The following is a 572089-nucleotide window of genomic DNA, read 5'->3' as shown; positions in this document are numbered from 1 at the left end:
AATACTATTTGACATCTACTAGAATGGCTATGATAATTTTTAAATAGAAAAATAAGTGGTGAAAGTGTGGAGAAATTGGAGCCCTCATACACTAATAGGAATGTAAAATGGTGCAGCTGCTGTGGAAAATAGTTTGGTGGTTCTTCAAAAAGTTAAACAGAATCACCATATGACACAGCAATTCTACTCCTACATATATGCCCACAAATTTAAAAAGAGATGTTCAAAGAAAAACTCGTGCACACATGTTCATAGTATCCAAAAAGTAGAAACACGTGTCCATCAACAAATGAATGGATAAATGAAATGTGGTATATCCATACAAAGGAATATTGTTCCACCACAAAAAGGAATAGTGTTGATACAGGCTACAGTATGGATGAGCCTTGAAAATATCGTGCTAAGTGAAAGAAGGTGGAAACAAAGACTACATATTTTATTACTCCGTTTATATGAGATGTCCAAAATAGGCAAATTCTCAAAGACAGTAAGCAGGTTAATAATTGCCAGGGGCTGAGATGATGGTAGAATAGGGCGTGACTACTTAACAGGTACTTTTGGGGCTGATGAAAATGTTCTGGAATTAGATAATGGTGATGGTTATACAATATTGTAAATGTACTAAAAGTCACTGAATTGTACACTTTAAAATGGTGTACAATTTTCCCAAATTGGGGGGTGGGGGGAAACAACCCTGAAAGCCAGATTCAGGAGGAAATTAAAAGTTAAGAATAAAAGACAAGGATGACATTTTTTTTTTATTCCTAAACATATGTCACGATTGACTGTTAAGCTGATCTTATAAATTTAAAAGATTTTGCTGTAAATCAGATAAAGGTAGGAAACTATATATTCCAAAACTTCTTTTTCTTTAATTTTTTTTTTACTGTAGAAGTAGATTTCTTTAAAAATTTTTTTTAATGTTTATTTTTGAGAGAGAGAGAGCGAGTGAGCATGAACAAGGGTGCGGCAGAGACAGGCAGATAGATCCAAACAGGCTCCAGGCTCTGAGCTGACAGCAGAGAGCCCGATGCAGGGCTTGAACTCACGGACTGTGAGATCATGACCTGAGCCGAACTGAGCCACCCACGGGCGCCCAAACTTCTTATAATAATCTTATTTTATTTAATTGCGCTTTTTCCAATAAAATGCCTTATTGCATATAAACCCCCCCCCAAAAAAAGGGGGGGGACTAGGCAAATAAATAAGTATACTTACAGTTTAAATAGTGGGTGATTCCACTTGCCTACAGGCAAGGCCTCCTGAACCTTGGAAAGGAATTTGAACTTTTAACTCAGGAGTGTCCTGGGAAAGCTCAAGTTCTAGAAAAGCCATGGTAGCCACACTAGCAGAATGACATGGATGGAAATGAGGCTATTTGCAGAAATCAATTAGAAACTGTTTAGTGGCCTGGATGAGACTGATGGTGGTATATTAACAGAGAACATGACCCATTTATTATATTAATTAGAACTCTTTCAAAGAGACACAAATGACCTTGAAGGAGCTCTGTTAAAAGTAGGGAACTGTTGGCTCCAGAAACAAAATCATGGAACGGCAAGGCGGCTACTGACTCTGTGATGTCCAGAGGGGGCAAATGGAATGCTGCCATCTCTATTTTTATTCTCATCTCTGCTTATCTCTGAAAGTTAGCTGTTCACTCTTTTAGTCCTGGGAGGGTGCACGACCTGTTGGTGGCTCTGAAATCATGTCTTTACAGCTTCTGATGAAAGGAGACCTGCTCTCTTTGATTCAGAATAGATTCAGACTGTAGTATCCCAGGAAAAGCTGCCTTTGGCCAGGTTTGGATCATGTGCTTATACCTGGACTCATCTCTGTATCCAAGAGGAGAGTTGCTTTGATTGTCTAAGGGATATGATCATGCCAGTGGTCAGGAAGTAAGGAAAGTAGAGGGGGAGATGCAGGCGGTCCTGAGCAGACACAGAGGCACTGCAGAATTAATGGAACTTGGTGATTGACTGATACTGGAGGAAGGACAGAAATGAGCCAAGTATGACACTTAGATTTCCAGCTGTGGTGACTGGGAGGATGTTGAGGCCATGCCCTTAGGCAGGAAATGGAAGAGTAGAAGCAGGTTTGAAAGAGAAGACAGTGAGTTCACATTTGTACCTGGGGAGTATTAAAGAGCGATGGGACACCCTCTTTATCATCTTGAGATGATAAGAGACCTGATCCCTGGAAAAAACAGCTGAGCTGGATGGAAATTTGGGAATCATCAGCATTGAGACGGTCCTTGAAGCCTCAGGACTGGAGGCTGTCTTCCAGAGAGAATGTAGAGTGAGAAAAAAGTGATTGAGGAGGAACTCTGGGGAGCATCACCATCTGAAGGAGGGACTGAAACCACTAAGGAGGAGCAATAAGGAAGATAAACCAGGAGAGAATCCTGTTATGTGAATTCTGGTTCACAGTGGTTGGAAGAGCTGGCAAAGAGGGATCAGAAAGCTGGTGGCAAAGTGGAAGAGAAGCCTCTAGGAAATTCATAACCTCTCTGACAAGATAAGAACACATCACCTAACAAAGCAAGTAGTGTGTGATAGGTGCCAAAATGAGTTCCGGGAGGAAGGGAGAGAGGAAGCTCTATGGATTGGGATGGCCAGAGGAGGCAAATAGCCCAAAATGGGTAAGACATAGGTGCATGTTGGGAATGCAGGCAGGAATTCCAGATTGGAGGATTTCATGAACAAAGGAGGAACCATACCAGGAACATTCAGGAGGCTTGCTTGTGTTGAGGATTGATAAGAGATAACTTGAGGAAAAATGAGCTTGGGCCAGATGGAGAGGGCTTTGATTGCCAAGCAAAAACATCTGATAATAAACTTCAGTTAGTAGGGAGCCTTCAGAGGTTTTGGATACTCCCTTAAAGAAATTGTCCTGTGGTATTTGTTTCGTTTTTGTTCCTGAGGTTTTTTGTTTTTCTTTTTGTTTTCCCCTTTATGGCATTGCTGTTGGACCAATCCCTGTAATAGAAACCTACTTCTCTTCCACAATGTGGTACCTTTCTCTTTTGGTTTAGAGAACATCAGGTGTGACTGTGACACACCTTCAGTGTCAGAGCTGATCTGGGACTGTTCCGAAGCTTTCTCCAACAGGTAGTTAAGTTTTCTTTTCTTCCGTCCTATTAGTTCTAGTTACATCTCTCAGGGACCATGTGAAACAGTTCCATGTTCTCCTCGTGTTTCTGTTCTGAGGATGCTTATAGAGTTTCCACATTCCCTCTGCTTTGAGCTTAGCCAAGGTATACATGTTTAATTCTTTTAATCTCTCCCCCTCAGTCACTCCCTCTGGCCTCTTAATCATCCTAATTGCTCTTCTCTGAATGGCAGCCAACTCAGTATGTGCATCTTCCTTGTGAGGCCATGAGGAACATAGTATTCCACGTGTGGTCTCACTAGACCCATATATTACCTCCCAGTTTCATCATCTGATGGCTGGACACGCGGGGCCCGCACCCCTCCTGCTCTCCCCCTTCCCACAGTGCAGCCTGGCCTTGGTAAATCCCTCATCCAACAGGTTATCCTTCCATTTCCAGGTGTCCTTTTCCAAAGCTTGGACCCTGTGTTCACCACATGCTCTCTCCCCAGCTCCTGTCCCAGGAGGTCTTTTACTGGAGAAGGTGGCCCAAGACCAGGCCCGAGTATCTGTGGAAAATTGCAGCTAAGCTTGCATAAGTAAATCTTGGAAGGGGGCAGGCTGTGGAGTGCCCAGAATTAGGGGCTGCTGCGGCCTGCCATGAGCTCCCTGGCCTGCAGGGCTGTGAGCATTCAAGAAGGTGCAACTTGGAGGCTGCTTCTCTGTTTCCAATTATCCTTTTTATCTCTGCTCTGGCCCTTCTCCTTACCTAAGTGTTTTCATAGCTCTCAGCCATTACTGTTCAGCTTTGGGAGGATAAACGTGAAACCAAACAAATTATAAATATCCTGTTTCAAGATGTGTTATCACTCTGTGAATAGAAACCCCCAGAAGCCCGAGTCTTTTGAAAGCTCTAGTTCTTTTCTTTTCTTCTTTTTTTTTTTTAAGCTTTGAAAAAAAAAAATCCTCTGCCACTAAGGATGTGGTGGCAGAGGTTAAACTGCCTTTGAGAAAGCCAAATGTTTGGATTTCAGTGAAGGTTGACATGGAAACCCACCTGAGGCTTCCTCTGGTGTCTCGGGAGGAAATAAAACCCGAGATGGATGTTCCCGTTGCAAAAGGAGGAGCAGCTCGGTGGGGTGGCAGGTAGGCCTGCCGGGTGTGAGGGGGAAACCGCCCCCGGGGGCACAGACAAGGGAAGTCGAGGGACAGACACCGAAGGCCACAAGGGGCACGACTGTTGCGTGTGTGCCGGCCCCGCGGGGAGATCCCGGCTGTCGTGGAACTTTGCGGGGCCAGGGCTCCTGCGCCGCCCCGCCGCTACTGGAAAGCTGACGTTTTTATTCGAAGCCCTTTAGCCCAGCAGTTTAATAAAGAGCAGGCGCTGGCCGGGGCCGCGTCCCTGTCGAGCGTGGCGGCGGCGTCCCGGCGCCCGGGGCGGGGGCGCGCCCAGCGGGCCCCTCCCTTCGGCCGCCCGGCCCCGCCGCGGTCCCGGCCCAGACCAGGCCGCAGGGCGGCGGCCGCCGAGCGGGGGCGACGGAGGGGCCGCGGGCGCTCCAGCGCCGGGCCGCCCGCCTCCGCCCCGCCTGGGGCATGCAGACCCCAAGGCAGCTCTGCCCACCACTCACGCCTTAGGCTTAAGTGCTTCAGTCACAGGAAAACTACAGTGAAAAGAAATTTTTGTTATTTGTGGTTTTAGGGGTGGGTGGGGTGGGAAGGGTGGAAAGAAGGGAGAAGAGGGGAGAGTCATGGGGGAGAGAGACCGGAGCAAGAAAGCGAGAGAGGGGAACCTGCAGGAAGAGGAAGGAAGGGGGCAATTATCTGCTTGCTTCCACGTCCTCATGTCTGCTCAGCCGTGGGCCAGGCCTCTGCGGGGGACTAGTCCTTGTCCTCCAGGTGGCTTAAACTCTCCGCTTCTACTTCGGGTGCTTAAGGATGCCCTAGGAATGAAATCTTGGGGGCTTCTCTCTGTGGGATTTTGAGGACCTCCATCTTACGTGGTCAGTGTTTCTTCCAAGTCTGGGGTATCCATTCAGTCTAGTTGCCACATAAAATGCAGGACTCCTGGGGCACCTGGGTGGCTCAGTCGTTTAAGTCGGTTAAGTGTGGGACTTCAGCTCAGGTCACCATCTCAGGGTTCTTGAGTTCCAGCCCTGAGTCCGGCTCTGTGCCCACAGCTCAGAACCTGGAGCCTGCTTCAGATTCTGTGTCTCCCTCTCTCTTTGCCCTCCCCCACTCTCTCTCTCTCAAAAATAAAAAATAAACATTAAAAAATATTTAAAAAAAAGAAACCCTTAAAAAAAATACAGGTCTCTTAGTTAAGTCTGAATATCAGATAAACAAGGAATAATTTTTCCTTTCAGTATGTCCCATCCAATATTGTTTGTTTTGCTAAATTTGGTCACTCTGGTTCAGTATGTATTTATGATTCTTCTAGTTCAATTCCTGTCCAGACAGCAGCTCTTGAAAGTGGGAAGAGGGATCCCACACACCATGCCAGCCACCAGGCACGATTTCCAGCCTTCCCTTTGTCCCCTCTAAATTTGGTGCAAGTTCAGCTTTAGACCAAACTGTGAGGTGTTTTCTAGGGCAATTGGTGGAGAGAGTTGAGGGGGCGGCGGCGGAGATCAAGCAGGCTGTAATTTAGGTCACCTAAGATAGCCATTGGAATTTCCAGCGGTGAGATAACATTGCTACTAAGTGCTGTATTCTCCTTTATTGAAGGCATTTACAAGATGTGCTGTGAACATAAGAGTTAAATAGTAATTGCCTTTTGTAAGCAGCAACTCTAACTGGGGTTTACATTTGAGATTAATAGTAAACTCCCCAGGCCTTAGGGACAGAAGAATGTAGTTGCCCAAATAAACAATATTTTGATCAGGGCTGAGCATCAATACTCAGAGCATGTAGCCTTCTCCTAGCAAGGGAGCGTTTCCCAACTCTGAAGTAATTTGTAATGTTCTAGGAAAACATTTTTAAAAAATGGCCATCTTAGATACCATAAAAGGGAAAACAATTGTTTCTTTTGAAGTAACAAATACCATTTGTAGGAGAATTCTTTCAGTTTGCATTTCTGAATTATTTCCTGATAATGTGAGGCTGACAGTGCCTGATGGTGCCTACTGCCTCAGGTAACGAAGAGCCTAATGGAACAGTGTGGGTCTGGGGTTTACTGTGCTCCAAATGTTACATATTCTTCTTGGTATATAAAACTAAGACTGCCTCCCACTTATGGGGCTGGCCATTCAAACACGGAGTGGAAGACCACTCAGACGGCAGAATTCTGTTATAGTTTCCCAGTCGCCACTGTTCCTTGGGCCTCCCCAACCAAAGGGGAGGAATCCACGAGGAATACCGACTTTTCTAGCTGACTGCTTTCCTCTCCTTCCCATCCGGACCCCAACATCACAGGCTGGATTTCAGCAAGATACAGCATCTAGACAAAGAAAGACAGCACTTTGACTAGGAGTATGAATGTGCTGAGAAGCACAGAAAACATGTTGTTGTTCTACTGGGAGGTCTCAACTGGCTCCAGGAGGACTTTGTTGGAAAGGCACTGGCTCTGGGTCAGCTCCAAAAGTGCTGCTCACTCTGCCCCCTGGTGCATGTGTGTGTGACTCATCCAGTATGGATTCCTTCCTCCCCACTTCCAGGTGATGTCTGTGAGCAGCTTTGGGAAGATCCTGCCTCCCTGGGGCCAGTGAATGGTGTGTGGGAGCCCTCTTCTCCGTGTGTGCGTCCCGCACTCAAGGTTGGGGAAACCAAAAACTTGGATTCCTTTCCAGTTCATTCCTGCAACAAATATTTGTTGATTTCCTACTGTGTCCACATTGCTTTTCACCAAGCTGTCAAGAGAGGCGGGCTTGTCGATGAAAGTGGGGTGCTGAGTCACTGTGGGAAGGAAGAAGGGGTTGGGGCTGGCAAGGAGAGAGAATGGGCACACAGGTTTAGCAACGGTGTAAAGCCACTTTATGCCCAATGTCTAGCAGTGTGCCTGGCACAAAGCAGATGCTCAGAAAGTATTTGTTGAATCTGTTTGACAACGAAATATTCTGGGTGGTTAACTTTTTCTTATCCCTAAACTAACTCCTTTTCATGTCATTAAATACCTCTTATCAATCCTTCCCTAGTAATAATGTGTATTAAAGAAAGCACTTTTCTTCTTGGGTGGTTACAAACCTTGGAGCATATCAGACTCATTGTTCCAATCTTGGATTGTGTCTGCCTGATATTGAGTCCTGTGGCAAGGCATTGTCAAAGTTGGATGAGTCTGCACTGATTGAGGGACAGGTCAGGCTTTCCTGCGGAAATGTCTTATGTTGGTTTCTTTGTCAAGATGCTGTATCTCACTGAAATTCAGCATATGATGTGTGAGAACAGGATGGGAAGGAGAGGAAAGCAATTAACTAGAAAACTGGTATTGCTGGGGAGCCCTGCTTGTTAATGCACTATATGTATCTATTCCACGGCAACGTGCAGGTGGTTTAGGTTTGTGTGAATGAGATGAATGGACCTCTTCTCAGCCTTGCTAGGCGTGAGAACGTATCTGGGAGACCCCCATCAAACCCACATGTCTGGCTGTTCATGCTGTGTGACACCTTATAGAAAAGTTTGCGGAGGGCTTGACGTGAGAAACAATGTTACTGACTATTCAGTATTTTTAAACAATTAGATGTTTATTGGATCTAGAATGTGAAAACGTCCCATGGTGCTGGATGTGTTGAAAGATGGAGAAGGAGACGACTCTGTCTCTACCTGTTGGGAGCATGTAGTGTCATTGCAGATTCAAAGCCAACACACAAAACAATCAAGTGCCAGTATAAGACAAGGAAGATAGAGAAGGCAGAGAAAGGCATGGGTCTCAAGAGCCAGAAAGAGTTGGAAGGCGAGAAGGGCTGATAGAGATAATAATAAGGTCCCAGGCACTGTGCTAAACAGACTGAATGGACTATTTCTGTACCTTTGCAACAGCTCTTTGGTGGTTGTACTATTGTTGTTCCCATTTTCTACATGAGAGAGCTGAGCCTTGTAAACTTTAATTTAGCCCCAGGTCATTCAGAAAATGGCAAAGCTGAGATGAAAACATTTGTACAGAAAGCAAGGAGAGTGGATGAAGATTGTAGTTGAGTAAGAAAAACAGCATTTCTTCCCCTACTCCTCTTGAAAGTGCGGACAATAATTCCTACCTTTCAAGATTGTTAGGAGATAAATGAGAGAGTTTGTGAGTGTTCAGAGCAGACTGGTGCTTAGTGGGAAGTCAGACCATGTTAGGCAACAGACATTGCAGTGAGGAAACTGTGATGTGATGTGACTAATGGGAGCAGTGGGAAAGGAGAGCTGGTTAATAGAGGACTTTAAAACCTAAGAGAGGGTGGCAATTGATGTGGCATTACATACGTCAACAAAAGTAATTGTTCTTTTCTGATTTCAAAACTGATACATACTGGGGTGCCTGGGTAACTCAGTCAGTTGAGTGTCCAACTCTTGGTTTCAGCTCAGGTCATGATCTCACAGTGCATGAGATCAAGCCCCACAGTGGGCTCTGAGCTGACGGTACAGAGCCTGCTTGGGATTCTCTCTGTCCCTCTCTCTCTGCCCCTCCCCTGCTCATGCTCTCTCTTTCTCTCTTAAAATAAATAAATAAATAAATAAATAAATAAATAAATAAATAAATAATTTTTTAAATTTTGTTTTAAGTTGTGTATACTCATCAATAGTTTGGGGGAAAAACCCGGGAAAATAGAGAGATGAACATAAAATAATTCCACCATCAGTACATAACCACGTAAAATCTTTTTTGTATTATTTAAATTTAATCCTAACTTTATGAAATATGTTATAAAGTACAAAATTATGATCTTAACTGTATGAAATAAAGTGTTCATGTATAATATGTATATCTACTTATAATATTCTTCATGAGTATACTGTGAAATAAGTTCTGCTTTTTTTATGCTTTTTGAGAACATTTTCCTCACCACTAGATAACATTTTTTCAATGTTTATTTATTTTGAGAGAGAAAGAGAGTGTGTGAGCTGGGGAGGGGCAGAGAGAGAGGGAGACAGAGGATACAAAGCAGGCTCTGAGCTGACACCAGAGAGCCTGATGCAGGGCTTGAACCCATGAACTGTGAGATCACAGCCTGAGCTGAAGTTGGACACTTAACCACCTGAGCTACCCAGGCACCCTAGATAACATTTTTTCAAAAATTTGATTTAAATCCAAGCTAGTTAACGACAGTATAGTAATGGTTTCAGGAATAGAATTTAGTGTTTCATCACTTTCATATAATACCCAGTGCTCATTTCAACAAGTGCCCTCCTTAATGCCTATCATCCATTTAGCCCACCCCCCACCCAATACCCCTCCAGCAACCTTCACTTTGTTCTCTGTATTTAAGAGTCTCTTATGGTTTGCCTCCCTCTCTGTTTTTATCTTATTCTTGCTTCCTTTCCCCTATGTTCATCTGTTTTGTTTCTTAAATTCCACATATGAGGGAAATTGTATGATATTAATTTTTCTCTGGCTTATTTTGCTTAGCATAATACACTCTAGTTCCATCCATGTTGTTGCAAATGGCAAGATATCATTCTTTTTGGTCACTGAGTAATATTCCATTGTGTATATATACCACATCTTCTTTATCCATTCGTCAGTTGATGGACATTTAGGTTCTTCCATAATTTGGCTATTGTTGATAGTGCTGCTATAGACATTGGAGTGCATGTGCCCCTTTGAATCAGCATGTTTGTGTCCTTTGGATATATACCTGGATAAATTGCTGGGTCATAGGGTAGTTCTACTTTTAATTTTTTGTGGAAACTCCATACTGTTTTCCAGAGTGGCTGTACCAGTTTGCATTCCCACCAGCAGTGCTAAAGTGTTCTTCCTCTGCATCCTTGCCAACATCTGTTTCCTTTGTTTTTCATTTTAGCCATTCTGACAGGGGTTAGTTGGTATCTCATTGTGGTTTTTATTTGTATTTCCCTGATGATGAGTGATATTGAGCATCTTTTCATGTGTCTGTTAGCTATCTGGATATCTTCTTTGGAAAAGTGTCTGTTCATGTCTTTTGCCCATTTCTTCACTGGATTATTTTTTGGGGAGATGTTGAGTTTGATAAGTTCTTTATCCAATCTTTATCCACTAACCCTTTATCCAATATGTCATTGCAAATACCTTCTCCCATTCCATCAGTTGTTGCCTTGTAGTTTTGTTGTTTCCTTCACTGTGCAGAAGCTTTTTATCTTGATTCAGTCCCAATAGTTCATTTTTGCTTTTGTTTCCCTTGCCTCCAGAGATATCTCTAGTAAGAAGTTGCTGCAGCGAGGTCAAAGAGGTTACTGCCTCTTTTCTTCTCTAGGATTTTGATGGCTTCCTGTCTTACATTTAGGTCTTTCGTCCATTTTGATATAAGAAAGTGGTCCAGGTTCATTCTTCTGCACACTGCCATCCAGTTTTCCCAGCACCATTTGCTGAAGAGACTGTTCCCCTTATCCCCCCCCCCACTGCCATTGGATATTCTTTCTTGCTTTATTGAAGATTAGCTGGCCATACATTTGTGCGCCCATTTCTGGGTTCTCTATCCTGTTCCATTGATCTAAGTGTCTGTTTTTGTGCCAGTATCATACTGTCTTGATGAGTACAGCTTTTTAATACAGTTTGAAGTCTGGGTTTGTGATGCCTCCAGCTTTGGTTTTCTTTTTCAAGACCACTTTGCTATTCAGGGTCTTTTCTGGTTCCATACACATTTTAGGGTTGTTTTTTCTAGCTCTGTGAAGAATGCTGGTGTTATTTTCCTAAGGATTGCATTGAATATGTAGATTTCTTTGGGTAGTATCAACATTTTAACAAATTTGTTCTTCCAATCCATGAACATGGAATGTTTTTCCATTTGTTTCTGTCTTCTTTAATTTCTTTCATAAGCTGTCTGTAATTTTCAGTGTACAGAGCTTTTACCTCTTTAGTTAGGTTTATTCCTAGATATTTTATGGTTTTCAGTGTAACTGTAAATGGGATCGATTCCTTGATTTCTCTTTCTGCTGTTTCATTTTTGGTGTATAGAAATGCAACCAATTTCTGTATGTTAGTTTTATATCCTGTGACTTTGATGAATTCATGGATCAGTTCTAGCAGTTTTTGGGTGGAGTCTTTTGGGTTTTCCATGTCAAATATCATGTTGTCTGTGAAGAGTGAAAGTTTGGCTCTTCCTTGCTGATTTGGATGCCTTTTTCTTCTTTTTGTTGTCTGATTACTGGGGCTAAGACTTCCAACACTGTGTTGAACAACAGAGGTGAGAGTGGACATCCCTGTCATGTTCCTCACCTTGGGGGAAAGCTCTCAGTTTTTCCCCATTAAGGATGGTATTAGCTATGTGTCTTTCATATATGGCCTTTATGATCTTGAGGTATGTTCTCTCTCACTAGATAATATTTTAAAAACTACTTAAAGCAATAGAATATTAATACAGGAGGAGTACCATAATATATTTAACAATGTCTCTATTACTGGCTATTTAGATTATTCCCAATATTTCAGTATTAAAAATAGCACAGGGATGAATATCCTTATTTGCATCAAAAAATTATTTCTTTAGGCTGAATTCCTAGAAATAGAGACAGTAGGTCAAAGAGTATAAGTGTTTTTAAGGCTCTTGATTCATTTGCCAAGTGGCTTTCCAGAAAGTTTGAATCAATTTCTATTCCCACCAGCAGTGTATGAGAGTGCCCATTTTAGGAAGCCCTTGCCAACAATGGAGTTTTTCTTTTTAACTGTCAATTTCATAGAAAAAAATAGTATCTTGGCTTAATTTGCATTTCTTAGATTATAAGTAAGGTGGAAAAATTTTTCCAGTTTATTGGCCATTTGTATTTCTTCTTTGTGAATTTTCTCTTTGTTTTCTTGACCATTATTCTAGAACAGCACTGTCAGAGACCTAATGTGAGCCCTATATGTGGGTTTTTCTAAAGTCCAAACCTGAATGTGACAGGGTGCAGGAAGCCAGAATGAAGTAACACTGTTTTTGCCTTCTCTCAGGCATCAGTTTGTTCAATTTTAATGACAAAAATATGTCATCATCTGTCACAGAATTTCTCAATTCAGTTTCAAAGATTTTGCATTTAGCAGAATTCCCTCCCAGATTTTAGAAATATATTGTCAATCTTGGTTTTGAGTTTTTCTCCACCCATGGATATGTTAGCTTATGGAAAAAGTTATATTAGGAATTATTAATCAAACACCACATGTTTTACTCTGTGTGAATAATTTTGACCAGGAGTTGAGATCATGAGAGCCATGTTTTAGGAGGACGTTACAGAACCATGTTTTGGAAGAGTTTGAGCTTGGAGGCATGTAGACAGGCTGGGAGGTAGCTGCCACACTCAAGCCTGAGGCAGTGAGACTCTTGATAGGATAGGGACACCAGGAATGGCGCAGAACGTGTCTATCCACAAAGCAGTTCCTGTCAAAGGAAACTTTATGTCTTTGTAAAAAACTGGATGGCCAATGAAGAGAGAGAGAAGAGCTGAAGAGAGAGAGAAGAGCTTTTGGTGTTCTGGTGGATAAAAATATGGTATTGCCTCTATAAAGAAAGGGGAGCGTTGGAAATCTCATAGGAAAATGTCATTTTCATTTGAGATGTGCTGAGTTGCAGGGAAACCATCAATTTGTGGAAGAAACTCAAGATTGGCTACTTCAACATCCATCCAATCTCCATTCCAGCTAGTCCTATATTATAGGCACTATAAAGCTAACCTAACTAACCTGTTTCTCTTAATCTCCTCAGCAGATAGGTTGTAAGCATGTGACCTAGATCCCACCTTAGTTGCAACTTGAGATTTAATGGTAGAATTGAGCACACAGGCTTGTGGAAGAGGTCATATTTGAGCTAGGATCAGTAATTATGTGCCGAGAATAATGGACTGGTAGGAAATCGGCTACTCAAAGAGAAAAATGTGTTGGTCAAATGTGTGGGGATTGTATTAAGGAGATGCTCTGAAAAACATGAAAGGGTTGATTTTGCAAGCGGTTCAGTTTGAAGGGCATAAAACTGTAAGGGCTGTATCAATTCAGTTTTGTATGTTTCTTCACTGGGAGCCAGAGCATATGTGGCAAGAGCAACATAAGTATTTGCTTTGACTTTGTTATTACTTTTAATCGTATGGCTTTGAGCAAGTTGCTTATAGCCTCTAAATTTCGTCTTCCTCGTCTAAAAATGAAGATCATCTTTCATATCGAAGACAGTTTTTGCCAGAATTGAAGCACCCTCCTTAGTGAATATTTAAATACCTTTTAGAGTGATCATTATATATTTAGAACGATATATATTTTTAATATTTTATTTATTTGTTTGTTGTTTAGAAAGCACATGCACACATAGAGTGGGGGAGGGGCAGAGAGAGCGACAAAATCTTAAGCATGCTTCATGCTCAGCACAGAGCCGGACATGGGACTCGATCCCATGACCTGGGATCATGATCTGAGCCAAAATCAAGAGTTGGCTGCTCAACTGACTGAGCCACCCAGGCGCCCCTAGAGTGGCCATTCTAAACTACATTCATTCCAACATAAGTGATGCAAATTATTCCACATTACTGATTGAAAATTTGTTATTGTTTCCTATACTTAAAACAGTAGTTCTAAGTCCTTCTCACATGGAGTCTTTTTCACGTTGAAACACGTAGATGCCCACATGAGAGCTATACCCTTAGTGCCTGTTAAGTGAGAAATAACACAAACCAAAAGCTACTTCAAATTTAGCAACAATTTTAAGTTTATTTTGTTATTAATAAATATAGCACTGACATATATTGGCCAATGATATGTATTCAGAAATATAAGACATATCCCATCAAAGTCAATGAAGAGTGAATTCTTGGACTCCTTGTAGTAACTATTTTCTACCAGTCAAGAACCACTGCCTTAAAGATGACATTTAAATTAATTAGTAAGCTATACAAGATAGTTTAAACTCTTTTTAAAACAATTTTTTAATGTTCATTTATTTATTTTTGAAAGAGAGAGAGAGAGCAAGCAGGGGAAGGGCAGAGAGAGAGGGAGACAGAATCCCAAGCAGGATCCCTACCAGTCAGCACAGAGCCCGATGAGGGGCTCAAACTCATGAGGCTGTGAGATCATGACCTGAGCCGAAACCAAGAGTTGGACGCTTAACTGACTGAGCCACCTGGGTGCCCCTCTTTTTTTTTTTTTAATGTTTATTTATATTTGAGAGAGAGACAGAGCGAGAGTGGGGAAAGGGTGGAGAGAGAGGGAGACACAGAATCTGAAGGAGGCTCCAGACTCTGAGCTATCAGCACAGAACTCATGAACCACGAGATCATGACCTGAACTGAAGTCGGACGCTCAACTGACTGAGCCACTCAGGCACCCCAAGATACTTTAAACTCTTAAAACCAAGGTTTCCAGTCTCATCTCCAGTCACTTTGCTCTCCTTGTCCTCTTCTCATACCATGTTGGCCACAAAAAACTACTCCTTTTCCTCCTCGTTCCTCAGTCATCACTTCTTCAGGAATGCCCTTCCATCCTTTCCTTTGCCTGAAACACCCTCACCTTGTCCCTTAAGACCCGACAAAAATGTCAGGAGAAATTTTTTAGATTCCTCTTAGTGGTATTTGTTCTTTGATGCAACTCATAATACTTCATACATCATCTTTAGCGAAGCAGTTATTATGTTATACTGGGATGATTTTTACATTTATCTTTTTCACCAGATTCTGGCCTCCCAGGTGGCAGAACCTGGGTCTTATTCATCTTTGTATCCTGGGTTCCCAGAATAGTGCCTGGAACATAGTAAGTGCTATGATATGTTGTAGAGGTTGGTGGATTCACAATGGCTATTAGAGTATCTTTGGCAACCTTAGAGCAGAATCCTGAAAGAAGAAGAAAAGCAAAATATCCAGCCCTAAGTGTCCTGCTCTTTCCCTGTAATTACCACTGTATATAGGAACAAATAATGACCAATCTCATATGTAGCCATGAATTTGAAGAAAGTTACAGCTGGAAAAAACTGCACCTGCCATCCGCTATGAGTTCTTCACATTACAGACTAGGAAACAGTCAGCATTGAGTCTTTCCTTTTTCAGATTCAGCAATACACTTTTCAGCTTTCTCCATATTCTGGTTCCTGATTCATTTTCTTTCAATCCTGACTTGTGTATATTCCTCCTAAATTGTTGGAATAAGTTGCTCATTTACAGAAAGTGTAAAATTTGTTTTTGTCCCTAGTATATGAATGCCTGCAATCCATAGGTAATTTATATTTTTCAATGATTTAGAAGTTTTAATCTTCTTCCTGGCCAAGTTCTTCACCGGGCAATATCTAAGGAGGGACAGAATTGGCAGATGCAAATTCAAACTTCATTTACTTCTCTTGCCCAGATTCTGGGGGAAGTGAATGGGCAGCAAAGTGCCAAAGGCAAGCGGCCAAAAGAAGAGTTGCAACCTGGACATTCAACCTCTGGACAAATGCAAATCCACAGGGACCACTCTCATTTCAGAGATTATAACCTACCTGGTTTTTGTAACTTCTAGGTGTTGAGCCTCAAATGCCAGGTGTCAAATAGGAGATGGGTAACTTTGTGTCATCATGGATGTGTTTGTGTGAGGGAATGATCTGTATGGAACCGTGAAGTAAGTAGCTTGAAGGACAACATGGAGAAAATGTGTCTTGGGCAAGATGCTGAGTGCTTCAATAACAAGGAAAAAATTAAACTTTCTTTTTTTTGTAAGTTCATTTATTTATTTTGAAAGAGATAGAGACAGTGTAAGTAGGAGAGGGGCAGAGAGAGAGGGAGAGAGAGAGAATCCCTCTGCCATCTCAGAACCCGATGCAGGGCTCGAACTCATGAGGCCATGAGATCATGACCTGAGCTAAAAGCAAGAGTCAGACGCTTAACCGACTTGAGCCACCCAAGCGCCCCGTAAACTTTCTTCTGTTGCATCCAACTGACTGCATGGTCACTTTGAGAACAATCAAAGTAGTTATTCTTGAAGAAGTGTGTAGAAGAAAATTTAACAAAAGGAAGTTACAATCTAGGACTTCTGAAGAGCCACTCAAGATGTAAAATAGATTAATAGATTAATAGATTTCCCTCTCTATGGAGGGAAAGCCCGGGCGTCACTCTGAACTTAAATGAGGTATTACTGTTAGCCATCAAAAATGAAAATCCTCCTATATCTAGTAGCCTGTGGGTGTGCAAGCATCCTTATGAATCTGTATTCCATCTTTTGCCAAGTAAACTCATCTATTTATACTTTATACAGATTCCTAACTCTAGGGATAGAAATTGTCAGGCTCCCAAATTCAAGTCTAGAGAAGTTAGAATCCTCGTTGTTTACAAAGCTTGTCCATCAAGTGAAGCTGGTGTTAATTAACTTTGGCATCCCTCAATTCATTTTGCATATTCAAAGGTGGCTATGAAGGCTGAGTCTGAAATAACAAATGCACAGACAGCACCATTAAGGAGAATGCAGGCATCACATATTTTTCCTTGTCTTGCTTCTGTTACCAATCAAACTTGCAGACGTGAGACTAGAGCTTTTCTGACAATAAGTCCCACAAAAAGATGCTGTTCAGTTGTTTTGGCAGTGGGTAGTACTATTCTAAGAAGTCAGCTGTGTGTGGCAGAGCCCAGCATTATAGCTCAAAATCTGTACTTTCTTAGCACTTGCAGGGCATTGGGTTGATGCATTCAGAAGGAAATGGAACAGGTAGGAGTGCACATTGGGAAACAGCAGTTAATATGCTATGACTTGTGGGGCACCTGGGTGGCTCAGTTGTTTGGACGTCCAACTTTGGCTCAGGTCATGATCTCATGGTCTGTGAGTTCGAGTCCCGCATCAGGCTCTGTGCTGACAGCTCAGAGCCTGGAGCCTGCTTCAGATTCTGTGTTCCCCCTCTCTCTCTGCCCCTCCCTGATTCGTGCTCTATCTCACTCTGTCTCTCAAAAATAAATGGTAAAAAAAATTTTTTAATGTTATGACTTGTAAAATCCCCTGTGTACAGTACAGTGTTTTCAGTTATTAAATGAATATAATTTAAAGAGCAATTTGCTTGTCATCACTGGTACTGTTATATATTCCTACCATATTGGTCAGTTTTAATTTTTTGTAGACAGTTTTCAACCTGTGCAAATCAATAGTGGTTCATGGGGATATGAATCTAAAACATGGGTATATAAATCTAAAATAAGAGGTACATTTTTTTTTTAGAAATTTTAGTGATCATATTCCAAGTTATATTAAGTTCTGCAAATACCCTATGTAAATAGAATATTCTGGACATACAGCAAGCCAGCAATGCACTATCTGAGAATTAGGTCCTCTTTTTTCACCAGATACATTTCTGGACGACACAACTGTGAGCTCACTTAGAGGGGATTCTGGGGCACACAGGCAAAATGCCCATGTATACACCTCAGGAGCAGACTGACCTACTAAGACAAGAATGGCTTTGTCTGGGCTCACATGACAAAAAAATTCACACAGAGTCTAATGATAGACATACCTTTTCCCTTTTGATTACTGCCAGGATGCCCACTGTAAACTGACTGTGGGCTGACTGCTAAGCAGAGTTGGGGGTAAGAAGGAAAGGAGAAGATAACAAAGCAATTTTTCCTTTTTTTGCCCACAGTACACAATGTGTGTTTTTTTACTTCATAAATCACCAGGCAAATATCCAGCTATCTTTATGTACACTCTAATCAACTTCTTTGTCAATGCTGCTGGAAAAAAATACTACTAGCTTCCAGAACCATAGCTATATATCACATGTTATGGTCTTGCATATATGCTGGAGTCTAGTGAGTTTAATTCGTTCCATGGTGTCTATGTAAGTACATGGTTGTATCTGCATCTTATCTTAAAATAGAGATTTGGGTTTGAAATTGAGATTCTTTTTTTTTTTTTTTTTTTTTTACTTCTTCCTTCTCAGATTATTCCCTTTTTTCCTACTCTGCTTTAGACCAGACACTCCTAAAAGAGTCTGTACCTTGAACAGACTGGGCATTGTTGGGAATCCATGCTGCAGTTCCATAGAAATCAAGTCCATGAGTCAGAAAGCAAACACCAGGCCTGTTGTATTGATTCTATGAGGTGGGTTACTAATGTAACACCTGACATGTATGAGCTGGCCAAGAGCTGCTCCCCGAAGAGTTGCTGGGCAGAATGCTGTGAGGGTTGGAACTAATTGGAAGTATAACCCATGACTGTTTGGGGAAAGTGAAGTCGTGCCATTTCAGAGCCAGGCCTTTCCCTTCTGTTTCTCAGTAGGGATGCTGTTTCCTTAATAGTGCCCCTGGCTTTATTGCAGTCAGTGGAAGACAAGAGGCCATTTGCTTCCTGCACATCAATCACTGTGGGCCTGAGACCTCAGGATATGTTCATCAGAAGGCAGGCTGCACGAGCCTTACTCCTAAAATCTTGGAGAGCACTCAAACAAGTCAGCTAACTGCAAGAGTCCAATTAATCAGATTCTATAGTGGAAAGAGGTGTGAAGAAAAACCAAAATGTCTTCAAACGATTAAGCAAAACAGATTGCTTATCTATTGTTGTCTATGACATCATGGGCTTGCTCTAAGCCAAAGGTCAGCAAACTATAGCCTCCAGCCTGATTTTGGATAGCCCACAGACAAAAAATGATTTTTACCTTTTTTAAGGGTTGGTAAAAAAAAAAAAAAAGTAAAAGCAGAGACTATGGGATAGAGACTGTATGTAGCCAATGAAACCTGAAATATTTACTATCTGGCCTTCTACAGAAAAAATTTCTAAGCCACGAGGGTGTGACAATGAGAAGTTTTGCATTTCTAGCTTCCACACCCCCTCTGTTGCCTTTAGAGTCCATTTATATTGTCAGTCGCCCCAAGGGAGGGCTTTGGCTGACTTAAGGGACCCTACAAGAACCATGCAGTGTTGAGATTCCTGCACCACTTTCCAGTGAGCATTACTATATATAGTCCAAGGCTGCCCATGCTGGTGCTAAGTAAGTAATTCAGTGGGGAACCACAGGCTTACAAAAATTTAGATTGAACATGGATCACAACAGTCCAGTCTAACTTCCCGGCCCATGACAGGGCTTCCGGAGCAGCCCAGCTTCTCGGGGAGCACACGTGTTTATCAGATCTTTTGAGCCATTTGATACTTGGGTGTTTGTCTTCTAATACCCTTCTTTAAGAGCTGGCCTGCCTCCAGCGGTTTGGGAAGATAAGGTTCTAAATTAATTCCTAAAGTTTCTGGTTAGATAGAGACTCCCTTTCAGTCCAGGTTCTTCCTCTTTGTTCTTTGATCTGAATCCCAGGAGAGTAGTGAGTGTCTCTCCTGTGGCAGCTTTGTCTGAATATTGCGGAGAGGTCTGGTGACATGCCCGTAGGGTGATTATCAGAAGTGGGGGTGGGAAAGGGAAACATCCTTCACCTTGCTTTCTCTTAGGGCCAAACATTCTCTTCTTGAAGGAACATGAATCCCAGGACCACTGTGTTCCCGAGGCTAGGTATCCCTCACATAAACAGACTGAGTTAAAAACCCAGGATTCCAACAAGCTTCAGGATCAGCATCCTTGTGACTCTCATTTCCCCCCAGTTCTCTTTCATGCTGCTCTAGTTCAGACCTTCATCATCTCTCACTAAAGACCAGAGTAGTGGCCTCATCACTGGTGACTCAAATCCAAAGGCCAACTCAGGCTACTCTGCACCCTGCTTCCAGGGAGCTGAAAAGCTGGCTGTGTCACCAAAGGTTGGAACCGTTATGTTGGTTCCCATTGCCTACAGAATAAAAGTTCAACTCTATGAAGGCATTTCAAGATCTATGTACTTTCTTACCTCATCTCCCATTTGCACCTGTCCTTTACCAATGGTCACGGACATATAGTTCCTTAGCAGATGGCTTCACACACCTATGCCTTTACTCATGCTGGCTCCACCACCTGAAATGCCCTCCCTGCTCTTCCCCCCATTTGCTTCACAATCTAATCATCTTTCAACTTGGATGTCAGGAGTCACGTTCAGGATTGAATTGCGTCCCCACCAAAAGATGTTGAAGCCTTAACCCCTGGCACCTGTGAATGTGACTCTATTTGGAAATAGGGTTTTTGTAACCAATCAAGTTAAGATGGAGTCAATAGGGTAGGCCCAATCCAAAAGCACTGGTATCCTTCTAAAAAGAGTAAATCTGGACACAGATACACTTGCATAGAGGGAAGATGATGTGAAGATACTAGGAGAATGCCATCCCCAAGCCAAGGAATGATTGAGGCTATCAGAAGCAAAGAGAGAGGCCTGAAACCAGTTCTCTTTCACAGACCTCAGAAGGAACCCACACTGCCAAGATCTTGATCTTGGACTTCCAGCCTCTAGAACTCTAAGACGATACATTTCTGTTGATTAAGCCACACAGTGTGTAGTACTTTAAGGTAGCCCTAGCAAGCAAATACACATCATTTTTACTGTAGAAGCTTTCTTGATTCACGTAGTCAAAATGGACTTTTGTGTGCGCCAGCCTTATTCTAGATATATCCCAGCAGCCATACACAATAAAGCAGTGCTTTCAAATTATAATGTGCATGTGAATCACCTGGTAATCTTGTTAAAAGGCAGATTCTGATTCAGTAAGCCTGGGCTGGGCCCTGGGATGCTGAATTTCTAACAAGCTCCCAGGTGATACTGATGCTGCTGATGTTGCTGGTCCACAGGCTGGTCCACAGGCCAGTCCACAGGCCGGTCCACAGGCCACACTCTGGGTGCCCGGGCTTTAGGACACTTACTTACGTGTCTGTCCATGATGCTGTACCATGTGTGAGGGCAAGATCTGTGTCTTTGAATACCTAGTACTTGATGCAGTGCTGGGAATATGACAGGCACATAATAAATGTTAGTTAAATTGTTGATGAATGAATGAATCATTAGAATCATGACTTGGTATTGAGGGATTCATGGTCATTCCCAAGATATGTTGGACAATAACTGCACTGCCAAATGTCTCAGCTTTCCCATCCTTCACCATTTTTACTCCTTTGAAGCTCAGAGAGAAAAGAAGCTCCTATCACACGTGAGGAAACACATTCTGGAAGGCTGCAGTGATAGCAGGGAGATGTACTGCTAATTTTTCAACTGTAAGTCAACTCTTTAACACCATTGAGCAAAAGCCATCCCTTTCCTGCATCTATTCTTCACTTCTACTCTTTGTGCAACTGGCCAGAAGCTGGTCCCTGAGAGCCAGAGGACAGGCAAGTAATGTACATGACAAAGCTCTTCGTAGGAATCTGGCACTGTGCACTTAAAAGGGCTCACTGAAGTAGGTATTATTAGCCCTATTTACAGATAAAAAATTGAAGCTGAAGAAGTAGTTTGTCCAAAATTATCCAACTAGTAGGTGACAGAACCAGGGGCCAGATTTAACTTCAAAATCTGTCTTTTCCATGGCACTGTGAAAGAGACAGCTGATGTTCTAACTAGATACACGCTTGTGATATCTGCTGCCTCTCTCCTGCCAGTAGGGGATTGAAAGTAGTAGCTATTGCTCTGTATCTTAGAGGTGATTACTCAACTGTTTTCTAGGGTATTCCAATTCTGGTAGTCACAGAGATGCCTCGTTTTTCTGGCATCTTCGAGAACATGATGTTTCTTCCTTTAAGTGGGTCTTTCCTCTCAATTTAAAGAATTGTTTTTAACAATTTTGGATAGAGTAATTCTGACATACAGTACACTAATTTTGCCTTCGTAAATAAGGTATATCTTTTCTTAATGCCTCAGGGCCATTATTAAGGATTGTCATTCCAAATGCTCTGCTGAAATTGATGCATATTGTCAGATATTACTGAAAATATTGAACTATTTGCCTTACAATAAGTGGTCAGACTCAATATATGTTTTAAAGATTTTATTTTTAAGTAATCTCTACACCCAACATGGGATTCGAAGTCACAACAAGACCAAGAGCTGCATGTTCTATCAACTGAGCCAGCCAGGTGCCCCGGACTATTTTTTGAGGCAATATTTCTTGTACTTTTTTTTCTATTCCTCCCTTAGTCTAAAGACTATCGGGTATTCCTTTTTGCTGATGGCAGTGAATCTGCTTCTAACATCTCATTTCTCATTTGTTAATTCAATTCTCAAGGGTGAGAAGAATTGATATGCAACCTTCTTAGAAATATATGCAAAGTAAAAGTGAGTAGGATATGAATTGAACATCTAACAGGTTTCCTTCTGAGTTAGCATAAGAGTTTCATTGCCTTTAAACAGAGGCAGAACTTTTTGTTCTCCCAGAGGTTTCTGTTAATTCTCTGGTTCTGAACATTATACTTTCAAGTTAACGTCATTTAAAAAATAATATCTATCAAGGTGCAATGGTGCTGTACAATATATTAGCTTTAGATTCCCTGTTGCCTATAAAACAGCTAATAACAGTAAAACATCTCTAATCTGGAACAACCCAAAAGGAGAAGACATCCTGAGTTATTTTTTTACGATCTCATTTAATGTATTTTTTAAAAAAATTATGTGGATCTCTTGCTTTCAAAATCAGAAAGTGACTCACATTAGCTGCTAAGAAAATGCTGGATGAATTCTATTGGTTAGACAACAATACTCATTTGGTTTTAAACAGTTATGTCCAAACACTTTTTGTCTTAAGTAATTTAGACTTAATGCTATAATTTTTCACTGTATTAGTTCCCTGTAAAACATTTCTAGTAGTAGAAAAATAAACTCTAGTCTCAACCAGGTTGGATTATTGCAAATTCCCGATTAATAAGGTCTAACTTTATTACATATTTTTTGTTTTTCTTTCTTCTTTCTTTCTTCCTTCTTTCTTTTCTTTTTCTTCCTTTCTTTCTTTCTCTCTTTACTTCTCTCTTTCTTTCTCTCTCTCTCTCTTTCTTTCTTAATTGCTGAAGCATCATCTCAGCGACCTTTTGACATTTCACAATTAAGGCTTTCATGTACTTTTGGGAAGCAATTTTAAAACTGAAAGGCAATTTTATTTATACCTACTTATCAAAGTATATGCTACAGCTTCTCATTTTGAAAAATGGGAAGAGCCAAAAGGAGAACAAGCAAAGGTGAAGAGGAGAAGAGAGGTAATTGGTCCAAATTAAATGTGATATATATGAAGCAGGTTGGGGGCTAGAGGCCAGGCCCTGCTCTGATTCATTGGAATGTTTGGATGGGTAATGAATGGAAAGCACGGTCCCTGGAGGCAGCCTGTTCCTTCTAGTTACTTACAGACCAATGACCCGTAGGTTCATCTGAAAAATCAGCATTTGAAAAGTCAATGTGATTTATCTAAGAAGAAATGAATACCAGCAAATTAGGTCTTTTAAACATACAAACAAACCTTAAGGGTTGTTTTTTAGCCTGGGTTTTTTTCATTGCAAATAGCTTTGAAAAAAGAGAGGCACTACAAACCGTGCACCAAGTCTCAGTGGTAACAGGATTTCCTGTTTTAACAGAAGCTTTCCCTAACAAAATAATTGTTGTCTAGAGGAAAAAAGGAAATTATGCTTTAAGTGTCTCTTTTCTTCTTTTTTTTTCTTTTGCCATAAAAGCACAGGGATTTTTTTTATTGTTTTAACAAGTTTTCATGATGAATGAATTGGGCTAACATATTGGAGGTTAAAGCTAAACACATGAGGCGAAACATGCAGTTTTAAGAAATTTAGTTTACCAGCCAGAACCACATTGGTTGGGCAAAAAGCCTTCATAAAATAGTTATGAATATAAATAGTTAACTTTGGTTTCTGTTGATCATATATAAAAGGGCCATTTGGGGAGCAGTAATAGCACTATCAAAAAAAAAAGAATAAAAGGAATAAAGAAAGGACTTTATTTTAATGTTTATTTTTGAGAGGGAGCGCCAGTGGGAGAGGGGCAGAGAAAGAGGGGGATAGAGGATCCAAAGAGGCTCCCCACTGATAGCAGTGAGCCTGATGCCAAACTTGAACTCGTGACTATGAGATCGTGACCTGAGCCTAAGTCCGACACTCAACTGACTGAGCCACCCAGGTGCCCCAAGAAAGGACATTTTTGTAAGATGTATATTCACACAATCTAAACACATTCTGAAACAAATATAACCACTTAGGTGCCAATTAAATACTAAACTTCAGGGTTTTTTTTTTTAATTTTTTAGGTTTATCTATTTATTTTAAGAGGGTGAGAAAGAGACCGTGAGGAGGGGAGGGGCAGAGAGAGAAGGAGAGAATCCCAAGCAGGCTCTGCACTGTCATTGCAGAGCCTGATGTGGGGTTTGCACTCACAAACCAGAAGATAATGACCTGTGCTGAAACCAAGAGTCGGTCGGTCACTCAACCAAATGAGCTACCTATGTGCCCCAACTTAAGTTGTTTTTAACCACTGTTTTACCAACTGTATTTTTTCTTGTTTTGATTTAGAAAAAAAGGCTATTACCATATAGTGCTTCAAAGAGTAGGAAAGTCTCTGTCTATAATCTTTAAGCTTTCTGCTCAAACATGTCAAAAGGCTTTAACTATCAATTTGTCCCTTGGTCAGTGAGATGGTCTTCTTTTCATGCTCCAAAAGCATCTTGACTGCTCCCTGACTGGGAGAGAAAATGTAAATTGTATCTGTCCATACTTACAATTCCTGCATCTTTCTTTTCCAAGTTGGATGTGTGTAAATCAGAAACTAAGAAAAAAAAAGAGGAAGATCAAGATAACAGTGAGATTCCTCATAGTTTGTGAAAACTCCGTGATGGTTTCTTTCTAACTAGAAGATTTCTTGGGAAGACACTCTTGTTTTGTTTTGTTTTGTTTTGTTTTGTTTTGAGCTCTCTCTTCTGTCTATATTATCAAAGCTCAAGTTTGTATACAAATTAACTAGCTTTGAATTACCAAGCTCTTCGTTATTTTCAAAACTACTTCTCAGAGAAGCCTAGACCTTTTTTTGGAGCATTTACAAATAGATTTGAACAGACATTTTAATTAAAAAGTCAGGATAAGGAAAAGCCAGTATTATCAGAGTCCATTTTGCAGGTGGACAATGAGGCCAGTATGTTGGAGACGAGAACTACTGATGGTTCTAAAATCCGACAATGATAATGCTCCAGTTAGTTATTAATGTCACTCATATATTTGCTTTTGATGTGCTCCATATCTGTGGTGCTGGAAAGTTAGTGTACAAGGTTCATTGATGCTGCATGCTTGGGTTACCTGTTTGTCCAACCATTAAAATAAATAAACCTTCTGAACATGTGCTGAACTCCTCCTCAGTCTGGTAGGATTGTGTGTGTGTGTGTGTGTGTGTGTGTGTGTGTGTGTGTGTTTTATGATAAATGAACTTTAAATACTTTTTGGCCAAGATAAAATATGTTTGGCTTCAGTATCACGTCAAATAATTTTTTCTTAAGTTTGTAAGACCTTGGTGGATGTCTGCTTCTTGGATTCCATGGTCATGTGTGTGTGTGCGTGTGTTGTTTTTAAGTAAATGCTGAGATATTTAAGTAAATGTTTTTAAATGACTTTGACTCACTTTATTCTATTTTTAAATTGTATGTATTTATTGATTTTAAGTAATCTCTACACCCAACATGGGGCTCGAACTTACAACCCCAGGATCAAGAGTCACATGCTCCTGCAACTGAGCCAGCCAGGCACCCTTGATTATTTTAAACAATCATAACTTTAGTCTCAAAATTGTGTTTATGGGTGAGAAACTGCTGGCCTCAATGTTTCTAATGATCCTACTTTCTAATTACTTGGACTGCACCCCAAGAAAATCCCAAAGTCTTTCCTTAAGTGAGACTGCTTCAGTGAATTCTACTGTCCTTACTGGTCTTCCTTTATCAATAAGGCAACAAACATTTCATGTGATGCCAAAGGGGGACAGACAGACTCTCACCCACGTTCACTGTAGAAATGGATTTTGTCTTTCTGCAAGAATCCTTTTCATTTGAATTGGGTGTTCTTTTAGCTTTTTGTGGTGAGGGAAAAGCATTTCAACAATTCCCTACTCTTCTGCTGGAAAATACGTCTCACCCTGGGCTGTTACCTTCTTTTTGTGTAGAGTGAGGTAAAGAAATGATTTATCCTCTCAACTGCCTGCTCTCAATTGTCTCGCTGACTTCCCTTCCAGGCTCTCCATGGGATTTGAGAATTTATATTTCCTTGCTTTTGTTTGCTGATTGTATAAAGGATTTTTATCTTCTTGTTTCAAGTGAAGTCTCACCAGCTAGGATTTCCTTTCTGTAGGTTACACTTTGTCCCCTAAGCATTTTGTCTAGCTTTTTTCTTGACTTTGTTCACATTCCATTTCACTCATTTTGTTTCTTTTTCGCATGTATACTTTAGGAAGGCATTGCTTTTCAACTCTGTCTATTCTTTCTCCCTCTCTCTCTTTCTTTATTTCTTTGGAATGGCAAACTATGGCATGTCTCTCCCTCTCGCTCTCTTTCACTATTATTTAAAATGACCTAAAAGGTGAAGTGCAATATCCACCCCAAAAAGCTCTTATTTTTGTTGTTGTTGTTGTTTTTAAAGGCACCACCAATCAGAATTTATACTCATTCTGAATAGCTGTTCTCAAATTAGAATCATCTATTGTCATTCACCTGGTGTCATTTGTCCTTGGGGTATAATACAGTTTAGCTCTGTCCAGGTGAAATAGAATATACGTGGCAGGAAAAAAGAACAAAGGCCATCATTCTCTGGGCTCCCACATACCTAATCACTAGCAGACAAGGACTCTGCACAACAAATACTTCAGGCCTAGGACTTAAGTGTTTCACACCAAGGTGTGTGTGAGAAATATATATTAATTTCTGTAAGAACAAAGAAAATTGATGAATTTCATAGAAGACAAAAGAAATAGCACTGCAAATTTAATTCAATTTGAGTAAAATAATTATGGCAGAAGCTGTATTTTATAAAATATTTTCCAAATTGCAGTTCATGGCTGACATTTTTTTAAAAGCAATATTTAATAATAAAATTCCAAGTCAATGAAATAGGAATAGTACCTTAGAAATCGCTGTAAACAAATTTGGTTTGTTTTAGTTAATTCAATTGTTTTAAAGTTTTTCTCCTAAATAATACTATTTTTATATTTAAAAATAATTTTTAATATTTATTTATTTTTGAGGGAGACAGAGCGTGAGCAGGGGAAGGGCAGAGAAAGGGAGACACAGAATCTGAAGCAGGCTTCAGGCTCTGAGCTGTCAGCACAGAGCCTGATATGGGGCTCGAATTAACGAACTGTGAGATAGTGACCCACGCCGAAGTTGGACACTTAACCGACTGAGGCACCCAGGTGACCCAATACTATTTTTAAAATTTAAGTGGTAGCATTAGTTTGACTCAGGTTTATGATAAGGCATGAAGTAAAAGAAGTAATAGATTATAGGGTTTAAGTCGGCACTGAAAAAGTCTGGCCCTAAAAATTTCACATGTTAGCAAAAGCAGCAAAAAGGAATCAAAGTGAATAATCAGCATTTTAAAATATTAACTCTACCTCCTTAGAGAATCAGCAGCAGCAAGAAAAAAATGCATTGCCCCAAGACATGTAAGACATCATTTTATGAAGTGACTCCTGGTGGGCAGTAAGGAGAAAAGGTCAAACAGGGATAACTAAGGAGAATTTTAAGCTCAGCAAACGTTTATCTGACTTCCTCTGGCCCCTTGTTGCAGAATTTCTAGCTTTCATGGTTGTAGCAAGGCATTTCCTATATGTATATTGTTGAGGTCTTATATCATCATCAAAATATACCTTTAAAAAATGTGCAAGAGGAGTTTTAGGGTAGTGAAACTATTCTTCATGATACCATAATGGTGGATACATGTCATTATGTATTTGTCCACATGCACAGAATGTACAACACCAAGAGTGAACTGTCATGTTAACTATGGTCTTTGGTGATTAGGATGGGTCAGTGGAGATTCATCAGTTGTAACAATGTGCCACCCTGGAGGGGGATGGTGATAATGGGTGGAGGTGGGTGGGGGACAGGCAGGTTGTATATGAGAAATCTCTGTACCTTATGCTCAATTTTGCTGTGAAGCTAAAACTGATCTAAAAAATAAATCCATTAAAAAAAAATGAATGTGCACAGCAGAGACCTTCCTGACCTCCACTGCCCTCTCCTTCTAGGCATTTCAGTTCAGCTTTTCAAATTCTTTGGAGTAACAGAGAAAGCACACAAACTGCCTCCAGGTGTGTCCTACATCTAATGTGATCACATCAACTATAGGAGGCACTTCTGAGACTGAACGGACCCCCATTGATAATTCTGTAGGGCTAACACACCTAGGACTATTCCAGCAAAACAGGATGTATGATCACTCTCCTTAATATACCACTCTTTACCAGCATTTTTCGCCTATGAAACTAATGTAGCAACACAACAAAAAGTTTGAAAACCTGGGGGAAAAAACATAATTGCACAGTCCTAAAACAACCACTCAGTAAATAATTTTGGATTTCTTCCAGTGTTTCCCATATTTCTTTTTTTACAATTGCAATCCTTATGTGTACATGGTTTTGTATCCTGTGTTTTTCTCTTAATGTTAGGTTGTAAATACTTTTTCACATTGCTAGTTTTGAATATTATTTTAACATTTAGCTTGGTTTTCCAAAGAGATGTACTTACCATTTATTTAGTTATGTCTTGCCCTGTAGTTTTTCAGCTGCATATAAAGTAAGCCCTTGCAGGGTGCCTGGGTGGCTCAGTCAGTTAAGCGTGGTCATGATCTCACAGTTTGTGGGTTCGAGCCCTGCATCGGGCTCTGTGCTGACAGCTCAGAGCCTGAAGCCTGCTTCAGATTCTGTGTCTCCCTCTCTTTCTATCTGTCTCCCACTCACACTCTATCTCTCTCTCTCTCTCAAAAATAAATAAATGTTAAAAAAAATTAAAGTAAGCCCTTGCTATTCAGTAGGGCCTGTGGGCTGATGGCATAGGTATCAACTGAGAGTTGGTTAGAAATGCAGAGTTGCAAGTCTCACCCCAGACCTACTGAATCTGCCTTGTCAGAAGGTCTCCAAGTGATGTACATCAGGGTCTGAGAAGCACTGAGTTATTCTACTTATAAACAACACTGCTGTGAACATCTTCATGCACATATATTTTGCTTGTGGATGGTTAGGTTACATTCAATTCCCAGAAGTGAGATTATGAGTTCAAAAGACTTACAGATTTTTATGCTTGCCAGAACTGCAGGACAGTTCTTTAAAGAACCAGAGGGGTGGGTGTAACTGAGTGCTATAACCTGAAGACTGGTCCAGTTAGTGCCCTCTGTCAGCTGGTAGATTGCAATTGACCTGTTGGAGCCCTCTGCTGTTAGAAGTCCCACTATTTAAAGAACAAGCCCCTGTTGCCCTCTGGAGGCAGAGCCAGAGAGGAAAATAACTTTCTGTTCCATCTCGTTGCCCCTCAGACTCCCAGAGCTTCTTGCAGTGCCCATCAGATTGTAAGGCTGACAACTCCTAAATATTCCAGATACAGGCCAGAAACCTCTTAAATTTCATGTCTAGGGAATTCATTCCTGACTCTCTCTGAGTCATGAAGAAAAATCAATGCTTCTTTTGGGGGCTTTTAGGTTCACCTTCCAAGCCACAGTAATTCTAGCTTTGTTCTGGCATCCATAACCTAAAGGATCACTGTGCTGCTTCCCTGATGGCTCCCGAAGTCTCTTTTCTTCCCCAGGAGCTGCAGATATTTTCTTTTACAGATAATATCGGCCCTTTAGGGGTCTGCAGTTCCAGTTCTTATGCCATCCTCTTCGGGTTCCTACATTCTCTCCAGACTTTTCTCTGCTCACCACCACTGTCATATCTGACCTGCTTGTCTGCTCCAGCATCTTCATTTTTTTAGTTGGCCTTTGGGTTGCTGTTTTTCTTGGGACAATGTCACATTCTGGGGCTTATGATATGCTTTCCTGATAGTGATATTGTCCAGATCCTCAGTTTGTTTCTTAGTGTTCTTAAGCCTGCCCGTCAAAACTGCCACACATCAGGCTGCTTATCCGTGTAGATGTCTGGGACTGTGTCTGGCGACTTCATCCCTCTGGTTTCACCTCCACTTAAGGATGATCACAAATGGACATCTGGATTTGTCTTAAGATTACTGGGATATCAATATCCGTCCTGGCAGACTTAACTAGATCACTAACATGCCTTTACTGTTTCTTCTGAAGACATTTCCTCAATTAAATTGCTCTCCCTTTTCCAGAATGACAAAGCTTAATGTTGTCTCACAGAAACAGAAGCGTGCTTTCCACCAATTACTCTTCTTTGTGGTGTTCAACCTGTTTGTGTGTGTGTGAGAGAGAAAGAGTATGAGAGAGAGGGAGGCTGACTTTTACCCATAGTTCATTTTGCTCTGAGATAGGCCAAGTAGAGTAACTTGTCTTTAGGATGGCTGCCATCAATTCCTTCCTGTATGTACAAACCATTCTCCCCATGAGCAGTAGAATCTATGCTTCCATTTCTTTGAATTCGAGCTGACTGGTGAATGCTGTGACGAATAGAATACAGAAGTGAGGCTGAGTCATGAGAAAGCTTATAGCTTCTGCCTAGCTCTCTTGGAATGCTCACTCTGGGGGAATCCAGCCTCAATGATAGAAGAAATCTGACTACCTCAAGACTACCATGCTGTGAAGAAGCCCAAGGAAGCCCAAAGTAGCCACATGGAGAAGCCACATGGATAGAGGTATGACCAATAAGCCCACAGCCATCCCAGTCCACATGTCAGATGTATGAGTGAAAAAACCTTTAGAAGACTCCAACCTTTGCCTTGATTCAACGGAATGAATTTGAGGGACTCCAAAAGAGAACCACCCAGCTGAGCCCTAAAACACCCAGAACCATGAAAGAAAATATTAAATAGTTGTAAATCACTAAGTTTTGGGGGAGGTTTATTATATAGCAGTAGATAATCAGAATACCGAACACCTATTCTTTTGTAAGGAAACTTCTCAGATCCAAGGTAGAAAAACAACTGCTTCTGTGATTATGCCACAGAGCTTGAAGTTCTGCTTCAGTTTGTCTTTAAAATCTATGGCATGCTAGGGGTGTCTGGGTGGCTCACTCAGTTAAGCATATGACTTTGGCTCAGGTCATGATCTCTCACGAGTTCGAGCCCCGAGCCGGGCTTTCTGCTGGCAGAGGAGCCCATTTTGGATCCTCTGTCCCCCACCACCACCCTGCCCCTTACCCACTTGTGCACTCTCTCTCTCAAAAATAAATAAAAACTTTTAAGAAAAAGCATTTAAAAATCTATGGCTTGCTAAATCATAATCTAGATGTGGCTTGGATGGGATGTTTTCCAGAGCTGGATGATGAAAGACATCAATTCAGTGCTGATGGACTAGTTTTATTCTAGGACTTTATTCATGGAGAGTCTGACATTATTAACATTAACTACAGTATGAAAATAGCTCATAGTCATAGAAAGTTAGAGGAAGAGGATGAAACTAGAGCATATTATGCTAAGCAAGTCAGTCAGAGAAAGACAAATAGCATATGATTTCACTCATATGTGGAATTTAAGAAACAAAACAGATGAACATAGGGAAAGGGAAGGAAAAATAAAATAAGATAAAAATAGAGAGGGACGCAAACCATAAGAGACTCTTAAATACACAGAAAAAACTGAGGGTTACTGGAGGGCAGGTGGGTGGGGACATGAGCTAAATGGGTGATGGGCATTAAGGAGGGCATATGCTGGGATGAGTGCTGGGTGTTATATGGAGATGATGAATCACTGAATTGTACTCCTGAAACCAACACTACCCTGTATGTTAACTAACTTGAATTTACTTATTTATTTATTTATTTGGTGTTTTTTTTTTAATGTTTATTTTTGAAGGAGAGAGAGGCAGAACACGAGTGGGGGTGGGGCAGAGAGACAGAGAGAGAGGGAGACAGAATTCGAAGCAGGCTCCAGGCTCTGAGCTGTCAGCACAGAGCCTGACACGGAGCTCGAAATCATGAGCTGTGAGATCATGACCTGAGCAGAAGTTAGATGCCTAACTGACTGAGCCACCCAGGCGCCCCAAACTAACTTGAATTTAAATAAATAAATTAAAAAAATTTTTTTCTTAATGTTTATTTATTTTTTGAGAGAGAGAGACAGACCGTGAGCTGGGGAGGGGAGGAGAGAGAGAGACACAGAATCTGAAGCAGGCTCCAGGCTCCAAGCTGTCAGTACAGAGACCTATGCAGGGCCCAAAACCACCAACTGCGAGATCATGATCCGAGCCAAAGTAGGACGCTTGAGCCACCAAGGTGCCCCTAAATAAATAAATTTTTAAAAAGGAAAAGAAAGAAAGTTAGAGAAAGAGTCCACATATATAGAAATTGCCTAGTCCAACCAACTACTTTTTTTTTTTTTTTCGATTAGATAAACAGAGGTGCACAGAGCTCCGGTGTCTTGCCCACATCCAGATCTGGCTAGTGTTGATGCCAGGACAAGAATTCAGGTCTCCTGGCCCAGGCGCAGCTCCTTTCACTTTATCACCCTACCTCTCCAATACTAAAGAAGCTCTGCGGAAATCGGTACACCATATGGTTTTATCTTCCCTTCCATTTATTGTATGTGTCCTATCTGCTATTGATCTGTACAATGGGGCTAATACCTACCTTATGTGATTTTTATGAGGGTTAAATGTGATAGCTTATGGAAATTACCTGGCACTTACTGTGTACTCAATAAATGGTAAGTATCGTCTTCAAGAGCCTAGTAAAATAAATTCTTTGGATAACCATCTCAAGGGCCTTTAAATTCAAAGAATTTTCCCCACCAACAATACCCTAGGTATGAGAAATTCATCCCTAGGGAGGACTACAGAAGGCAATTCAGCATCCACCCAAGTTCTAACCCAGACAAGTAGACATTTCAACGACCTGTGAGAAGAGAGAGAGCGGGCTGTGAAGAATTAGCACGAGTGCATGGAATAACTCACCATGCTGCAAAGGGAAACAGAGAGGCTGAGTCAGCTCTGGACACAAGAATAGGAAGAGAGCAGGCCTGGATGTCTGGAGTTCTTTCTGTCAACTTTTTATAAAAATAAGTACCTCTAGCTGTCTGTCTGCTGAGGAGACGATCCATCACCCGGTCTGTGAAAGTAGCTTTCCTTAGGCCCGTCTCTCCAGACTTGTGTTGTGGTTACTTGTCTCACTGTGGTTATCCCCACGTCTGCTTCTCTGTCTCCCTTGTATCATATGTGCTGTGTGTGTAAAACTCTTTATGTGGAGTCTGGGAATGGTTTTTAATACATTCAGAGCAATAAGCCAGAACCTCCACCTTTAATACCTGCTTCTGCCATTTCTCATCAGCGGGGACGTGAGCACATGTGGGGAGCAGCCACCCGTGACAGATCGGGGCCTCGCGCACAGAGACGCAGATGGGGAGAAAAGGAGCTATTGTATTGAACACCTGTCCAGCAATCTGGACCCGAAAAATAAAAAAGGTGTTCTAGCAACCAAAAGGAACTGTGGACACGGTCCAGGTTGTGGACACGGCAAACCGGGGATGCCACAGATTAATTGTCATGGTGACTTGAGGCGATGAGCGGAAAAGTCATTTTCACTAGCCCTTTGCTCACTCCATGGTAAGTTGAAGTTGTTGTTTCAAAGCTGTTGGCAGATGCCTTTGGAGTTAGACCGACGGGTTCAAATTCCAGGTCTGCTGCTGGTTGGCTTTATGATTTGTGGTAAACTATTTAAGTTCCTTGAGCTACAATTTCCTCACCTGAAAAATGGGGATGATAACAATGCCTGCTTTACAGGCCAGTTGTAATAAACATCACATGGAAATGGTGTAGGAAAGGTGCCTATCACGGCCCTGGTGTATTACAGATGCTCCATAAATTATAGCCATTGATAACGACTTTCAAAGTAAAGGAGGGGGAAAGATTCTATAGAGTGAATAAAATTAGCTTACTCATTTGGAGTAAATCTTCAACCCAACACATATAATGTCACTTAACCTCCCTGCACCTGTTATATGAGGATCATTTTGTCCAACCCCTTCACAGATTTGGTGAATCTTAACTCTCGGTGTAGACGGACTCCCTTTTCTCTGTAACATCCAGATGTCTAACTCCAGAAGACATGAAGGACCCCAAAATTTTAATCTGGGTTCCGGATTGGTCTGAATTTGCTTTTTGAGACAAATTCAGAGATTTACAAGTTTTGATGTGAAATTGAGCTCCTCCTCAAAAGGGCACATTATAAACATCTGCTGCTATTACTTGTGCTTGAAAAATGTTAATGTTCTGTATAAACAGTGAAAAAGGAACTTCTAATCCTAAGTGTTTTATTCAGTTATGTAATAAGCATAACAGTGAATTGTGTTTATAGACTTAACTAGTAAGAAGGAAAACAGAAACTACCATTTATTGAGTGCCTGCTATGTGCCAGGCATGTCACAATCTTCCCCTGAGGATTGTTGCATTCCCATTTTACAGAGGAGAAATCTGAGGCTCTGAGAGGTTAAAGTCTTTGCTGAAGACCTTGCTCGTTATTGGTGGAGTTGGTGTTTGGATGCGGATCTGTCTGACTCCAAACCCTAGCTCTGCCAGTCCATTTTACTGCCTCCGGACTCGGCTCCATTTGCTTGACTTCAATGAGGACCCAACAGATACACCATCTCACAGTTTTCTTGGGCTTGCTCTGAACATCCTCTCATCTTCTGGAGTGGCCCTACTGCTTTACTCTGGGTGCAGATGATAGGAACTCTCTGTGCATATGTCAGTTATTTCCAGATGCTGAGTGTGAAACTTTTAATCAAGTATTTCAGGGGAAGGCCACATCTGGAAACAGTTATCCAGATGTTATAAACCACTTTGGCCAGTGGTTGCCAGACTGCTGTCCAGGTGATGAGTATAGGACACCCCCCTCCAAATGCGGAGGATGTTCTGGAGGGATGGAGGGCTGGGAAATTTGTAAGTACTGTGCCGCGTTGTTCCCTGGAAGGGACATCAGGGGCCTGCAGTCACACACCTCCCTCCCAAAGCAAGTGTTTCCTGATGGTTCAGAAGAATCTCTAAGCTGAAGAGTAAGTGGCCCCATTTTCCTCATGCTCCCTAGCTCTGTACCCTGAAAGGGACGCTGAGGGATGGTCTCTGCAGCTGCAACCGTATAGATAGGCACATGCCCTCCACAGCTCGAATTTAGGACTTCGTTTATAGGTTGCTTTCTTTTCCTCAAGCCTCTATAGAGAAAGTCCTGAATCCCAGAGCTGCCCCAGAGGGAGAAAACAAAACAAAACTGTGGAATCAAGAGAGTTAGTTGCTACTGGGAGATAGAGGATTGGAGCATATACTGTGCCGTCCTGTCCAGATTAAGAACTAGAATCACCCTCCGCAAGTGGCATGGCTCCCTATGATTCACACAGCTCTGTTTTGAGACAAAAATGACACAAGTACCTGAGTTCTATTCAAACTTGATGATTTGTTCCATATCACACAACCTTTTGGTTTTGATCCCAGCGTTCATTGCTGCTATTCATAGCCAGCTGAAATCAGCCTACTAGAAGGAAGCAACACAGCATCAGGCAAAAGTGGTAAAAGACATAAATGTGGAAGTGAAACTATCTGCCTTCAGATCTACTGCTTTCTACCTGTGTGACCTGGGATGAGTTATCCTTAATCTCTCTGAGCTTCAGTTTTCTCCTCTGAGAAATGGTAATACAATGGTAATACCAAACTTAATAGGGGTGCTGTGAGGATCTGAGTATATGATGCATGTAAAGCACTTAGCACAATGTAAGTACTCAGTGAACATCATTATTGTGGTGGTGGCTGGTGATGACCATTTTATTTTATTTTATTTTTTTAATTTTTTAAATGTTTTTATTTATTTTTGAGAGAGAGAGAGAGAAAAACAGAGCACGAGTGGGGGAGGAGCAGAAAGATAGAGGGAGACACGGAATCGGAAGCAGGCTCCAGGGTCTGAGCTGTCAGCACAGAGCCCGACGTGGGGCTCGAACTCACAGACTGTGAGATCATGACCTGAGCTGAAGTCAGACGCTCAACCAACTGAGCCACCCAGGCACCCAATGACCTTTTTTTTTTCTAAGAAAATTTGATGTCCTCTGCTAGCTAGGAGGTGAATGGCAGGTGTTGGGGTCACTTGTGTTGAAATTCAAACAACTGGCTAGTGATTTGCTCCCCAGAAGAGAAAGGCTGACTGGAAGGGGCTGAGATCTAGCTGATGCTATTCATATTCACACTAGCAGACTCAATTTGTAATCTGGCCCAACTAGCCTGATTCAAAACCAGCCTCTCCACAGGAATTTCACACATGCAAATGAGGATTTTGATGGTCCTTGTAAAATAACCTCTAGTTTAGTCTGCACAGCCCTGCCATTTGAGAGCCAAAGTCTTCAAGATGGGCCAAATTGACTGCACAATTGCTCTAGTCTGATCCCAGCTTCAGGAACCACAGAGGCAACAGTTTTCAACCTTCCAGTCTGGGAGGATGCTGTCAGCATTACTGCTGAGTGAGAGAGCCCTGTGGTTATTTCTGAACAGAGGGAGCCAGACAACACTTAGGTCTAGGAAACAAAAGTGAACCCCCATTAGCTCCTACTGTTTAATAATGCGTTCAAGCAAAAATGTCAATTTAACCTTTATGAATGAGAATCCTGGGCCTATAAAGTCAGTAGGACCTTGTCAAGTTGTACCCATTTACAAATTTTTCTTGATACAGTCAACCTTTTGGATCTCCTTTTATATGCCTGTAATTATTCACTTACCTCTTAAAAAGTTATTTATTTATTTATTTATTTATTTATTTATTTATTTATTTGACAAGTGAAGTAGTTGAACTCTTGGAAGTATTTAAGCACAGTTTTGCTTTATCTGATGCATCTGGATTATTTTAGTTTCAGGCAGAGATCCATTAGCATCAAACAAAATAAAACTATGTTGTCTTCAGACTATATTTTTGACTAAAATTTCCACCTTAAAGCAAATGATGTTTATATACCTTGATACAGAGCAAACTCATTCCTACTCTGACTTCTTGGATGGTCCCTTTGAATTTACTTTTTTCTCCCTCTACCTCAGATGTGGGCCTGTCCCAAAGGTCTATCCTTGGTTCTCTTCCCCAATCTCACTATGCTTCTGACCAGAGTACTCAGTCATCTCTTTTGCTTTGCCTGTCGCCTCTATTCCGGTACCATCCAAATAGTGACACTAACAAAAAAACAAAAAAAAAAAAGAAGAAGAGAGGGGCATCTGGGTGGCTCAGTCAACTAAGCATCCAACTCTTGGTTTCAACTCAGGTCATGATCCCACGGTTCATGCTGACAGTGTGGAGCCTGCTTGGGATTCTCTCGCGCGCGCGCTCTCTGCCCCTCCAACATTCTTTCTCTCTCTTTCTCTCTCCTTCTCTCAAACTTAAAAAAAATTTTTTTTAAAGAAAAGAAAGAAAAAAAAAGAAGAGAATGATCTCTGCTTCAGATGCATTGAACATGGGGAGCCCACAGAACATTCAGATAGAAAAGCCCAGCACATACAGGCAGAAGCACTTTAAAGCCAAAGCTTTATTCAACTTTCTCTTGTCTATAATCATGCCTCACAAAAGCTCCTGTTTTAATAAATCATGGCCCATATCTGTTGGCCAGAGAAGCTGACGAAGCAGGTTTGTTTTCTTAACTTTTTTTTTTTTTTTTTTAGCCTGTGGGGTCTCCCATTTCATGCTTCTGTTTATCCAAGTTTTATTTACAATATCCTAATAAATCTCTATGCCGTAGTATCATGTGGACATGAAGATAGTTTCAGGGGTTACCCATGAGTGCTGTAATGTTAGGAACCATATGGCAATGCTTTACTATTGAGGACAGAGGGATCTCACTGTGTGAGACTAAGTCAGGTTTCTTGCTCTTGACTTAAGGAGAATGCTTCAGACAGAAGGCCAGATGGAGGCTCATGCAGGCCCTGTCCAAACCACCACTGGGCTAGGAACAGTGAAAAATGGCCACGCTATTCCTTCCTCACTTGGATGATGACAGGTGGGATGCGAATTACTTCTATAATAAAAGCGTAAGTAAAAACTCTTGTCCAAATGTCCCTAAGTCTTACTGGCTTGTGGATATAAATCAAGTCACATCAGTGTAGTTCCTTAGCCCCCTTCTTAAAGCCTGCCCACACCACTTGGGGGAGCCCTGCATGGGTTAGTATTTTGATATCATTCCATCTGAACATATATGTGGTGTATATTGTTTTGTCATCTCTTTTTGCACTTAGTGTACTGTAAACTTTCTCCTATGGGTTAGATATTTTTCTATAACATGATTTTTTTATGGTTATGTAGTATTTCATCATATAGCTAATTTGTTTTAACCAGCCTCTTTATTGTTGTACATTTACTACCAATAATAAGTAATTCTGTGGTGAATATCTTTGCACATATTTCTAATTATGGTCCTGAAATAATTCCTGGCCATGGAATTGTTTGGCTAAGTGCTTATCAAAAAGGGTTAATGCTAGAATTACTAATAAATAATGATATCTCAAGTACTACTAAACATTGGTCCAATGGGAGGTAATTCCTCCGGAGAGAGCTCTTGAAAACAAAAATGCAACACTTACAGCCTTTCAATAATGCATTTTAAGGGTGCCTGGGTGGCTCAGTGGGTTAAGTGACCAATTCTTGATTCCGTCTCAAGTCATGATCTCACGATTCATGAGACTGAGTTCTGCCTTGGGCTCTGCACTAACAGCGCAGACCCTGCTTGGGATTCTCTCTCTCTCCCTTTTTTCCTTGCCCCTCCCCTTTTCATGCACGCATGTTCTCTCTGGGTCTCAAAATAAATAAAGTTGAAAAAAAATAATGCATTTTAAGCAACAAAAACCATTCCAGATTTATCAGTACAGAGGAACAATTTTGAATTTTGAAACCCCTTTATAAGCTGACATTTGTTTCCTAAAACTTAAATACAATATTTTTATGTAGGAATGGTAGTATCTATTTAAAAGACAATAATGGGGGTGCCTGGGTGGCTCAGTTGGTGGAGCGTCCGACTTTGGGTCAGGTCGTGACCTCGAGGTTCGTGAGTTCGAGCCCAGCATCGGGCTCTGTGCTGACAGCTCGGAGCCTGGAGCCTGCTTCAGATTCTGTGTGTGTCTCTCTCTGCCTCTCCCATGCTTGTGCTCTGTCTCTCTCACTCTAAAAATAAATAAACATTAAACATTTTTTTAAATAAATAAAAGACAATAATGTATAAGTTGTTTATTAGTGCATGTATCATCACCAAGTCATGCAGGGATATTTTATACTGTAGGCGAAAGCTTGGCCTCCCAGAGTTTGTTAATTTTCTACCATGGAGATTTTAAAGGTCCAGTGGTCCGTAAGGGATTAAGTGGGCGGTATGACTTGTATCCTTAACTAGATGTTAAGAGAAAGGAGTTGTCACCAATACATTTTGACCAAATGTCTTATTAAAGGCGCCACCAAGAGCAGAGCTTGGAAGCAAGTGTAGCCCCGACGCCCCTGGCAGCCCGAGCATTCTGTACTGTAATAACTCATCAGCAACAGGATGAAGTAGTTTGTGTTCCAGACTTTGCCTCCTGGTATCTAGATTTTTATAGGTGTTTTGACTGAGGTGTAGAGGAGGCATTTTTTGGCCACTGATTTCTATTCCAGATTGCGGGATGTGAATAATTTGGTAAATTAACATCAATGGGTTAGACTGTTCTTTGTTACCAAAGGCCCCTGGGCTGCCTGTTCCACTGGATGGTCACATTAATTTGTAACCACATGAGGATGGCTGCTGGGCACACACGCCCAAGTTAAATTTCCTTTTGCAGGTTTTCCCCCTATTTTGGATATTCAGGTAGCCACTGAAGTCTGAGGCAGCTCTCTCTTGTGCATTCATAATTCTGACTAAACCTAGGGTTTCCAAAACTAATATCAGAGAGGAAAGATCCAAACCTTAGTGCCTTTGTGGCTTTTTTTTTTTCCTGGGGCCAGCTTTCGGCCATGTTTCCAATGATCAATCTGTACCCCTAGTTATACACTAAATGCATAAACTGTGTGTGCTGCAAATGATGTTTTTCTAGCCTGTCCGTATAGCCTATTAAACCAGAGTTGGCAGTTTTCCATCCCTTAGGAGAAGCATTTGGCATAAATAATATTGTCATTTGGGAAGGCTAGACATGGTTTGAAGAAGTGACCTTGTATAAATATTGTCTGAGGTATGACTGAGGCTAAATTATAATACAGGGAGCTAGTATAGTCTGGGCTCTGGGCCCTCCTGGTAATGAAGTTGCTTCTTGTAGCAATGGAACTCTTTGAATTGAAAATGTAATCAAATATATCAGATGCTGTTAAAAACACAGGAACCAGCCTATTTATGAACCCCCAGGGTCCAAAGAATGGCAATATGTTACTGGAATTTCTTTGTCATTCAAATGGATTTGTCTTTTTAAGAGACAAAATGTCCTAGAAAGTGCCTTTTGTCTTCACCGCAGAACTTCCCCCCAGTGTTGAGACTGCTGAACATGCCAGGCCTTTGTTTATCCTCTGCCCACATGTGGGATGAGCAGTGGGCACAGACCACAGTGTCCCTGGCTGTTTGTGGGTGACTTTGTCAGTAGAACAAATACAACCCCTAATAGCCACTTTCCATTCCCTTTCCATTATCCTTGTTTAGAATTTTATTTCCTGGGTGCCTCAGTTGGTTTAGCATCCAATTTCGGCTCAGGTCATGATCTCACTGTTCATGGGATCAAGCCCTGCATTGGACTCTGCACTGACAGCTTAGAGTCTGCTGGAGATTTTCTCTCCCTCTCTCTCTGCCCCTCCCCTGCTCTGTGTCTTTCTTAAAAATAAATAAATAAACATTAAAAAAAAATTTATTTCCCCTTTCCTGGCCAATGTTACTCAAATGGCCTACTAATTATACAGAACTCCTGCCCTTCACTTTCTCCTCCTTTTATCAACTGATTTGTCAGATCTGTCTTTCAAAAGCATGATTTTATTTTTATCAATCCATTGATTTATTCATTTATTCATTCCACAAATACTGATTGAATGTGGACCATTTGTTGACCACTTAGCTCTCTGCTATAAGATTTACAGTCTAATGGGGCAGACAGATATTTGACAAATAATCCCAGTATTGAACAGACAATTATAAGATAATGTGAGCATTCTGCAGGGATGAAGCAAGATTCTTTGGTAGTATAAAACGAAGACACTTTCTCTGGATGGAGGAGCAGGGGAGGCTCCTCTGAGGAAATGATAATTAAATTGCAGTGTGAGCATGTATAGGTATAGATTTTAGTGAGGCAAAAGAGTAAGGTGGAGAGTAGGACAGGAGGGGCTGGGTGGAGTGTTTCCCTAAAAGAGGAGCAGGCCATGGCAAGGGTAAGCATAGTGCCATCTGAGGAATGGAGAGAAGGCGGCTATGGCTGGAATGTGAAGGATGAGGGCCACGCCAGGATGGCTATGTAAGTCATTCTAAGGATTATGGTCTATGTCTACTAGTTGTGGGAAGTCATTGAAGAGCATGTAAACAGTCTGTGACTGGATCAGATTTGCATTGAGAAAAGGCCAGTTGGGCCGCAGTGGGGGGAATTGATTGGCAGTGGCAAAGAGATGAGGAAGGAGAGATAATAGTGAACCCAGGTATTAGCAGTGGAGATGAGAATTAGACAGGTCTGAATGTTGTTTATGTGGGAAAAAAAAGACACGGTGTTTTATAATAGATTGGACATGAGGGAGAAGACATCATTGAGGATGATTGTGAGGCTCCAGTATGTGCAGCTGGATTGGTTGAGCTGCCATTTACTGAGTGGGGGGTTCCTGAAAAAGAGGACTGGAATCATGAGCAAAGACCTGGAATTTATGTAGAGAAATGATTCACAAACTCATGAGAAAGGATGAGTTCACTAGAGGAGAAAGGATAATTAGAGAAGAAATGAAAATATTTTGAAACTAAGCATAAAGAAGAAAATTCTAGTCAGAATTAGGAGCAAACTTGTTGAGTTTCAAGGAATTGCAAGGAGGAGGGCAGTAGGAAATGAAAACACACAGATGTGATTGGAGAAGTTGGCAGACTGGACCATGTAGAGCCATGTAGTCCACTGGGAAAGGATTTTGGCTTTTAACTGAGTGAGATGAGAAGTTATTGGAGGGTTGCTTTTTGTGTTTTGTTTTGCTTTGCTTTGCTTTGTTTTAGAGAGAATGTGTGCAAGCTGGGGAGGGGCAGAGAGAGAGAGAGAGAGAGAGAATCTCAGGCAGGCTCCACACCAAGCACAGAGCCTGACCCGGGGCTCCATCTCATGACCATGAGATCATGACCTGAGCCTAAATCAAGAGTCAGACGCTTAACTGAATGAGCTACCCAGGTGCCCCTATTGGAGGGTTTTCATCAGAGGAATTACATGGTCTGACTTAGACTTTTGAAAGATTACTGTGGCTGCTCTCTGGAGAAAAGACTTTAGGGAAATAAGGCCAACATCAAGGACATCAGTTGGGTAACAACTGCAATAATCCAAGTGGAAGATGGCAGTGGTGGTGACTTACTCACATGAGGGTGGTAGCTGAGAAGGTGGTAAGAAGTGGTTACAGCCTGGATAGATTTTTAATGTAGAACCAGCGGCATTTTCTGATGCACTGATGTAGTGAGAAAGAAAGAGAAGAGTGAATGATGACACCAAGATTTTTGGCTTGAGCTACTGGAAAGATGGATTGTCTTTCACAAAGATGTAGAAGATGGTTGGAAACTTGGGAGTTTGGCTTTGAATATTATGTTTGAGATCCTTATTAGGTATCCAAGTGGAAAGATTAAGTAGGCTGATGGACATATGGCCTGAAGTTCAAAGGAGAGATACAGCATAAAAATATAAATTTGGTTATATTTGAGGTGTAGATAAATGACACTGAAACTCATGAGAAAGGATGAGTTCACTACAGGAGAAAGGATAATTAGAGAAGAAATGAAAATGTTTAGAAACAAAGCATAGAGAAGAAAATTCTAGTCAGTGATCAAGATTTATATCACCAGGAATAAGACATACCAACATCATGTACCCCTTGATATGATGCACTGAGAAGAGTATAACATCACTTTTGTGGTATTTTTGCCCAAAAATGGATAATCTCACTATAACCATGAGAAAATAGCAGATATCCAAACTAAGAGACATTCTACAAAATTAATGACCAGCACTCTTCAAAAGGTCAAGGTCATGAAAGACAATGAATAAGAAACTCACAGATTGAAGAAACTAAAAAGGCATAACAAGTAAATACAGTGTGAGACTCCAGATTGGATCCTGGAATGGGAAAAGTATATTAGTGGGAGAACTGTTGAAATTCAAATAAAGACTGTAGTTCAGTTAACAGTATTGTACCAATGGTATTTTCCTGGTTTGGATCATTGCACTATGGTCATATAAAATGTAAATATTAAGGGAAGCTCGTTTAGAGAAATGGGTGAACTTCCTGTTTTATTTTTTGCAAGTTGTCTATAGTCTAAAATTATTCCAAAAGAGAAAGTTTTAAAAAGTTAGATTATGGCTTTTAGGCATGTACCCCCCAAGGATATGGCTGCCTTCATTTCCAGTCTTTCTAGCTTGGCATAGAGATGCTGAAGATGTTGGCAGGACCTCCCAAAGGGGTCTTTAGACTGTGTGAAAGACTTTGTACTTTTCTCTAAGAGCCAGTGAAGGATTAGGCAGGGAATGTGGAGGAAGATGGGAAACTAGACATGTTTGTTTTAGGCAAAAAGAGACAAACAGAATAAATACTGGGTTAGGCCCAGATTCAGGCAAACACCCAGTTACTCTCAATTATTCATCCTGTTCTCCAAACAGAATTGACCATGAGTTAGTTCATGACTCACAAGGGTGTTAGCACATTGTAACGTCTGGCTGGGAAGATTGCTCAAATCCCAGAGGATTATCCTTGTGGAGCCTTGCAAGTGTCCTGTTTTCTCCCGACACTCCTACAGTGCAGGCAGAACTGTAGAGGGGATTTTAAGCTTGTAAGCCTTAAAGGTAAGTTGTGGGTGCATTGTATCTGAACTTCCTTGTCTGGAATGTTTCCAGAACAAAGCTGGATTGAGATACCAACCTACAGTGAACGATCTAAATGATCGTTAGAAATGGGGCGAGAGACTCTTCCTGCACCCCCTTCTCTGCCAACTCTGCTGGGGCAGAGGGTCACGGTGAGATGGCGCGGGGCAGGGAGTATTAGAGAGTCCATCACATCAAAGTTCCCAAGGGTGTTTGTGGACCAGTTGGAGATGGTGACTGAGAAGTGCTAATTAGAAAATGACATATTAAGTATTAGCCTTGGGGAAATTATAGAAGTGGTTCATACAGAGGACAGAAAGGTTCCCTGAAGCTGAGGAGTCTATGCCTCTGCCCAAATAAAGGGTGAACCTTTGAGAAACATGCTCTTTCATCTGCCTGCTGTCCTATGGGGGATAGGCTAGAAATCAGGAGAGTCCCTGGAGTCTAGGGTAGGATCACCTCCACAAACTCACTATTACCAAAGTACCTCATTGCCTGGCCTGGCAGGAAACTGCATGTCAGTACCAAAGGCTAGATCTCCTCTTAGAAACTCTGAAATCATGAAATCCAATACCCTAAAGTTTAGATCCTACAAAATCCTATTATTAATGGTAGCTGTCAATTTCTGAATACTTACTACCTGCTAGGCTCTTTATATAATTGCTTCTAATCCTTCTAGCAACCCTTCAAAGTAGTCATTATCATCCCCGTATGACAGGATTTTACCTGTGAGGAAATAGAGACTTAGCTTGTCTGAGGTTATACAACTAGTGAGAAACTAAGTTGGGATTTGAACCCAGGCCTGGCTTCCTGCAGAATCCCAGAGCTCTCCACCAAAATTAATGCCTTCCTAATATTGAGTGGACCCATGGAGCCAGGAGTAAGTAATCCCCTGGGAGAATATTAGCGACTCTGGGAAGTGCAGTGACTGGCACTGACCCAATTTTATAGACATATACCAATGTGCAGGATTTCAGGAAGTTTCACTAGGGATGTGGAATCAGCAGCCCATGACTCATCAGGCCAAATTCGGGGGAGGCTGCCTGATGGTGAGGCTGCAAGCAGTTTACAGTAACTGAGGTCTGTGAAGAGTGAGGGGGAAGGGCCTGAGGAGTCATGACCAGCACACCTGGGCTCCTGATGTTGGAAACTCATGAGGATGTTCTGTCAGTGTTGGCCTTAAGCTCCATTTCTGGCTTAAATTTGGGTGGCTTACCAAGCCTCAAAGGCGGAAAGAACAAATCATGTTGAGAGTTTGACAGTAAGCGAGGTCCAGGGTTTGAGCTGGCTCTTTGCCACAGGGTTGACATGTGAAGAGGGGCAGAGTAGCTTCTTCCTCACCATCAAAGTCTGTCATCTGCCCTAGGCATCCCACACACAGAAAGGTAGCCAGGCCTCAACCCCACTTTCTGGAAAGAACCCCTTTGATGCAGAATTATGGAGGAGTCTAGGCCCACAAAAGGCATTATATATAACAAACTACCATATTGACAAAACAGATATGCTATTAACTATTTTCATTAAGTTCAAGCAATAGGGCAAGAGCATTTTGGGTGTTGGGGACATTTTAAGAAGTCAGTGTTTTCCAGGAAAGGTAAAGGAGGGAAAAAAAAGTCACCTTCTCATTGTGGGTATTGAGGAGACAGTAAAACATGAACTCTGCAGCACCATTTAAAAGATCCAACCCCTGCCTTTTCCCTGTTCTATCTTCCACTGTTGCTTTCCTTCGCCTTTGCTCCAATTATATCATTCTCTTGCCGGTCTGCTTTTACATGTTTCTCTCTCGCGCTGGCATAGCCCTGCCTGATTCCTCTCCCTGCTCCCTATCACCTCAGTCACTCCTACTTATCCTTCATAACTCAGCTCAGTGTTTCCTGTCCCCACCCCCACCCCCCGCTGCTGCCAGGGATATCTTCCCTGCTTACCTAAGCTATTTCCAGCTGTAAACTAGACTTCTCTACACGGATATCCCACTGGCTCCTCCAAGTGAGTTGATCTGCACTTCCACGTGGGTTCCTTATCATCTCAGTGCCTCCATTGACCATCTCTGATCCTTCTCTCCCCATCTCCTTTATTCAATCACCCAGTAAGTCCTGTCCATTCAGATAACAATAAGATTGAGCCCTTAATATATGTTAGATATTGTCAAAAGTACTATACGTGTGCAAACTCACTTAAGCCTCAGACAACAACACTATAAAGTGGATCCTGTCATCCTATTGCTTTATGGATGAGAAAATTAAGGCAAAAGACCATATAAGTAGTTTGCCTAAAATCACACAGCTAAAAAGTGATAGAACCAGGATTAGGACTCCAAAGCCTTATCTCCTAAATATGTCTCAGTCTCCACAGGCCACCATAATCTCATTTCCCCCTGCAATCTATCCTTATAATGCAGTTAGAGTCATTTTTCTGAGTGAACTCTCCTTGACTCTCCTTCCAGCTTCTTATTTCTCTCTAGACAGACCCCACATGTCTTAAGGCAACTGAAAAGGCACTTCTACCATATACCCCTGCCCACCTTCCAGCCTTATCTCATGCCACACCTCAGCTCAACTCCTGGGTCCAGGACTTCCTGTCTATGGAGCACTATGGTCTCCTCCTCTCTCTGCCTAGTCATACTCTCTTCGCCCTCAGATCTCAACTCGGATGTCACTTCTTTCAGCAAGCTCTCCCTGGCCTCTGACTCCTTGGTCCTGCCACGGCATCCAGTGCTTACCTCTTTGCAACAGCCATCCTTCCCTTGAAGAGTCTGCTCCCTTCCTCTGTCTTCTGCACTAGCTGTAGGCTCTCTGAATGCAGATGTTGGATCTTGTTTTCAGAGAATCCCCCAGGAATAGTAAAGTATTCAACAGATGCTTGTTAAATAAAGGAATAAAGTGTATCAAATTTCTGACCTGACTGATTGTACAAAGGTCCCTATCCCTACATCTTCCCAATGATATTACATGCAAAATTGCCAGATTTGTGAGTGAAGATGGTATTAAAGAGCCGATGACATGGAAGAGGGGACCACAAAGGGAAACAGCCACTCTTCCCTTGACACAACATCAACTTCCATTTCCCAAGGGGATACAGAAGCCTTCTTGGGACTTTTTGCTTCAGAGTCTGGCTTTAAATCATTTGCCCTGCATGTATCCACTAATCAGAGGGCTGTGGAAAGTTCAGGCTACCTGCAGTTCCTTCCAGGTGTCATCACTATTCATTTGCTGGCTTTTGGACTTGGATGTAGCTGTACAAAGCCTCATTTTACTCATTTGGAAAAGACCACCTGGGCTTCAATTTGGGGAAGTATAACAAATTAGATGCCCTGACTAACCCTTTCAACTGAAGCAACTAAAATGAAATAACATAAAAAGAAAGCTTTTTGTTTTTGTTTTTTAAACCACATTGTTCAAGTGTCCTAAAAGTAAAGAATCTGAGAATCTCAGGGTGCCTGGATGGCTCAGTAGGTTGTTTCCAACTCTTGATCTCAGCTCAGGTCATGATGCCATGATTCAGGAGATCGAGCCCCGTGTCAGGCTCTTTGCTGACAACGCAGGAGCCCTGCTTGGGATTCTCACTCTCTCCCTCTTTCTCTGCCCCTCTCCTGTTCATGTGCACTCTTCTGTCTCAAAATAGCAAAATAAACTTAAAAAAAAAAAAAGAATGTGTGAATCCCAAAAATGAGGTTAAGAGCGGGAAGTCAGAGGTAACTGAAGAACAAGGTGATTTCCATTCTAAGGTTTTTGCCTCAGCCAGGAAACTTGAACTTCTATTTTGATGAATATGCAGGACTTGAGAAATTGGAGATAAAGCCTTGAGCTTGCCCAAAGTGGAAACTGAATAAGACATAAACCGGGATCCCAAAGGCATGAGCCAGAAAAAAACTCTGCTATACGGAAGGTGAGATCAAGGAGACTTACTTATATTGACCTAGCCACTGGGTGGAGGGACAGAACAGCTCCTCCCCTAAGGTTATATAACCATAACTGACCCTTCATAAGGAGTTTTCAGTCTGAATTCATGCCACCTGAGTAGTCAAAAAAACGTTGTGTGAAGAAGCAACTTAAAGTAGTACCAGAATAGTGCCCCAGGAGACTGACAGAAGTAACTTGAATCTTCTTGAAAGATACTCACCTTCAACTCAAGCCTTTAACATTTTTTTCCAGATAAAGTTACAAGGAAAATGAGCAACTTGTAATAAAAATAAAACTCAAAAATATCCTAGGAAAACAGTACACTATGAATGAAAACAAGAACAAAAAAAAAGATAGCAGAAGCAAAATTGCAATTATGAAAATATTTAATAGGTAAAAACAAGACATTATGAACAACTTTATACCAGTGAATTTGAAAACTTAGATGGAATGGTTTGAATTCTAGAAAAATATAACTCAGAAAAACTTACCCCAAAAGTAGAAAATCTGAATAGTCCTACATTAGTGGGGTTTTTTAAATAGCCCTACCTTATTAAAAAAAATAATAATAATAATTAGTAATTTGCAAGCTTTCCACACACATACACAAAACAATAAACCAAAACAAAGAGCCACTAGGCTCAAATGACTCAAAAAAGTATTTGATAAAATTTAACAGCTATTCATGATTTAAAACAAACAAACAAACAAACAAACAAACAAAAACAAACAACTAGAGGTAAAAAGGAGGTGTATTTAACCTGGAAAACAGTATCCACAAAAATTTCTACAGAAAATATTTAATTTAAAAGGAAAATTGAAAATGTTCATTATTTTATTTTATTTTATTTTGTTTTGTTTTGTTTTGTTTTGTTTTGTTTTGTTTTGTTTTAAATACAATATACTCCCTAACATGGAGCTCAAACTCACAACCCCAAGATCAAGGGGTCCTACTTAGCCAGCCAGGCGCCCTAAGCATTGAAAATGTTCTACTTAAGATCCAAAAAAAGAAAAAGAGGTCCATTAGACATCCAGTATTTTACCGGAAACCCTAGTCAATGCATTGCCTGGAAAATTATAAAAGATAAGAAGAGGGAAAAAAATAGCATCGTTTGCATAGCTAGTGCTTGAAAATTTAAATGGAAAGATTGGGGCGCCTGGGTGGCGCAGTCGGTTAAGCGTCCGACTTCAGCCAGGTCACAATCTCGCGGTCCGTGAGTTCGAGCCCCGCGTCAGGCTCTGGGCTGATGGCTCGGAGCCTGGAGCCTGTTTCCGATTCTGTGTCTCCCTCTCTCTCTGCCCCTCCCCCGTTCATGCTCTGTCTCTCTCTGTCCCAAAAATAAATAAACGTTGAAAAAAAAATAAAAATAAAAAAAAATAAAAATAAATGGAAAGAAAAGCTTTGAACACTCAAAAAGATCTACAGATTGAGGATGCATGAGTGAGTTTGCAGCAAGACTGGATTCAAGAGCAATAAATGAACAATCACATTCATTATCAGTGCTCAATAAAAAAAAGTGTTTTAAAGAAAATAATCATTTATGGAAACACCAAAATATAAGTAGGAACAAATCTAAGAAGACAATGTGAAACTGCTTTGTGAAGAAAATTATAGAACTGTATTGAAATTCGAAGAAGATCTAATAAATGGATCCAGATAACAGATTTTTCAACAGGAAGCTTCAATAGCTTAAGTATTGTTAAATATAGAGATTCAATAGAATTCAAGTCAGTATTCTCCAGAGGTTTTCCTGGGGCTTGACAAATCGATACTAGAATTTTTATGAAGAAGTAAAAGGCCTAGAATAGCCAGTACTCTTGGGAAGATGAAGAGAGGCTAGGGAATTTGTCCTACCAGATATCAAGACCTAACTGAGCTACAAGAACTAAGTCAATGTGATATCTGCGCAGGGACAGACAAACAGATCAGTAGAACAGAATAGAAGGCTCTAAAAAATATGGACATATAAAAACTTGAATTAGGACAAAGTAGCCATTGTAGATAGCATGGAAAGAGACAAATGGTGTGGGGACAATTGGTTATTCATATGGAAAAACCTGAAATTAAATCCCAATTTACACCATATACAAATAGCAAGTTCAAGTACAATAAAGACTTACATATGAAAGGCAAAGGTGTAAACTTTTAGAAGACAAATTAGAAGAATATCTTTATGATAGTCTAGAGTAAAGAAGGATTTCTTTAAGCAAAATACAAAAACATAGACCATAAAATAAATATTAAAAAATCCAAATCTGTCAAAGGTCTGTTGTAAAAAGACATTGTATAGAGAGTAAAAAAAAAGTCATACAAATGAAGATATTTCAACACATAAAATCAATAACCAAAATGACTAGTACCCAGAGTATTTTCAAAATTCATATAAATCAATAAGAAAAAGGCAATACAATCCAGTAGGAAAATGGACAAAAATAGGTACTTTATGAGAGAGGGGTTCAACCTTACTAGTGCTCATCCTTTTTATTAATCTAGGAAATACATGTTAAAATTATAATTTCCAGGGCACCTGAGTGGCTCAGCTGGTTAGGTATCTGACCCTTGATCTCACCTCAGGTATTGATCTCAGGGTTGTAGGTTCAAGTTCTGCTTTGGGCTAGGCTCCTCACTGGGTGTGAAGCCCACTTTAAACACACACACACACACACACACACACACACACACACAAAACATCTGATAAATCCAGATGTGGCCAATCTGTAATGAGACCTCTCATCCACTTTTAGCAGTAATGTAGCTTGGTATAAGCATCTCAGAAACACTTTGACATTACCTAATAAGGTTAAAATGTGTTTATCCTAAACTCATCCATTATATTTCTGAGTATGTAGCCTAGGGAAATTCTTACTATGTGAGCTGAAAGACATGTAGAAGAACGTACGAGCAGCATTGTTCATAATAGCTCCAATTCATAACACTCCAAATATCCATAAAGAGTAGAATGGATTGTGTGTGTGTGGGGGGGGGCAGGTTATACAAAGGAAAATTACACAGCAGAGAAAATGATCAAGCTACTTTTACATGTAGCAACATGGATGAATCTTTAAAAACATAATGATGATTGAAAGAAAGAAGCTACTAAGACTACTACAAGGAGTATTATTCCATTTACATAAAGAACAAAATTGGTAAAACAAAGTATTATACTCTAAGAGATGCATACATAGTTGGTAAACTATAGAAAAGAGGGCTATGATTAACACAGAATTCAGATGCTGTTTCTCTTGCAGGGAAGAGAGGGTGGTATCATTGGAGAGAGGGCCACAGAAACCTCTAGAATACTGGAAATATCCTGTTTCTTATCCAGGACAGAGGTTACACTTTCTATCATTTAAAAAAATTTACAGATAAAATTATTCATTTTAAAATATGTATTCTGCAAATAAATGAAAAGTTTGGTTTGTGCTAGTATGGCAAAGTTGAATGACACAAAGTGCATAAAGTGCCAGGCATCTAAGAAGTGCTCAATATGATATGTGTCCAAATTTTAAAAATAGAATAAAATGACTCGAAGGCCTGGGGGTGAGAAAAGAAGGCACAGAGGAGTGGGCTGTGGATACTAGGATAGATTCTTATGGACCCCAAGTAAGGATGCACAGACTCGGACATTGGCTGGAGCTGACCCAATCCTTGAGAAATCTGCCAAGCAAAGCAGGCAGACACATTCCAGAAGATGGCATGTTTACAGCTTCTTGGCCCAACACCACGGCCACAAAAGCAGCCAGCCCAAATCCCTTTCTTCTTATCCACAGATGAGCCCCAGGACATTATACCTTTCCTGGGAGGAAATAATGTTTTCTAAGAGAAGCTGAGCCTCATTCACCATGTCTCCTCTCCACCCACCAGCCATGCAGAGATTTAGCAGAGAATGATGTGGGCATCAGATAGTGCTTATCCACCTCACCCTTGCCCATGGGCGGAGGGTCTCAAACATACTGGCTGGGGGCCAGGTCTTCCTGGGGGGTATTCAAGATCTTTTAAGAAACCTTAACTGAACATCTGCTAACTGCAAGACACTTTACCAGACAACATAGTGTTACATGTTGAATTATGTCCCCTCCAAAATATGTTAAAGTCTTAATTCCCAGAACCTATAAATATGACCTTGTTTTGAAATAGGTCTTTGCAGATGATCCAGTGGGCCCTGGTCCAAAGCCACAGTTTCCTTATGAAAGGGAAATATGGACATAGGCACATAGGAAAAAGGCCATGTGAAGATGAGCATTTTCCTGCCACAAGCTAAGGAACTTACCAGAAGCCAGGAGAGAGGCCTGGAACAGATCCTCCCTTAGTGCTTCAGCACCGCCCACACCTCGACCTCACACTTCAGCTCCTTAGAAATGTGACACCACACATTTCTGTGTTGTAAGCCACCCAGTTTGTGGTGCTTTAGTTTGGCGACCCTACAAATCTAATACAAATGGTGGACATGGAAGGGAGAAAGGTATAACTCCCTGCCCTCAAGGAGCTCACTGTCTCCAAGGGCATGGGAAAACAATTGCATTGTAAGCAGAATGAAATAAGTAAAAAGGCAAAAAGACAAGGGAAGGCTTTTGGCTGTATAGGCTGAAGTGTGAGGAGTTCTAACTCAGAGGACAAGACACAGTTTCACACGGTCATCTATTTATCCTTTCTTCCACCTATTCATTCATTCACAGGGGCTGTAGAATGTTCTGAGTAAGAGTCCAGGCTTTGAAATCAAGTAAGAGTTCATATGTCAAGTCAGGTGGTTCTTAGGTATATGATACCAGAAAAGTTTCCCTCATGTATAAAATGAGGATAATCATACCTACGTGACAGGGTCTGACGCATAGTAACTGTTCCATAAAAGCAGACAACTCTTGGCAGCACTACTATTCACCCAACTAAAGTTTACTGTGTCTGCTATGAGCCAGACAATGTATTAGGGATACAACAATAAGACAATAGTTCCTGCCTTCCTTGAGATCACAGTCTAGCTCCTTCCTGGCTTGGAGACAGATATAAAAGCAAACAGTTACAACATAATACCATAAGTACTACTAGAGGTAGGCATCAAGGGAGAGCCAAGTTGGGAGTGTCTTGTCCTGAATGAGGCAGGGATGAGGGTAGAGGCAGAGAAGAAGGTGATGCTTGAGGTAACTTTTGAAGGATGAGTAAGGGTTTGTTGAGGAGAGGGCCATTCCAAGGAGGGGGAAGGAATGTGTATAAAGCAATAGAAACAGGAGAGAACAGGTGACATTTGGAGAAGGGCAAACAGTTTGGTGCAGCTGAAGCACAGGATCATGAGTGAGGAGAGAATCTTGGGAAGATGGGCCAGGGCCATGTTGTGAGAAGTTCCATATGCCAGCCTGAGGAGTTTGGACTTTGTCTAAAGGCAGTGAAAGCTTTTGACTTTTTAAATAATGGATGGTAAGCAAGGGGGTGACATGGTAAGATTTGCTTTTAGATGTGTTGCTCTAGCGTTAGTGTGGAGGTGAGAAAAGGGGCAGGCTAGCCTGTTAGGAGGTTATCACATTAGTCAAGACCACAGACTCTGAAGACTAGAACTGAGTCAGTGGTGATGGTGTAGACTTGGGAAACAGAACATAGTGTTAACTGACATCTGTGATGCCTGGTGGCTGCCCAGCATTTCCCAAACACCCTTCCCATGGTTGGGGAATTTCCCAGCTGATGTGTCCATTCTCCTCAAAGAAGAAGCTGGAAACTCACTTTCCCAGCGTCCCTGTCAGATGGGGCGCATGCGTAAAATCTGACCTCTGCCCATCAAGACTTAGTTTTGGGGAAGAGGGTTATGAAGAAGATAGCACATGGAGTCCATTCTGACAAGGGTAGTGGGGGGACCCTGTAGTCACTCTCCCCCCAGGGGCTTGCCTGTGATGTGACGCACAGTGCACCAGCCAGCGGTAGCAGCAGCAGGGTGTCTACTGGACAGCCGGACTTGCAGGCCTTCCTGAAGATTCTCTCTGCTATCGAACAACTTAATAAATTCTTTTTGTTTGTTTGTTTGTTTGTTTGTTTGTTTAAGCTAGCTAGAGTGGCTTCCGTTATTTGTAACTAAGAACACAGCCTGGTACAAATAGAAATGACAAGATTTGGTGATAGATTGGGGGTGAGAGAGAACATGAAATCTGCAATGATGCCCAGATTTCCATCTTGGGTGCCTGGGTGAATGATAATGCTGTTAATTAAGCTTGGGAATGAGGAGGGAAGAACAGCTGTGGGAGGAGAGCTGGAAGTAATAATGAGCTCAGTTGAGTTCAGTTTTCAACATGCTGAGTTTGAGTTTCCTTTGGGACATATGGGTCCTAGACAGATACACGAAATATATGGATCTGGATATCAGTAAGGAAGTCTGAATATGAGTTTTAGGCTTGTTAGAATATATTTATCATTAGATTAATATTAATTGAACACTTGAAATGTTACAGTCACTGGGGAAACAACTATGAATAAGATAAAATCCCTGCTCTCATAAAATTTAATGGGATAAATCATAAATAAATAAACAGGTAAATAGAAAATGTGATTTGGGGGTGATATGTACTACAAAGAAGAGTGGAGTAAGGAGATAGAGAGTGATGGTTGGAGGTGGGGTTGGGAAGTGTGTCCAGGGAAGTTGTCTCTGTGGAGGTGACACTTGAATAGAATTAGGGAGTGGGCTCTAAAAAGGTTTGGGGGCAAAGAAAAGCAATCTAGGCAAAGGGAATAGCAAATGCAAAGGGATAATAAGCTTAGAGTTTTTAAGGAACAGCAAGAAGGCCAATGTGGCTAGAGTGAAATGAGCAAGAGAATGGTAGATGTGCAAGATGACTTCGCAGGGAGGTAGACAGGGACCAGACCACGTGGTATCTATACTGTTGACCATGATGAGGAATTTTTATTTCATTCTGAATTTGATGAGAAGCATTAGAGGTTCTGAGCAGGGTTCTGTGACTTATGGTTTTAAAGATCCCAGCTGCCACATGGAGTAACATCTTTGAGGGACAAAAGTAGATGAAAATAGACCAGCTGGGAGGCTGTTGCATTAATGCAGGCAGATGATGGTGGTGGCTTAGACAGAAGAGATGATGAGGATGGCAGGTGGTGAGAAATGGTTAAATTATGGATATCTTTAGAAGGAACAATCAATAGGACTTGCCAGTGGGATTGCTGTGGATGTTAGGGGGAGAGAAATCTTGGAGATTGACTCCCATGCTTTTGGCCTATGGAACTAGGTGACCAGTGACATGCTTTATTTATTTTTAAAATTTATTGATTTATTCTGAGAGAGAGAGAGCACATGTGGGCATGAGTGGGGGACGGGCAGAGAGAGAGGGGGAGAGAGCATCCCAAGCAGGCTCCACACTGTCAGTGCAGAGCCCAATGTGGGGGTCGAACTCATGAACTGTGAGGTCATGACCTGAGCCAATATCAAGAGTTGGACACTTAACCAACTGAGCCACCCAGGCACCCCAGTGGTATGCTTTAATGAGGGGTGTGGTGAGAGCTGGTTGGGGAGTGGTGGTAGAAATAAAATATTTTGGTTTGAAAGTAAGTTGGAGATGTCTATTAGACCCCAAAACAGAAAGGTTGGGGCAAAACTGATCAATTTGGACATCATCCTCTCAGAGACAGTATTTAGCCACATCCCTTCCCTTCCCTCCCCCCATAAATCCATTCTCAAATCCCCCCTGCAGCCTCGAGGAAGCTTCCTGTCATGGGTGACTTATGGAAGGAATCTTTTATCTTTCCTCTCTGGCACAAGTCTTTCCCCAGGAGGTCTGTTCTGAGCCTACCACAAGTAAAATCTAGAAAATAGAAAAAGCAGAAAACCAAGACAAGACATTTTAAAGAAAAGTACATTGTATTGCAGTGCATTATGAATTTAAAAATTGTAAGTTGATTGATTATATATGTGTGCTACAAGTTTTAGGATTTAAACTTCTGTAAAGCAGCAGTTGTTCTGTTCTGTGTTTTCTTGGGAGGCAGTTTAGAAAAGTGGTTAAGATCACTGGCCTTGGACTCCTACTCCTTGGGTCCAATTTAGAGATATGTAATTCTGGTCTAGTTATTAAATCTCTCAGCACCTCAGTATCCCCATATGTGAAATGAAGGTTGTAATAGAACTACCATTTTAGGGCTATTGTAGAGACTAAATGACTGAGCGTGAGTAAAGCCCTTAGGATGGTTCCCATATAGAATGAACTCAATAATCACTGACTGTTAGTACATATTATGTGTTCTACAGGAACATAGCATATTGTGGATCCCACATAAGAAATACTCAAGCAGAGGCTAAAATACTCCTGTAAGAATGGTGTAGGAGGAACACCTTATTGGGAGGGGGTAGTATCCGGATCTAAAACCTTCTAATTTTGGATTCTTTTCCATTCTATGAAGTAACTCCTGTGCCCTGGGAGCATGGTGTGTTGACTGACCATGTGACAAAGTGTGAGGCTGGTGAAAACAGGGAACTTCTGGGTTTCCTTTAGATGCCATCATTTTTGTTGAGTTGCCTGCCCTTATCCCAGATGCCAGAGGATCTGCTGTGCTTTCTGCTTACCTGGGTTCCCTGCCTCTGTCATCCTATCCAGACTCCTGATTCTTTAGGTGAGAGTCTGCTAGCCAGCTGACCATAAGGTGTAGTCTTTCATCATGGCTGGTAGGCAGTATTCACATTCATGACAAGTTTGCAGAGGTGAGTAGTGATGGGCACACCGAGTGAGGGAGAGGATTGCAGAACCTGCACTGGACACTGTAGTGGGATTTAGATAATTGCAGGTCCCTGTGGCCCATCCTGCTGGAGCCCTGGGGAAAGTTATTCTAGAAGGAACTAAATGTATCTAAAATCTAAGTTCTGGAGAAGAGGAAATGAAATTTGTACACCGACCAGTTGTCACCATGCTTACATACAGGGCCGGACTCTATGTTCTCTGGAGAGAACGGATAAGATCTTTAAGTCTGAGAACAAACACGGTAAAACTCGTTTGCAGCTGTGTTTAAGTTTGTGCTATTTGCAAGTAGGCGCCATATCCCTGCACTTGCTTCAGAAAATCCAGCTATGTGGTTTGCATTAAAACACACACACACACACACACACAAGAACCTAACCATTACAGTGTCAGCTCCAGGTGGTTCCTTTCTTTTTTGGTATTAAATCTGTTTAATATCTTTAATAATTCTCTTACTTCTAAATCTTTCCACAAAGGGCAGTACAGTTCTTCAGCTTATTGCAAACATGTCTTTAAAAAAAAAAAAAGCAACGTTAATGTTGAAGCTCTAGTTACAAAATTTTAGTTATTGGCACTATACCATAAAGCCAAATATTGTCCTTGTTTTAAAACAAGGTCAATATTTCACTGAAGAATATAGCCAACACATTTTTTTCCTCTATATATCTACATCCAATGGTGGTATTTTATAGGCTAATTTAAAAACAAATGCAAATTTTAAAAAATTAATGAAAGCCATGTTTTGCTCAGGAATACTATTGTACACATACCACAGAGGTTGTTTTTTTTTAATTTTTTATTAAAAAACATTTTTTTTTACGTTTATTTATTTTTGAGATAGAGAGAGAGCATGAACAGGGGAGGGTCAGAGAGAGAGGGAGACACAGTCTGAAACAGTCTCCAGGCTGTGAGCTGTCAGCACAGAGCCCGATGCGGGGCTCGAACTCACAGACTGCGAGATCATGACCTGAGCCGAAGTCGGTCGCCCAACCGACTGAGCCACCCAGGCACCCCCAGAGGTTGTTTTTACAGCAGATACCAGTTTGCCAAACTTCAATGGCGAAACACTAAGTTGTGAGTTTGGTATTGTCCCCCTAGCTGCTTCTTGCTGCCCTGGAGAATCTGGCCATTAGTGATGTTGACAAACCACCTCGTTGCCACCATTTCCCTTCTTACAGGTGACCGCACTGTGCAGAATACGCATATCCTTAAGATGCAAGGCCTAGCAAAAAGCCTCCCACAAATCCACTGGATATCAACATGTTCTGTTTGATAAATTCTGTTGCTTCTTCAATTATACTATTGATTTTAGGTGCTGCTGTATTTGCTCATTTCTCAATCTTTCACTCGGTTTACATCTTTTTCGCTCTCTTCCAGTCAGTCTGCACACAGCCACTGTGACAGGCAATCTGCAGAAGAGCAAAGCCACCTCCTACTGCAGTTGCTGTAAGCTCTCCAGCTCTCCGGGACAAACCCCCCTGCATGCCAGCCAGTCACACCACCCATTACAATCTGGGTGGCTACTGAGTATTTTTCTACCACAGGTCCAGAACTATGGCCAAATACTCGATTCCACCAATGGTGTCTTATTGCATACTCAGTTAAATCTAACCCTTCCTAAGACTCATCATCGCCTTCCTACTCTTGGCGGGGGTGGGGGGGTGGCGGGGGGTGCGGTTGGAGGGTGCGGTTCCGGGGTCGCCATGACACCGCCGGTCCAGGTGGTTCCTTTCAGATGTAACTGAACCAACCATCTGTCTCTGTTCTGCCCCTCCCTCAAGGAGACTGTGAGGAGTGTGGTCCTTGGCCAGGTATTTAACAGAAGGTCTCACAAGGGGAAACTCTAACACTTTCACTGGGTCTTTGCATAACCAAGTGAGCAGCCAAATAAAAGCTCTTCCTAAAAGGATGTAACAGCCAAATGTCATGGGTAATTCCAGATTGGATCCTGAATTAAAAAAAAAAAAACTGTCAAAGATATTTTGGGACAATTGAAGACAGTTGACTAAGGATTGTATGCTAATTAGATCCTCATCATTCAGAATGTAGGCCACTGACCACACCAGCTGCATCACCTAGCAGCTTGTAAGAAATGCAGTGAAGGGTCTAGGTGGCTCCGTCAGTTAAGCATCCGACTTTGGCTCTGATCATGATCTCAGGGGTTTGTGAGTTTGAGCCCTGCATCGGTCTCTGTGCTGTCAGCGCAAAGCCCCCTTCAAATACTCTCTTTCCCTGTCTCTCTGCCCCTCACTCGCTCCCGTGCACACATACTCTTTCTCTCTCAAAAATAAACATTAAAAAATAAATAAATAAATTATGGGCACCTGGGTGGCTTAGTCAGTTAAGCATCAGACTTCACCTCAGGTCATGATCTTGCAGTTGGTCAGTTAGAGCCTGGAGTCAGGCTCTGTGCTGACAGTTCAGAGCCTGGAATATTCTGTGTCTCCCTCTTTTCTCTGCCCCTCCCCCACTAGCACCCTGTCTCTCTCTCTCTCTCAAAATAAATAAACATTAAAAATTTTTTTAAATAAATAAGTTTAAAACAATAGAAAGGCAGCATCAGTCCCCACCCCACGTCGTTTATATGCACATTAAAGGTTGAGAAGCATGTGTGTGAGTGCTCGTGCATATTCCAAGTAGAATTCAGAGGTATGTTTGCAAACCAGACTGAAAGTGATGCTTTTAAAGGAACTGGATCGTAGATTCCTACAAGGCACCATGGACTGTCCTGCTGGAGCCATTAGTCTTCTAAGTGGATAGACCAGGCACGGAGCTATCTACTGCACCAAGAAGAGGAGGAATGATGGAGTTAGACCACCCCACGGGAAGAAGCTCCAGAGACCCAAAGGTGCCTGGGGATTCATTGTCACTATGCGACAAGAAGTCAACAAGGTTAGGAGTTTGGGTGTATCCCCTTAACTTGGTGGGGATTTTTTTCCCTCAGTTGGATGACACAGCTTAAAATTCCTTCCTTCATGTGTTGTAATTCCCTCTGGTTTTCCCCAACCCTTTACTGTGGTTGGACAACACCCCTTCAACTTTGTGTGTTGGTGACAGGGGAGAAGTGAGACCTTCCCTGTGGTCACAGCCCTCAGTGGAGGCCTTTGCAGGGGTAGAAGCATCCATGGCAGGGGGCAGGGGGCCCTGGGTTCCAGGCTGCATTTTCTAGAAGGAGAGTTGGCACGTTGCCACTCCTGGGTCTCATTTAAGTGTCTCTGTCTCCTTGCGGGTCTGAGCCTTGTATTCAGGATTACTAACTCTGAGAACTTGTAAGTGCCAAATCATAGAAGGGGAAGTGGTCAGGATGAGCCTCCCCCAAGCCCCATATTTCTCTAGCTATAGAGAATTTGAGTCATGTTGGGGCATTTATTTCACATAAAGACTAGCAAAACCAAAAAGAACTGAGAAATTACCTCTCCCCATTCTTGTTTCCAAATTCCATTCAGGTTTGGAACTTATTTGAACAATTTTCATTTTGAAACATGAAAAGGTGGAAGATTCCAGCCTCTTTCTGTTAACAGTAGACAAAGATAAGCATCTCTCCACAAAGGTACAAGATTATGTTACCCTTCTGGAATCCTGGTAGCCAATTCAAGTTGTTTTTGAAGCACAATGCTACCCATGAGGCCTAAACCAAAAGAACCAGACATTCCAGATTGACTCAAATAATTCCATTTTTTAAATGTAATGTTCTGGCACCTCTGTGATTTCCATATTTGTTCCAGTTTTCATCACACCCTGTGATACTGAATGGCAACATCAGGAACAGAATGCTTCTTTGAATAACTCAGCTGCCTTCCTACCTTGTGGCTATCAGGTGTAGGACACAGTTTGTCAGGAATTAAAAGAAAACACAATTTCCATTCAAGAATTTAATTCTCTTTCAACACACATAAAAACGGGAAAATTTATTTTGTGGTTTATTATGCGGAGGACAAGTCTTCTAAAAAAACCGAAAGAAGGCAATTCTCAATGGAAACTATGGATCTTTGATGAACTTTTTATTTCTGCATGATTTGAGATTTATGAAGAGCCAAACTAAAACCTATTTTTTTTTTTCACTGTGTCTTATAAGTAGGGGAAAAAATGACATTAGTAACTATTGAGCCATGTGACTCTCAAATACATAGTAACTTGGCTTTGTATTCGCTCACAATGCTTCTAGAAACCCCACGATAGAAAGGTTAAATCCTTTTCATTTTCTTTGGAACTATTTGGAAACATTCACAGCTCAGAGCTGGGATGTCCATCCTATAGTTTATGTAGCATAACTGTGTTGTCTCTGATTCTCCAGAACAAGAGTTTACAACCGAATTGGAAAACAACTGTCCTGCGCTACGTCTAGTCTAGCTATGTAGGCCAGACTTTATCAGTTTTTGGTACTGCTTGTGATAATTACCTCTTGCCAGACATGCTTGTCTGAATTATTCCATAAAACATGCTTGATAAATGGACTTATCAAGACCATTAGGTCTTGAAGAACTTAAATTAGTCCCAGATGACTCTCTTTTCAGTTAAAAGATAAATTTAAATAAAATGTGAATGTAAACATATTTTCAACTCAGAGTTCTATTTTAACCACTGAAGCACATTCTGGCACTAAGTACTATATCTATTTTTGACATTTATGACTTTTGCATTTGTTGGAAACACACAAGACCTCAGGTGGCTGTATCTATTTTTTATATTTACGACTCTTTTGTATTTGCTGGAAACAAACAAGTTCTCAATTTTCTATCTGTAAAATGAAATAATAACAGATGCTTCATAAGGATCTGAGGATGAGTAAATAAGATAGTAGAAAGAAAGGGGTTTATCACAGTACCTGGTACATAGTGAGTGTTCAGTAAATGTTACAATAGAATTCCTTTAACTTGTGGCAGAGGTACACACATTAGGGAGGTGATTTAAATATATTCATTTCCCTTGGTTTTCAGACTAATGTATTTATCTTTTATTGTACTATAATGGCTGTCAATAGCAAATCGGAGCTATTTGTGCATTAGTTAAGTTTTAAAAACGTAAGGCTCCTTCTGATCTGCTTTTAAGGCCCTCTGCTTTTCTGGTGCAGCTTCACTTCTTTCCTGCTCCCAGCTCACCATCGGTACAGAACCATGACTGGTCCTGAGAGATACTCCACAGTTTCTTTTCCAGTCCTACCGACATATAATTGACACATAACACTGTGTAAATTTACAGCGTATTATCGTGTATGGATTTGATACATTTACACATTGCAAAATGATTACCACCATAGGATTGGGTACAACCTCCCTCAGGTCACGTAACTACTTTGTGTGTGTGTGTGTATGGTGAAACATTTAAGATTTATTCTCCTAGGAACTTCTCGGTATATAATACAGTATTATTAACTATAATCACCATGCCATCCAGTAGATCCCTAGAACATATTCATTTTCTAATGAATATAAAACTGGCATTTTGTGCTTTTTGACCAACATCCCCCTATTTCCTACCTCCCACCCCCAACCCCTGGTAACCAACATTCTGCTCTCTGTTTCTATGAGTTCAGCTTTTTAATTTTTTTAGCTTTTTATTTTTTTGTTTTTTCTAAGTAAGCTCTATGCCCATTGTGATGTTTGAACTCATGACCCTCAGATCAAAAGTCAGATGCTCTACCCACTGAGCCAGCCAGGCACCCCGAGTTCAACTTTTTTAGAATCCATATAGAAGTGAGATCAGACAGTGTTTGTCTTCCTCTGACTTATTTCACTTAGCATAATGCCTTCAAAGTCTATCCACATTGTCAAAAACAGCAGAATGTTCTTTCTTGTGGCTGAATATTTTAATATATATATATATATATATATCACATATGTATCACATATATCATATATATATCACATCTGCTTTATCAATTCATCCATTGTAGAGCACTTAGGTTGTTTCCATACCATAGCTATTGACTCCACAGTTTCTTGTATCATTTTTTTTTTTTCTGTCTGGAAAATTTCCCCAGCTCTCTTGGTTATGATTCTGTTCTTCCTTTAAGACATGGCTCACACATTTTTTCTTTTACAAAGTTATCTCTGATTCCCTTAGTCCAAAAATAATCTCTACCTTAGAGTCATTCTAATGACATTGAAAAAACTTTTTTAAGGTTTGTTGTTGTTGTTGTTGTTTTTTTGAGAGGGAGGGAGAGAGAGAGTGCACAAGCACAAGTGGGGGAGGGGCAGAAAGCGAGAGGGGGACACAGAATCCAAAGCAGGCTCCAGGCTCTGAGCTGTCAGCACAGAGCCTGACACAGGGCTGGAACCCACGAACCATAGGATCATGACCTGAGCCAAAGTCAGACGCACAACCGACTGAGCCACCCAGGTCCTGACATTGAAAATTTTTTAAATAAAACTTTAAATTTAGAATAGGATCAGAATTACAGAATAGTTGTGAAGATTATATAGAGGATTCCTATATACCCCTTAGCTCATGTCTCCTAATGCTCATATTACTATACTACATTTGCCACAATGAATAATCCAGCATTGGTACATGCATTGAGCCCTTTTAATTTATTTTGTAGCCGACTCAACTGTAAACTCCTTGAGGCCAGACTCTGTGGCCACTAACCTTTTCATTCCTGTAATCTGTACAAAGTCTGTGCTTACCATCGTGCACTGACTAGGTACTAAAACAATATTTGTTGAATGAAGAATTGCCTTCATTGCCTTAACTGCCTGCTTCAACAAAACCCTCAGTTTGTTTATTGTAAATCAACTTTGTATTCAAGTAGAACATACATGCAAAAAATGTGATCATAAATATGGAGCTCGATGAATTTTCACAAAGTGGACACATTCATGTAACTATCACTGAGATCTTCAAATGGAACACTTCCTGCATATTTCCTTTCCTTGGAAGCCCCCCAGTGCACCCCTTCCAGTCTTCCATTTTGACTTCTTATAATGCCCTCATTTTTATTTTAACAATGGGATTCAGTGTCATGGTTTATGATTATAATGTAACTTTCTTTTATATTGTTATCATATCCATGCAACGTAGCTTGAATCTATCTATTAAAAAATTCACTGCTGATTAAAGGAAGTACGATGAAGTAGATTTTCCAACCGCCAAACAATGTCCATTGTCCTTGTAGTTTATATAATTTCTTCATCAAGGCCCAGCTTATAGTTGGGTGTACCCACTTTGAGCTGAAGGACATTTCCAGTCTGAAAACATCAGTCGGGCCACTGTAGGAAGTAGGATATAAACCATTTTGGTTTCTGTTCCCTTAGAAACACATGGAACAAAATAAAGTTTGCCAAATGGAAATATACAAAACCACTGGGGAAATAAATGTTATTTTTAAGCTTCTAAGAGGCTATCACAAATAACCGGGAGGAGAGTGGAAAGAATTCAAAAAGCAGGTGACCTTTTAACAGGCAGAACACAGCAGGGTTAGCAAGTGCCTGGAGAATGTTGTGACTTGGAGAAAGAGATGCTGAGAGCCCAGGCTGGGCGGGACTGACCTCAGTGGACATGATGAGAATGGAGCTGGCTTTTCCCCATCTTATGACAACTGGATAGCAAAAAGGAAACCATCCTCCAGAAATGGGAGCTGTGAGAATCCCTGGGTACCAAAAAAGGAGCAGATTTGGAGATCTGGGAGCTGGTGGGTTTTTGTTGGCAGCCATATCTGGAGCGTCACGCTCAGAAGGCTGGCTTTCCTCCACTCTTAGAGCAAATATCACCCTGCAGAGACACAGGATGACCTGTCCTCTAGGTGGAGACCACAGAGGCAAGGCAGGTTGGTTAGAAGGAGGAGGATGGCTGCACTGTCAGTAGAGAAAGCTGCTCTGGAAACGAGACAGGGAGAAGGGCAGGCGTCTCTTCTGGGTTCAGAGGGGAAAAGAATCCACCGTGGCCTGTCTCTGTCCTTCTGAGGTTATTTCACTGCTAGCGTTCTCAGATGGATCAGGAATTGACAGCTAGTTTGCACAATATATACCAGTTACACAAGTTGCCTGCTTTGTGGTGTGTATTTATTTATTTAAAAAATTTTTTCTTTTTCTTTCTTTTTTTTTTTTAACTTATTTTTGAAAGACAGAGCATGAGTGGGGGAGAAACAGAGAGAGAGGGAAACACAGAATTTGAAGGCTCCAGGCTCTATGCTGTCAGCACAGAGCCCGACGCGGGGCTCGAACTCACGAACCGCGAGATCATGACCTGAGCCGAAGTCAGACGCTCAACCGACTGAGCCACCCAGGCAACTCCCCCCAATTTTTTTTAATGTTTATTTATTTTTTGACAGAGACTGAGTATGAACAGGGTAGGGGTAGAAAGAGAGAGACAGAATCTGAAGCAGGCTCCAGGCTGTCACCACAGAGCGCAACACAGGGCTCGAACTCACTAACTGTGAGATCATGACCTGGGCCAAACTCAGCCGATTAACCAAGCAAGCCACCCAGGCACCCCTATGGTGTGTGTTTAAAACAAGACAGAGAATGTTGCCAGTTGGTCAGTCTAGCTTTCCACACAGAGATAGCTTTGAGAAAACTGGCTCGACTAGAGATAGTGCAAGCCACATTTTCTCTCATAAAGGGAAAGCCTCTCCAGACCAAGCAAAGAGGGAGATGCCAAGAGCTGGCTGTTCCTGCTTATAACTTGGGTTACAGACAGTCACAACTCCAAGCACAGCAGGGACCCATAGTGCTGTGGCATTCACGTAACTACTAGCATCGCATGTCCTTTAATGAGCAGACTAACAAACAACAGTATGTGTTAGATCTTCTGGAAAAAAGCTCTCAGAAGCCTGAATGTGTTCTCAAACCATCAGCCTTTCTTCACCATTTCCTTCTACTACCACAACAGTCAGTCAAAGTGACTTGCCGGACGGAGGTTAGTAGAAGTAGGTGCATGTAGGAGCTCACAGAGAAGTACTGGATGGCTCCTGGGCTTTGTTTATCCTAGATACCTGCAATCTTACAAAAATAGACCAATCTCTCTTTCTAGAGAGGCAATTCACAGCAAGGCCGAAAACGCACTAAGTGGCGTTACTCTTCCTTCGCTTAGCCCAGTTCTTTTTCCGCGTTTCTGATTTTTTGTTTTTAATAAGAGAAAGAGACAAGAAGAGTTTTCCCAAATAACGCATTGAAGCTTGTGACTAACAGAAGTAAAACTGAATGTTCAATATCAGTGTTATAAAAATCATCCACTTATCTTCCTGGAGAGTTTTTTTTTTAGGTGCCAGCTTACTGTTTTTCTGTGGACTCTCTTCCTTACCTGAATGAGAGGTGCATTCTCTTTTGCTACTAACCTCCACCTCCATTGCAAAGACTGTGACCTCCCACTTTAGAGGCACAAAATGTCAGCCCACTGCTCTGTACAATCAGTCCTCTATCCTTGCTCTCTACCATCAACAATATGGAAAAGAGCAGAAGTTTCCAAGGTTCCGTCACCCCTGAACATACACTGGGTGAAATTTAGGCGGGGATTGTATGCTTGTATGCTCCACCAACCAACAACCCCTAAACATGGGCAAAGGTGTAGGGATGGTCTACTCACTACCTATATACCAGTGAAAATTAAGAGACATACTAGATGCCCATAAATTGAAATTGTGTTTAAATAACTGATGGCACATCCACTAAGGGGACTCTAGGAGCTTTAACGTTTGCTAAAAGTGCATAACATGTTTCTGCTACAATATTAAGTAAAAAAGGTAGGATACAAAATATATTTATAATATGACTGCAACTGAGCAATGTTTAAAACCTAAAAATCTTTTGCAAAGAAAAAAAGAAGGAGGAGAAGGAGGAGGAGGAGGAGGAAGAGAAGGAAAAGGAGAAAAAAAGAATGGACACAAATGCTTCAGAATCAACAGACTGAGTGAGCCCTGAGGGTGACACTTTGGGTGATTCCTTCTCTGTTTGTAATTTTCCACCTTTTACTCGAGCATGTCCTCCTTGTATAATTATGAAAATCTTGAGTTCTTGCATTTAACCACTGAGCAAAAGCAGTAGACAGAGGCGCTGTGGCCGGGCACCCAGTGCTCCATGGGCCAACCGGGCGGATTTGGCGGGGGCTGCCTGGGCCGGGCGAGGTCCCTGAGCCAGCCTCCGGGACACAGGACTCTGCTGGGGCAGAAGCCTTCAGAGAGGAGCCTAATTTATCTGAGCACAGCTGACGTCGCTCAGGGAAATCCAGAAAGTGCTGATTAATCACGCAGTCAGGGCTAATCCCTGGAAAGAACTCGAGTCGAGGTGACACAAAACAGTGCCCCAGGCGGGAACACGACCTCAGGCGCCGCCGCGGGGCCAAAATCTGGGCCTCCACATCTCGCCGCCGCCTGGAACGCTCTGCGGCGCTGGCTGCGCAGGTGGCGCATGCGCACCCCGCAGGCCGGCCCCCTCCAGCCGCCGGCCCGCCACCTGCTCGGCGTCCCCAGGCTCGCGCCCGCCCCTGGCCGGTTCTTGTGAGCGTCAACTCTGTTTACTGCTTCGTGGTCGCCAACCCACGGGCACTGCTCTTAAGGTTGACTGTCACCGTGGTGGGAAGACATTGGCCAAGAACTGTTTTCCTTGGAGAGAGCTCTCACACAGTCTGAGAGAAAATTAGTATTAAAGGTTGTCTGCTCTAGAGGAGAAAAGAGTGATTCAAAGGACCGTGGAGACCTGAGATGTCAGTGGAGGCACCTGGCAGTGAACTATATTGCTCTTACGAATGGCTTTATAAGGGGCGCCTGGGTGGATCAGTTGATTAAGCCACCCGCTCTTGGTTTTGGCTCAGGTCATGATTTCACAGTTCCTGGGGTTCGAGCCCCCGCCAGGCCCCGAAATCTTCCGAAAAGAATCCTGGGCGAGGCCAGGCAAGCAGGAGAAAGACTCGAAGCAGCGTTCCAAGTGGGAACCTACTGGGCTCTGCTCAGAAGGAAACGCTGCAAAGAGTGCGGAGGACCGGGGGGAGTGCGGGACGCCTCCTCTTGCCTTCAGAGCGTTGCCTCCTAACAGCAGAAGCTCACGCTAACTTGGCTCTGCTGTCAGTCTTGAGGGAGCGCCCCATTGGTCTCCTGCAGCGCAGTGCCCCAGCTCCCCCAGCCCGGGCTTGTCTAGTTTATTAGGCACGTGTTAAACAGCCAGCCACGCCAGTGGGCAGTGTGTAAGAAAGTACCTGGCACCTGGAGGCGAATGGAAATAAAGCTGGAGTTCTGGTCCAGGTATGTGCAACTGGAACCCGCCCCCTCCCCGCCCCCCCCCCCCCCCCCCCCCCCCGCCGCACGCCAAATACCCACAAACACAAATTGCCCTCCTGATTTGTTTTAATCACTTCAAGTCACAATCTTTATAAAATTTTCTTTCCTGTTTTACTTACTGTTAGAAAACAAAGGTCTCACTAGGCTTGTTTTATGACCTTCACCAGTACACTTGTGCTATATCATGTTAGATTGGCTTGGCAAGGGGAAGGGCGCTTTATCTTCTTTTGATCACTGTCGGAGTCACAGGACTTTAAATCTTTTGAACTCACATCCCTTGTTCCACACTAGCTGCTACTGATTCTACAACCCTGGTGCTCTCTCTTTGACTCAAATATGAGATCTTTTCTGTTTCTTGGGCCCAAGGGACTGGGATGCGGAGGAAGGTTCCTAAGCCATAATCAGCAGCTTAAGTTCCTATGACCTTGTTGGAGTTCATAGTCACCAGAACCAACAACAAACTGGGTTTAGGGGAAACAGCAGCAGGTTTATGTAGTTCAGAAAAGATAACCCAGTTCCAAGACATGGGGAGAACAGATAAGCATGTTTGGTAGTTGTTAAAATGAGAGCTTCTCAAACGGGTTATCATCAGAATCACCCAGACACCTTAAAAATACAGACTTCCAGGGTAGGGAGTGGGGCAGACATCTGTGTTTTTCAAAACCCTTGGGTGATTCTGACATCAGCAAAGGCAGGGCCTACTGGTTTATGGCTAGGGCTACTGTGAATCAGGGGCATCACTCAGCTTAGGCAATACGGTGTGTCTGGGGTTGGAGTTGCTGATCAGAACTTATGAGGGCCTAGAGACATGTTTGGCCCAGTTTGCCAAAATTATACCCTTACTGTTGGATATGACCTTAAGACTTGGGGCTCAGAGGTGAAGGGGTCTGGGAAGAGGACAGACAGAAGTACCCACCTTCTGAGTGACTAGGTAGGAATCAAAGACTTGCAGATTCCTAAGCCCTGGGGAAGGGTATTAGGCTCAGGTCAAGGAACCACCAGTGGAGAGGAATAGTAACAGGAGATTCCAGGATAGCTGTACAGTTCTGCTGAGCCTCCACCGACCTCATTGCGAGCTCCACCAGCAGGGAGGAGCTGTAACTTAGAGCCTACCGGAGTCTAAAACTTACTATTAGACAAAGATTCTAAACTAGGTAAGTTTTGATTGAAGGAGGTAACAATAATATTAATAATAATTATTACTAACACAAATGCTATCGGGATTAGCACTTATTGAGCACTGTGCGAAACACTTTACAAGAATGGGCTCTTATAATCCCTTTGAGGTAAACCGTATGTCCAATTTATAGATGAGGAAACCAAAGCTCATAGAGTTTAGGTGCATCATCTAAGGATTCCCAACTAGGTGCTGGCAGAGACAGAACTTGAACATATGGTCATTTGACTCCAGAATGTGAGTTCTTTTGATGTAAGACTTCCCATTTCAGCGGCCTGGTTAGTCCCACCAGAGTGGAGCTGAACACAAGTCAAAGAGTGGGATGGTGGTTAAGAGAAACTTAAGAATGAATGGCTGTAAATGCTAAAACACGCAGAGAGCAATTAATTTGAAAACTCACATCTTACAGAGGTAGGATTGTTGTTTCAATGTGGTTATTCATAATCTGAGATTATAGTAGGTCCATGACACCTTTATATCAACCTGAAGATTAGGTAGGCACATAATAAACCAAATCAGTGAGCCTGGAGGATAGTTAGGTTCTAAATTTTATTTTATTATATTTTTAATGTTTTATTTATTTTTGAGGGAGAGAGAGAGCATGAGCTGGGGAAGGGTGGAGAGAGAGGGGGACAGAGGATCCAAAGCAGACTCTGTGCTAACAGCAGTGAGCCCAGTGCTGGGCTTGAATTCGCAAACCGTGAGATCATGACCTGAGCCAAAATCGGACACTCAACCAACTGAGCCACACAGGTGCCCCCTAAATCTTGTTTTAATAAACAATTATTCATACCTTTCCAGAATCATGAAAAAAAACAAAAACCAAAAAACAAAACAAAAAAAACCCAACCCTAGTAGTACTTTGTTAATGTAGCTTTCACATTTTAGCACTGTCTCTAAAGTGCTCACCAACATGGTTTGAGTAGAAGATTGGCAATGACTTGGAAAATATGTCGTCCTTGTAACATGGGCTTGAGAGTCCAGTGAGGGAAGACTAAAGGAAATGACAAAGCACCCTTTGGAGGATGATGACAGAAATCTACGTATGAAAATAATCACACCTTGGGGATCTTGGAGGGTCTGCAAGCACTACTGATTACTCACCAGTTGTAAGCTCTCCCAGCATTAATCCATCTTGGCAGTGGGAAGGACATTACTACATGACTGCATTGCCTGCTGGCTTCTTACAAACTCCTGGCTGGAAAAGAAAATGAGTGAATATTCACTCTGGAAGATGGAATTGTTTCCTGTGTAGAGTCTACCTCATGGAGGTCCTTCAGGCAAGTAAACCAGGTTTTAAATTTTTATTTTTCTGTTGACCACATTCCAACAAATTTTGAAGCATCTAATTCCTATCTTGGAAGAGTTTCCTTAAGGTTTAACCAGACTCATGTCAGGCCAGTGACCACCAAGGTTATTTTTTTAGCCCTATTATAATTTTAGACTGCAATGGAAATATCAAATCTCCCCCACCCCCCATCATATTGGCTGAGAAGGGGGAAAAAAAAAACCCTGCTTAGTTCTTGAAGGTGCTTTAACATTTTTATTTCAATGTTTACTTCGTTTTCAGCGTGTAAGATGGTTAGAGAAAAGGTGCACTTGTAGAAAAACAAAACATCCTCCCCTCCCGCCATCAGTGGGATATATTTTACTCACAAAGAGTAAGGATAATGTGGGATACAAGGCAAAGGAAACTGGCATTCAGGTGCTGGAAGACTTTGGCCACCATGGATTTTGAAATGGCTGTCTCTTCAAGTGGTTCTTTATGGGATTGTCAGGAAAAAAAAGCCAGTAAGTTCAGGAAGCATTGTCCTGGATATTTAAAGGAGGGAGAAAGAGAGAAGAGAGGGGAGAGAGAAAGGGGTATGTTTACCATTCTAGCATATTACTAACCCTTGTTAGAGGAGGTTGTCTTTGAAGAGAGGCAATAAATACTTTTCCTACATTTTGCATTCGGGAAGGGTTCACCCAGGAGCTGAAGGCAGGTCGTGGACCATATCAGAATGTCATCCAGGAACATGATCTTCCCTAAGCCCAGTAAGTCATGAAGATCTCATTCTTAAACTTGGGAATATCACTAGCCAGTGGAGAGACACTTTAGTTACTCATAGAGCTTACAGGGCTGTGAAGAATATCTTTGTTCCTCACCATACTGGGTGGCTATTGAATTATAGGCTTGATGAGGAACCGTCTTCCTCAGAATGTTGTGGAAGGTTGGAGGCCAGAAGCAGAGGGCTGTGGCCCTGGACAGTGATACGCAGAAGTCTTTTTAGTTACTACAGAGTCTGAAATTCCAGATCCTTCTCCTGAACAAGCCATGGGGCTCTGCAGATGCGATGGAATATCACATGGTTCAAGTCACGGATGATTGTCTTGTCACTGAATCTAGAGGCCTGTGCCCCACATTTTACAGGAAGACAAGCATTTACTGGAATATTTGCCCTGGGAAACAGGGAAGCGGTACAGGCTAAGTTGTATTGGATAGGCAGCCCTTTTAGCTTCCACCTGCAAGATACCTTAGCTCCAAAGGCCATTTTAGCTCAGGGAGAATTGACAAGATTCCTCAGAATTAGAGTCTAAGAACAGAGCCCACAGAAAACAGGAGCAGAACAAGAATTGCTACTAGGAAAGGGAGAAAGAGAAATCAGGATTAAGAGTGGGAGGACAGTGACCTTATCCACAGCAACTTCTTACTCAACACGTCTCTGGAGACAAGGGAAACAAAAGCAAAAATGAACTATTGGGACCTCATCAAGATAAAAAGCTTCTGCACAGAGAAGGAAATAAAACTAAAAGGTACCCGACTGGAATGGGAGAAGATATTTGCAGATGACATATCACATAAAGGGCTAGTATCCAAAATCTATGAAGAATTTATCAAATTCAACACCCAAAAACCAAATAATCCAGTGAAGAAATGGGCAAAAGACATGAATAGACACTTTTCTAAAGAAGACATCCAGATGACTAAAGGACATATGAAAAGATGCTCAACATCACTCATCATCAGAGAAATACAAATCAAAACCACAATGAGATACCACCTCACAGCTGTCAGAATGGCTAAAATTAAAAACTCAGGCAATGATAGATGCTGGCGAGGATGCAGAGAAAGAGGAACGCTTTTGTGCTGCTGGTAGGAATACAAACTGGTTCAGCCACTCTGGAAAACGGTATGGAGGTTCCTGAAAAAATTAAAAATAGAACTACCCTACCACCCAGCAATTGCCCTATTAGGTATTTATCCAAAGGATACAGGTGTGCTGTTTCAGAGGGGCACATGCACCCCAATATTTATAGCAGTGCTATTGACAATAGCCAAAATATGGAAAGAACCCAAATGTCCATTGACAGATGAATGGATAAAGAAGAAGTGGTATATCTATACAATGGAGTATTACTCGGCAATCAAAAAGAATGAAATCTTGCCATTTGCAACAATGTGGATGGAACTAGAGTGTATTATGCCAAGTGAGAGTAGTCAGTCAGAGAAAGATAAATAGGACTTCACTTATATGTGGAATTTAAGATACAAAACATGAACATTTTGTTCAAAACATGAACAAAAATAATATAAAAACAGGGAGGGGGACAAAGCATAAGAGACTCTTAAATACAGAGAATAAACTGAGGGCTACTGGAGGGGTTGTGGGTGGGGGGATGGGCTAAATGGGCAAGGGGCATTAAGGAAGACACTTGTTGGGATGAGCACTAGGTGTAATACATAGGGGATGGATCACTGGAATCTACTCCTGAAATCATTATTGCACTGTGTGCTAACTTGGGTGTAAATTAAAAAAATATATGTATATATATACATATATATACATATATATATATATATATACACACATATATATATACACACATATATATGTATATAATATATATATATATATATATATATATATATATATATATATATAAAATTTAAAAAAAAAGTGGGAGGAGAGAATTCCAAGAAGGTAGATTTGAATTTGAATTTGACAGGAAGAGTATCATGAGTGATCTTTGAGAGAGCAATTTACTAGAGTTTCAGTAGGACTCAGCAGCATCTGGGCTGGCTAGCAAATGGAGAAGTCTGAAAGCAAAGGGAGAGAAGGACTAGCTGTTTCTCACAGTTGTGCCATTTTGATCATTGCGCAAGGGTACCATGACTAAGGGGACATGATTTCCATGGCCAGCAACATAGATTTGATATTTGTTATCTTAGTTTTTCTTGCAGATGTGGTGAAGTGTCTTTTTCAAACAAAAACAGTATATTATTTCAATTTTATGACATATGGAAGTAAAATGTCTTGGGGAATGGGTGCCCCTTTCTAATTCACACAAAGGCACCCTATGGACTAGTAATGACCCTGAGGAAAAAAAAGCATAGTGCTCAAAAGACATTTCAATGCTATAAATCATGGCAAAGCTATAGAATCAATGAAATACTCTAGAGAGAATATGTTTATTTTTTTACCCTTCTCAATACTGTGGTTAAGATGTAGGCATTGAAGGTTAATATGTTTATGCGGGTGACAAGTAGGAGATCCTGGAAATGAATCTTTCTGTTTTAACCTGTATCAAAATGCAAGTACATTCTATGTTTTGAAAATTTGTAAGGGTTTTCTTCTGCAATCCTGTCATTTCCTAACTCCCTCCCAACTGGGCATGAGATCGTTTTCTGCGGTTGCTAGATGAGATTTGAAAGTGGCAGGAGAATGGGTAAGTGGGAAAGAATCACTACTCAAGTCAAAACCACTTGGCTTACATGTGAAATCCTCATTGTGTTTCAAAAGCATCATTTGAAACACATAAATAGTGAATTTGACTTTCAATTGTGACACCTTAGGTAATGAGGGCCTCTAACAAAATTGTCCCAATTTATTTTCTTTCCTATATCCTTGGAAGAATATTAAGAGAATGAGTTGATGGAGCTCAAAATAAAGAAACAAACAAACAAAAATAAATCCACTTATCTTTCTTGTATTGTAGTATAGTCAGTGCTGCCAAAAAAGAGGCACCTAACAGAGGATATGTAAAGAAGAAACACTCTAATCTTGATGTTATGATGGGGCACATTTCACTGATGAACTTTTTGAATAACTAGTTAGCTATCTACTAATTTCAAGGTTTTATGAAATGATGGCTGTGGGAAGGTTATACTCAAATACCTGGATAAATCACCCATCGTTTCAGTGAACTCAACTGCTTTTTTTCTGTGTGATAAATAAATGACTCACTTAGCCTTGGAGCACTAGAGAGATTTACCAAGATCATTTGTTATGATTACCTATCAGGTAAACATTGTGTTCAGGAAGGGCTGTAGTGGGAAGTGTTGTCCTGCTACGACTCCCGCTGATTGCATAGGTGTATTTGACTTGATGCTGTTTCTGTGGAAAATTCCGCACATCAGAGAACACAGTGGACTTACCTAGGAGCTTATTACATGAAGGAATAATGAGGGGTTGTGATTTTTTGGATTAAGAAAAGAAAATTAAATCTGTTTTATCATTTTATAGTCACATGTCCAATAGATGGTTTTCATTTTCTAGCTTTCCCCTTTAAGGCAGCATGTCTAAGTCCAATTTTCAGAAAATAGGCATCAGAATTGGTTGGGAGAAATTGTTAAAAATCAAACAAAAAACAACAGCTTCTTAGGCTCCTATCCCAGATCAATGGACTTGTCATTTCTGAGGCCTGGGAAACTGATTTTAACAAGTTTCCTGAACCTTCTGCCTCCTCTAGGGTGATTTTGAAACACATTAATATATTTATGATCTTACATTCTGTGTTATTCCTCTGGTTGGAGGAGGGGGAGGAAAAAGAGGGAGAGATAGACAGAGATTGAATCTCAGTTTTGTACCAAACCATGAACAAGGAGAGATTAACTTCTGTTCAAGGCTCTTTCTCTTTTGAAATGAACAAGGAAGTAGTTGAAGAAAACCTGGGTGTGTTTGTAAAGGGCATACAACTAGCTGTGTAGGCTGATAAGCCTGGGGCTGTAAATATTTGAAACTGCAAATTTGTAAAACCATGAATTGCATAGATATTTAGAATATTTTTTTAATATGCGTGAGCACACTATTATACAACTAGCATAGTTTGAATCTAATAGATTGGAATTTGTAAGATAAACTTGATTCTGATCAAATAAGATACTTGGAATTTTTAAAAATCTACAAAATATCTAAACCAAGAGCTAAACATTCCAAGGTTTCATAAATTAAGGATTTAAAAAATATATATTGTGGGGCGCCTGGGTGGTTCAGTCAGTTAGGCGTCTGACTTCAGCTCAGGTCATGATCTCACCATTCATGGGTTCGAGCCGTGCGTTGGGCTCTGTGCTGACAGCCCAGAGCCTGGATACTGCTTCAGATTCTGTGACTCCCTATCTCTGCCCCTCCCTTTCTTGTGCTCAGTCTCTGTCTCTCAAAAATAAATAAATGTTAAAAAATTTTTTTAAAAATATATTTAACTTTTTGGATTCAGCCATAATTCATGCCTGTTAACAGGCTTTTATAATGCCAATCTGTCAAGTAATGTATGTATTGTGTAATTTCTCACAATCTCATTCCATCTAATTTACTCATACCTTTGTATACCTAAAGTTTACATTATATGCTGTATAAAAGCAAATGCCATTAAAATACCATCTTTTTGGACTTTTCACTGAAGCTTTGTCTACCTGACAACCTGAATCCAGCCTTCTCAATCCTTTCATGAAATTGGGCTTGACGAGAAGGCAATGTAGGTGGCTCATAAAGGAGAGATGTGTCTGTGGTTCATGTACCCTCTGCCCATGGTCCTGGCTGTGGCCTCTGAGTAGGCGGTTGAGGGGAGGGGTCTCTTGGGGATCCCCTCTCACTTTACTACTGTGGTGAGGCTGAAGGCAGCTGCTTTCCCAGGCCTCCGCGCTTCCAACCTTAGGGTGATGTGCAGTTTCACTCCCTTGTCTAGCCCATCATGACTTCCTGTTCTTTTTCTGTAATGTTTTTCAGATCCACTCCTTCCTGTTGCTTTCCCAAGCCTGATTCTGATCCAGGCTCTAATTACCTCACACACACCTGCACTCTCCTAACATCCTCTTTCCTGTCTACAACTTTTCCTCTCACCATTTTTTTTTTCAGGGTTGTTAGAATCCTCTTCCTGAAGCATCATTTCCATCACACTCCTCCTCCAGCAGCTCCCAGTTGCATCAAATCTAAGCTCCAGGTTCTCTGCTCCAAAGCCCCCTCTCGTTGCCTGGGCCATTATCTCCTTTACAGCTGGATTCCACTCCAGCCAAGCAAACGTCCTGACACCATGTCTATACAATGCTATAACATCTGGTAAATCCAGTCAACTCTGTCAGATCTTCAGTTAATCATCTGGATGTTTTGTCTACAAGATGCCAAACATCTGGATTGACTGAAGAAATTCACTACATTGATAGAAATTTTTTTTTAACTGAATTGACCAGATGTTTTGGCATTATGTAGACACATTGCTGTCTCCTACATTTATCTTAATAGCTTGTCTGCACAATGTCCTCTCCACCAGAAACATGACCTGTCTTCTCGGTGCCATGTTCCCCTTTCCTTCCATATTATGGTCAAAATTGTCTGTCATGAAGCAGTTCTAAATTAATGCCACCAAACTTAAATCCTGGTTCATTCTAGCATCCACTTAGTTTTTACATATATAATTTGTTTCAGGTCAAATCATTGTGTTCTCTGTTTTAATTTTTGGGTCTTGTCTTCCCCCTTTGCCTCCCTAGATTATAAACTCTATAGGCAAATATAAGGTATACTGTAAAACAGTCTGGCTTGTGTAGTGAGAGGCATGGTGGCTTGACCAAGAGCAGAAATTCTGGGAGTCAATCTTATTTTTAATTCTAGCTCCTCTACTTACCGTGTAACCTGGACAAATCATTTAACTTCTCTAAGCCTCAGATATCCTCCGCATTTGTAAATTGGAGATAATAATAGAGCGTGCTTCATAGAGTTGTTTATAAGGATTGAAAGAGTTACTCAAGATAAAGTGCTTACAAGGGTGTCTCTGGCATAAACTATCCGTTAAATTTTTGCTCTTATTGTTATAAGCTTTGTAAGAGCTTGGTTTTCGTGTCTATTCTTTCTTACTGTGACAGCTAGGTAGGAAAGGCAGCTGTTATTGTTCCCATGTGAGAGAAAAGAAAACCTATTAGGAAGTTATACCATTTACCCATTAAATCACTTGCTGCTCTGAAACCTTATAGCCTTACTTTCTACATATTATGTGTTAGCCCTCAGTTCTTTCTAGTCTCAGGAGTTAGAATATTGCTTTCTATGAAGAGCAGGTACTCAGGGCTCCTGGGTGGCTCAGTCGATTGAGTGTCTGACTCTTGATTTTGACTCAGGTCATGATCCCACGGTTGTGAGATTGAGCCTGCATCTGGCTCTGTGCCTGCTTAAGATTCTCTCTCTTCCTCTGCTGCTCTCCCCTGCTCATGTGTGCTCTCTCTCTTTCTCTAAAATAAACAAGTAAAAAATAAAAGTTAAAGAGCAGGTGCTCAAGGGATATGGGTAGAAATGTGTTTCCCTACACACCAGTGGTTCCCCAAAATTGGTCTGTGGATCAATGCCCATCTGTGATAGTGTCTTGTGTTAAAAGGAGAAAAAGATAATATAATAGGTTTCCTAAAGCTAAATTTATTCAAATGTTAGAGCTGTCCCTGAGATGAGGTTGAATCATTCATTTATTTTTAATGTAAAAATGTTCTAGCTCTGTGAAATGATGGTGATCTTAAATTATAAAATGTGGAATAATGTTATATTGTATACTTTTTAAAAGGTACTTGGTTGATTCATTCATTCAACAAGTATTGTTTATTTTTATTAAAACTTTTTTAAATGTTTGCTTATTTTTGAGAGAGAAACAGAGCACGAATTAGGGAGGGGCAGAGAGAGAGTGAGAGACACAGAATCTGAAGCAGGCTCCAGGCTCTGAGCTGTCAGCACAGAGCCTGATGCGGGGCTTGAACTCAGTGACTGCAGGATCATGAACTGAGTTGAAGTTGGACAGCTAACCAACTGAGCCACTGAGGCACCCCATCAACAAGTATTTATTAAGTATCTACTATTTGTTAGGCATAGTTCTAGGCACTAGAACAATAGTAAAGTAAACTGAAAAAAATTCTTGTCCTCATGGAGGACCCTCTAGGATAGGAGATGGCTGCTAATAAGTCAGTGAGTAACCTCTCTAAGGCACAGTTTCCTCTTCTGTAAAATGATAATAAGGGCCTCTGCTACATAGGTTGTTTGTAAGAGTTGAATACATTGGGGGTGCCTGGGTGGCTCAGTTGGTTAAGCATCATACTTTGGCTCAGGTCATGGTCTCACGGTTTAGGATTTGAACCCTCTGTGGGCTCTGTGCTATCAGCATAGAGCCTGCTTCGGATCCTCTGTCTCCCTCTCTCTTTGCCCCTAGCCGCTCGTGTGCATTTGCACTCTCTCTTCCAAAAATAAACATTAAAAAAAAAGGGTTAAGTATATTAGTGAGGCAGAGTGCTTAGGTGTTCATAGTATTATTGAATATAATGGGAGACAGAGATTTGGAAAGATTGAGCATATGGGGAGGAGATGGGTTGCAATTAGAAAGTAGAGCAGTTACTATAGGCCTTCTTGAGAAAGTGCCATTTGAGCAGACTTGATGGAGCTGAGGGAGATAGCCATTTGGACATCTTGGGGAGAGTGTTTCAGGTGGAGGGATCATTCAGTACCAAGCACCTGAGGTGGACCATACCCAGCTCATTTGATGAAGTGCTGGAAGGCTGGTGTGGCTGGGACAGAGTAAGCAATGGCGAGGGTAGTGAGAGAGGATGTCAGAGGTTAAGGGGAAGGGGTGGCAATTATCTGGAGTCTTGTAGGCTTTTATGGGTATATGAGTTTTTACTCTGAATTAAGTGAGGGAACTACTGAAGGGTTTTGAGGGGAGAAGTATAACTATATGACTTCTGTTTTAGAGAGTTTCACTTGGCTGCTCTGTTAATAATAAATTACAGGGAAACAAGGGTAAAGCAGGGAGACTAGTTAGTATTTGTAGTCCATGTGCAAGTTGATGGTCCCTTTGACCTTGGTGGTAGCAGTGGGAAGAGTAAATAATGGTGAAATTCTGGATATAGTTTGAAGGTACCATCAACAGAATGTCATAACAGAATGGATGTGGGGAGTGAGGTAAAGACAGGAATCCAAATATTTAGCCCGAGCAGCTGCAAAGATGGCATTGCCCTTAGCAGAGATAGTAACACTATGGGTGAAGTGGGACTGGTGGAGGCATGGCTAGGAACTGCAGAGGAGAGTGTAGTTTTGGACATGTCATTGATGGGGCATGAAGTCCATATAATGAAATTATGAAATTTCACTCTGAAGCAGATCTGGGCCTCACATAGTATCATGTATAACTTGTCTAAATTAATTCAAAAATCACTTGTTGAATTCTTTCGTTGCTTGGGAGATAGTATCCATTCTTAGTCTATTCATTTACACTGATAATACAGTACAACTTTAGAACAGAGATAAAATGGTCATATTCCTCTTACCCCCGATAAAATATTTCCTCAGAAATTGCAAATAAAAGAAATAATTTGTACACATCAGAAAGAGGAAACTCACAAATTTTAAGTTCACTCATGACTGTTGAGAACTAGCCATAAAATATATTCTGCTTTAAAATAGTCATTTATTCTCTATACATGATACCCTTCATATTTCAAATATATTGTCTTTGAAACATTTGAATATTGAAGCTCCAACTAGATTAAATTCAGAAAGTATAGGAGGAAGTGAAGAGTTTCCTCCTCTCAAAAATTTTTTTTTAAATTTTTTAATGTTTACTTATTTTGAGACAGAGAGAGAGAGACAGAGCATGAGCGGGAGAGGGCAGAGAGAGAGAGAAGGAGACACAGAATCTGAAGCAGGCTCCCGGCTTTGAGCTGTCAGTACAGAGCCTAATGCAGGGCTCAAACCCACGGACCATGAGGTCATGACCTGAGCTGAAGTCGGGCACTTAACCGACTGAACCACCCAGGCGCCCCAAAATTATTTTGATTATTAAAAAGTATCTGTACATTAGCAACAGTCACTCTTTTTGGCATCATGAAGATGAGAGAGTAAAAATTTTCAAAAAGACCAAGAATACCTTCTTTTTGAGTGGTGCTAAAAAGAAAGCCTCTAGAAGTTGTTTTTGCTGAACAAGTAACATGAATTAATACCATGATCTAACCTTAAAGGAATAATTCCCAGCAGATGTGGAGAGACCAGACTTCTGTTTGCATTTTAATTAGAAGCCGGTCTTCTTTTCTCTTCAGGTAGGATTCTCCATCCCTAATCCAAAATACCTTAAAAAAAAATTAAAAGATGAATTTATATGTTATCACTTATTAGAGAATAATTGAAAGACCTATAATTCCATTTCTTTCCTTCCTGCCCCGCTACTTCTTTGGTGTGCAATTTGGTTGCGTCTTGAGTTGGACATGTGACTGAGGCAAAAATGACAGGCAGAGGGAATAAGAAATGTGAGCCAAGGGGCTTTGGAAAACTCCATTGAAAGAGAATCTAAAGATACAAACTAGTCATAAAAACATAGAGTGCAGATGTTACTAGAACTTAGAACTTGACCAAATTATGTGAAGTAATCTTAAAATAGAAATACATATGAAGATTGTGATCTTGGAAAAAGTTTAAAAGCTTTTGTGAGTTCTTTAGTGCCAATGCAAGAGTTAATATATAAGCTTTTAGCTCCTGGTGAAACAGAATGGGAAAAATTACCAGTTGTATATTGGGGCTTCCTTTGGTGGCTTAAAGTCAGCCGTGGTATTTACATCATGGGAATCTGCAAATGCTACAAATCAGCGCTTTTTTTTTCTTTCCATTTATTTTGGGAGCTGATTGTAGCTCTGCATTGGGATTAATGAAACTTTTAGCACCTGTGACAAAGGTATTCCTGCATGGCTTTGGTGAGGGGCATTTTGGGGAATAAATGAGTATTTTTTTCTATAAGCAAGGGACTTCTAATACCCATCTTAGTAAGATTTGGTGTTTTATTATTTCTCTTGGAATTAAAATTTCATCAAATTCTTATGAAAAAGGATTTCTCTAAAATATGGCCTTTGTTTCACTTCGCTTCATTAAAAGGTAAAAGAAGATAAAATATATGTGTGGCAGGAAAACTTCCTGCTTTCTAGTAAGCAGAAGTAGTACCACCTGATAAACTGTGTAGAGTCACTGGAATGGAGTCAAAGCCATAGAGAAACCAGACCTGCTTGCTTTTTTTTTTTTTTTTTTTTTTTTTTTTTTGTGAATGACAGTGTTAAAGAATGTAACCCCTCTTAACTTCTCTACACCCCTAAATACAAATTGCTTATACTGATACAACCCTCAATGGTAACTCACTTCACACCTCTATTTTTTTTTTTTTTTCTTGTTATCACTAAGATTAAACAGCATGTTTGGGCAATATTCTGCATTCATCTAACCTTTCCCATACAGGCCACACTGATACAACAGAACAGGTTTATGTACCTCACACGTCAGATCCTATCAAGAAACTTGGTAGTGACAGTTTGATAAGGACACCATAGCTTATTGAACTTGTTCTAAAAACAACAGCAGCAAACCACTCATCTCACACGTTTTAGTGACCTTGTTCTATGGTGTCCCCATTTTTAAATGCGGCAGATGTATTACTGACTGTGTGGCTTTAGAGCATAAAGAAAGCTGAGGCATGTGACAATGTATGTTTTGATACCACTCTGTTAAAAATTGTAGAGAGATCTGTATTTAATTCAATTACCTATTGACAAAGGAGAGGTCTAGGGTTAGTTTTAACTTTCACCTTGCCAACAGCTTTAACCAAAGTGAAAAAAAATGGCTGGTCCGAAAGTGAGAAAAAAATTGCCAGGACCTTTTGCTCTTCAGAAAATCCAGGATTATTATAGACAATGAACAAGAATTGTTAATAGACTTCACTGTTTCAGGGCAATATCTCTAGGGCAAGACACATAAAAGTAAACCCAAATAAATAAAACATTAGAATGAACCATAAAGGCTAATTTTCTTACATGTTTTTATTTTTTTGTCTTTTGAACTGATCTTTTTTTTTTTTGGCCCAAACACATTCCTGTTACATTTCCAAAGACTTTACTATAAGCACATTAAATACCATATTTAATAGGTTATTTAAGTTTTTAAGCTTTAAAACATTGTTATTATTAAGTTAAAAGTGAATTTTATTCTCATGGTGAAATTTTCTGATGGGATTCTATCTAATCTTTGAAATTTCATATCTTTCTGATCCTTGGGTTAAAGCAGGATAAGGAGCATTCAACCAACTGAGGGTTTAATTTTGTCACTTTGTTATCTCTTTATACCTACAAATGTCATTCTTCCAGCTTGTGCTCTGGAGCTCTGTGGTCCCCTCTGTTGCTGGGATATAGTACACTGGTAAAGATGGAGATATTCAGGGAGAAACAGGAGAGAAACCTATAGGATTCTTTGATAGAAACAAATACAGTGCTAGTGCATTTCATAATAACCAACAGAAACTTTATGAATATCCGTGAAACAACTGATGTTATAACTTTGTGGTGAGGGGAAGACGGCACGCTTCCAAACACTGGCTTATATTTTGGTGGGTTTGTGTCTGATCACTCTGCTTTTGAGTGGGTTGACATTTCTCCAGAACTCCCATATCATACCCTCTCCTCCTCTTTGAAACATTGTCCTACTTCTGAAGCAAAAAATAAAGTGTTCTTGTTAGTATCGGGAGCCCCTTATGTTTTCTCATCTCAGATTCTATAAAGGATCATAAAGGAAAAAACATGAAATATTTCAGGGATACTAGAATGTAGAGAGGGAATAATATAATAGGCCTGATTACCCACAATCTCCCTTAAGAAGTGAAACATTACAAATGAAGCCCCTTATATATTCCTTGTGCCTCCTCAGAGGTTACCACTATTTTCATACATGTTTTCATACTTCTGCCACACATTGCCACATGTGTACATCCATAAACAAAGTAGAATGCTGTTTTGCTTGTTTACATTTTTATATAGATGGTTCCCTTTTTTCCCCCATTATTATTATTTTTAAATGTATATTTATTTATTTTGAGAGAGAGAGAGAGAAATAGCACAAGCAGGGGAGGGGGAGAGAGAGAATCCCAAGCTAACGGCCCATGTGGTGCCCGATCCCATGAACTGTGAGATCATGACCTGAGCTGAAACCAAGAGCCAGATTTAACCAACTGCGCCACCCAGGTGCCCCTCACATTATTATTATTTTTTCAATAAAGATGTCATATCCACATCCTATTTAAAAAATTGTTTTAATGTTTATTTATTTTTGAGAGAGACAGAATGCTAGCGGGGGAAGTACAGAAAGAGAGGGAGACACAGAATCCGAAGCAGGCTCCAGGCTCTGAGCTGTCAGCACAGAGCCCGACACGGGGCTTGAACCCATGGACCGTGAGATCATGACCTGAGCTGAAGTCCGTTGCCTAACTGACTGAGCCACCCAGGCGCCCCTCCCTCACATTATTTTTAAGACAAGCTAACACATATAACTCTTGTTTATTGATCTTTACCACTACAAAGTATTCCATAGTATGGCTATACAACAACTTAGTTATCCATTCTTTGGTTGATGCTTTTGTGTATATTTAGTACAGGTTTTCTTGAGCAATGTTGTGAGAATTTCTTAAGGGGACAGACTTAAGATTAGAATTTTTGGATAACTGGATATGCCTATCTTTAACTTCACTAGATACTGCCATGCCCCCAAAATTGAATCATCAGCAGTGAAACCAGCAATCTGTATAATAAACCCTCCGGGTTCGAAGTTTCAGATTCAGTAATCTGGAAGTGTAGTCATGGTGGTGGGGAGTCTGGCAAGAATTTGCATTTCTTTTTTTTTTTTTTTAATTTTTAAAAAATGTTCATTTATTTTTGTGAGAGACAGAGAGACAGAGCATGAGTGGGGAAGGGGCAGAGAGAGAGGGAGACACAGAATCCGAAGTAGGCTCCAGGCTCTGAACTGTCAGCACAGAGCCTGACGCAGGGCTTAAACTCATGAACTGGGAGATCATGACCTGTGCTGAAGTCAAATGCGCAACTGACTGAGCCACCCAGGCGCCCCAAGAATTTGCATTTCTAACGTCCCCAAGTAATGCTATTGCCACTGCATTGTAGTGCCTGGGACTACATTTTGAGAACAGGTGTTCTAGGGAAAGTCTATTGGATTACTTTTGGGAAAAGAGAGCTGATGAGACACTACCTGGAAAGATGTGGCTGGTGAGGTTTTATTAGGTAACCGAAAGTTAGCCTGAGGTATTATTTGAGGATTCAGATTCTAGAAAAACTGAGTTAGTATAGATAATATACAGTAAATAACCAGTGTGAGTGGTTGTCATCAAGAGCTAAATTCTTGATAGTTCTGTTGCTAGTGTCACCTCTGCATGTGCTCTTGTTGCTATGCTGAAAGGGCAGAGGAGTGGGCAGGAGGCCTGCTGTTGGGCCAGGGTGTGCAGTAAGCTTGGCTGACCTTACTTAGTGTATTAGCGTCTTGATTACGTCTACAAAACCCAGGCATTGGCTTAGATGCAGGTGACAATATTCCCTTGGAGATTCCTCAGGCTTTAAGGCATGAAGCTACTGGGTCTTACTGATTTGGCTATTTTTAGATATTTATATGCAAAACAAAAACAACAAAAATCAATCTTTATGTATATAATTTTTATTCTATTCCAAATTCAGTACTGTGGTAACAGAATGCCAGGGAGGTTTCCCTTAAATACTCTTTCTTGAAAGAAACTTCTTATAAAAAGTCTTGAAAACAAAGCCTTCACATATTTTAGGATAAAAAGACATAAACAGGCTGGCACAGTCTACAAATGGTTAACATGTAAACTGGCAGGAAAGTTATTTTATTTCAGATTTAGCAATAGAAAAAGTCAATTAGGGAAAAAAAAAGCATGAACCAAAAGCATTTGCTTACATCATCCCACAATTTACATAACAAGATAATTTTTTTTCAAAACCAGACAACAGGTTCAAAAATACTTCTTTTCACACCCTTAAGTGATGTTGTTGGGAACAACGGCTGTTATAAGGCCATTTATTGCAGGCACATTTCTACCTAATTATCATGACTGTAATTTTATCTTCTTTCTTTTTTCTCTCTCATCAGCTTTTTGCTTTCTTCTCGTCTTCTCTTATTCACTGGATTCCGAGGATCATAGATTTCGAATGTGTCTGAATCTTGCATGCTTGCATCTTTCACTTTTCTGCTTTTATCCTCAAACTGAAGTACATGGGACATCCTGAAAAGGGAGAGAGACAGTTCAGTGATTTTGGCAGGAGAATGGAAAGTGGAAATTTTATACTATACTGTCCTTGGCAGAATGAACCATAAGGGTACAGAACACCAACATGGGTTTATTGTTTGTTGGTGCTTATACCACATGGAAACCAACTTCTCAGAACACACTTAAATTTGAAAAACATGACTGGAGTTTGGTCCTGCTGCTTTGTATTTTTAGTAATGAGTCTCTTTGCCTCCGTCTTCACTTGAAGGTCCTTCCTGGATGAGAGGTTAAAAGAGCTCTACCCAGGGTATTCCTTCAACTAAGAGAACATTCTGCCAGCTTCCTTTAAAGAGCACACTCACTTAGCCAGAGTGGGCAGGGTTGCAGAGCAAAACCCCTAACAAACCAGCCCTATCTGATCCTGTTTTTAGTAGTTGAAGGGGTCAAGAGTCAGGAATGTGTTAAGAAAATTCTTGTTCAAATGGTGTTATGATCCTTTTTCTGGGGAGTTGCAGGGTTAAAAAAATTATTTTTTTTTCGTGCAAAATGAAACTAAGCTTTGGCATGGCTCCATGGACTAATTTCCTCCTCTTACTGTTGATTACAACAAATTTAACCATCCTGCTTTCCCACTTTATCAAATGCTTACTGGTCTTAAGGTATCAACATGTGCTTGAATCGTAAGTGGTCATAAGCTGGCTATCCTTAGCAGCCGGGAAATATGTAAGTGATTAGCTCTGCCCCCATTAGGAGGTGTCAGAAATAAATAGGGAAGTCAAAGACCAGATTTCAAGGCAGTTGAATGAATTTGGAAAGAGAAAAGTTCAGTTTTGACATATAAACAAAACTTCTAAGGCTTTTCCTACTCATTATAAAAGCAATTTAAAAATGGGCATACTCAGCACTTTTATCACAGCTGATAGGGCTAAATTGCCTATAGGATTAACACTCCCCATACACCCATTGTAACTTTCCGATGAAACCCAAATATTACATTAATTTATTTTTCCCTAAATAAGCAGAGATTTGGGCAGTAGGTAATAGCACAGATCCCCCACCCCTTTTCCCTGCAAGCAGCACATATGCTGAGTGAAGTTTACTTATGCGACAAACTCTCATGGATATATTCAGATTTTGAAGAAAAGATTTTGTGGCAAATAAAACGTTACGAGATTAGTGATACTGCAGTTACTGAGGGTTCAGTAGCTACTGTTCTCCAGGGGTGACAAGTTGAGTCTTAACTACCATTCTCAACACTTCTATATGAGAAAAACTACTGGAATGCAATTAGTACAAGTGATATTATTATGTAGATGACGCAGAATATACTTTAACTTACTAAATGAGGTAAATCACATTCACATTTCTATACTTCATTATTAATAATGCTACTTACATCAAATTTCATAACTCATTTCAATACATGAACATGCCATATCATTCATCAGAACTGCTGACTTATACTTCTCTTGCTTTAGTAAACACCCTTATTTAGAAAAGGTGTCATAAGTTGTGTGTCATGAGTGGACCTAGAGGGTATTATGCTAACTGAAATGAGCCAGACAAAAATAAATACCACATAATCTCACTTAGGTGTAGAATCTAAAAAACAAAACAAATCAATAAACAAGCAAAATCAGACCTATACATGCAGAGAACAAACTTATGGCTGCCAGAGGGGAGGAGGGTGGGAGGATGGGCAAAATGGGTGTATGGACATGGGATGTATAAGCTTCCAGTTATGGAATGAAAAGTCACCAGGATGAAAGGTATAGCAAAGGGAATATAGTCAATGGTATTGTAATAGTGCTGCATGGTGACAGATGGTAGCTACACTTCTGGTGAGCATAGCACAATGTATAGAGAAGTTGAATCACTATATCATACACCTAAAACCAACCAATGTGATACTGTATGGCAGCTATATCCACACACACAAAAAAGCCCAACCAACAACCAAACAGAACAAAAAGAAAATCAGAAAGTATAGTTATCTCCTTACCATAGCAATTGCAGTGGAAAAACCATGCTGTTAAATTTTAAGAGTGGTGACAATGAAGCCCATGCTTCCTGTTTCCAATTTAAGTTGTTTCTATCTTCATTAAAAAAGAGCAGATATATTTAATGGAAGAAATGGAAAAAAAGAGCTCTGAATTAAGGTAACAAAGAAAAAGCACCAATTTTATCATAGATAATCATATAATTTAGTAAGATAAATTTGTAGATTCTTTGTGGGAGGAGGAAAATAGGGTATTCATAGATATTGATTACAACTCTTCAATTGGAGATAACTAATAAAATCCCAGATGTTACAAATACGAAAAAAAAATGCATCATAGGATCATTGCTTATTTAAATGGATTCCTCAGAGTTTGATTTTCCTGTCCTTTCAATTTCCTACAGTATTTAAGTATTAGCTTCTGAGAATAAACAATCTCAACTCGTAGAAAAAGGCTCATCATTCTACATTCATGGTAACAAGGGACTACTAGACCCAGTTTGAAACACAAACTGGATTTAATAAATTAATGATTTGCATAGGCCTAAATGACCAGTGACAACTCAGTTCAGTAAACACACCTCTGAAAGCCAACTAATCAGTGACAGCCTTATGATTTTGAAGGTTGGCCAATCGGTGGTCAACTCAGTCTAGTAAACACATTTCTGAAAGCCAGCCAATCACTGACAGTCTCTCCTGAGTAATGGGGCTTCTGAGGCTGATGTCAACCACTAAATAATCCCTGACCCCAAAACTCTATATAAGATTTGCAACCCATTTAGCTCAGAGACTGTGCCTAAAAGCATAGCTCTTCCTTAGTTAAGTAATAAATTAAACCTTTTGTTTCAGGTAGTGAGAGGTGGCCTTTTTCTTAGATACTTCTTACATTTTGTGCTGCATTCCCCAAAGTATACTTTTTTAGGAATTTTAAGTGTACTTCCACTGATGAGGAACAAATTTAGAAAGGTGGGAGGATGTTCTTTTTAAGGTCCTTTACCACACATCATGGGGAGTCCAGATCCTGCACTGCATTTCAGTAAGTGCTTAGCAAGTGATTCTTGTGTAGATACCTAAGCCAAAACCAGGAAGTAGCTCAAAACATGCCCTTTAAAACAATTTCATTCAATACTCCCATATTGATAGTGAAAAACAAAAACCACTGTCTTTAGTTAACTTATTAATATATATATATATGTGTGTGTGTGTGTGTGTGTGTGTGTGTGTGTGTATATATATATATATATATATATATATTTCTATTTCTAAAATTATTGGTCTCTCTGCCCAAAAATACAGATGGATTTTTTGTAATATCCATTTCTATTAGAGACTGTCCACATTTCAAAAATGGCTTTGCCAGAACTTGTCAATTAAAACCATATAGGCACCTTCCTCCTTTCTATCCCATGAGAGTATCTTGCAACTATTGGATTTAGTTGGCTCTGGTATAAGAAATGAACTCTAGACATGTGAACAACAGCACAAAGTCCACAAAGAGGAACAGATTTTCCTACAAATTTGAAAAAAAACAGAAAGCCGTAAATTAAAGTAGCTGTCTTTTTCAACTGTTTGTTTCATACACCACTGCACTAAACAAGTCCAACATTTTGATTAATAACAAACCTAAACCCAGAGGAAAGAAAGGGCTCTCAGCTTACAAACTACTTCAGCTTTAATATCATAATACTTAGCATGGCTGGTTACTCAGCAATAATATTTAATCTTTAATAGAAATAAAAGCATAATCAAAATGGTTCACCCATTTATCTTTCAACATGCTTTGGTCACTTCATTTTAAAAAGCAAAACAAAACAGTTATTATGATTTTCAGCATAATAAACTCCTGACCTATGTGCCTCCATAAATCACAGACTGCAGGAATTGAAAGCATGCCCACATTTTACAGTCTCCTGTGAGAATACACATGCAGACTTATAATACAGACTTAACTCAAGTACATAAGGGTCTGGTCATTTACAATTTTGTATGTCCCAATAACTCAGTACTATTTACTCTGCGGCTGGTTATGGAACTGACCAAACAAGAGCAGTGAATTTTTTGGAATTAATTGCATGCTGATCATTTACATATGAACATTTTAAAACTTGTTCACTTGAAGGCAAAGACACAAAATTTAGTTCTGATTAATAAAAAGATTTACATAAGCTCAGATTCTCAAATAAGAACACTGGCTTGGGGTGCCTGGGTGGCTCAGGTGATTAAGCGTCTGACTCTTGATTTTGGCTCAGGTCATAATCTAATGGTTTATGAGATTAAGCCCCATGTCGGGCTCTTTGCTGAGATCACGGAGCCTGCTTGAGATTCTCTTTTCCGCTCTCTCTCTGCCCCTCCCCTGCTTATGCTGTCTGTCTCTCAAAATAAATAAACAAACTTAAAAAAAAAAACATTGACTTTAGTGTGTTACAGAAATATAGAGGCTTACCATTTTCATAGAGGTTGTTTGACAGAATAATTTTTTTTTCATATGGGATTGTATGAAATTATAAACAAAAGCAAACAACCGATTGTTTGAAAAAGACCTGGACCTTTAGTAATCTCACTAATTTGACATCCAGTTTTAGAAGTTCTCCCACAGTTGTGAAACACATGAAGATTTATGACAGCAATTAGTATTAATGGAGAACACAAGAGAGGTACTTAGTCTCAAACATACAGTAAGTACAATATAGAATTCCAGTACTAATTTGTTTCTGACAAAAATGCAATTACGTTATTTATGCTTATGTAATGTAAGCTGTTATCTTTTTCACTGGAAATTTTATAAACCACTCATTTCCCATTTCCACTCGACTCTTAGACTTTTGTAGGTGTTCTAACTGTTCTACATCTGTACTATGTCTCTTTCAACCTCCAAAAGTTCTAAAATAGTCTTTCTTAAAAAAAAAAAATGTTGTTTTAAAATTAAGTAGGCTCCATACCCAACGTGGGACTTGAACTCGTGACCCCAACATCAAGAGTCACATGTTCTACAAACTGAGCCAGCCTGTTGCCCCTAAAATAATCTTTCTTTTTCTCTCTCTCTTTTTTTAAATGTTTATTTATCTTTGAGACGGACAGAGAGAGAGAGAGAGAGAGAGAGAGAATGAGCAGGGGAGGGGTAGAGAGAGAGGGAGACACAGAATTCAAAGCAGGATCCAAGCTCTTAGCTGTCGGCATAGAGCCCAACGCGGGGCTTGAACTCACGAATGTGAGATCATGACCTGAGCTGAAGTTGGATGCCCAACCCCCTGAGCCACCCCAGTGCCCCATAAAATAATCTTTCTTATACATTTCTTTCATACCATTTCTTTGACCAGGAATTATTAGCTATTGTGTTAGACTGAACAACTCGGCTGGACCCTTAAAACTCTGTAACAACTGCATCTTCCTATCTCACCAACCTCATTTCATTTCTTTCATCAATTACTCTTTTGTAATTGGCTGTTGACTTAATTGTGAACAGACTGTCAGTTATTTGAGACAGTATGAGTCTTGTTCACAGCTGTATTCCCTGTGCTGAGAATGGTGATTTGTGTTGTAAAGCAAAGCCTTCAGATCCTTTGTACTGGCCAGGCCTGCTGGCTGGTACTAGCTGGTTTGCTAAACTAACACTTGACCTCCTTTTGTGGGCAGGGAATGTCTTTTATTTCTGTGACAAACTTCTAAAATGTCTAACAGCCTCTGCAGAAAGTCTCAGGCTCAGCACAAGCCCACCTTTTCATGACCTCTCATAGTTTAGCACATACTGATTGCTGCTTTTCCACTGTGCTCCTACCAGTGACAGCTAGTTTTATTTGTTCCTGCTCATAGACTGCAGTGGGAGCATGCCTTATGTTCTTTTCCATTGCCTTTGGTCCCTAATGTAAAACTAGATAGTTTATTTTTTATTTTTTATTAAGTAAACTCTACATCCAGTGTGGGGCTTAAAATCATGACCCGGAGATCAAGAGTCACATACCCCACCAACTGAGCCAGGCAGGCGCCCCTAGATTCTTTGTATTTTTTTTAGCTTTTTAAAATTTTTATTTAAATCCAAGTTAGTTAACATATAGTATAATAATGGTTTTAGGAGTAGAATTTAGTGATCCATCACTTACATCTAACAGCGAGTGCTTATCCCAATAAGTCCCCTCCTTACTATCCATCACCCATTTAGCCCATTAGATTTTTTTTTTAAAGATTGTTTGTGTGGGGGGGGGCAGAGGGGAGGGAGAGAGAGAGAATGTGTGAGTGCACACACACACGCATGGGGGAGGGGCAGAGAGAGAGGACAGAGGATCCAAAGCAGGGCTCTCGCTGATAGTGGAGAGCCTGAATCAGGGCTCAAACTCACCAACTGCAAGATCATGACCTGAGCCACAGTCAGATGTTCAACCAACTGAGCCACCCAGGCACCCCTAGATAGATTTTTTTTTTTTTAAAGCAATGTCTCTCTAGAGCACTACATCAAACACAGATGCACATTAGAATCACTTCAGTAGCTTTAAAAACTATGCCAGGCTTCCACCTACAGAAGTATTGATTTAACTGTCCTCGGATGGGGCCCCAGCATTGGTAATTTGAAAGTTTTTCCTGGTGATTTTAAAACACAGCCAAATTTAAACTATAACACTAAAGTTTAAGAACCTTTACCTTTTCACACTGATTTATTTCATCAGCCATTTGTTCTGGCCCCTTCAGAGATGAATTGCTAGTTCCTATTGACAAGCTACTCACATACTTGAAGAAGCATAAGTGGCCTCTGAGCCTATTAATTGAATAATCTCAAGTGTATTACCCATTTCTTATATATGGTTTGAAGATAAGGCAAGAAGCTAGATTCAATTATTCACTCAACAAACATTTGAGGACTTTTTATGTGTGAGACCCACTGTCAGACACTGGTGACACAAAGCCAAATATGACCCAGGCCCTGCCATCCTGAAGTGAACAGTCTGTTCAGGAGATGAACACACAGATACCAGAACAAATGCATATGTTGGAATTGCCTGCAAAGTGTGAGGCAACAATTATAAGACGATCCATTGATACAGCTCTCTACGAAAAGCTTTCACATGTTGTCTGCTATTATCTTCATAGTAGTAACTATATGGGGTAGGCAAGAAAGATGTGGTTATCACCCCCATTGCACAGACTGGGTAGTGCTTATTTTGGAATAAAGAAAATGCTAAAAATGCAATTGTAAAGAGACCAGAATTATTTGTGTAGCTCCCAGGCTGGCCTTTAAAGCAGTTCCAAAAGAGAAGCTCCAAAAATGTGGGAGCCTCTTTGGGCACCTCTCTTTTAGATGAACACTTGTTTAAAAAAAAGGGGGGGTAATTAAAATTCACTGTAAATTTTATCTCAGCCTCAGTTTCTCCTTATACTTCCTACAATGGGGATGCCACCCCATTCTGGTGGAAGTCCCACAGGGGTACAGCCAAGGGCCCACAGCCTGACCCTATAAGGGTAGAGGTCTGGCAGTCTCCTCTCAGGCATCTAATTACTAAGGCATGCCTTGTGCTTGATGATGGTATCCAGGTCTTTTCTGTTACATATATATGTGTATATATATATATATTTTTTTTTTCAAAAATGTAAATCTAGCCATGAAAACTCTCCTGTTTTAAATCCTTCACTGCTCCCCATTGTCTGCACAACGAAACCTATATTTCTTATGTGGCCTCTATGATTTGGCTTTTGCTTCCCTCTTCAAGTTCCTTTGTCACTCGCCCCATCACATTTATATCCCAGGCATCCTGAATTGCTTGCAGTTTCCTGAACAGGGCCTGTCTCCAGCCTGTTTACTGCCTCTCTATGGTGATAACCCTTCTCTCCCTCATACTGGCTGAGGTGTCACCCCGGATTTCTCTCCTGGCCTCTCCTCTTTTTCCGTGGGGTTAGGCCCTCTTCTGTACAGCTCTCTAGTTTAGGCTCCCTCACTAGAGTGCACTTGGCTCTGTTTTATGGGCCTTTGTACTAGCACCAGTCACCAATACTTGGCAAGAAAAACACCTTCAATAAATTTCTGATGAATAAATAAATGTTTCTGAGAAACCAGTCACTTCTAAAACCTTTGGCTAGAATTCTGGTTTTGTTCACCATTCTCCTGGATAGTATTAACACATAATTCCAAATTACTTAGCTATTAGGTTTTAAGCGCTTGAGTTTTCTAGGTTAGTAACTCTCCTTTCAAACTTCATTAATACCAGAGAAAAGGCTAATATTCAAAAATCTAAAACAAAATATTTCCACCACTACTAACTCTGTGCTATGAATATCCAACACTTTCTCAAATGACCACTTAAATTATCTAATGGTTACATTTGTCTTTTGTACCCTTTGTCTTTGAGGTATGAGGTGGGGGGAAATGCATATATTGTCCTCAGCCTCCCTCCACTTGGGTTGAAAGTCCTTGCCATTCTTTGCGAAACGTTGTCATCCACGTAATTTGTCTTTTCTGTACTGTGTTGACAGGTTCTTATTTCTCTGTTAAATTAGAATTCTTAAGAAATCCAACTAAATAACTCCTGGTTATTATTTAAGTTTATCATTCTACGGGACTATAGATAGGGAACTTAATTGATATGGTTGAAGTTTGTTTTTTTTTTTGAGGGGAGAGCTGGAAAGGAGATTTGCATTTGAAAAGCAAAAACAGTCTTTTTGTTTTTAAAGAAAAATTTCAGCAAGACAAAACAATTTTCAAGTTTTGCCCACATTTGATTCTCTGAAAGGACCACACCCTGTTCTGTATCATAGATGGCCTGCAGCATGCTTTCTTTGTCCATGTCACTTCTCTGGAATGCCCCACCACCCCCTTCCCATTGGTCTGTGTCCCTTGTCCTTTCAAAGCCCAGTGTAATTCCCATTTTCTCCTAAAATTCTTCTCTGACTGCCCTGGGTTTCATTCAGGGCTGGCTCTTACTTTTGAATTTATCTGACACTTTCTGTGGAAACTTTTGTGGACTGCAGTTGGAAGACCTGGGTTTGAGTTATAATTTAGTCGCTAAATGTTACTGGAGGACAGTCACATTGCTTTTCAGGCCTATTTCTTCATCTGTGAAGAGGAGATGGTAATATGCACCCTAATTACCTCACATAATTAGAATGAGATTCAAACATCATTCCTCCAGTAAGTCCAACACTTACTTTCATGTCAATTTATTTTGTATTTTGTATGTATGTATTACATACAAAGTGTGCTTGTATAAAGTTATCATTTTTATAACACTCTGTTATGCTTCATAGACTTTTTCAAAGTGTTTTCATTTATATCATCATACACAAGAACTTATTTGATTTTGCCTAACTTTGGAGGCCTATATATATTTACATTTTTTTTTAATGTTTATTTTTGAGAGAGAAAAGGACAGAGCATGAGTAGGGGAGGGGCAGAGAGAGAGGGAGACACAGAATCCGAAGCAGGCTCCAGGCTCCGAGCTGTCAGCACAGGGCTTGAGCTCACGAACAGCAAGATCATGACGTGAGCCGAAGTCAGAACACTTAATCGACTGAGCCACCCAGGTGCCCTGGCTTATATATATTTAAAAATATATCCTGTCTGTCCTAGACTACATGCCATTTGACGGGTAGAAACTGTTTAAAGAATCAAAGAATTATAGAAATTTTACTTTTAGAACTTTCATGGCATGATTAGCATGTATTGACTATTTTTATGTGTTTTTCCTTTGTGCAAAGTAACATAATCCTGAGAAGCAAAAAGAAAAGACAAACAAAAATCATTCCATAGCTCAGCAGTAACTAGTGTAAACATATAGGTACATCACTTCCTGTACTTTTTTAATGCATCTCTATACATATATATGGATGTATGTATTATATATATGTGTGTATATGTATATATATTTGAAGGGATCATAATGCATATATTTTATACTTTTTATACCCAACTATACCATGATCATCTTTTTTACATGGATAATTATACTTGTATGTAATTTTATTCATTTTCTAGTATTTGATCCTATAGATAATTTACAATCAACCCTGTATTGTAGGATTCTTAGGCTTGTTCATATTTTCACCTTTATGAACAGAATGCTGCGAATAATATCTATGTGAATAAGAAATATTTGGATTTTCTTATTTGTAGTAATTTTGGGAAGGAGAGGCAGGTTCAACCTTCTTTCTTTTGGTAGTATAATTCTTCTTTTTCTTTCAGAAATGACCCTTCCCCACTATGAGTCCATGTATTTGGAGTGGGATGACACCCCCTTGTGCTTGTCCCAGGGAGGGGACGCATGGAATAGGCCTGTCCAGAATAACCAGTAATTACATTTAGGGCATGGGCATTTGAATTTGAAAAGGCTAAACACAACTGGCTCAAGAACTTTTTCTAGAACTACTGGGTTGACTACATAACGTAAACCTAGAACTTCTGAAGGCCATCTTTGCCAACCCCTAGGGGAAGTCTTGGATGAGGCCAAGTGAGAGGAAAATGGAACCAGGAGACAGAAAACAGAGGGAGGGGGAGAGAGAGAGAGAAAGAGAGAGAGAGAGAGAGAGAGAGAGAGAGAGAGAGAGATTGATTGATTCCTGACACTGGTTGAATTCTCTGATCTAGTCATGCCCTAGCTCTACTCCTTAAGATGTCTATGATGGATAAATTTCCCATTTTTGTTTAAGATATTACTATCATTTGTAATAATCTTTACTAATGCTTAGGATATATTCCTAGAAGTAGAATTCTTGGGACAAAGATTTGTACATATTTAAGGTATTTCATATGAATGGTCTAACTTCCCTCCACAGAGGATTTATCAGTGTACAATCTCATTGGCAGAGTGCCTCATTTTGCTCTAATACCTTTTGTTTTTATCCCCTCCCCCCATTTTTTGGCTTTTTGAATTTCTTCTTTTGTCATATGTGTGTGCATCCTTTGCTCATGGGAAAAAAGTGGCATATTCATCTTTTCCTTATGGATTTGTGAGAATTTTTACTATGTTAAGAATATAAATCCGTATTCATCACATAAATTGCAAACAACTTTTCTAGTTTGTCATTTATCCTTTAATTTTTTTTTTTTTTTTTGGTCTAGGTTTACCTACCTATCTCCTTTCCTCTTCCATCCATCCCTCTGTCCTCCCTTCCATATAGAAATTTACAATTTTTTTATACAGTCATTATGAGCAGTCTCCTTCTGTCTTTAAAGTTATGCTTAAGTCTTTCTTCACATTAATACCATGTAAAAATCCACTATATTTTCTAATAGCACCTTTACATTTCTCTTTTCATTTGTTATTCTTGTATCAATTTAGAATTTTTTTTTAGTATACTGGGTCAAATAAAGTTCTAATTACTTAAATTATTTTTTCCATGTGGCTACCTAGTTGTTCCAACTTCATTTCTAGAATAATTCACCTTGTACAGTATCCCAACCCACTGGTTTAATTATTATAATTTTGGCATCTGACTGGGAAAGATCATTACTTTCTTATTCTTTAAAAAAGAGTATATTTTTTAAATAGATTATTTTTTCAAGAGGTTTAGACTTACAGAAAAATTGAGCAGTTAGTACAGAAAGTTCTCTCATACCCCCAAATCAATTTTTCCTATTATTACCATCTCATGTTAGTATTGTACATTTGTAACACTTAATGAACCAATATTGATAACTTATTATTATAAGTCCATAGCTTATTTATATTTCCTTAGTGTTATGGACTAAAGTGTTTCCCCAGAATTCGTAAGTTGAAGACCCAATTCCCAATATGACTATATTTGTAGATATCGTCTTTACAGATATGATTAACATAAAATGTCATTTTGCAACACATACAAATATTGAATAATTATGCAGTATATCTGAAACTCATATGCTCATTATACCTCAATTAAAAAATATCAAATGAGGTCATAAAGGTGGGCCATCTGCAAGCCAAGGAAAGAAGTCTCACTAGAAATCAACCCTGCTGACACTTTCATCTTAGACTTCTAGCCTCTAAAACTGTGAGAAAATAAATTTCTGTTGTTTAAGTAACCTAGTCTGTGGTATTGTGTTATGGTAGCTCTAGGAGACTAATACACTTAGCTTTTACCTAATGTCCTTTTTTTTTGTTGCAGGATCCCATTCAGGATATCACATTACATTTGGGTTGTCATGTTTCCATAGGCTATTCTTGGCTATGGCAATTTCTCAGAATTTCCTTGTTTTGATCACTTTGACAGTTTAGAGGAGTACTGGTTGGGTATTTTGTACGATGCCTACACTAAAGGGATTTATCTGATGTTTTTCTCAGGGTAAGAGTGGGCTTACAGGCTATTGGGAGAAAGACCACAATGTAAAGTGGAATTTTCATTACATCATATCAAGGGCAAATGCTATCAAAGTGATCTATGATGTTGATGTTAACCTTGATCACCTCACTGAGTGCTTGCCAGTGTTTTCCACTCTAAAGTTACTTTCCCCCCTTGCTTTCCATGTGGTACTCTTTGGAGGGAATTCAGTATGCATAGCCCACACCTAAGGAGTGAGAAGTTGTGCTTTCCTACTCTTTTTATTAAAACATTTCTGGGTTATTTTTGCTTGCATCTCTTCTCCCCTCCTTCAACTGGTATTTTATTTGTATTATATTAGGTTTATAAAATAATCTTGAGATAATTTGTTTTTTGTTAAAAATTAAGCATTCTAGAAACATGGTATACCTATCTCTTTATCTGTATAACAGGTTGAGTTTTCTCAATTAAAAAAATGTTTTCTAAGTGATAATTTCACAGCAGCTGATGAACTGATATTGATCTTTGTGTATTTATTTTGTTTCTGGCCACAATACTTGAAGTCTTAGAACTTTAGACAGATAACTTTGGATTTTCTATATCTGCAGATAACTTGGTTTCCTCCATTCCATTTTACAATTAAGTAACTAAAGAGAAGCTATTGAATTTATTTATCAAACTGAAGCCTGCTTCCCAGTTCATAGCCTAAAAACTTTGGAAACCTAAATATGACAGATACTTTTAAGGGTCTTTTGCTGCTAATGAAAAATAAAAATCAAAATAATTTCTGTAGAATCTGGGTAACTATGTTAAACATTTGATACTTATTAAAGTTTAAAGAAAGTATATCTAATATGAAAATCATAACTTTTAGATTTATTCCAAATGAATTAATCAAAAGTAGCTATATAGAGATGACATTATCAACCCCAATATTACAACTATTTTTTTCTATGATTCTCTGCTAACTTTTGATACTGCCTAAAATGTAAGTGACAATTTTGTTTGAACATTTTGACATTTTCATATGAGATCTAGAATATATTTTCAAACATTAAATGCAGGATTCTTTCATTTTGATAATATTTTACCTATCAAAATGTAATATTTAGGTAAATGTCTTATAAACTTTTAATTTTAGAACTTTTCTCTATCAATAATTACAGGTAACTTAGGGTTCTCTTTTTACAAATGTTCAAAGCTTCTTAAGGAATTAAGATATTAAAGCATTAAAGTATCACTATATATGAAAATAGTGTGGATCTTTTTCAACACGAATTAGATAGTAGAAGTGACAGTAATTCATATGATGAGACAGACAGACAGACAAAACATGAATGAGGCCAGAGATCAAAGTATATTTTAAAAAGTCCAGGAAAATGAGGTCACTGGGATTCTTCATGTCCGGCAGAGCAGGTCAGCACAGGACAGAGATGACTGAGAAACAGAAGAGGCTAAATAAGGGAATGAAATCAAAGAGAAAAAGGATAAGAGAAGAGTCAAAATGGGAAACAGAAACAGTGACTTAAAGGAAGCAGAGAAAAATGCAGACAGAAATGGCCAAAACTTAGAAGAAATTTAAAAATTGACAGCAGGACAATAGTAACAAAACAATAAAAGAAAAACATTGAAATATTTGAAACAAATGAAAATCACTATAGGAAAATAGAACATTAGGTAAACCAAGCAAGCCACTGGCCTATGGAAAAGAAAACAAAGATAAAAACTAGTGGAATTTCTTTTACTGTTCATCATTAACATGGGAAAACTTCTTTTCTTCTAAATTTTGAATAAATGTTAATATTTCTCCTTTGCTTTGGGGTTTTGAAAAGCCACCTCTTAAAAAAACTTTTTGTTTTCCCCAGTTAAAAAGAAAAAAATAATCCTCATATTATAGAGTGTCTTGAATAAATATTGAGTATTGTTGCAGCAAAAGTGAAAAGATGTAATTTTCAAAATATCTTCAGCAACATGGGAATAGTTTCTCAGCCTTCTTGCCTATCTAATATGCTTCACATTCTCAGTAGGGCACAGGTGGAAAGATTTAAGAGGCTTTCCAGAATAAATCTGTAATACGCATTCTTACACCTGCCCTGGGGTTTAACCAACTGCTCAGCCAATAACATTTAATCTGTGCCTGGTGAACTAACAAAACAACTTGGGAAGATGGGGTTCCCAGTCCAAAAGGCCTGGTAAGCAGCTGGGGTACATGGCTATCTGCCCGTCTCTCTCAACAAATCCACGAACAAAGCAAGCTTACCTAATGTGATAGAAACTTATTTCAGGTCAAACTGTATGAAAGCAGAGTAAATACAGCAGAGCTTTCTTTATTCAGAAGTAAAAGGGAGAAAAAGAGGTGACTTCAGGGACTGGACAGAGGGCTTAGAATGAAAATAACTGCCTTTCCAGGGTCAGCAATTCTGACAAGGTCCTATTTATAAAGAACCTCATTGGTCTTCTGCAGCATTATTTATAGTCCTTTATAAAATGAACACCAATTAGGCAATCGGGTCTATAATCATATTTCTTCTTGCTTCATTTTATCACTATCTTAGAACTTGGCTAAGAGAGAGAAACAGAAGAAAAACATTTACCTTACACTGAGTTTATAATTTTGTGCTCTCTAAAGTTTATATTAAAATTTTATTTATAGTTGATATCCCTTCTGCCATTTTAGCAGCAGTCTCAAGGAAAAAAAACAACAACAATATTTCATTAATGAGGCATTACTGTCTACCATAAAAATATCAAATCTCAAATTTATTTTATCCTAGAAAGAATCATGATAGAAACTGAAGTTAACCATTGCAACTTATTATGGGTTAATTAAGAAAACGTAAAAACAAACAAACAAACAAAAAAACCTGTCAAACATAGAAATGGTATAAATTCTAATCATCATCTTGGTAGATCTACTGACAAATACAGAGAAATTAGTTTTCAAAAATATCAATGAGAACATCAAAAATGAGAACAAAACCTTTACTGAGCACTGACACCCTGTTAAATCCTTTAAAAAAAGTATTTCATGTAATCTACAAACTAACCTATCAGAAAGGTACTATTTACTATCCTCAGACTACAGTTTAAGCAACAGGATGAGACAGGTTATACAATTTGTCTGAAATCACACAGCTAATAAATTCAAATCAGGTCTGATTCCAAATCCCATATTCATAACCACTCTCCTGTATATTCCCATGGAAAATTCTGGGTAAATGTGGCAAGAACTTCTTATTCAAGTTAAACTTTTAAACAACTGTCTGCATTTTAATTTTTCAAATTAAAGGGATTATAATATTAGGGACATGGACTTAATATCTGCTGTGATTTAAAGGGAGCTGGACAATTTTTGACCAAAAATTTATAATAAAATGCTGAAGTCACTTGTTTGGCCTTATTACTACAGCAATAAACAATGACACTGCTTTATAAGCAAATGTGAAAAATATGTAGGCTAGCTCGAGAAACTATTGCAGTATAAAATCACACAAAAAAAGACAACTACTGAGCCAAGCATGATTAGCTATTTCTGAGATCTACCACTTTCTAGCTCTGAGATCTTGACCCAAGTTACTTAACCTTTCTCTGCTTCAGATTCTTCCCATATAATTTAATACCATTTAGCTTCTAGGTTAAAAAAGATTAATATTTTGTAAATGTTAGTAAAAGTTAGCTTCTTCTTACAACTTTTATTTCTACTAAAAAAACAGCTCAAGCCCAACATTTTATATATCGTGGCTGATTGAATTATCTGCACACAAAGAACAGAACATTATTGTTACATTTAACTTGATTATCTGCATTAATACCAGAGAGGATAAGGGATGTTAATAATTCAAAATGGTAGGTAGTAGAAAGATTATTAATGAATGTCTCTGGAAGAATATTTTGTGGCTTGCATTTATATACAGCAGTCCTAGATGTCCTGGGGATTACCATCATGTAAAATAAAAGTGAGATGTTATCTACTGTATGATTTTGTTAATCCTTTGTGCTTTTTTTTTTTTAGTACCAGGGAAATGGAAAAAATTCTGATCAAACCTCTCATAAAAACATTTAATAACCTATACCATAAATTGGCAACCAAATATCCTAAATTTTGTTCTTTTTTATTCCTCATGCTACTTATTTTCCACATGCAATCTTTTCCATTACTTTGAAGGTAGGGAGTTTGTCTAAAGACTGATTATTTCCTTCTTGGCACTAGGGTCTCAATTCAGGTAGTGGCCACCTGTTAAATAATGGGGCCTTTTTATTGATTCCATGTTCAATTGTCTAAGATTTTTCCAGGTGTGGTTTACTCAAAGAAATACAAATGGAGCACATTATCCAGTTGCTTAAACTTTTAAAGTAAAAATATGTGTTGAACAATAGAGATCCAACTTGCTTACCAGATATTAAATAGTATTATATGGCTGTAATAATTTAGCAGTGAGGTACTGACACAGGAATAGACAGAAAAATCCTTGTAAAATGATGAAACTGACCCAAAAATATTTCTAAGCCCTTAGTATATGATAAAGGACATGTGTAATATCAGTGGGGAAAAACAAAGGATTATTCACTTGTGGAAGTTAGTAATATACAAAAAAAAAAAAAAAAAGTTATAAGAGTAACCTAATATAATACACCAAATAATAATTTCCAGGTAGATTAAAGATGTAAATTAAAAATGAAAATAAAACCACAAAAATACTAGAGAAAGATATAACTAGGTATTTATATAATCCTGGGATTATAAAAATTTAAAGAATGATGCTGGGCCAAAAACATGAAGAGCAAGATTGGCAGATTTATAAATACACATTTAAAACTCCATGTTAAAAACAAAGCCAAAACAAAACAAAGCAAACCCCTCACAAACAAATTGTTAGGTAATGACAAACTAGTAAAAATATTTAAAACAAAAAATAATATCCTTAATATTTTTAATTTTTTTAATGTTTATTTTTGAGAGAGAGCGAGTGAGCATGAGTGGGGGGAGGGGCAAAGAGAGAGGGAGACACAGAATCTGAAGCAGACTCCAGGCTCTGAGCTGTTAGCACAGAGCCCGACACGGGGCTCGAACCCACGAACTACAAGATCATTACCTGAGCCATTGTTGGACGGTCTACTGACTGAGCCACCTAGGTGCCCCAAATTCCTTAATATTAAAGAGCTTTTGCAAAGCAGTAAGAAATATATAATCATATTAGACTATACACTTAATAAAAAAAAAAGCCTTATACACTTAATAACTACCACCACAAGAATGATGAAATATAAATGGCCAGTTAACACATTTTTAAAAGTTGAACTTCATCAGTAAACAAAGAAATACAAAATAATACAAAGTAGAAACTGGCAAAGATTAATGTATCTATATCTGTTACCTATGATATATTACAACATACACATATGTGATACTTAGCATAAGGAGAAACCAGCCACTTCATACATTACTGGTACAGGTATAAATGATTTAACCTTCTGGAATGCAATCTAGCAAAGATGTTATCAAGACACATTTGAGCTGACAAAAATCACAATGATCTGGGGGAGGGAACTGTTTGAAAGGGGCATGAGGGAACTTTTGGGGGTGATGTAAATGTTCTAGGTCTTGTTTTGGTGGTGTTTACATGGGTATGTACGATTTTGAAAATTCATCAAAATTAACAAATAAGAACTATGCAATTTCTTGTTTGTAAATTATAAAAAAATACTTAACAGTTTCACTTCCTTTAACCTAAGGAGATAACAGTGGACTTAGAAAATATATAACTATTGGATTATTCACTCATGAAAGACTCCTAATGAAAAATCAAATAAATTTTTCCATTCTTGAGAAAAGTATAATATAGGTATAGACAAAAGGATTAATGATGATTCTCTGTAGGGTATGAAATTACTAATGATTTTTTATTTCCTGTCCTTTTTCAATGTTTTTTATATAGATTGCATTATAACCACAAAGTGGGTTATTTGAAAAATCAATATGACAATTCGTATTGATTTCATCTAATAATTTTCTAAAAGAAAATGATACGAATTAAACATTTTTGAAAACAATTTAAAAAATTTGTAAAAATTTTATTTTTAGAAATACAAACAACTCTGTACAAATTCTGCATCTTCTTTCACAAAATTTCACCTGGAGCCTTAGTACTTGGGTTTTTCTACATCATTTAACTTTGAGATATGGTTAAAGTAATAGAACTTTTGTTCCTATTTTCTTGATTGCCTATGTATAATGGCCGCTTTCATTTTGTACTGGCTTGGTTGCTATCTGTAACTCCCACTATGAAATGACTTTTTTTACTACAATGTGCTTAATCCCAAGGACCTTTGCTCCTTAAATCTTCTTCCCAATAGAAATGAACTACTTATGCCTACAAAGGCCTTTCTCTGTTTCAAAATGCTGTCAGCTATAAAAACCCCCAAAAAACAAAAAACAAAAAAAAGTTTCTGGAGACGGCCCAAGTCCACGATGTATGACTGTATATTCCCAGCATAAAAAAGGTAATCTTGTCTACTCCCCTCCTCTTTCTCTATGGATGCTGAATTTACATTAGCTAACCTCTGGATTCAGTTATATAAAATTATATTCAGAGTTATTATAGTTATTATAAAAGCCTTTGGATTTTATAATCAGATTCAGCTAAAGAATCTGCTTTATAATACTTGTCTCCTTTTCTCAAAAGATTTTAAAATAGAACCATCATGCACAGCTAGCAAATTTAATTAATATATCCACATTCCTTCTAGGTTACAGACAACATAACTGAGGTAAATTAACATTTGCCTTTTATTTATATATTATTTTTCTTTGATATTATTACATCAAGACAACTGTATAACTAACAATTTGTCAATTTAATTTAGAGTGTTGACTGAGTAATTTGTCAGGGCTTACCAATATTACCCCAGTACCATGCACCTTTCTCCCTCTCTCACACCTAATATTTCCTGAGCATTTCCTTAGAGTCAGGAACTTTGTAACTTTAGAACCACTTTACACGAATTATCTCATTTAATTCTAATAATAACCCTGAGGTAGATATTGTTATTTCCACTTTACAGGTGAAGAAATTAAGGCTTGCAATAGAGGTTACTTGTTCAGGCAGTCTGATTTAACAGCTCATTGTATAATTAAAATATAATTCAATATGTAGGATTATACAGAGCCTCCATAGTGGTGCATTTCTTGAAAAGAATGTGAAAAGTATTCCAAAGATTAGAATGGATGATAAATGTGCTGTAACCAGCTCCAAAAGACAGATAGTATTATTTAGAATCAAAGGTCTTTGAAAGTCAAGTTGATTTCCCCCACCCCTCATTTTTATTACTTCATGTTAAAATCACTGTGCTAGAAATTGGTATTCTGGGGCTCTTAAGTGTGACCAAGAGCCTCACTATTTATTACTGTGTGATCTTGGGCAAATAACCTTTCTGAGTCTAAGTTTCTTCATTTATAGAATGGGAATAATACTGATTCTCTAGTGGAGTTGTAAGAAACAAACCCACCATAGCTGGTCCCTAACCTATGAGCCCTATGAGGGTTAAATGAGGGAAGATAGCATTAAGGTCCTAGCAGCATACCTGAAATATATCACATGCAAATATCTGCTTCAAGAATAAATTGGTTGAGGGGGGTGCCTGGGTGGCTAAGTCGGTTAAGTGTCCGACTTTGGCTCAGGTCATGATCTCACAGTTTGTGAGTTCGAGCCCCGCATTGGGCTCTGTGCTGACAGCTCAGAGCCTGGAGCCTGCTGTGGATTCTGTGTCTTCCTCTCTCTCTGCCCCTCACCTGCTTGCACACATTCTCTTTCTCTCTCTCTGTCTCTCAAAAATAAATAAATCATTTAAAAATTTTTATAAAAAAAAGAATGAATTGGTTGGATTCAGAACCACCTTTATCTCCTACTACCAGTAGAAGAATATGAACAAAAAGCATAAAAAGGATGTATATTTACTTTAAAGTCAAGTATAAGTGATTTCTACTGTCAGTTATTTTGCAAATCTTATTAAGATGAATAACTGATAATTGGCTAAAAATATACTTAACAGCTGGTTATAAAAGAAATGATGAGATTGCACATTAAAAGTAACTGCAGACTTGCCAAAACTAAAATGTTTGTGAAAATGTAAACACTCCACAAGCAAAAAAAAAAAAAAAAAAAAAAAAAAAAATCTAGACACAGATCCCACAGCCTTCACAAAATAATTCACAATGGATCATAGGCCAAAATAAATAAGGCACAGAGATGAAAAGTACGGCATAGGGAATATAGTCAATAATACTGTAATAACGTTGTATGGTGACAGATGGGAATTAAACTTGTCCTGGTGAGTGCTGAGTAATGTAGAGAATTGTTGGATAAATGTCATACACCTGAAACTAATATAACACTGTATGTTAATTTTATTTCAATTAAAAAATGGATCATAGACCTAAATGCAATATGCAAAAGTGTAAAACTCCTAGAACATAACATAGGAGAAAACCTAGATGACCTTGGCTATTAGATGCAACACCAAAGGCATGATCCATGAAACAAACAGTGGATTACCTGGATTTCATGGAAATTAAAAACTTCTGCTCTGTAGAAAACAGTACCAAGAGAATGAGAAGACAAGCCACAGACTGGGAGAAAATATTTACAAAAGACACACCTGAAGATACAAAGAACTCTGAAAACTCAATAAGAAGAAAATGAACAACTCGATTAAGAAGCGAGCAAAAAACCTTAGCAGACACCTCACAAAAGCAGGTACAGAGATGGCAAATAGCATGTGGAAAGATGATCAACATCATAGGTCATTGAGGAACTGCAAATTAAAAGAACAATGAAATACCACTCCACACCTGTCAGAAGGGTCAAAATCTAAAACACCGAGAACACCAAATTCCAGTAAGGAAGTGGAGCTATGGGGACTCTCATTCATTGCAGTGGGAAAGCAAAATGGTCAAGCCACTGTGGGTGATTGTTTGGCAGTTTCTTACAAAACTAAACATGCTCTTACCATATGATATAGCAATTATACTCCTTGGTATTTGCCCTAAAACTTATGTCCATACAAAAACTTACACATGGATGTTTATAGCAGCTTTATTCATGCTTGCCAAAACTTGAAAGTAGATGAGATGTCCTTTAGTAGGTGAATGCATAAGTAAACTGTGCTACGTACAGACAAGGAATATCATTCAGCACTAAAAAAAGATCCATGAAGGCATGAAGTTCATGGATGAATCTTAAATGCATATTACTAAGTGAAAGGAGCCAACCCAAAAAAGCTGTATACTCTCTGATCCCAACTCTATGACATTCTGGAAAAGGCGAAACTATGCACACAGTAAAATCATCTATGGTTGCCAGCCTTAGTGGGAAGATGAGAGATGAATAAGCAGAACATAGAGAATTTTTAGGGCAATGAAACTATTCTGTATGGTACTATAATGGTGGCTACATGTCATTATACATTTGTCCAAACCCATAGAATATACATCACTGACAGTGAACCCTAATGTAAACTGTGGCCTTTAAGAGATAATGATGTGTGAATATAGGCTTTTCATTTGTAACAAAGGTACCATTCTGGTGTGGGATATTGATAGTTGAGAGGGCTGTGTGTTGCAGGGGAGGGAGGGGGAGGATTACGGGAACTTTTTATAGTTTCTGCTCAACTTTGCTGTGAATCTAAAGCTATTCTAAAAAGCCTATTACGAAACATTTCTGAAAAAGAAAAAAGAGCAGTTAAATGCCAGTTTGGAGTTGCTATGGGCATGGTAAGAATTATGTTGTAAGCAGGTCTCGGCCAATAGGCTGGCCAAATTTAATTCGAAAGCACTACTTTGGAGAGAGCGGCAAGATGGCGGCTTAGGAGGACACTGGGCTCATCGCACGTCCTGCTGATCACTTAGATTCCATCTACACCTGCCTAAATAACCAGAAAACCGCCAGAGGATTAGCAGAATGGAGTCGCCGGAGCCAAACGCAGACGAGAGGCCCACGGAAGAGGGTAGGAAGGGCGGCGAGGTGGTGCGCGCTCCACGGACTGGCGGGAGGGAGCCGGGGCGGAGGGGCGGCTCGCCGGCCAAGCAGAGCCCCCGAGTCTGGCTTGCAAAAGCGGAGGGGCCTGACGGACTGTGTTCCCACAACAAGCGCGACTTAGCGTCTGGGAGGTCATAAGTTAACAGCTCTGCTCGGAAAGCGGGAAGGCTGGAGGACAAAGGGAGGGAGAGCTGCTGAGCACCCTGACGACAGACCTCAGTTTGGTGGGGAACAAAGGCGCTCGCCAGCGCCATCTCCCCCGCCCATCCCCCAGCCGAAATCCCAAAGGGAACTGGTTCCTGCCAGGGAACTTGCTCCCTCCGCGCAAACACCCAACTCTGCGCTTCCGCGGAGCCAAACCTCCGGCAGCGGATCTGACTCCCTCCCGCTGCCACAGGGCCCCTCCTGAAGTGGATCACCTAAGGAGAAGCGATCTAAGCCTGCCCCTCCTGCCCCCGAGCACCTTGCCTACACACCCCAGCTAATACGCCAGATCCCCAGCATCACAAGCCTGGCAGGGTGCAAGTAGCCCAGACGAGCCACACCACCCCACAGTGAATCCCGCCCCGAGGAGAGGGGAAGAGAAGGCACACACCAGTCTGACTGTGGCCCCAGCGGTGGGCTGGGGGCAGACATCAGGTCGGACTGCGGCCCCGCCCACCAACTCCAGTTATACACCACAGCACAGGGGAAGTGCCCTGCAGGTCCTCACCACGCCAGGGACTATCCAAAATGACCAAGCGGAAGAATTCCCCTCAGAAGAATCTCCAGGAAATAACAACAGCTAATGAGCTGATCAAAAAGGACTTAAATAACATAACAGAAAGTGAATTTAGAATAATAGTCATAAAATTAATCGCTGGGCTTGAAAACAGTATACAGGACAGCAGAGAATCTCTTGCTACAGAGATCAAGGGACTAAGGAACAGTCACGAGGAGCTGAAAAATGCTTTAAACGAAATGCATAACAAAATGGAAACCACCACAGCTCGGCTTGAAGAGGCAGAGGAGAGAATAGGTGAACTAGAAGATAAAGTTATGGAAAAAGAGGAAGCTGAGAAAAAGAGAGATAAAAAAATCCAGGAGTATGAGGGGAAAATTAGAGAATTAAGTGATACACTAAAAAGAAATAATATACGCATAATTGGTATCCCAGAGGAGGAAGAGAGAGGGAAAGGTGCTGAAGGGGTACTTGAAGAAATCATAGCTGAGAACTTCCCTGAACTGGGGAAGGAAAAAGGCACTGAAATCCAAGAGGCACAGAGAACTCCCTTCAGACGTAACTTGAATCGATCTTCTGCACGACATATCATAGTGAAACTGGCAAAATACAAGGATAAAGAGAAAATTCTGAAAGCAGCAAGGGATAAGCGTGCCCTCACATATAAAGGGAGACCTATAAGACTCGTGACTGATCTCTCTTTTGAAACTTGGCAGGCCAGAAGGAATTGGCACGAGATTTTCAGGGTGCTAGACAGAAAAAATATGCAGCCAAGAATCCTTTATCCAGCAAGTCTGTCATTTAGAATAGAAGGAGAGATAAAGGTCTTCCCAAACAAACAAAAACTGAAGGAATTTGTCACCACTAAACCAGCCCTACAAGAGATCCTAAGGGGGACCCTGTGAGACAAAGTCCCAGAGACATCACTATAAGCATAAAACATACAGACATCACAATGACTCTAAACCCGTATCTTTCTATAATAACACTGAATGTAAATGGATTAAATGTGCCAACCAAAAGGCATAGGGTATCAGAATGGATAAAAAAACAAGACCCATCTATTTGCTGTCTACAAGAGACTCATTTTAGACCTGAGGACACCTTTAGATTGAGAGTGAGGGGATGGAGAACTATTTATCATGCGACTGGAAGCCAAAAGAAAGCTGGAGTAGCCATACTTATATCAGACAAACTAGACTTTAAATTAAAGGCTGTAACAAGAGATGAAGAAGGACATTATATAATAGTTACAGGGTCTATCCATCAGGAAGAGCTAACAATTATCAATGTCTATGCACCGAATACCGGAGCCCCCAAATATATAAAACAATTACTCATAAACATAAGCAACCTTATTGATAAGAATGTGGTAATTGCAGGGGACTTTAATACACCACTTACAGAAATGGATAGATCATCTAGACACACGGTCAATAAAGAAACAAGGGCCCTGAATGAGACATTGGATCAGATGGACTTGACAGATATATTTAGAACTCTGCATCCCAAAGCAACAGAATATACTTTCTTCTCGAGTGCACATGGAACATTCTCCAAGATAGATCATATACTGGGTCACAAAACAGCCCTTCATAAGTTTACAAGAATTGAAATTATACCATGCTTACTTTCAGACCACAATGCTATGAAGCTTGAAATCAACCACAGAAAAAAGTCTGGAAAACCTCCAAAAGCATGGAGGTTAAAGAACACCCTACTAACGAATGAGTGGGTCAACCAGACAATTAGAGAAGAAATTAAAAAATATATGGAAACAAACGAAAATGAAAATACAACAATCCAAACGCTTTGGGACGCAGCAAAGGCAGTCCTGAGAGGAAAATACATTGCAATCCAGGCCTATCTCAAGAAACAAGAAAAATCCCAAATACAAAATCTAACAGCACACCTAAAGGAACTAGAAGCAGAACAGCAAAGGCAGCCTAAGCCCAGCAGAAGAAGAGAAATAATAAAGATCAGAGCAGAAATAAACAATATAGAAACTAAAAAAACTGTAGAGCAGATCAACGAAACCAAGAGTTGGTTTTTTGAAAAAATAAACAAAATTGACAAACCTCTAGCCAGGCTTCTCAAAAAGAAAAGGGAGATGACCCAAATAGATAAAATCATGAATGAAAATGGAATTATTACAACCAATCCCTCAGAGATACAAACAATTATCAGGGAATACTATGAAAAATTATATGCCAACAAATTGGACAACCTGGAAGAAATGGACAAATTCCTGAACACCCACACGCTTCCAAAACTCAATCAGGAGGAAATAGAAAGCTTGAACAGACCCATAACCAGTGAAGAAATTGAATCGGTTATCAAAAATCTCCCAACAAATAAGAGTCCAGGAACAGATGGCTTCCCAGGGGAGTTCTACCAGACGTTTCAAGCAGAGATAATACCTATCCTTCTCAAGCTATTCCAAGAAATAGAAAGGGAAGGAAAACTTCCAGACTCATTCTATGAAGCCAGTATGACTTTGATTCCTAAACCAGACAGAGACCCAGTAAAAAAAGAGAACTACAGGCCAATATCCCTGATGAATATGGATGCAAAAATTCTCAATAAGGTACTAGCAAATCGAATTCAACGGCATATAAAAAGAATTATTCACCATGATCAAGTGGGATTCATTCCTGGGATGCAGGGCTGGTTCAACACTCGCAAATCAATCAACGTGATACATCACATTAACAAAAAAAAAGAGAAGAACCATATGATCCTGTCAATCGATGCAGAAAAGGCCTTCGACAAAATCCAGCACCCTTTCTTAATAAAAACGCTTGAGAAAGTCGGGATAGAAGGAACATACTTAAAGATCATAAAAGCCATTTATGAAAAGCCCACAGCTAACATCATCCTCAACGGGGAAAAACTGAGAGCTTTTTCCCTGAGATCAGGAACACGACAAGGATGCCCACTCTCACCGCTGCTGTTTAACATAGTGCTGGAAGTTCTAGCATCAGCAATCAGACAACAAAAGGAAATCAAAGGCATTAAAATTGGCAAAGATGAAGTCAAGCTTTCGCTTTTTGCAGATGACATGATATTATACATGGAAAATCCGATAGACTCCACCAAAAGTCTGCTAGAACTGATACAGGAATTCAGCAAAGTTGCAGGATACAAAATCAATGTACAGAAATCAGTTGCATTCTTATACACTAACAATGAAGCAACAGAAAGACAAATAAAGAAACGGATCCCATTCACAATTGCACCAAGAAGCATAAAATACCTAGGAATAAATCTAACCAAAGATGTAAAGGATCTGTATGCTGAAAACTATAGAAAGCTTATGAAGGAAATTGAAGATTTAAAGAAATGGAAAGACATTCCCTGCTCATGGATTGGAAAAATAAATATTGTCAAAATGTCAATACTACCCAAAGCTATCTACACATTCAATGCAATCCCAATCAAAATTGCACCAGCATTCTTCTCGAAACTAGAACAAGCAATCCTAAAATTCATATGGAACCACAAAAGGCCCCGAATAGCCAAAGGAATTTTGAAGAAGAAGACCAAAGCAGGAGGCATCACAATCCCAGACTTTAGCCTCTACTACAAAGCTGTCATCATCAAGACAGCATGGTATTGGCACCAAAACAGACACATAGACCAATGGAATAGAATAGAAACCCCAGAACTAGACCCACAAACGTATGGCCAACTCATCTTTGACAAAGCAGGAAAGAACATCCAATGGAAAAAAGACAGCCTCTTTCACAAATGGTGCTGGGAGAACTGGACAGCAACATGCAGAAGGTTGAAACTAGACCACTTTCTCACACCATTCACAAAAATAAACTCAAAATGGATAAAGGACCTAAATGTGAGACAGGAAACCATCAAAACCTTAGAGGAGAAAGCAGGAAAAGACCTCTCTGACCTCAGCCGTAGCAATCTCTTACTCGACACATCCCCAAAGGCAAGGGAATTAAAAGCAAAAGTGAATTACTGGGACCTTATGAAGATAAAAAGCTTCTGCACAGCAAAGGAAACAACCAACAAAACTAAAAGGCAACCAACGGAATGGGAAAAGATATTCGCAAATGACATATCGGACAAAGGGCTAGTATCCAAAATCTATAAAGAGCTCACCAAACTCCACACCCAAAAAACAAATAACCCAGTGAAGAAATGGGCAGAAAACATGAATAGACACTTCTCTAAAGAAGACATCCGGATGGCCAACAGGCACATGAAAAGATGTTCAGCGTCGCTCCTTATCAGGGAAATACAAATCAAAACCACACTCAGGTATCACCTCACGCCAGTCAGAGTGGCCAAAATGAACAAATCAGGAGACTATAGATGCTGGAGAGGATGTGGAGAAACGGGAACCGTCTTGCACTGTTGGTGGGAATGCAAATTGTTGCAGCCGCTCTGGAAAGCAGTGTGGAGGTTCCTCAGAAAATTAAAAATAGACCTACCCTATGACCCAGCAATAGCACTACTAGGAATTTATCCAAGGGATACAGGAGCACTGATGCATAGGGCCACTTGTACCCCAATGTTCATAGCAGCACTCTCAATAATAGCCAAATTACGGGAAGAGCCTAAATGTCCATCAACTGATGAATGGATAAAGAAATTGTGGTTAATATACACAATGGAATATTACGTGGCAATGAGAAAAAATGAAATATGGCCTTTTGTAGCAACGTGGATGGAACTGGAGAGTGTGATGCTAAGTGAAATAAGCCATACAGAGAAAGACAGATACCATATGGTTTCACTCTTATGTGGATCCTGAGAAACTTAACAGGAACCCATGGGGGAGGGGAAGGAAAAAAAAAAAAGAGGTTAGAATGGGAGAGAGCCAAAGCATAAGAGACTTAAAAACTGAGAACAAACTGAGGGTTGATGGGGGGTGGGAGGGAGGAGAGGGTGTGGGTGATGGGTATTGAGGAGGGCACCTTTTGGGATGAGCACTGGGTGTTGTATGGAAACCAATTTGTCAATAAATTTCATTAAAAATAAATAAATAAATAAATAAATAAATAAAAACTATGGAGAACTTCAAACACACACAAGTAATCTCTTAAAAAAAAAAAAAAAGAAAAAAAAGAAAGCACTTTTGGGACTCCTTGAGAACAAGGATCACAAACTGCGAAGTTGAATAAAGCTTCCCAGGACTTATAAAGTGGGTTATTATATCTAACAAAAAGAATCATCATGACACACACAATGACTAAAGATGCTTTAGTCCATCAGTTCTCAAACTGTGACTTGAGGATCGCTGTGTCTCTATTGTCAAAATTATTTTAGTATGAATATTAAAACATTGTCTTTTTTCATTTTCATTCTTATCCTTATGAATTCACGGTGGAATTTTTGAGAGAATACATGATGTGTGGGATCAAAACAGAGTGAAGAAGAGGAGCCTGGGTGGCTCAGTTGGTTGAGCAACCGACTTCAGCTCAGGTCATGATCTCATGGTTTGTGAGTTCGAGCCCCGCATCGGGCTCTGTGCTGACAGCTCAGAGCTTGGAGCCTGCTTCTGATTCTCTGTCTCCCTCTCTCTCTGCCCCTCCCCCACTCATGCTCTGTCTCTGTCTCAGAAATAAACAAACATAAAAAAAATTTTTAAAAAAGACAGTGAAGAAGATATGAGAATCCAGCTGCTTCTGTTATGTCAGACATTGGGAGATATGCAAAAAAGAGGTAAATTAAAAAAAAAAAAGGTAAATCAATGGCACTTTTCTCACTAGATTTTCTCCTATGAAAATATAATGGTTCTTCATACAATTTTTATTTATGTTAACATGAAATGGGTTTATTATTATTTTTAAGTGATTTCATTCTTTAGTTTTAATTTCTAGTAAGGTAAATATCAATAGATATATTCCATACAAATCAAAGCTCTTTGGAGTTCTCACTAATTTTTATAATTAAAAAAATTTTTTTTAAATTTTTATTTACTTTTTGAGAGAGAGAGAGCATGAGCGGAGGAGGGGCAGAGAGAGAGGGAGACACAGAATCTGAAGCAGGCTCCAGGCTCTGAGCTGTCAGCATAGAGCCCGACGTGGGGCTTGAACTCATGGACTCTGATCATGACCTGAGCTGAAGTCGGACGCTCAACCAAATGAGCCACCCAGGTGCCTCAATTTTTAAGAGTATAAAGGGGTCCAGAGAAAAAAATGTGAGACCTGCTGTCTTGGCTAATGCTAAATGGGTAAAGAAGATCTCTTGCTTGGCTAATGTGAGTTTTCATTATTCTCACAGCATCTGTCCTTATACCTGTATTTGGGTTTGTCTACACTGACTTGTTATCCATGCTTGGCAAAGTCCTGATTGAATGAAGTGGAGACTATAATTACAATGTTCCTTTGTAGTCATTGTACCCTTCACTCAATACATGATAAACCTCATACAAATTACAGTATTTATTATATATAAAAAGTATTTAAAGCTTTGCCAATGAAGTGAAGTTATGTCCTTTAATGGTATCTTATAATGAGGTCTGAATAGACCTAACAGTCAATACTTTCTTTTACATCTGCATTATTAAATTTTCACAGTTTTGAATACTCAGACAACTGGTTTTTATTGCTTCTATGCTATGCTAACTCCTGAAGAACACTTGAAAACTACCTCATGCTAAATCTGGTTCTCAAACTCTAATCTCTAGCACAAACAATGACTGATGGACAAAGTGAGTTTTAATGCAAGCCAAGGTGCAGTAATAAAGCTGAAAAACAAAAACAAAAAAAGAATCCAGATCCAAAAGTCCTAACCAATAAGATTATCTTAGAAGGATAATTTTTTCAGAACCAAGAACAAAACCATTTAAACCTGAGGATCTTGAAGAGTTATGATGAAATGTGTACTAGTTTTATTAAAAACAGAAGCAAACCAGACTGCGTATTTTTAAAAACTTTACAAAGGCAAAACATGTTTTTGGAAACGTTATTCTCTTTCAGTAAGTACTGCAAAGTACCTTAATTAATTCTTGAGATTCTAACAGCCCTAAAAGCAAGTCATAAAAATGATATTTATTTGGGAGTATAGACTGGAATGACATTTTGGGAGGGCCATGAAAATATTTAGCAGAAGCCTAATATGCATACCCACTGACTAAGGAATTCCAGTTTTGGAAATTGATCTGGAGAAAACTGGCAATGATGAAGATACATGGATGTTCATTACAGTGTTGTGTATAATACATGTAAACTGGAGGGGCGCCTGGGTGGCTTAGTTGGTTAAGTGTCTGATTTTGGCTCAGGTCATGATCTCACAGTCCGTGAGTTCGAGCCCTGCATCGGGCTCTGTGCTGACAGTTCAGAGCCTGGAGCCTGCTCCGGATTCTGTGTCTCCCTCTCTCTCTCTGCCCCTCCCTCACTCATGCTCTGTCTCTCTCTGTCTCAAAAATAAATAAACATTAAAACAAATAAACAAAGCATTAAATAAACAAAAAAAAATAAACACTAAAAAAACAAACTGGAAAGAGCCTAAATATCCAAAAACATGGGGCTGATCAAGGAAACTGTGGTTTATTTTATAATGGCATACTATGTGGCCTAATACAAAAATATAAAAATTAATCATAAAATTATGTATGGCAAGGAAAAGTATTTACTTTTCTATATTTGCTATATATTGCTAAAAGCTGAAAGCAAGTTATAAGATTATAGCATTATATGATTTCATTTCTGCCTAAAATGTGCATGGGCACAAAAATATCTGGAAGTGTATAAATTAATGATATTTATTGTTGAGTTGGGGATCACAGGTGATTATTATTTACTTTTTTTGAGGTGTCCATAATCTGGTTTTGGTATAGTGAACATCTTTTCTTTATATAGTAAAAATAATTATTCTCTAATTCTTAGAATACTGAATACTGTACGTACTATGAGAAAGTGGTGGAGGGGAGAGAGATGAGAAGAGGAGGGAGGAAGGCAGATAGACCTTTATATGGTTTATTATTTTATCATATATATTTGTTGCAAAGTATTAGGTTAATCTTAGATTAACCTGGAAAAACATTTGAATGGAACATAGTAGTAAATAGTTAAATATTCACAAGATCACATTCTACTCTCATAGATTTAATTTTTCTCCTCTCCTTGGAATGCTGATTTTATTCTGTAGGAGCAGGTGGCTTTCTTTTTTATGTCTCTCTTCTATCTTGTCAGAAACAGCTCTCACAAAACTTTTTTGGGAGCTAACCAAGCTTTATCTAACCAAACCCAAAATGGCATATGGACCTCATCCACATGGTCATATGAATCTGGTCTCTGATGATTCCTGCCATGTATCTAATGGTTTTATAAAACCCATGCTTGAAGAAAGATTCTATAGCTATAAGAGTATGATGCTGTGGGAAGAAGGAATGTAGTGGCAAAGAGGCTACTTTAGCTGCTACACTGGAGTCTGGGAGCCATCACTGCCACCAAATACTGGCAGTATATATCCCAACAAAGGAAGAATCTTAATAATTTTGAGTGAAAAATTTCTATCATGCATTTCAGCTTAGATCTACTAATAACACTTCTTTAAATGCCTTGTTAGACAGTGAAATCTGGGAGTAATTATCAAACACCATATACAGTGTTTACAATAGAATCATATTTCTTTTCTTTTCCCCCTCCCACTGTTTTTTTTTGTTTTTTGGTTTTTTTTTTGCATAAAAAAGTAGAATGCTGCTGAATGGTACCCAAATGTCTGTTGTATACCATGCCAATACAGCAGCTTAGCCAAAAATGCGAACCGAAAGTTTGCCAAGTAAAAGAAAACATAACAAATTGGTAATGGTTTCTATCTTGACAGAAAATGAAAATGATCCCTCAATGTGTGGTCACTCATGCGGACACATAAAAATGTCTGAGAAGCAATCATTTTACCTCAGATAACAGACCTTGACAGTGTAGTACAGTACTGGCTGACTTTCACTTCTTAGAAAAGCGGTAACCGTGACCTACAAAATAGTCTGGTAACCATGTAATTTATGCATAACACACATGCACATGCCATGCACTCATAATATTTGCCATAAATCACTTTTAATATAAGACTTCTTTTCTGAGTGGAATATACTTTATGAGTGATGGTCTAAATCACTAGAGACCTGATAAACTTGAATGGGTGTATTTATGAACAGACAGGATGTTGTTGCTTATCAGGTTACAAAATTTCAATAGTCTATATTGCAATAAAATAGTCCCATGTATTCTGTATGATTCTGTGTAGTGCCTTGAAACACTAAAGGTATTTTTTTACTAGATGTTAGATAAAACAAATACAAAAAATGTGTAGGTACATAGTGTATAGTTCTGACTTTCGGTTTAGGAGACTGTAATTGAAAGTAGAAATGAACCCCCGGAAGACCTGGTAAGTCTTTAACATACTTACCCTTCCTTTTCCACTTAGTTTTGTTCCCCAAATGGAGAACTGGTCAACATCACTGACCAGTGATTTTACCATCTGGTAAAGTTCTCCCATTTGTTTACTTTCTAATGAGGATGTTAGAACATAGATTGTACTGTGAAATCACATCAAAAGCAAGAATGACAATTTTAAAAACACTGATTGACATCTGCAGCTAATGAGGAATTCACAGTGAGAGAATTCGGAACCAAGTGGCTCAGAAGAACCTTGGGAAGTTAAATGGTCTTGCCAAGTTAAAAGTAAATTTGAATCCTGTGTGTTATGAGTTTCAAATGAAATTTCTGGGTCTAAATTTGTTGGTGACTTTCCTGTTCAATAAAAAAGGACTTAAATGGCTTATAAAAAGGTTAAAAAAACTTATTGGGCATCAAACTGCTCTTACAAAACATCATCTTGATGAGTTAAGTGTAAATGAATCAGAAACACATGGATCATGTTTCCTTAAAAAATGCATATGGATTCAAAAATAAGGGGAAGAGGACTTGGCAAAACATTTTTTTTTGTGTGGTGGCTGAACCCAAAACATTTGAAAGATATTTTGAGACATTCAGGGAATCCAAAATAAAACTAAACCTGTCCAGTCATATAAAAAAAACAGAAAATTCTTCTATGTAATGTGCATTTATCTCTAAGGGTCAGTCAACACTCACTGAGCCTTCACCTTTGGCACACAACTGTGGGAGGAGCCAGCTTCTGCCTTTAAGCAACTTTGAATTTAAGTATAAATAAGTACATATAAGTAATAGAAACCAATTAAAAGAGTCTCAGGGTTAAAAAAAAAAAGTACATAACCTAGATCATACAGAAATTATATTTTGAGAAATATATAAGCATTTCAGGGTCCTAGGGGAGGTAGGATTCATTCCATTCAAATCATCATCCCCCCAGTCCTTTTGATTAAAGTTGTATATAGTTGCAGAATCCTACTTGCTTAAATGTTTTCTTAATAATTGTTTTTATGTCTTTTTAAATGTGTGTCCCAGCCCTCTTTCCTCCACCCTCTAGATTTGTGAGTGCTCAACAAATCTTGCTGACTGGTTTCCTGGAGGATGGGAGTGTTGAGCAGTTTTGAAATAGGAGAGAGATGCCGTCTGGCAGAGAGGAGTGAGGCTATGATTCTGGGTTGGGGTAATGGCACATGTGACAGTTCAGAGGCTCCAGAGGGTGAGTCATATGTGGGGGGTGACCCTTTGGCTTGCTTGCAGTAATGTGCTTGAGCCAGGGTGTAGTGGGAGGTGAGGGCAGTTAGGTGTAGGGAGTCCTAATATACTACATGTGAAGTCAACTGGAGGACAGAGGAGTGTGATAAGGGAAAGCACAATTCTTATTCCTTTTTTTTTTTTTTTCCCTTTTTGCCAGTATAGGATAAAGTGTTAAGCACAGGACATGTACAAGTCATTAATTCCTTTATTTCTTATCAGTGTCTTAAAAAGCTGAAAAACAGCCAAAGAAAAAATAAGTTGACTGTGTATGATTGCTAGGATCCTGTAGGTCATAAATTTTAAGAGGAACTTAGTAGGATTATGAAATGTATTACTGAGTCCTAAAATGTTTGTGGGAAAGTGTAAAAAATAAATGATTTAGAATCTTTTGAGGCTGCTTTCTAGCTTTTTAATGTGAATCTTATCTTTTCTACAATATTAGAAAGTTATTTAGGACAGGGAGAGTGTCATATATGTCCTGTATATTTTCCACTGGCTAGCACAATACTGGGAACACACCAAGCACTCAATAAATGCTTATGGAAGTGAAATGAAGTCAAAAGATGCTGAGGCTCTATAATGATGAAGGTGTGATTAAAGGTGAAGCCTGGGGGTGAGGGGAGAAGACGACATAGTGGAAATGTCCTAATATCTTAATAGTACCTCTGCTCTGAGCCTATTTGTTCATGGTTAATACACAGAAATCAAAGCCCTTACCATCCTTCATCATCTTCTACTTCTGCTTCAGAAATGTCATTTTCAGGAGTTTCAGCAATTGCTTGAGTGAGTTTAGATTTAAACTGGTTCAGCAGCGCCAGGGTCTGAAATAATGATTACATGGCTAAGTTTTCTGATAAGGATAAATATAATTTTAGAAGAGACACTGAAATTTGGTAGAAAAAATTTGAAACACTAAGACTTAGATGAATTTTTAACTTTGAAGGAAAATAACAAAACTCAAGCAGTGATTGTTCTATAAACCTCGACAATGCCCTGTTTACATTTGCACTAACATTTTCCCTCAGGCATATGTGACAGTTTCTGATTTGGGGAACATAAGTTTGCTTATATAGAAGACACTTAAACTTTAAAATGCATGCTTGTTAATGACTAATTTTTAAGGTCCACAAGACAAGGAGCTACTTCACTAAAATATGAGAAATCACAAAATAAAACACCAATAACAAATAGTATTTGTCATTGAACAAATTTCCAAAAATGTAAAAATATCAATGGCAAGGAAGGTAAAATGAATAAACACATTAACTGGTGGAAGATGGGTAAATTGGAGTGATATTTTAAAAAGCTATTTAAATTTGTCAAAACTTTAAGGTGATCATTCCCTTTGACTCAATCACTTCAATCCTGGGAATACATGAAGAAAAATAGTATGAAACAGAAAATGGCTTATGGAAAAGATGTACACTGCAGCCATATTCCTACAAATGGAAAAATGAAAACATGTTAATATCTATCAGTAATGAACTAGATATATTTTGTAAAAAGTAATGAATATAGTATTACATTATTAAAAATTATATACAAGAGCATTACATTCTGTTGTTAAAGATAGTGGGACGTAAATACCATGTTCAGTAGATTTTTAAGAAAAGGGCACGATTTCTGTGGTTCTTGTTTGTCTCCCATGTCCTTTGCGGGTAACAAACAACAAGTGTCTATAGTTTTGTAATTAATACTCAGCTTACCTCCAGAATATGAGTAGAGAACAAAAGCTGGAAAAAATATTTTTATTCTACAGTTTAAAAAAGTAAATACTTGTGAAATGGGGTGAAGTACTACCTGTTTCACAAGGAAACAGAGGTATGATAGTTCAGTATGTGAATAACAAGTACAATATGGCATCACAATAAATTGCTAGGCTCTGTAATTTATCTAAGAAATACCACTGAGACCACAGTTCATGGAAAAATTAAGAAGGTTTTGGTGGTCTAGAACTGAAGCTCAATAAAGACAGATGGTACAAGAAACAAAGGCAGTTACTGCTAGAAATGATAGTGAAAGTGCCTTATATACTTTATAAGTTCTGGAAATTTTAATACCCACATGCACAACAGATGAAAATATACACATTACCATAGCGTCCACTTGGAAATGAGACAAGTTTTGGGGGAAACACTAAATTCCTACAAAATATCCTCACGGGCGTTCAGAGGGCTCCTAGTGCATTGGGGTTAGGTATTTTGTCTGTTTTCAGAGTAGTAATTAAAAGATTAAGCTCTTCAAACAGTGTTAACAAAAAAAGAAGGCATTCCTTGTTTTTAAAACTTATTTGTTAAAAAAAAAAACCCTTTTGCTTACAAACTTTTCTTATATTTGCTTTATAATAAGGAAAAGTTTAATTTAGAAATATTAGAAAATAAGGAGAAGCAGAACAAAATTATCTATTATTCCATCACATAAGAATAACAATTTTTGACATTTTGGCATATATCCTTCAAGGCTTTTTAGGTGTTTTTTATTTTTGTGTATGTGTATGAGCTTATATATCTATATATATGTTATATAAAATATATCTCTAAAAGTGTATTTCAGTGTACAGTCTATCTATAGCTTAAAAGTAAACCCCATTAATTTTTTTAATGGTGGACCTTTGTACACTTGGAAATGTCTTTTCCAAAAACATAAAGAAAAATGAAAACAAAGGAGACTTCTTAGTGGAATGAAATTTAAAAGCTTCCTAGAAAATTATGCTAGACCTAGATCTTTTTCCTTGAGTTTTGAAAGTGGCAAGGCAGTCTGTTTTTAGGGCTAATTAATGTGCTACTGGCATTTGCTCAAAGAAAGAGGATTGTAACAAAACATCCTCTTGGCCTTTCTTAGCTTCTCCTATATTTGTGATTGAACTTTTTCTAGCTGCGTTCTAAAGGCAGAAGACACTAGGCAGTAAAGCAAACGTCACAAAAATAATGGGGCACAACATATGGTGAAGAAGATAGGATTTGCATAGGGGCATTTCTGTTCAGCATCTCTAGGGGAGTGGGTCTTCTGAAGGAGTGAATGGCTAACTACTTACAGCATGGCTCTTCAACACAGTGAGAGTCTTCCTAGTAGGAGGAAACTGTTTTGAAGAGGTCCTGCCTTGGCAAACTTCATGCATGCATACCTACACAGAAGAGTCTCTTCAACTGGCCTCTACACCTCTAGTCCTGCTCTGGGTCCAGTATAGTCTCTATACCACAGCCAGATTGGAGGAATCTTCCCAAAGTGCAAATGAGATTATGTCATCTCCTTCTTTCAATGGCTCCCCTCTGCCCTTAGGGTAAATATAAATTTCTAAGTATAGCTCAAAAGTGCCTTGCATGAGTTGGTTTCTGCTTCCCTCTCCAGCATCATCTTTCTTTTAGTTTGGTATAGTCCATACTTAACATCTTTTATAGTTCTTTGCAAAGAGATCCAACATTTCTTATATACTCTTTCTTTGTCTGGCCACCTGTCTCCTATTCAACTTTCAAAGTTCAACTGACCAATCATTTTCTCAGGGAGGCCTTCCTAGATTCTTAGTCCATGTTTAGTCCTACTGTTACACATTTACATAGTTCTCTATACTTAACCTGTCAGAATGCTCACCTTCTTTAAATGGCATTACTTGTTAAACTGGCTCTTTTCCCTAACAGCTCCAAGAGGACAGGGATGTGTCCACCTTGTTTAACACCAAATACAGTGATTAGTACATGGTAGGTTCTAAATAATTATTTGCTAGGAGGCAAAAAAGAAGAACGAATAAGAATGAAAAAATGATCCCTAGGGTATCTCTGGTAGTAAATTGACTGTAGTTGCTATTCAAAGGGCTTTGGACTCCATGAAATCAAGTTAATAATGTACTTTTTCTTAATTTCATTTGATGTGTCATTTCTTTTGAAAATTGCTCAAATTAGTTCTCTATAATTACAATTTCCTATACCTGATTTCTTACTGAACTTTCCCTATGGTTATTTTCATGGTAAGTACTGACGTATGATCCTTCTTTACCAGTAATTAGGTGCAATTTATAATATAGTCCCTGATTATATTAAGTTATTCAAATTATTCAAATACACTTGGGCTTTTTAATTTACTTTTATTTTGCCTATTTTATTTATACACCTAAAATAGCTTGTTCTCAAATATATATATATATATATATACACCAAAAACCATTTATTTTTGGTGCTGCCATATATAGCCATATATATATACATGTATATGTATATGTGTATGTGTATATGTATATATATGTACATACACACACACACACACACACACACACACACATATGTATATATGGCAGCACCAAAAATAAATGGTTTTTGCCTTCACCCTAGCTTTTCAATATGAAGGGTTGCTGGAGATTTATTTCGACTGCTAAGTGTTATATGGTGTGTACAATTGATTTTCAAATTGTTGAAATAGTTTTTTCTTATTTCTAACAATCTTATTCTTAAAGATTCAGAAATTACTTACAATAAGCAGAGTTCTGCAATATTATTTACAATATTGCCTTATTTACAGGCAGTGTACAACTTCAAGCAGAGTTGGCTAGTCAGCGTGTAAGATACTGTGCTAGAAGAGATCTCTTCATCATTTAATATGTGGTTTTGCAAGATTCCTATGCTTGATATGGGAGCACAAGGTTGAAACCTGAAAGTTTTAGGCTTTTTCCTGTAATGTCTGGAAAGAACATGAATGGCCAAGGTCCTTGTCATCCCACCCTATACGAATATATCCTTTTTCATTTTTTTTTTTTTTAATTTTTTTTTTTTCAACGTTTATTTATTTTTGAGACAGAGAGAGACAGAGCATGAACAGGGGAGGGGCAGAGAGAGAGGGAGACAAGAATCAGAAACCGGCTCCAGGCTCTGAGCCATCAGCCAGAGCCCGACGCGGGGCTCGAACTCACGGACCGCGAGATCGTGACCTGGCTGAAGTCGGATGCTTAACCGACCGCGCCACCCAGGCGCCCCATATCCTTTTTCATTTTTAAGAGGTAGTGCTTTCCCAATGTACAATCAAATTAGGCTCCATTAGCAGCACTTAAAGACAATTAAAAGGCAATGAATTACATATGGATTTTGGTTTGTGACATTACCTGGTCTTCCCGGGAAGTTCCCTTCTTTGCCTGTTGCTTCCTCAGAGCTTCATACTTTTGCTTTTCTCTTCTGTATTCTGCAACAGCACCGTCAGGAGCAGTTTCTTCTTCTGAAGAATAATAGAATGTTCTTAGAATAAATAGTAAAAACGCTGGGTGGTTTCATATTAACATTTATGCTTATTACAGAAGATGAGGTCAAAACCTGGGATTGGTTCTCACCCATTTAAAAATCAAACCAATAAATGCCACCAGCTCCACAACTATTACCTACACTAGAAAGTGACTGGTGTTAATTTATCAACCAATTTTATAAACATCTTCATTATATATTGTACTATTGTAGTTTTCACTTGTTTGACTATAAAATTAGCTATCTCACTTTAAAAATAATTAAGATTTTCCTAAAATTCAGCAATGCCATTTTACATTATTCTCCTGCCTTATATAATCTTCCAGTATTGGTTGATTTTCCAATTACCTACCACTTTTGTTCCCCAGTTAAAACAACAATAACAACAACAAATACACAAGTTCAATTTGATGTCATCATAAAAAATTAATATATCTAGCAAATAGGACAGTAATCAGAAGCAGATAAAAATAATTGTTACTAAGTTAGAAATTAGAAAACCAATTTATAGATTTGATCCTGCAATAATTCCCTATGAAGATTAGTTAACATCTGGGTTTACAGAACAGAGTTTTGCCTAAAAAAAAAAATTTTTTTTTACATTAACTTACATGCACACAAATTAATGAAAATTTGTGACTTAAAACAAACACTCAACAACCTATCTCTTATTATTTTTGGCTAGTAAACCAAGAGGAGCTGATGTAATCAAGAATGCAAGTAATCTTTCTACTCAAATCTTGGTTTGCTGCTTGCTTTTTTGTTATAGAGTTTTAAGAATGTTATTAACATGCAGTGTATTAACAATTAGCTATTTTGTTCAAGAGATTTTTTCTTTTTTTTTTGACTATATCAACATACTTTTATTTCACATCTTTTTAAAAAATAATTTATTTTATTTTACTTATTTATTTTTATTTTTTATTTTTTAACATTTATTTATTATTGAGAGACAGAGAGACAGAGCATGAGCATGGGAGGGGCAGAGAGAGGAGACACAGAATCTGAAGGAGGCTCCAGGCTCCGAGCTGTCAGCACAGAGCCTGATGCGAGACTTGAATTCACAAATCAAGCAAGATCATGACCTGAGCCGAAGTCAGACGCCCAACTGACCGAGCCACCCAGGCTCCCCATTTTTTTAAAATAATTTATTGTCAAGTTAGCGAACTTAGAGTGTATATACAGTATAGTCTTGGCTTCAGGAATAGATACCCATGGTTCATCACTTATATACAACACCCAGTGCTCATCCCAACAAGTGCCTTGCTCAGTGCTCATCACCCATTTTCCCTGTCCCTCCCCAACCCTCCACCCCCATCAGCTCTCAGTTTGTTTTACAGAGAACAAATTTAAGAGTCTCTTATGGTTTGCTTCCCTCTCTGTAACTTATTTTTCCTTCCCTTCTCCTATGGTATTCTGTTAAGTTTCTCAAATTCCACATATGAGTGATAACAGGATAACTGTTTTTTTCTGACTGACTTATTTCACTCAGGATAATACACTCCAGTTCCATCCATGTTGTTGCAAACAGCAAGATTTCATTCTTTCTTTACCACCGAGTGGTATTCCATTGTGTGTGTGTGTGTGTGTGTGTGTGTGTGTGTGTGTGTATACACATCTTCTTTATCCATTCATCCGTTGATGGACATTTGGATTTTTTCCATAATTTGGCTATTATTCATACCACTGCTATAAACATTGGGGTACATGTGCCCCTATGAATCAGTACTCTTGTGTCCTTTGGATAAATTACTAGTAGTGCTATTGCTGGGTTGTAGAGTAATTCTATTTTTAATTTTTTGAGGAACTTCCACACTGTTTTCCAGAGTGGCTCCACCAGTTTGCATTTCCACCAACAGTGCAAGAGGGTTCCCCTTTCTCCACAACCTCACCAACATCGGTTGTTTCCTGAGTTGTTAATTTTACCCACTCTGACTGGTATGAGGTGGTATCTCAAAGTGGTTTTGATTTGTATTTCCCTTATGATTACACTATTGAGCATCTTTTCATGTGTCTGTTGGTTATCTGGATGTCTTTGGAAAAGTGTCTACTCATATCTTCTGCCCATTTCTTCACTGGATAATTTGTTTTCCAGGTGTTGAGTTCGTTAAGTTCTTTGTAGATTTTTGATACTAACCCTTTATCTGATATGTCATTTGCAAACATCTTCTCCCATTCTGTTGGTTGCCTTTTAGTTTTGTTGATTGTTTCCTTGGCTGTGCAGAAGCTTTTTACCTTGATGAAGTCCCAATAGTTCATTTTTGCTTTTATTTCCCTTGTCTTCGAAGACATGTAAGAAGATGCTATGGGCAAGATCAAAGAAGTTGTTGCCTGTTTTCTAGGATTTTGATGGTTTCTGTGTTACATTTAGGTCTTTATCTATTTTGAATTTATTTTTGTGTATGGTATAAGAAAGTGGTCCAGTTTCATTTTTCTGCATGTCACTGTCCAGTTTTCCTATCCATTTGATAAAGAGACTGTCTTTTTTCCATTGGATACTTTTTCCTGCTTTGTCAAAGATCAGTTGGCCATACATTTGTAGGTCCATTTCTGGTTTCTCTATTCTATTTCCATTGGTCTATGTGTCTCTTTTTGTGCCAATACCATACTGTCTTGATGATTACAGCTTTGTAATAGAGTGTGAAGTCCAGGATTGTGATGCCTCCAGGTTTGGTTTTCATTTTCAATATTACTTTGGCTATTCAGGGTCTTTTGTGGTTCCATACAAATTTTAGGATCATTTGTTCTAGCTCTGTGAAGAATGCTGGTACTATTTTTATTGGGATTGCATTGGATGTATAGATTGCTTTGGGTAGTATCAACATTTTAACAATATTTGTTCTTCTCTTCCCTGAGCATGAAATGTTCTTGCATTCATTTGTGTCTTCTTTAATTTCTTTCATAAGCTTTCTCTAGTTTTCAGTGTACAGATTTTCTACCTATTTGGTTAGGTATATTCCTAGGTATTTTACGATTCTTGGTACAATTTTAAATGGGATCTATTCCTTGATATCTCTTTCTGTTGCTTCATTATTGGTATATAGAAATGCAACTGATAAGAGATTTTCTAACACAGTAACATTTGCTGCACAAACCCAACTGTGTGAAAAATGTGGTCAACTCTTATATTTCCTGACTATATCACATTACTATAAAGTACTTCTCTTTATAATATGATCAACTATGAATAATCACAGAACGTTAATTTTTCATTTTGATTTGCCAGTGGTATACTCTGAATAATTTCCTTAGTTTTATATTTCAGTTCACTAATTCTTTGTTTAGTTGTATCTAAGACATAAACTGTTTTAAGTTTTTAGTTTTAAGACATAAACTGAGCCATTGATTTTAATAATTATATATGTATTTTTTAGATATTCTATTTTGTTCTTCAAATTCACCTGCTCTTTTGATAGCCTTAGTATTTTCTTTTTTTAAGTTTATTTATGTATTTTGAGAGAGAGAGAGAGAGAGTGAGCACGTGAGCAGGGGAGGGGCAGAGAGAGAGAAGGAGAGAGAGAATCCCAAGCAGGTTTTGTGCTGTCAGCATGGAGCCCAACGTGGGGCTCGATTTCATGAACCATGAGATCATGACCTGAGCCGAAATCCAGAGTCAGACACATAACCGACTAAGTAACCCAAGAGCCCCAGTGATAGCCTTAGTCTTTTATTATGATATTTCATGATTTAAAAATCTCTTTTAATTATTTAAAATACATTTGTTATATTGTATCTTTCAGATTCTTCTTGGGTATCTTTCTGTTATGTCTTCTTTCTCTCTTCTTAGGCTTATCATTTCTCTGTGTTTTCTAATTTTTGATTGTGAGTTTATCTTGAGCTAGAGCTTCATCTCCATCATGCTCCATAGGAAAGCTAGGCACCGCAGGATTGTGTAAGAATTTCTACAGAGAACTTTCACATTTGTTTCTACCAGGCAATTTAGGGGTTCCATTGGTCTGAAGTCATTCTTTTTTAAATTAATTTCTTGGCTTAGGATTCCTGTACCATATAGCTAGTGTGTACTCAAACTTTGTAGCCATGCCTGGTAGAGGTTTAGAGTTTTGATTTTTTGTGAGACTCCTCCCACAGGTAGCTCTGAAAAATGATAAGCTTCATTGTGGCCTTCCTGACCAGGTGGACAGTTTTTCTAGTTCCCATTTCTCTTGACCCAAGGCCACATTGCTGTCCATGTCTTAGATAAAAACCCCACTTTCTAGCTAGTAGAGCCTACATCTGGTTCCAATATGCCCCTGAGCAACTACAGTATCAGCTTGCCCACTTAATGCTCTGGTTACACCTCCCCTTTGTTTCTAGTACCCAGGGCTTTTCTTTTTTTCTTATCTTCTCTCTCTCTCTTTCAAGCTTAGCTAAGTATTTAAATTGGGCTTGATCATATTTTATCCAGTGTGTCTATATATTTGAAGAAGAAGGAAGTTCTGGGCTCAGTCCATGTTGCCAGAACAGGAAGTAGCACATTCATTTCACATGTGCTTGAATCCCCCTGAATAAACAAAAATTGAATAAGTGACTGGATGATTTTAGTGACATAAAACTGGCTAATAAAATACATGAGGAGTTTGAAAAATTTAGTTTCTCTAAGTACAGACTGTTCTTTTACTTTTCTTATAAATCTCAATATACAGTGGATGATAAATCATAAATAATAATGACATAGTGTGATGACTATTTGTCATTAACTGAAATTTCTACAAAACATGCTGAAAAATAGGAATAAAGAATAGTGGGGAAAAAGAACATTTACTAAAGGCTATAGTTAGGCACCATGCTAAGATGCTTTGATTATGAAGTGTCTATAAACCATATGAGGAAACAGGAATTAGAATATGGTAAAGCTGGGATTTGAGCCCAGGTATGATACGAAAGGCCAACGCTGTGCCCTACTGAGTTCAATTAAAACTTCAATCCGGAAAACAAAATTTTACTAAGTGTCTCTAACATGGTGGGCATTCTGAGAAATGCTATAAAAGATATTTAAAACATAAATGATAACAAGCTTTTCATTCTATAATGTAATGGAAAAGGTAAAATGAACGTAAGATAAAACATAAAAAATTCACATAAGATATGTGAAATAGTTAAGAAATCAAGTTACTGATTTTTAGTATCAAATTGCTGATTCCTTAGAGGGCTTAAAGCTTACCTATGTTGTAGTGTTAGAATAAAATATCTTTGCTGTCTCTGAGATAAAACTAGGTAATATACATGAAACGTTTTGGTGAGGAGAGTGTCCAACATCACGGTAACCATCAGTTTAGTACTGGAGCATCAGTTTACTAGAGCACCAGAGCTGGAAGTTGCTTTGAGGATCTTCTCATCTAACTTCTCCCTTTATAAGTGAGGTAACCAATGTTAATGTAAGTGAAGTTACGCAGCCAGTCTCCCAGGGAGATCAGCAGCAGAGCCTGGGCTAAAACTTGTGTTCTGACTCTTAGTGAAGGTGACGATCTAAGTTAAGTACTGTACTTCAGTTCCTGCATGTTATAAAGAATGCCTCTAAGCCTTCCCCTAAGGGCTAGTCAGAAACTTAATCCTTGCTCCACTTGAATCTCTTTTGTGAAACCTTTTTGTTCTGAACATAAAGGAATGGTGACTAGTCAGTCAACTGCGGTTACTTAGCTGAAGAACCAGTGGTATGCATCTATAAATCTCATTTTATAGATAGATAAAGAGCTCATTCCGTCCCTTGTCTCAGGACTAGAGCTCAAGGAGCTAACAGCTCCAAGTAACTGTACATTCATTCATTTTAAAAAAAGCTTATCAAATGATCAGAAACAGTGTCAGAAACTGTTAGTAAGGCTGCTTATAAATTATTTGAAATATATCTGGATCTAGTACTTCAAGGAAATTTTTGAAAAATTCCCATAATAAATGAAAACTTTTATACAAATAAAGGTAATATATTACTGCTAATAGTAAACAGCATTTGGAAACAAAAAGGGGTGGACTTTAATGGATATAGAATATATCAATGCTGGTGATACCTAGTTGTATCTCATCATAGTTCCTGGAAGCTAAAAAATATGGTTTTTAATCAAATTTTATATACACCCATTCTTAAATTAATTCTAGGAAATGTAACCGACTTGAATATAGCTAACATTTTAAGTACTCGCTATGTGCCAGATACCAGTACCTGAATTACTTGGTTAATCCTAATAACTGACCCAATGAAGGAGGCATACTGTTAGCCTTATTTTGCTGATAAGGAAACTAAGGTAGTAAGAGGTTAAATAACTTATGTAAGGGACTATAAACATGAGAATATAAACCCATGTAGTCTGGCTCTAAATGACAAGTTCTTAACCAGCTTGGTTATTTCTTCTTCATGTTTGACGTACAAGAAAACACAGAAAATACTCCAATTTGACACAAAAAGGCATCAGGTCACCAGTTGGATGTGTCCGATGAAATAAAATCCTGCCAAAAAAAGGTTCTAAATTCCTCTCAGACCATAATAAATGGGAAGTACAGTCTGCCAAACAGTGGGTTTATGTAAATAATTTCCACCTAAGAAGAATCCTTTATGGCTTTTTCTTGATAATCCTTAATTAATCATATTTTCCCCTCATTTCAGCCTTCGAACAATTTAAACACTATATCATAACCGCTTCTTTTTCTGTATTGCCCCTTGGCTACAAACACACATGGCAGGAATTGTCCCCTTTTTGGAGTCTAGCATATGTCTTGCATAAAGCGTGGACTCAATAAATAGTAGCTGAATGGACAAATGAACAATTTGATCCTCTTTAGGTCTTAAGTTCCCAGTGTCCCTAGTTGCCTTATTGCTCTTGCATGACGGAATGGCTCCCTGAGGGGTTTGTAGTGTGTTAGGACCCCTAGCATACAAATACTTTTTCAATAGATAGTTGTTGAACTAAGTTGAGTTACAGATAAATAATTTCTCACATGTATTAAATAGACATAAGAGGAGTACAAGTCAACTTTAAGGTAGTTACCTCTGACTAAGGTCCCTGAACACTGAGCTTTCTGTGTTAAGAGTTGTACCCATTCACTGAAGCTTTACCATCTGCTTGAGGAGCTCCTGGGGATGAACTGTATATCCTGCCCCCAGCCAGAATGCCTATTTTTTGGTTTGTTTTATTAGGAAAATCCATTATGAAAAGGACAATAATGGGGGTATTCTGTGACATTAAGGTGAGGGCCTACATATAGTATATTTTTTATTATCACTTTTCATAATTATAATCCATAGTACTTATTGAATGACAAGAGGTTAGATTTGTACTAATTATGTTTTAAAGATAATTAAAGGTTACTTAGATGATGTCTTTGAAAAGTGAATAAGAAGAAAAGTGGTCTCTCTTCCAATGAAACTACCCAAATGAAAATTATTCAGAATTAAGAAATTATTTAATAGAGGGAGGGTGCACATTTACAAAGATTAGACAGAATTTAGGGGAAGACTAGCTAAAAGTCTAGTGTCTTTCTGTACTGTGAGCTAAAATAAAAAATCTATGATTTATTCATTTTATTTAACTACTTTTTATTTTCAGCATATTTTTTGTGTTACAAATTGAACAATACTGGCTCCATCTGGTGGTCAAAATAAGCCTATAGTTTCAAAAAGATAAGTCAAAGTGGTTGAATAATTCAGGGACATCACCTGAAGTATCCTTGAACACCGAACACTGACATATGCTTCAACACTGAACAGTGATTAAATGGAATTCAGTCTCCATTTAGACGAAGTTTTTATTTTTCTTTCCCTGTTGTTCATCCTAATTTCAATGCTTCATGTTATTTTAGGCTTAAAATAATCCTCAAAATAAAGTAATACACAATTTTTTCTAGTAGTTGTGTTTTTCTACTAGCTGATTCGAGAAATGTGAAGGTAACAAGTTATAATCCAATTAAATTAATCCAGATTTTCAAACTGTATTCCATTCTGGAATATAAATACAAAAATGCTGATTTTCAGCCTGCATTTTCCATTAAACATTTCTTTTTTTAATGTTTATTTATTTGTTTTGAGAGAGAGGACAAGCATGTATGGGGGAGGAGCAGAGAGAAAGGGAGAGAGAGAATCCCACATAGGCTCCCTGCTGTCAGTGCAGTTTGATGTGGGGCTCAATCTCACAAATGGTGAGATCATGACCTGAGCTGAAAGCAAGAGTCAGGCTCAACTGAGCCACCCAGGCACCCCCACTCCACTAAACATTTCTAACACGGGTAGCCTATGAATAAATGGAAGTTCATATCTAGTGGTTCTGTATACTTACAGTCTACTGGCTACTTAATCTTGATTTTTTTTGAAAGAGAGTGAGAGTGCAAGCAGGGAAGGAGCGGAGAGAGAGAGAAATCTTGAGCAGACTCCACTCCCAGCACAGAGCATGACTTGGGGCTCAGTCTCACAACTGTGAGATCATGACCTGACCGAAATCGAGTCTCAGATGCTTAACCAAATGAGTGACCCAAGCACCCCTACTAAATCTTAATTTTTAAATTCAGTACAAAAGGAATATGTCCAGTATCACAACACAAAATATTAGTACTATGAAGTTTTTTTTTTTTTTTTAATTTTTTTTTTTTTAACGTTTATTTATTTTTGAGACAGAGAGAGACAGAGCATGAACAGGGGAGGGGCAAAGAGAGAGGGAGACACAGAATCTGAAACAGGCTCCAGGCTCTGAGCTGTCAGCACAGAGCCCGACGCGGGGCTTGAACTCACGGACCGCGAGATCATGACCTGGGCCGAAGTCAGACGCTTAACTGACCGAGCCACCCAGGCGCCCCTAGTACTATGAAGTTTTTAGGCAGCAATAACCAGCTCCTTTACAGATGAAAAAACTGAGGTTCAGAGAGGTCAAATGATTGTGTTAAGCTTGGAATATCAGAAACCAGATTTTCTGATCACTCAATGTTGTTTCCTCTCTCTCTATACTACTATGTGTACTTTCTTTTTGGAATGTGTAATCACCACAGATGTATTTCATTATAAGCTAATAGTCACTTTGAAATTATATACCTTTATACTACAGTGTGACCATTTATAAAATGGCATGAATCTCCAATATAGATTTAATTCTCTAATTAGGAGTCTTTTGGTTTTGGTTTAGTTTTTTAGAGACAGAGAGTGTGAGCAGGGGAGAGGAGGAGAGGGAGAATCCCAACCAGGCTCCATGCTCAGCACAGACCCCAACATGGGGCTTGATCCCACAACCTTGGGACTCATGACCAGAGCTGAAATCAAGAGTCAGATGCTCAACTGACTAAGCCACTCAGGCACCCCTCTAATTAGGAGTCTTCTTAATTTTAATTTTTGTTATTTTACCTTAAGATATTAGAATCTTTAGGGGCACCTGGGTGGCTCAGTTGGTTGAGCCTCCAACTTTGGCTCAGGTCATGATCTCACAGTTCCTGAGTCCGAGCCCCGCATCAGGCTCTGCTGACAGCTCAGAGCCTGGAGCCTGCTTTGAGTTCTGTGTCTCCCTTTCTCTCTGCCCCTCTCTTGCTCACACTCTATCTCTCTCCATCTCTCAAAAAGAAATAAACTTTAAAAAAATTAAAAAAAAAAGATATTAGAATTTTTTTTTTACGTTTGTTTTTGAGAGAGAGAGACAGAGCACGAGCTGGGGAAGGGCAGAGAGAGAGAGGGAGACACAGAATCCAAAGCAGGCTCCAGGCTCTGAGCTGTCAGCACAGACCCCAGTGTGGGGCTTGAACCCATGATCTGTGAGATCATGACCCTGAGCCGAAGTCGGAAGCTTAACTGACTGAGCCACCCAGTGCCCCAAGAAATTCGAATCTTTAAAATTAAATTAAGTTTTTAAAAGTTTATTTATTTATTTTGAGAGAGAAAGAGAGAGTGTGAGTGGGAAAGGGGCAGAGAGGAAGAGAGGGAGACTATCAAGCTGGCTTGACGCTCTGCACTGAGCCCCACATGGGCTGAGAGATCATGAGACCATGAAATCATGACCTGAACTGAAATCAAGAGTTGGTCACGTAACCAACTGGGCCACCCAGGTACTGAAGATATTAGAAAATTTTGAAAACTTGTTTTAATGCCCCAGTGCTATCCAAATACAAAATTTTACCTTTTATTTCCCTAAGTGTATTGCTTTGTTGAGTTTTTTAAAAATTTTTTTTAATGTTTATTTATTTTTGAGACACAGAGAGACACAGCATGAATGGGGGAGGGGCAGAGAGAGGGAGACAATCCAAAGCAGTCAGGGTCCAGGCTCTGAACTGTCAGCACAGAGCACAATGTGGGGCTCAAACTTATGAACGGAGACATCATGACCTGAGCAGAAGTTGGACGCTTAACCGACTCATCCATCCAGGTGGCCTAGCTTTGTTGAGTTTATAATTCAAATAGCAGTCATGTTGGTAATAACTTACATAATAACACATAAATTAGTTACCACAAAATATTAAACTAAAAATCAATTCAAATGAATTAAATGAACTTATCTAACAAATTAAGAGGTGAAGAGAGCTCTTACCAGTAAAGACAGGTTCTGAACACTAAAACATGAAATTGTGAGCTTAATTGTCTTATCTTCTACTAATACTTCTTTTTTTATTACACAGACTCTATCTGATAAGCTTTTTATCTGATGTTTCTCCATTTTTCTTAATAATGATCACAAAAAACAATTATAAAATGATTCCTGAGAATTATTGAGGGACACGAAAGGCTTTTCTTCTGGGGGTTCCAGCTTTCCACCCGTCAGCTCCAGTCTGTTGTTTCTGTTAAAATTTACCTCATTCTTCCTCAGCTGGACCCCAGTACTAGCACAAAGATTGATTGATTTTTGTCCCCAGGTCTCTCAACAGAGCACACTTTGTACATCTCCAGATGGTGTGACCCACAATTCTTGCATTTTGATGGCCATTTTGATAATATCCCTACGTTGCACTGTCATTCTGGATATGGAAACTACAAATTTTATACTCTTTGTTGTAGCAAGAAGAAAAAAAAATACAAAATTCTTCAAGATAAAAAGATTTCATGAAACCAGTCAGGGAGGATACTAAAGAAAGCACTGCTATCTACAATTGCCCAAGGCTGTGATTACCCCTAGCAAATTAAACACTGCAGAATATCTACATTTCTAATAGCACTTAAAGGGGGGTTCTATTGTTTTGTAGTAAATTCATGAGGTACTTTTCCCCCCCGAGTAGTTACAAGAGTTTACAGACCAGTTCAAAATAATCCTTAAATACTTGCATGTGTGGTTCGGCATGGGATTTTTTTTATCCCCTATGTGACTAAGGAAACTGAAGCAATAAAATGACCTCTAAAATACAAGTTAGGACCACTGCTACTAGCACTCCTACCACTTTTGAGGCCCTAGCATGTCTGAGATATAAGGCTAAAAAATCTGAGCCTGCTTTCTCACTTAATTCTGGAACAACAGAAGAGGTATTATCATCTCTATTTTATGCTTGAGGAAACAGAGGTTCAGAGAGGTTAAGTATCTTGCCCAAGGTTATATGGCTAATAAATGATAGACCAAGGATTTGAAATCAGAGCTGTCAGACTTCAAAGCACATTGCTGTTTTTATTCTATTACACGGCGAGCAGTTATGGGAAAGGAGGGGAGCACTAGTGCCTATGGGAGTGAGTGAATCATAGACGGTTCCTGACATTAAGGAGCTCATAGGCTGGAAAAGGGATAAGATATATCTTTAACCGTGTGGTGGTACAAATGACATAAGAGAGGTCCTGATAAAGTACTTATGCAATTCATGCAGGGATGACAGAGGGAAAGTTGAGAGGAGGAAGTGGCAGCATAACTGGGCCTTGTAGGAGAAATAAGATTTAGCCACAGCAGGTAAAAGAGACATCACTACCAAAGCAGGAAGGCAACGTAGTGCAGGATGCACAAGAGGATGAGGAAAAATGTTCTCTGAAAGTGAAGAACGGGGGAATAAGATGAGAATAAGGAAAATAAGATAAAAATCTGATCATGCACTTACTTTTTTTTGGTAAGCAACAGAGCAGCCATAATACATATCTTGCAGGTCTATACTGAAAGGAAATCATTTACAAGTATTTATGAGCCTTTTGTAAAACTAAATGAAGTGGGTTGAGCACCCTGGATTGGCATGTTGTTTGAACTCATTTCTTAAAAAAAAAAAAAAAAAATTAAAGAATATTTTCTTATTATGATACTAGTTTGAGTTAGTTGATAAAACAGAGGATAGAGTTCCAAGTTTCCTCATGCCTACACTTCTGTTAATGAAAACAATGCCCGCCTCAGTAGTTCAGTGAACAAGAGGACAAAGGCAAGTAAGTAAGAGAGAGACAGAGAGAAACTGACTCCCAAAATCTCGTTGGGATTTTCCCCTAATTAGTTTAGGAAGGAACTCTGAAAAATACCCTGATAAAATTACTTTTCTATATCTATCAAAATATTCTAATTTAAATGTGAAAAGTGTGCAATTACTTAAAAGCACCATGCCCAGTTGTTTCTGGCTGTACTTTTTACCTGTAATTCTGAATTTGCTAAAGAATAAGCACTATCTAGGATACCTGTCTGGCTCAGTTGGTGGATCACATGACTCTTGATCTCAGGGTTGTGAGTTTGAGCTCCATGTTGGGTGTAGAGACTACTTAAAAAAAAAAATAAAATCTTAAAAAAAAAAAGAAAAAGAAGAAGCACTACCTGCTGGCATACTGGTAGGATGGTAAATGTTCTGCCTATCTGTAGAGTGTTCACCTATCTGTAGAACACTTGTACAAATAAGGTTTTCCGAAAATGTGCCAGTCAGTATTCTAAGTGCCCCTGTCTCAGCCTTTTTGAACCTGCCTACACCATATTCTCTACTATTGGTACACTAATTCTGGCTCAGATTTCACCCCTCTACCTCAATCCTCATCTTAAATGTTATCTCTAACAAGCTAAATTTTGAGATGAGGTGAAGGAAGGACAAAGGTCATCACGTTATACTTCATCTGAAGTAGACCTGTGTTCAGATATGCTTTCTGGAACTTGAAGCTGGAGTGTGAGTTGGATGGGGGGGTCACCTTTCTCAGTCTTACTGGTAATGCTGTGAACTGTAGGCCAGCCCTCAGCTGAGCCAGTTGATTCTGGCTTCCAGCTAACAGGTCATTTTGCTTGTGACTTATTTTATTTTATTTTTTAAGGAAACAATGAATTGCAGTTGTAGAGTGGAAAGAATATTGGACAGAAGTTCTGACTCCTCAAATTGTTTCATTTAGGATGAGTATTAAATGTTTTTAATGCTTAGGCTTCTTCATTTGCAAAATGAGAACTATAATACTTGTTCAATCTACTTCTAAGGACTGTTACAGAACTAAATGTAATGAGGCATGTGACAAGACTTGGTAAACTGGTCATGTTCTACAAATATGAGGTATTATTATTTGGCACTGAAAATAGGGCACCATATTTTATGTCTGTAAGCTACTTTATAGCTATGGCTCCCTTCAAAAGATTAAATCTCATTTGAAGAAGCAAGGAGTAGATATAATAGTTTTCACTTTATTAGCCTATTTGTTTTTGTTTTTGTTTTTTCAACGTTTATTTCACTTTTGGGACAGAGAGAGACAGAGCATGAACGGGGGAGGGGCAGAGCGAGAGGGAGACACAGAATTGGAAACAGGCTCCAGGCTCCGAGCCATCAGCCCAGAGCCCTACGCGGGGCTCAAACTCACGGACCGCGAGATCATGACCTGGCTGAAGTCGGACGCTTAACCGACTGCGCCACCCAGGCGCCCCTTGTTTTTGTTTTTTAACGTTTATTTATTTTAAGAGAGAGAGAGAGACAGACAGAAAGACAGAGTGTGAGCAGGGGAGGGGCAGAAAGAGAGAGGGAGACACAGAATCCGAAGCAGGCTCCAGGCTCTGAGCTTTCAGCACACAGCCCGACACGGGGCTCAAACCCACGAACTGTGAGATCATGACCGAGCTGAAGTCGGATGCTTAACCAACTGAGCCACCCAGGCTCCTCATTAACATATTTGTTTGAATAACAAATATTTCTGTATATTAAATCATATTTTCAAAGCACCAGTAATATTTACAGTTGGAAGAAATGTGGAAAATCCTTTTGTGAAGCAAATTATCAAAACAATTGAGTTATATTTCCATAAATTTAGATGTTCAAATGTAACATTCTTATCATGAGGCTTACCTATAATTTTGAATTTGCTGAAGAATAAGCACTATCTGGGGTGTCTGTCTGGCTCAGTTGGTGGAGCATGCGACTCTTGACCTTGGGGTTGTGAGTCTGAGCCCCACGTTGGGTGTAGCGATTACTTAAAAAAAATAAAATCTTAAAAAAGAAGAAGCACCATCTGCTGGCATACTGGTAGGATGAAACATGGAACACTTGTACAAATAGGGCTTTCCATGTGCCAGTGAGTATTCTAAGTGCTTTATGCAGAATAACTCATTTAAATACAACAGGGAAGGAACTGCCCCTGGAAAGTCCTAACCTTCTGAAAAAAAGCTGAAGTTTGGAAAAGTATATGATGAATGAATACCTGTGAGCTCCGGCTGACATGAGTACCAAAAGCAGACTCAAGAATGTGAGTTCCTAGAGGGCAGGAACTTTTTTGTTTTCACCATTTTATGTCTAGAGAATTTGAACAGTGTCCGTAAATTTTCAGAGTCTTGAAAGAGATTATTTAAATGAGTTAATTGAGATATTTTTTAAAAAGGAAGACGATTTTTGAGAGTGAAGTGGATTTCTAGAGAAAGTAATTGAAAGAGAGAGTGGGGAGAAAGTAGGGACAAAGCAGGGTAGTCTGAATAACTGGCCTTCCTTGTCCCGAACCTTGAAAAGCTGCAGTCATCAAGTGCCACCTTAGCCTTAATGTCTCCCAACATTGCTTTTTCTAAGTAATATTTATTTATTTATTTATTTATTTATTTATTTATTTATTCATTGAGAGAGAGAGAAAGAGCGCACGAGTGGGGTGGGGAGGAGAGGGGCAGAAAGAGAGGGAGAGAATTTTAAGCAGGCTCCACGCCCAGCACAGAGCCCTACACAGATCTCACGACTGTGAGATCATGACCTAAGCTGAAGTCAAGAGTCAGACACTTAACTAACTGAGCCACCCAGGCATGCCTAAAAATTTCTTATGTGGTACTGGCAGCCAAAACATGATCAGGAAACAATAGAAATACATTAAGATGATATATTAACTAAAGTTAGTCTCTGAACTCTATATTACAAAAACACATGTGCTAGGGAAAAGAAAAAAAAATTATTTTTTAAAGTGCCTGAGCTTTGAAATGGCATTAATTAATCTTTTAATAAAGAAGGATTATTTGGCTTATTTGTCTTATTAATTTCATAAGCTAAAATCGTTACACTAAAGCAATCTTATATTTTTTTTCTTGGTGAAGTGAAAAATTTCTCACCCTCTTATTTTGGATTAGAACATAATTAGAGACACATTCTCACTGATTAATTTTTTAAAAAAACCTTTGGCTTAGTCACAAAACAAAGCCAACACATTGAATGGACTGGGTTCAATATTTTGAGTTAGCAACTTCACATTCTATTCTCAGCTTCGTCACTCACTGGAGTGAAGGCTTGAGTTGGCTTCACAAATGCTTTGTCTTTATTTTCTTAGATGGTAAATTCAGTGTTAATTACTATTTCCTTAAAGGCATTTAAGGTAGTGAATTAATTAGTATGATACACTGTTAAACTATCCAAAACAGTAAAAGTATGAATAATAGAAAAATAAGCAAGCCAACCTTGAGAAATATTTCTGAGAAACTGAGTTGACTGGATTCTATCCCAGTAGTCTGCCTAGCATCTTCACAAGATACCACAGACCAGCAAAGTCCTTGGCTGTGGTAGAGTAAATAGTGCAACCATTTTCTCTTCAACTACAATCAAATCAGTAAGAAAAAACATAATTATTCTTCTATATATGCCTCATATGGCAACTTATCATGGTGTGGAATAAAGTGTAAGGGACTTCTCTGTGGGTTTTAAGGAAGGGAGAGTACAGAGGATTTATTTTTGATGTTGTTTTTTTATCACTGACTCAAGCCAGTCTCCTCACGTCACAGTAATACTGCAACTAAGATATTAAAACAAACAAACAAACAAACAAAAACACAGAAAAAAGTGGTGAAAAGGAAACTGATGCTAATTCTTGGTTGGCTTTATCTGAAAGGAGACCAAAGTGTAAGGTTGATTCTAGAGGGAAAATATAGTAATACAGTGTCTAATATACACTGCCAAATAATAACAATAAAAATATAGACTTGCATAATATAATAAAACTTTTATTCTTTCTTAGGTGTTCCAAGAGTAAATAGATGTTTTGTCGGTAAGCCTAAATGGTTATAGTAAAGGGAGAGGGTAAAAATGGCTGCATGAAAAATTCCATATCCTTCCCACTCTCTGTTCCACACTTAAAACTTTCAAGATAAGAAAAGGTGCCATGCTTTCTTTTATCTCCATGCATTTGCATGCACTGTATCCTCTGTCTGGAATGCATTCATTCAACGAACTTACTCACCTGAACCAGTAGCTTCAAAATTTGTAAAAGTGAGAGATTTCTAGTGTACAAAATGACCCACTCGAGAGGTGACAAGAAAATGTTAGAATGCTATTTTATCTATCTATCTATCTATCTATCTGTCTATCTAATGGTAATACATTTATTTCTTTATCTATTTATTTTTAAAGTAAGCTTTACGCCCAGCATGGGGCTTGAACTCATGACCCTGAGATCAAGAGGCTCTACCAACAGGCACCCCAAGAATGCTATTTGTATTAAACTATTATTTTTTGTGTATGTTATATATAGTAAGTATAATGTTCAGTAATCTCTACAAATTAGTCATAAATACACTTAAAATTTATTTTATAACCCAAATGTCCATCAGTTGACAAAGAGATAAACAACATGTGGTATAGCTATAAAAGGGAATATCATTTATCCATAATGGGGAATGAAGTATTTGATACATCCTACAACACAGAAGAACACTGAAAATATGCTAAGTGAAAGAAGCCAATCACATTCATATGAAATGTCTATAACATAGAAATCTATAGAGGCATAAAGGAGATTAGTGGTTACCCAGGACTGGGGGAGGGAAGGCAGAGTCTATAGCAGGAAACAGTAAAGGGTACAGTGTCTCCTTCTGAGATAATGAAAATGTTCTAAAATTGACTGTGCTTAGAGTTGAAGATACCTAATGAATGTAGCAAAAGTCATTGAATCACATACTTTAAATGGGTGAATTGTACAGTATGTGAACTCTATCTAAATAAAACTCTTAAAAATAAAATAAAATAAAGAAAAAACTTTATGGGGTCAGTGCAATAAAACATTTTTGGAGACCAATGGTCTAAATAACTGATGAGTCTACTTGGGTTTGTGTATCTAGAGAGGTAATGCTGCCATCTAGATTTAATTGCCTTGCTTTTGCTCCCTCAAATCTTCAGGAGAATATATACCATGTTGTATTTTTTTTTTTTTTATGTTTTTATTTATTTTTGAGACAGAAAGAGAGCATGAGCAGGGGAGGGGCAGAGAGAGAGGGAGACGCAGAATCTGAAGCAGGCTCCAGGCTCTGAGCTGTCAGCACAGAGCCCAACGCAGGGCTCGAATTCACAGTCTGCGAGATTATGACCTGAGCTGAAGTCGGACGCTTAACCGACTGAGCCACCCAGGCGCCCAACCATGTTGTATTAATGACTGGTAGGTTGTCTCTTTCACCTGCTAAATTAGAAACCTTGTATCCTCACTCCACATCATGGACTAAATAATTTTCAGGTGGCTTAAGCAATTAAAAATAAAAGTAAAAAAATAAAATAAATCCAGGAAGATACAGGTGAATTTTGAAACATCTTGACCTGATATCCGGGGAGCTTCAGAAAGTACTGACACCTGGGTTTCACTTCCTGAGCTTTGGAATTTCCAGATGATTCTAATGTACAGAAAAGCTTGGGAACCACTGGTCTAGTGATGAAGGAGAGATCAGAAAAGCCATTTTAGAGAAAGGACCTTAAACAGCAACTTGAATACTGAGGCAATATTCATCACATACAGAAGGCATTCCAGGAAGTTGTGACAGCGAGAGCTGAGGTGGGAAATAGCTGAGGTGAGCTTGGTGTGTGGAAAGGTTTAACCTATATGGAGCATACAATCCATGAGAGATGAGACTGGTGTGGCAGGCAAAGTTTAGCCACGTTGGGCCTTGTATGGCATGCAAAGGATTTCATCCTGTAGGAAATGAGATGCCATTAAATAATTTTATGAAGGGGATTGACACATGATCAAGTTTGTGTTTAAGAAAAGCCACACACAGAATGTATTGGCAGGATCTGAGATTAGCGACAGAGATCTGTTGGCAGCCTGTTAGCAGGTTGTTAAAATAGCCCAACAGAAAAATTGTGGCTAAAATGGTCACGGTAGGTCATGAGACACAGGCTAGAAACCTGTAGGAAAGGGGGTGGAGTTTGTAAGAAAAATGTACAGAGAACAGATTTGTTTTGAGGATACTGTAGTCTTTTCACATCTAAATCTAATTCCATTCACTCAGAAAAATATGCAAACATTAATCCCTCATTGACATATGATGAATGATGTTTTTTCTAAAAATACATCTAGGTATCTACACAATAAAACAGTATCCAAAATAATTTTCCAAGGTCTTGGATTTCACATTCATTTTAGGAAGTCTTAGGAAATTTTTTATTTTCTAAGTAAGATAATAAATTTTCCTGAGGTTGTAATTTCTACATTTCCCAAGGTTCTTAAAAGAAAAATTACATTTGAGAGAAAAACTAAAAAACACCAACTAAATAAAATTAAAGCTCTTTTGTAAGGTACTATGAGCTCTGAAGATTTGATAAGTCTTCCCAATCAGAAAGGTCCTTGACCACATTAAAGCTAGTGGTTTTCCAGGTGGAACTCTTTCCTGATCCTGTTTCTTCAGAAGTGTGTACTATTCATGCTTTCTGACATATAGATTATTTCCTCTGTGGAATCAAGGTTCTATAATCTATTGAACTCTTGGTAGAGAAATTAAGATGTTACAGGAATGTGCCCCTTCCCTGTAATCAGACTCTGACTATAGCAGTTCTCATTGCTCTGAACATCTCTAAATCTTACAGTTCATCTGCACACCAAAATTCAAGTAAGCACTTGAAATACTGTCTATTAATCATGAATACTGTTTAAATGACTATTAGTTATTAATACAGTTTCACAATTAAATATAAAATAACTCTTTCACATGAATTAGCTTTGTTCTATGTAGCAGAGGCTGGCTACTTGAGAACTAGGGAAAAACAGTCTGTAGGCTTTTGGGGGGCTTATTGAGCACAATGCTATTAGACATTTATTCAAACCCAGTGGTTTTTTGTTTTTTTTTAACTCTTTGGACAGTGACGTATTATAGGAAATATATTTTCTTATTAACTGGACACATATATGTTTGGTATACAGCTATATACAAAACTATATATAAGGTTAAAACAGATGAAACTACTGACATTCTATTTTGTTTAATTACAAAGATGGGCAATTTTATATTGTTCAACAAAATATAATGAAAAAATTCAAAATCTCATAAAACAATACTTATCCTAACTACATGATTCACTCTTCTGTTTTCTGGTCTCTGCCATTTCATTAAATAAAAAATGTTGATTAAGATACACTACTGATTTTTATCCACCAGTGAATTAATGGCTACAATTGGAAAAACTCTGCTCTAACCTTGACCCTATAGCCTAGACTAACAGGTAAAGGGATTCTGAGAGGCTCACAGGAGACCACCAAGGTAAAGATGAAACAAGTAATGAAGATGGTGCGACTGCCTGGAAACTGCACTTAGCAGAATTGGCAAGGATCGTACTAACTGGGGAGAATTCAGAGATTGAAGATTTTGACTAAATCTTTTCTGATTTGGCACAACTAAAGTGATCACATAACAAAGAATTTGATTCAACATGGTTGGCTGGTAGTGTTCAGAATGAGGGTTACCCCTTGGGACACAGTGATATTTTTGTTGTTGTTTATAGGTGATTCTGATGTTGGAGAACCACTCTCCTAATGTTGGGTAGAGGAGTGGTTCTTAAGGTGTGAGCCTGGACCTAAAGCATCAGCATCACCTGGGAGCTTATGAGAAATGCAAATTATTGGACCCTACCCCACACCTACCAATTCTGAAACTCTGGGGTTGAGGCCTATCAGTCACAATGATATAATGCTCTATCCAAAAAACTCTGCATGTAATGCCAGTTTTCTTTCCACAGAGAGGGTAAGTCCATAGGGAATATTTCTGTCTGACACTTCTTTTCTTGCTTTCTAGAAGATTGTTACCATGCTACATGAACTGGAACTTCCCATGCTGTGTAACATTGCCTAAAAAGTGAAGCTTATCCAGTTCTGTTAATAACTAGTGAAATAATACAGATGATAACAGATTGCAGGCAGACTGCTTATATTCTGATGAGGCTTTTAGCATATTAAAAATGATGTTGATATAAAGATCTTGTACTTATGGTTAATTATTAACCATTTTGTCAATGAAAACCAGAAAACATGAGTTCTTAGCCACATGATTCAATTATTATCAGACAGATGCTGATACACACATGGGCAGTTGTTACCATCAGCACTGAGGCACAGCTAAATTAGACTAGACTTCAAGCAAGTGGGCACACAGGCTAACATGGAAGCAGTAAGAATACTATTAGTTTGCTCTTTGGTACTTGAATCGTGTGCATGCACACTGCCCCCTCTCATCCTCTGTGTTACCAGCAGCTTTATCTGATGGAACAGTGTTGACAGAACTTGAACTGGTGCCAGCCCTAGTGATGAGGAACAAGGTGGAACAGTTGCTGGCTGGAGGGAATGTTTCCTTTTTAGGAAGTAGCAGTTAGATGATATATAGAAACATGGCTGGAATGGAACTATCACAAGATGTTGATAAAAGAAATGTTTTTAGTTTTTAGAAAACAAAGGATCAAAAGAAAGTAAAATAAGTGACTGATGTATAAAACAAGGTACTCAAACAAGATGTAAAATATAAATCTAAAGGAAATACCAAGTGGCTGCATAGACATGCATACTAACAACTAAACTGAGTTCTAGTTGATGCAAGCTTATGCTTGGTCCTTTACATCAGCAGATTAAGCATGAGGAGAACAGTAAAGACAAGAATGGTTAAGTCCTAGTCATCTGAGAGGCCTGACTTCTCACCATGTCAACCAAAAACCACAGACAATTTATGATGTCCATATAAAAATCAGATGGAAAAGAAATTGCTTGTCTGAGTGCAGGAAAGAAGTAAAACTTGAGATAGGTAACTTTTATAACTGAAAAAGCTAATAAGGATAAATGGAAATACTAGTTTCATTAATAAATATCTTTCCTAAACTCAGCATAGATGCATTCATAGGAAAGTCCCAGACCAATATAATCCAAGGTCTTGTATCTGCTCCATCTTCTAACCTCGTGTTAGAGCATAAGGGCAGCCACTGCATCTTCCTCACTGAATAGGGAACCTGAATGTCCATCATTCCATTCTCCACAAGTTTTGTGAACCTGAACGTTTGTTTACCCACAATGCAATAACAAATAATAACCTTGATATTCACCAAAAGAAGCCACAGAATCCAGAAGTCTATTTTGAAATGTCAGAGAGGGGGGCACCTCGGTGGCTCAGTTGGTTAAACGTACGACTCTTGAGTTTGGTTCAGGTCATGATTTCATGGTTCATAAGTTCAAGCCCACATCAGGCTCTGCACTGACAATGTGGAGACTACTTGGGATTCTCTCTTCCCTCACCTCTCTCTGTTCCTTCCCTGCTTGTGCTCTATCAAAATAAATAAATAAACTTTAAAGAAAAATGCCTTATTTAAAAAAAAATGTCAGAGAGGGAATAAATCACATTCAGGATAGTCTTAGTGTTAGATATTATATGCATTATGTAATGTGTACACGTTTATGGTATATGTCTATGCATATAAACATAGCTAGTATATTAGTATCTCAGCATATTTAAGAACTTTAATTCCTTCTAGGCAACAGAGTTTACAAGTATCTTTTTCTCTACCACCTAACAAAACCAATGACACTCATGCCTGCTCACCTTACTTGACTGATTAAAACTAAAAATTTTATTTAGCATTTGGAATATGTGGACTGTGGTTCTGGCTTGAATGGATGCTAGAAGAGATAATTTCTGGTAGAGAGGAAAGAGAAATGATGTGGGCAAAATATGGAGGAATCTGATAGAAAAGCAACATGTTCTGGTAATTCATTATGTTATAAACTACATAATGGCAGTAAATAATATATCAGTAGCTAATTTATCAATTATTACAAACTACTTTAATCCAAGATACAGGAAAGAATAAAATCTTATATTAAATATGGAGTGTTTTGGGGCTTTTAAAAAATTTTTCATTTTGACATGACAGGCCAAAAAAAAAAAAAAAAGGCAGATTCATAATCACTTTTCTGGAGGTAAAGGCTCTCTTGGCTTACCTAAAAGATTGTACAGTATTCCACAAAATGTTGTGCCTAGATATAGATTGTCACCACTATTGAAAGAGCATTGCAGTTGCTATCAGGCAATTTGGGTCCAACTAGCTATGTTGGTGCTCTTGGGGAAAAATTAATTATCTGAGGCAAAATTTTTTTTTGTGCAATACAGTACCTGTCCTACTTTCCTCATGGGTTCTTCTAAGACAGAAATGAAGACAGGGGGAGAAGAAGAAAAAGGTATAAAGTTACTCACAAGTATGAGCTGTTATTAAAGACACAGTTGACTGCCCAAGTAATAATTCTTCTACCTTCTTTTTTTGCTAACAAAATCCAGATTTGGTTTAAGCAACAGAATGCTCAGTATCAGGGGACAAATCATGACTGTTTGAAGCCATTTAGTTCATCTTTCATCTTTGATTTCACTCATTCCTTCTCCAAATATTTTTTTGAATACTTACTACATGTCAAATATTGTTCTAGGTATTTTTTTTTATTAATAAAGAAAACCAACAAAAGTCTAGTGGGGAAGACAGAAAACAACAAATAAGTAAAACATGTAGTATATCAGAAGGTGATAATATACAGAAAAAAAAAAAGTAAATAAGGGCAATTTAGGGAGTGCCAGGTAGAAGTGGTCAGAGAAGGCTTCACTGAGAAAAAGACCTGAGAGGTAAGGGAATGAGTTATGTGGATATTCTGGAGGAACTGCAGTCCAGACAGGGTAACAGCATGTGCAATGGCCCTGAGGCACGGAGCATGCCAAACATGTACTCAGAGCAAAGACGCTGCTCTGCCTAGAACAGAGTGAATGAGAGAGAAGTAAAAGGAGATGAAACCAGGGGTAAAAAGGAGATGGGGCACAGATTATGCAGACCCTTGCAGACAAACATAGGGGCTTTAGCTTTTAAGAAACCCACTGGTGTCTTAAAGAAAAAGTGTGACAAGACATGACTTAGATTTCTGAAGGACCATCCTGGCTACTATGTTGAGAATAGACTTTCAGAGGACACTGGAAGAAACAAAAACCAATTATTAGACAACTAGACTAATATGGATGGGAAATGGTTGTGGCTCCCACCAGAGTGCTAACAGAAGTGGCTGGATTATATATCCTAGATTTGTTGATTAGTTGGATGAGGGGTATAAAAGAAAGAGATTAGTCAAGGGTGACTCAAACATTAATTGAGATAGGGAAGATTTCAGGAGGAGCAAGTCTGGAAGACATGATCAGTAGTTCAGTTTGGGATATGTTAAGTTTAAGATGCCTATTAACCACTTTAGAATTTGTAAGCATATAGATGATATTTAAATCCATAAGGTTAAAAGACACCAGTAAAGAAGGAAGTGTAGTATAAGAAGGAATCAGAGGCCAAGTAAAAAGGTGATTCAAAGGGAAGGGAGTGATCAACAGCACACGGTCCTGGTAATAAATCACTTAGGAAGAGGGTTAAGCAGTTGACTTGTGAGAATGGAAGTATAGAGAGGGAACGAGAGGAGAGGAATTGGAGATGGCAAGCATGTACATTCTTTCAAGGACTTTTTTTCCGCAAAGGGACAGAGTTACAGGGCAGTGGCTGGAGGGGACAGAAACTTTTTTCTTTTAATATAGAAAATGTTGCATGTTTTCATGCTGATGGTAAATGATCCAGTAAAGAGGGAAACTTAATGATGCAGGAAAGAAAGAACTGCTGGAGTGTTGTCTGCAGTAGGTGAAAGGTAGCAAAATCTACACAAGTGGAGGAGTTGGCCTCAGAGTATGAACAGCTCATCCGCAGTTACAGGAGGGCAGGCAAGCAAATAAATGGCCCAGATGCAGGTGAGTTGGTAGCTGTGGGTGAAAGAAGTTTTCTTCTGGTTGCTTATAGTTAAGATATCCCGCTCTGCTTTGCCAGTGATTGGTCCAGGTCATATGTTCACTCTCAGGAGACCCACTTTTGGCCAGTGATATGCAAAGGGAAGTCTGGTGGGGGTTCTGGGAAAGATTTTCTTTCCCATAAAGAGAAAGGTCCAAAAAGAGAAAAGTCTTTTTGGAGAAAGACTCTCCTTTTTGGAGAAAGGTCCAAAAAGAGAAGTCTCTACCTTTCCTTCTGCTTGGATGCTATTCAATGAAGACATAATGCTTAGAGCTGCTATAGACATCTTATGACAGTGAGGGGAAATCTCTAATGTATATGCCAATAACTTCGCAAATATGGGTAGAATGTAAGGTCCATTAAGGCAGAAGTCTTTTTTTTCCCCAACTTGAGTACACACTCAACTAAGTATTTGTTGAATAAATGAACTATGGTCAAGATGGACCATGTTTTTCAGAAACTCACAGTGTGCTGACGTACACCTGCAGATAAAGAGATAATTAAACTCCCATGCTCTAAGTGGTAAGATGGGGGTAAGTACAGGGTGCTTAGAAGTTGAAGCAGGTTTAACTGACCCTGACTCTGAGATGCAATGGACTTCCCAGATTGTAAATATCAGCTTGCTACTGTTTGAATGCTCATTATAAAATGTTTTGTCTTGTATCAGTATTTTCTGATAATTTCTTGAATTCCTTTATAAAAATAAATATATTTCATATAATCCTTATACTTCTCCTTGGTGAGACACAAATAGGGCCATGATTGAGGGCAACATTTGTTTTATTCATTAACTCCTTTCCCCCTGCTCTTGTCTCCATCTTTTTTCGACCTAGGAGTACAATCATACTGATGAAATATTTTACCACAGCTATCACCAGTTTTTATTGAAAAGCATACAGGATGCCCTGTTTTAAACATTTAAAAGTTTCAATGTCTGCTTTTTTCTTTAGAAGAGTTATATTTCTATGCTCCATGCCAGCATTCTCTTTCCCTCTTTCATTTTAGCAGATACCATTATCTTTTTCTTCTGGAATCATTTTGTATACCTGAGTACAATGAGCTCCTTCACCATATGGCAGAAGATAAAGTATTTACAATTTTATTATAGGAGCACACATGTGGCATTATATGTAAAAGAATAAAATTAAAGCTAAAGTGTCCATAGCCTGGACTAAAACCATATTTCTGCTGCTGAAGGCAAGAAAAATTATTTAGTCTACACTAACAAGTAAGTAGCAGCAAAACAAATATTTGGTTGACTGGAAAGCCAATGTTTTCATTACTTGTTATAAGCATAAAAGCTAAAAACAGTCTGACCAAGCACATTCTGACAGCAAATAACACATGTATTCATCAATCTTTTGGTGTATATAAAACTGTGACTCCTAATATGAATTTACATGTAATAAAGGTATAACCACCTATGCCTTCCATGTATATTACGTACATATGTATTTATATATAAAATATGTAATATGCTTTTATGCAAGCATGTACACGATATATATTCATATTGTTTCTTTATTTTAAAAAGGTCTGCTTCAGGGGTGCCTGGGTGGCTCAGTCAGTTAAGCATATGACTCTTGATTTCGGCTCAGGTCATGATCTCATGGTTGCAATATCCAGTCCCGCATTGGGTTCGGTGCTGAGTGTGGAGTCTGCTTAAGATTCTCTTTCTCTCTTTCTCTGCTCCTTCCCTGCTCATGCACACCATCTCTCTCTCAAAAAAAAAAATAAAATAAATAAAAATAAAAAATTTTTTAAAAAATGGAAAAAAAAATCTGGTGCAAAATTTTTTCTTTACTAGTATAATACCTCCTGCCCTTAAAAATGCTTTAATCTAACTGAACTAGGGCAAATAATTCTTTATTTTTTTTAAGTTTATTTATTTACTTGTTAAGAAAGAGAGACTGTAAGCAGGGAAGGGGCAGAGAGAGGAGAGAGAATCCCAAGCAGGATTTGTGCTGTCAGTGCTGAACCCTACATGGAGCTTGATCTCATGAAATGTGAGATCATGACCTGATCCAGGATGATGACCTGAGCTGAATCAAGACTCAGATGCCTAACTGACTGAGCTACCCAGGCACCCCTAGGACAAATTCTGCAATTTGTATGGACCCCCAAAAGACCCTGAATAGCTAAAGCAATCTTGAAAAAGAAGAACAAAAACTGGAGATATCACAATCCCAGATTTCAAGATAGATTACAAAACTGTAGTAATCAAAACAGTATGGTATTAGCACAAAAATAGACACATTGATCAATAGAACAGAATAGACAGCCCAGGAATCAATCCATGATTATATGGCCAATTAACTTGACAAAGGAAGCAAGAATATGCAATTGGAAAAAGACAGTCTTTTCACCAAATGGTGTTGTGAAAACTTGACAGCTCCATGCAAAAGAATAAAACTGGACCACTTCCTTACACCACACACAAAATCAGCTACAAATGGATTGAAGACTTAAATGTGAAACCTGAAACCATAAACATCCTAGAAGAGAACACAGGCAGTAATGTCTGTGACGTTGGCCATAGCAACATTTTTCTAGATATATCTCCTGAAGCAAAGGAAACAAAAACAAAAATAAACTATCAAAATAAAAAGCCTCTTCTACACAGCAAAGGAAACAGTCAACAAAACTAAAAGGCAATCTACTGAGTGGGAGGAGATATTTGCAAATGATGTATCCAATAAAGGGTTTGAATCCAAAATATATAAAGAACACATACAACTCAACACACACACACACACACACACACACACACACACACACACAACCCAATTAAAAAACGGGCAGGAGATGTGAACAGACATTTCTTCAGAGAAGACATACATGTAAAAAAAAGAACAGAACCTGGACGTATCACAATCCCAGATTTCAAGATAGATTACAAAGTCTTCTTTTGCTTACATGAAAAGATGTTCAACATCACTCATCATCAGGGAAATGCACATCAAAACCACAATGAGATATCACCTCACACCTGTCAGGATGGCTACAATCAGAAACACAAGAAACAACAAGTGTTGGTGAAGATGTGGAGAAAAAGGAGCCCTTGTACACTGTTGGTGGGAATGCAAACTGGTGCAGCCACTGTGGAAAATAGTATGAGGTTCCTCAAAAAATTAAAATAGAACTACCCTATAATCCAGTAATTCCACTACTGGGTATTTTTCCAAAGAATATGAAAACACTATTTTGAAAAGATACAAGCACCCCTATGTTTATGGAAGTACTATTTTCAATAGTCAGATATGGAAGCAACCCAAGTATCTATTGATAGATGGATGGCTAAAAAACATGTTGTATATTTGCACAAAGGAATATTACTCAACCATAAAAAGGATGAAACCTTGCCATTTGTGACAACATGGATGGATTTATAAAGTATAATGCTAAGTGAAATAAGTCAGTCAGAGAAAGACTGATTTCATATGATTTCACTCATTTGTGGTTTAAGAAACAAAACAAATGAATGAAAAAGAGACAAACCAAAAAAGACTTTTAACTATAGAGAACAAACTAATGATTACCAGACATGAGGTGGGTGGGGTGTTGGGTGAAATAGGTGAAGGGGATTTAGAGTGTACTTATCATGATGAGCACTGAGTGATGTATAGAGTTATTGAAGCACTATGTTGTACACCTGAAACGAATATAACACTGTATGTTAACTATACTGGAACTAAAACAACAACAAATGCTTTAATTTAGTAAGATATACTCACCATACTATCAATGAACTATTTGTCTACACATGTAAATAATGGCTTCGGTAATTGGCAAACGGTTACAATTTACTGAATGCTCACTATGCTAAGAAGTTTGTGATTGGTGACATACATATTATGTAATATCTTGTAACACATGTACTTATTTATTTATTGTTATTCCCATCTTACAGATAAGGAAACTGAGGCTCAGAGGTGACTTGCCCAAGATCGCTTATCCCCCAAATCAGAGTGAAATAATGAGGAAGGCCTCATCTATTTGAGGTAGGATTCTGTAAAATCATACTCCTGATAGTATAGCAGAGGGGCTAAAATGTCTCACAAATGTAGGATTTTTGCACTTAGCAATTTAATTGATAAAAATTTTCTGCAATAAATATCTGTTAATTTTTAAATAATGTATTTGCCTGAAGAAAAAGAAGCAGCAAAGGAACAAGGATTCTTGTTATTAGAGAACACAGCTACAAATATGGAAGGAGGGAAAGAGTAGAATGTACCCTGTGGTGTGGGACTGAAATTAGTCTATCAGTATTTCTTCCTGCTCTGTTGACTGCGAAAGCCTAGAAGCAATAGTAATGAGCACACGTGAGCACCCACATCTTGATTTTTAAATACTATTCTCCACTAAAAAAAACAGAGCTCATTAGAAAAAAAGGGTGATTCCAGGGCAGGGGCAAGGGAAGTATAAGTATAGAACGTCTCGTTAAATCAGAAAGTAAGGGAGTACTCAAATAATAATGGAAAAATATCAAAAGAACACAGGGACCAGTCTGAATAGGCTCCCACTCACCAAATAAAAGTAAAATAAAAATATTTATGTTGAGCACCAGGATAAATAATGATAAAAACAGATTACAACCCATGAAACAAGATTCCATGAATTTATACTGCTATATTTAAATAAATGGAGAAGAAAGGGAAGCTGTTTTTATAATGGAATGCAAACTATAAATAGAAAAAGAATGATGGAGTTAGAAAATCATCAGTGAGGGTACCTGGGTGGCTCAGTCGGTTATGTGTTGGACTTCAGCTCAGGTCATGAGCTCGTGGTTCCTGAGTTTGAGCCCCACATCAGGCTCTGTGCTGACAGCTTGGAGCCTGGAGCCTGCTCTGGATTCTGTGTCTCCGTCTCTGTCTGCCCCTCCCCTGTTCATCTTCTGTCTCTCTCTCTCTCACTCAAAAATAAATAAACATGAAAAAAATAAGAAAAAAAAACCCTTTACAATACTGTACTGTAAAAAAATCCATGTATAAATGTACCTGGTCAGTTCAGACCCCTGTTGTTCAAAGGTCAACATATATCCAATGAACAGCTCATATATAAGACCCCAAGTCAAGTCCTACAGATTAGCTAGAGCAGTAGTTTGCTATCAGCTTTATTTGACAACTTGACAGAAATGCAAATTCTTTAGTTCTACTCCAGGCCTGTTTATGTTCTGATAGATATAGGGCTGTGATAGGGGATAAAAATGATTAACCATTTGAAAGCAAGACTATGGAGAACAAAGGTAGATGATTTTTTAAACTTAATTTGGTATGCAATAAGTAAGACACTATAGAAAGTTTGTGAGCAAACGAATAATACAGTAATTAAGATCACTTTAGTACCAGTGTATACAATGGATCACTTCTAGGAGATTCTAGAGGAAAAGACCAGTTTAAGTTTCTTATAATAGTGCCAAGAAAGATATATTAAAAACCTGAACTAGCCTATGTGACTGGAAGAAGGCAGAGAGAGATTCCCTAGTGGCTGAGTGCCTAAGAGTTGTCACTTGGTTGCAGGCACCTGGGTGGCTCAGTCGTTTGAGCATCTGACTCTTAATTTTGGTTCAGGCCATGATCTCAGGGTCATGGGATTGACCCCATGTTGGTCTACGCACTGGGCTTGGAGTCTGCTTAGGATTCTCTCTCTCTCCTTCTGCCCCTCCCCTATGTGCTCTCTCTCTCGCTCGCTCGCTCGCTCCCGCTCTCTAAAAAACCAAAACAGAACAAAAAAAGAATCGCCACTTGGCTGAATGTGACACAGGCACAGGGTAAAGAACCAAGGATGAGTACAAGGGAAGGAGTGAGGAAAAGACAAGAGCAATTAAAGGTTAATGAGATTTCAAGCCTGAATAGCTGATAGAACAGTCTGGATCCAGATGAATTCAAGGAAACTTCCTATAGCTGGGCCTTTTAAAGGCCAAGGATCCCAGCCTTATAATCCTATAAAAGCATGTTCTTCTAAACAGTGTCAAGTAAGGAAGCCGTGATTCGAGCCTTACGATTCTATAAAGCATGTTCCTGTAAACAGTGTCATGTAAGGAAGTGGTTTTCAGACTTGCAGATTTTAAAGATCTGTAAACATTCCAAACAAACTTTAATAGATGAGTTGCTTTTTGGTTTTACAAATTGGGAACTTTAAAAAACACTTCTATTAGCTTTTGAGAGTACAACTTGGTAAAACCACTCTGGAATAAATGGCAAGATCTATGAGCCAAAGGTGTGCATACTCCACAGAATATGGTTTGTGTATAGTGTATTTGCTAAGAACATACATCAGTTGAAACAGGGCTCTGACACCAGGACTTTGGATCATTTACTTAACCACTAAGTTACTATAACTTAGTTTCTTTATCTGTAAAATGTGGGTAATAATAGTGTCTGTCTATTGTTTTGAGAATTAAATAAATACATATGAGACACGTAGTACACTTCTTGGTGCACAGCATTGACAAACGTTACCTGCTATTACAGTTAGGAAGATGATGACAACTCAGACCAGCAATTCCATTTCAGGACATATCCAAGAAGAAACTCTTGTTTATGTGCACAGGAGAAATGTACAGGGGTGCTTTCTCCAAAATATTTAAAGTAGAAAATATATGGAGAAAACCTCAAAGTCCATGAGCAGGAGAAAAATAACCTGGCATAAGCATTTAGTGAATATATCATTTAAAATGAATAAACATATACTACATTTAAAAACATAGATACGTGTGGAAAGCATAATGTTAAGTAAAAAAACAAGGTGTGGCTGGACACATACCATTTGATACCACTTACATATCTGAGGTGGCATACTTAACAATATTATTACCTATAACAGGTCCATACAAACACAGTAAAAGGTTAAAAACATGCATAGGAAGGAAACACATTTACTTCTGGGTAGTGGTACTTCTGTGGGGGACAGAAATGAAACTGGAGAGTATATAAAGTGGACTTAACAAGATCTATGGTTTATAGTTTTAAAAAATCTAAAGCAAATACAAAAAAAAATATGATTAGTTGGGTAAAAACCTGGCTAAATCCCTCGACTTTTATGTGTGTTTAAAATACTGCATAAGGTAAAGGAAAAAGAAAAAGAAAAAATGTCAATTTGAATGTTTTTAAAAATCACATTTTAATATTTTTATTTTTTACTCCAAAATTATTTGAAATTTATAGAAGTTAAGGAGAAATATGAAAACTCACGTTTTTTTCTGCAAGATCACCAATTTGTAACATTTTGCCACAGGTTTTTCTCCCTTTGCACATATAAATATATATTTTTTCAACTTGAAAATAGTTTGCCATATATCATGGCCCTTTACTCCTTAATATTTCAGTTTGTAATTCATAAGAACAAGGATAGTCTCTTAACTATAGCATGATTACCAAATCCAAAAATATAATATTGATGCAATACTTTAATGTACCACCCATATTCAGTTTGGTCAAGTGCCCAATAATGTCCATTTTAGCATTATTTTTCACTTTGTTCCAGGATTCAGTACAAGATTATGTACTGCATTTAGTTTTGATGTCTTTTTAGTCTCCTTAGCCTTTCTTTGAATTTTATAACATGGACATTTTTCAAGAACACCAGCCTGTTGTTTTTCGAAAAAAACACTTTGGGTCTGTCTGATGATCCCTTACGATTAGATTCAGGTTATGCATTCCTAGCTAGAACACCAGAGAACATTGCCTGATTTTGTGTTCTTCTCAGGGTATCGTTAGGAGATATGTGGTGCCTTCACTGCAGATGTTAATTCTGATCAGGCAGTCAAGGTGTTACCTGGTTTGTCGTATATATATTTTACATTGCACCTAACAAGCAAGCAGGCAGATTTAAGATCATGCAAATGATACTGCTCTTCATCAAACAATCCCCCCAGATTTAGTATCCATTGATGATTTTTGGCCAAATCAATCTTTATTATGAGAATCGTAACTTTCCAACTCTACCACACCTTTCACATTTACTAGTTAGCGTCTTCTATAAAGAGGAGACTTCCCTTTTCTTCTAAGTATTCATTCATTCATTTATAGCTTATGAATTCACAGATTCCTATTCTTTTTTTTTTTAAATTTTTTTTTTTCAACGTTTATTTATTTTGGGGACAGAGAGAGACAGAGCATGAATGGGGGAGGCGCAGAGAGAGAGGGAGACACAGAATCGGAAACAGGCTCCAGGCTCTGAGCCATCAGCCCAGAGCCCGACGCGGGGCTCGAACTCGCGGACCACGAGATCGTGACCTGGCTGAAGTCGGACGCTTAACCGACTGCGCCACCCAGGCGCCCCAGATTCCTATTCTTTTTCTCATTGGTTTAAATTCCATTATTTTCCTCAGTTATTTTAGACCTTTTTATTGAGATAAAATTCATATAAGATAATTCACACGTTAAGTTGTATTTTTGGTGGTTTTTAGTATTATCACAGTGTTGTATAACCATCACCATGATATAATTCATAACATTTTCAGTGCTCCTAAAGGAAAACCTGTATCTTGTTGGCAAAAACACTGTTAGCAGTCAGAACTCTCACCTCCCAGCAGCCCCTGCCAACCACCAATCTGTTTCTATGGATTTGCCTATTCTGGACATCCCATGTAAATGGAATTATACAACGTGTGGCTTTCTGTGTCTGGCTTTTTTCACTTAAGCATAATATTTTCAATGTTCATCCATGTTGTAGCATGAATCAAAACTTCATTCCTTTTTATGGCTGGATTATATTTCATTATATGGATATACCACATTTTGTAAGGTTGTTGCTTTGTGTTGTTTCTACCTTTTGGCCATTATTAATAATGCTGCTGTGAATCTTTGTGTACAAGTTTTTGTTTGAATACCTTTTTAAAAATTCTGTTAGGTATATACCTAGAATTTTCTGGGTCATATGGTAATTCAATGTTTAACTTTTTGAGAATTTTTTCCAAAGTGGTACCCTTTTATAATCCCATCAGCAATGTATGAGGATTCCAATTTCTCCACATCTTTGCCAACATTTGTTAATTTGTTTTGTTTCTTTTATATTATAGCTGTTATAATGGGTGTGAAGTGGTATGTCATTGTGGTTTTATTGTTTTTACTATTTTTTAAATTTTTATTTTGGAGAGACAGAGAGCATGAGTGGTAGAGTGGGGCAGAGGGAGAGAGAGACAATTTCAAGCAGAATCAATGCTCAGCATGAAGCCCGATGCGGGGATCAATCCCACAACCCTGGGATCATGACCTGAGCCAAAATCAAGAGTCGAACACCCAAGTGACTAAGCCACCCAGGTACCACTCTCACTGTGGCTTTGATTTGCATTTTCCTATAGCTAAGGATGTTGAGCATTTTTTATATGCTTGTTGGCCATTTGTAATTTTTCTTTGGGTAACTGTCTATTCAAATGCTTTGCCTATTTTTAAATTGGGTTATCTTTGTATTTTTAAGTTATATGTCCTCAACTATTTTGAAGTACAAATTATCCCAGATTTGACCTGGAAGTCAGGGGAAAGACCTTTCAAGATGCCTACTATGACCTGTTGACATGTTACCATCATTTTTTAGAGCACTTTCTACTTTCTTGCATAACAGGTGTTCCAGTCTTGGGAATAGCCATTTCTCCAAAGAGCCCTGGTTCCTTTCACTGGGAAATGGTATCAGAAATCAATATGCTAGGTGTGCTCTTTGTTACTGATTCTTTTTTTTTTTTTAGGCCTTTTTAACAGCCAGACGTAGGAAGTATGTACACGTACACACACACACACACACACACACACACACACACACGTATAAGATATCAGCCCATACAAATCACATCTATCCCCTGAAAATAGTTGTCTTCCCTCATTCCCTATTTTCATGTCCTTTCTTCTATAAGAATAATAACATATGTATTGCTCCTACAACATCAGCATATGTATTCATTTACTAAATTTTGTCATATACATCAAAGAGTATTTTTATTAGTATGTTTATAGCCCTACAAAAAGAAAACTTACTAAGAGTTTAAGGTTTTTTTTTTTTTCTTTCTTTCTTTTTTTTTTTTAGAGAGACAGAGAGTGCATGTGTGTGAGCGGGGAATGGGCAGAAGGGGGGAGAGAGACAGAGAGAGAGAGAACCTTAAGCAGACTCCATGCCCAATGCAGAGCCTGATGCAGGGCTTGATCTCACAACCATGAGATTATGACCTGAGCTGAAATCAAGCGTGGGACACTTAACCAACTGAGCCACCCAGTGCCTCCCTGCTTTTTAGTTTTTAAATAGAGCGAGAGAGAGCATCAATTTTGTTTACTGTTCTTCCCCCCTACTCAAGACAAATATAATACAGTCAAAATATCATGTTCAAAGTTTGAATTAATTTTCTCTGCTCCTCATCAGTGTAATGTTACTCATTAGAAATATAATTGTTTATTTGTTTCTGTTTATACTCAGTTTTAGTTTCTTTTTCTGCCCCATGTTGACTGATTTAATTTTTAACATGTATAGAACACAAATACATTTCCTAAAGTCAAAAGTGCATCAAAAGATGAACTCAGAGGTGTCTCTGCCTTCCCCTCTCTTTATAAATAAAGAATTCTCATTGTTTTGTTTTTTTTTTTTTTGGCTTACTGTTCATATATTTATTTTTGTAAGAGTGTATCTGTGCATGTGTGTGTATATTGTATCTTAATTTTTCTCACACAAAAGTCTATATATATCATAAATAGCATTTACATAGCATTGCACTTAGTTTTTTTACATACTTTTCAAAGAATAAAAAAAAAAAATTAAGATCCTAAAAAGGCATTTTTCAGGGTATCACTAGGAAGGAAGTGGTAAATTATGACTTTTCTCTGCCTTTATTTGAAAAAATCTGCTAATAATTTCCTTTCCAGTGCTAGCCTCCCTGGAGATTGCTAATAGGGAAAAAACTCCAACTTTCTGACAGTGGATAAAAAAGCAATATTATCATTACCTAATATTATTTTGTATATCTGGACTTTTAAATGTTTATTTTTGCTATTGAAGAGTAAAAGGTGTATTTTAGAAACACAACTGGGATCCCTATGTTGTAAGCCTGAAGAGGCAATGGTGGTTAAGGAGAATGAAGTTCCTTAGGGCAGTGTGAGGACTGAGAAAGGGCAGTGAGTATGGGTGACTGCTGATTTTTGAAAGAACAGGATTCGTACACTTGTGAAGTTGGGTATCTAGATCCCAAGAAATAATAGTTGTCAACAAGGACAGGTGGGGGTTTCAGACTACTCTCTTCAGAAACAGGTTAACAGTGAAAGGCAGCGTTTGGAAAGGGAGCACACAGAAGAAACAAGGTTAAAACATTATCTTTAATGTCAGGGAAGAAATGAAAAATTGAAAGAGAAGGGGAAAAAAATCAGTGGATATGGAGACTTCTGCGAAAGGCTAAGGAGAAGAAAAGGCTTCTGAAGATTGTCGGGAGGGGCAGGGAGATGGACAGCCTTGAAAAGAACTGGGGTCGCTTTGTGCTGCGAGAAAAGGCAGGTCAGAGAAATGTGTGGGGAACCAGAAATTCTGAGGTGGAGAGAAGCTCATATTAGATGGTCTTTTCAAAAGAGTAAAGATGAGGTAATCTGTGCAAGGTTGGGGAGAGAAGCAGGGTTGGCACTGGAGATGTGAAGAGTGTGGAAAATGCTTGGCACAGAGAGGCCATGTGGAGAACGCAGTACAGAATGAACAATATAAACACGACAATCTCTGTATTGGAATTTCTTCAGCTTTGAGAAATGATGTAACTGTTCGGAAACTCTTGCCATCCTTCTATTATTGAACTAAAAATTTTAAGCTATCCCATAAAATCACAAACAATATATCAGTTCAACTCAGAGTTGAATTTTTAAAAATACAGCACTTGCTAAATCTGAATTAGAAATAGGCATATTTGTGATTATATGCACATATTTTATGTGCATGTTATTTTAAACTAGTAATAATATTAAATATCTAAAGAATTCTATTCGCCTTTATAAATACATAACCAAATGAGCTAACTTAAAGTTAAATGTTCAACAAAGATTGCTATTACATAGTAAAACTCACCATGTTTTGAGAACAGTTCTTAGGAATGTCTCTTGATATTTAGAGGAAGTCAAAGGAAGCTGACTGTTCATAACAAAATGGCTAATGCAAGCTCAGAGAGAGATTAAAAAGTAACAATTTTAAAGAAGCTGAAAAGGCATTCTCTGGGATAGCAATGGGAAGGAAGCAGTATAATATATTCTTTCCCTTCCTTTACTTAAAGTCTGCCCTCAGGTAATTTCCTTTGCAACACTAATCTTAAAACACCGCGCTGTTAAAAGCAAACAACCTTTCTGTCAACTTAAAACTGGTAGAATTGGCATTACCTCACATAATATTGTATATTTACTTCTTTACTGCCAGTCTCTACCCACCCCATTCCCAACTCTCAACAGGAGTGTAAGGCCCATGAGAACAGACACTTCATCAGTTCGTTCTGTTTTATCCTCACTGTCTTGAATAATGCTTAGAATGTATTGGCACTCAATAAATAAATATGGATTAGTGAACAGGAAAACAAATATAGAATCCTAATGCTTATAAGGAAAAAGCAAGCCTGGGAAAAATAGGTTTTTATGTCATAGTGGAATCAGCATTGTGGATTACTGATTATACATTGGTTTTACATTGTTAAATGTCTAAAATATACTAGAATCAAGAGCATAAAATTCCTTATTAAGGTAAGGTTAAAATTTTGTCTTAAGTAAAATTGTATTTAATTCAAGGAGATACATATTTATTGTGAGCCTTAAGAATTTATGATATAGACTGACATAGAGGATTAATATAAGGAAGAATATGGTGAGTAGCATGAGAAATTCACCAAGATATCCAGGGAAATGCATTTTCAAATGTATCTGAGGCTTGTATCTAGAAATGTAGATTGGGGAATCATCTGTCAAAGGAACCAATAACCCAATAACCTATTTTAAACATAGCCTAAGGAAGTTTGGAAAAGGTTTATAGGAGGTAGTGGGTTTTTTTAGTTTTTTTTTTTTTTTTTAATGTTTATTTATTTTTGAGAGAGAGGGAGAGACAGAGCGTGAACAGGGGAGGAGCAGAGAGATAGGGAGACAGAATCAGAAGCAGGCTCCAGGCTCTGAGCTGTTTGCACAGAGCCTGACGCTGGGCTCGAACTCACAAGCTCGAATTCATGACCTGAGCCGAAGTAGGATGCTTAACTGACTGAGCCACCCAGGTGCCCCTATAGGAGGTACAATGTTTGATATAGGACATAAAAGATAAAAATACCATAGACTAAAATGGTAGAAGGTGTTCAGGTCAATGGCATTGCATAAATAACATGACACAGACCAGAAAGAGTGGGGGTGTAGTCAATGATTCATGAAGGCAGTTTGGGGAGAATAAAGACTCTATCTGAGGAAATAATGGAAGAAAGGACTTAACATCTGTATTACTGCAGATCTTGAGGATTCTGCATATAGTTTGCTGGAGAACAGGATGGCCACAGGTCAAGGGTTTCTGCTTACTTTAAGATGATCCTCTGGACAATCACATGAGGTTGGTATTACCATTGTGGTGGACACATTTCTCCCTGCACTCCTGCGTCCATGTGACCCTAGTGGTGCCAACTCTATCTCTGGCTTGAGAAATGGCATGTGACTACTCAGGACTGGCCAGTTAGAGCCTTTAATTCCATAGCTACAGTAATTGTTGCAGGGATGGGTACATGACAGCATCAGTGACAATGAGATAGATTTTTGTCAAATGGAAGTATCCTTGTCCACTGGATTAGAATGTGGAAAGATGTGAGGAGTAGCTATTATGACTATTCAACCCCATGGGGAAAGCCTGAATGGCACAAACAGGGATGTGTGTGTGGGCATGGGGGTAGAGGCAGAATCAAGAAATGGAGATATAAAGAGAAAATCTAGGTCCACTTGACATTATTTTAGCCTCTGATAATGCTGTGCCTGGAATCGGTTCTACCTATAGCCCCAAAGGAAATTTTTCAGTATAAACCTGATTAACTATTTGAAACCATAAGATTCCTAACTGGAAATGTCATTCTCATTTTACAAATGAAGAAACTATAGAATAGAGAAAGTAAGTAATTTGTCTAAGATCACATAGGTTTTAAATAACAGATTTATAGGGGCACCTGGGTGGCTCAGTTGGTTAAGCACCCAACTTCAGCTCAAGTCCTAATCTCAAGGTTTGCGCATTCGAGCCCCACGTCGGGCTCTATGCTGACAGCTCGAAGCCTGGAGCCTGCTTTGGATTCTGTGTCTCCCTGTCTCCCTGCCCCTCCCTGGCTTGCTCATGCTCTCTCTCTTTCATTCTCAGAAATGAATAAACAAACAAAAAATAACAGATTTATAGCTCTAACTCATATCTGATGGCTCCAGGCCCATGCTCCTAACTACAGGTTCTTTATTTTTTATGTTTTCATACATATATGTGTATACGTATCTAAGAATGACAGAGAGGGAGAGCTTGACTTTGGTTGGTTTATTTTGGTCTATGAAAATAATAATTACTACTCACTGAGCACTAGGCTAAGTACTTTACATAAAATTTCTATAGATGTCAATCATTACTAGCTTGTCTATACCCGCTTCTACTGGAATCTTTCTTTTTCACAACTGCGGTTCCCTCTCTTAGCCTGAGAAGCTGGGGTTAAGGGAGGCATATAAGGAGATACACTATGACTTGTGTAGCGAATCAAAATATGAGATGGGCCAGTCAGATTCCGTTTTTGCAAATACGGTGAGACTGAACCAGTTGGTGATAGGCAAAGGGATATGCATGTTCAGAGTTGGGGTGGTCATTTGAGACCATGTGCAACACAGACTTCTAACGGAGAATAAAAATAGAAGACTGTGCACAGAAAGAAGAGTACAGGACAGACTTAGAAAAAGAAGAAGAGAAACAAAGGGAAAAGCAGATTACATAGCTTTGGAAGGAGAACAGCCTTAGTTTCTGATCACATGCTGTATTGCTACTCATTGGTTGTTGCCTTTGAGTATTCATGAGACTCCACTGTGTTTATAAGAATCCCCCTTAAAGCAGCTTGAATAATTCTTGCATAATGAAACCAGTAAAGTACAAACTGGAACAATACATCATCGTAGTGAATTATCACAGTGAATTAACCCAGTAGGTAATTATTTTCAAGATAAAGAAGCTGAGATTTAGAGAGTTCAAGTACATTTCCTGAGGGAAACAACCAGTATAAAACAAAGGTAGGATTAAAACCCAGGTCTTTGTGTTTTAACTTCACAAGTGTAGGGCTAACTGGCATTAGGAAACACCGGAGACAAGGAAAAACAAAAGGAATTAACTTCAGTATTTTAGGAAGAGATAGTAAGAGACACACCTAGAGCAATGGATGAAGTAATGGAAATGATTTGTACCTATAAACAGAGGGATGTTTTATGGAGGTAGGGCTGAGGGGTAAGTAAAGAAGTAGAAACCAAAGGTGATACGAAATCTTTTTATCTTGGCTTATTGGAAAAATAGAGGTGCCATTAACAGTACTAGTAGGGAAATCAGGTCAGGGGCTTATTTTTGTGGGGAAGAAAATACACTTAATTTTGGTCACTATTAGTTTTAAGTAAACATGTTTAAAAAGGGAATTGAAAATGTGGGCCTGGAGCTCAAAAAGAGGGATTCAGAAATTATTTTAAATAAGTGACTTCATTGAAGTCTTTATAAAACTCAGTAAATCATAATGTATTCAAGAAAAAAATTCAGTATTGTACAAGTACAAAACTTAAAAGATAAAGACTGTATTTAATCCTCAAAAAGATCACTTTAGATTTCTAATTTACCCTGGCAGTATTTATGGTGACAAATTTATTGGACCCAAATAACAAAATGAAGCAACAGAATCTGGTTATTTAATGCTATAGAGTCAGCAGTGTGCATGTACACATACACACGCACACACAAACACATATATATGCACATGCACACAGACACAGACATACTCAAGCATTTATATCTTTAAAGGATATAATGTTTTAAATTGTACAGCAAAAGTATATAGATATAACATAAAAAATGACTTGTTTTTATGCCTTGCATTTCTCCATGGAACTTAAAATCCTTTAACAGACATTATCTCATTGTTTTAAGAACTGTTATGAAACAATCTGACATTTATATAACACCATTCATACTCAATAATCCCAAAGGACTTTACAAACCCTGGAAGAATGACTCTGCTCATGTTCACCATGCAACCACTGAGGGATGGAGGTGGGATGGGTGGGTAGAGAAGTGCATAGGACTGTGGTAGACATTCTGTGGAACATCGCAGTAACATTATACAACCGAAACCATAAAGAGACAAGCAGCAAAGATCCAAGGTAAGACATTGTATTACACGTGTTAAATTTGAGAGCAGTATTAATACCAAGTGGTCTCTCTTTCATTTTTGTATCTTATGAGAGTGATATATAGATATCTTCAAGGTAAAAAAAAAAACAACAATGGAGTATCATCTGCTAAGTCAAGAACTCCATTTCTTTTTTCTTAACAGATTTTATTTACTTATTTATTTCTAAGTAATCTCTACACCCAACGTGGCGCTTGACCTTACAACCCTGATATCAAGAGTCATATGCTTCACCGACTGAGCCAGCCAGGCAGCCCCAAGAACTCCATTTTCTATAGGGCTTTTTTGTGTGGGTAGTGGTCTGTTTTCCAACTGTCAAGCACATCCAGGCCAGGATACTAAATTGTTAGTGATTTAAAATGTTTTGAGGGAGCTGTATTTTTTAAAAGAAGATTTCTCCTCCCCTCTTTCCTTTCCTTTTTGAACTGAGACTAGGATGCTAGAAAACAAACACTCAACTGGAAAAGCATAAAAATGTTTTTTTTTGTTTTGTTTTGTTTTGAATTTATCAGGCGTATTAGGATTCTCCAGAAGAAGAGGACCAACAGGATGCATATATATATATATATGTAGAAAGAGATTTATTGTAGGGAATTGGCTCACAAGATTATGAATTCTAAGAAGTCCTGGATCTGCAGTTGGTAAGCTAGAGATCCAACTTGAGTCTGAAGGTCTAAGAACCAGAAGTGAGGGTTTAAATTTTAGTCTGAAAGCCAGAGGTTTGAAACCCAAGATGAGCTGATGTTTCAGTTTGATTCTGGAGGCAGGAAAAGACTGGCTCAAGGCAATCAGGCAGGAGGAGTTCTCTATTACCTTCTCAAGAAGATCAGCCTTTTTATTCTATTTAAACCTTGAACTATTTGGATGAGAACCATCTATACTAGGGAGGGCAATCTACTTTACTCAGTCTACTGATTCAACTGTGAGTCTCATCCAGAAACACCTTCACAGACACTCCCAAAATAATGTTTGACCAAATATCTGGGCACCCTGTGGCCCAGTAAAACTGACACAAAAAATTAACCATCAGTTCAAATTAAGGGCTTCTGTTCTTCCATGACAAAACTAACAGAATTCAGTTTTCTGAAGCATTTGAGGTCAATGTGTTAAATCATTTAAAGAACTTATTGCCAGATACCTTACTTGGACAAGGAAATATGCCAACTAATGACTAAAGGTTATTGTAGTACCCCAGTGTTGTTTCCTTTAGTCACGTTAGACATCAAGGGGACTATAGAAGATGAGTAGCACTTTGATTGGGCAAATGGGTGGAAGAAGAGGGAATTCAGGGAAAGAGCTGGACATCACAAAATACTGCAAAACCAACCTCTCAGCACCAAGCCATATGGTTGAGGGAATAGAGCCAGCTTTCCAGAGGAATGAGAACAATAAGCCTCAGAACTACACTGAGGCTTTGACTATAACTTTAGCCAGCTCATGGTAATATGGGGAGAACATCCTTATTAACTCTCCAAAAATACCCCTTGAGATCCTAGACCTGAAGATCATCTTTCAACACAGAGCTTTGGGTCAGTACAAAGTGATGCTGTTGTCACCAAAGTTACCATATATTTTAGATAATATACATTTTACATATTTAAACCTTACAATAAACAAATGAATATACCCAAGGAAACTGAGGCTAGGAGAGGCCAAGTGCTGTAGATATGTTTTTGTTTGCCTCTAGTGTGTTTTTGGTCCCTTCTTCTAATAGATCCTGCCCCTGTTGACACAGTAACACATTATCAATCAGTCAGTGTCTGTCTCCTAGGAGCTGGGTGCTCTAGAAAGAACGTAGGGTGAGTTGTTTGATGATTGATCCTGGAAAGAGTCCAGGAGCTCCTGCATCCAAGGTCCCTGGTCTTCTCACTCATCTTGAAGCTTGGCCATTCAGCTATGTTCCATTTTGTGTGCTATCTTAATATCCCATCCTTTGGCTTAAATTTTAGTTGGTTGTGATCAAGACCCTTCAGAAATACACAGCTATGTTATATAGTTTATCCAAGAGCAGATAGGTATCAGTGGAAGAGATAAGACTCAAACCTAGATTTGTCTGACTTCAAAGGCTATATATGCTTTTAACCATGACACCTCACTGGTTTTCAAAAATTGGGATCCTCTAATGTTATCTGCCACCAAAAGGAATTATAGCAGTCTTCTGATTTTATATCTTGGCTTCTTTAGTAAATTTTTTGAAAAGAGTTAAGCTAACATGCAAAATCTTGTAAAATTACTCTATAAAATACAATTTCATTGCTGAAAGGGAAAATCTTTAGCAGGCATATCTGAGTTGGGTTGTTAGAATATTGTATAGAAGGGGCAACCAAAGGTATAAGAAAATGGTCCTTGAGCTGTGCGTTTTCTCAATCAGTGAGAAGAAGTGAGAATAAAACCTACAAGAACATTCCAGAAAAGCAGGCAAAAAGTAAAAAGTGCATAGACTTTCTGCTGGAGGTTGATAAAATGGAAAGACCCAAATGTTCAAAGTCTTCTAACTCCACAATTGTGTGAAATGGGCAAAACTAATCTCTCAGAGCCTCAGTTTTCTCATCTATAAAATGGGGACAGTAATGCCTATCCATGTAGAATCACTGTGTGAAGTTATATTATCTGTCTACCTATCTATCATCTTCAAAGTCTATGCCCAACAAGGGGCTTGAACTTATTACTCTGAAATTGAGAGTTGCATGGTCTACCAACTGAGCCAGCCAGATGCCCCCTGAAGTTAAATAATATAAATAAATCTTGTAGTGTAGAGGCTGGCACATGTATTTTTGAAATGGTAGTTGCTATTATTGTTGTTGCAGTCATTAAACTGAGTCAGGTGATGATGGTTAGTAGGCTGACAGGAGAAGGCTGTTAAGAGTTTGGAAATAACACATAGTTGGAAACCAAAAGGATAAAAGTATCTAGTGGACAGGAGTTTTTAATTCTTTATTAGGACCTCTTGCCTTTGTGTGTGTGTGCTTTATAATGTTTATTTATTTTTGAGAGATAGAGACAGAATGCAAGTGGGTTAGGGGCAGAGAGAGACACACACAGAATCCAAAGCAGGCTCCAGGCTCCGAGCTGTCAGCACAGAGCCTGACGCGGGGCTCGAACTCACCAGCTGTGAGATCATGACCTGAGCTGAAATTGGACGCTCAACCTACTGAGCCACCCAGGCGCCCCGTGTGTGTGTTTTTAATATTGCATTTATTGTAAAATGTAATGTAAATACTAAAAAGTGCACAGATTTCAAATGTAGAGCTCAATGATGTATCACAAAATAAACAGCCGAGTCAGGAAATCAAACCCTGCTGGCCCTGTAGAAGTACCCCTGCTGCCCATCCCAGCTACTATCTAACCCTTCCTTCTGGGACAAAAGCAACCACCAAAATGTCCTTTGTGATAATCACATCCTTTCTTTTCTTTACCAAATACTACTTAAGTCTGCATGTTTTTTTTTCATTTTATGTAAATGAATTAATATAGATTTCTTTTGTGTGTAGTTATCGGTAATTTTCATTGGTATATAGTGTTATATGAATATATTTACATTTTTTAATCATTCCACTGTTAATGGGTATTTGTGCTGTGTTTGTTTGTTTTGGCTGTTAGAGATAATGCTACCATGAACATTCTTGTACATTGCATACATTTCTGATGACTAGGTACCAATGAATGAGTAGAATCAGTGGGTCTCAGAGTATATGTATTTTTAACTTTAGCAAAAAACGCCTATGGTTTTCTAAAGTGGTTATATCAACTTACACTCTCAACACCAAAGGATCAGAGTCCCAATGTTCCACATTCTTAGTAACAATAGATATTGTCATTCTTCTGGAGAGTGCGTGTAATATTGGCTTCAATTTACATTTTCCTGAACATACATGAGGTTGAGCACATTTTTCTTAGGATTATTGGGCATTGGATATTTTCCTTTGTTAAGTGGCTATTGAAGTCTTTTGCTCATTTTTCTTTGAGTTATTTATCTTTCTCCTTGATTAATAACAGTTCCTTAGATCTTCTGGCTATCTTGTAAATATCTTTTCCCATTCCATGGCTTGCCTTTTCACTTACTTCAGGGTGTCTTTAATGAACAGAACATTTTTAATTTTAACATAGTAACATTTAGCAAACATTCGCTTTACAATTAGTTCTTTTTGTGTCCCAATCCTTAAATATCTACAGAAAGGTCATAAGGACATTCTCCTAAATTATATTCTAGAAGTTTTATTTTTATGCTTTTCCCATTTAGATTTATAGTCTATCTGGAATTGATTTTATGTATGGTGTAAGGGTTCAAGTATTTTTCTATCCTTAAATTAATAATCTAGTAGTTCAAGCACCATCACTAAAAAGACTCTCCTTTCCTCATTGCTTTGCAGGACCAACTTTCCAGGCTTCACATATCTGTCACTCATTGTACCAACCCTACACCATCTTAATTATGTAAATGTATAAGATGTCAGATGACATATGCTTGTCACCATCTTGATCTCCCTTATGACTCTCTTAGCCACTTGGATTTCCCTATACATTTTAGAATCAGCTTATCAGGTTCTACAGAACCTGTTGGATTTTGATTAAAACTGCACTGAAACTATAGAACCATCTGGAGAAAGTCAGTATCTTTACACTTCCTTTTTTTCTAAATGTTCTTACCTCTGATTCTTTATTATTATACCAGCTAAGTTTTCCAGTAAATATTCATGACTATAATGATGTTGAATAAAAGAAATTATAATGTGCATTTTATCATCATACCATTCTGCACATTTGCTATAGGTTGTTTTAGGTACGCTTTTAACAGCAGTCCTATTTCTAGTGTGCTAGAACTTTTTGCTAAAATCATGAACACTTGTTGAATTTTATTAAATGCTCTTTCTCCTTCTATCAAAATGATAAAATGTTTTTCCCTTGATTCTATTAATGTGGTAAGTTACATCGGTTGATTTTTAATCTTAAACCAAATTTACATGCCTGGAATATATCCAATTTTATAAGAATGTATTATGCACTGAAAATATTGCTTCATTTGATAAACTAGTATTTTGCTTAGAATTTATGGAGTTTGGCCTATAATTATCTTTTCTTGAAATGTCTTTACCAGGTTTTCTTATACAGTCTTCATAAATAGAATAGTAAAGCATTCTGTTTTTATTGTCTGGTAGAGTTTCTGTGAGATTGGTGTTATTTGTGAATCTTAAACTATGGACTTGATTTCTCTAAGTTAGAAGTAACATTCTACTTCTAACTAAGAATCCTACCTCTTCTTAGGTTAGTCTCAGGAAGGTGCAATATTTATTGGTAGCATAAGTTTGTTTGTATTGTCTTTTAGTGTTCATGGGATCTGTAATTATGTTTTTTTTTAAATTGTTATTGATTATTTACATCTTTTTTTCCCTATCCAAGTTAATGAAGAGTTTAGCAATGTGATTCATCTTTTAAAAGAATGTGTTTGTCTTTGTCATCGCTATACTTACATGCATGTTTTATACTGCACTAATTTCTGCTTTTATTTTTTATTATTTATTTCTTCTTTCTTTGGGTTTAATTTGCTTTTCTCTTTTCTAATTTCTTAAGAGGGGTAGTCACTCAGTTTTATCCTTGACTTTTTGAACAAAGTAAGTATATTTATTTTACAGAGTATTTCCGATCATTTCAATTTCTAGAGTCCCTTCATAATTATTTCGATTGGTTGTTTCTGCCATTTCCCCCATTCTTCACTGGCTGTTAGCCCTGACATTCCTCCTTCACTTTCTTATTAGTTCTCCAATGTGTTAAAAAAAAATTTTTTTTAAGATTTTAAATATTTGTCTAGCTTTTCTAGTTGTTTTAGTTCAAATTACCTGCCCTACCTTTACCCAAATCAGAAGAGTCCTAACACTGCTTCACTGCCTCAGGCACTCATGACTAAACCATATTTTGATTCATACTTCATACTATATACAAAAAGTAACTCAAAGTGGATCATATACATCAATGTAAAATCTTACACCATAAAATTTCTAGAAGAACACATAGGGTAAGATCTTTGTGACCTAGGGCTAGGCAAAGATTTTTTAGATACAACATCAAAAATTCAATCCAAAAATGAAAAAAGTGAACAAATTAGACCTCATCAAAATGGAAAAATTTGTTTTTCAAAAGACACTGGTATGAGGACGAGAAAGAAGCGACTATTTGGAAGAAAATATTTGCAAAAGCATCTATCTGAAAAGACTTGTATCCAGTGTATGTAAAGAACTCAAAGTCCAATAGCAGGAAACACATAATAAAAATGGGCAAAAGATTTGGATACTTCACCAAAAATACATATACAGATGGCAAATAAGCACATGAAAAGATGCTCAACATCATTATTAATTATTGCAAATTAAACCACAAGATAACACTACAAGCTATTAGAATGGCTAAAATTAAAGGGTGACCACACCAGTGTTAATGGGGATGGAGGGATAGGATATCTCATATACTATTTGTGGGAATGTAAAATGGGATGAGCTGTTTGGAAAACAGTAAGTTAAACATACACCTATCATATGACCTAGCCATTTCAGTTCTACATCTCTGTCGAAAAGTATATGGCTATACAAAAACCTGTGGAGTATCTATATCATGGAATACTATTTAGTAATAAAAGGAATGTTCCTGATAAACACAGCCGCATGGATAAATCTCAGAATACTTACACTGAGTGAAAGAAGCCAGACAAAAAAAGGGAACATACTGTACATGATTCTATTTAAATACAATTGTAGAAAATACAAACTGCTTTATAGTGATAGAAAGAACTTCAGTAATTGCCTGGGGATTGAAAATGGGATTACTCAGGGGCATGAGAACATGTTGGACCTTGAAGAATATGTTCACTGTCTTGATTGTAGTGAAGGTTTCACAGATGTATACAAATGCCAAAACACATCAAATTGTTCACTCTAAGTTAGTGTTCGATAAAGCTGTTAAAAAATATTTTTTGTGTGTGTTCTAATTACTGTTTGTGAAGTCTGTCTTTTGACTGCATCCTTTCTGACATCTACCCAATTTAAAGTAGTCCTCTAGTCACTGTATCAGATTGTCCTGCTACATATTATTTTCATAGCCCTTATTATCTGAAATTACTTTGTTCATTATATGTTCCTTTGTGCTCTTCATTTGACCATAAATTCATGCTCAGAAAAATAGATAATCTTGAGTTGTCTGCATTCTTATTTTCTTTTTCCCCTTATACATTATATATCATCCATTTAAACAAAAGTTAATTTCATTAATTCCTTCAGCAATTATTTGTTGAATGCCTCTATTTTGCCAGTCACCGTGGCAAGTACCAGGCATATGGAGATGAATCAGTTATGATTCCTGCCTTGCAGGGCAGTCTTCCAACTATTGCTCTACTTATTGCCCTTCATTTATTTTGCAGTGAAATCTTACTCATCTCTTAAAACCTGGCTCAGATACTTGGTCAAGCTTTTCCTGACCCAATGGACTACTGCCTTTTTGGTTCTTCCTAAGCCTTTGCTTATATTATGTAACAACATCTGCTAATTTCCTCCCTAAATTCATTTGCCCCTTTTACGTTTTAGTGGTAGAACCAAGCCCCACCTTTCCCACCCTTGACACTAAGTTTTAGCTGGGCAGTCGGCCACCCAAACGTGGTTTAGCCTTTCTTACAGCTAGGTATGGGCATATGATTTCAGGATGCTACGATATGACTAGAACTGCTCTGTGCAACTTTTTTCTTTTTTCTCTGTGCAACTTTTGAGTCATCTTCATCTTCAAGATGAAGCCACTTGTCTGGTACTTATTCCTTCCCCTTCCCTCCTGAAAGGCCAGATTCAATCATGTGAACAATGAAAACAGCCTAGGAGATGGCAGAAAAATAAGATGAAAGAAACCTGGGTCTTTCAATGTGCTGCCAACCATTAAGGGTTCACCCCTGGGCTGTTTTGCAGAAGAGAAATAATACCAAATATTATTTAGACACTGTATTTTTGCGTGTCTGTCTGCTTCTCTCTACTGCTCTCTTTTTAATAGCAACTTTTTGTGACTAATAAAACTAGCACGATTAATATTAACTTCCCTATGGCACTCCTTCTACATAACAAGTAGTTACTTTCTCTGGATTGGAAGGACATCTGGGAAAGAACAAGTGACAAATGTCCAATACAACAAAATCAAATCAATTTTCTGGGTATCTACTATGTGTAAGGGACTAAAAAGTTATATTACTGGTTATTTTAATTTTTGTTCTCAAAAATTAAATCTAATCTCAGTCTAACAAGTGTTTTCTATTTTACTGATTTCTGTCTTTATTATTACCTTCTTTAAACTTCACTGGGTTAATTTTGCTTGTTTTTTTTTTTTTGTTTTTTGTTTTTTTTTTTAGCTTCTTTACATCGGAAATGTTTCCAGTAATTTTCTTGTATTGTAATAGCCACATCAGTATATTCAAATATCAGTAATTTTAAAATCAATTGTTATTGTTAACAACTGCATTTTGTTGAAGCAGGTAGTCAATTTGAAAACAATCCTTTGAAATTTTTCTAACTTTCTTTATGGCCCACCATGTGGCCACTTTCCATAAAAATTTCAAGAGTGCTAAAAAAAAGTGTATTCTGAAGCTACTGAGGGTAACGCTCTGTTTATGTGCATGATATCAAGCATGTTAATTATATAGCACAAAACTGTCTATATTTTTATTAATTTATTATTTAAAAATTTATTTTTTAAAAAGATTTTAGTTAAAAAAATTTTTTTTTTGTTATGTGTATTTATTTGGTGGGGGAAGAGGGGCAAGAGAGAGCCGGAGACACAGAATCCAAAGCAGGCTCAAGGCTCTGAGCTGTCAGCACAGAGCCCGACAGGGGGCTCGAACTCACAAGCATGAGATCATAACCTGAGCAGAAATCAGACACTCAACCAACTGAGCCACCCAGGCACCCCTAAAATATTTTAGTTTTTTAAGTAATCTCTACCCCCCATGTGGGCTTGAACTCATGACCACAAGATCAAGAGTCACATACTCCACTGACTGAGCTAGCCAGGCAACCCTCTATTTTTTTATAAGCTTATTTAACTGAGAAAAATGTGTTAAAATCTCCCACTATGAAGGACTTGTTTACTTCTTCTTATAAGTCTTTCAATTTGGTTCATACATTTTGAGTCTGTGTTACGAGGTCCATTCATATTTAGGACTGTTACATCTACCTGGAAAAGTGAAGATGTTGTTATTAAGTAGAGATCCTCTTTAACCATAATAATACATTTTGCCCTAAAGATGCGATTGTCCAATATATTTAAGATATTTCTCATGTAAGCAGCATATGACTGAATTTGTGTTTTTCAATCCAGTTTGATAGTGTTGGTCTTTTAGGTGAAGAGTTGGACTTTTCAGTTATTTCAGTATAATTACTGATATATCTATATTTTATTTCATCTATCTTATTTTGCACTGATGCTTTTAATATTCTGTTCAGTTTACATGTCTTTTTCTTTTCTTTCTTGTTGCCTTTCAGGTTATATGCTTCCCTCTAATTCCATATTTTTCTCTACTATTTTGGAAGTTATGACCTTTTCCTGTCCTCTTAGTAGTTTTCCTAAATTATCAATGTGGATATTTAATGTGTTACAGTCTAAATTTAATTTGTATCTCTACTTTCTTCCAGAACAAGAATCCAGACAAGAATACTTTTCCAAACTCCTTCTACCTGTTTCCCAAACTTATGTGCTATTTTTTAATGTATTTTTTAAAATTATTTTTGAGAGAGAGAGACAGAGAGAGAGAGATACAGAGAGACAGAGCATGAGCGGGGGAGGGACAGAGAGAGAGGGAGACACAGAATCCGAAGCAGGCTCCAGGCTCTGAGCTGTCAGCAGAGGCCGATACAGGGCTTGAACCCATGAGCCCTGAGATCATAACCTGAGCTGAAGTCACACGCTTAGCTGACTGAGCCAACGAGGTGCCCCACGGTTATGTATTTTAATTATTATCTTTATTTTTAACTCAATAAGACATTATTATTTTACTCATTCAGTATTTCTTTAGATATATATTTACTACTTTCTATGTTCCTTTCTCTTTGCAGTACAGATCTTCCATCTAAGCTCACCTATCTTTGGCCTGAAGTATGCCCTTTAGAGTTTCCTTCAGTGAAGGTATGCATGTAGCTAAGTCTCTCAGTTTCTTTGAAGAAAATTCTCCTTCAATACACTACAGATAATATTCTGTCTTATGTCCGTGCTTGTTGCTGTTGAGAAATCAGCTCTTGCTTTTTTAAAGGTAATGTTTTTCTCTCTGGCTGCTTTTGAGGTCTCTTTGTGTTGAATACTCTGAATGTTATCATGGTGTGTGTAGATCTGGATTTATTCTTATTTATCCTCTTGTAGATTTCTTCATTTTACTTCCTTACCCTGTAAACTGATTTCTTTCATTAGTTACAGAAGATTTCAGCTATCAGCTCTTCCAAATATTGCCTCTACTTGTCCTTTGAATTCCTCCTAGAATTTGATTAGATTTATTAGATCTTTTTTTCTATTCTTCCAGGTTTCCTGTCTCTTTTTGGGCTGAAATCTATATAATTTTCCAATTTTACCTTTCTGTTTACTAATACTCTTTTTAGCTATGTCTAATTTGCTATTAAACCTATTGGATTTAAAATGTTTATTTTGAGAGACAGAAGAGAGAGAGAGAGAGTGCACACATGTGTGAATGAGTGGGTGAGGGGCAGAGAGAGAGAATCCCAAGCAGACTCCATGCTGTCAGTGCAGAGCCCAATGTGGGGCTCAATCTCATGAACCGTGAGATCAGGACCTAAGCTGAAATCAAGTCGAATGCTTAAGCAACTGAGCCACCTAGATGCCCCAAAACCTAAATATCAACTATTATATACTTTTGATTTCTAGGAGATTTCCTAAGTTAGATTTATTTATTTATTAAAAAAATTTTTTTTAATGTTTATTTTTGAGAGAGAGAGAGAGAGAGAGAGAGAGAGAGAGAGAGCATGAGTGGGGGAGAGGCAGAGACAAAGAGGGAGACACAGAATCTGAAGCAGGCTCCAGGCTCTGAACTGTCAGAACAGAGCCCAACACGGGGCTTGAACTTGGGAACTGGGAGATCATGACCTGAGCTGAGGTCGGATGCTTAACTGACTGAGCCACCCAGGTACCCCCTAAGTTAGTTTTAAAATCTGCTTGTTCCAGGGTGCCTGGCTGGCTCAGCTGGAAAGTGTGCAACTGTTGATCTTGGGGTCATGAGTTCAAGCTCCACATGGGGTGGAAAGATTACTTAAATAAAGCTTAAAAAAATAAAATAAAATCTGCTTGTTCTATATAGTACTTTTAAACTTTTCTTGAAATGTATTATATATACTTACTATTTTTTAAAGATTTTGAGTAATCTCTACACCCAACAAGAGGCTCAAACTCACAACCCTGAAATCAAGAGCTGCATGCGTCACTGACTGAGCCAGCCAGGTGCCCCCTGTATGACATATACTTATTTAACATTTAGGGTCTAAATAAAAACTGAAGAATTTGTGAGTCTGATTCTGTTGTCTCTTCTTTCTATTAGCTTTTTGTCAGGTACTTGTATTCTGAATCTGTGTGTTTTCGTTCAGAGCCACTCATTTTATTTTGAATTTTCTTTGAGCACAGTGAATGAAAGCAGGTTTCTCCTGAAAGGACTTATGTTTGTTTGTAACAAGCTTCTGGGAGCACTAAGGATCCAGGACTGTGTCCAGCTAAATTCTTGGCTGGGGGATTTTAACGCCACCCAGGCAGGGTGAATTGGGGCTCTAAACTGATGAGAAAGCTGCCATGTGTTTATGGTTCGTAGGAAATGCTCTTGTCCCCAAATGCTCAGCACCATGATTCAAGATAGGCAGTTTTCCTTGTAGTTCTTTCTTTGATGAGAATAAGATGCTTCTGCTTATTTTTATTTCTCCCTGCCACTAAGGATGAGAACCTCTGGGCTCCCAACTATATGGGATAGTTGAGAGACCCTGAGAAGATCTTAGGTTCCATACTGTCTCTTTGTAAGACCTCAAAAAACAATTCTCTAGTTCAGTCAGTTTAGCAAATATCATTAGGGCTAAAGCTAGATCTAGTGCTCCACTTATTCTCTTAATTCACATCTTTACTTATTCCCTGGTGTGGCTCTTTCTTTCTTTCTTTCTTCTCTCTCTCTCTTTCCTTCCTTCCTTTCTTTTCTTTCTTTCAGTTTATTTATTTGTTTGTTTGTTTGTTTGTTTATTTATTTATTTATTGAGAGCAGAGGGAAAGAGAGAGAGGGAGAGAGAATCCTAACTAGGCTCCAAGCTGTCAGCACAGAGGCTGATGCAGGGCTGGATCTCACGAACCATGAGATCGTGGCCTGAGCCAAAATCAAGAGTCAGATGCTTAACAGACTGAACCACCACAGGTGCCCCACTGGTTTGGATATTTCTCATTTTATTTGGCTAGTTTCTTGTTTGTTTGTTTTGCAAGTTCACAGGATAATATGAGAAAATGTTTTTATGCTATATACAACATTTTTAGTTGTTTTCAGTGGGAGGATCAGTTTGGACTCAGTCTGCCATGTTGCCAGAAATTAACGTTTTCTATAATATTTAAATTTTTTGCCAGTCATTGCAAAATTTCATGTTTAGTCTTTGAAAAGACACAAGTATGACAATAATATGTTCTTTAAAAGACTCTAGGTTTGAAGAAAGACTTTTAGAAACAATTATTCTCACCAAAACCAAAGTAGATTTTAATAGATACCAATTAAAATTTTACAGACTGTATCTACTCAAGGTTGGATCAAATTGAAGAACAGAGTTGTGGAAACAGCACTGGACTGGCAGCCAGAGGACTTAGGAGTTTGCTGTGTGATTTGGGTAAGCCCTTTTATTGGCTGGCCTTTGGCTCTCTATGTATATGAGGGAAACGTAGGGCTGGATGTGCCTTTCAGGACCAAAACTCTGATGACTGCACAGAAGTATTCACTGTAAATAGACCACACTCAAGATCAGAGTTTCTGATGCTCATGACATTTCTTAAGGCTATCCCACTTTCACATTTTAAAAATACTGCAGCCTGCTTTAAATAAGCATACTGTGAGACCATTAAAAAAATCAATATAAACTACTTTTGTAAGTCAAAATAGAGTCTTAAGGATTCTTAACATTTTGACATCTTTTCACATTCTGAGAACTTCTTTATTCTCTGTCCTTTCTGGCATTTCAAATTCTTTCATGTAGTTTTTAATATAATTTAGAGATTATCGTTTTTTGCATGAAAAATTATAAATACTTAAAACCTGCATCTGTACCATCTGCCAGGAGTTTATATGAAGAATTTTGAAAATATAGCCGCTCAAAACTGTCAGCATATTGCATTAATCGTTAAAAAAAAAAATCAACCCAATACCACACAGATTAAACTGTCTAAAGTAAGTTTTAATGCAACACATTCACAGGTTTACACTCTAAAGTTGTGAAGAGATTATCTTTTTCAAATTTGATTAAGTGCTGCAAGATGTGGAAGAAACTCAGCACTCAAATGAATTATATGTTTGATGTCATTTTTGGCAAAACCTCATAAAGTGTCACATAAAAGAAAAACATCTTACTTAAAATAAGGTCTTGACAGCAGTCTGGAATAGTTAACAACTCCACTCCCAAATGAGAATGCTGGTTATAATCAAAATTTTAATGACGATATTAGTTCTCCCCTTGAGACAATCTAAATATCAAAACAAAACAAAACAAAAAATAACGTGCATGCATCCACACACCCCTCACGTCTTCCTTTTTAAAGGGGGAAAATTTGTAATTATTTTAGTTCATGATCTCAATATTGAGTATAATGTTTCCTTGCACATTATAAGGTTTCTGCTACGAGGCAATGTCAATCAGTATGTTTTTGTTGTTTAGTATTAATTCATGAGAGGTATAAATAATGCCCGTCAGCAATGGAAGTGGAGTCCCTGGGTGTCAGTGCCCTCACATCTTCTAAACCCTAGAGCTGAAAATGGTGGGAACTTTTTGCCTTTCAACTACATTTATAGTCTTTACATCTATCGTCCTCTATATCCTACTCTCTGATATGAGAAAATTAAAAGGAAGAACACCCCTAAAATCAAGTTTTCCATTTAAGAGTTATCAGTCAATTTCACTTGGAAAGTTTTTTAAAAAGCATATTACAAACAAGATTATATTAAAAACAACTATGGAAAACATGATGCCACATGTACACGTGTTTCTGGCATGAAGATAAAAAAAGTCCAGAAAAACAAATATTACACAGTTAACCATGGTTGTCTTTGGCAGAAGTATCATGGGTGATATTTTTTATCCTTTATGCTTTTCTACATTTCTGATATTTTTGCAAAGAATACGTTACTTTTATAAATGGAAGAAATAATATAGCTTTTTAAAAAATTGACAGTTATGGCCAAAGATTAATACTTACTATCAATTAGCCTATTTTTACTGGATTAGGAATGGCATCAATATTAGTAACAGGAAGATAAAGTGCAGTTACTAAAAATATAGTTAAAGGCTCTTGTCAAACTTCCTATATTGGAATTACATCTACCAGCAGGCAGAAGTAATGTTCATTTAAAAACTATTTTTTTAAGTTGATTTATTTATTTTGAGAGAGAGAGTGTGTGTGAGCAGAGGAGGGGCAGAGAGAGAGGGGGAGAGAGAGAGAGAGAATTGTAAGCAGGCTCTGTGCGGTCAGCACAGAACCCGATACGGGGCTCAAACTCATGAACCGTGATGTTATGACCTGAGCCAAAACCAACAGTTGGATGCTTCACTGACTGAGCCACCCAGGTGCCCCAATAGGACAACCCAATTTTTTTTCCCAGTGAGCTCTATGCCCACTGTGGGGCTTGAACTCATGACCCCGAGGATCAAGAGTCATATGCTCTACGGATGAGACAGCCAGGTGCTCCTCTCATTTAAAAACTATTTTAAGGGGCACCTGGCTGGTTCAGTCAGTAGGCATGTGAGTCTCCACCTCAGGGTTGTAAGTTTGAGCCCTATGTTGGGTGTAGAGATTACTTAAAAACAAAATCATTAAAACCCCCGCTCATGGGCTGTCTCTCTCTCTCTCTCTCAAATAAAAAACAAAATAAAATAATTTTTAAAATTTTTAACAAAAAAACAAGAACAAAAACTATTTTAAGACAGTGAAGGACTGCAAAGAGATAGGCCTGACACAGTGGTTTATAAAAACAGCAGCCAATGAGTCCTAAACAACCGTTAGGAAGACTGGTTAAAGTCTATTTTTCATTGCACATAAACATTAAACGTGCCCATAATGTATGATTCTCAAAGTAAGGCTCAACAAGATTTGCTAATGACAGCTAGTGAGAAAGTCTGAGATGGACTGTCCAAAAAAGAACAAAGTACTTTATGGACTCTCAAATTAGAGACGGTCATCTCTTATTCACTCTACCAAAAGATTAAATTCTTGGTCTAAATGTGAGGGTATGTACATCTTTACATTTACTATATACCTTTAAAAATCTTTACTATTTTTTTTAGAAATTATATTAATTAAAGAAATATTATTAAAAATATAGCATGCTTTCTGGCCCATGAAGGTAGTGGCATGTATTTAATACAATTTTATTTGAGAGACTGACTATCCTTGCTAGAGAGGGAGTTTTATTTTTTTAGGACTTCTAAGAAATGAAGTATTTGACATAACTAAATATTTCAGAAAAGAGAATCTTATCTCTAATTGATTAAAATGATAATTTTATTTTTTTACCAATTAGGTTGGAATCATTACCCAGTCTCTGTCTTACTAAACAATAAGTACCATCTAAACTTTTCTTAATTGAATGACCATCAATAATTTTAATACTGACATGCTCTCAAAGTATAATGAAATACTATTAATAGCAAATCCATAATATTCCATTACTATTAGTTCTTGTGCTTTCTTACTTGCTGTCAAGTGGTCAGCTATCACCTCTTGCAACTGCCAGAAAGAATGTTCCTAGCTGTGCCTTTCTCTCTCACTTTTTTTTTTTTTTTTTAAATTTTGTTTAAGTCCAATAAAATAGTGGGCTAGCAAGACACAGGCCAGCCCCTACCCTGGCTTTTCTTTTGCTTGTTTGCTTGCTTGCTTACTCATTCATTGATTCATTTATTCATTGATTGATTGATTGATTCATTCATTCATTCATTTAATTCTTGAGGTTATACTTCATATACCATAAAATTTCCACCTTTAAAGGGTACTCTCCCTCATTGTTATTATTCTTTAATCTGTTTTGAACTTAGAACCCAATAATCAATTTGTTAGTGCCATGTACAAAGTAAGAATAAGTAGAATATTACTGATGGCTGGACTGAGAGGCTTTCTATGGGTCAACTGCAAATATACTTTTACTCTTCTGTGTAAGTAACATTAAAAGTTGCACGCAGGGGATGCCTGGGTGGCTCGGTAGGTTTCAGCATTAGACTCCTAATTTCGGCTCAGGTCATGATCTCATGTTTGTGAGTTTGAGCCCCACATCAGGCTCCACGCTGACAGTGCAGAGCCTGCTTGGGATTCTCTCTCTCTCTCTCTCTCTCTCTCTGCCCCTCCCCTGCTTGTTCTCTCTAAGTAAATAAATAAACTTAAAAAAAAAATAGAAGCACACAGATTAAGAGTAGACTATGGGAAAAATAGGTCTGATACTTCTAGCCTTCAAGAAAAGAATGATGACTCAAGTACCTGAAGTAAGTTAACTGCTTTGGAAAAAAGTACCAGTTTGCTTAGGGAGAGGAATGGATTCTGCATGGCATTAGGCACAACACAGAGCTAACATTCCAAAAGCACTTCTGATTCTTATAAAAACCAAGGTTAAGCTAGTTTAACATTCTGTGTTAGATAGATGAAAAGTAGTCAAAAACCATATACTTTTACAACCTATCAAGCCTGAGGGGCCCTAGTCGGACTTAATGCAGTGTTAAAAAGAGAGTCTGACAAAACTTAAAATGGCTCAGTGCAATTTGAGAGGTACAAAACACCCCAGGGATGTGTTCATGAAGAGGCTTTAAAATTCTTTCTTGATTTACAAGCTCAGATTGCCCTTCTTCCTCTAATTTCTGGCACCAGTCAGAAAACAGGTATTGTGTGCTTAGAACTTTGAAAAGAGGATCTGATACCTTATCTCTCAAAAAGTGATTTGAGAATATGTCCTAACCTGTATCTCTATGTGATTATTTTCAGTTTGGTACTAGTTTTGATATGATAAAACTCAAAGAAACCTGGAAAAAATTAGAGACATAATTTCATGAAAAGGATTATACAGTTTATTAACCTGATGGAGCCAACAGAGGAAAGTGACCCTATCTCCAATTAACTATCAATCTTATTCAAAATTGATAAAAAACCCCTATGCATAGGCTTGGATGACTCACAGTGGGACTTTAGAGAAACTCCCAGGCTGTAAACAGGATTGTCCTGCAGTACATCTCTTCTGACATTGCTGATGTCTAAAGTCAAATACTACATTCCTTGTTTACCTAACTTGGGGTGTTAGAACCTACTGCAAATTCTGTATTCAACTGAGAATATGATTTAACTATTTTGAATTTTAGAGTCAAATTTCACACTATCAAAACAATTCGAATTATACACTAAAATAATGGTTTTATTCCTCGATGTTCTGTTTCTTTCATTTAGTGAAACCTTTTATACATTATCTGAAGCCTTTAAATATATGTAGATGGCAAGTTAATGGTAAAAATTATGAGTTATATTTATGTAATGCTGTTCTTATAATATCGAGGTATAATTATACGTTCTCTGACAACATCCTTGTGATATAAGGAATAGCAGGCTTTGAGCTTTTCTGGGAAGACTGAAGAGACAATGGATGGTCCTATATACATTTTTAATACATAGAGAAGCTTTGTTTTACATTGGTTTAAAACAGATTAATAGGCTGGCTCAATTGTAAGTGTATGTTTTCTTACTAGAGCAGAGATGTTAAGAGATTTGGGGGCTATAGATCAATATTCTTGGGGGGGCAGCTTTTTGGGGGCATAATTGGTGTATAAAAGAGCTGCACTTGTTGGACATATACACTTTGATGGTTTTGGACATGTGCCTATACCCATGGCACTATCACCACAATTAGGTAACATCAAACAGCAATACATTCAGGATTGTTCATTTGTATGGGGCCAAAGTATTTACTGATGTAAAGGCAACAAAAGTATTTTATCTTCTGCCATAATGTAATTGAAGGAGTTAATAAGAAGTAAATACTTAATAGTAAAACATTATAAAAATACGAATAGCAGATTTTATCTTTAACTTATACAGAGATAAATAGATGGGTCTTGATTTTACAGTAACTTGCCGAAGGTGACAGAAGAGACTCAGAAGTACAACCATAGTTAGAATATAAATTCCTGTTTGTCTTATACCAATCTGGCTAAGGATCCAGTCCAAGAAATTGGGTAAAGATTATCAAACCAAAGGAATATTACTCTCTGATTAAAGATTTCCTAAGATGACAAAAGCCCAATAAAGTATCACATCTATTAGAACACCTGGCTAAATGCTAAATAGGATGCCTCCATTCACACAAGAAGGCCAGAACGGGGTAGATTAATGCACAAGCATTAGAACACAAAGCTTTTTTGTTCTGATGTTTTTCTGATGTTTGTTCAAGTGCTTTTAATCTGAGGATAATACACTAAATTCTAAAATGAAGTGGCAATAGTAAACAAGTGTTAGAATCGCCAGATAAATTCAGAAAATCAGGAAATAATACTACTGGATGTTTTACTTAAGAATGTAGTCACGCTGGGGCGCCTGGGTGGCTTAGTGGGTTAAGCGTCCAACTTCGGCTCAGGTCATGATCTCGTGATCTGTGAGTTTGAGCCCCATGTCGGGCTCTGTGCTGACAGCTCAGAGCCTGGAGCCTGTTTCAGATTCTGTGTCTCCCTCTCTCTCTGACCCTCCCCCGTTCATGCTCTCTCTCTGTCTCAAAAATAAATAAACGTTAAAAAAAAAAAAAAAGAATATAGTCAAGCTCACACTTAAAACCTTTTTAACAAAGAATAGGATTATAGAAATGTAACTTAGAAAGCATATGAAAGAAATACTTATTTTGCAATTTTGATTTATGTTGTATTTATATATAGCTATATTGATTACAGGCTTTAACTGCAACTAACACAGTATTAAAATTCAAAATTTCCATTTGTAGGATTTCGATAGGACAAAATGAAACCAGAAATAGCTATATTTTTCTTCTTAAAATTTAAAATTATTTTTTATACACCACTGTACATTTATTAAAGGTCTTCTCATTATTTAATTTACTTCTTACAAGAATCTTGAGGGGTACACAAAACATTTTCTACATGGATTTACGACAAGAGAATGGAGTCACACAGGCTTAAATAACTTCACTGTTAGTAACTAGACTTAAAAGTTTTAATACTTTCCTGTTTATTTTTTGATAAGATATAATATTCTAAAGTATTCTTCTAACCTTTAGTGTTACATATAACAAGCACTTAGTATTACTATCAAAAATTACTATTAAAAATAACAAAATTGGGGCTCCTGGCTGGCTCAGTCAGTTCAGCATCTGACTGTTGCTTTTGGCTCAGGTCATGATCTGATGGTTCATGAGTTTGAGCCCAGTGCACCAGCCTCTGTGCTGCTGGTGTGAAGGCTGCCTGGGATTCTCTCTCTTTCTCTCTCTCTCTCTGCCCCTCCCTCACTTGTGCGTGCATGAGCTCTCTCTCTCTCTCTCTCTCTCTCTGTCTCTCTCAGAAAATAAATAAAAAACTTTAAAAAAACACCAAAATTAATGTATTTTTAGACTCTCTAAATTAGCAGATGTGGTACATGCATCCAGATGTAAATTCGTTTGGAAGATAGGTCTATATTACACAATAGTTTATACATCAAAATATTCAAAATGCTCTTTTTAATAATGGATTATCTACTTCTAAGTTTGTTGGCAAATTAAATTTCTAGATATAGCATATAATATTCAAAAGACCAAACCATCCAGAGTTGCCATAATACTCAGATAATTTAGTCTTGGATTAAAATAAAGTGTCTTATAAAAGCCAGATACGCAGGGGCTTTTATAATTCGGGGGCATTATATGCACGGATGTGTGGGTGGCTCAGTCAGTTAAGCGTCTGACTCTTAATCTTGGTTCAGGTCATGATCTCACGGTTCATGAGGTCAAGCCCCATGTCAGGCTCTGTGCTGATAGTGAGGAGTCTGCTTAGGATTCTGTCTCTTCCTCTCTCGGCCTCTCCCCTGCTCATTCTCTCTCTTTCTCTCAAAATAAAATAAACTTAAAAAAAAAAAAAAAAGCCAGATATGCAGCCATATAGCCCAATCAAGAAATCTTTCTTGAATTGGTTCAGATGACGTATGAAGTCAAATATCACTTTCAACTTCTCTTCACGTGATGATCTTACTATGAAAATGCTTATGAGAACTTTTGGATCTGTTCCCAGAGTTTATATAGTTCTAACCATGGAATATCTTTCACCTGGGAAGATAGGCTGAGTTCTGACATATATTCAGGGAGGCTTAAAATTCACAAATCTTCCATAATAAATTAAAAGAATTTTTTTAATGTTTAATTTACTTTTGAGAAAGAGAGACAGAGCACGAGCGAGGAAGGGCAGGGAAGAGACACAGAATTTGAAGCAGGCTCCAAGCTCTGAGCTGTCAGCACAGAGCCTGATGTGGGGCCCGAACCCACGAACCGTGAGGTCATGACCTGAGACAAAATTGGACGCTTAACTGACTGAGCCACCAGGCCCCTCTGTAATCAACATTTTTCTAACATTATACATACTAGTCAATTTAAAAAGATCAAGTAAGTTTAGAGGAAATACAATTCCAAGAAAAAGGTAATTTATAACGCATCACAGATAGGGGCTAAAAGCAAATTTTGTTCAGCATTTTAACAAGATGGTGATAATACAAAATTGCTCCTAATAGCATTCTAAAATTATTAGAATCAAAATAAAAAGACTGACTTAGTGCCTAGATCTTGGTTTCTAAATACAATGGAAAACAAGAATTCCCTGAAGTGGTTGATTTCAGGCCTGGAGAAGGGAAACCACAAGATCAATTTGGGCTTCCAGTGCTAGAAAGTAAAAATGTTCTCAAAGTGGGAGCCAGTTGAAAAGACACAGGAGCCAACATGAAAGAACTACTAATGACCAATTCTGGTACTATCTGAACAACAAAATAAATCATGATAGTTTGGGATTATAACACATAGAATAAAATAAATACTCACAAGTTCATATTGATATAAATAAGTGAATAGTGATATAAATAAGTAAGCAATAGAGAAAGAGAGCGAGAGAGATCTCTTTCTTAAAGAATTCCAAGTAATAAAAGTAGTAAGAAAAAGGAAAATAAAAAGTTACCATTAGAACACCACAGTAAATAACTGTTGCCTATAGGCAAGATCCACCAATGGATACTAAAATTAGCGGATGTAAGCTTGAAAAGAAACAGAATAGTCTCACAGTATCTCACCCCAAATACTTAAAATCTCAAAGGGAAAGAGTAACTTTAGAGTGTAGCAACTCAAGAGACACCACTTTAAATTAGTCATCAAGGCAGTATTACCAGTAAAAAGACAACAGACAACTTTATAATGCACTGGGAAGGACATATCATTTCTGTGGCAATCTTGCCAAAAAAAAAAAAAAAAGCATAACCTTAATCTAATCACAAGACAACATCAGACAAATTCAAATGAGACATTCCCCAAAATATCTAACTAGGACTCCTCAAAGTGTCAAAGACATGAAAGATAAGAAAAGATTGAGGAACTGTCATAGATCAGAGGATACTAAGGAGGAACATGATGACTCAATACAGTATGGAATTCTGGATGGAAAAACAGAACAGAAAAACAACGGTAGTGGGAAAATGGGTGAAATTCTTATTAGGTCTGTAGTTAGTTAACAGTCATGTATTAACATCAATTGCTTGTTTTTCACCATTGTACTATGGTTACATAAGATCTTCATGTTAAAGGTATATGGGAATTCTGTATTTGCAACTTATCTGGAAGTCTAAAATTATTTCAAAACAAAGCAATCAAAAATAAATAAAATGACCCACTTTTTGTAGAAGCTAATTTTAAATGATATTCAGATTTAAGGAAACTCCAGGATATTTCTAGAAGATACAAGGAAAATTAAATTGAGAAAAGTAATTCCTAATGTAATCCCCAAATATGGCATAACAAAATGGTTTTATATGGCTTTCTCATCAACAGACTGAAATAAGCTCTAGAAGAAATCTTCTCTTTTGTGTTAAGAAATCATTCTAAGACTCAAACGTTTCTTTAATTGCATTTAATATTTTAAAGGCAGATAAATAATTTAAAACAGCACTACTTATATTTAATACAAGCCTTAACTATAAAGCACTATTGCAGTAATTATCTATTTCCAATTCTCTCACTCTGACTAGATCATGAACTATAAAGGTAAGAACCTCCAACCATTGCCAACTTCATACCCCTAGTCCTGCATGGTTCTTGAGGAATGGGAGTACTAATAATTATTTGTTCAAAAATGAATTAAAATTTAAGTAGAAGATCTTTCTAGTTGAAAGGAATTACTCTCATATATTTAAAATGCTTTTAATTATAAGGAACAATACTCTGAGAAAATTATGTCTAAACTTAGAAAATAGGGGTGCCTGGGTGGCTCAGTCGGTTAAACGTCCGACTTCAGCTCAGGTCATGATCTCAAAGTTCGTGAGTTCGAGTCGTGCGTCGGGCTCTGTGCTGACAGCTCAGAGCCTGGAGCCTGCTTTGGATTCTGCGTCTCCTTCTCTCTCTGCCCCTTCCCCGCTCATGCTCTGTCTCTCTCTCTCAAAAAAAATGAATAAACATTAAAAAAAAAAATTAAGCTTAAAAATAAAATAACCTTCACTGTATTTCTTTCAAGTCGCAGTATTGCCAATATAGCTTGTTTCTGTTCAGGGTTATACTTTACCTACATGACCTGGTCACATATAAGTTTATCTTTTCTTTTCTTTTCTTTTTAATTTTTTTTAATGTTTATTTTTTTGAGAGAGAGACAGAGTGTGAGCAGGGGAGGGGCAGAGAGAGAGGTAGACGAAGATTTCCAAGCAGGCTGTAGGCTCTGAGCTGTCAGCACAGAGCCTGATGTGGGGTTCAAACTCATAAACTGTGAGCTCATGACCTGAGCTGAAGTCAGATGCTTAACCTACTGAGCCACCCAGGTGCCCCTTTCCTTTCTTTTAAATAGAGCTTATAATTTGTGTCATCATGGGGAGTTAATTTTTTAATAGTTTCATTCAAATATATTTTGGTGACTTTGAATTCTTCATTAAGTACCTGCCTTTACTATAACAGTCATTGGGGGATATGGTGCAAATAATCTAAGGACTATGTCCTTTAGATAGTTATGTGGTTATTACCTGTGCTACTTAAAATAAATACTAATGCTGAGGTGCCTGGGTGGCTCAGTTGGTTAAGCATCCAATTCTTGATTTTGGCGCAAATCATGATCTCACAGTTCATGAGACTGAGCCCTGTGTTGGGCTCTATGCTGACATCGTGGAGCCTGCTTGGGATTCTCCCTCTCTCCCTCCCTCCCTCCCTCTCTCTCTCTCTCTCTTTCTCTCTGCCTCTCCTTCTCCCTCTCCCTCTCCCCCTCTGCACCTACCCCACTTGTGCTCTCTCTCTCAAAGTAAATAAACTTAAAATAAAGCCCTAATAGCTTCATAAAAATCATAGTAAAATTAAGAATATATTTAACCTGTATAAATAGAAGGGTATTATTTTGATTAATTTTTGATCAGCTTTATTGATAGTTTAGATTTTCAATATCTTAACAAAAACAAACAAAAAACAAGAGTTTATATTTCATACTATTCAAACCAATGCACAAATATGTACACAAGCCCCAAATATAGGGCCTAAATGCTTTTTAAAAATGTTTTAAAGGGTATGCAATATAAGAAATGAACATTCCATTCTTGTGCACTCCTAGACATGTGTTATGGCAACATTTAAGTTTTGCCTGAGGACAAGTCTCTGTTAGTTTTCATTAATCTTCTTAGAATACCAGTTATGATCATGTTTGACTGAATTTACTTCGTAGACAAAATCCTAAATGGAAATTTATTTTATTGGCTAGCTGTCTAAGTATTAAAAAAAAAAAAAGCAAAACTTAGAAAGGAGGGAGGAGGGAAAGAGGAGAAAAGGAAGGAAGGGGAGATGGAGGGAAGAGAGTAATGTTGTACAAGTGAAAATAAAAACCTGATAAATATCCTTACCTTCACTTTTTTTTTCTGCTTGTTTTGTTGCATTTTCTACTTTTTTTTGTTTTGCTGCTAACAGTTCCCGCTTTAACTGTCTTGCTTCTTTTCGGAGTTCGTCACTGTAAAGCAAAAACAGTTATATAAAGTACGTAATACACGGAAAGAAAAAATTGTTTGGCAAAAACAGGCATATTGTTTTTTACATACACTAAATCCCTAAAAAAACACAAAAAAATAATGTAATTCATTTTGTTTCTTACCTGTGTATTGTGCTATGGAAACAGAGCTATAGAGTATTTTAGAAGCTGTCATTTTTTAGAATAGCAATATAATATGAATTACCTATAAAATATACTCCCTATCAAGTATGTTAAACAGAAATAGATAAATGATAAATATCCCACTATTCTAATTCACTTGCCAATTTAGCGTTCTAGTTCCAGTTTAATAATTCATGAAGATCCTGAATCAAAACAAAATTTTAATATAAATTCTACTTACTAAACTTGCACATACACAAAAAGATGTGGCTTTAAAACTTGGTGAATTCCTCAACTGGCACCAATAGCTACCATTTATTAAGCAATTACATGCTAGGTGCGGTGCTAAAATGTTTTTAAACTCAGTTTTTTAAACTGAACTAATTTTTAACCCACTTAATACCATAGTTTGGCAAAAAATTTCCTCTTCTGTGAAACCTACAAGGCTGAGGTATTCTGATGATTAGTACAATCATGTATTAAAGGTAAACTGGGATATAAATATTGACTTCACTACAAGTCACTAGGTGGCTAGCTTCTACAAAGCCAGTTTTAGGATATATTCAAATTCATGTGCTTATAAAAAATTAATTACCCATGACATGAACACTTAGGATCACTAGTGGCCAGTCAAACTTTGAATGTCAGGCATCTACTCTATTTCAGTAAAAGCTAGAGTGGATAACAAACACTCAAAGAATCACTGTAAACCCAAGTAGGCAACAAGTCTAGAAAAGGTCTCCAAAGACACCCAAGCCACCGTTTACCGGGATCTTAAATCTAAATACTTCCATACTGATTCAAACTTTGTGCTTCTTCCTGGTCCCCAAATCTCATACTTTATTTTTCTTTCAAAGCATGTCATATATTAGTTACCAAAGTAATAGGTCTTACAATGTGCACAACTGAATTCTTACTACCTCTTTTCTACATCAAACACAAATGGCTATAATTTGTATCTGCTTGGCCTCCAAGATCCTGAATTCTGAAAATTCCTTCTAATTAAAATCTACTACCTACTTGGGGTGCTTGGGTGGCTTGGTCAGTTAAACGTCCAAATTCAGCTCAGGTCATCATCTCAAATTTCCTGAGTTCGAGCCCCGTGTCAGGCTCTGTGCTGACAGCTCAGAGCCTGGAGCCTGCTTTGGATTCTATGTCTCCCTCTCTCTGTCTGCCCCTTCCCTGCTCTCTCTCTCAAAACAAACAAACAAACAAACAAACAAACAAACAAACATTAAAAATTTTTTTTTTAATCTACCTACTTCCTCAGTTTTTCATTGCTATTGAACCTGTTCTCACTCAATATAATAATGAAAGCCAGCTTCTTCATAGTTCATGATCTGTCAGCCCTATTCTAACCCAACTGGCTCTCTATCCATTCTAGATGATACGGTCAGCTATTTCACTAATGTCCTCACCAGCACCTTTAATTTTCTTGACTTGTTTGTCCTTATGAATATGTGATAAGTACCTAGAAGACCTTGTTCACAACATGTTCCTAGAGACAAACCTCCAAAGAATGTTATTTTGTTAGATGTGAGATGTTGCCTGGGAATTTGTCCTTGTTCTGGTTGATTCCAATACGCATTCAGGTTTGGGACCCAGTGCATTAAGACTGCCATATAGCAATTATCTTCTCTTCTTTACAACTCCAAGCACTCCTACTTCACTAATCCTTTCATTCAGCCAACAAACATACTCAAATTTCCCTGGACTCTGCTCCAATCAAGTGATGATTATCTTTACCACTGGACTCTTGGCCTGAAAGAACAGTTTATATATAGAGTCTACTTTCTCAGCCTCAAACATCTTAATCTCTTGCAATCTATCCTTCTTATACTCTATTGAAACTGCTTCTGTATCAACCAAATTCAATGGTCTTTTCTCAGTCTTCCTTTTCCTCTTTGGCTTCTCTACCATTCAATATTAACCACTCCTTCCTTCTTGAAATTCTATCCTAATCAGACTATGTACCATTTTAGAGTATTGATTCTCCAATCCTCATTCTAACTACTCTTTCTTTTCTCAATCTATAATTCTTGGTATTTTTCCCATTTCTGTACCTTGTACAATGGCATTTTGTCTAATCTCATAACATTTGTCTAATCTCATAACATCAGATATCACTTTTATATAGGTTATTTCCAAATCTAGATGTTTTGCTCTGATTGTTTGGTCCTGCATTTTTAACTGTTACAAACCTTCCTGTACATTAGTACTGTCCAACAGAAATATAAGGTAAGACACATATGCAATTAAATTTCCTAGCTGCCACATTAAAGAAATAGCAAAAGGAAACAGGTTAAATTAACAACTTGTTTTAACTCATTAACTTAGTATGTCCACAATATTATTATGTCAACATGCAACCAATATAAAAATATTAACACTGTATTTACTTTTTTTTTTTTTTGGTACTAAATGTTCTAAATCTGGTGTGTATTTTATACTTACAGCACACCTCAGTTTAAACTAGCCACATTTCAAGGGCCCAGATCTAGATGGATAGTGGAGGCGAGACGCTGTAATGTTCAGACTTGAAGTCATCTCCTCCCTGCCCAAATCTGTTCCTTTTCCTGAAATCCCTGTTTGAATGTGGAACTATTTTCCTCCTAATGACCAGACTTTAAACTTCCTCTGGGACTGTTCCCCCGCCCTTTCACTGAATCACTGTCGGAGTATGTCATTTTCCAATCTCTCTCACATATAATACTCCTCTTGACTCTCAACATCAATGCCCAGTTTAGGCTCTCATTATGTATTTCTCAGATAAATTACTTCCTATTTCTTGAAGTTATATGAGCACAGGGAATAGCAACCACATCTTTACTCCATCCATTAAATACCATCTTTTATTATACCAATTAAAAAAAATTTTAATTTGGTAAGTAATACAGAAATTTAGATGATGTTTTCTGAATACTAAGGTCTTTGAGGGGAAGATTATTTTGAAAGTTGAAGAGGAAATGCTGCATGATGGCTAAACAAACTAGTTATGAGAGTCATTTGAAGTATGTGAAGAATGAGGCAATGACAGTATATACTGTTGCAGAGGTAGTAATGCACAGTTATCAAAAGGATTAACTTTGGATTCAGAAAGTCTTGATTTAAAAGCTAACTCTAACACTTATTATCTGAGTGGCCTAAGAACAATTATTTAACTTCTGTGAGACTCAGTTTCCTCAACTATAAAATGGGGGTAAGATATTTAAAATATTGGACAGACAATACATGTTCAACAAATGGTAGCTATTATTATTTAGATCATGTTAAAACAGCATTACAGTTAAGGGTTGTTTGCGATGTAGGAATATTTCTTTATTATGTTATTTACTACAAATAAATGCTACCTCTACTACATATGGAGATCAACTCTTCACAATTTTTATAAAGGGCAGTGAATGCATAATGCCAGCTTCTAAAAATCTATCCTTAAATAGTCAAAGACTTAGATGCACTGTTTAAGTAGCCATAATAACAGCTAGTGGCACCACGGTGGCTCAGTTAGTTAAGTGTCCAACTTCGGCTCAGGTCATGATCTCACAGTTTGTGAGTTTAAGCCCTACGTCAGGCTCTGTGCTGACAGCTCAGAGCCTGGAACCTGCTTTGGATTCTGTGTCTCCCTCTCTCTCTGCCCCTTCCTTGATCGTGCTCTGTCTCTCTCTCTGTCTCTCAAAAATAAACATTTAAAATTTTTTTAAAAAACTTTAATAACATATAAAGTGAATAATGAATAAAAACTAAAAAAAGACAAAGTAAGATAGAGAAGGGAAGGTCTATAAGATTATTAAAAATTGCTTCATTATACTAAATTTTTCAAGTGATTCAGAATTTACAACATTGTTAAAATCTTCCAGACTATTCAAATAACACTATCTGTTGGTACTTGAGGAATCCATAACTCTTAGAATGAAGTGCACGTTTTTAAACTAGTCTTTAGGTCACAGTCTGTATATTCTCTAGAATATAATCTTATCCATTGGTGCTAGAATATCTTTAAACTGTTAAAATGAGAACAAAAGTTGTAAGCCTGGAGTTTATGTCACCTGAATACTGCTCAACTATGGGCTTGCTTTAGAGTCCAGGCAGTGTCTTTATGCCTTCAGAGCCTAGTTTCTGCTTGTATGGTAAAACAAATGGCTTCTGTAAGCTACTATTAACTCTGAGCTAATTGACTTTTTTCTCTAATAGGTATGTTTCTAATCTGAATTCATTTGAATTTTAATATGGTTTATATTTTATGGTTTATATTATATTTTATTTTTGATAGGGAAAGAGTGTGACTGGGGGGAGGACAGAGAGAGGGGGACAGAGGATCCAAAACAGGCTCTGTGCCAACAGCAGGGAGCCCAATGTGGAGCTTGAACTCATGAACTGTGAGACCATGACCTGAAGTGAAGTCAGATGCTCAACTGACTGAGCCACCCAGGTGCCCTGGAAAAGAGAATGTCTTTAAAACAAATCATCCCAATAAAATATAGCAGCCTAGAAATTATAGTAGCCTTTGTATATTTAGTTATAGCAAAGAAAGTACTAATTTCTTCAACAATTTCTGGAGCATCTAATATTTGTACGGTACCATTCTGAGTGATGGCACAGAAATCAAAGTGAATAAGGAGGGAAAGGAACCTAGTTAGCCAGATTCTTCAAACCAGTCACCTCCCTGGTTACCACTTAATCTCCCCAAGAACCTGTGATATAGGCATTTTACAGAAAGAAGTCTGAGGCCTGTGGAGATTCAATACTTAGCCTGAAGTCACACAGTCTATCAGTCACTGATAGAGGTAAAAACTAAAAATGGGATTGTCCATATTCTTTACATTATGGTACACTAATACCTTGAGAAAATCTCCAAGGAGCCTAAATTCCAACGAGGGACATAAATCTCGTACGTGAATAAATAATAACAGTACATAGTTGTTTGTTTTTTCTTTTAATATTTATTTATTTCTGAGACAGAGAGAGACAGAGCATGAGCGGGGGAGGGGCAGAGAGAGAGAGGGAGACACAGATTCCGAAGCAGGCTCCAGGCTCCGAACTGTCAGCACAGAGCCCGATGTGGGGCTCAAACTCACAAACCGTGAGATCATGACCTGGGCTGAAGTCGGATGCTTAACCAACTGAGCCACCCAGACTCACCCAGTTAACATGGTTAACTGCCATGACAAAGAAATGACTGAAGCATTTTTCAACTCAGAGAGGGAAACATTACAGTAGGCTAAATAAGGGATGGCTTCACAGAGGAGGCATCTGATCTGGGCCCAGAGAGATGAATAGGAGTTACCCATGTGGAGGTACAGTGAAGAGGCAGGTACTTAAGTAGTGTGTTTAAATGAAAACAGGGAGGTGGTGAAACACAGGGTGTATGCTAAAACATTAGGCTATAGAATAAATGATTTAAGGGGCTTGGGGCTAGTAACAAAAGATAGGGCTGGGAAAAGAATCTGCGACAGTCTAAATGCCAAGCATTCATGAGTGACCAGATGGGAATATTTTCCTTGAGTTTCTCTACAGCTTTGAGCTTCCTTTTTTTTTTTTTTTTTTTTTTTATAACCAATTTCTCAACTGTTCTTTCTTGTTGCTTCACTTTACCTGCTTTCCACCTATTTTAATACTTTACTAGTAACCATGCACTACTAAACTGCTGTCTTAGAAAAAGTAACTTATGACCTCCTAATAAAAAATTTCCACAGCTTCCCATTGGATGCTAACTTAGACCTTCAGTAGAATCTCACTTTGTTGACCACCTTACCTCTGACCTTTTGGAATCTCAGACATACTGTCATGCCAGGTCTCCTCCCACCTTACTAATATTCCGTCTCTATTTCCACTGGCTTTTACTCTTCCACATCCTGCTTCTCAAATGTAGGGGCTTCTCAGTAGCTTAGTCTCAACCCTCTTTCTTTTTCTCTTTTCTTTAGAAATCTCATCCACATTCAGGACTTCAATACCATCTATCTTAATGCATTCAGTGCATAAAATCAAGATTGTTAGCCTGATGCTTTTTACATATTTCCACTTTCAAGCTTAAATCGTATTTCTAACTGCCAGATGGATACTTGCATTTGATATTCCACAAATACATCAGATTTACCATTTTAAAAATCAGACTGATCATTTTGGTTTCTCAAAAAACACCACCTTATTTCTGTCTTTCCTGTTTTTGAGCCACCAAAATGCTGGTTGTCAGGCCTACCTGCTAGTATTTCTCCTGTATCTTCTAAAGCTGATTAGTAGTCACATCCTTCTTTTACAAAGTCTCTTTTCTGTGGTCAGGGACAGGTGTTTGGATTTTCACAACTGCACTATCACAACAGTCCTCCTACCTGGTCTCTGTGCCTCTGGTTTGGCCATTCTTCCATTCATTTAGCACACTTATGCCAAACCTACAATTCTACTCCCCTGATCTTCATAATTCCCTAAATCCTACTGAATTGTGCACTAAGTTTCTTTCCCAAGCATGTGAATCCTCCCAAAAGCTACCTTCAAACTACTATTTCAACCTTATCTCTCACATATCCTCTACAGTTACTCTAAATTTTAGCCAGAAACATACTAGTCAAAATTACGTTGGCAAACTTTAAGATTCAGCACATGTCCCCCTTTGTTCCTGCTATTTCCGTGACCTAAAATGGTCTTTCTTCCCTATCTCTGTCTACTCAAATCTTCCTCAGCTTTCAACACTTCATAGAAAAAGTGGACTTGATCACAGTGTCGGGGCAAGGTTGTCAACCTCACTGAGGCTTGGTTTTCTCTCATCTATAAATTGTGGCTATATTCAGCATATGTATTATAACAAGACTAGTGCAAAGATTAAGGATGAGCACGAGTAAAAGCACTATCAGCTGCTTAGAAGGCAGGGTTTTTTAATGACAAAATATAATCCAAAAAGCTCATAACTATCAAATTACATAAGCAATTTAAATAATTAAAACTAAATAATCAATAATTTTAAGTAAAATTTGGTGGTAAAATGATACTAAGTGCTATGCTATTAAAGGTATCTACTCTAATGTGATTGATAGGTTTTTTTATTTTTATTTTTTTAAAGTTTATTTATATTTTGAGAGAGGGAGACAGAGAGAGAGAGAGAGAGAGAGAGAGAGAGAGAATGCACACACAAGCAAGCAGGGGAGGGACAGAGAGAGAAGCCCAAGCAGGCTCCACACTGGCAATGCAGAGCCAGACGTAGGGCTTGAACCCATGAACTGTGAGATCATGACCTGAGCCAAAACCAAGAGTCAGACACTTACCCCAGGTGCCCAGGTTTGTTCTTTTTAAAACTAATGTCCATTCCAAAGATTAAACAAAAAAACACTTCAGTAAAAACAGAGACATGTTTATCGGAAGACCTAGACCCAACATCATTATATGGCCACAAGAAAGCATCCTTCTTTGCCTCAGTTTTATCATCACCCAGTACATTCTGAGAAAGGTGTAAATTCATATTTCTGAAGTGCATAGTCGTAATTATAGTATAAATGTAAAAAATGATAATATTATACAGATCGTCTTGTTTCAACTTCTTTGTATTAAGGATCTTGACACCCATTATTTAAGGAAATAGTGAGATGCCAAACATTTTTGTCATAGATACAAAAAGTTGAAGTATAGAGACACTAAGAGATTTTTTTCAATATTGCCCAAGTCAGTAATGGAAATGTAAACATGACACAGGCTTCTGATTCCTTATGTGGGATCTCACTTAGTTTGCTAACTATTCACTGGGTGAAAAGTACATTTAGATTGAATACCTTATTTTTTAGCCAAACATTTTTTTTATACAACAGAAGACACTATGAATAAGTAACTACACAGGAAAGTTTTTATAACTATAGTATGCTTAAATTTTTATCAGACTGCTTATATTACTTTATATAAGTAGTTAAAAATCTTTCATTTTTATTTTATTTATTTTTTTAATGTTTATTTATTTTTGAGAGAGAGAGAGACAGACAGACAGAGAGACAGAGAGAGACAGAGAGAAGCAGAGAGAGGGAGACACAGAATCTGTAGCAGGCTCCAGGCTCTGAGCTGTCAGCATAGAGCCCGATGTGGGGCTCAAACTCACAAACTGCAAGATCATGACCTGAGTCAAAGTCAGACGCTTAACTGACTGAGCCCCCCAGGGGCCCCGAATATCTTGCTTTTTTAAAATTGTGCAGCTTTTAAACTTGACATTGAAGATTTAAAATGGCAAAGAACAATTATCTTGCATAATTTTCAGTCAGTTTTTATTTTTTCCCAGATGCTTTTCTCATTTTCTCCAGTTTCCAGGAAGGTGCCTTAGGAAAATTTTGAATTATATCTGTTCTTTTTTCTTATGGCATGAGAAATATTATCTTAATATTAGGGTGATGAACTCAAACACTGACCTTTTCTAACATTCACCTTCAAAAAAAAAAAAAGGTAAGGTTATTAAGACCTGTTTGACATGCTTTTGAAAAGAACTTTAGTCTACAAAAATGAAGTGGACAGTAAATGAATTTGTTTAGAGACCTTATTAAGCAAGCTGACAGCTAAACATATGTCCACTACAGATGACTGTTTCTTGGACCATACATGTAGTACTTGCAGTTAGCTTAAGCCTGCTATTTCCCAACATCTGATAAGAATTCATAACACATGGAAATGATTGCAAAGCAAACAGTACACCCTTCATGGTTTTTAGCCTGCTGCTTTAATCACAAAGATACTGAATCTGTTTGTAATGAAACAACAGCTTGGCTGTTGATGAAATCATAAAATAGCCATAATAGAAGCCTGTCACAGGTATTAAAACTATAAGTGTATGGCATGAGTTTTACATTTATGGTATCATCAGGAGGAACAGGGATGGAGGTTTACCATGTATCTGAATGTATACTATGTTGTAGTTTATACATGAATTTTGAAAATATGTAGATATATCCAGGAAACATCTAACCAAATTAAATAAGGGAAACTTGTATGTTTAAAGCTCTGCTTTACCTATTACTAGCAGGATGGCCTTAGACAACTAAGCTAAGCAATCTAAGTCTCAGTTTCTGCATCTCAAAAGGTGAAAAGCAGTAAGGTTGTAAGAAATGAATACAATTCCATGGAAATTGTTTACCATACTTAACATGACGCTGGGCCTAGAGTGTGTACTCAACATTGGTTTGCTTCTGTTATTATTTATCTCACCCCCGCCACCGACACTATTTCTACTTTTACTATTTACAGAATCAATTACTGACAAAATGAGACCTCAGGCTAACTAAAGAGATTAAAACGTCATATCCTTTTCTCAAGAATGCACAGATTTCAAAAACTTACTGATAAGTTTTTATGTCTGATGCACTGTTTGGATTAAATACCATATGCTACAAAAATGAAAAATGTAGCAGTTTCAAAACACTAAAAATTACAAAACTCACATATCTTAATTCTGGTCACTGAACACTTGGAACTGAATTGCTTATTTTCTTTCATTGTAATCTAGTTGAGAAGGTAAAGAATAAACAAGTCAACTTAGAAACGGCTATATACTTACAAGTTCTATGAGGGAGGCTAATGGAGAACCTGTAGTATTTTAGCCTAAATGATCTTAGAAGAAGATATCTATCAAAAGACAGGTTTGGGGTGCCTAACTGGCTCAGTCAGTTATGCATCTGACTTTTGATTTTGGCTCAGGTCATGATCTTGTACTCTGTGGGTCCAAGCCCTGCATCAGGCTCTTTGCTGGCAGTGTGGAGCTTGCTTGGGATTCTCTCTCTCTCTCCCTCTCTCTCTCTGCCCCTCCCCTACTCACACACTCTCTCTCTTTCTCATAATAAATAAATAAATAAATAAATAAATCTTTTAAAAAAGGTAAGGTTTAATCTGAGAGATAATGTTCTACATGTCTTTCATAATCTGTTGGACCAATACGTAGGAATAGAAAGACTCCAATTTGGAAACAAGGAGGAGTCTAAATGCACCTGCACATAGCCTTAAGACTTAAAATTTTACTCATTTCATATGAAGGATGGCATTTATTTCCACATAAAAAGTTTAGATATCTGATGTAGGTTGCCATTAATCTTTGTAAGATCTCTCTCAAATTTTAGAAAATTTTGTTCTTTTCCAAATCAGACTAAACAATGAATCCTGCACAAAATGATAAAATGTCCGTACTGGTAGGTGATATTGTTATTCTGTCTAAACACCAAGTAAGAAGTTCAGAATCAAACATGTTATTTTATAGCAAGACCTTGGCTTAGCCAATATTTCACAGAAGTGGAGTAAATTTGTTGTGGCAGAAATTCGGTCTTTAGCCATATGTCTATTCCCCAATCCAACTTTACGAATGATATTAACTGAATATGAAAAACGTGAGATTTCCATTTCCAGTAAGGCTTCATACAAGGTAATCTGAAAATTCTCTTGCAATCAAATACCAAGAAGAGCTGAATAAAGTACATTTAAAAAATGTAATAAATGCATAACTTAGCTCTTTAAATATATAGCTTAGCTCACTAAAAACCAAGGGGTTGAAAAACAAGGAGAGGACTGAGAACTAGAGCAAGAGGCATTGCACTTGTTACTGGGCCACTCTGAGTTAAGTGGTCTCAGTAATCTAGGATTGGGTTTTAACTTGGGGTTTTAATCATGAGGACTGAAGTAGTACTCCTACACATAAATCTAAGGATTCTCTACTCATTGGAAAGGTGGAAATAAACACATCTACTAAAAAAGCACAAGAAGACTATAAAACAGGTTGTCTGTCTCAGGTCCATTCAGGTAAGCAGGCTCTCAAACTAATGAATATTCTCAAAACATCTCAGGAGTATTTTTAATTAAAATTACCAGTGATCTATAGTACTTTAATGGGCCTGTTGGAACAAAAGGCAAATTTTCTCTGAAGGAAGAAATCCTCAATCATATTTCAAAGAACACTCAAGAGTTCTTAAAAAAAACAAACAACCGGGGCGCCTGGGTGGCTCAGTCGGTTAAGCGGCCGACTTCGGCTCAGGTCACGATCTCGCGGTCCGTGAGTTCGAGCCCCGCGTCAGGCTCTGGGCTGATGGCTCAGAGCCTGGAGCCTGCTTCCGATTCTGTGTCTCCCTCTCTCTCTGCCTCTCCCCCGTTCATGCTCTGTCTCTCTCTGTCTCAAAAATAAATAAAAAACATTAAAAAAAAAAAATTAAAAAAAAAAAAACAAACAACCTCCCAATAAAAAGACTTCACAATATCATTAATATATATAAAAAAAAAAAAACGGCATTGTGAGTGAGAATCAGAGGAACAACAAATAACAGAACCTGACCCTCAAAATTTCAGACGGCAAAAATAAAACAAGTATGTTTATTATATGGAGAGAATAAAAAATTGAATACAAAATCCACATCCATGACTGGAAAAAGAATCAAAACAACTTTCAGAAGGGATGAATAGCTAAAATTAAACTCAATGAACTATTGAATAGCTGAATAAAAGAGATTGAGTGAATTAGATATATCTGAAAATGCACATAACACAAGATGCAAAACAGAGGAAAAAAAAATCAACAACTATGGGCAGTTAGAAGAAATGGGAGACAAAGTGAGAAGGTTCATTACAGGTGGAATTGCAGAAAGAGAAAATAGAAACTGAAATTGAGATAATGTCTGAGAATTTTCCAAAACTGATGAAAAATGTTAGTCTTTATGTTCAGGAAGCTCAATGAATTCAAGCAAGATAAATAAAAAGCAAATCCAAATGCAGACATATCATAGTCAAAATGCGGAACACCACAAATTAATCTAAAACAACTAGCATAATTAAGGATAAATCATTTAAAATTAAATATACCTTTTTCTTTGACAGAGAAAGGAGCCTGACATATTGTGAGAATAAAGCAGTCATACACTCATGCAGCATAAGGCAAGAATGATATCTTTCATTGTTGTCATTAAAGCAAAGAACAAATAATGGCTGGATGCTTAAGCAAAAATGATTATGGATTAGTCCTAACTAGCTTAACTCTTTCAAGAATGTGAAAAAACAGGCCAAAGTTAAGGTTGGGATATATTTCTACCAACACACAAACAGGTTCTTACCCATTTTCTGGCCTATAATACTGTCTTGGGTATAAAGCAGAGGACAAAACAATTGTAGGTGTAGGATATAGGGGTGGATCCAGGGGGTAGCAGGAGTACTAGCAGCAGCAAGAATATAAAGACAGAGGGACATTTAGCTGACAGCACAACATGAGTCAACACCATGATGTGACTGCCAAAAAAGTGTGCATGATCATAGGTCTGATTAAAAGAAGTACACTATTCCCAATATGCATGTTACACCTTTTGCAGTTGTTCCACAGCCCTTGGTATTGTTTTGTTTCATTCAGTCTTTATTCTCCCGGCTTTTTGGTTTACAGAGATTCTACTAATAAATATCCTCTAGCTCAGAGATTCTTTCCTCTGTGTCCAGTCTACTAATAAGCCCATTCAAAGGCATTCTTCACTTCTCTTACAGTGTTTTTAATCTATAGTGTTTCCTTTTCGTTCCTTCTCATCTTTTTTGGTCTTCATCTCTCTGCTTATGTTGCCTATGTGTTCTTTCATGTGGTCTCCTTTATCCAGTAGAGCTCTTAGCATATTAATGATGGCTGTTTGAAATTCCCAGTCTGATAATTCTAACATCCTTGCTATATCTACTCTGATGCTTGCTCCGTCTCTTCAAACTGTGTCTTTTGCTTTTTGTTATGCCTTGTAATTTTTTCCTGGTCGCCATTCATGATGTACTAGGTAAAAGGAACTGCTGTAAATAGGCCTTTAGTAAAGTGGTGGGGAGGTGTGGGAGAAGGGGATGCCCTATAGTCCTATGGTTAGGTATTAGTCTTTAGTGATCCTATGCCTCTGGACTATGACTTCACAATTGTTTCTCAGGTTTGTTTTTCTGATTTGCTTTTGTTTTTGTTTCTTTCCCCCCATTAGGTGGGGCAGGATGGCTTGAGTGGGCTAGAGTTGCTATTTCCCTTCTCCCACAAGGAGGACTAGAGCTAGAGGAAGTTAGCTATTTCCTTTCCCCCAGGTAGTTAGGCTCTGATAATTCCCCAGAAGGTTAGGCTCTAGTTAACTACTTTCCCTTAAAGGCAAGGAAGAGGAACACGGTCTTCTGGTATATTTAAAAAAAAAAAAAAAAAAAACTTCCTTTTACTCCCTCCCTGGAGGAAGCACTAAGGGATTTTTCTGTTATATTTACTGTAAAAACCTAGTTGAAATCTCAGGGGGTAAATCTCACAATATTGTGGGGAGGCCTCCCTATGACTGTGTCCCCCTGGAGTTTTTAACTCTTAGGTTTGTCCACACTGAGCCTCCAGCAATTCATCAATGATGGTTCAGGTTTCTCATCCCAGCCCTGTTCCCATGGCAGTTTGTTCTGGTGCTCAGGTGAGCTGCAAATCCCTCTGTTCACCTGTCTTTCCAGTCTTGAAGGCAGCAGTTTGCCCTGTTTCCTCCCCTCTGGTGGTGATCCAAGGAGAGGAAAAAAGCAAGGTTAAAGAAGTAATTTTCTTAGAAGGAATATATTTTTACTTTCCTTGAATTTAACATAAAAATACTAAATGGAAGACTAAAAGAGTTTCTAAATTTTATACAAATGCTTCTTTGTGTCAAAAGATTTCCTAAGAAATCCTTCCACTTTATGAAAAAATGTCATAAAAACAGTAAGAGAGTAGAGTTCCTTTTTTTTTTTTTTTTTTTTAAATGACATGATTCAATTTTAGGCATACAGATTAACTTCCTTTCCTAAAGGTTGAGGAAATTAGTGTACTTAACATTTTTTCCACTTTTTCCTTCCTCCATTTTCCAATTTGGGTTAGTTATATTATTGTTTTCACATTGTCAGTGTTCATAGCATTTATATGCACAATTTTCATGGTTGAATAGCCTTAGTTTTATATTTAAATGGATTTATTGTTCACCACCATCTCTTTTGCCGCAGTCCTGAGTTTAAGAGATATCTGGAATAATGTTCACTTACTGTCAATGATAGTTTTCTCTGGATGTAGGTGTGTTATTGTTTTGGGTTTCCTATTCTTGCTTGGGGATATACTGCCTTAATTTTTTATGAGTAGGCATCATTTTTACAAAAAACTAAAGTCATTTAGAAAAAAAATTTAATGAGCTACACTTAGCTCATTAGTTAGATACACAGTATCTAACACTGTGATTCATTATGTAGTGCAGGCTAAATAAATATAGGCATAAACTAAGGGAGAAATGGTATCAGAATACTAATCATGAGAACCATCAGAGAGATGTGTACAAGCTAGATACGAGGAGGAATTTTATGAGACATGTCATATGTAACACAGAATAAAAAGCACTAAGTAAACTGCAACAGATGAAATAATATATACCTAAAAATGATGAGGTCATTTTTGTGAAGGTCATACTTACTAAATGACCAATAAGCATTATGTAAATTATTTATTAAAGACTTCCCATAGTATTCTTGCTTTGCTAAACTTGTTTCACTTACCTCAAAATGACTTCAGTATTATGTATAAGTATGAAGATGTGAACAAATGACTTTAAATATAGTACCTGGTACGGATTAAGTGAGGAAGAAAAGTGAGGCAGAAGTTTTTCTGGCATTCAGCTAGACTTTCATCAGCATGGATTAGAATTGTACAAATTGGCTTCCAGAGAACCATAAGGTTTTATAACAGTGTTTCACAAATGGAGTTGCACATGGATGGTCCTCTTAAATCACTGAGACTTCGTACATTTTAAGTTTAGGGACTGTTGACTCTGCCTTTCTTATCTAATACATGTAAAGACATTGAGGTCCCTCCTTCACCTGCAAACCCCTTTCAAATGGCTCCTGAACCATCTGTGATGAAGACAAAAAGTAAATCATGAGCTTCTATTCCACTTGAGCACGAGTCACTCTGTTTTAGGTCTATAATCAAGTCTAATCCAAGTGTAGTCTTTCTGAGAGTAACTACAAGATGGTGATGATGATGATGATGATGATGATGATGATGATGATGGTTTTATTATTATACCTTATTTTTCTGATTTCAGACTCTCTTCTCACTCGCTGGGTGGGAGTCCCAAGTTCCCCCAAAAGTACTTTGCTTGATTTTTCAAGATAGATGAGCCATTAGATAAATGGTGCTCTTGTTTACCTGACTTTGAAGACTACCCTTCGTAACTGCCTTGTCTAATTGGCAAGCTTAGACTCTTTTGGTACAGATGGTTTCCAAAATCAAGTTCACTGCAGCCTTTTGACCTGAGGACTGATTTGCTTACCCTCAAGTCAGTTTCCAAACTAGAGGCAGCGTAATTTTTTAAAGCTCAAATTTGATCTCATTGATTTCTTGCTACAGCACCCCTTAATTCTTCAAGTCCATACCCATTAACTTTATTACAAGGTTCTTCATGGTCTCAACTATGCTTTATTCTTTAGCTCTAGCTCTGATGCCTCACCCCGTGCATACATTCCACACATTCTAAAATCCTGTTAGTTCTTAGAATGTATCATAATCCTTGAAACCTACTCCTCGTGGCTTATAACACTCCTCTCTTCCACTTCCCGTCTACTCATAATTCACATTTATCCCTAAGATCTCAGCTTCCATGCCCTTTCTCTGCAGAGACTTCTGACTTAAAACTGGTACACAAGCTCCCTATATTTATCTTCACTGTCACACTTACCATATCATATTTTTAACTGCCTATTACTTCTTTGTAATCTCCATTACTCCAATAAAATCAAGTCATTTTACTTTTATAACCCAAATAACTAGCACAGAATCTGACACATAAGCAGTAATTTCAACACTCAGTAAATATGTCAAATAGTACACCTAACACTAAAAAAAAAAATTCATTTCTTTTAAGCATTGGCAAAATGTATCAATGCTAAGTGTGTGAACACTTTAACTCAGTAATTTTAGGCTGCATTGTTAGGTGCCAAAAGTGTTCAAACACCTGGATAGGTGCAAGATAATGTGCTGACTCTTCACTACATCACTGTTATAATGGGAAATGTTGATTTAAAATCATTAGAATACATAATACAGATTATATACTAAAGACAAAGTATTTTTTGATTTATAAAGAATCATGTGTTTGTGAATGTGTGCATACCTACACACAAAAACAAAAATAGGGGCACCTGGCTGGCTCAGTTGAAAGAGTCATGCAACTCTTGATCTCAGGGTAATGAGTTGGAGCCCCACGTTGGGTGTAGACATAAACAAACAGACTTTTTTTGTTGTTGTTAAAGAAAAGATTTGAAATGAGGTTTGCCAAAATGAATATGACGATTAGCTCTGTAGAGTGCAATACCATGTGATAATGATTTTAAGAACTCTTCATTCTGATTATGAAGATAAACCTTTTCTGTTTAGAAAAAGAAAAGTTTCTGTTGTTAGGGGGAATATGTCAAATGATTTCCTCTGAATATCCTTGGTAGATATTATAATCCATTGTTCCTTCCATGATCTTCTTTAAAATTAAAAAAAATATATAACCAAGAAGTTAAATAAAAAATATTGTGACATCCAAGACACTTACTGCATGATTTTTACTGATTTTTTATTTCCACAATGGTCTCACTACGTAGTCTTAAAAATCTGAGAGTATTTTTAGTAACATATATTAAGTCAAGAACAGGAGAAAGGTTATGGCATATTTCCTTACACAACATTTAGATTTTTCTATTTGCAAGACAAATGAAATTTAACGTAAGGTATACTCCAATTTGTACTAATAGGGCTATTACTACAATGATGGTATTGAGTCTTTAAGCAAAGGTTTCTTAAAATTTCCATTGCAATTTAATTATCCACCCCTATGGATAAATAAACTCGCTTTATGAATTTGATGAAACTACAAGCCCAGGACACTCAAAAACCTTTTGCTCAGTCTTGATCTCACCTCTCACAACTAAACATTTGGAGCCTACCTGATATATGCTTCTGTTTCATGACTAAGCCACTCAGGATGTTTTGGAGAAAGAATATAAACTTTTACTTTTTTTTTTTTTTTTTAAAGCTTCTTTTCTATTCTAAGGGTCATGGGGGCTGGGGATGGGGGAAGAAGTAAGGAAATAAGACAGTTAAGGTAGAAGAGAAAAGGTTTTACCATTTTTTCAGCAGTAAACAATAAACCTTTCAATTGAGGGAGAGGGAAAAAAAATAGTTTCTTTCCTTTCTAGCTACGTAAATCACACAGTTCAGTATAAGAGTATTATGGATATGAAAGGCTCTAAGCCACAGCCAGAGCCATCAATTTGTGCTTCCTGACTTTTGTAAAAACTTTCACCTACATTGTGGCTAACGACTTGTTCTAAATTAAGCTACGGATTTTCTGCTTCTAGAACTGTCTGGCATTTAGCTGAAAACAAGTTGCATCCTTAGAGGCATTAGCAACTAGTTCTAAGAGCTGATTTATTCCCAGGGTATTGCTGCAGAAAAAGCCAGTTTTTCTTCCTGTGAGTCTATGTACGACTTAACCTCTCTGTGGGTTTCCTACTCTCTTACCACCTGGCAGACAAATAGGACCAAAAAATTTGCCTGAACTGTGCTAGATCAGCCTTCAAGAAAATAAGGACAAGATGTGAGCCAGGAAAAGCACTTTGGAAACTACTTGCACCTAATAAAAACATATTTTTAATTTAGCTGATGTGAAATCCAAACCAGTTCAGTCCAAATGGAAAAGATGCTTTATTTGTATTTATGTGAGTTCTTAATTTAGTCTTGATTCATGCTTCATGAATAAAATTTTATAGAATAAGGGGCACATTTGGCTATGCATCCCTTTGCTTTTCGTTAAACCAATATGAGGTATGTGGCAAGATTCAATATTTGTCCTTAATTTTGTCAATAAGCTAGAATTTTCTTTTATGGAGTAAATTTATTAAAAAGTTATAATCACTAAAGTAATATGACTAGAATCTCACATGGTTACTTTTATTTTTTTTCTCTAGTCCAAAAATATCCCAAGTACTGTGCTAATAAAATAAGCACATCCATACGTACTATCTCATTTAGTCCCTAGCCAACTGAGCAACTCCAGCTAAGGCCCAAGATATAGTAGAACAAAATGAACCACCCTCTTTGTACCCTGTGCAAATTCCTGATCCACACAATTATGTTTCTTGTTTTAGTCACTAAGATTTGGGGTGGTTTTACACAGCAAGAGATAACTGGAACAGGATAACACTATGATATGTAGTCATTTATATATTAATAATCTACCAAGGGCACTCATAAGTAAGAAACTAATGATATCTTTTGAAGAAATTCACGATTATTAGTCATTTCAAATGGTGCCCACAAAGAGTTGGGTCAAAGTATTTCGAGTTAAGAGGCAATAGAAGTGTTTACGTTACTAGAGTTTACAGTATTCTGTTATATATGTAAAGTACACACTCAGAAAATCTATGGGAAATTTTAAGCCAGGAAATTTGACGCTGTTATATTAACAACATTAATAACATTTGAATTTTAAATATCAACAAATGAATAAAACTGTTAAATTGTGATCATCTATTGAGGTCAACGATATAACGGTAGCTTAAGAACAATGCTTAAGTATGGCACAGCAGTTAAGTACATTGTTATCTTAAGAGAGACTACCTGAGGTGAAGTTTGCTGTTATTTTTTAGCTTTCAACCATGGCTCCTCAACTCAAAATGGATCTAATAATACTAACTACTGATAGGGTTGTTCAGAGTGTTTAATAAATTATCACAGATGAGTGTGTACATAAGATGTGCAAATAAGTACTTGTTATTATTGTTATATTTTAACTTTATCAACAATAAAATGTTGATACCACAGTCAAAATTAAGTAAATAATCACATTTTAAACTTCTGTACAAGGTCTTGATAAGAATAAGAAAATCCACATAAAGAGCTCTGTATAGTCCATGAGGCATAATAAGTACTCACAATAATAATAATAGAATCCTAATGGGAAAAATCTTAAATCTCTGGTTCTGCTTCTAGAATGTTGCCCTCTTATTGGTTGTATACACAGCACCTTCCTTACACAGACTTTTATATGAATAGTCTGCTTTCTTTTTAAAAATAAACTGAAGGGGCGCCTGGGTGGCTCAGTCAGTTAAGCATCTGACTCTTGATTTCAGCTCGCGTTATGATCTCACAGTTTGTGGGTCCGAGCCTCCTCATCAGGCTCTGCGCTGACAGTGCAGAGCCTGCTTGGGATTCTGTCTCCTGTCTCTGCCCCTCCCTCGCTTGCATACTCTCTCTCTCAAAAATAAATGAATAAACTTTAAATAGATAGATAGATAGATAGATAGATAATAAATAAATAAATAAATAAATAAATAAATAAATAAGCTCAAAACACTCATAGTTAACCTTACCATTCCTGATAGGTCTACTTCCTATTATGTTAGTGATATGTGCAATTATACTCTGAATTCTAATCAGGTCTTGCTCTCAATTTTAAAATGTTCTTTTCTTTGAGATACAAACTGTATCTTAAGTATATTTAGTTCAGAAGTTTTAGCAGATATATACACTGTGTAACCCAAATTCCTGGAATGTTTTCATCATCTCAGAAAGTTGCCTTGTATCTTTAGCACATAATCTCTGCTACTCCTGCTACCTCCTCACCCCTTGCTCACACCCACTGTTCTTTTCTCTATCACCATCTACTAGTTGCATATTCTAACAATTCATGTAAATGGAATCATACAGTATGTTCTTTGTGCCAGACTTCTTTCACTGAGCACAAAGTGTTTTCTAAGGTTCACAGAAATGACTACAGTATATATCAGCAGTTTCTTTTTATTGCTAACTAATATTCTATTATATGACTATACATGGTTTATCGTTTTCTTGTTTATGTAAATCTAGGTTGCTTCCTCTAGTTTTGGGCCATTATGAATACAACTATTATGAACCCGCATAGACAAGTCTTTTTGTGAATAAATCCTTTCATTTCTCTTTGATAAATACCTGGGCATGACAAATACTTAACTGTGATGGGACACGGGTACTTGTATGCTTAACTCTATAAAAAAACTGTCCTTGCTTGTCATATTTCATACTTTCACCAGAGATTGGTATTTAACAGTTCCAGTATACTACATCCTTGCTAAAGGATTTTTTTTTTTCCAGCTAGTCTAATGGGTGTTTTGGCAGTTTAATTTGTGTTTTCCTGTATATGATATTGAACATTTTTTTCATGAGCTTATTGGCCACCCATTTGTCTTCCTATAAAATGTCTATTTGAGTCTTTACCACATCTTAAAAACCGTCTTCTTATTTTTGAATGGTAAGATTCTAAATATAAGTTTTTACCAAATTTACATGATGTACATGTTTTTTCCCAGTCTTTGGCCACCTACTCATTTTGTGTATGTGTTGATGTCTTTTGATACACAGAAATTTTTAATTTTGTAGAATTCCTTGCTTTCTCTTTAAAGTGCAAGTAACACAGAAATGATGTAAAGTCCAATCACGATTCTAATAACAGTTTATTAAATCCAAAAAAGAAACCCAGAATGAGGCCCAAGATGAGTTTTTAGTAGGAAACCGAGATCTGTCACTGACTTCTGATCCAGGGTTTCTTCCATGACTCTGATATATCTGACCTCACTAAATGGTTTTTCCATTTTTGAGTTTTTTTAAATGACTTGTTAAGGCCACTTTGAATGAGTCCCTGACTTCCAGTATTTTAGCAATGTCACCTTATTTACGCAAATGTATTATTATCTTGAATCTTTTTTTTTTTTTTCAAAGTCAACAAACTGGGTATTAACGTGGAAAAGGCACTAATATAGCCAGGTTGCCAAAAACTGCTAACAGGTCCTCTGTGGATATGATTCTTAGATTACCCAACAGTGGGACCCTGTCAGCAGTTCCACTTTTATAGGCTTTGTATTGCTAGATTTCTTAAACCTGAGAGCTGTCGGGTGAATTCCTGACTGAGCTTATCTTGCCCACACATAGGCATTTGTCTTTGCCTTTTTGTGAACACTGGTAGAACACTAGTCAGTGAGTAACTCTGGTGAAAAAGGAAGTACAGTCTTTATTAGGCAGTGATGAATGAATTGAATACTGAAATTTAAACTGGTAATAAATGGTGCTGCCTAGACTTTATTCTTTAAAACAATATATTGCCCAGATGTTAACTTACTCAAACCTTAAATCAACCAAGAACTCACAACATCTCTAATCTGGTACCTTCTCAGAGAGAATGGAATGGAAAATGCATTGTCAACTGACACTTTTCTCTTTGCTATGAAAATATTACTATTCTTTATAGGCTTTTACACATTCATAGATTTTTTTTCAACATACTTATATTTTCAGCCTAAGCTAGTTGCATTAGCTCACAACATCTGGTCCATCACAAAGTGTTACTGTATGGAGACCATTTACAGAAATAAAACTTAATGCAGATATGATTTTCAGAATTATAAAAATTAGTATTTATTATACAGAAAGGCTGTGAAAAGACAACTAAGAATAAGTCAGTTGCTACTGCTTCCAAAGATTCCTTCAAATCCTTAATCTTTAACTCAAACAATTTCTACTCCATAAGACTACTAATGACTTAAGATGATTTCTTTTCTTCTGATGAACGTGATATCCCTGAGTGATTCAAGTCCCTAAATTCCTCCAGGAATTACTTTTGCAAATAGAGCAATAAGAGAACTTCCAAATTTCTTACCCCAAATGTCACCACTAAAAACAAAGATGAAAACTTGCTGAAAAATTAAATTTTATTAGAAGTACAGACTGAAATCTAGGTACCTCTTTTACATATACTAAATTTCTTTAAGACAAATATGAAAGTAGCATAACAACTCTCAAAATATAAATACTGTAAATAGTTTTGAGAAAAATGAAAAACCAATTCTCAGTTTTAGAGTAAATGCTTTATAATATTTCCTCTAATAAGGACAACTATTTGCATTTACTTTTCAAAGTATACTCTACAAAAGCTTTAATTAAAGCATAAATATATTAACATTTTAAAAAACTAAAACCATTGAACAAACCAATTGTGTCCCTATAAATATAAATATTAGGTGATGAGTGCTAATGATATAACTGGCCCATCAAAGGACCCTTTTTTGCTTTTTTAAGAGATTGTGCGATACCTGCTAAGAAAAAATCATTAATGTTGGAGACTGCAATCATCTAAAAAGAAAAAAACACAAAATCTGCATCCAAAAAGAAGGATGTTGATGTTAATAATACTCCCTAATCCAAGCTTCCTCCTGCTAGTTGAATTTACATTTGACCTGTTCATATTATGGATTTCTTACAAATAGCCATTTTTTTTTTCTTTGCTTATCTGTTGGACGCCTAAAACGATACTGCATTAAATTGGGAAAGAATTTTCTCCTATAAAAGCAAGGGAAAGGGAAAACATCTGAATAATAAAGGTTACTCCTAGTTATTCATGCTTCCATACGCTTATCTTTCTTGCCCTATTAAGTGAACAGGAAAACCCAAAAAAGCTTTCTGAAGAATCCTTTTGTATTCAACCAAATATTATTTATGAAATGGTCATGATGGATACATTACTTAAATAGGTACACTGTTACCATATTATCCTTAATGCTCACTGTGTAGGCTTGCTTTGGTCATTATTCAATAAACATTTATCTCTGTAAGGTCAAAAGAAGATGTTCTACTTGTTTGAGCCTAATAGCGCTTGGTTTTGATTCATAAATAGAGTACAACTATATCTTACACATTTCTTATATTACTTTCAAAGAAGGGAGTAAATTAATTGAAACCTCCTCATTTTAAACACAGAACTAATGGAACCCTGCTCTATATCAGCATTATCTGTATAAGGTGAAACACTTATAGACCACCTGACTATTATGCCAACATGGTCAGAGAAAGATATATATCTTCTAGATGCAAACACAGAAGTCTCTGAGAATGTTGCTTTCACTCATTGCTAACAGAATACTACTTAAAACATTCTCTTGCAATAATTACTAAGGAGTTAAAATGTTCTGCTCTCTTGTGCTCAAATCAGTTTTTTCAAATATGACAACAACAATAAATCTCTTTTTCAAAAGGCCAAGAATTGCTAATTATTATACCATTAATATTGAAGTTACCAAGCATTTATTCAAGATAGCAAAAGTTTAAACATGACCACACTAACTATAAACTTGGCTCAGAGCACCAGTGATCTCATATCAGCCTGTGGGCACTGCAGGGGAGGAAAGAATAGAAAAACTAAACACCACAATTCTAAATGTAGTAAACTAGATTCTTTTTTCTTGACAAGCCTCTTAAAAGCAAACAAACAAACAAATCTCCAAAGTTCAATTCCTAGGTACAATGAATGGTTTTCTTATAGAAGAATCAGCATGTTTGTCTTTCACAGGTATTATAAAAAAATCACTGGGCTCAAAGAAAGGAGACTACCAAAGCCATGGATAGTTTATGACCCTATGCTAGAACAGTGATGGGTGTTTATGAGAATAACACATAAAACTCAACATCAGTGCTGAAAATTGGAATATTAATAGTGTTACAGCCATAAGAAGAGCTATTTCTAAGATGTGTCTTATTTTATCCTAAAGCACAGAACACTGAGTCTATTAATCTCTATCCAAGATCAACATTATAAAGCAAACATTTTATGAAAACCTAGTTTTAGTACATCTCAACCATGAGCTTTTATAAAACAGCTGCTATGTGTAAGGTGTTTCTTGCACAAGGCACTGAAATCAAAATTGTGTCAGTACTTCTCACGCCCATTCAGGTAGCTGTTGTCAAAACATACAAACAAACAAACCGAAAATAACAAGTGTTGGCAAGGATGTAGAGAAATCATCACCCTTATGTACTATTGGTGGCAATGTAAAATGGTGCAGCACTATGGAAAACTATCAGTAGGTGATTCTTCAAAAAATTAAAAGTAGAATTACCTTATCAATCAGCAATTCCACTTGTCGGTATATGTCCAAAAGAACTGAAAGTAGGATCTCAAAGAGATATTTGCACACTTGTGTTAACAACATTATTCACAATAGCTAAAATGTGGAAGCAACCCAAGTGTCCCTCAGTGATGAACTGATGAACAAAATGTGGTACATAAATATGGCGGAATATTATTCAGTCTTTAAAAAGAACAAAACTGGGGCGCCTGGGTGGCGCAGTCGGTTAAGCGTCCGACTTCAGCCAGGTCACGATCTCGCGGTCTGTGAGTTCAAGCCCCGCGTCGGGCTCTGGGCTGATGGCTCAGAGCCTGGAGCCTGTTTCCAATTCTGTGTCTCCCTCTCTCTCTGCCCCTCCCCTGTTCATGCTCTGTCTCTCTCTGTCCCAAAAATAAATAAACGTTGAAAAAAAAAATTAAAAAAAAAAAATAAAAAGAACAAAACTGACACATTCTATAACATGGATGAACCCTGAGGACTTGATGCAAAGTGAAATAAGCCCATCACAAAAAGACACATACTGTATGACTACTTATCTGAGGTATCTACAATAGTCAAATTCATAGAAACAAAGTATAATCATGGCTGTCTGGAACTAATATGGAAAGGAAAATGGGGGCTATTAGTGGATAAAGAATTTTAGTTTTGCAAGATGAAAAGTTGCAGAGATTGGCTGTACAACATGAATATACTTAACGCTACTGAACCATACATTTAAAATGTATAGGATGGTAAATTTTATGTTATCTGTATTTTACCACAAATTAAAAAAAATTTTTTTAAATAGATTTCGGGGGGGGGAGGAAACAGAAATTGTGTCAGTACTTTGCATATGATAGTGCTCAATACATGCTAAGTAAATTAAATTTTTTAAAATTGAATTATAGTGGACATACAATGTTATATTAGTTTTAGGTATACAACATAATGATTCAACAAATCTATATGTTATGCTATGCTCGCCACAAGTGTAGTTACCATCTCTCACCATATAATGCTAACATAATACCACTGACTGTATTCCCCACACTGCACTTTTCATCCCCATGACTTATGCATTCCATAACTGGATCTCTCCCACTCTCCTTCACCTATTTGCCCATCTCTCCCCACCTCGCCCTCCCTCCCCCAAGCCATCAGTTTGTTCTCTGTATTTATGGGTCTATTTCTGCTTTTTGTTTTTTTTCTTTTTCTTTCTTTCTTTCTTTCTTTCTTTCTTTCTTTCTTTCTTTCTTCCTTGTTTATTTATTTATTTTGAGAGAGAGAGCCCACTAGGAGGGGAGGGGCAGAGAGAGGGAGACAGAGAATCTCAAGCAGGCTCTGCGCTTTCACTGCAGAGCCTAATGCAGGGCTCAAACTTATGAACGTGAGTTCATGACCTGAGCCAAAATCAAGAGTCAGACACTTAACTGACTGAGCCACCCAGGCACCTCTTACTTGTTTTTTAGATTCCACACATAAGCCAAATCATATGGTATTTGTCTTTCTCTGTCTGACATATTTCACTTAGCAAAATACCCTCTAGGTCCATCCATGTTGTTGCAAATGGCAAGATCTCATTGTTTCTTTGTTTTCAAGTTTATTTTGAGTGAGAGAGAATGCAGGAGTGTGGGAGGGGCAGAGGGGGGGAGAGAGTGAGAGAGAGAATCCCAAGCAGGTTCCACGCTGTCAGTGCAAAGCTGGATGCAGGGCTTGAACTCACGAACCATGAGATCATGACCCAAGCCGAAGTAAAGTAATATTCCACTACACACACACACACACACACACACACACACACACACACACTACTCTTCTTTATCCTTTCATCTAATTGATGGACACTCAGGCTATTATAAATAGCAGCTATTGTAAATAATGCTGCAGTAAACATAGGAGTATATAGGTCTTTCTGAATTACTGTTTTTGTTTTCTTGAGGTAAATACCCAATAGTGGAACTACTGGATCATATGTTAATTCTATTTTTAATTTTTTGAGGAACCACCATACTATTTCTATAGTGGCTGCTCCAATATATTCCTGTCAACAGTGCAGGAGGATTTCTTTTTTCCACGTCTTCACCAATACTTGTTATTTCTTGACTTTTTGATTCTAGTCATTCTGACAGGTGTGAGGTGGTATCTCCTTGTGTTTTTGATTTCTATTTCTATCAGGATTAGTGATACTGAGCATCATTTCATGTGTCTGGTGGCCATTAGTGTGGCTTCTTTGCAAAAATATCTATTCAGGTCCTCTGCCCATTTTTTAATGGCATTTTTGTTGTTGTTGTTGTTGTTTGTTTGTTTGTTTGTTTGGTGTTGAGTTGTATGAGTTCTTTATATATTTTGGGATATTAACCCCTTGGCAGATATATCATTTGCAAGTATATTCTCCCATTTCAGGCCTGGTCTGTTGTTTAGAAAGTTTTTCATTATTGTTGAACCCAAATCTGCCTCCTAGTAACTTTCATTCATTTATCCTGGTTCTGTATTTAGGAGCCTAGAGAGGACAGAAACAATCTAGTTCTTTCATATTGCCCCCTTCAATATAAAGCGCTTAGACACAATTCCATAATAGCATAGTCGCTACTTTCTTGTTGCGGGTCCATTAGCCCATTTCCCTGAAGCACGGGCAATAGAACCCATATAATTCTATGTTATCTTCTCTTAAAGTAGACTTCAAAAAGAGCTGATTAAAAGCTTTCAAAGGAATGTGAATTCATTTGAAATCATTTATAATTTTAAGTCTTCTTTCTATTGAAAATTGCAAGCCTTTCATTTCATAACTAAAAGCGATTTACTTCTTAAATCATGTGCAGCCAGACCATGAAACTCCATTTGGCTCTTCTGTCCTTCTCCCAGGTAGCTCTCAGACATCTAACAAATGCTGTTAGCAAAGTCCTTTGGGCTGAAGGTTATGACAGAAGTATAATATCTTATTAATAGCCATTTAATTTTCACTTATGTTGGAGATTTTAGCTCTTCAGTACTTACACAATCTAAAGTGATTGCTACATTTTTAGTCACAGTGATCATTCAGTTCATTTACATACACATAAACATGAACTAATACTAGGCATCAATTAGCAGCAGCTACAAAATTACTGAAGCAATAACCAATTAGTTATGTTTTCACGTCTAAGGAAATCTCTTGTGTTTTAGTACTAGTGAAAATTTATTTCAGGAAATAATAAAAGTAATTTAGGTAAAGTATTATGGTTTTAAAACTACACCAATAGGTTATGCTCTCTAAATTACAATGATAGGCTATGGCATGCACTGAAATAATTGTTGGTAAACTTTTTTGAAGAGTTTGGTTTTAAGGAATTGATTGAAATTTATTATTAGCTATAAAAGGGCTGGAATTCACCTGAAAAGGGAAAAGAAAATAAGATAAATGTGATTGAATTTTCAACAAAGTATAGAATAAATGACCATGCAGTGCCTTGGACTTAGTAAGTGTTCAAAAAATCTTGAATTGAAATGAGCCTACCTTTTTGCTCTGTATATTTTGTTTACTGTTTAGATGAAATCACATAAATAAGTTTGATATTTCTCAAAAATTTTCCAATACATTTTATTTAAAAAAGAAAAATCTATACAGGTACCTGACTGGGTACAACTACACTTCCATTTTGACTTTCCAGTACTGTAGAAAATTCTGTTAATGTTCAGAAAGAGAGAAGCAAATAATTTCCTTCTTGAAACATCTATGACTTCCCCCAAATCAAAATATATCAGTTCCTTTCATTTTCAACCTAGAAAACAAGCTTTTTTTCCCTTAGAATTCTTTCTACTGTATGCACATTTGCCAAAATATTTACATAGTATTAAGTTTTACTGGGCTGGAGGGTGAAAAGAAGACTTATTTTTGGATACTGCCAATCTCCTGGGAATTCTGTCATTAGCAGAGTCTGTTTGAGACTAAAATTCCAAATGAAATGCCTTAAAAAAAAAACAAACCCACCTGAAGTAATTAGAATTGAGATGCTAAAATGAATATTTTCTCTTATATGTAGCAAAACTTTGATTCTATTCCTTCTTGCAGAGAAACCATCTCTAATTTTTCCATCGTGAATTTGGAATCCCTTATCTCTGAGTTTCCTGATATATAGTAGTGGTCTACTCAGAATCACAAAATAAATGAAAACAGCAGAGGTGTTAAAACCTTGGCAAGCCTCAGAATTCTTGCTGAACAAGTAAAGCTAATGTCTGGCAATAATAGTTACTTGCTTCCTTTTTAATGACATATACAACTGACAATCAGCTGACCAGGATTTTCCAAGAAACATCATCTCATAAAAATACAGATTCATCAAAGAATCCCAATTCAAGACCTTAAAAGACTAAACTTCCTCACATTAACATTAATGGTAATGTTCTCATGTTAATGATCCCTTTAAAGTAAACCTTTACAAAGGACTTAAATATTGACACCTAGGCTTTAATGGCAAAGGCATTGTGAGGAAAAATCCAGAATTTGAAAACTACTAGAACTTATCACCTGATGTGCTAAAGAGTTGTAGATTTGATTTTGTTGGCTGTTGGGAGCCATCAAAAAAATGCGAACAAGTTGGGGGGCAGGTTGACATGAATAGAACGATGTTCCAGGAAAATCACTCCATCAGCAAAATAAAGGCCAGATTGAGGACTAAAAGAAGGGAAACCCGTTATATTAGAACATTACAAGGCAGGGATCAGCAATATTTCTGTAGAGGACCAGAGAGTAAATATTTTAGGTTTTGTTGACCACATGGTCATGATGTGGTCACTTAACTGTGCCACTGTGGTATAAAAGCAGCAATAGACAAAATGTAAACAAAACAAGCGTGTCTATGTTCTACTCAAACTTTCAAAAGCAGGTGATTAAGAAACAGGTGGCAGGATGTATCTGGTTTATAGGCTTTTGTCTGTCAATCCCAATTCTAAGTCAAAAACAAAAAGTAGAACTTGGCAAATACAGTAGCAATGAAGATGTGAAGAAACAGATTTTAAAGATTTAAGTGCAAGATCTGGTAGGTTTTGGTGAGTGACTACATATAGACATTACAGAAATAAGAGGCTAGGATGACTTCCAAATTTCTAGCTTAAGCAACTAGGTGGCTAAGAACATAGTCACTGACAGAAGGAATCTAAAATGGGGAGTAATTTTGGTAAGGACGGTGATAATTTCTGTTTTGGACATATTGAATTAGAAGTTCCTGTGGGACATCTAATTTAGACAATTTTAAAGTGAGGGACTGTAATAGAGACAGTAAAGTATAGTTTGCTTTTCCACCTCCACACTGTATCAATCATCACATCCTGTCAATTCTTCCTTATAAAATTCTCAAATTCCTTTTTTATTCCCCATTTCCAATGCCTTGGTTAGTCCTTTATGACCTGGGCTATTGAAATAGTTTCAGAATGGGTTTCCAGACATCAAGCCTTGGGCCCTCTAATATACTGTCTATACTATGGCCAAAGGAACCGTTCTAAAATGTGAATCTAATCATTGTCGAGCCCATGTGTAAAACTTTCAAAAGCTTCCTGACAGTGCATAAGCCCTTTAATGATCTAACTTCTCTATCCGTTTGCTCTTTACAGGCAATGACAAGTAATCATAGTAGGTCTCTTTTGCTGTTATTTGGTGCATACTGTTACCTTCAGCTAAACAAACCTGCTTTATAGAAAGACTTGTGGAAATTATGTCCGAATATTAACAGCTCTATATATAGCTGGTGAAAACTATTTTTTTCTTTTTTACCTTTTGTTTTCTAAAATGTACTGAATATATATATATATACACACACATATATATATATGTATATATATATATATACACACATATATATGTATATATATACACATATGTATATATATATATATATACATATATATATGTGTGTATATATATATTTTTTTTAATGAAAAGGGAAAGAAAGTTCAAAACACACACAGGAACAACAGACTCCCTTTCCTGCCAATGCTTTCTGATCAGTCCTTAAGAAGCCTTCGTCTTCACATTTATTGTCCCTTGAGGACACTGCTCACCCAAGTGCAGCAGTTATCCTTCCCCTATCTGGTTTCTGCTGCTGGTCCTCCTGAGCATTCTGCAGAGCTCAGCACACTTGTTCTACCTCAGTGACTCTCAAACAGATTAGGAGATTTGGCTCTGGAGAGGGCAAGCTGGAAGAGCTATGCCCCAGGCAAGGAGCTCATCTGTAGCAGTTTCCTCCCAAGACAGCCCTTAGAGATTAGGTTTAAGAGAGTTTATAATTTGTACTTCTGGCCACAGATGAGCTTGCACAGGCAGGTACCATGGCCCTTATAAGAAGTGTTAGGAAGGGGCGCCTGGGTGGCTCAGTCAGTTAAGCATATGACTTCAGCTCAGGTCATGATCTCACGGTTTGTGAGTTTGAGCCCCGTGTCGGGCTCTGTGCTGACAGCTCAGAGCCTGGAGCCTGCTTTGGATTCTGTGCCTCCCTCTCTCTCTGCCCCTCCCCTGTGCATGCTCTGTCCTCTCAGTCTCGCAAAAATAAATAAAATGTTTAAAAAATTAAAAAAAAAAAAGAAGTGTCAGGAAGTCTCTTTGATTCCATCCTCTTTGGGCACTTAATCAGCTGCCATGTCTAGTTGTCATTTCTTTTACAGCCAACTTTCCCATCTTCTCTTCTATGTTCTTGTCAAGTGCTTTAATCTCTCCCTTGTATTAACTGCCCAGATTCCTAACTGATCTTTTTGCCTCCAGTCTTCCACCACTGTAATCCATCTTATTAATGACCTCTTGAATAGACCTCTGGAGAAACTTGAGTAGACCTGTTAAGAAAGCTGAAACAGTCTGCCTCAGATCTCCATACTTGAGTGCAACACTTCTTTTCCCATTACTTGCCTATAGAGATAGAGATAGTTGGGCCTCTCCCAGATCCCTCACCAGGTCCCATGCTTTCCTGTTGCCTGGTACTTTCTCAAATCACCTCCAAAAAGCAATAGCATCCTTCTCCCTGTTTTTATCCTACTAAGTTTTAAGGCTTAAATGCTACCTACTCTGTTATACTTTCCTTGTTCATAAAAGTCACCTTGAATTCCTTTAATACTGCCTTTATTATACATACTTACTCCCCAATTTCTGTCCCCACCCCATCCCACCCCTTTCTTATACTGTAGCTTTTTAACCCTCACCTTCTTCACTCTTGGAATCTTCACAGAGGCCACCATAATTCAGTGTACAGGGGTGAATACTGAATGAATGTTTCATCTCAACATATATTTTAAGGACTGATTGTCCTCACATCTCTAACTCATCCACAGAGCTTGGTGTAGAAAACCCTCACATTTGTTATCAGAAGTTTTATGAATAGAGAAATAGTTTTTTCTTTCATGGTCTAACCTTGCATTGTTTTGAAAGATTATTTTGCTATCAAAGAAGAGAAAGACCAGGCAGTTTTCCAGTTTGTCTTGAGTCAAGTTTTCATAGTATGATTCATTATTTTTCAGAAATACCCTAAGTACACAAAGCCATAGTCAACCCTGAACATAAAAATCATTCTAAATCCGAACACAGATGATTTTACACATCTGGTCAATATAGATTACGATACTTGTGTTCCTCTTCTTTGATGCAAAAAAGTGAAGAGCTTACTAGGTTACTCTAAGATTCAAAGTTATAAATTTCAGCTTTGATACTTATGGGGAGCTAGGCTTTCCAGAACATGTGTAAGTAAAGAGGCAGAGGACACCTGGGTATTAACTCTGCTTTCTCCCACTGGATGAGAAAGTGTCCTTGCTGACACTGAGTTTGGTACAAGAACCAGGGAAGTCTGTTAATTATAAACATTCCCTTAAAAGGAAGCCCAGAGATTGTTGGTTCAAGTTCTGGAATAGTGATGAAAACAGAATAGTCCACAGATTACTAGTTCTCTTAGAATAGTAAATATAAAAGGGTAGTGACACAAGAAATGAACTTTCCTGATTCACGGTCCCTATCTTGCATGTATACTGTTGTGAGCAGGTACTGATTGTTCATAGAGGTCATGGCAGTAAAGAGCAGCTATGCTAAGATGTGCTGTATCTGCTTCTGCCCTGACTTTACTTCTGATACAATATTGGATCTGTGGTTAATTAAATTGGGAACTACAGTTAAAAAGTACACATGTGTATGTATGATCATGTGCATGTTTTCCTCCTGTCAATCCATAACCAGCCTAAAACACTGTACTTGACTGAGAGAACTAGCATGGCAAAAGCAATCTAATCATGTTAAGTAATGCTAATTACTCGGGAGTAAATTGGTTATATAATCAATACTGATTGTGAGAATGCTCATTTGAACTCTTGATAAGGACACAAAATGTAGATAATTCAAGAATCTCTAGGGAAAATGTAGTGTTAGTAAGGTGCTTGTTAAGAGATACTTCAGTGTCTTAGAAATGATACCTCAAGAGAGAGAAAAGGTTGAAAATGCCTTCCAAAGGAAATACCATTAAACGTTTTCAGCTTCAAAAACACTTCAAAAGGAAATGGGTTTCTAGGACCAGGAATAACTACTTCAGATTTCATATTTTGGAACAGGTTCAGTAAAATTATACACTAAATTAATAAGTTGTAAATTTGTAAAACTCTAAATAAGAAAGAGGCCTATAAGCAGTTTTTGATTTGTTTGTTTTTAATGTCCAAAATGGAAAAAGAGTAGTAAAATGGATTTCACTAAGCCTGGACTTCTTTCTTGTTGGGTTAAGGACAAGCCAGTTTGCTATATAATAAGACATAAAACTAATGCTAGATATTAAACACAAGTTCACTGAAACCTTTTCTCATTTCCTTATGAAAAAGAAACTAATTAAAATATTTTTATGAATTCTGAAACCAAATTTGGCACTTCAGTAGCCAATGTAAGCACTGGAGTCACATTAAAAACTTATCAGGGTACAAAAGTTCTTTTTAAAAGTTAGCTAACATAAAGTAAGCTATTGAAAATTTTAACATCTTTAAATCCCAGTCCCCAACACCAAAAAAGTAGTTACATGTGATAAAGATTATAATTGTACCAAAGGTGTTAGAATTCCTTCTGGAAAGAAAGTGAGCCTCTGATATACCTACTTGTATGCAAAAAATAAATTTATAAACCTTAAAAGCTAAACCTCATTCCATAAATGGAGAAGGAAGGCTAATTTTCTGAGGGTTTCTCATTTGTACCTGGAAGAGTCTTGAGCTTGAATGACTTGTGAACCGCAATTACGCACACCCACAAATGACCTACTGCAGACATTGAGTATTTGTTTGTAACATTTGGTGGGTATGAAATGGCAAGCACAAAAGCCATCCTTTTGAAACTTTTCCTGGTGTATGGAAAATCTTAGTTTCTCATTTATGTAAACCAGTCCTGTAACTCAGATAAATACAACTTTTTTAGAATAGAAACATTACAGCAGCCTTGCTTTTCCTTAGCTAAACTTAGAGCATTCAATGATGGGCACATTTTCTGGGCTCCACCTTCTGCAAACAAATTTAAAAGTATTGAAAAGCAACCAAGGCTTTACATCACAGAATAACAGATTTAGGAATGAAGACTGGAGAAATGTTACAAACAGTACTGTTACCCTGTTGGGTGATTTAAACAGTAAGATTTATTGTCTCCTTCTAGCCTAAATTTTAAATGTGGATTTTGTCAAAGGTTACTTCTAACTTAGATCAAATTAAGCTTGATGTGAATGGGCCAACTCACTCCCAACCACATAATAAAAGTAGGAGAATGATTTGCCCTTTTTTTTTTTTAAAGGTCACAAGCCTGGGACCTCAGCAAACAGTAGTATTATTAAAGGGAAAACTCCACGTGGTTCCAAGAATGGCATAAACATCTTCACAGAGGAAACTCTTGATTAGCAATTGAATTTAAGTAAAAAAGTTAACAGTTAAAGTGAAATCTAAAAACAGAATATTTCACATAATCCTCTGCAGAAACACAGCAAACAATCAGTGCTATTTGTGTCTGACTGCTGGAGATTCACTCCTTTTCTCTTTCCTGTCCATTGTCCTCTAAAGCCACCAGTGAACATTAGGTCACCTCAAAAGTGTAGGACTTGTAAACACAGGGAAAAAAGTCAAACCGCAGCAATATTAAATGTAAGTCATTTGGTGAAGGTTCATTAGATACCATTATTATTTATAAAGGTGATATGAATATCTCAGCTGAATGCCTTGTATGTGATAATTAAACAGTATCCAAATATTTGTTAAACTGGATATAGGATATAATTTATAAACTAGTTTACTTCTTCATTAAATACCTTGTTCTTGAGTTAAGAAATTTAATATCTGTTTTATCATCAAAATTAAATCAGCAAATTTTAGCGGTACCTGGGTGGTTCAGTCAGTTAAGTGTCTGACTTCAGCTCAGGTCAAGATCTCAGGGTCTGTGAGTTCCAGCCCCACATCGGGCTCTGTGCTGACAGCTCAGAGCCTGGAGCCTGCTTTGGATTCTGTGTCTTCCTCCTTCTCTACCCCTTCCCCCCCTCCCAATCTCAAAAATAAAGATTTAAAAAAAAAATTAAAAATTAGCAAAATTTAAATCTTTGGGTTTGACTGCCCACATTTCAATAGTCCCAAGAATTAAGGTAGGCTTACAAAGAAACGAGATACAGAAGCGATATATATCATGACAAGAACCAAGTCTTTTTTCGTTAGGCAAGAAACCGCAGGCAAGAATACAGAGGTTTCTCTCATAAAAAATAAACAATCAAAAAACTAAAAAGACAAACAACAAAAAACCCCCCACATAAAATATAAAGATGTCCTATAAAATAAGTCACCTGAGAAGTATGATTAATTTTGTTGGAGGCTATAATTCCATAGAAGTTTAGAGGGAAAAATAAATTATTGAGACTGGATCTTCCATATAATGAAAGAATATTAAATTAAAATTTAAGTTATACCAAAAACTTGACCATCACTTTGTGGCAAATGGTTCCTTCTAATAGAAATGAATCCACATTACTTATATTTAGCAAAATAACATCATAGAGAAATATATAGCTATTTCCACTGCTAATTTACATAATGGAAAGTGGAAAAGTTTGCTGTTTCCACATCCCAAGCCAACTATATAATTATCTTTGCCAAACATTCAGCAATCTACAGAGTTTGAATGTATAAGATATCCACAGCCAGCATTACATCTGTTTTATGGACATGTCTGTAATGGGAAGGAGGAATAGAGATTTAGCCTATAATCCTCTAAAAATGTTATTTAGACTTTTACTTTACATTGAAAATAATCATTCATTTATTTAGTAACTTTTTGAAAAGTAAAATTTCCAATTATAAATTTGGAAGATGTTTACTATTTAAAGACACTCAATACATACTGAAGAGGTTGAGTGGAAATATCCTATTGTTAGAAAAGTGTCTTCAGTCTATTACTATACACCTGAAAGGATACCTTTATATTTTTCAAAACAAATAAATTATACTTATAAATCTAAAAATATTAAGAATATACATTATAATGCTCTCCATTTCTGTTTTGTTAATTCAAATTTCACAAGATATGTCTCCGTACTATTGAGAAGGAAACCCATGCAGCCTCCAGAAACCGTCAGTTGTTTGGGTGGTGGGAGCCAGGGCACTCCCAGAATTACGAACTCTTTTCCTGTTCTACAAGCGAATCCAAGGACAATCTTTAGAAACAATTCTTGCTTCACCAAATATGAAACTTGCTTTTGGAGATGGCTCAGGGGAAAGGATTAAGAGCTTAGGTGTACGCAAGTCTGAAAAACAGCGTAGTACAAGCATATGAATGGGAAATTTTGGATCCTAGGTATAGAATACATATGTGTCCTTGGAGTTTACAAAGACACACTTTAGTTTCAATCAAAACAAGTAAGAGAAAATACAAGAAAGGACATACGTCAGTAAAAATAAAGTTAAGATAAATGCTTGGAAATCTCTCCACTTTCCTTTTGAATGTGTAACTGCAATGAGCATTACCTTTTGGCCAAACTGAGAAGAGTGATTATCATCTAGTCTAACTTACAGTGAAAGGCGTTTCATAGAACTCCAAAAACCAAATTATAAACATGAGGTTAAAACAAAATATGAAATTATTCCAGATCTTTTGTAGGGTCCTAGCAAATTACATCAAAGTTCTCCTGGTTAAAAAAAAGAAAATTTCCTTTTGTGTTTATGACATGTAGAAGAACACTGAGATAGTACAAGGAGACGAAATGTCAGAGCTTTATAGAAGGGTTCATTTAAAGTTCATATCAGAAAAGAACACAGTTATGTTGCTGGTTACAAAGATGACCAAAGAAACTGAACTTATTACCCTTTTATGCAAACAGATGTAAATCATCAAATTTTGAAATTTTCCGAAGAGTTAATTTGGTGTTACTTTTTTTGTTTAGAATGTACAATTTGAATATTAATGATAGAACATGATTTCTTTAAAAAAAAAAAGGGAGGAGCAAATTTTGAGATTACTTCCAAAAAAAAAAATTCACAGTTGATTTCCCCCCCATCTCCTTTTTAGTGATAGTATACAAATCCAGGTAATGTTATTCCTATTCTAACAGAATAATGACATTGAGTGTGATTGATTAAAAGTATAAATGCTCCTGTTGATACCCAAAGTATGGTTAAAGCTACTTTTATATTCAACAGAAGTTCTGGCAAATAAGCTCAGAAAAGATAGAAGCATTCAATAGCTTGTGTGTTCTGGATAAATTATGGATTTAACTTTAGCAAAGACTAATTTCTACTATATTCAGAGACTCAGTATTTCCTTCCTACACAGTGAGGCAAAGATGGTGACTAGCTTCTTCTTTTTTTTTTTTTTTTAACGTTTATTTATTTTTGAGACAGGGAGAGACAGAGCATGAACAGGGGAGGGTCAGAGAGAGAGAGGGAGACACAGAGTCTGAAACAGGCTCCAGGCTCTGAGCTGTCAGCACAGAGCCCGACGCGGGGCTCGAACTCAAGGACCGCAAGATCATGACCTGAGCCCAAGTCAGACGCTTAACCGACAGAGCCACCCAGGCGCCCCCTAGCTTCTTATTCTTAGCACAAAGCCCTGGGTGAAGAACGTAAGAAAAAGAGAATAAAAACTATGATTCTGTCACAGAGTTAGTATCCTTCAAACAGATCCAAATTCCAAAAAATATATGAACTGAAAGCAAAAGGTAACAGAAAGTGGTGCAAACGGTTGCTTAACGTTAAGACAAGCCAAGTTGTGCTATCATTTAACGCTGAAGACCAAAACAATCTGGCAACCCTTTTATGTCACACTGAAGATACTCCTCAAGGCCATTTAAACTGCAGAAGGAATCATCACAATAGCACAGAGTGATCAGTAAGAGAATCCAGTTACAGAATATATAGATGGAAGCTCTCTTCTATTATTGCTATGAAAGCAATTCAAAGTATACTTTGCAAACTGAAGTGGTATAAACAAGATATCCAAAGAACTGTCTCTGAGGGTCTTCAAACTAAAATATGGGTCATCTGTTTGGTCTGGCTTAAGTATGAACTGATTTAAAAGCAGTGAGATGATCTTGAATGGAGTTTTCAAATATCCAGAATTAATGGAATACATACATAAATCTGTATAATACAAAATAATAATTTGCAAACATACAGGCTTACTCTATGCCAGGTACTCTTCTAAAAGCTTTATATATATTAACTCACATCCTCACACAAATACTATTATTAGTTTACTTTACAAGTAAAGCTGAGGAAATTACTTACTTTAGATCTCTAGAGCTCACAGCTAGGCAGAGCCAGATTTGATTAGTTCTAGAGTCTGTACTCTGTGCTCTTAAATCACTACACAAGCATTCTCAAAGTGTGGTTTGTGGACCCTGGAAAACCCTGAAACCACTTCAAGAGAGTCCATAAAGTGAAACTGTTTTAATAATAATACTAGGATGTGATTTGCCCTTTTCACGGTTTTGACATTTGTACTCATGGTGCAAAAGCAACAGTGGGTAAGACTGTTGAAACTGTAGCATGAATCAAGACAGTGGCAGCACACTGTGTAGACAGAAGTCATTGTATTCATCACTGCCAGGTATAGTAAAGAACAAACACATTTAAGCCAGCTTCACTTAAGAATATCCTTGATGAAGTAATAAAAATTATTAATTTTATGAAATTTCAACCTTAGGCACAGTATTTTGCGTGTTGAAAATGAAGTATGCATAAAACACTTTCACTGCATACACAAGTATGGTAGTTATTTTGAGGAAAAACATGCAATTATTTGAACTGTGAACTAAAACAGGTTTTTTTGTTTTTATTGTTGTTGTTTTGTTTTAATAGTCCATCACTTTTATTTGAAAGAACAACTGACAAACTTTCGTTATTGTGATCTGGGGACACAGTGATCCTCTCATCAAGGAAAAAGACAAAATTCTTATTGACAAACGATAAAAACTTGAGCACTCACAGAAAAGAACAGAATTTTGGAAAATTCAAAACACCACCATGAGACTGACCAAAGATTGGAAGACTCCGGAGATGAGTGATGATATTAATAAATATGATTTTTTTTTATATTGTATGGCAAAGTGTATCAACATTTGGAAGATCTGCATAACTCCATGGACCAATACTTTCCACATGACCAATGCATAATGTTACAAAATCATGCATGGTAAAACACCCATTCAAAGTGCACAATAAACCAATGGATAATGTATAATCTTTTAATATATAAAAGATCATGAAGAGTTACTTGATTTCACGTTGCATTTACCAGTAAGACATTAATATTTGTTGAGTTTTGGTACAGTATCAAAGAAGAATCACCATAATTGTCTGAAAAGGCTATTAAATACTCTGTCTCCTTAAAGTACATATCTGTGTGAGGTCATATTTTCCTCATGTAATCTAGCAACAAAGTTCATAAGAAAAGAATGAATGAGAAAGAAGATATGGGAATCCAGCTGCCTTCTTTTAGGCCAGTGATTAAAGAGATTGGCAAAAATGTAAAACAATACCATTCTTCTCATTAAAAATTTGTTATTTGGATAAGAATATTTTTTTCTAAAATATGTGTTATGTTAAAATATAATGGAGTTTAATTGTTAAAGTATATTAATAAGTATTTTACAATTTTTCTCAATATTAATTTCTAGTAAAGTAAATATTGATATATATAACCTCCCCCAAAACAAGCTCTTTGGGGTCCTCAGTGATTTTTAAGAGTGTAAAGGTCCTGAGACACCTGGGTGGCTCAGTTGGTTGAGCATCCAACTTCAGCTTAGGTCATGATGTCATGGTTCGTGAGTTCAAGCCCATGTTAGGCTTTGTGCTAACAGTTCAGAGCCCAGAGCCTGCTTCAGATTCTGTGTTTCCCTCTCTCTCTGCCTCTCCCCTGCGCACACTGTCTCTCTCTCTCTCTCTCTCTCTCTCTCTCTCTCAAAACATTTAAACATTAAAAAAAATTTAAAAAAAAAGAGTGTCCTGAGTTCAAAAAGTTTGAGAACTACTGCACAGAGCTACACCATCTCTCTTCTGCACGTGTGTGTGTGTGTGTGTGTGTGTACATGTACATGTACATGTGGTAGAGGCAGTGGGGATGGGAGGAACAGTAGCCCTTGGATGCTTCCATATTCACTAATCTTCTGGAGCTTTGTTTTCCTTCTGAAGCAGGATTCCCTGCTTCCATACTGGGAAGAGAATGTACTGACCACAAACAAAAATAATCTTGGAAGTTATAATTCTATAATTCAGCAAAGTGTTATTTAGCATTAAAAAAAAAGTAGTATTTTGATTAAGCAGAAAATAGTTGTAATAAATTAGAAAGCTCTGAGGGTCAAATGGCCAGCAAATCTATTCGAGTACTCCTGAAAGTTACAAGAACATAAAATTAAATGTGTGATTCACAGACCATATTTATAATGTAAGGCAAATGCTGATATAAACACAACATAATGTAGTATCACTTATTCAAACCCACCCATTCTTAAAGATCTAGCTGAAATATAAGCTTCTTAAAATATGCTTTAATCAGGGGTGCCTGGGGGCTCAGTCGTTGAGCATCCAACTTTGGCTCAGGTCATGACCTTGCAGTCTGAGTTTAAGCCCCGTATTGAGCTTGCTGTTTTCAGAGCAGAGCGTGCTTTGGATCTTCTGTTCCCCTCTCTCTCTGTCCCTCCCCCACTCCCATTCATGCTTTCTCTCTCTCTCAAAAATAAAACATTAAAAAATAAGTGAATAAACTTATTAAAATCATTCTCCTTCCTCAGACCTGTCTTTGAAATTAGTGTCAGGATACCATTAGCAATCACATATATGTGGCTTTATGTGCAATTCTAATGGCATTTTGTAGATTTTACACAATACACATTTTGTATGTGTAAACAAACATAGGCTACATATTTATTTCTTGATAACTTTTTTGCCCCCTAGTGGCATTCCAGTATTTCCCAATGTAATTTCCCAAATTGGGGAAAACCAATTATTAGTTACAGCCTGTTTCTATAGGAAAATTTTCTTAAATTCTAAATAACACACAAATAAAATTGCAAACATGATCCCTTTATGAGTCAGTAAGTACCCTGACATTCAGCCAATAATTCTAAAATTGGAAAATGATTGAATTTCCTGGATCTAACAAATAATCTAACCAAAAAAAAGACTAAAACATGAGTCATAAAGGTATAGATGAGGCCTGTTTTTAAAAAACTCAAATCAAGAAAATCAATTTTATAAGAAATGACATTAAAAGCCTAATTACACTTTTGTAATCAAATCTGTCTTAAATCAATATAAAAATAATAAAAACCACACTTAAATTTTGCATAATCACTGTCATTATCATTTGCATGATCATAGATTTGACATTCACTTATTCCTTTAACAATGGTTGAATGGTTACCATATAACAGATGACCATTGGCAGAAGCTCTGACCAAGTCTCTAGGTGGTTTCCTGGCCTTTTTCTTGCCTTGTATCCTTTTTATTAACTGTTCAGTGAGTGGAAGAAAAATAATGTGAATTTAATAGCTGCTTCCATGATTTAAAATGTTGTTGTAGACTGGTGAGTGGTTTGGAAGCTTTCAGAGGGAAGTAAAGGGAAAAGCATGCCAGATTCACATTTAGACTCATTGACACTACCTAAGTTGACAGAAGCAAACGATTTGTCACTTATCCTCTAAAAGCGTTATCTGCAAAATGAGGAAATTAAGAGGCAGTTGATAGGGATCTTCCAACTTTAAACTTTCATTCATTCTATTTAGATACTGTGAACATTTGGTGTAGGAAGACCAAGTGGGACAGGAGATTAAAGGTTACCTAATGGGAAAATCAAAGTGTAAATGACTCATCCTAGCTATTTTAACAATGTATTATACATTAATCATTTTTTCTTAAATAAACTCAAATAGTTAAATGAACAGTATTCAAGAATCACTTGAAAGATTCTGAAAATATATTAGAGAATATCATTCTAAGTATGAAGTATCTTGAAAACAGAAACAAATATTATAGCTGATGTAATTTTAATCACTGTTATTTACTGAATGCCTTCCAACTCATCATCATACAATCATCTGGTGAAATAGGTATTTTTTATTCCTGTTTTATAGGAAAAAACTGAGGCCAGATAAACAATTCACCAAAGGACACTTAAAGAATGGCCCAGCTGGGTTTACAACCTGGGTTTCTGACTCCAAAGCAGTACTCTTCCCACTACAATAATGTAATGCATTTTGATTCCTACAAATGAGTCTCTTTTTTATATAGTCAAGCTCCAATTACTAATGGTAATGAGAGTAGGAACAACATGGAAGAAGAAATCCCATATAAACATGGGATAACAGATTATGCCATGGATAAATTCCAGTAAAATAAATTCTGGGCTGGGTGAGATTCTCCATCAGATGGCTTCTCAGGCATCCTAACAGTGTCTCAAATTTAAGTCATATTCTCAACTCACTGAAGCTTTAACAGGTTATCTAATCCATTTTCCCACTCATTATAGAAACTTACAATTTATGCTACATGAATGATAGAGTAATCACAAAGAGTAGGCATATAATTTAAAGTAATAATATAGGGAATCTTCTAAGGAAAGGATTTAAAGACTTGTTTTTTTTTTTTTTTTTTTTTAACTTTCTATTTTGTCTCACTGAGTTTGTTTAAAAGAAAAATGCACTCAAAATTCAAAAAGCCATTTTCACCCTGGCTAAAAATGCTTTCTTAAAGATGAGAAAAATTGGCTCCAGAGAAGAATATACTGATTTTTCATTTCCATGTACTTTTTCTGTTCTTAGGTTGAGACAACAAAATTGCCACACACACACACACACACACACACACACACACACACACATTAAAAATGATCTGAAGAATATTAAGTAGGACAAGTCCAAGAAACTTTACCAACTAAAAATTTATTCTTGGATATTCAAGAGGAAACTGAGAAAGAATTCTAAGTATTATACAAGATAAAACTGAAAGGAAAAGACATGAAACAGTTATATTATAGCCTATTGCAAATAAGTAGCAAGAAACAACATTAGAAATAACTATTAACTTATTAATTAAAATAATTCATGAAGTATAAAGTCAGAACTTAGTAATGGTCTTTTAGGTTTTCAAAAATGGGATAATTTAAAAAAAATCTCATCAATTAAGGAAATTTGTAAGTTACCAGGTATAATTTAAACATTAAAATGCAAGACTAAAGTGCCATAAAAAATATTGGGGTCAATAACAGAACATTCCAAACAACCCTAGTAGAATACACATTCTTTTTAAGTGCACATGTAACATGCACCAAGATACACCATATTATGGTCCAAAAAACAAGTCTCAATAAATGTAAAATAACTGAAATTGTACAGAATATGTCCTCTGACCACAATAAAATTAATTAGGACATCAGTAACAGAAAAATATCTGGAAAATTCCTGAATACTTGGAAAATAAACAGCACACTTCTAAATGACCTATAGGTCAAAGAAGCCACAAGGAAATAGGAAAAATGTTGAACTGAATGAAATTCAAAGCAAAATCCTATCGGTATAGGTTTAACCAGAGAAACAGAAGCAGTAGAATATACTGTGTATATACATCCAGTAAAGAGTTGGCTTGTGCAGTTGTAGGGGCTAGTTGGTCTAAAATCCAAAAATGTGGATCAAACATCTGAGCAAATAGGCCATCAATAAGGACAAGCTGGAACTCTACACAGCACAAGCTAAAACTGCTATCCACAGATGGAATTTCTTCTTCAGAGAATTCTCAGCTCTGTTCTTTGGTCTTTCAACTGATTCAATCATTCCCCCAGATTAAGTTGGATAATCTGTTTACTTAAAAGCCACTAATTATGGATTTGAATCACATCTATAGACAACCTTCACAGCAACACCTATATTTAGGTTTGATTAAACAACTAGGGTCTACAGCTTAGCCAAGTTGATGCATAAAATTGACTATCATAACAACAACAAAATTGGTGAGATGCAGAGAGAGTCATGCTTAGAGCTTTAAATGCTTCCATTAGAGAAGAAGAAAGTCCAAAATTAACTATGTAAACTTCCAGCATAAGAAGCTAAAAAAACCAAAACAATGACAGCCTCCACTACCACAACAAAAAAACAGATAAAAAGAAGAAAAAGGAGAAAAGGAGAAGAAGCAAATTAAACAAAATAACTAGAAAGAAGGAAGTTGGAGGACTACTTGATTTTAAGACTTACTATTATAGAACTGGTAAATACATATCTCCAAGACTTTTAATGACATTTCAGATGTGCCAATTTAGAAAATCCCCAGCTCCAACTTCTCCCTGCTTATCATACTCTAGATATAACTTTCTGGAAGTCAAGAACTGGATGCCCCCTTGAAGGTAGAAGGTAGTTCCATCCTTTCATTTTCCAGAAAAGAACACCCAAGGCCAAATACTTGTGCTCAAGGACTAGAACCCTGGTTTCCAAAACCCCTTCCCAGAGCTCTTCCCATTACAATATACGGTCTCCAAGTTGTCTTACAGGTCACTAAAACTCTGCCACACCTAGGCCACTGTGCTGTAGTAACCATTGGGAAAAGCTACCACCTACCTGTCTGCTCATTTTCTTTTACTTCTTAAGTTTATCCACAGGCTTGCACAAGAAGCAATTTTATGTTAATTAGAAAAGGGCACACCCTCTTGGGGAACCTCCTAGGAAATAAACATCTTTTCTTGGCTGAAAGATTAGAAAAGGGCACCCATTCCCTGAGGCTGATGTGGCCCGCTCCAGTGCAGATGGCCTGGAAGTGGCACTCCACCTAGATTCCAACCCAAGTTCACATTCCATGGTGAAGTCCTCTGCACAACTATCTGCAGTAGCCTAGCTTATCATTCACCAACTTAGCAAATGCAGAAAATCAAGTAATGTCATTCCATAAAAATACTCCATTCATTGAGTCAAATATTAAAAAACTTAAAAAGAATCATATCTTAAAACTCTTAAGCTATATCTTAACTCTTGGCATACCAAGGTTCTAGTACTGGAAATAATTCAAGCAGAACTATAGTGTTAAAAGTAGACAGGAAAACTTTATTGCCAGTACTATTTTATTTTATTTTATTTTATTTTATTTTATTTTATTTTATTTTATTTTATTTTTTGCCAGTACTTCATATTAAAAAGTGATATTTTATGTTTGTTTTGTTTAGTAAGATTTGAAGTGTTTCTCTAAGTGCTATATTAAAAATCACATAGAAGGAAAATTATAGCAACATGTTTTCCTAAGCAATAAATGTCATCACTGAATTTTCAGCAAGGACATTTATCTTTCTAAAATAAAACTGTTGGATACACTAACTAAAGTTAGAATTTTATCTTTTAAATTTGTTTTCTTAAGTGAACATGTCCGTAATCACATTTGTAGACACATGCTATTTTTGTTTTATGCAGTTGTCATTAAGTTTTTAGTATAAACAGGATGTTCTCAAAAATAATACTTCCATTTTTTAATGAACATTCAAAGTGAAACAAATGAAATAAGATAGTAATTAACAATTTAAGTGAAATGTAATAAATTAGCAAACTCATTATCTTAGAAGAGACTATTTCTTTTACTTACAAAATTACTCCCATAATCTACTTACTCCATTTTACGGTCTTGCAGTTGGCAGTATAAACGTGCCTGAAAACAAACCTTCAGGAAAACTAATTAACCTCATCTGACTCAACACCATTTTACTTGGATTTCCTATGCATTTAGAGCACCTAGTCTGTCTGCACCATTTTGTACTTTTTAATGTATTATTTTAAGTAATTTTATGTGTCCAATGTTTTACACAGCATGATTTAGGCAATAATCACATCTGATGTAAAGTACATTCTCTGAAGTCAAGAGAGAGGATGTGGGAGGTGGGAGAGCCAGCATGTTTATGAAGGGCAGTAGTGTCTAATTTTCTTTCTAGGTATACTTGGCTTGTGTCCCCAAACTGTCACCATGGACTGGGTTCATCTCTTCTATTTCAGTGGTGTCATACCTCTTAAAAACATACATCCCCTTAGATACTGTGGTTGTTGTATTTGCTCAATAACCACTGTCAATTACCTGGCATTAATTTTTCATTTTATTTTGGAATATGGCCTGATTGGAAGGAGCTACCAGAAAGTGAGCTGTTCTAAGGCTGTTAAATCAGAAGGCTGGATTGTGTGGCACCAAAGGCACCTAAAAATTTTGTTTTAATGTTTATTCATTTTTGAGAGAGAGAGAGAGAGAGAGAGAGAGAGAGAGAGAGAACAGGGGAGGGGCAGAGAGAGAGACACACAGAATCCAAAGCAGGCTCCAGGCTCTGAGCTGTCAGCACAGAGCCCATCGCAGGGCTTGAACCCACAAACCGCGAGATCATAACCTGAACCGAAGTCAGACGCTTAACCGACTGAGCCACCCAAGGGCCCCTCAAAGGCACTTTAAACTCTATAATCATAGGCCATCAATGGCATCATGTTTTAGAAGCAATCTCATATGCATTATTTCATCTGACATGACTGACCACAACCCTATTAAGACAGGAAGGGCGGGTATTAATCACATTTTATAGGTGAGGAAACATTTAGAAATGCTGACTTGTTCATATCTCATTTAGAATAAATGATTGTGTAATCCTCAACTGTTATTAAATTTAAATAATGTTAATTACATAAAAATTTTATTATAGTGCTAGAAGTAAAAATTTTTCTTTAAAAAAATTTTTTTAATGTTTCTCTATTTTTAAGGGGGGTGGGTGAGAAGGGGCAGAGAAAAGGAGACAGAGGATCCTGAGTCGGCTCCACCCTGGCAGCAGAGAGCCCGATGTAGGGACTGAACTCACGAACCTAGAGATATGACCAGAGCTGAAGTTGAAGGCTTAACTGACTGAGCCACCCAGGCACCCCTAAAATTTCTCATTTTGTCACTAGGTAGATTCATTCCTCTCCCTAAACTACCACCTCATTTACTATAGGGATTTAGTGTTCACTTGCAAATCATAGAAAGTAATACATAATTGTCTAATACAGTAACCCCACCAAACCCTCCTACTCATATATCTCCTGTCCAAAAATGTAGAAATCCATTATTCACCCAACCTTGAATCTTTCAAATTGGTTTACTCTAGGTGAAAAAAGATGATCTATGTGTTTCTGTACACTTGAATAAACACAGAAATCAAGCAAAATGAGTTATATTTGCACTTTACTATCCTGGAAGGTATCTTATGATCTGGTCCCAACCTATCTTTCCAGCTTTATTTCCAACGATATCCTCTCCTCTATTCACATAAATTGTTCCTCACTTTTCTCAGTTTCCTCTACTGGAAATTCCCTTCCCCACCCATTTCCTCTTATTCAAACTTTACCCCTTCTTCAAGGCCTAGTATTAATGCTATCTACTTTGCATACATGCAGACTTCCTGATCCGTAATATCAAAATTAATCTCTCCCTTCTCCATGAAGCTACTGTACTTTCTCTGAACTTCTGCTTTATATAGAGTTCATTGTGTACAGATGACTATCTGTTTGGCTCAGCTGAGAGCTTTTTTGTAGGCAGGGGAGTATCTTTTATCTTTCTATCCACCACGTGCATATTGTAGATGTTTGGAAGAATGTTTGCTGAATGCAAACTACCTTGCACACAGAACGACTGTTTTGGTCTGAGTTTTCACTGTAACTTATCTGCACTTGGACTATTAAGGCAGTCTTTGGTTGATCTCCTCAACCTGTAGTCTTGTCTCCTTCCAGTTTATTTTCCATGCTACTACTACAATGATCTCTCTAAGACAAAAAGCTAATCATGTCACTTTACAATTTTAAAACTTTTATATTGTTTCCCACCATCTAAAGGACAAAGTCCAGTTTCTAAATATGCCATACAAGGCCCATCTTGATCTGGCCCCAGTTTACTTCTCTAAAACTTTCTACCATAATTCCTGCAGATGTCTGTCCCTGTATACCTAACTTCCCACAACTATCAGGATATCAAACTCTCACCAATCCCTTTGCATGTACTGTCTGTATCCTGGCCCACCATTCTTTATGCCTCATCTCAGGGGAAGTATAAAATGGCAGTTAAGTGAACTATATCTGTGTTTAAATCCTGGATTGTCCATTGCTTGGAGAGTAATCTTGGATGAGTTAAACTTTGCAAGTACAGCTGAAGGAAGATTAGAAAGGTGTCTGGCCTCACCATTCTCCCCTTAGTCTCTTTGCAAAACCACTCTATTCATATGCTTTGGTGGGTAACTCTGGCATTTTGTGTAAAATACAAAACTAAGAGCCAGTATTAGACTGTAAGCCCTAGGGTTCCTTGTAGGTAGATGTAATTAGTCAAGTTCCAGATTGAAAAACAGATAAGCTTTAACCTTGTTTTCCTAGCTCCTTATTCACTATATATTAAAATGTGATGTAATAATACATAGAAATTTTAAACCCTTGTCTGCAATGGTGGTCCATGTCAGCAAGGATGCACATTTAACATATTTTCATATATTGCTTGCCTCATATACCTGCGGTGAAATATCTGCTCAGATCTTTTGTCCATTTCTTAAATTGGTTTGTTTTCTTATTGTTGAGTTTTCAGAATTCTTTATATATTCTGGATATAAGTCTTTTATTAGATATATAATTTGCAACTATTGCTTCCCAGTCTGTGGCTTGTCTTTTCATCCCTTAAAAGCATCTTTTTCAAAGCCAAAATTTTTAATTTTGATATAGTCCAATTTATTAGTGCACTTCACGTCTTTTTGTATCTAAAACTCATTAACATAACCAAGTCCATAAAGATATTCTCCTACGTTTTCTTTTAGGAGCTTAATAGTTTTACTTTTAAGCCCATGATCCTTTTTTTTTTTCTTTTTAAAGTAAGCTTCACACCCATTGTGGAGCTCAACGTGGGGCTTGAACTCATGACCCTAAGATCAAGAGTTAGATGCTTAACTGAGCCACCCAGGAGCCCCAGTGTCAATGATCCATTTTGAGTTAATTTTTGTATACAGTGTGAGGTAGGTATCAATGTTCATTTTTTTTGCACATAGACTTTCAGTTGCTCTAACACCATTTGTTAAAAAGATTATCATTTCTCAATCAAACTGTCTTTGTACTTTTGTCAAATTATCAGTTGACTATATATGAGTCTCTTTCTGGGCTCTGTATTCCGTTCCATTGATACCTCTCTGTATCCATTAGCCATCTATTTTTTTCCTCTGTAAGATTTAATAGATATGTAATGTTCTAGAGGGTTATAACCAGCATATATTTAAGTATCCCTAGTTCAAGGTATCATAGCTCCAAATAACAATTGCTTTCTGTTCTAAGAATCTGAAACAGAAAGGTAACAGCAACATCAAAAAGCGAACTGAACAGAACCTGGCGGATCTGAAGATGTGAAGCGGAACAAGAATGTTGTAACAGGCAATAATACCCTAAGGCTAGGCAACTGCTCTGCCTGGAAACAGAGTTTTCAACCTTAAACAACCCAGATGAGGTGAATCCTTTGGCATAACCTATTTCCATGTCAGATTCATAGCTTTGTAAGGGGTTCAATTGTTTGTATTTTGTTTTAACCTGGCTTAGGTGCCAGATATTAATCAAAAATTCAGCAGCCACAGTGTTCTAAAAAAGAACCATTCACAGGTACATACAGTATGAACTTACAGACATTCTTCAAATGTTACTCTAGAAACTTTTAGCCAAAACAAAGCAAAATTAATTTTCTCATACAGAAACATTCCTTTTATGCTTTTTTGTTGGAATAAAGAGTATTTTATCAGTATTTTGTGAAAATTATGTTAATAGGAGCCTTTCCACATTATAAAAGGCTCTCTATTATCTTAAGACTTTAAGACTCCAGGAATCAAAGTGATGCAGACATCCTTCCATCCTAGAGCCACAGCACAAAAGACCCAAAGCAGTGGTGCTGCAATCCTACCATCCTTAGGTTGCAACCCCCTCTGGAGGCCAGGTTGTTAGGCGCTTCATTTTTGTTGCAGGCTGGGCTTACGTACTGTAACAGGTGTTATGTCCCCTTGTTCCTACTTAAATTGTTGCTATTCACTGGCACAGCTTAGAAGCAAAGCTAGCTAGGTTAGAAGAAAGGACTCTCATTTTGTCTCTCTAGAAGAGCATAACCTTGTCTTCTGCAGACATCCGAGCCTAACATTGTAAGAGACAGATAATCTAGATCCAGACTTGCTTTTTAACCTTATTTACTTGTATTCACCTATGCTCCCAACATACAGGAAAAGGTTAAGTGATATGTGTATTTTCATCACTGATTCATTTGCTACAAAAACTACGAGCAAAACCTTTAAATATTGGCTAAAATGTAAACACATTTTGTTCCAAAATTCTTTCCATACTACCCAGCAGAGGTTAAAACAATAAAATGCAGAAAGCATAATTTTTAAAACTCCACTGGAATACTGGTAAATCGTACCTGAGAATATAATAATGAACATAACGCCAAACAATTAAGGCTGGCTAATAACTTTGCAATGTTATCCTGGTCTTCAATTTCTGGGCTACTCTCTAGAAGCATCAGGATCAGACATTCTTCCCTTCTATCACACTAAATGTACTTTCACAGGTCAGCTACATATCCTTTTTTCTAGGTGACTGGGCAAGTACATACCTAGTACATCTAAAACCAAGTCTCACCACACAGCAGCAGGATATAAAATAAAAGGACTACAACACTCTAGCCTTTGTATGAGCCCTACATGATATCTTTCTAAACTCTTGGAAGCCAAGCCAAGGGGTTTTCTTTTTAACTCCCTTTAACAAAGACTGTCTTTAAGATATTTCATGTTACTGTCAGTCTTGTGAACAAATAAGCATATCTGGAAAATTTCTATTAATTTGTAATGATTAATAAGACTAAAAAAGTAAGTGCTTATCTAAAAGGAAGAAAAATTATCAGGAAGTCATTATATAATTTTTGAAGTTAAGAAAACATCCTTTTTCACAGAACCAAGAAAATCAAATATGCAGCAAAGAACAAGTCTAATTTCCTATCTGTTAAGAGAGAGTGTATGTGTGTGTGTGTGTATAAGTGAAAATACAAATTAAAGAGAAAGGATTTGGTACTTAAGCTCATATGCCAATTAATCTACCTTTAACCACAAGAAAAGTGCTTTTCAGTAGGAAGAGAGACCTACCCATGATCATGTAATAAATTTGAGACTGTTTAAATAAGATAATTCTTTAAAGAAGCAGCTAAGTCAATACCATAAATTTGAAAACAGAAAGCAGACTAGTTGACATGACAAAATTAGCAGTTAGCAATAGCAGGAAAATGCATTAAGGATCTTTAAAATAAAGGAAAAATTTAAGTGAGTGAAAGTAACAAATCAAATATAAAATAATATTAAAAATCTAGTAAGCTACTTGTGTACTTCAAAATAATAATGGAAATCCTATTTATAACATTCACATAGGTGCATTTAGTTTTTACTTATTTTTTTAATGTTTATTTATTTTTTTATTTGATAGAGAACACAAGCATGGGAAGGGGCAGAGAGAGAGGGATAAAGGATATAAAGTGGGCTCTGCACTGACAGCAGCAAGCCCGATGTGGGGCTCGAACTCACAAACCACAAGAATATGACCTGAGCCGAAGTCGGATGCTCAACTAACTGACCCATCCTGGTGCCCCCATGTAGGTGTATTTAAATAGTAAACACATTGAAATCAACATGAATACACATATATATTGAATGAACTAATAATACACAGAGTGTAGCAATATCTAAACAATAAGACTAAGGAGAGAAGAGGGATCAAATATTACTAACATATCAAAGTTGGCAAAAAGGTAGGAAAGAACTGTAATGAATTCTGTGAGATTCCTCTCCAAAGTAGGTCATTACCAAATAATTTATATTGTGTCTACTTTTCAAAAGACAAGCTTAAATAAAGGCAAAGATTCAATAAGGTGAACAAGAGAGAACAAAATCCACTCATTTAGATTAATGTTGATGAAACACTAAGGCAATCGTTCTTAAAAAAAGTTATAGAACTTGTAGAAAACTGATTTTGGCTGGCAGAACGGACCCTCTTACTTTATCTTCCTAGAATAGAGTGACCTTGTCTTCTACAAACATCTGAGCCTAGCACTGAAAAAAGACAAATAATCTGGATCCAAACTTAATTTTTAACCTTATTTACCTTTATTCACCAATGCTCCCAACATTTAGGAAAAGGTTACATAACATGTATATTTTCAACACTAATTATTTGGCTACAAAAACTATGAGAAAATCACATGCTAGACTTGCTGAATGATTTTTTCTTTGTTTTGTGTTTTTGTTTTTTGAGGGGGGTGGGTCCTACCACATGCATTTTGTAAAAGCCAAACAAAGTTTAAAAATTTGTCTTTAGGTTATTCGAATACGCACTCTTGGTAGGCATGGAGGGAGTTATTTAATTTAATTAATTATTAATTAATTAAAGTTTATTTACTTAGAGAAAGAGAGAGAGAGCATCAGTCGGGGAGGAGAGAGAGAGGGAGAGTAAGAATCCCAAGCAGGTTTGCACTGGCAGCGCAGAGCCCAATGTGGGGTTCGACCTCATGAACCATGGTATCATGACCTAAGCCAAAACCAAAAGTCAAAGGCTCGACCTACTGAGCCACCAAGGCACCCCTGGAGGGAGTTATTTTAAATAGTGTGGTCTGTAAAGATGTTTGTTTGAGCAAAGAACTGCACGAAGAGAAGGAATGGTTACTAAGACTATCTTAGAGAGGAAACTTTCAAGCTGAGGTAACCCAGAGTGCACAGGCCTGAAAAAGGAATGAGCTTGGCATGTCTGTGAAACAGCAAGAAGGACAGTATGCTGCCTTTGAAGTGAGCCACTAGAGTAAGGTAAATAGCCTGGCCAAAGTGTGTAAGAAAGCCGAGGGTGTGAGGACCAGAGCACAGAGTACAGGGGTTGCCTTTGTCAGAAAGAAGCATAGAAATTCCGATGCAGATGGGTAGATTGGTGGCGGGCAAATGAGGACTTTCTCTCACTGGTTCATTTTCCATAATGAAATAAGAAGCAAGGGGATCAGCCAAAAGTGAGAAGAGTAGTGAAGCTGTTGGGTGTCAATAATGAATATGATTCTCCTCTAGGAACAACAAGAAAACCAACTAAGAAACCTATTAAAAACAATGAAGCAGCTATTCATTTCCTCTCTGCCTACATCCCCATATTAGGGAATCTACCCTACTCCTAGCCCTGGAAGAAATAGCCTTATTCTATCAGTTAGGTTCAGGTTCTGCTACACTTAATAGAAACTCCAATAACGTGACTTAGATAACTTGAAGGTTCTTTTATCCCACACAGAAAAACTCCAGAGATAGGCAATCCAAGTTGGAATTGTGGTTCCATGAGGATTTTAAGGCCCCAGGCTCTTTCAATTTCTCTGTTTTGCTAAGGCTAGCCCCCTCCCTCTTTCCTTTAGAAAAGACTGCCTGAGAGTCAGATACACTTCTGTTTCATTTCATCAGCAAGAATTCGGTCACAAGGCCTTGCCTGGCTACAAAGAAGTATGGTGAATGTCATCTGATGAGGCGGTCAAGAGTCCATCTAAATATTTGGGTTCTCATTACTAAATAAGTAGGGTAGTGGAAGATGGAGGGACATAACATCTCTGTCACACCTGCATATCTCATGGCTTTCTAAGAGCCCCTCCACCATCACTGTCCCCACCAATGACATAACTCAATGGATGGCTAACCCAAGCCAAGGCAGTAAGATTCTCTCTCTGGAAAGTCAGGCTTTGGGACACAGAAATCTAAGCAATTACTTCGGAAGGGCTGAACTGCAGGAGACAACAGGCAAGAGCCCTACTGAGAAAACACAAGATTGTAGAAGAGAACAAATGAACAGACAAAAGGGAGTTGAGAACGCAGAAGGAGAGAAACATAAGTTTGTGACAACAGCCATTCCTGTCAGGCCTGTATGCAATTCTTTTATTTGGATTCTGTGCAACTCTTCTATTCTTTTATGCAGAAATCCCTTTAGTTTATTTATATGTAAAATCACTTTATAGAAAAATATGAGTTTTTGAGTAGGTTTCTATTCCCCACAACCAAAGGATCCTTAAGATAGCTAATAAAAAAATTATGATTTAATATTATGTGCACATGAAGTATTTCTGTATCTTTGGTGAAACTTGTGGAAGATACTCATCATGTTCTTCTGCACCCCTTTTGGACAGATGGGTAAGACAGAATTTCCTTTCGAATTTTGTATTTTTTAAAAAGCATATAATAATTAGAAATTGATATCCTTCTTTTTTAAATTCAGATAATGGCAGTTAAGTAATGTTTGTCTTTTTCTGTCCTACCAGGAAGACAATGACTAGATTTATTACACAATTACAAGTATTTGTAGCAATTCCTGGTTAGAGGACAAAGCCTGGAGGAGATTTCATTATTGTTTCTAAGCATTTACTGCTCTACCTTGTAAAACGTTTCTATTTCACCAGAGCCACCAGGCTTGGCCACATCACTTGTTCTCACCAACAAAATGGTGAGGTGATAGATGCCACATCTAAGTAGAAGCTTTAAGAGTTAGCATATGATTCCATCGTCCCTCTTTTTCCTCTGCCGTGCCTCTCGGCCAGAGGCTTTTCCTTCATCCTGGACCCTTCAATGTAAGTGATATGCAGCAGATCCACAGATCATGCCAGGATGTAGCCAGAACAAAAGAACAAACATTAGTTTTAACCCACTGAGATTTTGGGATTGTTTGTTATCATAGCATAACCTAACTTAAGCTGACTAATAAAAGAAGCAATTCAGTGTGTTTATGGGCAGGACACTGAGGTAGATCAGAAAGGACAAAAGGACAAAAATGTCTGAGAGGACCACTAGGGACATCCAGGATTCCTGTCTCAATACCTATCACCACCACTCAGCCAGTTATCTAAGCCACAAGCCTAGGAGTCATCTGGAATATATCTTTCTCCTTTGGGTCTCCTGTATCCAAATCTTTTGCTTCCTTATCATCTAAATCCATCCCCATAGATACTACTTTAGTGGATTAACGCTTATTACCTCTTCCTTGGACTAATAATCTACTAATGTGTCTTTGTGTTTTGATCTCCTTCTTCCAGCCCATCCCCTACACTTATATAGAATAATATTTCTAACATGATGTCATACCTTTGCTAGAAACATTCGATGTGAGAGTTTCACTTCAGCTGGACACAAGTAAGCTGGCCCCGGCCAACTGTTCTCTGGGCTCTGGAGGGGCTGTCCGACCATTAACAGGTTCAAGCACCAGCTTTGCCACTTTCTACACACAAATCACTTAACCTCTTTAAGTGCAGTGGTTTTTGTTTGTTTGTTTTTGTAAAATGGGAATCATAATACAGACTATATCTTGCAGCTTTGTTGTAGAGGTTAAATTCGAGAAATAAATTGATTTGGCAAATCAGTGGTCTGGTCACACTGTAGAACAAGAAATATTTGTGGAATAACAGAACGATTCTCTGGCTCCAGCACCTATGAACACTTCACAGCCCTTATCTGTTCATACAGCTGTCTCTACTAGACACTAAGCAACTTGTGAAGAAACTTGGACTTACTAATCTGAGCATCCTGGGACCTAGCACAGTGCTTGGTACAAAGGAGAAACTCAAAATAATGTGCAAAAGTGAAGCCATACCTGAAAGGTGGTAAAATTTCTGAACACTTTGGGGGGAAAGGATACAAAGAGTAAAACTAGAGAAAAAAAAGACGAGAGGAAAAAATAAAATCACTAACTCTAAGTTTCCCTCAGGCCCTTGTGCAACTTCATGTGTTTTTAACTTTGTGCTAAACAAAGATCTTTGCATCTTGAGTGGCCTCTTTCTTCTGTATTTTGCCAATTTAACTGATAGGTGAATTCACAATGTATAGACAAAGAAAGTAGTAAAGCAATGAATTTCACAACTCTTCAATGTGACTAGATTTGTTCCAGGGTAGAGAATACTTCCTCAAATGCTTGAATAACTTAAGAAATGTTTTTCTGCACATAATCTCAACGCTACATTTCAAATGTACAACTCCGTTCTCCAAAAACAAGTGATACTACCAGATCAATAGAATGTAACTCTCAAGCATAATACAAATCAATACATTCTAAAGAGATGCAAATGCTTTTTCTCCATTTTGACAGGAGAATCTTCCCCATGTGGGCATTTCACTGCTTCCTGTTTGAAATCTAATTGTAAAAACAGTAGGGTTGTCAAATTTCTGAAGTATATAATTGAAGTTCAAGGATTTCGTTTGTTTGTTTGTTTGTTTGTTTTATTTTGAAGGTGATTCCTTGGATATGGATTAAGGTTCTCAATGAACTAACTGGGCATTTTAAAAGTGTTTTTTTTAGTTCAAACAGCCCAAGAAACAGTTTTGTTCAAAATATCCAAAAATCCTTGCTATAAAGACCCAAACAGAAGAAAAGTAGAAGCTTGCCAGAAATGCCAAATGATGGTATGGTTTACATTATAATTTTTACTATTCCAAAATTTTAAATGTAACAGATAAAGGCAGTAAAATAAACCATCTAGTCTACATTGGGGTATTATACAACACTAATTTCAAGGATTAGACTTAATGCTAAAATGTTATTTCTTTCCAATAGTGGCTCCAAAAAATGGTTTATCTTTCTAGCATTAGGGTATAATTTATGAAATTGATGATGTTTGTCCATTCTTGATCTACAAAAATGGCAATTGGACATTCAACTCTTTTTTTCAATGTTAATTTATTTTTGAGAGAGAGAGAGAGACAGAGTGTGAGTGGGGAGAGGGGCAGAGAGAGAGAGAGAGAGAGAGAGAGAGAGAGAGAGTGAGAGAGAGACAGAATCCCATCAGCACAGAGCTTGATGCAGGGCTCAAACCCACGAGCCATGAGATCATGACCTGAGCAGAAGTCGGACGCTTAACCGACTGAGCCACCCTAGTGCCCCACATTCAACTATTTTTTGACCTGGTATTTTGAACTTTCCCAGAAATATATATTGCCTACCTAACATCCATAATAATTTGTAGACACGTCTATTAGGGCACTCATACTAAATTGTAATTAATTGTTTATAATTGCACTCATATACTATATTTTGAACATGTGCCTTTATTTTCATGTTCCTGGAGTCTAGCACTGTCTGGCACATAGCAGTTCTTGCAGCATCTGGCTACAACAGTAACATATGTTTGAGAGTAGAATGACTGCTTAGGAAAGAACATATACAAAATAAAAAGCAAGTTCTAGTACAAGTTAGCATGCAAACTTCATTAAAATTGGGACTGCTCCATAGCTTAGTCATCTGCTATTCTATACCAAAGAGATAATACCTGCAAATTTTCTTTATTCAGAGACCAAGTTACCCACGGTATATATCTCGCATTTCTTTCTCTTCCTCTTTTTATTTTATTTTATTTTATTTTTCAACGTTTTTTATTTATTTGGGGGACAGAGAAAGACAGAGCATGAACAGGGGAGGGCCAGAGAGAGAGGGAGACACAGAATCGGAAACAGGCTCCAGGCTCCGAGCCATCAGCCCAGAGCCTGACGCGGGGCTCGAACTCACGGACCGTGAGATCGTGACCTGGCTGAAGTCGGACGCTTAACCGACTGCGCCACCCAGGCGCCCCACTCTTCCTCTTTTTAAATGTCTGCTTCAGTAGACATCTCAGAGCAAACGAAGGTAAATAGAAGCAGAAATGGTCTAAATGGTTAATGCAGTCCTTGCTTGTAAATGTTCTGTTGAACAGAAGAGGGGGACTTCTCAGAGATGATGATTCTAATGGTTAAAAAAGGGTTGTTAAAAGGTCTGCGGATTTCAATCTGTTATTGTATTATCTTTTAAAATTTGTACTATAATTTAAAAATGCATACTATCTTCTAAATGTTTGAAATTTAAATTTGGTATTATCTTTTTGAATCTGGACTTCCTGTGACTGATCATATTGAGACTCAGATCCCCAAGGCTGAGAGAAAGCTCACAAATGTTTTTGAGAAGCTAGAAACAATGGGAAGTTAAGAAATCCTAGTAACATATGTCAAACCCAACAAAGAGAGACTGGAGAGGCTACAATTGGCACCATCTAATTTGGGTGTTCACCCAGGCCTCGGGGAGTATACTCAGGAGGTATTTACGACTATATTACCCCTTGCCTCGTAACTTAAAGTTCAATCCAACTCATTAGGTCTTCCATCCCAACTTCAATATCCGTATCTAAATTCCTGGTACTATCATAAGAATGATATTTCATATTCAGTCAACCTAACATCAGTCATAACTAAAACACAAATACGACTTAACTTTACCAATAAGAGAGTTGTTTTAAGACAAAGGTCAACTAAATATCATGGGTCAACAGAACACAGCTGATCAAACCAGAACCTGTTCAAACATCAAAACTAACACCACTCTGGTTAACCTTGAAATATTTCTATCAAATGTTTAATGATTATAATTTGAGGGTATGTGTCAGTATTTTTTTGATTCATATTTCAATGTAATGAAAATAATTTAGAAGAGTAATCACAGTATAATTACATTTGATAGAAATTACACAAAGACAGAATTTCTATAATGATTATAATCATCACAACAAACCAACGATTTCTAACTATTTGGTCTGCTTGTTACGTCTGATTTTATCCTTTGGTCTTTTATTATGAATCCCTACACGGATGCTAAAAAATAGGGCAGACAGCTGAATTTGGTTTATAGGATTAACTTGCAGCAGTTGAGCTCCACCTACAGGCAAAAAAATAATTCTTTACAATCAACTTTAAAATAGGACGTTCCAAAAGACCAGCGCCAATTAAGCCCAAACTTAAAATTAACCTTAGGTGCTCAGTAGAATAACCTGGAGTGCTTTTTTTTTTATTATTATTTATTTTATTTTATTTATTATTTTTTTTTCCTAGAGTGCTTTTTTAACCTTAGGATGCCGTACCAAAATTTCTGACAGACTTAGTCAGGGGTGGGGCCTATTCTTAGGTGACCTCAATGTACTGAAAAGGTTGAAAAACAGTGATTTAAATCTTTACCAGCACATATCTTTTTAAAACATCAGAAATACTTAAATATCATATTTTATTCCTTATAAAATTATTTCAGTCCCAGTATATTGACCCTTTTATTTTTTTAACATAACACTAACTTGAGAGTTAAACTATAGTGAAGCTGCTATAACTAACTAATAATTTTGGACTTTTTTTGTACGCAAAATAAGTGTTCATGAGACAAATGTGGAAATTTCTAAGTAAGAGTGAAAAACTGTATTTTCCCTTTGAAATCCTGTACTGTCTTCTCTATCCTGACCTCCTTATTTTTCTTTTATTTCTCTTTGAGGGCAGGAGAGGTAAGATGAAGGAGGGAGAGAAGAGGATGTCAATATTGAAAATCTGGGGGAAGAGGGGAACAGTTAAAAATAGATGTTTTGGTGTTTTCACTATTTATTAAGGCAAATTTTGCCAAATAAGCTTTATTTAGTACTTAAAGAAAAGTCAGCTCTGCTAAATTATAAGTTATATTAATTACAGGGTGTATAAATATTGCAACTTGTATTAAAGCCAGTAAGACAGAATTGAGGACTTAAGCACTTAAGCATAACAACTATTTGTTTCATCTGTTAAAAATTCAAAATGCATTTTTTGTCACATTATAAGCCTAACCTGTACCATATTCATAGTTCTTAAAAATTAGAAAATGCATGTTTTGAATGAAAATGAGAGAGAAAAAGCATCCTTGATTGTATGTATAATCTGACTTAAGGTTACAGACTTGATATGATATATAAGCTCATATATGATCACTAAAACATTGTCAATAGTTGCCCAATGTTAATCTACTATATTTAAGTACGATTTCTGAATATAAGGGTTTATTACCATCAGTGGAGATTGCTGACAATTACTTTTCAGGTTACATGAAGGAAAAAATTGAGGAACCGAAGCAGTGCCAATAGGGAAATGCCTTTTATTTTTAAGTTTTTCTATATGAAGTGGAGAAACATAGCAGAAAAATAAGAATGTTGCTGGGGTTCCTGGGAGGCTCAGTCAGCTAAGCATCCAACTCTTGGTTTTGGCTCAGGTCATGATCTCACAGTGCTATGAGTTCCAGCCCCACGTCGGGCTCTGTGCTGACAGTGTGGAGCCTGCTTGGGATTCTCTCTTTCTCTCTCTCTCTCTGCCCCTCCCCTGCTCACTCTCTCTGTCTCTCTCTCAAAATAAATACACTTAAAAAAAAATAAGAATGTTGTTTATATGTAGTTACACCCATCTTATCCCCAAATGTAGGTGATCCAAAGAAAACATTTTTAAGGCAGTATTATTTAAAATGTATACCATAAAGTTGAATAATAAAATCACAAAGGAGAGTTTTTCAGTTAAGTTGAATTTCAGAATATAGTGTTGAGTCACAAAATTTAACAACTCTTCGCTATCAGACATTTGCTGAAATTTCTTTTCTGACAGAGATTAGGAGGGGTATATGGTATAAATCAGAGTTGAAAAGATACTTAAGAATTTTTTCAGGCCCGCACACTTTCATAACCAGTTGTGACATATTTTACTCACCTAAATCTAAGGACTTGGCTTTTCATTCTATGTTACTCTACTGCTTGCATTGGTATTAGACAAACACGGCCTTCCGCATCTAACTAATATATTGCTTGCCCCACATATAGAAATTTGTAGGGGCTTTTAAAGAAGAGATTAGAGAGAAAATGAAGAGGAATTTGACTCGAGGGACCATTGCTGTAAGTACTTTAAAACTGTATGTTAGGTCCCCAAACAGGCTAACACACAACTGGCATATCTATCAAACATTATGAAAATAGTGTTCTGAAAAAGAAGTGGAAGAGAGGACTCAATACTAATTTAGAGTGAAGGAGAGAAAGACAACTGACACCAGGAAGCACCATAACTGACTCACCTGCGGGTAACCAACTTCTTCACTTCTCCCTCTCCAGTGGACTTCACATTTGCACCGGTGTCCTTTTTTAATTTTTTTGCAATCCTTTCTCTCATCAGGTTCTTCCCATCACCATCAATATATTCATCATGCTCTGCACCTTCATATTCTCCATCCTGTAGAAATTGAAATGCAGCATTTGCTAGACATCCCACATCCCCTCACACCACCAGAGATCCATCTCCGACTCTCCACATTGCATTCTAAGCCAGTTTTGTTTTTTTATTTTAAATTAGTAAGGACTTGAAGCATTTGCTACAGGCGGGAATACCTGTATGGTCTGCTGTAGGCCAACTACATCAGTATGGGATACCTGAGTAAGGAGTGTTTGCTCCTTTCAAACACAGCCCCTCTGTGCAGCACAGGCCGTGCTCCCTCTGTATCACCCAGGATATTGTGTTGTCGACATTCCTGTTCTTTCCCAGGGGAAATGTAACTTCTGCAGGCAGTTGGCCAGCATACCGACCTCAACCAGAGATTAATTCAAGTAGATGAGGAGAAGGTGGAGAAGCTTAGATTTCTTACTATAATTGAAGTCACAGCAATTACTCCCCTTCTCAGAATCCTCCAGGGGACCCTCAACTCACTCAGGACCCTGTACAGTCTGTACTCCCTGACACAATCTCTTACAACTCCAGGCCGGCAACACCAGTCAGCTTTAGCGCTGGCGTTCTCTCCATTCAGAAACACCCAAATTCTATGCACCTGCACTGCTTGCTCTTACACCTCCTTTAGGTCTTTTTTATAATCAGCTTTAATAGCCAATACAATTAATAAAGATCGTTATAGTCTTGAACGAGAATCTTCTGAATTGTGTACATTAAGGAATACTGCTATAAATGACTGATCTAAGCATTTTCCCATACGCTGTGTAGGATGCCCTCGCATCAACATTTAAACTTTTGTTTAAAACACTTTTTTTTATGTTTACATATTTTTGAAAGAGTGAGAGACAGACTGTGAGCAGAGAAGGGGCAGAGAGGGAGACACAGAATCTGAAGCAGGATCCAAGTTCTGAGCTGTCAGAACAGAGCCCGACGCGGGGCTCAAACTCACGAACCGTGAGATCATGACCTAAGCCGAAGTCGGACACTTAACCGACTGAGCCACCCAGGCACCCCAACATTTAAACTTTTAACACAATGAAATAAAATCAATGACATCTGAATTTTGAGTATTCTAGTAGTGAGAGGGAGAAAAATGGGCTAGAAATTCATATACGTATGATTTCAGTTTGTAGGGAAATACACATCTGCATGCACACTTGGAAGGAAATACTTCAATCAAAATAAATGATTTACTTTTCAGATCTTTAAAATTTTGTTAATTGTTCAAACTATATTTATAGTAAGATTAATACTCACATTAGCTGAATCTCCTGCTGCATCACCTTTTTCGCTACAAAAAAATGAAAGCAAGTAAAGTTTACCTTCAAAATGAAACTAATAAAATTATGCACTAATCAAAATTTAGAATATTTTGCTGGGATTAACAGTTCAAAACATAGGAATTTCAGAATGGCATTGTAGAGCAAACAGAAACATTCTAAAAGAGATTCATTTTTACAAATAGAATAATAAGTATGCCCGATTAGCACATATACAAATTCACTAGAATTAACAGAAAAAAAGCAAATAACAACCAATAGTGATATTTTTATGAACAGAGGAGTTGAGAAAACAATTTCTTCCATTGGCTTGACATATTCTGGCTGAAAAGGCCAAATCCTTAAACTACCAGGATATTAAGAAACGATTTTTTTGAAATAGAATTTTGTAACACAAGCTAAATTCAGTACAATAGTGTTTTAATCCCCATTTGAGACATTGTCCCAATATCATGTGCAGTTGTATTTAACAGTAATACATCCTCCCTTCTCAGAGAGAAGCAACAAAGATAGAGAGTTTTCTGTTAACTCCTAAAATATGTCAGAAAAAAATACTCAATGAATTGGTCTAAAATACAGTGACTTCACAAAACTTTTCAACTCTGATTTGTCTACTCATCATACCAACTGGTACAAAATGCTTCAAAGCAACTTCAAATTAAACATTAAACTTAAAAAAAAAAAAAGCAAACAGTTTCCTATTCAAACTATCCCAAGATTTAAAAGTTTAGCACTTAATTTTAAATTTAATTAGTTCAACAGAGATAGATAGTAATATGAGTGTAAGAGGCCAGTGTGCTTCCCTCCATTATGCTAGAACCTCTACTATCTCCATCACCAAAATGCTTTTGTTTTTTATCTGAGTGGAAAAAACTGGATTTAAGAGAACAGAGCATTTTGTCACAAAAGCAGCGAGAAAATATCTGAGCCAGAAAATAAGGATTTGAGATCACATTGGTAGCATACTAACCTTCCAACAGCTGGCACAGAACTGAGATGGGGATCATCCTTAAGCAAGTCATGACTACTTTTGCTTTTTCCCTTCATGCTCTAGGAAGAAATATATGATATAATCATAAGTGAGGAAGAAATAAAATAGTCTTCCAAAAGGGCAAGTTAACAAATTTACATAAAATCTAGTACCGCTGTAATGTGGCTAGCAAAAGATATATGTTCCTGAAATTTTCAGCATAAATTAAAGCTTTATAAGTAAGAAGCTAACTCTTGCATTGGCAGAAAATATTATTTTAAAAACACCTTTTCTTCCAAAAAATGATACATCCTTCAAAATAAGTTACCACAGAACTGCATATATACATGTATTGTTTCTCTGAAGAACCCGATCACATTCTCTGACCTTTAGCACAGAACCAGAGTTAATAGTTGAAAAATAAAGATCTCATAGGCCACTTAATCTAGTCTCTCACCCAAAGCAGGAATCTCCTTGACATCACTGCTGACTAGTTAACCAGTATCTCAACACCTGAAAGGAGCTTACAACCACACCACACACACACACACACACACACACACACACACACACACACACACACATATACACACACACACACATACCCCACCCTTTTTAAATTCTTCTAGTCTTCTCTTCTTGGACAGTTCTCTTTCTAATTGGAGGGGAAAAAATCCACGTGTAATTTCTAACCATCCAACCAGTGCTAGTTTTACCTTCTAGAACTAAAACAAACTACAAGCAATGTCTGCTATTAGGTATAGTGAATAGACTACAGTTTAAATACAAAGAGATTGGTAGGTATAATAATGACCCCCTACAGATGTCCACACCCTAGTCCTCAAAGCCTGTGAATATGTTACCTGACATGGCAAAAGGGACTTTGTGGATAAATTAAGGATTCTGAGATGGGGAGATTATCCTGGTTTATCAGAGTACATCCAATGTTATCACAAGAGTCCTTACAAGTGAAAGAGGGAGGCAGCAGAGTCCATCCCATAATGATAAAGCATGAGAAAGACTCTACGGGCTATTGTTGGCTTTGAAGCTAGAGGAAGCGCCACAAGCCAAGGAATGCAAATGAGCTCTAAAGGTGGAAAAGTGAAGGGAAGAGATTCTTCCCAGAACCTCCAGAAGGAAGGAAGCCCTGCCAATACCCCAGTATGTAGCCCAGGGAAACCTGTTTTGGACCTGTGACCCCAGAAATGTACCATATAAAATCTGTTTTGCTTCAGACCACTAAATTGATAGTCATTAGTTACAGCAGAAATATGAGATGAATACAAATATATTAACATCTTTTTAAAACTAGTTAAGTATAAACAACTAGGACAAGTAAAGTTTAATACAATTTAATCAGGCCAGAACAGTTTGTAAATTAGACTGTTCAACATTTCTGACAACTTCTGTGCAAAAGGCCTGGCAGCAGTCTTCATGCTGTGTGTACCCCCAGATCCAAGCTTTTGGGAGACTTTAATTTCTTGGAATAAATGAGAATAGGACAAAGCATTCGTATTTTATTCTCAAAAGTGGTATATTTGTCCATCCATGTAACTTTTTGTGGGTGAGAAAAAGAGTCTTTTTATAACTTGGGATTTGAGGTAAAAATGTTAGCATATCTTGCAGTGAGAGAAATGCTATGTGTATCACTGTGAATGTGGCACAGTTTACTATTTTTTAAATCTAGCTATTGAGATACCTTTATAATGAAACTACCACTTAACTTGCCTCACTGAAAACTGCTTGTTTGATTGTAGACTTTCACATGAAAAATATTTTCTGACATCTGTTTTTAAATTAGACACAAAGATTTGGGAGTAAACTTTAAACCAGTACGGACAGTTGAATAAAACTATTATTTAAGAAAGCAAAACAAAGGCAGGGATCCTCCAGATAAAAACTCTCCAAATGTTTGAAGCCTAGGACCACATTTTCACTTAGTTTTTACATCTTCAAAGTATATCCAGCTCGTCAAGCATTCTCCATGTGCAATGGTTTTTGGCTTCATCCCCATCCTCCGCAAGATCCTCCCTTCCTCTGAATGCATCTGGTTTGTCAGTATCCTTCTTAAATGTGTTCTGAACTGAACAAAATGCTGCAAATGTGATCCCCCGAAATGCAAAGAATGTTAAATTCCTTATTCAGAGACCTTACTCTTCATAATTCAACTAGGACTTATGGCCTATAAAGTCTTATACCTATTCAGCTGATTGCATTAAGTTCAAGTACAGAATTTACATGTACTCCTATTCCACTTTAACTTCCTAGTTCAAATAATCATGCACAGGTTGACAACAAAGCAATCTTTGGGCAGAAGTATTCAATCTGACTATAATATCTCCCAGATCACATTTCCTCGTGTTGTCCACAAGACTCTGACAGTATGCTTTCCAGAACTCAAGATATGTTATTATGGCATCCTCCTATCATGCAATCCTATCAAAAAGGAAATGAAGTCAGTCTGGCAAGTCACTTAACTAGAGTCTCAGTTTCCTCATCTATAAAGGAAGGAAGTTGGACTAGATCCCTTTGAGCTGTAAAATTCTATTATTCTAAAAGAGATTTTATCAGGTAGTAGAAAGATACTGAAATAAATAATGAAGGAAAGCTAACCCATGTGGGAGAGGTACTTTGTCAGGAATAAATGAGTGGGGTGAAGTTGTCTCTGTAATCCCACACTGATAATCCATAAACCAGAGGGGTTCTATCTTATTTCTACTTTCACATAAAGTAAAACCCCAAAGCCCCAGTTCAGACTTCAGCATTATTAACTTGTGATGTTAGACAGGTTCTGGAATAAAGCTTAACACACTGTGGAGTCAATGAACTTGATAAGCAAATGAATAATGAAACAATTATTTTCAAGACTTCTAGAAATATTTAATTTCATCCATCCAGTGAAACTGAAAATTGTTCTTGGTCACTGTAAAAGACACTTACTTGACTTTGGTTCTAATTATTACATACATTTAAAAACAGTAAGTCTTACTTTTATCTATTGGTCATACTTTTCCAATATTCAGGCTAGCATTCATTTTTCTTAGCAAGGTCTCATTTAACCCCAAAGGTAAACTGTATTGGAACAGTTCTCAAAGTCTGAAGAATAGTACAAAAGGAAAATATATAAAATATACTTCCATTTTTTTTTTTTTTGGCTCTGGAGTTTGTCTCATGCCCTCTAGAGAATTTCCTTTCCTCTAAGTCAACAACCTGCAATGATTTTTTATTGTTGTTGTATTTTCTCAAACTAAACTTATTCATGTCTCCATTATGTAAACAGACCAAATAGCTAAATTCGGTAAGCCAAAGATTCTGCACAGTGTGCCGAGACCCATTCACATGTGGAGAATGGGTTGTTGGTGGGTCATGATGTACAGGATGCCCTTCAAGGCTGCTCAAGCTACGATCCAGGAGCCCCAGGGAGTGCTCAGTAAGAGCACTAGGGCAGTTGTGTGGAGTTAAGGCTTCCAACCCCAAATTGTTGGTGAAGTTTTTTGCCAACCCAACCCTCTAGACTGCTTTAACATGAGGGCAGCAGCGTCTGAATAATAATCACAATCATATTAGAGACTGTTTGATATTCTTTAGCTCTCTGAGAATATAATACAGATTATAACATAGAGTATACTGTTTAAGACATTTGACTTTCAAAAACATTTTCCAAGACTGCATATTGTATCGAAGTAATGACTACCCACGTCCTTATTTCACAATCTAAATGGTTCAGAGTATTTTCATGTTACAAGGAGGAGACGTAAGGCTCAGAGAGACTAAGTAAAGGTCACAAAGTATCAGTGGAAAGCAAAGTGCCAATATGAGTGTGTATGATCCCAAATCCATGCTATCTCTACTCCAACCTACTGTCACTCAAAGATGACACAGTTTACCATCAAAGAGCCCACAGCCCAGGACTCTACACACTTAATATGGAAGAAAGAAAAGGGTATAATGTTTGAGTAGTATACAGTGAGAACATAGTCACATATTTCTTGTGTAATAAAACAAAATGGATGTTATTAAAAGGAAAATGTTAACTGTCACAAGAGAAGCAAAGGTTAGATCAGAAAAAGAAACAATTAAGAAAAGACATTTAGAAAGATGGTATTTTAGGTGTTGAAAATAAGTATGACTTTGACATCCAGAATGGGATAGGACTTCAGGCAGGTGAAAAATTTGAACAAAGACACACAGAAAAGTAAATACAAAACATTTATGTAGAACAGCAAATAGTTCAGGTCTGCTAACAGTGTTTCCTACATTTCCCTGATAAGAATTCCAGGGAATTCATTAAAAGTACAGCTTGTCAGGCCCCTTCCTTGGAGATTCTGATTCAGTAGGTCTGAAATGGGGTGTAGGAATGTAATTTTTAATTTTTAAGGAAGTATTGGACCTATTTTCCAGTGGTTTTAAATGGTTTAGGAAGTATTAGACAAGGGCGCCTGGGTGGTTCAGTCAGTTAAGCGTCTGACTCTTGATTTCAGCTCAGGTCATGATCTCAGTGTTGGTGAGATTGAGTCCCGCATGGAGCTCTGGGCAGTGCAGAGCCTGCTTAAGATTTTCTCTCTCTCTGTCTCTCTGCTCCTCCGCTGCTTGCGATCTCTCTCTCTCCCTCAAAGTAAATAAATAAACATTAAAAAAAAAAAAAAAAAAGAAGAAGAAGTATTAGACCAAAGGGCAGAATTGGTAAAGGGGGATCATGGCCTTACTTCTAGAGTTAACAGAGTGTAACTGTGACATCTTAAAGAGGTTTCAGGGTTTCAGGAAGACTGTTCTGAGTGAAAGAGAATAAAGAGTAAGAACTTGGGAGACCAGTCTATAGACTAAGGCAGCAGCCCAGGCTAGAAATGAAGGCCTGAATGAGGATAGTAGCAAAAAAAATTAAAAGGAAAAATAGATTTAAGATATGTTATGGATGAAAAATTGGTAGAATACTGCAACAAACTGGTTTTGCAGAGAAAAAAGTAAGAAAAACACCGGAATCTAAAATTTTTCTTTAGAGGATACTGATACCAGGGAGTGGAAAAAGAAGTCACAGAACAGGGAGAAGTCTGGAAAACAAAGATAATGAACTAAGCCTTGGCTAGGGCTTGGATTACTAGTAAGATATTCAAATAGAGAGAGATGGCCAGTAGGCAGCTGGTGAAAAGAAGAATAAGCCAACTAAAAGATACAGATTTGAGGGTCAGAAACAAACATTTGATAATTTTATCACACAGCACAGAGTCAGATGAGAGAAATATGATGACACAATACTAGGCCTATACTATTCATTTGATAATGGACTGTGGCTTGCAATTTTCTTGGCAAAAAGGAACGAATTTAGTCTTTCCACTGTGTGAAGTGTTTTTCAGGTTTGAGAGCAAACATAAAGGGCAAGACAACACTATCTGCGGTGCTCTCCTTTTGCATTTCAACCTTGTAGCAAAAACAAATTGCTTTTATCAAGTTCACGATATTCAGTGTAAATTAAACATTTTGTTTGTTTTACTTTGTACAATAATAGTAAGCAGCAGCAGCAGAAGATATGCTTTAAACATGTAACACATACTGTTGTTACAAATAGAAAAAATTCAAACTAATTTCCTAGTAAAGTCAATCCTAAACTTACTGAACAAAACTTACTTCAAACTAGAAATTTAATTTGACAAAAAGAATGATAGAAGAGCTCCTTTCTCCTACCCTGGCTCTGTCCCTGGCTCAGCCTGATGTCCAGGACCCTGTGGGAGTTAGGCAACAGCAGGGGGCCAGCTGCACTGAGCTGCCTTCCACCCCAGAATGCTGTGCCACCAATGCAATTTCCCACCAGCCTTCTAGATGGCTTCGGCTGGGAGGAGGCAGCTTCTGAGCACTTGAATCGTAATTGAGACTTAAATGGCTATAGAAACCTAAGACCAAAACTCTGATTTTACTACCTCTTAATTACATTGGTCTTGCACAGTGACCTAGCCTTTCTGAGTACTGATTTCTTCGCTTAAATAGGAATAATATCTATATCACATGGCCATTTTAGAGATTACATAAAATATTTATTTATAGTGGAGCTAAATCTAGTGGAGTCAAATGACGGAGAAGACACTCCAGACAAAAGGAGAAACAGGAGTGGGGGTATTGTGGGGAAGGCATGGGTATGTAAGGAAACTTGACATCTTCAGAAAACATCAGTGAAAGGGACTCCTGGCAACTTCCAGATCTGACATTTGTGGTTTTGTCCATTTACAAATATACCCACAGGATCATGACATGAAGTATATATATCTTTCATTTTAATAAGGCACAAATTTGAATCATGAATAATGCAAAACTAGTGCTCTGACATCTAAAGAAGATAACTTCAGACATACTGGGGTGCCAGAGTGATCAATGATACTGAACAGGCCTAAAGAAAGGAGGTTTTCATATAAAGATGTATTTAACTTTGACACCTGAAGTAGAGATGTTTCCTAGAGAAAAAATCAAGAATGTGGGATAATAGCCCAGAAATAATATTGGGCTGTGTTCCTAGAGTTCAGAATTATTAGCATACAGGTGGTAGCTGAATCCATGGTATCAAACATATCACTCAAGGACACTGAAGACAGCAAGACAAAAATTATGACCAGAACATTTCTCTTTTTTTAATTTTTTTTTTGATGTTTATTTATCTTTGAGAGAGAGAGGTGTGTGTGAGCATGAGCAGTGGAGGGGCAGAGAGAAACGGGAGAGGATCTAAAGTGATGAGGGAAGTATATGGATAAAGAATTAAAAACAAGGGTAAAAATAATGTGCTTTTTAAGTCAATGCTGTCATTACTGTTGGTTAGAAATAGGTAACTATTTCTAAGCAAATAAGGCAGTGCTAAGTTATGGAATTTTAATTACTATGATAAAACTTTGAACCTAATCCTTTAGGTCTCCGTGTTCACTAATCTTCTTTCTTTCTTTTTAAACACTACAAAAAGGTAATCTATTTACAGAAGAGTGGTTTAAAGGCATTATGGCTTTCTTTACAAACAGATGTAAGAACAGGAATTGTCCACTTTTTAAAAACTCTGCATTTCAACCCTCCACTATTATTATAATGTACCAAACTGCTGTATCAAAGGCAGTCCTTCCTCCCTCCCCTTCCTTCCATCCTTCCCATCCCTCCCCAATTTGATTCTCTAAATAAATTTCCATAATTTCTTCATCATCCGTGGGAAGACATACCAGAATCTTTGGGAGTACAAACCCTTGAGGATGATTTTCTTGGAGTATATTTAACAGATTCACTGCTCTAAATAATGGCAAGGCACCATAGGTGTTCACAATGTATACTGTGATAAAAGTGATATTCAGGAAAATGATACTTACAGGCCTAATGGAAGCACTGGTAGGGTCAAAGGCCAGGAGGCAATATATAATCCAAATACATGTATCTTATACTGAGGCAGACATAGGTTCAAATCCCAGCTCTAGCTACTTACTAGTTGTGTGACTGAGCAAATTATAATCTATCTATACCTTAATTTATTTATGGGTGAAATGGGGATAATGATAATATGTATCTTAAAGGGCTGTGATGAGAATTAATGACATTAATAATATATAGATAGATAATATTAAAATGAATGTAAGACCTTGGTCTGTCACTATTTATTATAACAATGATCATAATCATTATCATCTAGCAAATCATTTAAATAGCAATTAAAATCTGAATCATAAAGTTGAGTCATTCTTTAACTCTAGTTCTGACTGATTAAAAAAAAAAAAAGCCAAGTTAAAAAACCCCACGAAATTATAATTTTAAGAGGGCATATCATCTCAGGAGTTGTAAATATTACTAACAACAGGTCATTTTACAAATCAGTTCGACAAACGCTTCCTGACTGTGTACTATGAAAAACATGCTGTGCCACATGTAGCAGGAGATACAAAAATACCTTTTATAATTCAGAACAAAGGGCAACTTAGCGTTGTACCTGACTAACTCGATTTACTTCCTCCTCTTCTTCTTCAGCTTCCTCTCCAAATGAAAGTAAACTAAAATTTCTTATCAAAAAAAAAGGAAAAAAGAAAATTAAGAAAAAATTAAACAAAACTTATTGCATTTTCAAAGTAATAGAATAGAATATACAAGAAGAAACACATTTTGACCATTCAGCAGTATGTAATATGACTTAGGATTCAGCAGAAATCTACTAAGGATCTGTATTTTCAGCATAATGTTAAGGCATTGGCTTCAGACCATAGATACTTCACATATTAGATGAAACTAATGACTAAAATCCATCCTGAGCACGACCATTAAGTATACTAAGTCAAGCATGACAGAAATAATTAAGCTTTTTTATATATATAAATATTGGTTAACAAAATGGAGATTTCTGAAAAACTAATAAATATATAGCCCCAAGAGCACTACAAATGGGAAGCAATTAATCTAGCATCTTCCAAAATAGGTCTCAAAATTTAAAAACTGATAAAAGTTATGCAAAATTGTCAAATAAAAAAAATATAAGCAATAATCTTAACAAAAAAGAGCCCATGGGGAAGAAGAAACTGTCTTCTCTGAGGCTTCAAATTAAAGACATCTCAAGGAAGATAAATAATAAGTTATTAAAACTCTCTCTCAAGTATTGGAAAAATAAAAGATTTGGCAACAAAGAGGAATTTTCTTTCAAAACCTAGATGCAATCAATGACTACCAAATCATCCCTAAGATATTTGCTATGAACTAAAAACAAACAAAAAACAAAAACACAATAGCTTTCAGGCTTGTTGCCAAGATAAATAATAGTGATGAAATACTGTATCTGGATATGGTGACAGTGACCTTTCACTCAGAGATAAACTAGTCAAAATAAATGAATCAAAAAATAAGAGAGCAAATATATAGCTATATAAGAATTTATTTTGCCACAAGACATCAACTGCTTATTAAAGTGGCTCATATTTGACAGTTTATAAAAGTGACTTAACTTATATTGTAGGATGTCACAAAAAGAAACAAATATGTATTGAATACCCATACCACTGGGTGTTTTCAAATTCCTCTTTTTGTTTTATCTTCATAACAACCAGATGTTGTAATTATAATCTCCATTTTACAAGATGGGGAAACTGGGGCTCAGAAATATTAACACACTTTGCTTCTTATAAACTGAGGCAGGATTACACTTAGAACTGTCTGAATCTATCACTTAGGAATAAAATAAAATAACTAATATGGACGCTGGAAATCACTAAAAGATCAAGCTGAGATCTGACTCTCTGATATCTATTTTTATAGACAAAACTAATAATGTGAAAAATACTGTTGACAAAATACTGAAACTTATTTACTCCAACACAGGAGCGAAAAATTATGTAACCATGCAGTCATTATATCATTCATACTTTACTTTCCAAGTTCTTTATACTGAGCATATATTAATTGAAAAATTAGTAAAAAAAACAAAAATTCTCAACTCATTTATATAAATAATTGCTATAGTGATCATAAATATTTATCTGTTTATTAATACAGATTTCATACAGACAGCTGACACAATACTTCTTCAGATTAAGTTCAAGTTATATACAGTTTTTAAGTATAAGAAGTGAATTTTTAGGAAAAACCGCATAATTCAGATATCTTCCTGGCCCACACTGGCCTCCCCCTTCACTGTAGACAGTTGTTACAAAAGGAAATAAAATGAATTAAATGAATTCTTCAGCTTTTCAATCTGAAGAAAAATGTTTCTATTATGATTACTTTGTGCCTTTGGGCTTCAATTTCTTTACTTCCTCCTCTGGTTTCTCTTTTTTTGGCTTTTTTATTTCTCTGGGAATGATGTCATCAAAAGGATTAAACAAAACCTATGAAAAAATATTTTGAAAACATTATTCCATTTTTTAAAACTTCACAAAAAATTAAGACCAATATTTAATTATGTTGACATTAGCATTTATATTTTTTGCTCACATAACTATTATAAGTCTAATATATATACTACATAAAGTGCTTCCACTTACATGGTCTCATTGTATTCTCTCAATAATCTTATGTGCAATTAAGTAGAGTGTATTTTATCCTTATTTTATAAAGAGGAAAAATATTCAAGAAACCTTAATATCTAGTAAGGAAGACAAACTCAAGGGTTTTGACCCCAAAGCAAATGCTCTTAAGGACCTTGCTTCCTCAATGAAGGATCACTCTTAAATTACTTAGGAAGTGACTTCATTCAGCTAAATAAGTCTAATTCCTCTAACTTTCCACTGTAAATCAAGCTTTTCATGCATTGGATTATCAGCTAAAGTCTCATCCTTGAAGTCAAACCTTTAATTAAAAAAAAAAAAATTCTTAATCAGAAATTGCACCTAAATTACACAGACAAAATCTGAGTTGTACTATTGATTTAGTATAAAGCCTCCATCCATTAGTTTAAAATACTAATAATCAGTTTCTTTTAAATGATCAATTAAGCACTGTATCTTAGAAATCATGCTCCTACCTCACAACTCCTTATTTTATGTGGATTGCGTGGTCTTTCTTCCTCATCAACGTCTACTTCTGTTAGCCGTAGCATGTTATATACTGTATCCCCTGTAACCTATAAGAAAACTGCAAACTATTATAATTATTCTTTGAATTTTTCTTAACGTTTATTTATTTTTGAGAGACAGAGAGGACAGAGCGTGAGTGGGGGAGGGGCAGAGAGAAAGGGAGACACAGAACCGGAAGCAAGCTCCAGGCTTTGAGCTGTCAGCACAGACCCCAACGTGGGGCTCGAGCCCACGTACCGCGAGATCATGACCTGAGCCAAAGTTGGAGTTTAACCAACTGAGCCACCCAGGCGCCCCTATATTCATCTTTGAAATAAAGGAAGACTTCTGAAAATATTTTTTTCAATAACTAAAAGGAAATTTCATATTTTTATATAGGAGCATATGTAGTAATAATGCAAATAAAGCAATTTCATCTTAATCTTAAGGGGGAAAAGGAAAAATGGAGTTCAATCCCTTGATAACATTTTTATGAAATTTCCAATATATATATATAATATCAGTTTTCATTAAAAATAAAAATATAATGCCAGGTAACCTCCTACTGAATGACAACTTTTCATTAAAAAAAATAATAAATTTAGATTTTAGAATTGGGCAGAACAAGCAAATAAGAACACGTGGAAGTGCTTTACAGATATTATCTTGTTTAATCCTCATAAACATCCTAAATACAGGTCCTTATACTCCTTATCTAGAGAAGAACATTGAGATTCAAAGAAGTTACACAGTGACAGTGTTGGCCTTTCTGAATTCTCATCACTAAGCTATACTTTGTCTCCAGTGCGAAAGGTATATAATAGCAATTGTAAAAAGTGGTTCACAATGACAACCTAAAACTCATTTTATTATATGCTGTTACTTTTTTTTTTTTAATAACAGGAAGGGAAATCGTTGAACATCAGATAACCTGTGCTGGAGTGGTTCAAATGTGCCAATGCTTATTTCTTAACCTACGTTGTTAAGTTTTAAGCAACAATATTGTACTACATGTTTTCAGCATGAGTCCTTAGATTCAACATTTCTCAGGAGTTTTAAAGCAATACCAGTTTTCCAGTTGTGCTCAGTTTGTTTGTTCCTCTTCATCATCAGAAAATCCAGTTTCATCTAGGCTGTGGGGAAACCATTCCTACTGAACCAGCAGAGGGAGCTGATACACTAGGGATGTGTAACATGCCTAAGACTTAACACATGTGGGAATGTGGGAATTAGAAGAGAAAGTGAGAAAACAAAACGGTCAGAATCCTCCTTTAAACAAAACGGTTCAAAATTCTACGGAAATGATATTCCCTCATATGATGCTAAACGTGAGCAGGATTAAATAGCTCCTATTCAAAGTAGTATTTCAGGTAAGAAGTTTTAATGTTAACATAATTTCCACTTTAAACTTTAAGGAAAACTTAAAACTACTAAATCTTGTTACCTAGATAATGCCTAGGTTTCTAAGAATGTAGAAATAATATTAGCTGAGTGATGCAGTAGCTAATACCATCAGTATGTTTTAGAAAAAGGAAAATTTTAAAGTTATAATCAATGACTTATTTGAAACATACACACATAAAGTTCAGATGGTCCTTCATAGTTCACTATAAAAGGGATATATTCCACCATTTTTAGAAATAATAAAAAAATAACCCAGGGAATATTTTTATGAGGGCAACTCCTAGATAAGTTGGCCATATGTATCATAGAAGCTGAAGATAACTGGACACAAACCTTTCCAAAAATGGTGTGCTTATTGTTAAGTTCATCTGCTCGACCCAGTGTAAAGAAGAATTGGCTGCCATTATCATGAGGACCAGCATTTGCCATGGCAACCAGCCCTCTCCGATTAAAACGTAACCGTGAGTGGAATTCATCCTGAAGCATTAAAAAAAAAAAAAAAAAAAAGTTTAGTGAATGATCTCAGTTATAAGGACCTTCAAAGTCAGTAAACAAGGTTCTATACAACTTCTAATCAAAAATGTTAAAGTTTTATTTAACTGATTTTCAAGTATAAGCAAATCCAGTATTTATTCCCTCGATGCTATTAAACTTGACTTCACTAGCCTAGAAGTATCTTCTAAATATACACAACCACAAATTTAGCCTATTTTATGGGAAAGCTGCCCATATTTACACAGAAGAAGACACTCAAAGGGTAAGTGATTTCAAACTCATTCCCCTATTCTTCACATCCCTCAAAGTAATCTAACTTTTTAGAACCTTCTATTTTTTTCTCCAAAAAAACCTACCTTTGAATCACGGCAGAGTCTTCAACTACTGCCCTTCCCCACTCTGTCCTAAAGGTCATGAAAAAATTGCTTTCTTCTTGGTTTTTAATTCAAGGAAACTACTATAAATTGTTTTACTCTGTTTTTTACAGGTCTTTGTTAAATCTTTTCTGAACAAGCACTGGTCCCATTTGCCAGTTTTCCAAAGAGCAAGAGCAAGCCTTTCTAAGGTGAATTTCTTGCTATGGGAGGGCTCCATAACCTACATTAGTCTCTCCGTTAACAGAATTTCATTCCAGGCCTGATGCCAGACTCATTTATAATATAGCCATGTTATGTAATCAATGCTTTTCAGAAAGAAAGTTATTTTTCCTTAATAAATAATTGTCAAAGATTTGAACTCAAAGAGTCCTAACTCTGTATACCCCGTGAAAAATGACCTAACTGAAAAACTTAACAAGGTAACCATATTACCTGGACATAATAGGCAAAAATCTCAATTTAGAAGGAAATTGTCAAAAAGAGCTATTCTGTTACACTGAATAACAGAATAAAGGAATGCTTCCTACTAGATGGAAGCTCCAAAATCCGGAGACATCTCAATTTGGTAAAATACAAAATAGTTTTATAGTGACATCTGAGACTTTTTTATTATAACCATTCCTCATTTTCTAAGGCCATTATCATCTGGAAATTAAAGCAAACAGGTCAAGTGTTGTTCTCAAGAATCACACAGTGACCCAGTAAAAAATTAAAAGAAACTCCAGACCCTCTATCTCATTAGTAAAAACATGATGTCTTCAAAAATTCTCTCACTTTAAGAACTAATGATGTTTACTCATTCAAAGAACATGATATTAGCACCATCAGATAAAAAACAACATTTAGTGTTTACTTGAACCCTCTGTGATTTTAATACCTTAACTAGGACATTAACTCTTTTTTTTCTTTTTAGTTCTGTGTTGGCAGTTAACAAATCACTCACCTATTCTTTTTTTAATTTTTTAAAATGTTTATTCATTTCTGAGAGAGAGAGAGCGCGCACGCACATGCACAAGCAGGGGAGGGGCACAGAGAGAGAGAGATGGAGACACGGAATCTGAAGCAGGCTCCAGGGTCTGAGCTGTCAGCACAGAGCCTGCCTGCTGCGGGGCTCAGAACTCACAAGCTGAGCCATAAGATCATGACCTGAGCCAAAGTCAGATGCTTAACAGACTGAGCCACCCAAGTGCCCCATCACTGACCTATTTTTGATTAATATACTGTTTTCTAACACTTTTTATGTTAATTCTTTCTTCTGTCCCTTTGTGATTTCCTGTTGTGTAATGCATTTTCCACTACAGGGGTCTACTGTGCACAATTAAGAATGAATTCTGCATTGGACCAAATTGTGTCTCCCCAGAATTCATAGGTTGAAGCTGTAACCCGCAGTGTGACTGTATTAGAGACAGGGCCTATGAAGGGATAATAAAGGATAAATGATGTCATAAGTGTGAAGCCCTAATCCAATAGCGGTGATGTCCTTATAAAAAGAGGAAGAGACACCAGAGCTCACTCTCTCTACCATGTAAAGACACAGCAAGCAGGCAGCCGTTGACAAGCCAGGAAGAGAACCTTCCCCAGAAATTGAATGCCAGCAAGCTGATCCGTACTTCCTAGCCTCCAGAACTGTGACAAACAAATTCCTGTTGTTTAAGTCACCCTGTCAGTGGTATTTTGTTGTAACAGTCCAAGCAGATTAATATAAATTCCATACAGTATTAAAAAAAAATTTTTTAAATAAAATGGCATATGAAATGTTCTAAAACCTTTTTACATTTACAGAGTTGTAGATATCAGATACAGTCAGCTATCAAGAATTATGTCATGTAGTCTTTTTTTCTGACTCGCATTTTCCTCACTACCACCATTAGCTCTACCTGAATTCAATCTAGCAAAAAATTAGCAATAAGACAACTCTGAAAGAATGCTTGATAGGGTAAGTGCTGCTCTTATCCCTTATAATCCCAAACATGTGATAAATACCAGATTTTGTGCAGTAATGTGAAATGTAGTTTTTTCACCAGGGGCACAGTGATTTTCAATTAAGGAATCCAAATTGATTTGCAAATAAATAACAATAAAAATTCAGTCTCACCTTGAATGGGGCTCCATAGATAGATTCTCCACCAGTCCCTGTGCCAGTAGGATCTCCCCCTTGGACTATGAAACCAGGTACAACTCTATGAAAAATGGTGTTGTCATAATATGCTGAAAGAAATTTAAAATAATTTAGCAAAGTCTAAAGTGAAGTATATAGCTATCAGAGTTAATATAATTAAAGTCACAAGATCTCCCCCCCCCCCCCAGAATGCTAAATAGGCTCCTAAACCCAAACCTTTTCTTCCCTACTTATTATAAAATGCCTACTCAAAACAGCACAATTTCTACAAAAAAGCATGACTGTTGTTGTGTTGTATTTATTTCCAGGAGTCTCTCAAATTGCATTACAGTTTATACATAAATATATTATTTGGAAGCTTTTACTATACAAGAGAGATCACATATGATCTCCTAATAGTACTTATTATCGGGAACCTAAAATCACGAGGGAGACTTCACCAAGGAAAAGAAGTTGCATGTGGGAGAAGCATGGCATCTCAGTGAGGTAAATCATGAGCAAAGAAGTTGTTGAGAGCAAAATGGCAAAAATTAGGGTTTGACTGAATCAGGGAGTTTATATTAAGAAGTAGCAACAATGGACAATATGAATAAGAAAAGATTCTCAATATCATCAGTCATTAGGGAAATGCTAATCAAAACCACAATGAATACCACATCACACCCACTAGGATGGCTATCATCCAAAGGAAAGGAAAATAGCAAGTGTTAGTGAGGAGGTGGTGAAACTGGAGCTTTGTACATTGTGTGTTGGGTTGTAAAATGATACAGGCACTGTGGAAAAGTTTGATGGCTCTACAAAATTTAAACACAGAATTATCCATCAATCTTACTTCTATGAATACATCCACCCCCCAAACTGAAAACAGGCACTAAACAAATACTTGTATATGAATGTTCACAGCAGTGCCGTTCGCAACTGCAAAAGGAAGAAACAATCCAGATGTCCATCAATGAGTGAATGAATAAACAAGATGAGGTATTTACATACAGTGGAAGATCACTCAGCCAAAGAAGGGAATGAAATACCGATATGCACTACAACATAGATGAAACTCAAAACTATGCTATGTGAAAGAAGCCACACACAAAAAGTCATATATTATATGATTCCATTTATATGAAACATCCAGAATAGGTAAATCCATAGAGATGGAAAACAGATTGGTGGTTGTCAGGGGAGGAGAGAGGGGAGAAGTGGAAGTGATTGCTTAATGAGTAGTTTTCTTTTGGGATAATAAAACTGTTTTGGAACTAGACAGAGGTGCTGGTTGTGTAACATAGCAAATATACTAAATATCATTGAATTGTCTTTGAAATGATTACTTTCATATTATGTACATTTCACCTCTTTTATAAAAGATCCCTGAATGAAAGGAAAAAAAAATTATTTTTATCTCACCCAAAGTAGTTTTGAACTTATATGAACTAATCAGGTGAGTACAAGAGGAAAATTTATGTAGAATATAGGTGTAGCCCTGAAGTAAGTGCTGAATAAACAGACTCTATTATTGTTGTTAAATCAAACAAACAAAACCCAACTAGCAACAGACTAGACTGAGGTGGAGTCAATTACTGAGTGTAGGCCTAGCTCAGTCACACACTGAGGCTCGCAAAGAGAAAGATGGGAAAAGCAGAATTTCCTGAAAGCTTCGCTGAGCCTGCAGAACTGCCTGACATCAGTTTTCGTGTCGTGGTACAGGATTATGAATGTCTTTATTATGTAAATAACATTGAAAGGAGTCTTTTCCTACTTGCACCTGAACACAGCCTAAGTCATATAATGACAAATGCAAATCAAGTGCCTACCGTGGGCCAGGCACTGTACTGAAAAATTACTGATAGAATTCATGAGGTACCTATTACATAGATACTCAGTGACACTTCATAAGTCAAAACAAGAATGTGGTTTATCATAATTCATAAAGTACTGTAATATAGTGGCTTGCAGGCACCCTCATAATTATTTACATTCGCAAGATATAACTGGATATAAAATCCATATTTTAGGGGCGCCTGGGTGGCGCAGTCGGTTAAGCGTCCGACTTCAGCCAGGTCACGATCTCGCAGTCCGTAAGTTCGAGCCCCGCGTCAGGCTCTGGGCTGATGGCTCAGAGCCTGGAGCCTGTTTCCGATTCTGTGTGTCCCTCTCTCTCTGCCCCTCCCCCGTTCATGCACTGTCTCTCTCTGTCCCAGAAATAAATAAACGTTGAAAAAAAAAATTTTAAATCCATATTTTAAAAAATCTAATATGTAATCTAACAACTGTATCCAGTATAGAGGATAGATAGGAAGAAGTAGACAGGAGAAACAACTGATTTTTTCAAACCCTTCTCCCAGTGAAGTTGTTGGGCTGTGTGCACAAGAGGTCTCCAGTGCAAACAAGTGCTCCTTGGTTACAAATAGAAACTAAAAACTAAGAGGTCTAAAAGTATCTCTCCTATACCCTTAAGTAAACCATTTATTCAGGTTAATCCTGTATGCAGCATGCAGGAGGAGTTCTGAGTCTTGGCTTTTGCTAGCTGCTAGCTTAAACTCCATTTATTTTTTCCCCTCTTTTTATTTTTTTATATTTATTTCGAGAGAAACAGAAATAATGCAAGTGGGGAAGGGGCAGGGAGAAGGAGAGAGAAAGAATCCCAAAGAGCCTCTGCACAGCTAGCGCAAAGCCCAACTCTAGGATCAAACTCACAGAATTGTGAGATCACGACCTGAGCCTAAACCAAAACCAACAGTAGCATGCTTAACTGACTGAGAGCCACACAGATGCCCCTCTTTTTTTTCCCTCTGTTTAAATCACTGGGATACAATTGACATTTAACATCACATTGGTTTCAGGTGGACAACATAATGATTCACTATTTGCATATATTGTGAAATAATCACCATAATAAGTCTTATAGTTAACATCCATCACCTCACATAGTAACAAATTCCTTTTTCTTGCAATGAGAACTTTTAAGATCTACTTTCTCGGCAACTTCCAAATATGCAATACAGCATTATTAACTATCCCCCACATGCTGTACACATAATTTTCTCATTATAAAATTAATATTATAAATTAATCCATTGTATTCTGAAGATTAAATAAGATAATGTGGAGGCAATCTATAAACTTTCAAGTTCAACACAAATGTGAGGTCAAACTTTAATATTTTCGTTTAAATTCTATTTCGTTTAAATATGCAACATGCCCCAGTCTACATCAGAAAATGATAATAATCCTTTAGGTCCATAATATGCAACCAATCAACTTTTTTTTTTTTTTATCAGATCTGCTTTTTCAAAATATCAAACTCCCAGTATAGAGAATGGACTGGAAGGAAGTGACAAGGCTGGAGGGACAGGGAGCAACTATTGTCCCAAGAGTAAACCATGACTGTGACTTCTACTGAGAGGCACATACTTAAGAATTCTCTAGAGTAAGACTCAGAAATCTATTAGATGTGAGGGAAGGGGGATATGAAAGAGATCTTTATTATTTGTGCTTTCCAATTTTTTTTTTTTTTAAATTTTTTTTTTCAACGTTTATTTATTTTTGGGACAGAAAGAGACAGAGCATGAACGGGGGAGGGGCAGAGAGAGAGGGAGACACAGAATCGGAAACAGGCTCCAGGCTCTGAGCCATCAGCCCAGAGCCCGACGCGGGGCTCGAACTCACGGACCGCGAGATCGTGACCTGGCTGAAGTCGGACGCTTAACCGACTGCGCCACCCAGGCGCCCCGTGTGCTTTCCAATTTTAAAATAACCCATCTTACTCCTTTTTCCTATTAAATCTTTTAGTGATAATTGGCTTTTTACTTTAAGCTTTTCCTTTTTATATTCCTAATTATATTCCTGTTGGATGAATGAAATTATAATACCATATATACTGAGTAGGAATTTTCTATAATTACTCTACACCATAATTTTATAATCTACCATGGCTAAAATTTCAAAATTCTACAAAATCTCCATATCCATCATTTCTATTTCCATGTAACTTATTCATATCACTGCTGACAATGCATTTATGGTTGTCTTTATAGTTTACTATGTACTATAATAGATTTTGTGGCATGCAATAATGTTTATTTGACTTTCTTCTTAAATGTTTTTATGTATCATTTCCATAAGTGTTGTGAAGAAAGTGATTTTCTCATTTCATTACGTCTGGTAATATCTTCCTAAATTTTCTCCACTATTGAAGAAAGACATTTTCATGTATCTTAAATATGAAATAAAGTTCCTATTTGGCCTCTGTGGTTCCCGTATTTGCCATTATAGTTTTTATTTCTGGCTGTACAATGTATGGGTATCACGGTACACATTATCTAATTATATTTCTGCCGAGTACCATATAGAAATTTACATTTGCACTTTTAAGTGATTTATGTGTATTTTTCTAGAATCTGGTGTTTGTGTTTAATTTTATGAACATTATCATTAATAACTTTTTATTTATAACTCCTTTTGTTTCCTGTCTGCCCTGTTTATTTTGGCCTCTTAGGATTTTTTTAAACAAATATTTTAGTTTTATAAAGATATTTCTTTTAACCTCTTAATTTATACTTATGTTGGTCACTTCTAAAGAATAGGAGGTAGGGGGTAAAGATAACTGATAAAGAATAGACCTTTTTTTAACTTTTTTTAAATTATTATTTTAGAGAGAGAGAGAGAGAGAGAGAGAGAGAAAGCACAAGTGGAGAAGAAAGGCCGAAGGAAAGAGAAGAATCTCAAGCAAGCTCTGCTTGGAGCCTGGAACCCAATGTGGGGCTCAATCCATGACCCTGGGATCATGACCCAAACTGAAATCAAGAGTCAGATGCTCAACCAACGGAGCCACTCAAACACCCCAAGAATAGATCTTAAAGAGTAAATCTGAGGTAAAATAGAAATAAAGAAATTAATAGTTACATAAAGCATAAAAAATTTGATTTTCTTAACTACTTCTCTTTCTGCTTCCCACTTTGTTTTGCCAACCTAAAATTTTACTCCTTCCTCATACTTCAGAGGAACCAACAAAACTATCAAAAGCAACAAGCTTCCCTTTCCTTCTTTTTTAACCTATTTTTTAAAAATTTCACTCACCTTTAAATATTCACCTAACTATTCCACAAAGCCTGAAATCCAAGAGTAAGGCTGTGTAATTCTAGATCTTTCATTTCTATAAACACTAAAGACATCTCCCAGACACCAGAATGACAAATTCTGTATGTGGAGTCTAAAAAAGTTAAACTCTTAGAACTGGAGAGTAAAATGGTGGTTGCCAGGTGCTGGCAGGTGGGAGAAATCGGGATATGTTGGTCAAAAGGTATAAATTTTCAAATATAAAACGAATAACTTCTGGGGATTCAATGTACAACATGGTGAGTATAGTTAATAATACTGTATTGTATACTTGCAGTTTGCTAAGAAAAAAGATCTCAAGTGTTCTCACTACACACACACACACACACACACACACACACACACACACACACACTCGTAACTGTGAGGTGACGGATACATTACTTAACTTGATTGTGATAATCATTTCAGTGTATATGTATAGTACACACTTGTACACCTTTTAAAAAATCATGTACAACCTAAATATATACAATTTTTATTTGTCTATAATACCTCAATAAAGCGGGGGGGAAAAAAAAAGACTAAGAACTTCCGCTATGAACAGCATTTTAGTTGGGAGCCATATCTGGCTCCACCTTCCTAAGTTTGTACTTATTTCTTTTTTAATTCTGGAAATCATCCCTTTTTGAAAAAAATACTGATATGAATGCTAAAAGATCTTGACATACCATGACTTAAGTAACAGAATTAGTGAATTAAATGAGGTTCTCCAAATTATATTTTAAAAACTTGACTTTATTTGGGGGTATCTTCATTTCAGTTAGCCTTGTCAGGCTTCTTGTTAGCCTTTGCAGTAATAATTCTCTCTCTCACCTGTTCAATTAAGAGAATTGCTGTAGTTATTTTTCTTATGATTTTTCTATTCTCTTTCTCCACGTATTCTTCTATAGAGGGGAATAATTTTTGTTGTTCCAATTAAGTTTCATCATGATCTAACTTAAGAACTTTATTTCTTCTTCATTGTCATATTATATCCAGATGTTTTCTGTTTCTTCCATTCACCTGGTCATGGATTGTTAATTACCATTCATTCTTTCTAATGTTTTTGTACTTCCAGTCTTCCCCTGTAAAATTTGAGCTTTTGAGTCTTCAAAACTTCTTTCCAGAAACAAGTCTGACTTTTCTGTGTCTACTGTGTTTCTCGACTCTGTTGATAGTAATTTGAGGATTCTCTGACTGTACTACCTGTCTGACTCAATTTCCTTCCTGCCTGCCATAGCAATTATTAATAATGGTCTTCACAGATGTCCTTCTCTTTTTCTTTCTTTGGGGGGAGGAGGCTCTGGGTATTTTTATACCTTAAATCTTCCCCTGATAATTATCTATTTGTGTAATTATTATCTATTTGGAGAGCTCTAGCTGTACCCTTTCACTGGTTATATTGAATTATCTTTCACACCCTGCCTTTGACTCAAAATGCTGTTTTCTGATACCTAATTAACCTTGTCTGTCTCTACAAATCAGGTATAACTTAGAAAGACAATGATTTGAAACCATATGCAAAGTATCGTCAAAGCCAAGTTGCAAAAATGTTTAGAATGTTTAGTTCTATAAGGGAATATTCTGAAGGAGAAAACACTCAAGTGGATATAATTCTGCAAAGTTTACTGAAAGAAAAATAGTCAAATTGTGACTCAGTCTAAAAACAGACTAGAGACATCTATAATGACATCACTGATTCCTGGATGGAAGGCTTCGTGGAGAAAGCAGAATTTTGGACAGAGATTAAAAAGTGGGTAGACTTGTAAACAGTAAGGAAGGAAAGAAAAAGTATTCCAAAAAGAAGACTGAGGACATGAAGGAGGTATGTGGATATGTGTGAAAGTGGAAACAAGAAGGAACTGCTCAGGAAATAAAATAATAGTCAACTGAAACCATATAGTTATTTAGTGCAATGAAACCAAGTTGAAAAGCTAGGAAGCCAAGCTGTCTGAGGATTCAAATACCAGATGAATAAATAAAAGGGTAAAGAGATTAGATAGAAACACCAGGTAAAAGACAATCATAATCATGCAGGTGAAAGTCAAGGCAGTGCGGTTTAGCTATAGCTGACAGAGGAATATTGGAGTAGAAAAGTCCACTAGTCATTTTGACATGTAAATTACAGCTAAGACAAGAGGAAGTGGCTGGAATTCTAAATCTGACAGTCATTTGGAGAGAAGTAACAACTGAAGAGTAAAGACAGCGGAGAACTAGGGGCAATCATAGGGAGTACTCTTATTTAGAGGATGAAAGAAAGAAGTACAGAACAGGCAAGAAGATCAAAAAGGATCAAAGTTTTATCTGGTGAGATAAATTTCTCTGCTAAAGATATAAAGATTTATTTGAAAGACAATCTTTATCTCCTCTATCCATTTCCTGACACAACAGCTCAACACCATATCATTCATACCCACTACTATCACTCATTACCACTATTTAACAGCAGACTTCAATGTTGTGGAAAGATACACTTTTACCTTCCAAACAAAGCTGAATGAAATTTCTGCAAGCTTTGGGAGCTTCTTTTGACCACAACTCTATGTCAATATCTCCAGCTGTAGTTTTCAATAAAACCTATGGAAAGAATATAACATCATTATATTAAATTATCATTTTGGTTTGATAATCAGTTGAATTGCTGCTCAAAATGAAGCATCCATTAATGAATTTTCAATTTTAAAGTTAAAATTTTAAAAACCTGCTGGGCTTTTCTTGTTATACTAAAAAAATTATAACAGGGATATCACAGTCTTTTCAACAAGTGGTACTGAAAAAACTGGACAGCTACATGCAAAAGAATGACACTGGACCACTTTTCTTCTTATACCATACATAAAAATAAATTCAAAATGGATTAAAGACCTAAATGTGAGACTTGAAGCCATAAAACTCCTAGAAGAAAAAGCAGACAGTAATTTCTTTGACATGGGCATTAGCAACATTTTCCTAGATATGTCTCCTCAGGCAAGAGCAACAAAAGCAAAAATAAACTACTGGGATTATACCAAAATAAAAGCTTCTGCACAGTAAAGGTAACAATCAGCAAAATGAAAAGACAACCTAATGAATGTGAGAAGATACTTGCAAATGATATACATGATAAAGGGTTAATATAAAAAATATAAAGAACTTATACAACTCAATACCAAAAAAAAAAAACCCCAAATAACACGATTAAAAATGGGTAGAGGACCTGAATAAACATTTTTCCAAAGAAGACATACAGATGGCTAACAGACACATGAAATGATGCTCAACATCATTACCAATGCAAATAATCAATGAAATGCAAATCAAAACCACAATGAGATATCACCTTAGACATGTCAGAATAGCTAGAATCAGAAAAACAAGAAATAACAAATGTTGTCAAGGATGTGGAGGAAAAGGAATCATCATGCACTGTTGATGGGAATGCAAACTGGTGCAGCCACTGTGGAAAGCAGTACAGAGGTTACTTAAAAAATTAAAAATAGAATTACCATATAATTAACTCCACTACTGGGTATTTACCCTAAGAAAATAAAAACACTCATTTGAAAAGATATATGCACCCCTGTGTTTATAGCAGCATTATTTACAATAGCCGAGATATGGATGCAACGCAAGTGTCCGTCCATAGATGAATGGATAAAGAAGTGGAATATATATAAATATACAGATATATAGATATAGATATAGATATATATACACACATATATATAGTATGTGTATATATACACACACATATGTACACACACATATATATGTGTGTATATATATATACACACTGTATATGCATATACATATATATACATATATACACACACACACATATATATACACACACACATACACAATAGAATATTACTCAGCCATAAAAAGAATGAAATCTTGCCATATGCAGCAACATGGATGGACATAGATGCTAAAATAATACTAAGTAAAACAAGTCAGACACAATAAGACAAATACCATGTTTTCACATGTATGTGGAATTTAAGAAACAAAGAAAAAAGACAAACTGCAGACTCTTAAAAACTAAGAACAAACTGGTGGTTGTCATAGGGGAGGTGGGGTTGAGACAGATAAAGGAGATTAAAAGTACATTTACTTTGATGACAGTAAAAATTGTACAGAATTATTGAATCCTTATACTGTTCACCTGTAACTAAAATAACACTGTATGTTAACTATATTTCAGTAAAAATATTCATTCAGTACAAGTCATTATACATTTATATCTTTCCTTTTTTTTTTAATGTTTGTTTACTTTTGAGAGAGAGAGAGAGAGAGGCAGAATGCGAGTTGGGGAGGGGCAGGGAGAGGGAAACACAGAATCCGAAGCAGGCTCCAGGCTCAGAGCTGTCAGCCCAGAACCCACGGAGCTCGAAGTCATGAACTACAAGATCATGACCTGAGCTGAAGTCAGACATTTAACTGACTGAGCGATCCAGGCGCCCCTACATTTATATCTTCCAAACAGCAATTTCAGAAATAATTTAAGATTTAAGAAAAAGCAGCATATACCTTTATTAATCAGAAAAACTTATTCATTTAAAAATCAGTCATTTAAACTTGCTTTAATTAAGAAAGTTTCTTGCAGTTTTCCTTCCAATAAAATTGGTATAGCAAATTAAGAAACTAAAGAACAATGAATCTATGAAATTGTGACACTATGAGACAATTTTACAATGATCTTTTTATATACCAACACTCTACTTGCTCGTTCAAAATCATGCAATTCCGAATTTAAAACAAAACAATCCTAATCTAATTCTGGGTTGTATATGTTACTAAAATGGTACATCTTAAAATCATCATCTACAGTACATGGAATCCGTTCAAAGTCTCCTTTCTACCAGCTCATGAAGGTAAGGCCTTCTAACTTGGCACGGCATGAAACTATGTGCAAAATAAATACTCTACCATGACAAACCAACCCAGCTGGTTTCTCAGTTTCTTGGAAGGTATATATTTGGGATACAAACTGAGTTGGCTGAATAACTCCCTAGACTGTATCTATAACAGTGGGTAATACCTTCTGGTTTTCCATGAAAACGGGTGTCCGTCCCCATCTTAAAAGTACAGTATATCTCAAAAGACAATATCCTGTCCTACCTATTATCCCCTTGTATACCTGAAATAAAATGCTACTGTTAAAGGGACCCTTGACATGTCTTCCCTTCCTTGCAACTCTAATACAGTGAATTCCAACTTTTTCAGAGTGTGCATCCCTATTAGTGAAGAGGAAAAGGGAAGTGGGAAGGGAGGTAAGGAATTGGAACACAGAGTTCCCAAATAAGTACGTTTAAATACATGTAGTACTATATTACTCTAGTACTGAAAGAGTCACAGAAGATAAACATTTCGAAGCATTACATAAAAACAGTATTTTAAAATATTTCTTAATTTTCTTTACCAGTGGTATAATGAAACTTAAAGAAAAAAAAATAACAGCTTTACTGACATATAATTCACATACCAAACAATTCACCCTTTTAAAGCATTTGTTAGTATAATCCAGACATTTGCCACCACCACAATCTAATTCCAGAACATTTCCTCACCTGAAAAAGAAACCCTGTAACCCATTAGCAGTCACTCCCTATTTCTTCCTACTCATAGGCCCTGACACTAATCTTTCTGTATCTATGAATTTGTCTATTGAATATTTCATATAAATGGAATCACACAATGTGTGGCTTTTGGTATTTGGCTTCTTTCACTTAACATAATGTTGCTTTCAAATTGCAGAGGTCCATCTTCCTGTTCTACTCACTTTGTTTTAAATGTCTTGAAAATGACAATGGCTTTATATTCTTACTGATATATATGCTAAGGCACAATATACACTTAAGACAAAGTTCATCATTAACAATAAATAGAAATCCATATTTCAAATAATTTTCATAATAATTTCTAATTTTTTACATACTTCCCATGTTGAGGCATCAGGTCTACCATTTTCTTGTGGTTTGCTTATGTTTACATTATTAATATTACTTTCAATATGAAATCTGTGAGGGCTGGTCTAGTTAATCCAGATTAACAATGAAATGTAATCCATTTAGCATGATATTAGGAAAAATTACATCATGACATATAAAAAGTGACTAAGTTGGGGCGCCTGGGTGGCGCAGTCGGTTAAGCGTCCGACTTCAGCCAGGTCACGATCTCGCGGTCCGTGAGTTCGAGCCCCGCGTCAGGCTCTGGGCTGATAGCTCGGAGCCTGGAGCTTGTTTCCGATTCTGTGTCTCCCTCTCTCTCTGCCCCTCCCCCGTTCATGCTCTGTCTCTCTCTGTCCCAAAAATAAATAAATGTTGAAAAAAAAAAAAGTGACTAAGTAAATGAATATATATGTTCCTTTTTATATATAAAAGATTACATTTAGGGGCGCCTGGGTGGCTCAGTCGGTTGGGCGTCCAACTTTGGCTCAGGTCATGATCTCACGGTTTGTGGGTTTGAGCCCCATGTCGGGCTCTGTGCCGACAGCTCGGAGCCTGGAGCCTGCTTCAGATTCTCTGTCTCCCTCTCTCTCTGCTCCTCCCCCACTTATGCTGTCTCTCTGTCTCTCAAAAATAAAATTAAACATTTAAAAAATATTTGAAAAAAGATTACATTTACACAAAGGAAACGATAAATGCAAGCAGAAGAATGTAGCTTTTCTCTTTGCATCTCATGATGGTTTTGCACAGTCCCTGAAGTGTGCACTCACTGGTTTAAGAAACCACTACTCTAAAGAATAAACTAATGCACACCATCCCTCCCTTTACAGGTTCTGGAGTCAGCTGTTCAAATTCCAGTACTGACTGACCCTTGCACTTACAAAGGGTAAGGAAGTTTTTTACTTTGGACATGCTATCTAACATATCTGTGACTCAACGTTATTATCTAAAACAGGGACAATAATATCCTCATAGGTTTCTTGTGAGAACAAAATGATTTATTACACATAGACTGCTTAGAACATTACCTGAAAAATAGTAAATGTTCAAAAAGTGGTAGCTACTATTGTTGTAATTATTCTTCTTCTATAATATTTTTGGCCACAGCCAACTTACACCCAGTAAAAAGAATGCATACACAGTTGGGCTACCTTGTTTACCAGAGTTTCTTACTCTTTCCACTGGTAAACTACTGAATTTATAAAGAAGGCACATGGCTCCTTCCTCCATACATTTCTTTTGGCCATCACTATTTTGTCAAGTATTGGTGCTCCCTTTCTTAAAGATTCAAAATAAGGCAATACTTTGATAATAAAATGTTTCTTTTTTTAAATTTTAATGTTTATTTGTTTATTTTTGAAAGAGAGAGAGTACAAGCGGGAAAGGGGCAGAAAGAGAGGGAGACACGGAATCAGAAGCAGCCTCCAGGCTCTGAGCTGTCATAGCACAGAGCCCAAGGCAGGGCTCAAACTCATGAACCATGAGATCATGGAGCCACAATAAATGTTTATTCTTAAGAAACGTTTTATTGGGGTGCCTGGGTGGCTCAGTCGGCTAAGTGTCCAACTTCATTGTGGCTCAGGTCATGAGCCACAGGATCATGAGCTCCCAGTGCCATAGGATCAAGCCCTTAGTGGGGCTCTGTGCTGGGTGTGGGGATTAGGATTCTCTCTCTCCCTCTCCCTGCCCCTCCCCCACTCACTCATGTGCTCTCTCTCTTTCCCTCTCTCTCTCAAAAAAAAAAGAATATTAATATGCAATTTAAATTAAGTGATCATAATACATAGAAATTTCATCTTGAGTGTATAAAGACATTTCTATCAAGTGGTACATTTCTGTGTGTCATCTTCAGAGGCCAGAGTTACAACAAAACACAGCACAACTTATAAACAACCACTGATATGATAAGTCAATTACTTCCCAGGTTGATACTATGCTCTTTGAAGGGAGGAACTTTGTCCCATTTATTCTGAATATCTCTTAATCCTTTTAGTACCTAATGTAGCATTAGACAGCATAGGCACTAAACAAACATTCACTGAGAAAACATATTGTTATATCTGTTTAAATTCCTTCCAGGCCCAAATTCTTGCCATGTGTTCTCTATGGTACAGAACTTTGAAGCTTCAATGTCCTCAACTGGCCTTATGTTAAAAAAAAAAAATCCCCAACTGTGTTTGAAGGAAACTTTGGCTATGCCTGATGTTCTCTGTAAGCCCAATTCTGTTTCAGAAGGACAGTATTTTTTTTTTTTTTTTTTTTAGTTTAGTTTGAGAGAAAGAAAGTAAGAGAGAATTCCAAGCAAGCTTCACACTCAGTATGGAGACTGACAAGGGGCTCAGTCTCACAACTGTGATATCATGACCTGAGCCAAAACCAAGAGTCAGACAATCAACTGAGCCACCCAAGTGCTCTCAGAAGGACAGTATTTATCAGTTTGCATGTACTTATTTACATGATTATTTGGTGAATGTACATTTCACTCAACTGACTCCGTATTAGAGACAATGCTGGTTTTCCTTTCCCTTGTATTCCTAAAACCTAGCATAGAGGTTGGCATGTGCTAGTCGCTAAATAAATATTTGTTGAATAAAAGATCTCCTGTTCAGGCATGTATCTTTGTTAAAGGTTTTCCTCTTTATGACCATGTCAAATCTTCCTTCCAGAGTAAAACAACTAAATCTTCCCTTGATCAGCAGCAATATAACCTCAAAGTCACTGATGCTTAATACTTTAACTTAAGAGAAATAAAATATTAATCCATCCATTCATTCAGTCAGTACATATTTGAACTCCTCCTGCCATGTGTCAAGCACCATTCTAGATGTCAGTCCCTGCCATCATAGTGCTTGCATTCTATGGGGAGGAGAATGGGAGGCAGAGGACACAATAAACAATAACTAGTAAGTACACAGAAAAAACTGAAGAGGGAAAGGGCAGGGAATGTTGGAATGCAGGACATGAATGGAGTTTGTGATTTTATAAACAGAAAAGTCCTCTCTGCCAAGGTGACATTTGAGCAGGCCAGAGTGTACTAAAGAAAGGAATAATAAGTGTGAAAGCCCTGACTAGCAGGATGGGCAATATTTTTATTCTCTACTAGTGTTTATTAACTGAGGGTGATATCACCCTCAAAAAACATCTGGAAATATGATGAGGTAGGTATTCTGAGTTTTCACAATGATGTGAGATACAGATGAGGAGTAAGGAGAAGTTCACACAGCAAAGAATTAAAAGAATGTCCCATCTCAAAACACCCACTAAAATTCTTGGTGGGGATATCAATTAGAGCATTATTGTTTTTGTTTTCATATTGCCTTATTATATTACAAAATGTTGATCAACAAAAGACTGCATAAATTATGATATAGTCATGCAACAGAATCGTATCTGATGTAAATTTAGTTTATCCTAATTCAACTATGTGCTTTAAAGTTAAAAAAAAAAATTGTTTATTTATTTTTGCGACAGATAGCGAGCACAAGCAGGATAGGAGCAGAGAGAGACAGACAGAATCTGAAGCAGGCTCCAGGCTCTGAATTGTCAGCACGGAGCCTGACATTGGGCTCAACTCAAGTACTGAGATCATGACCTGAGCCCAGTCAAAGGTTTAACCGACTGAGCAATACAGACGCTCCTCAACTAAGTACTTTCAGTCCCACTATTTTCTCCACTTTGTTGGTCCATCGCATTTCATATGTGGTGAGACTAGCTCACAGTTTAAGAATCCCAGTGATACTTATTCCATTATTGACTCCTCTGCTTCATACTGCATATAAAAATCTTTGATGGGAACTGACATACCTTGACCATTGAATCAATCAGGAAATCATTCTCCCATTCTAATGTGGGAACATTTCTCATTCTCTACTTTCATGTTTTAAGACCAGCTCAAAAGATACCTCCTCCACGAAGCTTTTCTCTTCTTCCTCAGTGGCTCATTTTTTAGTACTTACCGTAGCACTAGACTTCCTCTCTCCATAAGCATGCCTATTGGGCTTATCAGGTTTTTCTTTACCTGCTTACCTCCCAAACAAAACCATAAGCTCTTCTAGGGCAACAACTAGACCTTACCCATCCATCTTTGTGTCCCCAGCACCTAGTACAGTGCCTGGTGACTACTAGGCATTCAATACATGATTGTAGAATGAATGGAGAAAGAGCGATTTACAAGTTAAGAAAAACAAAAATCACAATTTTAAATATACCTCGGTTTCTACCTAAGGCCCTAGAAAACGCCCTAGAATGTGTTAGGCTGAAGCAAGAAATGTGGCCAGTCACTGGAGAAATCTCCATTTGAGGACTTTTCTCAAAGTATTTGCCGAGAGGTGTCAGTAGGTAGTTTTCGGTGCAATCCTGTCCAGAGACAGGAGTAACGGACTAGACATTTTGTGATTTTTCCAACCCTAACGCCCCAAAACTCCCTTAATGGGTGAGGTATCACTTTGGGGAGCCCAGGTACCGTAGATGAGGCTCTCACCTTCCCATTCGTGGGAGGCTCCTGGATGTAGATGTTGCTCATGCTGCTCAGTGCTCAGGGCTCCGCTCCTAATTGGGAGTGAGAACGGAGAGCCGATCACTAAAGCAGTCCACCTATCAGTGGCACGCTTCCTTCAATCGGGTGGTCGCAGAAAGCTCCAGTTTGTCAATGTCCCAAAATGAGCGGCACCAAGCACTACCTTTTCCCAAAACTAGTCCCTCACGGACGCCGCCATGTTGCTCCTGGGCCTGAGCACCGCTAATCCTGAGAAGGGGGGTTCCAATGGCCTCCAGGAAACGAAAAAATATTATTAAGCACCTGCAGGTTAACTAAATTTGTGTTACACTTTTACAAAAGGATATATAAATGTTGGTGTTGTTTACTTCAGTACATGTATGTGCAGGTTTCATTCATCTCCACCCCCGGGGCTGGCAGCAATGGTTCGGACCATGTGTGTTCTGTAATATGACTCCCCCGGAAACTGCATCATCGTTACTTGGTTCCGCTATCGCCAGAGGCCTCCCCCGACTGGCAGGGAAGTCCGGCAGCGCCGGTCGGAGGAAGAGGCCGCCCTCGTTGTTTGTGGTCCTCGCGACAGGCGGGAGGCGAGCGTACTCTCGAAAGCCTACGGTTCCTGCGACCCCTCTTACCAGCGCAATGGCAGTCCCAGGTGAAGACGGACGGCAGGGCCCCTGGGTCTAGGCGAGGAAAGGAGCGGGTAGGGTAGATTGGGGTGCGCTGGGGGTAGGGAGTAGCGCCCATGGGGATTTAGGCGGAGGCGTTAAAATTAACAGGTTCGTTTGTTCTACACGAGAAAGTTTACACTCCAGAGATAATCTCTGAAGGGAAGAAGGAAGACAGAAACTATCTACCCCGCCCCAGCCAGGCTCCGGCTGTGCTGGAAGGCTTACAGGGAAAGTGTGTGGTGGGGGGAGGTGGGGCAGCAACTGTAGGCCTAGGAGGTAGCCGAGAAAAACTGACCTAACTTTGGGATGGCTCGAAAATAGAATTGAGGTGCAAGCACTTGACGGACCCCAGGAGCCAAGAGGCAGTGTTTGTAGTGGAAGTCCCAGGGACCAAATTGGCGTCCTGGGTTCTCCTCTCCCTTCCTATTGTATGGAGTTCCTGTGTGGCCGTGGACCAGTCGCTCTCCCACTCTGGGCCTCATTTCGTGCATTTGGAAAAGAAAATTTATTCCTTGATGTCTGTGGGTTCTTCCAGCGCGCAGATTCTGTGTCCACTGACTACCGACGTAAAAACAGTGCACCCTGCGAAAGAAGTGCTTTAGAGGTTTCCCCGTCCACAACTACTCGCTTGCTTGGAAGTCCTGGTCGGGGAGGGCACCTCCTTACATCAGCTCTGCGACGGTGTGTTCGGAAGAACACTGGTTGTAGGAGATATTTTGAGAATTACACCCCCACCCCACCCGCTCAAGCACACACAACTTGGAGGTTCACAGTGCACTTCAGGGTATGAAAGGCTCTGAGAAGGGCTGTGGTTCAGAACCCCCTAACTTTGTTTTCACCTGCCCTTCCCAGTATTATCTGACGGCGTTTGTTCGGTGGCAGCCTTCCCTGAAGTGTATTTTACAGATAACTTATAGGAATATTGCACTTTTGTTAGCACTGCAGTTTGGGGAGGAGAGGGGTTGTGTGAAAGAGGAAAGATACACTCATTCATCCACAGCACCGTGACTATTAAGGGCGTGCTAGGCAGTGTGCTAGGCATTGGGAATACAGTGGGGAACAGGACAGTGGCTCCTCACACAGAACTTAGAATTTAGCAGTGAAGAGAAAGTACCAGAAAGTCGGACAAATGCATGGCAGGGAAAATACAGAGCCTTCAGGAGCACGTTGTAAGGGCACCTATGGAGACAGAAGGGCTTTACAGAGGATGTGGCATTTAGGATGAGCCTTAAAGGATTCCAGGAGGGTTGGATTGATGGGAGGGGAAGTTGCAGCCAGAGGGATATGTAAGTGAAAAGGAGATAATAGATGCTCCCAATAGATGGAACTCCTAATACAAATGGGAGAGAAGTGAGAAATTAACTGGAGAGTTAATGACAGTAGCTAATATTTACTGATGTATCAGATGTGTCAATAGCATTTACTATGTATCAAATGTGTCACACACTGTGTCAAGCCATTGTATTTTATCTCATTTAACATTCATGTCCACAGTGTGAGATAAGTATTAATATTTCCATTTTATAGATGAGGATACTGAGGGACAAAGAAATTAAGTGTTTGCTTGTTCAGGGATATCTTGTAGGTAAGCAGTCTGACTCTTCTAGTCCCCATGCACTTACTCATCTTGCCATGTAGGATAATTTACAAGGTGGTTTCCAGCTCTTAAAGGACCTTGGAAGCCATGACAGATAGTTTGGATATTTTCCCAAGGATTATGGGAAGCCATTTCAGCATTTTTAAACCGATTCATATTTCGGAAAGAACATTTTGGCTGCACAGTGGATTGGAAGGATGATAGTTTGGAGTTAAAGTCACCAATTAAATTCTGGTAAGTTATGATGATACTTCACGTATGGTGTCAGGAAGGGAGAGAAGCCCATAGATTGGAGACACATTTTTGCTGGTAGAATCACGGGGAATCAGTGACTGATTCAGGGTAGGTAGGTAAGACAGGAAGTGAGGACTACTTGGGTTTTACTGTTAGGCAGTTGGGTGAGACTCTTTACTAATATAGGCAACACCTGAGAAGGAGCAGGTTTTAGAGGGATGATGATAATTTCAATTTGGGCTCTGTGTTGAGGTGTAGCCAGACATACAAATTGAAACATCTAATAGGCAGTGAGATATAGAATTTGTAGCTTAGGAAAGAAGCCAGAATGTCATCCACACATGAAGCAGGCGTTAAGACCATTGTCAGTAACTATGTTAGCAGTGTAGAATGTGAAGGGAAGCTCTGTGGCTGAAGCCTGGAGAATATCATCATGGAAGGAACTAGCAGAGAAAGGCCATTCTGCTGAGTAGCTTGTCTGGGCATCCTGATAATTTAGGTCAGTGCTGGTGATCTTTGAACCACACGGCTGCATCTAGAGTTGACCTCTCGCTGCTGGTTTTATTACTTGAGCAAGCGTTTTGAGCACCCAGATGGTATAGACACTTAAGGGGACACAGTATCACAGCTTGTGATACTCATAAAACTAGTTATGAAAATGGGCAACTTACGAAAAAAGTGATTTTTTAAAAGTCCCTATTGAAATTGCTCTAAACCTAACCCAGTGTTATAGACAGGTTAACTTGCTTCCAATTCATAGTGATGCTCCAAAGTGTAATAATCTTAAATTGTGTCATTAAGCTGGATAGCAAGACATGGATAAACTGTTTAACCCTAGCAAAAATTGAGATAATAGGCATGACAGCACTGTAAGAGCACAATGCAAGTACCATTAGAAAATACAGATACAGAAAATGTTAAGATAATTTCTTGGATGATCGATCCAGATAGTGTATTAAAGAAAAATAGGGCTCAAGGACAGGTATTATGTTATGCTCTTTTATTTTTAGGTATAATGCTCATATGGATTCAGCATGGCATTTCTTGGGTGGTCTTGCTAGTGATTACTACAAAATATGACTATAAAGTGATGAGGCTACTTTCCACAAATGAGTATCAGCCTCTTCTATTTTATGGTTGCCTACTTCAGCTGTTTTTCCACAGCATTAAGCGTAAGCATACACCATTATGTAGGCAACACAATGAAATGTGCACTTTCTTAGGGAAATCATAGACTCTTAGTTGTCATTTTAAAAGTGACATTTAAATACAGGTTCCAGTGAAGTTTACTTTCTTTTAACAATTGCTTTTCCCATTCACAGTTGTTGAAATTAGTTCTGACATCCATTTTAATGATGCTTCATTCCCCAATGAGAGTTGACCTGGCTCAAGGGGCAATGTATGTTATTGATGTGGTTGGCACAAAAACTCTTTTTCTCTCATTCAGTAAAATCTATATAGCCAAGGTAGGGAATTTTCTGTAGCCAAATTAACAATACATCTGGCATATCAAAGTGAGTCCAATTTTTAAAACATGTTACTGTAACATCTTAGTAAGAGAAGAGTTCTGAATTACAATGCATCCAGTTTCTTTTCACTTCTAAAACTACACTACACATAGTTTCTTTTCTCTCTAGTCTGTGCTGCCCATTGCTGCTGAGATAATTTTCCGAAACCATATAACTGATCCTGTCTTTCCTAGGGGCCAAGAATTTAGTTCTTGTCCCCAACTGTGAATGTTGTGTTTCTCTTCAAGCAACCTAACCTTTGCAAGGCTCATTGTCCTTGGGTATGTAGTGAAGGGGTTGATGACCGAGCTTTCTCTCGCTTCTAAACTGTTGTGATGCCAGAGGTGCCCATCTCTGCTGGAGTGAAGTGCACACTCCTCAACATGGCCAAATCACTCTTGCTCCTCTTTCCTCCTACCCTTCCTCTGAAGCATTCTACAGTCTTCTGACTTGGTCAGCTATTCCCAGAACCTCTCGTGTACCGTGCTGCCTACATGCTTTTGTTATCACTGTCCCTCCTTTGCTGTCCATAGGTACCTGTGGGAAGCCTTCTCAGTCTCTCAGCTGAAAAGTCTTGCCTGCCAGTTCTTCCTGCTTACCAGTAGAGTTTTGTGTTTTTTACAGTGGCATATTCTAGCATGTATTATAGCTGTGGATGTATTGTCCTAGATAAGCTAGTATATTGTATTTCCTTTAGTGTAGGGACTTTATTCATCTTTATGGCTTCTCTAACATTCGTTTCAGAGATAAGCCCATAATAAATAATAATAATTGGATAATAATTTAGAGGGTTGTTCACTAGAATTGTTGCTGAGCAGAATCTGGTACTAAAGTTAACAGACTAAACAGTAATTGTGATTCTGTTTCATTAGTTAATTCAAATGTTCATGTCTCTTAAACTGATAATACCTATACCTTTTTTTCCTTCATGGGTTATTTATATTTTGAGGCAAGTGGATGAAAGCATTTTATACACTGACTTAAATGGTAGCTCTTTCATGTCAGTAGTTTATTTATTTTTATTTTAGAGAGAGAGAGAGAGTTTGGCAGAGGGAGAGAGAAAAAGAATCTTAAGTAGGCTCCTTGCTGGGCATGGATTCTGACACAGGGCTTGATCCCATAACCCTGGAATCATGACCTGAGCTGAAACCGAGAGTCAGAGGCTCGACCAGCTGAACCACCCAGGCAGTCCCCTGTCAGTAGTTTAAAATAAGCAATTATTTGATTTACTTTCATCTCTCCTTTTGAGTATCAAATGATTCTGAAGGCATTTTTAACTAAAGATGAGGACATCTGCTCTTTCAAAATGTTTACATCAAGGATCCTCTTTTTTTTTTTTTTTTTAATTAATTTATTTTGAGAGAGAGAGAGAGAGTGCACATGAGTGGGTCAGAGAGAAGAGAGAGAGAATCCCAGGCAGGCTTCATGTTGTTAGTGCAGAGCCCAACGGGAGCCATGAATCATGATTTGAGCTGAAGTCAAGGGTCAGACACTTAACTCACTGAGCCACTAAGGCTTAGGAGATCCATCAAGGATCTCCTTTAACCCATTTTTTAAATTCACAGAGAAAATAAAATATTTCTGGATCCCAAAGAAAGGATTATATCTATGAATTCTTAATATAAAGCATCAGAAAAATTTAAATATTTGGAGTTTTATTTTGCATTCAATTCTAGCAGACATATATGGGTATTTGTATCTATGTGGTATATACAACCTAGCTACAATTTGAATTTTAAAAGCAGAATAAATTGAAGTTATCTTTAAGAGTTCCCAAATTATGATAGAACTATAATGGAGTAACCAAATATAAAACTTAAAGCTTAAAAGGAACTAATCTAATCTAATTGAATCTAGATAATTAAAAATGAAAGGAATGGACAGAAGTGATTGCAATTGCTAATTGCATCACTTAAAGGGATAGTTAGTCCCTTTAGCTATTTACTTTTAAATTTAAATGATTATAGAAAACATTTTAATGTAAATAAAACTTTGGCAGGCTTCCCCAAATCTAAAATACACAGTAAGAGAAAAATATAATACTAAGTTCCAAACATTACTGTTAAAGTTCCCAGTGAGTAAGTTAACTTAGCAACATAGGTGATGTGAAATTTCAACCAAAAAATTTAGATCAGTATGATGTCTTGCCCTACCTCTGGGGGCCACTGAATAACCAGCGGCATCTGTTAGGGACACTACCACAACCATCCCTTTTGCTTACATACTCCTATTTTCTCCCTCTGGTCTTTGTCCCTGGTTTTTAGTCTTCTCTAACCTCTCCCTTTTCGCAGACTGTTTCTTTTTTTCCCTCTATGCTAACTGCTTTACTAAGGTATAATTTACATGTTAAAATGCACATTACAAATGTATAGCTTGAAGAATTTTATATCCATATCAAGATTTTAAATATTTTCATCACCCTGGAAAGGTCCCTCTGCCTCTGTCATTTTTCCCTTCCCTTGCCTAAATAATCATTATTTTTATTTCAGTTGTCCTTCTTACTTTTATTCCTGTTCTTCCATTGCCTGTGATTCCTCAGATGAGCCAGTAACACTGCAGACACTATCTAGTTTCGTAGCGGGCAACTGGGAGCAACAGAAGTTACTGATTCCCAAGTGCTGAAGTATTTTCTTAAGTTTCTAACCTCAAAGCAGCAAGCATTTGTTGAGGACATCTAGGGAATCCGCACCATGCCTGGCAGTGAGTTGTATATAGAATTGTCTGGCATGTTCTGGAATCTAGAGAAATTGGCATTCTCTACTCTTTAAGTTACTGGGAGGTAAAAGGCCAACTGGTTACCCATGCCCTTCCTTGCCATTTAAGTTGTTTGACAATTTTCTAGATCCATAGTAATCCCTTGCTAGTATTTAACAAATAAGGAAATCAATACCTCTTAAATTTGTTCCTAAAACCATCAGTTAATAAAATTTTTTTGTAAATCTGTAATGTAGCTTTCCTGAAGAATTTATAGGTACAGTCTGCCTTTGTCAACGAATACTTGCACAACAGCACCTCTTCTTAGTGTTGGGTTTGTTTGAGGGAGGTTTTTGGTTTGGTTTTTGAGAGGGTAATCAATCCACATGTTTCAGATTAAAAAAAAACATTTTTTAACATTTATTCATTTTTGAGACAGAGAGAGATGGTATGTGAGTGGGGGAGGGGCAGAGAGGGAGACACAGAATTTGAAGCAGGCTCCAGGCTCTGAGCTGTCAGCACAGAGCCTGATGTGGGGCTCAGACTCATGAACCTTGAGATCATGACCTGAGCAGAAGTGAAATGCTTAACTGACTGAGCCACCCAGGGACCCTCACATGCTTCAGATTTTAAAAGTACCAAAAGGTGGATAGTGACATATTTCTCACCTTTTTTTACCCCTGGAGGCAGTTCCCCATTTCTCAGGTACCTAATATATATCCTTACAGAGAGATTTTTTTGTATATCTCCATCCATCCATCTGTTAATAAAATCTATACATAATTTGATATTTTATCTAATCTCCTTTCATACAAATGACAACATACCATGAGCACTGTTCTGTACCTTGCTTTTTTCTTTATATCTTAGAGACCATCAAATATCATTAAGTAAAGACCAACCATAATTTATTTATGTCTAAATTATTTCTACTCTTTTACTGTTACAAATGATGCTGTGGTGAATAGCTTTGTGCATAAGTCAGTATGTATTTGTGCAAGTAAATTGAGAAGATTAATCTCCCAGTGTGGAAGTGCTAGGTCAAAGTAGCACTTTGTATGTATAAATGTACATTTGTACATTTGTATGTATGTATAAATGTATAAATGTACATTTATAGTTCGGATAGATTTTGTCAGCTTGCTTTCCATAGAGGTGGTATTGAGTTACATTACTATCCATTACTGTATTAGAGTGGGTCTCCCCCAAACTCTCTTCAACCCTTTCAATCTTTGCTATTCTGATAAGTGAAAATAGAATCTCAGTATAGATTTTAATGTACATTTCACGAATTATGAATAAGGCTAAGGATCTCCATGTTTCCAACTTGTTTCTGTTTCTTTGAGCATTCTGTTCAGCTCCTTGGCTGAGGTTTTTTTCCTGTTGGCTATTGGTCTTGTTCATAATGATTTTCTGGGTTTTTTAAGGTAAGGATAATTTCCCTTTTTTGGTGCTATGAGTTGCAGATATTTCCTCCTCTATTTTTATGTGTCTTTTGAGTTTGTTTTTGTTGGTCTTTGCCAATTTTTTTTTTTTTAATGTGGGCAATTTTACAAGACTTTATTGGTGGTCTTGGGACTGTAGGTTATGATTACATAGGAACATTTTGAGGGAGCCAGGCTCTATTGCTCTGAATAGCATTAGCAAACCTTAAACAGGAATGGAACAAAAAACAGCATGAGAACCTAAGATGGGGAAATGGATAACTTCTGATTGAAGTAATAAGGGCCTTTCAGTATGGCCTTCCTATTCACTTTGACTCCAATCTGGAGCACCATTGTATCAGCAGAGTTCTTGTTCCAAACAGTAGGAACTGACTAGTTAATTGAAGCAGAAAGGAAAGATACCAGGGAGCTCACAGAATCTAAGCAAATGCTAGATAACAATTCTTGGAAAATAGACAAGACCAAGGACGTCCATAGCCAAGATCCTGCACAGTCCCAGACCTGATTAGGACTGCTGCTCTCTGTGACATCACTGCCTCTAGAAACTGGATCTTGACAGGAGAATGAATGAACTGTCCCCACTTCATGTGTTACTTGTCCCAGACATCTTTGTCAGAGGCATCAGATTCAGTGTCCTAGGTAAAAGCATTCAGTTGGCCCAGCAGTCATGAAAATTATGGACAAATAAAGCTTGAAACTTTCATTTAACCAAAAACTGGTGAGAACATAGTTGATATGGAGTTATTTTATTTAGAATTCTGGCATTTTCCTTTCATGTAAAAGTTAAAACTTTGTTAAAGAAGATGACCTTCTCTGAAAAGTTTCATATTTTGTTCATTCTAAAAATATGAGATAGAGTTAGTCATAAATAAGCTAATCTCTCATAAGTACTGAGATGAGATCATTTCAGATCTGTCCATTACAACATTTTTAGTTTGTTGTGGGAATGGTAATGGTGCATTTAGAACAGTTTTGTCCTGTCTATTCAGCGTCTTTGGTTTCTATGGAAACAGACTTAACATTGACCCGGATACTCTGGGCTTTTTTTCCAACAGGCAATTATTTCATAATGAAAGAGCCTCAGATTTTATTATTAATCCAGTCTTATTCCACAGTTCTGCTGCAGTGCAGCAGATGTGTTCCCACTCTATGCAGTAAAATCCACAAGGTTTATGAGAAAAAATGAGATTGGGGCACAACACTCAAGAACTTCATCAGTGATACATAAAAAATGATAGAAACCTAATAAAAACAGCACAGTTTTGCACATGTTAATTGGTTAAAAGGCACATAAATACTACAATTAATAGGGTACTATACCTTCTAAAAGACCTGAGGTTTGCTGTGAAAATGCAGTTCATAAGAATCAGAGCTTGTAAATTGTTCTGAAGGAATGGTAGGAAGAGGATGACATGATTGGATCAAAGTTATTTTACCAGATGTGGATGGGCACTGCTCACAGCACCCATACTGAATGAACTAAGGTCACTAGAAATGGTTTGGGTTATGTCCTTGTGTGTGTTTTGTATATTACTATGAGTCTCAGAGCAATGGGGTACCAGTTTGTGCATTCACATAGTGTTTTTCTTGGACAAAAGTCACATTATGCTCAAATTGTGCTGTCTTACATCACTTGCATTGGAACAAGTTTATGTTTTTAAAAGAAGCATTGTAGCAGACCTGAGTGTATTTTACTAGAATAACTCGATAATGTATATTTTAACGATTGGGATTAGGAAAAAATGACTGATGTTTTGACTTCATAACAGTAAAGAAATGGTTCAAAAATGATCTTTCTTTTATAATTAGCACTGTTTTATATTTGCACTCCATGTACTTTTTTAGTAAACTTGGATTTTATCTCCATATGAAAGATTAAGGAGTTAGATGCCTTTCATTAAGATAATAGAGCAATTCTTTCCTTGCCCTCTGGCTGATGGAAGCCCTTATTGGACATTAAAAGTAGTTTCAACTCTCTCTCCCCCTCTCTCTCTCTCCATATATATATTTCACCCATAAAAAGGAATGGCATTCTGATAATGTGTTACAACATGGATGGTCTTGAAAACATTATACTAAGTAAAATAAGTCAGACACAAAAGGACAAATACTGTATGATTCCACTTACATGAGATTCCTAGAGTAGGTAAATTTATAGAGGAAAAAAGTTAGTGTTTAGGATGTTGTACAACATTATGAATGTACTTAATGCCACTGAATTATGTACTCGAAAATGTTTAAGGTGATAAATTTTATGTATGTTTTATTATAAAAAAATCAATTTTAATTTATGTCTTCTCTCTTATTTAGATCTTCAACATTTCTTGTGTGTACCACTAATTATACAGAAATACTCTAAATATTTCTAAAAACTGATCAGCCTGAATATGTGACTGATAGTTTTCTCTTGTCAGAATTTGAGTGGTGCATTTGGATGTTTCTTATAATACCTATCAATTAAAGTATTTTTTTGGATTTTTACCAATTCCTTTAATAAAGCCAGTTTGTTTTTCTTCTAAGGGAGAGCAGAAAAACATTTTTTATCCCAAATATTCATATATGTATGTGTGTGTGTATAAAAATATATATATGTATATACATGTATATAAATATACTATATATAATAACTAATATATGTAATAGAATATATAATAAAAATATTAGCACATATGATAGTATATAGGGAATATGTATATGTATACACATATGTAGTTAATTATTTTACATTTGAGGGACAGGCTGAAATATTCAGGAATTTCTTGCTCAGTGTTAGAGAATTCTTGGAATGTTTAAGCTCTTGACTATAACACTGTATTTCTGTTAAATTAGAGAAAAATATATTCTGGAGTTATTTTTAAAATACTGTCAAAGAAAGTAATTTGAGTAAATTGGATTTTCCAGTGATTCCTAATAATGATGACAATTGAATAGTGTTAACTAAGCTGGGTCAAGAATATTTTTTTCTTTTTTTTAAAGAAATTCTACAACAAGTGGTTTCTTAGCTTTTTCATGGGATGGAATTCTTATGTTTCTACCTTTTATATGTCTGCTAAAATGTTATCCAATTATATTTCAGGTTGCAACAAGGACAGTGTCCGGGCAGGCTGTAAAAAATGTGGCTATCGTAAGTACATTAAAAAATAACATTGTGAAGAGTGAATCATTGCCTCCTTGGGCAATGTGATTTGGCATCCTGATTTCAGGGCCCTGATTTCATCTTAGTCCTTTAGCCCTGTTATTCAGGCCAGATTTGCAGATGATTCAGAAATTCTCCTAAATAGTTACTTTCTTCCCTGCTGTAGACTGAGTGACAGGTGGCTATGTATCTGTTGACTAGCAAAGATATCAAGTACAAGTGGAGTAGTAGATTTAGGAGCATGCAGAAAGTATATTCCCCCCCAGAAAGTACATGTATACTTATTCTTTTACTCTTTGTTCTTCTAGATACTGGGCGAAGAGGGGAAGCAATGAAAATTATTTTCTTTATGAGGATAATATTAGTCCCAGAATTTCTGCTCACCGGCAAAAACTTGATTTAAACAATCATAAATGTCTATTATGACTAATGAAATGGGATAGAAAATTAAACTTTAACGTGCAGTTATATAGTCTAAATTTATAATTATGTACCTTAAATACCATTTCTTTAGTTGAATGTAACAATTCTTAAAGGTTTGATAACAGCTATAACAGTAGCATTTGCTATTTTTGTTTTCTTTAAAAAAAATTTTTTTAATGTTTATTTCTGAGAGAGACACAGTGTGAGCAGGGGAGGGGCAGAGAGAGAGGGAGACACAGAATCTGAAGGAGGCTCCAGGCTCCGAGCTGTGAGCACAGAAACCGATGTGGGGCTTGAACTCACAAGCAGGGAGATCATGACCTGAGCCAAAGTCTGACAATCGACTGAGCCACCTAGGCACCCCAGCATTTGCTGTTTTCTCACTTGTTTGGAGACCATGCAAGTGAGCCTGGATTAGGGTTAATGATCCATACAAAATGTATCCATCTATTTATTTATTAATTTAGAAGTATAGTTATATTTGATGCACAATGTTTCATGAGCTTCAGATGTACAGTCTTATTAAAAAAATAAATAAAGGTGATTAAAAACATTTTTCCATGTAAGAACATGTGATAAAAGAACCCTCCGCATAAATCTCCATTAAGAGGGCTCATAATGAAAGCATGCTGGGAGAACCAAGTCACATGCCTCCAAGGGAAGGCTGAGATGTGGCTCAAGGGAATCTTGCTCAGTTAGCAAATGTGGATACATAAGTACAGATATCCTTGACATAAATAAAAACTCCTGAAGAATATACTTGCATGCAATAAATAAGTGCAGTGAAATCTTTTCTGTGTTTTAGGCTTGTTTATATTTATTTCTGCTTTGTATCCTTTCTTTAAATCTTTGCTAATTTCTGTATTTCATTTTTATTTTTAAATTAAAAAAAAGTTTTTATTTGAGAGAGAAAGCTCATGAGGCAGAGAAGGGCAGAGGGAGAGAGAGAGAGAATCCCAAGCAGGTTCCATACTCAGAGTGGAGCCTATTGCAGGGCTCAGTCCCAGGACCACGAGATCATCACCTGAGCCGAAATCAAGAGTCAGACGCTTAACCAACTGAGCCACCCAGGCGCCCCCTCCATATTTTATGTCTTGATTCAAGACTTAGGAATGTGCTCATCCATGCTCTCTCTCTCCTTCCCTCTCCTCTCTCTCTCTGTCTCTCTCTCTCACTTTCCCCCCTCCTCTCCCCCCCACCTCTCTCTCTCTCTCTCTCTCTCTCTACATATATACATATATGTATATGTATATAGCATATACCTATGTGCTGTATTATGTACTTAAAAATCTAGAATGAATTTCCCAACCTCTCTACTAATACCACTTTATCTCCTTGAACTACTTTTAGCTTAAGACTTATATGAAAATAATCAAAATAATGTTTTGGAAATATAACGTTGATCTAGTCTCCTTATTGCTTTTTTATTTTACACAATGATGGAAGTATCTGTAGTAACTAGAATTTTTTTTAGAGAAGCCAAGTAAGCAAATAGCTTTGACAGTCTTTCTAAGTTTAGTTCCTATAGTTATTATTTTGATCTATGATTTTAGTGATAAAGTTATTAAATAGCTTTTCATTTATCTCTTTTGCAAAACTTTAGTAACCCTTCCCTTCTGTGTTAAATTTACATCTTATACCTGTTAAAGATGAAGGTCTTCTCAATTTGCATGCCTTTCTGATAGAAATTACATTTTAAAAATTATCTGTTATTTGTAGGCCAGAATCTTTGTATTGATTGTAGATGTAAGAGAACAGTCCACAGAACTCTGAAATGTTTTTAATACCTTAAAATATGCATATTCATCATTTAGTTACAAAGGAGTATTGTCTCTCTATTGTTGTGAGACTAATGGTTTAGGTTGTACAGTTTTTAAATTTTATTTATTTTGAGACAGAAAAAGCGTGAGTGGGGGGAAGGGCAGAGAGATGGGGATTGGGGAGAGAATCCCAAGCAGGCTCCATGCTGCCAGCACAAAGCCCAACATGGGGCTCTAACTCACAAAACCATGAGATCATGACTTGAGCTGAAACCAACAGCTGGATGCTTAACCAACTGAGCCACTAAGGTGCCCAGGATGTACAAAACAATTTAATACTCGACTGAAGAAGATTTTATTGTGTCTGTATGTTTCAGTAATGGCTATATAGTTTTAAAAAGTTTCAAGTTAAGGATGAATCTGTTACTAAATAACATGGATGTTGGTTTTTCATAGCAAAGTTTCCTCAACAAAATTAGAAGAATTGTTTATTTCTATGATGAGTTTTTATATGAATACTTTTGAAGTTGGCAACTTCTAAATACTTAAAAGCTACCAGAACACTAAGCTTTTGTCATGGAATAAATGTCTCAATTATGATAGTTCTCAGAAAATACACCTTTAAAAAGTTCAGGATAGGATACTTGAGTAGTTGAGCATTTGCTCATAGTAGCAAGAAATAAAAACACACCTAAATACCTTTAATGTTTATTTAACCTAAAATGCTAATCTATTGATATACATTCATGACCTTCTCTTTGCCTATGCGTCTGCTAATTATTGTTTCACATAGTCTTTTAAGTGCAAATTATATCTGAAATGCATTTCCTACTTTGTATAGTTTGTTTCTTCCAAGATAAGCAAGCAGCAATAATGAGAAAGAAATTTGAGTCCAGAATCACTTTATGATTAGTTCTCAACTAGGGTTGATACTGCCCTCCTGGAAATCTGTGGCCTTTTTTTTTTTTTTTTTTTTTTTTTTTTTTTTTTTTTTAAATTTGCCCCTATGTGCTTGTGGTTGGGTAACAGTATGATCTTTAGTATGTATGATTTATGGTTTATAAACATCCTGGGATGTGTAAGGTAGTCCTGGACAGTGAAGAATTGTCTGGCTCAAAATGGCCATGGCACCCCCTTTGAGAAGCAGGTACCTTTTCTCATTGTTATAGATTCTTTCTCAATCTTGTACAGTCTTGATGCCAGTACCTAATTTGAAAACTACTCTTTAAAAATAATCCATTTAGGGGCGCAGTCGGTTAAGCGTCCGACTTCAGCCAGGTCACGATCTCGCGGTCCGTGAGTTCGAGCCCCGCGTCAGGCTCTGGGCTGATGGCTCAGAGCCTGGAGCCTGTTTCCGATTCTGTGTCTCCCTCTCTCTCTGCCCCTCCCCCGTTCATGCTCTGTCTCTCTCTGTCCCAAAAATAAATAAAACGTTGAAAAAAAAATTTAAAAAAAAATAATAATCCATTTAAATCAAGTGTTTCCAAAAGTACAACTTTGTTTTATGGAAACAACCTCTCTTTTTTGCTCCACATTTGTATTTTTCGCCTACATGATTTTATATAAGCAAACTTTGGAACAATGACAAACTCTTAGTGGAATAAAATATCAACAGGTAAAGTAAAATATCTAGGCATGAGCTAAGGAAAAAGTGACCAAGAAGGTACAATACTAGAAGAGGGAGTGGGCAGCAACAGATACACCAAAAGAGTAAAGATTTTCAAAGTTGAGGGAAAATTGTCAGATGTAACCATTAGGATTTGTAAGAATTTGTTTGAAAATTGTTCATTGAATTTACCAGGTAGAATGCTTCTTTGACTGTGGGAAGATCAGTTTAAGTAGAGTGGTAGGTCATGAAGCAAACTATGTAGATTCAGGCCTGAATTGCGATGGATAAAAAAATGGAGAGCTTGTATGTATAGTCTCCTGTTTCAGGAAATTTGCATAAGTAAAGTAAGGAACTGTCTCAGTCTTCATGAACTACTATAACAAAATACCAGAGGCCCAGTAGCTTATAAACAGAAATAGATTGCTCATAGGAGGCTGTAAGTCAAAGTTCAGGGTGCCAGCAAGTTTTCCAGGTCATAGACTTTTCATTTTTTACTTGCACGGTGGAAAGGACTAGAGAGTTCCTTGGAGATCTTTTATAAGGCACTAATCCCATTCATGAGAGTACCACTCTCAGAAACCTAATCACCTCCCAAAGGTCCCATCAACTAATACCATCCCCTTTGGGAGTTAGATTTCAACATATGAATTTTGAGGGGATACAAACATTCAGGTCATAACAGGAACATATTGAATACAGTTGACCCTTGAACATCATGGGTTTGAACTGCACAGGTGTAGTTTTATATAGGTTTGTTGTTGTTGTTGTTGTTTTAGATAGAATACAGTAGTAGAACATGAACCACCACATGTCTCCTTCTCCCCACCTGCACTTAGCCAATCTAGATCATAGAATGATACTCATTTCTTGCTTCTCTACCTAGGAAGCAAGGTGGTCCACACCACCTCCTTCCATGCAGGAAGGTAGAGAACTAGGGAAGGCAAAACACCAGTACCCTTCTCTCTAGGTCACTTGCTTCACCCAGTCCCCTACATGTGATTATAGTGCAGTTTCTGCTTGTGGAAAATGGCTGTGAAGGGGTGAGCTGCCAGTTCCCCAGCAATATTAGATCCCCTCCTCAGAAAACGTTCAGCACCCTGGACAGTGCCACCACCCCACTGAGACCCAGGCTTCTCTGTCTGATACTGTCCCCTCCCTGGGGCCCTCCCTGGTGTTCTCCCACACCCCTTGGTGGGAGGTGAGGTATTGGGTGGGTTATTATGTGGTTTTTGGTTACTTAAGTGAAAATCCCTCCCCAGAGCCTGTTTCTTTCACCTCTCCATTCAAGACCTCAGTCAACTGAGCTCCCCACAGGTAGTAGGATGGAGAATGCCAAGAGCAGAAAAGAGCCCTGCTGTTCCACCTTTTCCTACAAATTTCCTCCATCTTCACTTTGTTTTTCTCCATTTGGCGACTTTCTTACTTTTCAATCACATAAAATCCAGTAGTTAAGTTTGGGGGGAACCATAAGTTATATGTGGATTTTTAGCTGCCTGGGGATCAGCATTCCAGGGTCAGCTGTAATTCCTAGAAGGGAATTTGGGATAAATGGAGGGTTTTATATTTAAGATAAAAGATGTGTATAGAGACTAAAGGGATATTATAGGAGATGTTGCAGATATTGGAGACAGGAGAAGATGGAGCAATTTCCTCTAAGAGTTAAAATAAGGATAACTTTTTTTTTTTTTTTAGTGCTTTATTTATTTTTGAGAGAGAGAGACAGAATGTGAGCAGGGAAAGGGAGAGAGGGAGGGAGACACAGAATCTGAAGCAGGTTCCAGGCTCTCAGCTGTCAGCACAGAGCCCAATGCTGGGGCTCAAACTCCCAAACCGCGAGATCATGACCTGAGCCAAAGTCGGACACTTAACCAACTGAGCCACCCAGGCGCCCCATCAAGGATAACTCATAAGTTTGAAGGAAACTAGGTGAGAATAAGTATGGATATTTTCAGGTATGGAGACAGAAAGTAGAAGGAGACTTTGGTAATCTCAGTTTTCTTGGTAAGTTAGGAGGTGCAGTTGTCTGTTTGGGAAAGGGCATTGAGTGAGACAGGAAAGTGGTTGAACAATGATTTAAGTCAGGCATAAGTTTAGAAAAGTCACTGAGGGGAATAAGAGAGGAACTTGACCAGGGACAAACACAAAAATGAAATGCTTTGTGTTTGTGCTAATGTCCATGTATGTGTGATTGTACTTAAGCGTTGCTTGGACTGCTCAGGGACAGGCACAACCTCAGGAAAGGTTAGCTTTGAGCCAGAGTATTTGTTTTACAGTGAGGTATGGCAGAAGAAGAACATGAATGAGTCAAAGAAAAAACATGTAATGGTGTTTGGAAAGTCAGGAATGAGAAGTTTGACAGATTAGAAGAAAATTAGAAGTGAGTTAAGGTCTTAATTTTCTAAAACAGATATCATATGATTTCACTCATATGTGGAAATTGAGAAAGTTGACAGAATAACATAGGGGAAAGGAAGGAAAAATAAGATAAAAACAGAGAGGGAGGCAAACCATAAGAGACTCTTAAATACAGAGAATAAACTGAGGGTTGATGGGGGTTGGGGGAGTAGGTTAAAAGGTGGGTTAAATGGGCATTAAGAAAGGCACTTTTTGGCACTGAGTATCATATGTAAGAGATCAATCATGGGGTTCTACTCCTGAAGCCGAGACACACTGTATGCTTACTTGAGAATAAGAAAATAAAAATTAAAAATAAGTAAAAATTTAAAAAGATACAAGAACACTGAGGAAAGGGGAGGATATTAAATGCTCATTTTCCACAGTAGGAAGTCAATTAATTATGCCTGAGCTGAAAAATCAAGAGGCAGCAGTTATTAAGAGAAATGTGTTATTTAGGGAAATAGAATAGTTAAATTAAAAAAAAAATTAACTAGAAGAGGAGAAAGTGATTTTGTTTGGTAAGGGGCAAATGGCAGGTCAGAAATGTGGTTTTTTATACAAGTTTGTAAAAATGTGTATTTATGCACATTATAACATTGCACATAGATATATATGTGATAAATGTAATACTTAAAAAATTCTTGTGCTCTACCTAGTTGATTCTCTACTCTTGGAAATGCTAAGCTCTAACTCTCTTTGGAATTGACAGCTTTCATGTCAACAATTACCTAAAAGAAGGTGACAGCAAATAGGTTTGTTTGTTTTTTTCCTTTGAGAAGTAAATGTAGTAAGAGTGACATAAATAAAAAGTAGATGGAATAAAGTGTTGACAAAAAAAAAATTCTAAACACATCTATGCATGGGTGTAAGGGAATAAGAAAGCTAGAAGGATAAAAGCTTATAGTCAGTATAATAGTGGAGTTGAAAACTTACGAGATGGAACACTTCAGGTGATGACAAGGAGCGTAGTGTGGCCTTGGCATCTAAAATGGCAAGGAACTTTGAGGCCATGCACCACTCTAGCCTGTTCGCGTAGGTTTGTGGGAGGGCTTAGGGTGAAGAACCCAAGTCTGAGCCAGATTCCAAAGACTTCAGTAAATGGGCTATTAAACAGCAACAGAGAGCTGCATGGGAGATTAGAGGACTGCTATATTGAGAAACAGTATTAAGGAGCCTGGAGGATACTAATAATACCGAGATAAGCTGTGGAAAAATGTTCTCAGGGAAGAGCCAAATGTCCTTTAAAACAAGTGGGAGAGGGGCGCCTGGGTGGCGCAGTCGGTTAAGCGTCCGACTTCAGCCAGGTCACGATCTAGCGGTCCGTGAGTTCGAGCCCCGCGTCAGGCTCTGGGCTGATGGCTCGGAGCCTGGATCCTGTTTCCGATTCTGTGTCTCCCTCTCTCTCTGCCCCTCCCCCGTTCATGCTCTGTCTCTCTCTGTCCCAGAAATAAATAAAAACGTTGAAAAAAAAATTAAAACAAGTGGGAGAGGGAACAAACTGTGAAGAGGTGACACAATTTGTCCACTAAAGATTGCATGTTTCAGAAGCTGTCATAAAAGGATTGGGGGAGGGGCACCTGCGTGGCTCAGTCAGTTGGGCATCCGACTTCGGCTCAGGTCATGATCTCCTGGTGAGTTTGAGCCCCGCGTTGGGCTCTGTGCTGACAGCTCAGAGCCTGGAGCCTGCTTCAGATTCTCTGTCCCCCTCCCTCTCTCGCTGCCCCACCCCCGCTTGTGTTCTGTCTCTCTCTGTCTTTCAAAGATGAATAAACATAATAAAATAAAATAAAAAAGATAGGGGGAGAAGGGGGTGATGATTGTAGGTCAGGGGAGCAGTAACAGCAATATGAGGGTAAGGCTTCAAAGAAGATAAATAGATTCAGAAGCCTTCATTTTTGGGTATCATAATGATAGGGATATGAAGCTTAGTGGAATTAGTTATGTTTAATAATTGAGAAGTTTATGATACAACCTTTATGTTCTCTATAATCATAGAGGTACTTAAAAATTATACCCTCAGAAGTTATTAGGCAAAAAAAAAAAAAATAATAAGATGGAGAAGATTTGAGCAACAGAATAGACATAGCACTCTATTCAACAGAGTGATATATATTCTTTTAAAATGCATACCAAATCATTTCATGAATTTACTGCATGATAGTCCACAAAAGTAATCTCAGCAAATACCAAATAACTGATATCATACAGACCCTAGTTTCTGATAACAGTGTAATATCTTTATAAATCAACAAAAACTTAATTTGAAAACTCCAAATGTTTGGAAACTGAAAAGAATACTTACGAATGATTCATTTGAAAGGAAATCATAATGAAGGAAACTTATTTCCAGCAGTATGGCAGACAGGATCCTCTTGCAAGCAGTTAACAAACTTGTATAAAATGTGCAGTACATATTTTAGATACAATAGTGTTCTAGGAAGAAAATAATTAGAGAATGCTCAGAGGACAATAATCAAAGGAAAGCAGAAACTCTAAGAGGTAAGACTTGAGAGTATTTCCTGAGCCCAGTGTTCTTGAACTTGGGTTTTCATGGGTTTGCAGAGTGCAGGGGATAAAAGCAAGGCCCAGGGTCCTAAGATTGGGACTCTAATACGAGATGTTCTTGAATAAATCTAGACCTTCCAAGAGAGAACTAGAAATAAACTCTAGCACAGAGTTATGGTGAATCATTAGTGTGTTGTGGAATCAATTGCATGGTTACTGTTAGCACTTTTTTGTTGTTTTTATTTTTGTTTGCTTTTTGTTTTGGGATATCACATGTAGTACTCAGGTCACTTTTTGTTTCATATTTGTGTATTAGTGTGTATTTGTATTTGGGTGTATATATCAATACACTTAGTTTTACTGTTATTTTTTACCATCAGTGAATCATAGTAAAAAAAAAAAAAAAAAGGAAAGTGGCTGTGGAAAAATGTCATGTGCAGAAAATACATGTACAGCTACTCATTTCAGCATTATTTATAATAGCAAAGTACTGAAAGCAAACTAAGATTCTAGCAGTAGTAGAGAAGATAAATAAATCGTATTCTTATATAATGGAACACTATTCATCAGATAAAATGAGATAGTTACATATACTTATGTTAATATAGGTAAATCACAAAATATAATATTGAGTGGCAAACACTAGTTGCAGATTGGTAGGTAAGTATAATTGAGTTTATGTGAAATAAATAATCAGATATGCTGTTTTGGAAAGATAAATACAACTTCAGTATGCCAATTCTGAAGAAAGAATAGAATGGGATTAGGACAGGGTTCTAAGGAATGGTGCAAGGCCCCCAATTTTGTGTGTGTGCACGCACATGTGTGCAAACACTTGCCATTAAGAAAAAAACACTCTAATTGAATAACAGAATGTTAACATGTGAGTGGATAGGCACTTGGATATTGGTTATATAATTTCCTGTACTTTTCTGGTATTTGTACTGTTTGATTTTTTTTTTTTAAGTTGTATCATGTCATAAATATGTAACCGTTGTAGTTTTCTTGTAGGGATCAGCTTTAGGAGGTGAATGATGTCAGAATGAAAATTGTTTTTCAAAATTAAATTTTTAAGTGTTCTTTAGAAAAACACAGTCAATTATATTGTCATGACACCTTTAATTGGATAAAAGCTATGTAGTTGCTATGCAATTAAGTACATAGGTGAAACAGGAAAAATTTCTCTGAGTGGTGTATTCAGAAAAAGCGAACCACTACTCACTGAATAAAAGTTGAAACTAAACATTATACTATTAAAACTGTAACTTGTTTAACCCTGAGGCAACAAAATAAAAATATATAATAAAAATATAATGAGTATCTTTAGGTATCCTTTGTTTTGTCATTTACATTTTTGTTTGTTTTACTTAGCTGGTCATCTGACATTTGAATGCCGCAATTTTCTCCGAGTAGACCCCAAAAGGGACATAGTTTTGGATGTGAGCAGCACAAGTAGTGAAGAGAGTGATGAAGAGAATGAAGAACTGAATAAATTGCAGGCATTACAAGAAAAAAGTAAGTAATACTTTTCTTTCCCTACATCCTTTAAAAATGTTTCTAAATGTTCTGCTTTATTATTTAATGTTTATTTATTGTTCTGTTATACTTATCATTAAGATACCTTGTGTATATATGTAAGAGGCACTGCATAGGTAAGGATAGGCTTTGGATGTTGTAAGTACTTTGCCCCAAATCAAACAGCAGATCAGTGTTAGAACCAGGAGGCACATCAATTTCTCACTCCACAAAGCAGGTTTTGTTATTGTTGTTTTTCCATCACACTAAGATGTGTCACATGGTATAAAGAATCTGATTTAAGACTTGGTTTGTAGACCCATTTGGCCATTTTTTAGCAAGTGACTTTCAACAAGTTGTTTAACCCCTGTGAACCTTAATTTCCTTGTAGGATAATACAAAAGATCAGTTTGTCAAATCACACTAATTAAAATCAGAGATATTAGCCAGTACCAAGCTTTACTAAGAATTTCAAGTACATAAATGATCATGAAGCATAGGGAAAACTGCAGAAATTCTAGGGCCACCAGCACAGCTCCCTGGGTATTTTCTTTCTTTCTCCTTCACAACCCATTCTGGCCAAGATTAACATGAGGTTTCTTCATTACACAAAAGAAAGTCATTTAATCATGAAACATGTCAATGTTATGTCCATATAGTTACATTTTCCAGTGAGCCATGCCGCATAAATCCATAGATTCCAGGATTATATATCATAAACTATCTTAGATCCAGTACATCATGCTATAAGTAGTCTATAAATAAGGATTCTCTTGCCAACAACTTGATTGTGGACTTCTAGCTTTTAGAACTATGAGAAAAAGCACAACCCTCCACCTTCCACCCCCAAAGGTATTCTCTAGCTAGCAAACACCATTAATTTGTTTCCAGGAGGTCTGTCATTAGCATGTTTACAAAGAGATTTGACCAAGTTACCTTCTTTTTTTGTTGGGGGCATGCTCCTCTCTCCTCACAGAAGGAGTAGATTGTATACCTGCTGTTTAATCATTTCTTTCCCATCTTGTATATAAAATGGCCTATCCTTGAAGTGGGGCTTTTAGGGATACGGTGTAATGCTGTATGTGGAAATACACCGTGGACTTCAAAATGATATATGGTAGATGTCACACAATCAAAATGCAGCTTGTTTGAATATGGCTTTAGGTATAGAATGAGAGATACAAAAAGTTAAAATCTTACTTTAGATTATCAGAGAACAATAAACAAAAAACACCTTAAAACTTCTTAAGCTTTCCATATTACATCTAGTGAAGATAAATGAAAAGTCAAATGCCAGGGTACTAGGACAAGCTGAGAAGGCAGAAGAGGGAGAGAGTCTCAAAGAGGATCACTAAGGCTGAATATATACAGCTTCAAGTAAAAGTAGCTGCTTGAGTATATATACTTGATTTTATTCCCTACTGAAACACCACTGAAATGATAATGGAAGAATTTAAAAAAAACATAAATGCACAAAGACAAAATGAGGTAGGAAGCAATAGTAACACAGTTATGAAAAGCAGTTGGGTTTAGTGACAACGGACTGCGTACTTGAGAAAGTTCAGTCCTTTAATAATAGGAAATCTGAGGAGTAACCTGATAGTGCACATTTTAAAACTCCCAGACAACTTGATAATGAGTATCCTTAGGTACCTCTGTGAGGATGTCAGTAAAGCTAAAAACAGAGGAATTGGTTAAAAATCTGAAGTAATTCCCTTCAGTTACCTTTCCCTACTCTGTGAAGCCAGATGGCTTCCCTCCATTACCTCAGTAGGCTATTGCAGCTCTGTTTTCTAGACAGGTAAAACAAAGGGTCTTTAAACTGAGATATACCAAACACATATGAAAACAGTAAGTTAAAGGTGAGAAACTTCCAGCCATCTTCACCTGTTTGGTTCCCAGACATGTATCACCCAGGCAGAAGATTGGAAGATCTATCTCTGGGAGATCTGACCAGTCTAAGAAAAAAGAAATAAAGATAATGACCAAAGACATGACACAGTCACATTATCAGTTAAGTTGAGATTTCCATGCTTTGCTTGCTCAAAGGTTCAGCTTTTTAGACAATCATCAAGCACTAAATTTCTGAGGAAAGACTCTCAAGTGAAATATAGATACTAAAACCAACCAATGAACAAAAAAAGTCAGCTTGAAGGATACACAGGCTGTGAAAGGAGAAAAAAACAGAAATCATTAATATCCAGTTTTATAGAAAGATAAGATATAGCACCCATGAAACAGAATAAGATACTATAAAAAGAACAAATCAGCAAAAGAACTTTTGGAAATTAAAAAAGAAGCAGACATAAAGAACTTAACAGAGATGGAAGATAAATCTAACAAGCAAAACAAGGGAAGGAAAAAAATAGTTAAGACAATTGAAGAATCAGTCTAGGAAATACTTCATTCACATGAGTCCCAGATAGAGAATACAGAAGGAATTTCCAGGAACTGAAGGACATTAGTTTCCAGATGAAAGGGTTCAACCAGTACTAAGCACAGTGTTAAAATTAGACTCACATAAAGGCACACTGTTACAAAATTTCATACCATAGGAAATGAGAATATAATTGAAATTTCCAGAGTCAAGGATAAAACAAGTCATAGGTAAAAAATCAGGAGTCAGAATAACTTTGTTCTTCTCTAAAGTGATACTGGAAGCTAGTAGATGTGGATAATGCTTTCAGATTTTTGAAGGAAAGTTGTATCCAAATTAGAATGATATACCCAACCAAATTATCAACCAAGTGTGGAATAGAATAAAGGCATTGGCAGACATTCAAAATGAAAAAAAAAAAAAAAATTATCTCTCACATACCCTTTCTGAGAGCACTGATTCCAGAGGTTTCTACCAAAGTAAGGGAATATACCCTAAGAAAGAAGACTTTATAGGAAGTAGAGGAGATAGGAAGGGAGTCCCTAGGTCACTTGTAAAGGAGATCTCAGGAAGACAGGCACCAGGCATAGAGAGCAGGCTGAAGGAGCAAAGCTGAAGATTCTAGGAGAGAAAGCCCAAGATTGCCAATTCCACAAGGACAGTTTCTACCCCATCCATCTACACTGCTGTGTCTAAAAACAAAAAACAAACAGAAACCACCCCCCCCCAAATCCCAAAACCAAACAAAAACAAAAACTTGAGAATTCGTAATCCTCTTAGAAAACACATAATTTAAACCTAGTTTTACAGAAAAGGAACTGAAGACAGATGACTCCCAAGTGACTAACATCACAGTGAAGCCAGCACCGTGATCTCTGTTTCTTGCCTACTGGTCCTATACTGTTTACACTGTAATGTGCTGCTGTCCTACCGTGGAGATTATCCAGTCTTTTGGTTCTTCACTTTTTTTCCTTCACCATATGAATCTTGAAGGATAAAGTACACTGTCATCGTGAATAGAGGTTTATTCTAGAGGTGATTTTTCAGTATGAACACCTGGTACAAATCTACCCTGGCAGGAAAGGGAGGGAGTTAACATACCATAATCACCAGGAAGGGATAAAACTTCCTTGTTCGAATCAGCTTTCCCTTACTTTCATGCTGAAAATGACTGACTCAATGTAGATTTTCTTTCTTAAAAAGGTACACTTGCCTATGGTCACTTAGAGGCTCAGAACTTGTTTCCCAGTATCATGACTCCCACTCAGGAGAGTGCTCATTCCTGTATATCATGCAGATTTCAGTAATAAAGTATTATAAAAGGGATCCAGGTGGCTCAGTCAGTTAAGTCCGACTTCAGCTCAGGTCATGATTTCACCATTCGTGAGTTCAAGCCCCACATTGGGCTCTGTGCTGACAGCTCAGAGCCTGGAGCCTGCTTCAGATTCTGTCTTCCTCCCTCTGACCTTCCTCCATTCATGTTCTGTCTCTCTCTCTCTCTCCCTCTCTCTCTCTCTCTCTCTCTCTCTCAAAAATAAATAAACATTAAACATTTTTTAAGGGGATGCAAATTTATTTCATGGTTATCTAGTGGAAGCCCAGTGCCCCCCTGCCCCCAACTCCTGCCACTCAAATAAACAATAAATTGGTTCCTAAATACAGGGAAGAAGGGAGTGTAGAGGTTGTGGTTCTTAGTTCCATTGATAACTTTCTGTTACTGCTCAGGATGTCTGATGGGGTCAGGGTAAAACACTGACCTATTGATTGTGAGTTCTCATGCCATATCCTTTAGTACTTCTGAGGGTTCCTTGAATCCTGCCTTGGTTCTTCAAGGTGGGGAGCTCTTGTACCAACTATCTTGACTAAGTTGTGTGTGTGTGTGTGTGTGTGTGTGTGTGTGTGTGCTTTTTCTTTTTGTTTTTGTTTTTAATGACAATAAAAATAGTGAGCCAGGAGGAAGCTAAGAATTTTTAATGTGCTTACATTAATTAGTTGTTCTGCTTTCATGAAACAGAGACATAAAGGGGAGGAGAGATAAATGTCACCAAAAAATAAAACCCAAAATTTATTTTTGTATGTTATGTTCTTTTTTGCTTCTGTTTGTATTTATTTCTATTATATTGTATATTTTTCAATGCATTTTATATACTTAGAGAATTAAAATAATCTTTCATTTAAAACAAAGAAAATAGTCTAAATGACAAATATATCAATTTTTTGACACAAATTAGAAAATGTGAGAGCAGGACTTGACATGGATGGGTACAATCATTGCAGCTTTATTATAATCAACAACCTGGAACCTGTACAGCGTTCTAAAATTGTGTTACCAGGGCTGTGAACAGGGAAAGATTGAACAATCAGTGTCTGATGAGGATTATACAATCTTATTGACTCACAATGTGTGTATGTGTATGTTTATGTGTGAAAATGCTTACTGTCTAGTGACACTACAATACTCTAGGAAACTTGTTAAGGTTTTATACTGTTTTAAACTTGCTGAGAAACTTTCCTTTGGAATTGTATATGATAGTAGCAAATATTTGAAGACCTGTTTATATTAGAATATACAGAAAGTCAAGGTAAATTTTTACTATTTACAAAGGACCCAAGAAGTTCAAGAGTATGGATTTTTTTTCTCATTCTATTTTACCTAGTGTTATTTAATATTAATTAGCTATTTACCTGTAATTAGGAGGTGTTCCGCTACTCATACATCCCTTAATATTTTATGATATTCTTTTATTTCAGTCCAGAAAATAAATATATTTTGACAAATTTGGAGGTTTGGGGTTATTTTGATGGTTTGGTTTGGTTAAGAAAGTTTTATGAAAATAAATAAATAAATAAATAAATAAATAAATAAATAAATAAAAGAAAGTTTTATGTCATGGGTGCCTAGGTGTGGCTCAGTCGGTTGAGCATCCAACTTTGGCTCAGGTCATGATGTCACTGTTCCTGAGTTCAAGCCCCACGTTGAGCTCTCTGCTGTTAGTGCAAAGCCTGCTTCAGACCCTCACACCCTCTCTCTCAAAAATAAATACACATGAAAAAAGTTTTATGTTAAATTCATACTTGATATCATTTAAAGATGGTTGATACTGAACACTGCCCAGGAAAAAATGCCAAAATGAGATATTTGCATATTACCATAATTGTATTTGTTATTTCCTTTAGTAACTGCTGGAATCAGATTCAAGTAAATGACTTACACTGTTGGTTTCAGGGTTCATAAAGATAGGGCTTACATGAATCCATGGGGTAATTGAAATAAACCTCTGTTTGGCTCAAAATGTACTTTTTATAAGAAAACTGCAAAAGATATTTGCAAAGTAGTTGATTAGAAGTCACAGCAGTGATTGGGAAATTTAGATGAATGGATCTAGGTTGGGAACTATCTAGTCAAGTATTTAAAAGCAGCTGGAGTAGCTACAAACCTGGTGACATATGCAGACAAAAATCTGGTATCTGACCCTGCAGGTACTACTGGACGGTTTTTTCTTATTACAGAGTTGTCTCTAAACACAGGATCATATCCTCCGACTTCTGTATGTCACATAAGAGACTGCCACTCTTGATGATCGTTAAAAAATTTAAGTGCTAAGGAGGCTTTTGCCTTCAATTTTTTACTCCAGTGTTTGTATCTTTTACCAAGAAATTCCTGTTTTGCAGAAACTCAAATTCTTTTCCCTATGCCTGTGTACATTTCAATATCCTGTCTCAGAAAGACCTTCAATAAATAGGGGTGGAATAGTTTTAAGAATGGTAGTATAGAAACACTGAACTGTCTAAATCAAACTTTCATCTTCAGTGCTTGAATTCTCATACACTATTATCATAAGCACTGCTAGTTCCTAAGGGTAGTAGCCAGGAAAAAAGATGTCTTAAATTCTGGGATTGTTTTGTTTTTATTAGAAGTAATTTCTCTATATAATCTAGTCAGTGGACTCCTTATCCATCATTCCTAAATGGAAGAGGTTATTTTTCCCATAGCTACGTATTTGCTTTGTTTCTTATAACTTTGGGAAGGGGCATGTTTACAGTAGTCATTCTGAGCTTATTATAGCTACAAAAAAAAAAAAAATCTCGAGCTAAAGCTAAAGTGACTAATATCAGATCAAGTCAATTTCAAAACAAAGAATGTTTCTAGAGATAAAGAGGGTTGCTTTAAAATGATAAAAGTGTTAATGAAGAGGACATATGAATACTAAGTGTTTATGAATACTAAGTGGTTATGCACCTAATAACAAATTTAAACTATATGAGACAAACCCTAATAGAACTACCACGGAAAATCCTTGTGGATAAACAAATTCACAATTACAGTTGTAGATGTCAGTCAGTATGCCTCTCTCAATAATTGATGGAACAGGTAGACAGTAAATCAGAAAGGATATAAGACTTGAATAACACTGTCAGCCAACTTGACCTTTTTAATATTTATAGAACACCTCACCCAACAACTGCAGAGTACACATTTTTTTCAGGTTCACACAGAATGTCTAGCTAGATAGACCTTATTCTGTGTTATAAAACAAGACTTGATAGATCTTAAAGGGTTCACATTATGCAAAATATATTCTCTAGCCACAAGGAAATTAAGTTAGAAATATAGTGACAGCTTCCTGGAAAATTCACTCAATATATGTAACCTAACACTTCTAAATAACCCACTGGGTCAAAGAAAAAATGCAAAAGGAAATTACAAAGTATTTTGAACTGAATGAATAAAAACACAATATTTATGGGATGCTCATAAAACAGTACCTAAAGGAAATTATAACACTAACTTCCTGTATTAGAAGGAAGAAATATCTCAAATTTATGACTTCACCTCTGCTTTAACACACTAGAAAAAGAAAAGTGAATGAAACCCAAAGTAAGCAGAAGAAAGATAATAAAAAAAGATTGGAGATGAAATCACTGAAATGGAAAATAGGAAAACAATAGAGAAAATCAGTAAAACCAAAAGCTGGTTCTTTGAGATCTATAAAATTGAAAAATTGCTATCCAAACTGATCAGGTAAAAATCAAAACAAAAAAAAAAAATCAAAACAAAAACAAACAAAAGAAAAGAAACAAAAACAAAACAAAGAAACAATACCAGAAATGAAAAATAAGTGATAATACTACAGATTATACAGATAGTAAAATAAGGGAATATTGTGGAAAACCTTATGCCAATAAGTTGAACAACTTAGATAAAATAGACAATTAGTTGAAACATACAAACCATAAAAACTCTCTCAAAAAATGAACTGAATAGCCTGCATCTATTAAAGAAGTTAAATGGTTAGCTTAACAACTTTCAACAAAGCAAACTCCATAGCTGAATGACTTCTCTCCTAATTCTTCCAGATGTTGAAGGAGAAATAATGCCATTTCTACATAAGATCTTAAAAATTGAAGGGGCGCCTGGGTGGCGCAGTCGGTTAAGCGTCCGACTTCAGCCAGGTCACGATCTCGCGGTCCGTGAGTTCGAGCCCCGCGTCGGGCTCTGGGCTGATGGCTCAGAGCCTGGAGCCTGTTTCCGATTCTGTGTCTCCCTCTCTCTCTGCCCCTCCCCCGTTCATGCTCTGTCTCTCTCTGTCCCAAAAATAAATAAACGTTGAAAAAAAAATTTAAAAAAAAAAAAAAAAAAAAAAGATCTTAAAAATTGAATATGGTGGAGAACTTTCCAACTCAATTTTTAAGACCAGCATTCCTCTGAGAAACTACAAGAAAAGTAGAGATTCCTATAAACACAGGCACAAACAGAATTTTAGGCAATTTTAGGCAATTAAAAGAACTTTAGCAAATCAAATCCAACAATATGTGAAAATAATATAACCAAGTGAAGTTTATCCCAATAGTATAAGATTTGTTTCACGTTCAAAAACAAGACAATGTAATTCATCATTTTTAACAGCTCTTTACAAAAGAACACGTAGATGATAATTACAGTATTTTAAATAATTCAAAGAAGTCCACTGTCTATTTCTGATAGTTTGATAGTAAACTAGGAAAAGAAGGGAACTTTATCAACTTCATAAAGGACATCAAAAAAAAAAAAACAAAACTGGAAGATTACATAATACCTAATGGTAAAAGACTGAATGTTTCCATAACATAAGGAACAAAGCAAAGATGTCTTCTCTTCCCATTTCTACTCAACTTCACCACTTTGTGGTGAAGATTCTAGCCACTACTCAACTTTGTGGTGAAGATTAAGACAAGAAAAAGAAATCAAAGGCATCCAGATTGGAAAACAAAGAGTGAAAACTATTTGCAGATGACATAGTTGTCTAGGTAGAAATCCTGTGAAATCTACCAAAGAAAACTTCTGGAACCTGATAACCTAAGAATGAAGTTTAGCAAAGTTGTAGAATATAAGATCAATCAATGGGCAAAAAATCAATTGTATTTCTGTATTGTAACAATAAACAATCAGAAACTGAAATGTTAAAAATACCTTTTATAATAGCATTAAAAATATGAAATATTTAGGGATAAACTGACTAAAAGATGCACAAGACTGAAGCATATAAAACATTGCTGAGGGAAATTAATGAATGAATCAAAAGATATACCATATTCATGGAACAGAAGATTAAATATTTTTAAGATGTCATTTCTCCCCCCTTGATTTATAGATTCCAACTAAACACGATCAAAATTCTAGCAGGCTGTTTTAGAAACTGACAAGCCAATTTTATAATTTTACAAGCCAATGATAATATCTTCCAGAATTGTAGTATAGTATCACAACCAGGATTCTGACATTGGTAGAGTCAAGATACAGAATATTTGCATCACTCATATCGCCTTTTTAATCTTTATTTTTTATTTATTTATTCATATTGCCTTTTTAAAAGCCACACCCACTTCTCTCTTGTCCTTACTACCTTCTTAATTTCTGGCAACCAAAAATTTGCCATTTCTGTAATATTGTAATTTCAAAAATGTTTTATGAATGGATTCATATAGTATATAATCTTTTTAGATTTTTTTCAGCTAGCTGTAATTCTCTAGAGATTCACTGAGGTTGCTGCATATTTCAATAGTTTGTTGCTTTTAATTATCGAGTAGTGTTTTATCACATAGATATCCCATAGTTTGTTTAACTCTTCACCCACTGAAAGATATCTGGCTTGTATACCATTAGGGGCTATTACAAATAAAGCTGCTATTAACAGGATTTGGGTGAACAGAAATCTTCATTTCTATGAAATGAATACCCAGAAGTACAATTGTTGGGTTTTATGGTATTTGTATCTTTAGTTTCTTAATAAACTGCCAGACTGTTTTTCAGAGTGGCTATACTATTTTACTTCTCTACCAAAAATGTATGAATGACCCAGTTTCTCTGCAGCCTCACCAGAATTTGATATTGTCTGTTTTTTTGTTTTTTTTTTTTTTTTTTTTTTTTAAGCATTCTGATAGGGGCACCTGGGTGACTCAGTCAGTTAAGCATCCAACCTAGATTTCGGCTCAGGTCATGATCTCAGGGTTCTTGAGCTGGAGATCACGTCCAGCTCCATGCTGACAGCCCAGAGCCTGCTTGGGAGTCTTTCTCCCTCTCTGTCTGTCCCTCCCCTGTTCATGCTCTCCCTCCAATAATAAATAAACTTAAAAAAAAAATTTTAGCATTCTGATAGGTGTGAAGTTATATCTCAGTGTGATTTTAACTTACATTTCCCTGATTGCTAATGATGTTAAACATCATCTCATTACTGTTGAATCCTTTGTGTACTCTAGATTCTAGTCCTTTGTTGGATATCTGGTTTGCAAATACTTTCTCTTAATATGTTGCTTACCTTTCCATCCTCTTAATAGGTCTTGAACAGTGTAATAGTTTTTAATTTTCATAAAGTCCAATTTCTCAATTTTTCCTTTTTTAGATTACTTTTGGTGTCAAAGATAAGAACTCTTCCTATCTTTAGATCCCAAAGATGGTCCCCTTTACTTTTTTTTACAAGCTATCATACCACCCCCTAGGTAGTACATGTATGGTATTCCTTGGATACTCCCAAAACAAGCTATCCCAAAACAAGAAAGGACAAAAAACAAATGGTTAAGCTGGTTAGACTCTCCACCAGTTTATAAGAAAAAGGCAATTCCATCAATAGCCTTAAATCCAGGAACTCCCTACTGTCTTAATGCTTTTCTAGAGAGAAAAACAACCTTAGTTTGACAATAGCTAGGCTTCCAGTAGTCTGTGAGTCTTTAGCATGTGAAAATCTTTTTGAAAACTTATCTTTTGACTCTACCTCCTCCAAGTCCATGGTATATAATAACCATTCATTCTTGACAACCCCAGTGCAGCTCTCTCTGCCCACGGTCCTGTCCCCATGCTTTAAAATCACCTTTTTCACTCTCCCCAAAAAGTTTTGTAGTCTTACATTTTCACTTTAAGTCCGTGATTCATTTTGAGTTGATTTTTGTAGAAGATGAGATATTTAGGACAAGTTTTATTATTTTGCTTAAGATAAGCAATTATTAGGGCACCTGGGTGGCTCGGTCAGTTAAGCGTCTAACTTCGGCTCAGGTCATGATCTCACGGTTTGTGAGCTCGAGCCCCACATCAGGCTCTGTGCTGTCAGTTCAGAGCCTGCAGCTTGCTTTGGATTCTGTGTCTCCCTCTCTGTCTCTGCCCCTCCCCCACTCTTGCTCTGTCTCTCTCTGTCTCTCAAAAAATGAATAAGCGTTAAAAAAAAAAAAGATAAGCAATTATTCTAGCACTCTTTGTTGGAAAGCTATCTTTCCTCCATTTAATTGCTGTTGTACTTTTTCCAAAAACCAGGTGGTCATATTTGTGTGGGTTTGTTTCTGAGTTCTCTCTTCTGTTCCCTTGATCTATGTGTCTATTCTTCCACCACCACCAACAGTCTTGATTAATGATAGCTATATAATATGTCCTGAAATTGAGTAGACTTATTCTTCCCACTTTATTCTTTTCCAGAAATATTTTAACTACTGTCTATTCTTCCCATATAGATTTTTAGAATAATTCTATGTCTAGAAAGAAATCTTGCTGAGATTTTGACACGAATGGCATTAAACATGTATATCAGTTTAGGGAGAATAGGTATCTTTACTATGTTGAGTCTCCAATCCAAGAACTTAGTCTGTCTCTCCATTTATGTAGGTCTTTGACTTGTTTACCTAGATTACTGTGTAGTTTTTGTGAGAAATAAGCCCCCTGCCCCAATCAAAGGAGGGATGCAGAGACTGAGCACAGTGAAGAGAGGCTTCTTCTTGCAAGAGTGGGTGTCTGGTGGACAGGCACAACTGGGCGGTTACAGCAGGCAATTTATCTCCTAAATGGTGTATTTTGAATTTTGTTTCTGTGTATTTATTACCAGTGTGTAGAAAGGCAATACCTTTGTGTCTATTTCTCTTATATCCTTGCTGAACTCAATTATTTCATTTTTTATAGATTCCTTGATATTTTTTTATGTAAACCATCATATCATCTACAAATGGGAATGGTTTTATTTTTCTCCTTTAATCAATAAGTCTTTATTTCTTGTTTTTTTTTTCTTTTGTTGTTGTTTTATTGCCATACCTAAAACTTATAGTACTGTATTGAGAAAGAGTGGTGAGAGATGACTTTCTTACCTGGATTCTAATCCTAGAGGGCAAAAGCACTTAAACTTTCACCATTAAGTGTAATGTTAGTGTAAGTTTTATGTAGTTGCCTTTTATCAAGTTGAGAAAGATTCTCTCTATTCCCATTTTTTTTACAGTTTTTATTATAGAATGGTTGTCAGATTTTGCCAATTCTTCATTGATCAGTATGATATTATGATTTTTCCTTAGCTTGTTAATATGGTAGATTATATTAATTGATCTTTGAAAATTGAACCAGCCTTGTATCCATGAATTCTATTTGCTAATATTTTGTTAAGGATTTTTCCATCTGTATTCATGAAAGATGTTGGTCTGTAGTTTTCTTGCTTTGTGCTATTTTAGTCTAATTTTGAAATCAGAGTAAGAGTTACATAGAGTATTGATAAAATTTCCTTCTCTTCTATTTTTGGATACAATTGCATAAGATTTGTATGAAAGTAGTGTTTATTTTTCTTTAAATGTTTGGTAGAGTTCTTCAGTGAAGTTATCTGGGCCTGCAGATTTTTTTTAGAAGTTTTAAAGTTAGATATTCTATTTCCTCAATAGTTAAAGGGTTATTGAAATTATCTACTTCTGTTAGGTGAGTTGTGGCATTTTGTTTTTTGAGAAAGGGGTCCATACTATCCAAGTTGTCACATTTATTTTTGTAGGGTGTTCACAGCTTTCATTTATCTTTTTGATGTATATAGGGTCTGTAGTGGTAACCCTTTTTTCATTTCTGATATTGATGATTTGTGTCTTTTTTTCTTTCACATTTTTCCTAGAGATTTGTCAATTTTATTGAACCAGCTACTTGTTTCATTCTTTTTCTCTAATTTTTTTGTTCTGTTTTCAATTTTATTAATTCTTGTGCTTTATTATTTTTCTTCCTTGTACTTGCTTTGGATTTATTTAGCTTTTTCCCCCTAGGCTCTTGAGATCAAAGTTAAGATATAATCAATTTGAAACTTTTCTTCATTTCTATCCTAAGCATTTAGTGCTATAAATTTTCCTCACAGCACTGCTTTAGCTGTGTTACACAAATTTTAATATATATCAGTTTCATTCAGTTAAGTGTGTTTTGTTTTCCTTGAGACTTCCTCTTTGCCCAGTGGGTTATTTAAAAGTGTTGTTTTGTTTCCAACTGTTTAGAAATTGCCCTGTTATCTGTTACTGATTTCTCATTTGATTCCATTAAGGACAGAGACATAACTCTGTATGAGTTCAGTTCTTTTAAGTTTGTTAAGATTTGTTTTATGACACAGGATATATTCTGTCTTGGTCTATGTTCTGTAGGTACTTGAAAAAAATGTGTATTCTACTCTTGTTGGGTAGAGTGATTTTAAATCTTGTTTAGATTCTATTGTTTGATGGTTGTGGAGTTCTTCTGCATTCTTGCTGACTTTATGTGTAGTATCTATTAATTGTTGAGAGAATTGTAGATTTGTCTGTTTCTCCTTTAAGGTATCTCAGTTTTGCTTCATGTATTTTTTAGCTCTATTGTTTGGTGCATACACATTTAGGATATGTCTTATTGGTGAGTTGAAACTTTTATCATTATTTTGGCCCTTTCTCTCACTGGTAATTTTCTTTTTTCTGAAGTCTATTTTATCTGATCTTAATACAGTCACTCTAGCTTTCCTTTGATAATGTTTGTTTGGCATATCCATTTCTATCCTTTTATTTTCAGTGTGTCTATATCTTTTTCTTTGAAGTGGGAGTCTTGTAGGCAGTGTATAGGTGAATCATATTTTTCAATCAACTTTACCAACCACTTTCTTTTAATTGGTATTTTTTTACATTAATGTAATTTTTTATATGTTTGAGCTAATCCTACCACTTTTTATTTGTTTTCTGTTTACTCTGTTTTTCATTCTTCTTTTTTCATTCTTGTTTTTTTTTCTCTGCCTTCCTGTGGATTACTACTTGAACATTTTTTAGTTTTATCTGTAGTGTCAGTGGAACACCTATAGAATTGCATATAATTTTTCTGTAGTGTCAAAGACACATTGTGTCCATAGTGGTTTTTTTTTTTTAATTTTCTACGATATTTTATATGGCATTTTTAGTGGTTGCTCTAGGTATTAGATTATATATACATAATTTACCACAATCTACTGGTATTGCCTTTTTACCAGGACAAGCAGAGTAGAAACCGTGCCTCCCTTTATGTCCCTTTACCCTCTTTCCTTTACAATACACTTGTCGTAAATATATTCTCTACATACATTTAAAACCTCATGAAACAATGGTGTAGTTTTTGCTTCCACAATCAAACATAATTTAGGAACTCAAGAGAAGGAAAGCCTGTTGTAGTCAGGTTTTTGCTTATTCTATTCTTTCTTCTTGATGTTCCAGTGTTCCTTCTTTTATCATTTCCTTTCCATTTAAGGAATTTTCTTTAGCCATTCTTCTAGGGTCTGTCTGCTGGTGACGAATCCTTTTACTTTTTCCTTATCTGAGAATGTCTTAATTTCTCCTTCATTCCTGAGTAATATTTTTACTGGGTAGAGGATTCCAAGTTGACATTTCTTTCAGCATTTAAAAAATGGCCACTTCTTTCTGTCTTCCATGCTTTCTAATAAGAAATCTGCTTTCATTCTAATTGTTTCATTCATATAAGTAATACATTATTTTTCTCTGGCTGTTTTCAAGATTTTTTTTTCATTAGTTTTCAAAAGTTTAATTTTCGTATCTCGATATGGATTTCAAGTACTTTTTTTAAAAAAAAAATTTTTTTTTTCAACGTTTATTTATTTTTGGGACAGAGAGAGACAGAGCATGAACGGGGGAGGGGCAGAGAGAGAGGGAGACACAGTATCAGAAACAGGCTCCAGGCTCTGAGCCATCAGCCCAGAGCCCGACGCGGGGCTCGAACTCACGGACCGCGAGATCGTGACCTGGCTGAAGTCGGACGCTTAACCGACTGCGCCACCCAGGCGCCCCTCAAGTACTTTTTAAGCCCCTCCTTCTTTATACTCTTTATGTCTCCAGTGACACAAATATTGTATCTTGTGTTACTATCCCACAGATCCCCAAGTCTCATTCCTTTTCTTTAAATCTGTTTCTTCTCCATTGCTCAGATTGGGTGATTTCTATTGTTCTGTTTTCCCATTCAGTGATATTTCTATTCAGTGCTTTGCATTCTGCTATTGAGCCCATCCACTGAGTGTTTTAATTCCATTTATTGTCATTTTAGTTCTAAAATTTTTATTTGGTTCTTTGGATTTTGTCCCATTTTGGGGGGGCTTTCATATTTTTTTCACTTCTTTCAAGGATTTTGTTTCTTAGAAACATTTTTATGATGACTATTTAAAATCTTTTTTAGATTATTTTAAAAATAATCTCATTGTGGTGTTGTTATATTGTTTGTTTCATTTTTCATTCAATTTAAGATCTCTGGACTTTGATGAGTTCTTTTCAACCAAAATTTGGACATGTTTATATTGTATTATGAAACGTTGGCTTTCCTTAAACCTTGTCTTTTATATGATTTTCTTTGGTACCACCCCAGAAGAGAAAGTGACTTTTTATTGCCAGGGGGAGACAGAGGTTCTGTTTCCCCACTTAGGTTCTGCCAACACTCAAAGTGGTCATGGCTTCTTGTTACTGCTGGGTGAGGGGATGAGTTCCAGCTCCCCATTGGTATCCCGTGGTGGGAGTGGTCTTGTTACTTACTACTGGGTCATGGTGAGTGTCCCGACTTTCTTAGGTATATTCTGACATCATTTCAGCATAGATGGGAGGGGTACCTCATTACTACTGGCTGGCAGCAGAAGTCAAGGCTTCCCAAGTGGTCTTTATTGACACTATTAGTGGAGATCTCTTTACTGGGTAGTGATAAAGGTCCTGGTTACCTACTTAGACTACTCATGCTGAGGAATTGGGAGATCTTATCACAGCTTGATAAGGGGGAATGTCTAGGTTCCTCACTCAGAGTCTGCTGACATGGGTGGGGGTTGTGCCAGTTTTTTCTGTGGTGTTCGGCTTGAGTAAGGGCAGTTGTTACCTACAACCTATCTGTCACTAGGCTGTCTGTTTTGGTCTTTAGGCTAGAGAAATCTTTTTATCTGTACCTGTATTGACATTGCCAAAGCTGCCAGCTTCTTCAGCTCCAAGTCTGGGCTAAAGGAAGCAAGAATTCCACAGAACTCACTCCCGTGTCTTTCTCTGGATTTCAAGATCCATAGCTAGTCTGTCTTGTTTCTACTTTAAAGTTGTTGTTGTTTTTAAGTTTACTTATTTATTTTGAGAGAGAGAGCACAAGCAGGGGAGGAGCAGAAAGAGAGAGAATCCCAAGCAGGCTTCGCACTGCTAGCTCATAGCCTGACAGGTGGCTCAAATCCATGAACTGTGAGATCATGACCTGAGCCGAATTCAAGAGTCGGGCACTTAACCGACTGATCCACCCAGGGACCCCTACTTTTCAGTTTTTATGTTTGTTTTTATAATGTCTGGTATTTTTAGTTGAACTTACTGGGAGAAATAGGAAAAGTACACTTGCTCCTCTTCCCAGAAGCAGAAGTCCAACTTACTTTTTTTCTGTGCAACTGATTTTTGACAAATATGAAATAAGTTGCAAAATATTATACATGCCACTGTATTTATATGCCATATAAAATATCCTTATCCATCTTTCAAAAAAGAGAAAAACTTGGGACTTATTTGTAACTATTTTGTATAAGTGATTGTATGTGCATATTTGGTTGTATGGAGAGCAAGCTTAACAGAAAACACACCAAATTGTGTATTTCAGAAACAAGTTAGAGAGTAGTATATATTCTTTCCTTCTAGGGTACCAATGACATAAATATTATTAGATTTCTTTACAGTCCTGTGATCTTAACATCCTAGCTAGAATACCATAATCCTCATTTTGTTTGAAAAAGAAAAATTTAAACACCTGTATTTGAGGGGTACCAGGTTAGCTCAGTCAGTATATCATGCAACTCTTGATCTCAGGGTTATGGGTTCAAGCCCCATCAGGCTAGGCATGGAGCCTACTTTAAAAAAAAAAAAGGCTGTATTTGATTGTATTGTTTTGTTTTTTAAGACCTGAAATAGTACCCACCAAACTGTTGACATTGATTCGGTGTAGGAATTAGCAGTGGAGTACTTGAATTTTTTATTTAATGTACCTAGTAGTAGTTGAAATTTTTATAAAAAGCATGTAATATTTTTATAAGCTTCTCAATAAATAAAAATAATTAGTGGACCTTGAGGGTATTAAGCTAAGTGAAATAAGTCAGAGAAGGACAAGTACTATATGATTTCACTTATATGTGAAATCTAAAAAAGAAACAAACACATAAAAAAGCCAAGCTCAGAGATAAAGGAAAAAGATTTGTGGTTGTTAGAGGCAGGTGATAAGGCTGGTCAAGGAGTACCGGGGTGCCTGGCTGGCTCAGTGGATAGAATATGGACACTTGATCTCATGGTTGTAGGTTTGAGTCTCATGTTGGGTGGAGAGATTATTTAAAAACAAAATATTTAAAAAATAAATAAAAGAGGTACAAACTTCCAGTTATAAATAAGTCATGGGGTTGTAATGTATAGCATGTTGACTGTAGTTAATAGTACTGTATTGTATGTTTGAAAGTTGCTAAGAGGGTAGATCCTAAAAGTCCTCATCACAAGAAAAAAATGTTGTTGGTATGTATGTAACATGGTGACAGATGTTAACTCGACTTACAGCAAATATTTTGGAATGTGTACAAATATCAAACCATTATGTTGTATGCCTGAAAATAAACAATGTTATATGTCAATTTATACCTCAATTTGAAAAACAAGAAAGGAGAAACTGTTACAAGAGAAGTGCAGTATCCTAACCAATAAAATTCATCAACCAGTAACCAAAGTGGAAAAACTGTATACATACCATATTAGTGTGCAGATTCATGGTGTCCTGATTCTTTCCCCTCAATACACAGGAGTAAATGAAGAAGAGGAGAAGAAAAAAGCAAAAAGCAAAGAGAAAATCAAGTTGAAAAAAAAAGAAAAAGGTATTTTTTTAACATCATTGTTTTTTAAAAGCAGGACTGTGAATCCCAGATGGATTATAAAATTTAATATTTTGTGTGTAGTCCAGTTAATTTAACACTAATTCTTTCCTTAATGGGGATCAGATATTCAGTTGTTTCAGTAAAATAACAGTCCTTGAGGAATCAAAACTAAAGTCAATACTCAGCCAACTTGAATTTTTTTTCTTGGAGCAAATTAAGGTATAAATAAATAATAGCCCCCCCCCTTCTTTTATGTATTCTATTTGTGTTCTAGAATTTAGAGTTTAAAACATCAGCCACACTTTTAATTGGATGATGTCTAAATTCTTTACATATATATTTTGTCCTCATATGTATAAAGTTGGGGCTTAAGTATTTGTATTCTCAAAATATCATTGCAGTGGCTACAAAGTTATTAATAGGATTTACATACCCACTTATTCTAAAAATTCATTCAGGTCTTTCAGAACCCACATCAGCCACCAATGAATTTTTAGTATCAGCTCTTTTAACAACTAACTGGTTAAAGCAATTGATCACAAGAATTAAGAAGCAGCTTCTTTTATGGTTAACAAGTACAGTTTCCTATATACTAGAATAAACATATATATACAGATATCTTTTAAGGTATTTGACAATAATAATGTCTGACTTGGACCCTAGTTCTCTAATAGAGTAAGTTCTGAAAATCAGGTGTTACTTCATAGAGCATTTAATACATACCTTTCAATACCTCAGCTACTTCATAATTTAGAAAAGCTCATTTTCTCTCAAGTGTTGGGAGTCAAATAATATTTAACATAAAAGCTAATAGGAAGATAGAGGTCAGTGTATTTTATAGTCGGACTAATGTATTGTTGAATCATTTGCATTAGCACAGCAAGGATTGTGTATAGACAAAATGAAATTATCTGTTTTCTTCCAAATTCTAAGATACTTGTTTTATTGTAACAGATTATTTATTTGAGCCTCTCTACTTTGGGTCTCACAGACCTCAGACAGGGCCTGAAATTAAATGAACTTTTCTAGTCATACTCAGCAGAGATTTTGCCACCTCTTGGAGTTGTTATGTGCAAGTCTAACACCGGGCCTTAAAAATTAAAATCCAGGACCAAAAAGCCAAAGAAAAATGTACAAACAAGCTCTACTCAGAATCCAGAGGTCAAGTAGGGTCTTTAAAACAGGAAAACAGGCAAGAGTTGACAATAACAGAGATGAAGAGGGAATAAGAGAATACATGAGAAAATAAGACCAGGAAACAGCCAGAAGTCTAAGTAAGACAAAATGGAGAAAGAAATACAGCATTACAGAAATGAGGGAAAACTCGGAGTTTCTAAACAAGAAATTCAGTCAAGTAATTCATGAGAATCACTGACAGACACAGACTTGAAGTCTCATGCATTTATTTCTTGCTTACTGTAGGTCTGTGTCAGGTTTTCTTAGTTTGGCCTTTAACTTCTAACGGTTAGCTCACTACTACCTTTTTAGAAAGCTGTCTTTTTTGGGGCGCCTGAGTGACTCAGTCGGTTAAGCAACTGACTTCAGCTCAGGTCATGATCTTGCAGTTTGTGCGTTTGAGCCCCTCATTGGTCTCTGGGCTGACAGCTCAGAGCCTGGAACCTGCTTCCAATTCTGTGTCTCCCTCTTTCTCTGCCACTCCCCTGCTCATGCTCTGTCTTTCAAAACTGAATAAACATTAAAAACAAAAAAAAAAGTGTCTTTTTTTATTTTATTTTTAATTGACTCAGTTTCTGTCTTCTGACACATTTAGAGTTTGGGTGTGGGGAGATTGTTGTATACCTACTTATATAAGATCTTAAGAGATGGCTTTTCTGTTTTTTGTTACTTTTCTCTTTTTTAATACTAGAGGAAGGAATTGCGTAGTTTTTTTCCAAATCTAGTATTAGAGGAATATTAGAAAAATAAAGAATAATGATAAATCATCTTCATTTACTTGTATGCATTTAAAACATCTCTTTTTGTAACTAGTGAAAATTACTTTGGAATGCAAGTGCTCATCTGTATCACTTGAACAGGAATTTAACAGAAGTCCTTTTATTTAGCTAATTTTCAGCTTTCACCCATTTTTACCAAGGTACAAATATAGCCCTTTTTATATAATTGCATCCTTTTTAGCTCTTTTAAGAGAATATGCTAACAAGTTATTGTGTATGTAAATGAATTGTATATATGATAAAGGCTTGGTAAATACCACTTTGTTTACCTTATAAGATTTTGAAGGGTACAACAGGATGAAAAGCTGAAAATCACAGAAAAATTATTGCATCCTTACTGAGTTTAAAACTTAATACTAGAGTTGAGCAAAATAGAGTTATTTGTTTTGTCAGCTTCTATGACCAAGGAGCAAAAATTCTGAAGTCCGTATTTTAAGAGAATACAAATATATAAAGCACATTTCGAGTTTCTTTGTTTATACCCCACTTTGCTCCAAGAATGATTTCAGGCAGTTAAATCCCGTTTAAATTTAGCTATTAGCCATAAATGCAGTTATCAGTCAGTCTCTATTATTGCCCATAGGTCTTATTCATCCAGTTCCACTGAAGAGGACACTTCAAAACAAAAGAAACAAAAATATCAGAAGAAAGAAAAGAAAAAAGAAAAAAAGAATAAGTCAAAAAGGGGGAAACACCACAAAAAGGAAAAAAAGAAGAGAAAAAAGGAAAAGCATTCTTCCACCCCTAATCCTTCTGAGATCTGCAAAAAGTAACTGAATCTTCAGCCTAAGCCATTAAATTTTAAAATTTGGTTTTAGAAATTATTTGACCTTCCTTGGAATTTGCTATATAATCATGCTTTGCAATAAATCACAGCCTTTTCCATATAGACATTTTTTTCATATATGGGACCATTGTCTTCTGGCAATAGATTTTTAATGTGCTGACTATAAAGTATTGAATCAGTCTTATTACTTGATAGCCACACCCCAAATATAGATATTTATACATACAAAACACATCATTTTTGGTATTCATGACTGTGTCTGAGTAGTGTTGTTACTTTATAAGTTGATTGTAAATGGCTTTACTCCAGTCAACACAGGTAATCTACCTAACAGTTAATGAGTATTGCTCAATCAAGTGTCCACCTTCCAGTGATAAAATGAGGTAGGGGATAATGCTTTGCTCTTGACTCTGAAAAATTTAATAGCTTTATTTCCTATGGTAATGTATAAAGATAGTGAAGTTTTTCACTGTCATTTTTAAATCTTGAAACTTTTTTGGATGTCATAGGAAATGAAGCTGCTTCACTGGTCTTAACTAGGACATTTTAAGCGAATGGTGTTGGCAAGAAGATAATGAAAATACTTATAAGGAAGTTTTACTGTTACATGAAATGCAGAGTGTCTAGTACCTGCCTCCTCTGTTATTGTAACAATTAAAATTCTCTTCCTCTTTTAAAAAGACAAGCGTAGTCCAGCCTCTCAGAGTCTTGCAGAGATGATGCTGTGTTGGGTAGAATATTTAGGATAGACTCCTGGGTTGTTTTACAAATGTGCCATATTGGCATCTCTTAAAGTGATACCTCAAACACAGAACTTTTTAATTAGGAGGATGACAGCTAAATCATTATTAGAACTGATTTTTATTGTATTCTGTATGTAAATTTTATGAAGCTTGTTTCTATGAGTAATGTGGAAATTTTTTATAAATGTGAACATATATATTTATTTGTCTAAAATAATTTGTAGTTTTGAAGCAGGTTTCACACTGAATTTATGGTTTCAAAAATGACCAGTTTGGGGTGTTTCACTCTTTTACTTCATTCTTAGACCTTAAGAGCAGTGACAAAAATTTAGGGTTAAGAATTTTATTCTGTACTTTTTAAAATATAAGAGCCAGGGAGTTGCATCATGAAAGCCTTTATATAACAATGAAAATTTTATATGAGTAAGCATTTTCAAGCATATATCAGTAGATATAAATGTTTCTTACACTTAATTTCACAATGATCAGTGTTACTTACTTTGCTTGATATTTGGATATCCCTTACGCCCAGTGAGTTAAGCACTTAGCATCAAACATCAATCACTTATCATGGCACAGCACCAAAGATTGCATGTACTCACTGTGGTGCAGTTATAAATTTTCAGATTACTAACCTACAGACATGGCTTCAGGCAAATTCATTATGGTGAAACCAGGTAAGTACATGTAACCTCACAAGCTGGAAAAATGTACTGATTCTTTCTTCATCCAGCTCCCCTTGCTCACATGACCTCACTCACACTGGGGGAGCTCACAGCTCCTCGTAATATCTGCTTACCATGCTGAGATCTAGGGAAGCTACACCCACATCCCTCTTCTAGCTTTATAGCTGAGGAAGCTTTCACTCTTCTAGCTTTTCCATCACCTGATTTCGTCATATGGCCTCTTCAGAAAGAAACTCTTTTGTTTAAATAGTTTAGTCAGGTGTTGAGAGAGAAACATAGAGTTATTAAGTTATTACATTTTTAACTGTTTGTTTGGCCTTTGCTGTATTTTCAGTATTTTTTTAGCTGTATTTTCTGAAAATACGGTTCTTTCATTATCATAATGAAAAAAATAAAAAACTTAAAAATAATAGGAAAATGCTGCATGCACAAGGATGGCCTCATCCCATTTTAACATGGTTAAAAATGCTAATAATTATAGTGAAACAAAAGTAATCTAAAGTTATTTGTGAGTTTTATTTCTGTTAATCGTAGAGATTATAAATTGGCTCATTAGATTTGTTTTCTGAATGGGAACACAATTGATAATGGTCCAAAAGAGTTACATAAAATTCAGCACCATTAACTAATACAGTGTGCAAATTAAAAAATTTTATTGCTCAGTAATTTTGTCCCCTAGATACATTCTTGGAATTATTCTTGAGTAAATTCCCCATAGTATGAGAATAGTTTATAAAACCTGTCATCTGAATAAAATTTATTTCTTTTTACTGGTTTTCTTGTAAAGTGATCTTGTTGGGATTGGATTCAAATCTCACTAATAAAATTTAGGAGAAAATTAGTGAGATTTTCTATGAGGCAGTATGTACGTAGCAGAAGGAAAACTGAACTTAATAGTAAAAATCCAAAAAGTCCTGACCTTTCTAACTACCTTCGTGACTTTCAACTAAATTATTTAGCTTCTCTGGGCCTTGGTGTATTTGATCTGTAATATATTATACCCAATTATCTCTGAGAACCCTTCCAGTCCTTAATGTATATGATTATCAATATGTTAGTATAATTCAAATAATATTATTCACTTTAGAAATTGCTGTAGGTAGGCAGGTAGCATTCTGTATTGGTAAAGGTTGAATTTATTAATATACCTGTTAAACACATTCAACTTCTTTAAGCAGGTAATTGATATTTGGTTTACATTCTTAGCAACCAGTGTATGTCTTTTTCATCAGATGCATATAGATTTTATGTTTAGATTTGTATCTGTAACCTGATTGTCTAAATACTCAGGCTATTGCTTTTGGGCTGATGGATCCACTCCCCACAAAATTCCCTGTTTCTTTTCTCCGTATCCTCTTTTGACGAAAATCTCTCAGAGGTATCCCTAGTTCTTGCCCCTAATGTACATCTTGTTCACATCTTTGGTTCTCTGAGGCCAAAACATCAATAAATAAGGAATAAAACAATTTTATGTGTCTATATTTATGGTTCACTCCATCTAAAATTATATAACCCTAGGTCACTTTCATTTTAACTAGATTGAAGAGTTATTAATAATGTTGATAAAAATGTCATTGCTTCCTTTCTTCAGCAAACATTGACTGAGTGCCTGGCATAGCAAACGCTCTACTAAGTACTGGGGATACAGAGATTAATAAGACTCACTTGCTTCCCTGAAGGGGTTCATAGTTTAGTTGGTGGGAGAAACAACAGAACACATCAGTGTATAATAAATCCAGGGATTGACCTGAACATGCGTTCATAAAAACACAGAAGGATACTTAACTTAGTCTGGAGAAGTGAGAAAAGGCTACCTAAAGAAATGATGGCTGACTTGGATTTTGATGGAGACTGAAGATAGAACTCATGGCAGTTACGGACGAGTGGGTACTGTGAACAGAGATCACAGTAAAAAAAACTTGTGTGTGTGTCAAGAATTACAAGAATTATGTAGGGCAGGATGTAAGAATTGAGACTACCATTCTAGGTTCTCAGGAACAAGAGAACGAAGTCTTATGTTCCGTGTTTGGAAGCTTGAACTTTAATCTGTAAGCAATGAGACACCATGAGAGAGTTTTAAGGAAAGATATGGCCTTTATTGGGGTTTGGTTTCATCCACTTCGAAATCCTATTAAACAATTTTTTTCAAAGATGAAATTGCTCTCATAAGAAGACCGCATAGAAAATAATTTGAGCCTCTTATGTCCTGTTATTTCTACTCTTCTTCTAGACCCACTTTTCTTTCTAAGATTTGATTATTACCAAAAATTCCAGTGACTTAAGTCTTCTAAAAACACATAAAGCTGTGTTCTTTATCAGACACGTCCCCAGAATTACATGCATAAGTACATACTTTGAAATGTGTTTTACATTTTTAGATTATTTGTGACTGATTTAAATTCTGTCACTAGGTTAGTGACACCCAAATAAATCATCTAAAGTATATTTTTCATTGTACAGACTCGCCTGTGATTTGATAAGACGTCTTGCTTAATAATTTGTCTCAATGTGTGAAGCACCAACTGCTTCAAAGCAACAGAGACACATACCAATTGGTCCACTGGTTGAGCCCTGTGGCTCTCCTTCAGGTGACCTGGCTTGGCAGGGACTATAACTAGTACCAGTGCTGAGATTCAGTCTTCCTGGGCAGTTGGCAACCAAGGAGAGTACGCTTCTTAAGCCAGCACAATTGTAATCACACAAAACCCAGGGTCTTCTGACCATCATTTGTTGCCTCCCAACTTTTTTAAAAATGTGCAGAATGCCAGAGAATTAGGATGCCTTTCCAGGGGCACAACTCGGGACACATCCAGCCACAGCCAGCTCCTGTATGTCTCACAGGTTAAGAGGAGTTTGGGAGACCGTGAGCATTGTGCTGGCCTTGACCAATTTGTCTGCTTCTTGTTTCATTCATGGCTTCTGCGTTTGCCCTTGAACAACAAAAGTAGAACTGTACCCCTGCCTTAACTAAACTTTCTCAACCTAGGTTTTTACTTGAGGCAACATCTATAGTACTATAATTATTATCTGTGTATCAAGATAGCCAAAATGAAATCAACATAGGCAGCAGATGTGTCAATAATGATCTGGAACTATGTTCTCAGTATAGCCCCATGTAGCTATTTAAATTTGGATTCATTAGGGGTGCCTGGGTGGCTCAGTCGGTTGAGCGTCTGACTTCAGCTCAGGTCACGATCTCACGGTCCGTGAGTTCGAGCCCCGCGTCGGGCTCTGTGCTGACACCTCAGAGCCTGGAGCCTGCTTCAGATTCTGTGTCTCCCTCTCTCTCTGACCCTCCCCCCATTCATGCTCTGTCTCTCTCTGTCTCAAAAATAAATAAACATTAAAAAAAATTTTTTTTAAATAAAAAAAATTAAAAAAAATAAATTTGGATTAATAAAATAAAAGGTATCCTTCATTTGCTCTAGAGACATCTTAAGTGCCCAGTTGCCTCAGGTGACTGGTGGCTACTATGAGCAGGGCAGACACAGAAAGAACATTTCCATCATCACAGAAACTTCTGCTGCACAGTGCTGGTCCAGAAGATATCCCCAGTTCTTGGTAAAACTTTTGACAGCCTAATTGTCCCAAGTTTCTAACCCTTAGCCTTGCATGCCCAAGTGCAATAGGGCTTTCCTTTTTTTTTTTTTTTTTTCCCTTCTCAGACCAGAGAAGCTGGGTCTGACACACTGTGAAAGGCTAGTCTTCCAACTCCATAACTTTACACCGCACAGTACATGTGTTCAGCAGAGCCAGCTGAAAATTAATCCTTTTTTCTTAGTGCATTCCTTCAGACACCCAGGCCTTTGTTCTTACGATAGAAATCATACTTATGCGTAAAAAATCTTTTAAGACAATTGTAATTTGCAGAAACTGTAGTTTTATTTCTAGATGTCTATGTGGTATTATTGCAGTAGCTTAGGTGGAACCAGAGGACTTGTGTGTTTGATAACTTTCATTATAGAAGTTCCTTAGGAACTCTATCAGTGAAGGATTCGTGTTACGGTTATCCCTTGGTAAGCTGAAACTATTTATTATTAAGATCATATATTGTGACATACTCTGTTCTCGAATGTTAGCTTTTATAAAAGCAATACATTCATTGTGCGCCCACAAACCCTCTGAAAAAGGCAAGGGGTTCATGTCTAAGAGACTTAAAAAATGCCACCTCTATTTTACAAGACCATTCCCTCCGAGATTTACGTATCCAGTACGGTCTCATGAAACGAACTGCCGCTAAGTATCCAAAGACTTGTGTAATGTTGCTAATGTGACATAAATTTCCCATTGTTCCACACTGACATAGGTTTGCTTGTCTTTGTTATCTTAAGTTCCTTAATTTCTCCAGAAGTGTTAGCATAATTTCATGTACTGCAGGAACATCTTAATTAGCAAATAAAAGTAAACTTCTCTGCACATGATCAGAAACCTTAGTGGGTTTTTAATAAATTAACTGAAAAATCAAAAGCACAGCTGCGTCTTGCTTTGTGCATGATGAATTTTTGAGAAGTACTATTACGAACTGTATTTGAAATGCATTCTTTATTTTTATTTGCTCTGTCCCTCCAGTGAGCTTTTACAGCACAGGCTTTTTAATAATACACAGTGCTGATTTGTGTCGTCTCCAACGGTGGCTCTTGATTCATGTCATCAGCTTCATAGGATGTTTCCATTGTCGAATTTGATGCTGCATTTGAACTGGGGGCATTGGCTTTCCTGTTTGGGTTGCCTGCACAACACAAAATGAAATAATTACTTGGAATTATGACATAAAATTTGGCTTTTTAAAATGTGTGCTTGGAAAATACATTTTGTAGCAATATTGAAGCTCTGTCTTGAAAACACTAGGTGGATGGGTGAGAACCAAATCATTTCAAAGCTGCTTCTGAGCATTTCCTTCTGAAAGTCAAATTAGGGAAATATTCAGTGAAAGAAGAATTTCATTTCCATGCTTATCTTTCTTCCTCTGTGTTTCCATGGAGGAAATTACACATTTGAGAAGAAGGCAACAATTTCTGGGTTGCTTAATAAAAGTGTGACTATCCCTCTGCATAAAGTGAACAAAACTGTACTAAAACTAATCATAATAATTTGCACCACTCTTAAGGCTTTGCTATCATAATCAATTTAGATGTAATCTTTAAAAAGAACACATTTGTGCCACAATCTCATTCACTCATTCTGTGTCATTATCAATCCAAAATGTACAAGGGTAGAGGAATATAGACCTCTGATCATCACAAAAACTGAAGCTGATAGCAAAGAAATGGATTATTTTCCAAAAATGATTGTTAGAAAAGTAGCTGTATCATATAGTTAACCAAAATGTGCAAATTTAAATAATGTATGAATATGTAGAAGTAGTAGATAAATCCCAGATGTCACTAATGCCCTCCTGTTGCTGAATCCCCAGCCCAGGTCATAGTCCACATCGTATCTGACCGGCCAGCAGCATTTTCTTTCCTTGGCCTCCAGGATACCACCCTGGACTCACCTCCTCTGTCTGTATGGCTCCTTCTCGGCCTTTTGTTGGTCCCTTTTCTTCTCCCAGGTCTCTTAGGTGTGCCTCAGGGCTCAGCTTATGGGTTCCTATCACTGTCTCCCTCCCTAATTAGTCTCATTTGGAAAAATCTGCTCTAAACTTCCCTAAGAGGAAGCAGGACCCACTGGCCAAAAGGTTCCACTCTTAGAAACAGCTACTTCCTCTACTTTTCACCGCTTAACGTGAAGTCTAAGCCTCAGTTTTCAGCCTGGCTCTTCCTATTTATAAGTAATTGTATAGACTGCCTTCCAGGCCCCATCCAAATATCCCCCATATAGGTTGATTGCAGAGTTCACCACTTATAGGGCAGTATTATTTACAAGTTGTGAAGAATGATGTCTCACTCCAGCTCCCAGATCATGCCCCTAGAACTGAAACGTGGATGGTATTTTCCTCTGAGCTAATATTAAAAGTACCGAAAGTTTAAAGTACAGGGCCTAAAATTGTTCAATAGATGGCTTTATGTCATTACTTCTGAAGCTTTTGGGTGGTAAAATAAATTAATGTTCTACTTCTAAACATTCAGTCATAATGTTTCGGCCATATGATTTGATTTTTAAGTTGATTTGTTGTAGGCACAACATTTTCTAACCTGGTAAGGAGCTCTGTGCCCAATCAGGAATCGAAGCTGTTAAATGAGCAGGGAAGGTTGCTTGAAAATCTAAGAAACCGATAAATTTGACTTGACTATTACTTGCAAAGTGGGGCTTCAAAAAATACTAGATGAAAATTTAACTACTAAGTACTTAAGTAATGGAATTTATTCTCTAAGGGGGGTGTTGAAACTTTTCCTCATATAACATTTGAAAAACAGAATATTTGTAGTTTCATTTTTCATTTGTGTGGTCCTATTTGAATCTTCCGGATTCTCGCAAGTAAAGATAAAAGATAAGGACGTAAGATGTAAATTAGCTTCGTATTACCTGGGTGGCTTCTGTACCTTATGTAGGCATTTCTTTAAATGTAATCTAAAATTGTAATATTTTATTGGAGTTGCTGGAAGTGTGAACTGAATGTTGCTTAACTCCAGTCCTTCACGTTTCCTAAGCTTTTTACATACTTAAATTAATCATATTTCAGAAAGATTTTCAAGGTGTTTTTATCTACCTTATCACATAGTTTTTGTTTTTGTCTTTTTTTAATGGGAAATAGTTCACAGTTATTTCCTAACTTCAGGGTTCTATCTAAGAACCCCTTTGTCCGGGGTTCTCTGTAAGTCATCTCCGTTCCGACAGCTCTAGTTTCCATTATGTATCTTCTGGCCACCATTGAAAAAGTTTATCTAACCTGTCTACTCCCCTCGGAGATTTAATGGCTTGCAAAATAAGTTCCGGTGTTACAGATTTTTCTTCATCTAGGACTTGTAAAGTAACCATTCTCCAGCCCTGACTCCTTATTTCCTCAGCTTCTGGATCCTCTTAAGCAGTGTAGGTACAAAGACTGTTTCTTAGATTAGCGTCTTAAGGCAAGGCACTTACCCTCACAGAAGCAATTTGCTTCACAAACAAAAGGTTTATTACAAACACCATACCAATATTCTTTGAAGCAGGAACTTTGATACGCAAGTTAACCCTGATGTTCACTCTCTTCCCCCAAAGATGCTTTCAATGTGTGTCGTTCCAGTAAGTTAGAATAACTAGACACAGAGAAAAACAACTGCAGTGAGTAGCTGCAGTGATAACAGAGTCCAGCTAGTTACATCTCTTTGGAATCGTTTTAGAAGAGAATGTGGGAAATCCTCGGCAACCTCCTTTTCCTAGTTTTGCTTTGATAAATAGAAGCGAATTTCTGAACCAACAAGTAGGGATAAAATCAGCTACCTTTTTTTCTGTGCCAGGGTTACAACATGGATTCGATTTTCAATAAGTAATCTGTAAATCCATTGAGTTTACAAATTGAGGGATTTGTTACAGATAAAAGGTTTTTCTTATTTAATTCCTCCTTTTCTTTACTGAGTGCAGACTGTGAAGCTCCAACATGTCTGTTCTTTCGTGGGTTGACATTACTTGTTCTTCCTGCTGTTCGTGTCCCATTTTAATTAGTGTGTGTGTGTGTGTGTGTGTGTGTGTGTGTGGTCATCCCATGTAAATCTCAACCTTCCTTTAAGGCTCTACTCCTCAGACTAGCATTTAAATTAAAGCTTTGACCTTTACCAAAATTCATATCCAATTCATCAATCTTTCCACGTACCCTCATCAGAAACTACGCCAATCTATTTCTTCTGGTAACAGTTAAATTGTGCATTCATTTTCAGATTCATTCCTCAGGAATCCATTTATCTTGCAACTCTTCTATGAACTCTGCCCTTGCCTGCCATTTCAAAATATCAAAAGAATGCTGGGGACCCCCTCAGGTCTTCATCCCTTGGCTCTCTGGTAGAATCCTAATTAAGTTTTTCTGCAGCTATCTGCCTACGGCCCCCTAGCTCCTGTGTCGCTGTTCTCAGTCCTTCTAGTTCCTAATTAGCGGCTCACTTTATTACTAAGTGGAAAATCTACACATCCCACTCATCCCACGGCTCCTCCTAGTGAAAACATGCAGCCTTAAATCTGCACCCTGAGTGTTTTTGATTTGCAAGAGGATGTTTTCCCTTCTGACTGAATCTGAAGCATAGGGCTGAATCTGAAGTTAATGGTGAGGTGGGCAAAACTTGCCTAGTGACCTCCTGATCTATTGTCCTTTCCTGCCACCAATGCCCTGCTTCTCCTCAAGGATGAATTGGTATCTCCAGTAAATACAGTTAAATATGCACTGTAAAAGAATCTTTTACACCTGGGCATCTGGGTGGTTCAGTCGGTTAAGCATCTGACTCTTGGTTTCGACCCAGGTCATGACCTCACGGTTCGTGAGTTCGAGCCCCACATTGGACTCTGCGCTGACAGGGTGGACTCTACTTGAGATTCTCTTTCTCCTGCTCTCTCTGCCCTTCCCCTGTTTGCTCTCGCTCTCTCTCTGTCTCTCTCTGTAAATAAACATTAAAAAAGAAAGCTAGAATCTCAGACTTGCCCTTTTGCTTTGCCCCTCCATCAATGAGTGAAGGCAGTTCTATCCAGAAATGTTTTTTCCTGTCCTATTTTTTTTTTCCACAATGGACCTTTTCCCCCCTCTTTTTCTTTTCTGCATTATTAAATTTTGCCAACCATTGATGACTAACATAACTCACAAATAAATTTAGCTGATATTTAAAATCCGTTAAATGAAATTTTCATGAATGACTGGCTTCTATTTTGTTTATTGGTTCCAACATTAGTCAAGATTGCCTAACCTTGAGCCCTGGGGAGGACCCACAAATGCTAAATGTGGCAGTAGCTGTGCTGAGCAATGTGGTTTTCTACATTCTAGGAACAAAAGCAGCCATAGGACATTACAGGCTTATTATTTTAAGTAGAAATGTCCCTTTAGGAGACACGGCATCTTTTTCTGCCATTGAGTTCAAATTAGCCCATCTTCTACTAAAATCTCAATGAGTTCTGAAAGCCTTTCTGAAACAAAGAATGGTGTTACAAAATAATTTGGTATCCTAATTAATAAGAGTTTTGAGCAAAATTTTGTTGAAGGGGAGGTAAGACTATGAAGAAAAATAGCTCCCAAAGTTATCTATAAATTTAGTACAAGGGCATCTGGGTGGCTCAGTCAGTTGAGCGTCTAACTCTTGATTTTAGCTCAGGTCATAATCTCACGGTTCATGGAACCGAGCCCCATGTTGGGCTCTGTGCTGACAGCACAGAGCCTCCTTGGGATTCTCTCTCTCCCTCTCTCTCTGCCCCTCCCCCTGCTCCTAACATGCTCTCTTTCTCTCTCTCTCAAAAATAAATAAACTTAAAAAAAATTACAACATCTCTCAAAATACCACTTGATTTTTAAAAGTTTGACAATGTTGGGGTGCACCTGGGTGGCTCAGTTGGTTAAGCATCTGACTCTTGGTTTCTGCTCAGGTTATGATGTCATAGTTTGTGAGTTCAAGCCCCAGAGTTGGGCTCTGCACTGACAGCTTGGAGCCTGCTTGGAATTCTCTTTCTCTCTCTCTGTCTCTCTCCCTCTCGGTCCCTCTCCCATTCTCTTTCTCTCTCTCTCTCTCAAAATAAATAAACTTAAAAAAAATTTAGCAGTGTGATTCAACATTACAAGAGTAGCCAAGAAACTTTGATGAAGAAGCATGTTGGGAGGGAGGAGAAAGGCTTGCTTGGTCAGATATTAAAATAAAACTGTATCATTACAATAACTTTTAAGGTGTATCATTAGCTTAAGAATAACCAGATTGATAAATTTAACAGAGCAGAAAGTCTAAAAACAGATCACAGTATATATAAGAATTCAGCTTATGACATTTTATTTTTTAAGTTTAATTATTTATTTAGAAAGAGTTGGGGAGGGACAGAGAGAAAGAGGGAGAGAGAGAATCACAAACAGGCTCCATGCTGTCATCGCAGAGCCTCACATGGGACTTGATCCCACGAACTGCAAGATGGTGACCTGAGCCAAAATCAAGTCAGCTGCTCAACCAAGTGAGTCACCCAGTACCCTCAGTTTATGACATTTCAAATTGGCAAGAGAAAGATGGATTATCCAATAAACATTTGGACAATTGGCTCATTATTTGCAAAATAAAAAGGCAGATACTTACCTCATACTTTACACCAAAACTAAAATTCCAGGATTATTAAAAATTTAAATGTAGAAACAAGTGAATAAATGTATTAGAAGAAAATACAGTTGCATATCTTTATATCTTACAGTGGCGGTGAGAAGTTTATTTTTTTTAGATTTTTAAAAATGTTATTATTTTTCAAGTAATCTCTATACCCAACATGGGGCTCAAACTCACAACCCTAAGAACAAGAGTAGCATGCTGTACTGACTGAGCCTGCCAGGTGTCCCCAGAGGTGAGAACTTTGTAAGTATGAAACTAAAGGGAGAAATTACAAAAGGAAAAACTTCTATAAATGAAAACTTGTCACACACAAAATTACAAGGGAAACAACTGTGAAAACATTTGTAATATATTTGTAAAAGAGTTTAGTTACTGTGTGTAAAGTTCTTATAAAGCAGTGAAAAATGGGGCGCCTGGGTGGCGCAGTCGGTTAAGCGTCCGACTTCAGCCAGGTCACGATCTCGCGGTCCGTGAGTTTGAGCCCCGCGTCAGGCTCTGGGCGGATGGCTCGGAGCCTGGAGCCTGTTTCCGATTCTGTGTCTCCTTCTCTCTCTGCCCCTACCCCGTTCATGCTCTGTCTCTCTCTGTCCCAAAAATAAATAAAAAACATTGAAAAAAAATTTAATAAAGCAGTGAAAAATGTACATTCCCATGGAAAACATGCATATGAGCAACAATATGCCACAAAAGAAATGACAGGGGCACCTGGCTGGCTCCATCAGAAAAGCCATGTGACTCTTGGTCTCAAGGTCATGAGTTCAAGCCCCACACTGCAGGTGTAGAGATTACTTTAAAAACCCTTTTAAAAAAAGAAAGAATGTCAAACACTAAAATGTCCATTCTCACTCCTAATTAGATAAAAACATTGTATTATTTTTTCAATGAAATTAGTAAAATGTGTATCTTTTGAAATAATAATATACATGAAATCGTACTTTTCTGTACAGCAGTTAGGAACTTGTATCCACAGCTTTCAATATGTGTCCAGCCTTTGGTCAGCAACCCCACTCTCAAGGATTTATGCTAAGAAAATACTTAGGGGCACCTGGGTGTCTTAGTCCATTGGGCGACCGACTTCGGCTCAGGTCATGATCTCATGGTCTGTGTGTTCGAGCCCTGCATTGGGCTCTGTGCTGACAGCTCAGAGCCTAGATGGAGCCTGCTTCAGATTCTGTGTCTCCCTCTCTCTCCTCCTCCCCCCATGTGCTATCAAAAATAAGTAAACATTAAAAAAAAAAGAAAAAGAAAAAGAAAACACTTGGATGTTCAATTTATGTGTGTAATGAAAAAAAATGGAAGCTAGTTCAAAGTCAATAATGAAGTATGATACACTCAGATTTTGGTTTCTAAATACTGTTCCTAACAAAATGAATCAGGCTTTTTTGGAGAAATAAAAGATTCCAGGGCTGGAACAGGAGTACAGGCTGCCCTGGAACATTTTGTGACAGAAGGCAAAAAAGTGCTCAAAAAATTATGGATACATTTCAAAAGGACAAAGGACCCAATTTAAAGGGGCTCCTGGAGGCCAAATCTGAGACAATGTAAGGATCAGAGTAACTAATGACAGTAATAGAATATTTTAAAATAAAGGATTTGAGTCCATACTGATCTTAACAATTACATGAATGGGTAAATAAATAGGGGAGAAGGGAGAGTTCTTCCTTGCAGGAGAATAACAACTAACCAGTGTCAAAGGAATAAGAATGATGGGGTCAGAAAATCACCATTTTGCAATTATTGTAATAATCTGAAATTATTTTGAAATTTTCAATGAAAAAATTCAGTCAAGAACCATCTATGAGTAGATAAAAGTTTGAGGAAGAACAGAACATTTTCAGTCTCTAGGTACCTCCCCACAAAGTACTTAGTAATTAAAAGGGAAAAATAGTGACTTTATAATGTATTAATCCAGCAAATACAACCTTAACCAATGAATCAAAGTTAGCATCACTCATAATGGGACAAACAAATGTTATGTGATGCCCTGATATGACGCCCTGGGAATATGACTTCTGTGGTATTCCTGTTGAAATGTATTATCTCTCTCCAATCATGAGAAAATATCAGACAAATTGAAAGGTAGTATACAGGATAACTGGCTTTTTCTTTTCTTTTCTTTTTTTAATGTTTATTTTTGAGAGGGAGAGAGAGAGAGTGCGTGCAGGGAGGGGCAGAGAGAGAGACACACAGAGAATCCGAAGCAGACTCCAGGCTCAGCTGACAGCACAGACCCTCATGCAGGGCTCAAACCCATGAATTGTGAGATCATGACCTGAGCTGAAGTCAGACGCTCAACCGACAGAGCCACCCAGACGCCCTGGCTTTTGCTTTCAAAAAATGTCAAAATCATGAAAGACAATGGTTGAAGACTGAAGGAGGCTAAATTACAAGACAGATCCTAGATAAGAAAAGCATAGCTATTAAGGATATTGGCAAAACTTGAATATGAGTTGCAGATTAGATAATATTACTGTGTTGATGTTACATTTCCTGAGTTTGATAAACATACTCTCACTACATAAGAAAAAATCCTGTTCTTAGGAAATACTTAACGAAATGCTTACGGGTAAAAGGAATGATATCTGCAAGTTATTCTCAAATGGCTCGGATAATATGCATTGAGAGAAAATCAGTGATAAAGAAAATAAGGCAAAATAGTAACATTAAGTAAATCCAAGGAAAGGTATACAACCTTCTCTATACTTTTCCTGTGATTTTTCTGGAAGTGTGAAATTATATCAAAATAAAAGAATAAAAAATCATAGCACTCCACCAGAATTTTAAAAAAATTTAAAAAAATCCTGAAAGATACTCAACACAGTGTTAGTGATGCTTATCTCTGTGTGATGGAATCATGGAAGACACTGTGTATTTCTCTATATTTTCTAGTTTTCCTTCAATGAAAGTGATCTGAAAGAACGGTTTTGTTTCCAGGTGAGTCATCTAAGAAGAAGAAATATAGCAGACCATTCTGAGCCAGTCCGAGCCATATTTCTCTCACAGGCAGAAAAAACGATTATATGATCTTCAAATGTGCCCTCTCAGTATTCCATATGTAATTTATGTTTTTCTTCTAGACCACTGTGCCTAAGTAATGATTTGCTCACTCTTTTTCAATTAAATCGCCTGCCTTTACAAAAGAGACCACCGGATACAGCCTTGGAGCTGTCTGTTGTCTCTAAACATTATTTTTTATGTGCCAAGCCACTCTGCGAACATCTGCCCTTTTAATTTCCATCCAAAACTCTGCTTCCAATGACCCCTCTTCTCAGGCCTCCACCCACCTCCGCAACCTAAGAGTATCAGTGGAAACTCAAACTGCAGGATGGATGTGCTTACTCTTTCTGAAGCAACGATTTTCTTCAGCTATGAGAATAAGAAGGGGTTATTATTAGAGTAGAACAACCTGTGGCATTCAGCCAAGTTGGAAAATCCCATAAATTTTAAAAATAAATATGAGAACTTAAAATAATTGCAAGCTCATAGGCCTAAGGCAAGCCTTTCCACGCCAGCCCCTGGAATTCTGGAGGTACACGTTCCCCTCTACTCTACCTTTAAGGATTCTCCAACGGAAAAGTTTGAGAAGCAGGGATCTAGAAGATTCACCCCTTTAATTGCTTCTCTATTAGCCATTAATTCTTTCCCATCTTAAGAAATGAGCCCTCGCCCTCAACGTGTCTACTCAGAAAGATGCCCTTCACACAGCCATCTTCTCAGAAGTGTACATCTCCTACAGTGCACCTGAAAAGCAACGGGATTCTCTTCAACACTGGCATCTGAAACACACATAACTCAAAACACACACACACAAAGAGAAGGAAATGATTATGGGACACAATTTAAAGGGCAATCAATTTCTTAGCAATAGTACCTCTGCACAAAGTGAGCCCTGGAGGTAGCCCAATTATTCTCTACAGTCACTACCACAGACCTGTTTTCTTCAGGATCAATTCAAGAGGTATAAAGCCTTACATTGTATACATTAAAAAGAATAAAACCCAATAAAATAAAGACACACCAAGGAAAAATCTTGACGAAATAGCCTAAGATTAGACTCTTTTAGACTCAGATTATTGTCACTTACAGAAACAAAAAAGTCCAGTGCCCTGAGCCGGTTTTAGAATGTGCACAAAAACATTATTCCCTGTAGGTCATTCAAATTGCCTGTAATGAAAACAGTCTCAATTATAAAAACTAACCTAAAATAATAGGAGATTGACTCGTAACAACAGATAGTTTTGAAAGAGAAGAGTGGTAACTAATGAAACAGATTTCCTCCCATGCAATGTTTACGGATTTGATTATTATGCAAACATCTTATGTTCCTAAACTTTAAGGCATTCCTTAAATGGAATAAAGATTTGTTTTTTTCATAGCTAGAACATGGTAATGTATTCCTAGGTGGGAGAATCACTGGAATAGCTTGCATATTTAACAACAGCACCACAGTGTTTTTAAATGATCACTTTAAAGGGTCCCTTTCAAATAGAAACCATTTTCTCTCCCTATTTCAGTGACATTTGGATTACCTAGTTTGTTTTGGGCTCTCCTCTATGTCTGACTTGGTTAAAATCAACCCAAAGGACCAAAAATCCCCTCTTTTGAAAGCAGCAGGATGGCAGGGATCATATAAAACCCTGCCTTGTCAATAGCAAGCACTCAGGAAAGGAGTACTGAATTAATTTGCTGGCGTGATAAACATGATGTTTTTGAGAGGGGCAGAGTGGGGACATTTCGATGTGAGAAAGCAACTTCATCTAACTACCTGAGGAGTGCATTAATGGATCTCCTTAGCTACGCAGCAATAAGACTACAAGACTTCAGTCCACAAGCCAACTAATTCTGTTGCTGGGTTCTCAGAGCCAACATGAAGTAATATTTTGGAGCAGTCCCTGAAAGAAACCACGAAGAAGAACCAATTCCTATTTAGCACAATACATTGCATACAGCAGACATTCAATAAATGTTGATGACTCTAAAGGTGACAATAAAGATGCTCCTTTCATCATCTACTATAAAGGTGCCATTCGGGGCGCTTGGGTGGCTCAGTCTGTTAAGTGTCCAACTTCAGCTCAGGTCATGATCTCATCACTCATGAGTTTAAGCCTCCTGTTGGGCTCTGTGCTGACAGCTCAGAGCCTGGAGCCTGTTTCGATTCTGTGTCTCCCTCTCTCTTTGCCCTTCTCCTGCTCACACCCTTGTCACTTTCTCTCAAAAATAAATAAACCTTAAAAAAACTTTTTAAAAATATAAATAAATAAATAAATAAATAAATAAATAAAGGTGCCATTCCACTCCAGTCAATTCATTCAACAAACACGTGTTAAGTGTTGTAGGCACTAGGGTTATAGTAGTGAGGAAATAAGGTGAAAATTATTACTTTCCTGGAACTTACTTTCCAGTTGAAGTGGAGAAAAGTTAGACTAAAATGTATGGTATATTAGTGCTAAATGCTTAGGAGAAAGACAAAGCAGGAAGGAAGTTGGAAAGGTTGAAGAGGAGTTAAGAAGGCAGATATGGCGATCAGGGAAGAACTCCCTAGAAAGGTGACTTGTAGTAAAGATTTAAAGAGAGTGCAAGAGCAAGTCCCATGGATATCTGAGGGAAAAGCCTTCTGGACAATGGTGACATTGTGTGCGAAGTCCCTGGGGCAGAGGAATTTCAAGCAATAGCAAAGAGGCCAATGTGGCTGTGCACAGGAGAAGTGAAATGTGGGTGGAGAGGGACACCACCAAAGCCCTGGCCGGTCACAGTTAAGACAACTGTTTGTATCAAGAGAGATGGGAAGTGATTAGGGTTTTGAGCAGAGGAGTGATATGACCTGACTTAGATTTTAACAAGCTCACTCTGGCTGCTCTGTGGAGAGTAGACAGCAGGGGAGTCCAGGGCTTAGCTGGGAAGAGGACCTATTTGTTTTAAAATGCAGAGTCTGGAGTTTGTGGGTTTTCAGGAGCTCCCTAGGTGATTCTTAGGCACTGGCAAACTTAAAGACTTCTACTTTAAATTACCTAAGCACTTGAGACAAAAAATGATTTTATGACCTAATTATTGGGTGATCACTAATCCAATGCTTCATTTTGCCTGTGGAGGAACAGGATCTAAGCCATTGGACTAAATTCAACGAACGACCTGTCTATTCTGCCACACAGTTCCAAACAGTGCTTCAGAAAAAGAACTGCAAAGGGACGTTGGCCTCTTGCTCTGTGATGCAGGACACCCTCTGAGAGAGATCTCTAGGAGAATGAAAGTAGAGCTAATGCAATCATTTAGTGACAGTGTATTTGATCAAGTCGCAGAGCATGTACTCCATACATTTCAGGATTCAGCTAAAATAGAGCATCTGAGCAGAGGATTTTCCAAGATTTTTTAAAGTAAATGTTTTCATTCCCTTTTTAAATAGAAGTTAGTGAGCACTTCTGTCTCATTCTAAATATATATGTACATATATATGCATATATATCCTATTTATATGTTCTAGATTTTTATTAGAATACATTCTAAACATATATATCAAAATTTATGATTGCTATATTTTTTTAATGTTTATTTATTTTTGAGAGAGAGAGAGAGAGAGAGAGAGAGAGAGGGACCACAAATGGACAGAATCTGAAGCAGGCTCGAGGCCATGAACTATGAGATCATGGTGTGAGCCAAAGTCAGACAATCAACCGACTGAGCCACTCAGGCACCCCTATGATTACTACTTTTTAAATACACTAATAGAAATGTATATTCACAAAAATTATATCAGTTCTTTCTGATTGAATTTTATAATGCAAACAATTAGCATCTGTGTAGCACTTTATAATTGAGATAGTTAGACCCGTTTCCACAAACTATACATAAAAATTTCTTTCTACTTTATAGTCATTCTATCCACACACACACATACACACATGTGTATCTTAGTTTGTAGCCTATTCAAGAACAAAGACTGTCTTCTATTTATTTTTCTATTCCTTTGTGTGCCTCTGACGTATTTTATATGCCTCTTCCTAATTCTGCACACCACAGGCACCCTGGTAAACGCTTAACTGACCACTGACTAACCAGTCTGGAGCAAGCCAACCCTAAGAATTAATTATCGCATATTTTGTTCCTCTTTTTGACTTCTGTGGCTCTATCAAAAACAAAATGTAAAATCTCCAAGGGGATAAAACCTTCATAACTGAATGAGACTTAACTACAGTAGAGTGGATTTGTTGGGCCAGTGTATTCTTGTTCATGAGAACATTTACATCCTGCCACAATTTTTCCTTTGGCACAGTTGCTTGAAGATAGGTCATCATTAAGGTCTAATTTCATGTGAATTTTTATAAAGGCATGTAATAAATTGAGTTTTTAAGAAGCATTCATTGTTAATGGCATGATCTGTTACCGAGGTCCAGGTTATTCTTTTGAATAGAGCGCAGGTAATTGGCTACAAATAATGGACAGTGATTACCTTCTTGAGTGGTAGAAGCCTCTAGGTGTTGAAGTTTAAGGCCAGTGTCTAATCTTCGGGGCTTTGTATACAGAAATAAGTAGCAAAGGACACAGACGCTGATGACAAAGGCAAGTAGAACAAGGGCAGCAGTTCCCAGGCCAACCAGGGCACCGATGCTGAAGAAAACAGGAAAAACATGGGGACCGTCACACAAAATGGTTAACACATGCACTAAAGAGAAGGTTTGAATATGGTTAATTCTTGCCTCAGTCATTCCGAACCAAATTATATTTTAGTCTAAAGAGTAAAAAAGGTCCCCTTTTTCTTTCATCAAATTCTTAGATTTTCTCTTCCCGTTGATATGTTAACGTAAGTATAGAATACCACGTGAATCCATATGACACATGAAAGGTCACATGATTCTTTAGGGCTAGTTCAAAAGTATCTCAAGCAATAAACCTTTCAATATATTTTAGGAGGAAAAATGGTGTTCAACAATAAAGACGAATAGAAAAATACTGACGTCCGCAAAGTAGTGAAGCAAATGTTTACCGGAGATGTAGAACTTTCAGAGACACGTATGGAAGACAGCACTAATATATAAAACCACAACTCTTACGAAAGAGAAGAATGTTTAATGAAAGGAAAGCAGTATTTATGAAATTTATATCAAGTTCATGTTTAGCCTGAGTTTTTCCTTTCTGAACGAGCACAACACAGTGGCTTCTAGCATTAAGGAAGGAACCCTTGTGCTTTCCTCTAAAAATAAAGGGTATGTCTTAAAATTTTCTCTGTACTAATTTTGTAATAATTCCTTCTAATGCAATTATCTATAAGAGTAAGCATTTGAGAAATAGCAGTTTTCATAAACCTATGAACTTAATCTTTTTAAACGGGGAAAGGAGCTTGGAAAAAACATCATCCTGAAAGACTCATAAGCAAAACATATGTACTTAACTTTTCTGAACCAGATGTTTGTCTGGGTACATAAGTATATACACAGAAAATGTTAAGTTGCTCAAGAGCACATACTTCTGTTGACCTTCCCATAGTGTTGGGCATACATATTGAAAGGGCTGATTAGAGTACTTAGCTTGTAGTAAATAGAAGTAAGTGATAGTAAATAGAAGCAAATAATAATTGACTGGTGATTGATCCACTTTTAGTAACTGAAAAGCAATTATCATTGAAATGGTCATTGAAAAGTAGCAAAGAACACAGATGCCGATGACAAGGCAAGTAGAACAAGAACAGCTGTTCCCAGGCCAATGAAGATCTTTTTCTTCATTATATGCCTTGCTCGACTGCAGGCTTTCACTATTTGCTAGAGATAAGGCCCTGACAAGTTTGACACGTACCAAAGGGAGGGAAGGGAGAATGTGACCAGGGATGCTAGGTGTGTTAGGGCTCTGGAAAGGAGAATAGAATTAAAAAGTGAGGGGCTAAGCTCATCCCCTGTATCCTTGATTTTAGAAGATAAAACACCCCTGCAATTTAGAGATTGCCTCCTTGGCCATAGATACGGAGTTAGGCTCCCAAAGATGCTTGTGCTTAGGTTAGTAATGTCAGCCCAGTTCCCCTAACCTTGCACACAGTGAAAACTGGAAATTCTGTGGCTAGAGTCAGCACACAGCTGTATATCTTTATTTTAAGTTTTTATGTATTTATTTATTTGGAGAGAGAGGGTGAGAAAGCGAGAGAGGGTGAGGGCCAGAGAGAGGGAGAGAAAATCCCAATCAGGCTCTGTGCTTTCAGCACAGACACCAATGTGGGGCTCAATCTCCTGAGATCATGACCTGAGCTGAAACCAAGAGTCAGATGCTTAATGGCCTGAGCCACCCAGGCGCCCCTACAGTTGGATATTTAAATCAAAGTTTGCCCTCAGTTGGTGCACTCTCTTCCAAGGGTCAGGCTCCCTGGCTCTGGCAACTCCTCTTTCGGGTTTGTTTGCACCAAAGTTGACTTTTGTAGATTATACATGTCAGGGAGGGTTAGGACTATGCACAGACACGTGGGACCATAATCCACTTAATTAACATTATCTGCTGCACAAGGCAGCTGGGCTGCCAGACATCCGGAGAGATTCCTGAAATGAGAAGGCGGGTTATTAAAAAACAAGATTTTCAAAGTGAAAAAGTACTTCAGTCAATTTAAAAGTAACACTGTCAATTTAATTAAATTCAACACGCATGTCGTGAGCTTTTAATGCACACAGTTTAAAACACCAGCTGCATTACTGGAAGGAAAAAAAATGCTATTTTCTGCTTTCCATTACAATAAAGGAAGGTTCTTCGTTATCTTGACAGTTTGTATCACAGTTCCACGTTATAGAAATGTTGCTTTATCTAGATAAAGATGGGACTCTAGGAATCTCGTACAGTATTCATTTTGACAAATACTTACTGAACTCGTGCGTTGCCCTGTGCAATACGTATTGTCTTCCTAGGTCCTGAAGAAGGTTACCAAAGGAAACTCTAAGAGGGCAGGGACTTGTAAGGGGAGAAAAGATGGGAGTGGGCCGGACACAGAAAAGGGAGAATTCTACTTTCCCTGCAGAACGTTATGGCAGTTGGCTTTCCAGTCCCTGAGAGAGGGTCTGAAGCTGTCGTCACATTAATGCTGGAGTCCTCCTGCTTAGCAACTTTGCTTACCTGGGAGTAGCTGTACTGTGCCTTTCTCCAGCGGCTGCAGAATCTCAGAACAAATGCTAGTGACTTCGGGAATAGTTTTTGCGGTTGGACTATTTTAAATTAGGGTGGAGAACGAAGAATATGAGGGGAGTGCAGCTCTGAATTTTTACCTCCCTGTTGTGTTCTCAGAGCTCAAACGCTGACAAGAACCCCGGGTTTAACATTGCCAACTGATGCCATCAGCTGAAATGATTTTTATATTTTCTAGGAACTGAGCTACACTGTCCATTTTGTCCGTGCTGAATGAAGACCCCAGCAAGGTATTCATTCCTGGTGCCCTCATAAACCTTAGGAAGGTTTTCTATCCTCTGCTGCCTGTCACTTTGGGACTATTCAGGGATCTGAGAACCCCAGGCACTTTTCCACCTGAGTTTGACTTAAGAGTTGCCAGTCTCTCTTGGGGGTCTGCCACCATTATTAACACTTCCAAAAACTCAGAGCCAGGTTACTATGTTATTTTCCAAAAGGCCAGATAATATGCCAATGCAGTACTGATTACTTCTCCAAATATTAAGGCTAAGCTGTCATTTTCTGAGATTATGCCCCCCTATGACACAACAATACAATGTTGTTAGATGAGCTTATCGGTAGGCAACCCCCTTTTTGAGATTTTTTTTTTGAAACTTGCAATACGTTTAAAAAATTATTTTACTGCCTCGAGAAATAGCATTTATGGTCATTTGCTGTAGACTTGGCCTGTATGACAAATTCTGGATCATGCTAGAGAATTAGAGAAATAACACTCTTCCGGCTTACTAGCAGAGTCTCTCTCTTGTCAGGCATAAGCTAATTGGTTTGTGAGACACAACTGAAGGTGGGTTTGGAGACATGCATTCTCCAGGCAGAATGAAAGAATGGAGGTCAAAGGATGCAGTCTTTTGGAGTAGAAAGGGGGGGGTGGCATTTCACAATGAAGATATCTGCATAAACACTAGGTGGAATAAGTAAAATTCCCATCGCAGGAAACAGGCAAGAAAAACCCAACCTTAGAGAGTCTCTGGTCTTTCGAAGCAACGGCCAAGTCGCTCAGGCGTTAAGAAAGGGGTGCCCTGACAAGGTTCTACACAGGATGTATTATAGCAAGTAAAACTTTCCCTGTCTGTGGGTCTCCAGTTCGGTTCGGGGTCAGTGTCAGATTATCTGAAAAGAGCAAATTATAAAGTTCCAATCGCTTTACACACACACACACACACACACACACACCCCTTTTTGATTCCTTCTCACATTCAAAGAGACTTGAAGTATTCCAATCTTTGGTTAATACCTTAAAATGAGTCCCAGAGTAGCCCCCTTTCTAGTCAATTGCACCAAATGCCCAAACAAATCAAAAAGAAATGAAAACCGTAAGTTATCTGCGTATCTTCTCTCTGCCAGCAGAGCCTCCTGCCTGGGACCGGTCCCTGGCGGGGGTGAAGAGCGGGGTGAGCGGGACCAGCGGAGGCGGCACTGCGTGCGCCCTGGGCGCACGGTCCGCGCTCCTCCCGCGCGGGCCTCGCCGGGGCTCCAGGGCCCACTCACACTTCTGGAGCCCACAGCCGGACCCTCGCCGGACGGGGGCAGCACCGAGCGGGTCCCGGGTCCTGGGGGAGCTCCCAGCCGGGTGAGCTTTCTCTACAGGTCCCTCGCCTGCCCTCGGAGGCTCCGTGTCCTTCCGGAGGACCCCGACCTGAACGGGCGACCCTCCCACTGCCCGGGTGGTCCTGCTCGTCGCCTCCCCAGAGCCCGCCGCCCGCCCCCCGCCCCCCGCCCTGCCCACCTGAGGCTCCACATATAGCTGTGCTTGTAGGGGAAGTAGCTGCCCGGCTCGCTGCAGCAGTACTTGAGGTCGGCGAAGCCGCAGCAGTAGAGGAGGGCGGCCCCCTCGCCGCTCCGGGGACACTCGAAGGGCTCCACGAAGCTGTGGTTGAGGCTGTAGTAGCCCGAGCACACCCGGCTCGCCTCGCTCATCGCGGGCGGCTGCGGACAGGGGCACGTGAGACCCCCGATCTGCCCTCGGACCGCACGCGTCCCGCACCGCCTGGCCCGCGGACGCCCCTCGGCGCCGGCTCGTCTCCTGCGATCTGGGGTCTGTCGGGATGCGGGGCGTTCAGCCTTCGCGCGCCTCCTCTGCGCTCTCTCCTCCCCCTGTCCACATGGTGTCTGGTCGCTTTACTCGCGCTTCTCCCTCTTGCTAGTGAGTGGCCCTTTCATCTGCCGGTCTTCGACCCTGTACCTCTTCTCCCCTGTCCCTTCGTGGGCTTTCTTCACGCCCCCCCTGACTCCCCCCTGCTTCCCCTCACTTCTTCGACAGCCCGCGGAGCTCAGTTGGCCCCACTCTATGCCAGAGATTTCATCCGAAGGAAGAGTGGAGGTGTCATATGTCTGCCATCTGGGCAGATGCAGCCCAAGTTGCCATTCTGTCTGCCCAAGGACAGGGCAGCTGGGTTCCAGGCAAACAGAGTAGGGCCGGGGGAGCCTTTACCCCTCCTCGGCCACCGACCCAGGGAGCTGCATAGTGGGCAGAAACAAAAGTCACTCAGCTACCAGGGAGGAGGTGGTGGTCAGGCTTAATCTGTCTTCTCTGAGAAGCACACGTGAAATATTAAAATTTGGCAGTTAAAAAAATAAAAGCCAGAGACAAAATTTTTCACCAACAATCTAGCCGTGCATTGTGTATTCTGTTAAACAGCCTACAAAGAGAAGAAGGGCAGGCAAGAGATTCAGGTAAAGACAGTGAGGAGTTTCTGCAGAGACAGGCAGAAAGAGGAGAAGGCAAAGGAAATCAGGAGAAAGAGACCATCAGTTTTAAAGTGCTGCAGAGATTTCTCTTGTTCCCTTTTTGTTTGGCATTCTCATTTAGTGATTCATTTGTTCACAAAGCCTTTTAAAATAACAGTAGTAATGGATGCCTGTTGTAATAAGCCAAACAATATCTTGGTGTACAAAGAAGAAAACAGTAATAGCCTTAAGAAGGGAGAGGAGGTGACTGAACATTCATAGAATTTGTGAGATAGAACAGTGTTCCTTCCTCTTCATTTTCTGCTTCTTTCCTTTGGCCAGAGGGTTGATTGGATGTCAGAATTATGAACTTGACCTTGTTGGGTGCTGAGTAATTTTGTATTCCCAGAAATATTCTTGAGCCTTGTTCTGGAACGCAGTTAAGTAACATGGACACAATTGGAGTCTTTAGAATTTGCTTTTAACCTTTGTTGAGAGAACCAGAGCAGATCTGAGGACTGAATTTTTCCCCCATCACTGGGGTGATGCTCTTCCAAGCACTCTACTCAATACCTTGTGAATTATGAGACTTACCATTCCAACCAGTGGAAACAAACCATTCCAGGCCTCGTGACAGCTCAAAGGAGTGTTCCCTCTGCCCCTTTTACGTGGCTCTTTTCCTGGTTTCCAGTTATCTCCTGACAGCCGTGTGCTGATCAGTACCCAGCTGAGGACTCAAGGAGAACCTCCAGTGATCCAGTTTTATCTCTCTGCCTTTCTCTCTCTCTCTCTAGCTCTCTATTCTCTTCTGCTACCTCAAGCCACCATGACCTCCTGTACTCCCAGCTAGGTCTTCTGACCTTAGGGAAACCTCTGGGGCTCTACCTGGGGCTGCTCCTGCTGCTGCAGTCTGGAAACTCTCCAGACAGCATGCTGGGTGCAATCATAAGGCTTACCCTATCTGTTTCTCTGCTGTAGGGTTGCATCATTGTCCTGCACTACATGATAACCATGTTCAAAACCTATCGTTTCTCTACTCTCTGTGCTTAGTTTTTTTTTTTTTCAGGCAGGAGGGTTAATCTTGTCTCTGTTAAGCCATGTTAGCTGAAAGTTGGCCAGGCGATTGGACCTGATCTATGCTAAGCCAGTTAAGTTCTCTGTCCTGGAATTGGGATTCTTCCCTGGGGACAGGAATCCACAGGAGGCTAGGGCACAAGACAAAATGAAGCAGGGAGAAGGAGCAAAGAAGGGTGGAAAGAACGTTAATGGTTTTGCAATTCTGTGCAAGTCGTTTCCTGAGATCCACCTATATTCCTATCACTGTGATTTTGGGGACATTCCTGACTCCTTAGAATAAAATCCCCTTTCTGGCTGAAGTGCATTCAAGTAGATTTCTACTACTTGCACCCAAAGGATTCTAACTCATACAGCACATCTTCAGGCAAAGGCAAGGCAATTGAAAGAGAAGGCAATCGAAGGGCAAAAACTGAGCTCGTTGACCAATGGAGCATGTTCCGTTAGGAGGGGCTGTAGGCCCCACGAGCGGACTTTTCTTCCCCTTATGCAAGAGGAAAAGAAATTTTGAGATGAAAATATTGACAGTTCTTTTGGACAGCGATGTGGATTGTCTCAATAAGATATACTGAAGTTTTCCTGGAGCACGAGACACCGAAGTGGAATGTGTGTGACGAGGAGAATGGAAGAGATGGAGAGAGAACACTGGGAACCATGTCCAGGTAACAGAGTGGATCCCAAGGACTGGGCACCTCCCTGAGGGCCCAGTTTTGGTTAGAAGTTCTAGCTTTCTCATGGAACCAACTGGTCGGGCCATGTGATTTTCCCCAGGGCTGAACGGTCAGTAGTTGAGAAACAGGAGCAGGGAAATGAACCGTAGAGCTTGTCAGAATGATTCTCTGGGGCTGTGCTCTGGCCCCTTGATGCCTCTGTAACCACAGCAGCACCTTGGTCGTTCTCCACCCTGAAATACACACCATAGACACATGAAAACGCACAGGCAGAAAGGCATGCCCCCAGCTGCCACACTCTACCGAGCTTGGAGTACCTCAAGGCCTCTGAAGTTCAAGTAAAGAAAAGAGCATTTTAACACACGAGGCTTAAGAGCAGTGACAAGACGAAGGCTTTTTAACAACACCAGTCAGAAGATGCATATTTGCTTGCTTGATTTGCCTGCTACGCGGTCCCCTGTGATGGAGTCCCCAGCTCTCAGTCTCCAGGCAGGAGGGGCTCTGGCAACTAGTAGGAGTGGGGCTGGCCCAGCAGCGAAAGATTGCCATAAATTATACTTTTTATTTTTTCTTATATCTCATCGGTTCTCAACGAAGGTGATACTCCCCTTTAGGGAATATTTAGGGAATATTCTGGAAATAAGGGGACAGTTTTGGTTGTCGTGATGACTGAGTGCCCTGCTGGCTCTGAGGGATATAGGCCAGGGATGCTAGACGTCCTGACCTCCTGCCACATCTACAGAAAGATGGAGAGCTGTCTGATTTTCCAGTGTTCCCCAGGACATTCACAGAGATGAAAACTGTATTTATACTCATCCGCATCTAGAACCTGTTCCTATGTTGCAAGTAAAATACAATGTATCTGTTGAGCTTTCCAGGAACATAACAACCATGTAATTTGAGGGAATGGTCGCTTGCTCTTTTGTTTGGAACTTAACCAGGCGTTTTTCACTCTTTCAGAAAATCAGGCACCAATGGTAATGTTGCTCAAGATTTTGTGTTTGAATTGCCAATACTGCACACGGTCTGTGCCTGCCTTCATTTGTGCTGTCGCTCTGCAAAGGAATTATAGCTGTTGTGGGCACATTATTGGTGTAAATGTTATGTTTCTTGGTACAGTTGTGCTTGAGCACGTCTACATGGAAATTTGTATTCCATTATATGTGCATTCCATTTATTTCTTCTTTATATATATTATATATATAAATATAAATATATATAATATAAATTATATTATATATATAAATATAAATATATATAAATATATATAATATATAATATATATTATATATTATAATATTAATATTATATAATATATATATAATATTAGTTTGCTAGGACCATTATATATTTTGTATTAGTTTTCTAGGGCCACTATAACAAAGTACCACAGACTGAGTGGCTTAAACAGTAGAGATAGTATTTTCACAGAAGCCAGAAATCTGAGATCAAGGTGTTGGCAGTGTTGTTTCTTCCCAAGCCTGTGAGGGAAGGATCTGTTCTAGGCCTCTGTCCTTGGCTTCTCGCTGGCCATCTTCTCCCTGGGTCTTCACATTGTCTTCTCAGTGTATGTATCTGTGTCCAAATTTCCTCATCTTGGAAGGACACCAGTCGTAATTAGGGCCTGCACTTATGACCTCATTTTAACCTAATTACCTTTTTAAAGACCTTATCTCCAAATAGGGTCATATTCTGAGGTACTGGGTGTTAAGACTTGGTCATATGATTTGGGGGGATACAATTCATCCCATTCAATTGGGTATGTAGATCCATCATACTATATAGAAGTTTCATTTCAAAATAGCAAAGGGAGAATTAGAGAGAAACATCTTACAAAATGGTGGACACTGCGTCTGATAGGGTTGAGAGCTACTGGTATACTCCATCAGTGGGACAATGTCGTTTGGTATGTCTCAGAGGTGAGTGTTGTTTCTTACCGCTGATCTCCAGCCCAGCCCAGTTCACCCATAACTTGCATGATGGAAAAAACGGAGGGAGATTGGGAATAGCAACCATCTGGCTATTGGGTAAAAGCAAGACAAGGGTTCAAATGAAGCTGACTTGGCTGTGGGAAAAATGAAGAGTCCAGATGAGAGCTTTGCTCAAAAGCCTTCAATAGATCCTTATTTCCAAACCCACTGTAATCAATGCCACTCTACTGTCCCAACTTCATTGCTCTCTAGACCATCTCTAACATGACTCTCCTGCTGTGGCAAGTCAGTCTTCTTCCTCCCTTGGGAACATCTTCATGTATATTTCCATCCAGGAGATACCTTGAATTTCTTCTTTGTCTTGAAATCTTCATCTAAAGTCCAGCTACAGGATTCTCTCACTATCCAGCCCCCTGAAACTGCTAGAATAGGACAATTCCTAGATAGAACAGAATTTGAAAAGCAGGTGGCAGAGCTAAGGGGCAGAAAGAAACTGGGTCAATTCTCCACATTGACTCACTGGCGTGAGGTTTCTGTTAGAAGCCAGTTAATTACCCTTATTGCCTGATTGTCTAAACCTCTTTGAGTTGGGTTTCCTGTTTCTTAGAATCAGAGGTATCTTAACAAATACTATGCCCCTTGGATATTCCTCTAGAAGAATTTTTACAAGAAAAGGAACATTATGCCATTTGAGGGAACTGATGATGCAAACCCTGCTGTGTGGCCATAGGGTGGTTTGGAGGGTTGGAGCAGGAAACACTGTGACGTGGCTACCGATTCTTGTGCCGTAAGTCCTGGTTAGGGAGCTTTAATTGGGAGCTCAGTGACATAAGTTTTAACAAAGCTTCCAGTGCAATTGACAACAGTAAATATCTGTGCCTTTAATAAACCTCACATCAGACTGAAAGCCTTGTGACTGATTTTATAGCTGACACACAGAAGTCAGAAACAGCAGCATCAATGGGAAAATGACATGCAGAAGAATGAACCTGGACCTCTTTCTTAACCGTACACAAAAGTAAACTCAAAATCGATGGAAGACCTAAACCTAAGACAGGAAGCCACCAAAATCCTAGAGGAGGAAACAGGCAGCAAACTCTCTGACCTCGGCTGCAGCAACTTTTTACTTGACATGTCTCCGGAGGCAAGGGAAACAAAAGCAAAAATGAACTATTGGGACCTCATCAAGATAAAAAGCTTCTGCACAGCGAAGGAAACAATCAGCAAAAGTAAAAGGCAACTGATGGAATGGGAGAAGATATTTGCAAAAATGACATATCAGATAAAGGGTTAGTATCCAAAATTTATAAAGAACTTATCAAACTCAACACCCAAAAACAAATACTCCAGTGAAGAAATGGGCAAAAGACATGAATAGACACTTTTCCAAAGAAGACATCTAGATGGCTAACAGTCACATGAAAAGATGCTCAACATCACTCATCATCAGGGAAACACAAATCAAACCACAATGAGCTATCACCTCATACCTGTCAGAATGACTAAAATAAATGATTCAGGCAACAACAGATGTTGTCTAGGATGTGGAGAAAGACGAACTTTTTGCACAACTGGTGGGAATGCAAACTGGTGCAGCCACTCTGGGCAGTATGGAGGTTCCTCAAAAAATTAAAAATAGAACTACCCTACTACCCAGCAATTGCACTACTGGGCATTTATCCAAAGGATACAAAGATGCTGATTCAAAGGGGCACATGCACCCCAATGTGTATAGCAGCACTATCAAAAATAGCCTCATTATGGAAATGTTCATCGAGGGATGAATAGATAAAGAAGATGTGGTATATATGTGGCATATATATGATATATATAGTGGAATATTACTCAGTGTTCAAAAAGAATGAAATCTTGCCATTGCACCAACATGAATGGAACTAGAGGGTATTAAGCTAAGTGAAATAAGTCACTCAGAGAAAGACAAGTATCATATGATTTCACTTATATGTGTAATTTAGAAACAAAACAGAGGAACATAAAGGAAGGGAAACAAAAATAAGATAAAAACAGAGAGGGAGACAAACCATAAGAGACCCCTAAACACAGGGAACAAAGTGAGGTTTGCTGGCAGGGTGTTGGGTTGGGGGGTGGGCTAAATGGGCGAGGGGCATTAAGGATGATCACTGGGTGCTTTATATAAGTGACAAATCACTAAATTCTGTTCCTAAAATCGTGATTACACTATATGTAAACTAACTTGGATTTAAATTTTTAAAAATTAAAAACAAAGAACTGGGATCTAATTCTAGTTAATATTTGAAAATGGAAGAAATCAATTTTCTTAGAAAAGAGAAAAATGACTTTAAATGCTAATACACAGTTATGTTTACACTACATTATTTCACTATGTGTTCATTACGTAAGCATACTCTACAATATATGAGTATGTGTATATATATATATATATATACATTTAAAAAAATTTTTTAATTCTGTAAGGATAGACACCTGCTAATAACTGTGACTTCCTCTAGGGAATGGAGTAACCAATAGGCACTCAAAAAAGATGTAATTTACATAACCACATACAGTAGGGAGTGTGAGAAGGGAAAGGAGGTGACTGGGGACTTGTGATTTACCTCTATTAGTGGATTATTTTTAGTTTTGTAAATACAAGTTCATGTGTGTATCTGCCAGAGTCTCAGAAGAAATAAACCACCCCAAGTGTTGAAAGAAAGAAAGAAAAGAAAGAAAGGAAGAAAGAAAGGAAGGAAGAAAAGAAGAAAGGAAGAAAGGAAGGAAGAAAGAAAGAAAGAAAGAAAGAAAGAAAGAAAGAGAAAGTCAGCAGCAGCATCAGACATCAGACAGCAGCTGTGAAGCACCATTAATGTGGAATGCTACAGTGCCATGGGGAATGGTGGTGAACCCCATCAGCAACGTAGGTTAGGAATTTATCTAACACTGTCCTTACTCCCCTGTGTGGCCTTACAATACCTCCTCATTACCTCCCATGACAAGATCCCCACCACATCCACACAAAACGAATGCTAATGGTTACCACCTAGTGACCATTCTTCATGTCCCAGTTGCTGTCATGACCGCTTCACATGTCTTATGTCACTTAAGCCTCAGGATTTGCTCCTCTTCAGAGATGAGGAAACTGAGGAACAGAGAAGTTAAGGTCCAGTGGTTAGCAAGAGGCAGAGTAGGAATATAACCCCTGCTGTGTTTCTTAAAAGCCTTAACTGGTGAACCATACCTCCTTTTCTGCTCCTGGCCCCCTGCAATGATTTGTGAAAGGATATGCATCTGTATACTCTTTTTTTTTTAAGTTTATTTATTTATTTTGAGAGAGAGAGAGAGAGAGAGAGAGAGAGAGAGAGAGAATCCCAAGCAGCCTCCACGCTCTCAGTGTGGAGCCTGATGTGGGGCTTGAACTCATGACACTGCGAGATCATGACCTGAGCGGAAACCAAGAGTTGGACGTTTAATCAACTGAGCCACCCAGGCGTCCCTGTGTATACTATGAAGTATGTTTTTTGTATGTGTGTATACACTATCCATGTCTATTGTATATGCATAAAGTTAAATATTATTTACTTTTTATATTTATATTTTTGTTTATAAAGTTCAGAAGTGTCCCCAGAGTACCCCCTCACCTAAGAGAATGGACTTGCTGGGATCCATGCTGGGACTCTCAATGTCAGCTACTGCTAAAGGAAGGGTCCCTGGCCAAGAGCAGGCGCTCTTCCTGAAGAAGCCGTAGGGTAGAACCAGAAGACAGAATCTGATGTGGAAAGAACCATCAGATTTGATGTAAGACCTGAACATACTGGGTGAACATTCTGGCCCGTGAATAAACTACAAAAGCTCCTGGCTCATGGCCCAGTGGATATGGCTGATTTACATCCTTCTTCTTTGCGGTGAGCATCACCATGCAAAGATAATCGAAGAGTTCGTGCCCCCGGGGTGAAGAATACAACTAAACCAGTGCAGAGTTAAGGAACCCAGCCAGCCTTAAGGGACTCCACTAACAGAGGTAAATCACAAGTCCCCAGTCACCTCCTCTCCCTTCTCACAGCCCCTACTGGGTGGGAAGACAAATAAATAGCCCTTCATCGGGAAGTGGCCGCTGTCACCAACCAATGATAGAAATGTGCCTCTGAAAGCGTGTCTTTCCGTGTAACACTCATGACTTGAGCTGAGAGAAGACTCTTTCCCAGCTCCTAAGGGCTCTGGGTCTTGCTTTGGTCATGGGGAGGGAGACAGAAGTGAGACACGGTTACTGTATCCTCACAGCCCAGACACTGATTTCTGAGCGTCCCCTGCCCCACCCCACCCCCTTCCCTGAAATTCTCCATATATAAGGAGAGGAAAAAGAGACTGGTCCTCATGTGAGGAGGCAGTTTGATTTGAGTTTCATTTGTCAGTGTGTTATTTTGTAATTTTAAGAGGTTTTCTCTTATAGAACCCTACATTTAACAATTATTAACCTACTTTTAATAGTCACTGTTTAAGCTGCCCTCCCCCCACCAAGAAAAAAGGAAAGACCCTCACGCAGCATTCACTGTGAATCAGATGTTATCACAAAGAGTAACTCTTCCTTCCCCCTTCTCCCAGATTAAAGCAGAACTTGCTGTTTGTGCTCTCAGGGTCTGGTGTAAGGACAGCAGTGGCACCGGTTCAGCTAGAGGCTGTGAGGATGGAGGGAATGAGTGGTCTGGAGCAGGTGGATCCTAGAAAGTGGCAGAAGTGGGGTAGCTAATACGTCAAAATCTTCAGATTTAGTTCATGGAACCAGCATTTCCCAAGGACAAAATTGATGGTCAGTCTACCAAGGCTCTGTCTGATGCGTATGACAGGAGAAACTAGTCTAAATCAGTATTTACTCTGATTCTGCCTCTTTGTCTGCAGATTTCATACATCTGGGAGTCAAGGACGGGGAGGGGGAGGGGGAGCTTTGCTGGCCGGAAAGTTTGGGTGCCTCGGGGAGGGGTGCTCCTCCCAGGAGAAATAATCGTGTTTTCTATGTAGCGAGCCCTGAGAATGCCTCTTGGCCCTCCCAGATTCTTCCTGCTTCCTGGGGAACATTCTTTCCTTATTCTCCTGCTAAAATAAAGTGTCTGTGTTCTTAACTTTGGTTGGATTTCAAGTGTTGCTACCAATATTCAAATGTCTATAGGCGTCTCATAAGTCAAGCCTAACCTAAGCCACTGTACCAATGCTGGCTATGGCAAACAGCTGGGACAGGAGCCGCTCTGTGGAAGTGACATGGGTGTGTCAGTGGAAGCAGAGGGCCATTGTGGCAGCAGAGGTGGCGTTAGATGGCCTCAAGGCTTTTAGGGGCGGTAGAGATCTCAGAGTGGATGAAGGCTAAGAGGGTTTATTTGCTTGCAGAAATTAGCTGCCCCCTCTGAACTCATCTACTAATAAATGCAGGTAATTGGGAAGATGGGAAAGGACTGGAAGAGCTGAAATAGTGAGTGGAGCTAAAGCCAAGAAATGCTTTTCATTACCATTTATATGACATCGGATAATCGTACAACCTGGGCAAAAACAGGCTGAGGAATTTTCGAGCCTGGAACACTTGTGGCGACTGCCAAGTTGGAGAGGGAAAAGAAAATGTTTTCCCATACCTGGACAAAGCTTTCTGGTAGGAGAATTATCTAGATTAAAAAATTGTTACTGGGGCGCCTGGGTGGCGCAGTCGGTTAAGCGTCCGACTTCAGCCAGGTCACGATCTCGCGGTCCGGGAGTTCGAGCCCCGCGTCGGGCTCTGGGCTGATGGCTCAGAGCCTGGAGCCTGTTTCCGATTCTGTGTCTCCCTCTCTCTCTGCCCCTCCCCCGTTCATGCTCTGTCTCTCTCTGTCCCAAAAATAAATAAACGTTAATAAAAAATTGTTACTAAGTTCTAGGATAGTATAAATTTTTTAAAATTTTACTACCCTGTGTTTTACCGGAAGAAAAAAATAGAAATGCTTGGATTCGTTATTTAGAAAAAAACAAGGGGCACCTGGGTGGCTCAGTCAGTTAAGCATCTGACTTTGGCTCAAGTCATGATCTCGCAGTTCGTGGGTTTGAGCCCCACATCAGGCTCTGTGCTGACAGCTCAGAGCCTGGAGCTTGCTTTGGATTCTGTGTCTTCCTCTCTCTGCCCTTCCCCTGCTCCTGCTCTGTCTCCCTCTCTCTCTTTCTGTCTCTCAAAACTAAATAAACATTAAAAAAAAAATTAAAAAAAAGAAAAAACCAAGTGCTTAAGCACATATCACTTATATTAGTTATACTATGGCAATATTATTATATTATATTATATTATATTATATTATATTATCTGATACAAATTACTTGACAACACTCAGGTCAGAATCATTTCTTAAAATCAAATGAAATCTGTTGCAAACACCAGTGTAGGTGGGATATTTAATCTCAGTTATGTTTTGCGAGGCCTTTTCCTCTCCCCCTGGAATGGGAAATGTTCTGGCGAGATTATGTAATTCTAGCCAATTTCATGAGTACCAAGAGTGGGCTAGTGGGAACAATCTGCCCCCGGTCATGGCAATTAGGGGGTGCATTTTTGTAGGTGATTAAGAATAATAATGCTGATTAAAAAGTTGTTCTTTTTATTATCATCGGGCACTGGCAATTTTAAACAGTTGGTGATAGAAAGTCCTTCATGAAACAAATCTCTGTGGGTAAAAATTCGAAACAATTGCTTTGAATATCATTGAGTGTTTATTAATTGACACTTTTTATCCCTTATCCGTTAATAAATATTTCATTCTAGACGGACTTCAGTTAGAAGAATCTTCAGTTACTCAGTTCATCCCTGTTCCCCACCCCCACTGCCATAGAGACATCAGTCATACACATTTGTTTAGCTATAAATTGCTAAAGATTAGGAATCATTTGAGTGAATCCCTGTGATGTTCCACATTCCTGCACTTTTCTGTTCAAGTAGATTCAATTCAGAAGAAGCAGAGATAACACACTTTTTAGACAGATGAAGAAACAGAACATCAGCTACTTCAATTCTTCCATTCTATATGACATCTTGGAATTTTTATTTGTGTTTAAAACTTAAACAGTGAATCAGAGTGCAAGCTGCAATGCACCATATTTTCCTTTGGTTAGAGCCTCTTTATCTACTGAATTTTCATAATAACTTCCAAATTGAAATTTTGTATTTTAAATTAACTGTTTGTTTTGAAACTAGGGAATGAATCATCAAGAAAATTGTTATTATTTTGTGATTAGTTCTTGAAAATTTTTGGCATCTGGAGGTAAGGATGTCAAAAAAAAAAAAAAAAAAAAAAAAAAAAAAAGAAGTCTCAGTTCCTGATATCAAATGTGCTACCTATACCCCTGGTCTGTGTCCATTCCACTATAGGTGCCACTGTGCTTGGCAAGAAGGTCTGTTTATTTTCTTTAATTTTTTTTTTAACATTTATTCATGTTTTGAGAGACAGAGAGAGACAGAGTATGAGTAGGGAAGGGGCAGGGAGAGAGGCAGACGCAGAATCCAAAGCAGGCTCCAGGCTCCGAGCTGTCAGCACAGAGCCTGACACAGGGCTCAAACTGACCAACTGTGAGATCATGACCTGAGCCAAAGTTGGATGCTCCAACAACTGAGCCACCCACGCGCCCAAAGAAGGTCTGTTTAAAGGTGGCGAGTCTGCCCAATGTAGTCACTGGGGCAGCTTCCATGGCTTCTGGGCATGGGATACAATAGCCCCTTCTGCCTTGCTATAGGCACAGTGGGGGTCATCAGCAGTTGCCATCCACCTCCTTATTCCAGTGCTGGGTCAGCCCACTGCCCTTCCTCTCACCCTTCCTGGACAAGTTTAATGTGTGTATCATTAGAAGGTGGTGGGTCCGAATGGGAACAGGGAATTTGGAATAGTGTATTTCATTGTTTTGCCTTGAGACTGTAGAAACATGAAATGCAGTTAATTTTTCTCTTGGGTTATCTTACCACATTAGTCAAGAGTACCATGGAATTGTATTTAAGCAGGAATTCTGATGAGTACTATCAATGTAGAGAAGTAAAAACGATTTCATTTATAGTACTCAACTCACACAAGCTTAGAAATATGATATTCCACTTGAGTCACTGAGTTTGTTAATTACAATTTGGCTTCATTTTTGTGGAATATGACAGTACTCATCACTGATTATATTATTGTTCTGTAGCCTTGTCAGTATAACATGTTATTTTGTGTTATGTGGGTGATGGTGTTGCTTTCAAGATGACAAAAAGATTATATTTTTGTAAGACAATATTCATCAATTAAACCATGAAGTACCCAATTGTGCATAATGTTATGCAAGGTGCTTAACTCACTCTACATATTGTTGGAGATTCTGTCTCAGGATGCTCTCTTCTCAACACTGCCCAGTTTGCCTCCAGAACACTGTAGCTATTCAAGCCAGATGGTTAATTTTTCTTAGGTGCATATAGAAAGCAAGTTACTAATTCTCACAAGTTATCCATGGAGGTTCTCTTTTGCTGCGCTCAACAAGAGAAGAAAAAGTCCTTTAATGGTAGGACTGGGACCCCGGGATGGATACCCCAAACAGCCAAGCTATGGCCTTGGCCTCTGACCCCAGGTTGTACCAAATTAGTCATCACAACTAAATTTTCTCCCCCAACCCCCATTGACTCTACCATCCATTCCTAAATGGTTGTCTGTTTTCTCTGCAGCCTCTGTGTAATCTGTCTGGTACATACCAAGCTCTCATGAAACATTGGTTCCCTTCCTCTGCCTTTCCTTACCTCTCTTCCTGAATGAATGAATGAACAGAGGAATTAATTCCTCTCTGCTGCAACCAGTTTTCTTTGTTCCATGGCCACATGGCAGAACATGCCAACCCACAGTTCCCAAATTTGTGTATGTTACATTCAGGTATATTGAGAGTACCTCAGTTCTGCCTTTTTTTTTTTTTGAGAGAGAGAGAGAGAGAGAGCAGGAGAAGGGCTGAGAGAGAGGGAGACACAGAATCCAACGAAGGCTCCAGGCTCTGAGCTGTCAGCGCTCAGAACCGTGAGAACATGACCTGAGCCAAAGTTGGTCGCTTAACCGACTGAGCCACCCAGGTGCCCCCAGTTCTACCAATCTTAAAATCAAACTCCTGGGAAGGTGAAAAGTCTTCCAACTGTCTAATCTATTTGGTTCATGTACCGTCACTGAATTACCCTGGTGGCTCCAGGCTGCAATGGCAGGGTTGTGGTTACTGGTAGGGAGTAGGGAACAGTTTTTGCAAAGAAGGTTCTGGGCAGAGAGTCACATAGGTTTTTACCACTCCTTAAATCTCCCTTCTTCATAATCTTGCTCGTGTCCCAGGTTTGTTCTGTCCCAGGTTTGATACAGCAAATCCCCCTCTGATCATCCTGGGTCACATTAGTTTGCTGTCTCTCTACCTCCTGTTCTCTGCTGGATAGGCTCCCCACTCCCCAGCTTTGGTAGCAATAACTAAGTTCAAACTGCTTTTAAGCTTTCCATTCCTACTGCAGGTGTCGTGAACTCTTTGTTTTCCAGCAATGCCTTTCCGATACCACCTGCCCGTGATAGAAACTAGTGAGGTGTCCTTTTTGGCTGCTGGGGCTCAAGGCCTTGGTTCTGGAACTGGTAGTTAGAGCCCCAATTCTGTTGCTTCACAGAAACAGTTTTTGTCAGAGTTGCAATAATCCTTGAGTGTGACGTTATCAAAGAGACTTTTTGCAGGCTAATACAAAAGCCCAACTATGATTTATAGCATTGACTCTGAGTGTTTGTTCCTGTGGACTCAATTGTTGTCTTACAAATAGACTTTTCTGGGGGAACAAAACCCACTTGTAAATTAGAAACCCTCTGATACTTCGTACACGGTCTGGGCCTTGTGCTCTAGCCTATGCTCAAAGCATCTGTGTGGGCCTCCATGTTCAGAACAAATGTTCAAAATAAGAGCATCAAAACAAGGCAGAAATAGATAGTAACATCATGCCTCCGGATTTATCAGAAAGGCATGGACATTAGAACTTGAGGTATATGTGGGGAAAGGATTGCAGGTGGCAGGAGGAATGGGGGATGGGGCCTTGTAGTAGACCTTTGCAGTTGGGCAGGGCCAAAAGTGGGTGGGGTCCAGGAAGGAGCTGGGACATGATCGTTGTTAGTCACCGCCAGCGAGAATATAGGAAGTCCCCAACAGGTGGGGGACTCAGAGGTGGTGAAGCTGAGGCAGGCAACATAGCTGGAAGGCAGTACTATCATTACTGAGGTGTCTGTTCACAGGATGGGGTTAAGACTGGGGCCTGTGAGCAAGCTCTCCCCAGAACTAAAATGTATCAGGAGGGGAAAGGAGAACGTACTGGGGGAAAAGAGATGTTTACTGAGGCCCAGGAACCCCATTCTCAGAATAAGGCATCAGGGAAGGACCTGATGAGCTGCAAACAGGCCTCCAGAGCTAGTGCTGAATCTCCACGTTCCGGGGCCACCCTACACCTGCACCCTAAACTGGTCTCCTGAGGACAAGCAATGATTGGCAGGTCTCCCTAAATACACCGCCAAGACCCAAGCACGAGGCATCCTGCTTGCCTTCCGTTGCCTAGCAACAGCCACCTCCTTGATTACTAGAGTTGTCACTAGTTTTTCTGTGGCTATCTGCTCTGAAACTGGGTACATGGGGCCTACAAGGAAGAAGGCAAAGTCGTGGTCGTTCAACGAAATACAAGTTCACTTGCAAGTGTAAGCAAGCAGTACAAGCTCGGAAAAGGGAGAGTCGCAGGACTGATTTCATGTTGACCCCAAATATGGAGCAGGAGAGAGAGGAGCAATGGAAGAAGGAAATTCTGATGATTCTGTAGATCCCAGAATTATCAGAAATGGAAAGACGGATTGAGAGAGAGAGAAATAAAAAAAATGTCAGATGAAGATATCTTAAATATAAGAAGATACATTGTAAATGTATATTAACATAGAATTTCTCCAGAACATCAGTCATTCTCTTTCTAATATGGAAATTATTTAATTCTGTCAAACACAAAGAAAAGCATGTAGCTTGCCACTCAAAAAGCCTAAAGCATCCCAGATGAAATGGTCATGTAGATGTTTCTCACGAATTGCCATAACGAAATGATAACATTTGAAACTGCTGGGAAATCCTGTTCTCGGCCAGGTGGAACAAAGACCAGGTCATCAATCAGATGACATAATGCCACAAACAGTTGTGTAAAGTCCAAAATAGAGATCTGAAGGTTCTTTTCCTGCCAGAAGGATCATCAGACGGAAGATATCCTATCTACAGTCATCAAGTTTGGATCTGGAGGCACAGTGCTGAGGAGGAGAACAGGAAGTTCAGAGACCATGTTGTCTGAAGCCCTTAAACGGTGTTTTCATCAGCCATAGCCTGTTGGAAAATACACCTGTGCCTTTTTCTTCTTTTGAATCAAGGATGTCGACTCTTCTTTTATTATTAGGTGTCGCTGATATTCCTCCTCAACTCAAAATTCTCAACCAAGTGAAAAAACATACATACAGTTCTTTTGGTCTTTGTGGGTTTTTTTAAAAAAATCATTTTTGTCTGAACAGAGAAATGTTTACCATTTCACTTGTCACTTATTTATTCATTGAGGTATACCTGAAAAGAAAAATCTGTCAGGTAATCTTATGGCCAGTGCTGGTAAAAGTTGCAGTAGGGGAGAGGGGACAGGAGAGGAGAGAGGGAGGGGAGGGAAGGAAAGAAGGCAAAAAATGTGGAAGGGGGTGCAGGACTAGGAGGCAGAGGTTCAGCTCCCACCTCCTCTGGGAGGTCAAGGCCATGGACATGAGTCTGAGAAAATTAAATACTATTATCACCTCTTGAAGTTATTTCTTTTTTGGCAGTAGAAATGGTTACCTGGTTTCTTTTTTAAACTTCAAAGTTTATTTTCTCAAGAAATTACTAAATTTTATCCCCTCTGAGGGATCATCTAAGGATGTAACCAGTTTACATAAAAATATTAGAAAGATTGGTCAGTTTACACAGCAGGCAGTACAAAAGTCCCTGCTTCTCTTCCTCAATAGACTGTAATTCAGAAAACAAACCAAGCAATGCTCACAAAGGTACAATAGCTGTATGTTTTCTTTCAATACTCTTTATTCTTTTTTAACTTTGTTTAATTATTTTGTGAGACAGTGTGAGTGAGAGAGAGGCAGAGAGAAAGGGAGAGAGAGAGAGAATCCTGAGCAGGCTCTGCTCTGTCAACATAGAGCCTAAGGGCTCTATCCCATGAACCGTGGGATCATGACCTGAGCCCGAATCAAGAGTCAGATGCTTAACTGACTGAGCCAACCAGGTGCCCCTTTTCCCTCTCTTTTTAAAAATAATATATTTGTGATTTATTGATTTATCCATTTTAGACCTATAATTTACAGTGTAAATGATTTTTAAAAAATATATTCTTCTATCCCTCCTTCCCCTCCCCGTATAGTTATATCACCTTATTTAGTCTGCCTTTACACTGTGATAGTAATATTATATATAATTACATTGCAATTAAAAATAATCATTATAGAGGCGCCTGGGTGGCTCAGTCGGTTGAGCGTCCGACTTCGGCTCAGGTCATGATCTCGCGGTCCGTCGGTTCGAGCCCCGCGTCGGGGTCTGTGCTGACAGCTCAGAGCCTGGAGCCTGTTTCGGATTCTGTGTCTCCTTCTCTCTCTGACCCTCCCCCGTTCATGCTCTGTCTCTCTCTGTCTCAAAAATAAATAAATGTTAAAAAAAAATTAAAAAATCATTATAATTCTTCGCTACTAAGGAAAGCCACTTAGTATGATTGTGCTTTCTTTCTCGTACAATGTTTTGTTCTCCTTTGAATTCCTTTCTCCCTCCTTGTACGTGTGTCTTCTATTTTCTCCAAGTGCCAGGAGTGTGTGTGTGTCTGTGTGTGTGCATGTGTGTGAGATGGTCTCTCTCTTTCATAAAGAACATTCCTTAAACGTGATCTTTGACTCTGTTCATATTGAAAAGTTAAGTCCTAAAAATCTGAATCAAAGTGTGAGCTTGCCAGATTGTATTGGGAAACCACTAAATGTCATTTGTGGAAGTCTTTCCCCCTGACCCATCCCTGGGGCATTCATTTTTTTTCCAGAAAAGAATCTGCTAATTTCCTCTGTGTGTGTATGTGTGAGTACGCATATGTGTTATCGTGGCTACCAGCATTTGGGGGAGTGGATTAGATGAAGAGGTTACATATCCCACCATTCTGTGTACAAATTGTCTCTTGGTAATCCTGTTGGAGGCCATACCTCTGCCAGGCGGAGCTGCCGAAGTCCTTCCCAGGTGACCATGCTGCGGTGAATGCTATGGGATCTGAGGAGAAAGTTTCTCCCTCACTTCTGACTGGTTGCCCCCATGCAGACCCGAAGTGATAGCTTCTTCAGCTTCTCCAATCCTCCGTGCACTTTTTGGTCAGAATTACTGTTTCCTTCCTATACAAGGAGTTAATCATGAATGAAAAACACAATCAAAAGCCATTGACATATACACTTTAAGTGGGTGAAAGGTATGGTATATGGATTATCTCTCAATAAAGCTGCAAAAAAAATGATCCTTACATCAAAAACAAAACAAAACAAAACAAAACAAAACAAAAAACTGTGGGAAAAAAGAGAGGACTGCTTTTGTAATGAAATAAATTGGGAAGGTCTATATATGTATAAAATAATTTTAATATCCTTTTTATATCGGAGATGAAAAGTAAAACATTAAAAAAGCTACAGAGAATAATCAACTTGGATGCAATAAATAAAATAATGTAGATAATAATAGCTATCAAATTTGAACTTCACAATTAATATGCAAAATGTATAAAAACCTGAAAATGAAATGGATATACACAGCAACGAAAATATTTCTCTGTAAATGTTCTATTTTCTAAAGAAGTTGCTCTCATAGAAATGGTTCCTGAAAAAAATTAAGGTTCAAAACAAACAAATAAATAAAACACCTGACAAACAGAAACATATAAAAGGCAACTTCTATAATGAATGGTGCTGGTTGCATGCATACACTGAAAATAAGAGACTGCCACATTTAAATTCCAGATTTAACAAACTGACTTTAAAATTTTTTTTTCAACGTTTATTTATTTTTGGGACAGAGAGAGACAGAGCATGAATGGGGAAGGGGCAGAGAGAGAGGGAGACACAGAATCGGAAACAGGCTCCAGGCTCCGAGCCATCAGCCCAGAGCCTGACGCGGGGCTCGAACTCACGGACCGTGAGATCGTGACCTGGCTGAAGTCGGACGCTTAACGGACTGCGCCACCCAGGAGCCCCGACAAACTGACTTTAAATAACTATAGAAAATGCATTTTAATAAGAAACCATGCATATTAAAATGTGATAAGAAACAAAATCTTGAATGCAGTACAATAAAAATTGGAAGCTGCAAAACATGGTTTGAAAAAATCCATCTCTTATGAATAAAGTTTAGAAAAGCCTTCTAGCTCCTCCTACAAAGAAAACCAGAAAATCAATAACAAGGACTTCTTTTCATCCTTGAAAATGTTAATTAGGAGAATAGAAGGATCAAAAAAGATAAATAACAGAGGGATACTAAAATAAGAGGGACTCTTGAATATTTCAAAAGACAAAACCAGAGGATTTCATATGTGAAATGACAACCTTAACGCATATATTGTACATAAAGGACTTGTTTACTGTTAAAGACTAATCATAGGTCATGAGGATGGAAATGGTTAATCTTACAATTTTAAGAATAGGCAGATGAAACCTCTGGTTTTCTTTGCTCTTTAAGAGGTGATGACTCTTTCTCCTTCTATAATACCTTAAGCATATCATCTTGATTCAGGGCGGATCAGGCTCCCCAACCAAAGTATTCGCTGCACTCTTCCTTTTGGGGGAAATAATGGAAAGCTGTATCAGTTTCTTATAGCTGCTGTAACAAATTACCACTAAGTGAGCATCTTAATACTGAGAAATGTATTCTTTTTAGAGTAGGCTAGGAGTCTGAATTCAAGGTGTCCACAGAGTAAATATTAGAACAAAATTATACCAAAAAAGGAAATTACAAGGATTTTAGGAGCTCTGTGCCAAGAATTGTAAGAAGAAACCAATATAAAGATTTTCTATTATTTCACATTGTATACCAAAATAAATTTCAAGTCTAAAGGCATTTTGTTGAAGAATTCCGTCTTCTGGGGAGATCAGGTTTTTCTTATTAAGGACTTCAACTGATTGGATGAGGCCCACCGACATTATAGAGGATAATCTGTTTTACTCAAAGTCTGCTGATTTGAATGTTAACCTCATTTGAAAGTAACTTCACAGAACATTTAGAATAATGTTTGGCCAAATATATGGGTACTGTGCTCTACTAAATTGACACTTAAAATTAACCATCAGTGATCTTTGCTTCAAAGCTCCTGCTGGGTTGCTTGAGGCTGTTGGTTCTATCCACATTGAAATCTGAGAGTATTCCTAGCAATCCTGACTCCTTCCCCCTCTCTTGTCACAGGTGTCAGATCAGAATCGTGGTCCAAAATCTTTTCCTACCCTTTCCTGCTTCCTTCTCTCCTATCTTTCCAGGGTGTTGCTCCATCCCTGCACCACCCACTTGCCTGCTGCATGCTTCACTCTGTCCCGGTTGCTTCCGGAAGCACTACACTGACACACCATCAGTGCGAGTTTGGAATAAACACTGGAAGACCTCGTTTTTAACCTCTACTCCCCTTATTGATTCTTGCCTGTGGGAGAAAGTTGATAACCTGATTCAATTCTGACATTTACTGGGGCCATTTTTTATTGGTGGATAAGGTCACCTTATCTAAAAAATTGGTGCTTAGGAGGGACACGTAATCTTTGTGTTCTATTTTCTAGATCCATGCCAGTGACAATTAGGTGCATCAAGGCCTTTGTCCCCTGTGAGAAGTTGGATGAAGCCTGGCTGTTTTTCTGTGTTCTCTCCTCCCACTTGTATCCTGGCTCCAGACTCAGGCCCCACTCACTGGCCAGGTAGCTGGGGATAGGGTGCACGTTGGGGAGAGCCTTGAAGTGACTTCCCTTGTCACTGTTGTGGCAATATCCCAACTCTGGCTTTGTGAGGAGAGAGGATAAAACAGCAAATGTGACAGACCTGGGGGAGGAAGGCCTTATGTAGGCCTCCTTTACCAAGGCACATACCTTGCTTTAACTTCTACCAGAATGATGTGGTAAGTTAAAAGGGGCTTACCCAGCCATTAAATATTTTAAAAAATATTATTTAAGTATAGTTGACATACAATACTACATTAGTTTCAGATGTGCAACATAGTGATTCGACAATTCCATATCTTACATTGTACACGTGATAAGTATAGTTACTATCTATCCACACAGAGCCATTACGCATTTTAAACAGGCTTTTATGATGACGTTTCCCCCCTATTTGGCTATCGATATAATAAGGAGTCTCCCTCAATGAGGATATTTGGTGGAAGATTTTGAGCTCCTAACAATATTGAGAATGCTACTAGATGTTTCATTTAACATGCTTATGTTGAGCACCACCCCTAACCCAAAGTTGAATAAGAGGGAGACTTTATCCTTAAGAAGTTCCTGATCTGGTGAGAAGAAAGCCATTTTGGCAAACAACTGCAATGCTTTAACAGAGTCATGTACACCCTGGGGGTTGGGCATAGAGTTTTCTAGCCCTCCCTGGGGGCTGGAAGGTGGCTGAGAGAGTCTGAGAGATGGGCTGTAGGTTCGACTTAGAAAAAGAAGGAGGAGGAGGGTGAAGCATCTGACTCTTGATTTCGGCTTTTGTCAAGATCTCATGATCTTGTGAGTTCCAGACCCATGTGGGGCTCTGTGCTGTCAATGTGGAGACTGCTTGAGATTCTCTCTCTGACCTTCCTCTCTCTCTTTGTCTCCCTCTCTCTTTCAAAATAAGTAAAATCAACTTTAAAAAAGAAAAGAAAAAGGAGCAGGAGTCTATAAGATGAATGGGCGTAAGAGAAAAGGAACTCTTTCCCTGGCATGCAGAACTCTTGTGTACTCAATTTTTGGAGAATTTAATAAGCTTTACATAAATAGGAATGAAATGTAAATGAAAGTTCGTATGTGATACATTCTAGCTAACTGGGAATAATATGTACAATTTTCATAATGCTGATGCAGCATCATAATGGCCTTGTCTTTAATAATCACCATTCCCTTACCCTTATGAAATGGCTACTGTTACCTCATTACATTACTAGAAAATAAAATTTATTCCAGGTATATCTAACTGTGGAGTAGAATTTTGTCATTCTTAGTAATTTAATTTAGGTGCATTGACTTAGATACTTGGTTTTCTTCTCTCTTTTTTTTAATTTTTTTTAAGGTTTTATTTACTTAAGTAATCTCTATGCCCAACATGGAGCTGGAGCCCATGACCAGAGGATTTAGATCAAGAGTTGCATGCTCCACTGACTGAGGCAGCAAGGCGCCCCTGGTTATCTTTTTTTCTTAGATTCAAGTATCATTGTTTTAATTTTTTTTTAATGTTTACTTATTTTTGAGAGAGACAGAGCGTCAGCAGGGGAGGAGCAGAGAGAGGGAGACATAGAATCTGAAGCAGGCTCCAGACTCTGAGCTATCAGCACAGAGCCTGAAGCAGGGCTCAAACCCACAGGCCTTGAGATCATGACCTGAGCCAAAGTCAGAGGTTCAAGTGACTGAGCCACCCAGGTGCCCCTCAAGTATCATTTTTTAATAATAGCATTTATCTCAGTAAGGCCAAGAAGTCCAACCCATTTAATTATTCCTATTTTCATTTGGTGTATTAAGTATTTATTACTGCATAACAAATTACCTGAAAATTTGGCAGCTTAAGACAACAAACAATTATTATCTTGCAGTTTCTGTGGTCAGAATCTGGGTGCGGCATCCCTGGATGCCTCAGCCTCAGAACTCACGAACCTTTGCTGTCAAGGTCTTGGTCAGAGCTACGGTCATCTCAAGGCTCTCCTGGGCTTCCAAGCTCACACTCATGGCCGCTGGCAGGCTTCACTGGCTGTTAGGTGAACATATTAGTTTTTTGTCACATTAGCTCTTACAACATGGCAACTTGCTTTCCCATAATGAGAGCTCTGAGAGGGACAGACGGACGGACAGACAGACAGGAAAGTAACAGTCTTTTTATAACCTAATCTTAGAAGTGACAACCCATCACTTTTGTCTTTTTTAATTTATTTGAAGGGAGTCTGTTAAATAATAGAAAATGTATATATGAGGTGTCTGCCTCCAGTTCCCGGCATAGAGCTCCTAAATTCCATGGAATTTCCTAAGTGATAGGAGTATCTTTTGTTCTAATGAGGTGGATCTTGGTGGACTAATGGACGGTCAGGATGGGAGCTGGTCATCAGAAAGTCCAAGCCATGCTTAGAAGCTTGGAACTTTCCACCCTACCCTTCATTGTCTGGGAAGGGGAGAGGAAGTGGACACTGAGTTAATGATCGATTATGTCTAGATGATGAAGCCTCCATAAAAATCCCTCAAGTACAGGGTCAAAGAGCTCCCAGGTTGGTGAATGCATGCAGGTGCTGGGAGAGTGGCTTGAGGGGTGCGTGGAGGCTCTGTGCTTCTTTCCACGCACCTCACCCTGTGTGTGTCTTCCTCTGACCCTTCATCTATATCTTTTTTTATATCCTTTATAACAGACCAGTAGAAGTAATTGTTACCCTGAGATCTATAAGCCATTGCGGTAAACTATTGAACCCGAGGAGGGGTTGTGGGAACCCCAATGTATAGCCGATTGGTCAGAAGCACAGGTAGCAACGTGGGAATTGAGGCTGGCCTCTGAAGTGGGGCGGTTAAGGGACTGAGTTCTAAACTTGTGAAATCTGAGGCTAACTCCAAGTAGATAGTGTCAGGATTTAATTGAACTACAGGACACCCAGCTGGCGTTGCAGACAATTGCACACCTGCGCTCAGGTCGTCAGAAGTAATTTTCCTGGACGGAGCCATTAGGTCCAGTCCACACTCAAGGAGAGGGAATTACACAGGGGAAAAGACTGCCTACCATATATGGCAAAGTAAGTTGGCTTTACCATTTGTGTTTTCAAATGGTGGGTAAGACTACACCGTATCATGGTAGCGATAATGAGTTTTTAAGTTAGGTTTTATGTTCCAAGCACATTGATAAACATTTCTGCCAGGGCCCCTGCCCTGGAGAGATGGGAGGCTGACTTTTAGAGAAACGGCATAGTGGATCATATTATTTTCCACAATCCACTCTCCCTTCCCTATCTTGTCATGCTTCACTGTGGAAGGAAGCTATGTCACCACCTCCCTGCCTTTGGGCTCTGACCAGTGGGATTTGGCGGGGGCGAAGCACTGTACCAGTTCTGAGCAAAAGCTTCTAGAGGCTGTGTGTTCCCGCTTATCTTCTGTACTCCTCTCTGGCGGAATGAAAAACAGAATGGGAGACTCATGGCACAGACCTCAACCAGAGGCAGGCCGAAGCCAGCTGAGCCACAGTCAACCCAAGGGAGACCTGAGAGTGAGAAATCCATATTTGTTGTTAGAAGCCTCAAGCATGCTGGGGTGGATTATTGCTGCAGTGAAAGTTGACTGATGCAAATGGGACAGCAGGGACAGAGCACAAACATCCTAAAGAGCATCTATTTCTGTCAGTATTCTGTTTCCAAATCCCATTGAGACTGCCTGAAGCCCAGTCCCCATAGGTATTTGTATCGGAGGAGGCTATGTTTCAAGAGCATTCAGTCCCCAAGGCCTGCTGTATAACTGTGGAGAAGCTCTCAGGGCCCTCAGTCAAGTTTTGAGCATAAAAGGATGCATATATATATATATATATATACACACACACACAATTTATTATTTTTTTTTAACTAGTGACTTCAAGCTATTGTGTTTCAAACTTGGCAAATGTTCAGGATTCACAATGTCAGATATCATATTTCTCTGTCAAAACTTTTCAATTTGGCTTACTTTGTAATTGAGATAGGTGCCATTGAATCCAAACAGTGAAAGAGGAAACTTCCAAATCGAAAAAAAAAGTGTACTGACTATTATTAACTCAGTGGGATGGCGAATTAGATAGTTATGTGATTGTGCTACATCCCTGAACACAGAGGAAAACACATGAAAGGAATTTGGTATGCTACAAGTTGCCTCTAAACATCTCTGGGAACCCTGATGAAATCTGAAGCAATCATAGCCCTTATCTGAAACAGAAATGTTGAACAGTGTAGGAGACACTCATTATAGAGGTGCTTGGGGTTTTTAAATTTGATCTTGTTTATTTGTTTTTTAACCCCTTGTCTGCATAGTCAAAGAAAAGCCAAGGGTTGCAAAACTATTTAATACTACTGGGATCGGAAATCATTTTGGATACAGCATTTGGGTTACTCAGATATATTGTGTGTGTGTGTGTGTGTGTGTGTGTGTGTGGTCTGAACCTGTATGTCTGGAGTGATTACTAGCATTTCTAAAATTCGCTTCCTGATAGCTCAGCCTTCTGTTCTGTGACCTAATAGTCTAATGCTATGTAATATGTAATTTAGGGACAGAAAAAAAGTAAAATATTCAAAGTTAATTAGAAAAAAATTACCCAAATCATAAACTTGTGGTTAGTTTGTCAATGAATCAATGTAACAGAGATCAATTTCCACATAATTTTCTATGTTGTGATGCTTTGTGAATCACCCCTCTCCCACTGACTTCAATTACTCCTCTGTAACTTAAAAAAAAATTAGTACTAAGAGGATGATTTGAATCAATATAATTGATATAATCTCCTATTCCTTTGTTTGACCACCCCCTGCTCCCCCACCCTACTCCCCTCCTTCCTGCTCCAGTCCTTCCCATTCCATATGTGTCCCACTGTGAGCATCCTAGTACAATCTAGAGCCTGGCCCACTGTGTGGATCCCTAGCCAGCCTTCCTATTCCAGGCTTGTTCTTGTTTCCCTTCAGTTCATCTAATCCCCCGTGAGGTACCCCCCTTCACCCCAAAATGTGAGGATGACAAAAACTTTGTCCGTTAGGAAAATTCATGTGAACAATGCAGAGACAGACAATGAGTTAAAAGCAGGATGCTCCAAGACCTGCAGGAAACCTCTTCTCTGGAACTCTTAGAGTGGATTATTAACATATCCAAAGAAAAGGTGTATGGAACCAGACTGAGTCAAACTGACTGTGGCTGGTTATCTCTGGAGGCATCCAAATGGACATGCCAAAGGCCACTCAGGAAGGTCTGATGAAGAAGGTCTTCCAAGGCCTATGGTTGCACCAATCCAAAGTGAGAATTCTGGGGAGTTCTTAGAAATTACCTGTGGGGGTGCCTGGCTGGCTCAGTTGGTTAAGCGCCCGACATTGGCTCAGGTCGTGATGTCAAGTTCGGAAGTTTGAGCTCTGCATCAGGCTCTGTGCTGACAGCTCAGAGTCTGGACCCTGCTTTGGATTCTGTCTCCCTCTCTCTCTCCCCTTCCCCCACTCATGCTGTCTCTCTCTCTTTCTCTCAAAAATAAATAAACATTAAACCAACAAAAAAAGAAACTACCTCTTTCATACCAATGCCTGGCTTCACCCACAAGAATTTTGATTCAGTTCACCTGGGGTGGTGCCCAGCCTTGTTATTTTTTTAAAGCTTTATTGAGATGTCTTTGACACATGCAAATTGTATATATTTAAGATGTATAACCTGATGTTTTGACATATGTATATATTGTGAAAAGATCACTACAATTGATCTAATTAACAAGGGCACCACCTCTGCATGGTTACCTTTGTGTGTGTGTGTGTGTGTGTGTGAGAGAGAGAGAGAGAGAGAGAGAGAGAGGTAACCTTGATATCTTTTAAATGCTCTTAAGAGATTCTGACCAATAATTGCGTTTATGACTGGTAAACTCTAACTTCCAATTTGTAAGCTGGGCTCAACAGCCGCCTCTGGGTTCCTGTCTGCCATTCACCCCAGGTCAGCTAACAATTCATCCTGACGACTCGTCAGGCAAACTAAACTTTGAGACCTTGCGATGTTTCTCTTGCGCATTCTTAAAGAGCTTCTTATCATGATTTTCCATTCCATTCATGGAAAGAATGCATCACATTTATTAACACGGGGGGGCGCCTAAATGGCTCAGTCGGTTAAGCGTCCAACTTCAGCTCAGGTCACGATCTTGCTGTCTGTGAGTTCGGGCCCTGCTTCGGGCTCTGTGCTGACAGCTCAGAGCCTGGGGCCTGTTTCAGATTCTGTCTCCCTCTCTCTCTGCCCCCTCCCACTTACTGAAAAATGAATAAACCCTTAAAAAAAATGAAAAAAAATTTTTAACGCGGGAATTTCCAATCTGTGTGACAATTAGATTTCTCACAGTAAATAAATAAAGTGGAATCCCCATGTTCATTCCAGTCCCCTTAAGGTTGTCATTATCATAATTTTGTCTTTCATTGCTTAGTGCAAAGTCCTTTCAGTGGAGCTAAGGTTTAGCAGCCCCCTGCTCCTAATGTCTGCATCCTGTAGCTAAACTCTCTCTAGAGTACAATTGGTTGTATTATAACTCCGCTGTAACATCTTCTAGGACTTGTCCACTGCCTTCTGGTCCCACTCTATCTTCTTCTCTCAGTGCTTTCCTTAACAACCCAACCCTATGCTCCAGGCAAACCGAATCATATAAGTGCTTCATTTTCCTGCCTCTTCATTTTAAGCTTCCACTCGACCCCTCCATCTGGCACACGCTTACTTCCATTCTCTTTTCAATCCTTACCATCTTCCTTGGCTGATTCAATTTACTTTTTTCTTTTCAACGTTTTTATTTTATTTTTTTTTGGGGGGGGGGACAGAGAGAGACAGAGCATGAACGGGGGAGGGGCAGAGAGAGAGGGAGACACAGAATCGGAGACAGGCTCCAGGCTCCGAGCCATCAGCCCAGAGCCTGACGCGGGGCTCGAACTCACGGACTGTGAGATCGTGACCTGGTTGAAGTCGGATGCTTAACCGACTGCGCCACCCAGGCGCCCCTCAATTTACTTTTAAATGTGACCTCGATCATGCTGCCTTCCCGTAACACCCTGGCCACAAGCAAACTATCCTTCTGGATATGCCTTTACCGGTATGCCTTTACCGGTAGCATCGTGACCGATTTTCTTAGTCTGGAATTCGCTCCTCAGACTTCCCATCAGTAGTTAGTTTCCACTCAGATTTTATTCAGGTCTGAACTTGAGTCTTTTCCTTAGGGAGGCCTTTTCTGTTTCCTAAGCCTCAGTGAGATTTCCAGTCACACTGCAATTACTTGCTCAGAGTCTGTGATCCCCACTGCTCTGGGAGGTCCATGAACACAAGGGCAAGTCTACCTCATTCACAGCTGATTATCAAAACTCTAGCACAGTGCCTGGCACATAGTAAATACTTACTGTGTATTTGCTGAATGGATGTTGAATGAATTCAATTTCAATTCAGCAAATTTTATTAGCACATACAACATGCCAGACAATGTTTCAGGTGCTTGAGATATATCAGTGAATAAAGAAGGTGAAGATCCCTTCCCTCATGGGCTCAGATTCTAGCAAGGGGAGGCAGACAATAAGCATAATGAATATGTAAATTTTATAGTATGTTAGAAAGTGACAAGTGCTTTGGAAAAATGAAAATGAAAAATTTTAAAAATTAAGTAACAATGAAAAGCTATGAAGAAAAATGGTAGCTCACAATTTGTGGTATTGAATAAGGTGGTCAGGGTAGGTCCCACTGCAATGGTGGCATGAGAGTATTAGTCATACAGACATCTAGGGGAAGGAATGTTCCCGGCTGAGGCATGGCCAGTGCAAAGACTGTGGTGTGTTGGGGAAAGAGCAGGAGGCAGTGTGTCTAGAGCAAAGTGAGCAAGAAGTAGGGAAGGGGCTAACATCCCTGGGGGTCCTTTGGGCCATATATAAGGACTTGGGCTTTCATGCAGAGTGGAAAGAAAAGTCGTTGCAGGGTTTTGAACATGAGTTGACATAGTTTGACTATGTTTTAAAAGAAACTTCTTTTTTAAAAAAAAGTTTATTTATTTATTTTGAGAGAGACAGAGCATGAGCAGGCTAAGGGGAGAAAGAGAGGGAGGGAGAGAATCCCAAGCAGGCCCTGTGCTGACAGCACAGAGCCTGATGCGGGGCTCCATCTCACAAACTGCAAGGTCATGATCTGAGCTGAAATCAAGAGTCAGACCCTTAACCAACTTGAGCCATCTAGGCGCCCCAAGAATTAGGCTTTTTTTTTTTTAAATCTACAGCCAACAGGATTTCCTGAAATTTGTGTATAGGATGTGAGAAAATGAGGGGAACACCAAGGTTTTAGCCTGAGCAAATGATAGAGTTGCTATTACCTGGGAAAGGGAAAGTTGTGGTTTAAGTAGGTTTTGGGGGTCCTGGAGAGCTCAGGAGTTCGGTGTTAGACAAGTTGATATAAGGTGTTTATTAGACATTTAAGTGGGAGTGTCAAGGACCAATCTGATATGTGAATCTCAAGTTTAGAAAAGGGGTATAGATTGGAAAAATAGACTTGGGAATTGTCAGCAAGAAAGCTATATGAAGAATCATAATATGCCCAGATGAGATCCCCACGGGGGTGAGTATAGACAGTGAGAAGATCAACAACCAAATCTGGGGCACTCCAACATAAAAATCTAAAGGAAGAAGATGAACCAACAAAGGATATCAACGGAGACCAGAGAGAGAAGATGAAAGCCAAGAGAGAGTCTTGTCCTGGGAGCTAAGGGAAAACTATTTCAGGGAGAATGAATTCTGACAAACTCTGTTAGAGAGTCGCTTAAAGCTGAGAAATGGCTGTTAGATTTAGCATTTGGTCATTGGTGACCTTTATGAAAATAGGTGTTTTTTTTGGTTTTCTTTTTTTTACTTTTTATTTAGAGTTTAGTTAATATACTTCAGGAGTATATTATAGTTCAGGAGTAGAATTCAGCGATTCATCACGTACATACAACACCCAGTGCTCATCACAAGTGCCCTCCTTAGTACCCATCACCCATCTAATCCACCTCCCACCCATCTCCCTCCATCAACCCTCAGTTTGTTCTCTATCATTAAGAGTCTCTTGTGGTTTGTTTCCCTCTCTCATTTTTTCCCCTTTCCCATATGGCCATCTGTTTTTTTTTCTTAATTCCACATATGAGTGAAATCATATGGTATTTGTCTTTTTCTGACTGATTTATGTCGCTTAGCATAATACATTCTAGCTCCATCCATGTCATTGCAAAGGCAAGATTTCATTCTTTTGGATGCCTGGGTAATATTCCCTTGTAAATATACCACCCTCTTCTTTATCCATTTATCAGTTGATGGACATTTGGGCTCTCTCCATAATTTGGCTATTGTTGGTAATGCTGCTATAAACATTGGGGTGCATGTACCCTTTGAATCAGCATTTTTGTATCATTTAGGTAAATGCCTACTAGTGCAATTGCTGGATCATAGGGTAGTTCTACTTTTAGTTTTTTGAGAAACCTCCATACTGTGAAAGCAGTTTTGGAGGAGTGGTGGAAGTAAGAGCCCTTTTGGAGTAGATTTAAGAGAAAACGGGAGCAGAGGAACTCAAGGATGAATGAATACATGACCTTTATCTCCTTCTAGCTTCTTTTGTCACCATTAGATCTTCCTGTTGTCTCTTCTTCTGGATTATAAACTCGTTAAAAATGGGAAGAAGCTGTATCTTTGATACTGACATAGGTGTCTGGAACCTGGCACACTGCCAGATTATACAGCAGGCATTCAATAGATGTTGGTTGACTGACCGACTGATTGAACATTAAGGGTGCAGTTAAGTTTGTAACTTTTTGGGTTTCCCTTGTTTCCTTTTAAATTCTTCCTTCTTTCCCCCCAACACCCAGACAGCTGCCCAGGGTCCTGCTACCTATCCCCCTCAAGGGTTTACCTGCTACCTGGCTGCCTCCACTTTTTCATCCTCCCTTCATCCCTCACCAGTCTGATATTTGGTCCACACTGAACGTATTCCCTCAGGGATGCAGGAGGGGTGGGGGGGGTGGGGTAGGAACAGGACAGCTAATCTAATAAAAGAACTTCAATTTTGGAACCTAGACCCCTAGTGTGGGGGTTTCTAAGAGGTAAAACCCACCCAAGAAAAGTATTCTAATGCTGAGTAGTAAAGGCCAGTAGGAACCAGATCTCACAATATAGTAGAAAGAACTTGAAATAGGAAAGTGTGGGTTTTTTCTCATTTAATCTGAATTACACACATCTAACAGGAATATTAATCAGCTGTTTCTAATAGAATAAGAAAAGAGGCCAAAACAAAGCACCACAGAGCTGTTCTTAATTACTTTCTTATGGGATTAGCTTTTAAAGTTGTAAAATAGTATTAAATTTTTTCCAGTGAGGCATGGCTTTATCTGTCTAATGATTTTAATGTACTTTCTTCAAATTAGTCACTGTGGACGGTTGATTTTAGGCTGCCATATAGCCTTTAGTTAATTTTGGAGCATGGAAAATGAATTGCTGGGTTTCATTTATTCATTTATTTAAGGGATACTCATACATGTTAGACACCATCTAACAACAACAACAAAAACCAACAACAATAAAAACTCCGTGTAAAGCAAGCCAGATAGTATCACTTTAGGAATTAGCAGCAGCTGTTGCCATTAGAGTGGATAGGTTAAAAATAACTCCCAAGTTCTCTCTTGTTCCTTTTTTAACCTCTCCTTTGCAATTATGAAATCCCATTCATCTATGATCCTCAACCATTCATATAAATATATTTCAAATAAATGAATCCTCAAACACGTAGGAGCTACATGCTACTGCAAATGAAAACATTAAGGCACAAAGGAGGAAACTGACTTCGTTCAAGTAATTTGACGACTGTGGCGCTCAAGCTGCAGAATTATCCGGGCATGAAGTCTGCAAGCAGCTTGATAAACACCTTCCGCCACGTTGAAGGTAAGAACTGTAGAAATTCAATAAAGCAAATTATTTCCTAAGGGAGAAAACACACAGGAAGGGCACTGAGAACATTTCTGTCATCTGGGTATCTTATTTTTTCCAGACAATTAGCAAAAAGTGGCCACAGGACTTTCCCCTGGTTTTCAAAGACTGCCTGGAAACTGATGATCAGCATTTGGGGTTGAAAGAGCCGGGTGTAATCTGTAAATGATATGGATATCAAAGAATATAAGTGTATTATTATAAATTCATTAATATTTGAGTCAAAGGTAAATAGGAAAAAAAAAAGCGAATCATGTAGGTACTGAGTTTTTTCATATCCACTTCCAAAGTGTAGTTGTCACCGTTCAGCTTTTCCCTGAAACCATGTATTTCAGGCTGGGTTGTGCCAGCTTTAGCAGTTCAAACTTGTGCTTGTATTTTGCAGGCAATTTTACATTAGATAAAGAGTTAAAATCAGCCAGCTCCTTCCATTTCCTTTTTCAGCCCTTCCCCCAACAATCAAGCTATCAGAACAGCAGAAGAGGGGGAAAAAAAAAAAACAATCGACAACAAAAACCAAAACAGTCTCTCAATAAGAACATTTTATGAGTTTCCTCTCTGTCATTATTCTCTTCTGGCTGAGCAATCTTTCTTTGACAAGAGTATTTATCTTCTTTGCAATGCCTGGATACGTGGCCTTATGCCATCTACTGTAGTAATAATTTAGCTGGATAAAAGGTAGGGGAGAGTCCATTTTGAAAGTCAATTTGTAATTTTCACATTTCAAACCATTTTCCTCACCCCGCAAATCCATTTCAGATGAAGTAAAAGATTGACTAATAAAATACTAAAGTTTAGAAATCAGAATAAAATATAATTTAACAGCTTTGAAGGTTGCAAAGAGATATTTTTATAATTAGAGGCTTAGAAACAATAGATAAAGTAATAAAGGAAAATATTGACAGTTGTGAGTGCATACAAATAGTAACATTTGGACATAGAAAACAAAATATGTCCCCATCTTTATTTCATAGACAGCTCTCTGAGAATGCCATTTCTGTGGTATTATCAGATCTGTTTTTACTCTTATCATGCTATAAAGTCTTTTTTATAATATACTTAAAAAAATCCTGAGTGTCAAATCAATAAATCATAAGTCAAAGTAAATCATAGAAGACTGAATAATGAGAAAAAACAACCCACTAAGCTTTGAAAAGGTAGAATAGTAAAAGCCATAAATCATCAAATTCTCATGAGAAGAAATCCAGGGACTCAATAAACCTGTTGGAAAAAATTTCAGCTTTATTAGTGAACAGAGAAATGCACAGCAACCAGTGAGATGTACTTTTTTCTACTGAATTAGAAAAAATACACAACAATTAAACACATTGCCGGTGAGGTTACAAAATAGTAAGCCCTGTGCTACATTCTAGTGGCTGTGCAAATTGCTTCAGTATTTTTGGAGGCTATGTTGAGTCCAAAACGCTGGATCCCTGATAGATCAAGAAGCTATTGAAATGTCTCAGTTTCTGCTTTCTGCCAAGATGGCAGACAAGCCTACATTGCAGGCTGCTACCCTCGAAAGCAATGCCACAGTAATTGTAGAAGTAAGAGGAAGGTCTGGATTTCAGGAGCGGCACCACCAGCAATAATAGTGAAAAAGTCCTGGGAAGACCGCAGCCTGTCCTAAAAGAGCAGGAGTTGTTGGGTGGCTCAGGCTGGCGTGCAGGGCTGCTGCCTGTGACGATAAAGGGAGGATGGGTTAGAATATTAAGTTCTACTCTTTCCTCTCTTTTGGTTTAACTTGGAATAATCATTATCTGCTCTTCAACTCTGACATTTGTGTGCTGGGAACAAAATCAGGGCAGCATCTTAAGTCCTGCTGGGTAAGGTGTTCATAAAAGCAAGGTCAGTGTCGGTCTTTAGCATTGCTCTTCTTTTTTTTTTATTTTTATTTTTTTCAATGTTTATTTATTTTTGGGACAGAGAGAGACAGAGCATGAACGGGGGAGGGGCAGAGAGAGAGGGAGATGCAGAATCGGAAGCAGGCTCCAGGCTCTGAGCCATCAGCCCAGAGCCTGACGCGGGGCTCGAAGTCACGGACCGCGAGATCGTGACCTGGCTGAAGTCGGACGCTTAACCGACTGCGCCACCCAGGCTCCCCTTTAGCATTGCTCTTCTAAACCCTTAGGGCTATGACTTCAACCTAGCCTATTCCCAGTGCTGCCCTTCCATAAGTATCATGGTAAAGGCTTGGGGTAGGGGCACGGATCATCAGTGGTTCTATTGTGCGTACAACTCTCATCCTTGACTCATGTTTTCTTCTGTCCCCTCAATACACCTGGACTGACACAGATGAGGGCCTGACTATGGGTGTTCACTGGTGCACATTATTACAAAGATTAGTTGAAACCCTATGTGAACATGAGCTCAAAGGCCAAAATGACTAACAGATGAAGAATTCAACTATCTAAAAGAATGACCACAAACTGGATAATATATATATTTTTTACCATCTGAGAAATATTGGAATAGAAACTCTGAGAATTTAAAATAAGTATTCGATAGATACAGACATAGATGGCTAAGGAACAAGATAATGATGTAGAAAATCAAAAGAACTCTTTCAGAAAACAGCAAGAAACGATAAAGAAAACAGAAAAGGAAACGCTAAGAAATTTGGAAGGCAGTGCCAACATTTAGGAAATGGGAGACCCAAAGGGAAAGAAAAATAAAAGAGGAGGAACTATTTAAGGAAATAATTTTGGATAATTTTCCAAAAATAAATAAATGATAAAACACTTCAGATGAAAAAAGAAAAATAAATATCTAGATATGATAGAGAGGTTTAAACACTATCAAAGACAAAGAGAAAATCTATAAAACCTTTCCAAGAGAAAGAAGAGATCATAAAAAAAAAAATCATACATCAGATTTCTCATCAGCAGCATGAGATGAAGAAAGGCAATAAAGTAATATATTTGAAGTACTAAAAAAATTTCAAAACTAGAAATTTATACCCAACCAAATTTTCAATCAAATTTGAAAGTTTAATAAAAATATCCTCATGCATGCATGCCTCAGAAGGCCTACCACACAGACTCTGAAAACACTTGTGGAGAGGAAAAGTTCTAGACTTTACAGCAAGAGATAAGAGAAATATGGGTGGTAGAATAACTTGTTTAAGTCTATGGTTTTTCATTTTTAAAAAGCCAGGACTAAAGAAAATGAAAACTATTATACCTATAATAAACAAAAATTAAAATTGTAGACATTATCAACATGATAAGTGTGGGGGGGCAATGGGAAGGGCTACAAGGACATGAGGATGTGTTAAATTACTTTTTTTATTAGGATTAAGTTACAGATATTAATTTTAAAAATCAGCAGTATAAATAAACTCAAGTGTGGGTATTAAAGGAGAGCCACCAAAAGAATGTATATAATAATATATAACTATTAGGTGAAGAAAAATCACTCAAACTCCCTAATGGAAGCAACAAAGGAGAAAAAAGAAACAAAAAGAAAGGTAAATGGTAGGATTAAATAAGACAGAAACAAGCCTTAATATAAAATAAATGCAAACAGTTAAATCAATTAAAGGACAGATTTAGATTGGACTTTAAAAAAAAAATTCAACAATATCTTCTCTGTAAGAACAATATTTAAGACAAAAACTCAATACAATGTTTAAGAGAAAAAGAGACATATACCAGGAAAATATTCTACAATAAGAAGCTTAAGTAGCAACGGTAATAATTTAGCAGGCAAAAAGTATAAATGACGGAAAAGGTATTATATCCTGTAAAATAAAATATAGGATCATAAAATATGGCCAGTAAAAATACATGCATCTAACAACAGCCTTAAAATATAGCAACGACTGCCAGACTTTAGGGGAAAAAAAGGTAAATCAACAACCGAATGCAGATTTTATTTTATTTATTTTTTATTTAAAAAAAAATTTTTTTTTAACATTTATTTATTTTTGAGACAGAGAGAGACAGAGCATGAACAGGGGAGGGGCAGAGAGAGAGGGGGACACAGAATCCGAAGCAGGCTCCAGGCTCCGAGCTGTCAGCACAGAGCCCGACGCGGGGCTCGAACTCACGGACCGCGAGATCGTGACCTGAGCCGAAGTCGGCCGCTTAACCGACCGAGCCACCCAGGCGCCCCCCGAATGCAGATTTTAACACACACTTAGAAACTGAAAGATTAAGCAGACAAATTAAGAATTGATACCAACAAGTGCCACAAGACAATGAGACGTGTAGAAAACTTTGCACCTGACAGAGAATCCACATTCTTTTTAAGAACTCACAGAATATTTACAAAGAGACATGAATAGCATGTTATGTCGTGTATTCTAAAAGGTAAATTGTAATTCATTAAGGAGTGCGCTTGTGATGCGCACTGGATGTTGTATGGACGCATCATCCATATGGACGTTGTATGACGCATACATCGACATGTATGTTGAATCACGAAATAGTACCCCTGAAACTAGTATTACAGGGTATGTCAACTAACTGGAATTTAAATACAAACTTAAAAAAATGTAACTCATGCAGATATTTTAAAGTTTTACTTGTTGAACAACCACCAGCAGCTCTTTAAATAAACTTCAATGACATTTCTACTTTTTCCCCTGGACAAATACTTTGTCTCTTTACAAATGTTTTTTCAATCCAGTTTACTGTGCTTCCTATTATTTGGAAATTACATTTTCAAATCTTTCTTTACTTGTGGATACGTCTTCTCTTCCCAGGAGGTCTCAAAGCACTTCCTGGAAGGTACATGTGGGAGACCTTTGCATTTTACCCCTGTGTACAGAGGAAACTCCTCAAAATTCATATGGTGGATTCTGAAGGGCACTGGTCTCTGGTTCCTGACTGATGGTCACTCTCATTCTGTGCTATATGCAGATCTTCAGTAAATGACAAGAGCAGTGTTTCAAAAGTTTGAGTCTCTGCTCTTTTTTCTTATGACATAGGCCACATTGGAAAATTCAATACATTCCTAAGGGTTAATGTTATGCGTGCTAATTAAAACAAAAGGATAGTTTCAAAAATAAGTTAGGAACTGTAGTGTTTGAAAAACAGTCTTTGTATTGAAAAAGTGAATAAACAATTTAGAACTAAGTAATAATGAAAACTACACGTCAATCAATATTTGTAGGATGCAGCTAAAGGAATCACTTAAGATATTTATAGCTTTTTAATACTTTTATTTGAAAACAAAGAAGGTCAAAAACTATAGGAAATACATATGACCCAAGAAGAAAGCAAAGCAGCTGGAGAACACGGTGAGAATAACCAGTTACCGGTGTGAACGTGTGTGATACCTGCAAACTGTACCACAAACATCAATGTATCTATGAATCTCAGTTAAATTTTATTTTTTTAAGTTTATTTATTTATTTTTGAGAGAGAGAGCGAGCAGGGGAGGGGAAGAGAGAGGGAGAGAGAGAATCCCAAGCAGGCTTCGCGCCATCAGTGCAGAACTTGATATGAGGCTTAAACTCACGAAGTGTGAGATCATGACCTCAGGTGAAATCAAGAGTCAGACACTTAACCAGCTGAGCCACCCAGACACCCCTACCCAATTAAATTGTCTAATTTAAGCTTTCTTGCTCCCAAGAGTAGGTGACAGGGCTCCTCTGATCCTGTACAGAGTTCAGCTGGTGTAGAAAGAGTGACCTTGCCCAATCAGATTCTCGTTCTCAAGGATTTGAATGGAGGATTTGAATGGAGAGACCTAGAGGGAAGTTTCAAGTCATTAGCATTCTATGTGAGTTGAGCCAAGAGCCTTGTGTGTGATGAGGAGGGAAAGAACAATGACTGAGAGATCCTACACGTGGACCTGACGGCAGAGAAAAACAAGGGTGGAGGAGACTGCACTGTCACCAAGAAATAGAGAGCTTCTGATATTGCAGCTCTCTGTGTCATTGCCTGTCCTTAGGGTCTGTGAGGTTTTTGAATCCTTGAAATTAACTCGTTTATTTAATTAGTTTGATTGTTCTTGGTAACTGACTAATCTTGGCTCTAATACTACACTATATAATTGTGCACATCTTTTATTTCCATTCTCTTTTGTTATAGGGAAACATTGTGTTCTGAGTTATTCTTTCTGCAGTTATGACATGAACGAGACATTGTCAAATATTTGCTTAGAAACACTGCTATATAAAATATTAAGTGAATACCGCATCTACTGCTTTTGCAAGAGCAATACCATTTTCATGAATCTTGGCCTCTGTAGCTAAGGTTTAGATCCATCTATAAGCAATCCAACCAATCAGAACCCAGCAACACCTTGATCCTCTGTAAGCTTCATGCGTGCATCTAGTTATGTTACCAGAATTTGGTGGCTCGACTGTAATAGTATCTATTGTGGAACCGGGCAATATTCAAAAGGTGAGAATAGTAAATGTTAATGGTTGGTGAGTCATTATAAAATTAAAATATGAAATATGCTGAAGATACGGAGGGAGTAGAAATTCTGAATTGAGTTAGGGAAGGGAAAAAATGCCAAAGAAAGTGACGGGCAAAATGCAGTTCGGTGTGTGTGCCCTGGGTTTGGTTCTCTCTAGTGGCTACTTGAGTCACGGCCAGACCTGGCTCTAGCACAGTAAGTTCTTCTGTGAGGTACTGGGCATTGTGGTCGCTGCTCTTACTATGTAATCTATGTAGTAGATGCCCCTCCCCCCTTATCAGGATGGTGCACCCCTCCCCCAGCCGCTTTACACGTTAGCTGGTACCTGCTCACAGGTGCACCCTTCTGAGAACTGCCCTCTGCCAACAAGAGCCACTGTGTCTGGAATTGCTTAGGAGGTTACCCTGTCCCCGTAAGGGTGGTGCACGCTCAGTGTCTGCCTGAAACGTGAGTACAACAGCCTGAACTCCCATTTCAAATTAGGGTAACTCTGTGGTGTTATTCTTGCTCCAGAGTTCCCTGAGGGAACAGGTTAGGGCTAGATTTTGCCCGAACCCCATAGTGCCTGGCTTTTTTTCCCTGGCCCCATCCAAGTTTCCTCATTCCCCTACATGTTTCCCTGGGGGCATTCTCTCAATAAAACACCCCCATGGTAATCTCCCTCTCTGTTCTATTTCTAGACAATCCACCTTTATGCACTCATCTAACCTTTCATCTGACTAAGCAAAGGTGGTCTTCCATTTTGCTACTGTCTGTAGATTTGCTGGCACCTCAGTGGAGGGATAACTATCTTGACTGATCCATTCATAGTCCATTACAGTTTTCCTCTGTGAGGATTCCTCTCCATCACCTCTACCTTTTTACAATTTAGTACCTGGTGCCTGAGTCCTCTTAATGTCTTTGTTTAAGAAAATGCCTTGGTGAGCTGTTTGAGCGTGAAAGGAGAGACCTGGAGGGCATGCATTCAAAGAGGGTGATGAAACAAAAAGATGAATTGATCTGCATAAGAATAAACAAAGATTTTTATGCTGGGGTGAATCTGAAAGGGTAGAGGATCCAGAGGGGATAAGGAGGGAGAGACTTGGCAGTAAAACAGGGGAAGGAAGAAAATTCCCAGTAGTGGAAAAGCCAAGACATTCAAGACCAAGGACATCTAATATGCAGTTATAAGTTGTTTTGCTGTGAACTTCCTAGAACTCTAAATCTTTGGGAAAAATGTAATTTGCCAGAACAACCTTGTAGGCTGGCGATGGGGGGAAATAAAAAATCAGGGCAGTGAAAATCCAGTCCTGTAGTTTCGTCTTTGCTGACACCTACAGTGTGGGGGCGCCATCTTTTCAAAGGGGCGATAGGCCACATGTGTTGGCAAAAACTAGCAGGAGAGTGAATGATGGCCTGTGGGGACACTAACAGGCAGACAGAACCAGCTTTGGCATGGTCCTGACTCAGGACAGGTACAAGACAAGACTTCCTTTCCCCCAAATAAACCAGAAGAAAGTGACTTAGAAGCAGGGATAGAAAGGCTAGCATCTGGATTATACACACACACACACACACACACACACACACACACCAATACCTAAGTATTGTAAACTCAGTCTTTAATGAAATTCTGGCAAAGTGAAACACAAAGCGTTTGTAACGTGGTTACATAACCTTTGTTTGGCTATCTTTCTCTGTCTCTCTCTCTCTCTCTCTCTCCCTCTTTTTTTTTTTCTACCAGAATAGACAATATCAGAGCCTATTAGTGCTGTCCTTGGGAAGATTGAGTGCTTTTAAAAAGAGTACCCTGGAATAAACAAAAGACAAGCACAATCTGGTGACTAAAAATGGTTTCCTAAGAGGATAGCTGTGTACCCTTTCTTTCGTCCTTCCTGCAAGTCCTACTGATTTTTTCATTTTCCATCTCAAATTCCCACCTTCATAAAGTGTCTCCTGACCTGCTCCCAATCAGTTCCCTCCCTCCTTTGAGCCCTCTGTACCTTAGAGTTTGAAGACTTCTTAAGTTTTATTAAATTTTACTATGTTTCAGAGTGTTATATCAAATCTGGGCTCATCTTAGGAGATAAAAATTAAGACAGAGACATTGAACTGGCAACATTTCAAGAGTTTTACTGGCCACGTGGAACTCTTCACATGAAGAAAAACAGTCCATGTGCCAGGCCAAGTCTAACTCAGACAAAGGATTTCATAATGACTTCATAAGCTCCCCAGAATACAAGAACAACAGTGAATGCTTTTCATGTTGACTCATTTCATTTCCATTATGATCCTATGAGATAAGTACTATCCTATCCTCAACTTATCCTACAGATAAGTTAACGGAAGCGCAGAGATGTTCAATAGCTTATCTAAGGGAGTAGCAAGATCAAGATTGAATCCAAGTAGTCTCCCCTTAACTAGTAAGACTCCCTGTCATATAATTTTAAAAATCTTGGTCTATATTCAATTCTTCTCCCAACAAACCAACGTTATGGCTCAGGAGACAAAGCTGAGGAGGGTAGGCAAAAGGTAATAGGATCAGGAAAATGTATTTCTTTCCCTCTACCCTGGGAAGCCTCTGACTTTATAAACTCTCTGCTTTTTAACAAAAAATTATGCATTCACAAATAATAAAGGAGTTTGGGCTTTACATCTCGTTGCTCCACATCAACCTCCTAAGGTCTTCAGTGCATTTCAGATAGGTGCTGGAATGAGTCCCAGATCCAGGAACTGTTTACTAAGGTACTTGTCCTAACTTAATTATGGCAAAGGATAAGGCAGATGTATAGACCCACCCAGTATATAGATATATACCCACTCTCCCGTGATATATACCCAGCTTCTTTAGCAACCAAGTGGGAAAAGAGAAAATTTGAAAGTTGTGTGCCTTCTCCGAGTTTGCCCATCATTCTCTTTTAATATTTTACATCTGTGAGGAATCAAATTGATCCGTATGTTGAATGTATTATTTTTATGTCTCCTTGTAGACCCCTCCCTAAAGGGCAAGAACGAATCTTTGTATCTCCTGCATTACCTTTGTACAATGCCTTGTACTCTAAAGATTCACTAAATTGGATTGACCAGTACTTTGGGTACATGTTGCATCCATCAAGGTTGAGCTGGAAATAGGAGAGAAATCAAGCAGAAGAATCAAAAGAGAAATGGAAGAAATGTAAAGACAGGAGTATTTGCCAAGGTGCGAGGAAGGTGGTGAACATACAGGGGCTAAAAACAGCAGGAATCTGGCACCTCCCCTGGGTCTGAAGGGACAAGGAGAGGGAGGGGTTGCTGGAATCTGGCCAGAGCTGAAGTTGTAGAAAAAAGGCTGCCTAGCAAGAACTGTGGACTTGGGTGGGGGGAACATGGCCACTGCCATCCTGGGACCTGGCAGAGAGAAAAAGAGAGGGAAAGAGCTGATGGAGCAAATACCTGTCCCTCTTTCTCTCCCATCACCAGATCTCCTGGAAGGGCCTCCCACTGTCTGAGTTAACTGGAAGTCAACAGAGTGGATAAAGTTGGAGAGTGATCTGGGAGGGCACAGGGAGAATATGCAGCAGACACATGGATCAAGGTTCATGCATTCACTCAATACCCACTGACTACTTTGGTGTGCGAAAAGCACTGCACTCAGTAATGTGAGAGAGACATGTATGAAAACGGCACAATCCCTGTGGGAAGTGGTTATTTACATTTTGGAGATGGTCCATCATAGATTGCAGCAAAAAGGCTTTCACTCTTTTAAATGTTCCCACTAGTATATGTGCATGGTTAAAATGGATTTGTCATTCTAAGAAAGTGACAGTTGGCTTCTATCTTCCTCACCATCACTCCTTCCTCTTGGAAGAAACTTCTTTAATTCTGGTGATAATCTCCATATCTTTAAAAATACACTGACACTGGACTTTTGGTTGATCCCTTTTACACACCGTGAACTTACTCCAGGAAAACAGCCTCAGAGAAAAGCCCTCTGCTTAACATGAGGCACAGACCCCAAGCCACCCTGGCTACTTCTCCACCTAGTCGCCCAGAGTGAAGGTCCCCAGCCAAGAATTTCCACCCAGGTCTGTAGCACCTCCAGTCAGCTCCACAGCATCTTGCACTTGAGTTACAACTTCATTTTAATTTTTCCCCCAATGTAATACGTGAGTGGGTTTAAAAATCAATGGGGAGTACCAAGCTTGTAGTAAAACAAATAGTCCTTGTCCTATCCTCTTCCATCTCTGTTGTCCTCTCCACAGAGGCACTATTTCCACCTCCTTTAGCTGTTTCTTCTGCCATTTACTGCTATATTTCTAAATATAAATGGTGTCATTTTGACTTCCATATACAACAAAATTTTTCAGAGTAGTTCTCTAGTTCTATTTTGCTTACAAAATCTTTAACCTTTCTTTTTTTTTGTCTTTATTTCGTTTGCTTTTTAACTGCAATTTCTCCATACTTCTGAATGATGTTCTCAAATGAAAATTCAATACCCCAAAGATTAACCAAGTGCAATAGAATGTAAAGAATGCGTCTTAATGCCCAGAAGCAAACAGATATACATATTTTTTTATTTGAGTATAGTTGACACAAAACATTACATTAGTTTCAGGTGTATGGTGTAGTGGTTTGACGAGTCTGTGCATTATGGTACCTTCACCGCAAGAATAGACACTACTTGTCCCCTTAGCTTCTTATTACAATATAATTGACTGTACTCCTTATGCTCTATCTTTTACTCACATAACTTACCCATCCCATTACTGGAGGCCTGTACCTACTGCCTCTCCCCTTCTCCCAGTTCACCCATCCCCCCTCCCCCTCCCCTCTGGCAGCCATCACTTTGTTCTCTGTATTTATAGTAACAGATCTATTCTTGAGATATGCATCTACATTGACAAATTGATTTTAAGTTTATTTAGGGAGACTTTAATAGACTTAATACTTAAAGAAAGATCTGTGTATGAGCCCTTTGTCAAAAATTATTTTGTTTTCTGACCATGATTTCCCATTCTGCACCGAGATCATATTCACCCTAAAAATATCCTCATACTCCCATTATGACCTATTAAGACACGAAGATAATTATTTTCTCTGTTTTCTTGTCTTTCATTTTGTAAGGTTTTTCCCTCTTAAGTGAATTACTCAATCTCTGTCTCTATTATCTCATTTGGATCCTGCATTTGTTTCTCCCTGACCCCGAAATATCTATATATACTAGATCTGTATGCTTTGTTCAACAAATTTGTAAGAAGAATATCATGTTCCAAAGTTGTTTTTCAAAGAACTAATTCAGTTCCATTTTTGAATGCTATCTTTCCCCATCATTATAAAAATCTTTCTGAAAGCATTCTTTCTACTAAATGACTTGGTATGGTGTCTATTTTGAGCATATGAGCAAGCAAAATTATTTCTAAATCAGAGCAGAGTGTTTAAGTTGCAGTTGAAAGTTCCATTCAATTCCATAAGCCCTTATTAGAGTGTGTGCGGATGTCCTCATCACGCAATGAGGTTCTGACTATCCGAGACACAACATCTCCATTCAAGAGGTTTATGATGTTTAGAATGAACATGCATGAAATAAGGAAGATATGAGTTGTATGGAGTTTGAGAGCCCAAATGAGTGATACAGACAAGCAGTGCTTATAGGTGTCCAAAAAATGAGGATATCAGTGGAGGCTGAGTTAGCTGATGGAAGATGTCATGCAGTTGTTGCAATCAGAGAGCCATGAAAAAGGCAGGAGGTGGAGGGAGACCACGAAGACCACCAGCTTCACCAATGCTTGTGTTGAGCTGAGCAAAGAGAGCTAGAATCGAGACCAAGAGCTTTCCTTCCACACTGTGTAATATGACATTGGGATGCTTTTGATTGTAAGGATGTCTTACTACAGATGCTCCCAGGGACACATAAGTCTCAACTTATGCAAAATAGATCCTAGGAAAATTGTTGGATACCATCCACCAACGAAGTTTAGCCACGGGAAAGAATTCTGTGTGGTGTGGAGCTACACAGTGGTTTGAGCTGGGGAAGATTATCTCAAAGTGAGCCCAAGGCACGCAAGCTCCAGCAGAGAAAGCGTGGTGCTGTTTCTGTGGATTTTCACCAAGGCAGTGCAGTTAGCTTCAGGGTTTTTTTTGTATCATGCCACCTTCCCTTCCTTGTCCCCCACCCCGTTTCCTTCCTTTCCTCTTTTGCATTCTGATTATGCCTGGAAGGATTCTGGAAAGGCTAGAACTGTATTTGGAGAGCCACTCGCACCAGATTTGTGACTAGTCACGCATGCTTCATTAGATTTCATGTTTATGCCAAAATGGTGAAGCTGCAGGTGCTGATATGGAAGCAATATAAATGTCTCAAAGCGTTTACAACTAGCACAAACTTTGAGCTGCTAAGACAATATGAGTAAAAATAAAATCGTGAGAGTGGGGATACTCTTTATTTCCTTACCAGTAGGCTGAAACAGATCAATTCACTGAACAGCAACTTATCAAACGATAATTTTGCTAAAAATTACTTGCTCTGTACCAGTTTGCCACTTTGTGATTTCTGGACTAGGAATTAGTTGATTGAGTAATTCATCAAAAGAGCTATTTGCTGAATTATCAATACACTAAAAGCTTCACTGTATTAATGCCTGCAAGAGAATGGCATATTTACTCATTCTATTCACAAAAGTGCAAAGAAAATGTTATTCATCAACAGTTAATCCAATCTTTCTTATGAGTACTTTTCCCCCTTCCTCATACTCTATTGGGTGGTATGGGCCAGGGGAACTTAAATTAAGCATTTATCATTATATTCTGATTTCAACTGATTCCTTTTCAGTAAATGTTTATTCTTTCACAGTTCTCCCCCTTTCACCCTGTCCCTGACACAGATGGCTTCTGGGGTCATGGTCTTACTGCGTTCTCATGTCATTGGCAGGGGGAGCAGAGGGGGCTCTGATCTGTGAGTGGACCCTTGTGCTTCTGTGGAAGGAATGTTCCCTGATGTTCTTGTCCCTGATTTCCCTTGCTGGCTCCTGTGGCTGAGGTCTGCTAATGTTGCTGGAGAACCTGTGGTCTAATTTCTTGGAATAGTCTACTGTGTTGACTCAGACCCACCTCAGCTGCTGGTGATCCAGTGTGTTCTTCCTAAGATCTGGCTGTGAATCCTATTTGGTCTTCTCGCAGGGTTGTGGTCCTGGAGACGTGGCTGTCAGTGCAGAATGACCCCAGCAAGCTTACCAGGGAGCAGAGCCAACTCCTATGTGTTCCAATACATGCCACAGGGGAGCTCCTGCAAGTTTCCATACACCAGGAGCTGCGAGAGACTCGGCAGTCCCGCAAGATCAGGTAGCCCCCTAACCCCTCCAGCTTTACTGAAAAGCAGCTGCCTAGAGTTGCTAAAGAGCCACTCATGTGGGTGCCTGGGTGGGTTAAGTGTTGACTCTTGATTTGGGCTCAGGTCATGATCTCATGGTTCGTGAGTTCCATCCCCATGTTGGTTCTGCGCTGCCAGCACAGAGCCTATTGGGACTCTTTCTCTCCCTCTCTTTCTGCCCCTGTCCTGCTCTCTCTCTCTCAAAATAAAGAAATAAACTTAAAAACAAAAAAAAGCCACTGACATAATTGTGGCCTCTGGCATTGTATGACACATGGGTCTTGAGGTCTGTGAGGTCTGCAGGTTTCTTCTCAGCCTGTCTTCTCTTGTAATAGCCACTCGGAAATCCAAAGTCACACAGCAAACATCTCGAATCTTGCTTTCTCTACTTCTGTCCTCTTCCTAATCTGGAGGCTGACAGGCACCAGATGGCCACTTCCTCCTGACTTATTACAACTTCCTTGCCATCACATCCTTCTTCCTTAGGGAGCTCTCTCACTCTCTTCCTCCTTTCTTTGGGGTTATAGTGACAGAATGGCTTCCTGCCTGATAACTTCATTTACTAGGGAGAAGAAAGAAAACGTCCAGTCCTGAGAGACTGACTTTGTTTTTCTGTTCTCAGTGACATGTTAATCTTCACATATCTGTAGTTTCAAGGGTGTGGAAAGACTGGCCATTTGGGTATCACTCACTCAACACTGACAAAGTGCTTTAGTATCTGGTTTTGCTTTATGTTGTCTAAGTAGAGAGTCTAGTGGAGGAAAGTCTCTCCCACTCATGATATCTTTCCAGTCCTCTACTTGGCTGTGCCCTCAAGAAGCTGCCTCAGTACAGAATATTTGGACTAAGCTGAGATTAGATGGGACCAGAGTTGGAAATGATGCCAAAAGGGCTGAGCTGATGAACTGGAGCCAACGAGTAACTCCAACGATCATGTCCTACCTAGGAAACAGCAGAAAATATTTCTCCCTCCAACCAAACACAATGCTGAATTAAACCATCCTAAAGATTCATTGACCACTTTTAAGTACAAGGCAGTGTACTGGGCACCACTTGGCAGAGCTTTCAGAGAACTGTTGGACACGCATCAGTTAACGGGCACACAAGATGATTCAGGGTGCTCATCACCAACTGTCCTGGTTTGCTTGGGAGTGAGGGCACTCCCAAGAGGTGAGACTTAGTGCTTACACTGGTGAAGTCCCAGGCAAGTCAGGAGGAGCTGGTCACCCTCCTTATCAAATGACCTCATCTCCAAATTCTACAGCTTTAACCCCAAGTTTCTGCTGGATCATAATAACCCCTGCTATTTAAAGTAAATTATGGGAACACTTGGGTGGCTCAATAGGTTATGCAACTGACTTGATTTCGGCTTGGGTTATGATCTTGGTCATGAGATGGAGCCCTGTGTTGGGCTCATGTGCTGAGCGTGAAACCTGCTTGGGATTCTTTCTCTCCCTCCCTCTCTGCCTCTCTCTCTCAAAATAAATAAATAAGTAAACATTAAAAAATAAATTATGGACCGGTCAAATATACAGGTTTGTACATTGTACAAAATATTTGCTTTTTGCTAAGCAGCGGTGTGCAGGTGAGAGTCCTGGTCTTTAGAAAACTGGTTCTGCTGCTCTGGTAGCTGAGTGACCTTGAATTAGGCATAATTAATCTTTGAACCTCATGATGTGAAATTAAAACAATAATCATACAGGTTTGTTGTGAGGGTTAAGTGAAATCATGTATGTGATTGTGCTTTGCGTATTTCAAAGTACTTTGCAGAGTGTGATGTTATTTATTTTCACACATGTTCCCGTAGCAGTAATGGAATAACAGAAAACAAAAATTTCATGTTTTTCCAGTCTCTCATGATGTTTTCCCCTCAACATGTTTTATAATTTAGCAGAATTAAAAATAGTTGAAGGCACAGCGGAACACAAAGTATAATTGTACTGCCATCTTTGGGACATATTTTGAACTACATTTGTGTAGTTGATGTAAACTGTTTTACAAAAGACATATACTTGTGTTTTAAATGTATGAGCAACAGGGAGTATTGTCACCGGTGTAGAGCTTGAAGGCTTTTTAGATCAATCATAAGGAATTGAGTCCACAATGATGAACACCTGTCACACAGCTCTGACTATGGACGAGGCTGGTGCTCTGGAATGATCAGCTGTTCAAGCTGGAAGGGACATTAGAAGTCAGTCCTTGCAGATGGTTTCCTGTCTGCTGCCCTGAGATTAATTTGGGATTCAGCAACAGGAAGAGTAGTAGATTTCAGCTCTGGACGGTGCCCAGGAAGAGGAGATAGGCAATCTCTGGCATAAAGGAGTGACAACAGACGTCCGGGTGCTACATGTGTATGTATCATCTGTTTATCTGTATGTGAACAAAAGAAGGAATGGACAAATGAATGAATGAATGAAATTCTTGTGTCAGGCCCTATCCCTTTCTGACCTTGGCTTCTCTGGGTTGAGGGTGGAAATCAGAGAGTTAGCCTTGGAGCCTCTCATCCTGGGAATATAAGTGTTGGCAAGAGGGGAATTTTGTGGGGTGATGGGAATATTATTATGTCTTGATCTAGTAGTGATCACATATGGGTATATAAAATATGCAAAATTGTCAGGCAGTATACATAAGGCTTATACATTTTTACTTCATGTAAATTGTGCCTCAATAAGGTACTGTTCAAATCTCCTTTCCTCACCCTTAACTTTCCACCAATCAGAATTCCATTTGGTTTTCCTAGCTCTTCTTTTATAATGTTCCAGTGGGCTGATGGTAGGGGTTAGGTCAGCCTGGTGTGTATTAATTTTAGGAAGCAGGATGGAGATAGCAAATTTCCAAAGACAACTCGCTTCCACTTTGTAACTTGAATCAGGAGTCAAGTGATGGCAGCCAACTGCTTCTGATGTCATAAAAGAATATCTCCACCTACTCCCTGCCTGTACCCAGATGGATGTTGCTAGAGGAGAAATACAGCTGTGCTAACTTAGTGTCACCTTATATTTATCACCACAAATCTCAAGTGGACTCTCTGCAAATCCTTGCAATCCTATTATATTTTTTTTAGTAGATTTGCTTTCCTAGTTCCTAAAATTATTTCACATCTTAACCCTCTCTCCAATCCAACGACACTCTCTCAGCTCAGACGTTGTTGTACATATCACTAAGAAAATAGAAGCAATCAAAGAATTGCCTCATCTTTCAACCACCAAGGTTGATTAAATTAGCTGCGTTTGTACTCAATCTGTCTTTGCTGTTTCGGTGCTTCAGTGGTTACCAACAGGGGTTATATGTAGAATTTTTAAACCCCAATGCCGAGATTCTGGATTATTTGATCTGCTGTGGGACATCTTTTTTTTCCTTAATTCTCGAGGGATTCTAACATGCACTGGAATTTAGAACCAAGAATTTAGAATGTCTGAGGTCCTGTGAGTGGTCCTGTGCTTAGAGTGGATCTTTCATCTCCTAAAGGCCTTTTTCCTTCCTCCATCTCCCCTCTTTCCTACGTGATCAATTTTTCTTTCTGTGTTAGATGAGTCCCATCAGCATACAAACATGCTCTATTATCTTCTGTCTTATTAACAGCCCCTCTTTGACTCCACCTTTTCCTCTGGCTTCTGCCTTTCAGCAAAATTCCTTCAAATAGTTTGTTGACACTGGCTGTCTCCATTCTATAACCTTCAATTTTCTCATTAACGTACTTTTGTTTCTATAACTTAGGGTTGAAGTCAACATCCTCCATGTCAGCAAGCTCAATGATTTACTCTTCAGGTTTGTCTTATTCCACTTTTCAGCAACATTTAGCATAACTGATTTTTCTTTTTCTTTTTAAAGCTTATTTATTTAGCGAATATGAGTGGGGGAAGGTCAAAGAGAGAGAGAGAGAGAGAGAGAGAGAGAGAGAGAATCCCAAGCTCGCAGAGCCTGACTCCACTACGAGATCATGACCTGAGCCAAAATCAAGAGTTGGATGCCTAACTGACTGAGCCACTCGGGTGCTCCCTCAATTGATTTTTCTTGAACACCCTTTTTCCTAGGTGATTTAGCTCTCAGTCTTACATGAGTCCTTGAATACCCATCACTGTAGTCTTCTTCTTCTTCTTCTTCTTCTTTTTTTTTTTTTTTTTACTGGTGGCTTTTCTTCTTTGCTAGCTCTGCCTCATTTTCCCACGACTTAAACCTCAGCCAATGCTCTTGGCTCTGTCCCTAACCTTCTCCAGCCACACTGTTCTTCAGGGTAATCTTATCCAGTCAATGCGAGGGTGGCTCACACATATGGCTCTTGAACTCTTATGACTTTCCTAACAGCCAGGTTCATACTCAATTGCTTCCTCAACGTTTCAATTTGGGCATTGAGTAGACTCACAGATTCTTATTTCTCCACAGCCATCCCCACCTGCAAAAACATACAAAAAGCCCATCTTCTACACCTCAGTAAATGACAACTGAGTTACCGAGAACATTTTCCACAGCATCCTCTATTCCTTTTTCCCATACTCCATATCCAATTCATAAGCGAATTTAGATGTTTTCTGAGTAGTACCACTTCTCCCCAGCTCTCAGTGTCACCAACCTGATGCATGCCACCACTATCCCTTAGCTCAGCGATTTTAATACTCTTGTAACTTGTGTCTCTGCCACTCTTGCTGTATGTGCAGCCTGCTCTTGCACAGCAGCCAAAGAAAGAGTCTTTATGGATTTATATCCATGGGCTTATCTCCACATGGATTTGTATCTATCCCTCAAAAGGTCATTCTTGTTTCTGCCTGAGAATCATTTCTCCTATTTGTCTCTCTGCCTGGAAATTTCTTCCTAAAGACTCTTTGCACATCTGTTTTTTTATGTTGTCCTGCCTCAGTGTCATCTCTTCAAGGAAGCCTTCCCTAATCAACCATCTGAGGATAAAGGGAGAGGATTGATTCATGTTGTTCACCCTAAGCCTGGCAAAGTTGTCTCTCAGTGAATATTTGTTGGGAGGAGTGAATGTTTTACGCTGCCTTTAGTATGAGAGGCTCAGTGTGCCTGTATCAACTGTGGGATATAAGGCACAAGGAGACTGTATAGTTGTGGGAAACAGATGGCTGGTTGGAGGAGAGTTTAATAAAAGGATTTGTCAAGTGTGAACAGGGTATAGGAAAACCACAAGAGATAGTGTGGGACCACAGGGCTAGTAACAGTTGGGATACTATTACAACCCCTGTGGAGCAGAACCTGGAGAGAGAGCTGTATGGGAAAGGCCCTCTGTCAGGAGATGAGACATTCAGTCAAGGCACTCAGCCAGGCCATTGGGATTATGAAGGGACAGAGTCAGGGTGATCCATATTCTGATTTTATTCTTTTTCTCTTCTTCCCCACTCCTGCCAGGGCTCCCCTTTGACAACACACATTTGGAAGCCAAAGGCCAAGGGAGCCCATTGATGGAATTCCATGGGTCATCCTCCTGGGGCACAGAGTGGGGAGTGAAAAATGGAGATCGATTTGGAGGGATAAAAAGAGAATATCCAACGGTCATGCTTAGAGTTACAAAATAGCCCCCCCCCCCAGTAGGCAGGTTGCGTCCAACTATTTAAATGCTTGCTTATGGTTGACAGCACATTATTCTTCTCAGGGCTTGTCTGCCTCTTGCATGGTGGAAGCAAGCAGTGCTCAGGGAAGCTGTGGACAGAGTATGCGGTGAAGTTATCAAAATGTCCTGTAGAATGGTTGCACTTTCCCAAGCTGCTTGATCAAGTTCTCCTATAAGTGGTCTGCTAAAGTTGCATAGAAATTTACAAGTTACAGACGTTTTATAATAGTACTGGAGATCAGCAGGACAGATATTATTGTCTCTACAGGGCTGATGGGTAATGGACAGAGGTCAGTGACTTGTCAGAGCTGTGCAGCAGGTGGAACTGAGCTTGAAACCCCAACTCTTTGTTTTATTCTTTTTAATGTTTATTTACTATATATATATATATATATATATATATATAGAGAGAGAGAGAGAGAGAGAGAGAGAGAGAGAGAGAGAAAGGGCAGAGAGAGAGAGGGAGACAGAATCAGAAGCAGGCTCCAGCCTCTGAGCTGTCAGCACAGAGCCCGTCTCGGGGCTTGAACCCATGAACTGTGAGATCATGACCTGAGCCGAAGTTGGACGCTTAACCAACTGAGCCTCCCAGGTGCCCCTGAAACCCAGAACTTTTGACTTACAGTCCCGCGCTCTCTGCTATCACATGCTGCCTCCGTTAGGGGTCATTTTGGTGGCTTACAACAATTTATTTTCAATATTCTATTTTAAAAACTAATTTAGTGAACGGCTGCATGTTAGCCTATTGCCACTTTGTCAATGATACAGGAAGTGAAAAGGAAAAGTCTCTTAAGGACTTAGAAGTAAAATTGCCCCCTGAGAATTAAACTATGGTATTAGCTCATCAATAAATTATAGCACAGACATCCATTGTCACCTTAAAGAGGCAAAATTGTTCCCAGGTCTGCCAAATTCAATTATGACTCAATTGAAGGTATTACCATTTATGAGGGAGGAGGCATCAGTCACAAGTGAGGTTAATCATCCTATCACGCTTAGGAAAACAAGAATCATAGAAGCCATGTGTTAGCAGAGCCCAGCCATGCCTGGGGAAAAGATGTCTACACCTCTCAAAAGAAACCTCATACCCATTAACAGTCACTCCCCATTTCCCTTCCAACCCCCTCACCCGAGGCAACCAGAAAGCTATTCTTTGTCTCTCTAGATTAGCCTGTTCGGGACTTTTCACATAAATGGAGCCATACAGTATATAGTCTGTTGTGACTGGGTTCTTTCACTTAGCATGTTTTCCAGGTTTATCTATGTTGTAACATGTGTCAGTACTTCATTCCTTCTGATTGCCACATAGTATTTCATTGTGGATATGCTAAATTGTATTTATCCCTTGAGCAGATGATTGACACTGTTTTGTCCTACTTTTTGGCTATTAGGAATAATGCTGCAATGAATGTTTATATACAGATTTGTGTGTGTGGGGGGGTGTGTTTTCATTTCTTTTGGGCATATAACTGGGAGTGAAATTGTTGGGTCATATGATAACTCTATGTTTAATCTTTCAAACAACTGCCATACTATTTTCTAAAGCAGCTTGCACCATTTTACATTCCCACCATGTATTAGGGTTCCAGTTTCGTCACATTCTAGCTGACATTTGTTATTTTCTGTTTTGTATTGTTACTTCAGTACACTTTGAATAGGAATGGTGAGAGTATACGTCCTTACCTGTTTCTCTTCTTAGGAGGAGAGCGTGTAGTCTTTCACCACTTAGTATAATGTTAGCTGTGGGTTTTTGTAGATGTCCCTTCTGTGGAAGTCTTGTTTAATTCCCAGTTTGCTGAGAGTTAAAAACATATCATGAGTAAATGTTGAATTTTACCACATGCTTCTGCCCCCTGCCCTTCAATTATTGAGATCTTCACATGGTTTTCCTTCTTTGGTTTCTTGATATGGGAAATAACATTGATTGACTGAACCAGTCATATATTCCTAGGACAATCTCCACTTGGTCTAGCTGTATTATCTCTTTTATAGATTGTATTTGATTTGCTAGTGTTGTGTTCAATAACACTTTTGAATTTTTATTTCAGCAGTTGATTGGGATTATTAGCTCTTTTGTCATTGTTCCTTTTTCCAAATATTCTATGTTTGTTTGATAGAGCTGGAATATCTTTTAGAATTTATTGGAGTATACTAGCCAAATTATGGAAAGAGCCCAAATGTCCATCGACTGATGAATGGATAAAGAAGATGTAGTTTATATATAAAATGGAATGCTAGTTGGCAATGAGAAAGAATGCAATCTTGCCATTTGCAACAATGCGGAGGGAACTGGAGGGTATTATGCTAAGTGAAATAAGTCAGTCAGAGAAATACAGATATCATATGTTTCCACTCATATGTGGAACTTGAGAAACTTAACAGAAGACCATGGGGAAAGGGAAGGGGAAAAAATAGTGTCAAACAGAGAGGGAGGCAAACCATAAGAGACTGTTAAATACAGAGAACAAACTGAGGGTTGATAGGGGGTCCGGGGGAGAGGGGAAAATGGGTGATGGGCATTGAGGAGGGCTCTTGTTGGGATGAGTACTGGGTGTTGTATGTAAGCAATGAATCATGGGAATCTACTCCCAAAGCCAAGAGTGCACTGTATATACTGTATGTTAGCTAACTTAACAATTATATTTAAAAAAAGAACTATCTGTGTTTTCTCCATTGTCAGTGTTTTTGATTTGTTTGTTTGGCGACAGTCCTTCACTTTCAAGTTATAGACTATTCTCCATGTCCAGTGAACCTTGTTTCTCTGTTTGTGGTTAGAATGAGTAGTTAAAGTTGACTGTGGGTGGTAATTGTTGACCAGTGGCTTCATTTTAGGGTAAATGTATACGGAGCACACCACAGCCTGTAGCATTAGAATCTTTTGGCAGGGTAGGTTTTGAACAATTCACCTGGTTGCCCTTTATTATCATTATGCCACTTTTTCGTAGAACTGTTCACTTCCATAACTACACTGTCATATATCTATGAAGCAAAGCTACTGTATATTCAGTAAGCATGCATTCTTTCTTTGGCTCACCTTTGATATTTTCTAAGCCTTTTAACTTGGATTTGAAGGTGGTTCCCTGCTCTATAATAAGTCATATAACCTTCTCAGCTCAGTGCCAGACTCACCATAGCAATATGTAGCAAAAGTAAAATTTCTATTTGATCAGAATTTGAAGTATGTAATTGTACCAGTGTTCTAGAAACTCATGGGTATATAGAAATCCATTTCAAGTCTGTGAGGTAATAAAACACAGAAGTGACCACTTATTTGAGGGAGGGAAAGCAGAAAAGCTTTAAGCACAGTGGGCTGCTGAAGGACATGGAAGGAGCAGGCCTGGATCAGGTGCCACAGCTGGGGTTCTGAACATTCGGGGCCACATGAATACTGGCCCCACTCTACCCTCACTTGGGGTTTCTACGTATGGATGATGAGTTCTGATATGAATAAGGGACCAAACTAAACCTTCAGAGATAGAAAATGTACTGTTTTAGAAGGTAAAGTTTAGGAGACTCAAGGGGATTTTCAAAAATGGAATTGGATTGGAACAAATTCAACATGGCAAAGTTTTCCTGCACGATGCGGTGAAGTTTGTTTTTTGTCTCTTTCCTCTTAGATACCTAGAGCAATAGATGGTTGTCATGGCTTTTCCTTAGGCATAGTATTCCCCCGTACAGACAGGATAACTGAGTAACCCAGGATCACATAGAATGAGGAGTAAGTATGCTTCTGTAGTCATGCAAGAACTGGAATGAAAACCCATATAAAACGCAGGGCCCTCTCTTCCATGCTATAGTTTCCTCAATTGAGTAATATAATGGAGACTTTAACCTTGTGAAGTTTTGTGGAAGAGTTTCTTCATACAGAAGTTTCTTTGGCAGAGTCAAAAGTAACAGCTGAGACCCAAGCCCTGTAAAATTCTAACTCCATAATGGTATTTTTTGACATCGATATTAATTGATCACTTTCGAATTATTTTCTCCCATTGTGTACTGGTGAGGAGACAGCTTAAAGAACTTCGAAGAAAACGTAGTGAATTCTTTTAGGCAGTGTAAACCTCACTGTTGGTGGAAGGATGGTAGTTGCCAGTTAGTGAGTGAAATATTCTGAGGAAAGCCCAGGGTAGAGATATGATTGTTTTGTTGAGTGAAAAGATACCGTGTGTTTGACATATTAGGCAATACAGTTCATGCTGCAGACCCTTTCTCCCCTGCCCCTGACGGCTTAGATTTTACCTGAGACAACTTTGCTCAGCTCTTTCCTCTTTCCTATCCTGCTTCCTTCTTTCCTCACAGATTTTTGTCAAAGTGCATTCCTTCAAAACAAACAAACAAACGAAAACAAAAACAAACGCACACAAATCCTTATCTTAGAATCTGCTTCTGTGAAACATATCCTAAGACACTGGGTACTAAAGCGGTCTTAGGTAGTTGACTCTAAGGGTAGTAGTACTCAACAGACAGAGGGCCGTGAGGTCTCCAGCCCTGACCAGAAGTGGATCCCTGAGCCCTGGCACTGAGCAGTGCCATTGCTACAACATTCACCTCTAGTGATTTTGAAGGGGATGTAGGTAGGAGGGGATGTACTGGCTCACATCTGACATCTCTGCATGGGAGAACTAGCAGTTAGGGGGCTGTGAAATTGAGTGGTTATTGATGAGAGAAAATGACAGGCTATTTTTGCAAAATACTTTGCAATTTTAAGCAAAGTATGAGAGTGAGTCGGCCTTTGGGGAAGAATTTAAAGAGGCTGTCATCTCCTGTAGCTGGAGGACAGACATCCCTGAAAACCAGACCCTAGACTTAATTGTAAGAGTGGCAGAATTTCAGAGCATGCTGAATTCTCAATATCAGAGTTAAGGTCCTGATAGAGATGGAGATCTGGAAAGGGAACTCCCGAATATTTTCAGGTGAGCATCTTAAATCCCCAGATTGTCCCGAGGCCTCTGGGCCTGAAGACATGGCCCACTCTACCTTGTGGAAGATAGAGTCCTTGTTCTTCTTCTTCCCCTTCCTCCCCCTCCTCCTCTTCCTCCTCTTCCTCTTTCTTCTTCTTCTTCTTCTTCTTCTTCTTCTTCTTCTTCTTCTTCTTTAAGACAATGCAGACCCTTCAAATGAGACACGGGCTTTAGGAGACAATGCTAGTTTTCCTCAAGATCTGCCTTCATTTCCTTTTCTGGCTGAAAAATCAATAATGAGGATGAGATGTACAGTAGGCAAGTGCTGGGTTTAGGAAGGGAGGTGATGGATTACACATCAAAGGTGCTGACTCACAGGTACCAGGAGAAACCAGTAAAGCATGCCCAGGAGTGGGTCTAGAGGGTGCTGGATCAGGCGTGACAGAATACAAAGGATGAATACAAAGACCCTCTTTCATGAGATAGGATTTAACACTTTGGTAAGGGCTCTGGAAGGTGGCTTAAATGTGCTGCTGTTAAGGCACTTGGAAGCTTGAAAAAATGATGAGCCTCATTAAATAAAGTTGACATAGCAAAACTCTCACGACACAGTATAGAGGAAGGAGTTTGCTGAGATAGATCCCCTATGAGCCTGGAAAATGCAGCAGCTGACTCTGTTCTTTGGGCGGACCCAGGGACACTTTATTTTCCAAGGCAGTAAGGAATGTGCTAATTAGGGGAATAGCAGCATCAATAAGGAGCTCAGTGGTGTCCATCCTTTGTAGGTCTGGCTGATAGTTAGATACTGTAATTGAACAGGGCTTCTAGTAGCAATGGGGATGATAGAATCCTGGATTGGAAAAGGCTAGGTGAGACCACATAACCATGAGAAGCAAGGTGGGAATAACTGCTGTCATGGGCAGCAAGATCTGAATGGCACAGGAGAGGCTGACCTGCAGGGATCTTTGGAGATGGCTGATAATGGTGATCATGGTATTCCTAGGGGTAAGACAAGGGAGCAGGGTATTATTTAACATAAGTATAATTTGAGGAGATCAAGGATAGATGAGCAGAAGACTGACATCCCTTCCCCAAAGGAAAATGACCATCTCTTGCTCAGTTTCCACAGCTGAGACAGCTAAACTCAAACCTGTCTACCAAAGGAGAAGCTGCATCGATATTAAGACAGATCCTGTGAAACTTGCCAGGTTTATACAGTAGTGATTCCTCCAGGCCTTCCCCAAAGGGTCCTGTAGCCATCACCCAGGTAACCAAACAATGGGAAGAGGAAACATTTAGATCTTTCAAGGCCTTCAGACATAGGTCCTGAGCTGACGTTGCTTCCCAGGGATCTGACATCTGTCAGGGGGAAAAACCAATGGAGGTAAGGTCATAAACAGAGTCATGATCCCTCTCTGCCTCACCGTGGGTCGGCTGTGCCCATGGAGCCATCCGGCAACCTTTTCTCTAATTTCCCAACATATAATATTATGGACATACTTAATAGTTGGCCAATACCATTACACCCAATTTCTTGATACAGAGGAAAAGCTACTGTAAATAGGAAACACTAAGTGCAAGTTCCTGAAAACTTTTTCCATCCTCACCAAGACAATTAGTCAAAACAAAACAAAACAAAACAAAACAAAACAAAACAAAACAAAACAAAACAGCATTATCACAAATCCAAGGTGATGGAAAAGATTCAGCAGTGGTGGTTCTTATCACACCCCCCATTTTAATCATCACTTCGGCTTCTTCAAACACTGGATGGGTCATGGCAGATGAACACTGTTATGCCCAGAATTCGTGATCCCCAAAGACCACCAGGAGCTGAGTCTGATGCAAAAGCAGAAGAGCCTTTATTCGAGCTAGCTCGAGCTCAATCCCCTACCTGCACCCACGCAGCGGTGAGATACCAGGGAGAGAGCGAGTTTCAAAAGCACAAAGGTTTTATAGGGGTCTAGGGCCAATTGGTGAGGTAATGGCTGTGGCCTCAGCCGATTGGCTGGGGAAGGATCATGGCCTCGGTCGATTGGCTGAGGAACGGTCAGAGTCCTGTTACACAGGTAGCCGGGCGTGTTTTGATTGGGGAAGTTTGAACGGGGGAGCAGGAGGTTACTCAAGGAGAGGATCTGTGGTCTGAGGTTTCTGCGATTTTCCCGGAAAGGGGGCATGTCGGAGACATAGTCACTCAAGGTGGAGGACACAGAACAAGATGGAGTCGGCCGGCGTAGGTCTGCCCTTTCAAACACCACTGCTGCAAGCTTATCCAAGAAGCCCCAGTAATAGCTGTTGTGCCGAATGTGGTATCTTTACTAGAACAGATTATATGGCTTCAAGAATAATCATGGGACTTTAACCGAGTTCCAAAGATCTCTATTGACTGCACTTTATAGACATAAAAAGTTATATGAAATCTGAAGAGGATCCAGATAAGAATTGTGAAGAGAATCAAGAATCTCAAGATGCTCTGGGTCCCCCAAAAGAGTTGCTACTTTTATCTTCCTTGCAACAAATGAACTATCCTTAAGTATTCCCAGCAGAGGTTTTACCGGGAGCAGGTGGAGATGAAGTCCCTAAAAGCCCTGGCTGAGTTTTATCAACCAGCAAATGCATACACACTATTAGAAATTATGCCAAATTGTTATGGGCTTTTATCTAACAATGAGAACACAGAAAATGGAGCTCTGTGTGCTCATTGTATAATATTATTACTTAGCAGCTGTGTATGTGAGTATAACCCAACTCCATGTTCTCAGATGACCTTTTGGAACCAGTCCTCTCCACCTCTAGTGGATCTCACATGCCTGTAGCATCCTATGTCCTCACTGCATAATATTTGTTTTCATCATTCCGTGGTTTGGTACCAAGGGTTGAGCATCAGTCTGTGTTCTCAGATGATCTTTGGGAACCAGACTTGTGTATCCCTAGATGACCTCACCAAGGCTCACAACAGTCCGATCCTGTTGATTGGAATATTCTCTTTAGAGAACCTCACATTTGCACACCAAGTCGATGGCATGTTGTTCTCTGGACACAGCAAGTGTGAAATGGCGAGTCCTCTGAATGCCTTGGTAAGCAAGACACACAAACTCCAGAGAATGGGAGATAAACCTTACAGAGATTAAGGGGTCTGCTACATCAGTGAAGCTTTTAGGAGTCAAGGGATCTGAGAGGTGCTGGGGCATCTCCAAAACAAAAACAAATTTCTGTCCCTCGCATTTCCAACCATGAAGCTAGAAACTTGAGGCTTGAGCAGCTTCCATAGGTTTGGAAGGCAGCGTATCTCACATGTGAGGTAGAGCTCTAGTTTTAATTTGGTCCCAGAGCAAGAAGGGGGTCTTCAGCATGTTTAGGCTTTACCATCAGTAGCCCTGTCATTTGTGCCATATCGTCTGGCAGAGGCCATGGTACTAGAGGAATCTGGGTATAAAAGGATGCTGTGGACAGTCTGGCAAGCTCCAATAAAAGAGTCATAGCACAGACCCTTGGAGTTCAAGAGCAAGGCCATGCTATCTGCAGCAGAGAAAGATAGACCATTCAAAAAGCAGCTCTCGGTAGAGATGGAAACTGTAAATGGGTCCAACAGCACTGGCCTTGCAGCAGACAGAATAATAGTCCCCCAGAGATGTTCACTTCCTAATCCCTGGAACCGATAAATGTGTTACTTGGCAAAAAGGAATTTGCAGCTCTGATTGCATTAAGGATCTTCAAATGGGACAATTATCCTGGATTATGTGGGCAAGCCCAACAAACCAGCACATTTCCCTCTAAGATGAGGCAGAAGAGTCAGAATAGGAAGGATACCTGAAGATGAAAAAAGGAGTCACATACACACAGAATTGAGGCTATGCTACGTTTTTGCTGATTGGAAGATAGAAAAAGGAGCCACAAGCCAAGGAATGCAGGAAGCCTCCAGAAGCTGGGAAAGAAAAGGAGATAGATCCTCCCCTACAGGCTCCAGAAGGAACACAGATTTGTTGACCTCATGACGTTAAGCCGGTAAAACTGATTTTTGACCTCCAGAAATGTGAATGATAAATGTGGGTTATTTTAAGCCACGAAGTTTGTGGCAGTTTGTTATAGGGGCAGCAATAAGAAACCGATACAAGCTTTTTTCAGCAAAATTTATTTACAGCTTCCGTTCAATGTCCATCCTCTTGGTAACAGAGATTGACACTGTGCCCTCGATCTAATACCATTCCTTCTGGAGAACAGACTGCCAGCTGGAGACAAATTGAGACTACATCCACCCTGACTGGGATTTACCTGCTTTCTGGATAGTAGTTTGCCAATGTTGTCTGCAGGGCTTCAGCCAGCAACAATATCCACTGACTGACAAAGTGTCTGACCTACCAATGCAGGATCTTACATAACATTGCCTAAGACCAAGGGCCCCACTTCTTAGCAAAGCAGGTGCATCAGTGAAAACACGACTGTGGGATCCACCAAGCGGAAGCTGCCGTTGCACTGGAATGGTGGCCTGGCCTCTTTAAGGAGAGGATGCCTTGTATTATTGGGGTGATGCAACCTATGGGATGCATTGTACTCCTTACACCAACCGATGGTCATTAGATGGTTCTAAATTCATGAGTCCAAAAACAAAGGGGTGAGAGTAGGAGTGGCTTCAGGAATCCACTGAGGACTTAGTGCTCTCTCTTTGGGGGTCTAGAATCTGTGTCTCTAGAGGTCCTAGGTCATAGAGTGAAGAAAATAAGAATCCCACTAAGCTTTAAGCTACCACTGCTAAGTGGTCAACTTAGGGTCCTACAGGAAGAAAACTAGCAGGCGAGTAAGAGTTACCATACTGACAGAGGTTATCAGCTCTGATCGTCATGAGCAGGGAGAGTCACTCCAGTATGAGGGGTATGTTCATACAGAGGAGTATGTTCGGCACTCACATGACCACTGGGTCACCTCTGGTACGCCCAGGTTTAACTGTAAATGGGCATGTATCACAACTAAAGTGTACTAAGGGCAGGGTAACCAGGGTCTCAGATCACTTGGGGGTAAGGGTGTGGGTCATTTTACCAGGAAGCTCAGAAATGCCTAAGATGGGGGAATTTAGCATGGATTAAGTGAAAGCTGTGGTTTGTCCCACTGTCCCTCTTTTTGTATAGTAAACAGTAATAACAGAATCCAGAAGAAGCTACAGCTGGGTGGAGTAGGTCCATGTGAGAAGCAAGGGGATCTGGGCAGTTCCAGGCATGAACTGTAGGAGGCGCTGTGGTACCTGCCGAGGTGTGCGTTACTGAGCCACAGCATCCATCTCTCAGCTGCTGTGAATGTTGGTTGCTACGGGCAGTATGCACTTGATTTTTTTTTTTTTTTTAAACACCCAGTTACATAGCCACATCCCAAACCATAGTAAACGGGGTCTTAAATTTAGGTGGCCAGTGTCTTGCTGAAATTTGGGGTCTCTGTTTCTAAAGGGAAAAAGGAGAGAATGGATATCGGAACTGCAAGCCACTGTTGCGCATTGCTTGCGCCCATCGGAGAATCAGACGATAGCCTGCGTAGTTCCAGGCTGTACTTGCACAGCCCTTGATAACGAGCTGGACCTCAAAAGCTTGCCTCTTGAAAAACTTCTTGGGATACACTCCTGGGAGAACTGAATTCCTAGATGTCTCTCCAGACACGTATATGATTCCTTTTATTGGAAAATAAACCTATATGGGGTGCCTGGGTGGCTCAGCCAGTTAAATGTCTGATTTTGGCTCAGGTCATGATCTCACAGCTCATGGGTTCGAGCCCCGCGTCGGGCTCTGTGCTGACAGCTTGAAGCCTGGAGCCTGCTTTGGGTTCTGTGTCTCCTGCTCTCTCTGCTCCAACCCCACTCACACTCTGTCTCTGTCTCTGTCTCTCTTTCTCAAAAATAAATAAACATTAAAAAAATTTAAGAAAATAAACCTACTTAACTGATTTTTTTTTTTTTTTGTCACAGTTATCAGGAAAACAGAGTTAAAGAGACTTACTGCTATTGTCAGGGAAACTATTTCCAAAGCCTGCTTTAATCCTTCCTCTATTGACTTCACTTTCACTTAATTCTTTCTTTCCTTCCTTCCTCCATCCCTCCCTCCCTCCCACCCTCTCTCTTTCCTTCCCATCCACCTTTGTCTGGCTCTCTATTTTATCTTCCAAAGTTATGGTGTCCTGGTGTTTCCTTTCCATAACCCCACTCCCCACACTTTGATGACAGGGAATAAGTCCAGGGGGTGGCAGGGAGGGTGAGAGGAAGTGATGAGTCACAAATTCTCACTTTTCATTTTTTTTTAAACTTTTATTATTAGTTTTTATTACACAAGGAATACATATTCATTGTAGAAAAATTAGAAAACACAGAAAAGCAAAAAGAAAAAATAATCACCCATAATCCCACTACCCATAAATAACTACTATTAACATTTTAGTGTATGTCTTTCTAGCTTCTTATGCATATATATATACATACATAGATATTTTTATATATAATTTTCTTTTTTACAAATATTGTGTCATACTATACATACTGTTTTATAACATGTGTTTTTCATTTAATATATATTGTGAACATTGTTGTTTATTCCCTGAAAAAATTATACAGATACTACATGCTCATTGTGGAAAAATCAGAAATTACCGATATGCAAAAAGAAAATATAATTGCTCCAAATCTCACCTCCCAGAGATAGATGCTGTTAACCTTTTAGCAAATATCCTTTCAGACACTGTAATGCACACATGTGTATGTATACTCTTAAAATGGGAAACACTGTATTCTTCTATAACTTTCTCTTTTCATTTAACAATAGAGCTGTTTATTTCAGTAAATATACATCTAGTGCTTATTCTTAATTGGTGCACAGTAGTATTCCCTTGGAAGGATATACCATATTTAACCAACCCTATATTGTGGGCTTATTTATATTTTTTTCATTCCTCCAATTTTTTCCATGCTCTTATAAGCATCCTTTGTTGCATGTATTTTTTTGAATAATGAATGAATGTATCTTGAGTTCATTTTTTCTTAACCTTTTTTAAAGGAGAACTCCCTAAAGTGGAAGTATTTGACGTACACAAAAAATACGTTGCCAAAATATTTTCCAGAAAGATCGGATCAGTTTACACTCTTGTTTACTCTGTAAGAGAATGTCCGCTTCCATACTTCCTTACTGACCCTAGAAACTATAATTCTTTATATCTTTTGTCTTTCTGATACATAAAAAAAGGAGTGTATTGTAATATTTGCATTTTTGATTACTAGTGTATTTAAATATGTTCATATTTATTATTAGTTCATTACTTTAGTTTATGGTACATTGCCAGTTTGTGTCCTTGGCTCAATTTTCTACTGGAAAGTTTGATTCTTTTTGATCATAAAATGTTATCTATTCATGCATTCATTATTCACTCACACAATAAATATGTTTTCAGTAGTTGCTTTGTGTCTAGCACTGTGTTAAGTATTGAGGATATAACAGGAAGCAAAACAGACACAGTGGCTGCTTTCTTGAACTTCCAGTTTAGTGGAAATAAACAGACAAAGAAGCAATAATTTAAAAAGTGCAGTGAGGAAAGAATGAAATAGGAACATTCTGTTGGGAAGGTTGTAGATCATAGAAACCTCCCACCAGTAATGGGGTTTAAGCTCTTGATATACATTAGAGATCTATACTCTCTGTTGCATATATTTCAAATTTCGTTTTCTCTTAATTTGGTTTATTTTTTACTGTTATAGGAGTTATGCATTTTTAATTGGTCAAATCCATCTATCTTTTTCTTTTTGGTTTCTTCCTTTGGTGTCATGCTTAGAAAGGCTTTTCTCCATAGTAAAATTACAGAAATATTTATCAATATTGCCATACTCCTTGTATATGTTTATGTGCTTTAACATGTAAATCTTTACTTCACCTAGAATTTATTTTGATGGAAGTTATGAGGTATAGATCTAGGATTTTCCCCCCAAAATGGCCAACCAGTCATCCCAAATTATTTAGTAATCCCACCTTTTCTCACAGATTTGAAAGGTCATCTCTTTATAATGCACTCAACTATTCTTTGTTCTTGGGTTTATTTCTGATCTTTATATTTCATTATAATGATTTATTATGGGTCAATAGCATCACTGCTTTTTCTCATCCTATCTACCGTTACCTGAAACCTGAGCGTTTTGCATTTGGTGACGTTCGAGAACACAAAGAAATGATAGGCAATTTTTAGGTACATGTAGGTGGCGTGGGAAGTTAGTCTGGATGATATCCTTAATCCTTTCAGCTCTGAGACTTCCAGAACCTGAATTCCATATGGAATATTGTTAACCTGGTCCATTGTTTGCTGTCTAAAATGAATGAGATGCTTTTATATTCTGCACATTTGTTTTTCCCTCTTACCCTAAAGCTCAGAATTCAGTAGGTGGCAGTATTGCCATACAGTAAGCATCCAACTGTTAGAAGAGCACCCAGGAACAAAATGATCCGGCAGGATTTTAGAATTTCCCTAAAAGCTTTCATTAGAGGAGGCATCCGGGCTGTGCTACTTCTAAAGTCTTCTTTGTACCCTTCAACAGTGGCACAACCAGAAGTTTGCAGTCAATCTGTTTCTAGAAGCATGCAAAACATCAGCGGACAGATATTTTAAAGTGATACCTTGGCCTTGTGGGCGTTTGTTCACCTATCTTATCCACAAGTGCCTTTGAACCTAGCCACTGATGATTTAAAGCCTGGAAATGTGGTTTTAAACAATATGATTATGGTGGGATTTAGGTGATTTTTATTTTCTTTATACTCGGTGGTGTGTTTCAGATTGCCCATAAAGAATATATATTGCCTCTGTAATCTGAACACACACACACACACACACACACACGCGTGTGCACACACACACAACAAAAACAACAACAGCGATGAATCAACACAGGATATTGAAATTATGGTGGTAAAATGGGTGAGGGTGTGCCAGAAAAAGTTGACATCCTTTTCTGTTTTCAGCATGTGAGTACCCATGCAACAGAATGGGTTCAGTGTTCTCTCCTTACCCCTAGAGATCAGCTCAGGGTTATTGCTAATCTGAAAGCGAATTACTAGCAGAAGCCGAGACAGTAGACCTCTATCTCATGGACTACACCTGAGAAAGTCCTTTGGTAGGTGAGAGGAGAGTGGGGTCAGCTCCTAAAGAGACGCATTGGCATATCTAATGGGAGATGGTGAGCTGTCTATTGCCGCTATGAGCCAGGGTAGGTTATCACGACTTGGAGCACTACATTTAATTTTAGGACCTGCTAGTGAAAGAAGATCTATAAATCTTGGAGTGTGTCCACAGGAACTATAAAACCAATCAAAGTCTGGGAAACAGGCACTATGAATAAAAGATAAGGTGGCTGAATTTATTTACCTTAGATATGGGAAGCCTACCTAGGGAATTAGACAAATTCCCATCTCCATGAATAGCTACTATAGCCCTCCCAGACCTGGAGGTGAGACCTGAATTTATTAACAGTCTTCAGTTGTACAAAGGACAATGGCATGGAAGGTTAGTGTTCCTTTCATACCGAGACTAAGGCGAGAGTGAGCACAAATTAACCAAGCAGAAGTGATTTAGGTCAAGCATTTAGAGGAACGTGCTGAACACCAAGGTAGGTTTATCAGTTGATAACTTTGCATGAATTAGTAGGAACTAGATTGAAGCAAAGGGTTCAATATAGTGGAAAGGTGGGCGAGGGCTGAGACGGGAGCTGAGAGCATGCCCAGTTGGGCTGTTTCATAATTTCTAAAACAATGGACCTTAAGTGAATTAACCACGGGGGATGGAAATGAACCATATTCAAAAACAATATTAAGCTTTAGTCAAACCTGATTTATGAAATCAGGCTTTACAGACCAGATAAATCTGGGAGTAGTTCCCTGCTTTCCAAGGGGGTATTCATTCTAAGGGTCTTTAAGTAGCATATTCCAATAACTGTTTTACAAATATTTGATTTAGAAAGTTGGGGTTTTCTCATATAGGTTTCAGAGATACCTCTTTATATGGAGTCAGGCATACTTACAACTGTGCATTCATTACCAGGTCATTGGAACACAACTCTGGATTCCAAGATTAAGGCCCCAAGTGAGCTGGTATGATCTAAAGAGACACCTGTGTAGCCTTTTGAGATCTCTTCCAACCCTTTAATCTGTTCGCTTTCAATCACAAATGCTAGAAGACAATTCCAAGTATAATTTTCACAACATGAGATATTTGGTTGAACCATATGAAATTGCTATTTTTATAGGTCAAAACAGTCCATTGCCAGCAATTTCATATGGTTCAACCTAATACAATAATTAGTCCACTATTTCATATATACCTATCTTCATCTTCAGTAAAGCTAACAGCTTTAATAAATTTAGTTGTTAGGTCAAAATATTGGTGGACCTATAAATGCCTGTGCACTTAAGTACTGAGAAAGTATAGGGTTGGGATTAAAAATGCATCTTGAATAAACCACTTATAGGCATCTAGCCCATCCTTTTATTGTACTAGACACTGGTTGCTTCTTGTCCTTCTTTAGGGTCATTTAGATTTTGGAAAGCAAGAAAAAAAGTCCAAAGGCCTGATCTCTCAACCCATGGAAAATTCTGTTTGGGAAACGGGCCAAGGAAGAACAGGGGACAATATAACAAAATTTGTACCATGTTACAGGTTTAGTGAGGAAGATCATAACAAAACTGTGAGCAGAAAATCAAAGCGTGTGGCTTCCTCCTTTCTAAAATATAGTATTGCTTAATGTGTCCTGCTTTCAAGATTCTAAGCATAAGACAAGACACCAAGTACACATCGGAAAAGTCATATCTGCATAGTCATCTAATATGAGACAAGCTTAGCTTAACTAAAAAGATTTTATTAACAGAAAATGTTAAATATTTTTACGATCTGAGCTAATTCCGGCATGCCCTATAAGATTTAACACTATGCTGCTGTGCAGACATCATGCTTCAGATTTCAATTAGAACAAAATGTGATAATACTCAATTTTACATTTGAGGGTAATTGTATATGTTACTACACCATTTTCTAACTGGATTACTTCATTCTCCAAGAAGCTGAAAAAGACACCATTGGATCAAAAGGAAATTAGTTGCCCATATGCATTGTACGAAGGTATTAGGATAATTGTGTATTTACAAAATTTAAATACTTTCCATATATGGTTTTTGTTGCATTATAAATTAAGATGTTTTTATGTAGAAGCTCTTGGATTCCGACAGAATGGAAGACTAGATGTGAATGAGCACAGACAAAGCAATAGGTGAGGTGGTATATGTTTGATTATAATATTATCTCTAATAATATTGATAGATTGGATTTTTGAACACAGTTTTGCAGTTTTAGAGAGATTTCTATGTTTAAAGACTTTCATATATGATAAATTGTTAACATGAGATCAGCAAGAGCTAAAGATATACTATTATACATGAAATAATTTTTCTCTGTATGATACATTTAAAAAAAACCTTTAAATAATTTAAAAACCGTAATTCTTGCATCTGTCATGGTATGGTTTGGAGCAGACATGCACAATGTCAGCTTTAAAAATCCTTTTAAAAACAGCCTGCTTTCTGAATCTTTTTTACCCCCCTTGACAGCAGCTGCTTTCACATGTAAAATCATTTAAAAGGGTAGAGGGAGGCGAATAAACGTAATAAGGAAGCATAGAAAACATAGTCAAAAACCAATAATTGTGGTTCAGCTGTCTGGAGGTCCTCAGGTTCTGTGATATTTTCAGGTCTTCGCATTGGTGGGTTTCCAGGAGGAGTTGCCTAGCTTGAGACAAGACAACACAGCCCAAAGAACCTTCTCTTCCGTCTTCTAACCAGGGGGTAGGGAGTTAGATTTAGAAGGCTGCTGTCATCTGTGATGGGACAGAATGTACATATGAGTGAATTACAAACAATAACTGGGATTTTTATGAATTGGCTTTAAAAATCCACCATCTTTTGAATCAAGGTTTCTTGTTCAGCACTGTTGACATTTTAGACAAGATAATTCTTTGTTGTTGGGGCTGTCGTGAGCACTGTAGGATGCTTAGCTGCATCCCTGGCCTCTCCCTACTCACTGGATGCCAATAACACTGCTCCACCAGCCGTGAAAACCAAAAATGTCCCGTGATAGGGCCAAATGTTCTTTTTTTGGTGGTGGTGGGGAGCTCAGAACCTACAGTTGCGAACCACTGCTTAGAATTAAATGTAAACTGCTCAAGACATTCTTTCAGTTGGGAGATGCATAGCTTTTTAGAAAGAGCCCGTGCTTTGGAGTAAGGTTGACCTCTTTTCTAAACCTGCCTCTACTATTTACTAGCTCTATGTGAACATGTAACTTGAAGCTTGCTAAGCTTCAGTTTTCCCCTAGTCAAAATAGGGTTTAATAACACTTACCTTAGGTGAAGATTAAATGAAACAATCTATGAAAGACATTAAGCTTGGGTGAGGTCCTCAGTGTCTAGCACAGAGGAAGCACTCAGTAAATACAGCTCTTATTTACTATTTTCCTTTACATAGGACCACTGTGTTGCCTCTACTCACCTACTTTATTGCCTCAGGAAGAAGTCTCAACTATTCTGTGTTGAGTCTTTGGCTAGCGATTTCTATAGGTTTCTGTATACAATGGCATTCTGAGAAGATTGCCAACTGCTGAATTTATAAGTTTTGGGTTGAAATTTTTAGCATGATGACAAGCAGATGAAGAAATAAACCAGTAAACCAAATTCAGTTTAGTGAGCTGGGTTTTAAAGAAAAAGTCCAGTCCAAAAGAGAGGGTGGGTAGAAATAGCCTGTTGGAGCGGAACTGGCAGTCTGGTCCAAGAGGCTGGAGAAGGACCATGAGGAGATGACCTGGAAATTGCCAATGTGGGCAGCACTAGGGCATAATCAGAATGGAGCTAGGGGCCACAAGATGGTTGGTTGGCTCTGGTAACTCTTATGTACCTAAGCTTTTCCAGGACTAGTTGCACCACCCTCCCAGAGCAGAGCTAAGGGGCTCTCTCCTTTCTCCATCCTACCTTGGGATATAGGACCTTGGAAAGGAGCCCAGAGTCAGGAGTTAGATGAAGAGATGGGTAAGGGAAAAATGTGCCCCACATCAATAAAACTGGTTTGTAGACGAGGGTTGCTTTTCCTGATTGCTGAGCCTAGATGCTCAGTAAACTGTCCAGAACAAAAACAAGTGTCGGCTTTCCAGTCCTCTCACATAAATTGTGTCATCCAAGTGCCTGGGCTTATCCTCCCCCTCCTCAAAGGCTGTCATGTGTCACACTTATTTGTAAATTAGCATCGCTCACCAAGTTGACAGTGTTCCTTGGAATGGTGCACCATGCTATGCATTTAGATAGAACCAGAATGGCAAGTCACAGCCAGGGAAGAAAACAGGTACCCTAGCTGAGCACATCAAATTCATCAAACAGTGCACTCTCCCAGTCTCCACAGGTTAATACTCTCTCTTAAGATTCATATTTTGTGGATGTGGAGAAAAACAGTACTCTCTTTGTCCTTTCCATCGTGAAAAGCAATTTTCTATATTCTGGATGTCAACATTTTGAGACTAAAAATAGGACATCTCTCTTTTATAGTTAAACTTGCCCCAAATAGTTAAGATGGTGAAAGCAATGTCAAATACTATATGTGAGCCTGATTTCTCAGGAGAATCTCTCAGAGATGAATCACGGTATATTTAGAAAAAAAGAAATAACTCACTTTCCCATCAGTTTTAGGACTCTTACTTCTTTAACCACCAAATGATCGATAAACAACCTATTTGGGTAAGGCAAAGGTACAGCAGACTGTGAAGAATAAAGAATTTTATCTGTTGGTATCTCTCTGAATACTGACTATGCTTTCTGAAATGCAAGTTCACCAGGAATTTAATATTTCCTTGAACAGAATCACCAAAACTATGAAGACATTTATAGGGAAGAAAAAAATCTTATTTCTATTTAAGACCTGGAAGATCTATTTCCTGAATGCCCATATATCCTTCCGTTTCTCCAAACATTTAAGACATTGGCATAGTTACCTAATGGGTATTTATCTATATATTATAAAATGCAGTGCAGATAGATGTGTATTGTTCCCACTGCATGAGGAAATGCCTGCTACATGTTGTATTTACAAAAAAACTGTACATGTGTATCCTGTGGTGTCATGTTTGCTCCCACGTTCTCTCTCTTTTTTTTAAAAAAATATTTTTTAACGTCTATTCATTTTTGAGGACAGAGAGAGACAGAGCATGAGTGGGGGAGGGGCAGGGAGAAAGGGAGACAGAATCCAAAGCAGGCTCCAGGCTCCGAGCTGTCAGCACACAGCATGACCCGGGGCCTGAACACACGAACCATGAGATCATGACCTGAGCCGAAGTCGGACGCTCAACCGACTGAGCCACGCAGGCACCTCCCACATTCTCTTTTCTATGTATTAAAAGCATACAGGTATTGTGCACAGGTATTATGAGATTTATATCAAGACTGACTATTGTGCATTCGTTACAGCAAATCAAAAAAACCTTTTATGCTATTGAAATTCTCCTCACTCAGCCTTCTTTTTGTCTCTGCCTATCTATGGATAGATAGATATGCACACATACATTCACTTGTGAGTGCTATATATACATGTGCACATACAGAGCACTCATAGGTGAATAGAAGTGTTAGAATTGATGAGAAAGTGCTCAGATGTTAAGCAAAGGACGGGCTGCCTATTAAGGATGACCGCTCGTTTGGGGCATCTTTTTGAGCATTTGTGACACCTTTGCCTAGCCCAGAGCTTATCTGATCATCACCTAGGGCTGAGGTGACACAAAAGCTCAAACAATCTTGGCAGAAATTCAGAGCAGCTTCCTACACCCTGGGAAGCTGACACCGGCAGTAAATGCTGAAATTCAGCAGCAGCAAGTCTGCTTGGAATGGTTTGGAGTGGATTCAGCTCCAAGGAAAGATGTCTTTCCACATTGATTGAAATCCTGTCTCTGAAATTATGGGCTGCCAAAAGAATGTGAAGGAAATGGAATGTTTCCCCACTTGTGCTTCACTTTCTGGGCGAATTCACCTGACCTCACTGGGAAACCTTTGATTTTTATTGTGAACATTTCAGACTTTTGTAGCATCTTTCCTCCAAAGTGCATATGCTCTGAGAGAACTGTAACCAAGGACAGTTTTAGATGTGAAAATGAAAAGTGGAGAAAGGAAAAGGGAGGGAGGAAAGCAGAGGAGAAAGTGAAAGAGAAGGAGAATAGGTAATTCAGCCATCAGCAAGTTAAAATCTTGGTCATTCAAAGCTTAATTCCTGGATACTACTAAAGCCAGGGACACTGCCGCCACGTAAGGCACTATGACACCACTTCTCTATTGCTCAGATTTCTTTTGCTAATAAAATATTGCTTATATAGATGATATGTTAATAAACAGAATGACATAAAAATAAGATTGCAAATAATCAACTGAGCATTTGAGTTTAACCCTTTTTTTAATGTTCATTTATTTTTGAGAGAGAGAGAGAGAGAGAGAGAGAGAGAGAGAGAGAAGGGGAGGGGCAGAGAGGCAGAGAGAGAGGAAGCCACAGAATCCGAAGCAGGATCCAGGCTCTGAGCTGTCAGCACAGAGCCCAAGGCGGGGCTCGAACCCATGAACCCTGAGATCATGACCTGAGCCAAATTCTGTTGCTTAATCGACTGAGCCACCCAGGCTCAGTTTAAAGTTTAAAGCTATGTTCTCAGAATCCAGAGAAGTGCTCATAATGTAACTGTAGTTGCAAATTTCTACTCTAGAAGAAAAGGAGACCTTCAGCAAACTCAGGGGTTCTCAAACCTTAGCTGCATTAGCAACATCTGAGAGCATGTTCAAGTACAGCCTCACCTCTAGCATTTCTGAGTGAGTAGGTGTGGGGTGAGGCCAGAGAAATTGGATTGCTTAGAAGTTCCCAGACATGTCGATGCTGTTGGTCCTGAGGCCACACTATGAGAAGACCTGCATTAATCAAAGGCCTGCTAAGTACAGGCTCCATGTTGGGTGTTGAGGGTCCTAATAGAAAGGTGGTTCTTGGTCTCAAGGATATTCGCTTGAGTAACTATGAAGCTTTATTAAGAATGCCATAAGAGAGATACAAATACAATGCTTTGAGAGCTCTTAATGGTGGACTTACTCCCAGGTGGAGGAGAAGGAAGAAGATAATTGTGGGAAATCATGGAGGTCTTGGTGTTCTTTCTGGGCCACAAGAGATTTGGTGAAGGGGGAGATGGGCTTTCTGGATGGAGAAAACAGTGTGAACAAAGTCATAGAGGTCAAAGGCAACTTGAATTTTGTTCCAAGAAACAATCTAGTCTGGAATGAAGGGTGTATTAAGGAGGGAATAGTACAAAACAGAAATACATAGAATTCCTTAAATATGGCCATACCTTCTCTTGGCTCTCTGCCCTTACACACACCATTTCTTAGTCCTCCTTTCTTAGGCAAATGCCAATCCTCCTTTAAGATTAGCTTACTACTTTCTTTGACTGATTTCATAATGTTCTTCTGGTTTTCTTTTCAGTCCCCTCTGTAAACTGCAGTTCTTTCCCCCTTGAAACTTAAATTTTGGTATTCTAGGCTCTTCTCTATACCTACACTCTGTGGGGGGGGGGGGTCTCGCTTCATTTACCATTATGCTGATGATGCTTCAATATGTATTTCCAGCCTCCCAGCTCACATGTCTCACCTCAGCATGATACTTGTATGCCTAGTGTTCACCACTGAGCATTGCTCTGGGAGTTCCTCCATCTCCAAAACTTCAATCATTCTCTATCTCTACCATTCCTCCTCTGTTCTCTCTGACTTAGTGAATAGACACATCATTCACCTCGCTTTTCAAGTCTGAACCTGGGTTTCATCCTTGATTCTGCCTTCTCTCTTGTGCAGCCCATCAGTTGTTCACATTCTCTTCTCCAACCCCCTGGCCCTAGGTCAGATCTTAAGCATCTCTCACCTGGATTACTGCAACTGTCTCCTAACTGAACCCCTCCAATGGCTTCAGGATAAAATCCAACCCTGCCCCCTTTTATTTTTGAGAGAGAGACAGAGAAAGAGAAAGAAAGAGAGCAGGGGTGGGGAGGGGCAGAGGGGGAATCCCAAGCAGGCTCCAAACCCATTGCAGAGCTCGATCTCATGAACCTTGAGATCACGACCCAAGCAGACATCAAGAGTTGGATGCTTAACCTACTGAGCCACCAAGGTACCCCAAATCCAAACCTCTTAACATAGCTTATAGGGGCCTTAATGATATAGATCCTCCTACCTCTCTAGTCTTTCATGTCTCTTTTCTTTTTTTTTTTTTAATTTTTTTTCAACGTTTTTATTTATTTTTGGGACAGAGAGAGACAGAGCATGAATGGGGGAGGGGCAGAGAGAGAGGGAGACACAGAATTGGAAGCAGGCTCCAGGCTCTGAGCCATCAGCCCAGAGCCCGACGCGGGGCTCAAACTCACGGACCGCGAGATCGTGACCTGGCTGAAGTCGGACACTTAACCGACTGCGCCACCCAGGCGCCCCTTTTTTTTTTTTTAATTTTTTTTCAACGTTTTTATTTATTTTTGGGACAGAGAGAGACAGAGCATGAATGGGGGAGGGGCAGAGAGAGAGGGAGACACAGAATTGGAAACAGGCTCCAGGCTCTGAGCCATCAGCCCAGAGCCCGACGCGGGGCTCGAACTCACGGACCGCGAGATCGTGATTTCATGTCTCTTTTCTAACCACTTTACCAACTAATGAAGTGCTTGTAGCTCAACAAAATGCCCTGCTTTTACGTCTCCTCATATATCTTCACATATCTAGAATCTTCTGCCTAGACTTTTTTTCATCTCTCTTTTTGTTTTTCTTTTTTTCACCTCTTTCTTTAAAAAATTTTTTTTAATGTTTATTTATTTTTGAAGGAGAGAGAGACAGAATGTGAGTGGGGGAAGGGCAGAGAGAGAGGCAGGCACAGAATCTAAAGCAGGCTCCAGGCTCTGAGCTGTCAGCACAGAGCCCACCTCGGGGCTCGAGCTCACAAACCGAGAGATCACGACCTGAGCCAAAGTCAGGCGCTTAACTGACTGAGCCACCCAGGCGCCCCCACCTATTTCTTTGACTAACTGATTCATCCTAAGAAATCTCAACTCACTTTCCAAAAAGCAATCCTTGATATCAACAACCCTCTCCCCCATCTCACACCCCAGCCCCTTACAACTCCAATATGGCTAGATGAGAATCCAATATGTCTTTGTAGTGACCTGTAGCTATTATGGCACTGTTGTATTCTAAGCACTAGTTTCTTTGTCTTTCCAATAGTGTGTGTGTGTGTTTGCATGTTAGTTGATTTTAGAATTCACATGCCCTACCCCCAAAACATTATCCCAATCTCTATGAAGGGAAGCATGTCATTTGGGAAGGCTTCCCAGGTAATTCTCACCCAATTTGTTCTGTTGAGAAAGAGAGCCTCTAGGGGGAGAGATAACCCCAGCACCTGACACAGAACTTGGCACATTATAGGATACCATCACATGTTAGATGATGGTGGGGACACCAGATGTTAGGGAAAGAAGTCTGTTCTTCTTTTAGTAGACAATGAGTAGGCATGTAACGTTTGTGAGTAGGGGCTGAACATAGAGTAATGCATTAAGAAACTGATGTGTGAATTAACTGGAGCAGAGAGGGAAGTACATACGTCATACTGAATCCTGGATGAAAGATTGAAGAGATTACAAAGGATATCGGGCTGCTGGAGTAAAACTACCCAGAATAACATTCAGACACTAGACTGAAGCACACAAAGTCTTTATATGAAGCCCTGATGAAAGGACCTAAAAGGTCATCTCTAGGCTACCAGGTGGCATAACTGCCCAATGTTCTTTAGCTAGATATCAAACACTTCTGCCGACATGGCTAGGATGGATACAGGGGGTCCAGGTTGGAGTGGATTGAGAGTATGAGTCTGGGGGAACTGTTCCTAGACCCAATTTAGTCTGGAATAGCACTGTCTCCAGGAGGGGACCCATTCTAGAGCAGATTCAATTCCTGACTGATCCCCTTCAGACGGATTCTCACGCATGGTCTCAACAACCACATTCTAGGCAAGAGTGAATGTACAAACACACCCTACAGCATTCATTAAGTCAGAATTCTGGAAAAGGTGAAACTGTCTTTCAGGCCTAATTTATTTCTGCCACCTTGTTTTGTTTGATTACAACACGCATTTAGAAGATGCTTGTCCTTCACTTTCCAATCTCCTTTTAGCCTTTGTCAGTAACCTTGCAGGCTCCCCACAGGTGGTTCCATTTGTAATCCATTTGACACAGCAAGACTATCATAATTAATGAAGCTCCCTACAGCACTGCCAGTGACCCAGAATGTAGGACAGGAGAGGCGCTGAAGCAGTGGCAAGAACAGTGGGCTGAGAGCCAGGAGACCTGACCGTGGTCAGAAGCCTGCTGTGGAGCCGCGGCAGAAAGAGGACAGCTCACTTTTCTTTTGTGCATCTCTTTGTCTCCAGTCTTAAACGGGAAGGATGGGAAAGAAAAGGCACTGTCTGAAATGAGGGCATAATCGCTACCCATTAAAATTCTTGCTCTTGGCCACCTTCCTTTATTGGCCACTGAAAATCAATTTAAAACAAACTGTTGTTGAGTCAAGTTTTGATTGTGGTACGAAAGGGGGGAGAAACGTTTGAACCTTTAAATGCTGAAATAAACATAGAAGTTTCTGAGTTGAGAACTAGGGTGGAGCCTGGAGAACAGGGGCATCTGAGCATCTCCCTTGTAGAATCCCCCAGCACCTGCCTGGCAGGATTTTCACATGGTCAGGGTTTGAAGTTGGAAAAAAGGGAACCAGTAGTGGGTATCTTTTCCCTTTTCTCTCTCTGCTTCAGACCCACATGTAAATGGAATAAAAAGAGAAAGGAAAGAAAGAGCCAGAAAGAAAACAGATGGCTTTCTATAATGGTTTTCATCCAGTTACAAAGATGTTTTGACAATAAGGTCCTCGAGAAAAGAACTGGGATACATTTTTCCACATTTTACCCCACACCGTTTCTTGCATGTATTAACCTAGACCTGTATAATAAACAGATCCATGCAAAAGAATTCCAGGAAGGTCATGGGAAGCCCCTATGGTCTTTCTTGGTTTATGGAATCAGAGGAATCTGACCGATTTGTTCATTAAAATGGTGCCATATGCATCTGCTAAAAAAATGTTCCCAGAGGGACCCAAGAGACCTGCTCTCCTTCCTTCAGGGTTTCTCAGACCCTCTGATTCAGACTCACAACCCCCTTTTCTACTGTTCAGCTCATAGTGACATCATGCTGTGAGTACCCATGAAACATGTAAAGAAGAGAGATGTGGCATCACATGCTGAGGGTCCCATTTCTCCCCCAAGTGAAGAGATCTGAAATTACCTGAATTGAAGCCTTCACCTCAATTTTTTTTTAAATTTCAAAATCCTATTGCTTCAGTCCCTCCTGAACAGGTCCTTGAATCTCCTAGCTTTCTCCTTTTTCTGCTCCACACAGATTTAAAGTTTAAATCCTGAATATCCTTTATTTGGACTATGCCCTTTTCACTCATGGTTTTATTCACAGTACCAATCGTTTATTATTATTATATTTGAAAAATATATTTAAAATTCTACTTTTTTCTTTTTATAAAAGTAATACAAAGTTATACAAAATATTTATACTTTTTTGATTATAAAAATGTCCTAGGTAAATAAAATGAAATTTCCGTTTTTCCATTAGTTCACATTTTGGAAACTATTGGATGCATTTCATGAAATGTAGAGCAAATATTTTGGATGGTTTGACTTAAAATAGAGGCTACATGGCGCACATGAAATTCTTTCTGAGGGCTCTGGTACTCATCCTCCTGGGCTCCTGATTGTGAGGTACAGGGAGAGACCTCCATGCTGCTGACAGGGGGAACTTGCCAGACATATAAAGAAACTGAGAATAGCTTCAGACATGGCTCCAACTCCAAAGTCACAGAGACCGATGTTCTGTACTGCAGGCTCAAGATCAATGCGTGGTAGCAGGGGCTGTTCTATTTGATGAGAATGTGGCATTCTCCTGAGCTAGGCTGGGTGGGCCAGCTGGTGAAGAATACCAATACCAACAACAGCAATAACAATAAGCACCTGCTCTCTGAAAGGTCCGTAGCAGATGTTCCACAAGCGGTGCTTCATTTAAAACTCAGGACAACCCTCTGAAGTAAGTAATGCTATCATCTCCTTTTCAGGGCTGAGGAAAATGAAATGGCTGGATGTTAAACAACTTGTTCCAGGGCACAAAGTTGGTAAGTGGGCAGGGCCAGCATTCAAACCCAAGCATCGCCTTAATCCAAAGTCCCTGGTCCCAACCACCATGCGGACTGCTAGCAACAATCTTCCATGCTGTGGTCGGCGGGGGGTGGGGGGGGGGTGCTCTCTCATCACTACACTGTGTCTGTAGAGGCCACTTTTAGGCAAACAGGCTTGTGAGGTGGAATGCAGAAAGGGCCCACAGCGACCACCTGGATGAACACAGGCCCATCTATCAGGTGGCCACCTCAAAATAGCCATAGACCCTACCCCACCAATGGGCTACTTCCCACCAGGCACAGTTACCAAAAAAGGGAACATTCCATATGTCTCCATTCCTCCTCGTCTTCCCCCTTTAAAACCAGCCCCCACCCACCGCCTGGTTGCAGACAGCCTCTCCTCTGCTGTTCAGCCCGCGGCTTCCTTGAGGTGTAGGCCATAAACTTCTATCTCCTTTGTTCTGCCTCTGGTGAATCCCTTCATCTCCCAAGCCACTGGCTTCCACCTGATCATCACCCCGCATTTGGGGGCCCCCATCTGATCTGACAGACACCCCATTTAGACACACCATGTCTGCTTCCGGAAACCACCGCAAGGCCTCTACAACACTACCCCTGTGGCACAAGCCCGTTCGTCTGATTCTAGGCCCTTCAGGGGGGCTCCGAGTTAACTGATGCTCCGCACCCCTGCCTCTCATTTCCTTACACCCCGCCTCCCTGCCGTGGAGCTCAGGCCGCGCTACCTGTCGACCTCTTCATCTGGTGTTCCCACTTGAACCTCTCCACCTTCTGCCACCTTCTGCTGCTCCCTGAGCCAGCAGACTCCCAGCTCTGCTGCCAAATCCTCTCAAAGGCAAGCAGCACTCTGTCCTCCCTCCTCCCAGGCTTTGATCAGGGGGAACCAGAGGAGTTTCTTTCTTACTCTAAAAACCCTTTCCCCACCCTCTGGTTATGTCTCTCCGAAGCTGGTGCTTGCTTCACTTAAGGCCGCTCTGGCCACGTAGGGGAACGTGCTCCTTCAGGTCCTTGGTACGGATCTTCAGACCCTGGGACTGCAAAGTTGGGCGCAGATTGAACACACATTTATCGTGTATGCCGGGGGTTTTACTACCAGGTGCCAGGCATCGCTCTGGGTACAGAAGCTACGGTAATAGTTGACAAAAGCATATAGAGGCGGTTCCCTTATGGAAGTTTCACTCTAGTGAAAATACCTTTCCATTTCTGTGTGAAGGTGTATGTTTCCATAGGCTAGCTCTGGAGACAGACTGCCTGGGACCACATCTCAACCATCTATTTACAGTCTGTGTGACCGTCGCAGAGTTAGCTAACCTCTCTTTGCCCCAGTTTCCTGTAAATTGGGAAGCATTAGTCGTTATTTCCTTCAAAGGCGTTATTAGAATTAAATAAGTTAATACAGTTAATCCATGTAAAGTATTTAGTGGTTGTGATATTGCGATTTATAATAAGAAATATACAGTTGTCTCCCACCTCAGTCCTGGCACAGAGCTCCTAAAAATCCCTGGAATTTCCTAAGTGATGACAGCGGAAAGGGGCCTTTTGTTATGTTAATGAGGTTACTTTCAAAAACTGCCTAAGGATGGGGGCTGGTTGCTAGGAGAATAACTCTGTGATCAGAGGGGTGGAACTTTCAGTCCCACCCCCAACCTCCGGGGAAGGGAAGGAACTGAAGACATTTCAATCACCAATGGTCAATGATTTATTTAATCAATTATGCCTACATAATGAAGCCTCCATAAAAACCAGCAAGGTTCAGAGGACAGGTTCAGAGGACTTCCAGGTTGGTGAACAGGTGAAGATCTGAGGACCATGGTGCACCTGGGAAGGGATGGAGTCTCCTTGTCCTTTCCCCACACTCTGTACTTGGCATCTGACATCTGGCTGTTCCTGAGGTATATCCTTTTACAATAAACTGGTGATCTACTGAGTAAAATGTTTCTCTGAATTCTGTGAGCCACTCTAGCAGATTAACTAAACTCATGGAGGGGCCCTTGGAGCTTCACACCTGTACATCCCAAGTGGTGGGGGAGGGCAGTCATGTGTAGCCCTTAACTTGGGGGATCTGGTGCTGTCTCCCTGTCTTGTTAGAATTCAGATGAATTGCAGAACACCCCGCTGGTGTCTCCTAATTCTTGGTGGTGTGGAAAACCACCCCCACATATTGGATTGGGTGTGGAACCACAGTGGCACAATGTGAGGTCTCAATATATGTTGTTATTACTTCTTTTAGATAAGTGAACATCTATATGGCAGAGAGCTTCCTTTGGAAGTTTCTTAAGTGTCCTCCTATAGGCGGTAAACTTCTTAAAGGCAAGGGCCAAGTTTCCAGTTCTTTTGTATTTGCCACTCCTGGTACAGTGCTTTCCACAGCATGGCAATGAATCCATGCTCTTGACTGACAGGGCCAGTAGAGGAGGCCTCTGCTTGAGGGTCGGAGCACAGCTGTGCTCGCCTGAGGGACTCTGTTTTCATTATCATATCTTCTTGAAGAGAGAGGAATGTACATTCAGTGCCTTCTATTGTTTGTGTAAAACAAACTTGTAATTTCTCAAGAAACAAGTCCCAAGGTTATCGTGTTAACAACATCCTCTGCCTCAAAGAAAAATGACAAGAACTTACCTTGATTTTTCAATGGTAAAGGCATAGTTTCCCTGAGTTTGCTTAAAAGGTTTTTCATTTCTCGCATGTCTCTGTACAAGTGATAAAAAGAAAAAATAATCAGCTGTAAATTTTTGAAATGCAACCCCAGTCTGTTCTATGAGACAATTGACAGACGAGAGTCTGTGTTTAATTGTACAAGCTTTAGTTTCCAGGGGGCAAATATTGAATTTATTTTGTTCTTATAAGAAAAAATATCTGAGATGGATGGCTCTGGAAGGAATGAGACTACTCTGGCTAACATTGCCACAGGGCATTCTGCTGTGGGCGCCCTCCTCTTGCCTTCAGTTGGACCAGACTCTTCTCTGATAATGAGGACAGTATTGCCGTTGTATAAGAGGGAGGTCAAGGTCATGCAACTTGAGTAACAGAGGTACTCTGGGCAAAGCTGAGGCTGGGTGATGGTGCTCTCAGGCTTTATGGTCAGGAGGCTATTGTGGCTGTACGGGTTCACTTGCTAGTGTCTCATTATGGTGATTGAAATTCAGTGTAACACAGGTGTTAGGGATTTACAGGGCTCAACATTTATTAAATTGGCTTGGAATGTTGGGAGACTGACAAATTGTAAAACCTTCAGAGAAGCGCTCTTCACAATGGTTTGGGATGGGGGGGTGGGCGGTGGGGGTGGAGACAGAGAGAGAGAGAGAGAGAGAGAGAGAGACAGAGAGAGAGAGGGAGAGGCAGGCAGGGAGAGAGAAGCACCTGGGAAAGCTGGACCTTCCTCTTGCCCGTAGGTAAGTCACTCCCTACCTCCAACACCTCCCCTCCCTCGTCTTAAAGTGCATATGATCCTAAAACCGCCAAACGTGGAGCAGTAAGACTGCTCAGGGGGCTTCTAGTCTGGGGTAAGGGTAAGGTGGACGTTTCAAGTCCTTGGGACCATAGTTCCCCACATGTTCAGGTGGTCATCCACTGGACGTAGTGTTCTTGAAAGCACAGGACGTAGTGGTAGATTTCATTTACCAGTGCAAAAATCAGATTCATCTTTTAGTTCATTCCACAATAGGCAAGCAATAGCTGGTACTAAGGATTTAAGGAAGTTTATTTGAGAGCATAATCCTCAAGTTGAGGAAATTCTATCTACTAACTTATTTTTCTTTTGCTCTATGAAGAAAAAGAACCACTATTTAATCTTCGGTATGAAATCCCTCAGTTCTTTTCTTTTTCTTTTTTTTAATTTTTTTTAACGTTTTATTTTTTATTTTTATTTAAAAAATTTTTTTTTCAACGTTTATTTATTTTTGGGACAGAGAGAGACAGAGCATGAACGGGGGAGGGGCAGAGAGAGAGGGAGACACAGAATCGGAGACAGGCTCCAGGCTCCGAGCCATCAGCCCAGAGCCCGACGCCGGGCTCGAACTCACGGACCGCGAGATCGTGACCTGGCTGAAGTCGGACGCTTATCCGACTGCGCCACCCAGGCGCCCCTTAACGTTTTATTTATTTTTGAGACAAAGAGAGACTGAGCATGAACAGGGGAGGGTCAGCGAGAGGGAGACACAGAATCCGAAACAGGCTCCAGGCTCCGAGCTGTCAGCACAGAGCCCGACGCGGGGCTCCAACTCACGGACCGCGAGATCGTGACCTGAGCCGAAGTCGGCTGCCCAACCGACTGAGCCACCCAGGCGCCCCTTCTTTTTTCTTTTAAGTAGGCCACACCCAAAGTGGAGCTTGAACTCACAATTGTGAGATTAAGAGTTACATGCTCTACTGACTGAGCCAACCAGGCACCCCTGCCTCTCAGTTCTTTTCTTGAAGCACAACTATTCTCTTGAGTATGGTTGGAGGACCACTAGTCCCAGGGGAGGCTGGAGACCCCATAGTGTCTCTCCGTAAATATTGACTAATATGTAAAAAAGAACTCTTTCTCAGGAATAGCTGATTGGAAAAGGAGAGGAAAGCAGACTTGTGGATCAGGTATAGAAATAACACCTTTAAAAGCATTTAGCATTCTTTCCCATAGGTATGAGGAGATGTTTCTGGGGCAGTGATGCTAATAAGCTGCAAAGGATATTTCTAGAGAGAAAAGGTGAAAGTGGGGGAGGGGAAGAAAGGAAGGCAGGCCCTACATCCAGAAGTGCAAGGAGCACATTCTGATTTTCTGTAAAATTCTCAAGGGCAGGTAGGGTGGGAATGGGCTAGGAATGCAGTATGTGAGACTCAGGCAGAGTCTCCTGCAAAGCACCAATTCTCAGTCCTGGTGCTGCACTGGAGAATCACTTTATGCCGAGACTGCACCCCCCATGGGAACGGTTTATGGGGACGGGGCTCAGGAATCAATGTTTTTTGTTTTTGTTTGTTTGTTTGTTGTTAATGTTTTATTTATTTTTGAGAGAGGGAGAGAGTGGGAGTGAGGGAGGGACAGAGAGAGGGGGGACAGAGGATCTAAAGCAGGCTCTGTGCAGACAGCAGCAAGCCTGATGGCACAGCTTGAATTCACAAACTGTGAGATCATGACCTGAGCAGAAGGCTGCCACTCAACCACCGACTGAGCCATCCAGGGGCCCTAGGAATCAGTGGTTTTAAAAAGCACCCCCTGGGGCATCGGGATGGCTCAGTCAGTTAAACAGCCAACTTTGGCTCAGATCATGATCCCAGTCCGTGGGTTTGAGACCCACATTGGGCTCTGTGCGACAGCTGAGCCTGAAACCTGCTTCAGGTTCTGTGTCTCCTTCTCTCTCTGCCCCTCCCTCATTCACACTCTGTCCCTCTGTCTTTCTCTCTCTCAAAAATAAATAAACATTAGGGGGCGCCTGGGTGGCGCAGTCGGTTAAGCGTCCGACTTCAGCCAGGTCACGGTCTCGCAGTCCAGGAGTTCGAGCCCCGCGTCAGGCTCTGGGCTGATGGCTCAGAGCCTGGAGCCTGTTTCCGATTCTGTGTCTCCCTCTCTCTCTGCCCCTCCCCCGTTCATGCTCTGTCTCTCTCTGTCCCAAAAATAAATAAAAACGTTGGAAAAAAAAAAATTAAAAATAAATAAATAAATAAATAAACATTAGAAAAAATTAAAAAAAAAAAGCCCTCCTGGTGATTTTAATATCCCACCCAGGGTGAGATCCACTGATCTCCTAGGGCAGACAGAGGGGAAACCTAGGAAAAGCTGCTCTACCAGGCCAGGTCTCTTGTGCCCACTTGTGTCTGTCATTCCCACCTCTTTTGACCTGAATCTGACTTAAAGACTGAACTTCAAAACCGTGGGCTATACTCTCCTTTTTTTTTTTTTTATTTGAGGTAAAATTGACATATAGCATTATTTAAGTTTCAGGTGTACAACATTACAATTTGCCATCTGTATGTACTGTAAGTAAAGTGATCACTAGGAGTCTAGTTATGATCCGTCACACTATAATTGACCCCCTTCAACCATTTTGCCTACTTCCATCTCCCAACCTTCCCCTTGGTAACCACCACCAATCTGTTCTCTTGCATGGATGAGTTTATTTTTCTTTTCTTTTGTTTTTTTTTAGATTCCACAAATGAGTGGAATTATATGGTACTTGTCTTTCTTTATGTGACTTACTTTACTTAGCATAATACCTTCAAGGTGAATTCTTGTTGTTGCAAATAGCAAGCTGAATAGTTTTCCATTTTAAAACACACACACACACACACACACACACACACACACACCCCAGATCTTCTTTATCCATTCATCCACTGATGAAAATTTAGGTTGTTTCAATTTCTTGGCTATTATAAATACTGCAGCAATGAACATAGGAGTGCATATATCTTTTTGAATCAGTGTTTTCACATTCTTTGGATAAATACCTAGAAGTGGAATGGCTGGATCATATGTTAGTCCTATTCTTATTTTTTTGAGAAACCTCTACTGTTTTCTATAGTGGCTGCACCAATTTACATTCCCATCAACTGTGTATGAGAGATCCCTTTTTTTCCACATCCTTGCTAACACTTGTTATTTCTTGTCTTTTGGGTGCTAGCTCTTCTAAGTGGTAGGAGGTGATATCTCATTTTAGCTTTGATTTGTATTTCTGATGATTAGTGATGTCGAACATATTTCTATGTGTCTGTTGGCCAACTCTATGTATTCTGTGAAAAAATGTCTATTCAGATCTGACCATTTTTAATTGGACTGTTTCTTTTTTGTTGTTGTATAAGTTTTTTATGTATTTTGGATCTTAATCTTTGTTGGATATATGCTTTGCAAAATCTTTCTCCCATTCAGTAGATCACCTTTTTGTTTTAATGATGGTTTCTTTCACTATGCAGAATATTTTCAGTTTGATGTAATCCCATTTGTTTATTTTTGCTTTTGTTTCTCTTGCCTTTGGAATCCTATACACAAAAAAATATTACTAAGACTCATGTTCAGGTGTTTTCTTTAGGAATTTTCTTTATGTTTTTCTTTAGGAATTTTATGGTTTCAGATCTTACATTCAGGTTTTTACTCCATTTTTGAGTTAATTTTTGTGCATTGTATAAGAGAGTGGTCATGTGGCTGTCTATTTTTTCCAGGAACATTTGTTGAAGAGAATGTCCTTTGTCCATTGTATGATCTTGGCTTCCTTGTCGTAAATTAATTGTTCATCTATGTGGGGGTTTAATTCTGGGCTCTCCATTCTGTTCTATTGATGTGTGTGTGTTTTTATGCTAATATAAGATGGTTTTGATTACTGTAGTTTTGTTGTATAGCTTGAAATCAGGGAGCGTAATACCTTCACCTTTGTTCTTTATCAATAATAATTTGGCTATTCAACATCTTTTGTGGTGTTACACAATTTTTAGAATTATTTGTTCTAGTTCTGTGAAAAATTTCACTGGAATTTTGATAAGGATTGCACTGAATCTGTAGATTGCTTTGGATAGTTGTGGACATTCTAACACTATTAATTCTTCCAATCCATAGGCATGGGATACTTTTTTCCATTTATTTGTTGTCTCCATTTTCTCTTATCAGTGTCTTATATTTTTCAGTGTGTAGGTCTTTCACAGGTTTTTGATGCAATTTACGTGGAATTATTTTTTTAATTTCTCTTTCTGATAGTTTGTGATTAGTGTATACAGCTATCACAGATTTCTGTGTGTTGATTTTGTATCCTGCTACTTTACTGAATTAATTTATTATTATTTTTTGAATTAATTTGTTAATTCTAACAGTGTTTTGTTGGAGTTTTTTTTGGTTTTCTATATATAGTATCATGTCATCTGCACATAGTGACAGTTTTGCTTCTTCATTTAGGATTTGGACACTTTTTATTTCTTTTTCTTGCCTAATTATTGTTTTTAGGATGTTCATTACTATGTTGAATAAAAGTGATTGGCCATTCTTGTCTTATTCCTGATTTTAGAGGAAAAGTGGTCGACTGTTCACCACTGACTGTGATGTCAGCCATGGGTTTATCATATATGGCCTTTATTATATTGCAATATGTTCCCTCTATACCCACTTTGTTGAGTTTTCATAAAATGGTGTTGAATTGTGTCAAATGCTTTTTCTGCAGCTATTGAGATGATCATACAATTTTTATACTTCATTTGTTGATCTGGTGTATCACACTGACTGATTTGCAGATGTTGAACCATCCTTGTATCCCTGGAATAAATTCCACTTGATCATAGTGTATGGATACAATAATGTACTAATGTCTTTGTTTTGCTAATAATTTGTTGAGAATTTCTGCATCAATGTTCATCAATGACATTGGCGTCTAATTTTCTTTTTTTGTGATGCTTTGTCTGATTTTGGTATCAGGGTTATGCTAGCCTTACAAAATGACTTTGGAAGTGTTTCCACTTCTTAAATTTTTTGGAAGAGTTTGAGAAAGATATGTATTAAATCTTTGAATGTTTCATAGCATTCAGCTTGAAGCTGCTTGGTCCTGGACTTTTGTCATGTGGGAGATTTTTGATTACTGATTCAATCTCCTTACTAGTAATTGGTCTCTTTAGATTTTCTATTTCCTCATGATTCAGTCATGGAAGAGTGTATGTTTCTAGGAATTTATCCATTTCTTCTAGATTGTCCAGTTTGCTAGCATATACTTGTTTGGAGTAGTTTTTATGGTCCTTTGCATTTCTGTGATGTCAGCTGTAACTTCTCTTTGATTTCAGATCTTATTTATGGGAGACTTCTCTCTTTTTTCATGATTAGTCTAGCTGAAGGTTTTTCAGTTTTGTTTATCTTTTCAAAGAACCAGCTTTTAGTTTCATTGATCTTCTATTGTCCCCCACCCCACCCTCCACCTTAGGTCTCTATTTCATTTCTTTTCACTCTGCATTTATTATTTCCTTCTTTCTACTGAATTTGGGCTTTGCTTTTTTTCTGCCTTTGTAGGTTGTAAAGTTAGGTTGATTATTTGCCAGTTTTCTTGCCTATGGAGTTAAGTCTGCTATAGTCTTCCCTCTTAGACTACTTTTGCTACATCCTACAGATTTTGGTATGTCATAATTCTGTTTTCATTGGTCTCTCTCTTTTTTTTTTAATTTCTTTATTGACATCTTTGATGGCCCATTGGTTGTTTAGTAGCATGTTGTTTCATCTCCACATTTTTGTGGTTTTTCTAGTTTTCTTTTTGTAATTGATTTCTAGTTTCATACCATTGTAGTCAGAGAAGATACTTGATATGATTTCAGTCTTCCTGAATTTACTGAGACTTGTTTTGTGGCCTAACATGTGATCTCTATTGGAGAATGTTCCATGTACACTTGAAAAGAATATGTATTCTGTTGCTTTTGGATGGAATGTCTGTATATATCTACTAAGTGCATCTGGTCTAATGGATCATTTAAGGCCATTGTTTTCTTATTAATTTTGGCTTTGCATGATCTCTACATTGGTGTAATTTGGATGTTAAAGTCCTCTACTATTAGTGTATTGCTGTCAATTTCTTCCTTTAGGTCTGTTAATAATTGGTTTTATATATCTTGGTGTTTCTATGTTGGATACATATATATTTAAAAGTGTTATGTCTTTTTGTTGGATTGATCCCTTTAGACTATGTAATGCCCTTATTTGTCTATTATTACAGTCTTTGTTTTAAGTAAACTATACCCTCAGTGTGGGGCTTGAACTCATGACTGCAACATCGAGAATCACATGCTCTATCAACTGAGCCAGCCAGGCATCCCCCTATTATCATAGTCTTTGTTTTAAAGTCTACTTTGTCTGCTATGAATATACCTACACCAGCCTTATTTTCATTTCCATTTGCATGAAATATCTTTCTCCATCCCTTCACTTTCAGTCTGTGTGTGTCCTTACTTCTGAAGTGAGTCTTTGGTAGATGGCATATAGATGGGTCTTATTTTATCCCTTCAGTCACTCTATATTTTGATTGGAGAGTTTAGTCCATTTACATTTAAAGTAACCACTGATAAGTACTTATTACCATTTTGTTAATTGTTTTCTGGCTGTTTTTGTAATTCCTCTCTGTTCCTTTCTTCTTTCTCTCTTCCCTTGTGGTTTTATGGCTCTTTTTATGTTTTGTTTAGATTCTTTTCTCATTTTCTGTTGTGTACTTATGGTAAGTTTTTGCTCTATGGCTTACCATAAAGTTCACATACAAGTTCCTATGTGTATAATGGTCTGTTTTGAGTTAATAGCAGCATGACAAAACTTTACATTTTTTTCTCTCCCCTTCATTTTATATTTTTGATGTCACATTTTTACATCTTTTTATTTTATGCATCATTTTAATTTTTGTAGTTTTAGTTAACTGTACTATTTTTGTCTTTTCACCTTCATAGTTGGTTTGTCAGTGGTTGATTTACTACTTTTACTACATATTTAACTTTTCCAGTAGGATTTTATATTTATTCCCTTGTTATTATTTGTATCATTTCTTTTCAGTTTAGAGAAGTCACTTTAACATTTATTGTGATACTGGGCTAGTGGGGATGAGCTCCTTTATAGCTTTTGCTTATCTGGAAAACTATTCATCGCTCTTTTAATTTTGAATAACTTGCCGAGAATTCTTGGTGATTTTTTTTTCCTTTCAGCACTTGAATATGTTATGCCACTCTTCTGACTTGCAAGGTTTCTGTTGAAAAATCTGCTAGCATACTCTCTTGCTGCTTTTAAGATTTTCTCTTATCTTTAACTTTTACCATTTTTAGTTATAATGTGTCTTGTGGATCTCTTTGAGTTCATTTTATTTGGGACTCTCTGTGCTTCTTAAACCTGGATTGTTTCCTCAGATTAAAAAAGTTTCAACTCTTACTTCTTCAAATAAGTTTTATGGCCTTTTTTCTCTCTCTTCTCTTTCTCACGCCTCTATAATGTGAACATTATTCCACTTAATGTCTCAGAGTTATCTTAAGTTATCTTCATTTTTTAAAAATTCTTTTTTCTTTTTGTTGTTTTGCCCAGGTGACTTCTATTCCTTTGTCTTCTGGCTTGTTGATCTGGTTTTTGGCTTCATCTAGCCTGCTGTTGAACTCCTCTTGTGTACTTTTCAGTTCAGTTATTGTATTCTTCAGCTCTGTAACTACTGTATGAAACTTTCTTATATTTTCTGTCTCTTTGTTGAGGATCTCCATGCTCATCCATTCTTCTCCAGCTCAGTGGGCATCTTTACTGACCATTGCTGTAAACACTTTATCAAGTAGCTTGCTTATCTGTTTCATTAATATTTTTTTCTGATGTTTTGTTTTGTTTTTTGTTTATTTGTTTGAAACATAATGTTTTGTTGAAACATTTTGTCTTACTCTCTGTGTTGGTTTGTATGTATTAGTCAAATCAACTACACCTTCCAGTCTTGAAGAATGTCCTTGGACAGGAGATGTCATGTGGAGCCCCTCTGACCACCAGAGCTAGGCGCCCAAGCATTGTCCCCTCTATGGGCTGCACACAGCCATCTGCTGTGGCAGGTTTGTATTTGTGGTATCAGGTGGGTGGAATTGGCACTTGGCCTGGCTATGATGTGTGATTTTGCTCTGATTGTGGGTATGCTCACCAGGTCTAACAGGTTAGAGGGATAGTTCCACAATGCTGCCTACCAATACTGAACTTAGCAAGGTAGGAAGAGTTCACATATATGGTGGCCACCAATGTCTTTGTCTCTGAATAAAGTCTGAACATTTTCCTGCCTCTCTGGCAGGTACTTTAAGTTGAGTAAGTTGTTTTCCTTTACATATGATCTAGGCACTTTTCAAATTGGTGTTTTTGTGCTGGGTCCCAGAGCGAGTAAATCTGAGTCCTTAAGAGTGGGTTCTCCATTTCTTTCAGTTTTACAGTTATCTTAGATGTAATCCTCATTGGTTTTCAAAGTCTGACATTTAGGGGGCTCATACCTCTCATGTAGGATCTAAGGGCTGGGGTGCCTGGTGTGGAGGACAAACCCCTCACTTCTTAGGGAAAAGTACTGTACTTTTGAGATCCCTCCTGATGGTGGATCATGGCACTTAGGGTGGAGTCTTTTTGGCAAGGCATTGTCTTTGCCTCTCCTACCCTTCTCAATGCTGTCCTGTCCGTCCTTTGTTGTGGATGCTCTGTTCATCCAATTTGCTGTTCTTTTTCAAAGGAATTTATTCTATAAATCATTGTGTATTTGTCAGATCCACGAGAGGGAGTGAGTTTACATCTTCTTATGCCACCATCTTCAACCCAACTCCACCCTGTCTTATTTTTATTGCCAGCCATAGCCTGCTTTCTTAAAAGCTCAGAAGGCTTAGATATAGCTGCTGTGCTTGGTTTCTGAAAAGGCAAATGTCTTTGCTGATGGATTATGCCCTGATCATGGCCCTCTGGCAGATATTTCTTCCTGAAAATAGAGCAAAGCATTTTCTATTTCATAAATTAAGATAAATCATTCCCTCACCATTTGTCTATAGCTCTATCAGACCGTGCCAAACAGCTTTATTGTTTGAATTGTTAGATTTCCAAGCTTATACAAAATCCAAGTTTTATTAATAGCATATAATTACCACATGCTTCAATTTTCTATAAACACAGAAATTCAGTAATTAGCTTTAGAATTATATTACAATCTGAAAGTAGAACCACAATGGCTATAAATGCCATTGTGTGTTACATTTCTAAAAATAAAAAAAATAAAATGTTCATTATCTTGTCAATGATTCAACTCTACACAAAGCACTCAGTGGAACTGCCCAGTATTCATTCAACTGCTTTGTGCCAGCTCTAGGGACATTAGTAGCAAAGGACATGATATCACTGTGAAGGCCAATAAATAAGGGTCTTGTCCTCCTGCCTCACAGAATGGTATTTTAGCATGTATATGAGCCGTGGCACTTATTATTATATTATTATTGCTTCCTTTCCCTAAGTGAAACTGAATTACTCTAGAATCTCTTCTTCCCAAGAAGGAAACTCCCTATCTAGCAGTGATCTGGTGCTTGTTAAGGTAAGTGCATTAACTTGCTTTGGCCACTAAGGGGCCCTCAGCTGCATTCTGGGAAAGCAAGAGAAGGGAGCACTACAAAAAGCTGTCTGTCAATTGGGCAGAACGCTTAGCCGTGGACTGGAACCTAAGAAGGCCATTCCATACACCTGAAATCTAAGAAACTACTGGAGGCATATTTGCATGATTTTGGATTCGTCTCCCTTTAAGCAAATGGAAATTTTAGTACCCAGCCCTGTGGGTGAACTGTGATGGTATATGGATCCAACTTTCTCCCTTCCCATGGGAGCACACTGTTTTCATTTCCATGGAGACACAATGTGTTGGAGTGGGATACAAAGAGCCCTGGGAGCCTATGACTACTGGAAATTCTACCATTCTACTGCAGGGTTTGGACTCCTTACCTTCTGCTAGCTCAGTTTTCTGAAATAAGAATATGAAAGAGAAAATCTCAACTTCTGTAGCCCCTAAGAATATGAACTGGAGGAATACTGGCAGTAACTTCCCACTCACCTTTCAGTGTTCTCAATGTCTGTGGAAACCTGCCAGGAATGTTGCTGAATATCTACAGGGGATGATGAGGAGTCCTCTAGAGCAGGTGTTTCAGTACTCTCCTCAATTTTGCAGTCCAAACTCTTGGTTCCCCCACCAGGCTCCTTTCCTAAAGAGGGGAGAGGGGATGTTGGTAAAGAAAAGGATAAGAAATCAGAAATGCAAGTTCTATAGCCATGATATCATTGCAAAGATTGTCTATGTTTTGAGTCATGGGCTCCATTAACCTTAATAACTTCTGAATATGCAATACTATACTAATTCATTTATTTCTGAATAATACTGAATATAGGTATCTATCTCTGTTTCTAGCTATATAAATATATATACTTTGTGTGTGTGTGTGTGTGTGTGTGTGCACATAGCATGTTTCACAACATTCTGGGAAACCCTGAAAATCAAGGTAAAAGTAAGGGCTCCATTTTTGATGGAGTACTGGTGCTTTATAATCCATTCTTAATGAGATAGATCAGGTCATCTTGAGAGGGGGGTTTCAGCCTGTGAAATCATGCTGCTTTTTGGTTCTTTGATTCAGGAGCTACTATAAGGGCCAGGAGTAGGTGACACCCAGCAGGCTGAATGAGAGCTTCTGCCCTTCTCTCTGACTCTGACACTGGCTCTCTTGGATTCATCTCCCTTAAATAAATGTAAATTTGGGGACCCAGCATGTAGAAAATAGTTGTATCTTAGTATATGGGAAATAACTGAGATTGTGGACTTGTCTTCCATTTCCTTGGCTTTCTAGCCTCCTTCACTTTATCCTTCTCTGAGGAAATAGTTCAGCCTCAAGATCCAGCCTTGCTCTGCTGAGACCCCAAAGGGCCATAAACTAAAGTTCCATGTACATACTGGGTAGCCATCCACAGCAATGCACTGCCACTCTGCTAAGACTTGTATTTTACCATGACTGATCTCAAGTGAATAAATCAATACTTTCTAGAAACAAATCTTCAAATTGGTTCAGCAATAAATTCATATGAAAATAAATGGGAATTATAGTCTATTGCCCAGATATCATCTGTTAATGTCTTTTATTCTGCTCTGAACATTTGCCATCTGCAAGGGTGTATGTATCCTGGTGTCATGGAAATGGCTTATGAAGCCCGAGAACTGAGTTTTATGAGTTCATTCATTCACTCATTTATTCATTTATAAATATTTCTTGAGTATCAGCTAAGTATCAGGTACTGGGCTTGATGCTAGATTCTTTTTTACTCTTTTATCCAGTTTTATTTGTATTACGTAGATACAGCTCTAGACTAGTTGGTAAGAATTTATTATATCCCATATTGTTGAATATTCATGAGAGAGCAGCCACACCAGGCTACCTCTTAGCTCAGTTTCCCTAGTCCTGATGTGTGTTTTGCATGGTTAAAAAAAAAAATAAATAAATAAAGCAAACACACTTGTGAATAGGATGGTAAAATCTAATGGGAAGATTTTCCCTTGGATTCCTGACTGAAGGAGACTAGCCAAAATCTCATCCTTGTAATTTCTAACCTATATGGCAGCAACACAAGGAAAAAGAAACAAACAATTAAGTGGTAATTAACTATACATCATTCATCAACCTAGAGTGGAAATGGACCTCTGAATATTCAGCCAAAGCAAACACACAGTTTACTGATGAGAACTTCTGATGCTTTTGTGTATACTTTATGCACATTGATCCTGGGTGATGGAATTGCTTTTCCAATTTTATGGTATGTTGGGGGGGAGGTGAAATTTAATCAAGCACGTAATTTAGCATCTTACGATTTCACAGTTGGAGGGCACTGACCTCTTAAAAGTATTTGCATTGTGCTTCCTGGGAAAGTGCAACAACTATAGCCCATCTGCTACCCGCCGCTCAGCAGGGTCAGCCTTAGGATACAGTTCTGCAGTGATAGCTAAGCTCTGAGAGAGAAGCAAAAAGAACCAAACCCTAGCTTTTTGCTTTTCAAAACTCTGAAGGATTGGGCCACATATGGCTCCTGGGGTACTCCTGTGGAGTTGAAATGATTTGGGGAAAGCAGTATGCTTTTTGGGCAGTGAAGAGTAGAGAAAGAAGATGCATAAGCAGACTTAATTCTCTGCCTATGGGTTTTGCTTGGCTTGGGGCCACGGTAGCCCCTCTCCTGTGGTCAGGATTGTACAGCTCAAAGCTTTCATTCAAATGAGAACAGGGAGGACACGAGGTAGTGTGATGCTCTTTCTTGGAGTCCTCTCTCTCTCTTTAAAAACATTTTTAATGTGGAAAAAAAAACATTTTTAATGTGTATTTACTTTTGAGAGAGAGAGAAAGGGAGAGAGGCACAGAATCTGAAGCAGGCTCCAGGCTCTGAGTTATCAGTACAGAGCCTGACATGGGGCTTGATCTCACGAACCGTGAGATCATGACCTGAAGTTGGATGCTTAACTGACTGAGCCACCCAGGTGCCCCTGGAGTCCTCTCTTTACCTCCCTCATGTATATACTTTTTACAGGCAAAGGCGTAAAGAGAACCCAATCTACAATCAGTTTTATACTTAACTGCCTGTAATAATTCTACTACTTATATAAGACACACATCATTCTTTGACCTTTTCAAAGTAAAATAACTGTTCATATAACTGAAACACACCTGTGAGCTTGTCATCTCACCAGGTCATCTCCTCCTTTTCCTCATTTTCAGTGACTAGTTCTAACTCTGCTAATGCAGATGAACAAAAATAAAAGCCTTGAACATTGGGCTTGCAGTTGAGTGCTTTCTATCAGCTCATAAAATCTCTGCAGAATTTTGATCATCTTGTATCTTCTCTGGCTGAAACATCTTCAAAGACGGAAGGTATCAGTATGCATTTAAGGGGTTCTCAACTGCAGAATATTTATGGGGTCAAGTTTACTCTGCAAGTAGATATTAATTGCTTTCACTTACTGATAGCACTGACTTCATGTTGGGCATCCCTTTCCAGTACAGTATCTGCTTATTGCCTTTATAGTACTTATCTCTTTTAGAAATTATCTTGCATATGTATTTTTTTATGTTTATTTTTGAGAGGAGGGAGGAGCAGAGAGAGAGGGAGACACAGAATCTGAAGCAGGCTCCAGGCTCCGAGCTGTCAGCACAGAGCCTGACGTGGGGCTCAAACTCATGAGATGGGAGATCATGACCTGAGCCGAAGTCAGACGCTTAACCGACTGAGCCACCCAGGCGCCCCTTATGTATTTGTTAACTAAATACATTTTTAATAGTACATAAATTTGAATATGTTTTTTCTTGTAACTGTTTCATATCTCTACTGCTGCGTATGTATGACTCCTGCTTTCTTTGTATACCACATTTCTTGGGTCCCACATCTTCAGCTTTCTTGGATGCAGTTTCCATTTTGTTGCAGCATATCCTTGACTAATTACTTCAGAGAATGTCTGTGGAAAATACATTTTCTTCTCTTTTCTCTTTCTTTGCACTCACACTTAAATTTTAATTGACTAGATATGGAAATCTGTCTTCACAGTAACTTTCTCTCAAAACTTGGATGCTACTGTTTCCTTATCTTACATCCATATCCAGAATGACTTGTGTGTAGCCTGTTTACAGCTCTCTGAAAACTTCTTAGGGTATTATCTTCACATTTTTTGATTTATGAAATGGGTCCTAAATATGTGTAGGAATAGCTTCTTTTTATGTTAATCTTTTTTTGGCATTTGATTGGCATTTGTAATTTATTACCTCCTATTTTTTTATTTTGAAAATTTGCAAACCTATGGCAAACCTGTAAAAATATAACGGACACCCAAATATTCCAGTTTCACAAACTGTTAACATTTAGTTATATTTTATTTCTCTCCATCTCTCTATGTGTATGTATATGTGTATAGATTTCATATATACATAATGTATTGATTGCATATAATTTTTATATTTTAAGTCACATATACATATAAATATAACTTTTTACGACCCATTTAAGAGTAAGTTGCAGATATTAATGGCACTTTAACTACTTCAGCATATATCTCCTAAAGAACAGGATCTTTTCCCTACATAACCTCAAAACAATGATTGGGCCAAAAAATTATTTAGCTTGGATTAAATATGATTCAATACAATTTGATACAATACTAATATTTAATATGCAGTCTGTATTCACGTTTCCCCAATTGTTCCAATAATGTTTTTCTAACCTTTTTTTTAAGTTCCATAAACTTAAAAGGAAGTTTCCATAAAAGGATTGTGCACTGCATTTAGTTGTCATTTTTCTTTTAGAAGTGCACCCTTGTCTTTTTTTGGCTTTCATGTCATTAGCATTTTTCTTAAGTTTTTTAATTTTATTATTTTTATTTTGAGAGAGAGAGCAAACGGGATGGGCACAGAGGGAGAGAGAGAGAATCCCAAAGCAGACTCCATGCTGTCAGCATGGAGCCCAATGTGAGGCTTGAACTCATGAACTGAGAATTCATGATCTGAGCTGAAATCAAGAGTCAGACACTCCACCTACAGAGCCACCCAGGTGCCCCCATGTTATTAATGTTTTTGAATGAAGAGGTCAGGCTAGTTGTTTTATAGAAAGTCTTTCCGTTTGGATTTTCTTATTGTTTCTGCATGTGTGGATTCAGAGTAAACATTTTTTGGCATGGGTATTATAGAAGTGCTATTGTGACTGGCTTAGTGCAGTGCATTAGAAAGCATATGAGTCAGTTTGTCCCATTATTGTTAGTTAAGTATTATTAGTGGCTTGGTTTCTGTCCAAAGCTTTCATTCCAATGGAAAAAGGGGATCTACCATTATAGATGTACCCTTTTCCCTTAATAGTTGCTAAGTACTCTATGGAGTGATTCATTGAGATGTTACAGCATTTTCAATTTAACTATTTCTTTTAGGTTTGGGAAAAGTTTTTCTCTTTTTCTTGATTAGCTCCTTCTCTCTATTCTCTCTATTCTTTCAGAATTCCTATTTCTTATTGGAGTCTCTGGATCCATCCTATATGTTTCTTAACTATCCTCCATATTCCATGTTTATTTTGGGGGCTGAATTCTGGGAGAATACCTTGACTTGATCTTATAGTTCACTATTTCAGGGTCTCAGTATATTCATTATAACAATTGTTAAGAACTGTGAAGGGTCTGAGATTTTATTATACCTGTTGGTGAGCCTGCCACAGTTTGATGGATACTGGAAGAAGCCTGGAGACTTCTGGGTCAGAGACAAAAACAGTTTATTACTCACAGAATAGTAGTGGCCATACTAATAAGCATTTGTGTTGTTTTCTTGAATCCTAATTCCCACAGGGAGACACAAAAAGCGTCAGATCACTACCTGTCCAACAAGGGGCTGTGTGACAAAAGAGGAACCCTGAGCTTAGGAAATGTGCCTTTTATAAGCATGTCTGCCCTTTGCCCAAGAGGGAGACATTTTCATTATACTGAATAGTCAGGATGCCTTGCTCTGGAAAGCGATGCTATCTCTATTTTCCAAGGCATCTGCTAAGTAAATACCCTTGAAAAGATAGTATAAAACAAAAGGGTAGTCAGTGCCTCCGTTGGCAAGATGTACAGAAATGCAAGAAGCTGGAGAGTTGCCTCCCAACACTAAGTAACCCAGCTATTTAGTTTTTATTTGGTTGATAACATTTTTATCTCCAACAAATTTGGCTGCTTCCTTTTTGTTACTGACAGTTATTGTTTTATGGGTATGATAGACTCAAATGTCTCTGAGAATATCAACTACATATATCTTAAATTCTTTGTCTGTTTCCACTTTACAATTTGTTCTTCAAGTATTAGCTGTTTGTTTATTGCAGTTGGCATCCCCTTTTTTGGGTGTTGGGTTTTTTTTTCATTAGAGAGAGGGAGCAAGCGAGTGAGGGTGGAGAGAGAGAGGGAGGAAGAGAGAATCCCATGAGGGGCAGAGAGAGAGAGAGAGAGAGAGAGAGAGAGAAGTGGGGCTCATCCAAAGTCGATTTTTTTTTTTAATTTGTCATTCCTGGATATCTATCCAGATTTATCTTTGAGGATCTCTGTTTGCCTATCGTTCTGATTACAGTGCCCTCCTTCTGATTATTTTGGTGTAGGGACAGGATGTGTGGCTGCAAAATGGGCACTTAAAGCTTATCTTCTGGGTGCTTCTCGTCTCCAGTAACAAGTTACCTGGGCACTTGCCTGTTTTTTGGGCCTCCTGTCTACTCAGAGTTTCCTGTTTAAAACTCCTACTCCAACTATAGATGCTGGAGAGGATGTGGAGAAATGGGATCCACCCTCTTGTGCTGTTGTTGGGAATGCAAACTGGTATAGCCACTCTGGAAAACAGTGTGGAGGTTCCTCAAAAAATTAAAAACAGACCTACCCTATGACCCAGCAGTAGCACTGCTAGGAATTTACCCAAGGGATACAGGAGTACTGATGCAGAGGGGCACTTGTACCCCAATGTTTATAGTAGCACTCTCAACAACAGCCCAATTATGGAAAGAGCCTAAATGTCCATCAACTGATGAATGGATAAAGAAATTGTGGTTTATATACACAATGGAGTGCTACGTGGCAATGAGAAAGAATGAACTATGGCCCTTTGTAGCAACATGGATGGAACTGGAGAGTGTGATGCTAAGTGAAATAAGCCATACAGAGAAAGACAGATACCATATGTTTTCACTCTTATGTGGATCCTGAGAAACTTAACAGAAACCCATGGGGGAGGGGAAGGAAAAAAAAAAGAGGTTAGAGTGGGAGAGAGCCAAAGCATTAGAGACTCTAAAAAACTGAGAACAAACTGAGGGTTGATGGGGGTGGGAGGGAGGGGGGGGGAGGTGATGGGCATTGAAGAGGGCATCTTTTGGGATGAGCATTGGGTGTTGTATGGAAACCAATTTGACAATAAATTTCATATATTAAAAAATAAAAATAAAAATAAAACTCCTACTCCAGTGAGATATACTGAACAATTTAGCCTGTGAAAAAACACTGGAGTAATGTGTTCACTTTCTTTTTCTTCTACAGCTGTCTTTATGGAGGCTCAGAGTTATTTCACACTCTGCTCTGCTTTGCTGCCCAGTCCGGACAATCACACCAGATGTCCTCCTGGGGCGAGCAGTGATGGTCTCATTGCTCAGTGTGGGGCAGCCCAGTTTTTTCTGAATGCCATTTCAAACATTAATTTCCCTGACAATAGTCCCAGAAACCCTTCCTGTGATTTGCATTTGTTGATTCCAAGTTCAAAGTATTTCTGGAATTGATTTTATTTTTGCAGTAATTTTCTCCTGCTTGAATTTCTTTTGTTTCTTTTTGAGTATCTTATCAGCTGTGGTTTCCTCTGTTCATTTATATCTACCAATCCAATCTCAATAACTTTGGAGCTTTGAGAAATTCTTCCAAATTTCTGGTTTGTTGAAGACGTCCTTCCTTGTTTTTCAGGGGCATAGAAGACTGTTCTTTGTTTGCCAACCTCTGTTTCCTTTTCCTCTTACAAGTGGGGATGGGGGGCGGGGGTGGCATGTGGGAGAGCTACGGCCAGTGGATTGTAAGTAGGAGTGATGTATTCCTCTTCCAAATTCACTCCGAAAAATCCTCCCATGTGATTCTCCTTGCTGTCTTTTCTCCTCCTGACCATTGGATGGACGTGGAGAGTGGAAGGAGCAAAACTGCTCACCCTCTCAGCTCTCGCATTGGACTCCGTCATGGATAATGAATTCTAACTGTTTTAATCCATCAAGATTTGGTGTTGTTTCATGAAGCAGTACTCTACCCTGACAAATATAAGAACTAATATGAATTTATTTATTTTTTTCATGATATCTTTTTTCTGTTATTTCAATGGAGTTTCCGAAGGAGGGAAAATATATGTATGAGTTCAGTCTAACATGTCTGGACAAGATTTTCCACCAATTATACTCCCTCTCTTTTGACAATAAATGCAAAAGGAAAGCAGTACATTCATCCATTCACTAGTTATTCATGGAAATTTTGCTCTAGGCACTATGCTAAATTCTGGGGATACAACGGTGAACACACTCAAGGTGATCAAGTCTAGAGAGGACAACAGACAGGAAAACAGGCAACTACCTACCCCTCAATGTAAAAGGTGCTAAAATCCGTGCCATGGAAACGCTTGGGGATGTAGGCCCAGGGAAAGCTTCCTATAGGAAGTCCCATCTAAATTATGACCCAGAAAGTAGGCCAGATGAAAGGGATGGGTGTGGGATGGGGGAGGATGGGTAATAAGTTCCAAGCAAAAGGAGGAACTGCAAAGAACGTGCAAGTTCAAGTACCTACAGATACTATACCTACAGATAGTTCAAGATGCCTGGAGAGTGGCAGGGCAAGGTATGGGGGCAGGTGAGGTGAGGACTGTTAGTGAAAGATGAAGCTGGAAAATTATGTTCAGTTCATAGATGTTCTTAGGACCACATTAATGAGTCAGCAGAGTTCCGGTTTACACACCTGGAGTGGCTAGTTTGAATTCCTTATCCCTAGCTTCCCTGTTTGACCAGGTGTCCTTAGATTGGAGTACCAGTTCTCTAACATCAGGTGGGCTCTCAGGAAAGGGGTCAACCAGCTTACAAATGGTAACTTCAAGTCAACGTTTTACTGTACCCAGGAGAGTGAATATGCATTCAAAATCATTTCTGATTATGAAATGAAAAACTCTGTCCCCTGAAAAATCAATTTCAGGCCTCAGTGAACAAATATTTGCTCAGGGAGGGGATAGGCGTAGGGGAGAGAGTCCATAGAGTACCTTGAAATCACACTAAGCTGGCTTCATCACTGTTAAGAACTAGACATCAGAAAGTTGGCTGCATTCCTCAGGGCCTTGCAAAGCTTTTTGCCTTCAGCTCCCTTGGGGTTTTCATGTATTTTTAGTTTGTTTATGGATAATATAATAGGCGTGTTTGAGGAAAAGTTAAGAGAAACCACCCATGAAGCACATACCAGTTTGGAAAGTTGGTTATTCTTATATTCGTGAGAAATGGTCAGTTGTTTAGGAGAAATAAAAACACATCTGATTCTGGGGCAGCCTCAAGAGTTCCAGAGAGTACCCTCCACCTCAGAAATCCTAGGCACGGGCCCTGGCAGATGGTGCTGGGGTCCTTCATTTCCAGTGCGAGCTTCTTTATCACACTCGACTTGACTTTCCTTCTCCTGATTTCTTATTTTTCCTACCCTCTTTCTTCTCTATCCATACTTTCCTCTACTGCTTTTCCCTTTCTCCCTCCCATTCCTTCTTGCTTTCCTGCCAGTGACATTGGGAAGCACTGCTATAGACAGTGTCTCTTTGGAGGCCCCTGGTGTCTAGCAATGTCCATTTCATCCATTTGCGTACATTTCCCTAGGAATCAAAACCAATCTTCTCTGAGCTAATATGACACCACTGCACTCTCATCTCCTTGATGATTGGGGCAAATTGCCTGTGTTCTTGGTACTCCCGACACGTTGTCTGCTCTGCACAGACAAGGCTTTCACAAAAGTTTTCATCCCGACTGGGAGCAAAACGAACACGGTTTGCATGAGATGCATGTATGGAACCTTATCTAGGTAGTTGTTCTCGCTCTCAAGTGTTTCCATAACCGGTAGGTGCTTTTTACCTCTCTGTACTATGAAAAAAAAAAACAAACAAACTGAGGAAATGTAGGCTGCTTGTGAAGTAATCCAACTTTACTCTCGAGTTTCTAAAAAGCATGTAGTTTGAGAAGAGGTAAGTTATTTTAATTCAGTTAGCTGTTTACCTATATTAGAAAGTAGTTTCAAAGGCTTTTCTATGCTGTGGTAAGAAGATATTCACAGTGCCATAAAACACATAGTGGAAAATAAAAATGATAACATAAACAGAGCTCTATTCTTATCCATACACTGGAAAATAAACATTTGCCAATTTGGGAGAGATACAGAACTATCCTCCTTTCCCCACAGTCCTCTGTGCTCCTTATGGTACTGTAGTCCTGTCACTGCCCCCACAGTAGCAGCCATCTTGGCAGCTGCACGTAGCTATGTGAGGAAGCAGAGGCCCAAGGGTCCCCCAGCAGCACTGGAGAAGAGCAGATAAAGAGATGCATTTGAAGAAGGTCCCTATTCAGTTTTTACTGCTTCATTTCTGGCCCCTAAAGTAGAGCAGAACAATATATAAGGTATATTTACTGTATAATTAATTAATTCCAATTTTCCCACAGGAGTATGATGGCCGAATTACCCTTCCTTTGGATCACACAAATGCTACATTTTATTTAATTTTAATTTAATTTTACTAAATATACTCATTTCTTTGTCAGAATTCTTCCCACCCAAAGTAAAATATTTTATAAATAGATCATTATGATAGATAGATCTATAATAAATAGATCTATAAATAGATCATTAAATGATCTATGGAGTTAAGTTTGCTTCCCATCTTAAAAGTAACTCTCCAACTTAATGTTATTTTGGTAGGAAATTAAGTACAAAATAGATTTTAGCCATTAAATACGGTATTTTGAAATATGTACACTAATATTTAAAAAGTCCGATCTGTGCATAAAATTCAACCAATCATACTAGTACTTTTTATTTCTCCATTTGGTATGTTCTCTTGCCCTTCTCCAATGGAGCTTAGTGGGAAAGGGTCTGGTGTGCTGGAACAATCAGGAACTTTGCAGTGGGCTTAATGTGCTATGGGACCTTGGGCAAGTTATCTCTTTCAGCTTCGGGTTCTTCATCTGTCCAATGGAGGAAATAACAGTGAGGAAAAAACCAGATAGTATGTATAAAGCAGCTGCTAGTAGAAAGTACACAGTAAGTGGAAGCTATTGTTACTGCTATCATCCTAGTCCTCAACTGACTCAACTTTGGTACAAGGTGATGAATATGTTGTCCTACTCACTGTTTGGCATGTGAAGACAGGGAGAGAGAGAGAGAGTAATAGACGGTGCTAGATAACCCTTTTAATAGATTCCAGAAGGTGATTATAATTATATTCTGCAAACAGTGCAAATTCATTCTAGTCTTGGATTCTTTGCATCAGACACCAATGTTTATGAGGTTGTTTCCATCTTGTCATTCAAATCTTTGATTAAATGCTGTCTCCTCACAGAGCTTTGGCCTTCCCTTCTAGGGTAGCCACCCAGTTACTTTCTATTGTATCATCTATTCTATTTTAATTACTGACATTGCACTTATTAGTATCGGGGATTTTTAGAATATTTGAATTTTTTTCTTTTTTCTTCTTTCCTCTCCTCTCCTCTTTTCTTTTCTTTTTTCTTTTTTTCCCTATTTTTCTGCTCTAGAGTATATACCTGACAGTAAAAGGTGTGTCTTCAGCCTTGATCCCTGAAGTCCCCTAGCACCTGTTCTAGGTGCTATCATATCCTTAGATATGATACATGCTCAATAAATATTTGTTCAAAGAATGAACGCATGTTTCCACTCAGAATTTGAATCATAGTCTAAGATCTATTCTGCTTCATTTCTTCTAACCTGCTGTTCTATTTTAGTATCAATTGCTTCATTACATTGGAAAATAAAGTCTTGTGGCTATATTCTATTTCTGTTTTTATGTTGCTTGTTTCTTTTATTGGTGTGGGTCATTTCCTTTACATTTCTTAATAGGAGGGTTGAATATATTGGAGTCTTTACTGCTCATATTCTATTCTTTGTCTTGAGTTCATTCTGTATTTTGCTGGATGGCAGGCAGTTCATTAATTTCTCATAATAGCATCTTGAGTTCTCAGCTCCCACTAGATTTTGAATTAAGATTTTTTCAACTTTCAACATTTCTCTCTCCTTTCCCTTTGTGATTACATTATACCCTCAGACGACTTGGGGACAATTTGGCTGTAAGCTGTGGCCCAGAGGTAGAGCAGAGTCAGAGGGGACGACTGCCCCCTCACTGTCAGAGCCAGGTGAGGCAAAAACACAGATGGAAAGAGCAAGTTCACATGTGAAGGGGAGCTGTGCTGGAATGTTCTATTGTCTCTGCTCCTTTCAATAGCACTGTTGCCCAAACTGATTGAATGGGGAGAGAACATGAGAGAGAGGAAAACCATGGTCAAAACAGTAGGATCATTCAATTCCCTTAGAAACCTGGCCCCACTTACTGCCAACAGAGCAAATGAGACCTACAGTCTCATTTCATCTGGTGGCAGGAAACAGGCACTGATGGTCAGTGCGATACATGGATTCAGCTATGGGAAAAGATTTCCTACTAACTAAGTGTGAAGAAGAGACAGCAACTATTTTGCAGTATAAACAAAGAAATTACACTTTGTCAAGCAATGGTCCAATCTACAACTTTAAGTGTTAGAATATGAAACTACAAAATGACTAAAATTATTCCCATCTGTCATCTTCTTGAAATAAACAATTCTCCAAACCACAAGCTACATGGTACAACCCAATGCCTTTATTAAATCTGGATTTTACCTCACATTACTGTAATTGACTTTAATTTTGTTGGCCGTGAAAAAAGAAAATCATTTCATTACTGTTTTTCTTCTTATTCTTCTCCTCCTTCTCCTCCTCCATCTCTACCTCTTCCTCCTTCTCCTTCTTCTTTTTGGCAGTAGCATGATCTTGTAAATTTTAAAAGATTTCCAAGTAGATTGTACCAGGGAGATGTATGAGACAGCAAAAATTCAGAAGCATGGTGCATGGAAAAAGCATGAAGATCCACAGAAGATTATGTTAAGGACTAAGGATACTTAGAATTTGCTTAATTGGGAGAAGAAGACAATCTTCAATACTAAATCCAAGCTCCCTACAGGAGCTTTAAAATGATTTGAGCCTTATTTTTCCCAGAAGGAAACCATACTCTGCTCCTGCCGTAACTTTGTGCACTCTTTTTCTCCAAAGAGTAAGCTTATGACTCCTCAATACAATAGCAAAACTAAACATGATACAGAGTACTTGCTGAACTTCTGGTGGTAGCCAGGGGATAACTAGAAATAAAAATAAGTTAAAAGTACATGTAACTGTGAAACAATCTAGCTTCAGTATCTAATCTCAACAACAACAACAACAACAAATTGACCAAAGACCCTCCTATAGAGCCAAACTTGATTCAGTTACAATTCCTTCCTTTTCTCTGATGGAAAAGAAATAGTGAAGAAGAGGGGAATGGCCAACCAGTAACACTCATGCAGAGGGATAAGAAATTAGCTAACCTAAAAGTTATCCAAACACCAACTTCTACCACACATTAGAAGAAACATACCAGAAAGAAATTCTAAGTAGAAAGATATTTGAAGTGTCACAGACTAGAATGGGAGTCACTATTCCCAAGATTCCAAGGACTACTGATTTCCTGGATAAAGGGACTTAGTGAGATTTTCTAGACAGGCCACTTCCCTAGCCCAAGGCCACACCAGAGATACTACTGCCTTTGGATAAAGAATATGTTATCTGGCATCTTCAATCTTGGTAGACAGATTTGTATAGATCCTGGGGAAAGGGGACTTAGTCACATTGGCAGAGCCTTCTTCCCCATCCCTTCCCCATTTCTTGTTCTCATGCAGTAAGGCCGCTTAGGCTTGCTGACTCCCCTCTGTCTACTTTTATGAGAAGGGGCTGTACGTTTCCAGGACAAGATGCATGTTACATCTCTTAATTTGCCCAACTCTTACTTGAGTAAGAGTACTCCTGTGCTGTGGTCTGTGGACATATTTCTTCCTTTTGTTTTTAAGATTTTACTTTTAAGTAATCCCAACACCCAATTTGGGGCTTGAATTTTCAACCCCAAGATTGAGAGCTGCCTGCTCTATGGGCTGAGTCAATGAGGCTCCCCTAGACATATTTCTTCCAGTCATTTCTGGCAGTCCATGGTCACTGGAGTCAAGTATTTATATTCTCTTTCGTCATGGCCTTCCAGATTGTTAGCAGCACATTTCATATACTTATTGTTTACTAGCTGGAGGCTCTTGGACACAGGTTACTGTCCAGTTTCCAATGATACCAAAGAAAGAAAGAAGAAAAACTAATGACATGAACTGACATTTTCTATGCCATTCTGATGGTGGGAATATAAATTAGTGAACAGAAAGAAGCCAGGAGTCAAAAGCAATCATTATAGGGTTAATCTCCTAGGTGTAATGAGGAAATTAACGGAGAGAATAAAGAAATAGAGAAGAAGTGTAATACAAATACAGGGCTAGAAAAATTAGGAATAATTTCTTTAATGGAACCATCCCTTTTCTAAGAGCTAGTATTTTATTTGGCACTCTAGAAATTTTCAGGATATTTGTCAAGTATGTATTTTCATACATGTTTTCTAGTGCTTTCTTTTCTCTGGTTTAATGATATTTTCCTTGGTGCCTACTTCTAGTTACTTATTTCCATTTTCCACGTAGTTTTTCAAGTTTATTAATTATTTTTTTTAAGGTTTACTTATTTTCGAGAGATAGAGTGAGCACATGCACAGGCAGGGAGGTGAGGGGTGATAAGGTGGGGTGAGAGTGGTGGGGGGGGAGGGGCAGAGAGAGGGGAACAGAGGATCTGAAGGGGGCTCAGTGTTGGCAGCAGTGAGCCCGATGCGGAGCTCCAACTCACCAACCTGAGATCATGACCCGAGTCAAAGTCAGTTAACTTGACTGAGCCACTCAGGTGCCCCAGGTTTTTTTTTTTTTTTTTTTAACTTTAAATAAGATAGTTTTCTTTACTCCTAGTTTAAAGATTTCTCACTAAGAAAATCTCTTTGTCTTCATTGCCTTACCTCTACTGGTGCTTAGACAGAGGTAACAGTACATGAGACAATTAGCTCTTGGACGTGTTTCCTGGAAACACAGGAGGCTTGCCAGGGGTAGAAGGATGGTTTGCTGATTCCAGACGGTGATTACAGAAGGTTACAGAAGGTTACAAATAGATTCAGTTGGAGAAATGTCTGGATGAATTGTTCTTTTAATTTTCTTCAAGCAGGAAGAAAGTAAATTTTGGGGAGCTTTCGATACCATAGATCTAGGTTGGGGCCAAGAATTTGCGTTTCTAACGAGTGATGCTGGTACTCCTAGTGTGGAGACTACACTTTGAAAACCACAGCTTGATTTCAATGGTCGTGTCAAGGGCTTGCAGAGACAGCACGAGCCATCACACACAGCTCTTGCTCATCAGAGGTACCTACTGCTTTCGTATTTGGTTTTCATTTCAGCGTGGATGATAAAGAAGAAAGCATAGAACAAAGTTGAAAGCATATACTTAGGTGGATAGAGAATGGCAAGGTAAGGATCTGGAAGGTTTAGTTTTTACTCCTATAGTGGGGTGATTTCCTTTTGTTTCAAAGGGTAGAGTGACACCTTCCAATCTTCACGGTGTTTCGGAATCACCTGGAGGGCCCCCAGAGATTCTGATGCAGTAGGTCTGGGGTAGGATCCATGAGCCTGCAAGGTTAGTCGGCATCCTGGATAATTTTGAAGCAGTTTGTCTAAGGATTTACACTTTAAATAATAATGATTTTAGAGGAATAAAATAGATGTCCAAGTGGAGTCTTAATCCTATATGTGGGAGAAATCAAAGACCCTATCAGGCAGATTCTTTTTAGTGTTGTACATGGAAGGCTAAGTGTGAGAGCAGGGGGTTATTATTTTTAGAATAAGAAGCAGGGAAGGGAGCAGGTCAGAGACTGACAATGAAGACAGGAGGCACTGAAGACCAAATGAGCTGATCAGTTAAGAGGCCGTGTGTTTTTACTTGTGTGCTCAAGACAATACAGTATTTCCAAATACAATAAGGAAACAACCTGGATGAGGGAGTCCCTTTTACTTTTAAACAGAGAGCTAGCTGAGAAGAGCCTTTCTTTCAAAAGCCGGTTGTGAAAAGACAGAGTAGGAGTGGATGGCAGGAGACCAGGTGGCACACAGGAGTTAGAGCGAGAGTGGGGTTGGAGGTCACTGAGTGTTAAGGACATGTCATCAACCAGGGAGATTGCAGTGGCAACACGCTCATGACATAAAATACTGCAAGAGTAGCCAATGCAGAGCCCAGAAAAAAGCTACCCATACCTGTTCTGTTCAACCACGTTTAAAAAGAATGAAAATGCTACCCTGCATGTGAGTTCATGTAAGAATGCATGCATGCACACGCATGAGTGCACACACGTGTGTGTGCATGCGTGTGTGTTTGTGTGTGTGTGTGAAAGAGACAGCATGAGCGAGTGAGCGAGTAGACAGGATGAGTGAAGACATTGGGCCAGTGACAACTTGTTTGAATGTCATCAGTGTGTGTGAGTGTTCAGTTTTCTGATCAGGTATCAGGAGCGTCTAGGAGCGTCTAGGAGCTAATCTCTCCAAACATGTTCAGTTGCATTAATAACAGAAGTAGTGAAGGAAATTGTTGAAAGGTCAGCTTTTAGAAGGAGAAAGGGGGAAAAAAAAGTAATATTCATGTTTCAAAAAAATGTTCTCCCTTCTTGGAGCAGTGTAGAATGATCCTATTTTTAGTTCTGCCCTGTGCATACGTAGCACGTATGCAAGATTTGATTTTTACAAGGACTTTGTTATGCCATTTAGTTCCCCCCAAACTGCACGCTCGTTTGATGTCAAGTCTCTATGTGAACTGCAAGGTCCTTCTTTTTCCTTCTCTACTTGAACCCTATCTTCACAGCCCAGCTCAAGCCCCATCCTTCTTATAAATTTTCCCTGAAATTACAGGGTTTACTCTCTCTGAATTTAAATCACAGACAAGGATTGCCTTCTTCACATCATCCTGTTCTTTTGAGCTCAAACATAAAGTGTTTGCCTTTTAGAGATTTCCATTAAATTATGTGTTCACTGAATGAGTAAAGAAAATATAGCTGGAATCCTCCTAATTAGAAACTAATAGAAACTTTTGATTTCCTCCCCAGGAATGTGCCTTGATTGCCGAATCAATCTGTATAAAACCATTCCTCTGGCCACAGTGATTGGTTCACTTATAGACCCATGGTCCAATCTGACCCAATCAGAAAGAAGCTCAGGACATTTTCTAGTCTATAGTGAAAGTCTCTTTATGGATCCTTTAGTATGCAGGTGTGATGACTGGACCCATTGGAATCAGTTCGTTGATGTCAGGGAAAGCAGTGTGAGGGTAAAGCCAACCCCCAGGAGAAGGCAGAGAGGGTCATTCAGAATGTGAGTCAAAAGTCCGATCAAACCACGCTCAAGTCATGGGCACCTCTGGAAGTTTCAGGCCTTTTAGCCAATATATTCCTTTATGATTTAAGTCCAGGAATGAGATTTTTCTGTTACTCATCTGCCTCCCTATTGTTGGTTGAGTTCCCCCTATTTTTAAATCTTTGAGACATAATATGTAATTTGTCTTATTGCAGCCAAATTCATTTAGGGAAATAGCAGCAGTCTTGGATGGCATTTACCCCTAGTAAGATTGTTATATATTTTTACTCCCCACGCTGATTGTAACCAAAGTCATGTTCACAAGTGGTAAAATGATACATTTGAGAACAGTTTCTACCACAATTTCTGTTCAAGATGATCAGTGTTCTTATGCACTTAGTATTGGTCTAGAGTTCTTTCATTAATTTATATCAAACATTCCCTGAACATTTACATCCATTCTAATTGTGTGTAGATAGCCATGGGGTGCATTTAGGGCTTTGGGAAAGATTAGCTTTTGTTTAACATTCCTCAGTGTTTATGGCAGTACACTAAATGCAGATACCTTTTCGATGAAACTGAAGAGACCCCAGCAGACATATGGATTTGAGCATCTCTGTTGTGTACATTTCTAAGCAACACTGCAGCTGGATATAAAGCCGACAGATTTCTGGATGGATCTCACCATCTTCCGGGCTGTAACAGAATGAAGGAGAAAAGCTGTGAGCATTTCTCAAGATTTCACTCATCAGCCATTTGTCTCAGCTCGGGGCGGGGGGTGGGGGGGCGGGGGGGAGGGATGCTCAATAAAGATTCCTTAAAGCCTTGAGTCTAAAATATAGGACTTCCTGCTTTCAAAGCAATGACCAATGTCACAGTTCTTACATAAGCGTCTTTCTGACTAACAGCTCTTAATTTTTTTTCCCCTTCAGCAGCAGATTTCTGCTGGGAGCTTAAAATCATAAATGTTTTAAGTAATTGAAAATATCAGACATTTTTGATTTAACTGTTGAAACAGATTTCCAAAATATATTTAAATCATAAGACTCTTCTAGCCTGCAAGAAGAGATTAAAAACTCTTATTTTTAGAGAAACTAACGGAGAGCTATTCAATTGCCAATTATGAGAGCTCTTTAATATTAAGGCTCTAGAATAATATGATTAGAGAGCCGAGATATCAGTTATTTTTATCAAGGTCTTTTGTCTCAGTCTGAAGAATATTCCTTTATTGTTTGCTATGGTTAATTTACAAAAGGCCAACTGATTTTAGTGAAAACAGAAACATTTTATGAAAAGGAAAAGTAATACAATTCAAATATATGCTTAACAATCTAAAGCTAAATAATTACTGAACTTATGCTGTAAAATTTATTCTAAAGTCCTTGAACCTTTCTCTGTTGCCTATGATAAAATGTATAAATGGGAATATGATAAAACATGGAGGGATCACTTTTATTTTTTTATTTAGGGAACAGTTCATTGTCAGAAAAACCCTTTATATGCTGTTACAATCGCATGTGTTGAATAAAGCAATTTAAATAAAAGGGATAAAGTTTAGAGATAAATTAGAAATAGAAGGAGCCTAGACATGAGCTCTGTCACATATCCTAAAGTGTCACCTTCTATCCCTGTTCATTTAAAACGCAGTGAAATCTGATTAAATAATGCAGCATTTGGATTTGATTCCTTTATAAAGTGGTCACTGGCAAAATGTTAGGGGCAATTATCGGAAAAAGAATGATGGCTTGATTTTTTATTTAAGTTCTGGACTCACAGTAAAAAGAGTTTGTATTTACACAGCACTTGACAAGTATAATCAGTTTTCATTTTCAGTACTTATTTAGTAGATGAACCAGCGTTTATCTAACTATATGGCTTATGTAACACGGGGAAATGCACCAGGGTTTTGCCTCAGTAGTACTGAGGCCGGCAAAGTTATTCTGTCTTTCCTACGCCACAGCCAAGTGCCTCAAAAGAGCTCACATGCAAAATTCGGCTTTCTCCAGAAAATAAAGGACTATGCTGGTTTCTCATTTGGGTCTCATGGGTCTAGCCCCAGGCCAACACTGGAAACAAGTGTATCTTTTGTGAAAGTCCCAGATTTTCTTCTGGAGCTTTCACCCTTCAGCTGCCCCAGGCTACCTGGGGTTCTTCCCCACTACCCCTCTCCCTGCCCCCAACCACACGTTATATCATCTGCAGCCTTTCAAACTGTCTCTGTGTTCCGTCCCTTCATGGTTCTATTAGATTCTGGAGGAATAATGGGCATTAATGGTTCATATAGTAAAAAACAATTCTGGTGTATTACCCTAAGATGTTGATTTTGACAGAAAAATCTGAAGGTAGTGTCTTATCCCTAAGGCAGCCTAGAGGAAAAATATGTGAAGGCAGGCAGGTCTTTTCTGTGCTCCTTCATCATCCCAAAATAGCTGCCTGTTTTCACCTGTGCATAGCGTTGGCCCTCGTGTCACATACGCAGATTAAAACAAAAGGAACTTATAATAAATCTGTAGTATTTATTGCACATTTGATGTGTGGGACAATTAGTCACTGTAACATCATTTCAAGCCATGGAATATCCTTATTTTCAGAAGTACAAAACGTGTGCCTAGTACTTAGTTCCAAAAATACGCAAACTCATATATAGGTGACATTTGATGTAACTTAAACAAAGGATTATCATATTAACATATCTTAACCAGTATGTTTTAATGTTTTTTTAAATGTTTTATTATTAATTTTTGAGAGAGAGGCAGAGCATAAGCGGGGGAGGGACAGAGACAGAGGGTAGACACAGAATCTGAAGCAGCTCCAGGCTCGGAGCTGTCAGCCCAGAGCCCAACGTGGGGCTCAAACTCACGAACCGGGAGATCATGACCTGAGCCGAAGTGGGACACTTAACCAACTGAGCCGCCCAGACGCCCCAAGAACCAGTATGTTTTATTATCTTACAGGTAGATGGTGAGCAATAAAGTAGTATATTTAGTGCTCCTGAAAAAGGCAAGTCAGGACAGAGATTAAAATGCCTAATTCATAACGTTTCTGCAGATGCCATCTCCCTAAAGCCTCCGTAACCAACGGGGATTCTCAAAACTGTGGAACCATTTTGCCCATCCTAGATGGTGCAGGGAAGAACTGAATGGGTGCCACCAGAAATATAATGTGCCTAACAATGATTAATTGATGCTAAGGTTGCACTATAAATTTTCTGGTTCAAAAATTCATACATATACTTGCAGAGTATCCTTTAATATCTTGGAAAATTATAGTCAAAGAAAGAAAGGAACTAGTTAAAGAGAAGTGGAAAAGTTACTATATTGTTTATGTTGGTGTTTAATGAGATGCCTTGACCAGTTCCATTAGCTTCAGGATTTGTACAATTTGTTCCTCCTGCTTCAGGGCTCTAAGCTGCATTACTGCTGCTGATTATTAAAAGTTCATTAAAGACAAAATGTCAAATGAGTTATAATATGTCTAATGTTATAAGCAGTGGACTGAAATAGATTTTGATAAGCATTAAGATCATGTAGGTGGGAGCGCCTGGGTGGCTCAGTCGGTTAAGCATCCGACTTCGGCTCAGGTCATGATCTCATGGCTTGTGAGTTCCAGCCCCGCATCGGGCTCTGTGCTGACAGCTCAGAGCCTGGAGCCTCTTCAGATTCTGTGTCTTTCTCTCTCTCTCTGCCCCTCCCCTGCTCACACTCTGTCTCTGTCTCTCAAAAATAAACATTAAAAAAAAAAAAAAAGATCATGTAGGTTATTTTCATAATAAATGAACAATGAAGTTATAACAGAGAAAATGCAGGAAAAGCCAAGAAAACAGCAATGTGAACGCTTGAAACTTTCTAAGGATAAATTAGAAGACCGAAGGAATAACTTACATTAAGACAGAATTAGGCCTATGACTTTTCCTCCAGCAACTGGAAGCAACTTAACATGGAAGTAACTTTACCATGTGTTATTACTTAAGCTTAGTCTACATGGATTCACTCTTATTAATATCAAGTTTAAGTCTAAGAGAGCCACCTTTGTGGTGGTGCCCATTTAATTTAGCCAAAGACATTTTACAGGTTTGTGACTAGGCTGTGCTTATTTATTTATTTTTCTATTGAGCATAAATCAAGAGCCAACCTGATAATTTTGATTAATAGAAAGTCCTAGTTTTAATGGGCGAACATCCTAAAAATTAACTTCAATGATAGTGACTTGGAGCTCCAATTGAAGTTAAATAATCTTTCCATCAACTCCTGAAGGATGAGAATCAAGATTTAATGTCATAATCATATGACTTAAGAAGCCTGAACTGGTATAGTAATAGGGGGATTTAGATACAGATTTTGCCTGAGATGCCCCTTGATAATGGAAGTGTGGATATACTCTGTGAATATTCTTTTTTTTTTTTTAATTTTTTTTTCAACGTTTATTTATTTTTGGGACAGAGAGAGACAGAGCATGAACGAGGGAGGGGCAGAGAGAGAGGGAGACACAGAATCGGAAACAGGCTCCAGGCTCTGAGCCATCAGCCCAGAGCCCGATGCGGGGCTCGAACTCACGGACCGCGAGATCGTGACCTGGCTGAAGTCGGACGCTTAACCGACTGTGCCACCCAGGCGCCCCTCTCTGTGAATATTCTTATTTGATAACTAAAAAAGTAATATGATACACACCCACCTGAACGGCTAAAATTAAAAAAGCCTGAAAATGCCGAACGTTGCTGATCATGTGAAGCAACAGGGACTCTCCAGACATTGTTGATGTGAGTTAAAACAGTGCAATTGCTTCAAAAAGAGTTAAGGAAGTTTCTTATGAAACTAGACATATACCTACTTGTGACCTGGCAATCCATTTCTAGGTATTTAACAAAAGAAATGAAAACATATTCACAAAAAGATCTCTGTAAGACTGTTCATAGTAATTTTATTTAGGATACCTAAAAACTGCAAATAATCCATGTGTCTGTCAAGAGGACAGTGAATAAAGAAACTAGTTATATTCTTACAGTAGAGTGATGCTCAACAATTCAAAGGAGTAAACTCTTGATACACAAAGCAGCATGAATGAATCACAAACACATGAACACGTTTATATGATGTTCTAGAAGAGATAAAACTAACTGTTAGTGATAAATAGTAGAGTAATGGTGAGGAGGGGATTTGGGAAGGAGCATGCAGAGAAGGAGCTTTCTGGGGCGAGGGTAATATTCCATATCTAGACAGAGGTTTGAGTTATATGGGTGTATACATTTGGCAAAACTTACTGAATGGTACGCTTAATATCTGTATAGTTGATTATATGCAAGTTTTACTTAAAAAATAAGAGCCATCAGCAATTATTGATAATTAATGATATGCATGCCAAATTATTTACGTATAAAATTTACTGATATCTGCAGCTTCAGAAAAATAATATGGATTGCTGGTTGGCTAGAGGGATGGACAGACAGACAAAGCAAGTATACTAGAATGTTAATTGTAGAATCTAGGTGATGGGGATTTACTTGGTGTCCAAGCATTTATGGTTCCCCAAATAATTACATGGTCTAAATTGAACAAATCAACTGAGAAGCTTAACGACTAGTAAGGTCAAGTTCAGGAGTGAACACACTAGGGATTTTAGTTATGAAATGCTCTGGCCCTGCATCGGTCTGCTCTTTTATCGAGGTTGCCAGACTTTTGGTGTTCTATGCAACTGCTAAGAGCTTTTTAAAAACCAGCAAAATGTTTGTTGTTTTGAAAGTTTGTCCCTCATGTAATGGTTTACATACTTAGTTGAAGGCAGCAAGACATTAAAAAAGGAGAATGGGTCTAGAGTCAGAAAACTCAGCTCTAAATATAGACATTGCTGCTTAGAACAGTAATCCCTGGAAAATCATGTGAACTTCTCTGAGACTCAGTTTCCTCTGCTGTGAAACAGGGATAACAACTATTGGTGATTGAAGTAGTGTCTCAAGGTTGTTGCAAGGATCAAATGAGATCATGTGTGGGAAACCCAGTAAAAACGGTGAAGGATTGTTAGAAGTTGGCTGCAATCCATCTTAACACATCAAAGTTGTGTTTACTTAGCTTTATGCTTGAGTGTGGTCTTCAGTTTTAAAAATTATCTGCTCTTCTGCGACATTGTTTATTTGCTTAGAGTTCCCCAGTATGGGTTTTGGTTAAATAAACACGCCATTAGGCTGAGAAAAAGAGGTGTGACCCCATTGACAGCCCCCCCCCCCCCCCCCCCCCCCCCAGCATTTCACGGACTTGGGTGAGGCAGAACACTTGGTGTTTGTCAGCTCCCGGAGACAGAAACCAGAACTTCTGCTGCAGCAGATACAGCCAAGTTTCTCCTTTCAGAATCAATTCTGTTGTCAGCTATTAGGCGAAATGGCAAGACAAGACTCAGGAAGCCAAAGGGCATGTAGGAAGGGAATGATATCCTCTCTTTATTTTTCAGAGCAAATAGCTAGGGAGGAAGAGGATTCACCGACTTGACCCAAGGATAGTGAGCTCCAAACGTCTGTCAGTAACCACCCCCCCCTTTCCCCCAGTGATTTCCTCTCAGATGGATGCCACTCACAACAGTATACCCCAGTTCTGTGTCAAATGCAGGGACAGCTTCAGAGTCCTGCCTTCATATATTTTCCGTGAAGGAGAGGTCTCAAGGTGGCTTCATAGTTTAAGTAACCAATGGATAATGACAGGGCAGAGAAGGAAAATGTGTGTGTGTGTGTGTGTGCGCACGTGCGTGTGTGTATGTATGTGTGTCTCAGTTATGCTAGGTTTCAAATTCTTTTTATCATTTTTTAATGGTTATTATTAACTATTTTTGAGACAGAGAGACAGAGTGTGAACAGGGGAGGGGCAAAGACAGAGGGAGACAGAATACAAAGTAGGCTCCAGGCTCTGAGCTGTCAGCACAGAGCCAGATACGGGGATCGAACTCACACACTGTGGAGGTCATGACCTGAGCTGAAGTTGGGCAACCCAGGGGGCTCCATACATTTCAAATTCTTAAAAAAAATTGTTCTAAATGTTTTTATTTATCTCTGAAGGAGAGAGAGACAGAGCATGAGCAGGGGAAGAGCAGAGAGAGAGGGAGACACAGAATCCAAAGCAGGCTCCAGGCTCTGAGCTGTCAGCACAGAGCTCGATGCAGGGCTCTAACTCATGAACTGTAGATCATGACCTGAGCCAAAGTCAGAGGCTCAACCAACTGAGCCACCCAGGTGCCCCAGGTTTAAAATTCTTAAACATAATTACAGGCTCTAGCCAAGTTCAAAAACATGGAATTGATGCTAGATACCTACTAAGTGACTACACTCTTTGAAAAAAAAATTTTTTTAATGTTTATTTTTGAGAGACAGAGAATGTGAGCAGGGGAGGGGTAAAGAGAGAGGGAGGCACAGGAGCCGGAGCAGGCTCCAGGCTCTGAGCTGTCAGCACAGAGCCCGACGTGGGGCTCCAACTCACAAACCATGAAGTTGGATGCTTAACCTATTTAGCCACCCAGGTGCCCCATGACTATACTGTTTTATAACAAAATAAGCACTGCAATTAAAAGAAAAGCCCAGTTAATCAGGAGGACAGAAACCAGACATTTTTTCAAGGTATCTATGTATATAATAGTTGACTCTCCCTATAGTCTCCATTTTTCTCATAATCTTTCTTTAGTGAGTTTTCATGAAACTTGTGTTTTTGGTGGCAACCTCTTCTATGTTCTTCATAGAGAGTCATGACAAGTTTGGTTCCTCCAGGAACCTCTGAAGAAGTAATTGCAGTAACTCCCCTCACTTGCCAGCATGTCCTCGCATGGGAACATAGAGTTCCGTGACTTCCTCGAGGGTCCCTGAACAAGAGCTGGGATCAGACTCTGCCCTGAAGCCATTCAGGTTCAGTCAGAAATGAAACCTGACTTTAACAAAGGAGCGAAACTGGAAACACACCTGAATTATCTGTGGGTGGCCTCTTCAGGTGCCTTTATGCAAAGCATCGGGGCCCAGAGGGGCCAGCACCTTTCATGATCTAGGGCCACATTCTGGTCTTCATCTTCCTGTGGCTTTTGGTTTGCCCTCTGCCAGGACCTTTGACATTTCCCCATGCAGCATAAGGGAGCTTGGATAAATAATGGGTAGCATTACTGGGGCATCTTATTCCCATTTAAAGAGTAAAAAACCATATTTAAACATTTAAACAATATCCATCAGCTTCCTGACATTATGATACTGATACTGAAGACTAAAAATATTACTATTGAATTATAAACAATCTTTTATTTATTTTAAATGTTACTGTTTAAGGCATTACTGGGGAGGTTGGGAAGAGGTGATGACTTTTGTGGCGATTCTGAAGGGACTTTGTGGGCATTTCTCCGGACATTAGAGGATGAAGGAGTTAATGGGGTGCACATTATGATTTCCTTTGCTTGATACTTGAGACTTATGTTTATTGATACAGGGAAAGCTAGTATTTATAAAGCAATATTTCTTCACTCTCCAAAATGAAGTATCTTTCTTATTCTGTCTTGGTCTGCTTCCCCACCCTTTCTCCTTTCTGGCTTGAGAATCTCTTGGAATTTCCTTTTTTTTTTTTTTTTCCCTGATTCTCTCAATGTTTTTCTCTTTATGGTCTCTGGTTGGGAGACATGGGGTCTGCAAACAGCTCTTTAGGTCCTGGTCTACTGGATCTTGTGATTCTTTTTTTGTTTTTTAAGTTTTTGAGAGAGAGTGAGAGAGAAAGAACAGGGGAGGGGCAGAGAGAGAGGGAGGGAGAGAGAGAAACTTAAGCAGTCTCCACATCCAACTTGGAGCCCAAAGCAGGGCTAGATCTCATGACCCTGAGATCATGACTTGAGCCAAAATCAAGAGTCAGATGCTTAACTGATTGAGCCACCCAAGTGCCGTCTTGTCATTCTTACAGCTAGCAGAGAGAGGTCTGTGGCTGTTAGAGTCTGAGTCCTGGATTCCTGAATCTCTGCTGGGATGGCAATCAGCACCATGGACATTATTACAACATAGCCCTATCCCACCGACTATAGCCAGGATCTGTTTATTTGTAAATATATATGCATATATATGTGTATATATTTAAATAAGTGTATTATGTTTTTACATTGAATTTGGAAAATATTTTCTGCATTGAAAATCAAGATTTTTATGGTCTAATGTTTATTGTTTTTATCTGATACCAATGATCTTCAAAGGTCGATTATCATGTGTTACACTAGAAAGAATTCAGCTCATTAATTTTCATTATATTCAAAGTCTGGGTCATTAATTGCAGCTTGCAGTTAACTCCTGCTTTTATCTGCTGGAGTTTTAGGGCTCAGCATATTAAACTCTTGGTTTATCTAAATGGTATTTAGCCCTTCATTCTTAATCATGTCATTAATTTATGTGATGTCATATTTCTCTTTAGCTAAAGCCATAGGCTTCATCGATATTGCCGAAATAATAACGCAGTTTTAAAACAACCTCCAGTAACTGAGCTGACCAAATTTAACTCCTTCAGTTTATCCAAAAGAGAGTTTTTGATTTTAAAAAAAGGCCTCATCTCATTTATCTGTAACAGCACAAGATGGTGATCAATATTTGAATAATGAATGATGACATATCAGTTGTATAGTTATAGGGTAACGATCAAATCCATTGTGGTTGTCAGTGCCAATGGTTTCCTCTGACATGTGAGGAGCTGTTTATCTAGGGTGAGGGTCTGAAGGGTGACAGAAGGCCATGAGAGTCCAATATGGTCTGCATGAGGCCTGAATTATTTTTTTTAGCCTCATAAAAGGATTAAGCCAGAAAGGCTATTTGGAGAGGGTTGAGGCAGAGGGTAGAGAGTTGGCATTTCTGGCATCTATTTATCATATTAATAACAACAGCATTCTGCTGTGTGCTAGCACTTTGGGTTAGCCCTCTAGTTCATTCCCTCATTTACAGGAAGGATTTTGAGAAGCGTTGGGATTATTATAATTTTTTTTTTTTTAGCATTTTGCAGTTTACTTTTTCAGCTTCAGACTCCTACCCAACACTAGAGGTTCTTTAAATATTATGTTTAAGAGGATTCTGTGGGGTTATTCTGTGTTTCTATTGGCATGCAATGATAATTTATGGGCTTTTTTTTGCATAGCTCTCAAAAGAAGACACTTCATGTCAATACGGCATTGTGCATTTCTAGACGGGTGTAATAGCTACTTTGTACAAAAACGGGCAAAAGCTTTATGCAAACAGAAGAGACCAGTATCAGTATAAATGGAAAATATCATATCCCACCGTTTTTCCAAAATTGTCAATGTTTATGTTATTTATCTCTATAACTTCCAACACTGAACAGATTGTCTGATATCTAGCAGGTTCTCAATTAAACAATTCCCCAAAGTGGCTTTGAACAATAGTGCCTCTATGATGTAAGGAGTCAGAAGGCTGGGGAAATGGTGTTGGTTCAGCCTTTGTCATTAGAGATCAGTTTCCGAAGAGTTTCTTTTCTTGTAGCCCTTGTTTTTTTTTCTTTAAGCTCTTCTATAAAAGTAACACGTGCTAGCAGACATTTTATGCAGATAAGAAAAAAGAGGAAAAGAGAACTTAAACCAATGCCAGAGTTATCCATTATTATCATTTTGGTCTATTTCCTTCCAGACTGATACCCTCAGGAGCAAGAAGTTTATCCATTATTGCTGGTTCTCAAGCCCATAGCATAGTGCCTGGTTCGTTGAGGGCTCTCAGTTCATGTTTTTTGAAATGAATCAAACTGAAGGTTTAAGGCTGACCCAATGTATGAGTCCATGTGACAGATCTAGTGGTCTCAGAGGGGCAAGGCTAGTAACCTTGGAGTATTCAAGTCAGTGAAGCAAAGCAGTGGTAATGTGAGCACAGGAGGAAGGGATCCACTTTGCTGCAGTAATTCACATTTTCTCAAAGAAGGAAAAAAGATGAACTAAAGGCCCCTTCCCATCCTCCACATGAGGCCATAAGTGGGTTGAGGTTTATATCTTGATTTCATTACTTATAACTGTGTGAACTTGGGCAGTGTCTCAAATTCTTACTACCTGAAATACTGAATTAGGACAGTAAGACCTACTTCATACATTATTGAAAATATTGAAGTCAAGTCATATATGGGAATTATGTGATTGTAACAAGCCCAAATGAATGGGCGAAGAAGTGTTCCCGGGAAGCAATTCTGCACATTGTGCCCAGACATCCTCGCACCTTTGTCACAGGCTTTCTTCTTACTTAACTATTAGTTCAAATAATATTTGCTGATTTCCCATTATTCACAAAGGGTGATTCTGGGGGAAAAAGAGGAAAGTACTGTGTTACTTTTTCTGGAGCCATTTTTTTCAGAGTTCATAGAAAGTTGCGTTATTATCCTAGGGTGTTTTTATTTGATGATAACATGCTATAAAGTCTCCTCAGAGACAAATTAATTTTTCCAAACAGTGATAGAAAACTTGTACCCTTTTATTCCTTCCTTGATGTGGTATCATTTTACTGCCATCTAGTTTTCAACTAAATGGCTCCAGCGTGGAGATCTACATATAATTTCCCCCTTCCTTCTTAATGATGAAGTATAATGTTCCATTAGGTGAGACAGAATGAAAAGGACTCTGCCCCTCTGCCAGTAGTTGTAGCTCAAGAACAAAAATAACTCTTCCAGACAGACAGACATATGGGCGGGAGGAGATAGTGGTTAACAAATGTTTAGGTCAGTCTCTTCAATAAAGGCATTGCTTTTGATTTTCAGAAAAGCATAGATTATGTAAGATCATTGGCCTTAGCTAGGGAAAAAAGAGTGCGTGAACTTCACTCAGAAAGGGCTTGAGGGCAGGAATACGCTTTGTGAATTTTTGGCATTTGGTTCAGCATTAGCGACATATGACTTAACTGACCTTTCCCGGGAGTTTACCATGTGTCAGATACCATGCTGAACAGCTACATCTCACTTAATTCTCACAGTAAGTTTATGAAGTACTTACTACCCTTCTCTTTGATTTACAGAGTAAAGGAAATGAGGCTTAACAGAGGCCATGGGACTTCCTCGAGGTCACACCGATAGTAAGGACGGTGGTAAGACTCAAACCTGTATTTTTGCTTTTAAGCTGCTATGTAATTTTACTAGAACACAGTGCTCAGGAACCGAACTGTATGTATATGTTTGTTCATTCACCTCATGCACAGTTACGGAGAGTACACTTTATGCAAACACTATGCTAGGAATGAAATAATCATTTTTTCCTTTTCCTTTGTTGAGCTCCTAAATTATTGTGGCTTGAAAGTCCGCCGTACTCCTAGTTCCTCCATTTTTTCCATTTATAACAAGTGCACACTGGTATTCTCTGGGGAGCTCAGGAATACATAAGACAAAGGGAGCATAAGTGTGCAACACAGGAGGCACACCAGGCTCGTGCAAGCTGGTATTTGTGGGGAAGTGAGGAAAACTGCCAACGAGAACAGAGTGCCCCCCAGGCCCCAGGGACTCCTCCATCTAAGCAGAGTAATGGGAGTGGGAAAAGGGCATGGTGAGGACTGGGCATAGATTCCTCTTTCTAGCTCTTTGTGCCTTTTCTGCATGCACATTGGATGTGGGAAGGCACCACTGATGCTGTTCATGGGCCATCATTATTCTCTGTGTTGTTCAAAGAGAGGCAAAAAGAATCCAGGATGCAACAGAGAGGTCTCTTTTTTGTCACTTTACTGGGAATGTGAGAGTTCTCTGTACAACAGGAGAAATGAATGCTATAAATTATTTGCAAAGCATTTTAGAACAAAGGAGATAAATATATGAACACGAATGCATGACATGATTGCTGGCTAATAGCTCAGCTGGAGTTAAAGCATAAGCGTTTTTGAATGTTATACAAGTGGTCTTCAAACTTTGTGCATCATGCATCTGTATCAATAACAAAATTAAACATGAACTCCTAGTTAGTACACAACATGCATGTGTTGATAAATTATACATAAACGATAACGCATATTAGGTATATACAGTGCACAAAAATTGACATTAGAAATGGAGACTATGAAGTATAAAGTTGCGATATTTCCTTTCACATCATCTGCACATGTCACTTTGACATCCACAGGCTTTTGTAGGAGGCTCTCAAGTTTTAATGAGCATTGGAATCACCTGAAAGTCTTGTTAAACCACAGAACTCTGGGCTCTGTCCCTCTAGTTTCCAGTTCAGTGGGTCTGGTCTGGGGTCTGGTTATTCGATTTCTAATAAGTTCCCAGCTGATTCAGGAACCACACTTTGTGAAGCAATGGGGTAGCTTGTTACAGCCATACCCTTTAGGGAAGGCATCCAGCATCCAAGAAAAGAAGTAATAATGCCAGCATTCCAGTGGTAAGGCTGATATTTAAAGCAGGTGACCCTATGGAGCATCCCCAAATCATTTGCACAGCTGCAAATCTGACTCTGTTATGCAAAAGAGTAGCTTCAGGAAAAGTCCCAGTACATTCCAGGCACTTGGAAAGAAAAATGTTTTTAGATAACATCCAGGATACACGTTAGGGAAATCTTAGCAAGTAGATCCAAATATGCACACCTTAGCTCAAACTTCAGCAGATGGAAGACCATGGGAGGTTCTAGGACCACAGTGATATGGCATCCCACAGCACAAGCGCCCCTGGGAAGTCAAGCATTGCTTGGCAATTCTTCTGAGAGGCCTCCTGAAGGGTGTGCATTCAAGTTGCAAATCCTATTTCGTTGGCGCTCCAGGTTTTACTGGGCAAGGTTTTATCCTAATTTTAAAAACATCTTGTTTTATCAATTTTACTTCGTTGTGGCCTTCTTTCATTTCCTGTCCTATAACTCATGTCACAACACCCTTAGAATGAACTGACACCTTACTGCAAATCAAAGGAAAAGCAGCAACACCCACGTTACAAATTCGTACATGAGTTAACAAAGAGCCCCACAAAGTGGGTCCACTGGAAAGTGGCACTGTTCCAGGCAAGGGCAAGGGCAAGGGCAAGGGCAAGAACAGTAAACTGAGAGGCTCTCTGACTCCTGTTCTGAACAAGTCACTTACAGGGGTGCTCATTTCGAAGCAAGTGGGAAAGAGAGAGAATGCACAAAGGCATATTCTAGCCCACGCTACTAAAATTCCAGACATCCATAACAGATACCCGGTATGCCTACAGCTAACAAAAATCACTTGGAGGACGTGAGGCTGCAACATCGTCTAGAGACTGCAGTCTCAATGAGCAGGTATAAAGACGGCTCCTGTCTGTCTTTGTTAAAGGTAAAAATCCTTGTTCTCTTCGGACCTGCTGTAAAGAGCACCTGTACCGGGGGTGGGAAACGTCGTTCAACAGAGTGTAAACAGGGAAATTGGGAAAGATGATCTAGGCAGGAAATGAAAGAATAATAGAAAAGAGCCTGGTTGACAGTAAAACAGAAGGAAAGGACCAATAGGGGACAAATCTGCGTGGGTACGTGTGGGAACTTAATTGCGTTTCACTAGTGGAAGGTTCCACATGCTGGATGCCAAAACTGCCATGAAACGTGCTAGGGAATACAGCCCGTTTTTCCCAAAGATTGAAGTTGGGCAGGAATTAATTTCTATTCGGTTTTTACACTATCATTGCTCTTTGTCTTGTTTCTGTTTTTGTTTCTAAACACTGCAGTTTCACTTCTTTAAAGAATGTCATTTCTTTTCCAAGTTGACTACTTGGACTACTGTGTGCTTAAGTTAACTTCCAAAACATGAATATGTGAGGTCTCCAAACAATATACACAAATTCATTTCCTTCTACTTGAGTTATGGAAGGCAGTTTCCTTTGCAATTTAAACATGTAGTCTAATTAAAGATACAAATCTTGAAATGTTGTTTTTCTCTCTCTGCTCTTTCCTTGCTTTTATACACACACGCATACATTCACACAGACACAGACAGGCACACACATACACACAAACACAGACAATTTTTTTTTTTTTAGGTCAAGCACACAGTGTTCTACCAGAAAGGAATAATGTCAAATAAAAATAATAGCAGGGATAAAGAAAAATAACCACTCTGTCTACGTAGAGCTAAGAGGAAGACTTAGAAAACAAAGAATAAAAGCTTGTTCTTTTTTTTTTAACTTATCACTATATCATAAACATTTTCCCATTTTAAATAATTTCAACGTGGTAATGTGGAGGAAAAAAATAGCAACTCACGGAAGAGGAAATATGAGAGGCTAATAAATACGTGAAAAAATACTTGACCTAATTAGTAATCAGGAAAATGCAAATTTTTTAAATCAGCGAGATATATTATTTCATTCCATTAGATTAGAAAAATAGGTCTGAAAATGCCAAGTGTTTAAGAGGACATTGGGTAACGTATCAATGCAAAGATCAACCGATAAAAGCAATGGAGAGCAATTGAAATGTCAAGTACTATGAGAGCTGTGCATCTTTAAGATCTACCACTCCTGTGTCTATCCTCCAGACTCCAGTTCAATAGCATTTCCTGTGCTAATGGAAACATTCTGTGCTGAAAGGTATGATAGCTCCTAGTTTCATGTGGCTATTGAGCACTTGAAATCGGCTACTGTGACTAAGGAACTGTGGTTTTTATTTTAATTATGTAAGTTTAAATTTCTGTGTCTCTAGAAATATATACGTAGGCCAATTTTAACATAGAATTACCAGAACAGGCTGTATTCATTTTTTTGACATTTTGCTAATTTATAGTGCGTACAATTCTATATTTCCATGTGTTTTTTTTCAACCACGAGCAGAGTTGACTATTTTCCCTCATGTTTGCTTCTGCCAACTGTCCGTCCATACCCATTGCCTATTTTCAGCTAAAGTCTCTGCTCTAAATCCCAGGTAATATTTATCTTTTTTCTTCTGGTGCTGCTTCCTAGCAATTTTATACACTCCTTGATTTCTTTTAGTTTGTATCCTCTAAAACTTCAGAACAATTTTTTCCCATTGTATTTTTCAAAATGCATGAAAATATGTCTGCATTTTTACTTTCAGCTTTTTGTTTGAAGGTTAAAACAACTTTATGTGAGACCAACGGGCGCAACTAGATAAAAACCAAACTACTATTAAAACAAAAGAAACATGCAAACACTGCATTGCATTGAGTAGCACAGACAAATATGTTTGTAAAATACAAATTGCTCATTCAGGTCATAAGGGAACAGTCCACTGAGAGGTGTAGCAAGATTTATCGCCCATTTACTGAGTGCCTCTTTTATTTTTAATGATTATATGTTTTTCCTTTCTGAAAATTTTTTGAGTTCTTCTCCAGGCGTGCTTGGTCTTTTTACATACTCTATTTGTTCTCATGTTTTCAAGTCTTCTGTGTCTTTGATAATTTAAGACACCCTTCCTCTAAGTCATTATCAGGCAATGCTTTTTAAAAAAATTTTTTTTAATATTTATTTATTTTTGAGACAGGGAGAGACAGAGTGTGAGCATGGGAAGGGCAGAGAGAGAGGGAGACACAGAATCTGAAGCAGGCTCCAGGCTCTGAGTGATTAGCACAGAGCCTGATGCGGGGCTTGAACTCATGAACCGCTAGATCATGACCTGAGCCAAAGTCAGACACTTACCTGACTGAGCCACCCAGGCGCCTCAGGCAATGCTGTTAACTAAGGCTCTTGGAGAATTCAATCCTACTATTTTCCATGTCTCTTGCACCTTTGCAAGATTCTTTCCTTGTGTGTTTCACAATTTAAGCTTGTGACCTCATATTCAGCAGGACTTTCTCTGTAGATATCTGAGATGTGTTGCTCTTGAGCTACAATGGCAGGGTAAAGCATGGTTATAATTTCTTAGAAGGCCAAATCAAGCAAGTGATCTCTTTGTGCTGGTTGTACATTTCCCCTGGATTCCCTTTTCACTAAACATGTAGCCCTTTGAAATTCTTGGTTTGTATCAGAAGCTCAACCAGAAAACCAGTGGATGGTTTGAGGAGTATTTCTTTACATATTCCTTATTACAAAGGTATGAGGAGCAAATGGGAGTCACAGCAACTTGAAGCTGGTCACATGGTGCTGTCACCACTGAGGAACGAGGGCAGAGAGATGTTCCTGGGACCCAAGGGGAGAGAGTTGTATATGTTGGACACCCATGGGACATAACCACTTCAAAGGGATTGCACAGGGAGGGAAACAGGAAAATAAATATGCTGACCTCACTCTTCTCCTTCCTTCCCAACGCCTTCCTTATTGGCTAAGCCCAGCTGGAAGCCAGAGGAGAAGGTAGCCCAGTGATACAAGGGTGGAGGTGGGTGAAAAGTCGATCTGGAGGGGTAAGGAACAGACAGCCAGCACATGACTTCATGGGAGTATCTCACCTCTAATTCCTGTCCCCACATGGCCTTCCGACTAGAAGCTCACCAGTTATGGAGCCAGCAAATTCCTTCAGGGAAGCCATTGGATCAGTCCATGCTGCCTACCACTTGGCTTTTTATTCCCTCTTCAGTAAAATTTTTTTTAAATATTTATTTGAGAGAGAGAGAGAGAGAGAGAGAGAGAGAGAGAGAAAGGGAAATGGAGTGCCAGAGGGGGAGGGGGCAGAAAGAGAGGAAGACACAGAATCTGAAGCAGGCTCCAGGCTTTGAGCTGTCAGCACAGAGCCCAATGCAGGGCTCAAACCCACAAACTGTGAGATCATGACCGGAGCCGAAGTCGGACACTTAACGGATGAGCCACCCAGGTGTCCCTATTTCCCCTTCATGTTTGACTTTAGGGACTTCTCTTTCCTACAAGATGAGTTACACATTTAAAAGGGTGTTTGCTTGTTGTAGCTTACACAACTTAGTTGTCTTGTATGCCCTTAGAGTTTTCTAACCAAGTCTATGGCCAGAAGTGAAACACACAAATTATCCTGCCCAATCTGACACAGACTCTCTGATGTAGATATCCTTGATATTTTAAAGATGGAGAAAGATGAGGATGGGTTACTTTCACATGGATCACAGAACTATTAAGCTGGGACTTGAATACTGCTTCCAAAGTCCAGGCTTTTAATACTGACTACACTAAACACTGAATGCAGGCATGCTGTGTGCCTGCTGTTTTGTGGGGGGGAATAAAGTAAAGAAGGAAGGAAGGAAGGAAGGAAGGAAGGAAGGAAGGAAGGAAGGAAAGGAGGGAGGGAGGGAGGAAGGAAGGAAGGAAGGAAGGAAGGAAGGAAGGAAACAGTAACAAATTCAAGCAATATTAGGTCATCTGTGAGATTAACAATGAAGCTCCGAAAAGAAAAGATAAATAGGCTAAAACACAAAAACACCAGAAATTCCTTAATAAAAGGACTGGCATTAAAGTATTACAGATTGCAGGTGTGAATGTGATATGGTTTATTCCACAGAAACTATCATTAAGAGAGGAAAAAAGTTAAGTCTTGATCATTTATTTTCCTTTGGATCATACAAGACCATGAAATAAAAAATTCTGATTTCAGATTATCTGAGCATTTACAACTGTACCATGACCATGTTGTTTCAAAACAGAATCAAAAGCCTCCGAGTAAATGAAATGGTTCATGCACATCAATGAAAGAAGAAAGCAACATTTAAAAGTCCAGAAAACCCTCAATTTGAATTCAGAAGCAGGTGTTAGGAGTCGATGTGGAGCACAAAGAACAAATTCTATTTCCAGATTATGTCAAATCAGGTCAAATAATTTCTTCCCATGTAGAAGAAATTAAAAGTGAATATATGTTAGGTATATTGGGTCATTTTTATTCCAAAACTTTTGTTTTATAAAAAGAAAAAATTCTGCTTTGTTGAGAAATTAGCAAAGACAAAGGAGAAAAAAAAAGGATATGCAGTAACACATATCCTCCTTGAAAGGCTAAATAATCAAGCAAATGTCAGAGGTAGCAAATATAGCCTAAAAACTGGATGATTTTGGAAAGATGTTCAGATAATATTACTGCCTTTGAAAGAAATAATCACAATTAATAGAAAAAAGGGAGTTAAAAAAAGAAAAAAATAGGAATTTTTCTTAATGTGTACATTTTTTTTTTCAACGTTTATTTATTTTTGGGACAGAGAGAGACAGAGCATGAACGGGGGAGGGGCAGAGAGAGAGGGAGACACAGAATCAGAAACTGGCTCCAGGCTCTGAGCCATCAGCCCAGAGCCTGACGTGGGGCTCGAACTCCCGGACCGCGAGATCGTGACCTGGCTGAAGTCGGATGCTTAACCGACTGCGCCACCCAGGCTCCCCTTAATGTGTACATTTTAACATATCATTTTGGAAACTTTTTTATTGGGTAAATGTATCTGGATTGCTTACATTAGACCACATTATCGACATTTTTTGATCACCGTGAAGCACATTTTATTGAATGTTGGGGTAATTTGTTTTAGAATATACCTTGAAAGTAAGGAAACTGAGTTTTGTAGATAAGAGATAAAGGGATGCTTTAATTTTTCAAAACTATTTGAAAAAAGGTTCATACCCAGATTCTAATTAACGAGGAAGGGTCAAGTTTGTAAGGTCTCAAACATGGAGTTGGGTACTGTTTGGGGTTCACTGATAAGCTTAATCTAAGGATGTCAGGTTAGCAAATACATTTCTAAAAGAAAGTACATTTGAACTAGATGATACCTAATTGGAATACTAGAAAAACTGTCTTAAAATTTAAAAAGTAAAAGATTTTAATGGTTTTTTTTTCATGTTTATGTATTTATTTTGAGAGAGAGAAAGAGCACAAGCAGGAGAGGGGCAGAGAGAGAGAGCAGGAGAGAGAGAATCCCAAGCAGGCTCTGCACTGTCGGGGTGGAGCCCAAAGTGGGGCTCAATCCCACAAACTGAGAGATCATGACCTGAGCTGGAATGAAGAGTTGGATGCTCAACTGACTGAGCCACCCAGGCACCCCCAAAGTGAAAGATTTTAGGTTAACAGTAAACAACAGTATACTAACATGTAATGGGCTAATTAATTCAATATTAATAACTGCTTAACATAATGAGAAGAAATCAAGATGCAATATTTCAACAAAGTACAGAAGAAACATACTGTATTATAATGACTTAAAAAGATCAGGAGTTGCATGAAAAAATCCCTTTGTTCTTATTAGTCAAGTGCTGATCTGAAATACTTTTTCTGAATACTTGATGTCTAAAAATGAATTGAAGCACATTCTATGGTTCTGATATAGCCTGACTTCCATAAAAAATCCTTGAGACACAGTGTGTTTCTGTAGAGAGTAATCTTTTTCTATTTTAATACTGTGTTGGCAGAAGGGGGCACATTCTTGAATGAGGGTGACACATAAATAGAAAGCCCAATACAGAGACTAGGTGGTAACGACTGGGGTTTCAACAAAATAAAATATCAGCTCAGTGAGCACTCAATTTGGGAAATTGCTGCTATGATTTTATTCTGGTTTAATGGCTTTAGAAAATACTATTTTATAGGTTTAGGCCATTTCATTTCATAAAAAAATTTTTTTTAGTGTTTATTCATTTATTTTTGAGAGAGAGAGTGCGAGTGGGGGAGGGATAGATAGAGACACAGGATATGAAGCAGGCTCCAGGCTCCGAGCTGTCAGCACAGAGCGTGACACGCGGCTCGAACCCACAAACCACAAGATCATGACCTGACCCAAAGTCAGATACTCAACCGAGATACTCAACCAACCAGGTGCACCTAGTTTATTTCATTTCTAATATATCTAAAAATGCATTTGTTTTACAAAATGAGGAATGTTCTATATTATGGACTAGAGGTATGTGTCCCCTCAAAATTGATATGTTGAAGCCCCAACACCCAGTGTGATGGTATTTGAAGATATGGCTTTTGGGAGGTTAGTCAAATTATATGAGGTCCTGAGGGCAGTGCCTTCCTTGGTCTACATTTGTGCCCTGAATTGAAAAGCCAGCAGAGAGCCTATTCTCTCTTCCTCTCTGCCATGTAAGGACACAGTGAGATGGGAGCCATATATTAGCCAGGAAAAGGGCCCTCACCAGAACCCAACCATTGTGGGATTTTGATCTTGGACTTCCACCCTCCAGAGCTGTGAGAATCAATTTCTTGTCTCAGAACCCTTCTATGACACCTTTTTATGGCAGCCACAGCAGACTAAGAGTTCTGTTAAAAAGGGAGGGCTGGGGGCGCCTGGGTGGCTCAGTCAGTTGGGCGGCTGACTTCAGCTCAGGTCATGATCTCGCAGTCTGTGAGTTCGAGCCCCTCATCGGGCTCTGTGCTGACAGCTCAGAGCCTGGAGCCTGTTTCAGATTCTGTGTCTCCCTCTCTCTGACCCTCCCCCGTTCATGCTCTGTCTCTCTCTGTCTCAAAAAATAAATAAATGTTAAAAAAAAAATTAAAAAAAAAAGGGAGGGCTGCTTTTTTTCAAAAATGTGTAAAAGATTAAAAAAAAATTCTATAGAAATAGCCCAGATTAATAGAAGCTAAAGAGTCATACATGGGGTACCTGGGTGGCTCAGTTGGTGAGCATCCTACTCTTGATTTTGGCTCAGGGTATGATCTCATAGTTCTGAGATCGAGCCCCGTATCAGGCTCTGCACTGACAGCGGAGCCTTCTTGGGACGGTCTCTTTCCCTCTCTCTCTGCCCCTGACCCCCTCAAAATAAATAAATAAACACTAAAAAAATAGTCATAACACCTAAGTGCAATACCTGACCTAAATTAAAGGCTGTACTGAAAATTTCAGGCAAAAATGCTATAAACAACAGTTACTAAGGTCAACTGACAAATACGGAATATGGATAGATTACATGATTATTATTTCCATGTACATTTATGATGTTGATATCTGTACTATGGTTATGTAATACACTATCCCTATTCTTAGGAAATGTCCACTTAAATATTTAGGTGTCAAGAGCCATGATGGATTCAACTTACCCTTGAATGATTTAGAAAAATAATCATATATTTAATTATATATATGGCAAGTGATAAAGCAAATAGGGTTAAAATATTTGTAATAAGTGAATAAAATATTGACAGTAGGTAGGTAGGTATTTGCACAAGCTTTATTTCTGCACACTTTTTGTAAGTCTGAAATTATTTCTAAAGAAAACATTTAGTAAAAATAATTTTATTTATGAAATTCACTTAAAAAGCAGAATTTAGGTTTGATTCGGGGTGGTATTCAGTAAATAGTATCAATCTCTGAGGACAACAAATCAGGCACGATTGGCTTTGTTAGCATGATGTACCTCACCGCTGTTTGGAAAACCACTCCTGAGGGTCTGTGGAAAAGCCTGGAGCCCTGGTACCCCACTCACCACCACTCCCCTCCGACTGAGGGAAAAGAGTCATTTCATTTCTGTGATCTTCTCTTTGCTTAATTATAAAAGGAAGAGATCAGATTTATTTCAAGTGCCTTCATAGGGTTTAGGATAGATAACATGTGGGAAAGTACTTCATATTTCCTGATAGATTTAAGTCGGACAGAAATACAGCAGAGGCTACAATCAGGTTGGTCCTGAGCACTTTTCTGTGTGGCAAAAGGAAGTAGGAAAAAAAAATCTCAAAAGACTAGCAAAGCTCCAAATGGACTGCTTTCTTTTGAAGGTAACATCCCTCCCCCCACTTAATAGGGAATGAATACATGCTCATAGAATATTTGGAAAGTAATTTTAGAATAAAGAAGACAAAAAAGTTACCTATAATCCCACATAGTAATAATTGACATTTGTTGTATTTTTCAGGTGTTTTCTTAAGTAAATATATAATGTATAAACCTCGCAAGTTTAGAATGAGTGAGATCATGTCATAAATAGTATTTTGTAACCCGCTTTTAGAATAATGGTACATCCTGAACTTCTCCATGTTAGTACACCTACAGAATTCCACTGTCTGGAAAACATATTCTTAAGTCCTTGCAAAATGCACAGTTATTTCCTTAGGATAAATTACTACAACTGAGATTTCCCTTGCAAGGGTAGGAATATTTTTAAGAAGCTTTATTGAGGTATAATTGACAAAAACTGTTTTTATTTAAGGTGTACAATGTGATGTTTTGATATATGTATACATTTATGAAATGATGACCACAATCAATTCAAGCTAGTTTACATATCCATCACCTTGCATAGTTACCATTTGTGTGTGTGTGTGTGTGTGTGTGTGTGTGTGTGTGTGATGGGAAGATCTACTCTCTTAGCAAATTTCAAGTATATAAAACAGTATTATTAATGGTAGTCACCATGCTGTACATTTGTTCTTCTGAACTCATTCATCCTGCATAAATGAAACATCATACCCTTTGACCCATCTCCCCATTTACCCTACCTCAACCCCTGGCAACCACCATTCTATTCTCTCCTTTTATGAATTTTGACTTTTTTAGCTTCCAAATGTAAATGAGATCATGCAGTATTTGTCTTCGTGTGCGGCTTATTTTACTTAGCATAATGTTCTCTAGATTCACCCCTGTCATTGCACATGACAAGATTTTCTTCATGTTAATGCTGGATGATATTCCATTTGGTATGTATACCATATTTTCTTTATCCATTCACCCATCCAAGGACACTTAGGTTGTTTCCACATCTCAGCTATTAGGAGTAATGCTGCAATGAATGGAGCGCAGATGTTTCTTTGAGATACCAGAATCTCAAAGTCCCCCCCATAAGGGGGACTGCTGGATCATATGGTAGCTCTTTTTTTTAGTTTTTTGAAGAATCTCCATACTATTTTCCATAATGAAGCACAAATTTACATTCCCACTAACAATGCAGAGGGTTTTCTTTCTCCACATCCTCATCAGCACTTGTTACCTTTTGTCTTTTTGGGGTTTTTTATCTTTTATTTTATTAAAAATTTTTTTTAAAGTTTACTTATTTTTGAGAGAGAGAGAGGAGTAGAGCGAGAGAGAGACACAGAATCCAAAGCAGGGTCCAGGGTCTGAGCTGTCAGCACAGAGCCCAACGCGGGGTTTGAACCCAGGAACAGTGAGATCATGACCTGAGCAGAAGTCAGACACTTAACCAACCAAGCCACCCAGGTGCCCCTTGTCTTTTTGTTAATAGGCATCCTAACAGGTGTGAGATAATACCTTATTGTGGCTTGGGTTTGCATTTCCCTGATGACTAACATTTCTTTTTTATTTAAAAAAAATTTTTTAACGTTTATTTATTATTGAGAGACAGAGAGAGAGAGTCCCTGATGACTAACATTTCTTAAAAGAGGACCTACACATGACCAATAGATACTTGAAAGGGAGGGATAAATTTAAGGCTTTTGATAAATGTTGCTAAGTAGTCGCCCATCAAGCTTAAACTAATTTATGTCCTGTACCAGCCATTTCTGACAATATATATATTTCCCAATTTTTTTCAATCTTTGGCTCTAATTTGCATTTCTTTGCTTACTTCAAACTAGGAAAAATTTCCATAACCTTTCTGATCATTTTATTTCTTCTTTCATGATTTGGGATTTCATGTCCTCAGCTTTTTTCTTTTTTTTTTTTTTCCCTCAAGTGTTTTTGTTGTACTAATATGTAAAAGTAAATTATTAACTTATTTCTAAAACACTTGTTGAAATATTTTTCATAGTATGTTTGTCCTTCAATTGCTAAATAGCTACAGAAATTAATTGATAAATACATTAATTATGTAGTTATTTAATACAGAAAACATATTTTTAAAAATAATTTTTTAATGTTTATTTATTTTTGAGAGAGAGAGAGTGCGAGTGGGAGAGGAGCAGAGAAAGGGAGCCACAGAATCGGAAGCAGGCTCCAGGCTCTGAACTGTCAGCACAGAGCCCGACGCAGGGCTCAAACTCATGAACCATGAGATCATGACCTGAGCCAAAGTCAGGCGCTTAACTGACTGAGCCACCCAGACGCCCCAGAGTATTCAAATTTTCAAATTTTCTCAAAAGTCCCTAAAATCTTTTTCAATTTTTCTAAACCAAAAGTCAGTGAAAGCTCATACAAGGTGTTAGGTCTCCTTTGTCTCTTCTTACTCTAGAACAGTCTCTTACCTTTTTCCCCCAAGACATTAGCTTTTTTGGAAGAGATTGGGTCAGCTGTCCAGTAAGATATTTCACATTCTGAATTTATCTGTTTCTATGTGGTTATTTCACTTGCATATAGAAATGTAAAATTTTCACATAGCAAATGTATACAACATTTTATTGATGGTCACTGGCTTGGGTTCATTTTTAGAAAGGCCTTTCCCAACCTTAATTATGTAAATGTGTGTCTCTATTATTTTCCAATACTTTTATCCCTTCAGTTTTAAATCTAAATCTGTATTCCATCTTATTATGGCAAATGTGTGAACAGATTTTATAGTAGATTACCATGGTACATGTAAGAAAGATGATTAGGTGATGGTGTTGACAACCAATTTTGTGTGTCATATTAACACATATAAATGTTTATTTAATGCAACAAGAAATTGCATATATTTACTTATATATTTACTTTGTCATATATTTACTTTGTCAAGTTTCAGATATTCAAATATCAAACAAAAACTGCATGAAAGAGAGAGAAAGATTAGGAGTCAAATACAAAATAATCAGTATTTAATTGTAAGTGGGCAGTTATTCTATTTCATTATTTTCCCTCCAAAGATTTGCTAGTGTCTTTCAAAACTGTAGTTTATAATTCTGATCATAGTGAATGATGATTTTGAATATAGTTCATTAAAATAAAAATGAGAAGTGGAAACAAAACCATCATCTCCAAACTCACCGCTTATACAGAATGCAAATTGCAATGGATATATCAGTGAAGAATTTCCATCACCATTTAAGTGACTCGATTCTTACTAGTACATTTAGATGATAATACTTCCTATATCTTCATAATTTGCAGTGAGACTCTTTCTGACAGGATTGTCCTAATCATTATATTAAATTTAGCTCACTTTATTTATTTTTTAAATTTAGCTCACTTTAAAGGAGAATTAAATTATCTCTTTATCATGAAACATCTTGAATTATGTTTACCTGTTTTTAATATTGGATTTGGCTTACTGAAGGGTAATAGCCAATGATGGAAAGTGCTTTTTAAGGTAGAAAGCTTTGAAATTTCTATGTGTGCCAACACTGAGAAGCTGTGGTCTATTATCTCAGAAAACCTGATTTTCAAAATGTCTGCTTACCGGAAAGCTAAAATGAAAAAGAGAAATAATATCAAGCTTTGGTGAGAAGAATTTCTACACATTGATTTGGGGAGGGTAATAGGTATTGTCCCTTTACAAAAACTGTGGCTACAAAAACTCACGCTAAACATGTACCTATCCTATGATCCAGCATTTTACTCCTAGGCATTTACCCAAGAGAATTAAAAGCCTATATTCACCTTTATATCTGTCAGTATTTGCCTTATGTACTTAGATGCTCCAGTGTTGGGCACATAGATATTTATAATTGTTATATCTTCTTGGTGGATTGATCTCTTTGTCATTATGTATTGCTCTTCTTTTTCTTCTGTTACAGTCTTTGTTTTAAAGTCTATTTTGTGTGATAAGTATTGCTAACCTGGCTTTTTTGTTTTAACTTCCATTTACATGGAGTATCTTTTCCCATTCCTACACTTTCAGTCTGTGTGTGTCTTTTGGTCTGAAGTGGGTCTCTTTTCGGCAGCATATAGAAAACATCAATAAAACAGGAAGCTGGTTCTTTGAAAAGATAAAAAAAATTGAGAAACTTTTAGCTAGGTTCATCAAGAAAGAGTACTTAAATCAGAAGCAAAAAAGGAGAAGTAACAATTGACACTATAGAAATACAAAGGATTATGAGAGACTACTACAAAAATTGTATGCCAACAAATTGGACAACTTAGAAGAAATGGATAAAGTCCTAGGAAAATACAGTTTGCCAAATCTGAATCATGAAGAAATAGAAAATATGAATGTACCAATTACTAGTAATGAAATTCATTTGGTAACCAAAAAACTCCTAAGGAAGCAAAACCCAGGAGCAGATGTATTCACAGGTGAATCCTACAAAACATTAAATGAAGAGTTAATACCTGTTTTCCTCTATTTAAAAAAAAATAGAAGAGGATGGAAAGCTTCCAAATACATTCTATGAGGCCAGCATTACCCTGATGTCCAAACCAGACAAAGCCACCACAAAAAAGAAAACTACAGGCCAGTATTCCTGATGAACATAGAGGCAGAAATTCTTAATAAGATATTAGCAAACTGCATTCAACAGCACATTTAAAAGATCATTCACCACGATCAAGTGGGATTTATTCTGGAGATGCAAGAATATTTCAGTGTCTGCAAACCAATATATACATAATACATGATATATCCCATTAACAAAATGAAGGATAAAAATCATATGGTCATCTCAAAAGATGCAGAGAAGGCATGTGACAAAATTCAACATCCATTCATGATAACATTTCTAAACAAAGTGGGTTTAGAGGGAACATATCTCACCATAATCAAGGCCAGATGTAACAAGCCTACAGCTAATATCATAGTTAATGGTGACCAATTAAGAGCTTTTCCCCTAAGATCAGAAATAAGACCATGATGTCCACTCTCCCTACTTTTATTTAACATTAGTAGTGGAAATCCTAGCCATAGCATTCAGACAATAAAAAAAATAAAAGGAATCCAAATTGGTAGGGAAGAAATTAAACTGTCACTATTTGCAGGTAACACGATACTATAAATAGGAAATTGTAAGACTCACCAAGAAACTGTTGGAAGTAATAAATGAATTCAGTGAAGTTTCAGGGTATAAAGTTAATATAAAAAAATCAATTGCATTTCCATACACTAATAATGAAGTAGCAGAAAGAGAAATCAAGAAAACAATTCCCTTTATAATTGCCAAGAATAAACCTACTCAAGGAGGTGAAAGATCTGTACTCTAAAAACTATAAAGCAATAATGAAAGAAATTGAAGATGACACAAAGAAAAGGAAAGACATTCCATACTCATGGATTGGAAGAATTAATATGGTTAAAATATCCATATTATCCAAAGCAATCTATGCGTTTAATGCAGTCACTATCAAAATACCAATAGTATTGTTCACAGGATTAGAATAAATAATGCTAAAATTTTTATGGAAACACAAAAGACCCCAAATAACCAAAGCAATCTTGAGAAAGAAGTACAAAGCTGTAAGTATCACAACCCTAGATTTCAAAATACACTACAAAGCTACAGAAATCAAAACCGTATGGTACTGGCTCAGAAATAGACACATAGATCAATAGAACAGAATTGAAAGTCCAGAAATAATCCCATGCTTATATGGTCTATTAATCTATGACAAAAGTGGCAAGAATATACAATGGGGAAAAGACAATCTTTTTGATAAACGGTTTTAAGAAAACTGGACAGCTACATGGAAAATAATGGAATTGGATCACTTCCTCACACCATACACAAAAATAAGCTCAAAATGGATTAAATGTGAGACTTGAAGTTATAGAAATTCTAGTAGAAAACATAAGTAGTAATCTCTGACATTGGCCTTAGCAATATTTTTCCAAATATGCCTCCTAAGGCAAGGGAAACAAAAGCAAAAATAAACTATTGGGATACAGCAAAAGCAAAAAGCTTTTGCACAGCCAAGGAAACCATCAACAAGATGAAACAGCAACCTACTGAATGGGAGAAGATATTTGCAAAGGATATATCTGATATGGGGTTAATATCCAAAATATAAAAAGAACATATACAACTCAACAGTAATTAATCAAATAATCCAATTAAAAATGTGCATAGAAACCGAGTATACCTTTTTGCAGAGGAGACATACAGATGGCCAACAGACACATGAAAGGATGCGCAACATCACTAGTCATCAGGGAAATGCAAATCAAAACCACAAAGAGATATCATCTCACGCTTTTCAGAATGGCTATCATCAAAAAAGACAAGAAATAACAAGTGTTGGCGAGGATGTGGAGAAAAAGAAACCCTTGTGCACTGTTGGTGGGAATGCAAACTGGTGCAGCCACTGTGGAAAACAGTATGGAATTCTTCAAAAAGTTAAAAATAGACATCATACAATCTAGTGATTCCACCATTGGATATTTCCCCCCAAAAACCTGTAAACATGAATTCAAAAAGATATATGCACCCCTACATTTATTGCAGCATTAGTTACAATAGCCAAGATATGGAAGCAACCTGTGTCCTTCTGGATAAAGAAGATCTGGTATACATCATAGATATGTGTGTGTGTGTGTGTGTGTGTGTGTGTGTGTGTGTGTGTATAAGTTAGCCATAAAAATAATGAGATCTTGCCATTTGTGACAACATGGATGGGGCTAGAGGACATTATACTAGTGAAATAAGTCAGAGAAAGACAAATACCATATGATTTCACTTATTATGTGGAATTTAAAAGACAAGACAAATGGACAGACAAAGCAGAAACTGACTCATAAAGAGAGAACAAACTGGTGGTTCCCAAAAGTGAGGGGATGGGCAGAATGGGTGAAGCTGAGTGAGAGATCCAGGCTTCCATTTATGGAATCAGTAAGATCCGGGGATGAAAGCTACAGCATAGGGAATATAGTCATTGGTATTGTAATGGCATTGTATAGTGACAGATGGTGGCTGTACTTCTGGTGAGCACTGCATAACATAGAGATTGGTCAGATCACCATGTTGTACACCTGAAACTAGTGGAATGTATATCAACTATATACTTCAATTAAAAAATCAGAGGAAGAGAATTAGCTGTACATGTGGTTTAGGAAATAATGCATACATATTAGGTTTATCAACTTTTAAAATTCAGAAATCCACAAGAAATGTTAAAGCAGAAGGAAAAAAGAACTTTGTAATTAATTGGTTGGGACAGTTATGTCTAGAACTATGATTTCTCTCCTCTTCTCTTTTCTACTCTTCCCATGGATGCCTTCAGGCGTTTCACACTAAGTGAAGTTTATCATGTGATTCTTCATGCACCAGGCTTTGAATGGTGTATTAGAAAGCTGAGATATCAGTTTGACAAACCAGACAGAGATATTCTTCCTATGATCATTTCTTTTATGGGTCCTCCATAAAATTCAAGAGTCTAACACTTAAATCATATTTCGGTGAAGGAATTCCCGTCATAATCTAGAGGAAATGGTTTGCAATGTAACTTTTTTTGGGATCTGACCTAATCCAGGGATAGAAGTTAGAGAAACTCATGGCTAACATATTTCTAGGATATTTCTCTTGAATATAAATGATTTTAGCTAAGCTTCTAGTGAGAAATAAACTCAGAAAATCCAAAGTGTACATCCCCAGAGGTACAGTAAAACTTACCCAATGAGTGGTAATTGAGTGGTTAATAGGTTTCCTATAACTCTGTATCTTAAACTGTTATTTTAAGCTGACACATAATTGCATATTCCCCCACCAGTCTTCTGGTGAAAGGCTAAGACCTTCTCTTTAACTGTGGAGTTCTCCATCTGGCAAAAACCACACTCGCAATATGGCATCTCCAATTCCCCGTTTCAGTTTCTCTAAAGTGCATCAGAACTTAAAGACACTTGTGATGTCTAGACTCTTCCTAGAATTTAATGATTATTGTTCATAGCCTTTTATAGTTATCTTGTCCATACCTAATTCGATAATAAGTTTTTTCTTATCCGCTCACTTTTACGGTCACTTTGTGAAGTTATTCAACGACTTGGTTTTTATACTAACAGCTCTCTTTTTTGCCCCTCCTATCCCATCATATTACCCAATCAAAATGACAGCATAAACATAAACAAGTTTTGAAACCAATATAACCTGACTCTTGATAAGCATACAATTTGATTGGTGGGGCAGAAGTCCAAGGCAAGTACTAGAAGATGCTTGCTAACATGAGTATTAATCAGTAGGTTTGACAGAGCGAATGGGGAACTTCCCTTAATCCAGTGACTCAAGCAAGTGAGAGTCAATTAAAGTAATAGTTATAGTCTGGACATGTAGACATTCTGTGTTGATTGACAGACTACACGCATACTTTATGTACATTCTGTTTTGAAAAGTTAAGTGTGTGGTATGAATCCCTTGCCTTGATGAGAAACGCCCCCCCTCTGCACAAAGATGAGTTACAGGAATAAGTGCAAGTAGGATTAAGATTTTCATCCTACTAGTTACTACTATTGCTGCTGCTGCTGCTGCCACCGCTGCCATGACCAGTGCACGTATTTGGTTTCTTTTATTGTGTCCATGGCAATCCACACCGGAAGGAACCCAATCACCCCGGTGATAACACATTCTCTTTTGCACCACGCTGTCCCTGATGCACACTGGATACCTCACATGGTTTCTCTCAGAGTTTTCTATATTCCTAATCTCTTCACTATGACCACCACCCCTTTCTCCTAACTGAGGTTTGCCCACGGAAATCGGAACCGTCTTCCTTTTACTGCTCTGGCTACAAGCTTCTGTCTTCAAACTTGGCCCTGCTCCAAGATTATGGACCACTCTTTTTCTCTTCCTTTATGTCTACTGAAGACATTACCTTTCCAAAGAGACTGGTGGACTCCAGCTTGGAAAGCCTTGCTATGCAGAGCAAGACTATGTTGACTTTGAAAGTTATAAACTATCGTTTTTTTTTTTCTTTTTTGCAACATAGAGACTTAAATTGGCACCACTGATAGTAATTTATGTCAGTCATGACTGTACCCCCAGGGCTTGTCTGCATGGACACCCCAGACAACTGTGTCTCTTTGAATCTTTTTTTTTTTTTGATGTGTGTTATGTGCATTTTGATTTCCAGAGTTTCTTTTCCAGAAGGCTAGATTTTCGCTTTAAAAAAAAAAACTGATGGGGCACCTGGGTGGCTCAGTCGGTTAAGCGTCTGACTTCATTCAGCTCAGGTCATGATCTCGCGGTTCATGAGTTCAAGCCCCGCATCAGGTTCTGTGCTGACAGTTGAGAGCCTGGAGCCTGCTTCGGATTCTGTGTCTCCTTCTCTCTCTGCCCATCCCCCACTTGCACTCTGTCTCTCTCTGTCTCTCAAAAATAAATAAAACCTTAAAAAAAAATTAAAAAAAAATGATACTAAGCTGTTCCACTGACAGTAACTGTCGACACAAATGCAACTACTTCTTGAGGCCACGACCTAAAAGGTGCCACAGGACCATTTAGTCTCCATAAAGGAGGATATACAGCTTCCTATCTGCTGTGGAAAGAAGGTGAAAACCTACCTCACCTAAAAGCCATATGAATTGATTTAAGTTTGTTTTTTTTCAATATATGAAATTTATTGTCAAATTGGTTTCAATACAACACCCACTGCTCATCCCAGAAGGTGCCCTCCTCAATACCCATCACCCACCCTCCCCTCCCTCCCACCCCCCATCAACCCTCAGTTTGTTCTCAGTGTTTAAGATTATTTAAGTTTTAAGTGAAAAGGAATAGGAATGTGAAGAAGTCATTTCAGGAGATTTAGGGTTGAAGCTAGATTAGCCTTTTTGGTCATTTAATAAGCAACTTTCATAGACAGCTTTTTTAAGCTGACCATCTATCTTGCTCTTTGATTATGATGGTTAACTGGAGGGGGGGTGGGTGTAGGTAGCATTTTTCCAGAAGGAAAATGCCTGGGGTAAGTAAGAGCAGAATCAATCCTCCCCCAAACATTCATCCATGTTTCTTGCAGCCATTATTCCAACCAGGGGATCCACTGCATATATAGCATGCCAACTGGGGGTGGGCAACTAACGCGCCCACTTTTGTCCTGACAAGAGAAGTGTGCACATTTGTCATGTGTCTTTCTACTCAGTGCTGTAAGTCAGGACCTGGATAATAAGCACGTGCTTCCAGGCACCACAAGACTTGTAGGTACACACGTGAGTGTCCACTACCACCACCTTCTCACCCACCATAGTTTCTTCACCCCTCCCGCCTGCACTTCCGTCCCCATTGCCTCCCTGGCTGCTCATGTCAAAGTCACTTATTAGACATTTCTGACCTTTCAGTAGCCTTTGGCACAATGATCATACTCTCCCCCTTGAGACGCTTTTGCTTTTGACTTTCAGGGTCCAATTACCCTAAATTCCTGGCCCCTCCTCAGCCTCCTTCACTGGATCTTTCTTTTCTTCCCAAAAGGTGAAGAGTAAGTCAGTGCTCAGTATTTAGCTCTCTTCTGTTTTCTGTCTCCATTGTCTCCGTAAGCAAACTCATCCAGTCCCAAAGTTTTAAATACCACTTCCATGTCAGTGACCTTCAGATTTAGATGTATAGCCCTGACCTTTCCTCTGAGCTCTAGACTTGTCCTAATGGACACCGGCTTCTAATGGATATTAATGAATGTCAGAAGGAATCTCAAAGTTATTATGTCCAAAGAAAACCTTTGATTTTTGTCCTCTCATCTCCCAAATGTTCCTCACCGAGACCTCCCTGTTTCATGACATGGCACTAACATCCAGTCAGTTGCTCAGGCCAAAAGTGGAGCACTCATTTTGGAGTTTTCCCTTTTCCTCATCCCTCCCCAGCCTACCCCCTCCACCCCTAAATCCATCTGGAAGTCCTTCTGGCCTAATCTCTGAAACAATACAATAAGCCACTATCACCGAAGCAACTGATTTCTCTCTTGCCCTCCATAATCATTCCCCACACATTTAAAAGACACAAATATCTTCCTCGAGTGGCTTCTTACTGCATTTTGAATCACATCCACTCTTCCCTGTGACTTAACAAGCCCGGGTAGCTTCTAACTCCCTTCTTGACCTTGTCTTGTCCTTCTCTCCCACCCTGTCCCCACACTCCAGTCTGTCAGAATCTGGAACTCGCCAAGTTTGTTCCTGCCTCAGGGTCTTGGCACTCAACCCTCCTTCTGCCTGGAATGTTCTGCCCCCAATCTTCACATGGCTGGTTCTTTACCATTCAGGTTTCATCTCAAATGTCACTCCCTCAGAGAGGACTTACCTGGCCACCTAAATCATCTGCTGTTTCCCTGTTCCTGGAGGTGACCCACTTACTGTCACGTTATATTTTTATATTATATTTGTCCATATACCACTTATGTAATAATCTTATTTGTTTTCTTATTTATTGTATGTGTCCTCTAGCAGATATGAATTCCTTAAGGGTGTATCATGTCTGCTTTATTTCGGGGTTACTCTCGGCACCTGGTAAACAGTAGGTGCTCCATTAATCTTTGTTGTAAGAGTAATGTACCTCAGACACGAGGGGAAAAAAAGTTGGAGTAACCACTGCCCTTTACTTGTAACACAGTTTTACTTCAATGTGTATAATTATAAAAAGACACGAGGCTTTGGAAGGGTATGAAATTGTTCTTAAAACCAGGTTCTTCAAATATAGGCACTTAAGTTACTCTAGGGAAGAAAAAATATCAGGTGATGATATTTATGTCGAATTCCTCACCTTGACACTTTTGAGGGCAGTGATTCTCAACTTTGGTTGATCTTTGGAATCACCTGAGTAGCTTGGGTCCCCCTCCGAGGGTGCTGATGTAATTGATGTGGATTGTGGCCTAGGCATGAGGGGTTGTAAAAGTTTTCTGGGTAATTCCATATTAATCCAAAGTTGAGAACACCTGTCTTAGAGGATATTTTTGGATCTCAAGAAATACACTTCTGCAAAGCCCATCAAATCGGGAAAGTAGAGCCATTTGTCCTAGAACCTAGTATTAGAGGCTTTCACAGTTTTTTATTCATTAATACAACCAGGGTTGGCCTGAAAATGCCTGCCTTATTGTGGCTGAGTTTTGGTATCACCAACCACGACAATCCTTCTAAAGCTGAAAAGGCAACACAAAAGCTAAGACATTTCAGGAGCAATGATAAGAGAATTGAATGCAGGTGGAGAATGAGGTTTCACTCAGGAGGAAAGAAACCAAGGGGCTACCTGCCTTCTCACTGGAGAAACTGGGATGGGTCTCACCTGAGCCATATTAAGATATAGACGAATTCTCAAGGATGGCACCCAGGGGATGCTTGGGCAGGGGAAGAGATTAATTTGTAACAGCAGCTCCCTATTAGCGTTGCCATGGGAAATGATGGCCAAGAGTGGTAATCCACATTCCCACCCATGTGTGTATGGGATGAAGTTGTGAGGAAAGAGCAATACCAAGTGGGGGTAATCTGGTAACATCGGTGATGCATGCTGGAGCGTGGGCTGACTCAGCAGCGAACGCAGGACAAGCCCCCTGCTCCCCAAATGCACCAGAGAAAAATGGCCGTGGCAGGGATTGCCAGGAGCGTGCGGAGCTCTGGACTCCCTGAAGAATGCGGAGAGCCACTAAAGGTAAAAGTAGTCCCTCACGGACTGAAGAATTTAGAGAAACTTTGTTTTATTATTTATAGAGGTATTTGAGCAGCTGATGCTTTTACTTTCTCTGTGAAGTGGGAGACTAGATCATCATCATCTTTACTTAATGTTTTTAAATGGAAACGGCCTTCCAAATACCTAGAAAAGCAAACATAGATGCTCTAACAGTCAACTTACATAAATAAAAGGTTATTATTTTGACACTTGAAAACGTATTTACACAATTTCTTCTAAGAGTAAATGCTTTTTTATAAAGCCCATTCTGCCTCTCTGTGTTTTGCAGATTAAGCGTCATTGTTCTAGGGACCTCTTTCTGTTGGGGTTTATGAAAACAGACACTGAGTTGATACAACCCAGGTACAGCTTCAGGAAAGAAAGGATATTACAACGAATTGTGGTGCTGCTTGCCCTGTTTCAAAAAAGGGTTAGACAATGGTAACATGAAGTCCTTGTTCAGCTCTTCCCGTGTATGTCTCTAGCTCTGTTTTTATCGCTTAAATTAGCCTGCCTGTAAGCATAAACCTGTCTTTGGTGAGCTCCTTCCTTTTTATTTTTCTGAAAGACAGCATGCTGAACAGATTTATGGAACAAAATCTTTCAAGACCTAAGATTCTCTCTAAAAATAGCACTTAGCAATAAGGAATTTTTATTTTTTAGTTGAGTATGTATGCACATAGCCAAAAGGGGAAAATCTGGCAGGTGGGAAGCCAGAGCATACAGCAGGAGGTGAATTTCCAAGATGATACATTTTAATAAGGTCTAAACATTTTAGTCTCTCTGTTACTCCTATAGCAGATTACCTAAATCTCCCATGTGGTTTGAAAAATCAGATTATTACTAATTCTTGCATCGCAATTTACACAAACTCAAATTCGTACCTACAGAGACAGGCCCACCACACCGATGCACAAGCAAGATGTTTTTCCAGAATCTGTGACTGTTGATCTTTGTATTGCTAGTACCAGGTACTGAAAACCTCAATGCCTGGCATGCAGAGAAGTACATAATAAATGTAGGCTGAACGAATGAATGAACAAGCAGTGTGTTCGCAGATTCTGGCTCACAGTAGATGTAACCTGTTGTATGGGGCTACTTTTTTCACGGACCAGAGCTGGGTTGTTGGAAAGCTAAGGAGAGTGAAACCCCACAGACCTCCTAACACACTCCCTAGGGACAGTTTTGTTTTCTAACTGTGTAGCTTGACTAATGTCACCAGTGGCTTTGAGTTATTAACCACAGATTTTTTTTTACAAGGGAAAAAAATGAGTAAGAACGAATACTCTTTTTATAGTAGCTTCTAATTTTCCTTAGAAACTTCTCTTAATGTTTTTCTAATGTTGCAGGAAAATAGAAAAACATAATCTTCTAAATCAGTGTTGTCTTGCAGGAGATAGTTGTCATTTCTTTGACCGTCCCACCATCCGACCCTTCCTTCTGTTGGGAGATTCTCGATTACCTGTGGTGTTGAGGGGTACCAATGTCCTGCTTCCCACTGTGGAAGCCGAAAGGAAGAGGGCCTCTCTCTCTCTGCACCTGTAGCCAGGGTACTGCACCTGACACACTGGGCATTCTGACCAAGGCTTTGAAGCTGTGGTATGTGACCTAAGAGGAAGGGATGGTTAGGACTTTATCTGGGGCAGCAGCGTCCATCATTGGCATTGGCTAGAGCAACATCTTGGCCAGCCGGTTTCTGTTATGTAATCTGTGCAGTCTTCTTGGTTTGTGTCCCTTTTTGATTGTGTGATTTCCCACCCCCCTCCCCAAACTCCATAACCTCCCAATAAATCCTCCTCCTCAAGGTATTTGGAAGAAGCTGTTCTTTCTTGCAAAAAATCCTAATTGATATATCTCCTCAATTACTGATCAGTGACAGAGCTAAGCCTATTCCTGGCAGTTAGAAAGAAAATGAAGGGAAAAGCAAAAAGTTAGAAATTATCTAATAAATTTGAGTCTTAGTTAGCCATACTTGCATTCTTGTAGTCATGGCATAGTGGAAAGTCCAGTGGCCTTTGAATTGAGAGGTCATGAGTTTGAGTACTGACTCTATTTATTGATTATGTGACCTTGGACAAGACACTTGGATCTGTATAAGCCTCCATTTCCTCAACGGTAGCACAAGAATAAAAATATCACACAGGTATATTCTAAGGACAAGATGAGATTATTTTTATCATGAAAGCACTTTTAAAACTTAAAGCTATTTTCACCATTCCAGGCCAACAAAATTTTTTTTTCTATATAATTTGATTTTGTACATAATTCACATCTGTTACATATTTCCTAGTTTCTTTTTTGGAGATAGCCTGGGCCTTCAAATTTTAGTTTAAAAAGTACCTTATATCATTACTTCAGATGTAAGCAGTGAAGCTTGAACTATATTACAAAGATGAGTAGATGACTTCCTTGTGTCTCAGGTCAAAAGCTAAGTTTCCATTTGACACAACTTAGCTCATTCCTCGACAGACAGACAGACCCATGTAGAGCAGAGCTCAGACCAGGGGGTATTTGCCTATTGATTACCAGATCCTTCAAAGCTACCATCTGAACTTTGGCGTCTACCTAAAATGAGTGATTGAAACATGTTTTCTCATTTTATTGATACCATCTAATTCAGAATTAAAACCCTGCCCATGGACGCTCTTATGTGGATGTCAATGAGAGTTTACTGGTTATGTGACACAGCTAAAGGGCCTCAAAGCTGAGACAGAGATGTAGAGAAATGGAGGCGGCATCTTGTTGTCACAGCATGAATTACAGTCTGAAATCTGATCATTGGACTTGGATGATGTATCCCACATTATTTCTGGGCAGTTGATGCACCTTTTCCAGCACAGGGCAGGGAAAAATGGGGAACGCAGAGAGGACCCCAAGTGGGGGCTGCTCGCCATTGCCACACCCTGGGAACTTCCCCCTGAGGAAAGAAGAAGGGAGACACCTGGGGGCCATTTGCTCAGATGGATCCTTTGTGTAGGGTAGTGGTTCTCAAACCTAGTCGAGCATCAGAATCACCTGAAGACAATACATTCTGGAGCCCAGGGCATGCCCCCCATCAGGTAAATCAGAACCCCTGAGGATAAGCCCCTGGCACTTGTATTTTTTGAAGCTCCCCAGGTGACCAATAGTATCACAAGTTTGGGAACCACTGGTCTATGTTGTTCTCATACTCGATTTATTCCGGTAAAGCTTGTTAATTGAAACCATCATTGTCAAAGTTTCTTTTTCCCTGTTCCTCTACCAAGTCCTGGTCCTCTTGAACCCTGAGCCTGACAACAAAAGTCATTAGGCATTCATTATATTATATGCATATACCGTGTTTTGAAAACATTTAGAAAGGCCCAATCACTTTTATAACACAAAAACACTTGCCTTACACCCAAAGTCATTTTGTAGTGTAATAACCTTTATCAGTGGCTCATCATTTCTCTTAGGCATTCTTTCTGAAATGAAATATTCTATTCTTGGTGTTAAACCACAGAGGGATTATTCTTGAGCACTTGAAATAATAATCTTTTTTTTTAGTACTGAAATGATGAAAAAAAAAGTACATTTTTCTAATCAAAACATAATCTTCCAAACTATTTTTATCATTCTCATTCCAAACTGTTAGAGGTATATAACTTGTACAATTCTTTCTCTGGATTACAGTGAAAATCTTAGTAATACTGAAAGGTGTTTTTGGTTAAGGAATGCTGGACTAAGTTGTAATAATAATAATAATAATAATAATAGCTGGCATGTATTGAATGCTTATTGTGTGTTCAGTGTTTTGCTAAGTGCTTTACCTACATCACGTGAGTTAATTCTCAGAGCAGCCCAGGAACGTTGGTGCTATTATTTTCCTTACTTTTTTAGGGATAGAAACAGACCTGAAGGAGATGGGATTGCTCTGAGGTCACACATGTGATAAGTAGTTAAGTTATTCCCTTCACAGAAATATGTGTGAATGAATGGGAATGTTGAGTAGTTGTGTGGCTAAAGGTGTGCTCAGTCCTTGGACTGATGGTTTCATTTTATCTTCATAACCACCAACACACTAGGCAAAAAATATGACAGAATGTTCTAGAAAAGAAAAACAGATCAAAAGCCTTCTCTCCTGGCTCTCCAGCCTCCTGCCTTTTTCACTCCTGCTTCCTCTCTAATTATTCTCTCCAAGGAAATGGGGGCAGCCCCACCAGGGCCCAGAACAAATACTGTAGGAGAAATGTTTTCTCTCATTTTTTTCTTCTGGATCTTTAGTTCCAAATAAAGAAGATGAACAAATTTAAGGCTAGTACCTTTCTTTTTTTGTAATTTTAGAGACACAATGCGAGTGTGTGCAGGGGAGAGGGACAGAGGGAGAGAATCTTAAGCAGACCCCACACTCAGCGCAGAGCCTGACATGGAGCTTGGTCCCATGACCTTGGGATCATGACCTGAGCAAAAATCAAGAGTCAGACACCGAAATGACTGAGCCACCCAGGCACCCCAAGGCTAGTACCATTCTTTTTTTAATTTTTAAAAATGTTTTATTTATTTTTGAGAGAGAGATAGAGCGCAGGTGGGGGAGGGGCAGAGAGAGAGGGAGACACAGAATCCGAAGCAGGCTCTAGGCTCTGAGCTGTCAGCACAGAGCCCGATGTGGGGCTCGAACTCATAAACCGCGAGATTGTGACCTGAGCTGAAATCCGATGCTCAACCTGAGCCACCCAGGTGCCCCACCTAATAAGTATAAAAGCTCGAACTCTACCTATATAAATAAATTATTTTTGATATTTTCCTGCTTGCATTCAAGACTGATACTCATGGCTTGACATGTGTGTGTAGATTTTGCCCCTAAACATCTAATACAAAATATTTAGAAAATAGAGATATGTAAGGAAGTCATTTATCTATAAAGGAACACATGTAAAGATTTTGGTGTATATCCTTGGAATTAGATCTACTTATATAATTTTCATTTTGTTTGAAAAACGGGGTCATTATGCAAAACTGTTTTATAATATGATTTTTTTTCACTAAATGTCATTTTAAATGTTTGCACAGTATTTTAGCACCTGGGCCTATTATTTAATCAATCCTCTATTGGATACTTAGATCATTCCTCCTTTTTTGCTGTCACAAGCCATGCTGTAATGTACACACACATTTGTGCAGCTTCAAGGAAGTGTAGGCATGGTAAGTACAGCCCACAGTAGTCAAGGGGATTGATCAAAGTAACCCAGCTGAAAGCATGGTGATAACTCTAAATAGGGTCTGATAATCAGTCCGGTTCTCCTTCCTCTCAACTTCTCAGTGGTTCTTAAACCCTGCTGTAGGCTTGTAAAATACTTGTAGAGTTTTTTATAAATATCGTGTCCAGGCCTCATCCCCAGACATTCTGATTTAATTGATTTGGGGTGGAGCCCCGGTAAGAGCATCTTAAAAAATTCCTCTGGGTACTAGGATGTGCAGCAGGGTTAGGATCACTGCTTAGGCCATGAGGCTTCTGGAAGCAAGAGCGCACAGAAACATCCTACAATTACTCTTTCTTGAGCACACCAGCACCAGAGTATATTACTCGGGTGACTTCTTAGTTAATTTTCATGGGGTCTTTGCCTTGGAAGTGGAAAGAGGAATGTGTGTTTTTACAATGATGCAGGTTTTAGAGAGCTTTGAATGTCTGTTTCAGAGCTGGTGCAGCGGAAGGGCAGGAGGGCAGCGAGGGGCTGCAGCTTGAGGGCAACTACCATTTGCACCCACAGCTACAAAGCCGGTTAGCATTAGCCCTCACATCTCCATAGCTTCTAGCCCCTACCTGCTGGGTGACAGCCAGCCTCCCCTCAGGCGTCTCCAAGAACCCTGGGGTGATTCCTGTAAAATATCGGTAGGTGTCTAAACAATGCCTTTAGTTGCTCAGGGCCACAGTCAGCTAAACTGATCCTCTGTAGCCTCAGGCCACAACTGTCCCACAGAGGTGCCAAGAGGACTAGAACTGTCCGTCACTGCCATTGCCCCTTCCTGGCTACAGTAAAGCTGGGAGTTGATTGTATACCCTGAGGCTGAGCCAAGTGGAGCTTACCCACCACTCCTCCAGGGCAGAGACTGCAAGTTAGAAGACTGCCTGCTCTGTCTAACGTTTATTTGAAGAAGCATTTGGGAGCAAAGTTAATTGGACTGCAAAGCTCTAGCATTTAGCGATTCAGCTTTCAGTGCAAAACCACAGATTCCATCCCAGGGCCTGGGCTGGAAAGAGTTTAGGGGCCCTGCTATCCCCAGAACACCACTCTGTGAGTAATTACACCTGTAAGATGCCTGCTTCCTTGGGGTGGATTTGCTCTTGAGGACTTGCTGCTGGCCCTCCAATGACCGGGGTTTTCCAGCTTTGCATAACTTACCAGAACACATCATGAAGGTAAATGAGGGATCATAAATAGAGGGAATGTGTGTCCATTTACAAGAGATAGAGGAATCCATGTGATCTCAGCTCCTGTTATCCAGAAATTACTTTAAGACAAATAAGGACTTGATGGGAGGGTGGTACCTATGGGACAGTGGCCAGGGCTTGTAGCTGGAAGTCCCGAGACCTGGTTTCCTGTTCCAACTCTGTCACTCCTATGCTGTGTGGCCAGAGGCAGGCCACCTCACCTCTCAGAGCTCTTCATTTTGCATGTATGTAGAATAGAATCATCCACAGCTCCAAGAGGTAGAAGGGTTAATGGACATCGTATTTGGAGAAGCACTTTGTATCCTGCACAGCATTAGAAATCCATAGTGACAGTGGGTTGTACTTCATCAGTAAAGGGAAAGTGCACCTCTCGGGGGCCTTTAAGGCTGAAAGCAGTCAAGGGATTGTACGCAGCACCTACTTCAGCTCTAAGGTTGTGGGCCCAAAGAACCCTGTGATGGCAGGGGATGGGAAGGGTCTTTATGAACTCACCTAGGAAGGAATATGAGCCTCAGTAGCTCTTCCAGTTATTCCCTTGACCTTTTTAGGCTACCAAACTGGGCTAGAGATGTCCTCACATCGTGAACGCCTTTCCTTATCTCTTTTGTACTTTCTGCCCCCATCCCCACATCCACCGTATTTGCATCTGCGGATATGCGCGGGGGCACGTGTTGTATGTATCCGTGGGGGAGAGAGGAAGTAGATTTGAGTAGGAAATAGACCCAAAGGGGAGGAAGAGGACTGCGGTGGGTTGCATGGTGTCTGCTTACCACCTGGGGGTGAGAATAAATTTAGACCTCTGTGATGAGCTGGAGGAGAAGCAGAAGCATTAATAGATACCCCAGAGCTGATGGACAGAGTTTCTTCAGCCCCAGATGATCAGGTATGGCACAGAGTTGGAGAGGAGGCCATTTCCCCACCTCAGTGTGGAACCCAGCACCCCTCTGCCACTCTGTGGACTGGGAGCTCTCAGAGCACCTCCACACAGGCCCTCAGCTGGGTTCCTCACAGTGCTCAGAGGCTTTGGGGGCAGAGGGAGCGGGGTTGAAAGAGCGTGGTGCCTGTGATGACAGACTGATGAGTGGGCTCATGTGTGCTATCCCTTTGGGGAGTAGTAAAATAATAACCAATAATAACATTTTTAAGGCACTTTGAAAGCTCAGAAATGGGGGACCTTACTGACCTTAGGCCCCCAGAAGGTATTATGGTATCAGCAATATAACACTGATGTTTGAAATGCTGATGTCGAATCATAGATACAGATGCTGTGTCTATAACTAGAACAAACTACCAAGAAAAAATTAAGTTACTATGGAAGCCTGGGATCTTAGAGTTTTCGTGAACTTAAAGGTTAGTCATTTGACCCAGCTTTTCTCCAGGTGCTTAAGTTTCTTCTCCAAACTTCTGTCCCTCTCAGGGTGCCACCTATGCCTTTCTAGCCCCCACCCCTCGCCCCTCCACCTTATCCTTAGTTCACCTATATACCGATAGTCCCTGGCACATGATGGTCTGATTTCGGAGTTTTCAACCTCGCGATGGTCAGAAAGCAAGACACATTCAGTAGAAACTACTTTCAGTTTTGAATTTTGACCTTTTCCCAGACTAGCAATGTGTAGAATGATCCTCTCTTGTGATGCCCATACCAACAGCGAGCCGATGCTCCCAGTCAGCCACGCGAGCTCCGGGGTAAAAGCCCTTATGCTGGCAACCGCTCTGTTTCTCACTGTCAGTATGGTATCCAGTGTCGGAAGAGTCCATGTCATTTACTGAATGCAACACTTTATTATAAAACGAGCTTCATGTTAGATGATTTTGCCCAACTGTAGGCTAAGAACAACTGTTCTGAGCACCTTTAAGGCCAGGCTAAACTGTGATATTCAGTAGATTAGGTGTACTAAATGCATTTTCCACCTAGAATATTTTCAACCTACGGTGGGTTTATCAGCACGTAACCCCATTGTGGGCTGAGGAAATCTGTGGGTGATCGAGGGAAAGAGTGTGAAGAGCAAGAGAAGAATGGATAGTCCACTGGGCTACATTAAATCTTGAATCTCAGAAAAGGGACACGTTGAATATTGAAAGGTTTGATGTAGGTTCCACAATTGTAAGCAAAAATAAGTCCTAGAAGGAACACTTTCTGCTGGGAATTCAGAAACAGCTATTGAGAAATGGTTATGACTCTGGGGCAAATGGACATTTGTCAGTACTTGGTATACAGTATCTTCTTTCAGTGAAATACTATCCGCTGCCAGATCATATAAATAACGAGAAACCAGGGTGATCCTTGCCCCACCCCCGCTTAGGATTTTGTTTAGTTAAAAAAAAAAATACCCTCTACTCAGCATTCATGTGGCCCTCAGACTCTGTTACATATCTGACAGGCTATTTGTCTTGATCTTAATCATAATAAGATCAATGGCTCCCCTTTGATATGAGAAAGTAATGTGTCAGCTGTATGATAATTTAAATAATTGTCATCTTATCAAAGGAGAAAGGGTCTTTCAAGCAATTTGACTTGAGGGCAAATGTACAAATACTCTATTTTCTCTCCTTAGGTTCAATTCCACAAATGTTTTACATGTTCCTAATGCTAATTAAGTGTTTTGGGCCTTAATTACCTAATTCAAGGCTAAAATACTTTTTTTTTTTAATTTTTTTTTCAACGTTTATTTATTTTTGGGACAGAGAGAGACAGAGCATGAATGGGGGAGGGGCAGAGAGAGAGGGAGACACAGAATCGGAAACAGGCTCCAGGCTCTGAGCCATCAGCCCAGAGCCTGACGCGGGGCTCGAACTCACGGACTGTGAGATCCTGTGAGATCGTAACCTGGCTGAAGTCGGACGCTTAACCAACTGCGCCACCCAGGCGCCCCATAAAATACTTTTCTATATTTGGTTACTTTTATAACGAGGTGACAGGTAATAACAAATTTTAGCATCGACATTGTGCCATTCCGAAAGCAACAAAGAAATTAAGAAGGTAATACAGGTCACAGTTACTAAAGCCAAACCCAAATGGTAAGATATCCTTGTATTTCTCTTATGGTTCACATCCAACAGCCTGCAAATATTCTGAGCTGGAAGCAGGCGATAAGTAACAGAGATAGACACTGATAGCTGAGGGCCACTTGTAGTCAGCAGAATCTTTCTGTTGGCCAATATTTTAAAATTGATATTTGACACATAAACATGAATTCCTGGAGCTTCTTAAGAAACAAACAGGTTGCAAGTATGGCACATTTGGCCCACTCTTGCACAGGGAACCGGCAGTCAGTGAAGCCTGTTTCAGACATGCAGGCACATGCTCTCTTTCTCACACTGCCTTCTGGGCCTCTGATGGACTTGAGTTCAGAAAGCTTGAATGTCCTCTGACCCGTAACCCTGTGATTGCATAGTTGCCTTTATTTTCTCTTCACTTCATTCCTTTATCTCTTGTCAATACCAACTCTTGAATCGGCATGGTTCCCAAAGAACAAATTTCTTCTAACTCACTTTCTCTCCGGCTACATCATTGCCCTTTCCTACATCTTTCCCCCTCATGGCCCACAGAGTTTCCTTGCCTCAAGTGGAGAATGCCCTGAGAATACTGAAGCATGAAGCAAGACTGTCCCAGAATGAACCGTGATGACATTTCTTTTGCAAAGATTATACCTAAATAGGTACCTGAACTCCCTTCACATTGTCATGTCAGAGCTACAGTGGTGCCCTGTATAATAACCTAATACTGAAATTTAGAGAAGAATTTAAAGGCACTCTAGTCTGAACAGACTTGGTAACTTGAAACATATTTCATCCTCAGAAAACAAAAGATTGAATCTATGAATATAAAAACAGTTGATAAGGCTTGTTTTTGTGGAGAGAACATTTGCCGAGTGATTTTGCATTATGGTACATGGTGTGGCCTAAAATAATCTGAGCAGTTTCCTCATTATTCAGTGATGGTACAGTACTAAAACAGATGCAGCCATTTGAGCTCAAAATTCAGAGAGTAAGAAAACATGACTTATGGTGAAAAATGTTCATGGGAGTCACCCAGTCGGGAAGATCAGCAATCTCCTTCAGAACCTACTGTTGACCACGTAGTTCCTCCCTGGTGAGGGGTGAATGATGTTCTGATGCCTGACCATATGCTGATGGGTAGGGGCTTCCTCAAGTATCTCCCCTTACTGCCCGTACAGAAGGCTTCCCAAATGTCCACAGGTGATCTCCCCACAGCTACACTCTGAGAATTAGGAGTTGTGGGGCTTTTAGCCATCTGCTATGATCAAGGGAACTGGCTCAGTGTGATGGTTAATTTGATGTTTTAACTTGTTTGAGCCATAGAATACCCAGATATTTGGTTGCGTATTATTTCTCTGTGTGTCTGTGAGGGTCATTCTGGAAGACATTAGTGTTGGAATTGGTAGAGTAAAGCAGATGGCCCTCCTAATGTGGGTAGCCATCCCCCAATCCATTGAGGGCCTGAAAAGAACGAGAGGGTTAAGAAAGTTTGAATTCTCTATTCCTAGCTACTGAGTTGGGACATCAGTCTCTTCTCCACATCAATTCTCCACTTTATACACGCGCACACACACACACACACAGACACACACACACACCCCATATATCCTATTGGTTCTTTCTCTGAAAAACCTTAACGTACCCAGTTTAGAAGCTTGCTGCCACTCCCCTCTCAGGCTATTTCTGTGTTCCATGGAGGGGACAGCTGTACTTACCCAAACTACACATTCCCAAATCATATCCACAGAAAGGGTCTGATCCTTTATAGTTAGTTGTCTTACCTAGCTCATTTGGGGGTGGAAAATTCTGTAGTGGTCCTCAAAGAGAAGGTCTTTGTACACCAGCCACTATTTTGGGATAAGGATTATTATGAAATCAAAATGAATAGATTTTTATGGAAGTTAAGAAAGTGCTAGTAAGAACAGTAGTCTTAAGATTAAGATTTATCCTTGACTTTGCCATTACTCATTTCTTACCCCACCTGCTGCTTTTGGACTAGAGTAAGGACAGACAGGAGTAGAACAACTGAAAAAAATCCTTTTGAACAAAAATAATGACACAAAACCCAAAATGTTTGAGATGTATAATTCAAGAAACTACACACCTGCAACAATTTTAGGAACTCTATTTCTGCCTAATAAATTTCCATCTCAGAAACATATACCAGAAATGTTTTGGTGCAGGTGAGGGGGAGTGGTTTATTCTTTAATTCTAAGATAGATAAGAATTTCAAGAGTGACACAGTGATAGGAATGATAGCAAAAGATGAAAAATCAGAAATGATCTGTTTATGGATCACGAATATCTGCAAAAGATAAAAAAAATCGGCATCACCCAATTCCTCAGTTCAGGGAATAGATGGCAAGAATGGAAATAGAAATGCCAAGTCAAATTGAAACGCTTCAAAAGTAGACCCACTAAGAGAATAAAACAGTCCAATCAGAGTCTGAAGCTCTAACAAGCCATCATTCTGGCTAAAAACTGGCATTCTGACAAGGGGGAGCAAGGTGGATAATGACTCCGGTGATTTAAACTCCCTTTGCTAGGGAGACTGGAGCTCTTGTGCATTCACTGATAAGGGATTTGGGTATTTTAAGAAGTGGTGTTTTGAGATTGGTCTATAATCTCTTCCCATTCTTGTTCCTTTTGAGTTCTTCCCTTCCTTTTTTTTTTTTATTTAAAAAAACAATTTTTTTTAATGTTTATTTACTTTTGAGACAGAGAGAGACAGAGGATGAACGGGGGAGGGTCAGAGACAGAGGGAGACACAGAATCTGAAACAGGCTCCAGACTTTGAGCTGTCAGCACAGAGCCCGACGCGGGGCTCGAACTCACGAGCCGTGAGATCATGACCTGAGCCGAAGTCGGACGCTTAACCGACTGAGCCACCGAGGCACCTCGCTTTTTTTTTTTTTAATGTTTATTTATTTTTGAGAGAGAAACAGAGACAGAGACAGAGCACGAGCAGGGGAGGGGCAGAGAGAGAGGGAGACACAGAATCCAAAGCAGGCTCCAGGCTCTGAGCTGTCCGCACAGAGTCCAATATGGAGCTCAAACTCATGACACCATGAGATCATGACCTGAGCTGAAGTCAGACGCTTAACCCACTGAGCCTCCCAGGCCGCCCCTTCCCATGTTTTTATCCAGTGTCACTGTTACTCTCTTGCATGTACCTGTCACCACAGTGGGAAGTTGGCTCTCCTTTGAGCCCTGGCACATTTGGTACCATTTCTCACTTCCATTTCTCTTGAACCCCTTGTATGCACTGATGTTTTGGAGTGGAGCTATGTGGCCAATGTCACTGTGGTAATGGGGTGTCCCACTCCTACTCAAATGTCCTCTGCTGGGAAAGAAGCAGGTTGGTTCTTGAAACCCAGAATTCAGCCTACCCAACCGGGGAAAAAGTCTGATTCTACGTCCTCATTTTTATGACTTGTGTGGACAAACAGACAAGAAGGTGTCCAAGGATGGAGCGATCTGAGTACACATAGCATGGAGGAAGAAAGTCTGAAAAAGTCGGGGCTCAGGGAGAAGTGCTGAGGCCTCCAGAATGCAGAGCCCAAATCCATTCACATTCCACTGGAAGCTTCAGAGAGACCATCATTGTGTTATTTTTCTTGCTTGCTTGTTTTCCTCTTCTTACTAGCTGAGGAAACCTTAAAAGCCTTCAAATCAGCTGTGTGCCAGCTGAAGAGGTCCTTGTCCTGAAGTGTGTCCAGGGGAGGAGAGAGACTTTGAGTGGAAATAATATTTGGTGGCAGTGAAAGGGAAGGAAAGCAAGTAGGCCAATTCTGGGACTGCTCCAAGAAAGAAGGGGGCTGTCTGGGGAACCACCTGGCATAGTGTCAAGAATAAAGATTCTGCTACCAGAGAGACCAGTGTTCAAACCCCAGCCCCACCAATTAACCAAATGTCTCAACTTTCTCAATCTAAATTTACTACAAAATGAAAATTTTAAAAATATCTGGTATTCTTCGGGCTCCTGGGTGGCTCAGTCAGTTATGGGTCTGACTTCAGCTTGGGTCATGATCTCAGAGTTCGTGAGTTCGAACCTCGCATCCAGCTCTGCACTGACAGATCAGAGCCTGGAGCCTGCTTCGGATTCTGTGTCTCCCTCTCTCTTTGCCCCTCCCCCACTCACTCACACTCTCTCTCTCTCTCTTTCTCTCTCTCTGTCTGTCTGTCTGTCTCTCTTTGTCTCTCTGTCTCTCTCTTAGAATTAAACATTTAAAAAAAATCTGGTATTCTGGGTGCTCCAGAAAGCCTCCAGATGTACCTTATCTAGATTCAGAAGGGAGCTATGAAGCCTCGGTTGGTCTGGATGAATCCACTATCATGGAAGCATAAAGGAAAAGTCCAAAGAATCCCAAAGACTATAGTCCTGGCGGGACCACTGCCAAGGTAATCTCGCCTCCCACCTTTCTACATATTGGCTCTATGATTAGGCCCCTGTGGTCTAATTTCTGCGACTTTTAGGTAAATGGATTTCTTAGCCAAAATATCAGGCTTTAAAACATGTCACTGGGGGTGCCTGGGTGGCTCAGTTCATGAACTCATGGTTTGTAAGTTCAAGCCCCGTTCAAGCTCGCTACTGTCAGCAAAGAGCCTGCTTCAGATCCTCTGTTCCCCTCTCTCTGCTTCCCCCCAGCTCACGCGCGCTCTCTCAAAAATAAATAAACATTGAGAAACATCTCACTGGGTTCTAAGTAAATATTCAGATGAACTCATGTACTCATGAAGTGATATGTGCAAAGGGTACAGCACATTGACATTGCTATTTCTATTGTCCCTCGGTTCAAGACAGGAGCATTTACTCATTTACTCATTACTTGTTCTTCAAAGTTTGGTCAAAGTGCTACCATCCCTTTATGAAGTCTTGTTTCTTGGCTACTCCCACTCAAGCAGAGCTAATAGCTATGTCCTTTCTGCCTCTCCTGTATCATCTGCATATTTCTATCACAGCATCAATGACCCTGTTCTGCAATAATTTGTTTACATGTCTGTCTCTACACAGATGCTAGCGCATAAGTTCCACAAGGGCAGAGGCTGTGTTTTATTTTGACATTTCCAGAACCTAGCACAGTGCCTGCTTTAAGTAGGTAGTTCAGAGTTCGATGAACACCCCAATAAGAAAATGGGCAGAAAAGAGTGGGTAGATGTTCAGGGATCTCCTCCTACTTCTTTTTCCCCACTGTAGCTCTTTCCCCACATCTCATGTCCAAGCTCCCTACCCTTCCCCAGTCTTGCTAAAGATCCTGTCCTGGGCCTTAGGAAGCATCACTTTGGCTTATAGATTGGGAAACTTTTGTCCTCACTGGATAGTTAGTATGGTGAGAGATGTATGCAAATGAAATCATGAAACTTGTGGTTGGGAGATCCACATGACATGATCTTGGACAAAATTATGTTCATAGAAGTTGCTGTATGAGGCTTCTGAAAGGGCTGCACTTAATTGTCCCATGTCTTTGCCTTTTCTTCCCTGCTGGGAACATAGACACAGCTTCTAGAGCTAAGCAGGGTTCTTGGCACCTTGAGGAAAAGGCCTGAAGTATTCCAGAAAATCTCATATCTCATATCTGATATCTTTGGATCATGAACCAATGCTTCCTATCCCCTACCCCTGAGTTTTTAATTATGAGAGAAAATAAACTCTTCTCTGTTTAAGTCACTGAAATCTGGTCTATGCTACTTACAGCTGAAGACAATTCCAAACTGATAATCTAGTTTTCTTTTTTTCCCCTCAGACATGACAATGTCACTTTGTCTTTGGACCTTTACACTTGCTCTTGCCTCTGGCTAAAGTGCTTTTCTCACAGATCATCACAGGACTGGCCCCTTCTCAAGATCAGATACCAAGTTAGCATGTCACATTCCAGAGGGACCTTTCTGAAAACCCTATCTGAAAATAACTCCCTACCTTGCATCCATCATTCTTTAATTGTATCACTCTATTTCCTTCATTGCATTTGTCAATCTCTCAGTTGTACTTTCTTCTTCCTGTTTTGTTTTTTCTCAATACATTCAGGCTGCTATAAAAAAACACCATTAACTGGGTGGCTTACAACAACAGAAATGTATTGCTCATTGGTCTGGAGGGTGGGCTGTCTAAGACCAAGGTGCCAGCATTGTCATGTTTGGGCTCTCTTCCTGGGCTCTCTTCTTGGTTCCTAGCTGGTGCTGTCTCACTGTGTCCTCACATGGTAGAAGGGGCTAGGGATCTTTTTGGAGCCCCTTTTATATTCATGAAGGCTTCAATCTCATAACTGAAGCTCCACCCAAAGGCCCTACCTACTGGTACCATAACTTTGGACATTCAGATTTCAACGTAGGAGTGGTGCAGAGTCACAAACATTCAGACCCACAGCATTTCTTGATCATCCTTACCATGAAGGCGGGAACCTTCTTTATTTTGTTCAGAACTGCTGTATCTCCAGCACCTAGAAAAGCACGTGGCATATGGTGGATGCTCTATAAATAGTTGTCCAGAAAGGGAGGATACTTCCAGAGTTACAAATGAATATATTTCCCCAAAGAATATGCCATCATATGTTGCATAGGTTTATAATTTTGGAAGTTATGGGTTAAATGCATTTTATGACCTAACTGCTGTATAACATGGTTTATATGACATGATTTTCAAGTTCAATTTTTCTTAATGACTTTATTATAATCTAGATCATAGGTCATTTTACAGCTTATCCCTATATCCAGAAAATGCTGCCTCTCTACCTTTTAATCTTAATAGTTCATCAGATTTTAACTCCTTGATGAAATTCTTTCTTTGATTTATTAAAGGAAATTGTTCCAAAAAGAGCATCACTCAATCTCAGGTAGATGCATTCTAAATGATTTCTTTTTAAGTTAATTAATTAATTTATTTATTAATTTATTATTTATTTTGAAAGAATAAGAGAGAGCAAGTGAGACCATGACCTGAGGCGAAGTTGGATGCTTAATCGACTGAGCCACCCAAGTTTACTTGAGTGCCATTGCCTACACTCCTTGTAGACTCTGTCTCATTTCACTTCCTGTCTTGTGGAAACTATACTCAAAGTATACTCCTGTCTTAGGAAAACTATACTCAAACGTACCTTGCTGAACTTCCTGCTTTCCCAAGATGTTCCTGCACCTCTTATCTTTTCCATGGGTCTATTTAAAAGCGGCCAAATCTTGTTAATCCCTTTGGGACTCTTCTGTCTGTTGTGGATTTCTGTGTGAGGAGCATGTAGGCTGTAATGAGACTGCACGTAAGACCTCGACATTCAGGAGGCTAAATGACTTTTTTTTTAATGGTTAAAGGTAGGCTTTTATAGAGAGAACCCATAGATGTGGACTAATAGGAGAGGGCCATCCTTTAGACACTGTTAGGGAATAAGAAGTAGATCAGTTTGAGTAAGTAAAGAGTCAGATAGTAAAAGAAGAGTCCAGGAATACAGCTTGGGTGCTATGACTGAGATGGTTGGTTGTTGGCCATTATCCATTCTCCTCCTTTCCCTTCTAGTTAAGGTGTCAGAGAAAAATACACTTCCTAGTCTCTGTAGTTAGGTATGACTACGTGATGTAGTTCTAGAAGTTTTGTTTGGGTTTACTTAGAAAGAGCTGACCCCACTGGGAAGCATAGCCTTTCCCCCGTTCATCCTCTATTCTGGACTGATGGCTGGAGCTCCTGTCATAATCTTGCATCATCAAGTCAGGTTGAGGGTGGAAGCCATATGCTAAGAATGGGCAACAGAACAGTGATTCCGTGCTCTAAATTCCATTCTAGGGCTCCTTTTCTGTGTGAGAATAAACTCTGGTATCTTTAAACAACTACTTCTTTGAATTTTTTGTTAAATGTAGCCAAACGTAAGCCATTTTGATACATATGCTCACTTGGGGAGCTTTAAAAAATATCCGAATGCCCAGACTGCATCCCAGATAGTTTAAATCAAAAACTCTAGGGATGAAATTCAAGCACCAGCAATTTTTTAAAGCTTCCCAGGTGATTCCAGTGTGCAGGCCAAGTTGAGAATCACTGCTTCAGGCCGACAGGCCTCGTATTTGGCATGTTCAAGAATCTCTTGGGAGATGGGGTGGTGCTTGTTAAAAATTTGAATTTCCACGTCTTGCTCCCCAGACATTTTGGTTCTTTGGGTCTGAAGGCAAGCCAGATGATTCTGAGACTGGGAATCCAGAGATCACATTTGAAGAAACACTGCTTTAGGAAATGGGTATTGGCTTGAAGTTTTAAATCAAAGAAGTGGCAAGATCAGAGGAAAATTATAGGCAGATTAGCCTAGAACCAGTGAGTAAATTGCAAAGAAGAGGTGAGTGTTGTGATTGATGGCCTGGGGGTACCAACTGTGAACTAAGAGGGTAACCTCAGAAATGGGGAGGAAGAGAGAGAGAGAGAGAGAGAGAGAGAGAGAGAGAGAGAGAGAATTGGTGCTGAAAATAAGGGTGAGGGGGGCTTATTATGAACTGACTTAATTGGGGACTGAAGAATACACTAGGGGTTTGACTTCTGGGTTAGTATGTATTTGACCCTTTTGCTCAAACTCCATTAAATCCATATAGACGAGGAGTTTACTTATAGCTGCACATACTGATTTTTGTTAACCAGAATCAGCTCTTTTGTTTAAAGGCTCAGACACTTTATGCTAACAAGAGTCTACTTCACAAATTTTAGTATTTGTTTATATATAAATACACGTATACATATAGACCAGCAATATACATAGGTGGATGTATGTATAGAGACAAGCAATTAAGTGTTATTCATGTGGTTTTTCCTTTTTTTAAAGTCACGTCTTGTAGAGTAGAGGAAATAAATGAATATAGTTACTGCTCTCGAGCTGTGCTTTATGTAGACAGCTTTTTAGAGGAGTTGTAACTAACTCTTCAAGGGCTAAAAATATCAAGAGTGATTTTTAAAGGTGATCTTAATGGAAAATCATTATTTAACTATTCAGTATCCAAGCAGACAGACGTCAGGGCAATATTTTATCAAACACCTTTCATTAAACATAATTAATTGGAGCAGTTCTAAAATACACACTGCCTGCTGACCTGCTGTAATAATGAACATCTATACTTCAGAAATCAGTCGTCAATGTGCTTTATTTTAAAGTCTTCTCTTGTTTAAAAACAACATACTGGTTTCACAGTTAGAAAAAAAAATAATGGTCCAAAGTAATAGATAAGTCATAAAAAATCAGCTAATCGGACTGATCAATTCTTAACCTAAGTCTTTGTCAGAATAGATTTTACAATGCCACGTAAAGTCAGTGAACAAACAAAACAGACGTATCCTCACTGACATGTCTCCCAGGGTGCAAGCATGCATGAAACACGGCCGTCCTCTCTTGCACCTCCCCATATAAATAATAAAGTGACAACAAATTTTCCTCAAGTTCATTTTAGATTTCGTTTTCTCTCTAATAGGCACATCTGTTAAGAAGGCTCTAACAGGGCGCCTGGGTGGCGCAGTCGGTTAAGCGTCCGACTTCAGCCAGGTCACGATCTTGCGGTCTGTGAGTTCTAGCCCCGCGTCGGGCTCTGGGCTGATGGCTCAGAGCCTGGAGCCTGCTTCCGATTCTGTGTCTCCCTCTCTCTCTGCCCCTCCCCCGTTCATGCTCTGTCTCTCTCTGTCCCAAAAATAAATAAAACAACAACAACAACAACAACAAAAAATGTTGAAAAGAAGGCTCTAACAGGGTGAAGGTCATTAGGCTGCTATCTTTTTCAAGCATAAATAGGCTAACTTCAACAGGCCACGGGAGAGCCCTTGTCTAGATTCCATGCCACCTGTCATCTTGTCACTGATAATAGCATGGTTCTTTAAGTTGATGTGAGTCATTACTATGTCACTTGTTTCCAGAGTAGGCCTCCGGTCCTTAAGCAATAGTGTTAGTACCGCTGAGGGAACAGTGCCTGGCCAGTTCTAGCCATGAAGACCAGAGAGGGTGAACACTTTGTATGTGGACTGTCACGTGCTTCCTCTATCCCCACCCAAACACCCTCTCCTGTGGTTGGATTTTTGTACCACCTTTGTGTGTTCCATGTTGACACATTAGTAGTTAAATTAGTCACTGCCAAGTGCTAACCACACCAGGGATTCAGGACCTTTGTGATCACATCCATTTCATATAGAAAACATTCTTCTTCATGGTCACAAACCCCACCCCTAATATCAGCTAGGTCTAATGATAAAGCACTGGGCACGGGGAGGTCTGTGGTGGGGAAGTGTTGAGAGAATGTACCAAGTGCTGGGCAAAACTCTACCTCCATTCCCACTGGGCCCAACAACCCAAAGTGTGAAGAGAATTCCTACAGATGGGTCAAGGGAATCTGCTGAGTTAATTTATGCCTCCTCAGCCCCAAATTCTTCTGTTGAAATCCTAACTCTCACTACTTCAGAATGAGATCTTATTGGAAATAGATCATTGCAAATAGAATTAGTTACATTAGCATGAGGCCGTGCTGAGTAGGGTAGGCCCCTAATCCGGTGTCACTGGTTTCCTTATAAAAAGACAAAATGTGGACACAGACACACACAGGGAGAAGGACACTGAAGACGAAGACAGATGCTTCAACACACCAAGAACAACCAGCATTGCCAGCAAATCACCAGAAACTGGAAGAGAGGAACAGACTCTTCCTCCCAGTCCTCAGAAGGAGCCAATCCTCTCTGTACCTTGATCTTGGATATCTAGCCTCCAAATCTGAGGTTTAATCTACCCAGTGTGTGGCATTTTGTTACTATAGCCCTAGCACAGACTAATTCAGAATGGCTCTCCCTTCCCTCCCTTTGATGGCTGGCATATTCTTTTGGGGCACACATAATCCCCTTTCATGATTTGACCAGTGAGGGTTAACATTTTGAAAGCAAAAACACCTGTAGTAGAAAGGGAACATACAGGGCAGAGTGGGTGGCTTGGAATGGCTGCCAACCAGGCCTCTTGTACTAATAAGACCTCCTCCATCATGTGGATTAAGAAAGCTGTGAGGGCTGCCTCCATGCATTTCCATACTCTCCCACCCCACGTACTGGCTGCTGTCTCAGCCCCAGTGTGGGAGCGAAGCGTTACTGATGGAGCTGTGAATCTGTATTCTCCCTCTCCCCGCCCTCCCAACTTCCTAGCAAATGGAACAGAGAACAGACAAGAACCAGCTTGAAGGGGGGACTGGGAAAAATGGAGCAGAAAAGTCAAATGGTCAAACAAAACGAAAACAGACTAAAAAAAGGGAAAAAAGAACATGAGGAGAGATGGGAGGAGAAAAGGAGAGAAAACTAGGGAGCAGGAAACTAATTGCTGGAGGGAGAAATCTGAAATCTAGGTACGAATCTCTAGGACAGTGATTATATCATTCTCAGAAGCCATTAGGAAACTAAGATTCTTCTTGTGATCATATGTTCACATCTCAATAAATTCTCTCTCAAATTCAATCATCAAACTTCATGCATGATGCTTTTGTTTTTTGTTTTTTGTTTTATAGCTTAGTTCTATAAACAAAGTCTGTGATTCTGAGTGAATTAACGCAGAACACTGGAATGATGAAACCAGGACTCAGAAGTCATTCAATGCAGCCCTCTCAGTGAGGTGTACAGAGAATTTAACACACTTGCCCAATGTCTCACAGCCTTTACCAGAGCTAGGCCAAAAGATTTTGTAAATATTACATCGTTTATGAGGAATACAGTTTGATTCATACAAAGAAAATATTTAAAAAAATTTTTATTGTTTGTTTATTTTTGAGGGGGAGAGAGAGAGAGGGTGGGAGGGAGAGAGAGAGAGAGAGAATGAGCAGGGGAGGAACAGAGAGAGAAGGAGACACAGAATCCAAAGCAGGCTCCAGGCTCTGAGCCCCCGATGTGGGGGCTAACTCAGGAAACTGTGAGATCATGACCTGAGCTGAAGTCAGAGCTTAACCGATTGAGCCACTGAGGTTACCCCCCTACAAAGAAAATATTTCTAAACTTAAGTGCTTTTAAACCCTCACCTATCTGTATTGTTGTTAAGGTATTAAAGAAGAAGGCTTTTGATAGCATTCTGGGAAGCCTCAAGCTGGAAAATTCCCCCAAACATAATGCAAGGAACTAAGGGCAACAAAAATGTATTTCAACCCAAATAATGATTTGAAAAATATTTGATGAATAAATTTATTTTTCATGTGAGTGTATCATAACCTGAATTTTGAATGTCTTATTAATAATTATACTCACACGAATCTGAATTTCATAATAGCATTACTACATGCTACTCAGCCTTGTGAGTGCTTGATGTATGTTCACTTACTCCGTCCTTAGGGTGTCATCTGATTCAGTCCCATTAGTTATAAACCCATTTTGCCGATGAGGAAACTGAGGCAGAGAAGGACAGTTATCTACCTTCATCAGGTAGTTACACTATCTGTAAAAGGCAGGGCTGAGATTTGAACACAGGCCGTGGAGCTCCAAAGTCGGTGTAGTGACACCGGCGTGCCAGACTGACATCTATCACCCTGGGAGGCAATTTGCATATCCATCCGCACACATTACTTGTAAGAGCTAAAGCTAGGACTTTATCCCAGTCTAATCTGATGTCGAGTCAAAGCTCTTTGCCATCACACAATACTGCCTCGCACATTTTCCTACTTAAACCTCACTTTCACTCTGTCAGCAGCCACTAACAGAAGGTAGTGGTGAGAAGGAGATGAAGTGAGACACAGGCGCCGTAAAAACAGTGCCGGCAAAGGATTCCCAACCCTCAGCCCACCAGCCACAGCATTATCTCTTAGGGTCTCCTGGAGACCGTCGGCTCCCCCGGGTTGTTTCTAGCCTGCGTGCTGTGCTCCTTTCATTCTCGAGATGTGGTGTGTTTGATAGAATAGACACCAGATTAGGGAGCCATAGCCATGGTTTCCAGGCTTAGAGCAGCCTTGGACTGACACAGCGTCCTCTACAGGCTGGGGAGTCAAATCCTTGGCCCCCCCCAAATCCTCTCACTACCGCACGGTGAGCATCACAGCTAGTTTACAGAGAAGGGCATTGAGATTCAGACAGTGAAGTAATGCCATCCAGGTTACAGAAGATGGTACTCCATCCTGGTCTGCCTGAATGCTAACTCTTCTCGCATACTCAACCAGGTTGCCTGTAAAGTCGCTTGAAATCCTCTAAATCTTAAAAGACAAAACGAGGAAATTGTGCTGAATCGGTATGTTCTGTGCCATGAAGCCCTAGGGATTCTTTAGCCGTGTCTCAGAAGTCATTTTGGGAAGGAAGTCCAAGGACACCTGCCCCTGATGTGTGAACTGCACACACACACACACACACACACACAAATACCAAGCAGGGCACAGCAATCCCACTTTTGACCTGCCTTACATATCTGACTTTCCACATTCAGACTGAAGGAAGATTCTGCTGCTAAAACAGATTTGGGGACCACAGCAGCAAAGTCATCTTTGAGGCCCCCTTAGCTTTAATACCAAGGAGAAAATCAGCACCCTAAAGGGACAGCAACTGTCGTAAGTCAGTGCAGGCAGAGGAGACCCAGGACTCATCTGGCTGGCTCTGTCCAGAAGACCTCAGTTGCTGTGTCACAACTTTTGCTGATCTAGACACAATCTGAGAAAATGTTTTGACTGTGTCTGTGAACATGGCCTTCTTACCCAGGGCCAGCTAGTGAGAAATACAGTGGGAGTTTTCTCAGTCAGGGATGAAAGGGGTTTTTATTTTCTTCTTATTTATCTTGCTTCATCCTCTTTTTACCTTGTCTACCTCCAAACCGGTCTCCCTCTGGCCCCGAAGCCAGGGCATAAACAGGAAAGGAGTGGTCTTTGCTGCTAAGTAGTGAGTGAATTGGGGGCACCTGGGTGGCTCAGTTGGTTAAGCGTTGGACTTCAGCTCAGGTCATGATCTCACGGTGCATGAGTTTGAGCCTTGTGTTGGGCTCTGTACTGACAGCTTAGAGCCTGGAGCCTGCTTCAGATTCTGTGCCCCCCCCTTTTCTGCCCCTCCCTGGCTTGTGCTCTGTCTTTTAAAAATAGAACATTGAACATTGAAATGAACACTGAAAAAAATTTTTTTAACGGGCACTTGGGTGGCTCAGTTAGTTAAGCCTCTGACTTCGGCTCAGGTCATGATCTCACAGTTGGTGAGTTGGAGCCTTGTGTGGGGCTCTGTGCTGACAGCTCAGAGCCTGGAGCCTGCTTCAGATTCTGGGTCTCCCTCTCTCTCTGACCCTCCCCTGCTCATTCTCTCCCCCCACCCCCTTCCTCAAAAATAAACATTAAAAAAAAAAAGAGAAATGAGTGGATTCACTTACTCCTTCAAGTCCTACCTTTGCAGCACCTGTGTTCCTACTCAGAGCAAAGCTTTGGTGCTTGGGTGAGAGCTGTGAGGCAGGCATCTTGACACATGCGTGGAGAGCCAAGTTTTCTGTTTCCCTGTCCGTTCAGTTCATACCCCTTTTGCTAAAAGCCAGGTATGTAGAAAAGAATGAGGGCAAAGGCAAATGATATTCATAGTGATGGTGATCATACCTTTTTAAAAAGCACTTATCGAGCTCTATTTTACACAGCATAAACTTCACTCATTTTAAGTGCGCAATTGAATGACTTTTAGTAAATACATAGCTGTACAGTCATCACCGAATTCAATTTGGGAGCACTTTGATCACCCCAAAAAGTTACCTCAAACTCATATGCAGAAACTCCCTGTGGCCACTCCCAGATCTAGGCAACCACTGATCTAATTGCTGATGCTTACAGATGTGCTTTTTCTGAGCATTTCATATGAAAGGAATCAAGGATCTGTGGCATTTTGTGACCGGTGTCTTTGATTTAGCATACTCTTTTTGTGGCTCATCCATATGTTAGCGTGTTTTAGTATTTCACTCCTTTTCACATAATACCTTTTTAATGTGTGTGTTTGTTTTTAAATTTACTTTTGAGAGAGAGAGAGAGCGAGCGCCAGCAAACATGAGAGGGGGTGGGGCAAAGGGAGAGGGAGACACAGAATCTGAAGCAGGCTCCAGGCTCTGAGCTGTCAGCACAGAGCCCGCTGTTGGACTCAAACTCACAAACCGTCAAAGGCCAGTCAACATGACCTGAGCTGAAGTCGGATGCTTAACCAACTGAGCCATCCAGGCACACCTTACGTAATACCTTTTAAAATGGCAGCAATATGTAGAGGAAGGATGATGGATATCAGAAGCAAGCAACGTGGGGCCGAATCAAAGTCATACCACTTCTTAGTTGTGTGGATTCGGGCAAGTTCCTTAACCTTTCTGAGACTCATTTGCAAAATAAGGATATTAATCCCTCCCTCAGAGGATTATTCTATGAATTAACTGGATTGTCCTGGAAAATGATGGGTACTCAAGAAATCCAGTCTTGGCCTTTACAGTCCCTGGGAACCTTTGCTTTTCTTAACCCTGCTTCAAATTTTAAAGTGAATGCTACAGTCTCGCTACCAGCTTTCACATCAAGTTTGATATGAGAGCCCACATACCTAGCAATATCAGGAATGGAATACCACCAAGGGGAATCATATCCTTCATTAATGAAACCCAAATGGTGAGAAGCTAAAGGGATTTCCTTCAATTATATTTCTGTCATGTTTTAGAAAAAGGTTAAATTGTATTTATTATTTTAAAGAGGAAAATGTTTCAAATTGTATCTGAGAACATTCTACAGAGTTGGCCTTACCTCTTCAAGGCTCTAAGAACACCATATTTTCCCACTAAATCTTAAAAAAAAAAAAAAAAAACAAAAAAAACAAAAAAACCTCTCAATAACATCAACCCTCAGATAGATAAAAGTAAGTAGCAAAGGGCTCTCAACTTCTGAGTATGTAAAATCCATCTCACATCCTCCAAACTCAACTTTGAGTCAGGAATTTCAGACTCCTTCTTTCCTGAAACTTTGGAAGAGTCTGAACTTCATGTGTTTAGTAAAACAGACTAAACTGAACTCCTTGTTTGTTTCTCCCCATTTGAATTGCAACTTAAAGAGGTCATGAATATAATTCCATTGGATAGTCTTGGACACACAGTTTACAAAGACGCTACTCTTGAGCTCTGAGCATAAAATTTCCTGTTCTAAACCCATTCGCCCTTCTGAATCATGGTTTCTCTACAGTTTTTATTCCACCACTATTCCCCTTTGTGTTTCTGATTGTTTTTCCTCCTTTCATCTCTGGGATTTGTCACACCCGCATTTCTTCCCCCAATTCCTTAAACACTGAATTCCCTTCCATCTCCTTTATGGAATCCCAGATTCACTTCCTGTTACTCATAGTATAACAGTTAAACAGAAAAGGCTAAGGCTTCTCAGTATTTCTGCTAAATAAAATAGATTTGTGGCATACTTTATCTCTCACTTGAAGGACATTAGATAGTGTATCTTTCTTCATGATAGAAATGCCACTTGTTAAATGTAATTATTAAGAAAGGCAACATATGGCTTTCTAATCTGTATATACCAATAATAGTCACTATACATATTATGGGTATTATACATATTATTTACATTAAAGATGGCAAAGAATGATTCTTTCAAATAAGTAAATTAGATACAATTCCTACATGTGATCAATCTGCAACATTATCAGGTTAGTCTGACTTAAACTTTGAGTGTGATAGACATACACAGATAAACAGAGAAAGGCTATAGCCAGATGAAATCAAGCACTTAAATTAATGTATTAGTGTAAGGATTTCTGTGTTTCCATGCCCTGCGCTCTTATTTGAAAATAGTAACTGTTGACAAAAATCCATGACTAACTTCTTTCCTGATACTGAGAGATCAGGAAGAAGTAAATGGTGTCTCAGAAGAGAAGCTTTCACTCTATTACCACCTAAAGTAGGCTTGGGAATCTGTAAGTGTGATAAAAATAAAAATAATGGGGAGGGGCCTATAAAAAACCTAGGTTTAGGTAGATTTGTGAATATCCCCAATTTTTAAATTAATTTTCTTATGTTAAAACTTCCTTTTCATACACTACAGTGAGGAGAGTACTTTATATCCAAGACTTTATTTTAGAGATTTTATTTTAAAGGGTATCATAGGAGTTTATCTGATGGTATAAATAGTTGCATAAATATAGGATTTAGCAAAGATTTCCTCTCTACTGTATAGGCCTTTTGTGCAGTAGATGTTTAGCAGCAGATGACAAGTAATCTTGAGGCATGATGACTTAACTTCATTTTGATAGCCAAACTTTCGGCAAAAAAATCTTAAGCCCCAAGTTCCAATATGTGGACAGCATATTGAAAGTTAATTTTTTTAAAAAAATCACTTAATACCTAAATCTTTCAATATATGTCCATACAAGGATCACAAACCTTCAGATTATAATTTGGCATATAGCTTGCCTGTAGCTCTCAAAATAATTCTGATCTCAGAGTGATTTGGTTAAACCCCCACATTTGCAAAGATCACCTCTGAGGTCTTGGCCACCGTAAATTACTGTCAGCATCCATGCATCATGTATATGAGTTACCAAATAATGCCAAGAGTCTCCTACCCTGAGATGGCAGCAAGTTTTTGGTGTGCCTGGCGGGCCATTTCACAGCCTTTGGTTCTGGTCTTGTGCATTTCCGCCCGGAGTGAGGGGCAGCTGACAGAGACATCCCCGATAGAAATGACCATCTCTCGGTACAGGGCCACTTGAGTGTTGAACTCTTGGACAAGCTGGAAAAGAATTGAATTTCTTTCACGAAACATCATTAGAATGTTTCCTATTGCGGTGTATACAAAGGTGGGCTTTCAGTGACCCCTCAGCCAACTCCACAAGTTGCCAGCTAAGGAGCCTCCAAATTGTTTAATGATCAAAGCACTAAGATGGTAAGTTTCTCTTTGTCCAAGACACGTGTTTATTTTTCATGGGTAAGTCTGGTCCTGGAAGCTCTATTTCAGGACCTACTCACCCCCACCCATTCAGACTCAGTTTCTGAAGAGCAAGAACATATGCCACTCCCAGGTCACTAGAGTTTGATGCTGGGAACTCTTACATAGAATGCTCCCCTTTACTACAGCAAAGATAAGGATGTGTACTTGCGAAGGGATAAAGGCCAAAGGTAGGCTGCCATAGGCAAACCTTCACCTCTGGCCAGGCCACTGAACCACACTGGCTCAGGAGCCTGAAGGGAAGACCGGCCACAGCCTGGGCGCTGGAACCTTCGTCCCCTCTGCAGCGCCCCGTGTGCTGTGTTTGGGTTTATTTGCTGCTGTCTCCCCACAAAGCAGCACCCCCAGCTTCCCAACCCCTCCCTCCCTGGTAAGGAAGCCAGTTCACCGAGTCTTTCGCATCCACCATTCTCTGAGGAGGTAGAGGCATGACTTACAGCCGGTGACCCTAAGTCCCTTGCCGCGGCACTTCTTTGTGGGGGCATTACGACCCGGCTGTCACCCTGAATCTGGGGACTGCAGATTTAAAAATAGTGCATGTGCACGTGATCGGCATGGAGGAGCTGAGGGTGGGGGAGTGGCTGGCAGTCAAGCAAACGATTAACATACAAGACTACCCCCACCTCCTCTCCAAAAAAAAAAAAAAAAAAAAAAAAAAAAAAGCCCAGTTTTCACCTACCATCTTGCAGTCGTCCAGGGCTCGTTGGGTTTTGTGGGCGCTCTCGGAGCTGCTGCCCCTGCGCTCCCACTCCCCGCTCTGCAGCGGGGGCTTGCTGATCTGGAAGATCGAGGAGCGGGTGGACCGGCTGGGGCGCTTTTTGCGCCCATTCGGTGCAGAACTCATGCATACACATCCACCAAGCCGAAGCCGCTGGTGCAGTGCGCCCCGGCGCGGGCGGCCCGGTCGTTGCCCTGCGTGCCGCCAAGCAGCCGGAGCCGGGAACCGAGGCGCGGCGCTCACAGGGCTGGGGCTGGCTGCGCGGGTGGGTAACCTTCAGCTTGAAGGAGAGCCTGGGAAGCGCTGGCTGTGCCGTGCAGCATCGCTTCCACTAGCAGCGAGGAAGGGGCTCGGTCAAGTTCTGCTCAGCAGCATTGCCGGCCCTGTCCCGGGAGCTGGGCGCTGGCGCGGACTCGCACTACCTGCCCCTCGGCATGGATCGCAACGCTGGGCGAGAAGGAACGCGCCGCCCGGCGGTTCTGAGTTTCCATTCAGATGGGGGAGCAGCTTTCAAAGCCTGCGCTGTAAGGTGGGGGGGGGGGGGGGATGAGTGTCGCTCTGGCTTCAGTGTCTTCCCGCAGCGGCGCTCCGTCGTCTTTCCCCACCCTCCCGCGTTGCCAGGCCTGGAAGGGCTGGCAGTCCCCGAAGCAGGCAATTGGCTCTAATAGGCCGCCTTGATCCCCCGTCTCTACGGGCTCATCTGTTTGAGGATCCCAAATGAATCTGTGGCGGGACTGGCAGACGCAGGGAATCGGTCCGCCTGACGTTGTGCGCTGCCCCGCACATTGATAGGACGGGAATACTAATGTGATCTGTCCATGGAGCACCCCCCCTTCTTCCTCCACAGTTTATGCACTTATCCAATCAAATCCCCGGGAACGTCAGTTGCAATATTACTTCATCTGCGCTATTATTAGAAACGAAAAGTGTCATCAGAGTGGAGCACATTGCCACATGCTGGGACCTAAACATGGATTTCTCACCAACCTGTGTGCGTTTAAGGCCCTCACCATCTGAGACCATCTGGGGCCACACAGATCATCAAAGCCCAAACAGAGGAGCGTGAGAGATGATTGATTGAAAAGGTTGATCTCTTGATGACCTAAAAGGAAAGCTTTATTTCCCTGAGTCGGTCGTTGCTCTAGTTGTGTGTGTGTGTGTGTGTGTGTGTGTGTGTGTGTGTGTGTGTGTGAAGTATGCAGGGAAGGGAACTGGCAGCCAGGGGGGCAGAACGCACAGAGGGCGTCAGCCAAATTGGTCCTTGTCCCATTTTAACCAGTGAAGTTCCTGTTCTTGTGTTCCAGAGTGTCCAGATGGGCTCTGAGGGGTTCCCATTAGAGACTTAACAAGAAGGGCCAACAGTCCTCCTTCAGGCTTTCGAAATGACCACTTCTCCTTTATGAGACATCGGTGAGCCAGAGGCCAGTGGAGGTGGTCCAGGGAAGTGCAGGGCATGCCTACAAGAAGCAGGGTGGGAATGAGTTCTTCGGCCATTGGAGTCCACTGTTACCATAACACCCTACAGAGGTGGGGTTGGTATTCTGCTCCCGTGATCTGAGAATGCTTGTTCCCCTGAAGGATTTATTTGCAGGGGACAGATAAACAGGTCTACCACCTCTGGTCAGTCTCTTAAGGGGATATGGAAAGAACCCAGAGAGGCAGAGCCAGAAATGGGAAGACTAACACCTTAAGGAGGGCGTCTCTAGGATTTTTTTACAAGACAGGTAAGCATAATGGAGTGGTATAATAAGAATGATATTTTGGTCTTTGTCCCCAATACTGGTCACAGAGCTCCTAGTTTCCTGAGTAACAGGGCTGACAGGAGTGTTTTGTCACCAGAAAGACTAAGAATCAGTTAGAGGTTTGGAACTTTAAACCCCACAACCAACTTCCCTGAAGAGAAAGCCTCGAGATCGGCTTAATCGCGAATAGCCAATAACTTTACCGATCATATCGATATCATGAAACCACCATAAAAGCCACTACACAATAGGGTTCAGGGAGCTTCCAGGTTGTTGAAGATGTGGAGGCGCTGGAAAGGTGGCAAACCCCTCCCATACCTTGCCCTGTGCATCCCTTCCTGCCTCATATGCTTTATAGTTAACTGGCAGGTCAAGCCCTGTCCCAAGTTCTATGAGTCGCTCTTACAAGTTACCCAATCTGAGGGGGTTTTGTGGGACCCCCTGACTTGGTGTCCGGTGTGACAGAAGTGTGGGTAATCTGGGCACTCGGTACTTGTGATTGGTCTCTGGAGTGTGGGTGGTCTTGTGGGACTGAGCCCTTAAGCCAGTGGAGGGTGATGCTAAGTCCCAGGAGTTAGTGTCAGAATGGAGATGACTCATAGAACCCCCAGCTGGTGTTGGAGAGATGAAGAAGTATTGTTGAAGGACACGCCATGTACTTGGAGGAGGAAAAGACCCTAACAGGTGGACATCGGAATGGATGTTCAGTTGTATTTGCACAGTTTTTTCCAAAAGGTTGAGAATCAGTTTTCCCTAACAGAGAGTGAGAAGGGGGAGGCATCAGCCCCCACTCTGACCTTGGTGTGCTACTCTCTCTCCAGGGGTTTAGATGGCTTGGAGACCAGGGCGGGGGGCTCTTCTGCTGGCAGAGTCTCCCCCGATATAGGAAGATGAAAGAGGTTAACTCTTCGCCAACTCTCTGATTGTCCCTCCTTCCTCAGTCCCAATTTTCTCTGTACTTCATGTGTGTAGGGAGAAAAGGTTGAGAAACACATCAGGTGATTCAGAGAGATTTTCTAGGATTTGGTGAGTGATGGGGAAGCTGAGGAGGAAGATTCAGGCAGGCTAAGGGGCCTTAAGGAAGAATGGATAATACTCACCTGTAGACTGTTTGAACCCTGTGATATAAACCCCTTTCATGACAAGTAACTATCACCCTCCCCTCCAAGGTTTAACCCAAGTTGGGCAGTGCTTTGGAGAGTTAAAGGAAAGGAGATTTTATTTTACACATGTGTGAATGTAGAAGACAGAAAATAGGATTGTAGTGGCCAGCCTTCTGGAAATCTTTTGCCACGGCTCTGTTATTTCCTCCCTTTGCCTGCAGAGAAATAGTGACCGCCACCAGATTGGAATGTCTCAAAGCTCCTCAGTAGTAGGGCTTCTACTCCAACTACAACCATCTGGTTTCTACTCCCCCCTTCTCCTGCCTCACAGACAATTTCAACAAATTAAAAGAAAAAAGGCAACACAATTGTGTTGCCCTGTTTCTAGCCATATTTCTTGGAGGAGGTGGGGGGAGAGGGAAAAAAATGGTTCAAACTCAATGCCATGTCTGAAGGACTACAGATTTGGAAACCTGCTAGGGGATTCAGCAGAGATTGTCACGTGTTGGTGCCCCTTGGCCTTTGCTGATACACAGCCCAAGCCATGTTCCTGAGACGGGAGAAAAATAGCATCGATGCCAGTGCTGTCTCTCCCAGGGACAAATGCTACAGTCAGAATAGCAGCAGGCAGGCTGAGTTCCCTCACCTTCCCCCACATTCGAAACAGCATGAATTTACATTCCTGGGGCTGTCTGACTGCCAAATAGAAGAGTAAAGTGCAGTTGGAAATCCCAATAACAAGGGTGCATTTTCTGGTTGTCCAGACCCAATTTTGTCACAAATCTAGTAGTGGGTCCTTGATAGGTATATTTGCTTTGACCCAACTCACATCCTAGATTCACTCCAATATCACATCATATTTTATTAAAAAATTTTTTTTAATGTTTTTATTGATTTTTTAGAGAGAAACAGGGACAGAGAGACAGAGCGTGAGTTGGGGAGGGACAGAGAGAGAGGGAGACACAGAATCTGAAGCAGGCCTCAGGCTCTGAGTTAGCACAGAGCCCGACGGAGGGCTCAAATTTGTGAACCAGGTGATCATGACCTGAGCTGAAGTCAGACGTTTAACTGAGCCACCCAGGCACCCCTTGATTTGCAATTTTAAAAAATAAATACTAGATTAGAGTGAATCTGAGCATCTGTTCAGTTTCTTCAAGTTGTTGCTGTATGGAACCACAGTGAGACCCAGGGATGCAGCTCTCAGACTGGGCTGGCCTCTTATGAACAGAGATACCAGGAGGCAGGGAGTAAAGTTCAAGGTGGGGCAAAGACAAAAAAGGACCTTATCTCTGTTGATCTGTGACACAGGCAAAGAAACATACACTAAGATGCTAAGTTCTGAGAAGTTGGGGACATCTGAAGGGAATGATCAGGTTATTTCCTTTTAGTGCCAAAAGGGATTGAGTTGTTGAGAATTTAGTAAATTAACCACCTGCTATATGGTTTATTTCACTAAAAGCAGGAGGAAGTACACTATACTGGGAATACTTGTGTATTAGTTTTACAAGTACGTTCGAGTATTTTTATGAGTTGCACTGTCAGGTTTGTTGTTCCTAAAGCTTACACAATTGAGAGGGCCCCTTTTAAAGAATTCTGCCACGTTGTTTTGTATTTGAAATAAAGCGTGTTTTGTACTTGTTAAGTACCGTTGTGCAGATGAGAAATCTCTATGTGGAAACTGTGCTTGGGTGAGAATGCAAATGAAACTCATTTGTCAGAAAAAAAAATAAAAAGAATTGAAAAATGAAAATATGAGGTCAGATATATGGTTTTGGAAAAAGCCTGTGCAGGTGAGTTTCTCTGAAGTGAGTCTTCATTACCTTCATGGTAAATTTACACATTTTGTGTCTATTTTATGCACAGTGGGCATCTGATGTTTTCCCTTCTCTGTTTTTATTCCTCTTTTTCTGATAAAACACTTTAAATTTTCTTGGAGGAGTCAGTTTTCCCTCATTTTTTGTGACATGGCCCACAAGGGGGCGTATGTCTCAGACCTGGCCAGAAAGAGTCCTCTGTTCTAGTGGCCACAGTGATTGGATTCATAGTAGGCATGAAATAGTCCATGAACTTTATGCCTTGGGGCATAGATTTTCTGGAACTAATAGGTTGAAACATATGAAATTACCAGCGCTCAACCATTTTCAACCTACATAAATGGCAACTTCATATGTTTCAACCTAATATTGTTTGTTTCTGTTAGGTTTCTAGGGTGATAAGATATAAGCCTGGAGTCCGTGGTGGCACCTTTTGTTACTCATGGTCATGAGACTGCCTGAGAGCCACCTCAGGAGAAATCAGAATGGAGAGTTGGAGAAAGATTCTTTTTTTTTTTTTTGAGGTATAATTGACATACAACATTATATTAGTTTCAAGTGTATAACACAGTGATTCCACATCTGTATAAACAGTCGACCCTTGAGCAACACAAGTTTGTGCTGTATGGGCCCACTTATACATGGATTTTTGGATAAATACAGGATAGTACTATAAATGTATTTTCTCTTCCTTGTGATTTTCTTAATATTTTTTCTTTAGCTCACTTTAGGAATACAGTATATGATATAACTTACAGAATATGTATTAAATGACTGTTTATATTATTGGTAAAGTTTCTGGTCAACAGTAGGTTATCATTAGTTGTTCTGGGGTGTTCAAAAGTTATACATGGATATTTGCCTGTAGGTAGGCACCCCTAATCTCCAAATTGTTCAAGGGTCAACTGTATTGCAAAATAATCACCACAGTAAGTATGGTTAACATTGTCAGCATACGTAGTTGCCGAATTATTTTTCTTGTGGTTAGAACTTGTGAGATTTACTGTTAGCAACTTTCCAACATACAATATAATATTAACTATATTTGCCATGCTGGACACAACCTCACCATAACTTATTTATTTTATAACTGGAGCTTTGCACCTTGTGACTCTCATTACCCATGTGATCCAACCCCACCTCCTGCTTCTGGCAACCACCAATCTGTTCTGTGTACCTATGAGGTTTTTTTTTTTTAATCATTTTTTGGATTCCATATGTAAGTGAGATCACATAATATTTGTCTTTCTGTCCCTGAGCTACTTCATTTTAGCATAATGCCCTCTAGATCCATCCATGTTATGGCAAATGGCAAGAGTTCCTTTTTTATGGCCAAATAATATTCCTGTGTGTGTGTGTGTGTGTGTGTGTGTGTGTGAATGTGTATCACATTTTCTTTATTAATTCATCTACCAACGGACACTTAGATTGTTTGCATATCTTTGCTATTATAAATAATGCTGTAGTGAATATGTGGGTGCAAATATTTTTAAAAAATATAATTATTTAATTTTTTGAAAGTAGGCTCCACATCAATGTGGGGCTTGAACTCATCACCCTGCGATCAGGATTGCATGCTCTACTGACTGAGCCAGCTAAGCACCCTGGAGCATATATCTTTTTGAGTCAGTGTTTCATTTTCTTCAGATAAATACCCAGGATGGAATTGCTGGATCATATAGTAGTTCTATTTTTAATTTTTTGAGAAGTCTTCCCACTATGTTCGGCAGTGGCTGCACCAATTTACATTCCTACCAATCATGCATGAGGGTTCACTTTTCTCCACATGTTCACCACACTTGTTATTTCTTATTTTTTGAAAAATAGCCATTGTAAGAGGTGTGAGTTGATACCTCTTTGTGGCTTTGATTTGCATTTCCCTGATGATTAGTGATGTTGAGCGCCTTTTTATGTGCCTGTTGACCATCTGTCTGTCTTCTTTGGAAAAATCTCTATTCACATCCTTTGCCCATTTTTTAATCTGATTTTTTTTTTTTGCTATTGTGTTGGAGAGTTCTTTAAACATATATTGGATATTAACCTCTTATTGTATAGATGATTTGCAAATATTTTCTCCCATTCACTAGGTTGCCTTTTCATTTTGTTGATGGTTTCCTTTGGTGTGCAGATTCTTTTTAATTTGATGTAATCCCACTTGTTTATTTTCACTTTTGTTGCCTTTGCTTGTGGTGTCAAATCTAAAATATCACTGCCAAGACCAATATCAAGGAGTTTGTCGCCTATGTTTTCTTTATGAAGTGTTGTGGTATTAGGCCTTACATTCAAATTTTTAATCCATTTTGAGTTGGTTTTTATGTATGGTGTAAGATAAGGGTCTGGTTTCTGTTTTGCGTGTGGTTGTCCATTTTTCTTTACACCATTTATTGAAGAGACTATGCTTTCCGCATCGTATACTCTCGGCTCCTTTGTTGTAAATGAATTGTTCATATAAGTGTACACTTATTTCTGGGTTCTCTCCTGTGTTCCATTGATCTCTAAGCCTATTTTTATGCCAATACCATACTGTTTTGATGATATCTGTGTAATACAGTTTGAAATCAGCGTATGTGATGCTTCCAGCTTTGTTCTTCTTTCTACAGGTTTCTTTGGCTATTAGGAGTCTCTTGTGGTTCTATACCAATTTTAGGATTATTTGTTCTATATCTGTGAAAAATGCCTTTGGAATTTTGATAGAAGTTGCATTGAATGTGTAGATTGCTTTGGGGACTATGGACATTATAACAGTATTGTTTCTTGTAATCAATGAGCACAAATATCTTGAAGTTTTCAGTGTACAGGTCTTTCACTTCCTTGGTTAAATTTATTCCTAGGTGGGTTTTTTAATGTCATTATAGAAAGATTGATTTTTAATATTATTTGAGCATGTGGGTCTCGCTTTGCCTTAAATCAATTTACACCTACAATTTCAGTTAGGTGAACGAAATTCCTTTTAAACTAAGTTGTTTTGATTGGGGTTGCCACAATGTATAACCAAAAGAGTTCTGATTAATATGATATGTAAAGGATAATTTTTCTATCACGGTACTTACTCATTGTTTCCTGTGAACTGCAGAGAATATAGTATAAAATCAAAGATACGATTCTTCCTTCCCAGGTACTTACACTGGGGAGATGAGTACATGCACACATGAAATAGTGAAGAACGGTAAAATGTATATTAGTGTTATTTTCTGATGTATATGAATACTGCAAGAATTTAGGGAGGGACCCACCTCTGTAGGCCGAAGTTACTAGCAAAGGCTACATGATAGAGATGCAGCCTGATGGAGGTACGTGTGGGAGCTGGTTAGAGGAAGGAGAGGGGAGAGCTTTTCAGGAGCTGGCTAATAGCAGGAGCAGAGTGCCTGAAGAGCCTGACCTGAATTGAAGAGAAGGAACACAGGCTAGTGTGACAGTGGTACGGTTCAGGTCCTGGAGGCAGGACCAGTGGATGCGTTCCTTTGGTTCATGAAAGGAGGGGAGATAAGAGGTGAGAAGTAGAGAAAACAATTTTCTTTGAATGACAATCATGTGCATGATCTTAGGCCACATTAAGAGGAAAAAATACTAAGGGACTAGTCTGGAGCTCTCCCGTTGGCTTTGCAGACTTTCTAAGGAGTGGAATTGGGGGGCCCCTTCTCCAGTGTTATGAGGAAGTGATGATGTGGGTTATGAGCAGAGAGGGAGTTAGTGGTAGCTAAGCATGGTGTGGTTCACGTTCCTCAGACGTTTAGAGCAAAAAAGAGGAGTTTGATCCTGATGCTTGGCAAAAGAGAATTACTGCTATGTCTTGATTAATTGAATTAATAACAGGCAAGTGATACTTTAAGAAAATTAATTTGGGGGGCGCCTGGGTGGCACAGTCGGTTGAGCGTCCGACTTCAGCCAGGTCACGATCTCACGGTCCGGGAGTTCGAGCCCCGCGTCAGGCTCTGGGCTGATGGCTCAGAGCCTGGAGCCTGTTTCCGATTCTGTGTCTCCCTCTCTGTCTGCCCCTCCCCCGTTCATGCTCTGTCTCTCTCTGTCCCAAAAATAAATAAGCGTTGAAAAAAAAAATTTTTTTTTTAAAAAAAAGAAAATTAATTTGGTAGTGATTCCTTGTAATGAAGAGAGAGTGAAGCCATTTGTTAGGCTCTTATAATAATCCAAGTGGACCAGGAATCTGTTCCGCTAAGAACTGGGGAGAAACGTAAGATGTTTTTAGGGTTAGAGCATTACCTCACAACAGAACTGATAAGAAAACAGTGTGACCTATCTAAGGTAAAAAGCAACAGGTATTTCAGTCTTCCACAGAAATAACAAAACTCACTGACTATTATCCCTGAAATGTGCATCTAACTTGGACTCTATAGAGCTGTTTCTGCCTTCCCTGTACACAGGACATGTGCCCATTGGCCAAACTTCAGCGTGCCTTGTCTGTGGATCCTTCTGGAACCTCCTGCCCATCGACTACACCTCTTTTTAGCCAACCATGGCTGTGGTCTAAACCTAATCTGCACCACGTCATCCCAAAACACTCACCCGCCACTGCTTTGCTGGCACCACCGACCCTGTCTGCAGTGGCCACTCCTTCCAACACAACGTGGTTCCTTTAAGGACACTTCTGGGCCTGCCAACTGTGCTGAAGCACTTGTTGGAGGAACACTGCAGTGGACAGGCTGTGTCTGCAGAACCAGCGCCTTAACTGTCCTTTGACCCATCTGTGCCCTGGCTCATTTCTGGCTATTTAGTTTCCTACCTTTGCTTCCTTCCCTGGTTCCCCTTTGCTCTTGCTCATTCTCGCTTTCTGTCTTGCTCTCCCTCTTTATTTGTCTCTCTAATAATTGCATAATTAATACAAATATAACTATTCCTTATTCTAAAAAAATTAAATCACAGATAAGGATCAAGTCCTCTTTGGCACTCTCCCAGTCTCAGTCCTTTCCTGTTTCCCCAGAATTCATCCTTCTCATCAGTTTACTGCCTAGATGTTCTGTGACACAGTTGTGTGCTTCACATCTCCCTTTGTTTATGTGTGTGTATGTTTTTATAGAGATGATACATTGTATGTGTTGTTCTGCAACATAGCTTTCTTCTTCACTCAACACAATGTCTTTGGGAAAGGTTCTATATTACTACATTACCTACCTCGGTCTTGAACTTTCAGATAGTATTCCAGAGTAATAGATACCCCACAGTTTCCTAAACCATTCCCTAGTTGTGATGTGTAGATCATTTTCTAATACTTTAACATTAACAATGTTGCAAGAAAATTCTTAGCAAGCCCTTTTCTCCATATGAGGGTATATATTTCATAAGACTATATACAAGTGAGTGAAATTGCTGGGTCATAGAGTATATGCATTTACATTTGTCAGAGGCACTCTGAAGTTGTTTTCCCAAGTAGCTGGATCAAATTACATGCATGCCGGCTTTTTGTGAAAGTACCTGTTTCCCATCATACCAGTTTGATTATCAATAAACTTTTAAATGTATGTCAGTTTGACTTTCTGTCTTGATAATATATTCTTATATATATGATCTCAGTGTTAGAGTTTCTCTTCTTAGGCTTCTACTTAGCCCTTCTTAGCAAAGAACCTTTGTAGTCTGTTACTGTCTAGATTAGCAATGATCCCCTACAGGACCCCCCCACCCCCACACACACGCATAACCTTCCCACTCAACATAGTTCCAGAACGAACTCCTGCTCACATGACTATCCTTGAGTGGGCGCGGCCCATCTTGTTCTAGTGGGCTTCCAGGTTGCTGACCATTAAGGAAAATAGGCAGGGCAGGAATGAGAGAAAAGAGTAAAAGATGAATTCAAATTTCTTAGTCTTAGAAGTTATAACATGGAGCTCTCCCTGTTAGGGTTGGAGATGTAAATTAATTAATTAATTAATTAATTTTTAATGTTTTATTTTATTTATTTTTGAGACAGAGACAGAGCACGAGCAGGGGGAGGGGCAGAGAGAGACAGGGAGACACAGAATCTGAAACAGGCTCCAGGCTCTGAGCTGTCAGCCCAGAGCCCGATGAGGGGCTTGAACCCACGAACTGTGAGATCATGACCTGAGCCGAAGTTGGACGCCCAACCGACTCAGCCACCCAGGCGTCCCTGGAGATGTAAATTTAGAAGTCAGAAGCAAAAAGTGGCCAGTGAAGCCTTGACAATGGCCGTGTTTCCAGGAATGAGTAAGTGTACAAAGGAAAGAGGGCAGAGGATGAGTAAGTCCTGAGGCATGTCAACAGGTAAGTGGTGCGATGAGACAAAGAGCCAGCAGAGGGGTAGAGAAGGGACTGCCAGAGAAACAAGAAGAATCACTGAATGCAGTGTCACAAAGCACGAGGCCGGGTCCCTTTTGAGGAGTGCGCTCTATGTTGCCCCGGAGGTATTAAGGAGGAAAGGGACATAGAAAAATACACTTTCGTAAGAAGAGGTCATTGTGGCAAGTTGTATGTACCTACCTAATAGGCAGAAGGAGCAGAATCCAAATTGTAAGTCAGCAATGAGGATAAGGAGTAGAAGTGGGCAGGGACAATGAGTATAAGGGCAAGGACAGAGATGGGACAGTTGTTACAGAAGCGGAGATTCTGGTGTTTGCCTTTTAAAGCACATTTTTGGGGGCGCCTGGGTGGCACAGTCGGTTAAGCGTCCGACTTCAGTCAGGTCACGATCTCACGGTCCGTGAGTTCGAGCCCCGCGTCGGGCTCTGGGCTGATGGCTCAGAGCCTGGAGCCTGTTTCCGATTCTGTGTCTCCCTCTCTCTCTGCCCCTCCCCCGTTCATGCTCTGTCTCTCTCTGTCCCAAAAATAAATAAAAACGTTAAAAAAAAAATTTAAAGCACATTTTTGAAAAAGAAGGAAAGAACCAGTGGATAAACAAAGATAAATGTTGCTTTGATAAAAATACCTAATTATAGAAAAAAGGCATCAGAGAAGAGAAGAAAGAATGTGGTCCAATGTGCAAATGAATGGAAAGCTACTGATGTTTTTGGAAATGATAAGAGTGTGGACAGTATTTCCAAGAGTTCTTAATAGGAATTCAGTGTTGTTGATCTCAGTTCAGTACTAAAAAAAAAAATCCAGATTTAAAGTATCTAGATCCTTAGAATATGCTGATAAAACAACGTTTTGAATAAATAAAAGGCCACGAAATAACATCATTAGCTGGATTTGGGGATTCAGGCATTTGAACTCTTTTGTAAAAAAAAGTTTATTTATTTAGAAAGAGAGAGAGAACACAAGTGGTGGGGGGACACAGAGAGAGAGAGAGAGAGAGAGAGACAGAAAGGCAGAGAGACATGAGACAGAATCCCAAGCAGGCTCCACACTGTCAGTGCAGAGCTCGACGCGGGGTTTGAACTCACAAACCATGAGATCGTGACCTAAGCCAAAACCAAGAGTCCGATGCTTCACTGACTGAACCACCCAGGGGCCCCCAGCATTTGAACTCTTGAGTGTGCCATCTAATTCCTGAAATTCAGAAGCATCAGAGGGTGGTGAATGACATTCCGCGTCTTCCACTAGGGAGGCCAGCTGGGAACCTGGCTTGTGTTTTCACTCCAAGGTTGGTTCTGGAAGAAGATGTTAAAATTCCTCTCAAGAACTTGCTCTAGATCTAACAAACTTTGGAGTCAGGGCATAGTTCTTTATGTATGTTCTGATTATCTCCCTGAGGCGATTTAATTCCATTTCCTTAGTGAATAGTGAAATAAATAGCATTTGTTGCCAGACTTGAAATAAGATGGATGAGTTAAAATAAAAACTGGCTTTTCAAAACGATGGTGTAGCCGAGCCTTTTAAACTCTGACAGAAACAGGGAGAGAATGGAAGTTGGGAGAGTGTCTCTCAACTCCTAGGGGTTTTCCTCCATGAAGGGATCAGGGAACATGAGGGCCCTTCCTGCGCAGTGAGAGATGGGTTGAACATCAGACTAGGATGGACTCCAGCCCCTGCTGTCTGGCTCATTCTGTCCTCTCTCCATTTCTCTGGAAGTTGGAAGGACTTATCTGATGTCTCTGTTCTGGTAGTCTGGCAGGAGGACAGTGTGTCTGACTTCCAGTTTGGCACTAAATGCAGCTGCGATACCTCTGGCTTTTTCAAAACTGCCAGTGCAGACTCCATCACCAGCTGTCCGAGTCGTTGCTCAAGCATGGGTGAAACGAGGCCACTGTTCCCTTTACAGTAACTCTTACATCCTTAAAGAACCATCAAGTCACCGTTCAGGTTTTTTTTTTCCTTTCGGACAAAAATAATTTAGTTGCTTCGTCTTTCCCTCAAAGATGCACGCAGTCATTTTTGTTATTTCAAAAGAATCGAAACTAACTTTGTAATAAGGTCTCTAATCACCTGATGAAAGTAAAAGCAACTTAATTAGACCTTCGTAGTGTATCCAACAAATACATTGAGACTCTATCGACTACTTTTAAAGTTAAATGGCTGCTTGAATACTCTATGTTGACTCCAAGAGCCAAATGACAGATATAATTCTCATCTTACATGACAATATTAGTAACAGCAAAAATAAGACAATAGGCTTTTAAGTCAGGCCTAAAAAGAGATAAAGTAATTCACGCAGAAAGAAAGGGTGATTGATTTAGAAATTTCAAAAGGAGAAATTTACTATGACTTTAAAATGACTTTACTATTTGTCCATTTTTGTGTGTGCATTAAACTGAGCTAACAGCTCCTTCGTTTTTATAAATAAAATTTTTTCTCATTACTCTATAGTCATAATTACAATGCAGAAAAGCTTTATTAAAATTCTTAGGCAAGGAGACCGGGAAGTTCTGTAAATCTGGAGGAAGTGCCTGAATCTGGCACAGTCCAGGGATATACTGAGGATTAAGAAACCAATACTAATACTGAGTCATCGATAGATAATTCTTATTACAAGACTAAAAGACAACAGAGCATTTCAACTTTATATAATAAACTCCCCATTATCATCGACAAAACTTTATTCGAGTGTCCAGTGTGTTCAGGGCACTAGGCTATGCAGTAGAAAGTCCAAGAAATTAGATGACAGTGTCTGCCTTCAGAGCCATCCAAACATACCAGGGAGTCTAAGACGGCAAGTGCTAGATGCCGTAACTCATGACTGACTGAAGCATTCTGGGAAGTCGGTAGTATGGACAGGTATGGAAGCGGGAAGAAGAGTATCTGGACAGACTGAAACAAGGAGAACTGATCCTTGGTGGGGAACTAACTGTCTGTTAGGTCACGGGCAAAGGGACAGGACAAAATTGGCATGATTGATGTGAGCACAGATAGTCATGGAGGTCTCATTTAGTGGAGATTTTTGTTGTTGTTGTTAAAAAACGTGACTTAGGTACCTACTGTGTGCTAGTTGCTGGGGATAGAAAGACATAAAGTAAATTCCTCCCAAAGAGGAATTTAAAGTAACAGCAGTAGAAATAGTAACCATTCTATAGGGTGTCATCTGTCAGAGAAGTCTGTTGGGAGTGAATTTCCCAGAAGACAGGATAATAGAAAAGCAGGCTGACAAGAGCTTGAAAAGATTCTGGGGTCACAGAGAATGGGCTAAAATACAGAGCTGAGCTCCATTTTCCAGAAGGAACTGGAGAGGTGAAGAAAAATTTAAAACAGAAGTTTGGTGCTCTAGACCATGCCAACACTCTTGGGAACATAGGGAGTTTGAATTCAGGGACCACACTGGTATACAAAGTCATCCACACCAGGTATCTGGCCTTTGCCAATGAGACCGACTTGAGATCTGGAGATTTCTAGTGGACGACCCGTGTTAGACAGGAGGGTCTCGAGAGCTGGGAGCAAGACTGAGTCAGCTTGTGGCACACACCGTGACTTACTGACTACAAAAAAGGGGGCTCATATAGTGTTATTAAATGAATAGTGAGCCCAATTGCCCATAGAGGAGGGACCCAGCATATTGCTTAAGTTGCAAAGAAAGGTTTCAGGGGGCAATGAAATTTGAGGTGGGTCTTAAAAGAGCTAGGACTCTTTTAAGGAGAAAAGAATAAGGAAATAAGGAGAAAAGAATGAGGAAAGCTTTCAAGGCAGGAGGCTCAGTATGAACAAAAGCATAAGAGGAGGGTTCTAATGCACATAGTATATGTGGGAAATGATGAGGACATCAGTTTGGCTGGAGCAGAGGGTCTGTATAAGCAAATGATAATCAAGTAGATTGGAAAAGTGGATTGGAGCCAGAGTATAGCAGATATCGAAATATCAGGCCAAGTGTTTTGGACTGTATCCTATAAACAACAGAGAGAATTGATTTTATTTTATTTTTTTTTTATTTTGGGAGTGAAAGTCCAGCACTGTTTGGAGACAATTCGTCTGGTATCACTATGTAGAATGAAGAAGGTAGAGGATAGGATTAGAAAGACTAAAGCCAGACATAAGATAATGGAAGCTGGGATTCAAAAATAGTGGTGGGGAAGGTAAGGGGGAGTTGGGAGAGATGGTACAAAGGAACACATGGGGAGATCTGCTGAGGTGGGAATGTGGTGTGGGGAATGTCTCCAGTGTTTTACATATGGGAGGCTGAATAATGATGCGAGCATTGTCAGAAATATGAAAATGAGGAGGAGAAGCTAGTTTGGTGGGGAAATAATTAGATTGCGTCCATACGTGTTAAGCCGTGGTGATAATAAAATTTAAGAAAGAAGCCTTGCAGATCATTGTAAATGCCACGTCTGAAATTCAGCGAAGGGATTAGGGCTCTGAATATATGTCTGAGAATTCCCCAGGGAGAAGTGAAAGTTTAAGGCCTGAGAATAACTAACTCTGGGAGGATGTGTAGAACAGTGATTCTCCACCCAGGCCACATATATCAAAGTCAATGTTGTTTCTGCCTGCCTCTCTCTTCTGGTAACAGAAGATCTCTTCATTTTAGGAGTTGCCTCTCTCCCTCTCCATATGATTTTGGTGATGGGGGCAGTGGTGGGGGGTACAGTTATGGGGCCCCACTTCGCCACCATAATGCAGAGTTGCAACTGAATCTGGACAATCAAAACATCCATCTCCTAGGTGTAGTGACTAGTCCAAAGGTAGGCATGTGACTCACCATCCTTTCAGGACTCAGCCTGGAGATTAAGGTAAAAAGGGCCCAACCCTTTTCTCAGTAATCACTCACTGTGTGGATAATGGAAGCCAGGAGCCCTCCTGAAGTCCTCTTTTCCACCACATAAAGAAAGCCTACCTGATAATGTAGTCACCACAGAGGGAGACAGAGACAGTCTTGATGACATCATTTGAATCCCATTTGAATCCTTAGAACTAGACCTTGCTGAATATTGTTTTACCACATGTCTGCAACGTGCCGCTTCATTTAGAGGCCACCATATTACATGGCGGGTAGGAGGGAGCGCTGACAAATGCTGTTTAGCATTACTTGGCTAAGTTATCTTGCTTATTTGGCTGTTTAGGTCTTTGTGATGATGGAATAGTTCTGTATCTTGATTACATTGGTAGTTATGCAAAACTAGATAAAATGACCTAGATCTATACACATGTCTTGTACCCATGTCAGTTTCATGGTTTTGTTATTATACCAGGGTTATGTAAGATGTAATCATTGGGGGAAACTGAGTGAAAGTAATATCTTTTAAACTGCCTATAAATCTGTAATTCTTCCTGTAATTTCCTTTCAACTTCCTGTAAGTTGATAATTATTTTAAAATAAAAATCTTAGAAAATTGCTATTTGTAAGAAATAGCATTTTAATAGCATTTAGATTTTTTTCTGTTCAAATTTTTATTTAAATTCTGGTTAGTTAATTACAGTGCAATATTGGTTTTAGGAGTAGAATTCAGTGATTCATCACTTACATACAACACCCGGTGCTCATCATAACAACTGCCCTCCTTAATACCGATCACCCCTCTAGCCCATCCCCTAACCACATCTCTCTATCACCAGTCAGTTTCTTCTCTATCTTTAACATTATCTTATAGTTTGTTTCCCTCTATTTTTCACCCCACCCCTATGGTCATCTGTTTTGTCTCCTAAATTCCACATGCGAGTGAAATCATATGGTATTTGTCTTTCTCTGGCACCCTCCTTTTGCTTACCATAATGTTTTCTAGCTCCATCCACACCATTGCAAATGGCAAAGTTTCATTCTTTTTGGTGGCTGAGTCATATTCCATTGTATACAATCCACATCTTCTTTATCCATTCATCAGTGGATGGACATTTGGGCTCTCTCCATAGTTTGACTATTGTTGATAATGCTGCCACAAATGTCAGGGTGCATGTACCCCTTCAAATCAGCATTTTTGTATCCTTTGGCTAAATACCTAGCAGTTCAATTGCTGGGTCATAGAGAAGTTCTATTTTTAACTTTTTGAGGAACCTCCATACTGTTCTCTAGAATGGCTATACCAGTTTGCATTCCCATCAACAGTATAAGAGGGTTTCCCTTTCTCCACATCCTTGCCAACACCTGTTTTTTCTTGTTGTTAATGTTAGCCATTCTGACAGGTGTGAGGTGATATTTCATTGTGGTTTTGATTTGTATTTCCCTGATGGGAGTGATGTTGAGCATCTTTTCATGTGTCTGTTAGCCGTCTTTTTCGGAACGGTGTCTATTCGTGTTTTCTACCCATTTCTTCACTGGATTATTTTTTTTGGGGGGGGGCATTGAGTTTGGTAAGTCCTTTATAGATTTTGGATACTAACCCTTTATCAGAAATGTCATTTGCAAATATCTTTTCTGTAGGCCGCTTTTTCATTTTGTTGATTGTTTCCTTCGTTGGTAGGAGACACAATTAAATATAAAGATACAGAAAGATAGAAAGTTAAAGAATGGGAAAATAGATTTTATGCAAATAGTAACCAAAGTTAGGTAATATATGTATTAATATCAGAAAAATGCACTGTAAAATTAGAGGCATTAGTGTGATATAATGGGAATCACTCTGTGGTGGTAAAAGCTTTACTGGGAAACTATCTCAAAATATATAAAGCAAAAATTGACTTAATGAAAAAGAGAGATAGGCAAACCCACAATCATAGTGGGAGATTTTAGCATGCCTTTCTCAATAACTAATGGACCAATCTTTTTACAAAATTCAGTAATAATGTAGATCTGCATAGGGCAGTAAATTGATATGTGCCTGAGATTATTATTTCCTTTCAGAAGAATTGAGAAACATTAGAATAATATACATAGACATAAAAAAATACGGGACATAGAATAAAGAAAAGAAAGTAGTTTTAGAGCAAGGAAGATCCACAAGTGGTTCAGGAGTCCCAAATAAAAACGTGGGTGATGGTAAGTTTATGTGTTCATTTATTATTTAAAGAGTATCATAAAGTGTGCCCCCCCCCCCCCCCCATATGTCTAGCCTTGTACAAAGAGTAGGCACTCTGAAGAACAGTGATTATATGAAGAGGAAAACTGTTCTAGATGCTCCCATTTAACCTTTTCAAGACCATGACAATAAAAGAGAGACAGCAAAGAATTAAATACCAGCCAGTTCTGAATGCTCCACAATCTTGGGAGGAAGAGAGTCTAAAAAAGGCAGAGAGAGAGAAAAAGTAAAGGCTGGCTGAGTCAGCACAGCCCTTTTAAATATTCCAGTCATGTGGTAGTGTGAAGGATGATAAAATCGTCCACATCTCTGTTTATCCTTTTAACCAGGTATAGTGATCTGGTCACTAGCAAGTGGAAGTGGCCACTTACATGTCCCTATGTCTGGTCAATGGTAACATGGTAACAGCCTTTTTTCTGAGGGTGGCATGAAATGTGTGTGTGTTTGTGTATATGTGTCCATCTGTGTGTCCTTTGGGTAAAGAAATGGAGAAGAGCATTCAGTTTCTTCTCTCTAGAGGCCAACATTCCTATGCTGTAAAATTTTTGTTTGAATTTTGTCCTCAACTAATAGGCGCAAAATTGGACCACTGGTATATCAAGGGTATGGTTTTATTTCCTTTGAGAGAAAGAGATCAAAGGAATATAACAGAATTCTTTTCTATAACTTCATATGGTTGCTTCCTCAGTTTTTACCACTGTTCCTTCCTATTAGGATTTTTCTCTGAAATTTCTAAAATGATCAAAACTAATAAAGTAGCTAAGTAATTTGAAGCTTTATCAAAGACTGGGCCAAGGATTCATCTCCAGTTGTATTTTCTGTCTGAACTTACGGTCAGTTAAGCATATGACTTTGGCTTAGGTCATGATCTCACAATTTGTGAGCTCGAGCCCCACACTGGGCTTTGGGCTGACCACTCAGAGCCTGGAGCCTGCTTCAGATTCTGTGTCTCCCTCTCTCTCTGCCCCTCCCCTGCTTGCACTCTGTCTCTCTCTTAAAAATAATAAATAAACATTACAAATTTTTTAATGAAAAACTATGAATTGTCCTATTATCAGATTCCCTTGGGGAAACTTAAACTCCCCTTCTAAGTAAATTCCCCTTTCCAGTTTCTACTCTGCCACTGAAATTTTAGTAGCTTCTTTAGCATTCCCTCATCTTAAATCTCTCATTTATGTATACAGATTAAGAAAATTCATTGCATTACAGTATAAATAAGAGATTTACTCCAAAATATGTGCTTGTGAAATGTTTCAAATATTAGGCTAAAAAATCCTATAAGCACAGAGGTTAAAAAAATACCTTAATTACAAAGTAACAAAAACCAGGCTGACATGAAAATTCTGTTACAATATTATGTATCAAAGGACAATGAAGAGAGTCTGTAGTGATAACAAGGAAAAATTGTGTTTTCCAGATTTTGTACCCAATGGTTTTTTACATAGGAGAGAGAAATAAAGACATTTTATTGTATGTAGTAGCATGTTTTTTTTTTTTTTGGTAAAATTATTGATAGATAAAGCAGAACTAAGACCTCAGGAGTGAGAAAGTATGAAAAGGTATGAGTTGCCATTGATCTAGTTAAATAATCTCGAAAGAAGCATTATGTGGTGTAAATATAACACAATAGTAATAATCCAAACTTCAAGCCTCACGCTTTGTTAGCCAAAGCTGAAAAATATGCATGTAAAAATAAATGGGGGTGAGCAGTGACACCAGCTCAAACAAAGCTGCTTGTAAGCAATTGTGATATATACCTTGTCACTAATTTACTTTGAAGAAGTTATATGGTATAGTATAATAACACAATAATAATCTAGACCTCAAATCTCAGACCTTGTTAGGAAAAATGGAGAACTAGTAGGGGAGGAGAAAGAGGGTTAAAAATGTGCTTATACCAACAATGACATACTGCATACCAAGAGAGAGGGGAGTTGTATTTAATCATTAGTGCATGACAATAATGAAAAGCAGACCAACTTTAAGCTGGTTTTATTCTTGTTTTCAAATTCTCTAAGCCATTTAAATTTCCTGAATCCTTTCGGACTGTTCCCACTGACCGCCCTCTCCTGTGCCAATGGTCTCAAACAGAGACAATTAAATATATTTTGTAGTCTTAATTTTAACAGAAATCTGGGTAAGTTAAATAATGCCTTTAAATATGAGTGCTGATGGCATTTGAAAGAACTTCCAAAAACATTGAGAAAGTTAAAGTAAAAGGGAGGAGGGGAAACTTGGGGTAAATGGTTGTGGAGTAATGAAATTATCTGAATCACACTACAGGTAATAATTAAAAGAGCTAGATAAAATATTTTAAAATTCAATAAATTGAAGGGTCTGTGAAGCATCTGAAATAGAAGCCAGAGGAAAGTTTTCTCTTGAAAAAAACTGCAACTGGAAGGGTTAAGAATTTCAAGGTTGTGATTTTGCCTGAGAAGGGCTTGGCCAAAAGTTGATTCCTAATCCCCATGGCTACAGAATTAGAAAACCACAGATGTAAACCACTGCCTTACCACCTCGAGGTGTCAGATCACAGTTCAGCTTTGAAAAACTAGCTGGAAGTTTAAGGAGAAATTCAGGGTGGGACAATAATAAGGAGTGAGACCAAAATATGAGTATAAACACTGCCTAGATTCCTGCATGATAGCGAAATTACCCATGTGTGGGGGATACATCAAAAAATACAAAGACTTGTAACATAGAGCTTAAAAGGACATCTGTGAATTTATTGCCTTTTTTTTTTTTTTTTGTAAAGCAAGTACATTTTTCAATCGTGTGCATTTTGGACAGGATAAAGCTGCATATTTAGAGCTTGAGGACAGAGCCTGAGGATGACAGATTATCTTGAAATTGGTTGGAGGATGGGTTGCCTGGAAGCAAGGATACTTTAGGGTGATGTCTCAAATATAAGTGTAGTATCGTCCAAATTCTTGGATGACTGAAATTACATAGGCACAGGATGTGCCCCAGGCTAACATAGCAATTACTACAAACTATAAGATTAGAACAAATATATCAGCAGTTACATAACCTAGGAAACACTAAGTTTCCAGTTTCATTCCAGGCAAGTGAATTACCCAGTGGAACAAAAAAGCAACAATCTGCAGATGAACACAACACAATTCTAAATCACTACAACATTATTATATAATGTCTAGTTTCCAACCATATATTACTAGACATGCAAAGAAACAGGAAGGTATGATTCATATCCAGGAAAAATGTGAGTCAATAGAAAATGACTTCAAATGGGTCCAGATGTTGACTTAGCAGCCCAAGACTTCAAAGCAACTATTATAAATATATTCGTAGAATTAAAGGAAAATGTGTTCAATGAACTAAAAATAAATGTTCTTGTTTGTCAAAAATTTTTGGCAGTTGAGATCTTTTTCTATTCCGTATAAATTTTCAAATCAGCTTGTCAGTTTCTGCAAAAGAGACTTCAGGGATTTTGACAGAGATTATACTGAATCTATAGATCAATTTGGAGAGAATTGACATTTTAATAATATTGAGTCTTCAAATATATGAACATGAAATGTCCCTCTCAGCTTCTCTAGTTTTTCTCAACATTTTATAATTTTTGATGTACAAGTTTTCCACTTTTTGTTAAATTTATTTCTGAATATTTTGTTCTTATTTGAATTTCCAATTCTTAAAAAATTTGTCTTTTTTGAGTTATTTTTAATTTTTTACTTATCTATTTTTAAGTAAGCCATATATATATATACATATACATATATGTACATATATATATATGTGTATATGTATATATATATATATATATATATATATATATATATATATATAAATATATAAAGTTGCATGTTCTAATCACTGAGCCAGCCAGGTGCCCCAAAATGGATTCTTATTTTGAGGATTTAATTTTTTAAGTAGTTTCTACACTTAGTGGGGAGCTCGAACTCACAACTCTGAGACCAAAAGTCAGATGCTCTACTGACTAAGCCAGCCAGGCACCTAATTTTTTTTATTTCTAATTGAAATGTTGTTGACATATATTATATTAGTTTCAGGTGTATGACATAAAGATTCAGCAATTACATACATTATAAAATGCTCACTACAATTAGTCTAGTTACTTTCCATCAGTGTACAAAGTTATTACAATATTATTGATTGTATTTCCTATGCTGACTTTTCATTCCATGACTTAACTGTTTTATAGTGGCAAGTTTAGCTCTTACTGTCCTTCACCCACCTTCTTCATCTCCCTACCACCTTATCTCTGGCAACTAGAAATTTGTTCTCTGTACATATGAGTCTGGCTTTGTTGTTGTTGTTGTTTATTCATTTGACTTGTTTTTTAGATTCCACATATAAATATAATCATGTGGTATTTCTCTGTGTGACTTGTTTCACTAGACTAATACCCTCTAAGTCTACCAGTATTGTCACAAATGGCAAGATTTCATTCTTTTTTTCAATGACTGAGTAGCATTCCTTTGTGTGTGTGTGTGTGTATATATATATATATATATATATATATATATATATATATATGGCACACCTTTTTCCATTCACTTATTTCAAACAATTTTTTTCAGTGTTTTATTTTTGAGAGAGACAGAGCATGAGCAGGGGAGGAGCAGAGAAAGAGGGAGACACAGAATCTGAAGCAGGTTCTAGTCTCCAAGCTGTCAGCACAGAGCCTGACGCACAGCTCAAACTCATGAATCGTGAGATATGACCTGAGCCAAAGTCAGATGCCTAACCAACTGAGCCACTGAGGCACCCCTATTTTTAACTTTTTGAGGAAAATCCATACTGTTTTCCACAGTGGCTGCATCAGTTTGCATTCCCACCAATAGTGTAAGATAGTTTCCCTTTCTCAAATGTATCCTTGCCAACATCTCTTGGTGGTTGTGTTGTTAATTTTAGCCATTCTGGCAGGTATGAGATGGTATCTCATGGTGGTTTTGATTTGTATTTTCCTGATGATGAGTGATGTTGAACATCTGTTCATATGTCTGTTAGCCATCTAGATGTCTTTGGAAAGTGTCTCTTCATGTCTTCTGCCCATTCCTTCACTGGATTATTTGGTTTTTGGGTGTTGAGTTTGATAAGTTCTTTATAGATTTTGGATACTAACCCTTGAACAGAAATGTCATTTGTAAATATCTTCTCCCATTCCATAGGCTGCCTTTTAGTTTTTTGATTGTTTCCTTTGCTTTTTATCTTGATGAGGTCCCAATAGTTTGTTTTTCTTTTGTTTCCCTTGCCTCCAGCAACATGTCTAGTGAGTAATTGTTCCAGCTGAGGTCCTAGAGGTTGCTGCCTGACTTCTCTTCTAGGATTTTGATGGTTTCCTGCCTCACATTTAGGTCTTTCATCCATGTTGAATTTGTTTTTGTGTTTGATGTAAGCAAGTGGTCCAGTTTCATTCTTCTACGTGTTGCTGTCCAGTTCTCCCACCACCACTTGTTGAAGAGACCATCTTTTTTTTTTTCCATTGAACATTCTTTCCCACTTTGTTGAAGATTGGTTGACCATATATCTGTGGGTCCATTTCTGGGTTCTCTATTCTCTTCCATTGATCTATGTGTCTTCTTTTGTGTCAGTACCCTACTGTCTTGATGACTACCCTTCTGTACTATAGCTTGAAGTTTGAAACTGTGATGCCTCCAGACTTGCTTTTCTTAGAATTCCTTTGGCTATATGTGGTCTTGTATGATTACATACAAATTTTAGGATTGTTTGTTCTAGCTATATGAAAAATCCTATTGGTATTTTGTAGGGATTGAAGTAAATGTGTAGGTCGCTTTTGGTAGTATAGACATTCTAACAATGTCTGTTCTTCCAATCAAGGACCATGAGTTTTTCCATTTCTTTGTGTCCTCCTCAATTTCTTTGATAAGCATTCTGTGGTTTTCAGCATACAGATCTTTGACCTCTTTGGTTAGGTTTATTCCTAGCTACCTTATCATTTTTGGTGTAATCATAAATGGGATCAACTCCTTGATTTCTTTTTTTGCTGCTTCGTTATTGGTGTATAGAAATGCAATAGATTTCTGTACAGTGATTTTTATATCCTGAAACTTTGCTTAATTCATGTATGAATTCTAGCAATTTTTTTGCACAATCTTTGGGTTTTCTACCTAGAATATTCTGTCATCTGCAAATAGTGAAAATTTGACTTCTCCATTGCCAATTTGGATGCCTTTTGTTTCTTTTCATTGTCTGATTGCTAAGACTAAGACTTCCAGTATTTTGTTAAATAGTAATGGTGAGAGTGGACATCCCTGTCTTGTTCCTGACTGTAGAGGAAAAGCTCTCAGTTTTTACCCATTAAGGATGATATTAGTTGTGGGTCTTTCACAAATGGCCTTTATGCTATTGAGAAATGTTCCATCTATCCCTACTTTGGTGAGGGTTTTTATCAAGAATAGATGCTATATTTTATCAAATGCTTTTTCTGCATTGGCTGAGATCTTTGGTTCTTATTCTTTCTTTTATTAATGTGGCATATCACGTTGATTGACTTGTGAATAGTGAACCACCCCTGCAGTCCGGGAATAAATCCCACTTGATCATGGTAAATAATTCTTTTAATGTACTGTTGGATTAGATTTGCTGGTATCTTGTTCAGAATTTTTGCATCCATGTTCATCAGGGATATTGGCCTGTAATTCTCCTCTTTAGTGGGGTCTTTGTCTGGTTTTGCAATCCAGGTAATGTTGGCCTCATAGAATGGGTTTGGAAGTTTTCCTTCCACTTCTACTTTTTGGGCTAGTTTGAGAAGAATAGGTATTAACTCTTTTTTAAATGTCTGATAGAATTCCCTTGGGAAGCCACCTGACCCTGGACTTCAGTTTGTTCAAGATTTTTGACTACTGATTTAATTTCTTTGCTGGTTATGGGTCTATTCAAATTTTCTATTTCTTCTTCTTTCAGTTTTGGTAGTTTGTATGCTTCTAGGAATTTGTTCATTTCTTCCAGATTCCCAGTTTGTTAGCATATAATTTTTCATAATATTCTCTTAAAATTGTTTGTATTTCTGTGGTGTTGGTTGTGATCCCTCCTCTTTCATTCCTGATTTTATTTATTTGGGCCCTTTATCTTTTCCTTTTGAGGAGTCTGGCTAGGGGTTTATCACGTTTGTTAGTTTTCTCAAAGAATCAGCTCTTAGTTTCATTGATCTGTTGTGTTTTTTGTTTCTTTGTTTCTATATCATTTGTTTCTGCTCTAATCTTTATTATTTTCCTTCTGCTGGCTTTATGTTTTATTTGCTTTTCCTTTTCTAGCTCCTTAAAGTGTAAGGTTAGGTTGTGGATTTGATACTTTTCTTGCTTCTTGAGGTAGACCTGTGCTGCAATATACTTCCCTCTTAGGACCACTTTGCTACATCCCAAAGATTTTGGACTGTTGTGCTTTCATTTTCATTTGCTTCCATGTATTTAAAAAAAAATATCTTCTTTAATTTCCTGGTTAACCCATTCATTCTTTAATAGAATATTCTTTAATATCCATCTGTTTGTGGTCTTTCCAAATTTTTTCTTGTGGTTGACTTCAAATTTCATAGTATTGTAGTCTGAAAATATGCATGGTATGATTTCAGTCTTTTTGTATTTGTTGAGGGCTGATTTGTGACCCAGTTGTTATCTCTTCTGGAGAATGTTCTACCTGCACTCGAAAAGAATGTGTATTCCACTGCTTTAGGATGAAATGTTCTGAATATAGCTGTTAAGTCCATATGGTCCAGGGTGTCATTCAGAACCATAGTTTCCTTGTTGATTTTCTGTTTACATGATCTGTCCATTGTTGTAAGTGAGGTGTTAAAGTCTTCTACTATTATTGTATTATTATCAATGAGTTTATTTATGTTTGTCATTAATTGATTTATATGTTTGGGTGCTCCCAAGTTGATGGCATAAATATTTATAATTTTTAGATTTTCTTGATTGATAGACCCCTTAATTATGATCTAAGGCCCTTCTTTATCTCTTGTTACACTCTTTGCTCTAAAATCTAGTTTGTCTGGTATAAGTATGGCAACTCTGGATTTTTTTTTATGTCCATTAGCATGATAGATGATTCTCCATCCACTCACTTTGAATCTGCAGATGTCTTTAGGTCTAAAATGTGTCTCATGTAGGCAGCATATAGATGAGTCTTTTTTTTTCTCTATATCCGTTCTCTATATTCATTTTTTTTCTCTATATCTCTATATCTTTTAATTGGGGCATTTAGTCCATTTATGTTCAGAAATAAACTTTTGAGAAATATGAGTTTAATGCAATGGTGTTACTTGTAAAGCTGGTGTTTTTAGTGATGTTCTCTGTTCCTTTCTAGTCTTTGTTGCTTTGCTCTCTCCCCCCTACCCCTTCCAAAGAGGGGTAATGTTTCATTACAGGGGTAATGTTTCTTGCAGGGGCTGATTTAGTGGTCAGAAACTCCTTCAATTTTTGTTTGTCTCGGAAACTATCTCCCCCTCCATTCTGAATGACAACCTTGCTGGATAAAGTACTCTTGATTGCATATGTTTTCTGCTCAGCACATTGAATGTATTATGCCAGTCCCATCTGGCCTGCCAAGATTTTGTGGACAAATCTGCTGTGAACCTGTTATCAGATATTTTAAAAATTTCTATTTGATTTCTTCTCTGACCCATTGTTAATTTAGTGGCATGTTGCTTAGCCTTCACATATGGGTATTTCTTCCAGATTTATTCCTATAACTGATTTCTAGTTTCATAATTTTGTGGTCACAGAAGATGCTTGATAAAATTTAAATCTTTTCAGCTTTAATCAGATTTATTTTATGGCTTAACATGTGGTCTATCCTAGAGGATGTTCTATGTGCATTTGAAAAGAATATTTTTTGCTCTTTTTGATTGGAATCTTCTGTATATATCTGTTAGGGCCATATGGTCTAATATGCCCTTCAAAGCTATATTGCCTTGTTGATTTTCTATCTGGATTTTCTATCCCTTGATGAAAGTGAAGTATTAAAGTCTCCACTATTACTGTATTATTGTCACTTTCTTTATGTCTGATGTTTGCCTTATACATTTAGGTGTTTCTATGTTGGGTGCTTAGATATTTACAATTGTTAGAATTTCTTATTGGGTTGACTTCTTTATTATTATATCACAACCTTCTTTGTCTCTTGTTATGGCCTTTTTTAAAAGTGTGTTTGTCTGATGTAAGTATTGCTAGCCCAACTTTTTTTTTTTGCATTCATTTGCATAGAATGTCTTTTTCCATTTTTTCGCTTTCAGTCTTCTTGCATCTTTAGGTCTGAAATGAGTCTTTTGTAAGCAGCATATAAATGGGCTTTGTTTTTTTTATGCTTTCAGTCACCCTATGTCTTTTGATGGGAGCGTTTAGTCCATTTACATTTGAGGTAATTATCGATAGGTATATACTTAATACCATTTTGATAATTGTATTCTGGTTGTTTTTGTGGTTTTCTGTTCTTCTCATATTTACTTCCCTTGTGATTTCATGACTTTGTTTAGTGTTATGTTTGGATTCCTTTCCCTTTATTTTTTGTGTATCCGTAGAGGTTTTTGGTTTGTGGTTACCATGAAATTGATATACAACATCCTGTGTACATAGCAATCTATATTAAGTTGATGGTCTTTTAAGTACAAATGCATTCTAAAAGCAGTACACTTTTATTTCCCTTTCCATATTTTATGTATATGATGTCATATTCTTCATCTTTTTATTTTGTATATCCCTTGACTAATTTTTTTAGGTATAATTTATTACTTTGATCATTTAACCCTCAAACCAGCTTTATAAGTGATTGATCTACTGTCTTTACTGTATGTTTGCTTTTACCGGTGAAGTTTTGCCCTCTTATAATTGTCTGAGTTGTAGTTAGGATCTTTTCTTTTCTGCTCATAGAAGTCCCTTTAACATTTCTGGTAAGGCCAGTGTAGTGGTGATGAATTCCTTTGATTTTTGTGAGAATTTTTTTTTTATGTTTGCTTCAATTCTGAATGATAATCTCGCTGAGTTAAATAGTCTTGGTTGTAGGTTTTTCTCTTTAGCACTTTGATTATATCACACTACTTACTTTTGGCCTACCAAATTTCTGCTGACAAATCAGCTAAGAGACTTAGGAGGTTTCTATCATGTGTAACTAGTTGCTTTTCTGTTGCTGTTTTCCACATTCTTGCCTTATCTTTAGTCTTTGACATTTTTGTTATGTGTATTGTTGTTGTGTACTTCTTTGTGTTCATCTTGTTTGGGGTTTTCTGTCCTTCCTGATCCTAGATGTCTTTTTCCTTGCCCGGGTTAGGGAGATGTTCAGCTATGATTCTTCAAATAAGTTTTTTTGCCCTCTTTCTCTTTTCCTGGGATCCCTATAATATGAATGTTAGTACACTAGATGATGTCACAGAGGTGCTTTCATCCTCATGTTTTAAAATTCTTTTTGTCCCTTATCTTCAGCTTGGTTGCTTTTTTACTACCCTGTCACCCAGCTCTCAGATCCGTTCTTTTTCATTCTGTCATCTGCTGTGGATTACCTTTATTGTATTTTTTATATAAATTATTGTTTTCTTTAGTCCTGACTAGTTGTTTTTTACATTTTCTATCTCTTTGTAGTTCTCACTGAGTTCATCCATTCTTCTCTCAAGTCCAGGGTATATCTTTATGACTATTGCTTTGTGCTCTTTATCACAGTGATTGCTTATCTGTGTTTTATCTTTTTCTCTGATTTTTGTCTCATTACTTTATTTGAGTCATATCCCTCTGCCTCATTATTTTGTCTGTTTGTGTTTGTTTGTATCTATTACATAGATCAGATATGTATCCTGGCCTTGAAAGTAGTTGCCTTATGACCTCTGATGCCCAGTAACATTCTCCCCCTGGTCACCAGAACCAGATGCTCCAGTGGTGTACCCTTTGTGAGCTATATGCACCCTCCTACTGTGGCTCAGCCACAACTGTTAAGGATGCCCTACTTGGCAGGGCTGGCTCTCAGTCTGGTTGTCTGTAAAGTCCACTGCAACTGCTATGTACTCCTTGGTGGACAGGATTAGCTTTGGGTACAGCTGAGTGTGAAGCCTGGCTATAGTTACTGTGGAGGCACCAGTAGGTGGGACTAGCTCCCCAAATCTCAAGGCAGGAATTGCTCTTGAAGGTGCTTCCTTTGCCTGGGGCTGCCCCGTGAATGTGATGGGTTTGTGATGGGTTTCAAAACTGCTTTTGAAGGGTGCTTGACGGAGTGGCCAGTTCAACAGCATGGGCCCAAAGGAGAACTTGTGTTAGGGCAAGCAGTGTTAGCAGGGTAGCTGGAGAATGTTGGAATTGGTTCCACAAGCGTCCAGCTAGTTAGGCTGCAGGAGGCCAAGAAAAATGGCACCCCTTGGCACCTCTCTGCCCAGAGAATGCTCCCTGCCCTTCTAGCACATGCCCTAAAATTAGTCACGAGATCTCCTTCGTGTATACTCCAAGTGCTTTTGAAACTGCTGCTTCTGTGTTGTGCCTCTGGCTACGTGATATAGCATGGTGACCCTTTAAGAGCAGAGACTTAGTTTCCTATACCCCTCTGGTTCTCCCAGAGTTCAGCCACACTCATTCTCAAAGCCATATATTATAGAAGCTCCTCTTCCGCATGTAGGTGCTCAGAGCCAGGGTTACCCCACTTGGGGCTTGATCCCCTTGCTTCTCAGGTTGTGCCTCCACACCTGTAATAGCCCCCCTGCTTATGAGTTGCCACTATACTGGGGGTTTGGTTCCTTACTGGGCCTCTTTCCTTCCTACCCTTCTCATAAAGCCTTTCTCTTTATGCCTTTAGCTGTAAAAGATCTGCTGTGCTGGTCTCAGGTTGTTTTCAGAGTAAATTGGATTATATATAGTTGTTGCCTCTGTGCATCACTGGGAGAAGGTGAGTAGGATTTTCCTACTCCATCAACTGCCATATTGCTGTTAGTATTTTATTTTTGATGCACTTATGAATGCAGTTGTTTTCTTAATATCCTTGTCAGTTTGATTATTTGTTGTATGTAGAAATAAGATTGATTTTTATAAATTGATCTTGTGTCCTTTGATTTTGCTGGCCTTTTTTATGAGTTCAGATACCCATTCTGTATGTGGTTTCATTAGAATTTTTTACAAACAGGATTGCATTGTATGCAAATAAAGTTTTACTTCTTTCTTTACAATCTGGGTGCCTTCCCCCCCCCCCCCACTTTCTCTCACCTGACAATACCGTCTAGAACATCTATTTTAATGCTGAGTTGAAATGGGAGGAGTACACATCCATGCATTCATTGTTTGTAATCTGAGGGGTGAAAATTCAGACTCTTAACATTAAGGGCAATATTAACTTTAGATTTTACAGAGATGTTCTTTATCAAGTTGAGCAAGTTTCTATTCCTCATTTTATGAGAAATGGGAACTGAATTCAGTCAAAAGTTTTTTTGGTGTCTATTGAGGGGATCATGTAGGTTTTATAATTTATTCTTATAATCTGCTATATTGAATTAATTATTTTCTCCCTTGCATTCTTTCTTCTTTTTATCCCCCTGTCCTTTTATTTCTTTTAATGGTATTCTACCATTAATAGACCTCCAATAATCTGGTCATGGAGCAGCTTTGTCTTATTTTTGATCTTACAGGGAACACATTTAGAGTTAGTTTACTATGTAAGACCTTGCTCTTGGTTCACCAAGCTGAAAAAAGTCCCTAACATAACGTTTTATGAATTTTTAATGATAGATACAACTTAACTGACTTAGATATTTTCCCCCATCATTTGCTATAATCATGTCAATTTTATATTTCAACATATTCATGTAGCAAATTACATTGATAGATTTTTCTGGTGCTAAACCATACCTAAATTCTTGGGATAAACTCTGAAAAATGTAATTTTGAAATGTACTATTGTATTTAGTTATTTTTAAAGTAATTTTATATACACATTCATAAATAAAATGAGTATATATATTTTTCTTCTTTTATTGTTATTATTTGATTTTTGAATCATAACTGCACTGGCCTCATGCAATAAACTGTGCAATTTGTACAACTCACTTGTTAGACATTCTTGGCTTTTTGGAAGGAGAGATCTTTGGCCATCACTTTAATTTCTTTAATGTTCACGTAGTTCAAGTTTTATTTTTCTTATTTTACCAAATTTGACACTTTGTATTCTTCTAGATGTATCCATTTAATCCAGATTCAATTGAACAAATGACCAACTGGCAATATTCTAAGGGGTTGCAGTACTCAGGAAACACTTCCTGACTAACAGGGATTCCATCTGTAAGATAGAATTCATTGCAAGCATTAGTTTCTCCCTTACCCTGTCCTCAGAAAGAATGTCCGAGCCCACACCATAATAGAAGATAGTATTTCTGTTATAATATTAGATGTGATAGAAAACTACACCTAAAGAATCATGTGGTAAATCAGAAAACAAATTGTGGTTTTCGGCGGCAAGATGGCGGCTTAGGAGGACGCTGGGCTCACCGCACGTCCTGCTGATCACTTAGATTCCATCTACACCTGCCTAAATAACCCAGAAAACCGCCAGAGGATTAGCAGAACGGAGTCGCCGGAGCCAAACGCAGACGAGAGGCCCACGGAAGAGGGTAGGAAGGGCGGCGAGGCGGTGCGCGCTCCACGGAGTGGCGGGAGGGAGCCGGGGCGGAGGGGCGGCTCGCTGGCCAAGCAGAGCCCCTGAGTCTGGCTTGCAAAAGCAGAGGGGCCTGACAGACTGTGTTCCCACAACAAGCGCGACTTAGCGTCTGGGAGGTCATAAGTTAACAGCTCTGCTCGGAAAGCGGGAAGGCTGGAGGACAAAGGGAGGGAGAGCTGCTGAGCCCCCTGACAACAGAGCTGTTTGGTGGGGAACAAAGGCGCTCGCCAGCGCCATCTCCCCCGCCCATCCCCCAGCCGAAATCCCAAAGGGAACTGGTTCTTGCCAGGGAACTTGCTCGCTCCGCACAAACACCCAACTCTGCGCTTCGGCGGAGCCAAACCTCCGGCAGCGGATCTGACTCCCTCCCGCTGCCACAGGGCCCCTCCTGAAGTGGATCACCTAAGGAGAAGCGATCTAAGCCTGCCCCTCCTGCCCCCATGCACCTTGCCTACCCACCCCAGCTAATACGCCAGATCCCCAGCATCACAAGCCTGGCAGGGTGCAAGTAGCCCAGATGGGCCACACCACCCCACAGTGAATCCCACCCCTAGGAGAGGGGAAGAGAAGGCACACACCAGTCTGACTGTGGCCCCAGCGGTGGGCTGGGGGCAGACATCAGGTCTGACTGCGGCCCCGCCCACCAACTCCAGTTATACACCACAGCACAGGGGAAGTGCCCTGCAGGTCCTCACCACGCCAGGGACTATCCAAAATGACCAAGCGGAAGAATTCCCCTCAGAAGAATCTCCAGGAAATAACAACAGCTAATGAGCTGATCAAAAAGGACTTAAATAACATAACAGAAAGTGAATTTAGAATAATAGTCATAAAATTAATCGCTGGGCTTGAAAACAGTATACAGGACAGCAGAGAATCTCTTGCTACAGAGATCAAGGGACTAAGGAACAGTCACGAGGAGCTGAAAAACGCTTTAAACGAAATGCATAACAAAATGGAAACCACCACAGCTCGGCTTGAAGAGGCAGAGGAGAGAATAGGTGAACTAGAAGATAAAGTTATGGAAAAAGAGGAAGCTGAGAAAAAGAGAGATAAAAAAATCCAGGAGTATGAGGGGAAAATTAGAGAATTAAGTGATACACTAAAAAGAAATAATATACGCATAATTGGTATCCCAGAGGAGGAAGAGAGAGGGAAAGGTGCTGAAGGGGTACTTGAAGAAATCATAGCTGAGAACTTCCCTGAACTGGGGAAGGAAAAAGGCATTGAAATCCAAGAGGCACAGAGAACTCCCTTCAGACGTAACTTGAATCGATCTTCTGCACGACATATCATAGTGAAACTGGCAAAATACAAGGATAAAGAGAAAATTCTGAAAGCAGCAAGGGATAAACGTGCCCTCACATATAAAGGGAGACCTATAAGACTCGTGACTGATCTCTCTTTTGAAACTTGGCAGGCCAGAAAGAATTGGCACGAGATTTTCAGGGTGCTAGACAGAAAAAATATGCAGCCGAGAATCCTTTATCCAGCAAGTCTGTCATTTAGAATAGAAGGAGAGATAAAGGTCTTCCCAAACAAACAAAAACTGAAGGAATTTGTCACCACTAATCCAGCCCTACAAGAGATCCTAAGGGGGACCCTGTGAGACAAAGTCCCAGAGACATCACTACAAGCATAAAACATACAGACATCACAATGACTCTAAACCCGTATCTTTCTATAATAACACTGAATGTAAATGGATTAAATGCGCCAACCAAAAGACATAGGGTATCAGAATGGATAAAAAAACAAGACCCATCTATTTGCTGTCTACAAGAGATTCATTTTAGACCTGAGGACACCTTTAGATTGAGAGTGAGGGGATGGAGAACTATTTATCATGCTACTGGAAGCCAAAAGAAAGCTGGAGTAGCCATACTTATATCAGACAAACTAGACTTTAAATTAAAGGCTGTAACAAGAGATGAAGAAGGACATTATATAATAGTTACAGGGTCTATCCATCAGGAAGAGCTAACAATTATAAATGTCTATGCACCGAATACCGGAGCCCCCAAATATATAAAACAATTACTCATAAACATAAGCAACCTTATTGATAAGAATGTGGTCATTGCAGGGGACTTTCATACACCACTTACAGAAATGGATAGATCATCTAGACACACGGTCAATAAAGAAACAAGGGCCCTGAATGAGACATTGGATCAGATGGACTTGACAGATATATTTAGAACTCTGCATCCCAAAGCAACAGAATATACTTTCTTCTCGAGTGCACATGGAACATTCTCCAAGATAGATCATATACTGGGTTACAAAACAGCCCTTCATAAGTTTACAAGAATTGAAATTATACCATGCTTACTTTCAGACCACAATGCTATGAAGCTTGAAATCAACCACAGAAAAAAGTCTGGAAAACCTCCAAAAGCATGGAGGTTAAAGAACACCCTACTAACGAATGAGTGGGTCAACCAGACAATTAGAGAAGAAATTAAAAAATATATGGAAACAAACGAAAATGAAAATACAACAATCCAAATGCTTTGGGACGCAGCGAAGGCAGTCCTGAGAGGAAAATACATTGCAATCCAGGCCTATCTCAAGAAACAAGAAAAATCCCAAATACAAAATCTAACAGCACACCTAAAGGAACTAGAAGCAGAACAGCAAAGGCAGCCTAAGTCCAGCAGAAGAAGAGATATAATAAAGATCAGAGCAGAAATAAACAATATAGAAACTAAAAAAACTGTAGAGCAGATCAACGAAACCAAGAGTTGGTTTTTTGAAAAAATAAACAAAATTGACAAACCTCTAGCCAGGCTTCTCAAAAAGAAAAGAAAGATGACCCAAATAGATAAAATCATGAATGAAAATGGAATTATTACAACCAATCCCTCAGAGATACAAACAATTATCAGGGAATACTATGAAAAATTATATGCCAACAAATTGGACAACCTGGAAGAAACGGACAAATTCCTGAACACCCACACTCTTCCAAAACTCAATCAGGAGGAAATAGAAAGCTTGAACAGACCCATAACCAGCGAAGAAATTGAATCAGTTATCAAAAATCTCCCAACAAATAAGAGTCCAGGACCAGATGGCTTCCCAGGGGAGTTCTACCAGACGTTTAAAGCAGAGATAATACCTATCCTTCTCAAGCTATTCCAAGAAATAGAAAGGGAAGGAAAACTTCCAGACTCATTCTATGAAGCCAGTATTACTTTGATTCCTAAACCAGACAGAGACCCAGTAAAAAAAGAGAACTACAGGCCAATATCCCTGATGAATATGGATGCAAAAATTCTCAATAAGATACTAGCAAATCGAATTCAATGGCATATAAAAAGAATTATTCACCATGATCAAGTGGGATTCATTCCTGGGATGCAGGGCTGGTTCAACATTCGCAAATCAATCAACGTGATACATCACATCAACAAAAAAAAAGAGAAGAACCATATGATCCTGTCAATCGATGCAGAAAAGGCCTTCGACAAAATCCAGCACCCTTTCTTAATAAAAACCCTTGAGAAAGTTGGGATAGAAGGAACATACTTAAGGATCATAAAAGCCATTTATGAAAAGCCCACAGCTAACATCATCCTCAACGGGGAAAAACTGAGAGCTTTTTCCCTGAGATCAGGAACACGACAAGGATGCCCACTCTCACCGCTGCTGTTTAACATAGTGCTGGAAGTTCTAGCATCAGCAATCAGACAACAAAAGGAAATCAAAGGCATCCAAATTGGCAAAGATGAAGTCAAGCTTTCGCTTTTTGCAGATGACATGATATTATACATGGAAAATCCGATAGACTCCACCAAAAGTCTGCTAGAACTGATACAGGAATTCAGCAAAGTTGCAGGATACAAAATCAATGTACAGAAATCAGTTGCATTCTTATACACTAACAATGAAGCAACAGAAAGACAAATAAAGAAACTGATCCCATTCACAATTGCATGAAGCATGAAATACCTAGGAATAAATCTAACCAAAGATGTAAAGGATCTGTATGCTGAAAACTATAGAAAGCTTATGAAGGAAATTGAAGAAGATTTAAAGAAATGGAAAGACATTCCCTGCTCATGGATTGGAAGAATAAATATTGTCAAAATGTCAATACTACCCAAAGCTATCTACACATTCAATGCAATCCCAATCAAAATTGCACCAGCATTCTTCTCGAAACTAGAACAAGCCATCCTAAAATTCATATGGAACCACAAAAGGCCCCGAATAGCCAAAGGAATTTTGAAGAAGAAGACCAAAGCAGGAGGCATCACAATCCCAGACTTTAGCCTCTACTACAAAGCTGTCATCATCAAGACAGCATGGTATTGGCACCAAAACAGACACATAGACCAATGGAATCGAATAGAAACCCCAGAACTAGACCCACAAACGTATGGCCAACTCATCTTTGACAAAGCAGGAAAGAACATCCAATGGAAAAAAGACAGCCTCTTTAACAAATGGTGCTGGGAGAACTGGACAGCAACATGCAGAAGGTTGAAACTAGACCACTTTCTCACACCATTCACAAAAATAAACTCAAAATGGATAAAGGACCTAAATGTGAGACAGGAAACCATCAAAACCTTAGAGGAGAAAGCAGGAAAAGACCTCTCTGACCTCAGCCGTAGCAATCTCTTACTCGACACATCCCCAAAGGCAAGGGAATTAAAAGCAAAAGTGAATTACTGGGACCTTATGAAGATAAAAAGCTTCTGCACAGCAAAGGAAACAACCAACAAAACTAAAAGGCAACCAACGGAATGGGAAAAGATATTTGCAAATGACATATCGGACAAAGGGCTAGTCTCCAAAATCTATAAAGAGCTCACCAAACTCCACACCCGAAAAACAAATAACCCAGTGAAGAAATGGGCAGAAAACATGAATAGACACTTCTCTAAAGAAGACATCCGGATGGCCAACAGGCACATGAAAAGATGTTCAGCGTCGCTCCTTATCAGGGAAATACAAATCAAAACCACACTCAGGTATCACCTCACGCCAGTCAGAGTGGCCAAAATGAACAAATCAGGAGACTATAGATGCTGGTGAGGATGTGGAGAAACGGGAACCCTCTTGCACTGTTAGTGGGAATGCAAATTGGTGCAGCCGCTCTGGAAAGCAGTGTGGAGGTTCCTCAAAAAATTAAAAATAGACCTACCCTATGACCCAGCAATAGCACTGCTAGGAATTTATCCGAGGGATACAAGAGCACTGATGCATAGGGCCACTTGTACCCCAATGTTCATAGCAGCACTCTCAACAATAGCCAAATTATGGAAAGAGCCTAAATGTCCATCAACTGATGAATGGATAAAGAAATTGTGGTTTATATACACAATGGAATATTACGTGGCAATGAGAAAAAATGAAATATGGCCTTTTGTAGCAACGTGGATGGAACTGGAGAGTGTGATGTTAAGTGAAATAAGCCATACAGAGAAAGACAGATACCATATGGTTTCACTCTTATGTGGATCCTGAGAAACTGAACAGGAACCCATGGGGGAGGGGAAGGAAAAAAAAAAAAAAAGAGGTTAGAATGGGAGAGAGCCAAAGCATAAGAGACTGTTAAAAACTGAGAACAAACTGAGGGTTGATGGGGGGTGGGAGGGAGGAGAGGGTGGGTGATGGGTATTGAGGAGGGCACCTTTTGGGATGAGCACTGGGTGTTGTATGGAAACCAATTTGTCAATAAATTTCATAAAAAAAATAAAAATAAAAATAAAAATAAAAAATTATCCACTAAAAAAAAAAAACAAACAAATTGTGGCATGCTTGGATTTTAAGGAAAAGTGAAAAAAGGAAAGGCTGGTTAGAATTATGGTAGAGGCAGAAAAGGAGCCTTCAGGATTGTTGCAAAGACTGGAAAGAATGGGATCAGGGGGAGGTGAAGGCATCTAGCATAGTCTTCCTGATGATCGAGGTTGTATCTATTCTGCTAGTTTTATCCTCAGACATGAAATAATGGTATTTAGTTGTGTCGAATGAACTGACAAATTAAAGGACCCCTCAGATAGAGGCATAACCATAGAAATGGATGCTGAAAAGTTTTCATTTAAAGACGACTTGACTAATGGCCTGTTTTCCTTTAAAGAGGGCAAAATTTTTATAGAGAAGAGGTGTGAGCTTCCTAGACAAAAATGTTTGCCCGGCAATATTTCAAAGCTATGAGCTTTGTCTGCATTGTATGAACCTAGAGCTTGCTAATTTGACATCTATTTCACACGTCCCAGGAAGAGAAGAGTTAGGGGCATCGGGGTTTCCCATTGGTCCTCAGTGGCCCCTGGCCAGACCTCTCCATCTGGGGTGTTGATGTCTGGAGGTCGGGGGCTGACTTGGCAAGCTGGGCTGCCAAGGCTGAGTGTGCTCCCAAGGGTGCTGCCAGGTCCTTTCCCTGGAAATGGAGGCCCCTAGGGAGGTTCCTACAGTGCATCTGGGGAGGACAGAGCAGGAGAGGTCGGTCCCTACGGATCTAGCATCCCTCTGTCCAGTGATGTTCACAATGTGGACCCGATGCCAGAGGAGCTTATAGGAGACACCGCTGGTGTGGGCCACCATCCACCCTGCCTAGTCCTGGAGGGAAAGTGGGGGTGGGGACTCTGGAAACCTGGTGAAGCAAGCTTGGCAGCTGTGAGGGCTTCTCCCTGGCACGGCGGGCACTGTGGAAACTCCCTGCTGGTGGTAAGTCACCATGGTTTTCCAGGCCATTTGTTACAGGTAGACTTCCTAAGGGGAAGACCCTGGAAGTAGGGTCTGCACATGTTCATAAGGGAATAAAAACTTTTTATTTAAATGTGAGCTAAGGGCAATGCCCTTAATATGTTTAACCCAAACCTGGGTTCAAGGTCAGGTTTTCCATTTGTGTAACCTTAAACAAAGGCTTATACTTATTGGGTCTTTTTCATCACTTTTAAAAAGAATTGTTGTCCCCTCATCAAGATTAAGTGAGGAAATTTATGCAAAGCATTGATCCCTGTGGCTAGTTTGTGTAAGCACTTAATAACTGCCAGCTAAGTTTTTTTGTGTGTGTGTGTGTGTGTTTTAAAATTGCCAGGGCTCAGTGAGACATCTAAAACTACTAGCAGTAAGCACCTAAACTTTTTAGCATATCTTTTATTGCTCTTTGCCAAGACTGTTACAAACTACTAACCCTGAAATTGTCAAGGAAAGCATTTGAATGAAAGGTAAAGAATGGATAGGATATGGATAGATGGAGATGGGAAACCTGTCAGAATGACAAGATTAGTGTTCGTGGGCCCTAGGTTTGCATTTCTGCTTGTTCGGCTTTGCTAATTGTGTTGGCACAGGCAAGTTACTTTAACCTTCTGAGCTTTATTTCCTTTTTTTAAAAAAATTTTTATTTAAAATTTTTTTTAAATATTTATTTGTGAGAGAGAGAGAGACAGAGCATGAGCAAGAGGAGGGGCAGAGAGAGAGGGAGACAGAATCTGACGGGGGTTCCAGGCTCTGAGCTGTCAGCACGCAACCTGACGCGGGGCTCGAACCCACAAACTGTGAGGCCATGACCTGAGCCGAAGTCGGATGCTTAACCAACTGAGCCACCCAGGCCTCCTCCTCACCCCTCTTCACCCCTTTTTTTAAAGTTACCAGGTTGGACTCCATCTGACATTTCTCTCACTGATTCAAAGATGGAAAATGCTAAGAAATGGGGAAATACAGTGGGTGTTCACCTAGAGGAGTTAGTGGGCTATAAAACTTGGGGTTGTAGAAAACTTTGAATGCTGGGCTGGCAGTTGGGAAAACTAGTCCAGGTTTTTGAGAATGATCAAAATAGTCTTTGTGACATGACCCCACACGCGTTTTACAAATATTAAGGGTAGGCTTGTGTGTGTGTGTGTGTGTCTGTGTGTGTGTGTGTGTGTGTGTGTGTGTGTGTGTGTGTGTATGGAAAATATGGGAATGGGGAAAATAGGTTAAGAGGAGAAATAAAGTACAAGGCTCTTTGTACTAGTACAGTTATAAGTGATAGGTAAGGCAGTAAGGTCTGAGAGGAACGGGTGGATCTGAGAGACACCACAGATACAATGAACAAGACATAGTTGCTCATTTAATGATAGGTTTATCAGTACGTGTGTACAGATACAGAAAAGGGAGGGAGTACAGTTGCTCTGTTGTTTCATACTGGGTAGCAAGAGCATTGACCTATTTCTGGAAGAGTTGCTGGTACGATGAGAATTGGTGTCAAAAGATGAGTTGAACTTGAGGTACTCTGACTTTGTAGGTAGCAGTAGATAGCAAATAATTGGGCAAAGTACATCTCCCAGTATTTGAATTTTTTTTTCAGTATTTTAATTTTTTTCTACAAGCTCTTTTGCATGTGTATAGCTCTCCTGTATCATGAGAAGAAAGTCTTAGTCTTTAAATTCTGTGGCTTCTGTAAGGAAAAGTCTTTTTGTTATGGTACTGGCCATTTTGGTGACCACTAAGTACCCCACTGTAGGAGGAGGTTAGTTTGCCTGCATGTGTTTTACTCACAGCTGTCTAACTCTGGATCCTCTGGGTTGTGTACTTGGAATTGTATATTGTAGACCAGGTAGGAACCTGCATGTACCTTTGACTTTTTAAGAACTGCAGTACATTCACACCAGAGTGTAAACTACTCAGGGAAGGGATTTGGTTTTAGCCATTACTCTATTCTTAGGACCCTATTTAATAGTGTCTCCTAGTGTACATGGGGTGCACTGAACAAAACCTTGTTGAATGGATAAGTATGGGAAGTGTGGTACAGCCAGAACCAGGTAGAATGGCTCTAAAGGAGGACTTTATAATTTCATCTGTGTTGGTAGTAGCAGTGAGCTAAATTCTAGTGATTTCTTGGCCACTGCTTTATTTTTAATGAACTTTGTCTTATTTCTCCAGACCCTCCTAGTTTTTGATGATCTTGACAGTTTATTAGAGTACTGATCAGGCATTTTGTAGAATGTCCTTGAAATCTGTCGTATGGTTTTCACTTGATGAGACTAGGGTTATGAGTTTGTGGAAGGAAGACTCTAGAGGTAAAGTGCCATTTTCATCACATCATATCATTGTTGCATATTATCCACATGACTTACCACTCTTGGCATTGACCTTTGTTGGATTTCCCCACTATAAAGCTAGTCCCTACCACACTGCTCTTTCACACTATAGTTTTTGGAAGGAAGTCACTGTGTGCATCCTACACTTATGTAAGAGTGGGGAGTTATCTTCTTTTTCCTTGAGGGGAAAGTAGCTACGTAAATTATGTGGAGTACCTCTGCATGAGAGATTAGTGTCTTCTTCCTTATTTTATTTATTCAAGCATTTATATCACCATTAGTTTCTTAGAACTGTTGTAACAAAAGCACCATAAACTTGGTGGCTGAACACAATAGAAACTTATTCTCTTTCCATTCTGGAGGCTAGAAGTCTGAAATCAAGGCGTTGGCAGGGTTGGGTCCTTCCAAGGGCTCTGGTGATGCATCGATTCCATGCATCTCTCCTAGCTTCTGGTGATGGCTGGCAATTCCTGGTGTTCTTTGGTTTGTACATGTATTTTTACAATCTCTGTCGCTGTCTTCACATGGCATTGTTGTTCTGTGTGTCCCTCTGCCAAAATTTCCCTTGTCTCTAAAGGATACCAGTCACTGAATTAGGGCTTACCCTAATGACCACACCTTAACCTGATTACATGTTCACAGACCCTAGTTCCAAATAAGGTCACCTTTATAGATCTGAGTGAAGTGAGGTAGTATGAGACATGTGGCAATCTATGAGGGAAGTGTGTCAGGCTGAGAAAATGACAAGAGCAAAGATTTTGAGGTAGGGATGTGCTTAGAGGGTTCCACAAACACCAGGAGGTGACAGTGGCTGGAGCAGAGGAGGCAGAGGGAAGATTGATAGAAGATGAGCTCAGAGAGGTCAGATGGATCAGATTAGACACAGCTGCCTAGACCAAAAGCTTATTTGGCTTTTGCCAAATATTCTTGAAGAATAGTTTGGGGATTGTTGGAGGTGTCCATGAGATCCTTATGGAGGTCCTCAAAGCCAGTGCTATCGTTTTAAAGTTTTAATTTACCTATTAATTTTGAGAGAGGGAGAAAGTGTGAGCAGGGGAGTGGCAGAGAGAAAGGAAAGAGTGACAATTGCAAGCAGGTTCTACACTGCCAGTGCAGAGTCTGATGCGGGGCTTGAACTCACAACCTGGGATTATGTCCTGAGCCGAAGTCGGATACTTAACTGACTGAGCCACCCAGGCACCCCAAAGCCTAAACTATTTTAATAACAATCTTAATAGATGCTAGTTGCCTCGTTCACTCTAATTTTCTCATGTGTATGGAGTTTGAAAACAGAGAAAGACAGATACCATATGTGTTCACTCTTATGTGGATCCTGAGAAACTTAACAGGAACCCATGGGGGAAGGGAAGGAAAAAAAAAAAAGAGGTTAGAGTGGGAGAGAGCCAAAGCGTAAGAGACTCTTAAAAACTGAGAACAAACTGAGGGTTGATGGGGGGTGGGAGGGAGGGGAAGGTGGGTGATGGGTATTGAGGAGGGCACCTTTTGGGATGAGCACTGGGTGTTGTATGGAAACCAGTTTGACAATAAACTTCATATATTGAAAGAATAAAAAAAATAAAGGAGAAAAAAAGATAAATTTCATATATTTAAAAAAAAACTTTGTTGATATGGTTTCAGATATCATACTGCAACTAATTGTTCAGAAACTGTCTCTGGTTGAGTTTTGATGTGTATCAAAGAAAAATAACCACAATTATCTGGAAAACTTACTGGAATACTTTTCTGGTTACCTGTCTGTGGAAGACCAGATTTGCTTCACATACTTCAACCAAAGCAATTTCAATAGACTGAATGCAGCAACAGATAGGAGACTTCAGCTATTCCTATGAAGCTAGACATTAAAGAGATTTGCTAGACGTTAAAGAGATTTGCAGAAATCTATGTTAGTCACTGATACATTTTTGCTTTAGAAAATAAATTCTTCAGGGGCGCTTGGGTGGCTCAGTCGGTTAAGCGTCCGACTTCAGCTCAGGTCATGATCTCATGGTCCGTGAGTTTGAGCCCCACATCGGGCTCTGTGCTGACAGCTCAGAGCCTGGAGCCTGTTTCGAATTCTGTGTCTCCCTCTCTCTCTGACTCTCCGCCGTTCATGCTCTGTCTCTGTCTCAAACATAAATAAACAAAAATTAAAACATAAATAAACAAAAATTAAAAATTAAAATTAAAATTAAAACATAAATAAAAATTTTAAAAAAAGCAAATAAATTCTACATAAAAATACATGCAGAGGGTTTATTACCGGTATTTAAATGAATTAGTAGCTACATATTCTAATTTCTCAATTTTCATTTTAATGTGGTAAATATTGACAGCTATAACCCACATACGAAAGCTTTTTGGGGTGATCATTAACTTTTTTAGAGTGAAAGGAGTCTTGAGATAGGAAGTAGAGAACCTCTGATGTAGATTGTATATTGTTGGCAATAATAGTAGGGCGTATTTCTGTTGATCTTTATATCCCTAGGAAGTAGCAATGTGTAGCACTTTATAAATTCTTTTGGAATTAATTACTTTATATATTCTATACCTATATCTGTCATCCAGCCCTGACCTTTTAAAAGTTTTTATTTAAAATCCAGTTAGTTAACATACAGTGTAATATTAGTTGAGGTGTACAATATAGTGATTCACCACTTCTGTACAACATCCAGTGCTCATCACAAGTGTATTCCTTAGTGCCCATCACCTATTTCACCCATCCCTCCACTCCCCTCCCCTCTGATTACTATCAGTTTGTTCTCTATAGTCAAGAGCTTGTTTCTTGATTTGCTTTTGTTTCTCTCTTTTTTTCCCTTTGCTTACTTGCTTTTCTAAAAATTCTATATATGAGTGAAATCATGTAGTATTTGTTTTTATCTGATTGGCTTATTTTGCTTAGCATAATACTCTCTAGCTCCATCCATGTCATTACAAGTGGCAAAATTTCATTCTTTTTAGTGGCTGAATAATACTCCATTGTGTGTGTGTGTGTGTGTGTGTGTGTGTGTGTGTGTGTGCGTGCGCGCTCGCACGTGCACGCCACATCTTCTTTATCCATTTATCAATCAATCGATGTGGAATGTTTCCATAATTTGGCTATTGTAAATAATGCTGCTATACACATTGGGGTGCATGTATCCCTTTGAAAGTATTTTTGCCTCCTTTGGGTAAATACCTAGTGGTGCAATTGCTGGATATAGGGTAATTCTATTTTTAACTTTTTGAGGAAACTCCATACTGTTTTCCAGAGTGGCTGCACCAGTTTGCATTCCCACCAACATTGTAAGAGAGTTCCCCTTTCTCCACATCCTTGCCAGCACCTGTTTTTTCTTCTGTTGTTGATTTTAGGCATTTTGACAAGTAAGGTGATGGCTCATTGTGGTTTTAATTTGTATTTCTGTGATGATGAGTGATGTTGAGCATCTTTTCATGTGTCTGTTGGTTATCTGGATGTTTTTTTTTTTTTTTGAAAAATGTCTATTCATGTGTTCTGCCCAGTTTTTAATTGGAATACAAATTCTTTGTATATTTTGGATACTAACCCTTTATCTAATAGGTCATTTGTAAATATCTTCTCCCATTCTGTAGGTTGCCTTTTAGTTTTGTTAACAGTTTCCTTTGTTGTGCAGAAGTTTTTTATATATATATTTTTTCAACGTTTATTTATTTTTGGGACAGAGAGAGACAGAGCATGAACGGGGGAGGGGCAGAGAGAGAGGGAGACACAGAATCTGAAACAGGCTCCAGGCTCTGAGCCATCAGCCCAGAGCCCGGCGCGGGGCTCGAACTCACGGACCGCGAGATCGTGACCTGGCTGAAGTCGGACGCTTAACCGACTGCGCCACCCAGGCGCCCCCAGAAGTTTTTTATATTGATGGAATCCCAAAAGTTTATTTTTGCTTTTGTTTCCTTTGCCCAGGAGACATACCTAGAAAGAAGTTGCTGCAGCCAGTGTCAACGAAATTACTGCCTATGTTCTTTTCTAGGATTTTATGGTTTCACCTGACCTCTTTTTCAATCCTTTATTTTGATCTGTGTATTGAGAAACACTTTGATGTCTCCTTGAATAGTACATTTTGTGTCTGAAGTCAAACTCCTCATCTTCTCCCCAGAATAACTCTTAATTATACTTTTGATTTCTCATTTAATATATTGATTTCATCCCAAATAATTTTCATGGTTTTTTTCCAAGGATTAAAACTGTAGTTACAGCCTAATGTCATAGATTTTTTTTTCCAATTTTTTTCATAATGGTGGTTCTCGAATTTTTCATGTGGCAGAATCATCTGGAGGGTTTGTTGAAACACAGATTTCTGAGCAATCCCACAGTTTCTCATTCTGTCGGTCTGGAAGGGGACCTGAGAATTTGAATTTCCAACAAGTTGCTAGGTGATGTTGATGTTGCTGCTCTGGGGACATAATTTAGAAACTGCTGATCTGTGTCATTTTACTTGGAATAGTTGTCAACTGCATAAGCCTATGTTTCCGCATTCTACAGTTTACTCATATGCTTACTCCGTGTCCTTATCGTATTTCTGTCTGTTCAAGTCAGTTCATATTTATGGTTTTACTTTGCATTTTAATATAAGTGTCCGGAGACTCCTTTGAACTCCTGTATTACTCACTTTTTGTATTCACATTTTTTTTTACTGCCTTGCATAGTGTGTCTGTGTTATTTTCAGTTGTTTTTTTTTTTTCACTAAAAAGAAGTGATGTATTCGTGATTACACAAATCTTAAGTGGGGAGCTCAGTGATTTTTTTCTAATGTAGTTATCACTCAACCAAAAATATAAAATGTTTCTAACACCCTAAATAATTTCCTCATTCCCTTCCCAGTCACATACCACTATTCTTTCATTGACCAGGAAAGAGCATAGAGTTTGTACTCTTTTGTGGACATGGCTTCTTTTGCTCAACATTGTTCATTTGGGATTAAACTATATTGTTGCCTGTGTCACTAATTTGTTCTTTTGTATTGCTGAACTGTATTCTAATGTGTGAATATATCATAATTTATTAATCTGTTGAAGGATGTATGAATTTTTCTAGTATTTGCACTTAGGAAATTATTATCATCAACATTTTTGTACAATTTTTTTAGTGGGCAGAAACATTCATTTATGTTGGGTGTATGCCCAGGAGTGGGATTTGTGTGTCACATATAGGCGTATGTATAGCTTTAATAGATGCTGCCAAGCATTTACCCAAAATAGTTTTGCCAGCTATGTTTTCATGAATAATGTTTCAGAATTTTAATTGTTTCACATTCTCGCCATTTGGTATTGCCTATTTAATTTTACCATTGTTGGTTTAATTTGCATTTCCCATTAAATAATTGTACTGAGCTTTTTTGATTATGGTTATTGGCCAGTTGCATTAGTTCTTTAAAATTTTTTTAACCTATTAAAAATAGGGCTGTCTTTTGATTGATAAGAGTTCTGAATATATTCTGGATATTATTCCATCATTTAACATATGCTTTGCCCCTACTTTATCCAGTCAGTGGCTTACCTTTTTACTCTTTTAATGGTGTACTTTGATCAATACAAGTTCTTAATTTTTTTTAAATTTTTTTTTAATGTTTATTTTTGAGACAGAGAGAGACACAGCATGAGCAGGGAAGGGGCAGAGAGAGAGGGAGACACAGAATGTGAAGCAGGCTCCAGGCTCTGAGCTGTCAGCACAGAGCCCGACGCGGGGCTCGAACTCACAAACTGTGAGATCAAGACCTGAGCCGAAGTCGGATGCTTAACCGACTGAGCCACCCAGGCACCCCTACAAGTTCTTGATTTAAATGAAGTCCAATTTCTTAATATTTTCTTTATGATTAGTGCTTATTCTGGTCAACTTAAAAGGTCTTTGCTCCAAGGTTAGGAAGAGATTTTCCTAAGATCTCTTCTGGAAGATCTCTTGCTCAGATTTGTATATTAGATGTATGATCCACCTTGAATTTCAACTTCAGTAAGTGGTTGAGGTGGGGGACGTCACCGTTTTCTCCTCCTGTCATTCATATGTGTTTATAATATTCATATTTATGTATTTTTTTTACCTGCTCCAGCTGTCCTTTTCCACGCTGAATTGATGTGGTGTTTTTGTAATTAGTCAAGTGACTGTGTATGTGAGTGCCAATTACTGGATTGTATTCTCTTCCACAGATTTAATACTATACTGTCTTAATACCATAGCTTTATAATAAGTCTTCATAGCTAGAGTGTCTTATGGTTTTCTTGTTCCTGCTTAGTTCCTTGGATGTTGTAGGACTTCTCTATTTCCATATAAATTTTATATGGACATTTATGTGGAAAATTTCTACCCAAAATGTTTTCTACCTCCAAACTCTTTTATTTGTAGTTTGCAGGTAATTTTTTAAAAATCACGAATGAATATTAAAATTTATGACATTTTCTCTGCACCTTTTAAAATAGGTATAGGAAATCATGATTTTCATCATTTATTCTGTTAATGTGGTAAAGTTATATTAATTTATTTTCAAATGTTAAGCCATTATTCAACTCCTAGAGCAAGCCCTCCTTGGTTATGATGTCTTATTTATTTATTTATTTATTTATTTATTTATTTATTTATATTTTTAAAATACTTTTTACGTTTTTTTTTTAATTTTGAGAGAGAGAGAGAGACAGGGAAGGGGGAGAGTGAGTGGGGGAGGGGCAGAGAGAGGGAGAGAGAGAGAATCCTAGGCAGGCCCCATGCTCAGCACAGACACCAATGTAGGGCTTGATCTCATGACCATGAGATCGTAAACTGAGTGGGAATCAAGAGTTGGGTTTTTAACCCACTGAGCCACCCAGATGCCCCTTATTTATTTATTTTTATTTTTGGATTCAATTTGCTAAAATCTTGTTAAAGGATTTTATGATTGTGTTCATGAAGGATATTGACCTGCAACTTCCTTATCTTGTGATGTCTTTCAGGTTTTGGTATCAAGATAATGGCAACCTTATAAAATAATTTGGAAAGTCTTTTTCTCTTTTTCTCTTTCCTGTAAGAGTTCCTGTAAGGATAGTAGTATTTTCTCTTAAAAATGTTTGTAAGAATTACCCAGGTAATTCTGGGACTAGAGTTGTTGTGGTTGCTGAGCAGTTTTAAATTATGTTTTAAATTCCTTTAATAGGTATGGGAAAATTCTGGTTTTTATATCCTTCAATTTTGGTAAGTTAGTATTTTTCAAGGAATTTGTCTTTTTTTTTTAAGTTTTAAATTTGTTTATAGAAATGTGTTTATAGTGGATCCCGAGAAACTTAACAGAAGACCATGGGGGAGGGGAGTGGGGGAAAAAATGTTACAGAGAGGGAGGGAGGCAAACCATAAGAGACTCTTGAATACTGAGAACAAACTGAGGGCTGATGGGTGGGGGAGAGGGGAAAGTAGGTGATGAGCATTGAGGAGGGCACCTGTTGGGATGAGCACTGGGTGTTGTATGGAAACCAATTTGACAATAAATTAAATTTAATATAAAAAAAGAAATGTATTTATAATATTTTTCTTATAATTTTCTTATAATATTTGCTTTTTATTTATTTTGCTCTTGTCATTAATATTTTCTCTTTCAACTTGTTTTGCCTCTTGTTTTTTAGTTCTTTTTGAGGTGGAAGCTTGATTATATATTTTTCAATATTTCTATTTTTCTATCCATTTTCAGCTATAAATTATCATCTAAGCATTGGTTTAGCTACATTCAACAACTTCTAATGTATTGTTTCTTCATTTTCTTTCATGTCAAAATTCCATTGTGATTTTTCTCTTTGACCTGTAAGTAATTTAGATTTGTGTTTCCTAATTTCTAAACATTTAGGGCTTCTCTAATTATCTTTTTTATTAATGGGTCCTTGTTTAATTTCATTATGGTCAAAGAGCATACTCTATATGTTATACTATTATGGAATTTTTGATACTTGTTTTATGAGCCAGCCTATAGTCTGTTTTGTTAAGTGATTTATATCCCCAAAAACATAAGTGTATTCTATCATCAGGTATAGTGTTTGATACATCAATGTTGTCAAGTTGGTTGATCATATTCTTTAAACATTTTATATCTTTATTGATTTATTTTTTGTTTGCTTGTCCTATCAGATACCGAGAGACATCTTTAAAATTTTTTTTAATTTAGGGGTGCCTGGTGGCTCAGTTGGTTAAGTGTCTAATTTTGCATCAGGTCATGATCTCATGGGTTTGTGAGTTTGAGCCCATCATTGGGCTAACAGCTCAGAGGCTGGAGCCTGCTTCGCATTCTGTGTCTCCTCCTTTCTCTGCCCCTTCCCCACGTATACTCCATCTCTCTCTTTCTCTCTCAAAAATAAATATTTACAAAATTAAAACAATTTTAAGTTAGAAATAATTGACATATGATAGTATATTTGTTTCAGTTGTACAATATAGTTTGATATTTATATATATTGCAAAATGATCACTACACTAAGTTTAGTTAACATCCATCAGCATACATAGTTATAAATTTTCTCATGATGAAACTTTTTAGATGTTTTCTCTTAACTTCAAATACACAATATAATTAGCTATAGTCCCCATGCTGTACATTAATACTCCATGACTTATTTATTTTGTAAGTGGGAGTTTGTACTTTTTAACACCCTTCATCCATTCTGCCCATCCCCCAACCCTGCTTCATGCAATCAGTGTGGGTTCTCTGTATCCATGAACCTATTTTATTTGTTTTGTTTTTATATTCCACACATAAGTGAGATCATACAGTATTTCTCTTTGTCTGTCTGACTTATGTTCACTCAGCATAATGCCCCCAAGTTTCACCCATGTTGTTACAAGTGGCAAGATTTTCTTTTTCTCTCCCTCCCTCCCTTTCTTTCTTTCTTTCTTTCTTTCTTTCTTTCTTTCTTTCTTTCTTTCTTAATTTTTATTAAAAATGTTTTTTTTCAATGTTTATTTTTGAGAGGCAGAAACCGTGTGAACAGGGAGGGGCAGAGAGAGAGGGAGGCACAGAATCCAAAGCACGCTCCGGGATCTGAGCTGTCAGCGCAGAGCCCCATGTGGGGCTTGAACTCATGAACCATGAGATCATGATCTGAGCTGAAGTCGTACTCTTAACTAACTGAGCCACCCAGACACCTCAAACCTTCCTTTTTTACAGCTGAATAATAGTTCATTTTGTGTGTGTGCGTGTGTGTGTATATATATGTGTGTGTGTGTACATATATATGTATATATGTGTTGTGTGTATATGTGCATTTATGTATGTGTACATATATGTGTGTATGTATCTATATGTGTGTGTATATACATATATCTCATATTTTCCTTTTCATTTATCCATTGGTGGACAGATTGCTTCCATATCTTGATTCTTGTAAATAATATTGAAATAATGTTGCAGTGAACATGGGGTGCATATATCTTTTTGAGTTAGTGTTTTCATTTTCTCTCTCTATATTCTGTTTCATTGATTTGTGTCACTGTTTTTATGGCAACACCATACTGTATTGGTTATGATAGCTTTCTAATATAGGTTGAGATCAAGCTATGTGATGCTTCCAGCTTTATTGTTTTCTGCTAAGATTGCTTTGTTTTTTTTGAGGGGGGGGTCTTTTATGGTTCCATAACAGTTTGAAGATTGTTTGATCTATTTCTGTGAAAAACACCACTGGAATTTTTTACATTTAAATTTTAGTTAATATACAGTTCAGTATTGGTTTCAGGAGTAGAATTCAATGATTCATCACTTACATAGAGCACCCAGTGCTCATCCCAACAAGTGCCCTCCTTAATACCCATCACCCATCAGCCAGCCCACCTCCCACCTACCTCTCTCTAGCAACACCATTGGAATTTTGACAGATTTCATTGAATCTGTAGATTATTTGGGTAATATGGATGTTATAACAGTATTAATTCTTCCAGTCCATGAGCAGAGAATATCTTTGCATTTATTTTTGGCTTCAATTTATTTCACCAATTTCTTACAATTTGTAGTGTATAGGTCTTTCATCCCTAGAGAGGTCATTCTAATTTGACAACTACCATGATAGGAGTTGAATACTCCTGTTTATCAATTTTACACACTGAGTTAGAGCATTTGGGAGCTGACCAACAGGATTGTTCAATGAATCTGAATATTTGCAATCAAATGTAGTCTTGATTTTATTACTAGATTATGAGGCCACATATTTATTTGTGCCTATACAAAAGTGAGAACATTATCAGAGCAGTTAAGCTCACAGGCTTTGGAGCTAGCTGGACCTAAAATCTGGTTCCACCATCCTCTAGTTAAGTGATCTTGAAAAAAAGTAAGTAGTCTCTCAAAACCTTAGTTGTATCAGATGGGACATAAGGAAAAGAACGCTCCCTATTTCACAGGGTATTTGTAGGGATTAAACAAGGACATTTAAAGTCATTAGGAGAGGCAGATGTGAGGGACAAAAGGATGTTGAAGTATTTTACACAGATATTGGGGAATGTCTACTGTAGGGCTGCTAGGGTGGCAAAGCCAAATACTTCAAGAAGGAAATGATTACATAGAATCCTATCATTCGTTCCATCCATCTTTTCCAACTCTGAATAGAGTGTTTCCTTGGGTGACTGAGAAGATAATGACTGAAGGAGAAGAGGCAGAAATCAGTCCCGATATTTTGATCCCCTTTTTTTCACTTTTACTTACTCGCTGTGTTCTTTTGTTTTGTCTTGACACAGACTAAGGAATATTTTTGAAGCCATAACCATGTGGATTTAGAAGTTAAAATTTAGACATGGTCCACATTTAAATCCAGTTTATATATGATTACTGATTTTAGTCTTGTATACATTAAACTGGACTACGTGTGCTGACTTTGTTCTGCTTGCCTGTGTTGTGAAAGAAAGGAACTATGAATGTAGAAACTCCACAAACTAGCTGTGTGGTCTGGGCTCAGTGGTCTTTGACTCCCCTTTCTCTCTGCAGAAATGCAGAGATTTGCTGAAAGTACTGTTATTTTCAGTTTGTTTGACATTCTGTTTATACCATAAATCTATATTCGATTGATTTCAATTTTCTTTTTATAGGCCTTTTTTGGGGGTAGGTTCTATTATTGTAAGAAGGTGAGCACAAGTAGTCAATTTCTGTGAGTTTGTTCAGCTGATCAGTTTGGCTAAGTGTTATACTGGATTTCTGTTTTGACATTTAAAATTCTCTTTTATAAATTTCATATAATTTGGAGAGTATAGAAAAGCACCAAGAAACAGAACATGTTGGTAATTTCATTACTTCAGGTAAACATTTTGTGGTATTTCCTTGCAGTTTCTTTTATGTGCATTTTTCATGCAGTTGAGATTGTACTTTAACTGTGTAATTTCACACACTACTTGTTCTTAATCATTATATCAAGCATTTCCCTATGCGTATCATTGTCATTCTGGCAGAAAACAGATGATACATACACCCGTGTGGGTAAGTTTTTTAAAACTTTATTTTATTTTATTTTATTTTATTTATTTATTTATTTATTTAATTTATTTATTTATTTTGAGAGTCACAGTGTGTGAGCGGGAGAGGGCCAGAAAGAGAGAGAGGGAGAGAGAATCCCAAGCAGGTTCTGTGCTGTCAGCACAGTGGGGCCCAATCTTACAAACTGGGAGATCATGACCTGCGCCCAAATTAAGAGTCAGATGTTGAACTGACTGAGTCACCAATACACCCCTACCTATGTGGGTAATTTGAGAAGACTTTAATAAAAGAACTATATACAAAGTTACGGAGAGAGAAAGGGAAACCGTAAGGAAAGGATAATATGGTATTGGAGACTTAAAATGTGTCTAGTCTGAATTCAGGGATGCTAAGTTTAATATATATACTGAATTCCTATGAGTGTGAAAACAGAAGAATGTAAAATGCCTCGTTAATAATGTTTTATATTGGTCACATGAGTTACTTGAATTGTATTTCTCTTAGTACTAGTATAGAGTATACTCTAAGCCTTAATAGGTCAGGGAATATTCCATGCAAAGATCAGCTGCTAGAAACCATGACTTTCCATAAGGGATTGTGACCAGTATACTTTGACCCAGAAAGGAGACAGTCTGGGGAATAAATTCTTTGCCCCCTTTTTCTTTCCCGATCCTTTCGCCTCAAGTTCCTGCCTATGTCTACCATAGGTTAAATCCAACAGGAAGCCAGTAGGTAAGGAAGTCAATTGATGCAGTCCATGGAGTTTGGCTACCTGGGCTCAAAACAGTATAGAAAAAGAGAGTGAATCTGGAAAAGCCTAATGAACATATGAAGCATAATAACTTATTAAAATGCTTTGCAAATCTAAGTTTCAAGGACTGCACATTCCACTTCATGTATTGTATTGCACTGTGAAAGTGTTGGGTAAAGTAATAATGTAATTGGATTATGGGAATTATCTTTGGTATATAATGTCATTTAATATAAATAAAAGATAAACTGAGTTTTTGGTTAGAACAGCAATCAAGCAATGTATGGATAAGAGTTTCTTAAAGTGTACTCAAGAATTTGAAAATTGATAGAATTTTGACAATGCCTATTTTATTTCCATTAAAAGTAACATTTTATGTAGGGTTAATTTTTTTCTCTCTTTAAAGTCATAGTGGGGCACACATCTTAGATGTATTCGGTGGAATTTCTTTAATTTGTTTACA

At 38.7% G+C, this 572089-nt stretch overlaps 4 protein-coding genes and 1 pseudogene across 5 annotated transcripts; 1 reads left to right on the top strand and 4 right to left on the bottom strand.

Moving 5' to 3' along the window:
• Positions 1 to 57900: 57900 nt before the first annotated feature.
• On the bottom strand, positions 57901 to 59854 carry LOC122479735 (annotated as a pseudogene).
• A 24942-nt stretch (positions 59855 to 84796) lies between these two features.
• Positions 84797 to 282758, bottom strand: CWC27 (CWC27 spliceosome associated cyclophilin). Its single transcript, XM_043591183.1, has 14 exons — positions 282477 to 282758; positions 274547 to 274643; positions 266949 to 267061; positions 264315 to 264458; positions 262547 to 262645; positions 261808 to 261911; positions 260033 to 260102; positions 252094 to 252173; positions 251101 to 251134; positions 249698 to 249852; positions 189208 to 189311; positions 124061 to 124170; positions 119692 to 119795; positions 84797 to 85404 (listed from the first exon to the last, which is right to left on the bottom strand). The coding sequence occupies exons 1-14, from the start codon at positions 282516 to 282518 to the stop codon at positions 85242 to 85244; spliced, it is 1419 nt and encodes a 472-aa protein (XP_043447118.1). The 5' UTR covers positions 282519 to 282758; the 3' UTR covers positions 84797 to 85241.
• A 168-nt stretch (positions 282759 to 282926) lies between these two features.
• On the top strand, positions 282927 to 327595 carry SREK1IP1 (SREK1 interacting protein 1). The gene is made up of 4 exons (XM_043591194.1): positions 282927 to 283146; positions 293717 to 293764; positions 303842 to 303985; positions 321887 to 327595. The coding sequence occupies exons 1-4, from the start codon at positions 282942 to 282944 to the stop codon at positions 322051 to 322053; spliced, it is 564 nt and encodes a 187-aa protein (XP_043447129.1). The 5' UTR covers positions 282927 to 282941; the 3' UTR covers positions 322054 to 327595.
• A 3057-nt stretch (positions 327596 to 330652) lies between these two features.
• On the bottom strand, positions 330653 to 348554 carry SHISAL2B (shisa like 2B). The gene is made up of 3 exons (XM_043591173.1): positions 348195 to 348554; positions 343767 to 343924; positions 330653 to 330858 (listed from the first exon to the last, which is right to left on the bottom strand). The coding sequence occupies exons 1-3, from the start codon at positions 348383 to 348385 to the stop codon at positions 330722 to 330724; spliced, it is 486 nt and encodes a 161-aa protein (XP_043447108.1). The 5' UTR covers positions 348386 to 348554; the 3' UTR covers positions 330653 to 330721.
• A 66168-nt stretch (positions 348555 to 414722) lies between these two features.
• On the bottom strand, positions 414723 to 519711 carry LOC122489402 (regulator of G protein signaling 7 binding protein). Of its 2 annotated transcripts, XM_043591151.1 has the most exons (6): positions 518826 to 519711; positions 517764 to 517930; positions 456299 to 456429; positions 438698 to 438845; positions 427824 to 427894; positions 414723 to 415754 (listed from the first exon to the last, which is right to left on the bottom strand). In XM_043591151.1, exons 1-6 carry the CDS (start codon positions 518988 to 518990, stop codon positions 415663 to 415665), a joined length of 774 nt encoding a protein of 257 aa, XP_043447086.1. In that variant the 5' UTR covers positions 518991 to 519711; the 3' UTR covers positions 414723 to 415662. The 2 variants fall into 2 exon arrangements, with proteins under 2 accessions (XP_043447086.1, XP_043447094.1); XM_043591159.1 differs by lacking the exon at positions 414723 to 415754 and having other exon boundaries at positions 427820 to 427892; positions 518826 to 519675.
• Between the last annotated feature and the right edge of the window lie 52378 nt (positions 519712 to 572089).

Source organism: Prionailurus bengalensis, chromosome A1, assembly GCF_016509475.1.
Source record: "Prionailurus bengalensis isolate Pbe53 chromosome A1, Fcat_Pben_1.1_paternal_pri, whole genome shotgun sequence".
Taxonomy (NCBI): Eukaryota; Metazoa; Chordata; class Mammalia; order Carnivora; family Felidae; genus Prionailurus; species Prionailurus bengalensis.
This window is presented reverse-complemented; position numbering and strand designations above follow the sequence as displayed.

Excerpts from the sequence above, each read along its gene's own strand:
- CWC27 (XM_043591183.1), bottom strand. The coding sequence starts at position 282,518 with ATGAGCAACATCTACATCCAGGAGCCTCCCACGAATGGGAAG. Across the intron at positions 260,103-261,807 it reads TTGAAGCCCAAAGGCACAAA|AAATTTTAGTTTACTTTCAT; the intron begins GTAATCATAATA and ends TTTTTTGATAAG. Across the intron at positions 251,135-252,093 it reads TCTGTGCCAGCTGTTGGAAG|CGAAAAAGGTGATGCAGCAG; the intron begins GTTAGTATGCTA and ends ATTTTTTTGTAG.
- SREK1IP1 (XM_043591194.1), top strand. The coding sequence starts at position 282,942 with ATGACTCCCCCGGAAACTGCATCATCGTTACTTGGTTCCGCTATCGCC. Across the intron at positions 283,147-293,716 it reads CAGCGCAATGGCAGTCCCAG|GTTGCAACAAGGACAGTGTC; the intron begins GTGAAGACGGAC and ends ATTATATTTCAG. Across the intron at positions 303,986-321,886 it reads GCAGGCATTACAAGAAAAAA|GAGTAAATGAAGAAGAGGAG; the intron begins GTAAGTAATACT and ends CTCAATACACAG.
- SHISAL2B (XM_043591173.1), bottom strand. The coding sequence starts at position 348,385 with ATGAGCGAGGCGAGCCGGGTGTGCTCGGGCTACTACAGCCTCAACCAC. Across the intron at positions 343,925-348,194 it reads AGCTATATGTGGAGCCTCAG|CATCGGTGCCCTGGTTGGCC; the intron begins GTGGGCAGGGCG and ends TGTTTTCTTCAG. Across the intron at positions 330,859-343,766 it reads GGCTTCTACCACTCAAGAAG|GCAACCCAAACAGGAAAGCC; the intron begins GTAATCACTGTC and ends TGTGTTGTGCAG.
- LOC122489402 (XM_043591151.1), bottom strand. The coding sequence starts at position 518,990 with ATGAGTTCTGCACCGAATGGGCGCAAAAAGCGCCCCAGCCGGTCCACC. Across the intron at positions 427,895-438,697 it reads GACATTGAGAACACTGAAAG|AGACATGCGAGAAATGAAAA; the intron begins GTGAGTGGGAAG and ends TCACTTGTACAG. Across the intron at positions 415,755-427,823 it reads TTTACCATTGAAAAATCAAG|ATGACAGCAGCCTTCTAAAT; the intron begins GTAAGTTCTTGT and ends GTCCCATCACAG.